The sequence below is a fragment of the Wyeomyia smithii genome, chromosome 3 (genome assembly GCF_029784165.1).
Source record: "Wyeomyia smithii strain HCP4-BCI-WySm-NY-G18 chromosome 3, ASM2978416v1, whole genome shotgun sequence".
Taxonomy (NCBI): Eukaryota; Metazoa; Arthropoda; class Insecta; order Diptera; family Culicidae; genus Wyeomyia; species Wyeomyia smithii.
The window spans coordinates 195,729,071-196,290,814 of NC_073696.1; the positions used below are offsets into that span (position 1 = coordinate 195,729,071).

The following is a 561,744-nucleotide window of genomic DNA, read 5'->3' on the forward strand; positions in this document are numbered from 1 at the left end:
CTTCTCAAGAAACCTCTACTATTTCGTAAAAATTTTGTGCGTTTCCAATAGCAACCCTTATAACAAACAATCGGTGTGTTTCTCGGTTGATTTGCAACTTCGACAGCTCATCACAAGTTGTGATTCACAACGATTGCAAGTCTTTCACTAATCGGGCAACGGGCTTAGTGCAACAAGCGAAATTCTGCTGTATATCACATGCTGTATATCGTGCACAATGCACGATGTGAATAGGATTCGTATCCATGAATTTTATCTTTATCACAGTAGCGAGGGGTACGTGTCTACCACCAGTAACCTACGTTACGTTACAGGCTAGCTGCATGAATTTGTCGATAGAGTTCACCGCGCTGCTGTGCAGCGTTTCGTTTTGTCAGTGGCGACCTTCATTCAACCTTTTGACGTCTCTCGCGTGGACTCAAAACTCTACTCGCAATCCAACTCGTCGTTCAAACTGAGTGTGTACGCCTTCCAGTGAAGATCGTTAGAAGCTCGTGTGTTTTTCCTGGTGAATTTTAAGTGAGTCCAATAATTAAAATCTCTGACAACTTTCTTTCGGTGGTGATTTGCAACTTCTAAGCAACCTTTGGGGAATTATCGGCGACGGTAAAATACGCGTGTGGTTTCGACTTATCCCGGGATTACTCAACCGAAGCTATATTCGCAACTCGATTGCTGATGTCGTAATCTATCAAGACTGCAATTTTTCGCTATTTGTGTGTGAAGATTCCATTATGGTGCGGTGGCTGTGCGCTATGTGCAGTTTCCAGTGGATCTTTTTTTCATATTCGATGATTTGTTCGCACGTTTCAGGTGTTTTTGGGGTTTTCAATTTTTAGATTGTGACATTGCAATAACCTTCAGAACAGATGAAAGCTGAAAGCACTTTCCTTTTCAAAATTATTTGGGAGACGGGGTGGTGAAAATAGCACCTCCTCTTCCAGCTACCGATGTCAACGCTCTTACATCTTTCAATTGACCTTTAACAATAGGTTGTAAGCTAGACAAATATACTTCTGGTTTCTTTTAAGCCAGGTTTTGTGGGCGAATGATTCTTCTAAATTTAAAAACCCTTCCAGAAATAATTTATATCTCTTCGAAATGTATCGAACAAACGGATTCTGCGCATCGTGAAGAATTCTTTTCATCATTCTGTGCAAGTGGTGATAGGAAATTTTTTACTCGTTCAATAGAAATGGCGTTCCACAATTCACCTGCAAATAGAAATGCAGCCTGTGAAAGAGAGCCGTATTATTTCTTATCAATTTATTTTTCGGATTATTTTTATTGGTTTTGTTGGTTGGAAACATGCCGGTTTTCACTTTCGAAGCGAGTCGCACAAACAAAATACACTTTCAGTTACGTCACGTCTGTCGGTGTAGTACATTCGGTGTGTTCGATTGACCTTATCAGTGCTCAGGTCAAGTTCAGCATCGCAACTCTGCTTACGGCAATGTACGTCACCAATTCTTGTTCCGTGTAAGGCACATGCAAGAACTTTGAACACCATTTTTCAGCTTGAACATTATCTGCTGGCTGGTGGTTTAAGGTCATGCCGGTCTCTGCGACTTGTTTTTGTTGTGCATTTGTTTTACTATTAGATTATGCAAGTAGGGTATCTCGTTATATCGTCAAACAATTTGTGTCATATTTTAATCTGAAGTAGGGTATCCGCGAATATAGTAAAAATAAATAATATCAAGCTGAAATTATTTTTGGTTAATATCTTTTGAATATATAGGTAAAATTGGTCTGATTACCCTACCACGATGGCAACAAGCGTACTGCGCGAATGCCGACTTTTGCCTGTCTTTCCATTGTCCATATTTTCAAACCCAATGGCGGTCACCGAAAGCTGACCTGTTTCGTTTTTGAATGTCAGACAAGATGCTTAAGTTTCGGTTTCCTGAATAACGAGTTTTTGGTTTCTAGGGATATCGCTGCAGAATTTTATTTTTAACTTATTTCTTTTGGGCAACTCTCAGACTGATGTGTGTTCTAAAGACACAAACAGAGGCTGATGGATTGTGTTGTTGAGTGTTTGGACCTAGGCGTGCCTGTTATATAATCAGTGTGTGCAAATAGTACTAGCAGTTTTATGAATGAAACAAAAAAAACGAGACGGTTTTAGCATTGCAATGCTTTTATTTTGTGGTTTCACTGCCAAGATTTTTCCACTTTCGCTTTCATGGCGAGTACGCTCAATGTTTACCTGCTCTATCTTTTATTCGTGTGGTATATTGTTGAAGAATACAACTATTACTATATATCGTCGGTTTCGTGCAACACTGGCACAGCTCAAAAATCATAGTTTCGAGAAAAACCCGTCTGAAAACCAGTGTCGCAAATTTATTTTTTAATTGTTAAGAAAACTGCAAAGTTTTCGATACGCAATATTCATTCAACATTCTCGGGTCTTTTATGAACAGTTATTAGCACGTGGTACAAGGTAAAATTTCAATTTTACTGACTTTGTGAAGAAATTTCGATTTGTGCTGCAAAGGATTTTCTACTCATAACTCTGAAATTTTTGTAAATTTTCAAATAGGTTTTCGTGAGATGAAACTTAATAGTATCTTGCATCGTTTGCCATCAAAAACTCTAAAGTGCAAAATTTTGAGTAGTGCCAGTGTTGCACGAAACCGACGATATATATTATTCAATTGGTTAGATATAAATATGCTTATTTATGTAGAATTATTGCAGTTTGATTGCGAATATTAAATCACTAAACTAATTTCCACTTAAACGTGATTTAAAATGCTTCTTACTGACGATTAAATTTTCTTTTGATAACCGTTATCAGGCTAAGATTATTATTAAGCAGGTTCCTCTTTTAATTTACATTATTGAAATTGTTTGCCTTAATACATATGTACAAACAATGATTATTTCATACACTATCATTACTGTCTACTTAGTCGATGTTTTAGAATCAGAACTTCGGTCGCCAGAGCATATAAACAGTTGAGTTTTATCACTCGAAAGTGATAAGACATCAAAACAATATAGTCAAGCGTCCAAATTTCTCGTGCGCTTTAACTCCAAACCGTCGAACATTTTCTTCCGGTAATTTTCCTGTACTTCAGAAATGAAATGTTTATTTCTGGAGCAAAACTCGTTTGATGTAAAACCTCCATGATTTGTCGTCATTATATCAAGCCCCCAAACACGTAAGCAGACGGAAAATTTCACAACAAGCGAAGATGTTGCACTACGGTGAAATATTTCATGCAACGGACAATGATGACGCCGTCGACGTGCGCAGCAGGGCAAACGTTGCGTGTCTACAAAGCATGTATAAACCCGGCGGCACGTGGTCTTACGTCACCAACAGCGTTACAGTGGGACGACCGACGTGCAACAGAAAATTAGCGTGTGACATCCGACGAATAACGGACAACACCCTCTAGTAGCAAATCACCACTAAATGTTCCCCTAGTTCAAGGAGTTAACCATTTAATTTCCATAAAATTAGTACGAAAAATAACATTTGCTTTGCAACATTTTAGATTTCCAAAACTCAAACAAATCAACATGACTACCTACTTCAACTACCCACCAAAGGATGTCCAGGAGGAGCTGGCCCGCATCGCCAAGGCTATCGTTGCCCCCGGCAAGGGTATTCTTGCTGCTGATGAGTCGACTGCCACCTGTGGCAAGCGTTTCGCTGTGAGTATACTTTAGATTAAGACATAGTAATAGTGCTAGTAATTAGTGAGTCGCGTTCTTTTGGGTACAGTTTGGAATATCATGTTTGAAGTCCAATTCGAGGTCCGATCGAAACGGAAACTTAGAACTTCCTTTAAAATTGGAATGGATGGGAACAGAGTGTTCCGGAACAGGCTTAGGATTGGGTAATGGGATAAAAAAAAGCTAGATACTCCAGGTGAACGAATATTACTGATATTCGTATCATGTGTATTTCAAAGTTTCGCTTTCCAAATAAAATTACAAATGATCGTGAAGAAAGTGTTCAATTTTTGTTTCAAAATATAGTCAAAAATACATTTTACCTATATTCAAACAAAATAGTTCATTATAAAAAAAAAAAAACAAAATAGTTTATTATAGAAATTTAACCACTTAAGATCATAAACGTATGAATTTTTGAAGTACATACGAAGATGGTCGAACGAACCGTCAAAATTTATTCTGGTCTTGCGGTGAAAATTTACAACCCAACTTTTTAAAGTTTAAATATCGTCCAGAAGTCGATTAAATTTATGCACAATAATAATATAAAATTCTAATACCTATCGTACCATGTTGTACAATCTTAAATTAGGGGCCATCCACATACCACGTGGACAGCTTTGGGGGGGGGTGGCTAATGTCCACGGTCCATACATTTTTTTTAGAATTTATATGGGCAGTTGTCCACGGAGGGGGAGGGGGGGTCAAAATCGTTAAAAATCTGTCCACGTGGTATGTGGGTAGCCCCTTATCAGTTTCACGTATCACGTTATGCCGTCAATTTCGTCTTTCAAAGAAACGGCAAATTTGAAAAAAAAGCAAAAAATGTTTAGCATCTAGTGTACATATTTTGGCACCAGTTTAATTTAAGTGCATCACCCAAAACTGCGCTTACTATTTACTGATAATATTTTCTCACAGACTACGGACTGAGAACGGACTTTTAGCCTTGCTGCGATTTTTGATCGGGCCGGAAGCTTAATTTTTCATTCCCACAAATACAGCATTTTTGAAATAAGGTCACTCATTGTTTTCTAATTACTGTTACTGTAACTAACTCTTTGATTGGTTCTGCTTACGTTCAACCCTCAGGAGACAAAATTCATTAACTTTTTTTTCCTCTGTGTGGACTCATCACTGCGACCAGAGACATTTTGATCTATTGTGATATTGCCCAGGTGTTTTCTGTACTCCGCACTTCATATTATTGGCAGTATCACTATTGAAGTGAATGATGCGCTTTTCATTTATATCCGTGCTTGTGTGTGAGAGTTTACCCTTTCATTTCAAGCCCACTGCTCTACTATACCGAGCCTCTTTTTCTATCATACCAATATCGCCAAATTACAATTCCCTGAAGAGAATTATTATACGTTACTCAGAACAGTTTTATTATAAGAGGGACTTTTTTGTTAGGATGAAAGTCAGCAAGGGTACAATAGAATTCAGCTTGAAGGAAAGATACCTTTGTAGTGGAGAGCCTGAGAATTAACCCATGTTAAAGTCCTTTGACAACCTAATGGCCTGATTCTACTAAGATTCGAACCCACGACCACTCGCTTATCAAAGCGGACTCTGTAACCTTACGGTTACGAAGCTCTCTATTCATTAACTTTGTTGATCGAATTTTATGAAGCCACCATCCATTAGTGCGGATATGGTTGTACCTCGGAATTAACTTGAAAAATGAATAGATAAGTATAAAAATCGCAAAATATCAATAAACATTGTGACTTTATTTCGTTTGATTTCTTAGTTTCTTTATCTTTATTGTAACATTTTTTATCAAAAATTATTGTTTGATAGTTTTATATTACAAAGAGATAATTTTTATAGCATCACAATCCTCTTTAAAATCAAGCTATCACTTTTTGTGTCAGTTTATGTGTCCAACCATAAAACTTCTAATACTATCGCCAATGACAAGATAGACGAAATATCTACTTGTAGTTCTTATGTCTTAGTTTTGCTAGAAAATGATTTTCTATCACTGAAATCGTGCCCAACGAATCTTGTCGAAAGACAGTTTTGCAATATTTTCAACATTTGTCGAGTATTCAAAAAAAAAAAAAAAAACACTTCTGATCATTTGGCATTGATACTCCTGTATAAAGGCAATTGCTTCGCAGAAGCGAATCGATGTGCAAGAATCGCAACCACATAGTTGCAGAGTCTGTTTGACAAGTGTGGGGTCATGGGTTGGAATCTTAATAAAATCAGGCCCTATGTAGTTGGTTGTCAAAGGAATTGACCATGGGTTTATTCTCAAGTTCCTCACCACGTACCCTTCCTTCATGCTGAGTTTTACAAATAGCCCTGATAAACTTTTCTCTTAGTGGAATAATTCCTCATAATGGAACTGGCCAGAGCAACGTATTCTTCAGGAAACTGTTACCTTGCAGCTACGGAGCTCCCCTTTCTATCGTAAGTTGAGACTTGAGCCCAACTGGTGAGTCATAAGTAGCTGGACTAGATGAAAACACGTTTGGTGAAAACCTTTTTCTTCAAATTCAATTCCTTATTTCATGTCCACGCAATATGCATTTGAGGTGTGAAACAATTTGACATATAGTGGCCTTCGTCTTCAGTTTTCCTCGATATTCCTGAGACCCCGTCCTCATGGTGTGGACTACCTTGCGGTCCACTTTTTTGGCACATCTGATGATACGAGATTTGTGTGTTTGGGAAATTTTCTTCCTTACTTATTTCCCTATTGTCTTTCTTTCGTACGGCATGGCTTCATGATTCTAACCACCGTACACTGTTTCCAAAGCTGCAAAAACGTGATAGAAATTATTTTGACACAAAAAACTTGAATTTAGAGCCACCGTGCTCAACCACGTGTCGAACTTCTTGGCTAGTTTCCAGATACTTCTGTTCTAGGTAACAGCTTCCAATTTCGTCCGCTTGGTGGCGCGTGAATTTCTTGTGAATCCCCGTCTAAAAGTACCTCTTCACCTCCGATTTTGGATGCTGTCCAAGCCTCCCAAATTCCGGCGATAATAGAATGTAGCACTGTCTGCTTAAAGAGAAAATACAAGCATGCAAATATGTGTATCTTCTCTGACAGCCAAGCTGCTCTAAATGCGTTAAAAGCATTCTCATGCACGTCAAAACTGGTGTGGGAGTGCATTCAACTGCTTCAGCAGTTGTCTAATCAAAACTCATTGAATTTTTTCGGGGTTCCGGGACATTGTGAAATGAGAGGTAATGAAAAAGCTGGTTAACTAGCCAGACTAGGATCTTCTAAACAGCCAGTTAGCGCTCTGTCACCGAGCTGAGCACACGTCTTTGCGAATCACGCATAGCGTTTACAAATAACTTTGTCTTCAAATTTGATAGAGATTACACGCGTCGCGTCTCGTGCTGCGGAATGAACCGACGCGAAAACACGTTCCGTATCGATTATGCGAATGTACCGCGAAAACCATCATTCGAAGATGTCCACGAATTTGTGGCAACCGTTCTTGAGATGAAACATGACGAAATCAAGCGCCTCCAGTGCAGTCGGAGTCTAGGATGTGCTTTCGTTAAGGCGATCGACCTTGAAACAGCACAACGCATTATAGACGAGCACGATAACAAACATGACCTGACTGTAGATGGAAAATTATACAGATTGCGTCTTCGCATGGAGGATGGAACGAAAGAGGTGAAACTGTATGACTTATCCGATGATGTCTCGGTTAACGAAATCGTCAAGTTTCTCCAACCCTACGGGCACGTTATCTCGATCTCTAAAGAGCAGAACTGGGGAGAAAAATATCGTTTCGGATCAATTTCGAGTGGTGTGCGGATTGCCCGAATGATAGTAAAGCACAACATTCCTTCGAATGTCATCATCGATGGTGAACCAACTGCCGTTTCCTATCATGGTCAACGCCAAACATGCCGCCACTGCGGCGAATTTGGACATAGTGGAATCTCATGCATCCAGAATAAGAAGCTCTTTCTACAAAAGATGGCGGCTGATGCATCATATGCCTCGGTGCTTGCTGCAAATGCTGGATCGAAACCGAAACCAACAACTAACCTCAATAAAACGAAGCAAAAAAAGACACAATCACAACGAGGGTCTACAGCCAATCCGCAATCTGCGCCAACGCCAGGAACGTCACTGTTGCCAAAACCACCGCTGTCCACAGGGAATCCGCAATCTACACCACCACCAGAAACTTCACTGTTGCCAAAACTACCGCTGCCCACGCTGACCTCAACACAAACGGATGATGATGAACATCTTCAGGAGCCGCAAACGGACACCTTTAAAATACCAGCACAGCCCACTGCTAACCCAGGAAGCTCGCCGGGATCGGAAGAAGGAGAGACTGATGAATCCGCAAGTTCGACTAGCATCAGGAGGTCACGACGAAGTAAGAAAATGCGACACGACAATGACACTACAACCAACAAATTGACACACAAAAACTACAAAAAGTAAAATGGATTGTGCAAGCTACAATATTGCAACAATCAACATTAACACAATTACTAACACTACAAAATTGAACGCCCTACGCACATTTCTACGTACCTTAGACATACACGCTCATTATTTGTTACTCTAAAGTGAGTTAGATATGACCCATTTTTGAAAAAAGTGGAGGTACCCTAATTTGAGTACTTTTACGGTTACTCACTTCTGAGTAAGGGCGTCATACGTCAAAAACTGATTAAAATCTACTCTGTTTATGCAAACCAGGAATTAACGAGAATGAGTACAAATTACCAGTTTGCCTAAATTTGGAAATTTGATGATTTCTGGTTTTTGTAAATCTGACTCAATAAATAAATTAAATTCAGAACAATCAAAATCATAGATTTATTTTTCATCGAAACATTATAAAAGTTTTAAATCATTCACGTGTCTTTATATAATGCGGCAACCAACCGGTTCACAGTTGCCCGTGAACTGTGGCTCATGTTTTTGTACAGTACGCACACCAGAAAATCCGTCATCATCCGTCACCAAACACTGCGAAGCATTTCAATTGTATCGATTGCATGTATTGGGCACTGTACATAGATACAAATGTTTCCGTTCATTATCACGAATAAAAGCCCGACTTAAAACGGCATCGCAGGACACACAACATGCGGTTGTTCATTTTGAAGAGATGTTTTTTATGTTTTCGAATCCTCTGCAATAATGATGTTGAGCTGAAATTGTTATGGATTATTGTTACATGTTGTTTGTAATGTAATTGATTAGAAAATTATTGATTTGATGAAAGATCAAATACTTACTGCTAGCAAACGAATAAAAAGCGACACCAATTGTTCTTCGGAAACAGATAATATCGCTGTTGAAAACTTTTGACATATACATATACTCAGGGGTGAGTAAACATCATGGATAATAACTCAAAACTGAGTAAACATGGTAATTATGAAAATTTGGGTAAAAGTTACTCAATTATCCAGTACCCGATAACTCACTTTTTGACATTTTGCATAAGAATACCAAACTGAGTAGATCCTAATCAAATTAGAGTTAAAATAAAGCAGCGTGTAGATATTGCTCTTTTACAAGAGGTTGAAAACGACCAAATCATCTTGCCAGGTTACAACGTCGTTGGCAATGTAAATAACACACGCAGAGGAACAGCGATTGCTCTGAAAGAGCATATACAATTCGGGGTGAGATTGTGCCAAAAAATGATGCTTTTTTGTTCTCAAGCTTGTAACGCACACATTTAAGCAAAGAATTCAATCCAAAATACACCAATGCATTCTAGAATGTTTTGTTAACAACTACAACAAATATGGTTAAGTTACAATAAACTATAATTTTGCTAAAAATACATGAACTTTGGCTCAATCTCACCCCTTCTATGGGGTGAGATTGTGCCAAAAACAAAAAGTTGAATTTCATACCTGGTAAATGAACAGTAGTGTGTCTACGAACAATCCACATAACTAACATGATAAAACAGTAAGTATAGGGACGACCATAAACAACGTGGACTATTAAGGAGGAGGGGTTGATCAGAAACTATGTTTCATATGAATTATAAAATATGTATGGCTGGATCAAATTGATACATAGAGTAATTAGTTATGAGAACGTGGCTTATAGACAGTCTCTATACACATAGTGGCGTCTCCAGGTAGCCTAAAAAGGGAAAACGTTAGGGCATGAAGTTTGAGAAGACTTTTGGTTTCAATTATTATGTGTCATTGACAACTGTATATTCCATTGGAGATCTTAAAACCTCTGGAAACGTACCCACAACCCTCCTTCTTCGCTTTAAAAGTCATCTGTTTATATAGAATTGGTGTAAAAAGTTTTGTTACATTCATAAGTAATATCAATCATTGAAAATTTCCATCTAACAATTGAGAACAGTAAGCTTCTCAAGCTTTTAGTCATTATTTCGAAAAATATCATAGTTAGACAACATACCTTATGCTGTGGGGAAAAAAAACATACCAAATGTAAACAATGCAAGTGTTTTGTTGATACTGATATAATTTTGTCGTGAATGTGAATTCCACACACTGTGCCGTTCAATATAGCTTGGCACAATCTTACCCCAAAAGGGCTCGAACAGTGTACAGTTTGGAGAAACATTATTTTCTGAGCCGGCACAGATTCAATGCATAATATTTCCTCAACACATTGGAGACGACATCCAAACGTACCAACTGAGCAGTAAGTTGATGTGATTTCTTGATCGGGTTGGTTTTCCTGGGACATTTTTGGATAACGTTATTTGCGCATGTTCTTCACTCTGTACTTTGAAACATTCTTGAAGCGAAACAGTTCACTGGTATTATCTATATTCCATTTTAAGTTGTGAATAAATATGTCATGTTTCATAAAGTATTGAATTTGAGGTATTAGGTTTTGCAAATCGCAAGTAATTTAACATACAAACATTTCCCGTTTTGGCTCAATCTCACCCCCGTGGCTTAATCTCACCCCGGCAGACGGTACTTGACTTTTCTGCATGTCTGAAGAGCGTTGGGCAGAAGTACCTATGCGACAACAATTATTTTTTCAAATGATACATCTGGATTTGATATCAAATGAAAGCTCTTTAGGTGTTTAATAAAATGCTAACTTCGGGTTTTGGACTGTTTTCTGTTGAGAAAATAGCACCCTGAAATTCGCCAGGTATTTTCCAAGAAAAATATTTTTTCCGTCATGTAAATCTATTTGTCACTTTTGTCATCTTGCCCTTAAGTTCGTATCTAACTAGAGTGATACTCTAAATTTTCAGTAAATCTATTAAGTATAACCCGAGTTCTTGCAGTTTTGGTGATTTTGATGGCATTTTTCGAAAAAAAAATCTTCAAGGAACGTTTTACCCCAAATTGCGTATCTTCTGGTAAAGTAGGTAGCTCTGGTAAGGTACAGTGATAATCCAAATTTTTAGTAAAATCTAGCAGGAACTATTGCGATTTTAGTGATTTTGACGGTTTTTTGAAAAAAAACCTTCTAGGGCCGTTTTACCCCATTTGGCACACTTGGCTTATACAGGACATAAAAACTCTCGTGTTGCTCTACAAAAAGCCATATTCAGATATTTTTTCTAGCAATGTTGAAAAGAGTAGGATGACCCTGAAAATTATCAACTTTTAAAAGAAAAATGCGTTTCTTTCGTCAACTTACCTCTTTACCCTAAATTGTGACCATGCGTTTTGAATTACTCTTAGTGTAGAATAATACCACAAATTTTTAGAAAAATCCATCAAGTCTAGCAGGAGTTATTGCACTTTTTAGTATTTAGACGTTTTTAGACATATCATTTTCAAGTGCAGTTTTACCCCACATAACCTCAATGAATAAAATTGAAATTTTGCAAAACTTCCTACCTTGAATAGACAAACAAACGCTGAAAATTTCAGCCCTATAGGAGAACATCAAAACAACATGCGGTTGCGCCTCTCGCGAACTGGCTTTTAAAAGCTGGTCCCGATTGCTGCACACAGATTAAAGGTTGTCCCATATCAGAATATATCACGGATGGAACGCTGTAGATTTACCTAGTTTTTCGTTAGGCCTAAATTTCGGTGATGCGGAGGGGTTCATCTCTTTGGTTACGAAGTGATCCCGTCGTCTCCATACCATTCCAGAACATAATTTGAATAGTGGCACGAAGTTAGATCCGGTCAAAAGATCACAGGTCCGTCGTGTTGCTGCAACAGAGAAAGCAGACGCTCCTGTAGATGCTCCTTAGGGTTAGATTTCCCCGTTTACCGACTCGGTAGTCACGAACGGCGCACTTCTTTTGCCACATGAGCAGATCACTTGCCAAATCAGGTATTTCCTGGCAAACTTTGAAAGTTCCTGCTTCCTTACTTCCTCCGGAACATTATACTTGTGCTGGGCAGTGAAGAACAGTAGCCGTGTTAGCTGCAGGAAGTCCGCCTAGACGTAAGTCTCATCATCCATGATGAGACAATGAAGCTTTGTCAGCATCTGGGTGTACAGTTTCTGGGCCCGTAACTCTCGCGCCGTCCCTCCCGATCCTTGGCTATGCTTTCGTACTCTTCAACATTTTTGGCCCCATCCCTGACCAAAGCATTGGGATTCCGCGTAAACATTTCCACAACACGCTTGAGCTCCTGGTCACTAATAGAACATCAATTCAGAACTCATTTCTCCCTCCGTTTAAGGCTTAGAAGCTTCCAATTTTAGAAAAACTGACGTCGAGAAAAATACAGTGTAAACAATACACTCCTTCTACCCAAATTTTCAAGTCAAAATACCCGTTTTTCCATTATGCAATTTGATGTGAGACACTCTTCAGAGGATGCTTAAACTCATTGATGGAGTTGAGCGTGTTAGTTGCAAATCTGTGCCCCAATTCGGTACTGTGCACGGTGTTCGATAGCAGAGCGGTGTATCCGTTGTTGCTGAGCAGCGACCCCAATCACGGAGTTGTAGGTTATCTGGGTTACTCTTGTCGGTTGTATAGGACAATTGAGGCCCGAGAGGATTCACTTAGCAGTTAACACAGTAGCGCGGAACTGGGAGATCGACCAGTTGGCAGTATGGTTATACTGATAACACATAGAGTATTCAGTCTTAACTTTATTTGCACCTAACAGTTTGTATAATTAAAACTGTTACTATTTACACATGTTTATTTAAGGTTTAACAGATTTACACCACGACGATGTGTTCTCTTGGCGTTTACATAATGACTAACCCTCGACTACAGCTAAATAGATATTTATAGCTGATCAACACAATATTCGCATTGTTGTGATGCTGGAAGAATATTTAATTGTTAGAAGTGAACGCGCGCAAACTGGCGTCACTGGGTTCTGTTGTAGCTTGGCCGTAACGCGCACAGTATAGTCTGTGTAATCTGCTTGGGGTATCCCAACACACGGTTGACTCCTTTTTTTCTCTGTGTAGACTGATCACTGTGACCAGAGACATTTGATCTATTGTGATATCGCCAGATGTTTTCTGTATTCAGCACTTCATATTACGCTTTTCATTTATATCCGTGCTTGTGTGTGGAATTCTACAGTAGAATGTCCCAAAATTGCACAAGTCTGGGGCTCACCCTCCAGATGATAGAAAATGGTCTTACCAACAAACTTTTGTTCGACGGCAGCTCTAGAAAATGATGTTTTCAACTGGCCCCAATGACTTTTATGAAAAAATCGGTTTTTCTTATGTTAAATCCAAAAAAACATGTCCAGTTATTCAATTTTCCATGAAACCTAATCTTTTTATATTTTCTACAGGTTCCTTAGGGTACAAACTGTAAGGGAAAAATTCGTTTCGGATTAATTATCGTCAATTCATTTTCCTAAAAAAAATTCTTTCGTTAGGAAAAGAGATTTTTCAAGTATACTTTAACATTCAATCAATAAAAGTGGGTATTAAAGCTAATGCTCTCACCAACTGAATACCATTAAAAGTTGGCAAATTTTATGGGTAAGAACATTGCCAAAGACTACATGGCTCTGAAATAACTTGATTTTGAGTTATTCGTGATTCACTGTGGAATAAAAAGTTACATTTTGATTTGAAATTTCCCAAATTTTAATGGTATTCAGTTGGTGAGAGCATTAGGTTTAAAACCCACTTTTATTGATTGAATGTCAAAGTATACTTGAAAAATCTCTTTTCCAAACGATAGAATTTTTTTTAGGAAAATAAATTGACGATAATCAATCGGAAGCGAATTTTTCCCTTACAGTTTGGACCCTAAGGAACCTGTAAAAAATATAACAGGATTTGGTTTCATGGAAAATTGAATAACTAGAGCTGCCGCCTAGCGCGTTCGTAACACCATTTTCTATCATCTGGAGGGTGAGCCTCAGACTTGTGCAATTTTGGGACACCCTATTCTACAGGTCTTGCTGTTTCATGCTAATTGTTCTACCATACCGAGCCTCGTTCAATCCTACCAATATCACCAAATTATAATTCCCTGGAAAGAGGCCTCACCTAACGTTCCTCTTTGGCCAGGTTTATCCTAAAAGGGACTAAGAGGAAGGAGTCTTGGGGAGCTGGCATCGCTGGCGACGTGTGTAGACGCTTTATTTATTGTGTCCGTGGTAATCGCGTTTTATTGTGGTATATAGCACGATAAATTGTGAATTTCGTGTGGTAATTGTGGGTAAAAGTGTTTCGAGTGTTATAACAGTGTTTTAAAAGTGATTTGGAAGTAAAACGATCTGGAAATTTAAAGTTTTATTGCCGTTTTTTTCACAATTTGTCGCCTAGCAAATGGCTGCTTTTAAAGCGCAGTGTTGTGCTGGTGACTTTCCTTTGATACGGTAGTGTCAAGCTTATTCTCCGCCGACGGCACGATCTGCTGAGAGGCAGAAACTGAGAGAGCGGCAGTTGTAACCATAGAAACAAGTTGCCTATACTTGTTTGCGTGCGAGCGGAGGCATGTTTGGTTTGCTGAAAGCTGATTCAATGGCTAAGATAAGTGCATACATTTACAGACATGTTTGTTTATTTATAAATGACTCGAAGGTAGTAGTTTTCACCGACATGAATGCATATATCAAGATGGCTTGACAGAGTAATTTTTTTTAATTCTTTTATCACCGATATTTGGTGGTTGGTTTGTGGGTTCGAGGTCCAATTTGTGGTGGTTTGTGGTGGGGTGGTTTCCGAGAGATTTTCGGGGAACTGGGTCGGGCCGTCTTGAAGCATGATTTTTCTTTGGATGAGTCGGACAGCGATGGTGTATGGATCGGTCGAAGGCTCTTAATTTGTGGTTCACGAAAATGTGATTTTTAACGTCATGATTGCTGGTGTTTGTATAGGGGTATGTGTTTTATTGTTCACGTGGTTCTGCGTTTTGTTTGTTTGTTGATGACGCTGCTGTCCGCTAGTGGCGTTGGCTGTTTGCGGTGTTTGTCACTGCTATACTGAGCGTGCGTTTGGGGAATATGCTAAATATCGTGATTCTTAGGAACTTAGCCAACACACTTGCATTACAGGTAGCTTAACAGGCGCAGAATGGATATGTGTAAATTTGTTTTCAAAAAGGATACCGGTAACGAAAATGTACTTTCAAAGGAAAGCAATCCAAATTCGACGGATTATTTTCCAGAACCAGTAGGAATGGCAAACAATAATTATCACTTTTTCATCACCTAGATTCGGAGAAATATTTCAGAAATATTCAAACAAATGTTCAAATAAGCTGTCGGGATCCAACTTAATGTTGCTCTTCTGTTATTTTTTCATGCATATGTGCTAACTTATGAGCAAAGTAATAAAGAAGATTTCTGCTGTCCGAGTGTCTGTTAAGCTACTAGTGGCACCATCGCACAGAAGAGTACCTAGAACAAAAATCTGGCCAAAATAAGAAAAAAAAATTATGTCGCTTTTTGGTGCCGCTATATTTTTTCTGCAGCTTAAATAAATGCTTCACAATATACCATCACTCGATTAACGTTAAACGGTATTATCATATGCTGCGAGCGCTGTAAACATTGACAAATTTTCAAGCATTTTTTGGGAATCGAACCAAGTTGTGCCAGGCGTCAATAAAAATGACAATTGATCAATATTATGCACCAAATGAATTTTTTATGTTCAATGCCAATAAACCGGTTGATAAAAATACCGATATTGAAAATTATAGTTACTCTTAACAAGTTTTCGAAATTACTGATTTTTACGTATTTTCGAGCGTTTTCAATATTGAAAGAGTTATCAAATCTCGCGGAATCCGATCATATAATCATCGGGGGAATGGAAGTTCATAACATCACATCCTCGCAAATATCTCATCCGGTAACGTCCAGATTGACATTTGCGACCCGTTTGAAAAATGTTGTTCATGACATATTTTGACGAATACCTGCATCATGCTTAAAACAGAGTTTCAGTTCAACAAAGATTAAATGAGATTAGTTAAGTGAATGAAATTAACTTGATGCAAAGAATCAATAATCCAGGTAAATAACATTCCGTCTAAAAGCCTTTTTCCAACCTACGTAGGTTCCACGAGGCATCATATAATCTGTGAGCAACAAATTGAAAATTCAAAATGAAGATATTTTGCTACATCATTTTTCTTGCAAATTCTTCGATTTGTTTCGCTGCCCGTTTTGCGAACACAAATTATACGAGCGTATTTCTTCATCTGTTCAATAACATTAATGAAGCCACATAGGCTATGTAAATGTAAACATCAAGTTATGTGCGTGATTATTAGAGTTACTCTTTGATACAATTCTGCGCCTGTTGGGCTACCTGTAGTAGAGCAAGTGTGTTGGCTAAGTTCCCCGAATCTCGATATTTACCATATTCCCCACACGCACGCTCAGTATAGCAATGAAAAACACCGCAAACAGCCAACGCCATTGGCGGCCAGCAGCGTCATCAACGAGTAGATAGAGCGTAGAGCTGCGTGAGCGGTAAGACACAGATTTCTGTACAGGCACTAGTAGTTGTGACTTTGAAATTAGCATTTTCGTGAACCACAGATTAAGGGCTTTCGATTGATCTATATATCATCGTTGTCCGATTCATTTGAGGAGGGGTCGTGTTTCGGGATGGCTTGGCTCGGTTTTTTGAGGGTTTCTCGGAGGCCACTTAGCCACAAATTGCCACGGGTTGGATTTCGAACTCACAGGTTAACCACTAAATGTTGGTGATGGGGGAATTGAGGGAAATTACGTTGTCGGGCCATCTTGATATATGCGACAAGAATCAAATTGTTTTTTTTTTTATATATATTTCGTGTTGTAGTGTGTGCAGTACAGTATGATTTTTTAGCGATGAATTTGTGCGTCATTTAATGGCGAATTCATCTTTCATGTGTAGCTACCACAGCGTAGCATTTTCGTACTGTTCTGTCATTCATTTATGCACCGCATGAAAAGGTGTACCAGACGATTGCTGTTTATCTATTTTTTAAAATTGTCTTGAATTTCCGAACTGAAATATATCTGATGACTATGTTTTAATATCCATTGTCATTCCTTTTCTATTTATGATTTCACTAGCTTTTGAATAATTATTTTTACTCCATAGCTAAGTTTTGTTAAATATGCTAAATTTTTATAGGCGCAGATCCAAAAGGGTGAAATGAATAATAATTGTTCTGGCATTTTGTAAAGGGTTCAGGAATACTGTAATGGTGTGTCAAGCTCGTTTCCGCAGCTGTGCTACACCGTTCTGGACTACACTTTACAGCACGAAAACGAACACGCAAGCGACGCTACACTCAGTTGTCATATTTTTCGTACGGCATTTGAGAGCATTTGTTTTTGTTATTAGTGTTTTGAGACTGCACCCTGTTTCTTTCGGGTGTAGTCCAGGATAAAGTGTGTAGTCGGATACAGAAAAAGTATAGTCCGGAAAGTGAAAAAAAAAGTACAGGACAAAACTGTTGTCCGGGTGTGAACGTGCCGCGGAGACGAGTTCGACATTACTTATGCTTTTACGCATGTCGTTTGACAAAAAGGTCCCTATTGCTCAGCTTAATAATGAGCCAACATAACGCGTAACATTACTTGAACTCGTCACCCAGAGAGTACTGGTGTAGTTTGTGGAATTCAGAGTATGGTGCATTGTTGCTAGTCGAAGTCGAAATCTTATAATTCAATTTTTTCGATTTGTCTAGTTTTTTAACAAAGGTTTTTGTATACTATGTCCCAATAATGACTAGTTCGGCATTTTGTCAACAAACTTAAGATATATATTTTGGTCAATCTGCGTATCTGCATTTTTCAAATTATTGGGGCTTTGGATGCATGAATTTTTGCCAATTTTTCTATTTGATAGGCAACACTCGCATCGACAGCTAATAGAGAATCGGCGTGAAATATCGTGCTCCCGAGCGTCTCCGTCGGTAGTCGGGGATTGAGCGGTCGTGCATAATGCTTTGGTAAAACGCGTCTCCGGCCCGGGAGAGTTTTATGATATCTTAGTTCGAATCGTCCACTTAGTGTGGTATACCATTTTGCGTTTCACTAGGATGTACCACACTTACCTGTGCGTGACCCTACAACACTCTTTAGTTTATCACTGCTTTAAATCGGTCTCAAATCAAAAAATCGCTTTTATAGAACAGACGAACAGTATAAAAGAAACGTCGTTAGTCGACCTGTTAGGCTCAAAGCCAGATGCCCGGGTGACCGAATATCTAGAGACTTCGCGTCGATACCTTTCATGAGGTCGTATTTTCTACAGATTGGTTATAACCGTGTTATAATTTTCGATATAAATAGGGTCACTTCACGAAGAAGTGATAGGAGTCGCGAGGCGTTAACGTGGACTCAACTCTTGTAGCTTCCGTAACATTGTGTAGTCAGCTGAGATCAATCAATGGGAGATACGTTTCGGTAGTTGCATAATAACTACATAAACAGATGTTCAAATATTTGAGTCGGTCTTGATTGAGTCATAGGTCCGGTATCCTCGCGTGCGCTTTATTTTTGCGGTGTTACTTCATCTAACATATTGATCGCGTTATGACTTCCGTAGAAGGTATAATGAACTCGTACGTGCGATATTTATTATTATGAACCCGGTACTCGAACCCAGCGCATCGTTTACCAAAACGAAACCTGCTGCAAACCTTAACCTTTTCTCCAACATCCCAGTGATTTCTCGTGGAAGTGCAGAGGTGTTCTCGGCTTCCAATAAAGCGAGTATCACGTCAACATATTCCTATACACACTCCTTCTTTGACCTGCATTCGGATGCGGCCGGCGCTGGTATTGCCTAATATAAAGATTAAGGTCACCAGTTTTTACACATTGAAGATGAATGTTAGTCCCAAGCATCAACTGTTGGTTCTCTGTGTAATTACAGCTGATCTGGCAATAACGGAGTAGCAACCGCGGGCGGTCAATCATGCTCATGCTCATGCTCAAAGGGACTAAGAGGAAGGAGTCTTATCGAAACCTTGTTTCCCATGCTGATATCGCCAATTACAATTCCCTGGAGAAAATTTATATTCTTCTGGCCAACTTTATTATTAGAAGGACTTATTTTGCCAAGTGGAAGGAGTCTTGTCGAAACTTCGTTTCTCCTGCCCACACCGCGTCATAAATATAATTTGCTGAAGAGGCTGAAGTTGACTATATATCTGGTATTGGGTTGAGAGGTGACTTTCGCAGAAGGTAAACCCCGATGAAGTAAAAGCTTCTCGAAAGCAGAGCAAATGAGCTGGTTCATTGTTACAAGAAGGGCAAGTCTCAATTGTTGCTGCCGATTGCCAGTGAACTGCTGTGCATATCCTTCTCTTGCTAGGCTGTACGCAATGTAGCGTTTGTTGAGGAGGGTAAGCTGCCTTAGTTTGCACTGCACTTCCAGACTAGTATGAAAACACATTTTGTAGATTTTAATGCGGCCTGATTGTCTGAAAAGATTTCGGTTTTCGTATGTCTATGGTTGCGTTTTAGACATATTGTAGCACAGATGTATATTGCGTATACCTCTGCTTGATAGACGGTTGGCCACTTACTTATGATGAATGTGCTTTTTATACCTGGCCGGTAGCCTTCTGATCCAGCCTGGGCTCCTTGTAGAAACGGATGGTACCCGACGGAAGACTTGGTCTTTATTGTTGTACATCGATCTGAGTCAACCACTCTGTATTGATCTTCCATGTTGAGCTTCGCCTCCATCCAGGTAGAGACTGTTGTTACTAAAGGCTGCTATGGTACCCCTTAGGACCTTCGAGCATCGTTATAGTTCTTCGCAGTCTTAACGCACCAATTCCTGCCTCCTTTTTCACATGGAGATGTAGAAGCAGCATGCGGAGCAAGGCTTTCATGACCGCAGACAACGTTGCGAGTGTTAGATCTGAGACTCTGAGGACTAGTTAGATGCGCACGCTCGCTCCTCTTTTGATCGGCAGAACCTTTTTCACTACTCACTGCTTGATAGCATCGTACAGGTAGCAGTACACTCCCTAAGAAAGTCTCCTAACGTTTCCCTTCTGCCTGTGCAACAGAGCCGTGCACGCCTGTGTTAGAAGACTTTCTCCAAACTGCTGCTTGCATGTCGGGCCGTACTCATATTTCAGCAGGGAGCTCTGTGCCGCGATAAGGTTAGCAGACTGTTGATCAAGCTTTACCATAAATTCGACAGTGTTTCGCAGCAACTATACTGTGAAAGGAGCCAGGTATTCCACAGTTTGTTAGCGACTGGGAATTTCTCTATCCGCCTGTGAACCAATAATGTAAAAGTGAAACAACTAGACTGATTCGTTTTTTAGAAAACTACGGTCTCAATTGGGGTTTTATGAAAACATCCGCAGCAATTGATATAATTTAAATATGGAACGATTTTGTGTGTTATTCAGAAGTCAGGAAATCAAAAGTTCTTGCAAAAACCTCTCTGTTCCGTGGTTTCCTTCAAAACTGCATCCTAACAATTTTTTTTTGTTCAGAACAACATTCATTTGACACGGCACAATAAAAAAAATGTTCAACGGTGACTAAAAGCAAATTTTTTATCCTCGCTGCCGACTGCGAGCCAAATTTAATCCTAGAATTAAAACTAAAATGTTTTTTTTTGAATTGCTGGTTTTGTTGTTTACTGATGTTGTTTATCTTGATGTTCCACTGAGCCAGGAAATCATGGAAGGTTTGTATTCCTCGGGATCGTCACAATCTGTCATTTTTTTTCGAAATTTTTAACAAATAACCTCGAACTTTAATGTTATTAATGAAACACACGTGTAAACAAGAAAGGTGCCGCCACACGGACGCTAATTTTCTTAGTTTTTAAGTCATAGTTGATTGTAAAAAGCTTTTTTTTTTTCATCATTGTACTGTCAAAAGCTATAACATAGAGACCATGAACTACTCCGTCATGCCTAGGGAACCTATATATTAGAGAAATGACAAGACACTCACCGTTAAGGCAACTGTCAACATCAAAACGGATAACGGCAATGCAAAATTATACAGATCGCCCGTTTTTATGTTGACAGTTGCCTTAACGGTGAGTGTCTCGGCGTCTCTCTGGTGTATAGGCTAACTAGTCATGCCCGAATAGTGCTTTTTACAATCAACAAAGACTTAGAAACTAACGGAATTAGTGTCCGTGTGGCGGCACCTTAAGCATCTTCAATAATGTCATCCATATTTGACCGGTCACTTGTGAACTTTCTTACGCTTTTCTTTTGCAAGTTGAGGACTTAACACGAAGGTCATCAAATTTTTTTTTTAATCTCGCTTATTTTCCGTCGGTTCCGCCACTGTTGTGGCCAATCACCGACGCCCAGGGAGGCGACTCCACACCCAGGACCCGTTTATTAACGGACCGGCGCCAACGGCTTTACTTCCTCATGCGATGGAAGGCGTGATCCCAGAGATTTTTCGCCTCAGAAAATCTCCCGGTGTCGGCTAGGATTGAATCTAGACCAGTTGGGTTGTTTGTGAGTGGATCACGCCACCTCACAACCATCGACACCTATGTCGGCGGTGGGATTCGAACCCAGGCGTCGAGCGTGGTTGGCGGAGACGTTACCAACCACACTAGGCCTCCGCTCTAAGGTCATCAAATTAATTTTATAAGAAATCAAACATAAAAATGATTTCATCAATCAAAAACATTACGATATTCAAAACATCCAAAAGGAATTCCCAAAGGTCGAACAAACTCTAGAAATCATTATCTATAACGAATGAAGGCTTTAATTGTTTACTGCTAGGTTTTGAATTGCTCTCGCAATTATAAACAAGACGAACTTTGATCCGACGGGGGTGTTGTCCGTTTGTTGTTCAACACTGTATATAACTCTCCGTCTAGCGCATTCCGAAAAATCGAAATCAAATTATTTTCTAATCGCTGCACCCGTTTACTGAATTACGCTTTTTTTCTCTCTCTCCCACTCGCTCATCTCCCCAGGACATCGGTGTAGAGAACAACGAGGACAACCGCCGCCAGTACCGTCAGCTGCTGTTCACCGCCGATAACAAAATCTCGGAGAACATCTCCGGTGTCATCCTGTTCCACGAGACTCTGTACCAGAAGGCCGACGACGGAACCCCGCTGGTCGAGCTGCTGAAGAAGAAGGGAATCCTGGCTGGCATCAAAGTCGACAAGGGTGTCGTCGATCTGATGGGCTCGGAAGGCGAATGCACCACTCAGGGTAAGTCTAATTGCGTACTGAATTCTATCATATGAAGCCGGCCGGGCGTAAGGTGAGAAAGTGCACGGATTCACTCTAATTAATAGTGCAAGGGTGTTGGACTGTTGGAGGAAAATTTAATTGGGTTACACAGAGTGTGATTCACTGAACTGAATAAAGCAGAATCGAGGGAAATGTTTTCCAGTCAGTGACCACGTCAGTCATCATGACGACGTTGGTTGCATCAACCGCACCGACTAGTGCAGTGGTAACCAGACGTGTCACTTTCTGTTCTGATTTCAGTTGTGGAGCAAAAAGGAATATAGAAATTATTTTTCTCAAATCCAGGTCACTGGATAAATGGGGGAATAGAATCAGATCACGCAAAGTAAAAGCATAAGCAGGCTTTTTGCAGCTAGTAGTGGAGCTTCTGTTTAATTCTGTAATTATTGAGTCCGTTTGAACATGGATAAATTTCATCTTTACAGTACTTTCTAAGATACGATCCGTTTGAACTAATAGAAATTGAACATCAATTATAAATCCTGTAATGTCGGCTTTACTCCTCCTTATGAATGAACTGAAGTGGGCGTTTATTTTAATATTGAACAATTCATTTCATCGCTCTTCATTGGCATCCTCTTGAGTCGAATATCAGACAAAACTATTCATCACTATAAAGATGAGCAACAAAAGCTTTCTGCTTGCACAGGTTTGAGTAGTGTTCTTTATTCTTCTCGGTTGCCTCGTGCACCTTGGGCCAGGCAAAAGATGCAATAAAACTCATCGCAATGGATCGAAACTAAGCGGTAGCGAGCAAACAGAGGCATTGAAATCGAACTTTTAATCTGCTCACAAAAAGATTTTCCCGTCCTTGGAATGCACTTTTCAAGCAGCAGCAACAGCGTCACAAAAGGCTGCCTTATTTTGGTGCAGTTCGTATCAATGCAGGATTTTACGTAGGGATAATGAAACTATGCAGCCAGGGTGGGTTTTCAACCCGTTTGAAAGAGCCATTAGTCGGAAAGTTGTCTAATTCATTGGTAATGGATACAGGGCTGGGATGAATAGATATATATCAGGGTGAAACTTATTTATCACTTCGTAGGAATTATGCATGAAGTGATAGTGTAGTAAGATGAAAGTTAGATGGCGTTTTTAATTGCCATTGACACAACAGTGAGTGTCAATGCGATGTGCAATTAGATTGAAAAAGTTTTCAAAGGATTCGGTTATTGTCGTCTTTTATGTGTTTTGTCTGTTTTTTATTAAAACGGATCAACTTCATGATGTCTTATTCTTAACAATAAAAGACTAATGGCTACAGAATCTCGAATGTTCACTTCGTCTATTTGTTTAAGTTTTTTGAAGATTGTTAAATGCTGATGCGTTTTGGTGAAATCGAAAACTTTGTGGAAGAAGTGGTTGTGTATTGTTTTTATACATTTATTTCACCAATAATTTACGCAACAAAAAATACATTAACATATATAAAAACACAACACAGAAAACAAACGAAAGAAAACAAGATATAAAGAAAAGTGAAAACAGGGAATAGAAAACTGAACGCATAAAACACAAAACAGAGAAAAATAATAGAAAATAACAAACTGATAATAAAAAATTAAAAATAGAAAACAACAGGATATTTAAGGAGGCGAAATGGTATTTTTGTTCGGTATTGTGTCTTCGAAAAAATTGTGAAAAAACATTCTAGCCATGAAAAAAACATTGGATTTTTAAAACGTGAGATATTCGAGTTATTTAATTAATAAGTTTTTTTTCTTAAAAAAATACCGTTACATTTTCTCTAAAAGGGTAAAACTGCACCCCGCAACTTTGTCAAAAACACCAATCAAACAAATCGTTTTTGCTTTTTTTAGAAAACCTCAACCATTTTAGTTTCATTTATTCATGTTCGAAGAACCATTATTATTTAACTAATTTCGTAAAGATTGAAGACAAAAATGATTTTCAAAATATTACCAAAAAAAAATACAAATTACAAAATACAAAATAACAAATACAAAATACAAAACACAAAATACAAAATACAAAATACGAAATACAAAATACAAAATACAAAATACAAAATACAAAATACAAAATACAAAATACAAAATACAAAATACAAAATACAAAATACAAAATACAAAATACAAAATACAAAATACAAAATACAAAATACAAAATACAAAATACAAAATACAAAATACAAAATACAAAATACAAAATACAAAATACAAAATACAAAATACAAAATACAAAATACAAAATACAAAATACAAAATACAAAATACAAAATACAAAATACAAAATACAAAATACAAAATACAAAATACAAAATACAAAATACAAAATACAAAATACAAAATACAAAATACAAAATACAAAATACAAAATACAAAATACAAAATACAAAATACAAAATACAAAATACAAAATACAAAATACAAAATACAAAATAAAAAATACAAAATACAAAATACAAAATACAAAATACAAAATACAAAATACAAAATACAAAATACAAAATACAAAATACAAAATACAAAATACAAAATACAAAATACAAAATACAAAATACAAAATACAAAATACAAAATACAAAATACAAAATACAAAATACAAAATACAAAATACAAAATACAAAATACAAAATACAAAATACAAAATACAAAATACAAAATACAAAATATAAAATACAAAAGACAAAAGACAAAATACAAAATACAAAATACAAAATACAAAATACAAAATACAAAATACAAAATACAAAATACAAAATACAAAATACAAAATACAAAATACAAAATACAAAATACGAAATACAAAATACAAAATACAAAATACAAAATACAACATACAAAATACAAAATACAAAATACAAGATACAAAATACAGAATACAAAATACAAAATACAAAATACAAAATACAAAATACAAAATACAAAAAACAAAATACAAAATACAAAATGCAAAAAAAAGAAATACAGAATAAAAAATAATATCGGAACATAGAACCTAGAACATAGAACATTAAACATAAAACATATTACATAGAACATAGAACATAGAACATAGAATATAGAACTTAGAACATAGAACATAAAACATAGAGTATAGAACATAGAATATAGAACATAGAACATAAAACATAGAACATAGAACATAAAACATAAAAAATAGAACATAGAGAATAGAATATAGAATATAGAATGCAGATTATAAAATATAAAATATGTATGTAATATAACTGCGAGGCCGAAATACACCCACGTATACGTATAAAATATAAAATATAAATTATGGAATATAAAATAAAGTGTGCGGTGAAAAAATGATCGTTTTTCGAGTGGTGGTAGGAAAATAACTGAAACAGATAATTGAGATTGTTAAAATACTCATGGAAGGTAATTATGTTAGCCCTTGTGAGCGGCCTTCCGGCAGTTAACCAGAACATTCGCAATGGCGGACATAAATATGTGTGTACGCATGTTTTTGGGTTTTTTTTTTATTTTCACCACAAAACTGTTGAGGTAAATCCTAAGCTTCAAGTTTGCCCAGAAATTCTCAATGGAACTCTACTTGAGGGCGTTGGGCAGATTTGCCAACTTGGGTACCACATCGATATTCAGCCGCTCCATCTCCTCCAACGATCGTGACGAGTCGCTGACGCAAGATCCGGCCGAAACACCGCGTCTTTGGATGGACGACGCAACTTCCAGCAGGCACTTCGTACTATTATTTTCGCCGTTTACGGCCAGTCCGGAACGAAAGAAGAGCGGCCTTGACATCCCCTTTTCGCTGGTTGTCAGCTACAGCAGCACCTTCTTGAGGAACTTAGTGTGTGAAATGAACTTTACTTCGATGCTAACTTCTTTTGTGGGGAAAGTAAAATACGAAAGGCCCTGCCAGTCGTTGCCATCCAGGGCGAGAGAAGATCTCGTCGTCTATCACCAGCGTCAAGTCGCGATTTGTCGGAAAAATCGACTTGACCACCTTATTCAGGCGCGGCCGCTGCATCATTACCTGCAGCTCCGAGACCAGTAGATGGGACTCCCGCTTCCTGTCATGTGTATCCATGTTCGTCAGATATTTTTTCACTGTTTAGCTGGTTGCACCGACCACCCGGCAGCATCTTTTGGAGCTTCTCGGGGCTCAAAGTCGTCATTCGTTCTGAACTGGGCTTTTTTCGATTCTCTGATTGTTGTCCAATAGTGCCAAGATGTTTTTTTTTTTTTTTTTTCTTCACATAACATTTATTTGACACGGCACAAATACAATTTAATGTTTAACGGCGCCAATTATATCTGATGACTTAAAAACTAAAGCAAATTTTTTATCCTCGCTGCCGACTACGAGCTGAAATTAAGTCTAACTTAAAACTAGCATGGGATTTCCAATCAGTGTTTTGTTGTTCAATGGTCGTCTGATAATCGTCGAATGGCATGTATGGATTCGTTCTGCTGAGCCACGATGTCGTGAGTTGGGACAGAGGCTCGTAGTCCTTGGGTCCTGGTTCTGTTGTGCGGGGTCTGGTTGCTGGTTTTGTGCTTAAGGTTCAAACGTGTTCTTGTCGTTTTGTTGGGTGTAGACGGAGGGGAACGGGACTAGACTGGGGCGTGGATGGATTTCAGGAAAACGTATATAAGGGACATGTAGGATAGGTCACGGCTCGCCAAGACATCACGAACAGGAACAGCCGGCTGTCTACCCTCGGCCTGCAGGGAAGCTATTAATTTAGACCTGGCGTCACGGTGTACAGGGCATGACCAAACCACATGCTCTATGTCGTGATAACCTTCACCACAGGCACAGATACCACTTTCCCCGAGCCCAACACGACGGAGGAGCGCGTCAAATCTATAGTGATTGGACATAAGCCGGGACATCACGCAAATGAAATCCCGACCTACATCCAACCCCTTGAACCACGGGTTCGTCGATACTTTGGGGATTATGGAATGTAACCACCTTCCCAATTCCCCTCTGGTCCAAGCATTTTGCCAACTGATGATCGTATTCTGACGTACAAGTGCGAAAAATTCATTAAAGGCAATTGGTCTTTCATAAATATCACCGTTTGTTGCGCCCACCTTAGCCAAAGAGTCCGCTTTCTCATTACCCGGTATCGAGCAGTGAGAAGGGACCCACGCTAAGGTAATCTGAGTAGATTTTTCGGATAAAGCACTCAGATGTTCCCGTATTTTCCCCAGGAAATACGGAGAGTGCTTAACATCTTTCATCGATCGGAGAGCCTCAATGGAACTGAGACTGTCCGTAAAGATGAAATAATGGTCCGTGGGCATTTTTTCGATAATCCCTAGGGTGTACTGAATTGCAGCTAATTCTGCGACGTAAACAGAAGCAGGATTATCGAGCTTATGGGAGACGGTTAAATTGTTATTGAAGATACCGAAGCCAGTGGACCCATCAAGAAGTGATCCGTCAGTGTAGTACATATTGTCGCAGTTGATGTTTCGATATTTATTGGAAAAAATTTTAGGGATCTGCTGCACGCGTAAATGATCCGGGATTCCACGAGTTTCTTCTATCATGGATGTATCGAAAAACACAGTAGAATCAGAAGTATTTGATAAGTCGACACGATTTGGAATATTCGAAGAAGGGTTAATATTTTGGGACATGTGATTGAAATACAATGTCATAAAACGGGTTTGAGAATTAAGTTCGATTAACCTTTCAAAATTTTCAATCACGGGACGGTTCAAGACCTCACATTTGATTAGAATACGAGAAGACAGGCTCCAGAAGCGGTTTTTCAATGGTAGTACTCCAGCTAAAACCTCCAAACTCATCGTATGGGTCGACTGCATGCAACCTAAGGCGATACGCAAACAACGATATTGTATTCGCTCCAGTTTGATCAAATGTGTGTTTGCTGCGGAGCGGAAGCAGAAACACCCGTATTCAATGACAGACAATATCGTTGTTTGGTAAAGCCTTATAAGGTCTCCTGGATGGGCTCCCCACCATTGTCCGGTTATTGTACGAAGAAAATTCACTCTTTGTTGACATTTTTTCATCAGATACCTCACGTGACAACCCCAGGTGCCTTTAGAGTCGAACCAGACACCAAGATATTTGTGTACCAAAACCTGAGAAATCGTTTTACCCATTAATTGTGTTTGAAGCTGAGCAGGTTCATGCTTCCTAGAAAAAACTACTATCTCAGTCTTCTCCGGAGAGAATTCGATACCTAGCTGTAAAGCCCAAGCAGACAAATTGTCCAAGGTATCTTGCAATGGTCCTTGCAAATCGGCAGCTTTGGCTCCTGTAACAGAGATTACACTGTCGTCTGCAAGTTGTCTTATCGTGCATGAATTTGCCAGACATTCGTCGATGTCATTTACATAAAAGTTGTAAAGAAGGGGGCTTAAACATGAGCCCTGGGGAAGACCCATGTAGCTAATGCGAAAAGTTGCCAAATCGCCATGCGTAAAATGCATGTGCTTTTCGGACAACAAGTTGTGCAAAAAATTGTTCAAAATTGGAGAAAATCCTTGTCGGTGAAGTTTACCCGAAAGAATGTCAATAGAAACGGAATCAAAAGCCCCCTTAATGTCCAAGAACGCAGACGCCATTTGTTCTTTACGAGCATACGCCAGCTGAATATCTGTTGAAAGCAACGCAAGACAATCATTCGTCCCTTTGGCACGGCGGAAGCCAAATTGAGTTTCTGATAGTAGACCATTTGATTCGACCCAGTGGTCTAAACGACGGAGTATCATTTTTTCCATCAATTTCCGGATACAGGATAGCATTGCAATCGGCCTATAAGAGTTGTGATTAGAAGCTGGTTTCCCTGGTTTTTGGATGGCGATCACCTTCACTTGCCTCCAATCCTGCGGTACAATGTTTTGCTCCAGGAACTTATTGAACAAGTTCAACAAGCGCCTCTTGGCATTGCCGGGTAGATTCTTCAACAAGTTGAATTTGATTCTATCTAATCCAGGCGCGTTATTGTTACAGGACAGGAGGGCAACTGAAAGTTCTGCCATCGTAAAAGGTGATTCTATCGCGTCGTGGCCCGGAGACGCATCGCGAACAATATTTTGCTCAGGAACAGAGTCCGGACATACTTTCCTGGCAAAATCAAATATCCACCTACTTGAAGACTCCTCGCTTTCGTTGACCGTTACGCGATTCCGCATTCTTCGGGCTGTGTTCCAAAGAGTGCTCATCGATGTCTCCCTCGACGTCTCGTTCACGAACCGACGCCAATATCCACGTTTCTTTGCTTTAGCCAAGCTTTTAAGCTTGGTATCAAGCTCCGAATACCGTAAATAGTCGCCAGGTATACCTCCCGTCTGGTAGGCCTTAAACGCGTCGGATCTTTGCGTGTAGACATCGGAGCACTCTTGGTCCCACCACGGAGTGGGAGGCCGTTCTTTGATCGTTACGCCGGGATATTTCTTCGTTTGGGCTTGCAACGCGGCGTCGAGAATCAAGCCCGCGAGGAGGTTGTATTCTTCAAGTGGTGAATGATGTTGAATCGACTCGACCGCTTTTGAAATCATTTCCTCGTATAACTTCCAATCGACATTTCGTGTGAGGTCATACGGAATGTCAATTGGTCGCATGCGAGTTGACCCGTTAGTAATTGAAATAAGAATAGGCAGATGGTCGCTACCGTGAGGATCGAGGATTACCTTCCATGTGCAATCCAACCGTAGCGACGTCGAACATAAGGATAGATCCAAAGCGCTTGGGCGCGCTGGAGGTTTCGGGATACGTGTCATTTCACCGTTGTTTAAAATAGTCATGTCGAAGTCATCGCAAAGGTTATAGATTAAAGAGGAGCGGTTATCATTGTATGGGGAACCCCAAGCCACGCCATGAGAGTTGAAGTCTCCCAAAATCAAACGTGGCGAGGGAAGAAGTTCTATTAAATCAAAGAGCAGCCGTTGCCCAACCTGTGCTCTGGGGGGAATATATATTGAGGCAATACAAAGCTCTTTACCTTGTATTGTCATTTGACATGCGACAACTTCGATGCCTGGAATCGAGGGGAGGTTAATACGATAGAAAGAATAGCACTTTTTAATCCCTAAAAGTACTCCTCCATATGGGGTGTCTCGATCAAGGCGAATAATATTAAAATCATGGAAGTTGAGATCAATATTTGAAGTAAGCCAAGTTTCACAAAGGGAAAATGCATCGCATTTGTTTTTATTTATCAAAACTTTTAACGAATCAATTTTTGGTAAAATACTTCTACAATTCCACTGTAAGACAGAGATAGAATCCTTCATATACGCAGTTGAATTAGGCATCGAAGGATACAATCGCTGCAAGGAGAGGCCATTGGGCAGTCAACTGCTTCAAAAATGATCTAACTGTTGGGAGGAATGCTGTAAGAAAAATTTTAATTGGATCGGGTACATTGAAAGTTTCAAAAATCCAGTCCACAATGTCAGAAAATTTCACTAATCCAGAGTTTGTTTCATCAACTGGGAGTGTAAAAGGAGCAACTGGGGTTTTAGATGTTCCTGGCAGTGCTGGGAACTCCTTCTGGGACTTTAAATTTGCAAGCCCAGGAGGAGTTTGCTTCGGTTTTTCCGCAGCACTGTTTGGTTTGCTTGTAACTTTCATTTCACTTTGAGAAATCTTAGGACCTTTTCTGGGAAGTTTAGGAGAGGAAATATTTTTCCTCTTTCTAGACTCCCCAGGATTGGCGTAAGATGTTCCCGCTGGTGAATCGTCAGAATCGGTTTCCTCAGAGGGCAACAGATCGAAGGGGTTCGAAGTAACGGGAGAAGTGGTAACGGTCTTCTTCAGCATGTCAGCGTAGGAACGCTTTGAACGCTCTTTGAGAGACCGTTTTATTTTATCCCTGCGCTGCATGTACACCGCACATGTCGAGAGCTCATGCAGATTTTCTCCGCAGTGAATACACTTTTCAGCGTTAACACTGCAAGAATCTTCCGCATGAGACTCCCCACACTTGCCACAACGTGCCTTATTGCAGCAGTAGGCGGCTGTATGGCCTAACTGCTTGCAATTCAGGCAGTTCATGACGCGGGGCACGTAGAGCCTCACAGGGAGACGAACCCGGTGGATCGAGACGTGGCTTGGTAGTGCAGACCCGGCGAACGTAACTCGAAACGAGTCTGACGGAGTGTATACTGTTTTGCCACCGATGATCGATGCTGACCGCAATTGCTTGCAGTCGAGCACCTTTACTTCGGGACACGTTTTGTTCTTAAAGCACCCTTTGGCACTTTGTAGTATACACTCGACGGACAGACTCGAATCGGTTATGACACCGTCGATCTCCACGTCTCGTGCGGGTATGTAAACGCGATACTCGCGTGTGAAGAGCTCAGAGCAAGCTATATCGTTGGCCTCTTTCAGGTTACCGACCACGACACGGAGCTTGTTAGGCCGGACCTTGGAAATTTCGGTCACGCCCTTGTACTCCTTCGTCAGGTCTTTAGAAATCTGCAAGAGGTTCAACTTTTTCGATTTCGGTCCTGCCTTTGGCCGAAAATAAACAGTATAGCTGCCCTGGGCTCCGTCTGGGTAAAGCCTGGGGCGAGGGGGGACTGAAGAATGAACAGGGGAGGGGGTAACAGAAGGGTCAGGGTCAGAGGGGTTCGGGGATGGTGGCGCGGGAGGCGAGGGATCTACATCCATCTTAAGTCTAGCGCACTAGCGCTGACAAGAACACGTACCTTTTTATTTCTCCCTTCCAGTAAGGTTGGTTGTCCGATCGTTCGAAGTAGCAGCCGTTACAGCCAGCAGCACCAATACAGCAGCACCAAACAGCCACCAGCAGCGAGCCAGGTGTGAGATCACTCCACACAGCGATACGACTCGCTGACACTGATGGCTTCTTCTTTTTCCTCGTTTGTGTCTCGTCCACTGCTGTAGCACAATCCAGCCAGCAGCCAAATCGGCTTACGCACCAGCTGGCAGTCACGATGCGAAACAGTTGCACAAAGGAACGACCTTGAACCCGGATTTATTTCACTCGACCAGGCAAACAATGCCAACTCTTGTTCACACGTCTTTTGTTTTATACTCTATCGGACCGATCACCAAACACGTCCAGTACTGATGCGTGTTCGGCACAGAATGAGTGCCAAGATGTTGTAGATGCTCGAACGGGCGTATCCAGTGTCCACGAACCGCCGCACGATGTCCGTTTTTGATACGACAGGGCATCGTTCTTCGAACTTGCACAATTAAGAACAGAGTAGCTTCACTGTTTTTGCCATCACGGTTAAAGTTTGAGCTAAGAGAGTTAGAGCTGTCAAATTTTTTCTGCTGGATTATCGGTTACTATGATTGATGCTGCATGCGTAGTTTCGTGGGTGCGTGTGAAAGTTAACTCATGGAAAATCGGTTTTTTTGTCATTTTCTTTCACCGCAAACGTTATACATAGATATGAAATGAAGAATATTGAATTTAGAAGGTTTTGAATATTAGGTGCGTAACTAAGTTCTCTCCTGCTGTCAACAGGTAGCGCCAGCTATTGTATCTGGTAAAAAAACACTCTGACACGGTAGTGATTTCATTGTAGAGGCATGTATTTTTAGTTGTGTGAAAATGTTTAATTTTCGACTAAACAATCATTTATGGGAGTGTTACGTGAGTGTTATTGTTCATTCAAAGGAAACGGCGGCTGAAGCACACCGAGAGGTAAAAAAAGGGTTATGGAAACGCAGCTCAAAGTTAAACAATTTACCGTGATTAATCTCGTCGCATTAAAGACGGTAATTTCGATATTGACGACTGTCTGCGTGAAGGAAAATCGTCAAGAACCTTTGTAGTTCCTAAATTAAAGAAATTGCTTGGTTTCATGTCAAATGCAGGAACAGCTCGCCTTGGTATTAAAATTATCCGCCAAGTCATTTCCAAGCGATTTCGTGCTTTGGAATCGACTCAAAAACAATGGACATGGGTTCCTTATAACGGGGCGTTGAGAGCCGTTTTTTCCCTAGTGAGCAACTGCTTCAATGGCGATAAAAGGAAAGATTTTCTGCATGACTCAATGATTTGCATCATGACCAATGATGAAAAATGGATTCATTGGGGAACGGTATCGGTTTCAGTTGATGCGATTAAGCCGAGCATTGCACGAAAATTTACCACAATACGAGCAGAGGCAAGAAAACAGTGATTCTAATGCATGACCACGCTAGGCCTCATATTATTCACCACATTTTACAGATATTTCCCTGTCCGAATATTACTTGTTTCTTTCGATGGCATATGGGGTGGCTATTTAGCAGTTTTGATCATATCAAGACATCGAAAAATAATAATATCTGTTAAGAAAATCACTTGATGGATAGCCTCAAATAACCAACACCTTTATGATTACAGTATTTGTGCTTGATAACACTGGACAACACAGGTGTGGTTCTAAAACTCTAACTAGAAAAAATTAATAATTAAGTCACCAAAACTGTCGGAATGAGAAAAAACAAATCGTTTTGCTAGTATACACGGACTGATTAAGCCGATAAACCCATTAAATTAATAATTATAGGTTATTTGCCCTTCCTGTGAATTTTAGTGCCCCCAGCCACAAACATTTTTTCAGAGACTTAAATGGGTTTCTTCGTAAACATAACTTTAAAGCGACGAACCTGGCGAGCGATTACTATACGACACTCTCACGTAAGTTGACGCGTTTTGGTAATGGTTAGGGACACCAAAACTAACAGGAATGCTTTGGAAGCTATAATTTTTCTAGGGTAGCTATTTCGAGCTTTAGGGCAGCATTTTTTTCCACTTTTGTCGACCAATGTAATCTTGAAAGTTAAATTGTATGACGACGCTCGGTTCAGGGTTTTGTATTTGTATTTAGATTTCCTTCAAGGATTAAAATAAAACCTAGCAAGATATAAATTAAATATCTGCTAATAATCTGACAGTTATGTCATGTGTCAAAAGCATATTTTCCGGATAAAAGTCTTGAGTTATGCAACATTTCATGTGTCAAAACTACTGAACTTTATGCAAAAAGCCAACGCGAACGAAATCTGGCAAAAAATCTGTCTCATTGTCGAAAATCTGAAATATATTTTGTCTTTTGGTCTGGCGCGCAAAATGAAAACGGTACACAAAAATATTGGGTACACACGTTTTTTTGAATTCTATTTAAATAAAATATTCACAACGTACAGATAAAGGGAAAATGCTGGAAGCTCTACATGCCCAAATCCCTATTTCTGATTGAATTCATAAGCACACCAAAGGCAAGCATTGACCAGTGCACAAGAAATTGTGATAAACGAATGCAGCCATCAATTTACATCACATTAACGTTATCGTCAATTGCAATTATAACGCCATAGATCACTGACATTCATACGGTCACCCACGCGCCATCATGTTTGTCGACCATCCCCCGTTGGGTGTAAGGATCTAAAAACACCTGTCGGTGCTTCCCCACATCGCATCATACATAGCAATGTGTTGTTTGTTCAAAGCGTCCGATAATAATCGTGTATTTTATGCGATCCGACCCGTGCCGATGGGCAGCATCTAAACACCTCATCCTTTACCGGGCCTGCAAATGAGCGAACTTTGTGCGCGTCCGATGAGGGCGGAACAATAAATATGCAAACGGATAAACTCGGAAACGACGACTGGTGCACCACTTCCATCTTCACTGACACTTGCCACAAGTGTCACTTCAGATCTACCGCATCAGTGCGCTCGCTGGCAGTCTTTTCCCAAGCAAAAGGGTAAGGGTGTCACTTAGACAGAGACGCCTACCGCCACTGCTGTCATTCCGGTGCCGAACGTTATCGAAAGGACACCCTATATCTCGAATATTTACCGAATGAAAATAGTGATAAAAATATTGCGCCATGTCGTTGTGAATCGTCCCTATGCACACCTCAACCCCTCAGGCTTGATAAGTGTTGATTAATTGCGTGTTTGCCAATGATTATGGAAATTAAATGTCTGTCTTTTGTTTTTTATTGATTTTTGCTATAACAGGTCTGGACGATCTGGGTGCTCGTTGTGCTCAGTACAAGAAGGACGGTTGTGATTTCGCCAAATGGCGTTGCGTTCTGAAGATCGGCAAGAACACCCCAAGCTATCAATCAATCCTGGAGAACGCAAACGTGCTGGCCCGTTACGCCTCAATTTGCCAGTCGCAGCGAATTGTCCCGATCGTCGAACCTGAGGTGAGTTTACAGTTTAATTGGTTGTTTCGAAGTTTGTTAATAAACGTTTTTTGTTTCTTTCATAGATCCTTCCCGATGGAGACCATGATCTGCTGCGTTGCCAGAAGGTTACCGAAACCGTACTGGCTGCAGTTTACAAGGCACTGAACGATCATCATGTCTTCCTGGAGGGTACTCTGCTGAAGCCCAACATGGTTACCGCTGGCCAGAGCTGCCCGAACAAACCATCGGCTCAAGATATCGCATTGGCCACCGTGTTGGCTCTGCGTCGCACTGTTCCGGCTGCCGTTCCCGGAGTTACTTTCCTGTCGGGTGGACAGTCTGAGGAGGAGGCCTCCGTCAATTTGAACGCCATTAACCAGGTACCGCTGCTGAGACCGTGGGCTCTAACCTTCTCGTACGGACGTGCCCTGCAGGCTTCGGTTCTGCGAGCCTGGGGTGGTAAGAAGGAGAACCTCAAGGCTGCCCAGGATGAGCTCATCAAGCGCGCCAAGGTGAGTGTTCCTGGTTTTTAACAGGATAACATTCCAGTCAGTATTCCCCAAATAACATCACGATCTTTAACGCTTTCTCTGAGATGAACAAAACTCTTGTTAACCTTCCGGCAGACTTTCATTGTGTATCATATTAGTGCGTCGCAATCAATCACTCCGGCGTCATTTTTCTTTGTAGTCTGATTGCATTTATTATGACAGAGGGGCGAACAGAACGCAATCATTGAACGGAAAATAACTCTTTTCCCATACCGCTGTCCTTTTCGATACAGTGAGCGACGGCATAGTCCAGGGAGATAAATTTTTGCACCATTTCACTGACTGCCGAGGAAATCCGATCTGTCCTTCATCTTTCCCGAGATTGGTCGTTATTTTCTGACGCGTGCAATGACGGTCTGGATTTCCGCCGATGTCTTTCTTATTGCTGAAGGATGCAGGGACGAAGAGGAGGAGCACAATAGATGGTCTTGTTACATGTGGAGCGCTAAGCCTTTGCTTGCGGCAGCCTCAAGGCTCCAGGCACGCGGCAAAACGTAACAGAGTGTTGATACAGTTCAATGTCAGTTTGCGCATTGTCTGAAAAGCAGGAATAAATTGAAATATGATAAACGTAAACAAACGCCGTGGAATTATGCCCGCACTTTGCAATAATGCTACGCTAGCGTTCAATCGTAAGCTTTGTGCTGTTGATGTTTTTTTAATTGTAAAGCTAAAGCTGCGTTTTTATTGGCTATAAATAGCCATGAATTAAATCATAATCAGATTTAAATTGTATACTGATTCATTTAAACTGATAATCCATGAATCAGTATATCACACACCCACAGATTGAGAACCACGCGTTAGTCACCCACATATACCGGTTCCTGTCCGCGCGTGACAGTAGCAATACGAAGCTTGTAATTATTCATTTTAAACATCCACTTAACATGGCGATCTCTAGGCTGTCAACCGTATGGAATGTATTAATCGTCTTGGCCGCCGTTCCCTCAGAGAAAGAGTGAAAGATCGCAATCCACTTGTATCGCATAAGCTTGTGGTTTCCCAACACCTTGCCGCCTACATTACACGGGTTGTGTCACGACGACGAATTGCACTCAAGATAGATGAAAAATTGCACACCTTGAACACTCATAATTGCAGTGTTTATCTTCCATTTAGTCTTGTTTTCATTTCATTTACCATTACATTGCGGTCTGACGCGTGATTCCTTCCTTCCTTCCTACACCTACGAGGTTGCTTTCATATCGCCCAGATCTGTAATGTGTAGTGTCTTTCGAGACCGCACGAGACACGATTATATCATTACTTCATCCGAACGGCGTTGCAATGACGAGACGTGACATTCGACTCCTACCGGCTGTTCGAGTAGAGAAAGCTTTTGGCACTCGAGAAGCCATGTACTTGCTCCGGGCTGAAACAACGTTGTCTTTTTCACCTGCGCTGTTAGTAACAGCTTCCAGATCTGTAGAACTTAAAAAAAATCTCGGTCAATGTCGAATGTGAACTGGTGATCCCATTCGAATGTCACCGAGGTGACATAATAGCAGATCAGCAGTTGATCTTCGCTGCCGATGATTCACGAAGGCTTTACTAACGAAAATCTCATTACCCCTCCATGTATCAATCACCTACCATAAATAAGCTTTTTTTCTGTTTGTTGTAACACTATTGTTTCTAACCAATCAAACCAAATCCTTCAAAATTTAGGCCAACGGACTGGCGTGCCAGGCAAAATACGAGGCCGGCTCAATTCCTTCCTATGCCGCGAATGCCAGCTTGTTTGTGAAAGCGCATGCCTACTGAAAGGCGACAAGTAGAGACTGCTAATGAGATTACAGCCGAAAGCAAAAAAAAGGTTTACACTATACACATCACATTGGCACCAGCACCAGCGACAAACAATAATCTGCAGCAAAACAATAAACAGACAAGTTATTAATAGCCTTTACCCTATTGCTAAGAGTTACTAACACGCACAGACTCACAAGAGCACACAATCGCTTTCAAATTGACTATTGATTGAAGTAGGAAAAAGCACAGATGAGACTAACAAATTTGCACAGACTTTTGGTACAGGCTAGACGGCAGGGTTCTAAAACGCAAGGATCTTCCAATTGTTTTTTGTATGATTTCGATGTTTTCCAATTATTTTTATTGTGTGCCTAACTTTAGGAAGGTTGAAGCAACTACCAATAATCAAATTACCCACTATCAATCGATTCGGAAACTCACTGCTTCAGTCTTCTGCACTTTTTGTTATAGTTTTTCTTTTTCCGTTATGTGTTGTAGTGCTATTTTAGGTTATTTAAGTGTTGACGCATCAATAGCTAACAATAGTTTCGGCTGTACGAAATTGAATTTTTAACCAGCTTATGATTTTGTACAAAAATATATACGTTTCAAGGCGAATTGGCAAGCTGCATGTTTTTTTATTATCATTCCCCTTTTGTAAATAATTTTTCTAGCAAAAACATACACATTTCCTTAAGATACCCTTTGCACTAAATTATTACTGTTATATTCTGAAAATATATGTATATAACAAAACGACTATCCGAAAAAAAAAGTTCATACGTGAGTCACAACCTCCGAAATTCTACTGCAATCCCATATTTTAGGCTGGACTCCAAAAAACAAAATAAGTTAAATCATCCAAAATCATAATCTTCGTGTTGCATTGCGGAACGATGCTTCCAAACTAGCTTCCTATTTCCAATTTGACACTAGGAGTCTACACGTCGGGCTCGTACACAAATAGCCAGTCGTAAACTGTGTATCTTCCATTTTTGCTAATGGAGGTATGTATTTTTACGGTTGGGCATCTGTATACTAAGGCTGTGCGAAGTTTCGCGAAATTTCGAGGTTCCCGAAACTGAACGAAATTTTTCTCGAAATTCTTTAAAAATAGACTACAATTTATAAATTTTAAGTGGATCTTTTCATTGATTCATAATTCAACAGAAGGCTTAGAGATATTTTGAGTTTATTTAAGTGGAGAATTTAATTTAATTTAACTTTCATACGGTCAAAGCTTTAAAGCATTTCTGGTCCTTAATTAGAGCTTATAACAGCAGAAAAATTGGTTCAAAAATCATTATTCGTATCTATTTATTGAAAAAATGTGTTTTCAATTTCGATAAATTTCGTTTAATTTCGTAAAACTCGAAATTTCGCACACCCATACTGTATACGAGTTAAATATGAATACCAATACTATGTTCATTTGTTAATATTCTAGAGAAATTCAGTACACTGTATTGAAGCTTAACTAACCGTTTATCAAACACATTTTTGTGACAAAAGCTAGCATTGAAATTTTCCCTGGACAAGATTGAAGGATTTCTAGGACCAAAAATTTTGATTATCTTGTTTGCGATAGCATTTATCCAGCTAGTCGATTATAGCTATCTGTTCTAGAGTATTAGACTTCTTTTCAACTCAACTTATTCTTTATAATCAACATATTTGTATTGTAGTTTGTAGCTATTGATACGATAGACATATTCTTAGAATAATACGATTCTATTGCTTGCAATTTTTCTTGCGATAAATTCATTCATAACATTATGAGAAGAACTTCCTACCACAATAAAAATACACAAATCGTATACAAATGTATATGGAAAAAAAAAATTATTCAAATCCTCCAGAAATTGCGGGAAATCGAGAACCAGTTTTTGAAGCGAAAACAAAGAAGCCCAGGTTAGATAGCTTTAGATGATTCTAGATAACAAAAGGCTTTTTCAAAACAAACTCCTTTTCAAGTTTCATGCTTTCGAAGAAGTTGCCGTGAAAAATATATTCTAATTTAGATATTTTGGGGCAGATTTTGTGATAAGTATTCCAATAATTAGAATTTCATAATTAGAACAAGACCTAGCAGACTGTTTATCAACCATTTTCATCTTCATTGATGATTGTTTGAAAGGATAATAATAAGTCTGAATTGCGAAGAATATCTTAAATTTTCGGCGGAAACAAGGCTGCTTCATTACTAATCTTCACGAATGCAATACTTAATGTTCAATTTTCTTCATTTGGGTTCCTTCTTTTTAGCTGGAATTGGTTATTCATATCCATGTATTCCAATCTCCGTGAAAATCGATTTTGGAACTAAAAAAAATTTATCGCATGTACCAAACCTTTTTGGTTAGAAAATAAAAATACTGTAAAAAAATCAACCGTCTTGAAAAATTGGAGAATCAATTTTGGAAATTGACTAGACATAATCGCTAACAGAAACCGAAATATATTCAGAGTAGAGTATTGGGATTAAATTCATAAAATCAATTCAGAAATTTAACACTTTCATTTTTTGTAAACTCTGCGAAACAAATTAAATTAAATTTATGATTCCCTAAAATTTTCATGCAATCTCAATAGCTTTACGACGTTTAGTGTTGACCATATCGCCTGCAATTTTATAGTGTAATTCTGCAGAGTTATAAATGTTTTCTTCTTGAAAAATATTGTATAAAATATATTAGTACGTAACATATTCTTCGCTCAATACTTGGAAAAAACAGTTTTTTGCAATTAAATTCAATACAGAATAACAGCTCTATTGGCTAACTCGTCTGTCCACATGGTGTTCGGTCCACCCGACCTCAATACAAACAAAAGATTTCGATGAGAAAAATGTTACTTATCCTGCTCAGAAGAATCCACACATCGAGGTTTCAATAATTACAGCAGTATTACTCCGAAGAAATCAACCTTTGCTACTCAAACTTTAGGTAGAGACAGAAGGCGTACAGCTCTTAGTTGGCCTTCTTGCCAGTTTCTTCTATGCTAAAAGTATACTACTTGAGTACCTAAAAATACAGTAGAATTTTTTTTTCACCGCTGTATCTTGGCGTGAGCGATATAATACATTATTCAGGGCACGAAAAATGAAGAAGAGTAGCGTTTGTCAAAGGAATCTGACTCTGCCTTCAAAAAAACATGAAAAAAAGAATAGATAATCTTTGCGAATACAGTCCACAGTAATTCTTGAGTTAGAATGGTCTTAGTACTTTCTAATGCATACAAAGTTTCATCAAAATCAAAAACGTGCGTTGCAAATTTCACTATTTTTAGTAGCCATCTAGGGTATCTAGGTATTATCTCAGCTCTTGAAATATCCATATTGGAAAGTAATTGGCCATTTCAGGTTAGTTTCTAGCAACCCCAAGTCATAATTTTAGAATCAAAATTTGCTACTCAAGTATATGTTCGACCTCAGCATTTCGTGAATTCCCTTACTCGGTGACATTCGGTCATTGTAGGTTGTTTCAAGAAACCGGAGTTGACCCCTGGCTTCTTAGCATCGTATTGGTTCCGGAAATATCCATATTCGATGGTATTTGGCCGTTTCACGCTGTTTTCCACAAAGGCCAGATATCGAAGGTCACCATCTTGGATTAAAAAAAATTGAGTCTCGGGTATATTTCCGGATTATTGACATTACCCTGGTTCTGAAAAAAGGCCTATTGGATAGCACTTGACGGGATGAGCTGTTTCCCAAAAAAAAAAAAAATGATGTTGAGCAATGCTACAAAAAAGCGGGCAACCAATTTAATCGACCATATTTTACTTTACGTACTAATTTCATTTTTGTCATATGACTTACATTTTAAGTTTAGTAAAGCGTGTAATGTATGCAGTTTGCAAGGATGTGAAAATGAACGGGAATAGAAGGTGTGACTTTTAGGCTTAGAAAAAATTTCTCTCGTCCAGACGGGACTCGAACCCTTTTTACTAAACTTAAAATGTAAGTCATATGACAAAAATGAAATTAGCTCGTTAAGTAAATTTAGCCAACGGAGTTTTTCCGTGATACGCGTTCGGAGTCTAGCCAGCAACTGACGTGTCTCATCACTTGCGCCGCTGTAGATATAATAAGTTGTTATACACTGTGTGCGTGAAGAGATCACTCTCTCAGTTACAAAAATAAACTCCCACCGGGCAGTGTGTGCAGTTCATCTTTGGCGTGCTGAGATACGGGAACACAATAGTAGAGGGTGATTCGACTTTGGTTTAGAACTAGTTATACCTTTCCCAGTAGTTAAATTGGCCAAAACACCTTGCCGGAGACAACGGAGATTGCTGGTTCGAGTCCCGTCTGGACGAGGGAAATTTTTTCTAAGCCTAAAAGTCACACCTTCTATTCCCGTTCATTTTCGCATCCTTGCAAACTGCATACATTGCCCGCTTTACTAAACGACCATTGTTTATTTGGCTGTTTTTTTTTTGGAATACCACTTATTTTTGGAAAACTATTCATAAACGCTATTTTGGGATGGTATCAATGATTTCACATATTTTCAGAGCCAAAACGGTTTGTTTGATCCGATGTCCTCGGCAAAGTTGTAGATAATCATTTTGTCCTTCCGAAAATAATTTACACTTTAAAAAAATATTTTTTTTTTTCGAAAATAAGGTAAAAGAGAAATTAAAAATTAATTATCCAAAGAACATTTTTTTTATGAATCTGATTTTTTAATAAAAACTAAAAAAGATTAGGCCATGAGAGAAATCAGAAAAAGAAAAGTTATGATATTTTGAAAAAAAAAATATTTTTTTTTCACAGGAAATTTTTTTTGAAGCACAAAATTATTATCTAAAACTTTGCCAAAAACACTATGTCGATTAAACAAATCAGTGACCGTTTTGGGATTGGTACTCAATACCTGGTCCGTAGATCCAGTCCGGGAGCCGATTTTTGGGCCATTCATATAGAAACGGCTCGTGCCTGATAGAAGACTCGGCTCTCTATTGTTCCATATTGAGCGATCTATGTCAATCGCCCTACATGGAACGTCTATGTTGGCTCCGCTTCCTTGCTTAGGTGACCCGTTAAGTCACCTTCGAGCATCATTGTATTTCTTCACAGCCTTAGTGCCCCCAGCTCTGCCTCTTTCTTCACATGGGGATATAAAGGCAGTAATCAGAGCGTGGCTTCCATGGCAGCAGTCGGCGTTGTGCGCTGGGCACTGGTAACTGAAAGACAGGCCAATCGTTGAACTTTGGTTTGGTTTCGCCAGAGCTGTCGTTTCATTTACCTTAAGCCACCATATTAGGGTTATACATGGCCTACGCAAGGGTTTCAAGTAACCGGGCAATGGTGATATAAGACCAGTGTTAATTGTGGTTTTAACAACCAGGTCTTGCCAAATAGTGTACAGCATGCCCAAATATCTTAGGTTGCCTTCTTGATAGCGTAATCTAGTTGAGCAGTCCAGCTCAGCTTCTTCTCCAGAATGATGTCAAGATATTTGGTCTCTTTGCTGAAACTCTCTTCTACCCATTTAATAGCGGAGGAGTGATTGAATGAATCCTTCGCTTGGTAAAGAGTATAATGACTGTTTTAGCGGGGTTAATGCTCAGTCCCAGGTGGTACTGAGGTGGTATTAAGATGGTGTTAAGAGTCGTTCGCTAAACGACTAGATAGCGTTGCGTCTCATATTTTTCTTGAACAATGAGAACAACGTCATCAGCATAACCAATGAGTCCGTATCCTAACTGCGATAGCTTGATTAGGAGAACATCTACCACCAGTGACCATAACAGTGGAGGGAGAACTCCTCCCTGAGGATAACTTTTTACAGCCTCTACACAGTCCGGTCACACTTTTTTGGGGTCGCCTGTAGCCTACACGTTGCGTCTCTCTGGTGCCATCTATATGACAAATGAAAGGGTTAACTTTGCTGCCCATAGTGGCAGAGTTTCGTTTCTGTGCATTTTGTTTACATTGAGTTGTGAGCCATGGCAGAGTTAAGAACAGCTGTCATCGCTGAATATGTGAAAAGGTAAAAACCCGGACACATATTCAAACACCTAAAACCGCTCGGATCTGAATCCACTGGATTATTTCGTGTGGGGATACATGATGTCGAAGCTGAACGACTATAAAATAACAAATTTGGAGCAATTCAAGCGAGTTATCACGAAAATCTGGGACGAGATGCCGATGGAGCACAGAAAGGTGGTGTAATTCCGAGATATCGTCTGTGAAGTATCTTTATGAGTTACTGAATAAAGCTATGAAAGCCAGATTCAGATTTTCCTCTTATTTGAAATATTGAGATATTCCTGTGTGACCGGACTTTTTTGTCACCCTGTACTGTGATAAACGTATCTTCCAATGCAGCTGTGATCTTCCTGCTCGAAAGCATTGCTTTTTTCTTAGTTATTGGCGTGGAAATCTTAGGGTGTGGAGATGAATCTAGGGGAGAGTTACTGGGGTAGTTACACTCCCTCAAGTATACTGGTCCCTGTCCCGACCAACTAAGACCCGTTCAGTCTCCAACCCTGACCCTGACCTGGTCTCATGTATGCTCCTTGTGTCACGTTGGCTGAAGCATTCTCTGTCCTCCTTAATGGCGATGCTGATGGGTATCGTGCAGAACAAAACGCAGATTGCATCGTATGACACTGAGCGGTACGCATTTGGACCCTCAGAAACATGAGCCAATAGGTACCATACTGACCCAACATACCTAAGTATGGACGAAGCCACACTGGAGAGAAGTTTTCGAATGCTGCCATATATAAGCTATTGGACATCACGCGAGATAGTGCTGCAATAATATATGAGGCCCCCCTACAGACATATCCCACGTGGCTTCCAAACATGAACTTGTCATCAACCATAACCCCCAAGAGCTTCAAAGATCGCTTTGATGTGGTGGTGCAGTCTCCCACTCTGACCACCGCCTGTTGCTCCGATTCCGTAATCATTGCTGGGATGCAGCTCATTGTATTATTGTCGACTCCTTTATTTCGTAGAGCCGTGTAAATTGATGCAAAGGACGTGTTATCAAAAGCTCCCTCAATATCAAGACAAACACAGACCGCTGTCTCTTTATATTTAGTGACTTTTCGATCTACGCTACTAGGCACTGCCAAGAGGTTTTAGTAGATTTACCCTGTTGAAAAGCATATTGATGCTTATGAAAGGGTAAATACTTCACAAACTCGCTGCGGACGACGTTGTCCGCAAGTTACTCCATCATCTTGAGAAGAGTTGAAGTCAGACTTATATGTCTTAAAAATTTGGGCAATGGTTTGTCTTTTTTGCCCGGCTTTGGTATAAATACCATCTTTACGTTTCACTAGCTTGCAGAGCAAAGCTGGCTCGAAAAAGGCTGATGAGTTCGGACATAATAACTCCGTCCGATTTTTTGTAGGACGATTGGTAGAATGCCTTCCGGTCTTAGTTACTTTATTGGCTCGAAAGCGCTTAATGCTCAGTTGATAGAAGTCTACATTAACAGTCGACGAGCGAGCACTGTTGAGTCATGTGAAGTCATGTGTTTAAAACGAGGCTTTGTAGATCATCAACGTTCGACCCGGTGGTCATTGTCGAGCCAGGAAAGTGATGTTTCGTAAGAACATTCAGCATTTTTTTGGTAGTGACAGTCACACTTCCATCTCCCTTTTTCAATTGCCCGAGACCATTCGTATGCTCTTTGGACATCGCTTTTTTACAGGAGCATTGCCTCAGGCAGGGTCTGAATGTCCTTACAGAATCGAGCTCTGGATCTCCTTTTGGTTTTGCGTAGCTTAGCGTTGTATTAAGTGAGGAATGCTATAGAAGCATCCCAGTTGGACGTGATATTAACCCTGTTGAACAAGCGTCTAGCCTTCTGACGAAGGTTGCTGAGAATTTCGTTCCACCAGGGCACATCACGACAGAGAGTTCGGTTCATTAACGGACAGTATAATGTAAAACCTTCCGTGATCCTGTGCTGTAGGTCACTTGGTACGATGTCCATTTCAACTGGAGCTCGAATAATTGTATGACAGGGTGTCCTTGAGTCAAGCCAAGTCAAGAGAGTTTCAATTCGTTTTCTTTGGATTCCCGAAGTGTTCTCCTCTAAGATGAGTAGCCTCGATGTTGAATCTAATATGCCTATGGTCTGATACACTGGGTTTATCAGAGATATGCCATTTTTTGACCTTCTCCGTTATCGAGGCGCTACATAGAGTGAGATCTAACACCTCTTGTCTAGTAGCATTAAAAAAGTTGGTTCGTTCCCTACATTGCATACATTAACGTTGTTAGAAGTAAGGCATTCAAGCAGGTACTCACCTCGTGTGCTCACATCCGAGCTTCCCCAGACTGTGTGGTGCGCGTTGGTATCGCAGCCGACGATGAGTGGCTTATTGATGCCTCGGCAGTGCCTCACAAGCGCTGTCACTTCGGATGGCGGTATATCGTCCACGTCCCCCGAGTAGTAAGCGGTGGCAACGACCATTTCCTGAGTGCCGGTGGTCGTCTGGGCTCCCATCGCAATGACAACCAAATCCCTGTAATTCTGTAATGGGAAAAAATTTTATATTTCTGTTCAGCAGAATTGCAGTCCTAGGATTTGACGCTTGGCTGCAATAGATCAATTAACCGTTTGGATTGGCTATGCCAAGGATCCTGGTTTCTTGGATCAGCGCGACGGATAGCTGATTGAGCGCTCTTTGCAGGGTGGAGGTTCACCTGAAAGCAGCGTATGCTGCTCACTTTAAGTGGGCGACGCGTCCTTCATCGGAACTTGTTGCCATCAGCGGTGACGCTGGGTTGTGACTGCTCAGATGCTCACGTTTACTCCTCTTCCAATTTTTCGGTGGAACTTTCTTCGCTGTCGCTGGATTGCAACGTGCAGGTGGTACCAGTGCACTCCCTAAGGGAGTCTCTGAACATACCTTTCCTGTCTTTGCAACAGAGTCCCTCACGCCTGTGTTCCGAAACTTTCTGCCAACCTACCGCATGCGCTTTGCCGTTCTTAAAGTTCAACAGGAAGCTTTGTGCCGCTACTTGGTTCGCAGAATGTTGGTCCAGTTCCATCATCTGTTCGACCGTCTGTCCAGTGACTAGCGATGGCATGCTCGCCTTGCACGTGTGGAGAAACCGTCGTTCTGCTTTTGGAGTAGACGAAGAATTCTCTCGTTCGTGGTGTCCACACTGTTCTGAAAGTACCCGATGAATAGTGCCTTTGGCAGGTCCTTCGTGTAAAATACACGAAGGTGTGCTCCCTCCCACGGTTTGAGAGAAGACGCCGTAGTCTCCAGCTATCTGACTGTGTCGCTTTCGTCAAGTTGTAGGAGGCCGTTTTTGAGTCGGCAGCTCCTGAACTTGGGCCTGATGGTGGATGGCTCCTGGTCCGCAATACAGTCCAGGATGGCGTCACGAACAGTTTTTAGCTGTTCAGGAGTAAGTCGGGAAGCTAGATAGTCGATCGATGTGATCAACAGGCTTGTTGCCTTCAGCATACCCCTATACGTTGCCTCTGACATGCCAAGTTCCAAGGTTTTTTGCAGCTCGGGCCCTTAGAGCTCGTGTTTGGCGACACCGTATCAGTCGATTGTTGTCGCTTGTTTGCGACCTGACCTAAGCGGTCAATCTGGTCGACTGATTGACGTACTAAGCTAGTGGTCTCCTCGTGTGAGTGGCCTTGGCACAGCAGTCTCTTCAGGCGCCGCCGTTGCGGTTAGGAGAGCCATTTGGCAAGAGTACGAGATGACTCAGGTTTCCCTTTGTCATTCGGCTGCGTCACCGAACCGGAAAGACAGTCTGTCGGGCTCTCCTCTTTTCCACTAGGCGAACCAAGGATTAGTGATGAAACCAAAGGTTCTCCATCCAGCGATTCGCTGTCGAGGTTAAAGTCCTCCTCCAGTTCAATCTCCCCGGTTCTGCCTGTTGCGTGCGGCCTTGTAGGGCTGCACGCCAGAAGACTAGAATACTGTGGAGGGGCGCCAGGTATTCCACAGGCTCCGTTAGAGGCTGGGAATTTAAGTCTATTCAATAATTTAAGTCTATTCGTAAAAGCCAAACTAAACTAAAGAGAACCGTCACAGGCGGAGTTTAGGATTAGCAATGCTAGTTACTCTGATGTGTACAATGGCAAACCAGCAAGCGGGTGAAAACCCCCTTGAAAAGAAAGTAAAAGTGATTGAAGCAAAAGCAAAAATCGGTTAAAAAATTATGACTAAGCAAGACATGGAAGCTCCTTTCGAAATGTTCATAAAGTAGAATTGCGATTCAAAGTTAGGTGAAGTCTTCAGAAAGTATTAACAACCGTCGGTCAAATTATCAACTTGATTTATAACGCAAATTGACAGTTATAGGAGTTCTATTAGTGCAGTCTATATGAAAGTCAGATCATTGTTCCATTCTAAAAATGAAAATTGTCTTGTCACTACCCCAAACGGGAATCCAGCGCACAGCTATGTATAGCAACTACAGAGAACACGTTTCGAAATAATGTTTACTCTCGTTTACTGATGTCTGTCGCTAGGCAAACCTCTTTGAGCAAAATATTTTAGTTGATCGGCAGGCCGCTGAATCGGCTCGCTTTATTACCTTCAGTTTTAAAAGTCCGGCATCCAATCGCCAGGCGAAATGCAGCTGCATTATACAAACGCGGCATTATGGCGATCACAGCAGATGGCCACACCGCTTGAACTTGAACAGTCAGTCAATCGAACTGCAATCCCGATACAAGTTCAAGTCTGTATCCATCCGGGCCATCACTAGAAAGTTGGCACCCAGCTGGGCAATAAACGGCTTCTGTTGTTTACATTTTCGAACGATAAACCGCGTGGGAGCCAGGAGGACCATTTCTATGGAAATTATAACTCTAACATTCTGAGAGGCAATTATAAGCATAATGAGAAATGAAAAAAAAAAAACTGAAGTCTTCTATTCGCATACTGATTAGATTCGGCGAAAAATTCTCTGCGTTGGAAGCAGGACAAAGCAGTAGTCGTTTGCTGAATTGCGAAACAGAGTCGCTTTGTTTGCAACCTGACATGAATACGCGAAATAGATAATCCTGGAAATGAGGTTGTTTATCATTTATCGAGGTTAACCCTAGTGCCCAAATTGTTTTCTAAACAGACTTCGATAAAACCACTATTGACCATTATAAACAATTTTTACGTATTTATTGAAGCTTCTCGGAACTTCGACTGAAGCCCGCCAAATGGCGGTATTGGGCACTAGAGGGTTAATCAGGTTGACATTGGAATTCATTGTAAAGAATTATTGCAAAGAAAGTATACGTTGCGATGAGAAATTGGTTTTATTTGTGTTTCGAATAACTAACTGAGCACAACTAGTTCTGAAAATGATTTTTTGCAATCACGAAGTCGAAAAATTTAAACTAGAACTTATCAAATAAATATCAAGCCACGACTAAAACTAATTAATTTTCCCACCCACGAAATAATTAATAACTCACTCTGAATACATCGCAACGAAACAAAGATAAATAAATTAAAAGCAGATTTCACCTTGATTCGCTTTGATCTGGTGCCATGTTGCGAAATTGAATAGATGTCAACAGCAAACCATGTCACCGATCTTATCATTTAATCTGCTGTCTCTCACGGAAAGCAGTGGCTGCAACTGCTGCTGCTACCAGCTGTACAATAGAAGAAAATTAAATGATTTTCCCAGTCAACAGCAATAAATTCCGGATGTGCGAGCGAACAAAGTTTGCAATTCCAGTGAATCGAACCATTAGGCGAACGTTCAACTTTTCCCAATTCTGAACAGATAATTGCTTTCGGCTTGATGTAGTATGAGTGATGATGTTCGGGGAAAGTTGGACGAGCGAATGAAATCTTTGTTGGAGAATAGTTTCGGCTACCATGCTGGAAGCAATAGTCAATTGAATGAAAAAAATGTTGATTGAATGAGAGGCGGGCTAATAAAATAGAGCAGTTTTATCAATAGTAGTTCCTAAAATGATTACACTGCACGTTGTAATTAATTTAACAAACTTTGCCGGTTGCTGAGGAGAGAAATCGTTGCCAACCTTTAGCAAGATACAGTACAACTGAGTATGTACAACTTGTTACGTTCAATTAATATAAAAATAAAGCTGACACGCGAGGCAGGAGTCGCCAGTTGTGGTTCGTTTTCCCTCTCGTCTGAAAACCTACTTTTCCTACGAGTAGGTACATTCAATGCGACACGCTGGCATTCGGCGTGTGCCTAAATGGTCTACATCTGGTGTAGCTGAAGGCTGCTCGGCCGAGCTGGATTTCAGTTGTCGTTGTCGACGGAAACCGGATACCAATTCGAGCGAGAGAAAATTGAGGTTATATAATCGATTGGGTGCGACGGGTGGAGGAGGACGGGGTAAACATCTCAAAGTCAGCTGTTTAGCACACTTGAGCTTGTTGGGTGTCGTTTAGTGAGTGGAAATTATCGGTACGGTGATGGAATAACAGCGTCGAGTTGTTAATGACTTTGTTGACTATATTTGCGAATAGGTGAATTTCAAATGCAGCAAGGCGCCGCGATGTGTGGATGATGACTATCGCGAGATCTCTTTCGAACTGGAGGGTGCCCAAGTGCAAACACGATGTTCTGCAGAGAACAGAAGCTGAAGGCGTTCTTACAAGCTGACAGGTCCCATATCGAGCACGGTGGAGTACTCTTGTAAATGTTGATCTTTTTCGCTTCGCGCTAATTGGGCAAACAAGCAGCACGTGGGTTAGACGGGTTTTGGGGCTGTGTTTGCATAACCGTTTCCGGCAGTTTTGGTTTGCTTGATAAAATTTTTGAACAACTTCCAGGCCCGAAAATTTAATGATTTCAATTTGGGTGAGCATGTGAATTTATTATTAGCAAAACCGAAAATGCTTAAATTAGATCTAATTGATGATCATATTTATTATTCGAGAAGTGTGGACTGATTAATATTCAGTTCAATTTTAAATCTTTCCAAACACTGCAAGATAGACATAACTTGTTTTTTGCGTTTGGGCACAAAAGTAGTACTAGAGCAGTATATTAGCTATTAGATGCACAACAAAGATAATTCTTCGAACACGTACATTGTGCTAAGCAAAATATTGGGAATCATTCTCATTTATTCGCTAATTTGGTCGACAAATATTGATGTCTGATTATAGGGGATTCAAATCAATATGCATACAATAATTATACGGACGACGTACAATCAACATTGGCATACGGCATACAAAACTGCCGATTGACAAAAACAAAAAGACGCTCGATGGAGGCGAAAAGTTGCAGCTTCGAAAGCATCTTCTCTGTTTTTTTCTTCGTTATTATGGTGAAATAATGATGGAACAGTGGAATTAGTTCAGTTCGACTCATTACGTCCCTGATTTCAACAAAAAATAATTGTAAGTGTTCAATGTCACATGCTTTACTTTACTCAACTTTCCTACATTTTATTCTCTTATGATAAAGTTCCATGGATTTGAATCGCGAGACGATGCGAACGATACAGAAGGTCCAATGAGACATGGCAAATTTTTCCTACAATACCAGGGCTGAAACCTGTTGAAAACAATAACTTAGTTTTTCAAATAATTTCAGTTTAGGGCAGCAGATAGTCTGTGATGACGTGTTGTATTTGAGTTGTAATCTCTGTTGATTTTCAGATTCCTGTCAATGAATAGCATCAGTAACTTTTTTTTGACGGATATTGCTCCCCAAACCAGCACAACTTGAACATTTTGAGTTCGTTACACCCTTCACCCCACCCCTTCCAATTCTTTTTAAAATTTGAATAAAACAAGTCAGAATGCATTATGTATAAAAAATTTGTATAAAGATCGATAAATATGTTTTTGACAATTATTTTTCAAAGATAACCTCATGAAAATATTGACCAATGCTACGTTCCGAACAGTCCATGCGGAAAGTCCAATTATACACCACTTTTTCCAGTGTTTCGGCTTGAATTCCACTAATAACTCGTGTTATGTTGTATTAAAAGGCCTCACTAGTATTCGGCTTGTCCATATAGATTAGTGAGGGGCAAAAGTACGCATTGGCCTTTTCGAAACATACGAGCGAAATAAACTGGCAACATTGTATGAATTTGCAGTATTAAAACGTCATGTAATCACACACGTCAACACATAAGATGACGTTTAAATGGGGTGCAAAGCTATGAGGAAAATTGTGTTTTGAGCTGTTTTGATCTAATTTTCTCAGTTTTGGGAACTATGATTGACCTATTGAAAAACCACAGAAACTCGAAATCAACAGAACTCAAAAAACTCTCCTATAATTGTGGTTTGTAGTGTGAATTTGTTTTGCCGAAAATATTTTGAAGTTTGTCATAAAACTCAAACCAGCTGGAAAACTCAATGTGGGGCAAAAGAACGCATAGAGCGTGGGGCGAAGGGACGCACTAAATATGCTCCGAAACTAAGGAATATTATGGTTTTATGATTTAATGAATAGAATCTCACAACAATTTTAATGGTCTTGTTGATATGCTTTCAAAATGATCCTTCCGCGATAGATTGAGGCTTCTCGAAGCCATAGAAACAACAGATCAAATACCATCCAATATTAAGTTTCGAAACCGGGATGATGCCCACAGATAGGAAAATGGCCAGGCGCCATTTTGAATTTCAAGATGTCAACTTTCGGTTGTCCCGAAATGGTCCAGTGACCCCCAATATGTGTATTGTTGTAAATAAAATGATGCCCTGAGACTGGAAATTGACTTCAGTTCAGACGCCAATTTAAAATTCTAGATGATGACTTTCGGTTCGTCTGGTGTCGTATTCAGGTCTCTTGGCATCATTCCGAATCCGAAATAACTCATATGGGGTGGTATTTGGTCAATTTTTCCTGTTTACCGCAAACTGGAAGTCACTATCTTTAATTTAAAAATAGCGTTTGAAATTGATTGTTGACCTCAGAGCATCAATTCGATTCCAGAAATACCCCAATCGGGTGGTATTCAATCATTTATGGTTGTTTCGCGAAAACCGAAAGACGCTATTTTGGAGTCTAGTATTGCATCTGGTGTCGTATTAGGGTCTCTAGAAGCCCCAGTGGAATCTATTCCGGATGGTTCACCAAAACACCCAAAACCCGGCCTGTGGAAGTAATTTTATGATTTTTGAACCAATAATTGTAAGATTCTGTTCAAATATTTATTTATTTTTCATTTATTTATTTATTTACTGGTCTTCGATAAAATCGTACAGTCAGTTCCTAATATTAACTTATTCTAGATTTAAAAGCGGTCCTGGTTATACCAAAGTCATAAAATTCAGACACAACATTAAATGCACGACAACATAGTTCAATTGGATCGTTCTGGCCAAATAAAGTGCGATGCATAAATAGTCTCAAAAAATCCGCTCGTCTAGTAATTCTAGATGGTACATCGAAATGAACTCGTTCTAGCAGCTCTGGGCTGTCAATATTGTTTCCCAGAAGATCGAAAATAAATAAACGTTGCAGCAAACTTCTCCTATTCGCCAGAGTGGGCATACAGCTACCCATCGGCACATCGGTGTTCATAGGGTGGTAGACGTATTGGATCCTCCCAAGGTAACATTCTCAGTGCGTACCGTACAAACTGGCACTGGACTCGTTCGATCCTCTTGATCTGAACAGCGTGGTAAGGTGACCAAACAAATATACACAAAGTTTCTAAGATTCGGAACATATCCTCAGAAAACCAGATTTCCGGAAATGAGAAAATTGTTTCGGGGCACCGCTCTAACGCAGCTTAAAAGAATCAGTACAAAACTAGCAAAAAAACAATTAACTTTATTGAGGATAGTGTAATAAATACACTGTTCCATGCCGTGTGTACTTTTGCCCTGCATGCTCGGTAAAAGTTCGCATTTGAGTATTTTTTTCTAAAAAGTGAAATTCTCACGCGACAAAGAAAAAAATTCGAAAAACTCTGGTGATACATTTTAAAGACAAAAGGTTCATGTACCGCTTGGAAACAAAACCGAATTTTATAATAATTGTTTGAAATAGTTCTGTTGCAAAAACAATTAAGTGCGTACTTTTGCCCCTCACTACTCTATTATAACTTGCACTCTATTATAACTTGCACTTGTTTCAAATGGGACCCTTGTTTCTTGACTACCTTACTCAGACGCTCAAGTAAGTTTGCATAAAACTCTGTGTTGCTTTTCCTTTATTTTCGAAGATAACACTGGTCGACAGAATGAAAAAAGTGCATTCCAAAAACTCAAACCGGAAAAAATGAAAGATTATAACTATTCAACCATTCCAATAAATTTTGGTGCCCCTAGCCATTACCTAAACGCGTCAACACTTACGTGAGAGTGCCATATAGAAATTGCTCGCCGGGTTTGTCGCATTAACGTTATGTTTACGAGGAAATTCGTTTAGGTCTCTGAAAAAACGCTAATGTAACCGGAGCTGTCTTTACTTTTTTGAAGGCAGTTGTAACCGTTCAGTTTATTTAGTTTATTTGTAGATTGTTGATGAACCTGTGGATGTGTCCCCTAATCTCAAGTACATTTTCATGAAAATTCTTCGCTAAGTCTGGCGTTTTTGTCCAGAAAAAAAAAGTGCTACTACTACCAATTAAGGTTGAAGAAAGGATGAATTTAAATGTGCTTTCATTGGAAAAATTGAAGAAAATATTTTAAAATAAAAAATTAATAAATAAAGTATAAAAAATCTGTATTAAAATTGATGAATAAGTAATTGCTAACAACGTTTCAAAAAAAATTTCTACGAATATAGACCACGGCTATGTTTCGAATAGTATATAGACTTTATTGACAAGTGTGACAGTGTAGTCAGCATGGAGGCGTTGAAGTTCGCAATGGAACTAGAATAGGGGCACATGTATATATTGTTTTAGAATCATGAATTAAATTTAAACACATTTGTGACAATAAAAAAAAAAACAGTTTATACGGGAAGTTCAATTATCCACAAATTCTCCGGAATTTCACCTTGAATTCCTGAATAACACGTATTACATTATTTCGTAAGGTCTTAGGGCTTGTCCAAACACTTTCAAAATTTCAAAAAGGCCTCCAAAAATAGTCCAGTGGCATGGAATAACATGATCATGGGATCCAACCTACAGGACCACGAAAAATAAATTACTCACAACATTCGGTTTTTGAAATGTCGATTGTCTCGCGTGCTGTATGGCATGTGGCGCCATCTGGTTGAAACCCCACATCAACCAAGTCAAAATCTTCCAATATGGACAATAAAATGTTACAGATCATGAAACGATAATGTTGGCCGTTGACGGTGGTGTTCCATCTTTGACGAAAAACGGATCAATGATTCCACCAGCCCATATACCATACAAAATTTTTTGCTTTTTTTGGATGCATAAAAAATTTTGGACAGCAATTTTGGTTGTTCATCACAAGAAATTTGGAAATAGCACCTTCAATTGTGGTTTCACAAGGCCGCACGAAATATGATATTTAATTTCTACAATCGTGATTTGTGTGTAAGCCCTCTCATGATAAAATGGCATAGTATATTGAACAACTTTTACTTGGACAGATGACGCTTGGACGCCATAACATACCAGTGCTGCCAACTTTAAAAATGGTAGTAAAAAAAAACTTCTCATTTCCGGAAAATAGATAGTTTGGAATTTGTGCGGCCGTTTTTTATTGTATTAAAGTTTACAGTCATGGAGAAAATAATAAATACACTTGCAGTGTTGGATTGCGCAGTGATTTTAATTGTTGTATGATGTTATGTTCCTTCATTAAGATCTGCAGACACTCTTCTTGAAAGAAGAACGGAGAAATTTCTTTGTCGGTGATTCCGAATTTTTTTTTGGTGAGTTAGTGTTTTCAAAGTGGCGACAAAAATAAATACACTATTAAAATATATATTTACAAAACAATCCGAATTAGCTTTATTTCTCTACATATTGTTAGCAAAGTGATTCTTTACGTTACGAAACTCACTTTCAAAATTTGTGACCTGTTTTTTGTTTTGTAAAGCCATATTCAATCTTCGTGGAATGTTTACCCCTAGTTTTTCACGAGTAGAAGCTGAATTTCACGCTGCCTGTTCGATGTTCCATAAGTCTGTTAAATTTTTTGGATGATGCTTCGCAACCTAGACTTTCCCAATCTTCCATAGAATTTCTAAAGGATTTAAATTAAAAACCTGCGCTGGTCAAACTAATAATTTTATATTTTCGTTTGAAAATCATCTTCGTGTTTTCAATACTGTATGTTTAGGATTTAGGCTGTATATATTCTGGTGGTACAGTTAAAAAACATTTTTTATTGAAATAGGAAAACTACTCCATTATTCATCTCAGCCCGTATATTCATCTCATTCAACCTGTAAACAGAATTGAAAACAGGAAAAACACATATTTATTTCTTAAACCCATGTGCTAATCCATGGATTGGATTCTAATTAGTTCACTTTAGATTCCTCATTAAGTATAATCATCAAAAACTCACTTAAAAGTGTTGCGAAGCTCGCACTCTTTTAACCTGTACTATTCACACGCGAGCATTCCTTTGTACTACCACACACGCATGAGTATTCTCATACCGATTCCTACCACACATCTTCGCCCACACGGCAGCGTTGCTTCGAGAACGTGTGGTAGCCAATCAGCCATCGTTTGCACTCGCATACTCGTACTCGCAGGTGGTACTTCATTCGCGAGTGCCCACCATCATGCCACGGTGAAACAAAGACGATGTATTGACGAGAGTGCGAGTTGGATTTTATGCACACGAGGCGCTAGGTGCTACGTGAACGAGTAAGGCGATCGTGTTTTGCTTTCCACTCACACACCAATCGTATCCATTATTGCGTTGATGGCATGAAATAAAATTTCATTCAGGGTTACGCTACCAGATGTGCAGATTTGTCTGCAAAATGCATACAAATATCCATCAGTATTGTCTGAAACTTGAGTACTCGGAACTAGAATTGTTTGCACTCTCCAACGTCACTCTTTCTGCGGCATCTACTTTAGTGCCTATATAGAGAGCATTTTACAGATAAGTCCATGAATTAACCTCGTTTTGTACAAGGTTGGACACAACCAATATCGATAACTTAATGGAAATGTGTTTCGAACCGATTAAAAACCTGACAAAGCTTCTCTTCTAACTTGTTACGCAACGATACATTTAAGTAAATGTTTTTATTACAAATGTTCCTCTGGTTTGAATTTATGCGATTAAAACATTGTTTTTAGTTCTGTAACATTTCGTCTTTTTTTGACCAACACTGAATGACATGTTGAGCCCGGTTTGCTACGAGCTAGACATTTCATAATTTATTTCAAGCAAATAATTAAAACAATTGTTTTGATACCTTTCCTTATTTTTTTACAAACGCACTCATTTTTATGAGTCGAATGTCTACAGGGTTAAGTGTGTCAGTTGATGGGCAAATGTGTGTTGATATCAATATTATTTATTTAGGTTTATCAATTACATTGAATGTTTAATAGTGTTAGCGAATATTAGGTATCAATGAACTTACAAAAAGTTGTTTGTTAAAAGAGTAACTATTTTTTTAAAATTAGTCCATTGAACCGTATTAGCACAGACACCTGAAACTAAAATAGTTTTCATATTTAAAAAAATTTAATAATTAAATGTCATCAATTCGATATTTTGGACCTGAACAAATACCGGTACTGTGCATGAAAAAATGATAACTGTGAAATGACGGCATATGACATGATGAACCCCATTGACAAATTTTGCACACTCTATCCTGTATCTATAAATTCAATTTGGAGACGACTTTTGTAGCTCAAGAATTTCGGATTCGAAACTGCCGTGCAAATTGAAATTTATAACTGTACAATACTACAATCCCCAAGTTGTGAGTCACAACATAATGACAACTCCGAACTGCTTTTCAGTCAAAAAAAAAAAAACATAATACTGAATTCAAGGAGACTATAATAGCGCTAACAGCATCGGGACTGCTTTGTTTTATATAAAATGCATCAAATGTTAAGCGGGTATTACACGAAGTAAATATATGCTTGAAATAATGATTGATATTATTTAGCCCGTGTGATATCAAAATATTTGCTGGAATTTTTTGTTGAAAAATATTTGCCGTTGTATTTGCTAATGTGCTAGTGATACAACTCAGCGAATATTTGCTTGAATTTTTTTTTGTTCATGCTGTGTTACTTCACCTCAAATGTTTTGATTCTATATGATTGGAGTAGTCCTCGTAGTTTTCAGTACATGTACATGAAACTGATTACATTATTCAATTGACAAGTCATTCTTCATTTAATTATTATTATTTAATCTTTCTTATTTTTGATGACTATAATGCAAGTCAAGCTATTTATTTAATTCTTATTCAATTTTGTAGATTTATCGACTTAATCAGTCTGTGTATAGAAGCTAAAACACCGAAACAAAGAATCGTTTTTGCTTCTATACACGGACTGATTGAGCCGACAAATCTTCAAAATAAACCGCTACAGTCGACAAACAAACAAATATTTTTATTTAATTTCTTCGCGGAACTTGATAAAATGATAGCAAGGTTTACTTTAAACAATAATAAAATGAAAATTGACCTAAGTTTTCAAAAATGCGATTTGAAATAAATATTTTATTTTAACTCCAAGTTCAAGTTTACTTTCTTTTCTATTAACAATACAGATACAATTATATAATTCATCAAAGAAAAACCGTCGAATGACGGAGAATCCTTAAAGTTCATTATCCAAAACTCCTATACAAAATGCTGCTTCTAGATACCTACTCGAAAAAGGTATGAAAATTAATTGTTTAGGCGCAAGAAGTTTTGATTTAATAGTGGTACTTCATCAGTTAACCGTATAGTGTAGCTCTTTCTTTTCGCGCACCCACATGCTACACATTCGAAGACACTTCTTTCCCGTAGTTGGCGAGCATGACCAGAAGGCGAACTAAAAACATTTTCTCTTTTTTGCGATGAGCAATTGGTCAATTATTCATTCTCACATCTACTGGAGGTAATAACTGAATTTTTAACAAAATTGCTCTTGATTCTCACCCGAAACACAATATATGACATTGCAACGGTAGCCTTTATGAACCAAAACATAGAAATTATATTTTCAAAAGACAGATAAAATATCGCTCGATAATGTGAACAAGATTTGCAATATTTTCTACTAGTTTATTTTTTGAAAATAATTCGCATCGTGTAATAACACAACAGCCGGTTAATGGAAATAGCAGCTGTTTATACCTGGGATATGAATCATCGTGTTTACTCTATCATCCAGCCAGACGCACTCGCACTCGCACTCGCGAGTGCTAGCGTTCAAGAATCCGATGTGCACAAGCGAGAACGAGTATTGATGTGTACACTCGCGCACGGCGTAAGCATCAGCCACTCGCGAAATATTTCTTTCCTTTGTGAACTGTTCGTAGCAGCCGGCAGAAGAGTGAGAGTAAGGGGACATACTTCTCATATTCACATGGGAATGAATAGGACACAGCTGCTTCTCACTCTCTTAGCAACACTGCTTAAAAGCACTAAATTTGATATTATAGTCGGGCATCTGCACTCGAAAACTCATTTAATTCAATCACCTACCTCAGAAAACAAAATCCGCGCATTACTCTATACGGCTACAACGGCCAACCAAAGTTTTTTTCATCACTAGCGGACCACTTTTTATTTTAATTTGTTTAGTTATCACTCACTACACTAAGAATACTTTAATCTTTGAAATGTTCACCTCAAATTTCCGAAAACTGAAATATGTTATATGAATTTCTACAATTCCTAAATTTTAACTGTATGTATTTTCATCTGTTTTCACTGCGTTGAAGAAAGTTAAAAATTGCCAAATCAGTTTCTGTTAATACGAAAAAATCATACTGAAAATATTGATTTATTTCGACATAATTGACATAAATCCACACTGCCCATAAAAGCATAAGAGTCCCATATGACTCTAAGGCAAATTTAAGTTTATTCTATTAATGTATCTAATTTTGTTCAAATTTTCATATGGATTGATGAAATTTTAAAGTTTGTTCTGAAAACTACTGGAAAAATACCAAACCTTGCCTGTCCCGTATTGAAAATAAAGGCATACGAGTCCCATCCTAAGTATTTATTCGATTGACTTTAAAAACAACATTTCACATTTGTTATCATTTAAAAGAAAAGTGTCCACATCAAAATATCATTGACTTGAATCATTTAAAACACTGTTCATGTTTGCAAAGTTTAATTAAAAATAAGCTAGAGACATAAGAACTGATTAAAACTTATGTCTATTTTCGAAGAAAATCGAAAGATAAAGTGAAGTTTACTGGAAACTGTTTTTTCAGAAATCCTTCTTAACATCTTAACATCTTAAGGAATAATGATAAATACCTTGGCCGTCTTAGAATGCGTGGAGACTGATATGCTTTTATTTTTTGTGTATAGAGAGAAAATAAAGGCAAACGAGTCCCATCATTTATTTCCAAGCCTGGAATTCACGCAAAAATTCTCAGAACTCATGGAAATAAACAATGTACCACCTCATGAACATACAGTTGAATAAAACATACTTTTAGTTAAATTATAGTTATTTTACTCTAAATTTAAAATTAGAACTTCATTTGCAATTTTCTCAATTGTGAGCATTTCGATATGGGACTCTTATGCTTTTATGGACAGTACAGCACTGTAGTGGTTACCTTGGTTACCAATTTTGCACGTAAACAACTACAACGGATATCTAGGTAACCTACTACGACGAGCTGGGGCTACGTTCATTCATGACAATGTGATTCATTCATGATTATCAGTGAGAGATTGAGCAGTGATTCAAGTTTTGAGATGGATTGGATATGGAAGCGTTGTGATAAACGATTTGTTTCACAAAATTCACCAAAAAAATTTGGTGTTTAATCCGTGCCTTCATCGTGAATATCGGCTTAATGAGATGAATAATGGAGCAGTTCTCCTATAATGTCGTACTATTGATGCTAACAAGAAAACTTATTGAAAAAACACATAAATTTTGTAAACCGTTCGAATGTGATCGATTTTGTCTATAGATGGCTATAACCAAACACACTATAATCAAGAAGACTGGGACTCACTAGAGATACTGGCGCCGTTGAACACTGTATTGGATTGTGCCGTGTCAAATAAATATTCTCGGAAAAAAAAGAAGACTGGGACTCTGTCTAAAATCGAGCGACGGTTTTGGCTGTGCAGTCTGTTGAGTAAAGGTGGACCATAACAAATCTCTATCTTTTATAGATGGAATGCGCTGTTTGATTTGACGTTTGTCATATGTATGGAATCGAAACAGAGATGCCAGTCTTCTAGATATGAAGAGTTTTTGCTCTAACTTTATTTAAAAGGGGTATCATGAGATGAGAGAAAAATCCAAATTCGCACCCTTACGGTTAAACGTAGTCCTGCTGAAAAAAAATTCAACGAATGAAAATACTATCAGACCAGTTTGTACCATCGAATCAGTGTCATCAAAGCTGCCATCACTGTTGTCTTCCGTCGGGGTCGTTCCATATAGGATTGATAAGCAGTTCACTGCAGTATAACGAGTTTTGTTTGATCTTCTGTGTCTGAAAACGAAGAAGAAAATAACATGTTAATCATCAATGTGTTTTGAATCAAACAGAAATCATATCACATTTCGATGCAACTTTCAAGAGATCTACAATCACCATGAAGCTCGAAACCACTTATGAAGTAGAATTTTTATGATGTTTTTTTCAAAATGTTCTTTATAATGAATAAATTAGGTTTTTCAAAGATTAAATAATTTTGAAATAGAAGTGTATGATACGATTATTTTGTAGTTCGGAGAAAAATTTAATCCATTTAACTAAGCCAAATTTGCAAACTGCTAGCAGATGTCCTACACGATATCCGTATAATATCCGCTAAACAAATTTATGTAAACATTATTTTTCATTGATATATCTAAAATCAAAAATCAAAAAAAAATATTTTTTGCTCATTTTAAAATGACCGTTGGGTGCAGGGATGTTTCGGAAACGTATTCAAAGTGGACACGAATTCTTCTATAGGTGTTTCCTTCAAAACTTCCGAACGAAGTTATTAAGCGATATGAATCCAGTTAGTTGAAAGGCCTTTATTCTTTCCATAAAAAACTGCGAAAATTCAGGTTATATAACACTGTTTCTTTCTTGCTTCAATCAACACGCAACACATTCGGTTTCATTTAGCTGGGATTTGAAATCACAACTGAATCAAACTTACTGCAAGACATTTCGACAAGACATTGAACCATATAGATTTGCTCACCTCAATAATGCTTAGAGTTATGTTGTCAAGTTCATTTCTAATGAATCGGGCTATAAAAGATTAGACATTATTTCTTATTACTGTGTTTTATAAAGACGTTTCAGACGTTTTTGTTTGGCAAACTTTTCCTATTAAAGTGTGACCTTCACTCTCTTTCTTTCTCTGATTCCGAATGATAACGGCTAGTAGCCCAAAACCCCCGCATTCGGCGGCAAATGTCAAACAGTTGTCACATATGCTCGCACCGGTTGTGTTAATTTGATGCTAGCTCGAATCTTCCCGATCTTTGTTGCAAAAGTGGAAACAAAACACATTCTTTTATTCACGAAATTGAAAAACTTTTCCCCCATTAGCTACAGTGTTTATCCTAGCATTCATGTGCTTCGCTGGTTTCGTTGCCCCGTAGCCGACACGGGGGAGGCGAAGCTATAAAACTTTTGTAGTCATCCTGGCTCGAACGAACTGTTCTTACAATGCATTGCTGAATGTAAACCGTTTTGTTTTTCTTCCGCGCGCTACGACCTTGCGCGCTTTGTGCAGTCATCTTATTTTCGAGCATCAAGTGTATACGGTTCAAGTCGTAAACTTGTTTTCCTAACCCACTTGTCCGGGTTCAACACCCACAAACCCGTTGCATTCGCCGATAGTTTACCACCAGTGGCAATTATACGCCGCATAAGCAGTGGAACGGTTGCTGCCGCGAGCGGAGGAGCGAGCAAAATAGAATGATTGCATACCATGATGATGGCAGAAGTTTGTAATTACATCACATCCTGCACCGACGTCGTCGTCGTCGTAGACGTCGTCGAAAGGACTTGAAACAGCAGCCACAGGAACTGGATCCGCCGTCTTCAAGGTCAGTGCAGCTGGCGCTGTTTGTGTGTCGCTTGCCAGTGTGATACATTAGTGCGCGTATCATCAGGGTTGGGTTATAGGTTAGTGCGGTTGAGCGCCATAAGTCTCAGGTCTTTTATCTTCGGAAGCTTTTTGAAAACCAACTGTGAGTGCAGTAACATGTAGCAATAGAATAAAAAAAGCATTTTAAATCTCAGCTCTTTAGCCCTGCGTATTACGGCACTCGGAGTTTTCCTGCGATTTGCCATGAACGTTTGGATGAAATTTTATGAATAAACAAGATGGTGCAAAAAGCGATAGAAATGCATCGGATGTAAGAACATTTTGGCTACAGTTACTCTGCTGTAATGGGGAATCAATGTAATTTAATGTTGATGTGGTATGTGGTAAATAGGATTGATGCAGCAGCCTTGGCATGGTGTAAAACATCGCGATTCATAATTACTCTAAATTTCCACGCTTGTTGATGTGCGACATTTTAATTGCTGGTACTCAGTTTTGGAAATGGCGGGTGAGCAAATTAAGTTCGATGGAATCATTAGTTTCGCTTTGGGCTTGAATTTCCGTAAGAGTTTGGAAACTCAATCAATGAATCCTGTCATTATTTGGAACTAAGGTTGCAAATTCTAGTTAACAAATCGGATAGTAGCTACTGAATAGTTTCAAACATATAAAAAAGGATACAAATTTACGCAATAAAGCGTTTTTTTTCGCTCTTACGTGATTTACCTAGAAAAATGCAGATCAGGAGCCTGGCTTTTACTGATTCCTTATTCTCCGTAGTTTTGGGCTTTGGATCTGCGGACATCTACAAGTGTGCATGAGTAATTAATAAACACCAAATATCATCCTGGATAATAATAAACCTATTTTTTAGAAATCTTGAAAAGGCAGTCACTTTAAAAGTTGAACCGCCAAGGATTGAAGGAATACTCTGAGAATTTATTAGAAAAAGCTACTCTGAAACACGATGAAAGTTTGTCAATTTGTTTTCTAGTTCAGGTCACTCTACCAACACTAAGCTTTAGCAGAATTTATGGCAAGTTTAGCTCCCGCAGCTTCCTTCGGATAACGCTGATATTTATAACTCTGATGCCTGACTGAACTATACGCTGCTTTGAAATCTTCACTTAGAAGATACTTTAATTAGAAACTGTTCAATCACATTTTTGGATGATTTTTCCTCTCTTCCAAGGCTGACAAATCAAAATATTGTTTAACATGGCGCGTTGTTAATCTTTTATATAATAACGATTGTTTATAACGCAGTTGGTCTTATTGATGTCGTTCCTTGCATTTCTGGGGTGTATTCGATTATAGAACGGGCAGATACCAATTATTATAAGTATTTCTAGAGACGGGATAGTGCCCAAAAGCCAAAACCCGACCCCAAACTCCGATTCGATGTACGGAATGGTTACTTTCGGATTTTTTAATATAGTCTAAAATGGTCAAATGCCATCCAATATGGAAGTGACCGGAATTGTTATGATATCTGAAAGGCGAAGATTAATTCCAGACGCCATTTTAACAACCGAGAAGATGACGCCTTCGGACTTCCGAATAGCAATCTTAAATGGTCAAATATCATCCAAAAAGGAAATTTCTGGCGCCGGGTATCAACTGTAGACGACATTTTGAAATCCGAGATTTCTAACAAACAGTCCAAAGTGACCGAATATCATCCAATATGGCTATTTCTGGCGTCATGATGCTCTGAAATCCAGATCCGGGCTTTAAATGTTGAAATACCATCCAGTACGGGTATCTATAATACCAGGTTATTGTTCAGAGACGGAAAATCCATTACAGATGCCATTTGAAATCCAAGATGGCGACTTCCAGTTTTTGGAATATAGCCTAAAATGACTAAAAGATGTTTTCGGAACTGGGATTGCGCTAAGAATATGCGTTAAAAAATGGACTTGTTTCAGATGGTGGCATAAAAAACTCCTCAAACGATCACTTCGCAAGTAAGCCGACGCCAGATCTGGTCGAAATAACGCGTCATCGGCCTTATTGTATTTCTTGATGAACGACGCTACTTCCGCCAAGCACTTACTACTATAAATTGCCCCGTTCACGGCTAGTCCGGAGCGAAAAAAGAGCAGCTGTGACATCCTTTTGTTGCTGATAGTCAGCCACAGCAGCACATTCTTGGGGAACTTGGTGTGTGAAAGAAACTTAACCTTTGTGCTTACTTACTTCGTGGGGGAAGTAAAATACGAAATGCCCTGCCAGTCGTTGCCATCCAGGGCGAGACAGATCTCGACGTCCATCACCACCGCCACATCGTGATTTACCGGGAAAATCGATTGAACCATCTCTTTCAGGCGCTGTCGCTGCATCATTGCCTGCAGCTCAAAGACTAGTGAACGGGACAGCCGCTTCCTGACATGTATGTCCATGTTCGCCAGGTTGGTTGCACCGACCGCCCGGCCAAGCGCACGCATCGATGTAGCCATTTTTCCCTCGATCTTCCTCTTCAACATTCTTTGGAGCTTCATGTCGCTCAGTGTCGCCGGTCGTCCGAAACCGGGCTTTCTTTCAATGCTCTGATTATTTTCCAATAGTACCAAGATGTTTTAGATGCCGGAACGGGCGTATCCGGTGATCACGCACTGCCGCACGATGTTATTTTTCGATGCAACGGGATACCGTTCTTCAAACGCTCACACTTCTGAACGGAGTAGCTTCACTGTTTTCGCCATCACGGTTAGAGTTCGACTGATGGAGCTATCAAATTTTTTTTACTGACTCATGGGATAAAACGACTGATGCTGCATGCGTTGTTTCGTCAGTGCACGTAAAATGAATGAAAAATCGACAATTTTTTCCGTTAGATGCCGGAAATCATTACAGCTACTATTTCTTTTCAGTTCTTATGACTAAGAAGACTTTCTTTCACTAAATTTTAATGTATTTCTAGTTGAATTTTTGATTTTAAATAATATTTTACAGTTCAAGTGATTTGCTATCATAGCATTACATCTTTGGTTTGTGTTAATTTTTTTCATTTTCGTTAGTTTTGAGATGATTTCGTTAGATGAAAATATACGATGTTTCAATATCTTGTTTTTGAAATTAAAATTTTCAAAATAAATATCTAGCTAAACTACTATGAATGCGGATGACCGCGTGTAAGGAGCCCCTTCCTCCATATTTGACGCAGTAGCGGTCGAATTTGACTTTCAAGGTTTCCAGGTTTGCGAGCTCGCTTGTTCTTGCCCAGGGAAGTAGGTACTTGTTCAGTGTACGAATTCCATCCCCGGACAAGATAAGCGGAGGATAGGTTTTGGCTTTTTTTTTTGAAAACTTTATTTAGAGACCAGAACCGTATTAAAATTTCAAATGATCTGGCGGACTTTTGGCCAAACTCGCGGTTCCACAGATCTTGTATTCGTTCCCAAATTTTCCTTGGAAAGTCGGTTGCTCATCGACTTTTTGTATTGGTCACTAGTTCGTTGGTACTGGCGCCTATATTTGTTTCGCAACTTAATGATGTTTTCAGTAATACTGTCAACTGTACGGGTACCGCGGGAGGGTGTCCAACACCTGGTCGATCTCCGCTGGAGTAGTCAAGGGAGCCGATGTTGGTGTTCTTGTCGACGATTCGCTGGAACCGGACCTAGTCTGCACGATGGCAGTTTCACCGAAGAAGACAGGTCACCTTCTCGGCAGTGGTACTTAATGTCAGAACCGCGGGTAGTGTCCGGCGATAGCATTTCGAACATGGCTAGAACCCCATGGATGGCCATATTAATCAGGAATATGTCCAAGACGAAGTGAAAGCAGGGTCGAGAGGTTCTGGAAGTACACTCCGGTGCCAAATGTTGTAGTGCCTGATCCTAAAGTCCTCCGCCGTTTGTTTGTTCTTCACCTCATGCCTTATGTTCAGGTGTTCAGGGCCCCTGCTTTGATGTACTTCGCCCGCCGCCGAGTCATCTTGGCCAAATCGTTCAGTAATTGTGTAGCAGTACCATCTCGGGTAGTGGTTTGCTTGCGACAGTACGCTGCGATGAGGATGATGATTGGACCGAGTGAGGTTAATCTTCAGCTGGAAGCTCAGTAGCAGGCGACCCTTGACATTGCACCTTACCGCGATAGCAACTCCTCCACCCCAAACACCGGTCCTGTCTAGTCGCACCAGCTGAAACCCCAGAGAGAACTCGTAAATTTCTGGCCTTAGATGAGTCTTCGTTATGACGGCAACATTGACCTTCTTCACGCCAAGGAAATCGAGAGGCTCGACGTGTTTATTCCTGAGAGAAGAAACGTTCCAATTTGTAATGCCAAAGGGCTTATGGTCCATTCGTGGAGATAAGGGCGACGATTACAGCAAGCTGCTGGTTGCGGGTTTTGCGTCAACGCTGGATTTCGAATGCAACACAGATTATTTTGACTAGTTTAATCCGTTGACACTGGAGGGGCATCTTCAGCTATACCCGCAATCGTCCCAGTGATAACACCAGTGTATGTCAGTTCGGGGGCCGGGGAGTCCATGGCGACGAGGCAGGACTGCGCTGAAAAAATTTCAGCAGAAGTGCTACGAGTCAGATGGTTGCGATTCGGGAACAGAAGCGATTCCAGCACAAGGACGGTGTGGTTCTCGATGACGTCCGCTCTGATTGGCTTTTGACGCTGCCTTGCGAATGCGAATAAATCGCTTCGAACAGCTGCGGCTGGTGGCGATGGTGTAACCACTTCATACATTCAGGCTCGGTGTCATCAGGTTGAAGACCATACTATCATGTACTATGACCAAACTACAGACCAATGGCACATCAGATTACGTCATGGTGCTGAATACGGTACGCTTCCCACTGGATGGTGGTGCGGAATAGATGCTTGATGTTTCGTGGTGCACCGATAGTCTTGCTACTTTTAGTGAAATGTACCAACAACAACTCATCTCGGTAGGGGTCTTCTTTGGCGGATTGGCTTCGGCGATTCTTCTCGGTTTAAAACCAAGCTGCTTCAGCTCGGCTTTTACTGTTGACGCGGTCAAAGCTGGCAAACCTCGAAGTATGACTTTCAATGGCTCCGTTGATGATTGTGGTGTGTGTAGTATGGCACCTGGTGCGTTGCGACTGGGTCGCACACTCTCTTGTATTCCTCCATATTGGAGTACCAGATTTTGATACCATTGCACATTAAAATCTCCCAGATGGTCTCGAGGTACGATGCTGGCCTAACAAGCCTGCTAGTGTCAGTAGGATCGTAGCGCTAGCCTCGCAATTGTCCTGTCCACTAAACAGTCGGCTGCGAAGTCTGTGTATAAATAAACAGAAGGTCAAGTTCCGAATCGGAATGTAGCACCAAAGCTTTGCTTTGCTTTGCTACATTTTTTGACGTAGAACTACGTTTTTCTTTAGCCTACCACATAGGGATGTAAATAAGAAAACTATTAACGAAAAGGGGACGAAATATGTCCCTTTTTAAATGCTTTTAAATCGGTTTGTTTTCAACCGATTCCCTTTATTTTTGCAGCAATTGTTTGGAAAAATATACACGCATCCACCCAAATGTAGAAAATTGTTGATTGATTATGCAAACTATTGTACTATTGATAATTGTCAAGCCTTGTTTAAACGAAAATTACGTCCTCTGATTGGTCGTTATATGATTGCTTCCCAAGCACGGTCGACAGAATCATATACCTTGCAATTGAAAACATGCTATTTGGCCTATATAAGAGCCTGTTTCAGCCGAAGCCGCTCATAATAGTTCTGGACAGCGACAAGTTGTCAACAGCAGTCGTCCTTCCTTAGCAGCAGCACTAGCCCTGTGGTTGGTCACCACGTCTCAGGAGCAGCGCGGTTCTTCTCAGCGTATGTCGCCAGACTGCCATTATTCTCCCGTGTTAGGGCAGCATGAAGATCGTCATCACCAAATCCAATTTTGAACATCAAAAAGCCTTTTTTCAAGGAAAATAAACAAGTCATTGAAAGGTCATAATTTTTGACAACGTAAGCAAGCATTCTGTGCGGATTCTAGCAGTTACATCTGTCGCGGCCGTCTAATTTACAGAAGGTGAAATAGCTTCCACAGTGCATGTTGTCCGTGTATCTTAACTCCCCCACTGTTGGGGCAGCACAAAGGTTGCGATCAGCAACCGATTTTGAACAGCAAAATGCCTTTTTTCAAGGCAAATAAACAAGTAATTGAAGGGTGAAAATTTCCTAGCATCAACACAAGCATACATTCTTCGCGGGATCCTAGCAATCAAGTTCTGTTGTAGTCTATTTAGTTAATACCCCCACTGTTGGGACAGCACAAAGGCTGCGATCAACATAACCGATTTTGAATAACAAACTGCCCTGTTAGAGCGCATTCACAAAGGCAGTTAATTCGAATATGCAGTACTAATATAAAGTCGATTCAATCAATCAGCATGAACAGAATTGCGTCGTCTCTCAACTGCCAAGTTGCAACATGATGCAACACGCAACAACGAGCGAACGAAATCGCTTGATGTTACAAACCGCAATAAAATACGGGTTAAAACCGTTGCGTGTGTGAGAGCACCATCGGTGTTAATTCGCTGGAAACAAATATCAAATGCGAATTGTGGAATAATTCGTCTAAAGAATATTAGAGAATTAGACAACTGAACAGAAAGGTGTGGCCTATTACGTAGCACCCTTCGGCTATAAAAGAGTGTTTCTGGGAAAACTAGCTACATTCATTAGTCGGAAGGTGAACTGGATGGACCGTCCACAACGTTGACAGCAGTAGCAGTAGATATCGGCGCTCAGCAGTTGAGCAGTAACAGACCATAGCAGCGGGTCGCGCCTGTGGCTGCCTTCAAATTAAACACTTGCCCTGTGGTTGGTCACTAAGTCTCAGAAGCAGCGCGGTTCTCCTCAGTGTGTGTCGTCAGACTACCATTATTCCCCCACTGTTGGGGCAACATGAAGATTGCCATCAGGAAATTCAATTTTGGAAATCAAAATGCCTTTTTCAAGGCAAATAAATAAGTCATTGAAAGTTAATTATTTTTGACAACGCAAGCAAGCATTCTGTATTGGATCCTAGCAATTTGAATCTGTCGCACCCGTCTAATTTACTGAATGTGAAATAGCTTCCACAGTGCATGTTGTCCGTGTATCTTAATTCCCCCACTGGTAGGGCAGCTCAAAGATTGTGATCACCAAAGGATTTTGAACCGCAAAATGCTTTTTTCAAGGCAAATAAACAAATAATTGAAAGTTAATAATTTTCTGGCATCAACACAAGCAGACATTCTGTGCGGGATGCAACCAAATTCTGTTGAAGTTGTTTAATTTTTACTTTATTTAGTAAACCCTCCACTGTAGGGGTAGCGCAAAGGCTGCGATCAGCATGACCGACTTCGAATAACAAACTGCCCTGTTAGAACGCATTCACAAAGACAGTTAGTTCGACTATTCAGAGCTAACATGAAGTCGATTCAATCAATCAGCATTAACAGAATTTCGTCGTCTCCCAGCTGCCAAGTTGCAACATGATGCAACACGCAACAGCGAGCAAACGAAATCGTTTGATTTTACAAACCGCAATAAGATACGGGTTAAAACCGTTGCGTGTGTGAGAGCACCATCGGTGTTTATTCGCTGGAAACAAATATCAAATGCGAATTGTGGAATAATTCGTCTAAGGAATATTAGAGAATTAGACAACTGAACAGAAAGGCGTGGCCTATTACGAAGCACCCTTCGGCTATAAAAGAGTGTTTCTGGGAAAACTAGCTACATTCATTAGTCGGAAGGTGAACTGGATGGACCGTCCACAACGTTGACAGCAGTAGCAGCAGATATCGGCACTCAGCAGTTGCAGTAACAGACCATAGCAGCGGGTCGCGCCTGTGGCTGCCTTCAAATTAAGCACTTGCCCTGTGGTTGGTCACCATATCTCAGGAGCAGCGCGGTTCTTCTCGCTTCTCAGCGAGTGTCGTCAGACTGCCGTTGCCATCAGCAAATCCAATTTTGAGCAGAAAAATGCTTCTCAAGGCAAATAAACAAATATTTGAAGGTTAATAATTTTTTGACAACTCAAGCGAGCAATCTGTGCTGGATAGTAGCAATTTAAATCTGTAGCAGCCGTCTAATTTACAGAATGTGAAACAGCTTTTACAGCTCATGTTTTCAGTGTCTTAATTCCCCCACTGTTGAGGCAGCACAAAGCAAGCATTTGTAGACTTTGACTCATTAATAAAACACCTACAACAATGCATTTGTTAATAGTGTGCGTAGTTCTACGTCAGTTATGCGGTCGTGTCTTGGATACAACCTCCTACTTTTATAGAGAGGTAATAAAGGTGAAGCGAATTGTGCTAAAGAGTCAGTGAGAATTATCAATTTCGAACTTTTCTTTCTTGATCAACACTGGCAATGTTCAACTCATTTCATTCGATCATTTCATCACACCCGAATTGCATGAAAGCACAACAGCTTTGTTAACATTCGTATACGAATGCAAAGTCTCACATTGGTTTGCATGCAAGGTTACAGAAACAAGCATTGTATCTTACCACTCAGGCTTGTATGCAATCTGATATGATTTGTTTTCTTCAAACGTCAACACTCGAGTTTTTATACTTGAAGTCAATACGAAGCTTCACTTTGATTCAAACAAAGCTCGCACACAGCCTTATTTCTGTGTAATAACAGAACTAACAGAAGAATTCGATAACAGGGAAAGATTATAATTCCTAGCTATCAATTCAATGAAGCTTTCAAACATCACTTGAAGCAGAATTGTCATCACCAGCGAATCTTAGGGGACCGGGGGCGTTCTCAAAAAATAGCTGTTAATGAGTTCCATGCAAGGTTTGATACACTCTTTCCAATTATTTGCAATTGACGTTTTTGTAAACTCAACGCTTGATCAGCGTTTCGAAAGATAATTGTTAGTGCTGTTCAGAGTTTTTTAAACCGCTAACTAAAAGACTGAAAATGGTGCTTAAAAAATCAAACTGGCACTTAGTATCATCTTGTTTAATGCGGGTTCAAAACTTCTCGTACTGTGAAACTAATTATATCGTAAAAGCATGGGCGCAACTAAGGAAAATTTCTAGGGGGGGCTAGTTTTCATGTATGTCACTTAAAAAAGAGAAAAAAGAGTTTGAATATGCTTATTTAATAACGCTTAAAATAGTATCGTAAAAGCAGAAAAAAATCACTTCGGGTTAGAATCTCCGAATATGTACTGAATATCTTGAACACATCGTCAACGCCAAGCTCTTTCAGCAACTATGATTCGATATTGAGGAGAGCTAGATTTGGTAAACGGCTGGGCAGTGCTTTTTAACAGTTCACCCGTACTAGTTAGAAGAAAATAGACCCCAGTGTGGTTCAAGGCATATTGCCCTATTCCTACCTCCACGTGGTACCAACTGGGATACGAGCAAGCAAGGAAAAACCGGTAAACCGGTGGGGTAGTTGTTCTCCTAGAGAGCAGCTTGTCTGCGCGTCTACCCCACAGGCTAAGGGCGGCTCAAACAGCGACTGATACGGACCGGATGGTTGAACTATGAAATGCGGTGTCTCGCCAGCTACATCCATGGCGGCAGCTCCGTCGCGAGACTAGGTATAGCAGCCCTAGTGAGGCAGCATACTAAAATAAACATACTACGGAGAATCAAGAATTCAAAACGAACCGGAACAATCGGCAATGACCCAGCCGACGAAATAAGGACGACGATTAGAAGCTCGTTACATGTAACAGTAGATCGCTTAACGACCCGGATGTCGACCTAATTCTGCTGGATCAGCTAGAACCCCGCCACTTCGACATCGTCGCGCTCCAGGAGCTTTGCCTGAAAGGAGAGCAGGTACGGTGGATTTGACGCCGCAAGGCACAGTACCACCAAAGCGGCAGGCAATCAGCGACAGGTTGTGTTTGTTGAGAATTAAGAGCCGGTTCCACAACTACACTATTCATGATGTGCACTGCCCTCACGAAGGAAGACCTGATGCAGGGAAAGAAGCGTTCTACGCACAGCTGGAGAAACTCTACGATAGCTGCTCGCGTAGAGATATCAAGATCGTCGTTGGGGACATGAACGGAAGGATAGCCTTATATAAGCCGGTTATCGGCCCGCACAGCCAAAGTCACTTCTTTCCTCGACCAACGTACAGCAAAACAAATTGACCACGTTCTCAACGACGGCCCGTTCTTCTCAGACATTACAAACGTACGCACCAATCACGGTGATGATCGGACATGACCACTTCGATACAAAAAACTACAAAACCCTGATAACCGGTAGTCCTCTATGGAAGTCCTTTTGATATTTTCGAACAGAAGGTGCCTATCGGCGAACAGAAGGTGACTATCTACGGAGGAGCACAAACGGACGACGGATAATGGCTACAGCGCATGAACCATGAGTTACAATCGCTGCTTGGAGAGAACCCCATTGCACACCTGGTGAAAGACAATAGGTTGCGGTGGGCCGGTCACATCTTAAGAATGCCGGACGACAACCATGTGAAATCACTTCTTTTCAGCAACCCTACCGGCACAAGAAATTAAGGGGCGCAGCGTGCATGATGGCTCGACCAGATCGAAAGAGACTTGCGAGTGATGAGACGTCTGGGGAACTGGTGAAACACAGCCCAAAACCGAGTAAACTGGCGACTTTTTGAAACAGCACGAGTTACTACAGCTCTCGTCTGACTGGTAAAGTGAGTAAGAGAGCAAGGGTTGAGAATCGATCCTGGGTGCAGAACTAGTTCTTAGCCAATGAATGACGACATCTCAATTTGTGTTGATTTTGATGCTCTGATAAGTAGTATGGAATGTATATATATTGAATACAATCATTCTCTGGGAAATTCTAGGGGGGGCTAAACACGTTCTAGGGGGGGCTTCAGCCCCCCTAGCCCCCCCGTAGTTGCGCCCATGCATAAAAGTGCATCCATTATTCGGTTAGTTCTCCTCTGAGTCACTAATTAAATCCTCCGTTACTTCTGGTGAAAAGTCTGCATACAACCAAGGTTTCCACCGTAATTAGTTACTCGATTTTTTATAAGGCTACTCGTGTCGGTTGACACCTCAAGGAGGTCCAGATGAAAGTTATTGAGTGAAAATGGCAGACCACAACACTAGTAACCAGCAATACACTAAATTGATTTAACGCTAAAAGCAATTGTAATAATCAGGTTTCTTTTCGCAATGGTTTCGTCTTTCGAACTATCAAATAACAAAAACTAAAAATAACTACTACAGTTTGTATTCTACCTAACATGAGACTGAATCAATAATTAGTCTATTGTTTATGCCTATCCACAAAAATACCGAAAGCAATCGTATTTTGCTTACACCAAAAGAATTTACCACTCTAATTTGGACTTTATCTAATTATAGGCCAGCTTGGAAGCTAAAACATATTGCCCAAAATAAGTTTCCCAGATAATTGAATTACCCTTGTCGAAACTTTGCAGACTTGAGCCAATCTTGTACGAATGGCGCCAGCACAGAGCGAGGCAAGCAAGCGTATCTAATACCAGTTCAGTCGATATTCCACACAGTTCACTTGTGTACCCAACGGGAAGGGCAATGATTGGCTCTGTCCTTTTCGAGTTTTGTTACTTTCCGGTGGGACTCAGCTTGCACCATGCTGGAACATTCACCCGTTGTTAATACGGAGGAGACGTACCTAAATCGAAACATTCATGTATGAAATGATCAACATTTCCAAATATCATCATTCGAACCACAGCACCAAGAAGCATAAACCACTCGAATCAGTCCAAAGTAATCCGATTTAAATTTAAACCGAAAATGCAATCGTTATCAGATTGATTTTTCGATTATTCATCGTAATTTAAGCCACCCCATCTACGCGCAAGCCAAACCGAACGGATGCTCCAGCTTTTTCTCACTGCGGACTGAATTTCAACGCCCCCGTCCGTTGGCAAAACTCACCAGCACTGGACAAAAGGAAACCAAATTGGCAATTAAAATTCTAATCTTTCATTTCAATCAATTCCGTACTGGTACTGATTTGTCGACGGTTTTGCGCTGCCACTGCGAAAGCCGGACCTGAATTCGTTCGGTTTGCTGTTGAGTGGGTAATCGCAGTGGGAGAAGCGTGCATTCGTTCGGTGTCGTGTTTCCTGTGATTTGAATCTACAAATATTCGCCAAATTTTGTCTATTTGACATACGAAAGCTTTATTATTACCGATTAACTCTCATCCAATCAAAAGTTAAAAATCAGATTACACAAATTAAAAAGAAATTAACATGATATATAATACAGATTGATGAAAATTTCTAATTTTTCCCCTATTCTATTTTCTCTATTTGCAGGCCAACGGTGATGCCTCCCAGGGCAAGTACGGTGGTGGTGTTGTTGGTGCCGCCGGAGCTGGCAGCCTATTCGTTGCAAACCACGCCTATTAAAGCGGCTGCAGCGGACAACACTGCAAGCGGCGCGGTAGGTCGATACAGGCACAAACGGTGGTGACTGCTAGTCTGGGGCATGTTTCGTATCCAGTAAGGCACTGATGGCAAACCTAATAACCTCAGCATATTGAATTATAACTGTTAGATACCCTGTTTTTGCGCTGCATCTTCGAATGTGACAACTCAATATCGGGAACGTGTTAAGAGAGCGCAAGAGTCGTGCATGCAATTTTTAAAATAGAATCATCACCATTAAATAATTAGCCAACAGTGGAGACGCAGATAGCAGAACAATTTGAATATTGATAGCGCATTGCTTCAGCAGAATAACGTTAGAATCCGACAGAATCGTGGCATAATGTTTTATTTTTGTGAAATAATCGGATTAATTAATCTTCGTTTTATAATTGTCTCAAGCAAAATGTATCAAAGACTACACACACAAACATATTAAGAAGAAGTCAAAGAAAAAAGGTCTTTAGATTTTAATTTTAATAACCATTAGTTTACTATGTATTTAAAATCGATTGTTATTACAAGACATACAGTCAGTAAAACTATGAGGAAACAACGTAAATAAAATATAATGTTATAAACAACAACAATCGTTGCGTTGTGATTATCCGAAATTTCAATTTCAAGTGAAGAAATGGTAATGTATATCAGTTTCACGAGGTCATCTTCTTGCATTTGTGTTTGAATTGGTAATTCCTTTACATCCGTTCTAATTTATCAAAAGTGACATATCTGTATTGTGGCCCGAGTGGTTCAAATGTAACATATATCGCGTCATTTTTTGCGAAAACATTGTTTTCGCAAAAAAATGAATTAGACTTGCAAGATAACCGAAAACTAAGTTTAAAAATAATTTACCACAGCTCGTTGCGTTTCACTGCATCGTACGCTGCCTGTAAATCTACAACTGATGAGGAGTCTGAAGTTTTGTATTCAAATTCATCAAGAACCCCTGAAAAAAGAAGAGAAAATTGGACATTTGTTAGCAAATAAGTTTTCCCACAACGGCATCAGACTCTGAAATAGGGTGTTGTTACTGTTGGGGGGAGTTTCATATTTGGAAATGAGGAGTGCTGTGTTTCGATAGTTATTACCAGCACGTCAGTGACCTTTCTGTTAGATTTGACATGCCCAGTTCACCGCAGTCTCCCGATTTACGCTGTTTGAACGATGAGTGGTTCTCCCAGCAGCTGATGCAACTCGTGGTTCATCCAACTCCGCCATAATCCATTTTCCATCTGCACTCCACCACAAATGGTACGCAGCATCTTCCGTTCAAAAACCCCAAGGGCGCGTTGGTGCTCAACGAGCATGGTCAAGGTTTCGTGGCCGTTGAGGACTACCGGTCTGACCAGTGTTTTGTTGATGGACAACTACGTGTGGCGGCGGATTTCATTCGAGTGGAGCCTTCTCCGGAATCCAAAGTAGCCACGATTTCCTGCCGTCGACGAGTTTCTCTGCTGGTGTCGTTGTCAGCAGTCACCAGTGACCCTTAGGTACACGAACTCGTCTACCACCTCGATTTCATCACCGCTAATATGAATTTGTGGCGGGAGGTTTACACTATCTTCTCGGAAACCTCTTCCTCTCATGTACTTAGTCTTCGATGCGTTTATGGCCAGTCCAATTCGTCCAGCTTCAATCTTCAGTCTGATGTACGTCTCTGTCATCTTCTCAAGAGTTCGTGCTACAATATCAATGTCACCGACGAATCCAAAGAGCTGAACAGACCTTCCAAATATCGTGCCACTCGGGTCGATACCAGCCCTAAGTAACACACTTTCCAAAGCGATGTTGAATAGCAAGCACGATAATCCATCACCATGCCGATCTACGTCACAATGTCATCTCACGGCAGCGTAGTACTGCTTCTACCTTTCAATCACCTCACACTTGTTCGTGAGAAGGTTGCCGTCCAGGTCCCTGCACATGTCGGCTTGTGGCACATAGGAATTGTCCTTCACTCCTGTACTATTCGTCATCTATTCCCTACGAACCACGACACTCGCAGGGCCAACTGGTTAAGCCCCTTGGTCCTTCTGTTTCTGTTACTAGTGGGCTCCCGTCGGTCGTCTGGCTTCCACGTGACATGTCTGGCCTATCGTAGCTTCCCGATCTTCGTTAACTACACAATCGGAATCCCTCTAAGTAGTGCCTGCAACTTGTGGTTCAAATGCCTTCGCCACTCCCCGCTTTGGAACCACAGCATCACGCTTAAACAGCCGAAAGAACTACTAGTTTAATTGTGGTTTTATACATCGTCGGTTTCGTACGGCGGTATCTGCTCGTGGCTCAAAGTGTCTTTTGAATGGCAGAGTAGGTCAAATTTCCAGCTTGTATGCGTCGTTGGTTTGTCGGCGGTTACCAGAGATTCCAAGAATACGAACTTCAAATTTCAAGTGTACGAACCCGAGGTCATCGTCGTCCAGGACCGTCGTCTATCCGTGGACGGCGAATGTTGGCGGTTTCGGATGCATTGATTTCTAGTTCAATTGGCTCCGTCGTCGCAGAGTTTCAAGTCATAACGTTGAAGTTGTCCACTGAGCCGCGTTCTGAAGAAATTAATGGCTATTCAACACACATCGGTCCGATCTAGTTGCGATCAGTAGTGTGAAATCATCCGGAAATCACTTGCCGTGAATTATTTTTCATAGCTAATCTCGATCGACTGTGGCATACGTTGACTTGAAGTCCACGAAGACGTGATCCACTCAACGGGACACATTGCACATTCGGCATTTCTGATAGATCTGTCAGATAGTGTAGATTCGATCCGTAGAAGCATGTACTTACGTGAAGCCTGTTTGGTACTGCCATACGAATCTTTTAGCTAAAGATGATAAGCGGTAGACCTAAAGGAGAACTTTGAAGGCGGCGTTGATCAACGTTACGCTACGATAGTTGCTGCATTGTAATCGTTCGCCCATTTTGTAGATAGAGAATATTTACCACATTTTTTTTCATCCATTCCTCCGGATGACTTTCTTCTTCCCAAGTCCTGGAAATTACCTAGTGGAGTGCCATTGCTGCTATCTCTTTACCATATTTTTAGAGTTCTGCCGGCAGGTTGTCCTCTTCCTCTTCTTAATGATCTTAAATTTTAGTGATTCAATTTCTAGTTTGATCTCCAGGATATCGTGAATTGGGACACTGCTATCGTTTAAAGACATCCCAAGGTTAACTCTCTTTTCATCTACTTCCGTCATCCCGTTATTGAAATGTTCATCGAAAAACTGCATCCACGTGTCGGCCACCTCGCGTTAGCTTGCGAGCAGGTTTTCCTACACGTATCTGGACTTGGTGTGTAGCCTTAGTGAACAGAATTTGTTTACTTTTTGATAAAACTTGCACGTGTTATTAGTTATTATTAGTGCAACTTATGCGACGGTGTGTGATTTTTTTTTGACTTGAGGTGGAAAGGGAGCATTTTTCGATAGAAAAAACGTTGCATGTGGTTGAAACGACCATTATTAGATAGTCGTACTCTCATAACACGTGCTAAATATATGACAGTATGTGTTGTTACTTGACTGGGGAAGAATTTTATTGCTTTTTTTGTTACCTAAAAGGTAATTTTGCGCTATTGCTTCTAAAGTAATAAGAAAAAGTTTTGCGTGTAGTATTAGAAGTTGTCGCCACGTTGCTAGGTTTTAGACTGTGTTTCGCTAGTTACTTATTATGATGTGAAAGTCATCCGCGTAACCCGGAAGCTCATTCGTTGTTTTGTTTTCGTCTTGATTAGACGCAAATTGTTTATCTCCGTTTGATTCGCAAAATAACAATACACGAGTTATCGTACGGGTGTTTTTTTTTCGATTAGTTCTTGTGTGCGATAACAATAGCCTGCAATATATCGGCAGAAACATCTTCTGCACACTGGTAGGGGCAGGCTACCCCGCCAGTGATCTGATACGCAGCTGATATATCAGCAAGAATAATTCTCCCGCACCGCTGTTACCCCGCTAGCAGCACGGACCATCATACGATCGAGCGAGTGGAAGTCAACTACAAGTGGCATCTACAAGGTCGAGTGTAAGATACGGCCACTGTGTCACAACACGAAGCTGGATCGTCATTGTTTGTTCTGCGGAGACACTCGATTAATCCAACTATCAGCCGTGAGGTCGTAACTTAGACGTTCGGTGAAGTATTCACTTTAGAATTTTTATCATTATTATTAATATTATTATTATTATTATTGTTATTAATATAATTATTATTATTATTATTGTTATTATTATTATTATTGTTATAATTATTATTATTATTATTACTATTATTACTATTGTTACTAGTATTAGTATTACTGTCTTTTTTTTTATTTTGATCCATTGTAGTTTGAAAAATTGTTTTTAAAATTTAATATCAACTACTTGATCCCCCCACCCCCCCCCCCCCCCTACATTCGAATATTTATCGTTTGTGTGCGGTAGAGCGTAACGCTCCCGCAAAATGGACGACATGCAGGTGCAACTATTCCTGGATGTGGAAACAAATGGGGAAAAGATTGAGATCTCCCCCATCAATTCCCCTCTACCTTCCCCGCTACCTAGCCCCGTACCAAGGGTACCGGCAACACGGGTGAAAGCTTACCAAGATGCTTCGAAAGGTCCGTTCGTAGTTTACTTCAGGCCCATAAAGAAGCCTCTTAACATTATACAAATAGGCAAGGACCTGGCAAAACAGTTTTCGGCCGTAACCGAGATTACGAAGGTGAGGCCGAACAAACTGCGAGTTGTCGTGAGTAGCTTGAAGCAAGCAAACGAAATTGCTAGCCACGAGCTCTTTACAAGGGAGTACCGCGTGTACATCCCTGCCAAGGACGTGGAGATCGACGGTGTGGTTACCGAAGGAAGCCTCACGGTCGATGACATTTTGCGTCACGGGGTTGGCTGCTTCAAGAACCCCCTGATTCAAGATGTAAAGATACTGGATGTCAAGCAATTACATTCAGTATCCATCGAAGAAAGGAAGAAGAAATTCCTCTCTTCGGATTCCTTCCGTGTAACATTCGCCGGATCCGCACTGCCGAACTACATCTCTTTGGACAGGGTTCGTCTGCCTGTACGCCTGTTTGTACCGCGGGTCATGCATTGCCAAAACTGCAAGCAGTTAGGTCATACAGCCACCTACTGCTGCAACAAGGCACGCTGCAGCGAGTGCGGAGGCAATCATGCTGAGACCGCTTGCAGTGAGGATACTGAAAAGTGTCTTTACTGCGAGGGAACTCGGCATGACCTTTCGGCGTGTCCCGCGTACAAACAGCGCGAGGAAAAAATTAAGCGTTCCCTTAAGGAACGATCAAAGCGCTCTTTTGCAGAAATGCATAAGAGGGCTGAGCCACCCTCGACAGGAAACATCTTTTCCTTTTTGCCAACCGATGAGGGTACATCTGACGATCCCGTCGAAGGGTGTTCTTACGCCTTGCCAGAGGGACATACCAACATACCAGACCCCCTTCAAAACATTCTTCTTGCCCTTCTCCCTACAGTGAAAACCTATTTGAAGCAACTCACAGCAACTTGGCCCCTCATTTCAACTATCGTATCTTTCGATGACTAATACGTCGAAAGAGGTTAGGAATTTTGTCACTGTGTTACAGTGGGACTGCAGAAGTATCATCCCCAAATTCGATTCATTTTCACATTTGATAAACACATACAATTGTGATGCGTTCGCGCTCTGTGAAACTTTTCTCAATTCAAATGACCAACTTAATTTCCACGATTTCAACATCATTCGTCGAGATCGAGACTCACACGGTGGAGGGGTACTTTTAGGGATCAAAAAGTGCTATTCTTTTTTCAGAATCGACCTTCCCTCGATCTCGAATATTGAAGTTGTTGCCATTCAAACGAATATGAAAGGAAAAGACCTTTGCCTTGTTTCGTTATATATTCCCCCATCCGCGCGGGTTGAACAGAAGCAACTCCTTGAAATAGCAGAATTGCTTCCCGCACCTTTTTTGATTTTGGGAGATTTTAACTCTCACTGTTCGCTATGGGGGTCGCTGTACGACGACAACCGATCTTCTTTAATTTGTAACTTGATCGACGACTTCAATATGACACTTTTGAATACTGGGGAAGCGACACGTGTACCTAATCCTCCAGCACGTGAAAGCGTGCTTGACCTATCCCTCTGCTCGACATCACTAGCGTTAGATTGCCAGTGGAAAGTAATCAACGATCCCCACGGTAGTGATCATCTTCCAATCGTTATATCAATTGCTAATGGTTCAACTCCCCCGAACCCAATCAATATTTCCTACGACCTTACACGTAATATTGATTGGAAGCGTTATGAGTCTATTATAGCGGAATCTATCGATACTCACGAGGAACTTCCTCCGGAGGAAGAATACGCGTTCTTAGCTGGCTTGATAATCGACGCCGCGACTCAAGCTCAGACGAAACCGATACCCGGGGTAACGATTAGACAGCGCCCTCCCTACAAATGGTGGGACAAAGAGTGCTCTGAGCTGTACGTGCGAAGGTCCGCGGCGTATAAGGACTACCGGGAGTACGGCACTGTCAACCTGCTTCGAAAGTACGAGGCACTGGGCAGGCAGATGAAGAGCTTAGTAAAGGCGAAAAAACGCGGGTACTGGCGGCGGTTCGTAAACGCGTTGTCGAGGGAAACAGCGATGAGCACTCTTTGGGATACCGCCAGGCGCATGCGGAACCGTGACGTTCGAATGAAAGCGAGGAGTGTCCAGATCGCTGGATACTCGATTTTGCCAAAAAGGTCTGTCCGGACTCTGTACCGGAACAGAAAACCTTTCGCGACGCGTTATTAGTAACTACGGAAGAGCCTCCATTTTCGATGTTGGAATTTTCAATGGCTCTCCTGTCGTGCAATAATAAGGCTCCAGGGTTAGATAGAATAAAATTCAACCTGTTGAAGAATCTACCCGGCTCTGCAAAAAGACGCTTCTTGAATTTGTTCAACAAGTTTCTTGAGCTAAATATTGTTCCGCATGACTGGAGGGAGGTAAAAGTCATTGCTATTCGGAAACCCGGGAAACCTGCCTCTGATCACAATTCATATAGGCCGTTTGCGATGCTCTCTTGCCTCCGGAAATTAATGGAGAAAATGATCCTCTTATGGTTAGACAAATGGGTCGAAACAAACGGGTTACTTTCAGATACTCAATTTGGCTTTCGCCGGGGCAAAGGGACGAACGATTGCCTAGCGTTGCTTTCTACTGAAATTCAACTAGCCTTTGCTCGAAAAGAGCAAATGGCTTCTGCGTTCATGGATATTAAGGGGGCTTTTGACTCTGTCTCTGTAGAAGTTTTAAGCGCGAAACTTCATTCGCAGGGACTTTCACCAAATTTGAATAACTTTTTGCTCAATTTGTTGTCAGAAAAGCATATGTATTTCTCACATGGCGATTCGACAACTTCTCGAATTAGTTACATGGGTCTTCCCCAGGGTTCATGTTTAAGTCCTCTCTTATATAATTTTTACGTCAATGACATCGATGAATGTCTTGCAAATTCATGCACGCTAAGGCAACTTGCAGACGATAGCGTTGTATCCATTACTGGTAGCGAGGCTAGCGATCTGCAAGGACCATTGCAAGATACCTTAGACAATTTGTCTGAATGGGCTCTTAAGCTGGGTATCGAATTCTCTCGGGAGAAAACTGAGCTGGTCGTTTTTTTCTAGGAAGCATAATCCAGCTCAGCTGCAGCTCCTACTAACGGGTAAAACGATCTCTCAGGTTTTAGTCGCTAAATATCTCGGGGTCTGGTTCGACTCTAAATGCACCTGGGCTTGTCATACTAGGTATCTGGCACAAAAATGCCAACAGAGGATTAATTTTCTTCGTACGACTACCGGAACCTGGTGGGGAGCCCACCCAGGAGACCTTCTAAGGCTTTACCAAACAACGATATTGTCTGTAATTGAGTACGGGTGTTTCTGCTTCCGCTCCGCAGCAAACACACATTTGATCAAACTGGAACGAATACAGCATCGTTGTTTGCGTATTGCCTTAGGTTGCATGCAGTCGACCCATACGATGAGTCTTGAAGTGCTAGCGGGTATTCTTCCGTTGAAACATCGTTTTTGGAATCTCTCTTACCGGTTGCTAATTCGATGCACAGTTATGAACCCATTAGTAATTGAAAATTTCGAGAGGTTGGTCGACCTTCAATCTCAATCCAGATTTATGACTTTATATTTTGACTATATGGCTCAAGATATTAATCCTTCTTCATACGATTCCTCCAATGTCGCACTTTTAGATACTTCTAATAATGCTATATTCTTCGACACCACCATGAAACAAGACATTTCTGGTATCCCGGATCAATTGCGACCCCAAGAGATCCCTAAGATTTTTTCCAATAATTTTCCAATTTTACCGCCTGCTACAAACTCGATGCTTCTGCTTCCGTGTACGTCGCAGAGCTTGCTGCCATTCAGTACTCTCTTGGGATCACCAAAACCTGCCCATAGACCACTACTTCATTTTCACAGACAGTCTCAGTGCCATTGAGGCTCTGCGATCGATGAAGACTGTGAAGCACACCCCGTATTTCCTGGGGAAAATACGGCGGTTTTTAAGTGCTTTAATAGATAAAAATTACCGGGTTACCTTAGCGTGGGTCCCTTCTCATTGTTCCTTTCCGGGCAATGAAAAGGCTGACGCTTTAGCTAAGGTGGGTGCTATTGATGGCGATATTTATGTAAGACCAATTGCTTATGATGAATTTATAGCATTTTGCGTCAGAGAACACTCAATAGTTGGCAATCATCATGGAACTCAGATGAACTAGGACGGTGGCTACATTCCATTTTTCCTAAGGTATCGACGAAAGCATGGTTCAAGACGTTGGATGTAGGTCGGGACTTCATTCGCGTGATGTCCAGACTTATGTCCAATCACTATACGTTAAACACGCATCTCTTTCGTATAGGGCTTGTAGACAGTAATCACTGCGTTTGTGGCGATGGCTACCATGACATCGAGCATGTTGTTTGGTCGTGTACCGAATACTGTGGTGTTAGGTCTGAGCTAATAGATTTCCTTCGGGCCCGAGGAAAACAACCGAACGTACCTGTTAGAGACATTCTGGGAAGCGGTGATCTCCAGTACATGACACAGCTATACGGGTTTATAAAAAATGCTGGCATTAAAATTTGATTTTTTTTATCTATTTGCTAGAATACAATTTTTGTCACAAACTGAAAGAGAATGATACACCCGGCTGGAGACACTAAAACGAAGACTCGGCATCTCTATGTTAACGCAGACACCTCAGACCAAAACTGCTCAAATAGAACATCACTGGTTAGCCACGTACAAATGAATACATTCTGTATAGTTAAAAACAAAATTGTAACACCCCTCCTCTCACCTTAAATCCCCACTAGCTCGTAGTCGGCCGCGAGAATAATAAAAAAAGGCTTCCCTCTTCTCCCTGCTAATTTAGAATTTAAAAAAAATGTACTTGGCTCAGTTAAACATAAATTGTATCGTGCCGTGTCAAATAAACTATTTAAAAACTAAAAAAAAACCCGGAAGCTGAATTGACCTTGTGGAAATAGTGCCCCTCGTGTCGATGCACGCCCTCCGGATCACACCTTGTAGGGCGATGTTGAACAGCAAGGGAAAGTTCATGTCTTAACCCTCAGTGCCATGTAAAGTTAGACGGTTGCGATTAGATTTTGCATCATTTTTCACGCTGGCTGTGAAATGGCGGTTTCTCACGAGCATTAGGTCTAATCCTTTGAGTATTCTTCGGCGACTTGACCGAAGTATTTCTGATAAACGACGATACTTCCGGTAGGCACTCCGTACTATAAATTTCCCCGTTCACGGCCAGTCCGGAACGAGAGAAGAGCGACTTTGACATCCCCTTTTCGCTGATTGTCAACCACAGCAGCACCTTCTAGGGGAACTTGGTGTGTGATGTAAACTTTACCTCGGAGCTCACTTCCTTCGTGGGGGGAGTAAAATACGAAGTCCCCTGCCAGTCGTTGCCATGCAGGGCGAGATAGGTCTCGTCGTCCATCACCACCGCCTCAACTCGATTCATTGTCATTGCCTGCAGCTCCGAGACCAGTGGACGGAACTGCCGCTTCCTGGCATATAAGTCCATGTTCGTCAGGTACTTTTTCACTGTTTGGCCGGTTGCACCGACCTCCCAGCCGAACGCACGTAGCGATGAAGCCATTTTTTTTCTCGATCTTCCTATTCTGTATTCTTAAAGCTTCTACTCTGATGCTCTGATTGTTGACCAATAGTGCCAAGATGTTGTAGATGCCGGAACGAGCGTATCCGGCGTTTACAAAAGGCCGCCCGTTGTCCGCTTTCGTCACGGTGAAATAACGTTCTTAGATCGCGCTCACTCCTGGACGGAATAGCTTCACTGTTTTCGCCCTCACAGTTAAAGTTTAACGAACAGGACTGTCAAATATTTTCTACTGACTCATGGATTAGCGATAATATTACGTCTGGTCGATTGTACTCTTCTTTCTTCATCAAATGCACAATAGGAATCTCTCCAAGTAGTTTCCTGCAATATTGGTTCATACAGCTGCACTGCTCCCCGCTTCGAAACCGTAAGCAGCTTGAAGGTTTCAGATGCATTGACAATTACTGGTCTAGTTCTGCACATTGTCAGTGTGTCAGTGTAAGAAAGTACTTTCGATTTTCTGCTTTAATGCGCCATTGGATCTCTTTACTTGTGTTATTGTCGGCGGCTACCAGCAATCCCTAGTATACAACCCCATTTCGAGTTCATCGCCATCCATGATCACCGTCCGTTGGAAGTGAATGTTGATCTCTCTTGACCCTCGTCCCGTGATATACTTTATCTTCGATTCATTGATTTCTAGCCCAACTTTTCGCTTTGAAGCGTCCACTTTAAATCTGGTGTAGATTACCCCCGCCGTCGAAATGCTCCTGCAATGACGTTGAAATTGTCTTGCAAAGCCTATGAGTTGACATCCTAGAACACTCAAAAACAATGCTGAATAAACTAAAGATGAGTATATCTTTTTGTATCTACCTTTTGCAAAACTTTAAAATCGAAATGTTTCTGATCAGGAAAACCAAAGTTGTGCATCATTTTACACAGGTAGTCTCAATCGACTGTATCGTACGCTGCTTATAAGCCCGAAAAGACGTGATGTGTGGACACGTTGTACATCCGACATTTTTGAAGGATCTGACGGCTAGTAAAGATTTGATGTGTAGTATCGAGTGAAACTCGCTCGATACTGACCTTTTCCTTTGCTAGAGGACATGAACGAAGGAAAAGGATCGGAAAGATACTTCTGCTCATAAATGGACATACAACTGCTTTCATACATTCCTCCAATAATCTTTCTTCCTCTCAAAGTGGAAATCACTCAGTAAAGTGCCGTTGCTAGTATCTCTTTATCTTATCCTTTCACGCAGCTTTATTATGCTTCAGCGTTTGAACTGGAACACTATTACCGAGGTCAACTCTTTCCGTTGCTCCACCATTTGGATTTTCATCGAAGAACCGCTTTCATCTGTAGACCACCTCGCACTCGCTTGAATTCGAGCTTTTCTTCATGTACCTCGACTCGATGTATAGCCTTGAAGAGATCAATTTTTTTTAAACTATCCCGGATCAGTTGCTCCAGTTCTTCAAGATCTCTGTCCTCCTACAGGCTGTTCTTTTTCCTCAATACGGCGTTCACCGCGTTCTCTCTTGTGGTGATACACAGATAGTTTTTCCAAACTGTTTTTTTTGTCTCAATCCTTCGCTGGCATTCCCCGTCAAACTGGTCATCTTATCAACTGGAGATCAATTCACCTAGTGCCGCGGTTACGGCTTCTCCGATGACCGAGAGTAGTACGTCCCATCCATCGTCGAAAGTCGAAGCACTTAGTTCCTCCGTAGAAGCCTGTGGGTTGAGCAACTTCCGGATGTTTCGCTAAATGCGAAGGCTACACCATATGTGTACCACGTTAATACTTTTGAGCGCACATGCAGATGACGGTATGTTGGCTGTGAGCCCTGTCACTTTCCTACCGAGCTAGGCATTATATCCCCGATGACAATCTCGATGTCCCATAGTAAGCAGCTGTCGTTGCATGTTGCCTTCAAATGCGCTCAGAACGCTTTCTTTTCGTCGTCAGATCAACCTTTGTGCGGGAATTAAATACATTATAATGTAATTGTTTAGACAGGTCCCCTTACTAAGGCCCCGCTACCAAGTCGCGTGAGGGGGCGCCATCTCGGATAAAATGTTTGGGACAACACGTTTCCCAATTCAGCCGCCCGCTCAGGGTCAAACGCTGTTGTGGGCCGCCATTGGCTTGGAAAACACGTGCTTAGAAGAGCTCGACTTTCCTCCGAGAAGGTCAACCTCCCTCCTCCACTATTGTACGCCTTCGCTCGGTTAGATGAAGTCCTACGTCGAAATCCATGCTAGATTCAAAATGTTCTGGAATACTGAAAATGAAATATTTTTTTTACACGGTGTTTGTAATAACCGTGTAGAGCCATACGAAATAGATCGCGCAACCCTGCCGCTTTTAATGTCACAATGGCTATTGTTTGACACTTAGGGACGGAAACGTATTTGTGTATAGGTCTATTTGGTTAGCTATTCACTGCGCGAAAGACGCAAAGTTCTTAAAGCTATTATACTAAATTATCAAATAATAAACACCTATTCGATAAAATTAAAACTTGAAAAGTAGAATTAAATTATCTATTTAAAGTAAGTGTTAAACCTAATTATATTTGGAGATGTTTAAATGTTATAATAAATGTTTGATTTCATGCAAGCATTGGATAACCTAACTTATCAATACGTATTCAATCAATTTGGCATCTCGACTTATATCATATATTGAACAAGGGAATTGATTCATTAAAGTAAGTAATTATACTATCCACCGCGTAATATAGCTATGTAATTCACGCACTTTCAGTTGATAAAACAGTGACGTGAGACTGCGCAAATTAGCAGCTTAATTTCGGAAAAGGAGTGCTTTTTTGCCAGCTGAGAAAAAATATAAGATAACTAATGGTAATTTTTTAATCCATGTTAGCTTCTTTTATAATAAACAAAACTATTTTAGTTTCAAGCTGTTAGCACAACAACTGCTCTAAGGAAAGTTTATCTTTTATTGGAACACACGGCTTTAAAGGCAATGTTAAGTTGGTTTCATATGTCTCAGTAACTTTGTTATTGCGTGACATCCCTTCTGTTTTAAATAATTTGTATCGTTTTTCCTTCCAGTGTTTCCAATTTTTGGTTTCGATTTGAACCTCATAGTTCTGAAAAAAAAACCTTTCCTTCAGTGTCTGTTAGATTTTGTCAAAACATTGTGGGCAGTTTGTTTTTTACTTGCTCATAACTTGCAGTGCTTTTTCATATAGTCCATTTTACGAGACGTTTCTGAACTCAATCCATGAATGAAATTTTGACAGAAAGCTTGGAACCGCTGACATAACGTACGTAAAAGCAACATTTATATCAGCAGGATTCGTGATACCTGTCAGTTCATAAAATGATCTATTCTCAGTTGCTGGAAGGTGAAGCTGAGCCTCACTTATGGTTTTATCGGTAACGAGTGCTCTAACCCACACATGTTCGAATTCTTTGTGTTTGTTTGCTTTAATTTCTTTCGAAGTAATGTCTACATTAATGGCTATGAGGACTCCACCTTCAAACTTTTTCTTCAGGCCGGAATACATTGAAATTATTTCCAAAACTTTCTTCGCTGTTGACACCTACATCTTAGTTAGGTTTCAGTTCCAAGAATTACGTTGAAGGGAGACGATAATGAACTTTGATGAATTTCCTTCATTTTGGCTACGATTGAATTCCGGAAATACACAGTCACAAACTCATGTTTTTGATAAAATGTTTTAAATTCAATTAGTATTTTCTTCCACAGGGTGTCGTTTTTACAAGAAAAAAGCATTCTGTACGGAATGTGATAAATGTCTACTTGCGCTTTTATGTTACTTTTTTACTTACATTTCGTTTACCAACATTCGCCGGATACAATCAAAATCGATCGCAAATAAGCAAAAAATTTTTCGGTCAACGTAAAGCAGCAAGCAATTTGCATCGACAATGAATCGGTTTCAAACCTTTACATCCAATTTGACAAGAAAAAGTCTTTCTGAATTCATGCAATAAAACTCAACGAATTTCCATTCCAAACATTACCTGCTAAATTGACCTCTTTCAATCCCAATGAAAATCTAATTTGCAAACATAATTCCGAAAGTGCAACACACGGCATAAACTTTCTCCTGAGTTTTGCGTCTTTCGGCAGCTTACGCACTTACCTAATGGGAGTTGAGCTGTAAGAAATTTTGCACCCATTTGCCAGCATTCCACCTTCCTATTAGGATGTAATCGTGAAAATAATATAGGAACAGGTGAAATAAACGTGAGAAAATTGGCTCCTGTTACGGCGTACATTGTCTGTCACCATAGCGACCGCGGGGTGCTTCGTGCTGTGTCAACTGCCCCGAAGGACATTCTCCTCCGTTGTAGTTTGCGAAACTTGTTCGTTTGGAAAACTGCGCTGCTTGTTTGAACTGTTAAAGTGCAATTTGGTTGGTTGAATTAGACTGAAAAAAAACTATTCGCATCAGCTCGAACGATGTTACATTGCACAAGATTTGAATTTGAATTTTTACTTCCCAGTACTTGAGCTGAGGCAGTAAACATAGTTCTTTGCAAATCTTAAATAAACTTAACTTAATAAACTAATTTTAGTTATTTCTGTTGACGTCACAGGATGCTTTATAATATAATTAAGTTGTAATAAAAAACAGCATCCAACTTGTTCTCCCATCGGCAACATTCTTTACCCAGATCTATCAACTCCATGTTATGCATTTTATAGCGTTCAAGTTGATCAACGGCAAGCGGCTCAGCTTTGTCCTACTTTAACCATGTCAAACATCTATAAAAAAGTTTTCCACTATTTAACGTTGCCAACTGACCAGGTCACCTGGTAGTTTGAAATCGCGACCCGTTCGACCCGGTGCTCTGCCTCGAACATGTTGATTTTATTTTCAATCATCGTCGCACTTCTGTTGCTGTTGGATTTTGTCAAAAAGCGTCCATTGGGCCGGGCATCCTGCGCGATTCCAACGCTGCATCCGTGCTATCCGCTGCTGGGAAACTCACTGCTGTTGCTAGGAAAAAGTGAACAAAGGCGATTTGAAAGCCTCGCCGATGTGTACAGAAAAACAAGTCGCGTCCAAAAATGTTGGCTTGGTCCCCAGCTGCTGTATGCCGTAGCTCATCCGGATTTAGTGCAGAAAATTCTCACTGACCCAAACTGCTGTGAAAAGCCGTTTTTCTATGACTTTGTCAACCTGAAGCATGGTTTGTTCTCCGCAAAATGTAAGATTAACTTTCATCGCTAAAACAGTTTATTAAAGATCTGGTGATCCGTTCAAATATTTTAGATAAATTGTGGAAACCATATCGCAAATCTTTAAATTCGACGTTCAATGCAAAAATTCTGCTTAGTTTCATTGCGATTTTCGAGAAGTGTGCTCGCGATATGGTTGTAAAGATGCGGCCTTATTCTCACGGATCGCCAGTGGATATTTTACAGTTCACTTCCGAATGTACACTGGAGATGGTTTGTCGAACCACACTGGGAACCGAAGCTTTGGAAAGAAAGGAAAAGGCAGAGTTTCTGAACAACCTGCGGATGTGATTAATGCTGACGTTGATAACGTGGAGAGTTACTGTGAAGTAAAATGCCTATCAATTTTTCAGATTATTTAGCAAAGTTGCCACCCGTGTAATCAGTGTTGAGTTGTACAGTGATACAATTTACAAACTAACAAGCGGTTACTACGAGGAAAAACGTACGCGAAAGTATTGTTTGAATTATGCTTACCAGGTGGGTTTTAGGGGTTAAATGTTGATAAATGTTTGGCTTAAAGTGTTTTCACGCTAGATTGGAATGGATAGATGGTTGGCAGAGCTTTTGATACCACTTTGATGATATTTTGTCTGTCATGACGAGTTACTAATTGCATATTCATGACTGGTAAAAATTATTTGCCTTGTAAAAATGACGAATAAGTAAAAGTTGTAAGAAAACTAATGTTCCAATAATAGCTTAACATATTTAATTGCATATTTCTCGATTATAGAAATTGATAATCAGTTTCAGTTAGCTCAAATTTTGGAAACTCAAAACAATAAGACTTCATGCATTTAAAGCCCATCAAATTTTTAAAAATGGAAACATGAATATTTTACAACGTTGGATTCTGGCTTTATTTACAAACTATTCAACATTAGAATAAAGTGTGCTCGTTTCACGTCGACTTACACGAGATAATAATTATATTTTACAATACTTGTCCAATAGCTAGGAAAATCATGTAATGAAAGTGGAGAACTTTACAAACATTCATAACGTTCATGAAAAACATCAGATGAACAAATTTTAAACGATCTAGTTAGCCTAGACCGACATATAGATATAGAGGATATTAAAACAAAAACAAATTGGCTCATTTGCATACACTTATTATTAGACTTATTAGGAGAAAATAGTACAAATTACCCATGGACTCCAATGAACATCACGATTCTGCAGAACACGCCATACTTATTATCAAATAACAAACAACCGTAAGATGAACTTGAATTATTGTTACTTTTGAATTCGAGATATTTGTATTCACGAAGTATACTGATAAAGTTGAACCAAAATGAATCTTTGAATAGCGCGTGTGTGTGTTTGTGTGTGTGTGCGTGTGTGTGTACGTGTGTGTAACCCATCTATCTCCACCTCAGCCCCAACACCACGGGGACTCCCACGCTCTCTGCCAGCTACCATGTACTTCGTTTTGGCAGATTTAATGACTAGTCCCAATCTCGCAGCTTCTCTCTTAGAAGCAGCCATGTCCAAACCACGCTCTACACTGAGTGGCATATCTGAAACACGGCACGACGTGTATTGCAACTGCGACTGAGTGTTAGTGTTGAATCGACAACACGCAGAGCGATAACCGAACCACCGGTGGCAGTGGCTGTTTTTCATTTTCGCCACGGGTGTTTCAAACTTCGGCAAACACCGGAATCGAGGGATTTGGCTTCGTAAAAACACCGACCGCAGCCGAGAGTTTCAACTTCGAGAAAGCATCTCGACAACACGCTCGCCTGCTTGTCCTAGCGCGGGTTGATTTGATTAGTGTTGGAAAATATCGAGAGAAGTCCGTTTGCGAGTTTTGATGTTTTCAATCAAACCTATCTCGCTTTGGTAAGAGAGTGCGAGGTCGCAAAAGCACTTGTTAACTTGTTAATTTAATGGTCATTTAGGATGAATCCTATATGGTATTTTGCAAGTGCAAGAAATAATTCGTATGCTTTGTGCCGTCAGCGATAAATCATCAACTATTGTTAGCGCCGAAATTAAACGATATTATCGATAAGAAGCGATCATCCAAATTAACGATAAATATTGATAACTTTTCCATCCTTAAAATTTTCCGTGGAATTTTAACAAATTAGACGCTGACTGGACTATTTGGCATTAATCCTAGAACAGAATACTTTTTTTTCTGAATATATTTTTTAAATTTTTTTTTCACTTGGTAAATTTTTCGAATGGACAAAATTATTGTTAAAAATATTGTCGAAGAACCATACCGATCGAATAAACCGTTCCACAGTGTTTTATTTTGAAGTTTTCGTGCGATTGGATAAATAGAGATTCAAATGTGAATATAAAAATAGAATTGAGATTCAAATGAACGTTGTTTTTTTATCTCCCAAAAAAAAAAGTTTTTTGACATATTCCGATATTTTTGGAGATATTTTCACCTCAATCATCTCCAAATTACGCAATTTTACGCAGGTGGCATTACCTGCTCCACAGTCCATTTATGTCTTCCTCCTGCTTTTCTGCGATCCGTTGATCCAGCTCTCTGGCGTATTCTCCTGCCACGCTATAAGCTTTCAACCGCTGAATGTTGAAACGCGTCGTCCTCTCTGTGAGAGATTTCAGCACGTTCGACAACCGTGCGCGGATCTCACAAACGACGAGATAATGGTCAGAGTCAATGTTTGGTCCCCAAAAAGGCCTAACGTCAGTAACATCCAAAAAGTGCCGACCGTCAATCAGTACGTGATCGATCTGGGAGCAGACTTCTCCATTTGGATGCCTCCAGGTGTGTTTCCGAATATTCAAACGTGGAAAATAGGAGCTACATATGGCCATTTCTCTGGCCGCTGCAAAGTTTATCAGCCTCAGGCCGTTTTCATTGGTTGACGAGTGGAGGCTATGCCTTCCAATGACCGGACGGAAGAATACCTTCCTCCCAACCTGTGCGTTTGCGTCTTCGATGACGACTTTTACGTCGTGTTTTTGGCACTCGTCATAGATTCGCTCAAGCTTGTCATAGAACTCATCTTTGACTACTTCGGATTTGTCGTTTGTCGGTGCGTAGGTGTTGATTAAACTGTCGTTGAAGAATTTGCCCTTAATCCTCAACACGCATATACGGTCATCTACGGGCCTCCACCGGATGACTCTTGTTTTCTGATTTCCCAGCACTACTGAACCGACGCCTCGTTCTGCTGCTTTGCCGCCAGTGTAGTAGATGTGGTACTTGAAAGAAGTGCGTGCAATAGGGTCTACTGCACGGAATTCCCTTTCTCTGGAATTTGGCCACCGAACCTGAACCGCTGCGATTTCGACTCCCTGCCGCTGTAGTTGTCGAGCAATCAAGCCAGCCCGTGCCGGTTTATTGAGAGATCGGACGTTCCAAGTACCCAAGTTCCAATTGTTTACCTTAATCTTTTTCCGTGTTCGTAGCCTAGGTCTTTGCCGATTGATCTGTTCCGTATTTCTAAATTCGTTGTTATTGGATGAAGAAAGGTTTCGGTATGCTACCTTACCAAGGTCGCGATACCTACATCCTACTGATGGGGCTGCCATCTTAGGTGTAGCTGGCGAGGATACAGCATTCCATAATTCGGCCGCCCGCTCCGGGTCAGACGCTGTTGTACGCCGCCTCTCTGGGGATAAAGCCGCGTACGACTCCCTTGCCAGTCAGCATACGACCATAGTTTCCACCGGGGGTTGGTTACCCGATCTCCAATAAGGTTACTCGTATTCCGGTCGGCACCACGTGGAGGTTGGAATAGGAGTTGCTGGTCAGAGGTGAATGGCCACTTTAGGGTCTCAAGTTACACGTGTCCAGCCATTTGCCAACGGTTTCAGTCTATGAAACAGAATTCGGGTAAGAATATTATATGCAGAATTGAGAAGTGCTATGCTTCGATATTTCTGCAGCTCTGTCCAACCAGTCCACCACTGGTAGTTTGTGCTTGGCCAAAAACTTCCACGCAACAGCTGATTACTCCCAACTTCGAAAACGTTGGCTGGAAGGTCGCTCTTACAGCTGATGAGCCCTAGGATTCATCGACTTCGCCGGCTCCAAGAATATGAGTACCGTTTACCAGCACAACCTCCCACATAGGTATACCTGGAGGTCACCAAATCAGACAGAATCGCAAATCGATTAGCTATGATAGATTGATGGCATTTCACAGCCGCACTGTGAACCAGAAATGAAAAAAGGTGGTCAAAAGTCATTTGCTCATAAACGTTACATTTTAGAGCAATACTGTCTTCGGGAAAGTTTTAGAGTAAAAAAAAATCCTTCTTTGGACATCAACAGATCCGTGATTAATCCCCCTACAAGTGAGATAAAAAAAATATTTTCTCTAAAAATCAATATTTTTCATCGCCGTCTTTGGCAAAGTTTTCCAAAATAACATAACAAAAAACTTTGCTGAAGACACTAGGTAGCTATTTCTCAATCTTACTGAGCTAACTGATTATGTTCAATGATGTTTAAAAAAAAAAGGTTTTGCCGTTAAAATTAATATTTTATACCACTATACCTCTGATATTCTTACTGAACTTTTAAAACAACATCAGACCTTTATTTTTTATATGTTACAGCAGACTTTATTCGATGATAATTAGGTTTCTTTCAATTTTTACTGCCAAAAAATTTACTTTTGACAAGTAAGTTTCGATTTTCTGCCGTTTCCCAACACATCCCACGGCAAGATTACCACCAATTGAATTGTCCATGTGCTCTGCACATACGGCAGTTAAAATTTGTTGCAGAAATTTATAAAATCATGGAACAAAACAACTTTCACGTAAGTTCATTTAAGTCATGTTGATCAATAGCGGATCTTTGTTGCGAAAAACATAGCAAGCATTGCATTTTTACCTTTTGATGCATCTTTTGAAGTATTATCAATGCATGTAAACAACAACCAATTATTAATGTTGCCTACTAAAGATGGATTATATTCGGCAATATTTGAGCTGAAATTAGAATTTTCAAAAACCACGTGTTTACATACATCGAGTATACTTCAAAAGATGCATCAAAGGTAAAAATGCAAAATTGGAAATATTCTTGTCAAAAGTAAATTTTTTGGCAGGAAAAATTGAAAGAAACCTAATTATCATCAAATAAAGTCTGCTGTAACATATGAAAAATAAATGTCTGATGTTGCTTTAAAAGTTCAGTAAGAATATCAGAGGTATAGTGGTATAAAATATGAATTTCAAAAAACCTTTTTTTTTAAACATCATTGAACATAATCAGATAGCTCAGTAAGATTGAGAAATAGCTACCTAGTGTCTTGAGCAAAGTTGTTTGTTATGTTATTTTGAAAAACTTTGCCAAAGACGGCGATAAAAAATGTTGGTTTTTAGAGAAAATATTTTTTTTATCCCACTTGTAGGGGGATTAATCACGGATCTGTCAATGTCCAAAGAAGGATCTTTTTCTACTCTAAAACTTTCCCGAAGACAGTATTGCTCTAAAATGTAACGTTTATGAGAAAATGACTTTTGACCACCTTTTTTCATTTCTGGACCACAGTGAGCCGTCCACCCCGGTACAACCTCGCGCGTCTTATGAAAATCAACGTCACTGAAAACAACGCGCATTTGCTCGATGTATCGCTGCCGGAAATGGGTGAGTTGATTAAAACCCCTCTAGAGGACTGTTGATGCGCCGTGAAAACAGCCATCAACAGCGTAGTGGAGAACGTCCTGGAGCATATGGACCGAAACCGACGGAATGAGTGGTTTGACGATGAGTGTCGGAAGGTGTTGAACGAGAAGAACGCTGCGTGGGTACTAGTTTTGCGTCGAGCTTCTCGTCAGAAAGTGGAGCGCTGTATTCTGGCGGAGAGAGTATTCTGGTATACGATCATGAGAAAGGTGGAAGTAGCACTACGATGAACGTTTGAATGGCGTACAGCAAGAGGCCCAAGATGGCGATGGAAATGATACCGTCGTGTGATAGTTAATGATTGTTAAGGTTTGGGATACCGAGCGAAATGCCCTATCTACAAAAATGGCGATTAACTGGACTGTGCGAACTGTCATGCGAGACTAGTACACCAGACTAAAACGCGATGCAGTGAAGGCTGGACTGAAGATCAGAGCTTAACAAAGTCATTTTCAACTGACAATTGTCAGGTTATAAAGACGCTTTGACCCGCCACATGAAAACTACTCGAAAGCTCTTGCTTCGATTTTGACAACTGAAGGTCTTGAAAATGATACAAATGCTTTTTAATTGAAAGCGGAGTTTATCACCGTCACTCTCACATGACGATTCTCAATTGAAAATGACAATGAGGAAAACCGCGGCTTGCAGCATTAGAAAACTATCATCAAACGACGCGATGCTGAGCTAGTTTCAGTTTCATTGTTTTGTTTCGAAATTGTGGAGCCCTGCTGAAGATAAATACGGCCAAAACGACGTACATGGTGGTTGGCGGAACTGGGCACGACAGGGCCCGCTTAGGAAGTACTGTGACGATTGACAGCGATGAGCTCGAATTGGTTCACCTTGGCTGACCAGTGAGCCAAGGACAACAATACCAGGCGTGAGGCCCTGAGGCGTATTATCTATGGATGTCGGGCCTATTATGAGCTTCACGAGCACCTTTGGTTCAACAGACTTAACTATCGCGTACAAAACGCTTATAAAACTAGTTGTTCTCTACGAGCTTTCGGAATTTCCGAACGACGGGTGCTAAGAACCATCTTCGGCGGCGGCGATGTGTGGCGGCGGGTTGGAGCAACTCGCTGGCGAACCCAGTATCTTGAAGATGGTCAAAACCAGACGGATACGTTGGAAAGGACATGTTGCACGAATGCCGGGCAACTATCCAGCAAAACTGGTGTTCGTTGAAAATCCGGTTGGTACACAACGAAAAGGAGCGCCGTGAGTAAGATGGTTACACCAAGTGGAGCAAGAACTGGCAAGCATTGGATGCCCGGGGAATTGGTGAAACGTAAGCAGGAGCCGAGTTTATTGGAAGAATTTTGTTCTTCAGGCTATATCTTACGCCAAAAAAAAAAAGAAAATTAAAACCAGGTAAAAGAAGCTCTTTGCCAGATCTTCTGACCCCGTCCAAACTTGGCGGATTCCCAGATGGTCCATCCTTCTTTATTTAACTCCTGTTCTTCTCGACGACTCTATTCTCTTCACCATTCAACATCACCTCCAAATGTTCCAAGGCAAGCACAGGCCTGGGTTTGCTCGTCTGTCACTTCTTGACACTCCGCATAGAACCACGTGTGGCATGCGGTTCCTGCAATCGTGCCCAATATCTCTTGCCTTGTATTACCTTCACATTACCATCAACTTTCTGAGTGTACTCAGCAGCAAGTCCGTGCGCTGACAACATCTTGATGTACAACCGTATCCGTTACCAGAAGCACCGTACATCGATAACGTCTGCGATATGCCGACCGTCAACCAGGAAATGGTCGATTTAAGAGCAGGCATCGTTTGTGTTATAGATTGCCGAACCTGTGATCGCGATGAAGTTCGTCAATCTCAGGCCGTTCTTTTTCAACAGGATACTGTCATAGCTACTATGACGTTATGAAAAAATTGAATAACTTGAATTGCTGGTCTCTTTTGCAAAGAATCGTGAAATTATTATTTTTTAATTTTTTTATTTTTCCTAAATTCGTTGTGTGGAATTATTTATGTATATTTGGTGTTAGTTACTCTAATTTGCTTTCTGGCCATTAAACGGCCCAGTTGTAGTTTGGGAACCCTCGGAAGCCCAAAATTCTTCGGATCAAGAACCAGTGCGGTTGAGCCATTCTCTTTAAGCATATAAAGTCATTTTCAAAAATTCACATCCAGATCTGAGTTTGTAGAAGTTTTCGTTATTCTCACAAATAATAATTATTATGCTATGCATCCCCGAAGTATAGGCATTCATTTTACGTAACCGCGTATCCGTGTTTTCAAATCACCTTACTATGCATAACGTACTTACTTACTTACTTACTTTCTTACTTAAATGGCCGTACGTCCTAAGACATGGCCTGCACAACATAATTCCACCAGCTTGATCGGTCCATGGCTGCCCGCCTCCAATCCCGCGGGTATTCCGTACTTGCCAGATCATGCTCCACCTGGTCTAACAATCTTCGTCTCGTACCAACCGGATTCGAGGTGAGAACCAATTCTGCAGGGTAATTGTCCGTTGTTCTCGCCACGTGCCCTGCCCAACGTTTCCGTTCAGATTTTGCCACTTTCTGGATGCTGGGTTCACCGTAGAGTTGCGCGAGCTCATGGTTCATTCAACGTTCTCCTGTACACCAGATGGTTCTCAGCACCCGTCTTTCGAAAACTCCGAGCGCTCGCAGGTCCTCTTCAAGCATTGTTTACGTCTAATGCTCATAGAGAACAACCAGTCTAATAAGCGTTTTGTACAAGGTGCACTTTGCGCGGGAACTTAGACGTTTCGACCGTAATTTTTTGTGGAGCCCATAGTAGACACGACTCCCGCATATGGTTCGCCTCCTAATCTCACGGCTAGTATCGTTGTTCTCAGTTACCATTCAGCCAAGGTACACGAATTCATCAACTACCTCAAATTCATCACCGTCGATTATCACAACACTACCTAGGCGTGCCCTGTCGCGCTCAGCACGGCCCGCTAGCATGTACTTCGTTTTAGACGAATTTATCTTCAGTCTAATCTTCTCTGCTTTGCATTTTAGTCTGGCGTACTGATCCACCACTGCCTCAAATGATCTGCCGACAGTGTCCACATCATCCGCAAAGCAGATTAATTGACCGGACTTAACGAAAATGGTGCCCCACGTGTTTATTCCCGCTCGTCTCACAACACCTTCTAACGCAATATTGAACAGCAGGCAGGAAAGACCATTTCCTTGTCGAAGTCCCCTGCGGGATCCGAATGGATAGGATAGCCCACCCGAAACCCTCACACAACACTGCACATTCTCCATCGTAGCCTTTATCAGTCTGGTAAGCTTCCCGGGGAAGCCGTTTTCGTCGAGAATTCTCCATAGCTCTTCACGATTAATCGTGTCATAGGCGGCTTTAAAGTCGATGAAGAGATGATGCGTGAGACTCTGTATTCGCGGCATTTTTGGAGGACCTGCCGCAGAGTAAAAATCTGGTCCGTTGTGGACCGACCCTTTATGAAGCCGGCCTGATAACTTCCTACGAATCTGTTGGTTAGTGGTGACAGCCGATGGAAAATTATCTGGGATATCACTTTGTAAGCGGCATTCAGGATAGTGATTGCTTGGTAGTTTTCACAAGCTAGCTTGTCGCCTTTCTTGTAGATGGGGTAAACAACCCCATCCTTCCACTCCTCCGGTAGGCATTCCGTTTTTCAAATCTCAGCAATCAGCCGATGCAGACCACTGGCCAACTAGCCCGGGCCCATCTTGAGAAGCTCCGCTCTGAAACCGTCCTTTCCAGCTGCCTTGTTGTTCTTAAGCCTTTGGATAGCATCATTAATAGAGACAGTGGTAATTCGCGGCAAAAAAGTTGAAATATCGCGGGTGGCAAAATAGAAAATATTTAAAATTCGCGGTAATTTCGCGGCAACTATTTTTACACCAAATACTAAATAAAGAAATATTTTTCGTAACAATAAGAAACAACTGTTTTATTCAATTTTAAACACGGTAATTTAACCGTACGATTCATGATTTCTTTGCATCACTGACTATAAGTAGATACTGTGTCAAATTGTGTTCATAGGCACGTACTTTTGGCTCACGCTGCCGTATTTACCGAGTTTCGAGAAATTGATAAATATTATTTCCCAACCTGGAAAAGCTCAAGAAAACGTCCGCGATCCGAATACCTACAAAAATTTTAATATCGTATCGAACTCAGTATTTTAAAATTGCTTACTAGTGTAGGTACTTAGTTCATTTAGTAACTTCGATTTTGGCTGCACACTCTGGAATTCTATCAATCCCCAAAATATTTGCTCGAAGAGGATCTAGCAACCGAAGACAGTTCCAGGTTGACAAAATCGCGTTGTAAGAGGTCAGAAGTACTGTTTCAGCTTTGTCCGTGTCACTGATTTTCAGAAAATTCGCAGGTTTCGAATCTTAATGATTCAAGATTGAAAAATGCTGCTATTTTTCATTACTTTCGCGGCATTTCGCGGGTTTTTGTAAATTTCGCGGTTGACGCAGGATTTCGCGGAATTCGCGGCTTCCGCGAAATCGCGATTCACCACTGTCCCTAATCATTAACTTCGCTTATCGATGGGGATGGCAAATCTTCGTTGCTTGCTGCACCGACAGAGTCTCCTGCGTCGCTGTTCTGGTTTCCTGCCTGTACGTCATTCAGCTGTTCATCGAAGTTCTGTCTCCACTTTTCGATCACCTCACGATCATCCGTCAAGATATTCCCCTCCTTATCCCTGCACATTTCGGATCGCGGAACAAAGCCTTAGCGGGATGCATTGAATCTCTGATAGAACTTTCGTGTTTCATGAAAGCAGTACAGCTGTTGTAGTTCTTTGCAGTCCTCCTCCTCTTGGCGGCGCCTTTTTTTCTGAAAGAGTTGTGTTTGCTGTCTCCGTTTCTGTTTGTACCGCTCCACGTTCTGACGGGTGGCTCTCCGCAGCATTACAGCCCGCGCTACGTTCTTTTCATCCAATATCTGCCGACATTCCTCGTCAAACCATTCGTTACGTCGACTCGATATATCCCGACCTAGGACGTTCTTTGCTACACTGCTGATGGCTGACTTGACGATATTCCAGCAGGCCTCTAGAGGGGCTTCTTCCAGCTCGTTCTTTCCTGGCAGTGCAGCTTCGAGAGAAAGCGTGTAATTCTCGGCGACTTCGGGTTGCTTCAGCCACGCGAGATTATACCTTGACGGGCAACAGTACCGTATGTTGTTCACAACTGGTAGCTTTGGGCGTATCTTAGCCTTCACTAGGTAGTGGTCCGAGTCGATGTTAGCACCCCGATGTGTTTTGACGTCAATAATGTCTGAAAGGTGCCGACCATCTATCAAAACGTGGTCGATTTGAGTTTCTGTTTGGTTAGGTGTTTGGTTGGATGCTATGCTGGAAAAAGGTGCAATGTATGGCCATGTTCTTGGAGGCGGCGAAGTCAATTAGCCTTAGGCTATTAGAGTATAGTTTAGTCAGACAAGACCGATAGGTTGCACACAGCCATTTGCGTCTGATGATGGTCGAAGAATAGTAGACCGAAACGCGTTACGCGAAATTAAGCTGTTTCATTTAACTTTCACCGATAAGAGCCAATAAAACAGATAAGTTAGGCTATTTTCATTTGTCAGCCGGTGTGCGCTGAATCGTCCGCGTAGAATTCGTCTTTGTCGTCATCAGTACTTCCGAGGTGCGGGCTGTGCACGTTTATAATGCTGATGTTAAAGAATCGGCCCTTGATTCGTAACCTGCACATTCTGGGGTTAACCGGCCACCACCCAATTACCCGCTTCTGCATCTCACCCATCACTACAAAAGCTGTGCCCAGCTAATGTGTGTCACTACAACTCTGGTAGAGGGTGTGTCCATCCCTCGTACGCACCGTCGTCTCTTTCTAGCACACCTCCTGCAGCGCTACGATGTTGAGCTTGCGGTTTTTCAATTCTTCGGAAAGTATACGGGTACTTCCTAGGAAATTGAGAGAACGGCAGTTCCATGTTCCGAGTATCCAATCATTAGTCCGTTTCCGTCGCCTGGGTCTTTGCCGATTATTCTAGTCCGAATTTTCTGTCATAGCAATCGTTGCTTTTGTTTTTCTCGGTGCGGGCTTGCAAGACCCACAACCAACCCCACTTACTCGCAGGAGGACCGACGTAGTGCTACTGTTTAGAGTCCCGAACACAACCAGGACTTGGACGTAACGCTTGTGGGTGCGTCACTTGGGGGGCCTGTGGTGGCGTGACCTGTCCAAGAAACTTCCTTCCAAGGAAGAAAGCCCGCTTCCCCTGTCAGGTTACCACCGGTAGTCCCAACGGGGTTAGTTACCCGATCTTCTTACTAGTTACTCGTATTCCGGTTGGCACCAACGAGGAGGTAGGGGTTTGGTAGCTGGAAGGCTAATGGTTCGCATGTGGGAACTATATTGCGCCTTCGATTCAGTCATTCGCCAACCTAAGCATAACGTATCAAGAAATAAAAAGAAATATGTAACATGGTGCAGAAATATTTTAATTTTTTCATTTTTGAAGAAAACTGAAAACTCGCAAATATACAACTTAATCATTATTATTAGTTTATAAAATCATTCAACTGAAACCAACAGCGTTTACATTGGAGGGGAACAAAGGAAACGTAGAAAGGGATAAAAATAGAGTGATGGAGTAAAATAATCGAGTAAAAATATGAATACACACAATAAGAAAAAGATAAATAATGAATTCAAGAAAGAAAGAAACAAAGAGAGGAAAAGAGATAGAGAGAAACTAAGAGAGGAACAGAGAAAAACAGATAGAGAAAAGAACAAGGGAATAAGAAAATGTCGAGATAATGAGAGAGAGAGAGAGAGGATAAGAAATGAGACCAAAATAAAGAATAAAAAAAGAAAAAGAGAGACAGAGATGGAAACGATAAGAACCTTTGGAAAAAATAGTGGAAAACAAGATATAAAACGAGGGAAAGAATGTTAATAAACTGAGTGAGAGAGCGTACGTGAAAATATGAAACAGAGATGGCGAGAAAAGGCGGACTTAAGGAAAAAAAAAGGAAAGATAAAGAAAACAAGAACAAAAAGAGCAGAAAGAGCAGAAAAAAGTGACAAAAATGAGAAGTAAAAAGCCATAAAAAAGAAAGCGAGAGGAAAAAACGCAATACTTAAAAATTAATTGTAACATGTCAAAAATACTCTTTAGTCAACATGTTAATATATAAGCACCCAATGTAAAATTTGCTAAGAAGGATTCTGCTGAAACTCAGTAGCTTCCATTTGTTAATAAAAACATAAAAATAGGATCGATATGATGTAAGAAATGTATGTCAGAGTGTAGGATTCTGCTGAAACTCAGGAGCTTCCATTTGTTAATAAAAACATGAAAATAGGATCGATATGATCGATATAATGATGAACCATTGAGAAACCGCTTCTGGAGCCTGTCTTCTCGTATTCTTATCAAATGTGAGGTCTTGAACCGTCCCGTGATTGAAAATTTTGACAGGTTAATCGAACTTAATTCTCAAACCCGTTTTATGACATTGTATTTCCATCACATGTCCCAAAATATTAACCCTTCTTCGAATATTCCAAATCGTGTCGACTTATCAAATACTTCTGATTCTACTGTGTTTTTCGATACATCCATGATAGAAGAAACTCGTGGAATCCCGGATCATTTACGCGTGCAGCAGATCCCCAAAATTTTTTTCCAATAAATATCGAAACATCAACTGCAACAATATGTTCTACACTGACGGATCACTTCTTGATGGGTCCACTGGCTTCGGTATTTTCAATAACAATTTAACCGTCTCCCATAAGCTCGATAATCCTGCTTCTGTTTACGTCGCAGAATTGGCTGCAATTAAGTACACCCTAGGGATTATCGAAAAAATGCCCACGGACCATTATTTCATCTTTACGGACAGTCTCAGTTCCATTGAGGCTCTCCGATCGATGAAAGATGTTAAGCACTCTCCGTATTTCCTGGGAACATCTGAGTGCTTTATCCGAAAAATCTACTCAGATTACCTTAGCGTGGGTCCCTTCTCACTGCTCGATACCGGGCAATGAGAAAGTGGACTCTTTGGCTAAGGTGGGCGCAACAAACGGTGATATTTATGAAAGACCAATTGCTTTTAATGAATTTTTCGCACTTGTACGTCAGAATACGATCATCAGTTGGCAAAATGCTTGGACCAGAGGGGAATTGGGAAGGTGGTTACATTCCATAATCCCCAAAGTATCGACGAACCCGTGGTGCAAGGGGTTGGATGTAGGTCGGGATTTCATTTGCGTGATGTCCCGGCTTATGTCCAATCACTATAGATTTGACGCGCATCTCCGTCGTGTTGGGCTCGGGGAAAGTGGTATCTGTGCCTGTGGTGAGGGTTATCACGACATAGAGCATGTGGTTTGGTCATGCCCTGTACACCATGACGCCAGGTCTAAATTAATAGCTTCCCTGCAGGCCGAAAGTAGGCAGCCGGCTGTTCCTGTTCGTGATGTCTTGGCGAGCCGTGACCTATCCTACATGTCCCTTATATACGTTTTCCTGAAATCCATCCACGCCCCAGTTTAATCCTATTCGCTTCCGCCTACATCCAACCAAACGACAAGAACACGTTAAGACCCCGGATCCGGAAACAGCAACTAGACCCGCACGATACTCTCAGGTCCCGAGGGAGACAACCCAATATGCCAGTCCGTAATATCTTGGCCCAGCAGAGGAACATATTTAATATGCTGCTTACCTATGGCGATGGAAAACCATCAAACAACAAATCAGTGCTTTTAATGCAAAACATTCTAGCTTTAAGTTAGATCTAGTTTCAGCTCGTAGTCGGCAGCGAGGATAAAAAATTTGCTCTTAGTTATTAAGATACTTTAGAAAGTAAGCTACCAGATATAATTGGCGCCGTTAAACATTAAATTGCATTTGTGTCGTGTTAAATAAATTATAGATGAAGAAAAAAAAATGATGTAAGAAAGGTATGTCAGAGTGTGGCATAACATACATACAAACAACAAACATTCACACACGTACACACAGAGAATCTCGGATGCATTAGATGTTTTTGGTTGCTTTTTTAACCTTTGCTTAAGTACAGCTAAGGTCAAAATATTACTTTGATTTTTTTTGTTTATTTTGTTCTCAGTTCAACTCTCCTACGAAAATATGAAAAAACACTTCATTATTTTTATCATCTAATAACCCGTAAATTGAAGACCTCTATTTCAAAGATAAGCTTTCTAAGCAAATCTAATAAAAGAAGTCATGAAATTGCGATATTACATATATAAAGGCATATTTGTAATGATTAATTTGCAGTAATTGACACATCGTTAATAATGTTCTTTCAGTGGCCATAACAAAACTTTTGCATATACTTAGGCAGTAAACTTATAGATAGTCCGACATAACAGTTTGCTAAATCAAAGTTAAAGCGTTGTAAAATCGTTCTTATCTATTGCCGAAATACATTGACTTCTGCATTTTTCATCTAAACAGATCATCGCTGAAAGACAATCCAGCCTGCGACTGCAATCTAGCAGCACAGATTCTGAGGACGGATATGAAGACAGAACCCCCAAAATATTTATTGATCAAGTACTCTCCATGGCCACCTCCGATGAAACGGAATTCAACGTTCAGAATCTTAGTGAACAAATACTCACCATCATTGCAGCCGTAAGCATCTAATTCCCACAGCAATTTATTCGCGACTATAAATAATTCCTTTCAGGGACATGATACCTCCTCACAGATGGTGGCCCACACTTGTCTATTTCTAGCAATGTTTCCGGAACTCCAGGAACAGATTGCCGTCGAAATACAAACTTTGCTGCCATCCGGTGAGGCTGAAATAAGCCCAGAGATACTGCAACAGATGACAGCGTTGGATAAATTTCTTAAGGAAAGCATGCGTTTAGCGCCGGTTGGGCCGATAATCGCTCGCACCAATATGGTGGATATAGAGCTGGACGGCGCTCACATTCCACAGGGAAACATTTTTCTGTTCAATTTTTATACTCTTCATAGGCGGAAGGATTTCTGGGGACCGGATGCAAACCGCTTTGATCCGAAGAATTTTACGTCGGAGCGCACGAAAAAAAGGCATCCGTTCGCTTACTTGCCTTTTAGTGGCGGGTCTCGAAATTGCATCGGTGCCCGGTATGCTATGTATAGCACGAAGATAATGCTGGTGTATGTTGTTAGGAATTTTCGGCTCAGCACGGATATTAAATTTGAAAATTTACGGTACTTGCTAGATATTACCCTGAATTTGGCTTTCGAGCATCTGGTCAGGTTGGAGGTAAGATAGGGTTGTGTTCTAGGAAGGTTTGATTATGGAATAATAAATGAGTGTATGGAAGCGTGTACTTAGCTTCATGATACTGTTGCTTTATATATGTCTCTTCTTAGAAATCGGACCTCCATCAAAGTAATTCGTTGTCACTTGACAATTTGATTTAATTACATCTAACTGCGAAGTCAATAAAATTTAACGTTAAAATGAGAACATATTTCAAAAGAACATTTATTTTAACGAAACCAAAAACCTTTAAAAATTCTCCCAGCAAGGTCTGATACTGAGACGAAGTATATCTGAATGGTAATAAAAAACAACATCAAAAATTCTATTTTTGCTAATAAATTGTGCTCCTCCGACCAAGATATCGTTTACATCAAACCCCAAACAGCATGAAAATGAAAACCAACACTGGGAACGACGACTGGAGCTAAAATGGGTTGAAACTAAGTAAAGACTGTTTTCGTTCCATCCATCGAGATATAAATATTTATTGATTTACCAACCGCTCCCGACGAGAGCTTCAAAATAAGAGCAACGGGTGGTTTAATTCTTGATAACATGGTAGCACATAATGACGCACTCTTATCCGTACTCGAAGTAAGAGCCACTTCACTCCGAGGATTCGCCGTTGTCTGGTTCAAGTTAGACAAAACCGATGTCGCCCGGAAGGATAAGAACCAAACCATCTTCCATTAGTGATCCCGCAGGTCACCGTAGATGCCTCTGATTTTGTAATCTCGTTCTGCTGTCGTATCAAACATTTTGCGAGCCCCCCACCTTCCTACTATTTATAGCAGCCCATTTCGGGCGAGTCAGAAAGGATTTATGTATTTTTTTTATATCCGACGCAATATTTACGATGTGCTGAAGAGGCAGACATACGTACTGGGAGAGCTTTGACGATTTGATTCGCAGCGGTTACTAAAACGGCAAACTTTATTGATAGGGTTGTTGGATACATAAAAGTCTGCGTTAAAGGAATATTCAACATGTTTGCTACAAGTTTGCTTTTGTATAACAATTTTTGATACGAGGCTTACTTCAATAAATAAATTCAGTTTCTAATCAAAATAAAAACAGAGGACTGAATCGATCTAAAGGCGACTTCCCGGAACCGTCATCTTGGGAAACCCAATCATAGCTTCACAAACTTCCGAAAAAAAACTTAAAGGCTATGGGTCCGTCTACTTTGAAAATTCCAAAAAAAAAACATCTGGAAAAATCAAACAACTTTGTTTTGGATCTAAGAAAAATAACATGTAATAAAGTGCAAATTCCCAAACTAACCTAAGTCAAGAAGCGTAGAAGCCACGTTACAACGTTTAAAAAGTAACATTAATGTTCACATCTCACACATTTTGTAGTAAAAGACTAACAGGTTAGTAAGGAGAGAATTAAGCGGTAATTGTGTAATGTTTTCAAATGAAGTATTTCATTGCAGTTTCATGATCATTTTTACCTTTCTACAGAAATAGCTCAAAAACTACTCTTGGATTTATTTTCTTGATTGCATCGCAAAGCTCAACATTTTGCACTCGTTCTATCGAAAGGTTTTCTTCCCATTTCGTTTATTTTCCTTTTCTCTTTTTAAAGTGGAAAACGAATTTCATTTGCAGATTTTCACATCTACCCTAGCAAGAAAAACGCTATTCAACTAATGGATGCTCCATCGCATTATCCGGACACTATCAGACTCTAGATATATAATCCTTAAACCACACAGCCCAAGTAATCCTTCAGCGCGATGCTGAGCTCGACTGCTTGCTGGGGTAAACTGATCCCACGGAGCGCTCGGTGCCACCGTTTGGTCACGGCACGGGTTACAAATTCGCTCTGGGATATGCGGAAAACATAATTAGCTAGGACGTTTGCGGAAATGAAATGAAACATGGACGGAATTAGGAAGCAATTTCATTCGTGTGCCGTCTCAGTTACAGTAATCGGTGCAAATTCTTCTAATGGAGAGGTGGATCTCCCATGCCAACAACCAAATGGTCTCTGGGGGGAAACACGTGTCACCAGCCATGGATACTAATCGCAATGTGTTGGTGGTGGTTATAAAAAAAACTGAACACATACATAACTATTTCCCCAAACTCGACTGGACAGTTGGAAACATTATTGGATAACTCCCCGATGTGTTAACATAATTCGAAAAATGAATAATGTAAATTCACAGTCCCGTCTAGCTGTGAGGTGTGTGGCAGACGATAGTTACCGAATTTCACAATTTGCTTTTTATTTTGTAGCAGGTGGTTCTGATGTTGGTGGTGAAGCGTTCTTACGTGCACGTATCGTTTGAGTTTTACGAAATATCAGCAGTTTACGTGCTTTTTCACACCGAAAAGATAGGGATATCGGGTGCTCAACTGACTTTTACGTCACAATAAGAGATTGATTGAGATTCTACAAGCATATCACATACACAATAATACATTTTTTGCGCATAAAAGTATTTACATCGACAAAAAACTCAATTGTAACGTCTTTACCTTTTTACCTTTTTCTCTTCAGTACCTATGCGATAACAAACTACAATTTTCAACTGACAACAGCATTCAATAGATACCCCTTGTCGACAGCAGCAATGTAAAAAAAATGTTAATCGGTTGCTTTATTTGGCATTACCGTGCGTATAATTCCTGAATGTAGCCAAAAAGGTAAAAGGCAACCATGTTGAATTTTAGTTTGATTTATTGAAGTTCTTGAATCTAATAGTTGAGCTGTATGTTGTATCAGGGCTTTATATTTTCGAAGCAATTTTATTTATTTTTTTAATTAATTTGGGATTCCGTTATAATGACATGGTCTGATTCCATAGGCGCCAACTTCGGGGGGGCAAGGCACTTTTTGCCCCACAATGTTTTTCCCGAGGGGCAACGTATCATTTTGCCCCCCACAATAATTCTGGAAAATTTGCGTTCCTTTTTTCGATTTCTTGATAGTTTTATTCACTCGGTTATTGGCTGCTCTCTTATTCCTGGGACACCTTGTACTCCTTGACAGATCTCGCCCTACCTTGTCTACCCATTTTGCCCGCTGCACCTGTGATCGTCTTCTTCATACGCAGGGTAAGTGTCCGGCATTCTTGCAACATACCATACCCGATCAGTAAGACAAAACAAAAATGTAACAGAAGCTGTTAGTTTGTTATGCGAAAAACTTCTCAGGTTGTGTTTTAAATTTGATCTCGTTAGGAGTTAAAACAACAGAAATTATAACAAAAAATATTCTTCTAAAATCAAACCCATATCAAACTTTGTTACTAACGCATCAGCTTTCTAACGAAATTAGATAGCATATAAAACAGTATAATAACAACTATTGTTATAAACAACAGGATTTGATAAAGACAAAAGAAATGTTACATTTGCCTCAGAACAACTTCACTTCAGGATTTGTTTCTATAACTCATTCAGATTCAATTTCGATATCAAAAGCATATGTGAAAATACAAAATCGTTTCAAATTATGTTATTTGTATCTCGTGCTGATAGAATTTTGTAATATTTTAGCTATGCTCTACTGATCGGGTACCCAGCGTATCCGTCCAGTTTCAGCCACCTTTTAAATACTGGGTTCACTGTAGAGTTACGCGAGCTCATGATTCATCATCCGCCTCCATATTCCGTTCTCCTGCACGCCGCATAAAGTCGACCTACTACCCATCGTTCGTAAACCCTGAGCACTCGCAGGTCCTCCTCGAACATTTTTCACGTTTCATGCTTTGTACAGATTACACTTTGTACGGGGGCTTAGTCTTTTCGACCGCAATTGCTTGTGGAGCCTACAGTAGGCACGACTTCCGCTGATGATACGCCTTCGGATCTTACGGCTGGTATCATTGTTCTCAGTTTATAGTGAACCAGGATAGAAAACTCCCCGACTATCTCGAACTCATCGCCGTCGATCGTAATGCTACTGTCTAGGCGTTGTCGGTCGGCTTCGATTCCGCTGGCTAACATATACTTGGTTTCAAACGTATTCACCTGCAACTCAATCCTCACTGCTTCCCGCTTTAGTCTGGTATACTGTTCTGCCGAAAATGTCCATGTCATCAGCAAAGCAAACGAATTGGCTGGATTTGTTGAATATATTCCTACAATTTTGTTGGCTAACGGTGAGAGTCGACGGAAAATGATTTAGGATATAGTTACCACAGTCCAATTTGTCGCCTTTCTTATAGATAGAGCTTATGACCCCATCCTTCCACTCCTCAGCTAGCTGTTCTGTATTCCAAACTTTGCAATCAGCCACTGCAAACAGGATGTCAACTTTTTCGGGCCCATCTTTATAAACTCTGCTCTGACCATCCTTCCCAACCGATTTATTGTTTTTTAGCTGCTTGCTAGCCCCCAACTTAACTCGTTGAGGCTGGCACGTCTTCTACGTTTGTCGGACCGACGGGATCGCTTTCCCCGCCACCATGGTTCTCTGCCTTGGCGCCGTTCAGGCGTTCGTCGAAGTGCTGCCTCCACCTTTCGGTCATCTAACGATCGCTCGTCAAAATACTACCATCTTTATCCCGGCACATTTCGACTCGCATCACAAAGCCTCTCCGGGATGCGTTGAGTTTTTGGTAGAATTTTCGCGTTTCCTGAGAATTATGCAGCTGTTCCAGCTCTGTATACTCCTCCTCCTACTCCATGTGGCGCTCTTCTCCCGCAAGATTTGAGCTCGCTGTATCTTCTTCTGTCTGTGTCTTCCTACATTCTTATGAATGGTACTGCACATCTTAGCCGCTGACGCAGCCTTCTCCTCATTCATCACTCTCCTACATTCGTCATCGAACCACTCGTTTCATTGGGTTCTTTCCACACGTCACATATCGTTCTCCGCTACGCTGTTGATGGCTGTTTTGAAGGTGTTCTAACAGTCCTCTAGAAGAACTTCCTCCAGTTGGTGCTCTTCCGGCAGCGTAGCTCCTAGCGAATGCGCGTAGTTTTCGACAATGTTACTCTTACTAACGGTTGGCAAATGGCTGGACACGTGTAACTTGAGACCCTAATGTGGCCATTCACCTCTGTCCAGCAACTCCTATCCCAACCTCCACGTGGTGCCGACCGGAATACGAGTAACCTTAGCGGAGATCGGGTAACCAACCCAGGCGGAAACTATGGTCGTATGCTGACTGGGAAGGGGGTCGTACGCGGCTGTATCCCCATAGGGGCGGCGTACAACAGCTTCTGACCCGGAGCGGGCGGCTGAATTATGGAATGCTGTATCCCGCCAGCTACACCTAAGATGGCAGCCCCATCAGCTGGATGTAGGTATCGCGACCCTGGTAAGGTAGCATACCGAAACCTTTCTTCATCCAATAACAACGAATTTAGAAATACGGAACAGATCAATCGGCAAAGACCTAGGCTACGAACACGGAAAAAGATTAAGGTAAACAATTGGAAATTGGGTACTTGGAACGTCCGATCTCTCAATGAACCGGCGCGGGCTGGCTTGCTTGCTCGAGAACTACAGCGGCAGGGAGTCGAAATCGCAGCGATTCAGGAGGTTCGGTGGCCAAATTCCGGAGAAAGGGAATTCCGTGCAGTAGACCCTATTGCACGCACTTCTTTCAAGTACCACATCTACTACAGTGGCGGCAAAGCAGCGGAACGGGACGTCGGTTTCGTAGTGCTGGGAAATCAGAAAACAAGAGTCATCCGGTGGAGGCCCGTCAATGACCGTATATGCGTGTTGAGGATTAAGGGCAAATTCTTCAACTACAGTTTAATCAACACCTACGCACCGACAAACGACAAATCCTATGAAGTCAAAGATGAGTTCTATGACAAGCTTGAGCGAATCTATGACGAGTGCCCAAAACAAGACGCAAAAGTCGTCATCGGAGACGCAAACGCACAGGTTGGGAGGGAGGAATTCTTCCGTCCGGTCATTGGAAGGCATAGCCTCCACTCGTCAACCAATGAAAACGGCCTGTAGCTCCTATTTTCCACGTTTGAATATTCGGAAACACACCTGGAGGCATCCAAATGGAGAAGCCTGCTCCCTGATCGATCACGTACTGATTGACGGTCGGCACTTTTCGGATGTTACTGATGTGCTGAAATCTCGCACAGAAAGGACGACGCGTTTCAACATTCAGCGGTTGAAAGCTGATGGCGTGGCAGCAGAATACGCCAGAGAGCTGGATCAACGGATCGCAGAAAAGCGGGAGGAAGGAGCGGAAGACATAAATGGGCTGTGGAGCAGTAGTCACGGCGCCATCGAAACGACTGCGAGAGAGGTGGTAGGTACGACGCGTAGAAGACGGCTAACGGCTGGTTCGATGCCGAGTGCCAGAGAGCGACAGATGAGAAGAACCGTGCCAGGAGCCGCATGCTCACTGCGGCTACGCGTCAGAACAGTGAGAGGTACAGGGTGGCAAGAGCTGCCGAAAATAGAACCCACCGTCGGAAGAACTGTCAACAAAGTCAGAAGCAGGAATTTCCCTGTGCCGGTCATGTGTAATGACAAGGACGGCAACCTGCTTACTGATAAACCGACGGTTGCAGCCAGGTGGAAGGAGGATTTTCAGGCGCTATTGAACGGTGAGGAGCCGGATGAGCAGAGCAGGAACAGGATGACGATTATGAGTGACGAACAAGCTGCGGAGCCACCAACACAGGAGGTGGTGAAAAAGGCGATTAGTGAGCTGAAAAACGGCAAGGCCGCTGGGAAGGACGGTATCCCGGCCGAACTTCTAAAAGCGGGAAGCGAGCAGCTGTACAATGCGGTCCACCAGATAACACTAAGAATCTGGGCGGACGAACAAATGCCGAACGACTGGTTGGAAGGCCTCATATGCCCTATCTATAAGAAGGGCCATCGATTGGATTGTGGCAACTATCGAGGGATAACGTTGCTCAACTCCGCATATAAAGTGCTCTCCCGTATCCTGTTCTTCAGATTGAGACCGTTAACGGAATCCTTCGTTGGCGAATACCAGGCTGGTTTTCGACAAGGGCGTTCCATGACGGATCAAATTTTCACCCTACGACAAATCCTCGATAAGTTCCGGGAGTATAACTTATCGACTCACCATCTGTTTGTGGACTTCAGGGCGGCATACGACTCAGTGAAAAGAAACGAGCTGTGGCAAATCATGCTGGAACACGGCTTCCCTACGAAACTAATAAAGCTGAGTCGTATGACACTGGAGGGATCAAAATCGTGCGTGCGGATAGCTGGCGAGACATCAGCCGCGTTCGTAACGTTGGATGGACTGAAGCAGGGGGATGCGCTCTCCAACCTACTGTTTAACATCGCTCTTGAGGGTGCAGTATGAAGAGCAAACGTCGAAGGAACGGTACGATCATCACGAAATCTCACATGCTTCTTGGTTTTGCGGACGACGTCGATATCATCGGTATCAACCGTAAGGCCGTGGAGGAGGCTTTCGTACCTTTTAAGAGAGAAGCTGCGAGATTGGGACTTGTCATTAACTCTGCCAAAACGAAGTACATGGTAGCTAGCAGAGAGCGTGGGAGTCCCCGTGGTGTTGGTGCTGAGGTGGAGATAGATGGGGAAACATTTGAAGTGGTTGACGAATTCGTTTACCTTGGTCACCGTTCAACAGCACACTGAAGTGTTCCTTCCAACGCCTGGCCACCTCTGTTTTATCGGTTATCAGGTTTCCTTCCCTATCATTGCACATGACAGGGGCTGACACGTTTCGATTCCTGATTTCGTTGACCTTCTTGTAGAGGCTCCTCTCATCGTGCCTGGAGAAGCAACCTTCCGCGCTCCCAATGCTGTCGTTTCTTCCAGCGATGGAGTCTCTTTTCAGCGGCTCTAGCATCTCTATATTTACCCATGCTCTGACGAGTCACAGCCGTGGCCAACATGTGACCCCTGGCGCGGTTCTTCTCCTCCGTCACTCGCTGGCACTCAGCGTCGAACCACTCATTGGACGCAGCTGCCGCAGTTGTACCCAACACTTCTCGCGCTGTAGTGCTGATCGAACTGTGGATGTGCCTCCACTGCTCATTCAGGTTCCCTTCAACTCTTTTCCCAATCCGTTCATCAACCTTCTGTGAGTACTCTGCAGCCACTCCTTCAGTCGATAGCCGCTGGATGTTCAACTGCATCATCCTCGTTGCCTTGGATTTCAACACGCTGGACAGCCGGGCGGGGATTTTGGCTACTACGAGATAGTGATCCGAGTCAACGTTCGGTCCTCTGAACGACCTCACGTCTGTAACATCTGAAAAGTGCCGTCCATCAATTGGACAATTTGAGAGCAAAGCTCTTCATTCGGGTGCATCCACGTGTGCTTACGTATGTTCCGGCGAGCAAAATAAGTGCTACAGATAGCCAAGGACGGAATAAATCACTCACTCGGAGAATCACTTCCGATTTTTCATCGCATGGAATCGTTTTGTTAATTTTCATTTATCAACAATGATACGGCTGCTTAGTTTCAGAAATGGAAAAGAATCGTTAATGACAACTTCAGGAGAATCAATACTGAAAATTTTCGTTTCCTGAAGACGAAAATTCTCTCACCGATTAATTTCAGTTCAATAGTTTTAAGCTGCAGTTTTTGCAATACATTCAACATTGAATTAACGACATAAAATGATGCCACACTCTAAAGATTTGTCTCATAATGGTATAAAATTGGACTCATAAAGTATAAAGTATAGAAAGTATCAAACTAGTCTCTCGATAATTCTATAATGTATTTCTTGGTTGTAACCTCCAAACTATAAGGCAATTCAGGATACTTGCGCGTGCCGGTTCGAGTAGAGTCCTTACATTCCAAGTACCGAGTTTCCAATAATCGTTGTCCTTTTTCGTTCCCCTAGGTCCATACCGATTATTCCGTTCCGTACTTATATTTGGATTGTTCGTAATATTTAATATTCGGTATGCTGCCTTACTAGGTCTCGCGACGGAGCTGCCGTCTTTGATATAGCTGGCGAGAAACCACGTTTCATGATTCAGCCGCCCGCTCCGGGTCAGACGCTGTTGTACGCCGCCTCTCTGGGGATAAAGCCGCATACGACTCCCTTGCCAGTCAGCATACGACCATAGTTTCCACCGGGGGTTGGTTACCCGATCTCCAATAAGGTTACTCGTATTCCGGTCGGCACCACTTGGAGGTTGGGATAGGAGTTGCTGGACAGAGGTGAATGGCCACATTAGGGCCTCAAGTGACACGTGTCCAACCATTCGCCAACCACTTTGTCGGATAACCTTACCAAAATAATTAGAGCTAGAGTTGCAGAGTTGTTAAAACATAACTTCTCCAAATCAGATAGTGGTCTAGACAGTTACTCAAAACCTTTTATTGACGCTAGAATAACTACCAGCCACACTGCCAGACAGTTTGCGTTCCGTAGGTAGATTGGTGTTACCGGGCGCGGAGGGATTTCTCGAGGAAGTAGTTACATCAGACATCCTTGATCTACTTGGTGGAAGTAAACTATCAAACACGTTTGAAGTGCAAACTATCTCTATTTGTCGATTAAACCGCACTCATATACAAGGGTCGCGTGATTAGAGCTCTTACAAGAAAACTTCAACCAGGCCTGGATGCTCTTGTCGAATTCTTCAACAGCTGGAAAACCTGTCTAATTCGTTTGAAAAATGATCGCAGACGTCAATATCAACGTTCTCGTGACCCTGTTTTTAAAACTATTTATAAAGATTTACAGAAAGAGATTAAACATAGATTTACTCTTCTGAGAAATCAAAATTTTGAGACTAAAGTTGAAAAATTGAAACCATATTCAAAACCTTTCTGGAAGCTGTCGAAGATTCTTAAGAAACCTTCAAAGCCTATTCCAGTTTTAAAAGATGGTGAACGTTTTCTTGTATCCAATGAACAAATAGCTCAAAGACTTGCTCAGCAGTTTGAGAGTGTTCATAACTCAAATTTGAATTGGACTCACGTCCAATTGAAAATGAAGTCACACGTCAATTTGATTTAATTTCTTCCCAGAGTTTTTTACCTGCAGAAATAATTGAAACTAACTTGAATGAGATTAAATCAATTATTAAAAATTTCAAAAATATGAAAGCACCTGGTGACGATGGTATCTTTAATATACTAATCAAACATCTCTCTGAGAGCACAATGGAATTTTTAGTGAAAATTTTCAATAGCTGCTTCAAAATTGCATATTTTCCCAAATTATGGATAAATGCAAAAATTACTCCAATTTTAAAACCGGACAAGAACCCAGCTAAAGTTTCAAGTTATCGACCAATCAGTTGCTAATGATGTCACACATCAACGAAAACTCATTTTTTGCAAATGAACAGTTTGGATTTCGCCATGGGCATTCCACAACTCATCAATTGCTCAGAGTTACTAATATGATACGAGCTAACAAATCTGAAGGTTATTCCACTGGAGCTGCTCTTTTAGACATAGAAAAAGCATTCGACAGTGTTTGGCATAAAGGTTTGATTGCGAAATTGCAAACTTTTAATTTTCCAATTTTCCTAATCAAAATTTTAAAAAATTATCTTACTGATCGAACTCTGCAGGTTGTCTATCAGAATTCAAAATCTGATAGATTTTCTGTCAGAGCAGGTGTACCTCAAGGTTCAGTCTTGGGTCCAGTCCTGTACAACATATTCACTTCAGATCTCCCTGATTTGCCTCCTGGATGCACAAAGTCATTGTTCTGCGATGGCACAAGCATTTCCGTAAAAGGAAAAAGTCTTCGTGTCATATGCAGTCGATTGCAGAAAAGTTTAGATATTTTTTCTTCCTACTTGCAAAAGTGGAAAATCTCACCCAATGCTTCTAAAACTCAAATGATAATTTTTCCGCATAAGCCTAGGGCTTCTTTCCTCAAGCCAAACAATAATCACGCTGTCAAGATGAATGGGGTTATTTTAAGTTGGTCCGACAAGGTTAAGTACTTGGGACTAATTTATGATAAAAAACTTATTTTCAAAGAGCACATTGAGAGTATACAAGCCAAGTGCATCAAATATACGAGATGTTTATATCCTCTCATTAACAGGAATTCTAAACTTTGTTTAAAGAACAAACTTTTGATTTACAAACAAATTTTTAGACCAGCAATGCTTTATGCTGTACCGATCTGGTCAAGTTGCTGTTCAACAAGGAAGAAAACGCTCCGAAGAATTTGGAATAAAATTCTGAAAATGATTTTGAAGCGTCCTCCTTGGTTTGGTACACTCGAATTACATAGACTTACTGGTGTTGAACCATTAGAAGCTATGTCAAATAAAATTATTATTCACAATTTCCGACAAAAATCGTTGCAATCCTCAATTGCTACGATAAGCTTTCTTTATAACCAATAAGTTAGCAATTAAGTTAGTTGTAAGTTTACTTCCCTTTCTTGACAAGTAGGTTTAAATCCCTACGAATGATAAGTCCCAATTGCGAAAGCAAACAAATCCTAACAATAAAAATTACAATTTTCTAACAGTGTTGAGAAGTCACCATTTGTGATTGGACACACATACCCATTATTTACTAATATTTATCATATATACTTAAGCTACTAACAAATCCCCCCCTTAAAAAAAAAGCTGGAAAACCTGTATCAATCTGTATGGCGAAGACCGAGGCTATCATTTTCCTCCACTGTTAAGGTACGGTTAGGAACCTCTACTATCGACTAGTTTAAAGCTTGCTGTCTTTAATTAAATTTTTCAGTCCTGTAATTGAATACGGTCTTCCAGTTTGGAAAACCTTCGCTCAATTGCACAAAACCAAACTGCAGAGGATACGAAACAAAATCCTCAAACTTATTTCAAATCTTCCTCGTTGGACTGTCATTGTCGCCGTGCATGAAACAGCCGACAGCGATACCTTTGAATTGAGGTTTCTGAGGGTTGTTTAGAGTAAGAAAACCCACCGAAAGAATCTCATTTGTTTGTAAGTAGGGGAAAGTAGGTAAAGACGGACACTGCGGGTAAGATGGACACTTTTAATATTTCACAAACTAGAATGTATTACGATAGTTGAGTGATGCGAATACCTTCTTTATAGTGTGTTAATGCTTTTGAGTTGCATTATCGGTTTTCAGCAAGCAAATTGTCAAATTTGTAAGTAAAACAAAGAATATTTTCGTGAACGCGCAATTTGATGTAATTTTTATTCCTCGGAAAATAGTAAAAAACTCGTGATACTTACGTGTTTTCATTTGTTCACAATAGTAAAGTGATTAATTAGTCTTTCCTCGGTTTTCTAGTGAAAATCCAGCAGATTTTCGATGTTCCGATGAAGAGCTACGATCGTTTGAAAAATTTACAACCAGGTCGGGCAAGACGGACACACTAAGGTAGGGAAAGATGGACACACGGATTTTCCAAGAATTTTCACATGTAGCATCTGTTGTGTACTACAGATGTTCACAAAGTGCACCCGCGAGAGAAACCAGCAGATATTTATCACTTAGCAGTTAGAACAGGCCATATAGGTGTAGAATATTCGCCTTCGTCGAAACCCATCCTCTCAAACTGTTCACGTGATGTATAGGTGGACTCTAATAACGTAGAGTAATGTATGGCCATCACTTAACACATAAACCAAAAGAATACTTAACGTACTACATCTCTTTTGTGAGTCTCCACCTTTACCTTCGTAGTGTCCATCTTACCCACCCCAAGTGTCCGTCTTTCCCAACCATGTCAAAAAACAGCAATTTGTAGTCTTATTTTTGAAGACCCAAAACACATAAAACTTGGAGGAAGTTCACTAATACCAAAAATGATTATGAAAACAAATGACCTTAAGTTTCAATTTGTATGACTACTGCGATCTAAATAGCAATACCTAAGTAATTATTTAGATTAAACCTTAGGATGTCCGTCTTTACCTACTTTCCCCTACTAAAATTTTAAAATGAAGCCCAGTTTATTTTGCGACACTCATTATATGTATTGTATTTTTGTTTATTTTATGCGTATAATTATAATATATAAGTCTGAAGATGGTCGAAACAAAGGACATGTAGACCGAAAAGTCAAAAAATTTGTTTTAAATAGTAGGGGAGACTTGATCCCGGGGGATACTTGATCCCTTCATGGTATCTCACTGGTGAAATAACATATGTTGTTCAAATATACTAGAGAAAATGTTATTTTACATGAAACAGTATTCCTGTTATAAAAAATTGGTATAGAAAACTCAGGATCTAAAATAGACTTGATCCTTCAAATTCGTGGAGACATGATCCCTTTGGGCCATAGTCAACAGTGACCCTTTATCGAGTGTCGAAGCAGCAGTTTATAATGCAAGGGTCGAGAATCCATCAGCCATAAACGTTTCACTTGATCAACAAGCAGGGAATGCTTCCGCAGAACAATCATCTGCTGATTCAACTGGCGCTAAGTAGTCCAGAACACGACGTGTACCAAAAATCGAAACACCCAAGCTTCCGAAAAAAAAATGCCGGCTTCAACAAGTTCCAGTAGGATTTGCTCTTGCTCAAATATCAATTCCGATCATCGACCAAGAACCCTCAGATTACCTCAAACCTTTTCCGAGTGGAATCAAAACACCAGAAGAAATTAGACCAATTCCCGAAGCTTCACCCCGCAAAAATACCAGGAAAGGCAGGAAGCGTGGGGAGACTCAGATCCTGACGGACACTCCGGTTCGAGTAAAAATCGAACAAGAATTCAAGGCAAAGCAGATGAAGAAACTTAAGGAGAAACAGCAGAATAACAAAACGGAACGTCGCAAACTATAATTATTTGGACAACTCCGAATAGTTTTTTAAAATAACTTTTTTAACCTTTTGACAACATATTTTAGAAACATTTTTAACCAACAGCATTTCAGTAGCAATAAATTGTCTATGAAATAAAATGACCCTTGAGTGTTTACGTAATAAACGAACGATTCCTTAAATTGCACATCTACATAAGGCGAAAAACAACATGTTTTTCGAAAGGGGGATCAAGTTTACCCAAATGAAGGATCAAGTCTCCCCTAGGCTGAGATTTTTTTCATTTATGCATGTTTTACAAAAATCCCTAATACTGCTTTTTAAAGCAATATAACTAAGAGTTTTTTTATGGTAATCAGACACAAGTATGGTTCATCCAAACCCGCAACAGAAACATATTTTGAATGTGTTTTCTTACAAATATGAAGGAATTAAGAAAACGGGATCAAGTCTCCCCAGTCTCCCCTACGGAAAACCCACCGAAATTCAATTAAAACTCGACAAAATAAACTTAAGATGCACAGAAGTTTGCTGAAACACTTAGATTGTAAAGCAAATGTATAGAAACATGAAAAACTCAACATAAATGTAATTTAATTCGTGGTAAAAAAAATTAGCAGAATGCGGCAGTAACAGCTGGAATTTCGAATTTGCTTTCGGCTTAAACAAGTCACTAGCCGGTTGGTCACATATCTCAGCAGAAGCGCGGTAGCAGCAAAAGTTTCAATTTGCCAGTTGAGAGCAGGGGCTTTCTTCCCAACGATGAAGCTTTGCCTTATTTTGGCAACAGCATAAGCAAGCATTTTGCGCTGGTTCCTAGCAATTGAAATGCGCCTAGGCCGTCTAATTTAATTATTGCGTACACGACCCCTCCGGAGCCGAAAAAATTAAAATTATTTTACTTGCCATTCCCCAAGATCTGAACCGATTTTGATCGAACCATTTCCAAAAGATTGCAATTTTATCATAGTTTTTGGGACAGTAGGGGGCATTTCGAAACGGAAAACAGTCCAAATAAGCACTGACGAAAACGCTAAGTAAGCGTTGAAATACGTATATGCAAGTGATAAGTGAAAAGTGATAGAATTAACTAGTGAAAGTGGATAAAAAAGTGTAATGTGTAGTAAAAGAATTTAATTTTTTCGGTTCCGGAGGGGTCGGGTACGCAAGTGTTAATGTGAAAATGTTTTTTTGGTATATGTTGTCAGAGTGCCTTATTCCCCCGCTTTCGGGGCAGCACTGTGCTTCTTAGGGTAACTGAACAAATAATGAAGAGTTTCTTGATTTGAGTACGCAATAGTAATTTATGACTTATTATTGAAACACTCTCAACAATGCATTTGGTGATAGTGTGCGTAATTCTACGTCAGTTATGCGATCGTGTCTTGGATATAACTCCCGACTTTTTCTTCTAGTTCGTGTTGGATGTTAATGTTCCATGAGATGAATATAAGGACTGAGATGTGAAAAGTAGCTAATCCTCTGTATTACAAAATCTTCGATTCTTCGATGTGCTTTGATGCTGGTTTTCTGCATATCATTGGTTTCCTGAAACACTGGCACAACTCAAAAATCATAGCTTCGGGAAAAACACGTTTGCAAACTAAACGATTTCCAATCCTCTTTTAACATTTTTTGTTCTGTTATGCTCATGTTATGAGCACGTTGTACAAGTTAAAACCTTAATTTCACTAACCTTTTGAAGAAGTTTCGATTTGTGCAGCAAATCATCACTCGGGATTTTTTGTGAATTTTGAAACGAGGTTTCGTGGGAGGAAAATTTACGGTATTTGGCATCATTTGCCATCAACAACGAAACCAGATCCTCTGAGCTCTTATATTCATCATAGCATTTGTTACTGCTCAAAAATTCCCAGAAAATGTTGAAATTGTACAAATTTATTCCAATATTTAAAAGACGAACCAGTCGACGCTTAAAGTCTCTATAATAAAGCAGAAAATTCATATAATCCGACAAAACTATTGAGCTTAATTGATGAAAAAATGCTCTTTAATTTTTTTTTTACATTATTCACTATCTTTCGCTTTTCAGTATTTCCTAAGTAGAAACTTATTCGAATTATTTTCTAACGTCTAACTCGTGAGCTTATTAACTATATTCAACGATTTAGGGGTCCGAAGTGATAGTTTTAGTAAACTTAGCCGATGTCTTATAAAAAAATCTGAGGCTGTGAATCAGCTAGAACCGTTTTACTAGAATGTTTTGTTCTGATTTTTACTGTAAAAATATTGCAAAGGAAAGAGTCGTGAGTAACCCATCTGCTACTGATTTTTTGGAGAATAAATAAAAAACAATAGATGAGTGGTAAGTATAACGTTTTAACTTTTAACTTAAACGGCGTTTACAAATTGCTCTGCTAGAGAAAACAACACAACATTTTATAACATTAACCCCAGTTGCACACTTTAAATTACAATTATTGTTTTTGAACTGTAAATAAAATTCAACCTCTTTCCTCTAAACGTATGGGGATGTTTGAGGTTAGATCTTTAATTTCATAAACCACCACGTGCGCACGACTATGTAGTACAGAGAATGCTTTTATACTACATTCTACTCGCATTGCAACAACGGTTTGTAAAATAACGGGGTACGCGTTCCGGAAACGAAATTCAAAGGAGGTACCATTTAAATTGTACTCGAATATCGAACAAAGAAGGAAATCGTGACAAAGATACGAATGTAAAATCGTTATTTGACTATGATAACAGTAGAGTTAACAATGCTTTTATGTACATGTGAAGTGTGAAAGTCACCGTGGGAATCGAAGAAACTATCTCAAAAAAAGAGTTCTGGCGTACGATTGGATAAAAGCATAAAGCGAAACCTACACTCCGCTTTCGAAATTTAACCTTCTCATGTTTCGACTCTTGGTTTGTAGGCCACGGTCCTACACCACTCCTAACCGAGATCCGAATCTACGACAACTGGTGTTAAAACGTGCGCCCTATCAACAGCGTAACGGAAATGTTGTGTGAAATTTTCATTAAACCCAAGTTTTACCCTCCTCACAGTGCTGTTTATGCCAGTGAACTTGAGCAATTATGCGCTACTAAAACAGTGCGATAGCGAATACTACCTGATGCGTGTCTTAACCTTAACCTAAATTCAGTCTTACCAGCACGTACTACTGCCAACATAGTATTCCAGAATACGAAAGGGCCAGAGCCTCATCCGGAGCGTAGCAGCTGCCTTCCCCTGTCGGAGTGACGAATGATTGTCAATCAAAGGGAAGATATCGTTTCAAACCACGTTACTTCTCAACCAGCCGAGAAAATTAACCCGACCTTGCTTCCTGTAGCGCTAAGCAGCCTGCCAACAGTTCGGCAAATAGGTGAAAATAACGAAAACACATGCGTAGATTGATTTACGATTTGCTATTTGGTTTAATCACCATTAAACAATTCCGCTCGGCGTTTCGAGGCGAAAGATTTGACGTAGTGCAGCGCAGCTTGAAGAAAATGAAAAATTGACTAACGGAGGAAACTACTCGGTTGCGATGGAGTCGCATGGTGTCATTCTGTATTTGGGGAAGCGATTTGATTCATTCTTTAACGATTAGGTTGGTTTGCAAAATCAATATAAATAAATCTTACTAGGAAATTAAAACGCCTAACTGATTAGAAACACCGGTATGAGATGATTCTATATACCCTGTAATTAAACAGTATGGAAATTAAACAATAGGTATATACCAGCAGAATACAAAAACAAATGGCTTTGTAAAATAAGAACTTGCAAATTTTACTTTGATCAACATCCAATTGCTCGTGGCAACATCCTCGAACACGATGAGATGCATAACGAATTCGTAGTGGAATATTTTGCTTTGTTTCTTTTCATGCCCATGTCACCCGGTGGCATTACCGACTAATTAGATGTAGTAAGTTTCTTCTGGTCGTTTGATCATGAAGTCGCGATGATTCTGAAAACTGTTAGTTGCCAGTAGACTCAACCGTGAGCGTTGGTGAGACTCCCTGAACAAAATGCCTCAGGGTCGGCACGCTTATCCTTATTTTTCGCGGGTTGTCTGGGAAATGCTTGAATAGCCGATGTAAACACGTATTTCGCTAATTACAATTCTTTTATTCTCGCAATCCTGGCCTCCCACTTTCTTATATTCTATCTAACCTTTTCTTCTCCTTTTCGGGGCCCCTTTCTTCCACTGCTTCCTCCACCTTTCACCTCCAATCAGCAACCGGCTGACGCGATATCCTCCACTTTTGCCGCCAACAACCGCGACAATTCCGCGACCTTTGCCGCCCTCGCTGGTGAACACTGCTGCCGGAACTTGCGGTGTGTTGGAATCCGGCCTGATCCTGGACAATGAGCTTTCCGACGGTTTTCCCAAAGCAGCTGTGATTTTTCCAAACCGAATCTACGTGGTTTTCCAAATTCAAACTTCGGGGTTCTGTTGTCCACAAATTTCACTCTTGACCACTACTATTAATTACACTTTTAACTAGCTTCCTTGTTTTCACGGTCTGCTTCGATCTATCGACTTTTTACGAGTGATCAAGACTCGATTCTCGATAGGATCAACAGGTTATTGCCCTACGCCAACGGTCATTGCCCTCGCCAAGTAAATAAGCAGCTCTCTCCCGCCAGATCCTACTTAGTCCTCTCTCCATTGCGGCTCCATTTCGCCCATCTCCTGGTGGCGGGATGCACTAACCTCATGGGTGGGTGGCTGCGTTCATATGCAATCGTTGGGTGGCATGGGCGTCGGGAGGGTAACATCCACATAAACAAACACTTCCCAATTAAAACAAACAAAATAAAACGAATATTTAAATATATATATATATATATATATATATATATATATATATATATATATATATATATATATATATATATATATATATATATATATATATATATATATATATATATATATATATATATATATATATATATATATATATATATATAAAATCTCAATAACCTTCTAAGCGGAGGCTACCAACGCTTACAAAACTGCATATTTTACTTTGTTCAGATTACTTGCCTTACTAGGGATGGAACAAATTTTGCCTTTTTCTACTATAACCTAAAGGGAGTTTGTATTCCATGTTTCATTCGAATTATTTTAAACAAAAGAAATGACTTTTTTATTTCTAAAAACAATTCCAATAATATTGACAAATTGGTTCCAACTCTATTGGATCAATCGATAAATGACATTTCATTCAGTCATGATGGAGCGAAACCTTAACCAGAAACGGGGTGAAAATAATGAATCGAATCGAAACACGTGTGATCTCTTGAGACCTACTGATAACGTCACTGCATCCAGGAATCAGCAATGGGCTTAGACACGTGTACTTCACAGCCAGTGATGAGTTCATTATTCTTTTGTTATCCTAGCTGCGATGAAATATCTCTCTCCGTATTGACGTTATCACTCGTATTTCCCCAGCACAGTTTTTTCTGCGTACTAATGAAGTATCCATTTTCGTGTATTGCAGACATTCATCTCAATAATTTGAAATTGTTTATGTAAAATCAACCTCTGGTAACAATAAAAACCAAGTTGACGAAGTGTTTTATTTATGTTTTAATGGCGCAGTCAGGGTTTTTACTTATACACTGGGATCGCTTTTTACGCAGTTGGTTATACCGCATTTAAAAGATTAGATAAGATTTAGTTATACTAAACTTATTTGATACCGCGTACAAATAATCTTCCGAATCGAGTAAATAATCCGCGTCATTGTAAAAATATCCCGTTTGAAAAAACCCATAGGAAATACCCGCGTAAGAAGCGACCCCAGTGTAACCTACTACTTGTGGACAACATTCGTCCCAAAAAACAACTTCGAATTTACTAGCTTAGACATTTCACTAAAAAGCTGCTCCTAGAAGGGTATGTTCTGTACAACCAAAGTGGCTTTGTAGGAGAAATAAGTTATTGGAAAAAAAACTGTTAACACGCAAGTGATTCAAAATATTGTACCATCCATGATGTAAATTCTGTTTCTTTTATTCGTTTTTAGATATTTTTTATTTTTTTACACTCACACTTTTTTACACACTTCTGATTTCTGATTCGAAACTTCTTGTCTTCTTTTACTTGTACAGCCTCCTGATGAATCTTGAATATGTGTTTAATCTTATTAAGCTTCTCCATATATATTAGAAGTGGACAATCCAATCACGAACTGATCTATAGAGATGGTTCTTCAAAGTAAGTGAGGATCTCACCCCTTATTACAAGTAAAAAGCTAATAGCTGATTCGCGCGCGAAACCTGCAATAGTACTTCCAGCAACCAGCTTCCACCGACTGTCTGCTCTGCTATACATAATCCACCCACCAGCCGCGAAAGTAAACAAAAAACAAATTGTACAGTGTTTTATTTTGCCGTTGTGGGTTTATGTTGCTCCAACTCGAATTAGAAAACACGATTTGATAGTGGTATGCTTTATGCCAGAATGAATTTACTTCGGGTAATCGCTCTACTTTTCATCTCAACAGCTAGCTGCACCTATAATCATTTTATTTCTCTCATTTGTCCAATTTACCGTAAAATTTCTACAAATTTTTGAAAGTAGATTTATTTGCTTCTCGTTTTTGTCAAGTGGTTGATAGTTTTACGTTGAAAATATAGTGAAATTTGACGATAAGTTGATCAAAAAGGCGTGATGAGATGAATATTGGTACTGAGATGAATATAGGAGCGATTACCCGCTATCGGCTTCATACAATATGAATTATTTCGTTACTTACAAATTTGGTGTACAAAATACAATGTGAAAGTGATCTTATTGGTGCAATTCTGCTGGATCGATCGGTCTATAACATAATGAAATAATGCGCTGTTGCAAATGTTTATTTTTAACTACTACATATAATTTGTATATGATCGAATGATTTTAGCTTAGTGAAATTTTTAACTAAGAATAGTAATTTAAACATTTTTACCTATTTATAAGCTGCCTAACACATTTAGTATAGGTTAATGGTTTGCGCAAATAGGAAGATGATCTTCTTCGGTACACTACTAGGTTACATCTTCTTCAATGTTGCTCGTCATCTAGCCACAGACAGCTACTGACGGTTTTTCAGTTAGACGAAATTGCTGACTCCTCGTCGTCACAGCCGTGTTCGTGCGACTAAATATAACAAATCAAATGTTGATTATAGCCATAACTCATGCTCGGAAAAGTTTCAAAATATTCAAAAATGCGTCTTTTATTATATTGAAAGATTGAGTGATCTTCACCAACGAAAGAGATAAAATCTTTAGTTTTTAGTCAGATAGAGATAGATGCTAGGTTGTCGACAAAGTTTTCGGTTATCTTAAAACAAGAAACTTTGGCGAAGACATCATGTTTCTATTTCTGACATATTACGAGCAACAAACAGTTTTCAACAGTATGGTGAGGCACCAAAAATTACAATGTTCGTTCTTACTTTTTTCCCAGATTTTTCCGAATTTTTATACCTTCTACTAAGTCTTGAGCCATCCAAAACTACATTTTTTCTGAACATTGTAAATTTTTATCTCCCAGAATAAAATAGTTATATGACATATTTGTGAAAAAAATTATTTTAATAAACCGAAATAAGTATAGTTGCCAAAACCTATTTCAGCCCCTCCGATAAGATATCAACACAAATTTTACTTCATAGTAAAAGTTTCAATTCTTAATCGAAAATATTTTGGAAATGTTTTGGAGGTTTTTATCTAAAAATTTTAGACAAATTTCACTTATTTGAGATATTTAATGGGCTCTGTAAGTCAAATAACTGAATGCGATACTGAACTAAACCATGAAAAATACAGTCATAACTCGATATAAAGCAACTTCATTTTTTTTCGTTATTTTATATCGAGTTACGTTATATCGAAGCACGAAAAAAAAATTTTTTTATTGATGCAAAATTGTTAATGGTTACTCAAAAGTGCGCAAAATATAATTTTCTATCACCTGTTAGTATATATAAACCTTTCTCATGCCTCTTTAAGAAAATTTTCGTTGACAAACATAATCAGTCACAAAACAGTGAAAGAAAAAAATGATCAGTTTTACCCCATTTTACGGTACCTATTGATTTCAAAACTTACTAAAAACATTTATTCGGAACATTAAACACCTCTGAGAAAATTTTGTACTTTAATTTTAAGGTTTCTAAAAAAGTTACGTTATCTCGAGGTAAAAGTTACGTTATATCGAGGTTGCCTTATATCAAGGTATGACTGTATGTAAAAATAGCTCTAGAAAACTCACTCACTCACTATCTCACTCGCTTACTTACTCACTTACTCACTCACTTACTCACTTATTCACTCACTCACTCACTCACTCACTTTACTGTAATAATATTTACTGTATTTTTGGGACTTTAAAGACTTTCTATTACAAATTTATCGATAGTCAACTTGTTCACAATAAAAATCTTGGGTTCCTTTAGCTTATTTGGTAAGACGAACTGGAGTAAACCAGTCGCTGCGGAATGCTACGTAGTATACGATATCATTACTCATTCACTCACTCACTTACTCACTATCTCACTCACTTACTCACTATCTCACTCACTTACTCACAATCCCACTCTCTCTCATACTTTCACTCCATCACTTCACATTTACACTCTATCACTTACATTCTCACTCTATCACTCACTTACTGACTCACTCACTCACTTCCCAACTCAGACTGAGTACACTCACTCTCTCAATCACTCTCTCATTCACTCTCTCGCTCTCACTTTCACTCACTTATTGTGTAGTAGCTTGTAGCGTAGATAGTTATTAGGTTTGTAAAATAGTAATTATTATTTAGCACAGTGTAGAATTGGTGACATGAACTCAACACACCCAACCTACACCCAACCGAACTATCCCAACTTGCTTTAAAAAGAAGCCGTGGGAACTGAAGTCCTAGAGTTAAAGTTTGGTCGACTGTCACTGAAAAGTTCCAATCAGAAGCAGCAAACTTCAAACGAGTCTAAAGTGAGTTGGAATCCAGGAAATTAACTGGACCCACATCGCGAACCCAAAGGCAAATTGCAGCAGGAAACGTTAGAAGCCATGTCCATCATTATTGAAAGTACCGAGCCGGAAATCGGTTTGCGGAAAGACGAGTGGCAGGGCCTTCCGGAGGCACTAGCGGATGCATCAGCACAGTCGCGCGCAGACGGAGTTAGGGAAAAAAGGAGGGAGAAGAAGGTAAAACCAGATGTAGTGAGATGTTGAAAGAGGAGTCGTTTGGCATGCCCAGAATACGGTATAAGACTCTTCTTCTAGGACAAAAAAAGAGAGTAGAAGAAACAAAGTTATAAGAGGGTGCGTGAGAAAAAACAAGTAAGCGGCCATCCACATTCCAGGTGGACAGATTTTTAACGATTTTGACCATCCCCCCTTCTCCCCCTCCGTGGACAATTGCCCATATAAATTAAAAAAAAAAATGTATGGACCGTGTACATTACCCAGGCCCTCCCTCCCCCTCCGGAGCTGTCCACGTGGAGTGAGGATGGCCCCTAATGACGAATTTTGGTCTCGTTTTCGTTTTGTTGAGCAGCCGAAAGCTTTTTAATATTACATGCTTCATTAGCTCAGCTAGTAGCTTTACTCACTCAACTAGTTGCTGTACTCACTCAGTTAGTAAGTTCACTTACTCAGCGAAAGGGTGTTGCAAACAAAATATGGTTAAATTTGCCGTATTATTTTTATCGTGTATTTGGCGTCGAAGCAAGAAAAGCAACGCATCAAAATTATGCTTGCGCATCACAAAAAAAAACGAACAACTTACATGACAAGTTGGCAAAATTGTTGAATGTGGCCAAATCAACCGTCACCAACGCAATAAAAGTGTTTGGAGAACGTTTGTCAAGTGCCGAGAAAGACAGTATCAGAGGAAAATCGAAATCCGAAGGCCACAAAAACGACGAAAAGGGTGGCCAGCAACTTCAAGCTCAATCCCAACCTTTTCATCCGAGATGTTACAAGCATGCTGGGAGTGCCCTTTACAGCTGTGGATCGAACCAAAAACCGACTGTCGACTTACAAAAAGGTGGTGACTCCAAATCGAAGATCGCGAAAGCTGTACGTGAAGATGCTGACGAAATTTGATTGCGTGATACACGATGACGAAACTTACGTCGACGTAGACTTTAAACAGTTTCCTATACAGGAATATCACTTGGCAGCTGGAAGAGGAAAGGTGGCAGAGATTTTCAAACACATTAGACTGCCGAAGTTTGCAAAGAAATATCTCGTGTGGCAGGCCATCTGTTCCTGTGGTCTGAAGAGCAACATTTTCATCGCGAAAGGTTCCGTCAACCAGGAAATTTATGTGCAAGAGTGCCTAAAGAAACGTCTGTTGCCTTTCCTCAAGCAACTGTTTTGACATTTGTCATTATGGAAAAAGACCGCGAACAACGTCCAGGTGGTGCAAAAGGACAGGGCTATCGACAAGCGGAACCTCAAGAAGACACTAAAGACAATTGTCAACGAGATACAGTTTAAGGCTAACAGGGATTCTGCGGCGAACAAAGTGACCAAGGAGGCTACACAAAACTTGATGGAAGGAGTCAAGAGAAAGGTCCGGCAATCCATATTCGCTTAAAAAAGAAGCTTGAGCTAATATTTTTCTTTTATTCTGTACAAATTGAACTTGACGAAGAAACATGGTTTGAATTTTAATAATAATATGACCGATTTACACACGTTGTTCTTTGACCAATTTTTGACCGTAACATCCTTTTATAGAGCATAAATTCAAGAACGTCCCAGCAAGGATTCTCGGTTTTCGGGATTTTTTTTTATTGAAATCCCTGGTTCCGAGAAGACGAAACTATTGAGCCCTACCGCTAAACGAAATTCAGATAGTAGATTTCATTGTCACCGTAATGCTCCTGTTCGTGCATTACTATCCGTCATCACTCCCACTTTTCGACAATAAAAGCAGTTACTGATCTTTTTTATATTTATATTTTTATTTTTCTAATTGCGGGATGTTGAATACCGTCGGGAAATGGACCTACGTATAGTTTAGATACCTGTTTGAGTGTCCTGCCAAGTTTATTGAAATATTATCTTGGCTTATTAATTAATCGAACACACACATTTTTTTTCTAAATTTTGTCAAACTAACTGGAACGAGTTAAAAATTAATCATACTAAAATTTATCGCAAACGCGAAATATATAAAGGACGTCATGTCAAGTATATAAACCATACATTTTGCAAAGGTGTCAACCGATATCATCCATCGTTCTTCATTTGCAATTCATAGCTGGAAGTCGAGGTTCCCATGTCCATTACTTGTCAATATTGAATCGGTCACAGAACGATAAAGGTCTCATAAACTAATTACATCATAACCTAACTTATCAATTTTCGGTATCTCAAAACGGTAATATAGTAAGTAGTCTTGAAGTTCTGTCCGTCTCCTAAAATGTGTCTTATGTCACTCGAGCAATATTCGTCATTTATCGTTAGTCAACTGGAAGATGATGTGCATTTTAAACGCACCGTTTTGTCCCATTATTACGGCAGTCAGTCAATTCACCTTTCACTAGACGTCGGACTTTCCAATAGAACGGATCTATAACTCGAAAGGTTTCTATTACTGCCGACAACATGTGCACTCAGAAAATAATTCGTGGCAAACTACATAAATTTGGTTTTTTAATTTTCCATTTTTTTTTAAAGCACCTTATTGTAGTATATTGATACTGGCATAACTTCTAATTTAATAAAAAAATTTAAACCTGGAAAAACTTTGCGTGTAGTATTGGTTGGATCCGGGGGATATTGTGTTTGATCCTTTTTGCGCACTTGTCTAGTGATTGCAATAGCACCTGGCGACACACGATAAACCCTTTCTACACACATTCCTGTTGGTGAGCATTTGGATTGATTGATAGTACACGATGCAATTGCACTTTCACAGATGTATGTATAATACATTAGAAATGCGCGATGCCGGCCACGAGCCTGACTCAGATCGGTAGCATGGTATCAACCGGTGAATGTAATCAAACACTAGCTCAGATAATGCATTCTATGCATTCCGGTAGGGTGAGTGAATGACAGAACCGGTGGGAAAAGTTTGAAGCGAAATGTGAACGCATATTTTGTATTGCATCTGAACGTATGACGAAGGCGAAGGTTCAAGGTAAACCACGAGAGGCTGGTTTCGTTCGGTAAATTTAACACTCTTTACTGAGGAGTAAACAGAGCACAATACGTTCAATTGTCAGGTAATGTTATTCAATTTTATTTTCGATAAAGATTTAAATGAAATGACAGGATTGCACTTAAATGAAACGCGGTTCAAAAAGCATTTAATGAAATAAAGCTAATATTGGGATCGAAAAGCAGTTTCCAGCAAGAATGCATGTTAGTGTCAATAAAAATCAGCCAAAGGAGGATTACGTAACATTCCTCAACTCCACTATACCATCTGATTTTCAGTTTCGTAAACACAGCATTTCGTTCCGGTGCAGTCCGGGTCGGGTTTGCCTTTCCGTTTTGGTTCCGACGCTGATTGAGCAGGCAGGCAGCCCGTGGTGATTGTGGTGGTTGTGACGACTAAAGAAAGGGATCCACTGTTAGATATTAGGATGTTGCGTAAGAATGTATATAAGCTGGCGAGAGACGGAGGAAGTCGATAAAAAAATCCGGTGTAACGTAATATAGCGCCAGCAGTGTCAAGTGCAATCAGCCAGAGCCATAGCCAGAGCATCAGGACCGGTTGGTGACATCATTTCACGCCGTTATGTCATACACACGCAACGGTATTGTTTTGAACGGATTGCTTCTGCAGCTTCCCTAGCTGGGTGCTCTATTAATATGTATCAGAAAATTATTGCTTAAAAAAGAACGATCCAAGCTAGAAGATGATATAAACGGGAGTGGAACATAACAGTCATGAATATTGCACACTAGAAAGTCATAACCATACATATATACTGCAGAACCAGAAGGTCCAAGTAATAATAATTGCAATATTCGAAAGGTTTAAGCAAGAATGTATTTTTAAAGTGGTATAAAAATGAATTTTAGATTATTTCATTTGCTTACGGATCTTGGTCTAAACGAAACTACTATTCTAACCGAACTAACAAGAACTTTTTCAATTAATTTTTAAAGCTGCGAGTTTTTCATAACCCCTTAAGGACCCCAAGGTTTTGAGCGGGTATTTTTTATATGTATGCGTTTATTTCAGACTGTTTGGATGTAAAACGAACGAAAATCTCCAAAAAATAACTTTACAATGTGTAGTTTTGCTGGAAAGTATTTTCCCTACTTGTCAATTGAAATAACATATTTTGTAAATAAGCTTATGAGTAGATATCGTAGAATGCAATTATTTCAACAAACAAACGAATAAACATAGAAACATTAAGTTATATGTTATTTATAATATTTAGTAAACTGCCGCTATTCGCATAACAGTCCTATATAAAATTATGGTGTTTTCTTGTTTGTTTTTTTTTCGCGGGAATGAGTTCTTTTTGGCATGCTCTTCAAGAATAGCCATTAAAAAAAGTAAGGTTTAATTCTCATAACCTCGACTTTAATGGCTATTCTTGAAAAGCATTCCAAAAAGGAACCATTCCCGAAAAAAAATACAAAATTTTGCATGGGTCTGTTATGCGAACAGCGGCACTAAAGTAATTTCTATTAGTGTTCTAGCAAAAAAGACATTGCACATAGCACATTTATTGTGCGTCCTGTTCTTTCAATTATTTGATAGTTTAATAGTTTTATTAACTCTCCTTATAAGGTAATTGTGTGCAACATAAGTTCTAATTTGACATTTTTTACATAAACTACACAAAACAATAAATTCAGATAAGAAAATTACCGATTCAAAATTTGGGAAGCCCGCTTCCCTGTGGTCCTTGAAAGGTAATTTTTAATTGATGAAGTTTAGAAAAATATCACGAAACTCTTTCTGTAACTAATAACTTTTTAGCTTGTTAAGGAGATCATCTACCACCAGTGACCAAAGCAGGATAGTGAGAACTGCTTCCTGAGGACACACTTTAATTGCCTCTATTGTGACGGACGTATCTATCAATGCAGCTGTGATTTTCGTGCTCGAAACCATTTACTTGGATCCAGCTCATTGTAATGTTATTAGCTCCTTCGTTTTGTAAAGCCATATAAAGAAATTCAGAGCACGTGTTATAAAGCTCTCTCGATATGAAGAAAATCGTTTCAGTGACTTCTCGATCTTAATCACTAAGCAATGCCAGAGCAATTCCAGTAGATTTACCCTGTTGATATGTATATTGATATTTATGCAAGTAAGTCCTTCAGAAACTCACTGCGGATGTAGTAATCCGAATTTTTCTCCATTAACTTGAGAAGAGTTGACCTCTGACTTAAAGATTTTAAAGCTTTCGAGAATGTTTTGTCTTTTTCCCCGGCTTTGATTTGAAAATCACCACCGCTAGTTGTCCGAAATATGTCCGGATGACAATTTTTGCAGGAAAATTGGTAGAATACCATCCGGTCCTGGTGACTTTATAGACTCAAATGGGCTTGGCGCGTAGTCTGGATCCTTCGCCATTAGATCCAGAGATGACTATCGAGCCAGTACAGTGGATGTGCATAAGAACCTCCAGCGTTACTTTAGTGGTAATAGTCAGACTACCATCTTCCCTTTTCAACTGCCCAAGACCATTCGTTTAAACTGTGGACATCGCTTTCTGCAGTCGCATTGTCTCAGAATTTGAATATCCTCACAGAGTCTTTATCTGGGTCTCCTTTTTGTTTTGCGTAGCGTTAGTTGGACGTGTTTCAACCCTGTTGAACGAGCGTCTAGCTCCCCGATGAAGGTTACTTAGTGTTTCGTTTCACCAAGGTACACCTATTCAGACATTGGATTCATTAACGGACAGTTTGAAGTGAAAACTTTCGTTATCCTGTGCTATAGGTCACTTGCTACGATATCCAAGTAGAGGACCTCCAGCCATGTAAATGTTCGATATCCTTCCATGTAAATGTTCGATATCTAGTTGACCAAATGTTCCTTGCAAAAGCTCCAGGTGGTTCTCTTCGTATTCTTCAAATGTTCTCCTCTAAAAACAAAAGCCAAATCAAATCTGATATGTCTGTGGTCTGATAAACTGGGTTCTGGTTTTGATCTTCGAGCTATCGGGGCGCGGCATAGAGTGAGATCTAACACCTTTTGAGCATTTGTGAAAGTTGGCTCGTTCCCTATATTCCATACTTTAACGTTGTTTGAAGTAAGGTTTTCAAGAAGGTACTCACTTCGTATGATGACATCTATCCTTTCCATCAATGTCCAGTCCTATTTCTCCTTGGGACTACCGTTAGGCATTGCATCAGAGAGTGGTGATTGGGCTTAGTGCACTCCTTAGAATCGTGATGCTCTTAGCTAGCTATTTGGAGACGGTCGGTTAGCAACTTGAAGCAGTCACATTAACTGCTCCTCAGACGCCCTCGTCATCACTGAATCCTCCGCACTATTGAATCTATCTTACTCCCAGTCGTAGGCGAAAACGAAACACTGCAGTATCTTTTTGGCAAATCCTCAGAACTCGGTCTATATGATTTGATATGTAAAAAACAAACAAAATGCAAATTTAGACCTATTATTCACAAACTGCCCTGAAGACTTTTGTGTAGATGCATCATTGACTCCCATCTGGAAAAATAAAGCATTTCACACAGCAATTGAATAATCAATAGTTATGAATAACTAATCGTACCCTAGCGACTGCGTGTACGAGGAGGTACCGGAATACCACAAAACTGACTTCGAACAAGTCAAACGTAGACTACGTATAATAAATTGGCGTAGTATTATTTGTAAAGAAGGAAATTTCAACGAAGAAGTATTGAAATTTTATGAAATAACTTATCAAATTATATCAGAAAATGTACCACTAAGAAAAAGAAGACGAACAAACACCAACAAATATCCAGTGTGATTTAATCCACAATTGAAGAACCTAAAAATATAAAACAAAAAGCACATAAAATATACAAAAAAGACAACAATAGCGAAAATCTTCAAAATTACCAAGAAATTTGCCGTCAACTTGACGCAGCCATTAAAATTGCGCATGAAGAGCATAACCGTAAAGTCGAACATCAAATCAAGTCATGCCCTAAGAACTTCTTCAATTACGTAAAAACCATACTAAAAAGTAGCAACTTTCCATCACGAATGCATCTTCACTACACCTCTTTAATATGTCTCTGAAGAATGGAATTTTTCCAGAACTCTGGAAAACCTCATATTTAGTGCCAATTTTCAAATCTGGCGCTAAATCTGACATTCGTAATTATCGTGGAGTTGCCATTATTTCATGCATTCCAAAATTATTTGAATCAATAATTAATGAAAAAATCTTTCAGCAAGTAAAAAACCAAATCACAACTCAACAGCACGGCTTTTATAAAGGCCGATCAACTACCACAAATCTTTTGAAATTCATAACTTTCACTTTGACTGTAATGGACAACGGCAACCACGTAGAAGCTCTTTATACTGACTTTGGCAGGGCATTTGACAGAATCGACATACCATTATTGCTCTTCAAGCTCGAAAAATACGAAATGGAAACAAAATTCTTGGAATGGCTGCAGTCATACTTAACAAATCGAACACAAATAGTCCGCTTTCAAAATTCCTTCTCAAACTCAATAGAAGTAACTTCCGGGGTTCCTCAAGGTTCTCACCTGGGCCCTCTTCTTTTTATATTATACGTGAATGACATTTCCTTTCTTCTCAAATCAATACGTGTGCTTGTCTATGCTGACGACATGAAGCTCTTTGTAGAAATAATCAATGCAGAAGACTTCGAAATATTCCAGAATGAAATTAATGTATTCTACACTTGGTGTAACAAAAGTCTATTGCAACTCAACATCAAAAAATGTAATTCAATAGAATTCAGCAGAAAAACAGTAACACCACCTACAAACATTTTCTTAGGAAACCAACCAGTAGAAAAATGCAAAATCGTAAGAGACCTAGGCGTAATCTTAGACTCCAAACTTACATTCATAGAACATTATAATACAATTATCAACAAAGCAAATAGTATGCTGGGCTTTATAAAACGCCTTGGCCACAATTTTCAAGACCCATATACAATCAAACTATTATATACTACATACGTCCGACCAATTCTGGAATACTGTAGCATTATATGGAATCCCTATATTGTAACACATGAAGATCGCATTGAATCTGTCCAAAAACAATTTCTTTTGTACGCGCTTCGTAAGCTAAATTGGACAGCATTTCCCTTACCATTATATGAAGCACGCTGCATGCTTATAGACATACAAGCACTTAAAGAACGCCGCGAACTTTCAATGCTTTATTTTATCAATGACATTATTTCTCAACGCGTGCAATCTTCTAAATTATTATTGCAACTAAATTTTTATGCACCCAGTCGTCAATTAAGAAATCGTAAAATATTTTCGGAAAACTCTCACAGAACTAACCACTCAAAAAATGGCCCAATAAATCGCATGATGCGTCACTAAATCAGCACTGCGAAAATATTGACATCACTATGGGCAGAAAACAAATCAAAAAACGAACTACTGGAAATAATGTATAGAATATAAGAAAACATTGTATTATTATAACTGTAGTCTACATTTGCTTGACGAAAATAAATATATAACTATGTTATCCAGCCACTTCACTGTTAACGTTTCACTCCTCGCCTTTACATGATCTTGCGGTTTCCTCCGCACCCACACATTGTGGACACCTGTGCAGGGATTGCCTGAAGTAGCTATAATCTGAAAGGATCTGTATCAGATGGAAGCTAACTTCTCCATGATGCATCTCGATCCATCCGGACATCGCCAGAATGAGTCGATATATCCATCTCCCTTTGGTAGAATTAGACTATTCCCTCTGCCACCTTTCCACCGAAGATGACCTTTTTGCGTATTGTTACAATTCACTTTCTTCTAGTTGCTTTTTACTTCCCAGCTTCGGGTCGTTACTTTCGTCTCATGTAGAAAATTCAATCGGGCGGACTTTCAACCCACCTCAACCGTTAGTCACTGAGCGAAATTCACAAAACGTATACTATGGAGCGGAAACAAGTCAAAAGGACTCACGATTATTTAAAAAACAGCTTGAAAGTTACGAGACCATACCATAATTTTATTATAGCTACTTTTCGCGGGAAGGAAGAGTTAGTAGGGATTTTTACTTGCGCATATCTTTTTTTTTCGCGTTGAATCGTCCGTCGGGCACTCCGCTCGCTGGGGGTGTAGATGCTGATCGGGTGGCTGCATCGTTGCCTTAGAGATGCGGTGGATTCTTTGGTCGGATCCGGTCTTCTGGCCAGCTGGGCGTTGTAGTATCGGACGCAGCGGCGTGGGGCGTCACAAGCTTAGCACCGGCTTGTTGATCGCTGGATAATCGGCTGGCGGGTAACCCGGAGGGTGTCACTGTTGCGCTCTGGATGGCTTCAACTGGCTTTAACTTGCCTTTCACCACGGCCGCGGTTTTCAACGATGCGCCAAAACTTAGCGTACAAAATGGCCTTCCAATTTGGCCACAAAAGGTATCACTTAGGGCTTTATTCCGCCAAAACTTTGACACTGGATCTTTTACGCTCGACCACACTCCTCCGGGTTATAATCAAAAATTCTCCCGCATATTTGCTATCCGACCTTTTTATATACAACTTGTCCGCTTTCCATCGTAGACCCTCCCTGCCGCGTAGCGTACCACCCCGTTGTTTGTACCCGACGACTCGAAGCTTTTATAAACTTATCGTTTAGTTTGGTGCCAGGGTTTTATTTATCATTATTTAATTTTTTTAGAACAATTTATTGATTTGACCTAATCTACGACTTGTTTCCTCTTAAACTTAAATTTTATATACATGCAAAATAAAACAAAATAGTTTAAATAAATAATTCATATAAACAAACAATAGAAATAATTTATATACAAAAACTAAGCAAAATGACACCAAACGAGGCTATTAAACAAAAATTGAACAAAACTCAAACATAACAATGGAGTATGTATATGCAAAATTTTTGCTTAGACATTTACTGACACTTATTTATACGCGTAAACAAACAACAGGCATCGTCAAACACAAATTGTGGACCTGGCACTGCGGTTTGCTAACACAAAAAAAATACAATATAAAGAGAAGTAAAGATCGAGCTGGCTCAGCGACCAAAGGATTTTATTGTGACCGTCAAAGAGTTTGGTCACAGTATACCTCTTGGGTCAAGTTGGTCGAAGCACTCTACGTCCTCTATGAAGATGATTCTGATAAGCATTATACTGCCGTTCCAACCATAGTAGTCCCATGTTCTACACAAACCTTATGCACGCTGGGACAACTAGCTTAAAAGGGCAGTATACCAGCCAGGACGCATATTGCGTCGTATGTCATGGTACGATACACGCATGCAACCCTGAAGTACACCTGCGGTGATTAAGGCGCAATTCAAACCCTCATGTGTGTTGTAAACTATGCAATAGCAAATGGTACTTCTTTTACGCTGGAGTGTTATCTCCGCCGTCTTGGTGACGGAGAGAATAGCATTAACTGTAGACCTACCTTTCAGGAAATCGAACTGGTTGCTTGAAAGCCCAGATCCACCCTCAGTGAATCTCATAAGTCCGTTAGGGATTACCCTCTCAAGTACCTTGATTGATATATATGCCGATGGGTCACTTGGTGGTTTCTCGGCATACGGCAGACCAAACTCTGTCACTTTCACTGATCCGGAAAAAAGCAGTAAGCATTTTCTGCATGACCGCCCTGAACAACCCAGGGGCTGCCTTTATAGCCATAGTAGTGGCCTGCTTCCCGTCTAGTCTCTGTACCTAGTTAACCTGCAATGAGTTTGCGATCTGAATGAGTTCATCACCCGTTAACCTTACCGCTTCCCCTAACTCTGTGCGGCTGTCGTTACTCACTGTTCGTGGTGGCTCAAAAGCCGGAGGCCAAGAGCCAGGCTCATAGTGTGGAAAAAGTCTTATAATGATCCGCTCCAACATCGCTAATAACTGTTCTGCCGGTGCTAACGCAGCTCTGGTCTATGCCATTACAATCCTGTGGACGTCATTCCATGGTTGTGTGTTGTTTTGCATCCTTTGTCACACACGAAAGCCCGCACTGCGGAGGTCAGCTTTTGCATCGGTCCACCAGTATGCTGGGGGCTCTCTAGACACGTAGCCTCGTGTCCACGCTATAGCTAGTCGACTGATGGTCCTTATCTATGTGGCCGTCGCCTACCTTCCAGTTCGTAATCAGTCCCAGGCTGCCGAACGTCACATCGATGATCGCCTCTACACCATTTCTGCTGCAGGTGCTTCTGGTGCCGATGTTGTTCAGGTCTAAGTTGAGTTTCGTTCATGTGATGACTTCCCCAGTCGACAGCCCAAGCATTGAAGTTACCCACCACCAGAAACGTAGATTCCACAATCGCTCGATCGACCACCTGAGCGAACCTTTCTGTAAACCAACGAGGCAGAGCATAGCTACTACAGTAGAAAACTCCGTCCACCTTGGCAACCGCGTAACCCTCATTCGAGGTCGACATAATCTCCTGAATCGAGAACCAGCTTTTCATTCATTTAACCGTCATCTTGAACTTATCCGCTACCCAGTTTATGCTCCGACAACGACTCGAAGGCTGTTTGTAATACCAGTTGCTGTGCCGCGTAGCGGTGGGTCAGGTTTAATTGTGTGATCCTCGTCCCTGCGATTTAGTAGCCAACATGGTAGCCGGGCACTTTAAGCCCCTCGTGGTGTGCTTAACGATCCATTTTCCGGTACCTAGCATACACTTCGGAGGCGTTCTGCAGTCCCGCGCTCTGTGGCCGTACCATCGCAACGATATAAGTTAGGCCTGTTGAGCCCTTTGCACGACCAGGATTTATGTCCCCTCTCAAAGTACCACGTCAGTAAACGTCGAAGTAAACGTCAAGATGTTGAAAAATAGGGGGCAACGACCGACCTTTGCATCCCTCGGCAGATGGGAGCCATTTGAACTGCTTAAAACAGTATAGTGTGCATTGGTATCACAGCCGATGATGTGTGGCTTGTTCATGGCTCGGCAAAATTGCACAAGCGTTGCGGCTTCGGATAGCGGTATTTCGAACACATTCCACAGAAATTAGACGAAGGCAACAACTATCTTTTGTTTGCCATTAGTCGTGGGAACTTCTATCGCCTCTTTTTCTTAACCCGAGTAAGAGTCGGGGCGGCTCGTACTGTTCTCGAGACCAGCTGGGAGATTTTAGGAACTTCTACTGCTTTGGCAAATAAATCCCGTAGGATGAAATCTGTAATGAGAACAAATTTAATGTTTCTGTTCAACAGAGTTTCGGTCCTAGGATTTGTCTGTTGACTGCAATAGATCAACATACCGCTTATATAGATGTCGTGGGCAACGGATGGTTGATCTTTGGTGAACTTCCGGCAAAGATAATTAGATGCGCCCTTTGTATAATAGATATTCATTTGGACGCAGCGTAAGTTGCTCACGTAATGTGGACAACACGCTCTTTATCAGATCTAGTAGATTCATAATTGACGTAAGGTTACCACGGTACCTGCTATGACACTGGGTTGAGCTGTCTGTTCCGTCTTAACAAAAGGCTCCCGTTGCAGCAGCCCACAGGGGACACGAGAGCGAATCTTACGTTTTAGATCAGTGGTTTTCAACCCTCTTCAGTTCATGCACCCCCTTTTGATAATTTACACAAGCTATCCCCCCCCCCCCCCCCTATCGGCACCATGAAAGAAAAGCTGTAGTAATTAAGAAATATAAGGCTTTTCAAACTTCAATTTTCAACAGTTTTCAAGCAGGAGCAGGAGAACACCAATACACGGGCATACAATTCAGTATCTCTTGTGAAGGTGTGTGTGACGATTTATCGTCAACAGCACATTTGACGTATGAATGCCTATAAAGCAAAATAATGCGCATAAAACTGCTGCATGGGTTTTTTGCGAGCTAATTCATTGGACACTGAAAAAAAAAAGTCGCACCACCGTCAATCACAAAAGCGCATTACATGTAAAATTTTTCCACTCGCAATTCCCCCCCTGCAACGGTCAAATTCCCCCCTAGGGGGGAATTCCCCCCGGTTGAAAACCGCTGTTTTAGATGATTGCGACTTTGAGGGTTGCTGACTATTGCTCGTCTTTCAATTTTTTGTCGAAATTTTCTTAGCTATCACTGTATTGCGTCGTGCAGGTACCGCCACCACCTCGAGAGTTTCAGAACGTACCTTTTCTTGTTTTGCAAAAGAGCCTTTCGCGCCTATGTGAGAAGACCAATCTGCCGCATGCGTTTCTAGCCGTATTTAAAGTTCAACTGGAAGCTCTGTGCAGCCATTAGGTTTGCAGATTGCTTATGCTGATCAGGCCCTTAGCTCTTGTGTTTGACGAAACTATCTCAGTCGATGGTTGTCGCTTGTTTGCGACTTGACCTGACGAACTATAGTTATAAGCTAATGGCCTCCTCGCAAGAAATTTCTTGCTCAGCAGTCTCTTCAGAAACCACTGTTACGATTGGGAGAACCGTTAAAAGCAGCACGAGGTGACTAAGATTTCTCTTTGTGTCGACTCTGTGTCCGGATCGGGAAGACAGTCCGTCAGTCTTTCCTCTTTTCCGCAAGGTAAACCAAGCATAAGTGTTAAAATCAAAGGTCCTCCGTCCAGGTATACGCTGTAGAGATTTAAATTCTCCTCAATCCTGCCTATTGGATGTGGCCTTGTTGGGTTGCACGCAAGGAGTATGTTAGCTCCATTTGTTCCAGAAGAGTAAGGTTACCGGAGCCCCGGATTTGAATTTTTCAGTTGTTAACTTCAGTACATTTTTGATTCTACGAAAGAAGGGTCCGCTGCGCAGTATTGCTAATGTTCTGTGGAGAGTGACAGGTATTCCACAGGCTCCATTACCGACTGGGAATTCGTTAAACCCTCAATAACATTCATCTGTCGACACGGGCCGCATTACGTCTTATCTTAGTGATTTAACCACTAGGTTCCCTCATCATGCTTTCCAACGGCTCTCTGTCCCAATTTTTTATAATTTATGTCTTTTCGTTCACGCTAAACTAAAACTAAGCCGTCACAGGCGAAGTTGGGGGCGACTTAAGTGTTCATAATAATATGATCTAATATTGGCTTTTGTAATTAACCCTCTAGTGCCCAAGTTAATTTTCAGATGGACTTCGAAAAAATCACTATGAAACTTTATAAACATTTTTTAAGTTTTGATTTAAGCTTTTTAGAGGTTCAACTGAAGACCGTCTGCAGGCGACACTGGGCACTAGAGGGTTGAATTAACATCAAACGAAGGCTTGATATGTCTTGAGGTAAAACGGTGTTGATCCACAAATGTATAATTTGAAGCCACCACATCGAATTTTCAAAAGCATAAGACTCGGTAATAGGTAATGACCTGTGACCTGTAAAAATGCTATGTTATGTTTGTTTTGGTGAAGCAAACATAAATTTGCGTTTCTATAGAGCTCGCATTAACTATTTCCGAGTTATGTGCTTCTGAAAATTCGAAGTGGAGGCTATTTCTGTCTCCAATACATTTTCACCTTAAGCTCGAAGTAGGATAAGTTTATTAATCGTAGGCGTTCAAAAAGTCTACTGCTGTTTTAGTGAAACCTAACTGGTGTTATTTGCAAAGTAACAGGTAATTTCATTCACTGGTGGATCGTGGCATCAGTTTTCTGGAATGCGCGTTGGTTAATTTTATTGGTTATTTTTTATTTGGCGTAAAAGATTGTGCTATTTTTCAAAGCGATAACACATGTGCTATGGTATCGGCCAAAATCAATAATATAAAGAACGTTCTGCTTCCCAACGTATTCTGTTCACCAGATTCCACCCCCTTGGATTACCTTCTGTTCAATGGTAGAAGATTTGGCGAAAATGAAAAGTTGGAGTCTGCCATTGATGGCTATCTCGAGTTGCTGGTGTAGAAGCCATCGAACATCACTGCGAAAGCTGCATTGAGCTTGGGGAAGACCATCTTAATATAGAAGTGTATATATTTTTCTATGTTTGGTGTTTCATTTTCAGACAAAGGCTTTCGGAACTACATTAAAATAAAGGAAAACTTATTTTTTTATACGATTATTAAAATTTTTTTGAATGGCAAAGACTAAAATAAATAAACTAAACTACTAAACCAGCATCCAATTGCTTGAATTTGATTGGGAAACTAATTCACCATAATCTGTCGTCAAATACAACCGCGCGTCCTAAATTGTTTTCCGGTTTGCTAGTGTGGACAAAAAAACGTAACCTATAACTTGCAAATTTGCCTCTTTCTCTCTACGCATACAAGCACGAGTGTTAGCTTAGCACAGTAAGTGATGCGGCGGGAAAATGGGAAAGGCATACTCTCTTTCATCTGCCGGCTGCTCCATTGCTCTACTGACTGACAACTGGTTGTCATTGTTGCGCCGAGTAGTTTTGCCGGTGTGAATCAGACCGGCCAACCAGCATCAGCAGCCTGCCGTACCGCCACCGATGCGATGGGCAGCTACCAGAGGCCGGTCAACAGCGCGGACTCACACTCGCCGCCGCTGGCCGTGCACCGTCTGCTGTGGTGCGCTAAGCTGCGCTGGTTGCGTACCGATACGGGCTTGATGTGTCCAAACAGCGCTCCATACGGTTCAGTCTCGGTCTTCTTGCACTGGCAGGAGGCAGCCATTGGCGGATGCTCGTTGCAACCAACGCAAAAATTATACCTTGATTTTCGACCGCGCGCGTGCTGCCCGAAATACGCGCTCGGGTAAAAGCTGACCTAATTGATTCGTTTCGCGCGCACGTTGACTCCGGTTTGGTGAATTTATGCCGTCGTGATGGGATAAGTGAAATTAGTGCTAAAAATCTGTGACTAATCTTTCCGTGCAGCAAATACAAATCGTGATTCACCCAAACCCCAAACCAGAAAAAAAACAACAAACGAATTTGTGAAAATTGAAATACCCGCATTAAACAAGAGGCGAACATAGATCATGTGGCTAAGCCCCCATTCAGCATAAACGGGGAGGCCCGATTGTTGTGCATATACACGCAGTGCAGTGTTTTTTCCGTTTTTGTTTACATGCAGTTCTTCTATAACGCAGCAGCAGCAGCAGTGTGCGCCATCATCTGACCGAGAGGAGGGGAAATAAGATGCGGAAAGCCGAGAAACGCGTAACTCAATGGCAACCGATTAAACTTGTTTTTTTTGCAATGGCCTGTACTTTTGAAGTAAGTGAGATATGCCAGTAACTTTTGAGCACATAATTTCACGTTCATCTTGACCGAAAAAGGCATGCGACGCACGATGCTGTGAGTGCAGGGGAAAACTAAAAAAGGCCCGATATTCAATTGATTGTGAGTTGAGCGCTTTTTTACTGTGGATATTCCAAAAAGCCTTCAGAGCTGAAGACATTTAATGCGATTTGTTTAATCAGTATAGGAAGTGTTATTTTTACATCCATTTAGCTTTGGAAGCTTTAGTGACTTAATTCGTTCGCATTGTGCAATCAAAACTATCATGAAGATTATGGATCAAGCAACACTAAAAACATTTTTGTTGTTAAGTGTCTCGTTGCTCGTCTAACAAGGCAGTTGTCGTACGAAGCTCTTGGGAGACTGCTTATGTAAGTAGCAATACTGTGGTGATCCTGCAATTTTTCTGTATACTATAACAATAATTAGCTGCAAACTATGTGTTTAATTAACAGAAAAGTCAAGTTATCGACGCCGATTTTTTTAACTTACATATGTAACTAAATTTGTTAAATTGTATTTCTGATCAAAAACATTTTTTTATTATAACAACTGCAAAAGTCCCCGTTGTTCTGTAATCAGCGATGTCGGCCGGCTAGCTCTCCCACACGGTTGTGATATCGGGTTCGGTTCCCAATTAGGTTGAGAATCTTTTCGAGATGGAAATTTTCTCGACTCAGCACTGGGGCACGGTGTATCCATATACTTATCCTACAACATGCGAAATATGCCAAAAACAATATCGATAACGTATTCTCTCAACTAATCTGGTTGATCGAGACCGCCATTAGCCCTCCAGGCTAGCGTGCTAAATTGATTGAATTGCAAAATTTACTTCTTTACCGGCGCTCAAAGTTTTTTAAAGGCAACGTGACCCAAAGCAATGGTCCTACAGTCTCCAGCCGATCTATAACTAAGACGAGAATCTGAAGGAAATGGCTTGGCTGAACACTTCCACTGTTTCTTTGTATGATATACCTCATGTCGAGTATGAGGTTGGGAGTCTGCTAATAATATGAACCCAGGAGTTTCTATCAACCGTTGTCGCTTTTTACAAAATTTGGTGGCGATTTGTTCCACACGTGTGCGGCTGTTGTTCAGACATAGAACGTATCGTCACTACGAATGAATATTAAACGGCATGCATCTCTGATTTTAACATATTCTATAATTTTAGTAAAACTTGCGTGAGCCATATAATGCTTGTGGGTATTTTGAAGACCAGAGGAGTTTCTTTCGACTTCGCAGTCATTAAAATGTGAAAACGATATTTTTCTCTTACACCGACGTTTCGAATAATCTATATTCTTTATCAAGGTTCCACAAGCAAATAAGAACAGAAATTGTTTTTAGAAACAGTTACACAAATTATACACATAATAAATCATTACCGAAAGGACCATTTTCCTGTAAAGTGGCTCTTTGGCTAGAACTTTAATTGTCAACAAATAATTATCAACCTAACAAGACATTTAAAAATACAATGAATTAGCTAAAGAAGATATCCAATACAATTTATAACTTCTTACAATATGAAAATTAATACCAGACACTTTGACGAAGCGAAACTCAATTTTTTCCGTAACCAGAAACTTGCATGCAATCTCTATTGCGCACAAGTTATGCTGTGTGACAATCTGTGGAAGCTGTCAGCGACCGTTGACGTTTGTTGTTGTTTGTTTCTGTACTCCGCTTGACGTGTTGCATGAGTTTTTGAGTAATGGAAGAAAGCAATCCGTGTAAAAAAGAGCGTGCAAAAATAAAATTCGGAGTACTTTAAAATTAATAATCCATGTTCGAAAGTTTACTAACACCCGAACACATTATTTTATTGGAAGATAAAAATAAGTTCATAGAATAAGTATGTTAGGCAATTTTTTAAAATTCTGATTTATCATCACACAGAGTCATATCAAACTCACACAGAAAATAATTTTGAAACGTTGAAAAGTAGATCAACTAAGGGGCTAATCCTCTTCATAAGGTGGTTCAATGTAACGTTTTAACAACGAGCGGAAAATTTACGGCACGAACCAATAAAAGGCATGTTTATGTTTTCTAATCTGTAATTTTCTAAACTAATCAGATCCAGATTAACGAGTCGATGAAGTGAGTAGCGTCAGTTTACATGTAAATCATGTGAAAATCCTGCGCTTATTTTTCCAAATAGTATATTCCAGTACTATATAGCAAATATTAAATGGAAAAAATGTGGAAATCGTATAGAATTACAAAAAGTGCAAAAGAGTGGTTTTGTAGCTTGCAAAAGTCATGTTTTCATAAGTCACATTTGGCCAACCGGAAATCACTTATTTAGAAAGTCGAAATGTTCTACAAAAATACTATAAATAACATTATCTTTCAATTTAGGGTTGAGAACCTTGACTTTTGCAACATCGATTTTTTTGGGACAGCCTAATATACAGTGGTCTCGGAATACCAGAGCCACAATCTTCTACAGAACATCGGCCTTATAGGGGAACTGCTCCATTATTCATCTCAGCCGTATATTCATCTCATTCAACATGTAAACACAATTGAAAACAGGAAAAAAACGCATATTTTCTTTTTAAACTAATCTGCCGATCCATGGAATGGATTCTTCTTGGTTCACTTTAGATTCCTCATAAAGTATAATCTGTAAAAACTTACTTAAAAGCACTAAATTTGATATCAAAGTCGGGCATCAGCACTCGAAAACTCATTAAATTCAATCACCTACCTCAGAAAACAAAATCCGCGCATCGTTCTATACGGCTACAACAAGACTCGTTCAGCAGCCAACCAAAGTTTTTTTTATCACTGGCGGACCACTTTTCATTTTAATCACTAAACAAAATCACTCACTACACTAAGAATACTTTAATCTTTAAAATGTTCACCTCAAATTACCTAAAACAAGCTTGAGTTAGCAGAAATATATGAGATGAACTTCTGCAATTCCTAAATTCCAACTGTATGTATTTTCATCTGTTTTCACTGCGTTGATGAAAATCAAGAGTTGCCAAATCAGTTCCTTTTAATACGAAAAAATCATACTGAAAATGTTTAATTATTACGACAGATTGAGATAGATATAGAAGCGTTGTGAAAAATGGTTTGTTTTACAAAATTCAGGATAAATTTATCTAATTTTATTAAATATACAATGCTAAACGATTTCATAAGAGTACGTAAGCATATTTAGCTTATTTGTTCAATGATTTCGTGAAAATCTGGTGTTTAATCCGTGCATTCTTCGTGCATATCGGCTTTATGAGATGAATAATGGAGCAGTTCCCCTACTAAGCGCCGTTGATTTCAAAGTTTTTTTTTGTATATAAACACCAGTGAGAGCTGCCCATTCAACGATGCGGCCCCAAACCATCACCAACTCGGCGATCTGGGACCGTGGGATATTTATATGGGACGGTGGGATGCTGGCCAATGTCGGCGCGTTAAGGGGTTATATACCTTTTTAGTTTTTAAAAAACCGAAAAAAAATTTATTATATTATCTTCAAACAAAACATCTTGGGAACATTTTCACAAATTTTCATAATGATCTGAGCAATAGAAAGAAAGTTAGAGCGATTTGCAGCGCGCCTCGCCACGGCAGCATAAGCTAAACTTGAAACTTTACACGCGATTATCTCGGAATAGTGTTTTCCGAAAAATGACTGCCGTGATCCTGATTGCGGGAAAACTACTGAACCGATTTCCTTCATTTTTTTTTTTATTTTCGTTATTAAATTCGCCGGTCCTTGAACGATCGCTTTTTGAAACATTACCTTTTTCCGCAAAAAAATTTTTAATGCAATTTTTAGCGCTCGAAACGTGCATTTTTTGGGGAAAACGTTCCCATTTGCACTGAAAACAAAATACTCATAAAAGCGATCTTTCAAGGACCCGGCACACTTCTAAACAAATGAAATAGTATGAATTTTTTGATTTCGGTTGACCCGCTGAGTCTCTATCAGGATCACCGCAAGCCTCTGCAAAAAAATAGCGTTTCGGGGAAACGGCCATTGCTCCAGTAATAATTGGTCTATCTCAAAATCAAACGTATTTTTGTTGTTGTTGATAAACTGTACTTTGAGAAAAATACCCCTTTGATGCAATGAAAATGGTGCTATGCACTTAAAAATAGATTCAAACTTCCCTCATTTTTTTCGACCAAAAAGGTATATAACCCCTTAAGCTGATGGCGAACACCGAAGGCCACTCACCGAAGGAGGCTCAGGCGCTGGACCGCCGAATTCTCGCAAAAGCCAAAATGTCTTGAAGCGGGTCTGACAGTGCGAGTAATGTCGGAGTACTTATTGGGAAGGACGCCAGTAAGTTCCTGATATGACAACGGCTTAAACGACCCATTTGTACAAGAAGGCAGCCTGCGTAGGAAGCACGCCAACCAATACTGCACAAGGCATGCCGGTGACCTGCCCACTGCTGGTCACAGCGGACTACAAACAGCGGGCCACGCTACCGAAAATGGTAGTGCTGTCAGAGCAGCTCGATGTTATCATCGAGTTTGTGGAATTTCGTAGCAATACGTCGAAGTTCCTGAAACAGGCACTATAACACATCAATCATGTTTCGCTTTGCCAAGAAATTTAAAAACATTTACTGCCTGAAAGTATTATACTGTGCAATTGTTCGGCCGTTACTGGAATATGCATCTGTGGTTTTGGCACCCTATAATCAGGATGGGAAGAACTGCGTTGAGGCTGTTCAGCGCAGATTCGTCCGCTTCGCTTTGCGCCACCTCAGGTGGGCAAATCCACGCCACCTACCCTGTTATGAAAGTCGTTGCTTGCTGTTTAGATTTGAACTATTGGAGGATAGACACAACTTGGCTAAAGCGTGCTTCATAGCTGACCTCCTTCAGGGTAATATTGACTGCTCTTCGCTACTTAGCTCTTTGAACATCAACATACGCCGCCGCAACCTCCGATCGCACCCGTTCCTGAGAATCCGTCGTGCAAGGACTGATTATGGCCATCATGAACCAATGAGTAATATGTCTCGAGTGTTTATAAGTGTATCTCGCGAAGCGAACAAACGTAGTTTCAAGCGCATTTTGTGTTAATTTTAAGCTGCTATTATTAGTGAGGTCATTGGGGTAAACATATTATCTGTTGACTAAAATTAATTAAATAAATAAATCAATTAGTCCCGAAGCTTTTTGTCAGATTGCGCCAGTAACAGAAATTTATTCTTGTCATCGTCACGCACCATCTCTTAGATGATAGCAAAAAAAAATCATAAAAATCCGCCCATTACTGCCCAAGTTACATCGTTATGAGGGACGGTACTCTTGGTAGTCACATCAATCATGGATGCAAAACAGCCTCGTATTTTGATTTATCATTGCTTTTAATAAAAAAAATACTGTGCGAGCCAAAAAATAACTTTATAAGTGTTACCCAGACTCTGCTCCGTCGAAAGCAACCGTGGAAGGTAGGTTTACCGAATTCAAGTGCGGTCGTACGAGTATCGATGACGCCGAACGTTCCGGAAGACCGAACGAGGTGATTACACTGGAAAATAACAAGAATGCCCCCATAATCAAAATCGCAAAGTGACCTGTAATCAAAATCGCAAAGTGAAATTGCAGGAGATAGCTGACATCAGTGCTTTCAAAATTTTGCATAAACATTTTTCCATGCGAAAACTTTTTTCAAACTGGGTGCCGCGCTCGCTCACGGTCGACCTTACCTTACCAAACAGTCCCAAGCCGTGGTGTGGCCTCCATTCTACTCGATCGGTGCGTCCCCCGGAGTCCAAAGTATGCACGATTTCTTGCCATAATGTGCCGTTGAATTCCACTGCTGGTATCGTTGTCGGCAGTTACCAGTGAGCTCAGATGCACGAACTCATTGACCACCTTGATTTCATCACCACCAACTTGAACTCGAGGTGGGAGGTTAGTACTGTCTTCTAGTGAACCCCTTGTTTCATGTTCTTCATCTTCGAAGCATTGATGACCAGTCCAATCCGTTTGGCTTCGGCCTTCAGTCCGATGTACGTATCCGCCATCTTCACAAAAGTCCGAGTCACAATGTCGATATCGTTCGCGAAATCAAATAGTTGAACCGACTTTTGGAATATCGTGCCACTCGTGTTAATCCCTACTCTTCTAATGACACCTTCCAGGGCAATGTTAAACAGTAGGCACGAGAGGCCATCACCTTGCCTCTTGAACCTCTTCGGGTTGCAAAGGGACTCGAGAGTGCCCCCGATACCTGAACTACACACATCACTCGATCCATCGTCGCTTTGATCAACCGCGTTAGTTTGTCCGGAAATCCGTAATCGTGCATAATTCGCCATAGCTGGCCTCGATCGATAGTGTCGTACGCCGATTGAAAATCGATGAACGAATGATGTGAATAACCTGCCAAACCGCGAATATCTGATCCGTGGTGGCGCGGGCCCTACGAACTGCTTCGTAAATGGTGATAGTCGACGGCAGAGTATTTGGGACACACAATACCCTCCATCCACTCGTCCGGTACTCGTTCTTCCTCCCAAAACCTTGACAATGACCTAGTGCACGGCTCTAACTAATGTTTCTCAATCGTATTTCAATAGCTCGCTGGGAAGTTGGTCCACTCCAGCAGCTTAATTGTTTTTCAGCTGGCCAATTTCCTCCTTCACTTCCAGGAGATCGGGGGCTGGTAACCTGATGTCTTCTGCTCGTTGACCAAGATCAGTTGCCATACCGTCCTCACGTTCTACTGCATCGCCGTTTAGATGCTCGTCGAAGTGCTGCTTCCACCTTCCGATCACGTCACACTCGTCTGTAAGGAGGTTGCCGTTCAAGCTTTTGCACATATCAGCTTGCGGCACGAAGCCTTTACGGGTGCTGTTCAGCTTATCGTAGAACTTCTGAGTGTCGTTAGCTTGATACAGCGCTTCCATCGCAACGGTCCTCTAGCTGGCGCTTCTTCTTTCGGAAGACTGAGTTTTGGCGTGTCAGCACGCTGACACCAGAACGTTGATCAGCCGCTCCTAACATGAAGATCAGACGCTGTTTTGAGCCGCACCATCTTGGTGAACTAACGCTCGGGCTGGCGAAACATTTCCTCTACCGCCGGAATATGGTTTACGCGCCAATGATCGCGTCGCACCTTGTCACTTAATTATTGTCGGATGACAACCTTGCCTAGACAACACCAATTAGTTGTGTCCATGTTTCGATCGACAGTCTAGTGTAAACATATGACTCGTGGAGGTGTGAGATAGGAACTTGTGAGGGCCGAAGCTATGTTTAACGCTCCTTCCAGGTTGTCGACTTACCATTTGAATCCCACGGTTGACCAGAAATTACAAATCACAAATCACTAAAAACGATGGCGAAATTATACGAATTAGGCTTCGTTCAGGGTCCGCTGAATAATCGGCTGTAGTGTCGGTTACGAGAGAATCTTGGGATACCGTACATGAAAAAGATGCCGAAACGGCACGAAGCGCCATGAAAGAGAGGCGACAAAATGACTACAGAAGGTCAAAAATGCACGGAGTAAGGGGACACCCTCACACTCAAGACGAACGGGCCCAAGTACTCTGAAATCTTGAAGAAATTGAAAAGCGAAACCCAGCTGAAGAACCTGGGAGCAGATATGCGAACCATCTGCCGATCGCGCAACGGGGCGCGATGTTGCACAGGCCTTCTGGGAGAAGTAGAAATAGAAGGTAGAAGTGGCCACTAAGACAATTTGCCTCTGTGATGGTCCAGGCCCTGAAGATAGCCAAACAGCAGCTGCTATACCAAGCAGTGTCTGAGTCGCTGCCACATTCCTCCCGAAGACGGTAGCTGGTATAAATGCAGTATGGTGGCCATACCACGAGCAGGAATGTTCTACTTGAGCTGTTATGCTCCGCCACGTTGGTCAATTGAAAGGTTCACCTAGAAGGTCGACCTGTAATCTATGAAGCTGACGGGACTAACACCGTTGGTAATTGTGGGCGACTCAACGCTTGGACTGTTGAATAGGGAAGCCGTTGCTCGAACCGAAGGAATCGGATCTTGATTGAAGCTTTGACAAAGCTTAACCAAGAAAACGGAAATTTGTTCAACGAAAATTTATTTATTAGCAAGTATAGACCACAGTTATAATAATACAATGTTTTCTTATATTCTATACATTATTTCCAGTAGTTAGTCGTTTTTTTATTTGATTTCTGCCCATAGTGATGTCGATTGTTTCGTAGTGCTGATTATAGTGACGCATCATGCGATTTATTGGGCCATTTTTTCAGTAGTTAGTTCTGTGAGAGTTTTCCGAAAATATTTTACGATTTCTTAATTGACGACTGGGTGCATAAAAATTTAGTTGCGATAATAATTTATAAGATTGCACGTGTTGAGAAATAATTTCATTGATGAAATAAAGCATTGAAAGTTCGCGGCGTTCTTGAGGTGCTTGTTTGTCGATAAGCATGCAGCGTGCTTCATATGGTGGTAAGGGAAATGCTATCCAATTTTGCTCACGAAGCGCGTACCAAAGAAATTGTTTTTGGACAGATTTAATGCGCTCTTCATGTGTTACTTGTTGTGTGTATGTAATATATATTAGTTTGATTGTATATGGGTCTTGAAAATTATGGCCGAAGCATTTAATAAAGCCCAGCATACTATTTGCTTTGTTGATTATTGTGTTATAATGTTCTATGAATGTAAGTTTGGAGTCTAAGACTACGCCTGGGTCCCTTACGATTTTGCATTTTGCATTTTTTTTCCTAAGAAAGTGTCTATTGGTGGTGTTCTTGTTTTTCTGCTGAAGGATATTGAATTACATTTTTTAATGTTGAGTTGCAATAGACTTTTATTGCACCAAGTGTAAAATACATTAATTTCATTCTGGAATATTTCGAAGTCTTCTGCATTGATTAGTTCTGTAAAGAGCTTCATGTCGTCAGCATATGTATTGATTTAAAAAGAAAGGAAATATCATTCACGTATAATATAAAAAGAAGAGGGCCCAGGTAAGAACCTTGAGGAGCCCCGGAAGTTTCTGCTATTGGATTTGAAAATGAATTTTGAAAGAGGGACTATTTGTGTTCGATTTGTTAAGTATGACTGCAGCCATTCCAAGAATTTTGTTTCCATTTCGTATTTTTCGAGCTTGAAGAGCAATAAAGGTATGTCGATTCTGTCAAATGCCCTGCCAAAGTCAGTATAAAGAGCTTCTACGTGGTTGCCGTTGTCCATTACAGTCAAAGCGAAAGTTATGAATTCCAAAAGATTTGTGGTAGTTAATCGGCCTTTATGAAAGCCATGTTGTTAAGTTGTAATTTGGTTTTTTACTTGCTGAAAGATTTTTTCATTAACTATTGATTCAAGTAATTTTCGAATGTATAAAATAATGGCAAATCCACGATAATTACGAATGTCATATTTAGCGCCAAATTTGAAAATTGGCACTCAATATGAGGTTTTCCAGAGTTCTGGAAAAATTTCATTCTTCAAATCTGGCGAACGTTGGGACCAAGCGTACATTCAGCTTAAATGGTGCGGAGTCGACCATCGACGTGACGTTCTCTAGCCCAGGACTGATCGTGAACTAGAGGGTAGACGATGGTTACACCCATAACGACCACCAGTCGATCTACTATAGTGTAGTCCATTACGCGAGGCAGCAAACACTCCGACCGTTCGAGGGTGGAAGACATTTCGCATTTCGATGCCGAGGTATTTGAAGAGGCAATGAGAAGAGATCACGAGGAGGTCAGTTGGCTTCATCCGAGTGCTGACCAATCAGTTGCCACATTATCGCGGGCATGTGACGCCACCATGCCTTTAACTCACCAGCTTAGGAATGGTAAGTCACCAGTATACTGGTGGACCTCCGCAGTACGTGTCACCGGGAGAGACGGATGATACAACGTGCACGTACTGATGCGCAGAGAGTAGAGTGCCGTAAAGCACTCAGCGGATCTACCAGATCGGCGCTTAATAGTGTGATAAAGGCGAGTAAGAGGGTTTGTTTCGATAGTCTATACGCGAGGGTCAATACGCATTCATGGGGTAACGCTTACAGTAATGGCGCTCGCGCTAAGGAGCACCCACGTATTGGTGTCGTTATACAATATTCTGGAAAATTATTTCCAGAACCGAGTACTTGTTTACAACACGGAGAATGCTCAGAAGTGCGTCCCAATCACCGCAGGGGTGCCGCAAGGTTCCATCCTGGGCTCGATATTGTGAAATATCATGCACGACGGGGTGTTGAAACTAAATTTCCTTGTAGATGTTGTGACCATCGGCTTCGCAAACTCGCTGTATACCTTGGCGAGTTGATCGAAGAAATCGAGCTGACGGCCGCGCCCTCCAGGAAACTGGAGTTATCGCATCATAGGACGTAACTCACGGTCGTACATAATCGTAAATTAAAGCAACGAGCGGTGTTCAGAGTCGAAGACTGTACCGTTACCTCAAAGCGATCTTTGAAGCTCTTGGGGATTATGGTTGACAAAAAAAAACACATTTAAGAGTCACGTCAACTTCGCCTGTGAGAGGGCTTCAATGACTATTAAAGGCAGCAAGCGTAATTTTTTTGCCAGTTCCAAAGCGCTACACGCAAAAGATGGAGTGTGCGTAACCAGATCATTTATGAGCGAAATTAGCGCATTTACTGATTAACATTGAAACCAGTACAACGCATGTGCGTTGGGCATAACACATTTGATGCTCTAGCGTATTTTGAATGTATTGCGCAGCTCCAAACCACTACACTTATAAAGCATCAGCCGATGCTCAGAAGGTTGGCATCGTTAGAACAGTACAACCAGCAATCAATACTGATAAGTTGGGTACTGAAGAAATTATTGTCTGATCGATTCACTTTCATGAATCAGGTCATTTGAAAACATCATTCAATCATTAACAATAAACAAAAACATGAGATTAGTCCAAAACATTTTGCATTTAATTATGACTCTGGTTTCATTCACATGAATTCGGTTCTGCGTTACTGGCACCAGCGTCAATAACTTCCGCGGCAACAAGGCTCTCTATTGGCTGTTTCGGTTGTTGACGATTTTTAGGGATGCACGAGCCGTTGATACGCACCGGCTCGCGAAAGTAAAGAACGGTTTTTTGAGCGCCTCGAAACTGATCGTTCGCCCGAAGCCGAAGTTTACCGAGACATTACGATTTTTGTGTATATGATACATATTCTGATTTTGATCTCTGTCAATGTATTCCTTGTACAACTTTTGCGTTATGCGTATCACGCATTAGTTGTGCGAAGTCAGAGCAAATTCTGTGCGAATTGAAAGAACACATTGGATGATTAAAGCTTGAACTTTTGCGTGTAGGTACTAACAGTTATCGTGATAAACTGGAAAGTACCTACAGTCTCATGTGCCTGAGCTTTTCGTAAAGTATCATAAGACGCAATCTGCGTCCTGTCCGTGACACAACAGGCATATGAAGTACCAAAAGCTCATTCTCGATGAGCAGCAGAAATTCCACAAAGGGTGTCTGGGGCCCCAAAATTCACAGGAATGGTTGAAAAGCTATAATCTTTAATTTTTTTTTTCAGTTTGTGCTTTAGGGCATTTTTTCGCTCGTGTCAAGTAGTGTTACCTTTCAAAATATACTCCATTTGTAACAGATCTAATTCATTGAGTCACATGTGATATTAAAGGAATAAAAAAATAACTTAGTACAGATTTTCAACAGATTTCTCCCAGTGCAAACTAACCTGAGTAACAGTATTCTGAATTCACTGAATTGATTCTCATGCCTTTTTAAAGTGAACAAGCTTTTATATACCTAACGTTGGCAATTTCATCCTCGGTGCTGCAGGATATCCTCCACTATGCAGAGCCGATGAAAAAAGTTTGTGGGTATAATATCGCTTACTACTTGTCCTTTTGGAGGCGACCATGCAAAGGATCGTGGTCTACAGCTTTTTTTCCCGGCGGCTCTAGCTGTCTCGTCATAGTTGACCGTAAAAATGTTTTCAAACTCCCACTTTCGATCGGGATGAGATTTAGAAATCAAAATGTTTTCAGTTAGATAGGCATACAGTTACAGTGTAGGTTTTATTTACTTGACTATCCAATAAAGTTTTTGAATAAATCGTTCGCATTTTTTTTTATTGTGAAGTTGGTGGCTCATTCATAGAACTAAATCGACCCCCTGAAGTTTGCATACTTATATTTGTGGTTCTATTGAAATGCAAAGCATTTCAATTCCGAAGCTTATCGGAATTTACCATGGACTTTTCATATTGTTTCAAAAGTGGATAATACTTCACATTTATTGATGATTCATCAACCTGGTGTAGTAAGAAGTTACGAAATCTATCTTAAAACTCCATACTCGAAGCACAAACAAGAGCAGTAGAAAAAATAGCCTCATGAACAATCAGCACGGGTTTAAGAAATATCACCATGATCCTCTTCTGAAAATAAAAATATATCTTCTTAGATTGTAACTTTGAACTTGTGTGATTAAAAAAACTCGATGTTAGATTGGTCATTGGAGCAACTGGTCAAGTTTTTTTATATCGTCAAGATTAGATTGAACATACGCACAAAAATTTCTTGTTACTAAAGATTGATGACACACTTTCTGATCCCTCGCCGGTAAGAATCAATGACACCTGATTCCGTTGTACAACATGCAGCTCAAGCTATGATAGGTATAGGATATTGCTCGAAATGCAGCTTGAAATCAATTCCGGCAAAATATTTGTCACGTTGCATACCTTTGCCTTTTCGTCTACCGTACGGTTAAAAATAGCACCGGTGCAGCAAGATGAAAAGGTCACGAGCATCTTGGCGCCAACTGCTGCTAGCAATCTCCGGTGCCATCGTCGGTACCTACCTATTTATCCGTGCTTGGACGTGGGTATGTATGTATATATCGCAAATTTTCTTTAACATCCTTCCCGCCTTGGATACCGTACAAGGTTTGCGGGTGAATATTGGGGACATAAGTAAAATAAAATCGTTTAAACACCCGCGAAATTTTGCGGTCGTAAAATGTATCAAATAATGGCAATCACTTTTTGTCCTCTTGACGGCGTGCGAATATAGATTTTTGGTTAGCCGCGGTTCGTTCTGCTATACTGAAGAACATATTTTTTCATCAAGGCATCATATTATGCATGTAGAAAAACCAGTTAAAATAAATAGGTCGACATCAAAACAGTAGGTAGCCATGTCGGATTGACAATAATTACATCGTAAAAATATGGGAACGAGTTCTCACACATTGGAGCAGTTGCTTTACCTTGGGCTCTTAATTAAATACAGAAATTATGCAAATTTACGGTTGAAATTTCTTTTGTAAATGGCAAATAATTCACACAGAGTCGATGCCGTTTTGCCAATTGCAAACCTTGGTTTCCTTTCATGAATGTCTCTGTTTGCAATTTTACTTATATCCTGTCTATATTCTGTCACCTTAAAAATTTTGAGATTCGTTTGCAGTTTGCAATAAAAATGAAAACTAGCAGGAAACCAGTTCCCATTCCACATTTATTCATTAAACGTTTTTCCACTAACCAGCAGACAACGGAAACGCTTAGGCACATATTATGTGTGAAATGGCAACCAACCATGCGTCTCCACGTCATATGGGAGGAGGGGAAGCAAACAAGCTGAACTCGCAAAACCCCCTTGGTATTCTTGAACCAGTGAATAGAAGTGACATGTGAGAGCAGCTGCAGCTGCGCTTTACGCAAAGACTTTTTTTCGCGTTGGATCCAGCAGATAACCGAGCTCATGCTGCCCGCAAGGTACGGAGTTGGAATTTAAATTTAATTCTAATGTGCATGCCCTGAATGCTTCCTTCGGAATTCCAATCCAATCTTGCCTGGCGGTAACTGTGGTTCTGAGTATCCTATCGAGAAGAAATACGGCTTAAAGTTCAAACAGAACGTGAAATACTTTAACATGGTTTAAAAAATACTTTACATGGTTCATTCGAATACGAAACATTGTACTTTAAATCCAATACTAATGGCGTATTTTTCATTTTTCAGGTAAGAACAATGGAAATATCTGTTTGGACGACGACAGCGATCCATGAGCTAAAGCTATATACGATATACGAAGCAAAACAATGAAACGCGTAGCTCTTTTCATAAAAAGAAACGTTATTAAACCAATCGAAAAATACATAACCGCTGGCTGCTGAAAAAAGGTGAATTTCGAAGCACTGTTGAAGAACAATTGTCCTAAGGCAGGTGCTGTTCGGAAGTACGCCTTCGTTCCAGGTTAGCTTAAAGTTTGTACACCCTTCGGCGTCGTAGAGGAATGGTTGCTCCACGGAACGGGCAGGAAACTAATCGAAACCGCAACCGGTGGAACACAGAAGTAAACAAAAATGAATGCAAGCTCAGTGAAGTGTGTTGTTTGGAGAAGTACCGTTTCCCCAGAGTAGTTTGTTTTGCCATCTAGACGAGAGTGGAAAGTGTAGCTCAAGGAGGCAGGGTAGAACAAGCAACTGAATATTTAAATTTTTCTTGAACAGCAACCAACCACTTACTTGCTCGAATTTGTATTACAATTGTTGGAAAAAGTATTATCGCATTTGCTGTGCTACCCCCAGCAAGAGGTTGGGCAAAAAAAGGTTCTCTATATTGAATAAAAAAATATATTAAGATATAGAGAAAACAATCCCATGTGGTGCTGCATAGCCAATCTCGTATCGTTAGATATTATGTAGTTTATTATAATACTTTAGTGTAGGTATGTGTGTTTTAGAAATGTGTTTCATGGATTTTGTTTATCGAAGTGCTGAAGAACAAGTTACATAAATAGGGCATAGGTAAGTACAGACCAGCTTTTCTTTAAAAAAAAATAACAGGAGGGTTGTGTGCAAAGCCACGACCGCAAGGTTGAAGTAGAATACTTTTTACAGGAAAGATAACCCGGCCGCTTTCGTGTCAGTCATTTTTTCTAGTAAATAAACGTTGACTAATCAGATCAATCGAATTTTACGCTTCAACAAGGATTGACCATTTTCAATAAAATAGTAAGTTGCTTGTCATGGTTGGGGCTTGACAATTTTTAAATTTTGAGATGAAATTTTTTCGGATGTCGTGCTCACTGAAGGAAAAGATAATTCAGAACGTTCTGAGACACGGAAATAAAGTAAAATTTGTAACTTTTACAAATTTAATAATGCAAATTAACTCAAGAGAAAACATCAACGCTTTAATCATCAGGTTATTAATTCATCCTGAAAAGGACAATTTTTTGTTAGTATTTTGGTATTTAGTATCGTATAAGATGCCGGTTACATCTTTGCGTTATCACTGACAGTGCGAACAAAGTATTGGTTGTGATAAAGTAAACAGTGAAATGCTGATATAAAACTCGAAACTAGACGGCTCACGTGTTGTCAAAATGAGTCAACTTTTCATTGAATGCATTTACTAGTGCCCACTATCGCACAAAGACTGCATTTCACTAAAGTGCCTCACTGCATCAGCTGCTATCGTTGCTGGAATCCACTGCAACTAGTGCGCTATCCTTAGCTACGCTACAGCTGTGGCCGCCATTTCTGGAATCCACTGCACTGCTAGTGCTGCTGCTAAGGGAGCACGACTGTTGTTGTCGCTGTCTAGAACTATTATGAGCGGCTTCGGCTGAAACAGGCTCTTATTTAGGCCAAATAGCATGTTTTCAATTGCAAGGTATATGATTCTGTCGACCGTGCTTGGGAAGCAAGCATATAACGACCAATCAGAGGTCGAATTTTTCGTTTTGACAAGGCTCGACTATTTTCAATAGTACAAAAGTGTGAATAATAAAATTAAAATTATCTTCTTTTGGGAAGAATCTTAATCGAATACTAATCGATTTATTAGCATTTGAAATTGGACATATCTTTCACTTTTTTCGGTTTTAGATTTTCATTTCATATCCCTATGTTGCCGAACTTCTTGAGAGAAGTATTCTACTTCAAAATCATCGCACATTTATTCAAACGCCAGCCATAAATCAATTACTGATTTTCATTTAATTGTTAAAATTCCGCTTAGTTAACTTTCTTGAAACATGTTTTGTATCCAGGGAAAATCAGTTGAGAATGAGAAACTATTTCCGCCAGATTCCATCATTGGGAGAAAATCAATCATCAATGTTTCTATAAACGCGTCGTATACAAATTACGGAACGCTAAATACCTAGATTTTAGACCCCCTCCCCCTCCCAATGTTACGTTTGATAGTATCCCCCCCCCCTAAAATTACGTAACGCTGGACAACATGCCACCCCCCCCCTCCAAATTTGCAATTTTAGGCAAACTTCACAGTTACGTAACGGTCTCAACTACCTCCCTCTCCCGTATGTAACAATAAGTAACGCAGACTCTACAACCCCCCCCCCTTCCCCTTCATGTGTTACGTAATTTGTGTACGACGCCAAAAGTATATCCCCTATTTCCTTCCTCTAAAAAGCAAAGTTCTTCTAGTGTCAATATCTGTAGTGAGAGCCATACAAAATTTATGAAGCCAACAATCAAAAATATTCAAAAAATTGCTTTACAATGTGTGAAACTTTATGACTGGTATTATGCTTTGTGGACAAACATGATTTGAATAAAACCTTTTCCAAAAAATATTCGTTAAGATTCGTATGAAAACTATAAATCGTTTTTTTTTGCAACTTTCTCGAGCTCTCAGTTCTAAAAAATAGTTTTTTGGAATCATTAGAATTATATTTAATTTTTTTTCTAATTAAACATTTTCAGTGTCATGGAACATTTTCATACTGAATTTTGTTTATTCTTGATAAATATCAGTAAAACTAGCAAGCACAACAATGAATGTTCAAGGGAGTTGTGTATAAATCACATTGTCGTTGTTGGTGTAATTTGTATTTTCTCATACAAACTTGATTTAAATTTCAAAAACACGATTACTCATCATAGGGGAACTGCTCCATTATTCATCTCAGCCCATATGTTCATCTCAGAAAACATGGAAACACAATTTAAAACAGGAAAAAACGTATATTTTTTTTCTTAAACCAATCTGCTAATCCATTGTATGGATTCTTCTTAAATCAATTTAGATTCGTCATAAAGTATAATCCTCAAAAACTCGCTTAAAAGCACTAAATTTAATATTATAGTCGGGCATCTACACTCGAAAGCTCATTTAATTCAATCACCTACCTCAGAAAACAAAATCCGCGCATCGTTATATACGGCTACAACGGGACTCGTTCAGCAGCCAACCAAAGTTTTTTTCATCACTAGCGGACCACTTTTTATTTTAATCACTAAACAAAATCACTCACCACACTAGGATACTTTAATCTTTGCAATATTCACCTCAGAATTCCTAAAACAAGCTTGAATTAGCAGAAATATATGAAATGAATTTCTACAATTCCTGAATTTCAACTGTATGTATTTTCAACTGTTTTCACTGCGCTAAAGAAAATCAAAAGTTGCCAAATCAGTTTCTGTTGAAACAAAAATATCATACTGAAAATGTTGGATTGTTCCGACATAATTTACATAAATCTACAGCACTGTAGTGATTACCAATTTTGCACGTAAACAACTGCAGCGGATATCTAGGTAACCTACTACGACGCACAGCGGTACGAGAGCTCAAAAACGTGAACTTAATTCGTTTGCTCTCCAAGTAATGGTTTTATTAACATACTATCTTCCAAATATATTTAGTATATAAAAAGGCTCAAATCATGACAGAAAGTTTTAGTTCGAAACTCAACCGCTAGTGGCGCTGCAAAATCTAACTTTTTAGTCTTACACTTTACAGAAATGGTGTTTTCACAAACTTTATCCAAGACACTTTTCTTCCAACTCTTTTTGTTTTGGATATATAACATTTCTTATTAGACTTGTCTTTAAAATAAGTTTTTTTCGAATATACAAAAAACTGTAACGTTTAGAAGGTTATAATGTTCTACATATATTTGTATGTCATTGAAACACACAACTTTGTACAAGACACAAAATAGATAGCTTCCACTCAAACCGAGTTATTGTTAATATATGTTAAAAAAACATCATTTTTTGTACACACCAAGAACACAAAAAAGCAAAAACTAGCAGACGAACATGCATGGAATGAAATATTATCATAATCACTCTACGAAATCTTTTTGATCGTTTGTCCCTTTTAGTATCTTCATTGTCTGATATGAAATTCAAAAAGACAGTTCAAAGTGCAATTGCAGGGCGAATATGTCATAAACTTTAACTAGTAATAACATTGGACAAATTCACGCAAAGAATCGATCTCACTGTATCGATTTTTTTAGTACTGTAAATCTAGTAGGCATTTCCTAGTCCCTATTGACCAGCTATCCGAGAAGGCACAAGAAAGCCTGTACAATGACATCAAGAGGTATGATGAGCTTGCTGAAATATTCGAAAACGCAAAATAATTATTACCTTCATAGATACAGATTAGACCACGTCAAAAAGTTTTCTAGAACAGCCGTAAATGTTGATTTACTACACCGTTTTCTGGAATCAATAGATCTAGCTATAAGCGGTTTGCGAGACAAGCCACCTAATGAGATCTGCGGTGATGAAAAATGCAGACTAGATATTAATTAGGAGGATAATGCTTATTCTGATGGGGATGATTTTTCAACTTTATATTTTTTTACACATTTATTTCAGCAAATTAATACATAAAAATTAAATTTAATTATCAGAACAATGCAGTAGATGATACAACATTTTTAATTTGAAATAGGTATGCAGTGATCAGTAATCTGGCCAACGTTCTGACGTGTATTGTCATCGAAAAAGTTGAGTAAGGCTGTTTTTTAAAGAAAACTTAAGCAATAAAGATACTGGAAGGGACAAACGTTCAAAGAGATTTCGTAGAGTGATTATGATAATATTTCATTCTATGCAGGTTTCGTCTGCTAGTTTTGCTATTTTGTGCTCTAGGTGTGTACAAAAAATGATGCTCCTTTAACATTTTTTGGCAATAACTCGATTTGTGTGGAAGCTATCTATTTTGTGTCTTCTACAAAGTTGCTGTGTTTTAATGTTATAAAAATATATGTAGAACATTATAACCTTCTAAATGTTACAGTTTTTCGTATATTCGAAAAAAACAATTTTAAGGACAAGTCTAATAAGAAATGTTATATATCCAAAACATAAAGAGTTAGAAGAAAAGTGTCTTGGATAAAGTTTTTTATAAGAACTTTATCTATAACTTTGTTGAAGACACTATTCCTAGTGTAAGACTAAAAAGTTAGATTTTGCAGCGCCACTAGCGGTTGAGTTTCGAACTAAAACTTTCTGTCATGATTTGAGCCTTTTTATATACTAAATATCTTCGGAAGATAGTATGTCAATAAAACCATTGAATAATTTGGGCAGTGATTCAAGCTTTGAGATGGATATGAAAGTGTTGTGAAAATTGATTTGTTTTACAAAATTCAGGATAAATATTGCTAATTTCACTAAATATACAATGCTAAACGATTCCATAAGAGCACGTAAGCATATTTTGTTTATTTGTTCAATGGTTTCGTGAAAATTTGGTGTTCAATCCGTGCATTCTTCGTGAATATCGGTTTAATGAGATGAATAATGGAGCAGTTCCCCTATGAGGACAGCTTTTGCAGTGTTACCATATCGATTTCGGCCCAATGATCCTTAACTGCTGCCTTAGAGCAGAAAATACCTTCAAATTGACGTCCGTTTGCATAACCGAGATTTCCCAGAGGTTTTCCAAGGGGTTACAATCAGAACTACAAGCTACTGAAAAATTATGTCCTCATTCGTGTTGTTCAAAACGTCATCCTGAAGCTCTCTATATATCTTGAAATTCAGTCGGTTCAAGATGAAATTGGGAATCGAGAGCCTTCAATAAGCAAAAGATGCTCCACCCTATTAAACTTCCATCTCTTAAGTTTCATTATTTATTTATTATTTTACTAACAAAAGTCTGATTTAATGTCGTTCGGTCAAAATTTTAAAAACGAGGTATTATTTAGCCTCCGTTTAAAAATTAGAGATGGTTTCCTAAATTCGAACGAAATTTTCCACAACAGAGAAGAAGCGAATACAGGCAGTCATAGGTTCGTTGCACCAAAATGTTGTATGATGGATATTTTGTTGCAATAACCCAGCAGATCGAAAAGCTCATTGTGAAACCTGAAAATTTAATAGAGGCAGCGTTCTTGGAGAGTCGATTTCGTTAATCATTAATTTGGCGATAAATACAGCTTCATGAATTTTCATTCGTCGTTCCAGTGTTTTCAGGCCGAGTAGATGATAGCGAACAGAACACGGTGAAAGATTTACGGCATCCCGCCAGGGTAGATCTCTTAGTGCAAATCGTAAAAAATTTTGCTGCACACGTTCGATACGTACATTCCACACAAGCTATAAGGGGCACCAAAATGAGAAAACATTCTTGATCAGTTGCCATACCAACGTTTTAACAACGATTTTTGAAGTACCGAGCAATTTTTGTGATAAATCAAAATTGTAGTGCAGCTTTTAATTGAAGTAGTTTTTCAATTGAAGTACTGAATATATGATGAGATCATCAGCCTACACTAATTTGCAGCCAGCTCCAAGCAGCAAGACGATGTCATTGAGAAATAAAATTAACAAAAGAGGTTCTAAACTGCTGCCCTGAGGAACACCGGAAACGTTGATGAACTGAGACGAAAAACAGGACTCAAACTGCACAAGTAGAGCTCTATCGCACAAATAAGAGCTAAGCCACTCCGATAATTCTCGAAATGCGCTAAGCCGTTTCAAGTTTTCGTAAAAGTATATTGTGGCCAGTACGATCAAATGCTGCTTTTAAATGAGTGTATATAACATCAACTTGCGCCTTTTGCTCCATGTGAGAAATGCAGGTTGACGTGAATTCCAGTAGATTTGAAAAAATGTATCGTCCAGGCATAAAACCTTATTGATTGGGGGGAAAATAGCACTTTGTCCGTGCAAGAGAAAAGTTGCTTACAACTATCTCAAACAATTTGGATGCAGCAGAAAGACCATGTAAGTTTCTTACATTTTTGTGGTCTCCACTTCTGAAAACAAGAGACATATACGACTGCTTCCATATCGCCGGAACTTTAACTTGCTCAAACGTACATTAAAAATACGACACAGGGGTTCCACTAGTCCTGAAGCACAGCGAGAAAACGCTGTAGTGGGTATACGGGTCTAGACCAGGGCAGCATGACCGCTTCGAAGGTACAGGAGTAGATTTGGACTCAGTTTCGCAAGTGACTCGAGAAAATGGCAGAGTTTTTTCGTTTCGAATTCACGAAGCTCCAAAAACTTTAAGTATTCCTGCGTAGTTCGTTTTGGACTCGCATAACATAGGATTTGTACAATCCCGCATATAGCACATTGCAACAAAAATTTACTTTTTCTTCTGCCTTGGCTTCTGTGTATGATTTTTTATTATGTATTTTGACGCAAAAACAAATTTCTCCCAGTTTGAACACATGTCACCTTAAGGGGCAACAGTAGCGCCATTTTGCATTTTTTAAAAATCGGAAATTTTCGTTGTTCTTTCGACACCATTTTGTTTCGAAGCCAAATCTCAAAATTCTAACAGTTTGTCCACATATTAGCATTTTCTTACCCATCTTTAAAAAAAAATCTTCAACCGGACAAAAACTGAGCTCCAAACGGTGAATCGACGAAAACGGTTTTGGCATGGTAGTATATTTCACAAAGCGAAATAATATCGAGTATATACTAGTTTTAATCGTAATGCGCTAATATCTTGAAGTAGTAGTTAAAATATGTCTTAAATAAAGTGAAAAAGTCTCAGAAATCGATTGGTAGGTGTCTGGTCCGCGTAAAATACCAGCAACATGTTAATTTTGCCCCAATTCCCCTACAATACTAAAATAGGTTTATCTCGACGTTAGATAAATTTATTTGTAATATGTTCAATGTAACCCCAAGTAACACACGTTGTTATAGAGCAGTTGAGATAACTCCTCTAATACAACCTGCAGTTATAGATTTCAGTTGACATTACCTTTTCCATGACATCTCTATCACCAGAAAAGCGCAAAAATTAAAGGCTACTAGAACAAGTACTGATACTTTATGAAGTATTATAAAACTTCATAAAAGCAAGTCAACTTGTTAGACCGAAGCTGTAAAATACATCTCGAGTACCAATATGGTAGAAATACGTTAAAAATAGGTTGCTTTTAAGTTGTAATTGCTAACTAATCAAAACATCGTTGACGCAAGCGTAAAACTTCAAAATAAAATAGATCAGGCATTACAGAATGTTCACTGATTTATTTCATCGCGAAGAGTCAATTTACCCCACCACCGCATGGGCTTAGTTCGTAAACAACTATCTGGCATCTTTTTCTTACATGCGGAGTAAATCGCAATGTTCTTTTTTTCCTTTGGTAGATCTGCACTGACCCAGTGCAATGGAGAAATTCGCACATTCGTGGGTCAGTTAGAATTCGCCATAACAAAGCGCATGCGCAAATGCGTTGCTATGACAACATTTACCCAGCGCATGCGCAAATGGATTGTTACGCGCAGTGCAACCAGTTCGATGATCGGTTTTGTCAGTGACACTTTTAATCAATTATTAATTGATGATGAAAAGCAATGTTCAACCTTTCAAAATTAATTGTTTCTGTCGCTTGAATATTGAAATTGTTTTCGCATAGTTTCAACGTTATCTAGACATAAAATAATTCCAAACTAGAAAACGTTGTTAGATATACGGTAACAAAAATTAGAGTGATATAGGTTGCACTGTAAGCGTTTTGTTTACCTTTTCATGGCACATTTTGCCCACCTCGAATAGGTTTATTAAAATCGTTTAAATAATTTCATTAACAATTTGATCAAATAGTTTTACGTTGGGTTTCGAATACCAATAATAGGAAAAGTACTTTACAGGTACGTAGTATTGTTTTTAGGCGTATAATATTGAACACGCGCGCGGCTGGGCATTTCATACTCAGTTTTTCTAATACATAGTGAAAACATCTGGAGGACAACTTTAAGACAAGTGTCATTTGTGTCATAGTTGCTGGTTCAACTCATGTTATTGAAAAACATCTCCAAAACCAGGAAAAAATGAGTTTGTGTTTGAAATGTGGTTGAATTACTGATGAAATACATCTGCTCACAAATGTTGTATTTTAAGTTGCTTTCTGTACTGTTTTGATAACATCATAAACACAAGTTACAGATAAGCAGCAGCAGTTTATATTCGATAATATATTAAATACACTTATGCTATGACATAACATCTCGACAAGAACATAACAACACAAGTTTTGAATTGCGCTTATAGTAATCTTATATGACTACTGTCATTGTGAATTTTTTTTAAACATGTTTTGTGTGTTACTTGGGATATCAAGGTAAGAGATACTCATAGTTACAATAAAAATTTGTCTTCACATGATCCTCCCCTTTTTGCGGTAGGGGTCGCATTTAACTTTATCGAAGACGCGATGATTCTGACTCACACCTGAAGGGAGATTTTTATTTTATGTAACAGTTAATCAGTTTGGCTAATTCATGCTGTATTAGGAATGAGTAAGTAATACTCAGTTTTATCCATACTAATCAAAAGTGAGTAACTACATGATTACTCTGTTTAGGGAAGATCCACTTTTAAGGAAATTGAGTCAAAATTTACTCAATTTAGAGTAAAAATGGCCGAGCGTGTATGACGTCTCCAACGAAAATTATGTTAAAATATCCATAACGTGTCCGACTAGACCGGTCGTTCTTTTGTTCAATCCTACCTCACTAAAATGTTCTATACCGCAAAATATTCTTCATAGAACACCATCAACCGAACCACCGTTAGAAAGGGGATGGAAAGATATTCTTTTGCATGTTTCAGTACCTGGAAAAGTCATTTTCAATTGAATATCGTCAGGCAATAGTGACACTGTTTACTTGCTATTAGGAAAACTGTACCATAATACCTGGAGTTCCTGATAAGATAACCGTTGCAAAATCGCGGTATGAAAATTCATCAAAACCGACTCGAAAGTTTCTTGAAACTAATCCTGAGGTAACAATTGGCTTCTCATCTTCCGGAAGACTTCTGTCGGAAGAGTGAATATTAGTAGGCGGAATGGGCACCATACACGGTGTGTCTGTATAAAACACGAAAATATTGATTTGTGCCTTTAAACTTTTCATGCGTTGCCAATAATTAAAAATTCATCAGTAACTCAATCAGTAAATCAGCTCAATAATAATTAACATACAATCACACCACTTTTCCAGAAAAATGATAACAGTAATACAGTTTTGCGTAAATGGGAAATTAAACTGGTCGACAACAGCGAAAAAATGTTGCCGCAAACCTTAAAAAAAAGATTATAGCTTTTTAATCGTTCTTGTGAATTTTGGTGACCCTAGTGCATATCTGTTCAACCGAAGGACCAAAAACGAGACAAAATCATTTTATTTTAAATATCGACATCTAGCGGTGGAGATTTTACACTCAAAATTTTATTACAAATTCTCAAGAAAAGAGTTAAATGTTCTAAGTGATATAAATATATATAAGAATCAAATATTTGTTTTCGAGTTCTATTTTCTTAGGAATATATATTTTTATGACATAGATACTTTACAGAACTAGTTTCACCTTATATTTTATATACATCATAACTTTGCTCGAATGTATTATAAAAATGTTTTATAAAATAATATGTTTGTCGTGCAACACTACCTACTTGTTTACTAATAATAACTGTTTGTAAAGTACGCAACCAATAACTACTGGGTCACCTATAATATCTGTTTTCGTATATAAATACGATTGCACTACTCCAGATGTGTTAGTAACAGTTTGCATTTTGTGGAAATGAATAAAGTGAAAATGGAATACACCAAGCCCGAGTTGAAAAAAGCGATATCAATGTCTGATGGAGCTGCCTCACAATATAAAAATAGAAAAAACTTTGCAACAAAATATAACGTCGATGCAGAGTGGCATTTTTTGCGACTTCTCATGGTAAAGGCCCATGCGATGCAATTGGTGGCATATTAAAACGAATGGCAGGAAATGCAAGTTTAGCTAAAGAACATGAATATCCCATTACAAGCGCAAAAGAATTGTATGATTGTAATAAAAATTCATCAAAAATGTCATTTAGTTGGGTATCATATGAAGAATATGAACAAAGAGTAACAGAATGGAGCAATATTTTCAAAAAAAAATATATATATATATATATATATATATATATATAATAATAGCTGCCACACAAAAGTATTACTCTTTTGTTCCGATTTCAGAAAATAAGATACAAACGAAGCTGTTTTCAAAAGATGACGAAACATTTACTTATGATGTATATAAAATATAAGGTGAAACTAGTTCTGTAGAGTATTTATGTCAAAAAAATATGTTCCTAAGATAATATAACTCGAAAATAAATATTTGATTCTTATATATATTTATATCACTTAGAACATTTAACTCTTTTCTTGAGAACCGTTCGCCCAATCGTTTTGTTGTCAAAGAATGAATTGTATGTTTTTGATGAAGCATTCCAATGAACGTATGGTTTTTGCTGGAGAACCATGGACAAATTAAGAGAAACGTGTATTTTCCTAAATAATTAGGATTCTTCGAGCTTCAATTAGAAATAACTCGAAAACCAATGCATTTAGAATGTTTACTACCAAAAGCTTTTTGATTCAAAATTACTCTCTGCATCTTTTAAGATCATCAGAATACAAATATTTTGAAAAATGTTTAAATTTGAATTTTAATAAAAAAATTAATCTACCATGAAAAAGATATTTTTCATTTCTCCATCCTGGACTTTTTTTTTAAAGTTGCGTATTAACGTCAAGTTTCTTTAAAAAAAAATAAAAAAAACTCAACTCTTTTTTTTTTAATTGAAATTTAATGTTTATTTTTAATTTTTTTTGGTCAAAAAAAATTTTTTTTTGTACAGTGTATATTTTTTTTATGGTACATTTTCAATTCCCTACAACTCATTCTCAGACAGTTTTTATATACAACCAATGGTTTCTGGGCTACAATGCTTCGAATAAAACCTATGCCAAAAGGAATACGCCCTTTTAGAATGTAACTCATGAGTGTAAAAAATCTCTCCACCTGTGAAAAATGCTCAGTTTGCTAAGCCAAATACGTGTGCAAAGTTTCATTCAAATCAAAAATGGTCGATTAAATTTTCGCGTATTTCCAGGCGATTTGAAATGATTTTGCTCACCTGCTCGTGGTGAAGAAATTCTTCGATCTCTCTTGTCCTCATACAAAAGCAAAAAGAATGTGCGAGCTCTCGTAGCTCTTTCGTCGAGAGAATTCTTTGTTTTCTCCGGTACTGGTATAGCGAGAGTGTCTTTTTATATGATAACCGTACAGTACCACCCGCATACGTGCAATGTTTGTTATGTTCATTTTCTTAATGAATTTTATTGTTGCCCGAGTTGAAAACCGAATATCTTGACTAACGACAAACGTTTTATTTATATTGTAGGTACCTAATGTCGCAAGCAGTGCTGTGTATAGCGCATCTGATATGCACTACTCGCAATGTTAGGTATAATAAACGAAACCAATTCCAACGAAAATATTTAGGTAATTCAACTAATTGGTTAAAATGGTTTCATAGTCGCGGGGTGTACAATCCAAAAAAAATTTAGGCAATGTTCGAGAGGTTGAGAGATTTTTGGTTCAAATTCTTCTATTCATGTGCATTGTGAATTGTTACTGAATTTCCGCTTAATGGATCTCTGTGGTCCTGTCTTAACTTGATTTTGATAGATTTTTGTCTGGTCATTGAAGCAAAAAAGAATAGATTTTTGTTGCATGAACTGTTCGAGCGATGCACTGTAAAATTAATGTAGGATAGAACAGCGAAAAACGAAAATGTGAAAATGAAAATAAGGGTGATCCTAAAATCAACGAAATAAAAACAAACTAACTTGTTTTTATTTGCATAAATAATTGTAAACATTCTTTGGCAAACTTGTAGATCAACTAATTCTAAGTAACTTTGTAAAAAACTTTTTTGTAGACATTAAATTTGGTTTCCAAAAACAGTCTTTTCGCTCTATTTTTTCAATTCAAATTTGAAAACAAAGTTTTCTTCGGTAACTTTAATCAAAAATACGCCAATTTTGACGTTAAAACATTGTCGATATATTGTACAGATGAAGAGTTTTCACTATTTCTATTTTAAAAATAGGCCCTTTTAAAATATTGATGTCTCCGTTTAGGGCAAACATAAATAATATTTTTGGTATCATTTGAAAGAACAAATATTGTATTAATATTGTGAAGAAATACCGAAAGTTGCTTAAAATTAGTTGATCTACAACTGTGCCGATGAATGTATACATTTATTTCTGCAAATAAAAAAGTTAGTTTTTTTTATTACTCGATTTCAGGACCACCCTAATTTTCATTTGCACATAAAAAATAGACTAAATATAAGAAACAAGTTCTTAAAAAAAATTTTACTTTAAAACCACAAAATCGCATCGAAAAACTCATGTCCGCCTATATTGCCTTACTGTATCACTGTGCATTGTTGTTGAATTTCTGTGAGCGTGTGACATTCTCACACATGAAACTGAATTTACTCAATTTTAGCTTTAGTTGACTCAATTTCATACTTTCACAGAAAAAAATATGTTGTAGATTTCGTGCTTATATTGTTTGTATGTAAAACTTACGCCATTCCGGGAGTTAAATATTGTTAATACAGTAATCACCCGATTATATCAGTACACGATTTTATCTGCCCCCGATTTTATCACATTTTTCACCCGATTTCATCATCATGAAACATTTCATTAAAAAAATGTCAGGGTGAACTGATTTTCTATTACGCTTCAATATTCAAGATATTTTTCATAACTCTGTGTATCATTCTGGATGCAGTTTACATTAAAAATTCAACCGATGCACAATGTTACATTTTGCTGTTTTCGTGCGAACAATTGAATAGTGATACAAATGTTTATTATAACCGTACAATATGTTCGGAGAAGTTTCAAAATATTTGAAAATGCATCTTTTGATGTAGATAGCTGGGTGATCAATCCTCCTAAAAGTGAGATAGAATATTTACTTTTTCATTAGACAAAGATAGACGTTTGGTGTCTTAAGCAAAGTATTAGGTGATCTCAAAACAAAAAAACTTTACAGAAGACATCATGTTTCTATCTCTTACATATTACAAGCAACATAAAGTTTTCTATGAGAAGGCATTGAAAATCGTAATTTACATTTTAAGATTTTTCTGGTTGCAATATGTGAGAGATATCAGCATGCTGTCTTCGGCAAAGTTTAGTGTTGTGAGAACATCTAATATTTTGCTGATGACACTGCGCTACAAAAAAGCAAGTAATTCATTTTACCAAGTCAAACAAAAACATGAACGAATAAAAAACTTAATTGTAATTTATTTGCAACTTTACATCGATTTTTTTAGGTTTTTTATTTTGTTTAGGTTTTTTCAGAAAAGTTTTGGGCAACTGAATTATCTATCTAAAAAATTTTTTAAATAAAAAGTGATGATCGATTTTTTATAGTCACTTTTTGTTTTTGAAATTTTTTTTCAGTACAGGATCTTAAATTGAATTTTTTAAATATTTTTTTTAAAAGATAACTTTTCTATTTCTTTTTTCATTATTCAGATATATCGATTTATAAAAAAAACAACTACAGCTTTTTCATATGTTTGTACAGATAAATTTTCAAAAAAAAAATTTAAATCACTGATTTTACGTATATAAATATTGATTTAACATCTTCAATAAAAAATATAAAATTTTAAAAATTTCCCGATTTTATCACTTTCCCTATTTTATCACGCCAAAAATCATCAGGGAGTGATATAATCGGGTGATCACTGTATAATAGATGTAGCTTTTCGAGGCACGAAAAAGAAATATTCAAATAATCAGGCCACGACGTGTAAATGGTAAACTAATCCCAAGTTGCTATAGACGTGGTTCCCTGTGTAACTTCACTAGCTCAGATCCATCACGGGAAGCAACAACGAAATGTGCGGCCGTCAAGCTCAAGCTCAATAATCAGACCACGAAGTGTACAATTAAATGAATGTTTCAATTACCTCGTGGAAAAGATAAATGGTGAAACCGCACAATGGTTGTCAATAGCCGTATATGGTTGTTGTGCAACTTTAAGCTTAGATAACACTTGAATGTTCTATCAATTTAACAATTTAAGTATGGATACATATAATATTGTAATTGGTTCAAAAGTTTTATTTTATTATATATAAAAGATATTCAACAAAACAAACATAATTAGTGATAACAACGGTTATGCGAAAAATATTATTTAATGTTTAGTTTTCTTCGTTTTGAATGTATTTTTTGTTTTTTTTTTATTCCTCCAAATTTTTTGCTCTCGAGTTCTAATCTTCGTTTTCATCACTTGCAGCTTTGCTTTAACCAGCATATTTATGTATTTACTAGCTGACCCGGCAAACTTCGTCTCGCCTATTTTTGTGTTTAATTTTATAATTTTCTACATTCCAAATTTATTGATTCCTTGCGATTTGTTTATATCGTTTGAAATTATTGGTTTTATCGGAATGACAACATCCTTGACTTTTGCCTTTAGTACATCACCTCTATTCCGAAAATACTCATATTGGGTGGTATTCAGTTATTTTCGTTGTTTTCCAGAAACTAAAAGTGGTCATCTTCGAATTCAAGATGGTGTCCAGGGTCAATGCTTGGCTTCTATACATTATTTTGATTACGGAAATATTCATATGCAGTAGTATTCGGCTATTTCCCAGAAGTTGCCATCTTACAATTCAAAATGGTGTCTGAGGTCAATTTTTAGCTCCATGCATCATTCTGGTTAAAGAAACTCTCATATTGGGTGGTATTTGGTCCCTTTAAGCTATTTTCCAGAAACCGGAAGTCACCACCCTGGATTTCAAAATGGCATTTGGAGACAATTTCTGGCCCCTGAGCGTTATTCTGGTTTAAGAAACACCAATTATAGGTGTTATTTAGTCATTTTCGGCTGTTTTACAGAAACCGGAAGTCACCACCTTAGAATTCAAAATGGTGTCTGTGGTCGATTCTAGCTCCTGTGTATCATTCTGGTATCGAAGCATCTCATATTGAATGGAAATCGGCCGGTTGAAGAAATACCCATATTGGGTGGTATTTGGTCATTTTCGGCAGTTTCCCATTCACCGGAAGTCGTCATTTTACAATTCGTAATGTTGTCTGAGGTCGATTTGTAGCTTCAGTGCATCATAACAATCCCGGAAATACCCATAATGAGTGTTATTTGGTCTTTTGCCACTGTTGTTTGGAAACCGGAAGTCGCCATATTGGATTTCAAAACGGCATTTGGAGACAATTTCTGGCCTCTGAGCATCATTCTGGTTAAAGAAACACCCATATTTAGTTGTTTTTGGGTCATTTTCGGCAGTTTTCCAGTCACCAAAAGTCGCCATTTTACAACTAAAAATGTGGCCACGATTTCGGAAATACCCATATTGGGTGGAATTTGGTCATATCTCGCTGTTTCTCAGAAACCGAAAGTCGCCATCTTGGATTTCAAAATGGTATTCAGAGACAATTTCTGGCCTCTGAGCGTCATTCTAGTTAAAGACACATCCATATTAGGTGGTATTTGGTCATTTTCGTCTTTTCCAATCACTGGAAGTCGCCATTTTACAACTCAAAATATTGCCGGAGGTCGACAAACGTACAAACCGTGGAACTCCACCCATGGATTGCCTCAAAAGAATAAAATATTCGGCCGAGTCCACTTCACAATAAAATGTGCATTTTTTTTCAGTGTACCCATTAGGGTAATATTATTGTCAAAAGTTACTCTTTTTCGCATGTCGTGTAGAACGAAATCAGAAGTGGTGCACCTAGTGGTCGAAAAGGTGACAAACGCTTCTGTCATTTTCAATTTGTCTTCATAATTTCACGTAAGTGAACTATATTGGTATTTAAGATATTTGGCCCTAGTGTATGCAGAAGTGCGTCAAAGTACGGCAGAATAAACGCTCGCCGGGTTCGTCGCCTCTACGTTGACGTATGGGAAAACTCATTTAAGTCTCTGGAAAAGTTATCTTCCCTAAGGGCACCAAAATTCACAGAAACGGTTGAAAAACTTTAATCTTTAAACTGAGAAAAAAGCTAGAAAAAAACTAGCTTTTTTTTCAGTTTTAGGGCAAAAACTGTGTTTACCAGTGGTATTAAATCAAACCCTAGCGGTTGTATCGCTGGAACACAACTTTGTTCGTGTTTATTACTGCCTGCAGAAGCTGTTCCAGTTGATGGGTTGATCTACCAAATCAAATCAAGAGAATTTTCATGTAGACAGACGGAACAGGCTAGCAATATAAAAATAACTTCAACTTTACGAATATTACCTTCATCAGAGAAGGCTTCGATATGGATGTTGAGTGACATTTCCATACCAACTGCTATTGAATATGTGCTTGCGATGGAGTTGGAGAAACAATTTAACGTGCGGCATATAGATACAGTTTTAATCAATTCAATACTTTAAAGAGTCTAATCGTGTGAACTTCCAAAAATCAATTTCACTTTGTAACAATAATTACACTTAAATCTATGTCATGCATCTAAAGTTTGTCGCCAGTTCGGGACAAACTGATCACCGATGCCAAATCGTTTTTTGATTGAACCCTAAGTTAGTCGAATGTGATGGATTTTCAGTTCGTAAGCGATCTGGATCATTCATGTCACGAGGGGAAGTAAATGAGTAATCTCTAAGCCTTAGTAAAAAGATCGTGTGTCTACTTGAATTTCGAAGAACAATAAAACAAGATATAACAAATAAAACTTTACACACTGACAAAAATAAATGTCCTTTTCATCCCCGATGAGTCGAATGCAAATGCTCTGTGGAGAATATCATGTGTAAAGGTAATTTTTGTGGGGTAGGATTAAAAAAAAAAACAAACAATTCGAACATGTTTTGGTAACTTTAACGAAATTTTGGTTTGTGGCGACACATATGTCCTAATTTTTATCATATAAAAATGTACAAGCCATCGAATCGTCTAAGAATTTTTGAAGTAGGAAAATGGGCACTTGTTCAAAAATTGATTTCTTTTAAATCCAATATGGCAGCCAAATTCAATAAGGCGATCATCCACTTTTGTACCTACATGCAAAAGAAGGTTCTATCGTTTTCGTTTCCAATGATATGTTGGTTAGAGTAATGGTACAAAGAAATTCAAAAGATAGAGCAATTTTCTACCACCCGTCAGGGCAGAACCGTTGAAAGCAAATATTTGCATTTTCTCTGATAGTCTGGTGACACCAGTAGACTTCCGTAGTTACAAATGTACGCTGATTTTTTTTATTCTTCATCTGAAGTTCCTCAGTTAAGTTCATATCAAGCAAATCCAGTCATGTTGTACTAGATTGCAGATAATTGAATACGCAGTAAATGTTAACGATGGCTCAAATCACTTCAAAGAGCATTCATTCGTAATCCTATCGAATTCTAACTACGCAGACAATGCGAAGTTTTACATCGTCATCTGAATCTAAAATTGATGCGACGTGACACGCTGAAAACAAGACAGAATGAACACTATCGCATGTACATTAGACTGGGACACAGTTGTATGGGAAAAAAGCGTTGGTGTATTTTTTTCGCTCCCATGCACTTTTCGTGTTCCTTATGGGTCCTGTAACAACTGTGTAACTTTTCAGATCGATCGGTGAAACGCCCGATTTGCGCCCGATTTTTAAAGTTTCCATACGATTTTATAAAAAAAAAATCCACTTTTCCAAAACTTATCCTCTAGAAATTTCCAGTTGGGTCCTAAAAATATACTAATACATGATATTTGTAGGAAATTTTCCTGGAAATAATTCTTCTGAAGACTGTAAGGCGCTACAAAATTTGTAGAAAAGGTAATTCACCTTAAACTGATCGAATGTCTGACGAACGGCTCAACATTGAATTTTTCCAGCAACACTGCTGCAGCATGCTGCTGTTGCAAACTCAACAACGTGATGAGAAACAGTTTCGCGTAGAATTAAGCTTGAAAGCGTGATTTTTTGCTCATAGTATCTTCGGAAAAAATGCTTAGAATATCAATCCCTATATTTTGATAGTATTCGTTGTGTGATTTATATCCCTTAAAGTGGGAAATCAGCTTTCTAAACACCCCTACGTAGTGAAAAACATTTTCGTGTAGGATTAAGCTTGAAGGTATGATATTTTGCTCACGTTTTCTTCATTATCGGAGAGCTTGCTTGAAATATTAACAATCAAGTTTTAATATAGATTGATTACTCCCCCTAAAAGAGGGAAAAAAGCTTTCTAAACACCCACGTCGGATGACAATTTGGGTTCTGGTGCCAATTTAATAGATCATACCCTGGTATCTTTCAGAAAGGAGTTTGGTAGATACATAGCTACAATTTGTGCAAATACATGGCCATCAGGTCACTACGAACCACCGTAAATGAAGTCTATTGAAAAAGAGAAAAAGAGAGTATTGATCTTTGGACGGGATGTTGGTTGAGCGGGCATCAAGGTGGGCCGCTGAAAGATCCGAAACAACTGGAAAAGGGTATCACGTATTACCCTCCGTCGCTATAGACCGTCCCGATAATTATAAATACACTTACGATCAACCGTCATTTCAAATAACTTGCAGTATTCAACCAAACGTTGGCTGCGTCCTGTTGTTTACATCCAAAAGAAACAGATGCTGTCATTTTTTCTAACATTTAGTGCGAAATTTTGAAAATGCGTGGCCTTTCTCCCGAGCAAAGAAAGCGAATTGTGCACAAATGGGGCACCGTAAGTGGTCTTTCTATAAGAAAATTAGCCAGAGAAGAAGGTATAAGTGTCGGAGCAGTTCAAACCGCATTGCGGAAGTATTGTGAAGAGTGCACATTTACTGATGCCCCAAGACGTGGTAGAAAACCCGGGCCTGTTGATCCCACAATGGACAAAAAGGTTAAGGAATACTACAAGCGGCATCCTTCAGTATCAGTACGAGATGTGGCGAGAAAGCTTGGAACCTCGGCGAGTAACGTTATGCGTTATGCGTCTGCAGACCCGTCGGAAGCAGAAGCAGCCAAAACGAAATCCAAAACAAGCTGAATCTGTGAAACCTCGGAAGCTTTATGACAAACTTCTGACCAAAAAAATTGGGTGTGTTATCATGGATGACGAAACCTACATAAAACTGGACTATAAGACTCTACCAGGACCGCAATTTTATACATCACCGAAGGGAAAGGATGTCCCTGGACCAGTGAAAGCCATTTACACCGAAAAATTCGGTAAGAAGGTAATGGTTTGGCAGGCCATTTGTGAATGTGGGAAAATATCTCGTCCATTCATTACTAATGACACAATGAATGGTAAAATTTACGTGAAAGAGTGTTTGCAGAAAAGGTTGTTACTCATGGTTAAGCAGCATAACAATCCTCCAATCTTTTGGCCCGATCTTGCTTCCTGCCATTACTCTAAGGATGCACTAGGGTGGTATAAAACAAGTAATGTCACATTTGTCCCAAAGGAGATGAGTCCTCCAAACTGCCCTGAAATTCGCCCTATTGAAACTTTTTGGGCTTTGACCAAGGCAAAGCTGAGGAAATATGTCAAACCAGCGGACAATGTTGACAAATTTAAAAAAGATTGGCTTAAAGTGGTAAAAATGGTCGGAGAACACACTGTGCAAAAGCTTATGAGTAGTGTTAAGAGAAAAGTTAGAGAACTCGCGTATCCTACGAAAAATAATCCCAACTTGAATTGAAACTGGAAAGAAAACACTTATTATCTATATTTCAGAATAAAATGACCCGAAAACTCCTGTATTTTTTGTTTTATTCAAGAAAGAAGATGTATTTATAATTTTCGGAACAGTCTACAGATGATAGCAATTTTTTGATAAACAAAAATTGTCGTAAAACTTTCAAGATAAAAGCGGAGCGATGCTGATTAAAGGTGAGTTTAACATCAAGTAGGACACCAAGTTCTTTGATCTACTTTGGTCTACTCTCTTAAGAGCATGCCCCATGATTCTTCTACTCCTGTAAGCCGTGAGCGATGATAGCGCCATGACTTTAAAATATTGTAAATCGAATCATGCCAAAATTATGCCACTCCCAATTAAAGCTTCCGTAGACAGGGTTCGAGACTAAACTATTTTTCGAAGACTTTAATGAAGCCATCGACAAAACTCTTCCCAAAAGTCAGAATTAGCTTTATCTCAATCGACCAATCAGGGCACGACACGTAAGGCATTGCTTCGTGCCGCGCGAACCAAAAGGAGCCGCGAGTAGATAGCGATAGTGGAGCATCGGTCGATCTCTGATAAACCTCTCACACGAGCCAGAAGAAGCTATCGGTTCAACCGACTAATCAGGGCACAACATGTAAAACGTTCCTTCGTGCCATGCAAGCCAAAGACCGGATTTCGAGAGTTAGCGATAGGAGATAATCTGTCGATTACTTGGGAACCTTTCCAAAAGACAGCCGCAACAGTGAAGTTGAGCCAGAAGAGTTTGAAATGACGCAACGTGATCATAAAGAGGAAAAATATAAAACTATATGTTTAAATGAAACTGAGGAAAATATAAAAATATATACAAGAAAGGGAAAAGTTGCTAGCCATGTGAGGCCACAGAAAAAAAGCGATACAGTGTAATCGAGTTGTAAAAAAAAGAAACCTTTAGGAGAAGGTTTTATTTCTAGCTAGGAAAACCCAAGATTCGACCGGAGTTCTCCCCAGCGCCCGTCGGCAACGTGAAGTACCGGGAGCATCCATTTGAGTCAACACGTGCATGGAGTTCTCCACAGTGCCCGTCGGCAACGTCAACGGCTTGGCGCTCCCATCGGCATCCTGCAGAGGTTAAAAACGAAGTTCCCGCTATAGACAGCTCCTCGGTGATGACCGAGTGGTAGCTAAGTAACCTGCAACGCTGCGCATCAACATAACTACGTAACAGGTTAAGGCTCAAATACACACACGGCGTAATTACGCTTTCTCCATACAAAATTGAAGGCGTGATCACCATCACGCCTTCTATTTTGTATGGAGAAGGCGTCATTACACCGTGTGTGTGTGTATCTGGGCCTATAGAATTTGTAGAAATAATGCACGTGCGAAATTATGAAAGGAGTAGGGAAATCGCTGATAAATTTGTAACTATACTACCGTGTAGTTGTTTGGCAATCCACCAAGAAAGCCTAATGTTCCGCTATCGTAACGATAACGTAACGTAACGAAGCTGGTGGTCCCGTTTGGCGCGGCTTTACTCTTACACTCCTTCGTTGAAAGGTCATAACTTGACATTTAAGAACTCTAAGGACTAGCCTATTTCGTCGACACCAATTAACAAACGTATCCAACAGCGCTTGTAAACGTGTGCAGTCATCAACAGATTGAAGTACTGAATATAACTTGAGATCATCAGCATACACTGATTTGCAACCAGCTCCAAGCAGCAAAACGATGTCATTGAGAATTAAAATTAACAAAAGAGATTTCAAATTGCTGCCCTGAGGAACACCGGAAACGTTGATGAACTGAGACGAAAAACAGGACTCAAACTGCACAAGTAGAGCTCAATCGTACAAATAAGAACTAAGCCACTCCGATAATTCTCGAAGTGCTCTAAGCCGTCTCAAGTTTTCGTAAAAGTATATTGTGGCCAGTACGATCAAATGCTGCTTTTAAAAGTGTATAAAACATCAACTTGCGCCTTTTGCTCCATGTGAGAAATGCAGGTTGACGTAGATTTGAGAAAATTGATCGACCAGGCATAAAACCATGTTGATCGGGGGAAATATAGCACTTTGTCCGTGCAAGAAAAAAGTTGCTTACAACTACCTCAAATATCTTGGATGCAGCAGAAAGATCATGATAGTTTCTTACATTTTTGTGGTCTCCACTTCCGAAAACAGGAAAAAACATACGACTGCTTCATATCGCCGAAAGTTTGATGTGCTTAAGCCATGCATTAAAAATACAACGCAGGGGTTCCACTAGTTCTGAAGCACAGCGAGCAAACGCTGTAGCGGGTATACGGGTCTAGACCTGGGCCGCATGACCGCTTCGAAGGTACAGGAGTAGATTTGGACTAAGTTTCGTGAGGGACTCGAGAAAATGGCAGAGTGTTTTCGTTTAGAATTCACGAATCTAAAGTTTAAAGTATTGTCAGAAAATTCTAGCTTCCAGCGGCGATATTTGCGCTGCCACGCCGTTTTCGCTTCAATTCCCGAAGGCGAGGGTTAGGCATCTAACTGGCGCACAATTTGCAGAACAATGCGGCCTTATCGTGGACAATATCGTGGCCAGTTAGTACGATCGAACCAAAAGCTGTCAAGTACTTTGAGAAAGAAAAAGTCGCTGTGATCTCTTAACATTGGCTTGATCCAAATCATGCCAGCAACTGTTCATCTAAATTGAATGTCTTTTAGTCAGAGAAAACGACGTTATGCTATTCGGCCTTCCAATTCGAATAGTTGGTTCTGTGTAGCTTTATGTCCTATTTGGTGTTCCCTTCATGCGATCGAGAGGTTAGTGTGACCGTCCTCTTCAAATAGCATAAGCACACGCCGTCGTTCCTCCGTCAGCCAATTATAGCCAAAACAGGTGCACTCCAAAAGCTCAAACCGGAAAAAAATGAAAGATTTCAGCTATTCATCCATTCCTGTAAATTTTGGTGTCTCTAGCCATTACCCTTTTTGACGTAGAATACGTCTTACGGCAACATACACAGGGGTCCAACTTCAATACAGGGATCCAATTTCGAAAACCGAAATCATCGAGAGCATCACGAAAATTGTCCAATTTCAAACTTTTTAAACTCAGTCAGTTTCCAACCGATTTCCGTCATTTTTGCAGCAATCGATTGGAAGAATATTTAAGCACCCGTCCACATGCAGAAAATTGTAATCTGATGGTTCGAACTATTGAACAATTGAAAATTATTGAACGTTGTCGAAACGCAAATGTCGACCTTTGATTGGTCGCCTGCTGCCTTTCCCTAAAAAGGACGACAGAATGGAGTACCTAGTTAGCCGGGAATACACTCGTTGGGCTATATAAGAGATTGCTTCTTCTCAAGCAAGCTCAGTTTACTAGCAGCAGGCAGCAGCGGCGTGGAGCAGCAGCGGGTAACAGCGGCGGCGGTAGTGATTAGCTGCAGTTTCTACCTTTTTCAGTCCGGCTCCCTTTCGATCTGAGTTAGACCCCACCAGTGGTAATCCAATTCAGATATCGTTGAGTGAATACAATCAGAAACTGTATATATAGGGTGTGTGCACATTAGGGTGTCCCAAAAAAAATCGATGTTGAAAAAGTCAAGGTACTCAGCCCTTAATTGAAAGATAATGTTATTTATAGCATTTTTGTAGAACATCTCCACTTCCTTAAAAAATTGTTTTCAGGTTGCCCAAACATGATTTAAGAAAAAATGACTTTTTCAAGCTATATTACCACTCTTTTACATTTTTTTCAAATCTGTTAAATTCCAACATTTTTTCATATATTTTTTTATTTTTGTGGGTTTGTTTTTGAATATTTTTCATGGTTCAGTTCTGCATTGCATTCAGTTTTTATACTCACAGAGCCCATTTAACATCACAGAAAAAATATTTTTTCTAATGATTTTTAAATTAAACCCTTCAAAACACAAATAAAAAAACTTTTGATCAAGAACTGAAATTCCCTTCGCAAAACGGGATTTACGACGAAAATTTAAATGAAAAAAGATACTAGATATCTTATCGGGGGGCTGAGATATTGGCATTTTTATATGTGGTGGAAAACTACGCATTTTAACAAAAATGTTTAATAACTGTTTAATTTTGAAAGATAAAAAATAACGATGTTTAGAAAACCAATGTATTTTTGGATGACTGATAACTTAGTAGAAGGTTGAAAAATACGGCAAAATCTGCGAAAAAAGTTAGAACGAAAATTGTGATTTTTAGTGCCTTCTAATAGAAAGCTCAATGTTGCTCGTAATATATAAGAGTTAGAAACATGATGTCTTCGGTAAAGTTTCTTGTTTTAAAATAATCTAAAACTTTGTCGAAGACACTTTGCGTCTATCTTATTCTGATTAAAAAGTAAATTTTTTATCTCACTCATTGGTGAATTGATCACCAATCATCCTTCACTAAAAGATGTATTTTTGAATATCCTAAAACTTCTTCGAACATACCTTATGGCATAAACCAACATCCTAATCACTATTTAGGAAATTATACGCACAAACGGCAAAATAAAACACTGTGCAATGGAGATATAGAGCTTTTGACAAAATGCATAGTTTTCCATCACATGTAAAAACGTCGATATCCCAGCCCCCCGATAAGATATCAAAGATCTTTTTTCATGTAAATTTTCGTCTTGAGTTCCGCTTTGCAGTAAAAATTTCAGTTCTTGAACAAAAAAAAATTTTTATATGTGTTTTGAAAGGTTTTATCTAAAAATTATAAGAAAAATTCACTTTTTTGTGATGTTCAGTGGGCTCTGTGAGTCGAGTAATTAAATGCGATGCTGAACCAAACCATGCAAAATATTCAAAAACAACCCCACAAAAATAAAAAAATTTATGGAAAAATTTAGGAATCGAACAGATTTGAAAAAAGTGCAGAAGAGTGGTTTTGTAGCTTGAAAAAATCATTTTATCATAAATAACGTTTGGGCAACCTGGAAACGATTATCCAGAAAGTCGAAATGTTCTACAAAAATACTATAAATAACATTATCTTTCAATTTAGGGTTGAGCACCTTGACTTTTTGAACTTCGATTTTTTTGGGACAGCCTAGTGCACATATGTAATGTGTGTGAATATCTATAGCGTGTGTCGCCAGCGTGCGTGGCTAGCTATATAGCGCGTGCATGTCTATAGTGTGTGTGCATGTCTATAGTGTGTCTGTGCATGTCTATAGCGTGCGTGGCGAGCTATACAGCGTGTGTGGCTAGCAGTATAGCGATGAAAATTATCATATATAGTTGCAAATAAATCACCTCATGTTGATTTTAAATATTAAAGTAAATTATTCAGAACTAAATCAAAAATTTGTCATGTTGAAAGACCAATATTCAGTGTTCAATAAATGGCATTGACAAACTTTATTACCCTTTTTTGACTTCAGCTAAGCCTCAAAGTTTGCTGAGTGTATTTCAACATTTATTGAAAGAATGTTTGAGCCAGTGAGCCTGAATCACATCATTTTCCGCTCAAGTCCTACTATTTGCAGCAATAAGTTGTACAATAATCTACGCTACTGTAAAATGCAGAAAATTGCTTGTATTAAACCTAGTTAACCGGGAATGCACCATTGGCCCTCGTCCATAACCTCTTCGTAGCCACTGCCTAAATTAAGCAATCTCAGTGCAACTTGATACAAAAGACATCCTCAAAACTATTCAATTTTATTCTTGTTTTGGATAACAGAGAAACTGCATAGCTGCACATAGCTTCTGCTGTTGTTCATTGTCGTTACCGGTGCCGTCTGTAGAGGTAAACGTCATCTGGAGCAGAGAGACCAATAAATTGATTAACCGCATTAAATGTACACGCAAAAGTTCAATGCTTTATGCTGTACCGATCTGGTCAAGTTGCTGTTCAACAAGGAAGAAAACGCTCCAAAGGATTCAGAATAAAATTCTGAAAATGATTTTGAAGCGTCCTCCTTGGTTTGGTACACTCGAATTACATAGATTTACTGGTGTTGAAATATTAGAAGCTATGTCAAATAAAATTATTAACAATTTTCGACAAAAATCGTTGCAATCCTCAATTGCTACGATAAGCTCTCTTTATAGCCAATAAGTTAGCAATTAAGTTAGTTGTAAGTTTACTTCCCCTTTTCTGACAAGTAGGTTTAAATCCCTACGAATGATAAGTCCTAATTGCGAAAGCAAACAAATCCTAACAATTAAAATTACAAATTTCTAACAGTGTTGAGAAGTCACCATTTGTAATTGGACACACATACTCATTATTTACTAATATTTATCATAAATACTTAAGCTACTAACAAATCCCCCCTTTAAAAAAAAAAAAAAAAAAAAAAAAAAAAAAACACATAATATTCTCCATAGAACATTTTCAACCGATCCACCGTTAGAAAGGGGATGAAAAGAATATTCTTTTGCCTCTTTCAGTACCTGACAAAGTCATTTTCAATTGAATATCGTCAGGCAATAGTAACGCTGTTAACTTGCTATTAGGAAAACTGTACCATAATGCCTTGAGTTTCTGATAAGATAACCGTTGCAAAATCCAGCGGTAAGAAAGCTCATCAAAACCGACTTTTGCATGGAACTCTTTAGTGGGTTTTTCTGAAAGTTTCTTGGAACTAATTCTGAGTTAACAAGTGGCTTCTCATCTTTCGCTACACTTCTGTCGGAAGAGTGAATGTTAGTAGGCGGAATGGGCACACATACCGTATGTGTCTGTATGAAACACGAAAATATTGATTTGTGCTTTTGAACTTCTCAAGCGTTGCCAATGATTAAGAATTCATCAGTTACTCAATCAGTAAATCAGCTCAATGATAATTAACATATAATCACACCACTTTTCCAGTTAATGATAACAGTACATCCAATTGCAATACAGTTTTGCGTAAATGGAGAATTACACTGGTCGACAAAAGCGAAAAAATGTTGCCCCAAAGCTTAAAAAAAGATTATAGCCTTTATGTTTTTTGTTCTCTCCGGGATTGGTCGCGGGGTGTACAATCCAAAAAAAATTTTAGGGCAATGTTGAGTGGTTGAGAGATTTTTAGTTTAATTTCTTTTATTCATGTTTATTGTGAATTGCTACTGAATTTCCACCTAAAATATCTCTGCGGTCCTGCCTTAACTTGATTTTGAGAGATTTAATTTCATATGACCAGACAGGTCATTGAAGCAAAAAAAAGAGTAGATTTTTGTTGCATGTTTGAACTATTGGAGCAAACTGTTCGAGCGATACACTGTAAAATTAATGTAGGATAGAACAGCGAAAAACGAATGCGAAAGCGTAGGGTAAAATTTGCAGCAGAGTTTTGTTCGAAGTTGCATATTTGTTCTATGCCCTAGTGTATGCAGAAGTGCGAAGGCAGGGTTCGTTGCCTCTACGTTGGCGTATGGTAAAACTCATTTAAGTCTCTGAAAAAGTAATCTTGAAAAAAGTAAAAAAGTAAAGTAATGGTTGTAAAGCTTTAATTTTCAATTCTTTTTTAGAATTTTTTTCTTTGTTTTAGGGCAAAAACTACGTTTACCAGTGGTACTAAATCAAACCCTAGTGATTGTACCACCGGTACACAACTTTGTTCATGTATGTTGCTGCCTGCAGATGCTGTTCCAGTTGATGGGTTGATCTACCTCAAATCAAGAAAATTTTCATGTAGACAGACGAAACAGGCCAATATAAAAATAACTTTATCTTTGCGAATATTACCTTTATCAAAGAAGGTTTTCGATATGGACATTGAGGAAAAACAATTGAACGTGCGGCATATAGATACAGTTTTAATCAATTTAATAATTCATAGAGTCTAATCGTGTTAACGTTCAAAATTCAAATTTACTTTGTAACAATAATTACACTTAAATCTACATCATACAGCTAAAGTTTGTCGCCAGTTCGGGACAAACTGATCACCGATGCTAAATCGTTATTTGATTGGACCCAGGAACATTAGTCAAATGTGATGGATTTTCATTCCGTAAGCGATCTGGATCATTCATGTCACGAGGAGAAGTAAATGAATTATCTCTAAGCCCTAATAAAAAGACCGAGTGTCTACTTGAATTTCGAAGAACAATAAAACAAGATATGACAAAAAAACTTTACACACTGACAAAAATGAATGTCCTTTTCATCCCATTTCTAACGATGGGTCGAATGGAAATGTTCTGTGGAGAATATCATGTGTAAAAGTAATTTTAGTGGCGTAGGAATGCAAAAAAAAACAAACGAGTCGAACATGTTTTGGTAACTTTAACGAAATTTTGGTTTGAGGCGACACATATGTCAATTTTTTATCGTATAAAAAAGTACAAGCCATCGAATGGTCTAAGATTTTTTGAAGTAGAAGAATGGGCACTTGTTCAAAAATTGATTTCTTTTAAAATCCAATATGGCAGCCAAATTCAACGAGGCGATCATCCACTTTTGTACCTACATGCAAAAGAAGGTTCTATCGTTTTCGTTTCCAATGATATGTTGGTTAGAGTAATGGTACAAAGAAATTCAAAAGATAGAGCAATTTTCTACCACCCGTCAGGGCAGAACCGTTGAAAGCAAATATTTGCATTTTCTCTAATAGTCTGGTAACATCAGTAGACTTCCGTAGTTACAAATGTACGCTGATTTTTTTTTTTAATTCTTCCCTTGAAGCTCCTCAGTTAAGTCTATATCAAGAAAATGCAGGCATATTGTACTAGATTGCAGATAATTGAATACGCCGTAAATTTTAACGATGGCTCAAATCACTCCAAAGAGCATTCATTCGTAATCCTATCAGATTCTAACTACGCAGACAATGCGAAGTTTTGCATAGTCATTTGAACCGAAAATTGATGCGACGAGTGACACGCTGAAAATAAGACAGAATGAACATTATCGCACATATTGTACGTGTCTCTATCGCCGCGTACTCGTGCTGAATTTTGATTCACTCTTCGTAGTGATTTATTATCATTTTCCTACCCGATGGAACAAAAGGACCTACATGTTGTGAACGAATCACTTTGTTATAATATACTGCGCGTTCAAAAGGAAAGTACATTGGATGCCAAAAAAGATCGGATAAATATCACCAAAGCATTCTCAGGGGGATGAAAAATACTTATACAATGTTTCAATATTCTTCGTAGCAACAAAGTTATGGAAATTTGTTCGGAAATGCTATAATGAAATATGTGTTACGTGATTGCTTTCATCCAACGCATAATTTATTACAAAACTATACGAAGAAGAGATTAGTTTTCGCATGGCATCCAAAATGCACCTTGCAAACATCGATGAAATGCTTTTTCGCGCAATGACGGTTACAGTTTGATTATGATTAAGAAGTTCGGGGTGAAACCGACCTACAGACGTCACAGATATCATGTTAAAACGTTTTCTCGTACTTTTTAATGCTATTGTTTGTGCTTCTTATACATGACATGTGCATTTTAACACATTCGTTCATCACACTCGTTACTGATGTTTACTATTCAATCGAAACAATTAACCATTTCCAACTACATTTACTGTTGCCATCGTCAAAGGTTTCCCGTCCTCTCCTATATTCTGGGAGCCGTGTAGTAATTTAATTTTCCACTTGAGAAACTATCAATATATTGCAATGGCTTCCGCCGGTTCAGTGGTGCTGCCCTATCATCGTGTACACGCAAACGCCGGCAGGCGCATTGCGGTTTCGCTATGATACAGCCTTCCCTTCGTCGTCGGAAGAAGGAAATTGTATGCAAAGCTATCGGCAACTGCGATGTTGTCAACAATGGTAGCTGTTTGCGACAAGTTTCTCAGCTGCTTAGTTTCCTTCTTCGCCGAGTCGATAGCGCTACTGGGTACAAGTGGAGTATCTGCTAGGGAAACCGCATAAATCCAGGAAAATTAAATTTCATACATCTTCACAGAGCGGGAAACATTCTGGTCTGTTAACTAGTGGGAAGTGTGGGATTGCGCAGTTGTTTGAATTAATGACGGTATAGCTGCTGGGAGTTTGTTTTTTGCACGACACGAAGAAATTTTCCTTTTGACATTTCCGCGTTGCTTCAAGCTTCGCTAAGTACCAACAATGAAGTCTATTCATCTCTTGAATGCAAAAGTATGGTGACGTATAAAGGCTTGGCTTGAGTTGGCCAACAGCTGGAGTCAGCTTTAGAAAAGGGAATATTCACAAGTTGAGATCATTATTTTTTCACTAGCCTCGGCTAGAAAATCTTGTTGCCATTAAATGACGAAAGAATAACTGAGAGTAAATTCTGATAATTATTTTAAAGTAAGAGTAAGTTCTGTCCGGTTACGATTAACATTCAGGACTTAAGTTATAAGCTGACTTGGCTGTTGCTCAAACAAACCGATATCGACGCATTTTCTCCAAACTGAATGAATAATATCTGAAGTATAAGTAAGTCTGAATCTGTTTTTGTATTTCCTCTAGAAACATATTTCCGAAGCTCTTTAAGCTCAATGCCTACCAAGAGTAAAACTGCCAGGAAGAGTGTCGAGAAATTCATAAAATTATTCACCCACGTTTCTATGATCAATGATCGGAACTATAAAGAATAGTAGCTGAACGGAAGCTGAGGGTAATGACAAGTTAAAATAGATTTAAGGTAATAATAATCATGGTGACACAAGCTTCATGTTATTATTTGTGAGCTGGATGCAGAACAAGTCTTGTGGTTCACATTCAGAAATAGTTTTTAGTTAATTTTTCTTGTCGCTCTGCTGACAGTCACGAATGCACAAACGTTGGTGTGGCTAAGCTGTTGCTGGTTGAGGCACGTGGCGTAATATTTGCTAATGGTGGTAAAATTATTATAATGTCACTCTCTGTCAATGGCACAACGCTAGTTCAAATACCATGTCGCTGTTACTTATAATTTGTTGTTGACATTTTACATCAAACTTTTTTTTTCTTTGTTGTGTATCGTCTACCAGTACGGACGTGTTTTAATTAGCTCTCGGCCACGCGCGAATTTAAATTTTTGTTTTTTGTTTACATTCTTTTTTCGCTTGTAGGTGCTTTTGTGCCAGTAAGTCAACTCAAGCTCCGCGCGAGTAAGTTTGTGCGTTATTTACACTTTTTTTGTAAACATGACATCGTTAGTTAGTGGAAACTGTGTGTGGTGCGGTTTTGGGTCTTCGGACAACCGGAACTTATGGAAGTGTGAGGGGTATTCCCTACGATTCCATGCCGCGTGCGCAGGTGTTCAACGAAACAAGGAAGACCAGATTAGGTCATACATGATGCCAGCCTGCAATGATTGCCAGGAGCGAATCGCGATGGAATTAAATTTTCGTCACCTGGTACACCAGCAGGCTCTTCTTGCTGACTTAGTGAAAAAGCATAGCGAAGCAATACACAAATCGACGTCGACATTGCAGAAAATTGGAATCGTTCAAGAGGCACTCGAACGACAAGAAACTCTATTCGATGAACTAAAACAGGAGCTTTCGTCTGTTAAAAAAGTGAACTCTCCTACAAAAGTAGTGAGACAAATCAATAACCACGTGACGACACTTTTCGACGATGCTATAACTTCCGCTAAAGTTAACATGATTGAGTCGCTTGGGATACTTAGCAACTCGATTACAAATAAGCTGACCAGTCATATTGATGAAATAACTAATAAAGTCGACGAACAGCTTGAAGCTGTTAATGAAAATTTGATCGATGTGGCCACTTCTAAGACTCAATGTAGTGTTCCTGAAATCTTGGAAGAATTTCGAATAATTGGCAGCAGAATTTCTGAGTACACGCCAAGAATGATGCCCATCGAAAACAGCATTGGCTATCCAAGTGTGGCAGAGGAAATAACTATGGCCGGCCAGCCTTCAAATGATCTTCCAAACAGTGGATGGCGTTTCCTTGGCTCGAGAAAAGTTTGGAAACAGGACTGGACAGCGTACGATACAAAATTACACCGTATTATGCAGCAGCAAAAACAAGCTGACAAAGCAAGAAAACGGAGGGCCAGAAGACGAAATCATTATAGGCGAAATAATTACAACAGAAACAACAACCCTAGGCATAACCATATCATTCACAACAACAACAACGATAATAACAACAACTCTGTCAATAACAATAGAAATAACTACAACAGCAATTACTACAATAATAATAACAATTCCAACAACAACCGCAACAATAAGAACTACTTCAACAATAACAACAACAATCAGAACCAGAATCGCAACCTCAACTTTAACAGAAATCTCGATAATAACCATCAAAGTACCAATCGAAACAACTACAACTTCAACACCAATAGTAACCGTAGATATACCAACCACAACCGTCACGTCAACAACAGTTTTTGGAATAATAACAATAGCCTCAACTATAACATGGCCAACAGGCAACAGAATAACGTCACCAACTCCTACAATAATCAACAACACACCAACTGTAATCGTTCCCATGCAAATCAACTGTTACCACCTGACAGAGTGCTTCTTGCAGCAGCGAAAGACCGATTCTCCAGACCTCAATCTAACTTCATTCCTACGATTCAATTTCAAAGAGGCGAAACTCTTAACCCATACCCGGCGAACGACGAGTTTTCACTTTCTCAACCCCAGATGATCAGCGATCCTGCACAACTTCCTACTTCACAATGCATTGCGTGCTCATCTAGGCACTCGTGTCTTCAACGCAATTAACTCACTCATCAGAGGACCGTTGCTGGTGATAATTTTGTTCAACCTAGAGATGTAGGAAATGACGCGACCTGCTCTGCTCTGGTAAACACTTCTGTTAATAATGACTCTCATTCTTTAGCTTCTACACTCGAACACCCCACCACTACCGAGATCTCTGTATATTGCCAAAATTTTAACCGCATGCGAGGCGCTCACAAAATTAACGAAATTCAAAAAAATTTACTATCCTGTTCATTTTCTGTTATTTTAGCAACCGAAACCAGCTGGGACGAGGGTGTCCGCAGCGAAGAAGTCTTCGGTTGCCGATATAATGTCTATTGAAATGACCGTAACTATCAATTATCTGAAATGAAATCCGGTGGTGGTGTGTTGATTGCGGTGTCAGTAGACTTTAATTCAGCGCTTATCGACACCATTCAGTTTAAAGAGTTCGAACATGTTTGGGTGAAAGCAGAACTAGCAGGAGAGACACACGTATTTGTCTCTGTCTATTTCCCTCCAAATAATGCGCGGAATGAAATTTTTGAAAAGTTTCTTCATGTTGTTGAAAATATTGCATCTAAGCTGTTACCTGAAGTAAAACTCCACATATACGGTGATTTCAACCAACGCAACATTGATTTTATTCCGGACATCGATAACCATAGCATTTTACTTCCTATTATTGGCGAAAATGAAACGCTGCAACTTCTTTTTGATAAAACCTCTAGTCTTGGTCTTAAAATTGTTATCTAGATCTGTTGATGTCCAACATTAGTGAAGACTTTTGTGTGACGAATTCATTACAACCATTATGGAAGAACGAAGTTTATCATACAGCTATAGAGTTTTCTTTATTTGTGCATGTGAATAAAAGACCTGACGAATATAAATTCGAAGATGTTTTTGACTTTCAGTCAGCAAACTATGATGAATTAAAACATAAACTAAATAGTATCAACTGGCAAGATGTATTGTTTGAAGACGGAAACGTCGATTCGGCTATAGAAAATTTTCATAACATATTATCTGATTTATTTATTAGCGAAATACCATTGAAAAGAATAAGACGTCATGGCAATTCCAAATACCCAGTCTGGTACAATAGACAAATTAAAAACTTAAAAAACAAAAAACAAAAAGCACATAAAAAATACAAAACTCATAAAAATCGTGATGCTTTAACAACTTATCTTAACATTTGCGGCGAATTTTTTCAAATATGTTAAATCAAAGTTAAAATCTGAAAATTTTCCTTCAAAAATGCAACTGCATGACAAAGTTGAAGAGAACCCGGCATACATCTCTGATCTATTTGCTGATTTTTTTCAACAAAATTATACAACTTTCTCCGAATCTGATCGTGACTATACATTCTTCACCAACTTTCCTGAGTTTCCCAACTATTTCAATATTGAACATGTCAGCGCACGCGAAATTTAAGATACTTTAAAAGCTCTGGATGCGTCTAAAGGTCCGGGACCAGACGGAATTCCGCCAGCATTCATGAAACATTTAGCTAAAAAGCTAACTTCCCCACTGTTCTTGATTTTCAATATGTCGCTGGAATCCGGTTGCTTCCCGAAATTCTGGAAAAACTCATATCTAGTGCCTGTGTTCAAATCTGGTAAAAAAACCGACATTAGCAACTATCGAGGCATAGCCATTCTTTCCTGTATACCTAAGCTTTTTGAAGCAATAATAAACAAAAAATTATTCCACCAAATAAAAAATAGAATTACCCCAACGCAATACGGTTTTTTCAAAGGGCGCTCAACAACAACTAACTTACTCGAGTTTATTAACTTCTCTTTGAACGCAATGGATAAAGGTAATTATGTTGAAACCTTATATACTGACTTCAGTAAAGCTTTCGATCGCATTGATATACCCCTGCTTCTCTTCAAGTTACGAAAAATTGGAATTCATCCACAATTACTCAAATGGATTGAATCGTATTTGACAGATCGTCAACAAACAGTCAAATTTAAAGGTAGAATATCGAAACCTATTCAGGTAACCTCAGGAGTTCCTCAAGGCTCTCACTTGGGCCCTCTACTATTTATATTATTTGTAAACGACATTTCCTTTATTCTGAAACATGTAAAAATTCTTATTTATGCCGACGACATTAAACTTTTCATTGAAATTAAAAACGCTGATGATGTAAATATTTTTCGTAACGAGATAAAATATTTTTACATTTGGTGTAAAAAAAGCCTTCTTCAGCTAAACGTTAAAAAATGTAGTTCGATGGCTTTTGGCAGAAAAAGAAACATGCCAAGCAATATGATTTCCTTAGGAGATCAGGTAGTAGAGAAAAGTGAACGAGTTAGGGACCTAGGAGTCATACTCGACTCAAAATTAACATTCACTGATCACTACAATACAATTATTAATAAGGCTAGAACATGCTCAGTTTAATAAAACGTTTCTGCTATAATTTCCAAGATCCATACACAATAAAAACACTTTATAATTCCTATGTCAGGTCACTTTTAGAATACTGTAGCATTGTATGGTCTCCGTTTTCTGCAACACATGGAAACAGAATAGAATCAGTGCAAAAACAATTCCTGTTATATGCACTTCGTTATTTACGATGGACGTCATTTCCCCTACCATCATATGACGAACGCTGCAGACTTATTGACATCCAATCATTAAAAGCCCGTCGTGAATTCGCAATGATGTCATTTGTTAACGATATCGTATCTCAACGTGTCGATTCACCCGAAATATTATCAAAACTCAATCTTTATGTACCTTCTAGAAATTTACGAACTCGGACTTTGTTTTCTTTAAATCATCAACGAAACAATTATGCTAAATACGGGCCAATTAATCAAATGATGTTAGTGTATAACCAACACTGTGAAGCAATTGACTTTTCTATGTCGAGAACTAAATTGAAACAATATTTCAATCCAACGCGCAATTTAAATCGATAGAAAACATTCATTGTAATAAACCGTCAAGTGAAGAAATTATTATTCAACTATGTATACACTCTTTTTTTTTTGCTCCCACTAGTATAAATAGCATATAGCATGTAAGTTAGTTTTAAACATATGTAGTCTACTTTTGTTTGACGAAATAAAAAATAAATAAATAAATAAAAGTTGATTGTTTATTAAAGGATTTTTATGTTATAGAAACTTATGACTCAAATTCAACATGACATGAAACACAATTTAACGCCTTCCTTTCCCCAACCATATCTGTTGCCGTTGTTAACTGAACATTATACTGCCCTTCCAAGCATAGTTGTCCCAGCGTGCATAAGGTTTGTGTAGAACATGGGACTACTATGATTGGAACGGCAGTATAGTGTACATTGACGTGCTTTGGATCGAATGCACTGATTAAATCTGTGCATTACCAGCTATGGAACAAAAACATATACTTATCTGGCACAATCTCAGCCCAACAGACTGTATGTGATTTTTATCCTTCATTCAAACTTGCTCTTCTCTTACGATCTCGTTTCTCGAGCTAGTAGCTGCCACTACTTAATTATAGAACTTACTCTTTCATTTGAGTTTGCAACTATCGAAATTTTCCAAACTTCCGGAATACGATACCACAAGCTGCCGCGTTGGCGAGCTGGGAAACGGTGAGGGTGCAGGAAAGAAAGGTGATCCGGTCAAACTCGTTAAAGTGGGGAGCGAGCGGCCTTCCGCTGTGATCTACAGGATTCTAGTTGAAATCTGGGTAGACGCAAAAAGACCGGAGGACCGAATGGAAGCTCTTATTTGCCTTATATATAAGTAGGTCCATCGACTGGATTTAGGCAACTATCGAGACATTGGGATCCGTTAACCGTAGACCTACGTTGGGATCGTTTTCGTCCCAATCTTTTTTTAGGATCGATATGTCCAGAACCGATGATGATACTTGGCTGATATTTCTTTACTTTATTGCTCAGGAAGCTGAACATATAAAAATGCAGTTCTGTCTGTCTGTTAGTCTGATCCGTATAGACTTGGAAACTAGTGAACCGATCTGCGTGAAAATTTCTGCATTACTTGTAAATTAAACAAATTAAACAACAAAATTTCACAGGTGGAGGTTTTCCAGGGAAAAAATATTTCTATGATGGTTTGATACCCTTCCTTACTTTAGAGAGGGGAGGGTAGTTCCCATACAAAATAAACAGATATTTCAACCAATTTTTCCGGCAAACAGCTTAAAATGATCAAGATAATGAACAGAAGCAAAAATCAACTCAAATGCCATTTTTAAATCCAGGATCGAAATTTTTGGTTTCTGATAAACATGACCGAATACAGCAAATTTGTATTTCCGGAACTACAATATTGCCAAGAGGCCAGAATATGACTCCACATGTCTGAAATGACCAAATATAACCTAATATGGGTACACTCTCATGTTTTTTAACTCAGTTAAACTAGCGGTTTGAAGGCATGTAACATTTTTGCAGTAAAATATGCCATATTTGCTAGCTTTAAACACAGAAAACATCGTTCTTGTTCCTAGATTGATGTGTTTTTTATAGGTGTGAAATATTGTTTTCCAGAATCTATCAAAATATTTGTCGTTTTTCTCAATCAGCGTAAGTAGCACGCGCATCATTCATAAGGTTCATATGTCATATAATCGCGAATTCTCGGGCAAAAAATAACTCATACACAAAGATCATGGTAAGTTCTTCACGATTCATCAAAATGTTGATGGTTGATAACGATTTTTCTGTAAAAACTAGTTATTTTCTAAGTGTTCCATAATAGGGACCGAGACAAGATAGTTCTCTATAAATATGGATCACTCTGATTCAAATGTGATTTTCACCAATTAAAACACCCTATCAACTTCAATTGAGCTATAAACGGAAGCTAAATAGTGCTGAGCCGTTGAAAAATATTATTTCCAAGGCACGAGCGACAGGAAAGCTACGTAAAGCGGGAAACTGTTATGATGTACCGTATACAATGGTTCATTACTACCTTCGGGAGCGACAGACGTGGACTCTCGATCTAACTGCAACCTTAAAAGCCACATAAAATGTGGCCAGGCCATGCGGGATCTTTAATACGATTTGAAATATGTTATTTCTTTAAATTACATCATTTGAATAAGGTTCATTGAATGGATTCGTTGTCAAAAGCTGTTTTTATTATGCTGATCCATGATATGATGCGAAATGTCTGATAATTAGAACCGCTCTCAAAAGTGATCCATAATTGTGTATTTGGTGAGTTATGAAATAAACATACTTTCTGAGAAATATTCACAAAACATGGAAAGAAATACTCAATGAAGTGAAAGATTACATAGATTACTTATAAACAATAAAATTGGTCAGAAATGATTTTTTGAATTCATACATCTTCTTAAGTAATCCATAATCGTGGGGGGACTGTATTTTCAATATATGGGTGATGTACAGAAGTCAAAAGGCGAGGATGTTCTCATTCCAAAAAAAAAAGAATTATTCCAAACGATTTGAAGTTATTAGAATAAAGAAAAACTCGACGGGAATGACTGAGCTAGTGTCTCATAAACATTATTTAATACTAAACTAAACATAATGTTATTAGTTTGCACTTGTGGATCTACCAATAACCTTCAAAATGATTGTAAGCTATTATTTTTTACCTCCCGTTAAGGTTTGGATTTTTTTTTCACAAAACCTGGGACGTACGAGTCTCCTAACTACTCTGTAAACTTTACTTTTTACAGTAGTGATCTGAAATGATATATGATATCGCTTCATGATTTTCTGGTCACAGCTGAAAATTACTAGTAAATGAAAGTAATTTGAACAACACTCCGATATATTTTAGAAGCCTATTTTAATCAAAGAAAATTTTACATTATTTTGAACTGCGTAACTTGAAAGCTGACTTGCATGCAAGTGCTTGCGCATTTAACCCGGTTGAATAATACTACATCAGATAATGGCATTGACCATCGCACATTTTTCCATCCCTTTCATGTTCATAATGGTAAATATGTTGAATAATATGGCGTCCAGAAAAATAAATACGTGCAGGACAATATGGGACCGATAAACACAGCCTTGTATTAGAAAACTTGTGTGCTTAGCAAAAGAGATCGCTAATCCAAAAAGGTTGGAAATCACGCCATGGTATTCTTCAACCTCTTCAACAAATCCCTGAACGTTTTAGTGCCACGAACTCGACTTCTGTCAAAGATAGAGATAGAGAGAGGGCAAGAGAGACAGAGAGAAAGAGAAAAGGAAACTGAATGATAGAAAGAGAAAGAGAGTGGAAAAAAAAGGATAGAGAAAGAGGGAGAGATAAAGATAAAGAGAAAAAAAAGAGAGAGATGAGAGAGAGAAAGGAGAGGGATAGAGAGAGAAAGAGAAAGATAGAGAGAGAAAGAGAAAGAGAGCGATAGAGTGAAAGAGATAGATGGATAGATAGAGAGAGAGAAAGAGAGAGAAATAGAGAGAAAGAGAGAGAAAGAGAGGTAGAAAGAGAGAAAAAGAGGGATAGAAAAAAAGATAGAGAGATATAGAAAAAGAGATAGAGAGAGAAAGAGAGAGATAGGTAGGGAGAAATAAGCTTTTCACGATGGTTGGTTATAATTTCGGCTGAGCAGTCTTGAATAAGTAGAACGATCTGGTTTTTTACTGTCCGACGTTTCGTCACTGATCAGTGACATTTTCAGGGAAAACTGATGGTGTTTATTAGCGATTAGTGTCTGTTTTAATTCTTAAATTTGTTAACAATTGATGAGAGTTTAGCTAGTTGTTTGTGGTTGAGTTGTCCGTGACTTACATAATTCTTGTTCGTTCCTTGTCTGGATGCTTTTTAGAGCTTATCGTCAACATTAATTGGGGCGATTCGGGGTACATTCTACAATATTGGTGTTCATAAAAGTCTATGGTACAATTTTTCTCTTATAAATATTTTAAACAAACTTACAAATCTCTTTGCTGTGGACCTATTGCGATGGCGGATGGTAACGTTATGGGGAGTAGTTGGGATTCGGGGCGGTAGGAAATCTGTGTTACTTGTGGTGAGATTCGAAAGACAGGGACAGAGAAGGAACTAGTTGGCTGGTGCATTGGTATTCGGTATGAGACTCGACAGCACAGCTGCGTAAGCTGTGTTGAGTCCATCGAGATCGACTCGCTTGTTGACAGTATTGGGCGTGTTGTGTATATGACACATTTCTAAGAATGGTAGAATATGGGTGCGGTTGCTATGGTAATAGTGGTTCGACTGAAGTCACACAGCTTAGAGTCAAGAATTATTCCAAGGTCCTTCACGTGTTCAACGCGAGAAACTATCACGCCAGCAACTTTGTATTCGAACTTAATTGTATCCTTTCTACGGCAAAAGGAAGTCACCGAACATTTCATTGGATTTAATCCCATCCGATTCCGTTCACACCAATTGGTAAAAACATTGATTTGCTGCTGGAGATTCAGTGTATCATCGTCAACTTCAATTCTGCGGAAAATCTTTAGGTCATCAGCGAATGATAGTTTCGGTCCATCGAGTGCATGATTGACGTCATTAAAATAGAGCAGGAAGATTAGCGGTCCCAGGTGACTGTCCTGAGGTATACCTGAAGTGGCCGTAAACGGAGCAGAATAACTTTTAGAGATATTTACGCTGAGCTGACGATTTGTTAAATAAGACTCAAACCACCTCTGAAGCGGATCACCGAAACCCATTTTTTTCAATTTAGCTAGGGTGATTTTATGGTTGATCCTGTCAAAAGCCGCAAACAAATCAGTATATATTACGTCTGTTTGACAGTTCTTCTCAAATCCTTCGTAGACGAACGAGGTTAGCGAAAGCAGATTTGTAGCGGTTGATCGATTTGGCATAAACCCGTGTTGCTCATCGGAGATAAAGGGTTTGCAGTGGAAAAAAACTGAATTCATTACCACCAGTTCAAACAGCTTTGAACCGCGCACAATGCCGAAATTTCTCTATAGTTGTTAACGTCGTTTTTATCTCCTTTTTGAAAAACCGGGAAGACAAATGCAGACTTCCAAAGATTCGGATAGGTTCCGGTACGCAGTGATAAACGAAACAGGTGTTGCAGTGGCTGTAGTAAACCTTCAATACACTTTTTCAACACGATAGCAGGAATTGCATCAGGTCCAGGAGAAAGCGACGACTTTAACTTAAAGGCAGCTGTAAGAATAATGTCGTTATCAATACAGATATCCGTCAACATCGCGTTTGAATCAGGTACAAATCTTGTTGCCGCGGCCACCTGATCTAAAGGGAGTGTTTCCTCTACGAAAGTACAGCTGAATTCTTCCGAGAAAAGTCTACAAAGGCCATTTGAATCAGCTTCAACTTCACCGTTATAAAACATTGCCGAAGGTAAACCAGGGTCTTTTCTTTGCTCGTTGACAAAAGACCAGAAGGCTTTTGAATTCGTTTTCAATTTCCGCTGCATGCGATGTTGATGGGCATTGAAACAGCGCCTGCTCAGTTTTTTATAATCCAGGTTCAGTCGAACATAGTAGTCTCGTAAGGCAAGAGAGCGATGTTTTGAAAATCTACGCAATGCGGCACGTTTTGCTCTCTTAAGTCGACGGAGTTCTGCGGTCTGCCATGGAGTCTTAGTGGATGCAATGATAACTTTTTTGGGTAAATGACCGTCAATAATGTACCCAAGCACATGGGTGAGGGTCAGTGTAGCCGCATTAACATCGTTATTGTCTAGGATGTCGTCCCAGTCTAGACTGTGTAAAACACCAAGCATGCTAGCAAAATCAGCTCTTCTGAAGTTGTAGACAACATCTGAAACGGTGTTCATATTAACAGTCGTAGGATTACCGTTTAATACCAAGTTATAAAGTATATAACATAGAACTTACTTAAATTTAAGATTTTTGTACTTAACTTTTGTTAGTTGCATTTTACACGAAAGTATTGTTCAAAGGAATTGTTAGGGCACACAAAACACACATTTTTGTCAAAGGTCATATATCTCCAGGACTTTTTCTTACAAAGTAATACCATATTTTAGCTTATTTTTTTTTTGATAACTTCAAGAACGTATAGGTTAAAAAAGGGCAAGTAGAATCATGATGTCAATACTTTTCTTTGAAGTTAAGCTAGAGTACTATAAACTCCTTCAGTTTTTATTTGTCCCAATCCACTCATGTTAGATTACGGAGAGCATATGTTACAGTAGGTTTTCATACATCGAAAAATACTAACTTTTCTGTGTTAAGATATAGAGGAATAGTTTATTCGGCAAAGTTTAAGAACGTGCAAGAACTAGAATCTTTTCTAAACAAACAAAATTCCTATCTTCATTGGGTTCAGAGTTACAGAGCATTTTCTGTAAAAGTTACTGACTTACTCTACTTTTAAGGCGACAGACCGATTATCGATCCAGTGCCGAATCCAGAATACGTCGCCATGTCCCTCGGTTTTGGGCTGCTATCCTCCAATCGCCCCTAACACCTATTTCGCGTGCATCCTCGTCGATAGCAGACATCCAACAAGTGCGGGGTCTACCCCGAAGTCGACGACCTCTATCGGGATTCCTGCAAAATATAGCCTTCGCTTGATGCTCATCCGGCATTCTCGCTACATGCCCAGCCCACTGTAGCCTGTCGTGTTTTATCCGCTTGAATATATCCGCCGATTTGTATGCCTGGTACACTTCATGGTTCATGCGTCTGCGCCAAACACCATTTTCTAGTTTGCTGCCAAGGATTGAACGCAAAATCCTACGCTCAAAAACACCAAGAGCTCGCCGATCAGCCTCTTTCATTGCCCATGATTCATGGCCGTAGAGAGCCACCGGAAGAATCAGTGTTTTATAGAGTGCAAGTTTAGTACGGATTTGCAGACTGCGGTACCTTAGCTGGTTATGTAATCCGTAAAAGGCCCTGTTTGCGGCTGCTATCCGCCTCTTTATCTCACGACTAACCTCGTTGTCACATGTCACTAATGTTCCCAGGTAAATAAATTCGTCGACTACTTTAAATGTTTCCCCATCTAGCACCACCGCAGCACCAACCTCCGACGGACTACAACGCACTCTGCCAACCACCATGTATTTCGTTTTGGCAGAGTTTATGACAAGCCCTAATCTCGCAGCTTCCCTCCTGAGAGGTCCGAAGGCCCCTTCTACTGCTCTACGGTTGATACCAATGATGTTGATATCGTCCGCACAACCTAGAAGCATGTGAGACTTCGTAATGATGGTGCCCCTTTTTTGCCCGCCGGCCCTCCGTATAGCACCTTCCAATGCGATGTTGAACAATAAGTTCGACAGCCTGTCACGCTGCTTCAAACCATCTAACGTCACGAACGAGTCCGATATCTCACCGGCTATCCTGACGCTTGATGTAGAACCTTCAAGGGTGGCACGTACCAGCTATGTTGGGAAGCCATGTTCGATCATAATCTGCCATAACTCACTTCTCTTAACTGAATCGTACGCTGCCCTGAAGTCTATGAACAGATGGTGCGTCTGCAAGTTGAATTCTCGAAATTTATCGAGGATTTGTCGCAAGGTAAACATTTGGTCCGTCGTGGAGCGTCCCCCTCGAAAACCGCATTGGTACTCGCCAACAAAGGTCTCCTGCAACGGCCTCAGTCTGTGGAACAGGATGCGGGAGAGAATTTTGTACACGGTATTGAGAAGAGTTATGAGGGTTATACAGCTGCATCATCCAGCAATTTTTCAGACACAACAAGACTCCTCTCGTACTGCATTTCCTCACTAGTAAACACATGTTTTCACACACTTGTTGAAGTGATCACGATACCATTCATCTCATTCGCACGATTACCCCGAAAACGATGTCCACAGGCAAAAAATAAATTACTGAAATTTATGTTCTAAAAATTAATAATACGGTACGGTTTTCTGCAGTGTATTTCTGTTTTAAACTGTTCTAAAAATTTAAATCAACATAATGTGTTTACCATGTTTAAATATAATTTTTAATTTCTTGACACGTACTGATCGTGGTCGTGTGTTTGGCTATTTCTGGAGTGCATTTGTAACGGAATAGATAAAAAAAGCACTCAAAGAATCTAAAATCTTTTCGGGGCCATTAAGGAAACACCAATTTACATCTCAAAAGCGAACAAACGCTCCACTCACCGCGGACTTCAAACGAACTGCTAGACAGAAACAATTCACCCAAAATACGCGAGTGTATTTCGGAGCAACTCAGTCGGATGCTGTCTCAGTCCGTAACATCATATGTCTTTCGCCACGGTTGAAAATACAGATGTAGGATGGTTTACTTTCGATCACTTTCCTGCACAGCGGCGCGTAGGTGGAAAGAGACTGCTTCAATTCTCTCCACTAGAAGCAAGTCGTTTTCGACTAATTTTAAGATAATGTTTCTTCCTGGTTGATAATTGCTTTACATTGCTAGGTCTACACTTGAAAAACCGTGCGAGACACCTTTCAAATGAATGGGAAATTTTTCATCACCTGCGAAATCCGTCATAGTTGACGTAGTTTGCCAATCTCGGTGGAAGGTCACTAACATCTCGAGTTGGTTGATTGTTGATTCAACGTGGGCCGCGAATTTAAGGGACTCTCAAAGGTGCTGCGTAATTCCCGGTGTTTGAACCTATTCCAGCCGGCAGACGGAAAGTGCAACGCCATTCCATCAACCCGACACTTGGAGTTCAACCGAAACCACAAAACAATTTACTATCGCCACCGCCACCGCAATCACCATCATCGCAGGCAGTACAGGTTGATGTAGGTGCGAAAGCTTAGTCACGTTTAGTTAGTTTTCCCGGTCTCGACGCGACGCTTCAGTATCGCAGGCCAGTTGGTTGGGTAAACATCGATATCGATTTGTGCCACAAACATTGATGGAGATCGATATCGACGTTAAGCGACTGAACTTTGTGCTGGTTTCCGATGGCGCTCGCGGGAATAACCGGACATGCACGCGCAGCAAAACAAAAGTTTTATAATCCCGACACGTTTCCCTGCCCGGATGCGTAATAATAAGCCATACCATTCAAACAGGCTGAGAATACCGGCCGGTGCGTATGTTTGAGTATACAAAGGCTGGCTCAATCAACCGTCCATTGTTTTCCGATTGAACAAAAATATTATCAAACAGTTTGTTGCTAGTTAATACTGGGAATTGTTATGAGAGCAAATTTATGCGAAATCATTTTCTTTGTTGCTTTAAAAGTGAAACTGTCTGTTCCCTGAATATGACCGCCAATCTGCAAATAATTCGTGCCCCAAATCGTAACAACTAGCATTCGCTATTGGGGTCACATTTCATTATGGTTTTCAAAAACAGAACATGCGATAATTACAGTGAATTAGGGAAATATTCGAGTTTTTTGTATAACAGGCCATTGCTATAAACCACGTATAAACAACCGTAATTTATATCGTAAAAATTGTCAAAATAAGCACGCAACCAAATTGCTTTTTTTCGTTCGATATGATATTTTCCATCACATCGACACTCAGTAACTCTGTTGGCACGAATTAGTTCTGCCGGTTTGCAATCAATCTGATATGACATATTGCTTCGTTCAAGACGGTAATCAAGAACAGTGCTGATACTGACAGTTCTTTGTTTCTTTTCCCTTTTTATTACAGAGACTGTACACTAAAGAGTTGATAAGACGCCTACCGGCGGTGTGAACGTCACACCCAAAAAGAGAAAGCTTTCATGCAGAACCAATAGGAAATTTCGGCACGATATTTGCACCAATCGGTGAGCATCTTGCCAACTCTGTATAATACAGTTTCTGTGCTTTTCATCTCCAGCTAATTCAGTGATTCAATGTGTTTTATGATTAGTTATGACAGGTGATAGCCACAAAAATATTGAGTAATAGCACACTCATTTGCTTGAATCGTTCTTCAAATCAGTCCATGAAATCAGTGTCTTATATAGCTCAAGTTTCGTACGGGTTTGCAATGCGCCTTTTTACCTAACGGTTAACCGAACGTCACCAATGTATCCAGTCCAGGAAAATGAATTCGTCGACTACTTCAAATGTTTTCCTATCAATCACATTTTCAGTACCTACATCCGACGGACTACCATGTTCTCTACCAGCTACCATGAACTTTGTTTTGGCAGACTTTATGACAAGCCCTATTCTCTTTGCCTCTTCCACCGCTCTGTGGTTGATACCAATTATGTCGATATCGTCTGCAAAACCCAGGAGCATATTCGAGCATAAGCCGCCATAGTTCATTTATCTTAACTAAATCGTACGCTACCCTGAAATCGTAAATATTTGTTTTGTTAATTGATTTGAATTAATTCGAGATAAATTAAAATCAAACAAAGGGTACTCTGTTTAATAGTCTTTGGAAAGCAACTATAGCGCCAAAAATGCTGTACTTAGTTCGTTGACAAGCAATCGTAGTATTGAATTGTTTCGCAGGGCACAAGGTTGCACGTTCAAAGTCCCTTGTTTCAAGAGAGTTTATTCTTTAGCGATCCTGAAAATGAATCCCAGAACTCTAGAGGCTTCATTGGCGTCGAATAAGTTATGAAGCTTGAAGGAGAGCAGGGAATCTGAACGGTCGGCACAAACTTCTAGCTGCCATTGAAGGAAATGACAGTATACAACTGTGTGAACTTGAAGGTAAAATTTGAGGTCATTCGCGTAAACCAGCAGCGGTCCTTCAATAACTAGGCTCACGGCAAGATAGGCGTTTCTAAGTGACTTCTCTGGGGTATTCCAGACGTAGCGTCAAAATGAGAAAATCGGCAATCTATAATAGCTACTGTTAGACGGCGACCGGTAAGAAACGTTTTGAGCCATAGTAATAAATCCACGTTGATTCCGAGATTGTCTTGTTTTGTGACGGCTATGCGATGGTTTAACTTATCGGAGGCAGCTGTTTAGCAGGTGTAAATGACATCTGTTTGGGGGCACGTTTCGACATACTGTTACTTATGTATGAAGTAAGACAAAGCAAATTGGCGAAGACCGGCTGTGAACCCATGTTGGTCAGGGTTTATTAAAGCCTTGCAGTGAGCGAGCAAAGGCTCCATGTTGAAAAGTTCGAACAGTTCAGCAACAACACAGAGGGAGGTGATGCCACGATAATTGCCCACATCGTGTTTACGTTTCGAACCCGAATCTCCCCGGTACCGCCAGGGAGAAGGGCGAGTGTGCTTAATGCACCCCTTGTTAGTATATTGACCTTGCTGCTTTCGTGAAGGCAAGAGGCGATAATGCATCCACTGGCACTATTCGCAGCCTTCTGTTTCGATTTACGGTTGTTTACTGCGATGATCTCTGTCTTGGATGTGCCAACTCCAGTTTCCTGGAGTGCATCCAATCCTCGACTACGCGTATGGATAGCGCGGCTCTCAATCGACCTCGCTGATTGACTCGCCGTAGAACTCTAGAGTTATATCGTCCGCAAAGCCCGTCATCACTGCTCCCGTTGGGTGCTTCAGTACTCCGTCATACATGGCATTCCACAGTACCGGACCCAGGATGGAATGTTGCGATACCCCTGCGGTTTTAGGGACGCATTTCTGACCCTCATGTGTGTTGTGACCCAGCACTCGATTCCTGAAAGTAGCTTTCATGTACAGTGGCATCGGCACTCCGAGACTCTAAAGCGCGTACGCTATAGAGTCCCAGCTGGCGCTATGGAACGCGTATTTACGTCTAGCGTGACAATTGAGCAATTGCGAATGCCCCTTCTTTCACACTGGAGTGCTACCTCAGCCGTCTTAGTGACGGAAAGAATAGTATCCACAGTGGACTTGCCATTGCGGAAGCCGAATTGGTTGCTTGACAGTCCGGTTACACTCTCGGCGAGTCTCACAAGTCTGTTGAGGATTACCCTCTCAAGCACCTTGCCCGCTGTGTCTAGCAGACAGATTGGTCTATATGCCGATGGGTCACCTGGTGGTTTCCCGGCCTTCAGCAGTAATATCAGTCTCTGTCGCATCCACTTATCCGGGAAGAGGCAATCGTCTAAGCATAGCGAATGATCGCCCTGAACAACCCGGGGGCTACCTTCATGGCCGCCTTAATGGCCAGGTTCGGGATTACGTCTGGTCCAGGTGCCTTGCACCTTGAGGGAGTTTGCGATCTTAATGAGCTCACCGTTCGGCACCCTTGCCGCCTCCTCGACCTCTGCGCGGCTGCCGTCACTCGCTATTTGTGGTGACTCAGCAGCCAGAAGCCAGGGGTTTGGTTCGTGGTGTGGGAAGAGTCCCTGAGATCCGCTCCAACATGGCTGGTGATTACTCTGCTGGGGCTCGGGAGCTTCTGGTTTCGGCCGTAACGACCCTATAGGCCTCACCTCATAGGCTCGTATTGGAACGTTCGCAAAGTCCATCAAAACAGGCTCGTTTACTAGCCTTTATTGCGCTTGTAAGCGTTACCCTAGCAGATTTGAATGCTGCTTGGCGCTCTGATCTTTGCGCATAGGTGCGCACGCATTGCGTCTTCTGCCTCGCGCGATGGCACGCGCTACGTAGGTCTGCTATCGCATTGGTCCACTGGTTTTTTTCTAAGCTGACAAGACCTAGGCAAGGCGGAGTTGCACATCCGCGATAGTGTAGCAACAAGTTTGTCCGCACTCAGGAAGCCACTCCTCCTCCGAGGTCCCACCTTGTTACTCCCGCAAATACATCGGCATCAAAGTGCGATGTCTTCCAGCCGCGAGTGGTTGGGGTATTTTCAACATGCGTTTTGAGAAACGTCGACGGAATCCCGTCAGGTCCTGGGCTTAGGGATGAATTGAGTTTGCAGCAAGCTCTAGAAATCTTTGTCGCGTCTGAACGAAAGGTGATCAAAGTTTGGCCGGACAGTGGGGTATTACTAGCGGCACGTTCAACGTGATGATCACTCAGTGTCACTCTGATGAATTTCTCGCATAAAGACTGACATACGTACTGCGGGGTGGATACCGCCTTACCGGTTGACGGACTTCCAAACCCGTTTGGGACGAGAGTTAAGCTCCCTATGTGAAAAAGCAAAGCCTTGGTGCTACATTCCAATTCGGAACTTGACTTTCTGTTTATTATACACAGACTTCGCAGCCAACTGTTAAGTGTTCAGGACAATTGCGGGGCTAGCGCTACGATCGTGCTGACACCAACAGTCTCTCCCGAGTCGATACGCGAACCTACGACGACTGGCTTGTTAGGCCACCATCGTACCTCGTGACCATCTGTGCGATACGCTTCCTCTGTATCTGTTGATGTGTTGATATCGGAGAAAGCATCGTTTCGCTACACTTTTGTATGTATGGTTAATTCTCGCATAGTGACGTTTTAGGAACAGTGTACGGTGCCTAGTATTTTTTTTCAAGGCAGCTCTCTTCTAGTATTCAAGCTGCCGAAGTTCTCTCGTTTGTCATGGCTGTCGGGAGGCAAGATGCTCTTTTATAAGACGTAGCTGTCGATATCATAATCCAATACGTTGTAGAGTTTGAGTGGCTTCTTCGGCATTGACGGAGTCTAAGATAGTGTTCCAGTCAACCTCAATGAAAAACTCGGCGGTACTTTGGTAGTCGACATTACGGAATCCGTAAGACACAGTGGCGGAGACCGTCTCGTTATTCTATCGATGAAATCCAGGGAAGATTGAAATCGTCGAGCACCATAACTTCGTCTGTTGCTTTTGCTGTTTCCAGCACTGAGAGAACCGATTGGAAATAAGCAACAATCAATTCACGCTCACCCGTGGGTATGTACAGAGCGCCGAGAAACAACGTCCAATTTGATCCCTGAACCAACCTGTTCGAGGCTTAAACAAGCAGCATCCTCTGAAGCTTTTGCTTCGAACTTAGAATTGACAGCCAATAGAACCCGAACTAAAGCCAAATTATTAAGCCTTAGACCTTCGTTGTTCGTGATAGGAGTGGAGGCTTCCTCTACCAATTACGGAGCGGAAGAAGTCTTCCTGTTCGGGCTCTTTTCTAGGAGCTCTTTGAATATTCTTCTGGCAATATGTTAACTGTTGGTACGCGATGTCCAGAACTATCCGCAAAATGATCTTTTGCACTGAATATCCGTTCTATCGCTTTTGCCACTATACCTTTTGCACACAAAAATTAATGGTGAGAAACCACATGAATATTGTGTGTGAATTTTGAATTACTTTGAACCTCGATAACAAATGACGCGTATTTTGGTTGATACAAATCACTTATATAACAGAATGTATACCAGTCATAGGATTGGAAAAAACTGTGCCGTCTGCTACGAGCCAGGATCCTCTTTCTGCTAGATGACCATTAAGTCACACAATGTTTGTGTGAAATTAGACCAACATTTGTGTAAATTCGAAAAGCATTGTTGCTCATGTTCATACTTTTACGTGTGCAACCTCCTCATTAACCTTCCATGGTTTTTAAAATAACTGCACTCGCTGGTTCGATTGGAGTCCGTACATTTAGCTATTTCCAATCAATCATTGTCCTTTGCAGTGCGTCGAAATTTATGTTTCAACCGCTCGCCCTGGGTCAGACGCTGTTGCACGCCGTTCCTAATTTCGTATATTCGTATATTCAAACCAAAGTTTGAAAAGACTGTTAATGTCAGTTGGATCGAAGTCCTATACCCTACACTGACTCTCGCGAGGTGTGCAATGGGGCTCCCTCCAAGGAGCGCGTGCAGCTAATGGTTCATGCGCCTTCGCAGTTCTCCGTCATCCAACTGTACCCCACCGTAGAAAGTCCGCAGCACATTCCGTTTATAAACTCCAAGGGCGTTCAAATCCTCCGTAAGAAGCATTATTGTCTGGATTTGGTAGAAGACTACCGGTCATACAGTGTCATCTTCGTGCGTTGTCACACTCGATCCGATCGAAGTGTCTTTCGAAGTGAAAAATAGGCACAATTTCCAGCCTGGATGCATCTTCGGATCTCTTTGCTGGTGTTATTGTCTGCGGTTACCAATGACCCCAAATACACCAACTCATCGACCATCTCAAATTCTTCACCGTCTACAGAGACTTCAGATCAGCTTCCCAAGATGTTGCTCTCCTTGGAGCCTCTAACGCACATGTTACATGTATTTTATTTTCGACGCGTTTATCCGCAGTTCGATTAGTCTTCGGCCTTCAGTCGGAGAATTTGGGATACAGAACAGCTACCGGAGGAGTGGAAGGATGGGGTTATCTGCCCTATCTATAAGAAAGGCGACAAATCGGACTGTGGGAACTATCGTGCGATCACCGTCCTGAATGCCGCCTACAAAGTTCTTTCCTAAATCATTTTCCGCTGACTCTCGCCGCTAGCTAGCAGAAGTGGGGAGTTATCAGGCCGGCTTCGCGGAAAGACGGTCTACGATGGACCAGATCTTTACCTTACGGCAGATCCGCCAGAAAAGCCGGGAATACAGAACTCCCACGCACCACCTATTCATCGACTTCAAAGCCGCGTATGACACTATCGACCGAAAAGAGCTACGGAAGGTCATGGACGAAAAAGGCTTTCCGGGAAAGCTGATTAGACTGATAAAGGCAACGGTGGATGGGACGCAATACTGTGTGCGGATTCCGGGTGGATTGTCGAGTCCATTTGAATTCCGCAGGTGGCTTCGACAGTGTGATGGTCTATCCTGCCTGCTATTCAACATTGCGCTACAGGATGTAATTAACCGAGCGGACATCAACACGTGGGTACTATTTTCAACAAATCCAATTTCAATTTGCTGGTGACATGGACATTGTCGGCAGAACAACTGCGGCGATAGCAGAACAGTACATCAGACTAAAACGGGAAGCAGCTAGGATTGGGTTGCAGATAAATACGAAAAAAACGAAGTATATGCTAGCCGGCGGAACCGAAGCCGACCGACAACGCCTAGGCAGTAGCATTATGGTCGACGGCGATGAGTTCGAGGTAGTCAACGAATTTGTCTATCTTGGCTCACTGGTAACCGATGGCAATGATACCAGCCTTGAGATCTGGAGGCGTGTTATCAGCGGAAGTCGTGGCTTTATAAGCAATTGCGGTAGAACAGACTAAACCTTCTTACAAAGTGTAACCTGTACAAAACGCTCATAAGACCGGTTGTTCAAAACGTGTATAAGTCTCGAGGAGAACCTTCGAACGACGAGTACTAAGGACGATCTTTGGCGGTGTGGAAGAAAACGGAGTATGGAGGCAGAGGATGAACCATGAGCTCGCGCAACTCTACGGCGAACCCAGTATTCAAAAGGTGGCTAAAGCTGGACGGATACGCTGAGCAGGGTATGTTGCAAGAATGCCGGACAACTACCCTGCGAAAATGGTGTTTGCCTCGAATCCGGTAGGAAGATAACGACGCAGCGGGCAAGATGGGTAGACCAGGTGGATCGAAATCTGGCGGAGAATAGACGGTGTCCCAGGGATTGGAAAGCGCCAGCCAATAACCGAGTGAATTGGAGAAGTTTTGTGAATCAGGTCATGTTATTATGACGGAATGCCAAATAAATAAATAAATAAATAAATTTCAGTCGGATGCAGGTTTCCTCGGCCTCGCGAAGTCCAGAAGCTGAAACACCCTTGTAAAAATCGTACCCCCCGTACCGATTCATATCCTCCGGATCATACTCTTGAGGGCGGTCTTGAACAGCAAACAGAAAGGTCCTTCACCTTGTCTTGACCCTCCGCGCAAATCAAACGGGTTCGAGAGTATCCCCGAAACATGCACGTAGCACATCATTTGTAACATATTGACTTTGATCAATTGCATCAATTTATCCGGGAATACGTTATCGTGCATGATCTGCCAGAGCTGTTCTCAATAGACTGTATTAAAGGACGCAGTGAAATCGATGAAGATATGGGTATTTCTGTAAGATCTGTCGGATTTGAAGATCTGACAAGCGAATGGTCATGAGTTTGAATTTCAATAAAATCAAGCCATTCGATGTCATAGGGGTTAGACATGGGTTAACTCTCAGGCACACCACTTAACTTTCCTTCAAGCTGAATTTTACAATACCTCAATGTCTCCTTCTTGACAGAATATTGATCCTTTATAAAAACGATCACTAAACATTTTTTTAAGTCGGACATTTTTGAAGCTTTTATCTCCCAGCTGGTCTCGAGGTACGATGCTAGCCTAACAAGCCAGTCGTCGTATGTTCGAGTCTCGGCTCGGGAGAGACTGTCAGTGTCAGTAGGATCGTAGCGCTTGCCCCGCAATTGTCCTGTACACTTAACAGTCGGCTGCGAAGTCTGTGTATAGTAAAACAGAAGATCAAATTCTGATACGGAATGTAGCACCAAGGCTTGGCTTTGCTTTGCTTTTTTATTTGTGAAGCTCTTTAGAAAATAAATACACAAACATTAGGTATGTTTCTTCAAAGATGGTTTTTTCAACCTCCCTTCTGTGCAACACTCAATATCTCTTTGGTACACTTTCATCCACTATTTCTTCAAATCCTGGTCGTTTTCAAAGACCTTTCCAGTTTTTCGGAGCTAAGCCATCATAGTCGTCCAGAGTTTTTCTTTGGGCGAAATTCTGGCGAGTTTGGCGGATTTATCTCCTCCGGCACAAAAACAACAATTTCGCGTAGTGGTACGATGCCAGATCCGATCAAAGCAGATTATTACCTTCATTGAACGGGAAGTCTGAGGGCATTCTCTTCTACACACACGGTCGTTATGTACGGTTTGCTGAATTTGCCCACCCACAGATAACATACCATACCAAGTACTTCTAAGCAAATTTGTCAACTTTTTTCTTCCAGAATATCCAGGCTGAACTTGCCGACGAAAAACTCCAAGTCGGGATCTGTTCGACCTCCATTTCAATGTAATTAGATTTCTGCTGCACGAACCACTCACGGTACAATTTCCTGGCGCGAGATTTCACCATCGTATTCTGTTCATCGTTCCGATTGAACGTCTGCTGGACGAACCAGAGTCAAGAATTGACCTTCCTGACTACGTCCCTAACCAAAAGGTTCGAATTGCGCTTGAAATAATTCGTCACCTTCCTTCACCGGGTCGGTCGTCTTCCCTTTTCTTCCATTGCCTGCTCGACGTTGGGTCGTCTGGATTTTCATAAACAATTTTACAATGCGGGACACGGTCGAGAGCTCGATACTCAGCACTTGTTGCTTGGAAGCCATATCGATAACCAACTGACAGATTGTGACGAAATTTTGTATGTACATGTCAACAGTACACTTCAAATTAGTTTTACCAAAACTTCGTAAATTTTCATCCCTGCATTTTATCTTTTCTTATTTTCTCTTATCTTCTAACATCACTCGAAAAAATTAGCAACACAAACCAAATTTATTTAATCAAACTAAATTTATTTAATCATTGAAAATAATCAACCGCCTATTTTACATACCTTACAATAATGTGATAAATGTGAAAATGGAGTTCTATTTTGTTTCATTTTATAATATACTGTTCATGTTGATTATTTTTGCAATTGAACTCCTTTTTTCTGAAAAAAAAAATCCTTCAAACAGTTCAATATTTTCAGTATTCAATATTTTCGGAGCAAACAATATAATATTATTTTGAATGTTTTTTCAAGAATGTATAAATGAGAAAAAACTAATACAAAAAGTACTAAAAGTTATATGGGACAACTATACGTAGAAAAGCAGTACATCAAAGTCGTGGTCTCCATTTAGAACAGAAATTACCTTCACTCCAAATAAAGCTTTTTGCGGGTACTTAAAGATAATTCCTCAGTTTGCATGAATCAAAAAAGAACCGCGTTAATAGTCTTTTGTAAACGATATGAATGCGAGGCAGCCATCACGCCGATAAGAGATTTAATTACTAGCTACTACGAGGTTTTCTTTCTTCTGCATATTGCCATCGGCTAACAATGGTTACCTCGTTGAAAGCCCCAAGCTTCTTCACTGGATGCAACAGCAGCAACTTTTCCGTTTGTTTTCCTTTGACGAAGATGATAGCAAACTACGTCAGTGATGATTTTTGTTTTCGCTTGCCAGAAGGCGTTCAATTTGTGTTTTGGTTCTTAATTATAAATATAGCTTGAAAATATTCGCTACGCTTTTTACATCGAATACTTTCATCTTTCAAAACGAATGAACCATTCCAAAAAAATTGCATTGGAATAATCCATTGAATACTATTGCACTGATATGGTTATCTATGATAAGCTTTAATTTTGTGATTTTAAAACGTGTACCGAAAAGGCCACACACTGAGCATTTAAAAATTCCAGAATATTCTCCACTTCAAATATTACTCACTGTTTGTGGGCTAACTGTACACCTTACAATCCATTTCTCAATCAGCCAATCCCAAGTCTGTTGTGCATGTAGGTGACGCACCTCAAGGTTGTAGTACATAATGAGTGCTGAGGCACGTTCCAATGAATGATTCGTAGAAATGCCAACCCAATTTTACCTTATTTACGACGTTCGAGTAACCACTTCCCCCAACGGAGTAAGTTTTTGTGCTGTTATCTCGGCTCCGGTACGTTTCGCGTTCCGAGAAACGTCCAAGTTCGACAAAATGGAAATAATGAATTTACGTATAATCAAATTATGAGCCACATGATTATATAAAAATCCGCAACAGGAAAACAATGTCAAAAATAGGAAGCCACGTGGTTAGATTTTGGTAACTTTTTATACTCCGCTCATTGAGTTTTTTTTTCAAGCCATTCTTTCTCTTTGACCAGGTAGTTTTTTAATTTTGTCTTAAAAGGAATTTTTAATCCATTTACAGAGAACCGCAATGTAATTAAATCTCAGCATAATGTGTCAAACGTTAAAAACCTACTTTAATATCATGGAAAAGTTGTGCATTTCTACACTGTTTAGGACATTATTGAGTATCGAATCTGAGGTACGTAATGTACCTACCTAATAGGTATGTATTTATTTATGAATTTAGAATCCAGAGTATCAGGTTGAAGCAGACAAATCATAGCTTGTATAATCTCAAGAAATTTCTAACGAACAATTAAAGTTTTAAAAATAATAAAACTTTATTCATTTATTATTCTATCAACTCGTTTGAGATTTTTGCATATTGCTCACAAAAAATATAACAGTAACTTATCTATGTAACATTCTTATCAGTTTGTATTATTGACCAGTCGTAGAGCTCTCGAGGAGCCCGTTTATCTGGAGTGAAATTGCTCATTTTTTTGGAAGTCACCGTTGTTTATAGGAGTACTTTTGTTATTTTTTATCGCTGTCCGGCATGACTCACAAATCCGTACCGGTTCATCTAGTTGATAATCATCTTCCAAAGAGTGTGAATATTTGTTCGATGATTGATGATGATTCACTGCGTGAATGTTTACGACTGCATCTTGGGGCTGTTGATACTAGCGCGGCATTTCAAATTGAGAATCTGTGATTTTTCCGTTTGATCATGAGCTATGCCGAAGTCCAACTTTTCTAACCCATCCAAAAATCCGGTTTCTGGAAGTCTGCAAAGTTGGTCTCCGTGGCGGTGATAAACTTCTTATTCAATGAAGTTTCTACCCGGCGAATGACTTTTCCAAGTTTGAAAACGAAAAGAGGTCGCGTCCAAATACTTTTTTCTTTTTCAAACAGAGGCAGTTTTTCTGTAATTTGGCATCGATTCGGCCCAATAATTCGCAATGTAAAGTACGGCAATCGTTTTGCCCTTTTCCAGGTACCTAGTCGATGAAGATCACACCGTGTGTATTCCGGCTAACAAGTTGGCCATCACATGTCCAGCCGATGTTTTCGCCTTCTTCGGAGCAAATTCTCCGGGTGAAGTCTACAGTTTCGACAGATATTTGATCTCTAGTGTGCACCCGCGTCCGTTGACTATGACAAAACGGTGACGAACTCCTTAGAATAGGGTTTAATCGTGTGACGGGCAGAGCCAACTCTCCGACCGTCCGCGGGTGGAAAACGTCGCATTTCGATGCCGTGGTATTCAAGCAATGGAGACAGTTGGCACCGCCAACTGCTGTTCAATTTGTTGTCATACTATCACGGGCGTGCGACGCCACCACCGTGCCAATGATTCGCCAACCTAGGAATGGGAAGTCACCGGTTTACTGGTGGACTGACGCGATAGTGGAACTTCGCAGTTCGTGCCTCCGTGCAAGACGGAGGATGCAGCGTGCACGATCAGACGCACAGAGGTTTGAGCACTGCGCAGCATTCGGTTCTGCAAGATCGGCGCTAAAGAGTGCGATTAAGGCAAGCAACAGGGCCTGCTTCGATAGGCTATACGCGAGTTGCAATACGAATCCGTGGGGTGACACGTACAGGATTGTACTGGCCAGGAAAGGCGCGCTGGCGCCTGTAGAGCGATCACCAGTGATTTTTTTTTTTATTCTCGCTTATTTTCCGTCGGTCTAGTTCCGCCACTGTTGTGGCCAATCACCGACGCCCAGGGAGGCGACTCCACACCCAGGACCCTAACTCACGACCCGTTTTATTAACGGACCGGCGCCAACGGCTTTACTTCCTCATGCGATGGAAGGCGTGATCCCAGAGATTTTTCGCCTCAGAAAATCTCCCGGTGTCGGCTAGGATTGAATCTAGACCAGTTGGGTTGGTTGTGAGTGGATCACGCCACCTCACAACCATCGACACCTATGTCGGCGGTGGGATTCGAACCCAGGCGTCGAGCGTGGTTGACGGAGACGTTACCAACCACACTAGGCCCCCACTCGATCACCAGTGATGTTGAAGCGTATCATCGGGGGATTTTTTCCACGCCACGAGCCCAGTCAATGGCCTCTAACGTTCCAGTATCTCAGACACAGGCCGACCAGGAATGGTTGGCCAACCTGCCGAACATAAAATCTGTGAGCGACGACAGCCGTGTTGAGATCGAGGGAAAAGTAAGGGTTACGAATGAGGAACTCCAACTCTCCAAGGCTGAGCAAGGCACCGGGACCGGATGAAATTCTTAGCCCGGTAATCAGGCAAGCAATTAAAACAGCCCCAGGCTGTTTCGGGCAGACATGTAGAGAATGACTGCCTCTTCCCGGAGATCTGGAATCGGCAGAGATTGGTCTTACTGCCGAAGGCTGGGAAACTGCCAGAGGGCATACAGGTCTACCTGCCTGCAGAAAATTGCGGGCAAGGTGCTTGAGAGGATTATCCTTAACAGACTGGTGAACTACGTGGAGGGTGTAAACGGTCTGGTAAATAACCAGTTCGGTTTCCAGAAGGGCAGGTCCATGCTGGATGCTATCGCAACAGCGCAACAGAAGGGGCTTACGCTATTGCGCAATCGACACGATTGACGTGAAGAATGCGTTCAATTGCGCCAGTTTGGACTCCATATCGCTCAGGAGGATCCATGTACTAGAGTCGCTGTACGAGATTCTTGAAAATGACTTCTCTGTAGGAGTTGTGGTCGTCAGCTTTACAGACGACATAACCCTAGAAGCCTACAGCGAGTCGATCGAGGAAGTTAAGTTGACAGCCGCGCACTGCATACGAACGGTTGAAGACTAGATGCGCTACAGGACGATTAGACGATGATCACGGTTGTGAACAACCGTAAATCGGAGCATCAGGCGATGGTCAGAGTCGGAGACTGCGCCATCACTTTGAAGCGATCTCTGAAGAGCTCTTGGGGGTTGTGGTCGACGACAAGGTCACGTTTGGGAGCATGTCGACTATGCCTGTGAGAGGGCCTCATCAGCTATTGCAGCACCATCTCGCGTAATGTCCAATAGCTCAGCGGTGTATGCGAGAAGCGACATGATGGCAACGATCCGGGCATCAGGAGCGCAATTGCTGCCGCCGCCTCTCAGATTGTCCTGGAGCTGCAACGTTTGGTGGGTTAACCACCATAACGCTAGTGGCAGCTCATTGTCAGTCTCCAGGTAATTAGCTAGGAGATTATAAGAGGATGCATCAAGCACAGAAGCCACTCCCCGACGTAATACATAACCGTCGTCCCGGGAAAATTAGGGCTGGAGACTGGAGGGGTTGCAGTGGGTCCGAAACAGGCCGAGTAGGTATCTGGGGGAGCGTAACTACCCCAGCATCACTCTTCTAGTTTCATCGCCACACCCTGAGTTCTCTTCTGTTCTGTTCTGAGTTCTGTTTGCAAATTTCCTCGCCACCTTTTAAAAAAGACGTCACCAACGTACGCACCTATTTATGCGAGAGAAAACCGCGATTACGACACCGGATGCAAAGGTTCCGGTTTGACGATTGGTTATCAGCCCCGACCTCCAGGAAATCCAGCAGGAGATTCAAAAGCAGGAAAACAGTAAAGACGGCTTATCGAGTGAGCTTCATAAACCAGGCAGTGTAACACTTGATAAAGAACTACCTTAGGTCATCACCAATATTTGTGAAGAGCGAAAAATACCCGAAGAGTGGATGGAGAAAGTTATCTACTCCATCTAGAAAAAGGGCGACAATTTGGAATTACGCTTGTTAAAAGCGCCCACAAAATAATTGCCTCGAAATTAAAATATACAAACCACGCGATACACGCACTACCTGGAGAGAACATTCGGGTCTGACTGTTTAAATTTAGAGAAGGCAATAAAAAAAGCTACAAATACTCTATGGATATGTAACAAAACTTTTGGTAAACAATAGGAACTCAAACTTGAAATGATCCATTGGAATTATTTGGCTATTGTGAGACCCAGAATTACCTATGTTTTACTGGTCTGGTGAAAACAAGGGAGAAAGGTGCTCAGGACAAGTTGAATAACCTTCAACGGCTAGCCCCTTCAAAAACGGGTGTAATAAGGAGCACACCTACCAAGACTTTGGAAGCTCTACTTTTTATGCTTCCACTGCATCAATTCATATAATTAGAAACCGAAAAGAGTGCCTTACGGATCAACAGATCATTACAGCTCTTTGAGGGCGACTTAGGACAACGATTGGAAACTTGGTACTTGGAATATTAGGACTCTGCTCGAACCGACACGCGCGGGCATCTTGTCCAGAGAGCTACGAAAGGCAAATGTGGAGGTAGCAGCCATACAAGAGGTGCGTTGGCCTAAAACCGGAGAACGTGAATTCCGGGCGGTTGATCCGACCTCGGGCACTTCTTTAAGTATCACATCTACACGGGTAGAAAAAAAATCTCGAAAACGGACAAAATGACTCATGATTTCATGATTTGGATGTATTTTCATGGTATGAATATACACCATGAGTAAAGCCTCATGGAATCATGAGCCAATTGTTCGAACGGCACCCCGTGTGTTACTGTTTTGCTGACATCATGAGCAATTTGGATTGAAACCATGATTTATGGGTCATAAAATTTGACTCATTTGACTCATGAAATCGGGCGTTCAATTTATGAAATCTGCCTTTGACTCATGGAACCTTGATTGTTATTTATGAAACCATGAAATGCGAGTCATAAAATATAGCATTTGGCTCCGGGAAACGAGTGTTTGATTTATGAATCATTGCTTTGGCTTATTCTAACCCATGAAATTATGAGCTGAACTCGTGAAATCATGAGTCACGAGTCATGCAATTTAGCATTTGACTCCAGGAATCGGGTGTTCGATTTATGAATTCTTGCTTTGGCTACTGGAACCATGATTTTGATTTATGAAATCATGAGTTGCGAGTCAGGACATATAGCATTTGACTCATGAAATCGGGTGTTCGATTTATGAATTCTTGCTTTGGCTTTGGAACCATGATTTTGATTTATGAAATCATGAGTTGCGAGTCGGGACATATAGCATTTGACTCATGAAATCGGGTGCTCGATTTATAAAATCTTGCTTTGATTAAGGAAACCATGAATTGAACTCATGATTGATTGGGCTAGTTTCATGAAATCATGATTTGTGCGATCCGATTCACGAAATTGCCCAATCCGCACGTGAGTCACAAATAAAATAAGACTTTTTTCTTACAATTGTCCCCCGAATGTATTAAAAATAATATGGAAATAGTTTTTGTACGCGAGTAACCATTACTTTTTATAGAAAAACTTGTGTTAGTTTTCTTACAAAAGACACTAGCGCTATGATTATAAAACAAATTTTTCTTCTATTTTGCCTCTGTGATAATTGAGCTAAAATTTATTTATTCTTCTCTGAAGGGTCACAGGCGAAATTATTCTACTTGTGAATCGAAATTATTTTTTTCCATTAATTAGTCACGGTGATAATTTGAAGTACAAATGGTATGTTGTCTTAGAATAGTCACTAAGTCATTAAAAGGTACATTTAAATTTTTCTGATAACTTCATGGTGACCTTCATAGGATATATATATATATATATATATATGTTATTAACATTGTCGCAGTGATTTTGGTAATCATCTCTTCTAGTTTAAATAAATATCAGAAAAAGTGAACATCGGGCTTCAATCAACAAATGTTACTTTTTAGTCACCGTGACTTTTGTAAAGAATATGTCAAATGTTGTTATGAATATGTGGTCTTTTCAGAAATTTCGCGGAATTTTAGTAACTATCCTTTTTAATCAAGTAGCTTCGAAACGATTAGTTGAATTTAAAAAGGTCACATATTTCTTGAAACTAACGTTCGATTAGTCTCAAAAGAGTCCCCGTATTTGATGTTTATTGAAGAATAAAGAAATGATCCATAACCGTTATTAAGAGGAATGCATCTTTTTTTACGAAAGTCACCAAGAATTGGTGACGAGCACTTAAAGTTTGTTGGCTCACTAAAATAGAGGCAATGCTTGACGAAAGTAGTACATATATTATAAAATTAAACCATAGTATGATTTAGAAATCAATCAAAGAAATAGTTATCGGTTTCCGTTGTACTCTACTAAATTTTTTGGAAATAAATATTGAAATTCAGTCCGCACTATATCAGTGCGGACTAAATTTCAATATTTATTTCCAAAAAATTTAGTAGAGTATAACGGAAACCGATAACTATTTCTTTGATTGATCTCAATCACTCTGCTAAGGCGCTCGTTATAGATTTTCTAGATATGATTTAGAAGTTTTCCTTGATAATTTTCATATATTTTGTAACAAAATTACAACAAGAGTTATCCATTGACAGACAGACGCTTAAAAAAAACAATAAATTATTTTTTAGTGTTTCTAAAATATTTATAATTTTACGAATACTAACTAAAACCTTATTTTTGGGTAGGCGCGCGGGGGTTAAGGGGTAGGCGACATACTTTCTCCATGAAAATGGGATTGCATTTGAAATAGCTTTTGGCATTCATCGCAAACTCAACTTGTTCTATGTTATTGCTAATATGTACACGTTCAATCATTTCTAAATTATATCGGCGAAATAAAAAAAATTAAATAGCAATGTTCGGGAGTTGGTCACAAACAGTATATTTCATTTTAGAACTTTGTCACGAAAAATATTCATGAATGTGTTAATAAAAATACGACTCGCGATGACAACTTCAAACAAATTTGGAAACGTTTCTGGTTTCTCCTATGAATATCACACAGTTGAAAACATGTAAATGCAGAAAATTGTATAAGGCTCTAAGCCCCGCCATTTCGACGCTTTTTCAGCATTCCTGACCATTTACAGAACATATTCCTAATACGAAAATTAATTTTCTCTTAAAGGTCACCAACATGTCATTTGTGCGAACTGAGTGTACATTTAATTTATGAAACTTCACTTTGGTTCATTAAATCATGATTTATCGATCACGAAACCAGGGAAACCAAATGTGCAGAATTGTCTGCAAAACGCAGATTTTTGGAGTCCGCGTGCAGTTTTTAGTGATTTGCAGATATTTGCAGTTTTTCCACGATTTCTGAAGATTTTTGTCAGAGTCTCCTTATATTTGCGAAGATTTCCCTAAAATGTGTGCAGATTTTTACAGACTTTTGCCCGCGTGAGCGAAATTTTTTCGGATCACTGGTAGATTTTTTCCAGATTTCGAGCACATTTTTCCGGTTTTTCGGAAGTTGCAGACATTTTTCAAAAACATCTGGCATCTCTGCACGAAACTGAAAATATAATCCATGTGATCTAGCGTTCCACGAATGAAATTAGACATTATATTTGAATTCGTGTTTTGGTTTATGAAGTCAGTAATTTAATTCATGAAACTACAATAAAAATTCATTAAACTTAGGATAAAGTTAATAAACTTTGAATTGGATTCATCACTCTGATAAGTTGGAATTTGATTCATTATTATGAATTATTGAAATTATAATGTGCTATTATTATTTTTTGTTTTTGGTCACAAATAATATGGCGGCATCCATAAATTACGTAATACCTATAGGAGGGAGGGGGGCTTTCAAACCCCTAAACAATGAATTTCATTATGTTTAAACATGTGGTTTGGAAGTTATAGAAAGAAATGAAATCCGCAGACTGTTTAAAACTATAGCTACGATCAAAATATGTGGCCTCAACATCATTTAAATTTAATATTGTACTATTTCAATGTTTGCGGCCTTACTCGGGATTGAAGTTGAAATTAAAAGTCATTTCTATCATTTCATTTTTTGCCTTTCTCCTAGAAAGGTATAGCAATCACTGCAAAAACTAAAGGTATAAAAGTGCTCAAAAGGGCCGAATGTCTTATACCACTTGACTCAGTTCGACGAGTTGAGCATTTTCTGCATGTGTGTGTGTGTAACGTCCTCCCAATCTCACTCGATTTGCTCAGAGACGGCTGAACCGATTTCCATGAAATTAATTGCAAATCAAAGGTCTAGTTGCCCTAAAAGACCATATTGAATTTTGTTGTAATCTGATTTCTAGTTTAGAGGTTATGTATCAAAATGTGAAAAATCACGAAACATCAATATCTCAGAAACTACACAACCGATTTGAACAAAATTGGTTTCAATTGAACGGGCTACCCAAAAAAAACTCTTAACTTTTGAATTTTATGAAGATTGAACATGTGGTTCAGAAGTTATGGAAAGAAACGTGTTCTGGAGACTGTTTAATCTCACTCATGTTTCTCAAAGATGGCTGGACCGATTTTCATAAAATCTGTGTCATATGGAAAGTCTTGTTGCCCCATATGATCCTATTGATTTTTTTGGCAAACGGATTATTACTTTGCCTGTTATGTTTAAAAATGTGAAATCCAAATATGAAAAAAAAAAACATATTCCGAAGACTACATAAATTCACTAACTTTTCTCAGAGATGGTTGACCGATTTCCACAGAATTAGTATGAAATGAAAGTTCTAGCTGCCTCATTACACCCTATTGAATTTTTCTGTAATGGGACTGTAACTTCGTCTGTAATGTATCGAAATGTGAAAATCACTTAACTTCATTATCTTAGAAACAACACAACAGATTTGAACAATATTGATATCGAATGAACGGGATAGTTAAGGGTTAACTAATGAATTATGATCATATTTTTTACTTTAATTACAACATCAATATTTTAGAACCCAAAGAGTGAATATATCTTTTTGGATTTAAACATTCATGTAAATCTATTTTTACAAATAATATGTTTAAATGAGAAAGGCTGAGTCTGACCGCTTGGTGGATTAATTTAGGTTTTTTTTTAACTACAAATGGTTTCTGGTTGTATGCTCCAGTGTTGCTAAACTCGCTCTAAACAAGCATGCGATACTCCAAGTAGTGTTCTCACGGCTACCGAAATCACACACACAATGGAGTACCTCCACCATTCGAACTGTCTCTCGTTCTTTCACACTTCCTTCATTTCACACCACCGAGTGTTGACGCTTGCGAGTTTTCTTCGCTCTCGAAACAATGGACACACACTCCTATTTACGGTCTTATTCGCGTGCACTCCCCTACTCGCGAGCACGATCAGCCAAAAATAATTGTTTCAAGACGCATCGGAATGGCGTAGCGTGATGCAGAGGATCGATTATAGTTAGGTAAACTGTCTAAATGTAGTAAAAGCTGTTCCTATCAAATGCTTAAATGTTTATAAGTTGTCGTCAAAATGTCGCCTCAAATTCTCTCAGAAAGTAATATGTTGAACATCATGGACATCCTGAATAGTAGAACTAATGTTTGACGTTGATGGTTGCTCTAAACTGGGCTCCTTCGCATTATTGTGGAGAACATCAACAGGGTCTACTTATAAAAAAGTTGGTCACTCAGTTATTTGTTCCTTGGTGCACATTTAAATTTCGAACTCGTACTGAGACATGAAGATCATATCGAATTTACAATCGTCTATATCAAGGCACACCAACATTTTGATTAAGGTGTAATGTATGAACGACAAAATTTTAACTCTTCAATTGACTATTTAGTTCATCCTCAAAAGGACAATTAGTTTTTTAATTCAATTTAGGATCCCAAGCAACAACTGAAACATAATAAAAAATTAAATTGTGATCATTTGTTGCACTAATGAAATTCCAAGGTTTTAAGAAACATTTTGTGTTACTACGATGAAATTGTAGAAAAACAAGCAACAACTAAAGTTGCATCGCTGCTTCAAAAAACTTAACACCAACAACGTCATTCGCGTGGTTGGATTTGTTGTTGAAACGTGTAAACGGCATTTGAAAACCCAACCTTCTCTGAATAGATCTAGTGGGTGGAGCATAAAGGTTGCCAACGTGATGCTTGCGAGATACACAAAACAAACAAACAAAAATACTTCTAAAAGTTGCTGTCATGTTCTGAAGTCATGTACCAGCAACTTTTGTTCATTCGTTCACCTTATATTTGTTCTTGAAATGAGGTTATTTACTGCGTTGTAACTATTGCGTACTTGGACTAAAAGTCGTCCAAAAAGTGTGCGTCTCTAAAACGAAATGAGATAAATTGCTTTGAATTTCATTACCACGCTGAGGTGCTGATGAATTGAAGAAGCGAAATTAAAAACTGATATAATGACCATTGGCATGATAAGGGAGGCAAAATTTGAAACAAATTTGTGCAAATGTTTCCACAGCAAATGACGTAAATAGTAAAAACGAGAAAATTGAATAGAAATTTCTAACTGGAGTTGAATCCTCATCAAATTTCTGGAAATAATCAAAGATAAACCGCTATACAGACAATCTTTTTCCCATCTGACCATTTGCCATTTAGTTTCTATTGCACCCTAGTTCGATGCATCTTCGTAGCTGAAATTTTATCATGCAGCATTTACCATATTGTTATCAAATTCCATGCATGACTTCATACACAATGCGGTTTCATTCTTGAAACTTGTGTTGAAACAACGACAATGTTGCAATTGGCTCCACCTCCGCGCTTTTTTTGTCATTGTATAAGAAACTGAGATGTAGCTGCAACTTAGTTTCGCATGATAATTTGTTGCTGTGATGAACAAAGTTCATAATCGAAACATATTTTGCTGCTTGGGATATGATGCTGATCTCATCTCTGTGCTATTCCTGACATAAAAAGCTGTTTTCGGACTAAAAATTTGACGACAGACAGATTTCGATTGCCAACACCCCCGTTTATGTGTTGCCAAAATACGGCAGTTTTTCACTGGAGTAATTGTCGCTACCGCACATAAGCAGCTTTTTACTATAAAAGGTAATACCGTTACACTTACCGCTGACGCTGCTACTACCGCTACTGGTACTCGCTATCGCTGCTGCCCGCTGCTACATAGTTAGCACCCATCCTTCACTAGTAAACTGATTGCTTTTCAAGAATTTTTAATAAATTTTGTTTTATTTCTTGTTATTTTAACACTTTTCAATAACAATTTTCAATAGTAGGGTAACGAAAGGCTTCGGCAGGTTTTCTGCAGCAATCTTAACCACTGCCGAAGCCGTTCGCTACCTACAATAGCTCAAATAATCAAATTACAATTGTCTGTTTTTGGGGGCTCAAGCGTGGATAATTTTCACTTGATTGCTACAAAAACAACGGGAATGCGTTGGAAACTGAGCGGCTTAAAAGCATTAAAAAACACAAATTTTGTCCCCTTTTCCGTTTTTATATTTTCATTTTCACCCCAATGTAGCCGATCTTCCTGAGAAATGTAGTTCTACGTAAAAAAACCTAAATTAATCCACCTAGCGGTCAGACCCAGCCTTTCTCATTCAATTTTTTATTTGTAAAAATAGATTTACATGAACGCTTCAATCCAATAAATGTATATTCACTCTTTAGGTTCTAAAATATTGATGTTGTAATCTTTACATGTAAAAATGCAGTCAAGTCTGTCTGACTGTCTGATCCATATAGGCCCGAAAACTACCGAACCGATCGACGTGAAAATTTGTATGTAGGGGTTTTTGGTGCCGATAAAGGTTCCTATGATAGTTTGAGACCCCTCCCTCTTCTGGAAGAGAGGGGTCCCATACAAATGAAACATAAATTTCTGCACAACTCAATAACAAACCAAGCAAATGAAACCGAATTTGGCATGTGGATGTTTTAAGGGGTAACTAATATGTCCATAATAGTTGGATGAAACGCAAATTTGTGCACATCTCGAGAACTAATCAACCAAATGGAACAAAATTTGGCAGGTAAATGTTTTTAGTGGTAACAAATATGTACATAATGGTTTGAAACCCGACTCCCTCTTCTATAAGGGATGGATCCCATGAAAATGAAACACAAATTTCGCACAGCTCAAGAACCAATCAAGAAAATACAACCAAATTTGGTATGTGAATGTTTTTAGAGGTAACAAATATGTCCATAATGGTTTGACGCCCCTCCCTCTTCTGGAAGTACATGTTTCTTCACAAATTTCTGCACATCTCGCGAACTAATCAACTAAATGGAACCATATTGGCAGGTGAATGTTTTTAGTGGTAACAAATATGTTCCATAATCGACCTCAGACAACATTTTGGATTGTAAGATGGCAACTTCCGGTTTCTGGAAACAGCAGAAAATGACCAAATACCACCCAATATGAGTTTTTCTTAAACAGTATGCCGTTTAAAATCCAGAAATTGTCTCCAAATGCCATTATGAAATCCAAAATGGTGACTTCCGGTGTCAGAAAAACAGCGGCAAATGACCAAATACCACCCAATATGGGTATATCCGGAACCGAAATGATGCACTGAAGCCACAAATCGACTTCAGACAACATTTTGAATTGTAAGATGGAAACTTCCATTTTCTGGAAAACAGCCTGAAATTGACGATTCCCATTAAACATTAGTATTTCTGGAACCAGAAAGATGCACAAAAGCTAAAAATTGATCACAGACACAATCTTGAATTTTAAGATGGTGACTTCCGGTGTCTGGCAAACAGCCGGAAATGACCAAATACCATTCAATATGAATGTTTTCGGAACCAGAATTACGCCCAGATGACAGAAATTGATATCACAGGCAATTTTAAAGTCCAAAATGACGACTTTCGGCTTCTGAAAAACAGTCCAAAGTGACCAAATATCACCCAATATGAGTTTTTCTTTAACCAGTATCTTAAATACCATTTTGAAATCCAAGATGGCGACTACCGGCTTGTGAAAAACAGCCTAAAATAAACAAATGATGCAAGAAGCTAACAATTGACCTCAGGCACCATTTTGAATTGCTAAATGGCAACTTATAGGCAACAGTCGGAAATGACCGAATAATACTCAATATGGATATTTCCGTAAACGTGATGATGCATAGAAACCAAACATTGACCCTGGACACTATTTTGAATTTGAAGACGACCACTTTTAGTTTCTGGAAAACAACCCAAAATACCTCCCAATATGGGTATTTCCGGTGTCAGATTGTTGCCAGAAAGTCTGCTGATAATGACAGAATACCACCCAATATGAATAAATTCAGAATTAAGGCGATGTACAGAAACCAAAAGACGAGGATGTTGTCATTTCGATAAAACCAATCATTTCAAACGATTTGTTATTTGACTTTGATCATATCCTATGGCCGATTCGTCGTGCATTTGCAGACTCCAAACAAACCGCAAGGAATCAATGAACTTGGAACGTTGAAATAGTACGACACCACATTTAAATTATGTTGAGACCACATATATCGATCAAAGCAGGTATAGTTTTAAATAGTCTTTGAATTTCTCTCTTTTCCATAACTTTTGAGCCACATATCAAATTGTTATGAAGTTTGTTATTTGTAAGTTTGAGAGATGACTCGTTCGTATGACACTAGTTATGTATAAATAAGTCATGTAATCTTTGAGATAATAGACTCTCGTTGTTTTATTAACAATTTAATACATAACGGTTGCTTAAGTTTATTAGATTAAGTTAAGTTGGTTAAGTTTATTAGATTTGATTATAATCAAATGAAATGGACACGTGTAGGGCAGCCAAACTTTGAAACCACGTGTTCAATCATAATTCATCAGTTAACCCTTAACTAGCCCGCTCATCTGATAATAATAATCAAATCGGTTGTGTAGTTTCTGAGATAATGAAGTTTCGTGATTTTCACAAGTCGGCACGTTACAAATGAAGTTACAGTTCGATTACAGTGAAATTCAATAGGGTCTTCTGAGGCAGCTAGACCATTCATTTGACACTAATTTTGTGGAAATCGGGTCGGCCATCTCTGAGAAAAGTGAGTCAGTCCAAAGAGTCTTCGGAATATGTTCCTTTGCATAGCTGGATTTCACATTTTTAAACATAACAGGCAAAGTAATAATCCGATTGCAAAACAAATCAATATGGTCTTATGGGGCAGTTAGACCTTCCATTTGACACTAATTTCATGAAAATCGGTACAGCCATCTCTGAGAAACATGAGTGAGATTAAACAGTCTTCAGAACACGTTTCTTTCCATAACTTTTGAACCACAAATTCAATCTTTATGAAATTCAAAGCTTAAGGGTTTTCTAGGTGGCCCGTTCTTTTGAGACCAATTTTGTTCAAATCGGTTGTGTAGTTTCTGAGATATTGATGTTTCATGATTTTCACATTTTTAAACATAACCTCTAAACTAAAAATCCGATTACAATGAAATTCAATAGGGTCTTATGGGGCAACAAGACCTTTAATTTGCAATTAATTTCATGAAAATCGATCCAGCCATCTCTGAGAAAAGTGAGTGAGAATAAAAATCTGCACATACACACACACACACACACACACACATACAGAAAATGCTCAGCTCGTCGAGCTGAGTCGAGTGGTATATGCCATTCGGCCCTTTGGATCACTTTTATACTTTCGGTTTTGCAAGTGATTGCTTTACCTTTCTAGGAGAAAGGCAAAAACAAGTCTTTATTATGCTCAACTTCAGTGATGTGTCAAGATAGTTTACAGTTCCAAATTTCCGCTAGCGAAATTTGTCAGAAAACCTGGTTGGAGAACACACAGGTATTTCACCAATCTGCAGTTTACAGTTCATGCGAAGCGAATACAACCACCACCTAACTGATTGTGGTGCGGGGGTGATAGATGCAACCGAAAGATCATTCAAATCGATCGAGTTACTGCCGCGGCTTGCAGAATTACGTACACACACAGCTGTTTAAATTGAACAGCATTCGTTGGCACAGCCGGCACATTATTTAGTTTTTCGGCAAAATAGGCACGAATTCTTCTACCGCCAAATTTATCTTTACAGGCGGAACAAATAAGCATTGCCTTCCCTTGTGCGAACAAATCCTTGTGGGCACGACCGTTAATTTCACAACATTGTTAGCCGATGTGACAAAAGGCATCGCAGAAACCGCGGGGCACTGGTTTCAAATCATTAATAGGCAGATGACACTTGCTGCACAGCTTTTTATCCATCAATTCTAGCAGCAATCGTATGTTCTCTGCCACAGTTGTTTCAGTTTCAACCGAACTTAATAATACTGTGTTGAGTAAATTTATGCAACCGGACACTCGTCTTATGTTTTATCAACACGTTCACTCGCGAAAACCTTGTTTTGCACATGAAATACGCTAGTCCACCTACGGTATTAATCACGGTTTCTAAACTTGCAATCACTGAATATACCGGCGCACAGTTTGACAGATATGTGTTACGTTTTTAGCAGTCATGAGTCGTATTTATAAAAACGCTTTGAGTAGCTTATGATATACAGAGTCCAACCCATGGTATCATGAGTCATAACTCATGATACTATGAGTCCATGCGACAGCGATGTGTTACGCTTATAATAGCCATGAGTCACATTCTTGAAAACGCTTTTCATAGCTCATGATATTCGGGGTTGACATCATGATATCATGAGTCATAGGTCATGATTCTGTCGGAAAACAACATTCATGATTTCATGACCTGAGAGGTGTGACCATTTTGTATTCACTTCTCACTAACCAATGGGCAGGTCTCGGCAGCCAAATTGTGTTTTGGACATATATACGATACCTAACGAACATTTTGATATATTGCACTCACGTAAATTCGCTTAAGAACATTGTTGAATTGACAAATGAAAATACATTGGTGATATCCATTTATATCAAAATGTACCTGTTTTACCGCTGGCTCAGTCGTTAACAACACAATACAACATTCTTAAAACCACTAAAAAGGCTCAACATTCCTTGTTTTTGGACCTCCATATGAAAAATCCACTTTGGAATTCTTAAATTCACTAAGAAGAGGGGTTAAATCGCACTTAACCTAATAGCATGCTTCTTACAGCTGTTTAAAAGTGAAAACTATGCGTACTTCCAAGTCCCACAGTAAACAATTCTTCCGTAATACAACACAATAATTGATGTCATTGTTAGCTTCAGACTACAAAGGATGCTTAGAGGTGAAGAAATACCAAAATAATGAAATTTGATTTTTGGCTTTATGACCTATGGGGGAACCACTGTGCATCGGTAGGCAGTTGAAGCGTTTCATCACACCGAACGTTTCCATGATACGTAAAATACTGGATCTTTCAAAAAATATTCAAGAACGTATACTGGTTTAATAACAAGGCATTATCTTAGCCGTTATCATTCAAAGGTTATGAAAAAACTTCAAGATGATACATGATGAGTATGTGGCATGAAAAAAGAAGACTCGGAACATCTGTTAAGCCGATGTCCGGCAATTTTTATCAAGAGGTATAAGTTCTTCGAGAGAGGGCTACTAGAACCCTCTGAAATCTGAAGAACAAATCCCAGTACAGTTGAGCGCTTCATACGAAGCGTAGTACCGGACTGGACTAATGCTATTGGTAAGATTGTAACGACCACTTCCAATAGTGATACGTTATCCTGAAGATTAAAAAGGGGAAATATGTTACAAAATATCAAAAAATTGGTCTCAGTGACGAAAAAAAACCACTATGGAAAAATGGTTATAAAGGTTAAAAAGTTTCTTGTGTAGGGTATATCCTACCAGGGACTTCTAATACTAAGTATCCCTGTACGCGCAATTGGCGCGGAATTAAAACCACCAGATTAACGTGGACTAACTAATATTTATTTCGCACAACACTACTTAAATATACCCTACAGGTAACTCAGAGAGAAAGACTTTCACCACTCTCTGTTTACCTTACTAAGCTCTTAACCTAATCTAGTACTGCTAAAGTACAGGCGAGGGTACGGGAGTATTGTCGCCGCACGGCTTCTGTTTTGTTTACGACACAAAACTTGTTTATTTTAGTCGATTTTGTTTGCCTGTGGCACAGCAGAAGGCTGTGCGAAGTTCTTTGCCACCTATGGCATAATCTGTTGATACATATTGTGTTGGCAGAGCCGTTCGCGGGCCTCTGTGAAGGGAACCAGATGTTCCACCTAACTAAAGTACACTCTCCTGGGAGCAAAATTAAACTTTTATTATACGACTCGTGACGGAGCATTAGGTAATGCTGCGCCGGGTGTGACGTCACACTTGTAACATTACATAAAGGTAGTCTTCTAAATAAAATGGTTTTACTCCAATGGTTAATTAAATATGAACTAAATTCAGAATATAATTCATTCAACATCCAATAATTCATTATTCACATTTCTACACAGTATTAAAAATGCAAATGCTATAGCGTAGGTGATTGTAAAAATCGAAAAATGATTTGTTTAAAAAAATCCCTTGAATCATAGAAAACAATGCTTGAAAACGAGACTGAAATATTATCTTCACAAATTTTGATGAATACAAACGACGCACCTTTGTCTTCCATAATTGATTTTTCCGGTTCAAACGAGAACGATGACATTAGACGTGTCAAGAGCCGTTAACTAGAAGATTAAATGCAATTAGATAAGAGCACCAGCTTTCCACAAGCGCCTAGCATAAGAAAGAGAACTATTTCACCTCAACTGGGCTCAGGTCACTGCCGGTCCACAGTTTGAAAGATTTTCATGATTACCTCATCTATTGATATTCGATGACCTGTGACATCGAGAATTAACTTTGAACAGGAGTGTTGATAGTAGTAATTTTTTTATTCTTGATCTATAATTCATTTGACACGGCACAAATACAATTTAATGTTTAACGGCGCCAATTATATCTGGTAGCTTACTTTCTAAAGTATCTTAATAACTAAAATCAAATTTTTTATCCTCGCTGCCGACTACGAGCTGAAACTAAATCTAACTTAAAGCTAGAATGTTTTGCATTAAAAGCACTGATTTTTTTTTCTTCATCTATAAATTATTTTACACGGCACAAATACAATTTAATGTTAAACGGCGCCAATTATATCTGGTAGCTTACTTTCTGAAGTATCTTAATAACTAAAAGCAAATTTTCTATCCTCGCTGCCGACTACGAGCTGAAACTAAATCTAACTTAAACCTAGAATGTTTTGCATTAAAAGCACTGATTTGTTGTTTGATGGTTTTCCATCGCCATAGGTAAGCAGCATATTGAATATGTTCCGCTGCTGGGCCAAGATATTACGGACTGGCATATTGGGTTGTCTCCCTCGGGACCTGAGAGTATCGTGCGGGTCTAGTTGCTGTTTCCGGATCCGGGGTCTTAACGTGTTCTTGTCGTTTGGTTGGATGTAGGCGGAAGGGAATAGGATTGAACTGGGGCGTGGATGGATTTCAGGAAAACGTATATAAGGGACATGTAGGATAGGTCACGGCTCGCCAAGACATCACGAACAGGAACAGCCGGCTGCCTACTTTCGGCCTGCAGGGAAGCTATTAATTTAGACCTGGCGTCACGGTGTACAGGGCATTACCAAACAACGTGCTCTATGTCGTGATAACCTTCACCACAGGCACAGATACCACTTTCCCCGAGCCCAACACGACGGAGATGCGCGTCAAATCTATAGTGATTGGACATAAGCCGGGACATCACGCAAATGAAATCCCGACCTACATCCAACCCCTTGAACCACGGGTTCGTCGATACTTTGGGGATTATGGAATGTAACCACCTTCCCAGTTCCCCTCTGGTCCAAGCATTTTGCCAACTGATGATCGTATTCTGACGTACAGGTGCGAAAAATTCATTAAAAGTAATTGGTCTTTCATAAATATCACCGTTTGTTGCGCCCACCTTAGCCAAAGAGTCCGCTTTCTCATTGCCCGGTATCGAGCAGTGAGAAGGGACCCACGCTAAGGTAATCTGAAACGATTTTTTCGGATAAAGCACTCAGATGTTCCCGTATTTTCCCCAGGAAATACGGAGAGTGCTTAACATCTTTCATCGATCGGTGAGCCTCAATGGAACTGAGACTGTCCGTAAAGATGAAATAATGGTCCGTGGGCATTTTTTCGATAATCCCTAGGGTGTACTTAATTGCAGCCAATTCTGCGACGTAAACAGAAGCAGGATTATTGAGCTTATGGGAGACGGTTAAATTGTTATTGAAAATACCGAAGCCAGTGGACCCATCAAGAAGTGATCCGTCAGTGTAGAACATATTGTTGCAGTTGATGTTTCGATATTTATTGGAAAAAATTTTGGGGATCTGCTGCACGCGTAAATGATCCGGGATTCCACGAGTTTCTTCTATCATGGATGTATCGAAAAACACAGTAGAATCAGAAGTTTTTGATAAGTCGACACGATTTGGAATATTCGAAGAAGGGTTAATATTTTGGGACATGTGATGGAAATACAATGTCATAAAACGGGTTTGAGAATTAAGTTCGATTAACCTTTCAAAATTTTCAATCACGGGACGGTTCAAGACCTCACATTTGATAAGAATACGAGAAGACAGGCTCCAGAAGCGGTTTTTCAATGGTAGTACTCCAGCTAAGACCTCCAAACTCATCGTATGGGTTGACTGCATGCAACCTAAGGCGATACGCAAACAACGATATTGTATTCGCTCCAGTTTGATCAGATGTGTGTTTGCTGCGGAGCGGAAGCAGAAACACCCGTATTGAATAACAGACGATATCGTTGTTTGGTAAAGCCTTATAAGGTCTCCTGGATGGGCTCCCCACCATTGTCCGGTTATTGTACGAAGAAAATTCACTCTTTGTTGACATTTTTTCATCAGATACCTCACGTGACAACCCCAGGTGCCTTTAGAGTCGAACCAGACACCAAGATATTTGTGTACCAAAACCTGAGAAATCGTTTTACCAATTCGATACCTAGCTGTAAAGCCCAAGCAGACAAATTGTCCAAGGTATCTTGCAATGGTCCTTGCAAATCGGCAGCTTTGGCTCCTGTAACAGAGATTACACTGTCGTCTGCAAGTTGTCTTATCGTGCATGAATTTGCCCGACATTCGTCGATGTCATTTACATAAAAGTTGTAAAGAAGGGGGCTTAAACATGAGCCCTGGGGAAGACCCATGTAGCTAATGCGAAAAGTTGCCAAATCGCCGTGCGTAAAATGCATGTGCTTTTCGGACAACAAATTGTGCAAAAAATTGTTTAAAATTGGGGAAAATCCTTGTCGGTGAAGTTTGCCCGAAAGAATGTCAATAGAAACGGAATCAAAAGCCATTTGTTCTTTGCGAGCATACGCCAGCTGAATATCTGTTGAAAGCAGCGCAAGACAATCATTCGTCCCTTTGGCACGGCGGAAGCCAAATTGAGTATCCGATAGTAGGCCATTTGATTCGACCCAATGGTCTAAACGACGGAGTATCATTTTTTCCATCAATTTCCGGATACAGGATAGCATTGCAATCGGCCTATAAGAGTTGTGATCAGAAGCTGGTTTCTCTGGTTTTTGGATGGCGATCACCTTCACTTGCCTCCAATCCTGCGGTACAATGTTTTGCTCCAGGAACTTATTGAACAAGTTCAACAAGCGCCTCTTGGCATTGCCGGGTAGATTCTTCAACAAGTTGAATTTGATTCTATCTAACCCAGGCGCGTTATTGTTACAGGACAGGAGGGCAATTGAAAATTCTGCCATCGTAAAAGGTGATTCTATCGCGTCGTGGCCCGGAGACGCATCACGAACAATATTTTGCTCAGGAACAGAGTCCGGACATACTTTCCTGGCAAAATCAAATATCCACCTACTTGAAGACTCCTCGCTTTCGTTGACCGTTACGCGATTCCGCATTCTTCGGGCTGTGTTCCAAAGAGTGCTCATCGATGTCTCCCTCGACGTCTCGTTCACGAACCGACGCCAATATCCGCGTTTCTTTGCTTTAGCCAAGCTTTTAAGCTTGGTATTAAGCTCCGAATACCGTAAATAGTCGCCAGGTATACCTCCCTTCTGGTAGGCCAAAAACGCGTCGGATCTTTGCGTGTAGACATCGGAGCACTCTTGGTCCCACCACGGAGTGGGAGGCCGTTCTTTAATCGTTACGCCGGGATATTTCTTCGTTTGGGCTTGCAACGCGGCGTCGAGAATCAAGCCCGCGAGGAGGTTGTATTCTTCAAGTGGTGGATGATGTTGAATCGAATCGACCGCTTTTGAAATCATTTCCTCGTATAACTTCCAATCGACATTCCGTGTGAGGTCATACGGAATGTCAACTGGTCGCATGCGAGTTGACCCGTTATTAATTGAAATAAGAATAGGCAAATGGTCGCTACCGTGAGGATCGAGGATTACCTTCCATGTGCAATCCAACCGTAGCGACGTCGTACATAAGGATAGATCCAAAGCGCTTGGGCGCGCTGGAGGTTTCGGGATACGTGTCATTTCGCCGTTGTTTAAAATAGTCATGTCGAAGTCATCGCAAAGGTTATAGATTAAAGAGGAGCGGTTATCATTGTAAGGGGAACCCCAAGCCACGCCATGAGAGTTGAAGTCTCCCAAAATCAAACGTGGCGAGGGAAGAAGTTCTATTAAATCAAAGAGCAGCCGTTGCCCAACCTGTGCTCTGGGAGGAATATATATTGAGGCAATACAAAGCTCTTTACCTTGTATTGTCATTTGACATGCGACAACTTCAATGCCTGGAATCGAGGGGAGGTTAATACGATAGAAAGAATAGCACTTTTTAATCCCTAAAAGTACTCCTCCATATGGGGTGTCTCGATCAAGGCGAATAATAATAAAATCATGGAAGTTGAGATCAATATTTGAAGTAAGCCAAGTTTCACAAAGGGAAAATGCATCGCATTTGTTTTTATTTATCAAAACTTTAAACGAATCAATTTTTGGTAAAATACTCCTACAATTCCACTGTAAGACAGAGATAGAATCCTTCATATACGCAGTTGAATTAGGCATCGAAGGATACAAACGCTGCAAGGAGGGGCCATTGGGCAGTCAACTGCTTCAAAAATGATCTAACTGTTGGGAGAAATGCTGTAGGAAAAATTTTAATTGGATCGGGTACATTTAAAGTTTCAAAAATCCAGTCCACAATGTCAGAAAATTTCATTAATCCAGAGTTTGTTTCATCCACTGGATGTGCAAAAGTAACAACTGGGGTTTTAGATGTTCCTGGCAGTGCTGGGAACTCCTTCTGGGATTTTAAATTTGCAAGCCCAGGAGGAGTTTGCTTCGGTTTTTCCGCAGCACTGTTTGGTTTGCTTGTAACTTTCATTCCACTTTGAGAAATCTTAGGACCTTTTCTGGGAAGTTTAGGAGAGGAAATATTTTTTCTCTTTCTAGACTCCCCAGGTTTGGCGTAAGATGTTCCCGCTGGTGAATCGTCAGAATCGGTTTCATCAGAGGACAACAGATCATAAGGGTTTGATGTAATGGGAGAAGTGGTAACGGTCTTCTTCAGCATCTCAGCGTAAGAACGCTTCGAACGCTCTTTGAGAGACCTCTTTATTTTATCCCTGCGCTGCATGTACACCGCACATGTCGAGAGCTCATGCTGACTCTCCCCACAGTGAATGCATTTTTCAGCGTTTTTACTGCAGGAATCATCCGCATGATTCTCCCCACACTTGCCACAACGTGCCTTATTGCAGCAGTAGGCGGCGGTGTGGCCTAACTGCTTACAATTCAGGCAGTTCATGACGCTAGGCACATATAATCGCACAGGGAGACGAACCCGGTGGATCGAGACGTGGCTTGGTAGCGCTGACCCGGCGAACGTAACTCGAAACGAGTCTGACGGAGTGTATACTGTTTTGCCACCGATGATCGATGCTGACCGCAATTGCTTGCAGTCGAGCACTTTTACATCGGGACAGGTTTTGTTCTTAAAGCACCCTTTGGCACTTTTCAGTATACACTCGACGGACAGACTCGAATCGGTTATGACACCGTCGATTTCCACGTCTCGTGCGGGTATGTAAACGCGATATTCGCGTGTGAAGAGCTCAGAGCATGCTATATCGTTGGCCTCGTTCAGGTTACTGACCACGACACGGAGCTTGTTAGGCCGGACCTTGGAAATTTCGGTCACGCCCTTGTACTCCCTCGTCAGGTCTTTAGAAATCTGCAAGAGGTTCAACTGTTTCGATTTCGGTCCCGCCTTTGGCCGAAAATAGACAGTATAGCTGCCCTGGGCTCCGTCTGGGTAAAGCCTGGGGCGAGGGGGACTGAAGAATGAACAGGGGAGGGGGTAACAGAAGGGTCAGGGTCAGAGGGGTTCGGGGATGGTGGCGAGGGAGGCGAGGGATCTACATCCATCCCGCTAAGTCTAGCGCACTAGCGCCGACAAGAGCACGTACCTTTTTACTTCTCCCTTCCAGTAAGGTTGGTTGTCCGATCGTTCGAAGTTGCAGCCGTTACAGCCAGCAGCACCAATACAGCAGCACCAAACAGCCACCAGCAGCGAGCCAGGTGTGAGATCACTCCACACAGCGATACAACTCACTGTCAACTGATGGCTTCTTCTTTTTCCTCTTTTGTGTCTCGTCCACTGCTGTAGCATAATTCAGCCAGCAGCCAAATCGGCTAACGCACCAGCTGGTAGTCACGATGCGAAACAGTTGCACAAAGGCGCGACCTTGAACCCGGATTTATTTCACTCGACCAGGCAAACAATGCCAACACTTGTTCACACGTCTTTTGTTTTATATTCTATCGGAGCGATCACCGATCACACGTCCGATACTGATGCGTGTTCGGCACAGAATGAAGCACTGATTTGTTGTTTGATGGTTTTCTATCGCCATAGGTAAGCAGCCTATTGAATATGTTCAGCTGCTGGGCCAAGATATTACGGACTGGCATATTGGGTTGTCTCCCTCGGGACCTGGGAGTATCGTGCGGGTCTAGTTGCTGTTTCCGGATCCGGGGTCTTAACGTGTTCTTGTCGTTTGGTTGGATGTAGGCGGAAGGGAATAGAATTAAACTGGGGCGTGGATGGATTTCAGGAAAACGTATATAAGGGACATGTAGGATAGGTCACGGCTCGCCAAGACATCACGAACAGGAACAGCCGGCTGCCTACTTTCGGCCTGTAGGGAAGCTATTAATTTAGACCTGGCGTCACGGTGTACAGGGCATGACCAAACCACATGCTCTATGTCGTGATAATAGTAGTAATTTACTGAAATGATATTAACTTGAACATGATAAACTATTCAAATCTCATGTTTATAGTAAATTCGCATTCATATCCATTAGAAAATTTATCCTAATACACCGTTGGCCTTCCAGTTGATCTAATCCAGTGCTAGTTGCTATCTAGGTCACACGTGCGGAAATAGAAAATATCCACCCGAGTCGAGTTCGGCCGATTGCTGTTATGCTTTCGGTGCGCATATACTGAATTGCCATGTTTCAAAAATAGCACCATATAGAAACCTTGAATTGAATCGAGATGACAGTGAACTTGTAGCAGGTGGCTGTTGAGGTGGCGATGCATTATATTACGCCAGGGTCGGTGACGCAAATTCACCATCCTATCGATATTTAGTACAGGCAGGGGTTTCGATTTACGAGTGATTGTACAAAACTTCGCTGGGGACTGGGATCTGCCGTCATTCAGTAGTGCTAAAAATAAAAGGAAGAAGGAAAAACCACCAATTTTACTAGGATGAACAGATGTAGAATAAAAAAATGGCACGTATTGGCGACTATGACATCCTGTTGACATAGTAAAAACAAAATGCAAATCCCTGGGAACAAAATAGGAAACCTTTGAATTTTAAACTAAACTCTCGCGAGAATTTGGGAATAGGATAAGAGTAGGAATGAGATTAAGGAAATTTTTTCGGCCGTTCGGACTGTCATAGAAAATTTAGTGAAATGGTTGGTAAAACAGTTTCAAACTCCAGTGGATAAAACTTTCAATTTTTTAGAAAACTGAGTACTTGCAACAAGTCGATAACTGCTTGAAGCTATTTCACATTTTGAACTAAATTCTACATTCAAAACAAAGTTGGTGCCCACCAATGGGTTATCCGGTTTTTACCTTTCCAACATGAATTTTTTATGGCCGACATGGAAAATAAGCGGGAAGATACAACCCTTTTGCCAACGCGTTGGTTTTAATCTGAGACGTTTTCGTTGTGATTGAATGTTTAATTCTTATTTACATCCGATTTTCAATACAAAATCAATGATCTCCCATAGATACACATCCTAAGGCTTGTACTCTACAATATAAACTACAATGTTGTCATGTTACCGTATATTGTATTGTTTGGCTCATTTGCAAGCAGTTGTCACTTTAAACGCGTGCTTCCACCAATCCGGCGGTAGCAATCTCTTAATCCGTCTAAAACAACAATCCATGTTCAATAAAGCCACTAGACTTAATCGTTTCCCCCGACTCGCTACCGAGGAGATTGAGCCACCGCCCATTTCGGTGCGCGTGTGATGGCCACGAATAGCGATAGCTGATCTCACCTCGAAAGCTATAAACCCATAAACACAAGCGGATTTATTTTTTTCATTTAGCAAGAGATTGACCTCTCGGCTTTATTCCACCGCACGCGCCAATGTCGTCAAAGTGTCTGCCTGTACCTACTACCACCGCGAATTACCACGCGCCGTCTTCTTCGAGCGTTGACCATCGTCGCCTTGGTTGGTGGGAGTGTCATTTCGCGCCAATCCGGTTGCTATTTGCATACATTTGGATGGTTGACAATATTCATCTCCGAAATTCATTTGTCAAGATGGACTTCCGGTTTTAAGCATGAGCAACTTTTATAAAAAAAAAGTTTGGCGACGTTAACGTTGAAACGCTAAGTTCAGTGGTCTTATACTAGACGTAGCTAGAGACAGTCTATCTGTAAATTAAAATTACTCAGAATTGTTCCAATGCACACAGACTGTATGTGAGAAGCTTTAAACTTGGCAGACGGAGCTTATCAATATGTGTGTAACAAGTATGCAAAACGACTTCACTAAGTATCTAAGTTTGAAAACGGAACCAACTCATCGGAAGAGAGGGTCATCATTTGAGAAAAATGTGATGCAGCTGATAGCTGAAGAATATGGAAAACAAAAAAGAGAAGAACTATTGAAATACGTAACTACGGGATCTGCCTGGAACATTGTTATCGCTTCTGAAACAAGCTTCTACTAATAATCAGATATATATTCAGAAGATTTTCAGCTTAGAATTAAAAAAAAAACGTGTTGATTGGAATCTCTCAGGCTTGTTATCATTCATTCATTTTTTGACGTAGCATTACGTTATCGTCAGCTTTGTCCGTGTTTCTGTTATTTATGAATTTGACAGGTTTCAAATCGAAATGTTTCGTGGTTGACATAGAATTATGTTATTACTAATTACTTTCGTGGCTTTCACAAATCACGATTTACCACTGTCCCTAATTCTAACCCAAGCATTATTTTTCAAAAAATGAAGCAAAAATTAGTTTTGTTTTTTTTTTTTTAAAGGGTAGAGCGGGGCTAGTTGGTTACGGGGTAAGTTGGTCAATGAGAATATCTTCGAATCTACGTATCAGAAAAAATCGTGTTATATGGGTGATATGTAGCGGATAACCAGAGAAACTAAATGATAGAAAGAAGTACCGCTTTAATTAGGACGTATAAAAAATACAGCTTGGTGCCAAATTGGCCATCAATTCTACTCGGTTTTCAAGTTGAAACTTTTTGTCTAAACAAAGCTAGCCAAATTGAAATAACCATAGCTCAACGTATTATGAAAGTCATTTTGGTTAGTTTTAAGTTGTGTAAAGCAAACTTCCGCCAAAATTTGATTTTCATATATTTAAAGTAATTTTCACATTTAATACATGAGGGGCTAGTTGGTCACATACTAGCGGGGCTGGTTGGTCATATGTACATCATAAATGAATTCGAGTAACCAAGTAAATGCAATGTCAGGAACAGCGCATTTCGTGATGCAAACTTCATTCAAGCAAAAACAGCATGTGCTCTTATTAGTAAAACCATTTATTTAAAACTATAAACTATTTGGTAAAAATTATCTCCATTTCATCGTCATTTTGATGAATATTTTATTGCACAGTATAAATGCTGAGTCATTGATCTAAAATAACTATAACGTGCACTAATGCATCGACAAATGCCTTTTACCTGATGAAAATTTCGGCGAAAGTAAGCTTTTCTTGAAAAAAAACTAATGTAGCTTTAGTTTTGTGCTTGTGATTGCAGATGCGAATCTAGAATTTGGCTCCGGTTCTCAATTTAACCCGTATTGTCTTTGATTTAGTTCCCAACCAAACTTTTAGCGAGATTTCAACATATATTTCCCGTCAGGTATGAAAGAGGAACACTTTTTTTTCATGCAATTATGAGTTACTTTTCTCATGGCTTGGGATTTCGGAAAGGAAACGTATTAACAAAAACCGGATGCGGTTTGACCTCCGCTGGGACGCTAAAGGCTGCCGCAAATGCAGTGAGGAAGGAAAACTGAATTGTCCTTCCGAAATATAAATGGTCAATTTACCCCACACACTGACCAACTTACCCCGGCTGAGGGGCTAGTTGGCCAATTAGACATCCACTCAAAAAACATAGAATATCCGCAAAATCATTAACTATTCTGAACAGTTTATACATGGGCGCAACTAAGGAAAATTTCTAGGGGGGGCTAGTTTTCATGTATGCCATTTAAAAAAAGAGAAAAAAGAGTTTGAATATGCTTATTTAATAACGCTTAAAATAGTATCGTAGAAGCAGAAAAAATCACTTCGGGATAGAATCGCCGATGATGTACTGAATATCTTGAACACATCGTCAACGCCAAGCTCTTTCAGCAACAATGATTCGATATTTAGGAGAGCTAGATTTGGTAAACGGCTGGGCAGTGCTTTTTAACAGTTCACCTGTACTAGTTAGAATAAAATAGACCCCAGTGTGGTTCAAGGCTTAATGCCCTATTCCTACCTCCACGTGGTACCGACTGGGATACGAGCAACCAAGGAAAAACCGGTGAACCGGTGGGGCAGTTGTTCTCCTTAGAGAGCAGCTTGTCTGCGCGTCTACCCCACAGGCTAGGGGCGGCTCAAACAGCGACTGATCCGGACCGGACGGTTGAACTATTAAATGCGGTGTCTCGCCAGCTACATCCATGGCGGCAGCTCCGCGAGACTAGGCATCGCAGCCCTAGTAAGGCAGCATACTAAAATAAACATACTACGGAGAATCAAGAATTCAAAACGAACCGGAACAATCGGCAATGACCCAGCCGACGAAATAAGGACGACGATTAGAAGCTCAATACATGTAACAGTAGATCGCTTAACGACCCGGTTGTCGACCGGATTCTGCTGGATCAACTAGAACCCCGCCACTTCGACATCGTTGCGCTCCAGGAGCTTTGCTTGAAAGGAGAGAAGGTACGGTGGATTTGTGGCCGCAAGGCACTGTACCACCAAAGCGGCAGGCAATCAGCGACAGGTTGTGTTTGTTGAGAATTGAAGGCCGGTTCCACAACTACACTATTCCCAATGTGCACTGCCCTCACGAAGGAAGACCTGATGCAGGGAAAAAAGCGTTCTACGCACAGCTGGAGAAACTGTACGATAGCTGCTCGCGTAGAGATATCAAGATCGTCGTTGGGGACATGAACGGAAGGATAGACTTATATAAACCGGTTATCGACCCGCACAGCCTGCTATGCACCAACTTCGCAGCTCCCCGCGGATTAGCAGTCCAAAGTCCCTTCTTTCCTCGACCAACGTACAGCGAAACAAATTGACCACGTTCTCAACGACGGCCCGTTCTTCTCAGACATTACAAACGTACGCACCAATCACGGTGATAATCGGACAAGACCACTTCGATAAAAAAACTACAAAACCCCGATAACCGAAGTCCTCTACGGAAGTCCTTTTGATATTTTCGAACAGAAGGTGCCTATCGGCGAACAGAAGGTGACTATCTACGGTGGAGCACAAGCGGACGACGGATAATAGCTACAGCGCATGAACCATGAGCTACAAGCGCTGCTTGGAGAGAACCCTATTGCACACCTGGCGAAAGACAATAGGTTGCGGTAGGCCGGTCACATCGTAAGAATGCCGGACGACAACCATGTGAAATCACTTCTCTTCAGCAACCCTACCGGCACAAGAAATAAAGGGGCGCAGCGTGCATGATGGCTCGACCACATCGAAAGAGACTTGCGAGTGATGAGACGTCTGGGAAACTGGTGAAACACAGCCCAAAACCGAGTAAACTGGCGGCTTCTTGATACAGCACGAGTTACTACAGCTCTCCTCTGACTGGTAAGGTGAGTAAGAGAGCAAGGGTTGAGAATCGATCCTGGGTGCAGAACTAGTTTTTAGCCAATAAATGACGACATCTCAATTTGTGTTGATTTTGATGCTCTGATAAGTAGCATGGAATGTATATATATTTTGAATACAATCATTCTCTGGGAAATTCTAGGGGGGGGCTAAACACGTTCTAGGGGGGGGCTTCAGACCCCCCTAGCCCCCCCGTAGTTGCGCCCATGAGTTTATATTTTTTCTAGATGCTATAGACTTAACACAATATTTCCATGGAATAAGTTTTTGCCATAATGTTTCCTACAAAAAGTTACAGAACATTTTGACCAAATATGACCAACTAGCCCCGCTCTACCCAACAACTTTTTGTACATTTTTTAAAAGTATAAAAAGCATACATTTTATGTATAGTAAATTGTACACGTTGACTGAGAATAACGATTCTAAATGTGATTTAAATTAGAAATGCTCTTAGTGAATTGAAGTGTATTGAAAAACCGAGAACACCGAGAGCGTCAAGAAAATTTTCCACTTTCAAATGCCTGAAACTCAGTAAGTTTCCAACGGATTTCTTCCATTGTTTATATTGTCTATCCGATCACTGTAGTAAGCGGGTGATTTTCTGGAAAGTAGATCAACCGGCAGCAACTAAGGCTTATTTTGATGACTAAAACATACAAGTTTTCAGCTTCTAGCTGATTTGCCTCCAATAAACATCTTGAAGAAATTTTCAGTTTTTTGGGATTATCTGATTCGGGGAATTCCTTTGTTAGACTGGTCGAAAAAACCAGAAAAAATTTCCCTTAAGCTCAAAAAAAGTTACCCTGAAAAGATAATAGTTTTTAATGACTCCTGTGAATTTTGATGTAATAAAAGAGCCGATTTAATATAATATAATGCGGCTCTGGGAAGCATTGGCTGTCTATGTTTGCCCCGATTTGTTAAAGCAGTGTCCCGTAATCTCCGAAAGTAAGCTTGCCAATGACTTTTGCGAGTTAGATTTCCGTGGTTTCGACAGCAATTTCCGATTACTTACTTACTTTCCTGGTGAAACTTCCCCCAGGATTTCACCTGCGTCACAATGTAACGCCAACGTCCTCGGTCCATGGCAGCTTGTCTCCAGTTTCTTGAGAGTCTCACACTTCCAAGATCATGCTCCACTTGGTCTAACCACCTAGCTCGTTGTGCACCTCTACGACTTGTACCGACCGGATTCGAGACGAACACCATTTTTGCGGGATTGTTGTCCGGCATTCTAACAACATGTCCCGCTCATTGTACTCGCGATTTTCTGGAAACTGAGTTCGCCGTAAAGTTGCGCCAGCTCGTGGTTCATCCTTCGCCTTGAAATAAACATACACAACTACTCAGTTTGATGTTTCAAATTAGAATGAATTTATTGTTCTTTTTCAGTTTACAGATTGGTTTATTACAACTAATTTTTCGCTGCTTAATTCTAGTACTTCGAAAGTGGGGGAAAACATACCACTCAAATAACTATCATCCTACCGCGGGCTAGCTTGATGCCACCGACACGATTGGTAAACAAAATATATAATATACAAACACACACGCTTGTGGTATTTGTTTACTACTTTAGCCATGTACGCTTAGCTATGTGCGCTCGTTGCGCTAGGCTTGGGATAGGTCTAGACACAGTGTGAGGCAATGTAATTTGACTCTCGCACTGTGGCCTGGGAAGAAAAACATTAGCCGGGTTTATGCACTGGGACAAGTGGACAAGGCTCGGTTATGCAACTTATGAAGTTCGAAATAATTTATTGACGGGAACAAACATGACCCAGTTTCAACTGTTGGACATGTTCGTCTAACTTGTGGGAATGTTAAGGATTGGTTAATCGTTTTGGGACTTGTGGGAAATCTTGAGTGGTTTGGTAATTACTTTATTTGGAAGGCTTGCGTGTGGGAAACAAAGTAAGACTTTGCTTTGGTTTTTCTTGAGAACCAGAGAGAAAAAGGTTCTTTTGGATTTTGTTACTAATTTATGATCTAGGGAAAAGTTATTAGGGATTTGTGGAAAGAATTTTGAAAAGGTTCTTGAGTATTGAATATATGATCTTGAATATATGACAGCCTCCATACGCCATCCTCACATTCTCCGCCGAAGATAGACCTAAGCACACGTCGTTCGAATACGGCCAGTGCTTGCAAGTCCTCCTCAAGCATTGTCCATGGCTCGTGCCCGTAGAGGATCTTACAAGCGTCTGATTCATGGTGCACTTGGTACGGGGGTGAAGTTTACTAAACCTCAAAGTCTTGTGGAGTCCGTAGTAGGCACGACTTTCAGCTACAATACGTCTGCGGATTTCTCTGCTGCAGTTGTTGTCTGATGTTACCAAAGATCCGAGGTATACAAATTCATCAACCACCTCAAACTCGTCTCCGTCAATTATTACGCTACTGCCTATGCGAGCCCTATCGCGCTCGGTTCCTCCTGTTAGCAGAAACTTTGTCTTTGACGTATTAACTTTCAATCCAACCTTTTCTGCTTCACGTTTCAGTTTGGTTTACTGTTCAGCAATCGCTCGGAACGTCCTTCCGACAAGGTCCACGGCGACAGCGAAGCAGATGAAAGCAGATGAACAGAATCTGCCGCAGCGTGAAGATTTGATCCGTTGTCGACAGCCCACCCACAAACCGGAAGAGGGAAAAGGTTGAAAAGGACGTAATACTTAACCGTCGTTCCGGGAAGAACAGGACTGGAGACTGGAGGGGTGGGTCGGGACAGGTATCAGTAGGTGTTTGGAGGAGAGTAACTACCCCAGTAGCTCTCCCCTAGTCTTATCCCCACAGCCTGAGTTCTCTTCTCATGTGTCTGTTCGCAGATTTCCCCGCCCGGCCTAATAACATCCAACAAACCTCCCTGCTAGCGGCGAAAGACGGCGAAAGACGATGTGGGTGAGCACTTTGTAGGCTGCGTTGCGAATCGTGATCGCTCGATAGTTCTCAAAAACCATCCAACTTGTCGCCCTTCTTGTATATTGGGCATATTACTCCCTCCTTCCACTCCTCCGGTAGCTGTTCTCTATCCCAGTTCCTGACTATCAGCTTGGGCATACAGGAAGCCAACCTATCCGAGCCCAGTTTGATAAGCTCCGCTGCGATGCCATCTTTTCCAGCTGATTTGTTGCTTTTGGGCTGCTCAATGGCATCCTCAACTCCACCTATCGTAGTGATCGGAATGTCTCCCTCATCTGCTATGCTAACGAAGTCGTACCTCCTGCCGTCTTGGTCCTCTTCCTCTGCGCCATTCAGGTGTTCATTGTAGTGCTGCTTCCACCTGTCGATTATCTCACGTTCATCCGTCGAGATTCCTCCATCCTTATCCCGACACATTTCGGCTCGCGGCACAAAGCCAGCGCGGGATGCGTCCAGTAGAACTCACGTGTTTCTTGAGAACGATTCAGTTGCTCCATTTCCTCACACTCCATCTCTTCCAGGCGGCGCTTTTTGTCCCGGATCAGATGGGTCTGCTGTCTTCGCTTTGGTTTATATCGCATCACGTTTTTACGGGTCCCTTGTTGAAGCATCAATGCCCCGGTGCATTCTTTTTGTCTAGAATCGTCAAACGCTCCTCGTCGAACCAGCCGTTACATCGATCCCTCTCGACGAACCCTATGGCACCTTCCGCTGCGCTGTTAATGACTGCTTTCACATTAGGGCTTCGATGAGTTCACCCTCTTCCGGCAGTGCTGCCTCAAGGCTTTGCACGTATTCAGTAAAGACTTCCGGAAATTTGAGTCGTTCCAGGTCATACCGTGAAGGGCGACGGTAACGGATGTTGTTGACAATCGAATGACTTTGGCTCATTTTGACCATCAGAAAATAGTGGTCAGAATCGACGTTTGCGCCACGGTTGGCTCGGACGTCGAAAATATCCGAGAAGTGCCTTCCATCGATCGTGATCGATTTGGAGTTCGGTCTGTTGTGGTGATCTCCAGGTGTACCGATATGGGAAGGTATGCTGGAAGTATGTACTACGTATGGCCATGTTCTTGGAGGCGGCGAAGTCAATTAGTCGTAGGCCGTTTCCGTTCGAAAGCCGGTGAGCGCTGAACTTTCCAATAACCGGTCGAAATTCCTCCTCCTGGCCTACCTGAGCGTTAAGCTCTCCGATAGCGATTTTGACGTCATGTTTTGGGCAGCTATCGTATGCACGCTCCAGCTCCACGAGAAAGGCGTGCTTCTCGTCATCGTTACTTCATAGATGAGGGCTGTACACGTTAATTATGCTCACGTTGGAAAAAACGGCCTCTAATCCTCAACTTGCACATTCTGTTGCCGATTGGTCACCACCCAATCACGCGCTTCTGCTTCTCACCCATCACAATATAAGCTGTGCTCAGCTCGTGTGTGTTGCCGCAGCTCTGGTGGATGGTATAACCTTCTTTGTACGTATGTACCGATATTCCCTTCCAGCACACCTCCTGCAGCGCTATACAATGTCGAACTTGCGGACCCTCAATAATTCGGAAAGAATGCGAGTACTTCCCAAAAAATTAAGGGACTTCCAGTTACATGATCCGAGTTTCCAATCGTTAGTCCGTTTTCGTTGCCTGGGTCTATGCCGAATGTCCCGGTCCAAATTTACATTGTTTGCCTCCTGTACTGACGATTTTTACGGCTGGCTTGTAGGGCCTGCACCAACCCCCTGTCTCGCCACTGCCGTCACTGTCGTCACTGCTTAAAGTCCCACGCTGACACCTGGACGTCGATCAGCCGCCCCTAACATGGTGAACAGACGCTGTTTTGAGCCGCACCATCTTGGTGAACAGAGGCTCAGGTTAGCGAAGCATCTCCTCTACCGCCGGAATATGGTTAGCGCGCCAATGGTCGCGTCGAACCTTCTCACTTAGCTATTGCTGGACTGACAACATTGCCCAGGCTACGCCAATCAGCTGTATCCATGTTTCGGCTGGCAGTCTATTGTGATTATGTGACTCGTGGAGGTGTGAGATAGGAACTTGTGAGGACCGGAACTAAGTCGGTCGCTCATTCCAGGTTGTCACCTCACCATTTGAAGCCCAGTAGTTTCCAGAGGGTTATAAATAATGTTGCTGGTGACAGGAAGAAGTTCCACTAAATCTGGCGCTGACCACATTCATAGACGATAGTTTCCCGGGTGAGCTCGAGCAGGATGTTATTAGCTTCTTAGAAATCGGTCCCGCTGTCCGAGTGAAGTTCAGTTGGTATGTCATGGGGAGCGATGCAATCACGTAGGGCAGCGATTAAAGCATCTGCGGATAAATTGCGGACGAGCTCGAGGTGTGAAACTTTGGATGCAAAGCAAACAAACACGACTATGTATGCTTCTCGCAGTTTTGGCCAACTGTGTGGTGATTTGGTGTAGACATGACCGCAGAAGTTTAGTCCGACGATAGTGAAAGCTCTACTAGATGTAGTGTGAGATGACTTAAGGTTCGAATACACAGGCGCCTTCCTGACGAAAATTGTCTGTAACTTCTTGGCACTTTCCAATGTGCCTTCTAGCATCTACCACCTTCCACTCGTCTACAAGGAAAACGCATTTGCGCCGTCTTGAGCTCCGCCGTGTGCACACCTTCTTGTCGCAATGGTTTTCTATTTTAGTTTATTTATGTTTGTTCGAGGAAAAAATAGAAAGACATTCTTCTTGTCAAAACTCGAACCACCAGTAGACGAAAAAAAATACAACACGACGTTCCAGTGCCTTCCCGAAAAAAAAAAATTAAAATGAATTTTGTGGTGAGAACAGTTAATGGACAATGTTTTTTATTGTAACCATAAAAAACATGGTATTTTTACTGTAACGCTTGCGAACGTTTTCTGTTATTACCTTGTTTTAACAATGTTTTTGTTGTTGAATCTACCACCGACAATAATTTTACCATGAAAAACATTGTCAGTGACTTCCAAATGTATCGGAATAGTGCTTAGAAAAATGCTGTTAAGATACATAGCAACCCCCCTTTTTCATGGTAAAAATGGCAAAAACAATGTTTTTTATTGCTCTGGACAATGATATTTAATGTAAAAATGATGTATTTGCGATAAAAAATATAGTTAAATTATGGTAAAACTATGTACAATTACAGCGACTTTTAAGGTTTTTTTGATGTTATTTTTTTCGGGTTTGCAAATAGAAGAAGACACAAGAAAAAAAGTGCCGCGTGAAATGCACGATGCGTCTACAGGGAAGGTTCTCAAGTGCGCAGCAGAAGACGGTGGGCGATCGCCTCACTTGCTAAAAGGCGAATTAAAAAGGTTCTGGCCAGTAGGCGTCCCATCGGAAGGCGCAATTACGCCTTCTAATTTTAATAGAGAAGGCATCACTTCGCCGTGTGTGTATTTGGACCTTTAGGGATTGGCCATAACTCTTGTCCATGAACGCCGACTTTATAAAATTATTAAGGGGGCAAAAAAACTCGAAAAAATCTGATTTATCTGATTCTAGAAATATATTGCTTAAAATTTTTGCGTGTGATACGACTTGACGTTAAATGATTGGAATGGCAGTTTTGATAATAACTACACTTTTGCAAAATAGCGTAAGGGTTGTGAGGCTTAAAAATAACAAATCAAACTATCAGGAAAACGGAAAATACTGCCAAATTTCTAGTATTATTGAGAGGGCCAAATTATACGTTGCCCCTTGGAAAAAAATATTGGAGGGGCAAAAAGTGCCTTGCCCCCCAAAGTTGGCGCCTATGCTTTCGCCTCATCGTGGTTAGAGTCATGCGAAAAACAGAGTATACGCATGGTTCGTGATGAGACGTGTGAGTTTGTGGATCATAGGTAAAACCACAGGGTGCTTGATTTCATTAGCATGTTTTAGTTCTGGTATAGCGATTAGGTGAGGAAAATTAATTTTTACTACGACAACGCAAAGTGAAAAATGTGAACCAATATCGGTGAACGAAGAAGCGTATCAATAGTAAAGTTTTTCGTCGTACGTATTCTGGTTTATTTCTGGTTGGGTGTTTAGGCCAATTTTGTTTTATTTTTTGAAAGCCAGGATGGACCCTCCTAGTGGGAGTCGAGCGCTAGCTCTGTAATTCTCTTGTACACTATCAGTTAGGTACAAAGTTTGTATTCTATAAACAAAACAGCGTGAGTCACCTTGGCTCTAACTCTGAATAAGAAGAAGAGTAGACTACAGCGTCAGATTCCATTGACGACGATTCCCGAGGCCGAATCACCCGAGAACTATAGTCCGCCGAATCGTCGGTTCATCCCACGTGATTCCAACTGTTGTCGTGTGTAGGTTGCTAAATTTCAGCTGTATGATTACCGACGAAGGTTTACTGATTGTTGGGTGGTGCCTGAACCCATTGAAGAGTGGCGGTTAAGTCCGACCTGAACCAGTAAGGTTTCTTTTCCATCCGTAACGCTGCCGAATCCATGGCGTAAACTCACGCTCCCAAACGAGCAGCATAGAAGTCAAACCACGGTAAACTATACGTTTGAGTGATGCAACTCAGGGTTTACCGTGACAAGCTCAATTTTGACTGACCCATATCTGCCGGTCAACGAGCATCAAGTAGCCTACAAAATGTCACAACAATGGCAGTGGCAGCCAGAGTTCCTGTATTTTATGTTCGCCCATGCCCAAGAGATATCAATCCAAGCCGGCTGTACAAGCGCCAAGAATATCTTCTGTTTCGTCCTGCAATCGTCGTTAGTATCTGGTTGTGCTTCGAGGAAAAGTTGATCTGGCTCTGTTACCCACACTATTTCTAAAGGTTTGGATTTCTGTTCCGGACCAAAGAGCAGCGGGGTCTCTCCTCAAAGTGCATCAGTAGGTGAGTTCTTCTGGACTTCTGGGCAATTTGAAGACGATTTCCGTGGAGACCCTCTTCCGCCAGAAAAGTTTGAACTTTCTTTAAACTGAATTGCTTTCTTGATCGTGTCAGCCCGTAAGTGACAGTCAGTAACTCGTACACTTGGTTTGGATCTGAAGGGTTGAAGCACCAGACAATTCATTGTAGCGAAGTGTCGTCTGTGTAAATCCGACTCTGTCGGTACATTTCTGCAAAATCTGTGACCGTATGGCTATGGTATGTTTTTGGAAGCGAAGTATCAAGTCCAGAAGGTCATCTTGAGTAAATAGTAGGGTCAGTTTAGTAAAGCATTGTTGAGAGAGAAGCTAGTGAAAATGTTACTGCAGAGATGCTTGAAATTGGTAAGCTGCGGCCGTTTATTCAGCGGTAGACTAGTAAAAGTTAGGTTAGCTGGGTAATCCACTGTTTCTTAACGCAAGCGAAGCAAATTGAGGAAGTATTTTCAATCGCCGAGTTTACCGAAACCTCCGTGGACGTTACCGTTGAAAATATGTGTTAATCGAACGAAAAGACATTCAGAATCCAAGTTAGCGTATTAAGGAATTTATCCAACGACGCAAAAGATGGTTATTTTTCCTGCGTAACGTTTTTCTCTTACAGTTTCTGTATGACGTCGTCGAGCTTCGACACCATCAAATGGACCAGCATGGCTCGTTGGTCTTCACTCCTCATTAGTCCAAGAGTTTCTGGTTGCAGTCGACCAGGCTTCGAAGTGGTCACGGTAGAACCACTTTTCACTGCGATAATCGTCTTCTTCTTTCTCTGACGCTACCAAGGCTCCAAGGCTTACTTCAACAGTGATACTACCAATAATATGAAGTGAGGAGTACAGAAAATACGTGGGCAATAACATAATAGATCAAATATCTCTGATCAGGTGAGGGGGAATCTTCGTAACCGCAAGGTTACAGAGTCTGTCTTTTTAAGCGGGTGGTCGTGGGTTTGAATTTTAGTAGAATCAGACCATTCGGTTGTAACAGGACTTTAACACGGGTTTATTCTCTCCACTATATGCCCTTTTTTTATCCTCTCCAGGGAATTGTAATTGGCGATATTGGTCGTACGGAAGAGTAAATATTTGTAGTATATTTTTTGGTATGCAATGTAAGAGTCTTGTGTCGCAATGTGGTAATTTGGACGCCAGCCCCGCGGTATTCCTCGTATTCGGCTCTAAGTTACTGGTAGTCTTCCACGTTTTCCTCGCTGAAAGAGGCTTGCATTAACCAAGTGAATTCTTAGATCGTCTTTCCGAAATTGGTCTTAATTCCAAATAACGCTAAATTGATGATAAAATATCCTACCACTGAGAACTCTGTCACCGAAAACCTAGCCCCGTGTAATGTAAAGACCTCTTTTGAGATCATCGGTGAAAAATGTAAACTATTAGGAAGGAATCAGGTCTGGTGAAAGCCTATGCTTCTTACAAACTATACAAGCGGAAGCGGTATCTAAATAATATAAAATGTTGTATTAACAAAGTGGAATCTCAATATATTTTTCTTTATTATTCCAGCATTTTTCGTTTACCCTCAAACGAAAATTTTTTCACTCGTTACAGAAAGAAGTTCAGAGTTACGATAAAACAAAAAATTGAAATCAAATTGTTTTTAAATACAAATCCCGGATAAACCCAATAAAATGACAAGTGTTTGTTGTGTTGCTTGCAAACTATCATTGTTAGCCACTTTAACGCTACTTAGATTGAGAGTTTATACGCGTAACACCGTCACTTCATTCAGTCATCAAACCGTATGACGTAAATAGAATTTCTACGTAAACTACAAGTAACGAAATCATTTATTTACAAAAATAGGAATAGATATAAGCTTTCTCAAATGAAACTTGAGGAAGTGCACCTCCCACAAGCTAGGCTGACAAGTTGGATGCTTTACGAAATAATTAACGTAGTTGTTTCGCATTACCTAATGAGCCAATTTTTTTTCATATTGTTCAAATTAATTACTTCGTTCATTTTTGGTTTATTTCAAAGTTCCAAAATAAAAAGCAGTGACAGGCTTAAAACTACAGAGTTTATGGTATTAGATAGTATTCAAACTCCGTATCGACTATAAATTTATTCAATTCACCGTAACTAAACTTCGCAAAAGACTGAAGATAAAGTTTTTTTTTCGTTCCATCTAATACAACACTGGCATATTGAATACCAACCAGTGTTCTGACCAGGCGCAAAAGCTAGTCTCGCCAAAAACCTGTTTGCAGGTAGAGTGAATTTAAAGTTTCTAACAACACCTGGCTCACGTGATTCGTCCCACCAAAAAAATCTTCCAGCCAAACTATCGATTCCCGAATGGCTGTGGCTCGAATCACCTTTTCTCCGATTTGCGTCGTTGACGTCACGACGCACGTGAGTCGACTCATCGCAGTCCAATCAAAGCTCATTCACAACAACAAGTTTTGGAGTTTCCAATCAGAAGCAAACTTGGTAAGGTGAAACTTTGATGTCACTCATTCGAATGGAGCTGCCAAATTAAGCAATAACAAGAATTATGAACGCAATTTAATAAACTGTACAGCGGCGTGTTCGATTTCCTTTATTGATTGCGGTCGCACTGTCTCGAAAATACCTGTTGAAAAGTAATACAACTACAATTCTGACGGAAACCGCAAACCATCACCAAGTTCATCGACACTAAGAAGTGTATCACACCGGTCCACCGCCGAGGGACGATTAAATTCCCAGTTTGGTCAGCTTTACGTTAGAGCGAAGCAATTACACATCATACAATCAATATAATGCGAGCATTCAACTTAATATAACCGCCACTGCTGTTGCTGCTCTAATTCCTCTTCTGCGAGGCAAAATCTGAGCTCAAACGCGGAGCCGATCCGATTTGTGCGGTCGACGACGCTCTGGAGTGTTGGACTGGACGTCTCGACATCCTACACACTATGCTACAGCTGGGAACCCAAGGAAGACAAAGCTGACACAAGGTGAACGTTACGCTGTATGGCAGGCTAAGATAAGATTCGCTGCCGTGGGGAATTGTGAGGCCTTGTTTTCCGACAAGCCGTTTTGTTTTTCGTATTTCTGAGATGCTTTGCTTTTATTTAACGAGCCCGAACGAGACAAGCAGAACGGCCAGCGTGAGAAAGCGTTTTGAAGGCCACAAAAATGTTAATTGTAATTATAAAAAGATTACGATTAAAAGCTCAGAATCGCAGAAACAATAAAAACAGCAAATGATCTTCATTTAACATCGGAATTGCCGAGAGTCAATTATAAGGTTATTACATAACGAAAAGGGCAAAAGTTTCTTCTGACCTTTTAGAAATTCTTATAAGAATAGTTGTAAACCGGAACAAGTTAGCAAAGTGACTCCAAATTAGGTTCGGAACAAACGTTAAAATGATGCACGAAAAATGCTGCCATTTTTTTATTATAATTCTTTTCAAGCGGAAACCAACGTCTCTCTATACGCAACAAAAATGTCAGGGTTTTTTTCCAATTCTATGTCAAGAAAGCAAAAAAAAATGAAAGCACCGTAACGCGAAACGAAATCTAGAGACAACGAAATACCTGAAGAAATTTTTGGACAAGAATTATATTGCAATTATATATGATTAGCAGAGTGCTTCTTTCGGAACCGCTACGGACTGAAAAGTAAAGCTTTCTTTAGTCCAGTCTAGCCATAAATCAGGTAATTCGTCAAAAAAATCAACCTTTAGTAGATACTCCTGCATATTCAAGAGCAGTATAAAACAGAGACAGCAAGCTCTTTTAATGATATCATAAGGCAAGGAACCTATTTCAAGCACATATGCAGCCTCCTGTGTATTGAGCCTAAATACTCAAAATGTGTAAAGTGAAATACAGACATATGAATATGAACTTGTTCGCTATTTTCTTTTTCTGTCAGCACTTATTTTCAGATTATAAAACTGATTTCCTAAGTTTGAACAATAATCAATTGAAGGAAACAGTCGTATATGACTTAACGCGGAGTTTGGCTAGTTTGAAGTTATGATTTGAAATTACTGTTAGAATTATATAACATCGTTGGAATAAGATTATTTTTGAAAATCTTAGAATTTAAAGAGTGTTCTAAAACTAAACCGTCATAATTTTTGTGTAGATTTTTCCATTTTAGACTTTTAGTTACATATTTTCAATTTACTCCAAGGTCCAACAAAAAAATCTAAGGCTGAATTCCACTCTTTTGTTCTAGTTCGAAATTTGAAGTAAAGTCAAATAGGCTGGGTAGTGCGTACCATCAGTTTTTCGTGTAATCCCGGGCAGGAGAGCATAACAAAATCATAACTTATCAATAACATATTTAGCTATGAGGACTAATCGTGTTATTCGAAAGATATTCACGTTTCAAACATGCATATGAAAATATCATAATATTTTGATATCATATCTCGCTATGCCTTCAATGAAATATTTGAGTTGATTTTAAAATATCTTATTAAAAGTATGTTTTTAAGTAAAAATTGTTCATTATTGATTATTTATAATATATCAGTTATGCATTCAGCGTTCATAAGTTGAAAATATCTGTATCGGTCATTTTTGTGATTTTTAATGCAAATTCTTGGTTTGTTATTGAAATATCAAGCTTTGTTATTCATATACTTTTGAAGGAACAATATTTTGTTATTATTTTTTGTTATTTTACCAACTATGTTATTTTACCAACTATGTAACCATATTAAGATTAAAATGAGGTGTATTTCCAATATCTGGTTGAGATATTATAATGATATTTTCTCCTGCTCGGGATTGCAGGCATAAAATAGACCACATTGCATTCTGTCTAGCAACTCTTATTTCGATTTCTCTGTGTCACTAGCCGGAATACGAGCAATCAAGTGAAGATCATAGTGGGACCTCCCGTTGATAAACGGGTCGTGAGTTAGGGTCCTGGGTGTGGAGTCGCCTCCCTGGGCGTCGGTGATTGGCCACAACAGTGGCGGAACTAGACCGACGGAAAATAAGCGAGAATAAAAAAAAAAATAGTGGGACCTTGGTCGTATGCTTTCAGGGAAAAGGGAGAGAAGTTGACCTCCTCGAAGGAAAGTCCAGTCTTTCTGAACGTCTGTTTCTCAGGTTAGGAGCGGCTAACGACAGCGTCTGACTAGGATCGGGCTCATACCATTTAAAAAGCTGCAATAACGCGATATAAATTGTTTGAATTTTACGAATTTTACTTCTTTTATCTTGCATATGAAAATCCACTTTGTTCGGCAAAGTTGTTGCATACTTTAGAACGACTTAGCCGAAGACACCATACTTTTCCTGGATATCTATTAGTCGACTAATTCAATAAATTATCAAAAATCTTCAATATCTAAAGAAATATAAGAGATGAAATACACTTGTGTCTTTTTTATAGCAAACAACATTGAAGAACATTGAAAAATTCTAAAAAATCATTATAAAAATGTATAGTGCGCCATTTTTAACAACTGCCTATGTAAATTCTAAAAATTTTGTTAGGACCGTGGACAAATCACTGACCACCCCCCCTTCCCCAAGCTGTCCACGTGGAATGTGGATGGCCTCTATTGGAAAAATTGGTTCTTAGGTTTCTTCTACAGAAAACTACAGATAAGAGTATGGTGTCCTCGGCAAAGTTGTTTATTCTAAAATGTGTCACAACTTTGTCAAACACAGCGGATTTTTGTATGTAAAAATGAGAGAGCTAAAATTCGTTTCTCACTTTTAGGTGGATTAATCACAAAATTGTTACTTTGCTAAAATATTTCTTTGGGATAAAATAATTTCGATCACGATTTCGCAGCTATGGAACAGTTCAGGAAGCATGTTGTCTCGAACGCTACATTCCTATCACGAGACATGGTAGCGTTGCCCTACTAAGGTAACCCATCCAAACAGTTACACTGGGACATTTGGCATGGATCCAGGCAACGAAAAATTAACCACGAGCGAAGGTTAGGTATTTGGAACTGCAAGTCACTACATTTTGTTGCGGGACACATGGTGCTGCTCGAGCAGCTAGTACCTAGCGAATGCGGCATCGTGGCTCTGCAGGATATCATCGCAAAGGTGAGAAGAGGTGTAAAATCATTAGGGGCAACATCCAGTTTCATCAGAGCAGTGAGAAATCAACGCAATGAGTAATCGTTCTCTGCGCAGTTGAAAATAGCATAGGACAGCTGTTTGCCATGGGACCCATGTTTGCCAAGAACGTCAACGAGGCTATGAACGCCCGGGCCGGTAGAGTGGTGATGTATTGGCCGGTTATAGAGCCTCACAGCCTACACATCGACACGAACTGAAACGACCAACGATGCATAAACTTCGCAGGTTCCCGAGGCCTAGTAATTACAACCACCATTTCCCCGCGTAAATCCACAAAACTGCCTGGAGATCAGCTGTCCACCGAACAACAAACCAAATTAAGCACGTTTCCGTCGACGGTAGGTTTTTCTCAAACATCACAAGTCTACGAACTCAGACCTAGGTTGCTGTAGCTGTGCATGTGTTCTCAAATTAATGCACGCTGTTTCACTCACTACATAGCCGTCCTATTTGGCCGAACATCCGACAGTTTCACAACTCGCAGGCTGCCATGGACTACGTGCACCTATTTGACGTGGCACTATCTTTCACGAAGTAAAGTAACAAGTGCTTTGACACTCGATTATGAATGGTGGCAATAAATGCGGTAAACTCGATCAAGCATTTAAACGCTTAGGTTGCTTCCAGCACAACCTCACACATCGGTACACCTGGAGGTCACCAAATCAGACAGAATCGCAAATCGACCACGGATTGATAGATGGCGATAGCGGAGAATGTCCTGGGATATGTGCAAAGAAAACGATGGAATAAGTGGTTCGACGATGAGTGCCGCAAGGTGTTTGACAAGAAATACGCTGCGTGGGCACTAATGTTGTGTCGAGCTACTTGTCAGAACGTGGAGCGATATAGATAGAAAAGGAGATAGCAAAACCAACTATTCCTTAAGAAGAAGTGCCGCCAGGAAGAGGAGGAGTTAGAAGCACTAGAACTGCTGAATCACTCTCATGAGACGTGAAAGTTTTACCTGGAATCTGAACGCATCCCGCACAGGTTTTGTGCCGCGAGCCGCAATGTGGCGTGATAAGGAAGGGAGTATTCTGGGGACCGCAATGTGGAAGTGGCACTTTGCTGAACCCTTGAATGGCGTACAATAAGAGGACCAAGGCGGCTATGATTTAGTGACCACCACCACCAAATTATAGGCACCCAGCTCAACGAGCATATTGTCGTTTCATGTGACATTCGTAGCAAGCACCAGCTGTTTACTGTGCTACGTGTGGATTGATGAATAGGGAGAAGGGAAAATCAGAGCACAAGGAGATGGACACACGGCAGCGAAAAAAGGCAAGCAAAAATGACTCGGAGTCGCCCCGTGCGCTCCATGTAATTTTAGAAAAGACACCAACGAAGTTTTTGTTGTGTGGTGCTTCAGCTCGAGAGCGTCTGACCTAGGAAACAAGTGCTATTATTTTGTCTCCGTTCCTAGTGCGGTGCGTGTTTTGCCAAGTCCGGTTAATGCAGCAGAGAACGGAGACTTACCACTCCCAAAGGTAGGCGAAGACAAGGATGCAGCAAATCGACCGGCAACAATGGTGACGAAGTGGAGTTCATTGATAAGTTAACCGAGTGTCTGCATCGACTGATTGTGAAGATAAAGGAAGCCGAACAGCTGCCGGAGGAGTAGAAGGATGGGGTTAAATGCTCTATCTACAAAAAAAAAAAGACAAATTTGGCTGATAACTGTCATGAAATCACCATCTTTTTCTGTGTGGACTCATTCATTAGAGACATTAGATCTATTGTGATAAAGCACCATGCTGAACGCCGCCTACAAAATGTTTTCCAAGTCATCTTTCAATATCTGTCGCTACTACAAAATAAATGGATTCGTGACAAGTTATCAAGCTGGCTTTGTGAAAGGCTAGTCAACAACGGTCTTCACTTTATAGCAGATCCTTCGAAAGTGACATGAGTACTGCAGAGTTCCTACGCACCATCTATTAATCGATTTAAAAGCCGTTAATTACACAATGGACCAAAAAAGCTATGGAAGATCACGGGCGGGAACGGCTTTCCCGGGAAGATAATCCGGCTGACTAAGGCTACGATAGATGGAACAAGTGCTTGGTGAGGACTTCGGGTGGATTATCCAGTGCATTCGAATGCCGCACGGAACTTTGGCAAGGCGTTGGTCTCTTTTGCCTACTGTCTGTAGACTAAAACGCGAAGCAGAGAAGGTTGGGCTGAAGATTAATATGTCCGAAACGTACAAAATGCTTATAAAACCGGTTGTTCTCTACGACACGAAACATGGACACTGCTTGAGGAGGACTTACGAGCACTAGGAGTTTTCGAACGACGGGTGCTAAGAACTATCTTTGTCTGCATGCGAAGGAGGGTGTGCGGTGGCGAAGGATGAATCACGAACTGGAGCAACTCACTGATAAACTCAGTATCTCGAAGGTGTTCGAAGCCGGACGGATACGCTGGACAGGACATGTTGCACAAATGGCGGACAACTACCCTGCAAAACTGGTGTTCGCTGGGAGTCCGGTTAGTACACGGTGTAGAGAAGCGGAGCGAACAAGGTGGCGACACCAAGTGGAGTAAGACCTGTCAAGTAAGTATTGGATGCCCGTGGGATTGTAGAAACGCGGCTAGAAACCGAATTTGTTCATCAGGCTATATTTTAATGATGTTACGCCAAATAAAGTAAAGTAAGTAACTTCAAACCTACAAAAGGAATGATTTGACGGGGAATTACAACGAGAATTGGAAAGAAAAATAAGCTAGAAACATGCGACCGCACATCAAAAACCTCGAAATGAGTTGACCACAATCCTGAGCAGACCAACTGTCGAGTTAATGACACGCGCAAGTTTTAGAAGAAGGTGAATCAATACCAAGGCTACACAACGAGTGTGTAAAAAAGTAAAGGGAAACCTGAGCACAAGGGAACACGCGGTGTTCGACAGGTAAAGCTGTTTTTCGATAAGTATTTCAATAAGAGGAAGGGAAGTTAACCTTGGAGTGCCTACAAACGATAGTAGTGTCATAGTTCATGGTAAATTGGAGATCAAACGAGAAATAAAACGAGTTCCCTAAACAACAATAAAACCGCAGGAGGGGACAGTTTGCCGGCAGAGTTTTGCAAACACGGGAGAATGATGCAAACATGGCACTTGCAACAGCACTTCACTGGGTAATTTCCAGAACTTTGAAGAAAGAGAGGTCGATCAATGCAATTACTAGCGCCGTCGATCTCCTTTAGAAAAAGAAACGCCCGACTACGGTTTTCCGAATGAATTCACATGACTGATCAAAGCTACCTTGGACCGAGTAATGTGCGTATCGGGTACACTCTCGAATTCCTCTGAAGCGCACAGAAGGTTGAAACAAGGAGATGGACTGTCGTAATGTAATTCGCTGAGCGAGCATAGAATGAGAGGCATCGTTTACAGCAAAGGTAGTAGGTTCACAGGTTTCGCAGATAATTTTAAATTTATTGCAGGAATTTTTTTTATTCTCGCTTCTATTGTTGTTGTGACCGAATGACCGACGCCCCGGGGAGAAGAATCCACCCAAGACCCTAAATCACGACCCATTGATTAAAGGACCGGCGCCAACGGCTTTTCTTCCTCATGCGATGGAAGGCGTGATCTCAGAAATTTTTCGCCTCAGAAAAGGAAACTTTGCGACGACTGGTTCCGCCATCTATTGCAGGCAAAAATTGGCAGCTTGAAGAGTTCTAATAGACATCAATGCGTCGTAGACTAAGTAGATGATAGAGAGAGGCTCGAAAGAAACCTACACTCATTTTCCACGGATGGTTATTATAGACGGCGAGGGACTCGAAGTAGTAGATGAGTTCGTAACCACTGACAAGTAAGGAGATGTATCGACGCATTCAAGCTGAAAATTGGGCCTATTTTGTTCTTCGCAAGACGCTTCGATTCAAGAGCATACGCCGCCGCATGAACCTAGCTACATACAAAACACAAATTAGACCAGTAATTTTCTATTGCCTTGAAGCCGCAGCGCTACTCAAGGTAGGGAAACGCGTACTGTTCATATTCAAACGTTAAGTGTTGTGGAATGCAAACCATAAGCGAAGAGTGGCGCAGGAATATGAACCATGAGCTAGAAATACAACCTGAAGAGATTCCCATTGTGCATTTGACGTAAGTTAGGAGACTACGATGGGCTGGACATATTGGGAGGATGCCGGACGACAGTTCGGTAGAATAGGTTCTTTTCGAGAGCACCCCGCTGGCCCACATTGTTTCAGGTCATTTTATCCTTAAACCAAATGTGATCTTTTTTCTCAGAATTTTGCTAGCGTGTTCGAAAATAAGCTGCCCACTATGGAGGAAACGAACATTGCAGCCAGTCCAGTACCGAGAGAAATTTTACTCTCCAGACGACTCAAACTATCGTGGAATAACCTCTTGTCAGCTGGATCGAAATGCTTCGAAATTATTGTTATGGTTATGCTGTTCAGGTCTTGTAGAAATTATAGCATCTCCCAGCATGGATTTTATCCTAGACGTTTAAGGCCGCGTGTGACACGGTTAATCATGAACAACGCAACACCGACTAGGAATTTCCGGTATAATTTGCAATTTGCTTCGTTCTAACTTGAGCAACAGACAGCTTTTCGTGAAAGTCGGATCAGCGGCATCTGACAGCTTAAACACATCCTCTCGCGTACCTCAAGGAAGCAATTTGGACTCAATACTGTTTGTACTATTTTTTTTAAATAAATTTGATGATATTTCTTGCAAATGGTAAAATATTAACTCAGGCTGACGATTTGAAAATCTTCCTTATCATACGAAATGAAGCGATTTGCAGGAAACTCCAATAGCTACTGTATAATTCCGTACATTTGCGTTAGTCAAATTTCCTGAAATTGAACGTGTCAAAGTGTTGCGTGATCTCATATCGTCGACTCGAAAAACCAATCCTCAAATTATTTTTTTTTACCAGTGCTTGTATGTAATGTGCTACCCTTCCATTTACACGCTTACTGTTCTTCTATACCGCGCCTCGTTCCTCCTGCCAAATATCACCAATTATAATTCCCTGGAGAAGTTTCGTCGTGCGTCCTTCTGGCCAGTTTTATTAATAAGAGGAACTTATGTTTTTGTTAAGAGGAAGTCTCGCAAAGGTCTAGATATATTTCACCGTAAAGAAAGGTAACTGGTAGGGAGCCTGAAAATAAACCCATCTTAAAGTTCTTTTTGACATCGAATCGCTTGACTCTATTAAGATTCGAACCCACGACCATCCGCTTGACAAAGCGGACTCTGTAACCTTGCAGCTACGCAGCTCCCCAACGTCAAGGATGATCAGGTGCTTGAGCGATCTGATGAAGTCCGAAATCTTGGCGTGCTGCTGGACTACCAACTTCCATTCAAGCTACCTTATTCTTCTATTATCGACAAAGCCAATCATCAACTAGGATATGTTTTGAAAATGGCAAATGACCTTTTTGACCCCACTTGCTTACATGCTCTGTATTGCTCCCTAGTTCGAGCAATATTCGAATTTGCATCGGTGTTTTTGTCACCTTATGGAACTGTGTGGAAATTCAGAATCGAGCCCATCCGACACAAATTTATCCGTCATGCGTTAGGAAGACGTAATCCTAACGACCTATCCACCTACAAACATGTATGTGACCTGTTAGGAATAGAGCCGCTTGAGACTCGTCAGACATTAATTAAGCTGTATTTGGTGCCAAAATGTTGCGTGAAAAAATTAATAGTTTCAGCTTGCTAGAGTGCGTGAGAATATATGCGTCCGAACGAGTATTGCGTCGACGACAACTTATTCTCCAGTGTACGCTGTACAGTGCGTCTTGAACTGTCCTACAGATCAGACGTTATTTCGGTTGCTTGTGGACTGGTCTTTGACTGCCTATAGCTTCAAAGTTTGCGTTTTGTCAGTGTGTCTTTTAAAGATTACCTGAAAGTTATTTCCCATCAGTCTTTCTCAAGACTACCTACTTTTGAATTTGACATTTGTTTTAACTTTTTTCGTATCACCTGAAATGGCTGGACGGAAAAAGAAACCTCGCATCGCTGCGGGGAGGAAAAGAGAGGCATCTCTTTCTGACACTTCGAGTGTCTGTAGTGACAACCCTTTGATATTTTGCCTGAGCAGCTTCTTGCTGGTGAAATGGAAGTTATTAATAATGAAACTATACAAAATATAAAATCTTTAAAAAAGGAGAAAGTTCCACCTATTGTGGTAACCAGAGCCGGATTTATGGGGGGGCCCAGGGGGCCCGGGCCCCGGGCCCCCACATTTTTAGGGCCCTCACAAATCGACAAAAAGATTTTTTCTCTTTAAAAAAGAGATTTAATCAAAAGTTCGATTTACAGTAAGAAAATTCGAACAGACCATTACAATCTGACACTTTCCTTAAGTGTTATTTTTTCGCGAGCGCCAATATCGCAACTACATCTATAAGAGTTCACCTTGGATTCTCTTGGAATGACACACATTAACACACCATTTGAATCGAACCAGCCCGCATTAAACGCCTAGAGTTAAAGTTTGGCCGACTGTCATTAAAAGCGCCAATCGAAGTGTCAAAACTCGTTCCAATCGAACATCAGCAATGTTAAAACTATGATGAAAAAACTGTTGACTGTTTGATTGGAACTTTTCAATGACAGTCGGCCAAACTTTAACTCTAGGGCTTTAGCGCCATGGGTGGTAAAGCAGATGAAGAAAATAACCCACAAGTTTTTTAATGCATTGCTTTTGCTCACTGGTCCGAATCAGGGATACCAGATGTGCTTTGCAAAATGCAGATTTTTTGAGCTCGTGTGCAAATTTAATTGACCTGCAGATATGTGTAGTTTTTTCCTAGTTTCCATTATTGTCAGAGTCGTCTTATATTTGTGCAGTCTTTCTCAAATTGTGTGCAAATTTTTGCCTGTGGATCGCATTTTTTTCAAATTGCGGTAGTTTTTTTTTCAGGTATCAAGAAAAAAGTTTGAAGATGAAACATATTAAAAATAGGTTGCGTGCGACTGTGAAGAATGAAAGGCAGTCAAACTTAGCATTATTAAGTTTCGAGTACGAGTATACTGAAGAAGTTATGTTGATTATTTAATTAATAAGTTTTCTGCAAAAAAACTCGTAAAGCATAGTTTCCAAGCGAAGTGAAAAATTTGACAAGTAAAAAGCTTAAATTTTCGCTTGCGAAATCTTTCGTGAAAACCCGTTTGTGGAACACGCAGGTATTTCACCAGTCTGCAATTTACAGTTTAAGTGAAGCAAAATTCACGAGTTTACACTCCGAGCGAAGTGAAAATTGGCTGCAACTGACAGAATATAAACGCACGCAAGTTTTTGCTTGCTGCTGCTTTTTTCACTAGCGTTTGCATGCGTGAAAAAAGTGAACACAAGAAAAAGATGAGATCCACAACCTTTCGCGATCGCACAACGATTTCGCTTGATCGAATTTGTCTACAGTTCCTAGCGAAGTGAAATTTTTGCAGGTTGCATTTTTCACGAGCGTAAAAAAATGATCATTTTGTATGAGATTTTCACTTCGCTTGGAACTCTAAATAGGACTTAAGAAAAAATTCTAACAAATTTTTGGTAATTTTTCAATAGCAAATAAATGCTTTTAACTCGTACGATAAAATAGTACGAGGGTGGTATCCAAGACACGACCGCATGTTTGACGTAGGACTACGATAGTTTCATATTTCATTTAGAGAATTCAGACTTTGTTCGATTTGACCACGTTTCACTTTCGACACGGTTTGACTTTGGCACACATAAGCCAAAAACGAGTGGTTATGTTTAATCATAATTTATAGTTTTCTTGTTTTGCTTTTAAACAATTCAAACTTAACAACCACCAAGAGAAAGGCATTTTGTCCATTATGTTGCCGAAATCGAAACCAAAATAGACATGATCAGAGCAGTACTTAATACCGCGCTATACCTCTAATTACTCTGAAGGGTCATATCAAGTGTCTAGGTCGTTGAATGCTTCATGCGGACGTTGCGTTCCGGATACTTTCAGATTATTGAGCCTAAATCCATCAAACGACACCTCTAATAACTTACAATCCTAAAACTAGTTCATTGCTGGCCACATATTGTTAAGGTCATATGCCACCAGGAAGTCATAAAAAGAAAAGCGTTTATTTTTAAAAATAAGTTAGATTATTTATTTGCAGACATCTATTTAAGAAGAAAAAAATACTGTTTTTTACATTGATGAATACCTTTCATCCTAATGCAGTAAAATTTCTTCAACACGCGAAAAGACATTTTTTTATATTGGTCTTAGTTAAGAACGATTTAGTAGAAAGCAAACTTCCTTTCATCTTCAATTGCGCTTGTGAAAGATAGCTCACTCACCGATTTCAAAGCTGTATCATTGTCAGTTTCTTACAACTGCTTAGCAAAGAAGTGACATAGAAAAAAACCTGTATTTACAGGTTCGTTGGAAAAGTAACGATAAAGAGTTGCAGTTTTTAGTGGAAAATCTATATTAACAAAAATTTTGAAATTGACATTGGAATTTATGAGGATGTAACAAGTAACAGTCATTTTTTTTACATTTCAGGCCAATTGAAACATTTATTCATTAAGCAGAACCAGAAAAAAATTAATCAGTTTTAAAATACCAATGAAAAAACAAACAACAAAATGCCATATTTAAAAGTCATCCGTCTGTTCCCTTCAAAAATAAACCTAGCTCGGTTTGATAAACAACATTAACCTCTTCAACTGATGTTTGCATAATGTTGTTCAATTACAAGTCTGGCAATGACAGGTTGTGTTTATATGTTTAGTATCTTTACACGGTTGTGTTTATATGTTGTGTCAAAACTGGCATAACTCAAAATTTTGCAGTTTTGAGTTATTGATGGCAAACGATGCCAAATACTATGAAGTTTCATCTCACAAACACCCGTTTTAAAATTCGCAATATTTCCAGGAATGTACGTAGATGGGCCTTTATTGCACAAATCTAAAATATTCTGAAAAGACAGAAAAATGAGGTTACAATTCTTATAATTTGCTTATTACATGCACATGATAGACCCAAACAAGTTCAATAAATATGGGAAATCTTAAAATTGGAATTTTTCACGAAAACGAAAAAAGAAAATTTTGACGCAAATTTTCAAACGCGTTTTTCTCGAAACTATGAATTTTGAGTTGTGCCAGTATTGAATTCAACTGACGATATGTTTAGTAATATTTTCTTACAGATGCTGATGTAATATTTTTGTAATTGAAAAATACGAATATGAATGTTTAAAACCTAACGTCAAGATGCATATAAATTGGGTTTTCTCTATACCACAACCGCGTAATGCAACTAGGATTGTCATATGAATTAAATTTATTTAACTGGAAAAATATAACCATCAGTACAGCTTAAACGAGCTATCTGAACTATCTGTTTAAAAATCTTTACGAAGCATATTGGTTTTCTATTGTCTTTTAAATAGCCTATAGTTGGTCATTTAAATAAATCTGAGAAAAACAGAGTGTAGAATTCAAAACGACAGCAACCCAATGCAACTTCTAATTTTAGGAATTTGAAAGAAGTTTTTATCATTAAACATGGATATGAAAATCACTACGGATGCAGTTCAAATGCCATCTACTCGTCACGACAACCAAAAGGAAACGAGCAACGGGGTAGCAAGCTTCTGATTAGTAGAATGTTAAAACAACTTTTGTTTAAGAGATATTTTAATTATTATCGATTTTAATTATTATTGAAGAGATATTTTAATTACTATCAATCTTTCGCAATATTCTACCTGTCGATTGAGACATCGGTGTTTGAAATCTGTTCAGGGGTAGTAATACAATAAACACTTTAAAACGATGAGAAAACATCTGTTGCAGCTATATAAAGCTGCGAAACTGAACTAGAAGAAGTGGATTTCAACTGAACTTTTTACTAATTTACTGTTCATCGTACAATGTACAATGTACAATGATATGCCAATTATTGTATCACATGCTTTGGCAACCGTCGTCGTTCGATCAAAGCATTGGTGGTCAAAATCCGTTCAGTTGTGATCACATATTGGATGCAACATCCAACATCGTGATATACTGTTGCGTACAGAATTATTTTATCCCCGGTCGCACAGCGTAGTGTGCGACCACGCACCACTGTACGTCGACAGCAGCTACATTGTTTCCACTTGGCTTGACTGCACACAAATGGTAATCGAGTGCTACTGCACTGACGACGAGCGACCGTCTTCTCATACATAGCTCGGTGCAGTACTGTTGCCTGTGTCAGCATGTTTTCCTTCAAGACATCAGTTTTAATAACATTCTCACAACAGATCGTTTAATTGTCTGATAAAGGAGGTTGTTACGAATTTTCAGAAAAAGCTTTACTTTCAAGACATCAAAATAGTTTAGGTTCATAGAAGCAAATATTAGTTGACCTATTGGGACGGGGAGATTCTGTCAAATTTTTTTTTGCCACTGAATAGAGGTTGTCATAGCAGGCAGTTGGTGTCCACTCATGAAGTCTGTGCCAGGAGTGCTCGCATGTGATTGGTACATTGTTCGTAAAATTACGACCTTGAAACTTTTCATCAATTGTCACTGTTTAACAATTAAGTAAAAATGATATATGAAGAATCACAAAATTGTCCATCATTTTATCAATCCAACGACATATTGATTATTGTGATCCATCATGTGGTTACATCAGAATTACCGTTTAAAATCTTTCATTCCGACGTTACATCTTGGTTTTTAGTTTCTTCAGAATGTATCTCGATATAGTGCGGTTAGACGTAGTCCTACGTCAAAACAGTTTTGTTTAATTTTGGGGCCCCCACTATAACTGGGCCCCGGGCCCCCACAATCGTAAATCCGGCCCTGGTGGTAACTATTTCTTCTGAATTTAATATATTCAAAAAGGAACTTTCAACGTTTGTTTCTGACGTTAAAGTTACCTATCAAATTGGCCGTAGAGGTGAATGCCGCTTATTAGCCGACTCAGTAAAGGGTCGTGATCGTCTTGTTCAGTATTTAACTGACAAGATGTACAAATTTTTTACATATGACACCAAGAACGCCAAGCCGTTCAAGGTTGTCTTGAAAGGTCTCACCAACGATCAAACCGTTGATGAGATCAAACTTACTTTAACAGAATTACTTGGCATAGCCCCTACCCAAGTAATTCCAATGAAACAAAAATCACGAGGCGAAAACAGTCAGAGAACTGGAATTTCCCTTGTTAATTATTTAATTCATTTTAACCGCAATGAGGTTAACAACTTAAATTTTTTTGAAAAAGCACATGCTTTGTATAATGTGCGTGTAAAGTGAGAAATTTATAGGAAGTATGGCGGAGGTGAAAAGCATATCACCCAATGCCGTACTTGCCAACGTTATGGCCATGGTTCCAAATTCTGTAACATGGACCAAAAATGTCTTAATTGTGGAGACTCTTCTCACAAAAAGGACACATGTCCTGTGAAAGAGAGTAAAAATTTTCGCTGTGCGAATTGTAACGGCAACCATATGTCAAATTTTTATCAATGCCCAATGCAAAGCAAGGTAAACAAAATTCAATTTCTCAATTAAAACCGACTTCAAAACAAAATTCTCCAAGCGTACCAGTGACGCATAGTTTACCTACTCCTCTGCATACCCGTTTAACTTATGCACAGGTTACAGGTAGTTCGAACATTATACCGCCTAGTGTTGGTAGTTCGAAAATGACCGTTTATATGGGTAAGCAAAACACGCTAGAAAATAATTGTACACCTGTTATTCCAGCTAATATTGCTGCCGAAAACATTTTTTCTAATGTCAACTGCCTGGGGCCTATTACGGCAGGTAAACTTTCTTTTTTGCAACAGGCAATGTTCGATCTTATGAACGCCATGTTGCAGGCAAAATCAATGTTTGAAGCCATTCAAATAGGCACAAATTTTACTATTAAAATTGTTTCTAATTTAAAATTTAGCAATGATTTTGAATAAAACAATTAAAATATTAAATTGGAATGCTCGCTCATTGAAGGCCAATGAGAATGAGCTTTTTAATTTTTTAACAGTAAATAATGTGCATATTGCAATTATTACTGAAACATTTTTGAAACCTAACATAAAATTAAAATATGATCCCAATTACGTGGTTCATAGATATGATAGGATTCAGGGTTCCGGCGGTGGAGTTGCAATTGTTATTCATCGCCGAATCAAACATCGTGCTCTTCCCCATCTTGAGACGAAAGTTATTGAAACTTTGGGAATTGAAGTTCAAACTGAACTTGGGATTTTATTTATTGCCGCAGCATATTTACCATTTCAATGCACACGCGAGCTCAAAAATTATTTTAAAGGTGATTTACAAAAACTCACCAGAAATCGTTCGAAATTTTTCATAATCGGCGATTTTAACGCTAAACATCGTTCATGGAATAATTCTCAAAGTAATTCCAATGGCAAAATTTTATTCAATGATTGTTCTTCAGGATACTATTCTATTTTGTCTCCGAAAAGTCCTACATGCTTTTCTTCTGTAAGAAACCCTTCAACAATTGATTTGGTGCTAACAGATCAAAGTCATGTATGTAGTGATTTGATCACACATGCTGACTTTAATTCTGACCATCTTCCAATAACTTTTTCTTTATCCCATGAATCAGTTTTAAACCCTATGAGCTCTGTTTTTAATTATAACAAGGCTAATTGGGAAAGATATAAAACTCATATTGAGAGAAATTTCAATAATGAGCTTGATTTGCAAAGCGAAGTGAATATTGATTCCGCTTTGGAAGCATTAAAATGTGCAATTGTTGATGCCAGGAATTATTCTGTTCCAAAGGCTCAAGTGAAATTTGATTCATCAATAATTGACGAAAATCTTCAACTTCTAATTCGTTTGAAAAATGTCCGCAGACGTCAATATCAACGTTCTCGTGACCCTGTTTTTAAAACTATTTATAAAGATTTACAGAAAGAGATTAAGCATAGATTTACTCTTCTGAGAAATCAAAATTTTGAGACTAAAGTTAAAAAATTGAAACCATGTTCAAAACCATTTTGGAAGCTGTCGAAGATTCTTAAGAAACCTTCAAAGCCTATTCCAGTTTTAAAAGATGGTGAACGTTTTCTTGTATCCAATGAACAAAAGGCTCAAAGACTTTCTCAGCAGTTTGAGAGTGTTTATAACTCAAATTTGAATTTTGTGAGTCCAATTGAAAATGAAGTCACACGTCAATTTGATTTAATTTCTTCCCAGAATTTTTTACCTGCAGAAATAATTGAAACTAACTTGAATGAGATTAGATCAATTATTAAAAATTTCAAAAATATGAAAGCACCTGGTGACGATGGAATCTTTATTATACTAATCAAACATCTCCCTGAGAGCACAATGGATGGAATTTTTAGTGAAAATTTTCAATTGCTGCTTCAAAATTGCATATTTTCCCAAATTATGGAAAAATGCAAAAATTACTCCCATTTTAAAACCGGATAAGAACCCAGCTGAAGTTTCAAGTTATCGACCAATCAGTTTGCTTTCTTCAATAAGTAAACTGTTTGAGAGAATTATTCTCAACAGAATGATGTCACACATCAACGAAAATTCAATTTTTGCAAATGAACAGTTTGGATTTCGCCATGGGCATTCCACAACTCATCAATTGCTCAGAGTTACTAATATGATACGAGCTAACAAATCTGAAGGTTATTCCACTGGAGCTGCTCTTTTAGACATAGAAAAAGCATTCGACAGTGTTTGACATAAAGGTTTGATTGCGAAATTGCAAACTATTAATTTTCCAATTTTCCTAATCAAAATTTTAAATAATTATCTTACTGATCGAACTCTGCAGGTTGTCTATCAGAATTCAAAATCTGATAGATTTCCTGTCAGAGCAGGTGTACCTCAAGGTTCAGTCTTGGGTCCAGTCCTGTACAACATATTCACTTCAGATCTTCCTGATTTGCCTCCAGGATGCACAAAGTCATTGTTCTGCGATGACACAAGCATTTCCGTAAAAGGAAAAAGTCTTCTTGTCATATGCAGTCGATTGCAGAAAAGTTTAGATATTTTTTCTTCCTACTTGCAAAAGTGGAAAATCTCTCCCAATGCTTCTAAAACTCAAATGATAATTTTTCCGCATAAGCCTAAGGCTTCTTTCCTCAAGCCAAACAATAATCACGTTGTCAAGATAATTGGGGTTATTTTAAGTTGGTCCGACAAGGTTAAGTACTTGGGACTAATTTATGATAAAAAACTTATTTTCAAAGAGCACATTGAGAGTATACAAGCCAAGTGCATCAAATATACGAGATGTTTATATCCTCTCATTAACAGGAATTCTAAACTTTGTTTAAAGAACAAACTTTTGATTTACAAACAAATTTTTAGACCAGCAATGCTTTATGCTGTACCGATCTGGTCAAGTTGCTGTTCAACAAGGAAGAAAACGCTCCAAAGGATTCAGAATAAAATTCTGAAAATGATTTTGAAGCGTCCTCCTCGGTTTGGTACACTCGAATTACATAGACTTACTGGTGTTGAACCATTAGAAGCTATGTCAAATAAAATTATTAACAATTTTCGACAAAAATCGTTGCAATCCTCAATTGCTACGATAAGCTCTCTTTATAGCCAATAAGTTAGCAATTAAGTTAGTTGTAAGTTTACTTCCCCTTTTCTGACAAGTAGGTTTAAATCCCTACGAATGATAAGTCCTAATTGCGAAAGCAAACAAATCCTAACAATTAAAATTACAAATTTCTAACAGTGTTGAGAAGTCACCATTTGTGATTGGACACACATACTCATTATTTACTAATATTTACATAAATACTTAAGCTACTAACAAATCCCCCCTTAAAAAAAAAAACGCTCAGCTAGTACTGTCAGTGGACCAGTGTACGCTGTACGCAGACCATCTCATAACGACTATCACGTCTTCGACTCTGTATTTCTAATTTTGGACTATTCTTAGAAATATTTCATTGAGGTCACAATGTCAAATGAAATAAAATATCAAATATCAAATGTTCCAAAGCTGCAGAAACGTGATCGAAATTATTCTTGCCCAAAAAGTGATTTTGGAGCCGTAGTGTCTTCAACAACAATTGTTTCATTAATTATACTATATTTTATAAAAGTTACAGTTTTATAATTATTCCACCTAAAAGAGAGAAACGAATTTTACTTTTCTCCTTCTTGCATATGGAAATCGACTTAGTTCGGCAAATTCTAAAATGAAAAACAACTTTGTCGAAGACACCATTCTTCTATCTGCCTCATGTGATAGATGGCTTAACCAGAATAAAAAAAAATTGATAAGGCTGCTGAAGTAAATAAGTCATTTGACATCGAATGGCATAAATTAGAAAAAATTAAAATAATCTCAAAATGTTTTATGTAAAAATGATCCGAAAATAATTAATATCATCCTGTACCAAACGCTCAATTTCTAAAAAAAAACACTTTCAAGTGCTTGATAATTCCAAAACAAATCCATGAACTGTTCTATAGACTAGAAAACATAAATACCTATATAGGTTGATTTCAAATTGGAATCGCTGAACAACGCTTTCGAAAAACTAAAAACTACGTTAACGCTAAGCATAAAAATATCGACAAAAAATATTCCCATATTCAACTTAAAAAAAACAGTTTCCCTGAAAAGATTATAGCTTTTTAACCATTCCTGTGAATTTTGGAGCCCCAAGAGTTTGCAGAAATTTGTCAAAATTCGGCACAGTAACTGCTCGGCGGGTTTGTCGTTTCTACGTTGTCATTCGGCAAAACTCATTTAAGTCTCTGAAAAAGTTATATTTTCTATGGGCACCAAAACTCATAGAAATTGTTGAAGGCATTCATTTTTTAAGTTTGCCTCGCCTTAAATAAGTTGTACTGCTTTTGGAATTGTATTCAATTTTCCCAAATTATTCAAAGTTTACTCTATACGCTATGCAACTATGCGACATCACTATATATAAACATCAGTTTAGCAGCGCACATTTTGAAAACTATAGAATTTACATTTTCTCTACTGTTTGGACACGGCATTATGATCAGGTCGAACGAGTTTTGCAACTCTAGCTTCTACCATAGGAAAACTACTGACCACTGTGCAGTGATGGCAGATCGGATCCAGTTAAGAATACCTGTCTTGAAGACGATCGCTCACATTGATCACATTCGCCAGGAATGCAAAACCTGCTGTCAGTGTGACTCAGAAACTTGTTTTCCCCCATGGTGCTGATTCATACACGCTGAGAATAAAATAAAGCGGAATCGTTCCTTCACAGCTTTAATAAAGAAATGTTGTTGGTATTTTCCCTTTTCCAGCAGGCGACATGTCAAAACTAGCTTATAACTTTTTTCGTTCGAATATCATTCGTACTTGGAGGCTGATATTCCCAATGTGTCTCACCGAACACTCGAACTTTGCACGGGTGACCAAAATGTGCGTTGCTCACAGAGGATTTGTACGAATAGTGTGCGACAGAGTTGAAGACCGATCGCCTAAAAAGTACCGTGCCTTTGTGAGGGTCATGTTTCAAATTTAAAACATACCGTATTGTTGGCATCCTTAGGTTTTTTCACATTATTTTTATTTGATTACTGTTCAAACCTAACTTTTCAAATGCACTTAGACCAAATTTAACGAAACCAATAATCGATCGTTAACCCTAAAACGACAAAAATCTGGATAAAATGACTCAACTTTACCATTCTGGAATAGAGGTAAAATCATTATAAACCTTCTCCATCACGTGACAATAAAACGGGAATGGGAACAGCTTTTCAAACAGATTAAGGTTACCGCCTTCCATCATTCATTTCTGGATACTTTTATGTGTGCTAACGACTTCTGGCCAAAATCATAAGCTAAAGTGAATGACTTTTCAAGCATATAAACTAAACCAAATGTTAAACGATAATCATTTGTCTAATTGTGTCCGGTATATTGGACATCAACAATGATAAGAAAACCCATAAAATCTCTTTTCCAATCTTCCAATCACAAATCTTCCATTGCACGCTTGGTTTGCGCTCTACGTAGAGCAATCCGTAACATATTGCTATTACTGGCGTGTACTCCTTGGGTAGACATCGTAATGCTTATCGCAATCTTGCCCTCCTGCCGTGATTTGTTCTATATTTGTCTCCGTCTTGCTGGCTAGATAAAGAGTCCAACGGATAACCACCTATATAGTAAGGACGAGCGACAGCGACGTAAAGTTCATCTCCCGCCGTAAGTCTGCCTGACGGTAATAAATTTCATTAGTGCAAATCGATTCCCGGTTCGCACATGTCGCTCTAACCTACATGGCAAGGAAGTTCCGTTGGAGCCAAGTTAAACTCGGACGGATGTGGCAAGCGACTGAAACCGCATGGGAAAGATTCACGCTCGTGTAGAATATTCACCTTAATTGGTTACGTGAAACCAACTGGATTGGTGCAGCGGTCAACCGGGAAGTAAACGCCATGTCATCTCACTCCACATAAAAGGGGTAACGCCCGGCAAAAGTTACCCAGGTAGAGCCAGCCAAGGATATGGCTCTACCTGGGTCCGTAATGAACTCGACGTCCACCTTAATGTACAGGATGTTGACTTGGTCCGGAAGAAGTGATACATGACGGGCATTTATAGCATCTTTATGTTTCGGAATGTGACGATTAGGCTCTCTCTGCGTTCTCTGTTTTTTATGCCGCCGCTCTTCGAGACTGAACGATGGGATAGAAAAAATATTCGGAATGTTGGAATAACTTAATACACAAAAACAATGTTTTGTTTTAGCCCATAAAATAGAATGAACATATTTTAATAAATCAAAATATTTGTCATTGTACGTCTTTCCGTTATAAAGTTAACTAATAATTATGATAACCAAGAACAGCTGCGGAGCTTACATTGCAATACGGTAATGCCAGTTTATCCCAGACAAGATTCGTTTCATCAGATAGGCATAAAACTTTGAAAACGTTACGGGTTATAACGTTACGGGTTATCAAATAAATATGAATATCAGACTTATACTAGGACAGAAACGATTCAAAAACAAAACAAGGACGAAAAGCGTGATGAAGAAGAGAAAAGACAGGACAAGACAAAGATACTACAGAGACAAGAAACTTAATTACATTCCTGGCATAACATCCCTCTAAACTTCACCAATGTTACGCAAACGCACCTGGTTCATGGAAGAATATCTCTATTTTCTTGAGCGTTCCAAGATCCTACTCCACTTTGCCCATTCATCTAACTCGCTATGCACCTTTGCGTCCGGATTAGCCGGATTAGCGACGAATATCATTTTTGCGGGATTGTTATTCAATGTTCTTACAACATGTTCCGCTCATTGTACTCTTCCTGCTTAAATTCTGGGTACTGGGTTCACCGCAGAGTTACACAAGCTAGTGTTTCATCCTTAGTCTCCATATACTCTCCTCACTGAGTCCGCAGTAGATGGTCCTAAGAAAACATCGTTCGAAAACGACAGTAGAAGACTACCACTCTTATAAGCTTCTTAGTACATGAGCGAAGTTAATCAGATCTGAAAGTCTTGTAAAGTTCGTAGTGGGTACGATTTCCAGCTGATCCGAGGTACACAAATTCGTCTGCCACCTCAAACTCATCTTTACCTATTGCTACGCTACTGCTCATGAGAACCCGCGCCCAATTCCTCCTGCTAGCATATACGTGGTCTTCGATGTAGTTACGTGGATGTGTGAAGTAGTTGTATTTAACGGGCCCCGCATGTTGTAGGACGCACGTTTCAAAACACGTTAGCTTAGGATGCTAACATTGAACACATGCTTTGCAGCCAACTATTAGTATAAAGGACAATTGCGGGACTGGCACTACGATCCTTTTGATATAAGCAGTCTCTCCCGCGCCTGGATACGAACATAAAACGAATGACTAGTTAGGCATGGCCTTTTCAAGCGTAATATTGAATGAGAGGCAGGTCCTTGCGTGTTTCGAATGGATTTGATAACCTCTCCGAGATCTTCACCATCCATCGTGGCTTTTATCAGTCTCGTCATTTTCGCAGGAAAACCATTTTCGTTCATAAGTTTCCATTGCTCTACACGGTCAACAGTGTCGTAAGCGCCTCTAAACCGATGAATAGGTGGTGCGTGTGGATTTGTTATTCGAGACACTTTTGGACGATCTAACGCTGCGTGAAGAGTTGGTCCGTTATCGATCACCCATCCACAAAACCAGCTTGAAAACTTGCCACAAATCTATTTGCTATTTATATAAAGTGCTTGGGAAAGTACAAAGTGCTACGTTGAGAATCGCGATCTTGTCCCCCTTCATTCGTACCTGAAAGGGCATATTATGCAACTTCAATGCACCTCGGGTTTCTCTTCACCAAGTAAGTTTGGGGTTTTAGCCTTCAAATGAAGGTAATTTAAAATATTCTATCAAGGAAAACATGAATAAAAGGAGTTTGAAATTTTTCATCATTTTCACTCATTTATGTAGACGCTAGGTACATTGAAACATATGGTATGCTAACGATTTAAGGGGGGACCCGACTCTAGAAGGTCGAAAAATCATGAATTTTCATATTTTTTTTGGCTGTCTAGAGTAAAGTGAAGTGTTTGGCTATTTTGGCTATTGATTACGGTATATTTGAAGATATATTTACCATGTCGTGAATGTAAATATAGTGAGTATTACACTGTTGGCAGCTGGGAACGTGGATGCTCTCTCTAAATCAGTACCTAACTGGTGGTAAGTTTTTCTCAGCTTCTAGTAGACCGATCGGGCTGAAATTTTTTTTCAGTATATAGAAACATATTATCTATCTTGTTACGTATCCGTTTTTGAAAATTCCAAAAATTGCCAAAATGGCGGCCATTTTAGTAAAAAAATTGTTTTTTTTATGAAAAATCACTATTTAAAAAATCATAAAACATTGAAAAACTCAGATATCAAAAAATGGCTACGTAACAAGTTAGATAATCCATTTTTACATATTAAAAAAAAATCAGCAAAAACGGTTCAGTAGATGCTGAGAAAAACTTACCACCAGTTGAAAAAACATGGTTTCGAGAAAAACACTGCCAATAGCGTAATACTCACTATATTTGCACCCACGGTACACAAAATACATCTTCAAATATACCTTAATCCATAGCCGAAATGCCCGAACACCTCACCTTTCTCTAAACATTCGAAAAAAATATCACGAAAATTCATTATTTTTTCAACTTTCCAGAGTAGGGTCCCCCCTTAAGGGGTTATATCTACCAAATGCTCAAAAAAGCAAGGATTTTTTCATGATTTTTTTTACAGGACATTTGAGATGTAAGGTATATAATTAATATATCATTGGATTGAGCAACTCTTGCAGAATAGAAAAAATATTTTTATTGCTATTTTTGTTACAAAATGGCGACTGTGCAGCGATTGCCGTGAACCGTTTTTTTTTAAGTTGTTCCGCGGCGAGCAGTAGAAGTCGTGCCCAACTCCACCTATAACCAAAACAAAATTTTTTTCATTATATACATAAGTGTCGCTAGTGAAGTACACATGCTTATATTACTAGAATTTATCTTCGCAAAATGGCAACGGTTTGAAAAAGTTCTGTTTCGAAAAATAAAATCGACTTTGATTGTTTATAACTTTAGTTGTTGTTAATCAATCGCTTAAATCGTGTGTACTTCACTAGATAATCTAATGAAGAAGCTACAGTTCAAATTTCAAGTCAATCAGATATAAACTTTTTCAGTTCTACGGCTCGCCGATTTTGAAAACATGGTTTTGAGAAAATCGCGTTTAAAGTTTCAAAATGCTATAAATCTTAAGAATCGCAATAACAAAGCCCCTAATATTTTTTTTACCTTCAGTCAGCTATCCCTGCGCCGTAAAATTGTCCTCCCTGGGTTTTATTTTCCACTTCTTCCTTTTTGTCATCTGATGTATGGCTGCGCCTAGCCTCTTTCGCGATGTCGGACATGCGATGCTTAGCGACTTTGACACAGTTGGCGCCCGATCCCACGCAAAACTCAAACTTGTCACTTATTTTGAGGTACTTTTGAATATAACTCACAGTTAAAAAGTATAGGAAAACTCAAACAAAGAATGTACACAACGAGAACGGCTGATCGACTAAACAAAGGGAAATTGTGAGTAAACACGTTCTGTAGAGACGCTATAACGGTCGAAATTTGATGCAGAGACCTCTATACTTCAAATTTGAAACACGATAACGATCGTAGGTAACTTTACATGAACACTTCAATCCAATAAATGTATATTCACTCTTTAGGTTCTAAAATATTGATGTTGTAATCTTCTTTACATATAAAAATGCAGTTAAGTCTGTCTGTCTGTCTGATCCATATAGGCCCGAAAACTACCGAACCGATCGACGTGAAAATTTGTATGTATGGGTTTTTGGTACCGATAAAGGTTCCTATGATAGTTTTAGACCCCTCCCTCTTCTGGAAGGGAGGGGTCCCATACAAATGAAACATAAATTTCTGCACAACTCAAGAACAAACCAAGCAAATGAAACCGAATTTGGCATGTGGATGTCTTAAGGGGTAACAAATATGTCCATAATAGTTGGATGAAACACAAATTTGTGCACATCTCGAGAACTAATCAACCAAATGGAACAAAATTTGGCAGGTAAATGTTTTTAGTGGTAACAAATATGTACATAATGGTTTGAAACCCGACTTCCTTTTCTAGAAGGGAGGTATCCCATGAAAATGAAACACAAATTTCGCACAGCCCAAGAACCAATCAAGAAAATACAACCGAATTTGGTATGTGAATGTTTTTAGAGGTAACAGATATGTCCATATTGGTTCGACTCCCCTCCCTCTTCTGGAAGTACATGTTTCTTCACAAATTTCTGCACATCTCGCGAACTAATCCACTAAATGGAACCATATTGGCAGGTGAATGTTTTTAGTGGTAACAAATATGTTCCATAATCGACCTCAGACAACATTTTGGATTGTAAGCTGGCAACTTGCGGTTTCTGGAAAACAGCCGAAAATGGCCGATTTCCACCCAATATAATAACATCCGGATCTAGAATAATACACAGGAGCTAAAATCGACCACATATAGCATTTTAAATTCTAAGATGGCGACTTCCGGTTTCAGAAAACAGCAGAAAATGACCAAATACCACCCAATATGAGTTTTTCTTTAACCAGTATGCCGTTCAAAATCCAGAGATTGTCTCCAAATGCCATTATGATATCCAAAATTGCGACTTCAGGTGTCGGAAAAACAGCGGCAAATGACCAAATACCACCCAATATGGGTATTTCCGGAACCGTAATGATGCACTGAGCCACAAATCGACTTCAGACAACATTTTGAATTGTAAAATGGCAACTTCCGGTTTCTAGAAAACAGCCTGAAATAGACGATTCCCATTAAATATAAGTATTTCTGGAACCAGAAAGATGAACAGAAGCTAAAAATTGATCACAGACACAATCTTGAATTTTAAGATGGTGACTTCCGGTGTCTGGCAAACAGCCTGAAATGACCAAATACCATTCAATATGAATGTTTTCGAAACCAGAATTACGCCCAGATGACAGAAATTGATTTCACAGGCAATTTTAAAGTCCAAAATGACGACTTTCGGCTTCTGAAAAACAGTCCAAAGTGACCAAATATCACCCAATATGAGATTTTCTTTAACCAGTATCCTAAATACCATTTTGAAATCCAAGATGGCGACTACCGGTTTGTGAAAAACAGCCTAAAATAAACAAATACTATCCAATATGAGTATCTCTAGAACCAGAATGATGCAAGGAGCTAACAATTGACCTCAGGCACCATTTTGAATTGCTAAATGGCAACTTATAGGCAACAGTCGGAAATGACCGAATAATACGTCGGATACGTCTTCTGATAATGACAGAATACCACCCAATATGAATATATTCAGAATTAGGGCGATGTACAGAAACGAAAAGACGAGGATGTTGTCATTTCAATAAAACCAATCATTTCAAACGATTTGTTATTTGAAATTGATCATATCCTAAGGCCGATTCGTCGTGCATTTGCAGACTCCAAACAAACCGCAAGGAATCAATGAACTTGGAACGTTCAAATAGTACGACACCACATTTAAATTATGCTGAGGCCACATATATCGATCAAAGCAGGTATAGTTTTAAATAGCCTTTGAATTTCTCTTCTTTCCATAACTTTTTAACCACATATCAAATTGTTATGAAGTTTGTTATTTGTAAGTTTGAGAGATGACTCGTTCGTATGACACTAGTTATGTTCAAATAAGTTATGTAATCTTTGAGATAATAGACTTTCGTTGTTTTATTAACAATTTAATACATAACGGTTGCTTAGGTTCGATTATAATCAAATGAAATGGGAACGTGTAGGGCAGCCAAACTTTGAAACCACGTGTTCAATCATAATTCATCAGTTAACCCTTAACTAGCCCGCTCAACTGATAATAACAATCAAATCGGTTGTGTAGTTTCTGAGATAATGAAGTTTCGTGATTTTCACAAGTCGGCACATTACAAATAAAGTTACAGTTCGATTACAGTAAAATTCAATAGGGTCTTCTGAGGCAGCTAGACCATTCATTTGACACTAATTTTGTGGAAATCGAGTCAGCCATATCTGAGAAAAGTGAGTGAGTCCAAGTAGTCTTTGGAATGTGTTCCTTTGCATAGCTGGATTTCACATTTTTAAACATAACAGGAAAAGTAATAATCCGATTGCAAAACAAATCAATAGGGTCTTATGGGGCAATTAGACCTTCCATTTGACACTGATTTTATGAAAATCGGTACAGCCATCTCTGAGAAACATGAGTGAGATTAAACAGTCTTCAGAACACGTTTTTTTTCATAACTTTTGAACCACATGTTCAATCTTTATCAAATTCAAAACTTTAGGGTTTTCTAGGTAGCCCGTTTTTTGAGACCAATTTTGTTCAAATCGGTTGTATAGTTTCTGAGATATTGATGTTTCATGATTTTCACATTTTTAATCATAACCTCTAAACTAAAAATCCGATTACAATAAAATTTAATAGGGTCTTATGGGGCAATAAGACCTTTCATCTGCAATTAATTTCATGAAAATCGGTCCAGCCATCTCTGAGAAAAGTGAGTGAGAATAAAAATATGCACATACACACACACACACACACACACATACAGAAAATGCTCAGCTCGTCGAGCTGAGTCGAGTGAAATATGCCATTCGGCCCTTTGGAGCACTTTTATACTTTCGGTTTTGCAAGTGATTGCTATACCTTTCTAGGAGATTGGCAAAACAATATGTTTATAAAGATAGGAATTTTTATTGTGGATTACTATGTGGCTGCTATTATAAGCAACGACGGCTTTTAGAATATTCTGCTGATATCAGTTCATGCGTTTGCGTTTGCGTGGACTTAATGACTCGTACATGTTCTAGGAAAATCATGATAAACAGGGTAGAGCTAGTTTGGATGAACTACTTCCTTTGATGGACCACTTAACGAAACACTGTTTATTCTTTTTATATAAATTGGAGTTTAAAAAGGTTGCTCATGATTTTGATGCAGATTAGCTGAATGAGATGTTTTACGATGGAAGTTTCCTGGAAATCTCTAGAGCTGTCGCACATCTTATTCAGTCAACCTACATCACAAACATTTATAATTTCCGATTTACGCTAAAAGAAAAGGAGGTTATCTGACGGTTGGTCCCCATTGGTAAATATAGTTATGAGGGCCACTATAGCTTAATTTACCCTATGATTCTACTGGTTTCAGTTACTGTTACTGGTTCTGCCGTAACTAAGTTTTATGGCAATGATGAATGCTAATTGCTGTTTTGGGTTCTCAAGGATGGCGAACGGTTCACGAAAATGAACTGCGGCTTGAGCAGATCGACGATTTTTTTGCAACCTAGAGTGAACCCCTTGCCTATAGAGAACCACTCGTCAGATTAACTTAATTCATACGAAAACTCTTGAAATTTTCAGGAAACTTCCGGAACTGATCCATGCTCCGTTGAAGTTTTCCTCGATATAATACTTTTAAATAACCTTCATTTCCGAGGTCCGAGGTGCATTGAGGTTGCAAAATATGCCAACTCTGACACGGTGTGTGGTGCAGACAGGAAGTCAACCTGATCCGGCCCAGGATGTTAAGTTTCTCTGCAATGCCCTTTTTCCAGTTGATTTGTTGTTCTTGAGCTGGTTAATGACACCCTCAAATTTACTCATCGTGGGGGTCAGTGTATTTCCCTCATCCGCTGGGCTGACGAAATCCTTGCAGCCTTCTTAATATTTCGCCGCTGCACTATTCAAGTGTTCATTGTAGTGCTGCTTTCATCTGTCGATCATCTTACGTCCATCCGTCAAGATTCCGCCACCTTTATCCCAAACCATTTCAGCTCGCTGCTGACTTGCCGCAGCATCAATGATCACACTGCATTCTTCTCATCGAACCAGACGTTACGTTGACGAACCCAAAAGCGCCTTCTGCTGCGCTGTTAATGACTGCTTTGACATTACTTCAGTACTCCACAGAGGGCTTCGAGCACTCCTGCATCCGGTAACACTGTCTCTAGGCTTTAGGCGTACTCAGTGGTGACGTCATAAAGTTCAAGTCGCTCCAGATCTTACCGTCCCGGGCGTGGGTAGCGGATGTTGTTGACAGAAGAACAGTAGATAGTGGAATCGATGTTTACTTCCTTACTTATGATTCAGTAGTAGCCGAAGGCGGCTACTCACTTTAGCTTCGACCTGGACCCAGATAAGATTCCTATCATCTTTTTTGATTTTCTTGTTTAGGCTGTGTGCCACGAGCCCCTGTGTAGGATTCCAGTTTAGAGCTCGCATGCAGATTTCGTTTCCGCTTCTTCAAAGTGTGTTGGCCTACCCACTTCCACTTTCGTTCTTCAATTTCTGTTGCTATCGGCTTCTGATGGCGCCGGCGATAGAGCTAGGTATTTGAGATTCAGTTGTGGGGCCACCAGGCACGAATTATATACCGCCTGTAGCTTCTGAGTGTTCTCCGCTAGCACACACCACGCCTCACTGGCGTACAGCAGCATAGCTTTCTCGTTGAGATCGGAAATTCAGGTTTCGGTGCGCAAACTAATATGGATCGATCCTCCTTGGTTTCGTAGACTCGCAAAAGCAGCCCTAGCCTTCTTGTTACTTGCACCTATGTCAGTCTTAGTACCACCGTCTGACACTATCTGGCTGTCGAGATATTGTAAGCTTTCGACTTTCTCCACTAATTGCCCTGCTACTGTAAAGTTGGAAGTATTATCCACGTTTACCAGTCACCGAGGAGCATACCGCCAGATCGTCCAGCTTTTCTGCATGTCAGAGCGTCAAGTCAAAGTCGTTGAGGTGCTGAACGGTGATAGGCTGCCAGAGCAGCCCACGGTTTGGAACGTGGTCGATTACACTTACCATAATCTCGTCGATAACGATGAGGAACAGTAGTGGTGATAATATACATCACTGCCTCACATCAGCGACTTCCCTAAAAGGATCCGTTATGCAGGACACTGCATGTGAAAGCCTCGTACAGTGCTTCGATGAAGTTGACGATGTTATCTCTAAATCCCTCACGGCAGATGTTTAAGTTGGTCAGAAGCTTTTTCATAGTCAATGAATACCAAATATTGGAACCATTGGAATTCATTGACCTGCTCCAGGATAATGCATAGCGTGACAAACGATCGTTCGGCACGGAATCCTACCTGCTGCCAGTCACGTCGATCTTCTCCTGTATCCGATCTAGAATAACTTTGCACAGGACTTCAAGATTTATGCACACAGTAACCTCACCATTTGTCGCATACACTCAAATCCCTCTTCTTGAGAACCTGCACTAACACGCCTTACATACAATCGGCTGGGAATATCGAAGCGTCCCATATATTGCAGAATAGTTGATGCAACGTCCAGTGGGTCTCGAGGTACGATGCTGGTCTAATAAGCCAGTTGTCGTAGGTTTGAGTCTCGGCTCGGAAAAGATTGTTAATGTCAGTAGGATCGTGGCCCCGTAATTTTAATCTTTGAAATGTTCACCTCAAATTTCCAAAAAAACAAGCTTGAATCCCCAATTCCTAAATTTCAACTGTAAGTATTTTCATCTGTTTTCACTGCGTTGAAGAAAATCAAAAGTTGCCAAATCAGTTTCTGTTAATACGAAAAAATCATACTGAAAATGTTGAATTATTCAGACATAACTGACATAAACCGACAGCACTGCAGTGGTTACCTAGGTTACCAATTTTGCACGTAAACAACTACAGCGGATATCTAGGTAACCTACTACGACGGGCTGCTGCTACGTTCATTCATGATAATGTGATTCATTCATGATTAACAGTGTGATGGATAAGGGAGCGTTGTGAGACGAATAATTGAGCAGTGATTCAAGTTTTGGGATGGATATGGAAGCGTTGTGAAAAATGGTTTGTTTTACAAAATTCTGGATAAATCTAGCTAATCATACAAAATATACAATGCTGAACGGTTTCACAAGAGCACGTAAGTGTATTTAGTTTATTTGTTCAATAATTTCGTGAAAATTTGGTTTTTAATCCGTGCATTCTTCGTGAATATCGGCTTAACCCTTTATAAGGCAGTGGCAACTATGTTGCCACCAACAACTTTCGTTTTTTTTCTGCTTGATAATTACGAGCTATGATAAGTGATCAGAAATAAACAATAAAATTTATTGACATTTTTTTAGCCTCGGCCCGTTAAAGGGTTAATGAGATGAATAATGGAGCAGCTCCCCTAGTTGGCTGCGAAGTCTGTGTATGAGAAACAAATGGTCGAGTTCCTAATCGGAATGTAGCAACAAGGCTTTGCTTTGCTTCAGTTGATGCAGAATTATTGCGGATAGCATGAAGTCAGCTTTGAGCATCTCTGCTGATATGCGATCGACCCCAGAAGTTTTATTGAATTTCATACATCGGATAGCTGCTTCGATCTCCTGCAGTGAAGGAGCCTCGGAGTTGACGTCGCACTCTTGGCGGATCCTACCGAGATGTTGATGGCTAGTCGGCTATCGAAACTTGAATAAGTTATTCGAAGTGCTCGAACTGATCGGTGGGCTGTCCGGCCTCGAATCGGTGGGCTGTCCGGTCGCGTCTTTCGCAGGCATACTTGGGTTCATCATAGCCGCACTCAAACGGCTCTCTCTAGATCCGGTTATTGCCGCTCTCTCTCGCGTTGTCTTGTGCCGTCTACAAAAGCTTTTAACTTCCCTCTCCAAAGTCGAGTACCGTTGATGGGCTTCATTCTTCGGGTATTTGCCCGCTCTATCTCGGCTTTTGCTTCTTTTCGCTCCTTTATCTTCCACCAGGTTCCGTCTGTGATCCACTTTTTCTTCTGAGTTCGCAGCTGGCCCAGATTATTCTCGCTAGTCTTGATAAAGGCGTTCTTGTTGACCATCCACTGTTGCTCTACGTTGCCACCGTCCGGAATATCCCCTGCTCCAGTTCACGAACGAACGATCTCTTCACAGCTGGATCTCCTCCCAAACGGTGAATGACGCGCTCATAGTCCGTGTTACCGGAGCCGATCTTCGTACTGTAGTCGCAGGATAAGATCTTGATGTCTACGATGACAGTTAGTTGACTATAAATGTCCTCCTTGTTCTGTAGCTCGGCAGCATTGGTTGGTGCATAACATTGGATTATGGTTAGGTTTCAAACCCATGTTCTAAATCTGGCCGCGATTATTCTCTCATTGATAGGTTCCCACTCAATAAGCGCAGCCTGTGCATAGGCACTGAGCAGGAAACCAACTCCACGGGGCCGGGATAGACAACATTTCCCAAGCTACGCCAACCAGTGTCCATGTTTGAAATGACAGTCTATTGTGATCATATGACATATACAAGGCAAAGGCCAATAGATTAAGATCAGGACTGCTAGACGACCAAACTTCCTTCTCCCAAAACTCCAGAGCATTTTTTTTTGAGCCATTTCTGTGTTTTCTCAGCATTGTGAATTGGATCCCTGTCTTGATGGAAGATGAAATGCCGTTTTATTTTAACATTCTGTTGATCTCGACACGTTTACAAGATAATTCCGTTGACACTTACTCCGGTATGCAAAAACTCGACAACCGAAAAAGAATACTGGAGCCTACTTTGTGAAAAGGTCTTATGTCTAAACTTGAACAAAACGAGTGAGAGTTATATAACTTGTACTTCACAAGCACAAATCATCTCTCACTCGTTTTGTTCACGTTCTGACATACGACCTTATCACGAAGTACTCCAGAATACGCTTTTATTTTGCTATCTGTTTATTTTTGACAGCTCTCTCAGTTTACACAGACACCCAAAAATATTTGCTGTGCAGTGTTGCAAAATATGTTAGAGGTATGCTTCGCCTGAATTGAGTGTTGCGTATTGATTTTAGCCCAGAAATATCGCTCTCACTCTGTACTTACATGAAAAAATCAAATTTGAAAAACTCTTGGATTTTGTTCTCTGGAAAAAGTTGATATATTAATATATAATATATCTCAAATTTCATTCCAATTTGAACTTTCAAGATAGCATACGCATTGGCAGCGAAGACAGCAATTTTCTATTCCGTAGAGCTTCTGGATTCTACGATATTACTATTTAGAAGTAGTTATTTTTATTTTCATTCAGGCTACCGCTGAAGTAATTCGCAAGCATCCATTTGCTCGTTCAAAATATTTCACGAAACTGAATCCAAAGTAGAAAATAATAAGTTTATCATAATATCAGAGGTTCATTCCCATGATACGATAGCTGTTCAATTGTTCATTTCAAGATTTTTAGGTTCTCCGAAACGAAACAGGCATAAAAGGAAAAAAAAAACTAACTTGTGGCTCTTGTAATTTTAAAACAACAGTATTGTTTGATATAGTGTGGCATTTTTCGTTAATTTACACTACAAAGGAGTTTGTCATGTTGTTGGTGGAATTCAAAGAAAGCAAATTTGGAGTGAATAACAACATATCGTCGGTTTCGTGCAACACTGGCACAACTCAAAATGTGCATTTTTGTGTTTTAGATGGCAAACGGTGTCAAATATTGTCAAGTTTCATCTCACGAAACTCCGTTTCGGAATTCCCAAAAAATTCAGAGTTATAAGTAGAAGTGCCTTTGCTGCACAAATCAAAATTTTTCTATAAAGTTAGTAAAAATAAGGATGCTCATAATATGTGCATAATAGACCAAAAAGTGTTAGACAAGGATCTTAAACTTTAATGTTTTCTTGAAAATTGAAAAATAATTTTTCGACGTTAATTTTCAAACGCGTTTTTCTCGAAACTATGATTTTTGAGTTGTGCTAGTGTGACGAGATATCGGTGCTACGCAGCCTTGCTATAAATAAAATTTGTGTTTGGTTTTAACGGGGACTTTTTCCATGCTCTAACATCCCCAAAAAAACTCTAACCAAAATCCAATTCTAGCAAGCGAATAGAATTTGAATATAAAATGTATTGTTCGAGCTGTGATGCATTAACACTGTCCGAAAAACGCATACACTTGATTTTGAATACATATTTCGTTAGCCCATATATCGAATTATCGCGATTGTTCTCACAGCAATTAACACAGGCCCTGTAAAACATGACATCGCAACATGGCTTTCGCCTGGCACAATCTCCGTGCAGTCCAGCTCGTGGGACATCCCGTAGCTTTAACTAGGGTTATTGTTCGTAGAGCTGGAAGTATCCCACGCCGCAGGGCTTTTTATATTTCACTCTGTGTCTTATCACAATCCATCCACGCCGGTTACAGGAATAGACACGCGTAACGATGTTCGCTCACACATCCCCCAGCATGTTTTTGCTGCGTAGCTTGCAATTTTCATTTAGCAGGAGCGAAAATTGCTGCACGAGTTTCAATACAATTACTGTGTGCAAACAACTGGAGGAACTATACAAGCACAGCAAAAAGTGCCTTTAGGCCGCAACTACTAACTTGTTTTATAGAGTTTTAAAAGCTGTCCTAGTTTCATGAGAGACCCGGATATTGGCAGTAGTTAGTGAAACACCATTTTATCGTTTATCAAATTGGTGTGGATAAAACTTATCAAGTATTTCAGTAATTTGTTAAGTAAAATTACAATACCTGGTATTTTGTATAAATGATTTTGTCTTTCTAAAATTACAGCTCCAACTTCGATGTTATTCTGCGTGTCTTTCGTGCTTTCTCGACGGTAAGTATTTATTTTACCAGAATCCATGCCGGGAATGAGAGTGCTTTTTTCCAAGGAATTTTTTAAACTGACATTTTTCATTTCAGATACTGCTAGTCGCAGATGGAAAACTCTGACCACTGGTTTTTGGTACGCACACAAGTTTTCCTTTGTTCGTTTGATGCTAGCAATTATTCACGGCTACACAATGTTATGTTTTCCAAACGAATACTTTAATTCACCTCAACGGTGAATCCATTTCTTCCTCCCAAAGTTATTTACGGGTTTCAATCATTTTGTTGACCGCAAATTTTTAAAATTTTTACTGCCTTCAAAGTATTACTCACTTCAAAGATTTCTATTCAATTTCTATAAATCTTTTGGTTTTAAAACTAGGTAGTCAAAATTTTACTCTAAAAGTTTATGAAACATTTTTTTACCGAAATAAAATTCATGATTAAGACAAATTCTAGAGAAATATAATCGGAATACCTGCCGAAAATTGTATCACAATAATTTGAGCAAAACAACATATAACCCCAATTAATGGTACTTTTCTGCCCAGCAAACAATTCGGTGAGCCTCTCTCTCCTCCCAGAGGGATGAAGTTTTTATTTGATATGAAGTGGTTATTTTTCATCTTCCACCACGCCATAAATCAAGGAAACCGAAAGTGAAAAACTTAGCTTTACGAAGGTGTGCTTCTTCTGCTAACAATCTTCTATGAGGTTATACACCAGGAAAATTTATTACTGCTGCATACACGAACGGTGAAACTTTTGACGTTCAACTCATACCTATATTTATCCGAGTAATATTAATTCTTACAGCTCGATAAATCGAATGAGATAAAATATTTAATCGTAGGAGCTTTACTAAAGCGATTAGTTTGGTATGAAGTTTAACATGAGTACATGAGTATAAGACTGCCATGATGCTCAATCCTGATAGCGACAAGTTAAAAGAAAGTAGAGATAACATACTTCCCCTCACTGTACAACTTCTCATCTCAGGTAAAGTGTTTCAACTTTCCATTTTCTAGATAATGTTCTTTAAACTAATAGTATTTTTGAAATAAAAAAATGTTTGCAGCCTGAAATTAAAGATAAACAACAAATTAGAAAATTTCCACAACTTGATGACTAGTACTGATAAAGTAGTAGACGTTAGTCATAAATAATGACGTTTCCTCATTCCGTCCTTACGTTGAAAAATCGTCAACCTTGTGAGTATAATTTTAGAAAATGCTCTTGCCAAACGAACCGGTTTCTCCAAACGGTAAAGATATCTTCTTTTGGATTCCGGAATTCAACAGTCTATGATAACTCGTTGTAGAGAGAGTTTCGTTAGCCAGTCTAAAAAGAATTGCTATCCATTAATCCTTTTGAAAACAAACATGTCAAGATTTTGCGGTGGCCCGCATAATTCATAATCTTTTCGCAAGTGTAGTAACAGATGCTCATTAAATAAATAAAGTTTCGGAAGCTATTCCATAAATAAACTTGAAAATATTTGACCTTGTCTTAAATTTGAAACGTCCAACATCAGCAAAAAACCTCAACAATGCTGAAACATCAAAGTTAATCATCTATAAGACTAGCATAAGTCCAGCCTCAGGGTAGTCAGTGTTTATGTAATGAAACGCAGTGATTATAAGTGGCAACAGTTGTGTGACAAAATATGTTTATGGATTATAATACAAAGAAAGGCAAACGCTATAAAAAGTTATCAAAGAACGGTTTTTATTGTACATACATTAAAAATATTAACAGAAAAAGATGGAATTGAAAAAAAAGGATTAAACAAAAACTTTCCCTGTCCAACACTTTTTTCGTCTAAACAGCCATGCGTCTCCATAAAAGTACGTTGTCAAAGCTCTATAAATATCCTGTGAAACATTGTCGAATCTACACCCAAAATTAACCTTTTTCTTTTAACAAGACTCTTCGATATGTTTCAATTCTGCTCAAATAAAATCATTCAAGCAGTATTTATTATGGTGTAGGTAATACTCCAAAGATATTTGTAAAGCTATAAAGTAAAAGAAGCAAGATGGCTAACGACTGAAGAGATTTATTGTATGTCTTGTGAGGTTGACAGTTTGTTTAGGAATCATGAGAGAAATGAATGCTCCATAAACTTTGGTTGCTGTCAAAGAATGTATCGAGTATCACTGATTGCTAGATCCACTACCTCTCATTTGATGACTCCGATCTTGCTCCTCAGGAACTGAAATCGTCTAATGTCTTTATCAAGTAGTGCATGATGTTTATATGTTTCATTCGCTAGGATACCGCAGTTTTGACCCAAAGCAACCTCTGTTGTCTTCTTATGCCAGTACGTAATCCGTCGGTCCAAGAACCCGTTGAACTGTAGACTTTAAACCGGTCCCTGAATTGCAGTTTTCTGTGTCGAAGACCCAGTCCGAGTCAATGAATTCTACGAGTGGCTTGTAGTCCTCAACTCGCTTGTAACGTAGACCCAGGGAGGTCATTGATATTTTGCTGTTTCATAATCGGCAGTTTTAAACTTATTGGAAAGGGAACGTTTAACTTCTCAATTATTTCGATATTCCGATATTGAATTGAAATGAACGTGTCGTCCCAACATCTCCATCATCCATCTCCATGGAGAAAAACCGTCTTAATGTCCATCTGATATATATGAAATCCTCTTTGAGCGGCAATGGCTAGCACCACCTAAACTGTGAACGTATCATCGAAACCAGGGCGTTGAAGAAACCCCTCAACCACCAATCGTGCCTTATAAAGAGCCTGTCATCCGGTCGCATCTTCTTTGGGCCGAAAAACCCATTACAAGTGGCTTCACGCAGACGGTACACTCCATTAGCTTCCAAACATACTTGGTCATCAGGGAATCAATCATGCTCACCCTGTATTACTTAGTACTACTAGTCACTTTCCTCTCATTGTATATTTTGCGATATCTGACAAAAAAGAAGAGCGTACAGCATTCGCTCTAAAGCCGATCAGCTTAACAGGGAATTCGGGCTCCTATTCGCTGCTCCTCTCCGCTGGGCTACTCTCCGCTTGGGCTGAAAGACATGTCCAAAACTGAGTCGCCAAAACCAGGCGCTAAGTTACCTGGTTCCACGTCTACGATCGAGACCGTATCATCACTGTCGATCGGATTTCTTTGGCCAGTTCTTTCCGCAGCTTGCTCGACTTACCCTTCCCTTTCTTGCTCATAGATCAAGAGCACATTATTTCTTCTGTACAATTTGAAGTTTTGGTGACCCACTGAAAGTAGCTTTAGTTAAACATGGTGTCACTGGCGATCATGATGTGTCGAGCATCTTTGGCATTTAGCTTCTTCCTTCGTTGGCTTGGTATATATTCTTGGCTTCCTCTTCCACTTGGTTTCCTTCTGTACCATAGCTCAGCTGGGGTGACGTTCCTTCCCAAATAATATTTAAGGTTTGAAAGTGTATTACAAGTACAAAATACGTTTTAGGAGAGTCTCTAGAAGTTCATTGAAATATAAATTGTTACTTGGGCTGGCAACACTGATATCGGACTTCGATTGACGACAACACAGCTTCACATCATAATGATTTCGGCATGTTGGCTCCAATCATCATCGTACATACGTTTTTCGATCAGGGTTTAGTTGAATCTCTCCGTAACTCCGGTTTGCTGAGGTGAGTAGGTTACCTTTAACTCGACCTACATTTTCATCACTCCGAATAACTTCTTCTGTACACGCGTATCCTCGTTCATGGTGCTGCCGATCTCTCAATTTCCTAGGAAGTACCCGCGTGCTTTCCAAGGAATTGAAGACTCGCTATACTGGAAAGGGACAATGGTGCGTACGTACAAGGATGGTCATATCATCCACCAGAGTTGTGGGAGTATCTATGGGCTCGGAGCAGCTTTGATAGTGATGAACGAGATGCAGCAGCTAGTGATTGGGTGGTGACCGATCAGTCCTAGAATGTGCGAGGACAAAGACGAATTTTATGCGCAGTTGGAGAGTGAATTCAACCACTGTCAAGATCATCACCGGGGATTACAACGCTGAAGTTTGCCAGGAGGTGGAGTACAGACCGGTGATTGGACAACTAAGTGCTCACCAACTGACGAATGGAAATGGCCTCAGACTAATCGACTTTGCTACCTCCAAGAACATGGCCATAAGTAGCACAAGGACCACCGGTGATGGTTAAGATACACCAAAAACTATTCGTTGTAAATAACATACGGTACCGCCGCCAGCCACGGTATAATCTCGCGCGGCTGCAACAACACGACGTCGCAGCGCATCGCACGAGGTTTCACTTTCAAAGAAGGGTGAGCCTGGAGAAGCCCCTCTGGAGGATCGCTGCAACGCCGGTAGAACATATATCAGCAGTGCTGCGGAGAAAGTCCAGGGCCACGAGCAACCGAATGGACGAAGAATGTCGGCGAAGAATGTCGGCAGCTCTTGGATGAGAAGAACACAGCGCGAGCAGCAATGCTGCGTGAAGCAACCCGCAGAATGTGGAGCGATTCAGTTGAAAACGGAGGGAGCAAGTCTAACTCTTCAAGGAAGAAAGCGCCACCGCATACATGAAACACGGAAATTCTACCAAAAACTCAACGCATTCGGTGGAAGCTTTGTCCCACAAGCCGAAATGTGTAGGGATAAGAACGGAGACATTTCGACGGATGATCGTGAGGGGTTCAAAAGGTGGAAGCAGCACTACGATGAACACATATTAATGGCGTGCAAACAGGAGACCACAACAGGAGCGAAGGAGACATGGTCGGTGCATGAACAACGAAGACGTGCCAACCCCAACAATAAGCGGAAACAGCTCGCTGCATCGGTGGATCGTCGAGATCTGGGGGTTATCTACCCCATCTACAAAATGGGCGACATACTAGACTGCGAGTACTATCAAGCGATTACTATCCTAAATTTCGCTTCCAAAGCGTTTTCTCAGGTCATCTTTCAACGTCTGCTTCCATTAGCCAGCCAATTTGTAGGAAGTTACCAGGCCAGCTAAGACAGACCAAATTGTTACACTGCGGCAGATCCTCCAAAAGTACCGCGTGTTAAGAGTCCCTACATCCCATCTTTTAGTAGATTTTAAAGCCGCATACGACACAATACACCGACAAGAGCCATGGAAAATGAAAACGGTTTTCCGGGGAAGCTGACAAGACTAATTAGGGCTGCGAAGGGGAATGTGAAGTGTTCTGTGAGGATTTCGGGTGGAACGTCAGGTTTCTTCGAGTCCCAAAGGTGCCTTCGACAAGGATTTGGTTTTTCCTGCCTGATATTTACCGTCGCGCTAGAGGGTGTTATGAGATGTGCGGGGTTTACCATGCGGGGCACGATTTTCAACAAATCAGGTCGATTTATTTGCTTTGTGGATGACGTGGATATTGTCGGTAGAGAATTTGAAACAGTGGCAGTGGCAGTGTACCTCGGCTCTATGGTAACTGAGAACAAAGATACTATGGTATACTAAATACTAAAACTATGGTCATGGATACTAAAACTCTGGTCACGAAACCTGAGTCTGCACACCAAATGTTTTCTGTACAAAACGTTAAAAAACCGGTTGTTCTCGGCGACAATGCTCGAGAAGACTTGTGAGCGCTCGAAGTTTTTAAACGTCGGGTGCTGAAAATCATCTTGGGCGGTGTACAGGAGAACGGAGTCTGAAGTCGTAGGATGAACCACGATTCAGCACGCCTCTTCGGCGAACCCAGTATTTAGAAATCTTTTTTTTTTTCCTATCTCTGTATGCCTGAAGGGCACTGGGTACTGAAATGCCACTGCGACATTCTTGCTGATTGTCTTTTGTGGCGGGCCCCGATTGCTGTGCACAGGTTACGGATTGTTCGTACTCATTGATGGAGTAGAACTGTTTTGTTGTAAACCTGTACCCCAATTAGGTACAACATAGTTGATGAAACTAATGACCTGCTTGGGATTGGAGCTCCATGCTTGGTATGGAGTTAAAAGGTAACTTCCTAAGAAGCTGTGTCTAGAGGAAGCAAGAGCTTCGCAAGAGCAAAGCAAATGCTCTGAACTCTCTGGTTCAGATTTGCAGAATCCGCAGGTGTCGTTCAACACTACGCCGATTTTCTTTAAATGATAAAAAGCGGGACAGTGTCCGGTGAGGAGTCCCGTGATTATCCGTAGGTCACTACGATTTAGACTAAGTAGCTTTCTGGCGGTTCCAGGGTTCGGATAGATAAACTGTTTGCCTTGTCTACAACCCTGTGCCTGTTGCCATTGGGATACTATTTCTAGCCTTTCCCAAGTTAGTAGTTCGCTTTTGATAGCGGAAATGGACGTACCCAGAAACGGCTCGGGGCCAATAAACCGCTGAGCTGATCCCTGTCTTGCTAGGTAGTCAGCGGGTTCATTACCCTCGACTCCGCAGTGTCCGGGCACCCTAAACAGAAAAACTGAATTCTGTCGGAAAAGTTCCCGTAGAGTTTCAATGCATTCCCAAACAAGTTTGGAAGCGCATTTGACAGACTTAAGTGCTAGTAGTGCTGCTTGACTGTCCGAGAATATACAGATTTTCGCATGTCTGTAGTTGCGTTGCAGACATTTTTTTGCGCAGATATGGCATATACTTCTGCTTGAAAAACGGTGGGCCATTTTCCCAGGGAAAACGTTTCCCTGATACCGGGTCCGAATATACCAGATCCCGTTAGGGATCCCATTTTCGAGCCGTCCGTATAAAAACTGACGATGCCAGGTGGAAGATTAGGCCCTCCATTGTTCCACATAGAGCGGTTTGTTTCAATCACTCTATATGGAATATCCATGTTGGTCCTAACGTCCATCCAGTCGGAGACTGTGGTTAATAGCGGAGTTAGTTTGAACTCCCTAAGTATGCGAAGGTGGCCGATTTCCCAAGCAACAATTGAAACATAATAAAAAAATAAATTGTGATAAATTGTTGTTGCACTAATGAAATTCCGAGGTTTTAAGAAACATTTTTTGTTACTAAGATGAAATTGTAAAGAAACGAGCAACAACTAAAGTTGCATTGCTGCTTCAAAAATCTTCACACCAACAACGTAATTCGCGAGGTTGGATTTGTTGTTGAAACGTGTAAACGGCATTTGAAAACCTAACCTTCACTGAATAGATCTAGTGGGTGGAGCACATAGGTTGCCAACGTGATGCTTGCGAGATACAAAAAACAAACACACAAAAATACTTCTAAAAGTTGCTGTCATGTTTTGAAGTCATGTAACAGCAACTTTTGCTCGATCGTTCGCCCTATATTTGTTCTTGAGATGAGGTTATTTACTTCGTTGTAACTTTTGGGTACTTGGACTAGAAGTCGTCCAAAAAGTGTGGGTCTCTAAAACGAAATGTGATAAATTGCTTTGAATTTCATTATCACGCTGAGGTACTCATGAATTGAAGAAGCAAAATTAAAACTAGTAATGACCATAGTAAAGAAGCAATATTTAAAACTGAGCCATGAACTTGCAAGTGTTTCTACAGCAAATGACGTAAATAGTACAAACGAGAAAAGTGAATAGAAATTGATAACTGGAGTTTTTTTTTTTTTTTTATTCTCGCTTATTTTCCATCGGTCTAGTTCCGCCACTGTTGTGGCCAATCACCGACGCCCAGGGAGGCGACTCCACACCCAGGACCCTAACTCACGACCCGTTTATTGACGGACCGGCGCCAACGGCTTTACTTCCTCATGCGATGGAAGGCGTGATCCCAGAGGTTTTTCGCCTCAGAAAATCTCCTGGTGTCGGCTAGGATTGAATCTAGACCAGTTGGGTTGGTTGTGAGTGGATCACGCCACCTCACAACCATCGACACCTATGTCGGCGGTGGGATTCGAACCCGGGCGTCGAGCGTGGTTGGCGGAGACGTTACCAACACTAGGCCCCCGCTCTGATAACTGGAGTTGAAGCCACAAATTTCTGGAAATAATCAAAGATAACTCGCTATACAGACAATCTCGTTCCATTCTGACCATTTACCGTTTTACAATCTTACCACAACGCCATGAAGTTTCTATTGCGCCCTAGTTGCTGTTACGATGCATCTTCGTAGCTGAAATTTTACCATGCAGCATTTACCATGTTGTTATTAAATTCCATGCATTAGTTCATACACATTGCGGTTTCATTCTTGAAACTGGTGTTGAAACAACGAAAATGTTGCAATTGGCTCCACCTCCTGCGCTTTTTTTGTCATTGTATATAAAAAAGGGAGATGTAACTGCAACTTAATTTCGCATAAGAATTTGTTGCTGTGATGCACAAAGTTCATAATCGAAACAAATTTTGCTGCTAGGGTTGGTCCCCTTCAAGTATGGTTTTCCTCCTTTGCAACCTTAGAGCGCCAAGCTCTGCTTCCTTTTTCACATGAAGATGTAGAGGTAGTAGGCAAAGCATAGCTTCCATGGCTGCAGTTGGAGTTGTTCGCATAGCGCTGGTAACCGAAAGACATGCAAGCCTTTGAACTTTTTTGAGTTTGGCTTGCGCAGTCACTTCGTTCACCTTAGGCCACCACACTAGGGCAGCATAGGTGATTCTTGGTCGGGCAATGGTCTTGTAAGACCAGAGTGCCAAGTCTGGTTTCAGTCCCCAGGTCTTACCGTAAAGAGTTCTGCAGGCCCAGATCGCTGAGATCGCTCTCTTAGCGGCATGATCCAGTTGTGCAGACCAGTTCAGTTTCTTGTCCAGAATAATTCCGAGATATTTGACTTCATTGCTGAAGCCCAGTCTAACTCCATTCAGTATTGAAGGAGTGATGGAGATCGTCCTTCGTCTGCCGAATGGAATTAGGACTGTTTTTAAGGGGTTTATGTTTAGACCCTCCTGTAAACACCATGACATGGTGGTATTCACAGCCGTTTGCATTCGGCTCGACAGAGTTGCGTCATCTTTACCTCTGACGATGAGGACGATGTCATCGGCGTATCCAATGACCTCGTAACCAAGCTGTGAAAGCTTGTTGAGAAATGCGCCGACAACTAGTGACCATAACAAGGGCGAGAGAACTCCTCCTTGCGGGCATCCCTTGATCACTGACATTGTTACAGACTCCCAAGGTTGCTGTGATCACTCTGCTAGAGGGCATTGCGTGTATCCAGTTTCTTGAAGTTTGGTCGATTCCCTTATGAGAAAGAGCCGTATCAATTGATGCAAAGGACGTGTTATCGAAGGCCCCTTCAATATCAAGAAAGGCACGTAGCGCCGTCTCCTGATAACTCAGGGACTTTTCAATCAACGTCACTAAGCTGTGAAGAGCAGTTTCTGTTGACTTGGAGCTTTGATAGGCATGTTGGTTCCTGTTCAGCGGGGAGTCTTTAAGAAACTCATCACGGATATATATATCCATTATTTTCTCCATCAACTTGAGAAGTGATGAAGTCAGACTTATGGGTCTGAAAGTTTTAGGTAGGGTTTTGTCCTTTCTTCCAACTTTGGGGATAAACACTACCTTCACCTTCAGCCAGTTATCCGGAATATGGCCCAGGATAAAGCTGGCTCTGAAGAGGTTTATGAATTCGGACATGATAACTGCGGCCGATTTTTGTAGAAAGATGGGTAGTATGCCGTCTGGACCAGGAGACTTCATAGGGTCGAATGAGCTTAGAGCCCAACCTATTGAAGCTTCCGTGAACAGTCGACGGGCCAGCAGGATGGACTCCCGGGACGCCATATGTCTCGAATTGTCCTGCCGCGACCCATCACTATTCAGTTCTTCGGTCTCTGTCGATCCAGGAAAGTGGGTGTTTACAAGAACCTCCAGCGTTTCCTTGGTAGTGACAGTGAGGCATCCATCCTCTTTCCTCACCTGTCCTAAACCGTTAGTATGGTCTTTGGTCATCGCCTTTTGGAGCCGCGTAGCTTCCGGCAGAGTTTGGATTCTTTCACAGAAACTAACTCTGGATTTCCGTTTAGCCTTGCGCAGCTCGGCGTTGTACTTAGTGAGGGACGCCCTGTAGTCGTCCCAGTTAGACGTGACTTTTGCCCTGTTGAACAACCGCCTAGTTTCCCGACGAAGGTCACTAAGTTGATCATTCCACCAGGGTACGTCACGGCATACTGACCGCTGTGTTAGTGGACAGTTAGCGTCGAAAGCATCCATGATTCTGAAAGTTCGTGAATCGATCAGGTGTTCCTTAAAGGATTCCCAATCTGTATTCATAGGATTTCTGAACAGCTCTCTTTTCAGAGGGTTACCTCTATATTAAAAACGATGTGTCTGTGGTCCGACAAACTAGGTTCATCGGAGACATGCCAATTTTTAATCCTTTCAGAAATAGAGGCGCTACACAGAGTGAGATCAAGGACCTGCTGTCTGATAGCGTTGATAAACGTGGGGTTATTCCCTACATTACATACATTGACATCGTTAGAAGTAAGGTATTCAAGTAGGTACTCACCCCTGGTGTTGGTGTCCGAGCTGCCCCAGATCGTGTGGTGAGCGTTGGCATCGCAGCCGATCAGAAACGGCTTGTTGATGGCCTTGCAGTACCGCACGAGCGCAGCAACTTCGGGTGGCGGTATATCACCTTGGTCGCCCGGGAAGTAGGCCGACGCGACAACCATTTCCTGCTTTCCTCTGGTAGTCGGTTCTTCAACCGTGACGGCAACGACATCGCGTTGAATAAATTCTGTAATAGGTAAAAAGTTTAGTTCTCTATTTAGTAGAATTGCAGTCCTTGGTTTGGACTGCGTGTCACAGTAGATTAACCTACCGTTAGGAGCGTTAAGTCCGAGAACTTTGGATTCGTTGATCCACGGCTCCTGGATGAATGCAGCCGCTAGCTGCTCTTTGGCGAATCTCCTGCAAAGAACACCCGAGGCGCCTTTTGCGTGATGGAGATTCGCTTGCACGCAGCGAAGGCTGCTCACTTTGCAGTGAAGTTGCCGTCTTTGTCCGGATCGGAAGATGATCCTGGTATTGGCTGACGGCTGCCAACAGCGGTTTGGAAGTTGCTCTTCCTCACTGTTCGGCTTCGGTTGCAGCAGTCGATTGGCAACAGAAGGTCGTCGCGCACACTGTGGCGGTTTTTGACTCCGGGGGGTGCGACTTTTCGGTGGTTGATGCTTCACACTCTTGCGAGTCTTCGGCGGAACCGTCCGAGCAGCCGCGGGGTTGCGTTGTTTGGGTGGTGACAGGGCACTCACGGGGGAGCATCCTGCGCGTACCTTCCTAATCGCAGGGTTGCGTTTGGGTGGTTGTGGGGCACTCCCGGAGGAATTTCCCACGCGAACCTTTAGCCCATTCGCAGGATCGCTTTGCCTGGGTGGTGGCAGAGTACGCCCGGAGGAGTTACCCGCACGTACCTTCCCTGACATTGCGATGGAGTCTTTCCTGCCTGTGACGTCCGGCCTTCCGCTTACCTTTCGGATGCGTGCTTTGCCGAAAACGTAGTGCAGTTCATTATTTCCATATCCAGAACTAGTTCGACCAAGGTCTTTACCAATTTGCGGTTACAGACTCGCCACATTTTGGTAGAGAGATCGTCGTTTTGATTCTGGAGTGAACGAAGTATCTTCTCGTCCGGAGAGTTCGCACTGTCCGCGAAGTAACCGACATACCGTCTGGCCTTCGGCAGATTCTTGATGTGGTATACATGAAGTTGTGCTCCCTCCCATGGTACGAGAGAAGGTACCTCCTTTTCCAACCACTGCACTGTGTCGTTGTCGGCACAGGCAAGTTGCAGGAAGCCATTTTTTAGATGGCAACCGTTAAACTTGGGCTTGGTGGTTGGATTTTCCTGGTCCGCAATGTGATCGAGGATGGAGGTCCGGACAGCCTGAAGCTGGTCCGTTGTGAGTAGGGAGCTGGGGTGGGTAGCAGAAGTAACCGCAAGGCTTATAGCTCCCACCATGTCCCTATATGTGGCCTTCGGGAGCGGCTTCGAACCCGATGACCCCAAACCAGTGCCGTTCCGCAGTTTTTTAGGCTGTGGACACTTAGTACTGGTGTTTGGGGACACCAAGTCGTCCGACCGCTGTCGCTTGACGGCGACTTGGTTCGATTGAGCAGGCTGCTCTGTTGGAAGGAGGGCCAGCTTTCTGGCTTCTTCGTACGAGAGACCGGAGCGAAGATTTTTGCTCAGTCGCCGCCTTTGCGCATTCGAAAGTCGCTTGACAAGGGGTGCCGATGATTCGGGTTTCCCTTCGTCATCGGGCCTTGTCTGTGGACCGGGAACTAAGTCCATTTGACTTTCGTCATTCCCTTGTGGAGAAAGTAGGATTAAGGATGAAGGAGAGGGTACTCCGTCCAGCGATTCGCTGTCGAGGTTGAAATCATCCTCATGCTCCATCTCCTCCGTTCTGCCCGGTGCGTTTGTTTTTATTGGACTACGCTCCGATGAGTCCATGGGTTCCGGCAAAGAAAAGCTGCCGGTGGCTGAGTTTTGTGAAGTTTTGTCGTTCATAAAATTCCCACGAGTCGCTGGGTAAAGAAGAGTCCGCTGCGTCAGTGACCCGCGTGATGCAGTAAGGGCTAATTACTGTGAAGGGTGCCCTGGTACTCCACAGGCTCTGTTAGAGGCTGGGTATTTCTTAAACCCCCCCTCCCCCCACCCCACCACGTCATCCATCGGCACGGGTCGCATAACACCTTAGCTTAGGGGTTTTAACCATTGGATTTCACGCAACAGCCATGGTTAAGAGCTGTTGCAACCATCCTCCTTTACAGGGGCTTTGGACCCTCTGCTACAGTTCTCAATAATTCAAGTCTATTCGTAAAGGCTAAACTGAACCAAGAGAATCGTAACAGGCGGAGTTAAAATTTAGAAATCTTGAAGGAACAAGAAAACGAAGGGCGTAAAGAGCAAGATGGGTGGACCAGTTGGAGTACGATCTGTCTGCAAAGCACCGGGTGCCCGCGGGATTGGAGGCAGGCAGCCATAGACCGAGTAAATTGGCGGAGCTACGTTATGCAGGCCATGTCTTAGGACGTACGGTCATTTAAGTAAAGTTTGGTTCACAGAACTTTTAAATCTTCATTCCACGCACCGCTGTTGTCATCGCCTCAAATTCTTTAAATTTATCAAACACTTCTGACTTCTTCCGTGGCAGTATACCCTGGAAAAATAGAACTAATCAACGATGAACGTGACAAAAAATGACCATCCCAAGACGCTGGTTTAATCGGTATACAAACATCAAAATGTAATCATTCTAATGATCGGTTAAATTTTTCCTTTGTGCCGCTGACTTTCTATTTCCGCCTTTGTTAACTTCTCCACGGATTACACCGCTTTTGACGCTGATTACACCGGCTTCGTTAGCCACCAGAGATTTTCCGCTCTTCACCACGTCCATGTACATCGGTACACTGGTCCAAGCTTTTATCAAATGAGAAATGCTTCTTCGGACTAACCATACAGTCATCGGTCCCCAAGTGCAACAGGAACTCCAACTTCCGCTGCTCGCTGCTAGTTTCAGTATTCACCATGAAAACCACCGATCAACTCGTTCTGTTAGCAACATTGACATTGGTCTTCTTTTGGCAATCTGTGGTTACGTTTGCTACAGATATTCCCGGTGAACTTTGAACCTCTTGCTTCTCACGTTGATCTCCAGCTAATGTGGTGGGTTTTTCATCGTTGCTATATACCCTATTCAAACGTTACGGCTTGTCGCACAGCAATCAATTATTCATCATCTCGTATATCAGCTCAATTTCCGGGAGATTTTCAAGAGACGTCAGGAGGGATCTTAGGATTCAAACTAAGAACTGCACAGACGTCGCTCTCTCCAAATTTCGCGACCCAGATAGAAGACGTGTGATCAGCTTCCAAATTACTGTTTCGCTACCGGACGACTTCTTGGCAAACATTTATTTGGTCGTAGATTTCTCGTGGATACATCCCAGCTGCTCGTCGAGACTTTCGCTTGCAGTCCTCTTCTTAGAATTTGGCTGCTCAAGTTTCTACTGCTTAGCAATCCTCCACCACTGCACTCCAAAATTTGAGTATCAAGGCTTCGAGAAACACCGGCACCCGGAACTTCCAGGTGTCGTGACCGCTTCCAGTGAACGTGGAATTTTATGAATTTCCATGGACTAAACCCGGGAAGGTTTAAAAAAAAATTATTTTTCGTCCTGTCAGTCAACCTGTTTGATTGGAAATGCTGAGAAAAAGTGATACTCCAGAACTTTTGGTAAGTCCGCCTCCGCTACGTACTCGTTAACTTCGCTACTCAAAAATGAAGTTATTTATGCTATTACTACATATATATACTACATATTTACTACATATATACCAATAATTAGGGGGCTGCCATACAAATGAAGCACCAATTTCTCGTAATTCGAGAACTAATCAAGCAAGTGAAATCAAAATTGGAATGTGAGAATTTTAGTCTGCAAGAAATGTTTTTACGGTGGTTTGACACCCCTTCCTCTGGAGGGACAGGAAATCTCATGAAATTAAAACAAATATTTTGCAAACTGTTAAAGTTGATAAGATGATGAACTGTTCAAATTGATGAGATGATGCATTGATTCCATTGTTTCCATTGTTTCCAAGAGCCATTCCGGAAATAGAAAATTGCAATCAATGCAGGTTTAAATGGCATCTAATAGTTAAGCAAAGTTCTATTGACATTTGAAAAATTCAACGTAACTAAAATAATCTAACGAAAAAATTGTTTATTCTCTAAATATGTTTCTAAAAGGATTTGTTTCGAAAAAATATCAAACAAGTATTTTGAGTGTAGCGAGGTACCAATCTCTATCTCAATTTTTCATTATAAAAAGCAAGCAAGAAACTCAACACAACCGGACGTGCGAGTTTCCGTGTACGAGTCTGGTATAAAAAATAGACTGCATTTCTCCACTTGTAAACTTCAACACCTCACAAAAGCGTCATCGCTTCAATCGGCGGTGCGTGTATCGTTCGTAATCGAGGTCAACGAAGAAAAATTGATAACAGCTGTCTGTGTTGCCTAACGTTATTACCGAGAGTGTTGGCACGTATTTTAAAGATTTTTTTTGAACAGAGATGAACAGGCTGTGATATCGGAATGGCTTCTTCGTGATAGTGAACGCATTTTCGTTAGGTTAACCGTAATGACAAGTATAGAAGAAAAAAGACTCGACAACGCAAATGCTGTTTTGCATTGCTTTAAATGTAAATAATTAAGATCAATTTTACCAATCGTTTTTTGGTGCATACTTGCCGCTCCGTTCAAAAATTTATTTTTTATGGAAATATGTCTATTAATAGCAATCCTCGGAATACTGTTTGGCATTGGATAAACAGGTTGCCATCCAGTCACTAAAAATACCTCGGGTGTGTGATTTTAAGCGACAACTGCGTATCAAAGCGCAGTGGTTGAATTTGGTAAAGCTGTCCAGTAAATATGCGTGTTAAGCTATTAGTGCAGCTGTTTCAATTCCGAACAGTTAATATTATTTTAAGCGTACAGCACTTGCTGAACTTGGTTTCATAAATTACAATAATATGTTATCATCACTTCAGACTGTAACCGCAGCTGGCAGTCACAGTTGTGTTTTCATTGAAACGTTTCTCGGGAGCTTTTCCGGATACTACATTAGCCCTCGCCAACCAGAACGATCTGTTTCCTTCCCTGGCACAACATGCTTGCTCACATCCGTAACATACAATAGCATACTGACCTACATTTGGCTGTACCCACAACAACAAACCTCGGTGATCTTCGTCATACTCGTAGTGGTAGCTTTCATGTGCAGTACAATTTGTGAACATATATATTGCAGACGGCATGATGACTCTGAACGTAGAAACAACATTCTGCGATTGGCTGCTGTCGAAGCTGGAGTGTCATCGTTTCGAGTTGGTTGTGAAATGTTTATGTTAGATATTATATAAATTCGTAGAATGAGTAGCAATAACTGTGTTTTTTTTTTCTAGTTGTGAAACAACCTTACTATTGAAATGTGTTTATATTAACCTAAGGGTATATCGTTTATTTGATATTCTGCCAGCAATGTAACTCATATACCATAATAGTAGTACGAAAAAGAATATTTCTCATGGTTATTAAAAAATGTTAGTTCTACCAATTTTTCAAAATTCGTTTATTTATTTGTCTAAACATGACTTGAAATAAAACTAAAAACAACTGGCCTTAACTAGAGTCGCTTTCAACTCTATAGTACAATCGATATTCTTTTCCGCCAATCGAAAAAAAAACACGATTTTCTAGCACATCAATCATTCCGGGCTGACGGGGGTACTAGCAATCGGCGAAAAATCAATATTATTGTAACTTCTACCGTAATTACAAATCAATAATGCATCGAGCGACCTTTATGAATGTTTTATTCTTTGTCATCCATGCCGCACTTGAAGACCGATCCAAGACGTACACCACAATACACGTGTGCAGAGGTCCAGACGGTTCGACGGTCCTGTGTGGCTACCCCCAATCAAGTTTGTGGAATAGTTTTTCCCGTGCCCTTCACTAACAAGCTCAAGGGGAAACATGTGAGAAAATCCAATTGGATCAACACTGTGATGTTTGACAAATATTGATAAAATTGAAAATTAGGAAGCGAATGTCAATCAATTTAGTTTCACGTAGCTTTGGCCTATACTCAATTTTCACTTTTTTACAAAATCGTATTTCGATTACCACACAATCCTTTTTGGTTTAGTATTGCTCTTTGTATAGCTCCCAGCACATAGGGTTATTCTTTTCAACTTAAAATAGCACTATTGGCTAAAGCTCTCATTCTGTGCTGTTATTATTGTTTTCAATAACGACTAACTTTTGATAAGTCGTTTTGATGATTAATCAAAACAATCAACAATCAACAATCTTTCTCCAGTGTTCCTGATACATTCCGTTGTCAATTATTTTAAATACCTCACTTCGTCGAAGTTATACCTTACCAATCAGACGAGAGCCGTGGTGACTCGTGATGTATTAAGAATTTGTCGCCATGGTGCTCGGTTTTGGGCTGTGTTTCACCAGTTTCCCAGGCGTCTCATCACCCGCAAGTCTCCTTCGATCTAATCGACCCATCGTGCACGCTGCGCCCCTCTATTTCTGGTGAAGGTAGGGTTGCTGAAGAGAAGTGATTTCACAGGGTTGTCGTCCGGCATCCTTACGACGTGACCGGCTCACCGCAACCTATTGACTTTCGCCAGGTGTGCATTGCGATTCTCTCCAAGCAGCGCGTGCAGTTCATGGGTCATGCACCGTCGCCATTATCCGTCGTCCGTCTGTACTCCACCGTAGATAGTCCGCAGCACCTTCCGTTCGAAAACTCCAAGAGCGTTAAGGTCCTCCGCGAGAAGCGTTGTTGTCTCGATCCCGTAGAGGACTACCGGTCTAATCAGAGTTTTGTACAGCGTCAACTTCGTGCGTCGTCGCACTCGATTCGATCGAAGTGTCTTCCGGAGTGAAAAGTAGGTACGATTTCCTGCTTGGATGCGTCTCTGGATCTCTTTGCTGGTGTTATTGTCGGCGGTCACCAGTGACCCCAAATGCACGAACTCGTCGACCACCTCAAGCTAATCACCGTCTACAGAGACTTGAGTTGGGAGGCTGATGTTGTTCTCCTTGGAGCCTCTCGCTCGCATGTATTTTGTTTTCGACACAATCATCCGCAGTCCGATCCATCCACCTTCGACTTTCGGTCGGGCGTAAGTTTCCTCCGCCGTCGCAAAGTTACGTGCTATGATGTCAAAGTTATCCGTGAAGCCCAGAAGCTGAACAGACGTTGTGAAAATCGTGCCCCTCGTGTCGATGCCCGCCCTTCTGATCACACCCTCAAGGGCGATTTGAAACAGCAAACAGGAAAGTCCATCACCCCGTTTTAACCCTCTGCGCGATTCGAAGGGACTCGAGAGTATCCCCGAAACACGCACGTAGCACATCACTAGCGCCATGGTAGCCTTGATCAGTTGAGTCAGTTTATCCGGAAAACCGTTGTTGTGTATGATCTGCCATAGCTGTTCTCGATCGACTGTATCATAGGCCGCCGTGAAGTCGATGAAGATGTGATGGCCCACTGGCCCACGAACCTCCTGGTTCAAGGTGATAGACGACGGAACAGGCTCTGTGAGAGTATTTTGTAGGCGGCATTGATTAGCGAGATACCACGGTAGTTGCGGCACTCCAGCATTCGACCTTCTCATAGAGGGAGCAGACGACTCCCTCCATCCACTCGTTTGGCAGTTCTTCCTCCTTCCAAATCCCGGAAATGACCCATTGCAGCGCTCTAGTCAGCGCCTCGCTCCCATGTTTAAAGAGCTCGCTCGGCAGTCCGTTTTTGCCTGCGGCTTTGTTGTTTTTCAGCTACCCGATCTCACAAAGAACTTCATGAACATCGAGGGCTGGTACTCCTAGGTCAGTTCCTGCTCCACTTCTGTTTACTGTATCGCCATTTTGGTGTCCATCGAAGTACTCCTTCCACCTGTAGACCACCTCGCTGGCATTCGTGAAAAGGTTCCTGTCCGCGTTGTTGCGCATGTCGGTTTGCGGCTCATAGCCTCTGCTAGAGCAGAGGTTTACTGTCTCATAGAACTTCCGCGTATCACTGGCACGGTACAGCTGCTCCAGCTCCTTATGTTCACGATCCTCTTGCTGGCGCTTCTTTCGTCTTAGAATAGTGGTCATGTCATTCAGTGCCCGTTTATAATTGGCCTTGTTATCTCTCGTTGACCTGGCCAAGTAAATCTCCCAGGTCCGGTTCTTCTCATTCAACGCTGCCTCGCACTCCCCGTCATACCAATCGTTTCTGCCACTCAGTGCTTCCACTCCTAGTGTCGTCGTTGCGGTCTCCCCGATAGCTCTGCGAATGTTGCACCAGCCGTCTTCGAGAGGCGATGTACCAAGCCCCTCCGTCGTGGGTAGTACCGCTTCGAGCTGTTGGGCGTATTCCTCCGCAGTCTGGGGGTTCCGAAACTGTTTGATGTTAAGCAGCGGAGTTCGGCGATGTCACGCGTGGTATACGGTTGACAGTTTTGAGCGCAAAGTTACCGCAACTAGGTAGTGGTCTGAGCCAATATCCGCACCGCGATTGGTGCGTACGTTTGTAATGTCTGAGAAAAACCGGCCGTCGATGAGATGGTTTGGTTTGCTGTACGTTGGTCAGGTGATCCCCAGCCGGTTTTGTGAATGTCCTTTCGGGGGGAGAATGATGTCTACGCGAGCAGCTATCGTAGAGTTTCTCCAGCTGTGCGTAGAACACTTCTTTTTCAACGTCTGGTCTTCTTTCGTGAGGGCAGTGTACATTGAGGGTAATGTAGTTGTAGAACCGGCCTTTTATTCTCAACAAACACAACCTGTCGCTGATGGCCTGCCACTTGATCAAACGACTCTGCATTCTGCCCAACACTATAATGCCGGTACCCAGCTCATTGGTTGTGCCGCCGCTCTGGTAGTACTGTGCCCTGAGGCCACAAATCCTGCGTACCTTCTTCCCTTTCCGGCAAAGCTCCTGGAGCGCAAGGATGTCGAAGTGGTGGGGTTCTAGTTGATCCGGTCGCCACCCGGGATGTTCAGCGATGTACAGTTTCATGTACCGAGCCTTCAATCGTCGCCTAGTTCGTTGCCTATTGTTCCGGTCCGTATTCCATTCTTGATTATTCGTAGTATTTTAAGTTTGGCATGCTGCCTTACTAGGGCTGCGGATGCTTAGTCGCGCGACGGGGCTGCCATCTTGGATGTAACTGGCGAGACACCGCATTTCGTAATTCAGCCGTTCGCTCCAGAACAGACGCTGTTTGAGCCGCCTCTAACATGGAGAACAGACGCTCAGGCAAGCTGCTCTCCGAGGAGAACAGCTCCCCCTTTCCTGTCAGCATACGACCAAGCTCCCGCCGGTTCACCGATCTTCCTGGGGTTGCTGGGCATTCTGCTTTGGACCACACTGGGTATTTTACGCCAACTAGTACGGGTGTACTATTGGAACGCACTACCCAGCCATTAACCAACGTCGTCGAAGTTATAGAAAACCAATTTAAAGAGCAGGATAGTCACGTAATTTAGAATTACCATAGCATTTCAATGTTGGGCTTTAACACAGATTTTTGAAGCAACGGTCAAAAAAAAAGCCACTGACGTTCACTAGTTTTCTTTCAACTGAAATCAAGAACAAGCTACATATTGATGCCATATATTTCGGCTTCGCCAAAGCGTTTACCAAAGTACCACAGAATATTGCTTTAGCGTAACTCAATTATTTGGATTTTCCATATTGGATTGCGGATTTGCTGCGCTGCTATCTGTCAGAGCGAACTGCTTTCCTCGACGTCAACGACTCGTATTCCCGCATCTTCTCCATCGCATCTCGGGTTCCATAAGGTAGCGTTATAGGTCCGCCATATTTCTATAACTGATCAGCGATCTATGCTTCCCTTTGAAATTTGACGATTTGAAAAATTATCGCATTGTGAAGTCTTACCTTGAACGCTACGCGCTGCAGACGGATGCAGATGAGCTACAACGTTAGTGCCTTCAACATCAATAAATGTAAGTCCATTGCATTTTATTGTCGGTAAACCAGAATTGAATTCGATTATTACATTGAGCTAAAACTTTGCAAAACATTGTCTCTATACTAGATTTAGGAGTCATCGTTGGTAGTAAATTTCAGTGTAATGAGCTCATTCCCATCATTCTATGGTTTTAATAATTCTTAAGATAGATGTTCTGGATCTTTTAAAAGTGCATTAAATTCAAATACTTCTAGGTATATTTTCAAAAATAGAATTAGGGTCTTAAAATAAGATACAGTCTGAGGAATTTATGTTACAAATTCGAGATGTCAACTGAATTAATAAATTCATCGATTAAATAATTCAATTCGAGTTTACCCAGTCAGAGCTTGAAACTTCTTTGGCAGTACCGCACCCCTAACAATTCGAAACGACATATGGCAGCACCTTCATCTGTGTGAATTGCGTAATTTAGCATCTACTTGTTAACCCGTCATAAATGATGCACTTTTGAATTGGCAGCTGAGTTCTTTTTTATATTTCATTGTCATTCACAAAGTGATTAACACTACAGGAAGAAAATACACAAAATCCTCACTTTTCAATTGAAGACTTTTTTTTAGTAAAGTTCAACAGCAAAATTGGTTCAACATATCAAAACATGTTCAGACATTAACGCTAGCTTCACCAACAGCGGAACGAAGATAAATTGGCCTGGAACGAAACTAATCGTCGGAGGCTCTGATTTGCGAGCAGAACAGAACTTGGCATTTACGTTTCGTTCCGAAGAGGATCTGTATATTAAATCAAAAAGTTCTGGTCACATTGATTGAGCCATACAGGAAATAAAGACAAATTCAGAATAATGTCGATCGAACCGAATCAAAAGAAACCTTGGGCTTCAAGTCTCAAATATCTTACATCAATTTAACAAACGACGATTTTCGTTTTAACCAACGAGGCATTTCAAACCAATTATGCAACTCCGCTAATCAACATAGGAATGAAATAAATACGGAACCATAACATAAACAGTAAATTGATTTGTACAACCGAATTTTCAATTTTGAATATTAAATATATTTACGTTAATTGCTGTATACAACGTAGAAGTTCTCACCGTCATCAACAAATATTGTTGCTCCACTTCGTCAATTAGGTTTCCGATTAGGTAACCGATCGTGCGCGCTTATTAATAAACACAAGTAAACGCGACAAAGCACTCGAGAGCCATCACCACCATAAGCCATGGCAGGTAAAGCAGCTGCCCCTCGCATAGCTAATTTCCGTATCGTCAAGAACAAACGAACGCCTGCTTACCACCACCGAAAGACGAAGCAAAACCCCAACAAAAGTGCTTCTTGCACAAAGCAATCAAAAACCTTACAGAGCACATGGTCGGGTGGATTCCCGGCTGCGATCGCAAACGATCATGACGGAGTCACTAATCGAACCACAAACCCGGTAGCGCACACTGTAGTAGAGTGGAATCCATCTGTGGTCGCTCGATTTGCGGCTGCCTGATGCTCGGCTGAGTAAGCGCGGTTTCCGCCTTTTCTCCACTCTACCACCTTCTTCAAACGCGGTGATGATAATTTGCACCGAATCGGTCTTCGGTGTGACGTTGTGATTAGAACTTTGTCCGTGCTGGCTGCGGGTTTTACGCGTCGATACTCAAAGCAGCCTAGACAACGCGTCGTTAGCGGTGGCTAGCCCCAGTGTGCGGCGGTACGATGGTCAAATTTCTTGCCCCCGAAGAACCTGGGTTAACATGAACGAGTGAATTATTCATACGAGCTGTGTTGAGACGTTTATTATCAAAAACAACATCTTGTTAAATATTTTTACAAAATAAAAATTCTGCCCAAAATGCTTTTTCGTCTCAAACCATTGTTGCAAACTACAAAACACCCACTCACTGTCTGCATCGTATCATGGCATGAGTTGGCAACTACCTTGTGTGTTTATATTTAATTAATTGGCACCTGCTCATCATCGTTGCGTCGGGGCACGAATAACACCGTTCGGCAGAAAACAGTTCAAGTTTGTCGAGAATTATAAATCTCAGTGTGGATGAAAATTGCGGTTTAATTTAGTAATAACCACTTTACAGCGTATCCTGCTTAAAATGGGTAATGACTAGGCAAAGCTCAACGAACATTGTTTAAATCTATCGGTGGGAACTTTGGCCATACACTAACATTATGGGAGCATTACACATAACTAAAATTTTAATATGCTGAAATCTGATCTGATGATTAAAAAGTAAGGAAAATAAATTCAAAATAAAACTACCCTATTTCATTCGCACTTGGCAACCGGTGTAGAATTGTGAGCTGTGTGCGAACCGACCGACTGACTGACTGACTCGATAGCCGTTCTTCCTGCACGTTATTGTCCCCGGCGGTGGCGGGCGCCGAGTAGGTGAATCCCAAAACCCAAAATAATTGTGTGGCAGCCGGTCGCCGCCTGAGTTTAAATGTTATAACTATTGCCGCCGTTTCGACACAGGCAATATTTAGTTCGGAATGATGCAAACAACGGCGCAATGTGGGCTACCGTGCGAAAGTTTCCGACATGCCTTGTTGGGCCGCACGAACGCTCGAATTGGCGTAAAGTAGTTCGTTTTTATTCAACATCATATCGAGCTTTGTTCCCATTAATTCTACTAGAAGAGTATTATATAAGTCAGCTGGTAGCGGAGCGATATGCAAAAACTTGGCTTGTAAGCGAGTGACATTTTGGTCTGCTTTCTGAATCAACCGCTAGAATAAAGCTAAACAGGAATTTAATATCCGTCGTGTTCAGAACTGAGCAATAAAAATCAAGATCGGGAGATGAAATGATGACATATAAAATATTTGCATGTGCTAGCCAGACCGCTTATAACGAGATGTACAAAATGATTAATTCACCATGAAGTAGATCTTGTCCATATATGGCAACTACTATATAAATTTATTTTTAATTAATTTTAATACAATGTGAAATAATACGTTTAACGGTTTAGACGATTCTCTTCTAACAGCCAAAAAATGTGTTCGATACGCCACTGGAGATTAATATACCACGTGCCATGTTATTTTCCTTTTGATTTAATTCTTATAGTTTATTGAACCAACAGAGCAAAACGGTTCAAAGTTGCTTCACTTATGTTTCCCGCCTTTCAACGGACTTCACTCGAATGACCATAAACCTTTATTGAACTTTTTTTTACTTGTGTCGGCTCATGTCTGCTAAATATATTCTGAACTATTTATATAATTACTTCGTTTGTTGAATGAGACTGGTTTGCCCGAAAAATTACTTGCTTAGGTCAAAAAGATCGTGAAAACCAGAAACGATTGTTTTGCACAAACACCATTGATTTTCTTTTGCTTCTTGGTATAACCAATAAAAAATACTTGTAGTTATATGATACATTGTAGTTAAGGATACAAAAGCTAATGTAATATAGAAGACAAAGAAACTAGTAAATTTACGACAGCAAAAACTTCATTTTTTTTCATTTAAATGTATAGCTAAACATCACGTAGCCATGAAACCGCAAAAAAAGAGTATGAAGAAGTGAATCTTGCCGTTGTTCTCGCAGACAACTAGACTACTGTAGATGATACTGTTGACGATTCTGTTGTTATTGTTGACGCTGCCATGCAGCCTAGAGATGCATTCAATCTAGGTCCAGGGGAATTACAGCGTTGTGCTTTGAAAATCGAAAATTTTGAATAAGATTTTTAAGAACTTGCATTAGGGTTTCACTCTGAGTATCTTACCATACCATAAAAATGTTCACCAAATCGCTTACACTCAATTTACTTTAAGAGAGTGAGCGATGGCACAAAAACTTTTCGAAACATGATGTAAACGTGGGGAGTTTGTATCCATGACACGACAGCATGACGCTGGGCTACGTAATTTTTATATTTCATCGAAACAGATAGTATCACTATAGTATTTCCTAAATTTTATTTAACAGTACATTGCTAAATGCGACGACTTTGAAACGATATGAATATAAATTTATACTACCTACTCTTACGTTTTTCTTACGTGCTAAGCATCATTTCTAGTGTATTTCACAGTTTTTAATTCGTTCTTTTGACATTTTTATGCCAATAATGGCTTCGCAATGTAGGTTTTACCAACGCATCATACGATTTATGTGACCATTTTTTGCATATTTTGTTCTGCCCTGGTTTTCAGATAAAAGTTTTCTGGTTCTAAGACGCCGTGAGGGTGTATAAAAATTGAGTCTATACGATTTAAAATAATGTCATTGACGAAGAATATCATTGCACATTTGCGGTGCTGTTTGAGTGATTGCAAACGATTGAGCATGCAACGTGCTTCATACGATAACAGATCAAATGCAATCCAATTTAAGTTGCGAAGCGCCTATAGGGGGAATTATTTTTGAACTGATTCTACGCGATCTTCGTGTACGGCGCCTAAGGATTCCATATGAGATTACAATATTCCACAGGTCTTCCATAGGTCTTACACATTTACAAGATAGTTTGAAAGGGTCTTGAAAATTGTAGCCAAACCGCTTGATAAAGCCCAGCAAACTATTTGCCTTACCTATGATGGAGTTCTAGTGTTCTGCAAAAGTTAGCTTGGTGTCTAAGATCACTCTTAGATCCCTAACAATCTTGCATTTTTGTGAAAATTGATTTCCTCGAGATGCTACGATATGTGATATTTCAATTTTACGGCTAAATGTTATTGCGTTACATTTTTTAACATTAAGTTAGAGAAGGTTTTTAATGCACCACGTATAGAATAAATTTACTTCTTTTTGGAATTCTTCTGCGTCACTACAGTTGCTGATTTCCTTGAAAAGAAGTGGAACCAAATGCGAACCCTGTGGCACCCCAGAGGTGACTTAATGGGTTTTGAGAGTTTGTTTTGAAGGCGTACTATTTGTTTGGAGCCAACACAGAAGTTGAGACGCCAATTCATTTTTTACAGTTTGAAGAGTGATAATGGTATGACGATTCGGTCAACTATTTTACTAAAGTCAGTGTTAAGGGCTTCAACATATCTATCATTATCCATTGCGTTGAGAATAAAGGTTGTGAATTCCAAAAGATTCGAGTTCGTTGAACGACCTTTAAAGGAGTCATACTGTTTGCTAACGATAACGGTTTGTAATTGCTGAAAAGTTTTGTCATTTACAAGTGATTCAAAAAGTTTTGGAATGCAAGATATAATGGCAATTCCACGATAGTTACAAACGTCTGATTTCACGCCGGATTTAAAAATAGGCACAAAATGAGAACATTTCCAGGTTTCGAGGAAATTCCCATTTTCAAGGATAAATTGAAAAGTCGTTCTATATAATGGAACTGCAAGTTCTTCAGAAAGATACTTCAAGTACAAGGAAGCAATTCCGTCAGGTCCATGACCTTTTGATGCGACTAAGCTTTGAAGTGCGTTTAAGACTGCGTGTTGAGAAAGTAAATTGTTAGATACACAATTAGAGATTTCGGGGATGAACGCAAAGGAATCACGTTTGCGATATTCTTCGGAGAATGTAGTGTAAACTTCCTGAAAGGAATTTGCAAAAAGATTACAAATTCCGGATGACAATTCCATCAAAATACTTTCGTGACGGTAAAATACTACTTTTCAGTTTCGTGGTAACATAGTTGGAAAAAAAATTTGGGCATGATTTGACTTCATTTTCGATTTTACGATCATATTTCTCCTGTGCGTCATTAATGGCAAGGTTGAGTAGCCTACATATGTCTAGGTAATTTTGCAAAACGGTACTATTTTTTTTTTCTTTTTTGTTCAGTTTATGTGCTTTTTGCTTTTGATTTTTCAATTTTTTTAAATGTGGATTAGACCAGAATGGTAGTTTACTATGCTGTGTTCTTCTTCTTTTTCTCATTGGTACAGTTTCTGAAATATATTCTGCAGAATTGTGTTAAATTGAGCTGCCTCGATGTCGACATTTCCTTCAGTATTAACAAGATTCTGCGACCATTCCGCGTCGAACACTCGACAGAAACGGACGTGCAAAGTGGTCGTTCTATTACAATCCGGTCCGTGTGTACGAATAGCCAAACAAAAGAGTGTATTATTCGCGCTAAAGGCCAACTAGATTGTGAGTTGTGTCGATACGTTCTGTACCCGGCTCACAACTTTGGCTGTATTGGTGCAAAATACCAGCTGCAGTTTTGATCTGTGCACCGTGAATAGATCTTTTTAATCCAAGCCCATCAGTTGACAGTCGAGTCCGTGTCGCTGTGCTGAGTGATCTCACACCCGGCTCACTGCTGGTGGCTGTATTGGTGCTACTGTACTGGTGCTGCTGGCTGCTTTGGGTGCAGCTTCGAACGATCGGACAACCACTGCTGGAAGGAAGAAGTAAAGAGGTACGTGTTCTCGTCGGCGCTAGTGCGCTAGTGCGCTACATTTAGCGCAATGGATATAGATCCCTCGCCTCCCGTGCCACCATCCCCGAGCCCCCCTGACCCTGACCCTTCTGTTACCCCCTCCCCTGTTCATTTTCCAGTCCCCCCTCGCCCCAGGCTTTACCCGGACGGATCTCAACAGGGCAGCTATACTGTTTATTTTCGTCCAAAGGCAGGAGTGAATTCAAAGCGTTTAAACATACTGCAAATTGCTAAAGACCTGACGAAGGGGTACAAGGCCGTGACCGAAATTTCCAAGGTCCGACCTAACAAGCTCCGTGTCGTGGTCAGTGATCAGGCACAGGCCAATGCTATCGCTTGCTCTGAGCTCTTCACACGCGAGTATCGCGTCTACATACCCGCACGAGACGTGGAGATCGACGGTGTCATAACCGATTCGAGTCTGTCTGTCGAGTGTATCCTAAAAAGCGCAACCGGTTGCTTCAAAAATACCGAAACACAGGCGAAGATTTTGGATTGTAAGCAATTGCGGTCCATGTCTCTCGTCGGCGGTAAAAAAGTTTACACTCCGTCAGACTCGTTTCGCGTTACGTTTGCCGGATCTGCACTCCCTAGCCACGTCTCGATCGACCGGGTTCGTCTGCCTGTGCGATTGTATGTACCCCGTGTTATGAATTGCACCAATTGCAAGCAGTTAGGCCACACAGCCGCCTACTGCTGCAATAAGGCACGATGTAGCAAGTGTGGGGAGACTCATGCGGAAGATTCTTGCAGTGTTAATGCTGAAAAATGTATTCACTGTGGGGAAAACCAGCATGAGCTCTCCACATGCCCGGTGTACATGCAGCGCAGAGATAAAATCAAGCGGTCACTTAAGGAGCGTTCAAAGCGTTCTTACGCTGAGATGCTGAAGAAGACCGTGACCACTTCTACCATAACATCGAACCCCTTTGATCTGTTGCCCTCTGATGAAACCGATTCTGACGATTCATCAGCGGGAACATCTTATGCCAATCCTGGGGAGTCTAGGAAGAGGAAAAATGTTTCTTCTCCTAAACTTCCCCGAAAAGGTCCTAAGATTTCCCAAAGTGTAATGAAAAGTACGAACAAACCAAACAGTGCTGCGGAAAAACCGAAGCAAACTCCTCCTGGGCTTGCAAATTTAAAGTCCCAGAAGGAGTTCCCAGCACTGCCAGGAACATCTAAAACCCCAGTTGTTCCTTTTGCACATCCAGTTGATGAAACAAACTCTGGATTAGTGAAATTTTCTGACATTGTGGACTGGATTTTTGAAAATTTCAATGTACCCGATCCAATTAAAATTTTTCTTACAGCATTCCTCCCAACAGTCATTTTTGAAGCAGTTGACTGCCCAATGGCCCCTCCTTGCAGCGATTGTATCCTTCGATGCCTAATTCAACTGCGTATATGAAGGATTCTATCTCTGTCTTACAGTGGAATTGTAGAAGTATTTTACCAAAAATTGATTCGTTTAAAGTTTTGATAAATAAAAACAAATGCGATGCATTTTCCCTTTGTGAAACTTGGCTTACTTCAAATATTGATCTCAACTTCCATGATTTTAGTATTATTCGCCTTGATCGAGACACCCCATATGGATGAGTACTTTTAGGGATTAAAAAGTGCTATTCTTTCTATCGTATTAACCTCCCCTCGATTCCAGGCATCGAAGTTGTCGCATGTCAAATGACAATACAAGGTAAAGAGCTTTGTATTGCCTCAATATATATATTCCACCCAGAGCACAGGTTGGGCTGCTCTTTGATTTAATAGAACTTCTTCCCTCTCCACGTTTGATTTTGGGAGACTTCAACTCTCATGGCGTGGCTTGGGGTTCCCCATACAATGATAACCGCTCCTCTTTAATCTATAACCTTTGCGATGACTTCGACATGACTATTTTAAACAACGGTGAAATGACACGTATCCCGAAACCTCCAGCGCGCCCAAGCGCTTTGGATCTATCCTTATGTTCGACGTCGCTACGGTTGGATTGCACATGGAAGGTAATCCTTGATCCTCACGGTAGCGACCATTTGCCTATTCTTATTTCAATTAATAACGGGTCAACTCGCATGCGACCAATTGACATTCCGTATGACCTCACACGGAATGTCGATTGGAAGTTATACGAGGAAATGATTTCAAAAGCGGTCGAGTCGATTCAACATCATCCACCACTTGAAGAATACAACCTCCTCGCGGGCTTGATTCTCGACGCCGCGTTGCAAGCCCAAACGAAGAAATATCCCGGCGTAACGATCAAAGAACGGCCTCCCACTCCGTGGTGGGACCAAGAGTGCTCCGATGTCTACACGCAAAGATCCGACGCGTATCTGACCTTCCGGGATACAGACGATGCCGACGACTTTAAACGTTATTCGGAGCTTGATACCAAGTTTAAAAGCTTGACTAAGGCAAAGAAACGCGGATATTGGCGTCGGTTCGTAAACGAGACGTCGAGGGAGACATCAATGAGCACTCTTTGGAACACAGCCCGAAGAATGCGGAATCGCGTAACGGTCAACGAAAGCGAGGAGTCTTCAAGTAGGTGGATATTTGATTTTGCCAGGAAAGTATGTCCGGACTCTGTTCCTGAGCAAAACATTGTTCGCAATGCGTCTCCGGGCCACGACGCGATTGAATCACCTTTTACGATGGCAGAATTTTCAGTTGCCCTCCTGTCCTGTAACAATAACGCGCCTGGGTTAGATAGAATCAAATTCAACTTGTTGAAGAATCTACCCGGCAATGCCAAGAGGCGCTTGTTGAACTTGTTCAATAAGTTCCTGGAGCAAAATATTGTACCGCAGGATTGGAGGCAAGTGAAGGTGATCGCCATCCAAAAACCAGGGAAACCAGCTTCTGATCACAACTCTTATAGGCCGATTGCAATGCTATCCTGTATCCGGAAATTGATGGAAAAAATGATACTCCGTCGTTTAGACCATTGGGTCGAATCAAATGGTCTACTATCAGATACTCAATTTGGCTTCCGCCGTGCCAAAGGGACGAATGATTGTCTTGCGTTGCTTTCAACAGATATTCAGCTGGCGTATGCTCGCAAAGAACAAATGGCGTCTGCGTTCTCGGACATTAAGGGGGCTTTTGATTCCGTTTCTATTGACATTCTTTCGGGTAAACTTCACCGACAAGGATTTTCTCCAATTTTGAACAATTTTTTGCACAATTTGTTGTCCGAAAAGCACATGCATTTTACGCACGGCGATTTGGCAACTTTTCGCATTAGCTACATGGGTCTTCCCCAGGGCTCATGTTTAAGCCCCCTTCTTTACAACTTTTATGTAAATGACATCGACGAATGTCTGGCAAACTCATGCACGATAAGACAACTTGCAGACGACAGTGTAATCTCTGTTACAGGAGCCAAAGCTGCCGATTTGCAAGGACCATTGCAAGATACCTTGGACAATTTGTCTGCTTGGGCTTTACAGCTAGGTATCGAATTCTCTCCGGAGAAGACTGAGATAGTAGTTTTTTCTAGGAAGCATGAACCTGCTCAGCTTCAAACACAATTAATGGGTAGAACGATTTCTCAGGTTTTGGTACACAAATATCTTGGTGTCTGGTTCGACTCTAAAGGCACCTGGGGTTGTCACGTGAGGTATCTGATGAAAAAATGTCAACAAAGAGTGAATTTTCTCCGTACAATAACCGGACAATGGTGGGGAGCCCACCCAGGAGACCTTATAAGGCTTTACCAAACAACGATATTGTCTGTTATTGAATACGGGTGTTTCTGCTTCCGCTCCGCAGCAAACACACATTTGATCAAACTGGACCGAATACAATATCGTTGTTTGCGTATCGCCTTGGGTTGCATGCAGTCGACCCATACGATGAGTTTGGAGGTCTTAGCTGGAGTACTACCATTGAAAAACCGCTTCTGGAGCCTGTCTTCTCGTATTCTTATCAAATGTGAGGTCTTGAACCGTCCCGTGATTGAAAATTTTGAAAGGTTAATCGAACTTAATTCTCAAACCCGTTTTATGACATTGTATTTCAATCACATGTCCCAAAATATTAACCCTTCTTCGAATATTCCAAATCGTGTCGACTTATCAAATACTTCTGATTCTACTGTGTTTTTCGATACATCCATGATAGAAGAAACTCGTGGAATCCCGGATCATTTACGCGTGCAGCAGATCCCCAAAATTTTTTCCAATAAATATCGAAACATCAACTGCGACAATATGTACTACACTGACGGATCATTTCTTGATGGGTCCACTGGCTTCGGTATCTTCAATAACAATTTAACCGTCTCCCATAAGCTCGATAATCCTGCTTCTGTTTACGTCGCAGAATTAGCTGCAATTCAGTACACCCTAGGGATTATCGAAAAAATGCCCACGGACCATTATTTCATCTTTACGGACAGTCTCAGTTCCATTGAGGCTCTCCGATCGATGAAAGATGTTAAGCACTCTCCGTATTTCCTGGGGAAAATACGGGAACATCTGAGTGCTTTATCCGAAAAATCTACTCAGATTACTTTAGCGTGGGTCCCTTCTCACTGCTCGATACCGGGTAATGAGAAAGCGGACTTTTTGGCTAAGGTGGGCGCAACAAACGGTGATATTTATGAAAGACCAATTGCCTTTAATGAATTTTTCGCATTTGTACGTCAGAATACGATCATCAGTTGGCAAAATTCTTGGACCAAGGGGGAACTGGGAAGGTGGTTACATTCCATAATCCCCAAGGTATCGACGAACCCGTGGTTCAAGGGGTTGGATGTAGGTCGGGATTTCATTTGCGTGATGTCCCGGCTTATGTCCAATCACTATAGATTTGACGCGCATCTCCGTCGTGTTGGGCTCGGGGAGAGTGGTATCTGTGCCTGTGGTGAAGGTTATCACGACATAGAGCACGTTGTTTGGTCATGCCCTGTATACCGTGATGCCAGGTCTAGATTAATAGCTTCCCTGCAGGCCGAAGGTAGGCAGTCGGCTGTTCCTGTTCGTGATGTCTTGGCAAGCCGTGACCTATCCTACATGTCCCTTATATACGTTTTCCTGAAATCCATCCACGCCCCAGTTTAGTCCTATCCCCTTCCGCCTACATCCAACCAAACGACAAGAACACGTTAAGACCCCGGATCCGGAAACAGCAACTAGACCCGCACGATACTCTCAGGCCCCGAGGGAGACAACCCAATATGCCAGTCCGTAATATCTTGGCCCAGCAACGGAACATATTCAATATGCTGCTTACCTATGGCGATGGAAAACCATCAAACAACAAATCAGTGCTTTTCATGCAAAACATTCTAGCTTAAGTTAGATTTAGTTTCAGCTCGTAGTCGGCAGCGAGGATAAAAAAATTTGCTTTTAATTAATAAGATACTTTAGAAAGTAAGCTACCAGATATAATTGGCGCCGTTAAACATTGAATTGTATTTGTGCCGTGTCAAATAAACTATAGATGAGGAAAAAAATAAAAGATTCTGCGAGTTCATTGTAAGAAGTCTACTTTGGTTTTGTTGAATTTCGGCACTTCTTCATATTCCCAGTCGCACGGAAGATCAAATTTATGGATGAAAATTGAATATTCTTCTGCTGTGTGAAATATTTCATTTTACCATAAACATTTTACCGTGTCTAAATGCCGTGTGCTCAAACTTGTGCAGGTACTGCCTAAAGCAGCCATTGCCTGACAGTATGTGTGTCGGGTGGAAGTTAACTTCACCATGGCGCCTCTCGATGCATCCGGCTATCTCCGGGATGAGTCGGATGGCCCTTCTACCTTTGGTAGAGTTGGACCATTCCCCTAAATTCCCTTATTCCTCTACATTCTCTTTGACAATGATGCTGATGGGAATGATGCCAGCCAGGACGCATATTGCCTCGTATGACACGGTTCGATACGCGCACGCGACCCTCAAGCCCATGAACCTGTAGGTGCTTTCCAGTTTTTCGCGGTAACTGAAAGTACCCAATGCTTTCGAACACACGGAACACTGGGGCGACTCCATACAAAGGCTGACCAAGCAAAAAAGTGTCGATAAATGCGACAAAAACTTTGTATTTACATAATTTTGGGGCGCAGAACACGAATTTAACATTAATTTTCTGTTTGAGGCCGTCCATAAAACACGAAATCCAATTTTTAATATTTTTTGGCACTTTTTTTTCTTTTTTATAAAATTATATGATCTTTGACCATAAGTAGTGCCACCGGGCGTCCTCCCCATTGAAAAAGTACGTAATTTATGAGCGACCCCTCGAACTAAGCAAATTTATATATAAATTTTATATATATATATATATATATATATATATATATATATATATATATATATATATATATATATATGTATTTTTTTTTTTTGATAAACTAAATCAACATAAAAAATACAAACTAATTACAAATTGAAAAAACCATCATCATCTTCCGCTGTGATCGCTTAAATCTCGTTTTGAATTGTTTCCAGAAAATTTACAGTTTATTATACTTATCGGCAGGAAAAATTTCTTTTGCTGCAATTTTCATTTCTTCTAGTAATTTTCGATGTTTCATTGTTTCATATATATGTTATCTTCCTAATCCGGTTTCTATGGTTGAAAGAGGAGATTAAAAAACATGTATAACACCATGAATTGACAACTTACTAGACATTGAATTAGGTGGTGCCGCTGAAGTTGTAGGCTCCATAATAAAATTAATCGAATTTATGAATTTGAAAACCAAGACACTGGAATGACACAACGTTCTAAATGGATACCAAAAGATGCGGAGGGCGACGACTGTTCTTTGCTTTTGTTTCTCATAAAGAAAAATGTGTGCTTTACTTTTGTATGCAAACGAGTGCGAAACAAAAGCAATCTTCAAACGGGCTATTGTTAGCCGGAGTTTGATGGTATGAATTTGCTGCTAGTATTTGATACTTCAATCAGTTCAGCGAATTTCATGATCATAAATTGAAAAGGGCTGAATGTTTTGAATATTGTTTTGAATTTGTAGAAATTGATAAAGTTTGACATAATTAAAATTTCATAAAGATCTGTTTACTGTTTTCTTGTTTAACACTTATTCTATAACTTTCCATTGATAAATTATTTGATTTTTGCCCAAATTTATATTTTATCTCTACGGATTGAGTACGATATCATAAATTTTCATTAATAGGGTACCATGGTTATGATTAAAATTAATCTTGGATGAAATTTCAACTTTAAAAAAAACTAAAAAAATCTGCTATCGCTTTCTTCACTAAAGTGACAATTTGCGCAGTTTGTGCTACAGCGAACAGTATGGATTTGAAAGCTTACGTTTTCACCTAAATTTTGAATGTAGTCACAACCGTGGCAAACTGCGGCAACTAAACTTTTAAGCTACTTTTCTACAAAAAAATCATGTTTTTTTAAATTTTGCCTTTCTCCTAGAAAGGTATAGCAATCACTGGAAAAACCAATGGTATAAAAGTGGTCCCAGTGGCCGAATGTCATATACCACTCAACTTCTTTCGACGAACTGAGCATTTCCTGTATGTATGTATGTATGTGTGTATGTGTGTGTGTGTATGTGCAACTTTTTTTTCTCGCTCACTTTTCTCAGAGATGGATGGACCGAAAATTAATTGCAAACGAAAGGTCTAGCTGCGCCATAGGTTGCTATTGAATTTCATTGTAATCGGATTTTTAGTTTAGAGTTTATGTATCAAAATGTAAAAATCACGAAACATCAATATCTCAGAAACCACACAACCGATTTCAATAAAACTGGTTTCGAATGATCGGGCTGTCTCCAAAACCCTTAACTTTTGAATTTCGTTATGATTTAACATATGGTTCAAAAGTTATGTAAAGAAAAGTTATCCTGAGGTTGTTTAAACTCACTCATTTTTCTCAGCGATGGCTGAACCGATTTTCACAAAATTAGTGTCAAATGAAAGGTCTAGTTGCCCCATAGGTTGCTAAAGAATTTCATTGTAATCGGATTGTAACTTTGTCCATTGTTCATAAAAATGTGAAATTACATAATGAAAGTAAACATATTGACTTTCTCCTAACGATCACTGGCTAATTAAAAGGTAGAGAAATGATCCAAATGGCCGAATGTCATATACTACTCGACTCAATTCGACGAATCGAGCATTTTCTGCATATATGTGCAGCTTTTTTTTCGCACTCACTTTGCTCAGAGATGGTCTGACCGATTTTTCCCATCTTGGTGTCAAATGATGGGTCTATTTGCCGCTTAGGTTGCTATTGAATTTCATTGTATTCAAACTTTAAGTTTTTGGCGGAATGTGAAAATCGTTCTTGTATCTCGGAAGCATACATAGTTGAATTCAAATTAATGGGCTTTTAAACCCTTATAAAATGAATTTCATAATGTTTAAACATGTGGTTTGAAAGTTATAGAAAGAAACGTAACTCGCAGACTGTTCAAAACTAAAGCTACGATCAAAATATGTGGCCTCAACATCATTTAAATTTGATATTGTACCATTTCAATGTTTGCGGCCTTGGTCGGGATTGAAGTTGAAATTAAAAGTCATTTCTATCATTTCACTTTTTGCCTTTCTCCTGAAAAGGTATAACAATCACTGCAAAAACTAAAGGTATAAAAGTGCTCAAAAGGGCCGAATGTCGTATATCACTCGACTCAGTTCGACGAGCTGAGCATTTTCTGTATGTGTATGTGTGTGTGTGTGTATGTGTGTATGTGTGTATGTGTGTGTGTAACGCTCTCCTAATTGCAAATGAAAGGTCTAGTTACCCTATAGGACCCTATTGAATTTCATTGTAATCGGATTTTTAGTTTAGAGGTTATGTATCAAAATGTAAATATCACGAAACATCAATATCTCAGAAATCACACAACCGATTTCAATGAAACTGGTTTCATGAAACTGGTTATGTATCAAAATGTAAAAATCACGAAATATCTCAGAAACTACACAACCGATTTGAACAAAATTGATTTCAAATGAACGGGCTACCTAAATAACCTTCAACTTTTAAATTTTATGAAGATTGAACATGTGGTTCAGAAGTTATGGAAAGAAACGTGTTCTGGAGACTATTTAATCTCACTCATGTCTCTCTGAGATGGCTGGATCGATTTTCATAAAATCAGTGTCATATGGAAGGTCTTGCCCCATAAGACCCTTTTGATTTTTTTTCAAAATTAGAGTGTACCAATAGCCTAGTTTCCGAAAAGTGTGTTGAATTGCATAATTCGAACAGCTGGTACTCTTTAGAACTTTTGCGTTTAGAACGTAAAAGAGATAAAAAGTACAAGAATTTTGCAAACGTTATGATAGCAATGATTGGAATAGGTACACCGCTGCGCGGAATATATACTCACGCACCTTGAAAAAGGCACGATGTGAATATATACAACGGAAGATTGATCAACATCAAAATAATAGCAAAGAGTTATGGAAAATTTTAAAATCATTAATAAAAAGTAAAGATAGTTGCCCGCAAACCATAACTTTTAATGGCTTAGAAGAACATTCGGCGCGAGTGATTGCAAGTAAATTCAACAGTTATTTCGTTGATAGTGTTCAATCGATCAATCAGAGTATTGATTTGGTCAACGAACCTCTCGAAATGATACAGCCGGTCCATAATAACTGTAATTTTTCTGGTTTTCATCCTATTACTTTTGCACAGTTGAAAGATATTTGTTTTTCTCTTGAGAGATCGGCTGGTATCGACAATGTCAACGCAAAAGTAATACAAGATTGCTTCCATGTCATTGGACACGATCTGCTGGACCTTATCAATGAATCACTGCAAACAGGGCACGTGCCTCAGGTTTGGATGGAATCACTTGTGGTTCCAATCCCCAAGATTAATGGGACGGAGTTGCACACATTAGAGAAAATTTTAGAACTAGTTGTGAAAGGCCAGCTGATGGATTATTTAAATAGTAATGATTTGCTAATCCCAGAGCAATCAGGTTATCGAGAGGGTCACTCTTGTGAGTCTGCTTTAAATCTGGTGTTAGCAAAATGGAAAGAAAAAATCGAGGCTAAAGAAACTATTTTTGCGGTGTTTTTGGATCTAAAACGCGCTTTTGAAACAATTTCTAGGCCCTTATTGTTACAAACATTGGAGCGCTTTGGTATCGTAGGGACAGCATACAAATGGTTTGAGAGCTATTTGTGTGCTAGAACACAGAATACTCGTTTTAATGATTCTGAATCGGATTCCATTGCTAATACACCGCAAGGAAGTGTTTTAGGGCCCATTTTGTTCATTATTTATATTAATGACATGAAGCGAGTTTTACGGTTTTGCGATATCAACTTATTTGCTGATGATACTGTTCTGTTTATTGCGGCTAAGAATCCTAATGACGTTGTGGCACTTTTAAATCAAGATTTACATTATCTGGCGAATTGGTTGAAATTTAAACAGCTTAAATTAAATATTAGCAAAACAAAGTACTTAATCATTTCTTCTGCCAACTCCAGACCAGACGTAAATATTGCAATTGATGGTGAGACGATTGATCGCGTAAACGAAATAAAGTATCTTGGAGTGATTATTGATGACAAATTAACTTTTAAGTCTCACATTGACAATGTCATCAAGAAAATGGCAAAAAAATACGGATTTCTGTGCCGTTTGAAAAATGAATTGACTGTTTGTAGTAAAATTAGTCTTTATAAGTCAATCATTTCACCACATATAGATTTTTGCCCATCCATATTATTTCTTGCAAACCATACACAAATATTGAGAGTGCAGCGCTTACAAAATAAAGTTATGCGATTATTATTAAGATGTAATAGATACACTTCCTCGAGTTTTATGCTGGACGCATTGCAATGGCTTTCTGTGAAGCAAAGAGTATATTTTCTGACAATGGTGTTTGTATATAAAATTTTTAATAATATGCTGCCTCGATATATGTGTAATCGAATTGATAGGGGAAGTGATTTTCATAGGTACAACACTAGAAACGCGTATGATGCTAGAACACCAAATTTTCTTTTTGGAAGATCACAGAACTCTCTGTTGTACAAAGGAATAAATTTTTTCAATTCGATGCCAAGACAGGTAAAACGTGCAGCAACAATGGCGGAGTTTAAAAGGCTTTGTATTTCACACATAAAGTCTGTTTTGTAGACAGATTATATAGAATTTTTTGTAAATTAATGACGAAGATTGTAAAATTAATGGTTTTTTTTTTTTAATTTATTGGGTAAACTAAGCTATTATGTTCACTGATGATGATGGATTTTTGTTTGAATTAGTTGTATAATATTTAATAGTAGAGTTTAAATAAGAGTCGACTACACATGTTTGAGCCACGCGCGCGTAGACTGACATAGACAATCTGGATATTGAGTACATCAGGATTAAACCCCTGAAACAAAAAGCATATCGGGTTGGAAAGTTGCTTTTTGGTATGAAATAGCATATATGCTGTTATTCTGATTTTTGATATTTATCTGTTTTTACGATTTTGAACTAGGGTTGGGAGAAAAAACTGAAAAGGCTTGGGTTCGCCTGTGGACTGTAAAGCTCGTTATCGAGAACTATAGTATCACAGGATCTCTCTCGTAGTTTTGGATCGTTATCCAGAATCAATTCTGATTAGTTAACACTCCTAAATGTTAGGTTCAATTCCTAACCAAGTCCAGATCATTTTCGGGCTGGAAACGTTCTGGATGAGCCTTGGATCCATGATGGTATTGGAAAATCGTTTTTTTATACTCATTGTTAAATTATTGGTATTCTTTTGAAGGGTTACTATGTCTGTATTAATAACCAGTCCGTTATTTGTTTGCCAACTGGTTACATTGTATGACTCTATATAATATCTTACTTAGATAAATCGACCAGCTCAAACCGATGTAGGGGTATGAGGTGGGATCATCATCATCATCATCAAACGGATTGTTACTTTGCCTGTTATGTTTACAAATGTGAAATCCAGCTATGAAAAGAAACATATTATGAAGACTACTTGGACTCACTCACTTTTCTCAGAGATGGTTGAACCGATTTTCACAAAATTAGTATCAAATGAAAGGTCTAGCTGCCTCATAACACCCTATTTAATTTTGCTGTAATCGGACTGTAACTTCGTCTGTAATGTATCCAAAATATGAAAATCACGAAACTTCATTATCCCAGAAACTACACAACCGATTTGAACAATATTGATATCAGATGAACGGGCTAGTTAAGGGTTAACTGATGAATTATGATTGAACACTTGGTTTCAAAGTATGGCTGCCTAAACGTTTCCTTTTCATTTGATTGTAATCAAACTTAAGCCACCGTTATGTTCTAATTTGTAACACAACGAAAGTCTATTATCTCAAGTATTACACGATTTATTTGAGCATAACTAGTGTCATAGAAACGAGTCATCTCTCAAACTTACAAATAACAAACTTCATAACAATTTTATATGCTGTTCAAAAGTTTTGAAAAGAAAAGAAATTCAAAGACTATTCAACACTATACCTGCTTTGATCAATATATATGACCTCAACATGATTGAAATGTGGTATCGTACTATTTGAGCGTTCCCGGTATCGCTCGTAATTAAATTGTTCGAAATTAAGAGTCATTTCTTTTATTTCGCTATTTCTTAAGCACTAACATTACGTCGAATTTCATATTTCATACTTCAATTACACCATCAATATTTTAGAATCCAAAGAGTGAATATACCTTTATTGGATTTAAGCATTCATGAAAATCTATTTTTACAAATAATAAGTTTGAATGAGAAAGGCTGAGTCTGACCGCTAGGTGGATTAATTAAGGTTTTTTTATTGTCAGGCTTACTATGACCAAATTTTACAATATCTAATGAAAGGGTTTATTTTGCACAGTATTTACAACAACTTTTCCTTTGACGTCAAAAAAATCCAAGCTATCATTGAAGCTACAGAGCGTTTTAAAGTAATGTAGGGTAACCGCTCCTATATTCATCTTAGTACCTATATTCATCTCATCACGCCTTTTTGATCAATTTATCGTCAAATTTTACCATATTTTCAACGTAAAACTCTCAGCCACTTGAGAAAATCGAGAAGCAAATAGATTTACTTTAAAAAATTTGTAGAAATTTGACGATAAATTGGACAAATGAGAGAAATAAGATGAATATAGGTGCACCAAGCTGTTGAGATGAATAATGGAGCGATTACCCTACTTTTTTTCAAAAAAAGACAAAAAACGTCAGTTCGCCAAGCTTTGAAAAGTCATAAAAAATTCAGATTTCATGATATTGCACCCAAATTTTGGATTTAGACACTTGAATGTTATAGCAATAAAGGAAAAATATTATGAAACAGCTAATGAAAAACAAAAATTTTGGCTGATGGCCAGCGATTCCCCACTGTGCACGGGTCCGCCATACTTGAGTATGGACGTTACAGCGCTAGCCAGCAGGTTCTGCCTGTTGCTAAATACCGTCGAGCTATTTGACATCATCGCGATAATGCCGCTATAGTCGTAGAAGTTTTCTTGCAGGCATAGAGGACGTGGCTTCAATAAGTAAGCTTGTCGTCCCCCATTACCCCCAAGAGCTTCAAGGATCGTTTGGAGGCGACAGTGCATCCCTCGGCACTAATCGACGCCTTCTGTTCCGATTTACGATTGTTTACTACGATGACCTCTGTCTTAAGATGCGCTAACTCGAATTTTCTGGAGTGCATCCAATCCTCAACTATGCGTATGGCTTTCAACTTGACTCACCGTAGACTAGAGTTATGTCGTCTGCAAAGCCCACAATCACCGCTCTCGGTGGGAGCTTAAGCTTCAGCGCACCGTCGCGTCGTACATTGCATTCCACAATACCGGACCCACGATGGAACCTTGCGGTACTCCTGCGATAATCGAAATGCATTTCTGACCCTCGTATGTGTTGTAGACCAGCACTCGATTTTGAAAGTAACTTTCCAGAATCTTGTACAGTAGCACCGATACGCTGAGACTCCCAGACGCGTAGGCTATAGCCCTAGCTAGCGCTATTGAACGCGTTTTCACGTCAAGCGTTGCGATTGCGCAGTAGCAAATGTCCCTCTTTTTACACTGGAGTGCTCACTCGGTCGTGGTGGCGGAGAGAATAGCATCCAACGTGAACCTACCTTTACGGAAGCCGAGTTGGTTGCTTTACAGACCAATTTCACTCTCGGTGCATCTCACAAGTCTGTTGAGGATTACGCTCTCAAGCAGCTTGCCAGCTGTGTGTAGCAGACAGATTGGTCTATATGACGATGGATCACCTGGTGGTTTCCCGGGCTTCGACAGTAATACCAGTCTCTGTCGCTTCCACTGATCTGGGAAGAGGCAGTCGTCTAAGCATTCCTGCAACTGGTGGTCGCTACTAGTGCGATCATTGTGCCTAAAGTCACGTCGATGATCGTCTGCGCACCGTTTCTGCTGTAGGTGCTTTGAGTACCAACATTGGCCAGATCTAAGTTGAGCTGCGCCGAAGCTTCCGACAAGATCTGGCCCCTCTAGTTAGTACAGCGACTTCCCCAATTAACAGTCCAAACGTTGAAGTCACCCACCACCATCAACGGCGTTAGACCCGTCATTTTCGACCATCTAAGCGAACCTCTCTGTAGACCAACCCGGCGGAGCATAGCAACTGCAGTAGAATACTCTATCCACCTTGGCCACCACGTAGCCCTCATTCGAGGTCGACACGATCTGCTGAACCAGGACCCCGCGTGTCGTTCATATGGCCGCCATCCCGAACTTATTCGCTACCCAGTTACCGTTTCCGGTAGGGTATGGTAGGGGTCCGATACGATGGCAATGTCCGACAACGACTCAGTAGCTGTTTGGTATAGCAGCTGCTGTCAACGTAGCAGTGGTTTAGGTTTTATTGCGTCACCCCGTCACGCCTGCGGGTTAGTAGCCAGCTTGCTAGCCGAGCACTCGGAGCCTCTCGTGGCGTGCTTAGCGTCCCGCTTACCGGTGCATACCGAACACTTGGGAGGCGCAATGCATACTTCGGTGATTTCGTCCATGTTTTTAAGCTGGACCTCACCCCAAATGTGGCTGAACCAATGGGCGAGTCACCTCTGAGATGAGGGCCCGAGCTTTCACGTCTGTCCCTAATACGTTTGGAGCTACCTCTTTGTAGGTAGCTCCCTTCTCTTTCGCGTATCTGCGAAGTTCTAGGATCATTTCGCCGGCACGAGATCGACGAATGGTCCGAACATTCTCACCCAAATCTTTTAGCTGGGTGTCGCTTCTCATGGTCCTCAAGAACTCCGAGTACTTAGACCTGTCAGTTTCAAGTACCAGCGCGTCACCCTTGCTTTTGCTCGCCTTTTGCGGTTTCGCGTCGCGGATTTAGCAATTTTCACGCATTTCCCGCTTCTGCTGTTCATTTGTAATTATAGTTGATTTTTCCGCTACCCGTGGTGTCCCTGTTGGACTTTTCTTTCGTGAGCTCGATTATGACATCGAGTTGTGCCGACAGTGCCGCCACTCTAGGTAGCATTTCCATTCCAAATTGGACTGTTTTTACCAGCAGATCGCCGCAACCACGCTCGTTGTCGGGGGTAGTTTTAGGCGTATCTGCCCAAATACCCCCTTTGACCGCGTCCGTTGACCTTGGTGGAGATAGCTGGATCCCTCCTGAGGTTATAGGCGTCGCCGCCTTTCCGCCACTCACATCCACAACCACATTTGTCGATCCCGGTGTAGACCGCTAGGCTATGACTATCCTGTACCAAGTGACTCCTTATCTGAATCTGCATACGTTTTAACTTACGTCTAATCACATGCTCATTACATACACTATCTTGGCAGAACTCTGCTACCAATGCTGGCTGCTCTGAAGCTTGGCAATCTCTGCCGTCACGTCGACGATATCGCTGTCTGCCGGCTGTTTCCGCATATCTCTTCCTTCCAGGTCACAACCATTGGGGAATTCAGCAAACATTCGCCGTTCCACGGCTCGTTCGCTCAACTCGCCTATCGCTGAACTCCAGATGATCCAAATGACTTCACTGACTGACGTACTGTCCACGCTTGATAGTGAAGATGGCGTATCTTGTAGGTCGATCGCTCGGAGGGCTTGCCAATGGACTGAGCCTGCGACGAAGTGATGATCCAAATTCGGGGTCCCGATTAACAATCTTCATTTTGCCTTCGAGGTATAGTTCACGTGTTCAAACACTAGCCTTTTCCAGGCTTCTCTGGTTGAACTAAACTTATCTTCATTTACAATGGCTGACGATATCTCGCCAAAAATGGATGTGCTTGATGATCGTTCTTCGCTACTGCTTCAGGTTTTATCGGTTTTGGTTACAGCGTTGCTGTTCTAAATCTAGGTGTGCATTACGGCAGTGCCGTATTATTATTCCCTCTATAATAACTTCAGCAGTTATCTCCGACGGCTTCTAATCGAAACGATTACAGATTTTACGTTCACATGCTTCGCTAACAGTTTTCTCGTGACGGCAACCGACAAAAGAATGCAACAGGTACTTAACGTCGCGACGGGGGCGAAGACTTCCTCATAATCTGTTCTGTATCTAAATCCTTGGACTGTCTGCCTAGCCTTGTATCAATAGGACTCGCCGGTACCATCCAATTTCCTCTTAGACATCCGTATGCAACCCACGGGTTTACGATCAAAGGGTAAAAAAAACCTTTCGAGTTACATCCTAGTGCAAGAATTGGATTTCCTCTTTCATAGCGCGCTTCCACATGTCACGATCTGAGCACCTCATTGAATTGATAAACGGGGCTCACGGAACTCTTGGACAATCAACCCGCTCATATCGCCGTTCGCGGTTGGATCGACGAATATTCAGTGTATCAAAAAACTTATCCTGTCCCTTGGTTGCGTTAGGCTCCTTCTGCACGGCAGCATCGCTGTCGCTCGTGTCAATTTTTCACTTAGAAAAAATTTTCCCCTCGTCCTGACGGGAAAATTTTTTCTAAGCCTAAAAAGTCACACCTTCTATTCCCGTTCATTTTCGCATTCTCGCAAACTGCATTCATTGCCCGCTTTACTAAACCCAGAGTTAAGTTTCGTTCTGTATTCCCATTCATTCAACGCGCTGAGCGTTACGATAAGGTATCATCCATAAGCTACGCTGACTGATTGGAGGGAGGGAAATCAGGTTAATGTCTACACTTTGATATAAATTTTTTAAGAGCTTGTATGAACTAAAATTTACCAGAGTAAATTTGTTACGTAATTTTGTAATGTCACAATATATCATCACTCCCCAATGCGATATAAACAAAGCAAATAAACTTTGCAGGAAATTTTATGTACTTTCCGATACCGGTTATTGATGGGTTTCCTGAAAAATTTTCAAGTTAGTGCAACATTATGCCAAAAGAACAGTCGAAACATTGTAATGTCATGGTAGAATGTGTCAATTAAATACTTTGCTTACGAACAAAGTTTCGGAACATTCACATTATATGGTTATGTAAACGAAATCAGATATAATAATTGTGTTCTATTTGACATGAAAGGAATTAACGATTACGACCCCGTAGCGATCCATCCTATGCATCATCTGAAGCTAAGCTTTCTAGTGCAATTGTCCAACGATTATTTGTTTTCTACCCATATCTTTTGTCAAATGCGCCTTCGAAATCGAGAAAACAATTTCCCCCCAAGAGAAAAAAAAACGTAATGTTAACCCAAATATAATCGTAATCCAGGGATGCGGTCACATTTATTCTCGACCCACGGCACGCATAACAAGATTATGACTGTGCAGACGGATGATGTTGCTGCGGAGGGTGGCGCGAAGAGGGGGGGGATTGTGATTTTCATTACAATCGGATTTCCTCCTACCGGTACCCGCTACCCACAACCACAGAAGTTATATTACTTTATTACGATAACAGTTCGCTGAGGTTTTGTAACAATGTCATTCGTTTTTAATTAGCAAAATAATTTTGGTAAACTGTTTCATATTGGTTTCCATGAAATGTTAATCACGGATTATAATTTGAAAAATTCAAACACCATTTCAATTTTTTTTCGTTTTGGGAGCCTAGTAAATAATTGTTGTTTTCAAACTATCGATCGGTCGGATAGTTAAGTCAAACGTAAAACGTTGGAGTTTGTTTACATCGGCGTTAATTTTCGAATCATATGCAGTGGCGTTCGCCGTCAAACAGACGTCATCGGCATAGAATTAACATCGGTAAACGCGCCGGTAAACAACGACTGCCGCGCTAGTAACCGATATTTTGTTTTGCCAAGGCGTTCACCTTGCGATGCGAAGGTAAACTTTACGGAATCGCACACTATCGCAGGAGTATCCCTGGTTAGTAAACTGTCGAGCATGGAATTTTCTCGAAATACAGTGATGATGTAGGCAACAGCATTTTGAATCAGTAGTTTGGGGTTTAAATCAGCTGTTGGATTATTTTATTCTGTAACAGTAAAACAGCACCTCTTCTAATTCAATGGCATGTAGTTTTTGATTGCAACATGAATTAAAAAATCAGCACATTTCAAGCGTATATTTTCACAGCCGCACAAAGGACCTTTATTAAACTCACTACAACCCGCTCCATTACTAAAAGAATGAGTCTTCGTTTTGATCTGTGTTAAGAGCTGTTGTTTAATTTATTGTGTCATTTCAACATTAATCAATCAATTAATTAAATAATTCTCCATAAAATATATTGACATTTTCGTATGTTACGGTTTCATCTGCATATAGTATACAAGTTTATGCGGTTATTATTATTGCAAATATCCTGCGTCCATTGGTAGCACGACCACTAGTAAACTGCAGCTTAAATTACTGCTGAAGCACATGCCTCTACAGACTTTTTGACGGCAAGCCTGATCACAGAGGTCGCAAGCGGAAACGTTCATTTCTAGTTTTCGGGAACCAGCTTAATGAAAAGTTGAATGCCGCCGCTTGGCAGGACTGAGATTGGTGCTTATGTCAGTTTTATTGCTTTCGTTACTCAGTAGATGATGAAGATAGATCGCTTGCAGGCTTTTTATTGCAGTCAATGTCGATCTCATAGAAGTTCAAGTAGGAGGAATATAATGCCGGCAACAATAAAGCATTTTGATTAAAGCAATAGCCGGTGACTGTTCGTGAAATTGGAGTGCTCTAATGGCGAGCACTTAAATCGCGGGATGATCTGTTCTTCTTTTGTTCTATGAGTGATTCGGGAATATCAAATCGAATGCAACACAAAGTCTAGCAAAAATATTTTTAGATTGATTTCCATATTTTTCATTCGCATTTTCCAGCTAGTAAAATTACACGCAACGATAACTATTTGAATGCAACGTTTTTTTTTCTACGCCACAAACGTAACTAAAAACACCGCACACAGGGGATGATTGGTGGTGAAATCGCCTTTTGCTTATTAGGAATGTTGAACCTACTCCTGGAGACAGTGGCCACAAGCGACAGATGCTTTTTGGATCCGGCCTGAATGAGTCATCATCAGGTGTTCAGCCACAGTGAAGGTGTCTGGACTTTTCAGATTAGCATCGACATTTATTGCCATAAGAACGGGTTATGAGAACCTGAAGAATTATGCAGATGTGGCACTCAGGTGTGACACTGGATACGATTAACAGATGCTGTTCCAGAGATCTGCTCATTAGGTCCATATTAAAAATAATGTACAGCTGATTTTATTCACAATAGAAAATAAAACTTACTTCCGTCTACATCACAGATTCGTTTGTGGGAAAAAATGTTTGCAGTGACATGTCATGTTTTTCATCTCTCACTACAAGTTTATAACCATAGACTCAATAAGATTACTTCACCACCGAATTTTCCACTTGGTACCAGAAATCCCTAATCTCATTGGAAATATGAGTAAATCCACGCCTAACGACCAATCGATCGGTTTCGAATGGCTTCGATTCGATTGATACTTTGCTCGAACGTTTTAGTCAGTGGTTTTCTTCGGCAGGTTTTTGCGTAAAATTGCTGCAGAAAACCCACCGAAGAAAATCAATGACGAAGACGTTCAATACCCCTTTAGCTTATAATCTTGAAATATTCCCGTTGCAAGAACTGACCTCCAGGGAAAAATTCTAATCGTTTTTTGAGTCATTCAAAATTTCGATTGAGAATTCACTCATCTTCAGGTCATTTTGGCTAGAAACGCTCGTATGTCATATACGAGGTGATACCACCAGCAAGCGGTCATTTATCATTCACCTAAAATCAACCGACAAGGTCTAGGACCGGCCGGCACACTCAAGAACCGAAGTGGTGTGCAAAGTGATATCTCGGATTTCCTCACATTTTGTTATGGACAAATTAGTCACACAATCTCGCACCGAAATGTGCCGTTCCGTGCTTGCGCGAGGCCTAGGTTATTTTCTTTTCCGTCCCGAGCTCGAATAAATCACATCCCACCAGCTACCGAAGGTGGACGGACAAGGCGGCAAAGAAATGTGATTGAACGGGTGGTCTCGTACGCGACTCAAAAGGTAGCGAGAAAACAATGGACGCATTCATCATCCTTACTCTCTTTATTATTATGTTCACGACCCCGCCCGGACGAATTTGGGGCTGACTTGTTGCCGGTTGAAGCGACACGGCCGGCGCGGCGTGCCTTTGCGAACGCCGCTGTCGATCGATGGCTAATCCACGTCAAATGGCATCTAATTCGACATCATGTTTGATTATGCCGGCAGTTTTCTCTGTACGTGTCTACCTTCGCAGCGACCTCAATTTGTATACTTCAGGATAAGTTTGGTTGGTATATACCTAGACATACAGCATCCGGATATTATTTTTTATTTAGGGGCAATCCGAAAGCGGATCAATACGCACATTCATTTGAAGCTGGAGTACTTTAAACCGTTTAGCAGATTTTAATTCTTTCGGCATTAAATTGAAGATAATTAATGAGGTTTATCAAAAATATCAAACTGTTTTTTGATTAAAAATTATGATACAAACGATTTTTTGCCGAGAGCCTGTTAGTTGATTTTATTTCTGGATTTCTCAGAAAATTTTAAATTGAACGTTGAATTTTCACGTAGATACATTTTTCATTTCGAAGATAGATTTTTTTCAATCTTCAATGTCCACAATAACCACTATGCGTCTCCATTTAAAAAGACTACTGCAGTGCAGTATCAAAATAGAAATTATGTTCTGTAGTTTTAAAAGATTTGTGACCCATGGGATCCTATCGTTTGATATTTTTGCATTGCAGTAGTTTTTTAATGGAGACGCATGGTGGTTATGATGCAAAATGGAGATTAAAAAAACTATTTCCAAAATAACAAATTTTTTGACGTCTAAGAACATTGTTCTAAACTGAGTCAGGAGTTGCTCAGTTCATGAGTTATTATTCATTTACGAGCGTGTATACCGTACATGGGCAAACTGTCATTTAACACAATTCGAGCAGTTCTTTATTCTTCATTTGAGAATCGAAGGACAACAACGAACATTTTTTCGAAAATCACAACGCATTGCTTCAGGACCCAATTGAGAAAACGGGTTTGATATATTAGATACACACAAACCACCAGTGCTTCATGTAGCAACAGGCGGTGGTCAGAGTCAGAGACTGCACCATCACCTCAAAGCGATTTTTGAAGCTCTTGGGGATTACTAACTTATTTACTTAGATGGCCGTACGTCCTAAGACATGGCCTGCATAACGTGGTTCCGCCAATTCCCTCGGTCCATGGCTGCCTGCCTCCAGTTCCGCGGGCACCCGGTACTTTGCAGCTCGTGCTTCATCTGGTCCACCCATCTCGCTCGTTGCGCCCCTCGCCTTCTCGTTCCCGCCGGATTTGAAGCGAACACCAAACTTGCATGGTAGCTGTCCGGCATTCTAGCGACATGCCCTGCCCAGCATTTCCTTCCAACTTTAGCCACTTTCGGAATACTGGGTTCACCGTAGAGACGCGCAAGCTCGTGGTTCATCCTACGCCTCCACACTCCGTTCTCCTGCACACCGCCAAAGATGGTTCTTAGCACCCGACGTTAAAAAACTCCGAGTGCTCGCAAGTCCTCCTCGAGCATTGTCCAAGTCTCATGCCCGTAGTGAACGACCGGTCTTATTAGCGTTTTGTACAGGATACACTTGGTGCGAAGACTCAGATTTTGTGACCGTAGTTTTTTATGGAGCCCATAGTAGGCACGACTTCCATTGATAATACGTCTCCTTATCTCCCGGCTGGTATCGTTGTTCTCAGTTACCAGAGAGCCGAGGTACACAAACTCGTCGACCACCTCGAACTCATCCCCGTCGATTGTTACCGTATTGCCTAGGCGTGCCCTATCGTGCTCAGACCCACCTGCAAGCATATACTTAGTTTTTGACGTATTAATCTTCAGTCCGATCCTATCTGCTTCACGTTTCAGTCGGGTATACTGGTCTGCCACCGTCTCAAATTTTCTGCCGACAATATCCACGTCATCCGAAAAGCAAATAAATTGACCTGATCTGTTGAAAATCGGGCCCCGCATGTCAAATCCCGCTCGTCTCATAACACCCTCTAACGCGACGTTAAACAATAAGCAGGAGAGACCATCACCTTGTCGGAGCCCCCTGTGAGACTCGAATGGGTCCGACGTTCCACCCGAAATTCTCACACAACACTTCACATCCTCCATCGTAGCCTTAATCAGTCTTGTCAGCTTCCCGGGAAGCCATTTTCGTCGAGAATTTTCCGTAGTTTTGTCGGATTATTGTATCGTATGCGGCTTCATAATCGACGAAAAGATGGTGTGTAGGGACTCTAAACTCACGGCACTTTTGGAGGATCTGCCGCAGTGTAAAGATTTGGTCAGTCGTAGACCGTCCTTCCATGGAGCCGGCCTGGTAGCTTCCTACAAACCTGCTGGCTAATGGTGACAAGCGTTGGAAGATGACCTGGTAAAACACTTTGTAGGCGCGGCATTCAAGACTGTGATCGCTCGATAGTTCTCGCAGTCTAGTTTGTCGCCCTTTTTGTATATGGGACAGATAACCCCATCTTTCCACTCCTCCGGTAGCTGTTCTGTTTCCCAGATCTCGACGATCAGCCGATGCAACGAGCTAGCCAGTTTGTCGGGGCCCATCTTTATAAGCTCAGCTCCAATGCCGTCTTTTCCGGCCGCTTTGTTGTTCTTGAGCTGCCGGATCGCATCCTTAACTTCGCTTATTGTTGGGGGTGGCACATCTTCGTCGTTCGTTGCACCGACCACGTTTTCTTCGCTCCTGTTGTAGTCTCCTGCTTGCACGCCATTCAGGTGTTCATCGTAGTGCTGCTTCCACCTTTCGATCACCTCACGATCATCCGTCAAAATGCCTCCGTTTTTATCCCTACACATTTCGGCAAAGCTTCTGCGGGAGGCGTTGAGTTTTTGGTAGAATTTTCGTGTTTCATGTGTGCGGTGCAGCTGCTCGAGTTCTTCACATTCCTCCTCTTCCTGGCGACGCTTTTTTTCCTTGAAGAGTTAAACTTGCTGCCTCCATTTCAGTCTATATCGCTCCACATTCTGACGGGTGGCTCTACGCAGCATTGTTGCCCGCGCTGCGTTCTTCTCGTCCAATATCTGCCGACATTCTTCGTCAAACCACTCGTGACGTCGATTTGGTTTCACGTGTCCCAGGACTTCCTCCGTAGCACTGCTAATAGCTGTTTTCACGGCATTCCAGCGATCCCCTAGAGGGGCGTATTCAAGCTCTCCCTCTTCTGGCAGTGCAGCTTCGAGCGATGACGCGTACTGTGTTGCGATGTCGTGTTGCTTCAGTCGCGCGAGATTATACCGTGGCGGGCGACGGTACCGTATGTTATTCACAACGGATAGTTTTTGGCGTATCTTCACCATCACTAGGTAGTGATCCGAATCGATGTTAGCGCCTCGATGTGATCTGACGTCGATAATATCCGAGAAGTGCCCACCATCTATAAAACCTAAATAAACCCACCCAGCGGTCAGACCCAGCCTTTCTCATTAAAACTTATTATTTGTAAAAAAATAGATTTACAAGAACGCTTCAATCCAATAAATGTGTATTCACTTTTTGGGTTCTAAAATAATGATGTTGTAATAGAAGTATAAAATATGAAATTTGACGTAATGTAAATGCTCAAGAAATAGCGAAATAAAGGAAATGACTCTTAATTTCGAACAATTCAATCACGAGCGATACCGAGAACATTCAAATGGTACGATACCACATTTAAATTATATTTTGGCCACATGTATTGATCAAAGCAGGTATAGTTTTAAATAGCCTTTGAATTTCTTTTCTTTCCATAACTTTTGAACCACATATCAAATTGTTATGAAGTTTGTTACTTGTAAATTTGAGAGATGACTCGTTCGTATGACACTAGTTATGTTCAAATATGTCGTGTAATCTTTGAGATGATAGAATTTCGTTGTTTTATTAACAACTAGCTGAATGTACCCGGCCTTGCTCGTGTAAAAATTTCTGCTTTTTCTATAATTTCCTATATTTTTTCTAACCCATAATTTCAAATAATATTTCTATTTTAGTTAGGAGCCATCCACATACCACGTGGACAGCTTTAGTGGGGGGGGGGGGGGGTGTGGCTAATGTCCACGGTCTATACAATATTTTTAGAATTTATATGGGCAGTTGTCCACGGAGAGGGAGGGGGGGGTCAAAATCGTTAAAAATCTGTCCACGTGGTATGTGGATGGTCCCTTACAAACTTGCTTATATATCACCTTTTTCGTTTCTCCATCAGGAGCTAAAGTGAATGAATTTGGAGGTGAGCAAGCGACATGTATTGGACCGCAGGAAAAACACGGTGATCTATAATCTACTTCACATTGTTTAATGGGTCGTCCCAGTGACGCCTTGTTTCGTTGCAAAGTTTTGGGGGGTCCTGTGCAATATGATTGAAGATCCTTTTCCGATTAACATTCGATGCGGAGGCATTCCAGCTGGGTCGAGTAAGTTCAAAAATTCTGTTGAAAAATGAATGACCTTATCAGCATATTCAACGGTATCGATTACCTTACAATGAACTTAAATTACACTGAAATTACCTAATCAATGGCCTAAGCTCACCTCTGATAGTGAAAATTATTACTTGCTTTGTCTTCTCGTTATACTTTTTTGTGTGAACAATATCAATATCATCCCTATAGTTGAACATCAGTCTTCATGAATTGATTAACAATTTGGAGGTAAGGGGACTATCTCCACATTTTCCGAGAAGTTTTGAATCACTTCCAATGCAGAAAAACAACCCTCACTATACCAAACGTTCGGAGACCAATTTTCGATTTTGGGGAGTCAGCTCTGACCTATGAATATTTTTCTTCTTGTATTTGAAAATAGCGTTGGACACCCGTTGTCATTTTCTGAACATAGTTCTCTTTTTAGAGATATCGACATGATTTAACCATTTTACTCAGCTTCACAGGTTTTCAGAAAGCAGAAATCGCGAAATTGATTTCAAAACAACGTTTCAATATAACGTCCAAGCATTCTTCTGTATTTTAGTAACCTTTCCGGAAAATGTAATCCGCCATGTACGATTTGAAAATTTGCGCCGGACATGAATATTTGGATTCTGGACGTCATCTTGATATCGAAAGTATACATATTGCAGAGCATATATTCAAAGAGGACATGAAAGATATCGTACTTTTTCAAAAAGTTACCAGAGGGCACTAAAAGACCTTACTTTCTTATAAATTAAGACCCCCTTCCTCTTTCATAGTTGCCCCTCCCTCTTTTTGACATCATGTCCCGGTCTCTGGAAATCAATTTCCAGCCTCCAGACATGATCAAAGGCCTAAAAACTATCGTATTCCTTCAGCAAGTTCCCCTAATGCATGAAAATTGATTTTTTGATTAATTAAGACTCCCTTCTCCTTTGGGGGTTGCACCTCCCTCTTCCCAATATATCTGTGACCACTTCCTCTATTCTAAGAACACGTATGCCGAATTTGGTTGAAATTGGTACAGTCATTACACATACATACATACATACATACAAAACTTTTTTTAAATAAATAGCTGGATTTTGGGAGCTCTTATCTTATTCGATCGATGCCTTTAACCAAATTTTAATTCGGTAATATTTGAGCTTTAGCAATTTTTCCAACCATATTTTTTATCCAAAACGCTAGATTGGACTCTCCGTTATCAAATTATGCAAGAAATATGTCAAGAAATCGTTCCAAAAACGGATCAAAGCAGGTTGGATGTTTTGAAACACTTCTCTAGAAACATTTACACGAAAGGCGTTTTTTGGCTGCAAACAGACGTCACTACGATTCAAAAATGGCTAATATTCGGAAATATATGATCGATTTTCGTATGACGACGCCATTCCCATTCCGAAAATACCCATATCGCCAAGTATATAATTCAATTAATAATTTTCGCAGATTTCCAGAAACCGAAAGCCGGCAACCCAAGTTTCAAAGTACCGTCAGACACCGATAACCGGTTCTTAAGAGTCATTTTTGCTCCGAAAACACCAACATTGGAGGGTTTGTGAGCGTTTTCCACAGTTTTAAATGGCTTTTTAGAAACCGGAAGTCGCCATCTTGGATTGAAAATGGCATCGAACATCATGTTTCGGTCTCTGGACATCAACTTCCGGCCTCCAAATATGACCAAGAACCCGAAAACCATCAAATTTCAATGAAAGGTTTCCATTATGTATGAAAATTTATTACTTTTAACCCCATCCTTCTTTAAGGGTGACCCTCCCCCTATCCAATATTTCTATGACCACTTCCTTTGTACAAAGAACACGTATGCCAAGTTTGGTTGAAATCGGTTAAGGCCTTCGAGAGTTATGCTGGAGCATACATACATACATACATACAAAACTTCTCTTTTATATAAATAGAAGAAGATTCAATAATACATAACGGTTGCTTAGTTCGATTAAATGGGAACGTATAGGACAGCCAAACTTTGAAACAACGTGTTCAATCATAATTCATCAGTTAACCCTTAACTAGCCCGCTAATCTGATAATAATACTGATAAAATCGGTTGTGTAGGTTCTGAGATAATGAAGTTTCGTGATTTTCACATTTTGGTACTTTACAGACGAAGTTACAGTTCGATTACAGTAAAATTCAATAGGGTGTTATGAGTCAGCTAGACCTTTTATTTGACACTAATTTCGTGAAAATCGGTTCAGCTATCTCTGAGAAAAGTGAGTGAGTTTATGTGTTCTTCGGAATATGTTTCTTTTTCATAGCTGGATTTCACATTTTTAAACAAAACAGGCAAAGTAATAGTCCGATTGCAAAAAAATCAATAGGGTCTTATGGGTTAACTAGACCTTTCATATGACACTGATTCTGTGGAAATCGGTCCAGCCATATCTGAGAAACATTAGTGAAATTTAACAGTCTACAGAAGACGTTTCTTTTCATAACTTTTGAACCACATGTTAAATCTATATGATATTCAAAAGTTAATGGTTTTTAAGATAGCCCGTTCATTTGATACCAATATTGTTGAAATCGGTTGTGTGGTTTCTGAGATATTGATGTTTCGTGATTTTTACATTTTTAAACATAACCTCTAAAATAAAAATCCAATTACAATGAAATTTAATAGGGTCTTATGGGGCAACTAGAACTTTCATTTGCATATAATTTCATTGAAATCGGTCCAGCCATCTCTGAGAAAAGTGAGTGAAAATAAAAATCTGCACATACACACACACATACATACAGAAAATGCTTAGCTCGTCGAACTGAGTCGAGTTATATATGCCATTCGGCCCTTCGGAGCACTTTCATATCTTCGGTTTTGCAAGTGATTGCTATACCTCTCTAGGAGAAAGGCAAAAAGTTAAAAAATTAATAATTAGGAGTAAAATATTCGTGCTGAAGAAATAGCAAAATAAGAGAAATGACTTTGAATTTCGTACATTTCAATCACGAGCAATACCGGGAACGTACGAATAGCACAATACCAAGTTTAAATTTTGTTGAGGCCATATGTTTTGATCGAAGCAGTTACAGTTTTAAATAGTCTTTGAATTTCGTTTCTTTTCATAACTTTTGAACCACATATCAAATTGCTATGAAATTTCTTACTTGCGAGTTTGAGAAACGACCCGTTCAAATGTCACTGGATATGTTCAAATAAGTCGTGTGATCTTTGAGATAATAGACTTTCGTTGTTTTTATAATTGAATACATAACGGTTGGTTTAAAAATACGATTATAGTCGAATAAAATGGGAACCTATAGGAAAGCCAAACTTTTCATTTGACACTAAAATTGTTGAATTTAGTCCAGCCATTTTTGGGAAAACGAGTAAATTTGAAAAGTCACCGGAACATATTTCTTTTCACAATTTTTGAACTACGTGTTTAATCACTATAAGATTTATCAATTAACCTTTAATTAGCCCGTTCATTTGATACCAATATTGTTCAAATCGGTTGTGTACTTTCTGAGATAATGAAGTTTCGTGATTCTCATATTTTGATACATTACAGACAAAGTAACAGACCGATCACAATGAAATTCAATAGGGTCTTATGAGGCAGCTAGTCCTTTCATTTGACACTAATTTCGTGGAAATCGATTCAGCCATCTCTAAGAAAAGTGAGTGAGTTTAAGTAGTCTTCGGAATATGTTTCTTTTCAAAGCTGGATTTCACATTTTTAAACATAACAGGCAAAGGAATAGTCCGATTGCAAAAAAACCAATAGGGTCTTATAGGGTAATTAGACCTTCCAAATGACACTGATTTTGTGAAAATCGGTTAAGCCATCTCTGAGAAACATGAGTGAGATTAAACACTCTCCAGAACACGTTTCTTTAAATAACTTCTGAACCACAGTTCAATCTTTATGAAACTCAAAATTCAAGGGTTTTTTAAGTAGCTCGTTCATTTAAAATCATTTTTTTGAAAATCGGTTGAGTAGTTTAGAGTCCCAGGCACCACCAGAACTTGAGAAGGACACTGCGTTACTAAGAACGCTTCGCTCTTGGGGTTTATGGTTAACGAAAAGCTCACGTTCGGGAGTCAGGTCGACGGAGGGCCTCATCGGCTATTGCAGCACTATCTCGGATGATGTCCAATAGCTGAGCGGGCTATGGCAGCAGGCGAAGACTTCTTGCCAGTGTGGTATCATAGGCATGATGGGCCAGTGTGGTCCAGAGCTCAAGGTACTAACAGTTACCGTGGTAAACTTGAAAGTACCTACAAGCTCATGTGCCTGAGAGTTGCGAGTGCGTATCGTACGGTGTCATACGATGCAATCTGTGTCTTGTCCGGCATGATGCCTGACTTATGTGGGGAGTGTGATTATCAAAATTAACATCTTGCACCCTTGACAGTTGATATAAAAGTGTGTTTCGAAAACTGTACAGAGTTTTGCTATACCACTGATTGGTTCTGTTTAAGGAGAAACTGGCAACAAGACCAACTAAGTGTTGTGCTCGTTCTACCTCAACGTATAATTTTAGTGATAAAGACTGTTTCCCGCGGAATATTTATGAATTAATTGGTGAAACTGCAAAGTTCCGGACCCCTGATATATAAAAAAGTTAGAATAAGCATCAACGGACCGCTCTGGACAGAATAATCGTTATATTTCCGAAGTGTTTGTTTTTTTAAGGATAACGAACCAGCCACAAAATTCATCGACCAAGAAGTAAAATTTGATACGCTTGCAGCGCCACCGCCGTTCGTTGGCGGGTAAACGAATTAGCTGCCATGGAAAAGTTGGGCAGATTCGAATATGAAGAATTTCTCAAAGGAGATGTTGGTGAGATCGTTCTAAACTGTATCAAAGACATCAATTAATATTTAATACGAGCCACTAATGTAAATTAGTCTGAAAGTGTGAATACAATGTTATGTCCAATAGATATAACAAACGTATTCATGCGGGGCTTAGTGTTTATGAAAGCGATCTCGGAATGTACGTGAACACTAGAGCTGTCACCTTTCATCTCCAGGGCTAAAAATATTTGCATCTTCATATTATGTAATATATTTAAAAAAATGTATAAATCAGCGTCAAACAGAAATAGATGTAGATAGGTTTTTTTCCATAAAAGCACTGCCGGCCAGTAGGAGATGAATTGTAAACACACACCCACAAACACACACACACACACACACACACACACAAACACACAAACACACACACAAACACACACACACGCGCACACACACGCACACACTCCACTGATTGATTCTATTTACGTTGCAGCTTTAATGATGCTTCTTCCAACTCCTTGATCCTCCTGGCGTTACGCCGTCACTTCCAGACTGTAGCTATTATGAAGAACACGCCGTCAATGGCGTATCCCATCGTGTTCTCCACTGCTACTTCTGTGTAGGACGAAGGCGCTACATCTCGGATTACGAATGATATTCATTTGCGGTTGCTTTTGAATGATGGCTTGGTGCGGTGTGTTAGCGTTGGTACTGCAATATTGCGCACGCATTCATTTTTGGTGCGCGGACTGTTTTTGAGTCCGAGTCGCTTTGCGACAATGTTATTAGGTAGCACATTTAATGCTGACTATTCCTTTTGTGTGTTGATAGTTAATTAAAAATTGATTGTTGATAGTTAATTAAAAATCGATGCTCCGCTGGTCTAACTCCACAAAGGACGGATGGACGCACTGACTTATTCCAGAGATATCCGGTTGGGTCGGAAGGCGCAATGGTGAAGTGAACAGATCCTGTCAGGTCATGGTTGCTTCAAGCAATATCTGCACAAGTTCGGACACGCGGGGTCCCCCATGTGTCCCGAGGGCGTGGAGGAGGAGGAGATTGCTGAGCATTTTTTTTCGTATGTCCCCGTTTCGGAAGAGCGAGGAACTACATGATGGCTGTGAGCGGGCCTGGCACTACTCCGGACAATCTAGTCCGGAGGATGTGCAGCGACCCGGACATATGGAGCTCGGCTTGTGCGGCCGCCTCCCAGATTGTCCTGGAGCTGCAACGTGTGTGGCGGGTCAACCACCAACACGCCAGTGGTAGTTGACTATCAGTCTCAAAGTAGTTAGCTAGGAGGTTATAAGAGTCAGGAGGGTGCATTACGCACAAAAGTTACTCCCTGACGTAATACCTAACCGTCGTTCTGGGAAAACTAGGGCTGGAGACTGGGGGGTTTTAGTGGGTCAGGACAGAGACCATTAGGTGTCTAGAGGAGTATAACTACCCCAGCATCTCTCCCTTAGTTTCATCCCCACACCCTGAGTTCTCTTCTCAGATTAGCAGATTTCCCCGCCACCTTGAAAAAACACACTACGAACAATTAAGCAAATCTATAGATCGAAAGCATTATATATAGCGTGATCAACTGGAAGGTTATCAACGAAAAAGTTTATTTTGGTCGAGAGAGAACTGTAGACCTGACAACGAGCAGAAATCGTTTAATCAGTTTCAGTTGCAGTTGCGTTTGATCAGATCAGTTGCAGAAAACACACGACAGCTGCTCACAATAGGATATCGAGGTCGTCATGAAGGATATGAATGCCCTGATGACGCTTGGTGATTAGGAGTACCTTTTTCCTCTCGCAACACCATCTGGAGATCACCAGACCGAATTTACGTACTTTACTTTACTCTGTTGGCTGACAGACCGTTCACCGGTCTAGAGCCAAACGAAAAGATGTCCAGCTTCTCCAAGTCATCTCTTACACCAGCAGATTGTGCACATCAACCGAGTGCGAGACCTACCACGATTCGATGGTCTCTTCTTGGTTCTTTGCTGACGGTAGTTCTAGCGGCTCTTTCGTCAGGTTTTCTGGCTACATATCCAGCCGACTGAAGCCTTCTACGCTGTACTATCTTCACTCCACACTTCATTTTCCAATATACCGGCAAGTATCGATCGCAGAACTTTACGCTCAAAAACCTCGTGTAATCGTCGATCAGCTTCCTTCAGCGTCCATGCTTCATGTCCGTAGAGGGCCACCGGGGGGATAAGCGTACTTACAGTACCAGTTTCAAATAAGTTTGCAAACTACGAGATCATAGCTGGTTACGTAGTCCGTAGAAGTCTCTGTTCGCAGCAACAACTCTGTGTTTCACTTCACGGCACATATCGTTGTCACATATCACAAGGGTACGAATTTATCAACCACTTCAAAAAGTTCCACATCAGCAAACCCACCAGAACTATCACGTTCCCTTCAAGCTACTTTGTTTTGGCAGAGTCAATAATGCTTCTTTCTCAAAAGTCCTGAAGGCTTCCTGCACGGCCCTACGGTCGACACCGATGATACCGATGTCGTCCGCAAAACCAAGGAATATGAGAATTTCCGTGAGGATCATACCATTTCTTTGCACGTTTGCTATTCGCACTGCACCTTAAAAGGCGATGTTGAACAGTAAGTTGAAAAGTGCTTCAGCTCAACTAACATTACGACTGATGTCTTATGAACTATCCGCACGCATGAACTTGATCCCTCCGCGTCATACGACTAAATAGCTTCGATGATTGTTCCATAAAAGTCTCGTACGTCGTTTTTAGTAAAGTTGTCCTAACCGCACTTGTTCCTCGTGCCCGCACTTCTTCCGACGGTGTATCTACGACTCATTCCTCCTGCTGTTCTGCGATCCGTTATCCAACTTTCTGACGTGTTCCTTCACCACGCCATCAGCTTTAAAACGCCGTGTGTTGAAACGCATCATCCCTCCTGTGCGAGATTTCAGCATGTTCAACAACCGTGCGCGGATCTTACAAACAACGAGATAATGGTTAAAGTCAGTGCTTGGACCCCAATAAGTCCTAACATCAGTAACATCCGGAAAGTGCCGACTGTCAATCAGTGCGTGATCGGCCTAGGCTTCTCCATTTGGGTGCCTCCAGGTGTGTTCCTGAATATTCAGGAGCTACACCTGGTCATTCTTTTGGCTGTGGCAGAATTTATCAGCCTCAGACCGTTTTCATTGGTTGACGAGTTAAGGCTATAGACTGTTCCGAAAATTATAAACACATCTTCTTTCTTGAATAAAACAAAAAATACAGGATTTTTCGGGTCATTTTATTCTGAAATATAGATAATAAGTGTTTTCTTTCCAGTTTCAATTCAAGTTGGGATTATTTTTCGTAGGATACGCGAGTTCTCTAACTTTTCTCTTAACACTACTCATAAGCTTTTGCACAGTATGTTCTCCGACCATTTTTACCACTTTAAGCCAATCTTTTTTACATTTGTCAACATTGTCCGCTGGTTTGACATATTTCCTCAGCTTTGCCTTGGTCAAAGCCCAAAAAGTTTCAATAGGGCGAATTTCAGGGCAGTTTGGAGGATTCATCTTCTTTGGGACACATGTGACATTATTTGTTTTATACCACCCTAGTGCATCCTTAGAGTAATGGCAGGAAGCAAGATCGGGCCAAAAGATTGGAGGATTGTTATGCTGCTTAACCATGGGTAACCTTTTCTGCAAACTCTCTTTCACCTAAATTTTACCATTCATTTTGTCATTCGTAATGAATGGACGAGATATTTTCCCAAATTCACAAATGGCCTGCCAAACCATTACCTTCATGCCGAATTTTCGGTGTAAATGGCTTTCACTGGTCCAGGGACATCCTTTCCCTTTGGTGATGTATAAAATTGCGGTCCTGGCAGAGTCGTATAGTCCAGTTTTATGTAGGTTTCGTCATCGTGATAACACACCCCATTTTTTTGGTCAGAAGTTTGTCATAAAGCTTCCGAGCTCTCGGTTTCACAGATTCAGCTTGTTTTGGATTTCGTTTTGGCTGCTTCTGCTTCCGACGGGTCTGCAGACCCATTCTTCCCTTGGCACGCATAACGTTACTCGCCGAGGTTTCATGCTTTCTCGCCACATCTCGTACTGATACTGAAGGATGCCGCTTGTAGTATTCCTTAACCTTTTTTTTCCATTGTGGGATCAACAGACCCGGGTTTTCTACCACGTCTTGGGGCATCAGTAAATGTGCACTCTTCACAATACTTCCGCAATGCGGTTTGAACTGCTCCGACACTTATACCTTCTTCTCTGGCTAATTTTCTTATAGAAAGACCACTCACGGTGCCCCATTTGTGCACAATTCGCTTTCTTTGCTCGGGAGAAAGGTCACACATTTTCAAAATTTCGCACCAAATGTTAGAAAAAATGACAGCATCTGTTTCTTTTGGATGTAAACAACAGGACGCAGCCAACGTTTGGTTGAATACTGCATACTATGTGTTCCACTTTATGTGCTTAATGTCATTAATGTTAGTTTTAAATTCCATTTTATGAAGCTGCTATACTGTACTTATTACACAATGACAGATAAATTTACCCTAATAATACGACTAATAATATTATACTTTGAAGAAGAAAAAGGCTGGCGGTTGATGCTAATACTTCTGTTGTTTGTCCGTTTTTCTTGTGCTTTTGACAGTGATCTTGGCTCACTGCTCGCTCCTGAAGGCCGTAAGTCTACATAGCTATAGATAATGCCTCTAGTCAAAATCATTCGATTAGGATCGGAACATATTTTTCCATTTGCCTCAATGACAAACAGAGCGTTCAGCTAGACTAGTTGACGCCGAAATTATTATTTCATACTTCTCCGCCATTAGCATATTCGAAACCGGGAACCGCAGTGTCAATACACTATCACAACTTTCTATTTTTGGTGACTTCACATTATTCAACTGTTTTCATCGTTCATCACTGCCTGTTCCCATAGCAAGACTAGTAATAAGCGATGTTCGAAATACCCCCAATCTGTCAAAATCCTACGCTACTGACGATTTCGTCGATTATTCAACGCCGTTATTTTTCATTGATTTACATATTTGTAGAAGCTATTTCGAATGTCAACTTAACATCCACAACTCCAATTTTAGTTTTTATAATGTGTCTCAAATTTATAGTAGATTGTTCTCGAAGAACAAATATGGTTATAGCAGTGTGAATGATGTTATTTTCTGTATGCTTTTAATATATTCCAACTCTGGCTCCAACACCACTCAAGGCCTTCCAACAGATAGCAAACTTGCTCGATAAGAGAAGCTTTGTCGCATTCACATTCTTCATGCATTTGGTCTCTATTCCGAATCGTTTTTGATACTTTTTTACCAGGTAAGTTCGGAACTGTTTTCTCTCACATTGTTGAAAATTCTGTATGATTGTAAAACTTCACTGTTTGCGTGTAGATTGAATTCTCATTAGTTAAACGGCATAACAGTGTCGTATTGTAAACAAATGTACAGAATTCAATAAATTTTGTTGGAAATCTTCAATATTGTTAGATAGTTACTTATATTTTTCAGTGTTTGGAGATAAGGTTCCTGAATTGAAAAAATAAATAAAACAACCCAACAATTCATATAATAATTTCCAAAATTCTCTTATTCACAAGCGAATACACGCGAAAGGGAAAACTTTTTCGCCGATGTGAATTAATAAACAGAGGACGCTTTTCGCATTTGAGCAACGTTTTCAGTTCACCATCGCAGAAATTTTCATTGCAAAACTCAGTACGAATACTCGGCCGCAACAGGTTCTACATGGCCCTGTAGAGTAATTTTCCTTGCTATGTTAGATGAATAATGAAACAATTTATTGCTATTGCCTTTTAGCCGTAACCCACTTGTACAGATATACTACTATACATTTGAAAAGTTCCACTACACCACCCAAAATGACCAACAGAATCCCATAGAATTTTTCGCCCTCTTTAGCTCTTTGCTGTGTCGTCGGTTCGGTTTGGTCGGAGACAGGTGCACTGTATTTTGCATTCTTTTCATTAAAAGTTTACTGCAAACTACACCGAGCTATTCATTCCAACCAACAACAGTCCAAGAGTTGGAATAGTGCCACCATCACAGCCAAACGGCTGATAATAAATCAACGAGGAAAATCGTTAAGCAGTTTCCTAGTCCAACGAGGATGCATTCTTTCGCTGTGCTTAGCTGACCTGCGGGTGACTATGGAAAAGGGATTAAATTCGCGTTTTTCTTTTCTGCTGTTTAAAACCTCAATTAATGTGTCTTTTTTTTTAATTTAAGTTTTTCTATACTGAGCAATTCCGCGAAAAACGGGCAACCAATTTAATTGACCATTGTTGATTTGGCAGAAACTTTGCATAGACGTTTCTATAGGCAAAAGATGCCATTTTGTGCTATAGCACAGTGGTTTAAAGTCCATTTTGACGCGCTAAATTGATAACTTCACGTACGTTGGATATACAATTATTATTGATTGATTATTATTCAAACGCTGGTGATTTCGCTAGTCCACGACTTTCTGCTGATGAGTTGTGTTCACAACAAAAAACCTCGTTTTTACCCTTTTTAATGATTTAACCAGGTGAAATACTAATATTGTAAGCCAAGATACCACGTAATAAGTTCGTATCTATGGTGACCATCCTACCAAGCGTGGTTCAAGTATTTTAGAACATATAAACTGCATATGCTTGTTTTTGGTTCACCTCGAAGGTTCTTAATCAAAAACAATGAAGGTGCTATTAAACACTGAGTTGATAACTGTAGAACAAGCAAAGTTACCATAAACCTCAAATACAGTGGTTCCCAACCGGGGGTCCACGGCCGGCAAGGGAGCCGCGAGGCTCATCTAGGGGGGCTGCGAATATAAAACCACTATCATCAATTACAATTTAAGTGTTGCCTCTTGTTGATTTTGTTTGGTGGTATTTATTTTTAATACTATTGCATTCAGTAGTAACTATTAATTATTATTGTCGACCACCATGCATTTTTCGTTTTCGACACATTCGTACTAGCAGCATCATAACTTCATCAAGTAATAGCTTCTCGTGATTTTTGGCCATACGCGAATGGACGTTACTACGGGGTCTGATGAAGCAAGCAACCAGTTTATCCAATAGCTTTACGAGTATTGAAAATAACTTGACACATTTGTAATTCATGTACCTTTCCCAATTCTTGTTCATTACTTCCTGAGCCTCTTCTAAAAGCTGACGGATTGAAACATTGAAATGGATGATTTCGGCCAACCCATGCATTAATACATTGTGGACGCTTGTTGGTAGACAATATCGCGGGCACAAACTTACCAGCAAATGCTCAGTTGCACAACAGTAAATTAGTGTTTCCGAAGGGGCTCAGGATATGTTAGAGAAGTGGTTCCCAATCATTTTGGGTCCGCGGCCCCTTTTGCTAAACACAAATAGCTCCGCGTCTGCCTTTGCGAAGCACAGAGAGCATTGCGCCCCCCCAAAAGAATTTCAGATACAAGTTTGCGATACGAGGCTGCGTTTTTCAGTCTCATATTGTCCTACAAGTCTAATTTGTTTCACGTCTTAGTCCCAATAGGCAGAAATTCTGCCGCAGAATAATTGAAATTCCGCTTTCACAAAGACACCTAGAAAGAAACTTTGATTGCCTATCAAATTTACCAACAATTTCGCAGCCCCCCAAGATGAGCCTCGCGGCTCCACGGTTGAGAACCACTGTGTTAGAGGTTTATGGTATTTTTGCTTGCTCTACAGTTATCAACAGTCTTGTCCACTTGCTCATCTTTGTGCATTTTTCAACACATAAACTGTATCACACCAGTTTATTAGTAGGCATTGTGATGAGCAAATAAAAAGGCACAACCTTATTGAGCGGTGCCTTTGCACGTAAGGAGTGTAGAATATAACTACGCATATGAGTAGGCGAGTCAAAGTTGCGTACTGCTGAGTAAATCAACTGTGTCTGGGCTATATTTATCATAGACTTGCACCGTGATAATAAAAAAACTCAGTGAGCGTAACACAGTGAGCATAGCGCAGAGCCCTACGTAGACGCTACGGAACAGGTTATTAAGGAAATAGCCAGAAAAGTTTTCAACCAGCTAGAATTTTCATTATAGTGCCCTTATCAATAAGCAATAAAAGTGCGCTATCTATATTTTATCAGTTGCAATCGAGAAAGTCTCTCTGCGAGAGCTTAATGCGCTTATTCTTCACAATACAAGCTTTCTGATGTTGCGTATTTGACTTTCTTTACACAGTGTGCATTTGCTTCCAGCGTGCGAAAAAAATAATCAACTCATCCGTTTTTTTTTCAACTTCCTTCTGTGTTCTGTGCAAATTATATGAGCCTCTTTGTTACACACGATGAGTATGCCAAGCCTGGTTATCAACTTAGTGTTATAATAGCACTTTCATTGTTTTTGATTAAGAACCTTCGAGGTGAACCAAAAACAAGCATATGCAATTTACATGTTCTGAAATACTAGAACCACGCTTGGTAGGATGGTCACCATAGATACGAACTTATTACGTGGTATTTTGGTTTACAATATTAGTATTTTACCTGTTTAAATCATTAAAAAGGGTAAAAACGAGGTTTTTTGTTATGAACACAACTCATCAGCAGAAATGTGTCAGCAGAAATCGTGGACTAGCGAAACCACCAGCGTTTGAAGGTTCTATTGTTATGCTTTCATATGCTTACTACCGAATCTGCATCTACCTGCCCCTAAGAAAGATACAGTGATTTGAAATATGGCAAAAAAAATTAAAATAGCCCATAACTCAAAGTTTTTCAAACAATACGAATATAGTACCTTCCAAACAGTTGTGTATATTGATGCTACTAACAACTTTGTAGAATATAGTGAAGGCCTAGAAAATAGAAAAAAATATGTTTCATTGAAATATGTGTTTTGACAGGTCTATTTCCAATAAAAACTCTCTAAGTCAATTTGAGTAACAGATACGAATTTTTTATCTTCGGCAAAGGTGGTCGTATTGGTTATACCTATAACTTTACCGAAGACACCAACTCTGTATCTCGATGAAGCAAAAAAAATAAATTTTGCATCTTACTTTTGGGGAGATTAATCACAAATACCATAGCACCAAAAAAAGCAGGAGGTCTTACCCACCATTTTTGCTGAAGACGTCATAATTGTATATCCAACGTACGTGGAGTTATCAATTTAGCGCGTCAAAATGGACTTTTAAACCACTGTGTATTGGTTTAATTTTTTGAAACTCGGCTCATGTTTGAGAAGCTTTTAAAAAATGCAATTTTGAGAAGTTATTGATGATTACAAAACGGTTTCTTTGTTCGGTGTGACGTCTTCGGCAAAATTGAAGAAAAAATTTTGTCTTTCCGAAAAAAATATACACTCTCAAAAATATTATTTATTTCATGAAAAAAAAAAGTTGAAAGAATAATTAAAAATTAACTATCGTAAAAAGCTCATTTTTCAAAATCTAATTTTTTTTATAAGAACTACAAAAGATTACCTATACAAGGCAACGGGTCCGATTATGGAGATATAAGGGAAAAAAAGTTATGATGTATTGAAAAAAAATTGTTTTTCATTTTATTTTCGAGGAGCATATTTTTTCTGGAAGTACAAAATTATTATCTACAACTTTGTTAAAGACACTATGCCAATCATTCAAACCGTTTTGGCCGTAGAAATATTTTTAATTTTCAATAGAGTACTTTATGGGGAATTAAAAATATTTTCACAGTCAAAACGGGTTCTTTGATTGGCATAGTCTCTTTGACAAAGTTGTAGATAGTATTTTTTTTTTTTCATCCATAAAAATTGTAATTGTGAAAATAAATTATTATTTTTTTTTTCAAAAAAGGTAACTTTCTCCTGACTTATCTATGATCGGGCCGGTCGCATTGTTTAGGTAATCTTTTGTAGTATTTAATAAAAAAATAGATTGGTAAAAAATGAGCTAATTTAGATGATTAATTTTTAATCTCCTTTTAACTCTTTAAAAAAAAATTCAGCGTGTTTTATATGTTCGCAAAAACAAAATTATCATTTACAACTTTGGCGAAGACGTCACACCGATTAAACAAACCGTTTTGGCCCTCAAAATGTTTGTAATCATCAATACCTTCCCAAAATAGCATTTCTCAAAAGCTTTTCAAAAATGAGTCGTGTTCCAAAAAAATAAACCAATAGCACAAAATTGCATCTTTTGCCTACAGAAACATCTATGCAAAGTTTCATCCAAATCAAAAATGACAATTTAAAAAAAATATCACAACTGGGACATTTTTTGTGGGACTGCTCTACTACGAAAATATATTAGATAGAAATCGAAAGAGAGCTTCGTAGCCGCAAGGTTACAGAGTCCACTTTGGCAAGGGTGGTCATGGGTTCAAATCTTTGTAGAATCGAGCCTTTCGAAAACAAAGCAATCAAGTATGAGATTATTTTCAGGCTCCTCCATACGAAAACTTTTTTCCAAACTTAAAGCTCTTATCTAAACCCTGAGAAATTTCATCGACTCACGTTAATAATGTTTCCAATAACTTTCCTGAGGTGATGATAAGATCGATGAAGAAGATAGGAAAACAGTAAATCTAAAAAATACAAGCACTATAATACGTAGCAGGTAATTTCTCAATAATAACACTGCAAAAAGGAAAAAAACAGAAAGTTTGAACAGTAAAAAACGTTCAGACAATAGCATAAAAGATCGAAATTACTGGTTGCAGTAGGGTCTATGAAAAAAATCGTATTTGAATATTAATTAGAGGCTGTCCACATACCACATGGTCAGCTTTGAGGGGGGGTGGGGGTTGTGTGATATCCACGGTTCTTAAAATTTTTTTATAATTTATATGGGCATTTGTCCACGGGGGGAGGGGGGGAGGGTCAGAATCGTTAAAAATCTGTCCACGTGGTATGTGGATGGCCCCTTATTTTATTTTCGAGAGCAACACACAACTTCTCGTGGTATGCTTACCATTCTTCGACTTCTACTCGTTTCACACGTAAGCAGGAAAGTGGACTAATTAGCTCTAGTGCTTTTTGTCGTAGAAACCATTCGTTTATCGCCGGGTCAACGTCAAGTAGGTAAATGAAACGAGGGCAACAAAAGTGTAGGAAACTTAGTCATCGAATTAGGCTTTCGATTATTCCCTATCATACCCTTGGTAAGCAATATAACTGAATAAAAATTAACACTACATTTTATGGATGACCAACTCCTTGAAACATGTCCCAATTTTAACATTTCTTTTAATTTCAAGGGAAATACGGCTTTTTCAGTCTTAGGGTTGTATCAAAACGCTACTAGGTTTTATGTCCGGCGTTTCGGCCTTTTAACTTGGCCTTCCTCAGGGGATATAAAGTTGTACCGTTTTTCGTTCAGCGTACAAAGCTTTGCGATAGGTTGTCATAGCTATCTATAGGATCTCTTTCAAAGTACCACGTCACAAAGCACGATGCGTTGGTGGATTTAATTTCTTTTTCTCGGGCTTTTTATCGCACCTCTGGTAACACCAAAATGGACTCTCACTATGAAGTACTTTGAAAGAGATCCTATAGATAGCTATGACAACCTATCGTAAAGCTTTGTACGCTGAACGAAAAACGGTACAACTTTAGATCCCCTGAGGAAGGCCAAGTTAAAAGGCCGAAACGTCGAACATAAAACCTAGTAGCGTTTTGAGACAACCCTAAGACTGAAAAAGCCGTATTTCCCTTGAAATTTCACGTTACAGTCGTCTTTAAATTTGGATTTCTTTTAATTGTTAATTTTGATTTGGCTGAAAATTGACACGGTTGTTTTGGGTTAAGAGATACCGTTTTGTGCTATAAATATTTGTTATTGAATTACGGTTAATTTTTGGAAAGAGTTCATGGCTAAAGAAAAAACACAAAAAACATGTTAGGTAAACATTGACAACTGACTGAATTTAGACATGTTTTTCAAGTTTTTTCTACAGTGTATATATATTTACATATTTTAGAAAGATAACATACCTACAACTTTTTCGAAGACACTATATCGAACAAATCGCTTTGTCTCCGAAAATATTTTCATCATTAATAGACACTCGGTTCTGGTTGATTAATGGCTGAGCACGTGTCACTTGAGACCCTATTGTGGTCTCTGTCCAGCAACTCCTATCCCAACCTCCACGGGGTGCCGACCGGGTACAACTAACTATAGCGGGTAACCAACCCCCGGTGGAAATTATGATCGAATGTTGACTGGGAAGGGGGATCGTACGCGGCTGTATCCCCATGGAGGCGGCGTACAACAGCGTCTGACTCGGAGCAGGCGGCTGAATCACGAAACGCGGTGCCACGCCAAATATATCTAAGACGGCAGCCTCGTCGCGAGACTAGGTATGGCAGCCCTAGTAAGGGAGCATAAAGCAAAGTAAAGCAAAACCTTGGTGCTGCATTCCGATTTGGAACTCGACCTTCTATTTATTATACACAGATTTCGCGGCCAACTGTTAAGTGTACAGAACGATTGCGGGGCTAGCGTTACGATCCTGACACTAACAGTCTCTCCTGAGCCGAGACTCGTACCTACAACAACTGGTTTGTTAGGCCAGCATCGTACCTCTAGAACAACTGAAAGGGTTCAGTAAGGCAGTATACCGAATATAAAATACGAAGATCCAGATATAAATACGAAACGGAATAATCGGTATGGACCGAGAAGCGAACGAGGAACGACATCGATTTTTGGAAACTCGGTACTTGGAATGTAAGGACTATACTCGGACCGGCACGTGGTATCCTGGCTAGAGAAAGGTGAATGTGGAGGATGCTGCCATACAGGAGTTGAGGTTGCTGAAAACGGGAGAACGCGAATTCCGGGCGAAAATCCTACTGCCGGCACTTCATTTAAGTACCACATCTACTACAGTGGCGGCGTGAAAGCCGTAAGGAGAGTTAGTTTCGTGCTCATAGGGAAACAGATAAAGCGTGTCATTAGATAGAGGCCGATCAGTGACCGCATACGTGTTGAGAATTAAAAGTGAACTTTTCAACTACAGTCTGATAAACGTGTGCGCACCGACCAACGATAAACCCGATGAAGAAAAGGAGGAGTTCTATGAGCTCCTGGAAAAGATGTATAATGAGTGCCCAGGACACGACATCAAGATCATCGGAGATGCAAATGCGCAGGTCGGGTAGGAGAACTTCTTCCGCCCCGTGATTGGTAGAGAAAGCCTCTACCTTACTACGAACGACAACGGCCTGAGGCTTGTTCAGTTCATGTAACGGTTCATTTTCTGTCATTTTGCATGATTTATATGACAAACATGACATCTACGTGAAAATCACATGCACAATATATCTTATCACCTACCATCTACGTGAACTTGACAACGTCAAACAAAATGTTCTATAAGAAGTACCGCGTGAATTCTCTGTGCGAAAATATCAAAAAATAAAATGGCGATGTCTGATACAGTTTCAGAACATAAAACAGAAGTTCTCGATGATACGAATTGACGAATTAGCATACCCGGTCGATTTATTATGCAAATCGATGCAAATTCGATAATTTCTGAAAACCAGCTCCTGTATCCTAAAAATAAGAAAAATTGTACGTTGTATAGAACTCAATAGTTATCAGATACAGATACTACGTAGGTAAATTCTACGTGAAACTCATATAAAATGCATATGTCTATTGCATAAAGTTCACAGGATAATTCATCTAACCAGGTCATAATGAACTCAAATGAAAATCGCGTAGAGTTTACGTGAAAATGACAGTGGAAAATATTCGCATAACTTTTCCGGTAATTATAACGTGAAAAATATTTTGAGTGTAGTTACAGAGTACCTGCAGAAGGTTGATGAGCGGATCGAAGATCAAGTTGGAAATAACCTGAATAAACAGTGGAGGCATATCCACAGTACAACCAGCACCATAGCGGGAGAAGTGTTGGCTACATCTGCGACAGTCACGTCCAACGAGTGGTTTGACACAGAGTGCCAGCGAGCGACGGATGAAAAGAACCGCGCCAGAGTTCACATGTTAGCCACAGCTGTGACTCGTCCGTCAAAGCGTGGAAAGATACCGGGAAGCTGGAACTGCTGAAAAAAGGCTCCATCGCCGAAAGAAACGACAGCATTGGGAGCGTATTCTTGCGGAGACAAAAGGTTGCTTCTCCAAGCACGATGCGAGAAGCTTCTACAAGAAGAATGATGGAATCAGGAACCAAAACGTATCAGCCTCTGTCATGTGCAACGATAGGGAAGGAAACCTGATAACCGATAGAACGGAGGTGACCAGGCGTTGAAAGGAACACTTCAGTGTGCTGCTGAATGGTGAAGAAAACCGCGTAGTCGAAAGGATGGGGATTGAGGATGTAGCAAAGCTGTGGACCCACCATCCATGGATGAGATGAAGAAAACAGTGAAAGAGCTTAATAACTGCAAGGCAGCTGGTAAAGACGACATTCCAGCCGAACTCTACAAAGTCGGAAGCGAACAGCTGTATCGTGCTTTACACCGGATCATACTGAGAGTGTGGTCCAATGAAGAACTACCCTCGCTGGTTGGAGGTCTTATATGTCCGATCTACAAGAAAGGCCACCGCCTGGACTAGTAATTATCGAGGCATAACCTCTTCTCAACACCGTTTACAAAATTCTCTCCCGTATTCTACCCCATAGACTGAGGCCGTTGCAGGTTGCAGGCTCTCGAGGGGGACGCCCTGTAACAGATCCTCGATAAATTTCGAGAATTCAATTTGCAGACTCACCACACCATCTGTTCATAGACTTTAGGGCAGCGTACGATACAGTTAAGAGAAATGAGTTATGGCGAATTATGCTCGAACATGGTTTCTCAACAAAACAAATGAGGCTGATACTTCCCACCCTTGAAGGCTCTACATCGTGCGTCAAGATAGCCGGTGAGGTATAGACGTGACGTTAGAAGTTTTGAAGCAGGGAGACGGGCTTTCAAACTTATTATTCAACATCGCATTGAAGGGTGCTATACGGAGGGCTGAAGCCATTCCGCAGGATCTAAACCGAATTTGATCGAAACTATTTTAAAAGATTTTTTATCATGGTTTTTGGGACTATATGGGTCATTTTAAAAAGTTTTGTTGTTCCGGATTTATCGAGGGGAACCGTGGGGTACAGGTTAGATTAAACTCGGGCAGCGAAACCTTGCTTGCGACATATCAAACTTTAGGTTTTTGCAAAACAACACTATTGGCGATCGGTATTGAGTCACTTGGACGACTAATGGCCGTTCCTGTTCGAGTTCTTTGATATGCCGCAAGCGGAACCATTCCCGAAACCGATTCCCAGAACTCGGCCAGTGGTGGCCAAAACACGTCCGAGTGGCCAAATATCGATCGCCAACAGTCTTGTTTTGCAAAAACTTAAATTTTGATATGTCGCAAGCAAGGTTTCATTACTGTTTTCAATCTAGCCTGTATCCCTGGAAGGGTACTTACCCCACGGATTCCCTCGATAAATCCAGAACAACGGAAAATTTCGAAATGTCCCCTACCAACCAGGACGCTGAAGCAGAATCTTTTGGTCAAAAGATGAACCCAAAAATTGTGAAATGGGGTTCTTAAGAAGTACGAAGGATGCATCCTCAATACTTTGATGACGAAACGTATGTGAAGATAGGTTATGGGCAACTTCCTCGGTCTAAGTGATATTCCTTCAAGTACAAATTGATTTTTGCCGATAAACTCGCCAGAAAGCTTATGGTTTGGGAAGGTATTTACAGCTGCAGACAAGACATACAGATTTTCGTGCCAAGCAATTCCATGAATTGCAAAATGTGCAAGCAGGAGAAACTAAAGGGCGTAATCTTCCGTACACATTAGCTTATAATATACCTGTAACATGTTGGCCACTACAGTATCCAAATAACGGGGTGGATTTCTTCGAAAACGAAATTAATCCACTAAACTGCCCTCAATCATCAAACAGAAGATGTAGAAGGGTAAAAAGCTGACACGTAATGCGTCAGAAACGAAGAGATGGGGGAGAACAAAATGGTCACCCAGGTTAGTCAACGAGTGTCCACAATATGATAGGTGGTATTGGACGGAAAAATATTTTTTCTTTTAGATACAATAAATTAATTTTAGAGTACTCAACATTTTTATTTGATTTAAATTATTCAGAAACAAACCCGTTTTTTGTGTCCAGACTGTTCTTAGTAATTAACCGGCTGAATGTAATTTGATTGGTTTTGATTTCTTACATTTCACCACATATAAAACTTCAATTCATAGAACGAGCCTCTATCAGCCACGGTTTGTAAAATAAGTTCTGGATAAAAAAATAAGTGGTTCTCCGAAATAAAAACCTAAATTAATCCACCTAGCGGTCAGACTCAGCCTTTCTCATTCAAACTTATCATTTGTAAAAATAGATTTACATGAATGCTTAAATCCAATAAAGGTATATTTACTCTTTGGGTTCTAAAATATTGACTTTGTAATTCAAGTATACAATATGAAATTCGACGTAATGTTAGTGCTTCAGAAATAGTGAAATATAAAAACTGACTCTTAATTTCGAACAATTTAATCACGAGCGATACCGGGAACGTTCAAATAGTACGATACCACATTTAAATCATGTTGAGGCCATATATATTGATCAAAGCAGCTATAGTGATGAATAGTCTTTGAATTTCTTTTCTTTACAAAACTTTTGAACAGTATATCAAATTTTTATGAAGTTCGTTATTTGTGAGTTTGAGAGATGACTCGTTTGTATGACACTAGTTATGTTCATATAAGTCGTGTAATACTTGAGATAATAGACTTTCGTTGTTTTACAAATTAAAACATAACGGTTGCTTAAGTTTGATTACAAATGAAAAGGGAACGTATGGGGGAGCCAAACTTTGAAACCACGTGTTCAATCATAATTCATCAGTTAACCCTTAACTATCCCGTTCATTCGATATCAATATTGTTCAAATCTGTTGTGTAGTTTCTAAGATAATGAAGTTTAGTGATTTTCACATTTCGATACATTACAGACGAAGTTACATTCCGATTACAGCAAAATTCAATAGGGTGTTATGAGACAGCTAGACCTTTCACTTGACACTAATTTTGTGGAAATCGGTTCAACCATCTCTGAGAAAAGTTAGTGAGTCCAAGTAGTCTTCGGAATATGTTTCTTATCATAGCTGGATTTCACATTTTTAAACATAACAGGCAAAGTAATAATCCGTTTGCAAAACAAATCAATAGGGTCTTATGAGGCAACAAGACCTTCCATATGACACTGATTTTATGAAAATCGGTCCCGCCATCTCTGAGAAACATGAGTGAGATTGAATAGTCTCCAGAACACGTTTCTTTCCATAACTTCTGAACCACATGTTCAATCTTCATAAGTTCAAAAGTTAAGGTTTTTTAGGTAGCCCGTTCATTTGAAACCAATTTTGTTCAAATCGGTTGTGTAGTTTCTGAGATATTTCGTGATTTTTACATTTTGATATATAACCACTAAACTAGAAATCAGATTAAAATAAAATTCAATAGGGTCTTATAGGGCAACTAGATCTTTCATTTGCAATTGATTTCATTGAAATCGATTCAGCCATCTCTGTGAAAATCGAGTGAGATTGGGAGAGCGTTACACATACACACACGTGCAGAAAATGCTCAGCTCGTCGAACTGAGTCGAGTGATTAACGACATTCGGCCCTTTTGAGCACTTTTATACCTTTAGTTTTTGCAGTGATTGCTATACCTTTCTAGTAGAAAGGCAAAAAGTGAAATGATAGAAATGACTTTTAATTTCAACTTCAATCCCGAGCAAGGCCGCAATCATTGAAATAGTACAATATTGAATTTAAATGATGTTGAGGCCAAATATTTTGATCGTAGCTTTATCGTAGTTTTAAACAGTCTGCGGGTTTCGTTTTTTTTCTATAACTATCAAACCACATGTTTAAACATTATGAAATTCATTGTTTAAGGGTTTAAAAGCCCATTTATTTGAATTCAACTATGTTCATAGCTTCTGAGATATAAGAGCGTTTTTCACATTCTGACGCAGCGCCAAAACCTAAAGTTTGATCACAATGAAATTCAATAGCAACATAAGCGGCAAATAGACCCTTCATTTGACACCAAGATAGAAAGAATTAGTTAAATTTGAGAAAAGTGAGTGCGAAAGAAAGGTGCACATACACACGTGCACACCCACACACAAACATATACACCTATACATGCATATATGCAGAAAATGCTCGATTCGTCGAACTGAGTTGAGTAGTATATGACATTCGCCCATTTCAATCATTTTTCTACCTTTTAATTAGCCAGTGATCGTTAGGGGAAAGTCAATATGTTTACTTTCATTATGTGATTTCACATTTTTATGAACAACGGACAAAGTTACAATCCGATTGCAATGAAATTCAATAGCAACCTATGGGGCAACTAGAACTTTCATTTGACACTGATTTTGTGAAAATCGGTTCAGCCATCACTGAGAAAAATGAGTGAGTTTAAACAACCTCAGGATAACTTTTCTTTACATAACTTTTGAACCATATGCTCAATCATAACGGAATTCAAAAGTTAAGGGTTCTGGGGACAGCCCAATCATTTGAAACCAGTTTAATTGAAATCGGTTGTGTGGTTTATGAGATATTGATGTTTCGTGATATTTACATTTTGATACATAACCTCTAAACTAAAAATCCGATTACAATGAAATTCAATAGCAACCTATGGTGCAACTAGACCATTCATTTGCAATCAATTTTATGAAAATCGGTCCAGTCATCTCTGAGAAAAGTGAGTGAGAAAAACAAGTTGCACGTACACACACACACACACACACACACACACACACACACACACACACACACACATACACACATACATACATACATACAAAAAAATGCTCAGTTCGTCGAAAGAAGTCGAGTGGTATATGACATTCGGCCATTGGGACCACTTTTATACCCTCGGTTTTTCCAGTGATTGCTATACCTTTATAGGAGAAAGGCACAAATTATAATACCTACCTAATACGTATCCCTTTTCGAAAACACGATCGCCAACGTGTGCCGTATCCAAACAACATGTTTCACTTTCTGTCACTTCCGTTTAGCGGCCCCATTCGGTCTGCTGCCGCGGTGACAATGCTGGTCATTTTGGCAAGATTCCAACCGAAACGATGGCTCTTGTTCAAGAGTTTCAGTCTGCGCGTGCGAGCAATTTTCTTGTTTGCACCGTTGAAACGTGTGCAGATGCATCCTGGTTGGAATGCACTATAATGGCAGTATCAGCTAGCTATTCCCAGTGATTGTTAGAATTTGCCTTCAGCAGGTAAAGCTTCTAGCATAATTTATTTAGGGCCGTTTTATTTCCTGTACATTTTGAACATGTAAATTCATTCTATATTAAACTTTTTCCAGCTCTCAACTTTGAAACGCCTACTGTCAGCTATATGTGTAAACCACTATATACGAACATAGCATTAATCACATTAATTAATTACCACACCACTTCAGAAAATAATCTCTACGCAGCATTGTAGGTTTTCGGTAAACAATCTTAATTAAATTAGCATATTTCCAAAACAGCAAAACCTTTAATTCAGCTTTAGATATATCCGCAATGTTTTGTCGTTGCTATGTTATTCATTATGCGGTTATATCTTCTTCGAATGTATACAAAATGGCACAAATTCCGCTCCTTTTCCATGTTTTACATTCACAATCAGTATTGTGGATAAATTTGAGATTTAATTTGTTGTACGTTTCCATATAGTATTGCATCTGAGCTACTAAGCTCATCGGAGAACTTTGCGTTGGCATTATTTTCTGTTTGGACGGGTTGGGGTTATGACTTACTTCCCAATTTGTATCAAATGAATCCTTGATTCGAAGTTCCTTTTACGTCTAATGAGCAGGAAACATGCATTTTGACAGATGCAATTAATATGAAATCCGTAACGTGTTGTTTGTTTTGTTCGAATGCACTAATAAAGAACAAATTTTTGTTCTAGATGATATCATCCAATACATTACTATTAACCACATTGTGAATGCCGACATCCACACGTTATACAATCATACATCATCATGAGTTTAGCAGAGCAAAACTATTACAAGTAGCTAACTAAACTGATTTAGTGTTGTCATCACCAACCGCTGACATTTTGTATCATCACTTGCTAATCCTATCAAAAATCCACTTCAGTTTTCGCGGCCAGGATGTGCTTTTGCATCTGGGTACTAGAGCACAAAACATTACCATCCACCAGCGAATGCGAACAAAAGACTGTAAATGTCAGGAAAATAGCAGCAGCATTTCACCAAAATAAATAATTCATCCAAATTTATTTCCTCGCTGGGTTAAGCATTAGGGGCAGTCCACCGTAAAGTTGTGCGCCGAGGATGCTGGACAGAGCGCCAGTCACAAAATTTTAAACGAAACGCGGATTTCAGCTTCCGGCCACCGATGGAAGCAGGCTAGTGGCTTGTAAAAATATCCGCTACCATTCCCGGTCCGGTTGGTCTGGTAGCCCTGGCATTCTCGATGGTATGGGCAGAACCGGCTATTGCACTGCGGGAGCTGTTTGCAACCAAAGGTTCGCTATCCTATCCTGCGGTTGACATGTATGAGCTATTCTCTGTTTGAACACATTATGCATTACACCTTCCGGCGTTAACGTGGTAACGTTTCCTATTTGCTCGTTATGAAAATAGACCATGCACACTTGCAGTGCCACACACGTTGCGAATGTGAATGAATTCTCTGTTCAGAATAAATTTATACTGTTGTACCCATAGTACCCATTTCGTCTCCTTTGAGAGTTTCGTTCGTTATTATCCTAATGTTATATGTTAAGTTTTTTTTTCTGCTATTTGATGAATTACAGCACGTTACAGAATTTGCTTCGCACAAATATCATTGTAAATAGTAATTGTTGTGCATGTTTAGAATGCTTATCGTATGTCTATATAGAAGACTTCCCCTCCAACTTTAGTAAGATATTTGACATGCCTATCAATGCTATAAGTTATATGACATATTCTTCGATAACTAAAACTCATCATAATTCTTTTAACCCATTCCATCGAAAAGTTAACTATGGAACTTGACCATTGAATAAAAAAAAATAATAATATTATCGCATTTGAACTTATGTTTAGGTAACATGACGAATTGAACGAAATGACTTCAATTTCATTCCATTGTTTTATGGCGCCACCTTAACTTCAAGGTTAAAGAAACAAAAGTTCAGTAATGGAAAAAGGAAGACAATTTTTTTAGGATTTTCGGTTTTTATAAATTTATTTATTGCAAAATTTTCAAGAAGTAATGTAATATGATTTAAATAGTTATTTGAGATTACTTTTCAATTGCATCCGTTTTTTGAGATATTTTAAAATAATATTGAGAAAATCTAATTTTTCTAAGAAAATAAAGCTTTTCATAAGTTAGTCGTGAAAAAAACACAAATATACAAGATATACAGCCCTAGGGTTGAATGAAAAGCTGACGTGAGACTAAAGATTTTTTGTTACAAAGGGTACAGAATCCGCAGACAGAATCAATTCATTTGCTCAGTGATATAGGTATTTTATCCTCAGTCTTCCCTAGTTTTTTTTTTAAATATATTTGACAACATTCGAAAGAATATCGCTTACACTTGGCAATATTGTGCCTGTAATTTTTTTTTTGTGCTAACAACATTTTTTTGAAAAGGCACAGGCATATCGCTGTTGTTCAAAAAGCACCAAGAATTTTTCGTCATCGTTTCTCTGAATCAGGATTAACTCTATTTCTTAAAAAACCAAATCTAATAAAACTTTATCATAATGAATGGTTTTGTCTTATTTTACTCTGAACAAATCAAATTCATTATATGGGTCATTCTCAAGTGGGCAAAAAAGAGATAAACGTGTCAGCGACCTCCTCAGATTTGGCTCAAATTTCGTGGAAAGGTTGATTTAAGGTCATTATGCAAAAATCCCAATTTTGGGGCCGATCGGTTCACTCCCCGCCCCGTGATGTGAGAAAAAAGTGCAATTTTTCGTTAAAAGGATTTTTTTAAATTACAGCTTCAAAAGCATGATGTTTAGAAATAAATTTATACATGAATTTTGAAAAAAAATAATTGAGGATTCAAAAAAATCAATTTTGAGCGGCAGTGTTGCCAGATATGTTGTTTTTGCATTTGAAAAATTAAATTGTGTTTTTCGGCAAATGAGTACATTTTATATTTGACATTTTGGTTTCAAATTAAACAATTCTATCGTGTTCCTGAGGAAATTTTACATAAAAAGCACTTATCGCCTCGGGGTATTATGAGCAAAACTCGTGGTATTGCATTTCTTGTTATTATTCTGCTAATATTTTCAGAACTGGCATGATTATGGACATTCTGAATAATGCAATTTGAAGAAAATTATCCAAGAAATCTAAAAAAATAAGCATTTTGCCTGGCAGGGTTGCCAGTTATGTTATTTTACCGTTGAAAAATTAAATTGCATTTTTCGGCCAATAAGTTTATTTGTTTTCAAATTCGACAATCGCATTGTGTTGCCGAGAAAACTTTACTCTAAACCACCTATTACGTAGAGGTATTATGAGAAAAGCTCGAGTTAAAGCATTCTTAAGAAACTTTTAATTTTTTAATTTAAATTCTTATTTTAGAAGCGAGCCGTTACAGATGCTCTTATCGTATACATCCTTAATGAATACAAAACAAACGTATTACTAGCGTATTACAAAATTGTACAACATTTTTTCTATCCAACAACTCTCTTTATTTTCTTTAATAAATTCAAGTATGATCGGTCTACAGAATCGGATGCTTTGAGGTATACGATTAGACCACAGTATCTGCCTCTGATTATTGTGTATTAACAGCAACACATCTGAGTCATCCTTATAATCTTCTGGTAGCGCTCGATGGCATTGTGAATATACAATTGAACCATCCATACCCCAGCTACTTAAAAGAATCAACTCTGTACCCAGTCAACCACAAATGGTATATCAATGTATGAAAACTATCGCAAATGTAGCTCAACGAAGTCGAAATCATATAACACGCTTTTTATCATGCGCAGAAATTCATCTTCAATTGTACATATCATGGTGGAGTCTTACCGATTTACGATTGTAGGCTTAGAGTTGTAAGACAGTGTGAAACAAATCACTTTCTATCGGATATTATCGTATATTAAGACGTATATCAATGAATTGCATACCATTATTTCTCAGTACGTATATTGCCTCCAAAATAGTACGTATATGCTGTTTTTGCGCATCAATTGCGAGTTTGTATGATATATATGAGTGCGGATATTGGAATCAAAACATTATTATACGTATGAAAATGTTGACTGGGTAGAATCTAGTTCGTTGAAATCTGCTTACTGATCTCTACATCGACTATTTTCATTACCCGCTTCACTGTATTTTCCATTAACACCCGCAATTTCACTTTTATTTTAGATCCTATTTTTTCGATGAACTCTCTTGGAGGGCTTCATGTCTTCTTCACTGCTCCTGTAACGGCGTGATGAAACCTCGATGATGACTCCGTATGGTAAACTTAGTATTGAAATTTACTCGATCCTGTTTATAAAAGAACACTAAAAGCCTCTTCTGCTGACCTTCTTCCAGGTTGATCAGTCATGTAAGTTTTTTTTTTATTTTTCATGATTTGGCCAATGACTTTAACTAGATTTACTTTTTTGATAACAGGCCGTTCGATCGGATACCAATGCTGTCCATTTTTGGATCAATTATTTAATTGTCGATGATGCGACATTCTCCTCTATCGCTTAACTCAGGAAAAGGTTTCAAAGGCCGTCCCCGTTCTCGAAGACTAACATGCTACTGAGACGATTTCCATTTCGATTTATTTCTCGATGCCAAACTCTCCGTCGAGCCAAGTTACAAAACGTGTTCAGGAGTTCCTTTTGTTTATCAACCATTCCGAGGACAATTCTTCATCTGACCACACTCTCAGCATGATTCGGTGGATGGCACGATACAGTAGTTCGCTTTAGACTTTGAAGAGCTCGGCTAGGCTAGGAAGTGTTTTTCCCAACTGACTTGCCATTTCTCAGCACTTTCGATGCCATTTTCACCTCGTCCGTGGATGGTAGATCCACGGCTCGTTCACCATTCTCAATATTTATCCTGCTTCCTTCAACGCCTCTGGTCTCTTCACAACCATAGCCAACAACTCTGGCGCGGTTCTTTTCATCCGTCGCTCGCTGACAGTCACTGTCACATCACTTCTTGAACGTGGTTGTCGCTATTGTACCCAAAACTTCTCGGGCTGTGGAGCTAATAGTCCTATGGATATGTCTGCACTGTTCGATCTGATCCCTTCCAACTCGCTCATCGATCCGCTCATCAATTTTCTACGACCTGGTAGTGCTCGGGACTTTAAATCATGTCACTTCAATGGTCCTTTTGCGACATAGTGGGGTTGTGGGGTCGCTTGTAACAACGCCCGCACCGTTGAAACACAAAAGCAACGAACGCAATAACGATAATTACGGATCGGAACAATCGGCTAGGACCTAGGCAACAAAAACGGACTACCGATTAGGTACTTGGAACATGAAACTACCGATCTCTCAATTTCCTGGATACTTTCCGTGCTTTTCGAGGAATTGGAGACCCACGAATACAACATCGTAGCGCCGCAGGAGCTATGCTGGAGGTAAACGATGGTGCGTACGTACATGAATGATCGTACCATCTACCGAGGTGGATGTACACATGAGCTGGGAACAGTTTTAGCTTCAAGCAGGTGATCGGATGGTGGCCGATCAGTCCTAGAATGTGTAGGTTGAGGATTAAAGGCTATTTCTTCAACTTTAGAATTATTAGCGTGAATAGTACACGCCTCGACAAAGACGAATTTTGCGCGCAGTTGGAGCGTGAATACGACCGCACCCCAAAACATGATGTCAAAATCATCACCGGGGACCACAACGCTCAGATTAGCCAAGAGGATTAGTATAGACCGGTGATTGGACGTTTCAGGGCCCACCAACTGACGAGTGGCTTCAGACTAATCGACTTTGCCATTTCAAAGAACATGGTCATACGTAGCAGCTTCTTCTAGCATAGCCTCCACCATAGATTCGCCAGGAGATCACCACATAGAATAGAAACACAAATCGACCACATTTTAATAAATGGTCGGCACTCTCGACATTATCAGAGTCAGAGCATATCGGGGCGTTAATATCGATTCGGACCACTACCTAGTGATGGTTAGGATGCGCCAAAAAATATCCGTTGTAAACAGCATACGGTACCGTCGCCCGACACGGTATAATTTTGTGAAGCAACACGACGTCACAGCGCTGTGCACGTCATCGCTCGAAGCTACACTGCCAGATGAGGGTGAGCCTGAAGAAAATGGGCCGCGATAAACTGGCCAGCTCGCTGCATCGTCTGATCATCGAGATCTGGGAAACAGAACAGTTACCGGAAGAGCGGAAAGAAAGGGTTATCTGCCCCTACTACAAGAAGGGCGACAAACCAGACCGCGGAAACTATTAAGCGATCACAGTCCTGAATGACATCTGCAAAGTATTTTCCGAGGTCATCTTCCAACGCCTTTCATCATTAGCCAGCAGATTTGTAGGAAGTTACCAGGTCAGCTTCACGGAAGGACGCTCTACGGCTGACCAAATCTTTATACCGCGACAGACCCTTTCAAAATTACCGTGGTTTAGAGTCCCCACCAGGGTTGATATTTGTTGACACTCTTGAGTGAAGGTGAAAAAAAGCATCCATAAACGTTATTTTTTTTACAATTCTTTCAGAGTTCTCCTTTCCCGCTTTTTGCATGGAAGTGAACTGTCAAAACACCTCATTATATTTCATGCGATGGAAGCAAGACAACAAAATCAGTTTATCAGTTAACGAAGATTGTCAAGGCATCGGTCAGTGTTAGTGAAAAAGTGTTTCGGTGAGGTTTATTTTGGTTGAGTGGACTGTTTGTTTTTCTTTTTCGCTTTGAAGTGAAGATCATTTGGTTGGATTTGTCGTCAAATTTTATTCCGTTACCGTGAACGCGCATCGCACGATCTATTTCATTTGAGTATAACAGCACGTTACTAGGACGAAAATCTAGTGTATCTGAAAGAGTGCTGCGATCATTGGAAGTGAAAATTGAAAATGATTGGCTGTAATTTTCGAAGAATTTTGCTGGGGAAAATGACTTTTATCAGCACTGGTCCCCACACACCATCTTTTCGTTGATTTAAAAGCCGCATACGACACAATGAACCGACAAGAGTTATGGAAAATCTTGGACGAGAACGGCTTTCGGGGGAAGCTGACAAGACTGATTAAGGCTGCGAAGAAGAATGTGATGTGTTGTGTGAGGATTTCGATTGGAACATCGGACTTCTTCAAGTCCTCTAGGCTTCGACAAGGTGATGGTCTCTCTTGCCTAATGTAAACGTCGCTTTGGAGGGTGTTATTAGACGAGCGGGATTTAACATAAGGGGCAAGATTTTCAACTGAATAAATAATTGATTTGCTTTGCGGGTAACGTGTATATTGACGGTAGAAAACTGAAGAAGGTAGTCGACGAGTTTGTGTACCCCGGCTCTCTGGTAACTCAGAACAACTATACCAGCCGGGAGATTAGAAGGTATATTATCGGAGGAAGTCGTGCCAACAATGGGCTCCGTAAAAGACTACGGTCGCGAAACCTGAGTCTCCACACAAAGTGTATTCTCTTCAAAACGCTAATAAGACCGGTCGTTCTCTGCGGGCATGAGAAGTGGACAATGCTCGAGGAGGACCTGCGAGCGCTCGGAGGTTTTGAACGTCGAGTGCTAGAAACCATCTTTGGTGGTGTGTAGCAGAAAGGAATTTATTGGCATTGGATTAACCACGAAATTGCACGCCACTTCGGCGAACCCAGTATTCATAAGGTGGCTAATTCTAGCATACGCTGGGCAGGGCATGTAGCTGAAATGCCGGATGAGAGATTCGAAATGATGCCCTGAGATCGGAAATAGACTCCAGATGTCATTTAAAAATTCAAGATGGCGATTTCAAACTGAAAGTATTTCCATCTGGTTTTACTACGTTGGAAGGTTACCAAATCAGTTTTTATAAACACAAAAAATATGTCGATAATGTGGAATTATCTCAGTATTGTTGGCACAATTCGAAATGCTATGAAAATAATAACTTATTCTATCTTTTTGTTCAATGCTTATTAAATACAAAACAGTAAACATCAAAGCTCAATGTTCTGTTTACAAATTATTTGGTCCTGAGCTAGTCTATACTAATCGCGTGCAATAGGGGTTTATGTTACAAAGTAACCGCTTTTTTGTCTGACATTCAGTGCTGATAAAAGTCATTTTCCCCAGCAAAATTCTTCGAAAATTACAGCCAATCATTTTCAATTTTCACTTCCAATGATCGCAGCACTCTTTCATATACACTAGATTTTCGTCCTAGTAACGTGCTGTTATACTCAGATGAAATAGATCGCGCGCATCGTTCACGGTTACGGAATAAAATTTGACGACAAATCCAACCAAATGATCTTCACTTCAAAGCGAAAAAGAAAAACAAACAGTCCACTCAACCAAAATGAACCTAACCGAGACACTTTTTCCCTGACACTGACAATCACTGATGCCTTGACAATCTTCGTTAACTGATAAACTGATTTTGTTGTCTTGCTTTCATCGCATGAAATATAATGAGGTGTTTTGACAGTTCACTTTCATGCAAAAAGCGAGAAGGGAGAACTCTGAAAGGATTGTAAAATAATAACGTTTATGGATGCTTTCTTTCACTTTCACGCAAGAGTGTCAACAAATATCAACCCTGCTGACATTATCTACACTTCTTTCGTTTGCTCGTCCACTATATGTGCTTCGTGGCCAGTAGCTGCATAATATACACATTTCAGCATGTTATGTGCATGTTATAGTTCGAACTTACTACAATCAAATCGGTGGCTTCAACTGTTGACGAAAACGGAATTCTAGGGTGCGGATGCAACGCTTACTTTTAGGGAAATCGTGGTCAATTATTTATGAATTTTACTCATTGCTTTTCTGGTTAACTTAAAATAAAGTAAAGAGAAATGAAATAACACATTTTAATTGGCTGCAATGAAAATGTAATGGTTTTACTGCTTCTCAGATTTCTCGCGCACATCTGCAGTCTCACGTATATGAAGTACATTCCGTAGAATATGTTATTGTTATTCATATTAGTTTGATGTTAAATTCAGTAACTACGCATGAACCTAAAGTATGATCTCACGTGGAAACAAATAAGAGTTTATTTAATTTAATTACATGGGAAAAGTACACGTGATGAAACACAATTTCTGCTCCAATTAACCTAGAAGCAAACAATTGCCTCTAAATTACAAGTCCAACCCCTAAATCATTGTAAAAATTTCCTGACGCAATTCGCTTCTGGCTACCGTAATGTGTTAAAAATAATTCCAGAGACTTTCATCGAAGGCTGGGCCGTAAAATTATCAGCCAATCCTGTTGTACGCGGATTATCGCGCTCGATCAACCGTATACATGTAAATTTCGATTCAATCATTTTTTCGCATCATTATACTACAGTGATCAACTTAATCGGTCGCTTTCAACGAACGCAATTGAGGACGCACCAGGGAAACGCCGGATCCGGTTTCGAGCAAGCCCGAATTACTGTTCACCTGGCGCATAACAAGCACTGTTGACTATGACATGCGAAAGATTATCACTGATAAGCGGCGTGAAAATACAGTGCCTTGATGCTGGCTGTGTAGTGTTAGCTGCGCTGTGGGCTGTGTGGTGTTAATTTTAGTGATATAGCTGATCGCTCGAACTTGATACCAGCCATTGTGATGAATTCTGGGAGGCGAATCTCCGTCAAAGAGTTGTTTGTTCTACAGAACAATTGTCGGTGGAACGGTTATATAGTAACTTTATGTAACCGAGTTAAATAATAATAAAATTATTGTCACTTTTAAAACAACATTGATTCTGCATGAGGTCATGTTCTCAACAAACAAGACATCTCAGCGCAGAAATTTAATCCTAATTACAGCCTCCAACCTCAGTATCACCAAACAGTAGTTCGAAGCTAGAAATCATTAGTTTTGATTAGTGTGATTAGACTAAACTTTTCCTCGTACGCAACGCACCGTTGCATGTTGCCGTGTAGTTCTCTTTGCACAAAACCATTCTCACGGCACGAGACGATACGGTGTGCTGATTAGTCTGGTATTTAATCGCTCATTCAGATAAAATTTGCCAGGTAACGTTGCGCTAATATTCGTTTCCTGCTGTACTTCTCATGTACTCGCAGAAGCTATGTTCATATTACCACAACCTCTTGCTGATAATGTACGGGAATAATCAAGTTTCATAAGTGATTGACCCGGAAAAATGACACATAATACAATACATGTAAAATCTACGATATTGCTGATAACATGTGAGTGTAACTTTGCTGTTTCTAATTATGGCTCATGAATAACTAAATAAATCAGAAAAGAATTTAAACGATTAACATCAACCGAATTAATTAAAATATCACACCGAAAAACCAAAAAAATCTCAATATTCGTTTCGCATGTCAACAAGCAATTTCACCACCTACCGCAAAAGGCAATTTCGTTGATTTATTGTGTCAATGCAATCCACAAAAGTACTTTCAGTTCGAGTAAGGTTTCAGTCTTGTGTGTGCCTGCTTGTGCGGTATCATTGTGGTTTAATCAACTGGTTTTAATTATAGTCCTGCTAAACCCGGTGCAAATGCTCATTAAGCAAACATATCACCATTATATCAATGGTGACGTTTTCTGTTCTGACGTCCAAGATCCATTCTAGCGAAGCGTTTGATCGCGTTATAGAAAACCAATTTGCACAGCGTCGTGACAAACATGCATCACTGGCTGTATTTGCATATTTATTCTAGCCAACAACCTTATTGCCAGCTGACAACTGTTTCTCAGGTTTTGTCTGGTCAGACTAGTCTGATGCTAATAACCGCATGTCATATTACATCAAAAGGCTGTCCCGTAATTCACAGCCTGAATGCATCCTAACTGATTGAGTCGCCGAAAATGCAATCAACATCGAACTAATTTTGTGAAACTTGTTCTACTTCACAGAGATTTCTTGGCAGCTTACTGTAAGTTTGTAGCCTAATTAAATGGTGCCGAAGCGATAAACGGATACTTATTATATATAAATACATTTATTCAAGACATGATTTTGATATATTGATAAATGCGAAATCAAATAATTTATGTAATTTAGTAAACGTTCATTGTATGTTTTAATGTAGAACAATGGAATAAAGATGCATGATTGATCTGTGATCTGTTATTAGACAATGAATAGGAAATGTTTTCTCACAGCTATAAATAGCCAACAATTGTGCAGAGAATAACAATGAGTACCTGCTGGATGGGGAGTTTTCAAAAAATATAAACCCCCGGTACACGTTTCTGCAAATCCCAGTACAGAGTAATAATATAAATTTTATTTGTTTAGTTATTGCTACTTCGATGGTGTTACGCATTTTAATTTTACTGTTTTTGGCATGATTGTTGAGACAGTCGATATCACAGGTCATCGTTTGAGAAGCGTTTGTCATGTTTATTTGTCGTACAAATGTGTAAATTAATTTCCTGTCAAACGCTTTAGCAGTACCAGAAGGCGTTTACTTCGAAATGACTCAACATACACAACCAACAATCAACACCATAACATCGAGCAAGATAATCAATTGTGATAAGGTGAAACGGAACATGTAAAGAAAGGCATGCAAATCACAGCAACAAAAAGCGTAATGCAATCTTCTAACCACACCTACTGCCATCAACAACGACTCGAATAGTACGGTATGTTAATAGCTAATTAGTCTAATTTAGAGAAAGCAAAAATAAATCTTGCCCTTCTTCTAAATAGAGACGAGAGTGTAACATGCAAGTTTTTGACAAAACATTAGGGCTTGATTTCCTTCCAAAAGAGATGCCGACACTGAAGGGGCACCATGAATTCCTTCATAAAAAAATTTGCAGAATGAAAAACTACTGTGTCGTACGATTCAAGAGTTCAATCTACAAACGAAAATGTATATGTTGGTAAACAAATAAAGCAAGCAGTTGATATGTTTAAAAAGAGAAAACAGTACCCTCTGTCAATATGGGATTGTGACAAAAAGCATACGTTTTTGTTCCTTAGTTTGTAATACACACATTCAAAAATGCATGTGATCCAAAGCACGTCAATGCATATTTGAATGTTTAGTTAACAACTGCCGCCAATATTAAGTTACAATGAACTGAAATTTTGCCAACTCTACATAAACATTGGCCCAATCTCTCCGCTTATACGTGGTGTAGTGTCTCTACGAAGAGCACACATGAATACTATTAGGCGTCGTACACAAATTACGTAACGTATGAAGGGGGGAGGGGGGTTGAGTTCGCGTAACTTTTTGTTACGTAGGGGGAGGGGGAGGGGAGTAGAGACAGTTACGTAACTGTGATGTTTGCTCGAAATTGAAAATTCGGAGGGGTCAGGCTGATCAGCGTTACGTAATTAATGGGGGAGTCATGTCGAACGTTACCTATCGTTACATAGAGGAGGAGGGAGGTGGTCTGAAATCTAGATTTTTAGCGTTACGTAATTTGTGTACGACGCCTTATGAAATATTAAATATAGGGCCGACCATAAACCATGTGGGCTTTTAAGGGACTGTGGAGTGGTGGACCAAAAACTATGTTTCATACAGTTATGAAGAAATGCATGACTGGATTATTCCGGAGTGTGGAGGATAAGGTAGAACTACCTTGGATGGACCACCCTGACGAAAAATTGTTCATTCTCTTGATCTAGAGTGATTTAGCTTATAGTGAACCCCTTTCCTATACTGTACCACCCACCAGATCAACTGAATTTATGCAAAAACTCGAGGGATTTTCAGAAAACTTCCTTTGGAAATCATCTCATCCAGCCACAAACATTTATAAATCCTAATCTATGTTAAGAGAAATGACGGATGGTCCACTAGCAAAGCAAAAAAAGCAAAGCCTCGGTGCTACATTCCGATTCAGAACTCGACCTTCTGTTTATTTATACACAGACTTCGCAGCCGACTGTGAACCCTAACTATATAACACGCAGAGAATCCTGAGTAGGAATTCCCAGGATACCTATATCTCGGTGACGGAATCGTGAGAGGAATCGTTTCTGCGATACGAACAGAATCTGTACGAATCGCATTTGGAAAACCTTCTAATTGATTCCTCAAGAGTCCAAATGAATCGTGCGAGAATTCATTTCTGCGATACGGACAGAACCTGTGCAAATCGCATATGGAATCTTAATGTAGGAATCTTCAAGGATTCGTAGGAATCCTTAGGTTACTTTTCGACAGAATCGTGAGATGAAGCGTTTTTGCGATACGGACGGAATATTTTTACGCGGTTTGCTTGCCAGGGGTTTTTTACGCGGTGTTTTGACTGAAGGCGTATTTTTTACGCAGATTTTCGAATCAATCATGTTGTTCACGCAGAACTTTGAATTACCGCGGTTATTTAACGCGGATTTTTAAATTACCGAATTTTTTACGCGGTTTTTAAAAGGTGTTTCCCCCGCGTAAAAAAATGACTAAATAGCATAACACATTTTTGAATAACGGCGTTTTTTAACTCGGAATCTTGAATTAACGAATTTTTTACGCGGAGTTTTATGAGGTACGTTTCCCCTTGGGTAAAAAAAATCACAAGAAGGTTGTATGCAAAGCCACGACCGCAAGGTTGAAGTAGAATACTTTTACGAGAAAGATAACCTGGCTGCTTGCGTGTCAGTCATTTTTTCTAGTAAATAAACGTTGACCGTTCATTGGCAGTATTGTAATTTCTTTAACGACATCATTAAACGGGAACGGAACAAAGGCTACGGTTATGCAGAACGCGAATGCCGGCGCGATGCGATTCACCTTACCGTGGTGAAATGTACAGCTCTTTTTAAGGCGAAGTAGAGCTATACATTTCAACAGATTTCGTCTTGCCGAGTCGCATCGCGCCGTTATTTGCGTTCTGCATGACCGTAGCCAAACACTAAGCGACGCAAACACGTAATAATAGTCAGAGTATGCATGTAGATGAAGATAATTAACTTTGGATTAAAGCGCAAAACGAGAAAATATTAACCCTTCAAATAATCATTTGTGTTCTTCAAATTTCAGTTGTTCAATTTAATATCCGATGAAATGTTTGTTTATTATCTGATGAAGCTCTTATATAGGCCAAATGATGCATTCCCAATTTACTAGGTCCATAACTCTGCCGACCGTGCTTGGGAAAGCGCGGTATAACGACCAATCAGAGGTCGAATTTTGTTTTGACAAGGCTTAAGAGTTTTCAATAGTACAATAGTTCGAATGATAAAATTGCAATTTCATGCATTTGGTAGGAATCTTAGAAGATAAGATTTTCTAATCGATTGCTGCAAAAACGAAGGAAATCCATCGAAAACTAACCGATTTATTAGCATTTGAAATTTTTCTCACTTTTTTCAGTTTTAGATTTTCATTTCACATCCCTACGTAGCCGAACTTCCTGAGAGAAGAATTCTAATTTAAAATTGAATCTTCATTAATTCATTTGTTGTCCTTATAAGGACAATTGTTCAATTTATCATAGGATGTAGTGTTTATCTTACATCTCTGTGTTACCTCGATAGTGAGGACTAAGGCGCACGGTCAACACAGTGAGAAAGGTGTTTTCACATTGAAAACTAGACACGGCTTTACTGGAGGAAGTGTTGGCAAATGCATCTACCGCTAATACCACCGCTATCATACGAAAGTGCGTCGTTTCATGTGGGGAATATCAACAACGAAAAATGACGCGCGTCTCAGCATAACCCGAACTGTTTCGCCGTGCTGCTCCCATTTACCTTTACATCGGCCTCAGGGAAGTACCGGCTGCATCTGCATCTACCGCTGAGGCTGTCACTATACTGCTTTTGGTACCAAAAGCTATTAACTCTTCAAATAAGTGTTTTATTTGTTCTCAAAAGGACAATTGTTCAATTCAAAATCGGATTTACGCAATCGCATCTCTGTAATATTACCGACAATAATATTCTTTTGAACAAACTGATACAACTGTCCCATTAGGCCTCTGCCATAATAGACGCGAACCAATTCGCTCAGCTGTAGGTTAATGTACAGCCATCAGTAGAGCTGTACATCAACCTACGGCCGAGCGAATCGGTTCGCGCCGCTTTTCGCGTCTACTATGGCAGAGGCCTTAGAGAAAGTTGCTGGCTGATGTATTCACTTCATGTAAGCCTGCTGCTGATGCTTCCCGCCACCACACTGAAACAGCATTTTAGTAAGGGAGTGTCGCTGCATCAGCTGACCCTGCTACTATCGATGCTGATATACCCGCTGCAACAGCTACGCTATGCATAGCCATGCCACAGTTGTGGCCGCTATACGCTGGCCTAACTGCTGAGCAACTGTAACGCTATCCGTAGCCATGCCACAGTTGTGGCCGCCATTGGTATCCGCTGTACCTGCATCTGCTGGCCCTGCTGCTATCGATGGTGAGATCCGCTGAAACTGCTACGCTTATTCAAAGCCATGCCACAGTTGTGGCCGCTATCCGCTATCGATGGTACCCACTGCTCGCTCCCGCTGTTGCTAAGGGAAGACTGCTGTCGTCGCTGTTCAGAACTACTATGAGCGGCTTCGACTAAAACAGGCTCTTATATAGGGATGAAAATAGGAATGAATTATTTTTCGTAGGTGGTGGAATGACATAACTTGAGAAATATGTGTGACTTCATTCCGGCTCAGAGCGATCATTTGATAAGCTCCACCTCTTTTTTCAGTTTCTAAAGTTTTTCCTCAGTTTCGTAGCACGGATGCACAAAAATGATTTCTTATCGAGCCGGACCGATAGCACTCTCATTGAAGCAACAAAATAACATGTTTTGTGTCGTGTTGCGCAGCTTCGTTGAAGAAAATGTTCCCGTCCCCGTGTCGCATTTAAGCAGATTATTGCGTTCAGTAGACAGTAGATAGTGTATCCAGCGATTAAACACCGATGGTGCTCTCACACACGCAACGGTTTTAACCCGTATCTTATTGCGGTTTGTAACATCAAGCGATTTCGTTTGCTCGCTGTTGCGTGTTGCATCATGTTGCAACTTGGCAGCTGGGAGACGACGAAATTCTGTTTATGCTGATTGATTGAATCGACTTCATACTAGCTCTGCATAGTCGAACTAACTGCTTTTGTGAATGCGTACTAACAGGGCAGTTTATTATTCAATGTCGGTTATGCTGATCGCAGCCTTTGCGCTGCCCCTACAGTGGGGAGTTTACTAAATAAAGTAAAAATTAGACAACTACAACAGAATTTGATTGCATCCCGCACAGAATGTCTGCTTGTGTTGATGCCAGAATATTATTAACCTTCAATTATTTTTTTATTTGCCTTCAAAAAAGCATTTTGCTGTTCAAAATCGGTTGCTAATTACAACCTTTGAGCTGCCCTAACATTGGGGGAATTAAGATACACGGACAACATGCACTGTGGAAGCTATTTCACATTCAGTAAATTAGACGGGTGCGACAAATTTAAATTGCTAGGATGCAACACAGAATATTTGCTTGCGTTGACAAAAATTATTAACTTTCAATGACTTGTTTATTTGCCTTCAAAAAGGCATTTTGATTTCCAAAATTGGATTTCCTGATGGCAATCTTCATGCTGCCCCAACACGGGGGGAATAATGGCTGTCTGGCGACACACGCTGAGAAAAACCGCGCTGCTCCTGAGACGTGGTGACCAACCACAGAGCTAGTGCTGCTGCTAAGAAGGACGACTGCTGTTGTCGCTGTCTAGAACTATTATGAGCGGCTCCGTCTGAAACAGGCTATTATATAGGCCAAATAGCATGTCGACCGTGCTTGGGAAGCAATCATATAACGACCAATCAGAGGTCGACTTTTTCGTTTTGACAAGGCTTGACTATTTTCAATAGTACAATAGCGTGAATAATACAATTACAATTATCCTATTTTGGGAAGAATCTTAGAAGATTTTCCAATCTATTGCTGCAAGAACGAAGGAAATCCATCGAATACTAACCGATTTCTTAGCATTTGAATTTGGACATATTTTTCACTTTTTTCGGTTTTAGATTTTCATTTCACATCCCTATGTAGCCGAACTTCCTGAGAGAAGTATTCTACTTCAAAAACCTGACTGTTAAACATAACACTGAGCAATACGTATCGTAATGTGTCTATCTCTTATCCAGATGAAGTTGAAGAATGTAACTAACATCATAACGAATATCATACACATTGCGAGAGATAAAATGGTAAACTTGCTTCCATTTTTACATCAAATTGTGCTCCTGAGAAGACGGTGAATCTAATTGAGGAAATAAAGACTTCAACTTGATTTAGATTATCTTTTTCTCAGAGTGTTCTACTTGCTAATTAAATCCTGTAACTTGCTAATTCTGTTCCGGAAGTATACAAACCTATGTTTGGAAGTAATATTGATCAACACTCGTGTAACTGATGGTTAACAAATAAAAAAGTAAAAAATTTTCATTAAATAAATTCAATTTCAGCCATACTAGATTCACCAATATTTTCATTTGGCTTTCTATGATTTGATTCTGAAATGATATAATTTAGAAAGACTAAAAATCAACCATATATATTTGCGACGTAAACTGAACACTGCGACTGACCATGGACATTGCGTCCATCTAGCATCAAGCCGAAAATGCTACGATTTTTTAGAATGAGAATGGAACTTCTCTGAATAGGTATACGAACAGAATTACTAATTTCAACAACTGGTACTAGCACGGACGGACTATTCAACCTGACTGACGTCCCGGTTAGAATACACTCATATATTCGTTCGTAGCACCGATAGGTTTCGCATAGAGTCCCTGGGATTCCTCAAATTGGAATCGTGGGTATCCGCGACTCGCGAGAAGGTATCCTGCACTCAGCCTTGTCTATGGGACTAGGAATCTTTAATGAGAATCGTGTAATGAGATGTCTTCGGATACGAAAACTCTCACTTTAACCGTTTTGAGCACGATGGGGTACCCGGGACCCAAAAATTGAAATTATTGTATCTTTTGCAATTTCCATCCGATTTCGATAGCAAGTTTTTATGATTCTGGGTATTTTGATGCTATGCCCATAAAATGTGCCTTCCGGAATTGATTCCACTGGGGCTTCTAGTGGCCATAAAAACAATCAAATAGAACAAGGTCAAACACTATCCAATATTGATATTTTCGGAACCGGGATGACATCTGAGAGACTGAAAAATTACCGCTGACATCAATTTGAATTTCAAGATGACGACTTCCGGTTTTTATAAGACAAATTAATGGCCGAATACCACCTAAAATGGGTACTCCCGGAATCAAAATGATGCCTAGAGATTAGAGAACACTTTGAATGGCTTTAAATATCAAAACAGAATCAATTCCAAATTCAGCTCAAAATAATCGAAAACCATTCCCGCAGGCCTTTAAAAAGCCAACAATGAAAATGATGGTTTAAAATTCTGTATTGTAAGAAAAGGTAAAAATAAAATATATATAAAAATTCAGCCAAACCGGGCTCAAAACGATTCTTATGTACAGAAAAAAAAACAGGAGAACATAAAAATTCGTCTAAACACATGTAAAAAACACTACTCGATTTTGGCACATGTGTCAAAAACGAACGGTTATAATATTTCCTAGTTACCTCGTCTTTCTGCTAGCTAACTTAAGCTCAACAGCCGTCAAATGGATGGTATTAAATTACTTTATGTTACCAATGCAGATGGCCGGAATCGGTCAACTGGTTACGGATGTATGACCGTAACATGCTCCGGTATTATAATGGTCATGAACAAAGCAGTGGTAAGAACCGTGCCATTACAATAATTAATCGAGTACCTAGTCATCATCAAGTGTCTAGATCGTCATAGGCCACATACGGAACTGTCCCGATTGAGCTCCGGACACTCCCAGATTATTGAACCAATACCCATCAAGCGACAACTTTAACGACTATGAATCCAAAAGGTAGTCCATTAGTGACATTATCTAGTGCCTAGGTTTCATAAGTTACTTAAAAAGTGAAAATTATTCTTGAAAAAAAAAGTTCGTTTCTGGCAACACAAATTTAGTCGTGTAGCCAAGAGTGAACGAAGTCTGCATTTCGAATTAACTAAAAATGCTTGAGAATGATCCTGTAATTCAGAAGAAATAAAACGAAGCAATACAAAGAAATTTGGTTCAAATCAATAAAGTTATTAAAACTAGAACAAAAGACCAAAACGAAAAGGATTAAATTCAGTGCAATTGTTGAAAAACGCTTCTAAATGATAGAAGAAGGTAGAACAGGAAAGTAATTTCAAATTTAACTAATAGTAATGCCATAGATAAATCAGACTAAAAACAAAACTGGTTTCAATTTCAACTCACAGCTTAGTTGGAAGCACCTAAAAAATTAAAACCCTAAAAAATTAATAGTCAAAAAGAATAAAATGATTATTTCCTATTTTATTCGAAATTTTTTAAAGTATTTCAACATGTCTGAAAACCTTTCAGAAACAAAAAAGGCCACAAAAAATAATTCCAAATCATCATCAGCCTGATTCCGAAAGTTTCCACATTGCGTGGTATACGGCCATTTCAGGTTGTTTATGCAAACCGGAAGTCGCCTTCTTGGAAATCAAATTGACGTTAGGATTACATCCGGTCGAACACATACGATTCGCATAGATTTCGTAGGATTCTTCGTATTGGAATCGTGAGCGTCTGTGAAAAGGAATCCTGAGAAAAGAATTCTCAGGAATTCCCTGTCTATGGGACTAGGAATGAGAATCGTATTATGAGAATGTTTCGGATTCCAATGTGGAATCCTGCAGAATCCGATGGATTCTCACTACACGATTCTTATTCAAGAATCCTAGTCCCATAGACAGGGAATTCCTCAGGATTCGTGTCTCAGGATTCCTTTTCAAGTACGCTCACGATTCCGATGCGAGGAATCCTAGGGAATCTGTTCGAATCATATGTGTTCGTCCGGGAAGTGTACAGGAAAATTGCGGGGCTAGCGCTACGATCCTACTGACACTATCTATCTTGAGCCGGGACTCGAACCTACGACAACTAGCTTGTTAGACCAGCATCGTACCTCGAGACCAACTGGGAGAATGAACGGGTGGTCCACTATAGGGTAATAAAATTAAGGGGTCCGCTATCAGTCAATTTACCCTTAATTGGAATTCACAAATGTTTTTCGTGATTCTGGTGCAGATTGGCTGAATAAGATGTTTCCCGATAAAAGCTTGCTAAAAATCCCTCGAGTTTTCACTTAAGTTGAGTTAATCCGATCAGTGGTCCACTAAAAGATGTAGTCCATCCGAGGTAGTTTTAACCTATCTGAAATAACCAGTAAGGCCATAACCAGACGCTTAAGATAAGACGCAACGGTGGACCGAATATTATTTTGAGGAATTTCCTTCCAGCAAATTGAGCAAAGGCTTTTTTAACTCGTTTAAAATTATGTGTTTTCGTGAGCAGGTCTTTCTAACATCCCCCAAATGAGAAGACCATCACGTTGAGATCTGGCGAGTAAAAGGCCACTCATTCATGGTGATGACAAAGGAGAAGTTGGACTTGCACCAGTCATGAGCGGTTTTCTTTGTGTGAGCCGGGGCACCGTCTTGCATGAAGGTGCAGTTTTGATTGTTATTCGTTTTATGAACTCAATTAATATCGACCCGCAAACTGACTCTGCCTTGTTGTTGCAATCTCAATTGCAGATCTCAAAGCAACTGAACACGTTTCAAAATACATCAGTTTATATAGGGTAAACTAGGGTAAATATAGTGAGCCATTCTCCTTTAGTGGACCACTCCTCAGATCAACTCAATTTATGAGTAAACACGAGAAATTTTCAGAAAACTTCCATCGGGAGACATTTTATCCAGCCAGTGTGCATCACCAGTATTTATATATTCCGGTTTATAACAAGAGAAATTGATTTAATCTGACGAGTGGTCCACTATAGCTTAAAAAAACATAGGGGTCCACTATAGGTTAATTTACCCTAGTACAAGTAAATAATTAAATTTACCCTAGGCCATATTCTCATTTGAATGAAATTTCGAAAGTCTTTCGCAAATTTTCACCAAATTGATTCATACTAATTAGGGTGAGTTACCCTGTAGTGGATCCTTTTCCTATAGTGGACCACCCGTCAGATTAATTTAACTTATGCGAAAACTCGAGGGAATTCTAGAAAACATGTTGTCTAGGCATCTGCATCAGGATCACAAAAAACAGTTATAATAATTATTTATGTTAGGAGAAAGAAGGTTTCTGGAAGAATTCATCTAACGGGTAGTCGATTGTAGGAATGGGGTCCACTATAGGTCAATTCACCCTAGCCTTCGTTATAAAAGCTACAGTATCCACACAACCCACAGCGTAAGGTTAACCTTCAGCGGACCCTTCTTCTGTAGTGAACCACCCGCCAGAATCACTCAATTTATGCGAAAGCTCGAGGGAGTTTCAGAAAACTTTAGTCAGAAAATATGTTATCCAGCAAATTTGCATCACTAAAATTTATAAGATCCAATTTGTGTTACGAGAAATTAAGTTAATGTGACGGGTGGTGCACTATAGGTTAATAAAGCAAAGGGGTCCATTATAAATTAATTTATCCTATGCATTTAATAATTTAAAAATACTTTTAGAGGTTTATACGTGAAAACGCATACATTTTCAAGTGCAAGGTGTCTTTAAGCAAGAAGTATATAGGGTAGAACTACCTTGGATGGACCACTTAGGGGCCATCCACATACCACGTGAACAGTTTAGGGGAGGGGGGGTTTTGTAATGTCCACGGTCCTTACAAAAAAAAAAGAATTTATATGGGGTTCACGGGGGGGGGGGGTGTTAAAATCGTCAAAAATCTGTCCACGTGGTATGTGGATGGCCCCTACTTCAGTGGACCACCCTGACGAATAACTGTCTATTCTCTTAATATAAATTGGAATTTACAAACGTTTCTCGTAATTCTGATGCACATAAGCTGAATAAGATGTTTCACGATGCAAGTTTGCTGGATATTTCTCGAGTTTTTCCACAAATTGAGTTAATCTGACCAGTGGTCCACTAAAGAACCAGGTCCATCCATGGTTGTTTTACCCTAATATTGGTTTATAATTGGTTACTGAAATCATTTGAGACAAAAAATCGCTGTAATACCTTGAAGGGGTCCCATTTTTAATGAATTGTGTAAATTTTGGGCATGAGATACTGTAGTTTTTATAACAAATTGACGTAGGATAAATCAACCTATAACCTATATCTCCTATAGTAGACCACTCGTCAGATTAAACAATTTCTCTTAACATAACGTGAATTAATCTATAGTGAACCCCTTTCCTATAGTGGATCAGTGGATATGTTAAAATAAACATACTTAATTTGACGAGTTGTCCACTATACAAAAGGGTTCCCTAGATTGGAACAATTTCAGAAAAGTATACAGATTAGAAAAACAATATTTTCCAAATCAAGACATATTTTAGTACATAATTAGGGTAAATTAACTTATAGTGAACCACTTTCCTATAGTGGACCACACGTTAGATTAAATCAATTCAAATTCTAACATACATTCTAAGCCATAAATTTTTGGGATATCGGGATCGGGTTGGTTTATAGAGGACACTAGCTGACCTGGTAAACTTCGTCCCACCCATTTTTTTTTTATTTAAATACTTTTAAACCATTTTAAATGATTTTAGATACATCCAAAGATTGACTTTGCGATTTGTTTAAAGTCTATAAATGTACGACAAATTGGATATTGGATAGGTTCAAACTAAAAACACCAAAACGATTGTTTTTATCGGAACTGTACATCCTCGCCTTTAGGCTATACATCACTCCGATTGTGATAAATCTCATACTGGATGGAATCCAGTTATTTTTAGCGTTTTTCCATAAACAGTAAGTTGTCATCTAGGATTTTAAAATGGCATTAGGAGTCAATTTCTTTGGCAAGACTTTTGAGCATCAATGTGGTTCCGGAAACACCCATATTGGGTTGTATTAAGTTACTCTCTCGGCTGTTCCAGAAACCAGAAATCGCCGACTTAGTTAGGATTTTGGCTTCTGTGCATCACCACGATCAAAGAAATACCCATGTTTGGTGGTATTGGGTCACTTTCGGCTGTTTTCCGGACACCGGAAGCCGCCATCTCAGAATTTAAAATAACACCTTAGGTCGACTTTTGGCTTCTGTCATACATTACGATTCCGGAAATACTCATATTGGGTGGTTTTTGGTTGCTTCTGGTTGCTTTCCAGTAACCGGAAGTCGCCATCTTGGAATAAAAAAACGTTATGTGGAGTCAATTTCCGACATCTGGGTATTATTCTGGTTTTGGAAATACCGATGGGGGGTATTCGGCAATTTTTGGCTGTTTTCCAGAAACCTGAAGTTTTCATTTTGGGTTCAAAAATTGCGTCTGAAGTCGTTTTTTGGCTTCCGTACATCATTCCAATGATTCAGGCTGTTTTTCGGAAAAAAAATGTTAAAATATCTATTTCATTTATATGAGAACTTTCAAGAGTATGCAAGAGTCTTAATAGAAACATTTCTTGCTCTCAAAAACCTCCACGTACCAAATTTGGTTTCATTTGCTTGATTAGTTTCCGAATTATGCAGAAATTTATGTTTTATTGGTATAGGAGCCCTCTTTCCCAGAAGCAGGAGGAGGGAAGGGTGTCGAACCACTATAAAAATATTTCTTGCTCCCAAAACCTTCACATTCCAAATTTGGTTCCATTAGCACTCCACATGTCAAATTTTGTTCCATTTGCTTGTTTAGTTCTCAAGTAATGTAAAAATTTGTGTTTTATTTGTATAAAAACCCTCCCTACCAGAGAAGGGAGGGGTTTCGAGCCACGATAAAAATATTTCTTGCTTCCAAAAACCTCCACATGCCAAATTATGTTTTATATGCTTGATTAGTCCTTGGGTTATATAAAAATTTGTATGGATGCCTACCCCCTCTCAAGAATAGTAAGGGGTGTCATATCATTAAAGAAACAATTCTTGCCCACAAAAATCTCAACCTTTTCTAGTTATGCTGAAATATTTGTTCCATTTATATGGGAGCCCTCCCTTCTAGAGGACGAAGGGGTGTCAATCAACCACAAAAACATTTGTTGCTCCCGTAAAGCACCACACGCCGAAATTATTTTATTTCGTTTGTATGGGAGCCCTCCATTCTAGAGCAGGGAGGGGTATCAAGCTATCATGAAAATATTTCTTGTTTCACGATACATCCATATGTCAGGTTAGATTCCGTTTGCTTGATAGGTTCTTCAGTTATACAGATATTTGTGTTTCGTTTGTATGCGAGCCCTCCCTTCCAGCGAAGGGAGGGGTGCCAATCTTTTACAGAAATATTTCTTGCTTTTAGCAACCTCCACAAATTCGGTTCAAATCGGTCCACAAATTCGGTTTCAAATCGGTCAAATTCGGTTCCATTGGCTTGATTAGTTCTCGAATTATGTAGATAATTGTGTTCCATTTGTATGGGACTACCCTCTTTTGGAGAAAGGAGGGATCTCAAGCTATTATAAAAACCTTTTTCGACCCCAGAAACCCCTAGATACAATTTTTTTAAACGCTCCAAATCGTTTGGTAGTGTTCAAGTCTTCATAAATCAAACAGAAAGGCAAACTGTACCGCATTTTTAAATGTTTAGATTTTCGGCACCATTATTCATCTTGTACTTTGTAATATTTCGAAGTAAAACAGTACACTTATATTACTTATAATTCATTTCAAGTTGTGAATTTATACGTCCATATATTTTTAAATCTGGAGCATAAGACTTCAATATTTGGTATTTTTGTGCAACGTAAGAACTAATACGACGCGGGACAAAACACAACACTTATCGTTCTTACTACATTTAACATTTTAGAATTTTTAACTTAAAACTCGACCGGTTTTGGGCGTAATACTGCCCATCTTCAGGAGGAGAGTCCGACTGGTTACACTTCTTTATACGTTGTTCGTATAGTCAGAGAGCAAAGAGATGCTACGGGATTCTCCGCTTTACTATGTTAAATAGGCAGGATGTGATGGGGGGACATTTCTTTTTTAATGTAGAATTACGTCTATCAGAAAATTTCCTTTTGAGGGTGAAATAAAAGTCTAAAAAAGAACAGTCGGTTAGATTTCAATGGATTTCCTTGCAGCAATCGGTTGAAAAATCCTTTTGCAATTTGCCTGCTTTTGGCTCAAACATATCATTATTATATTAGCATATGCTGGGACATGGACGATCTCTTTCACCGGTGAATCTGGTGTTTTGGCCACACGAAAATTTTCTAGAATTAGAAGCGAAATGTTATTTTAATCCGCATGAACATTGACTGCTAAAACTTGTTTGCGCCGAATAGTTTGTGCTCCATTCCTATTCAGTAATGCACTTTAACTTTTGATTTTAACGAAAAGTTCCAAATATTCAATACACTCCATTCAAAATGTTAAACGAGCATATTACCATGCTGCCAATGCAACGTTTATTTACCAGAAAAACGTTTTAATTCAAAACAGGTTTGTACGAATACCATAATTCGTTAAAAAATGCAGTTCTGGTAGACGGATTATGGAGAAAGCGACGACCACAAGGTAGATATAGAACTGCATAAAGCTGTTTGTAGCATCACTTGTACAGTACAGTTTTATTACGGTAAATGAACCTATATGAATGTGAATAACTTTAATCCAACATCAGGGCAATTATTTGCAAACTCTATGCGCTCAGTGCCCACCACGTCACATCAAGAATGGTACCTTGACATTTTGACACCTAGCTGGCGCACAGAGAGAGAGAGAGAAAGAGAGAGAGAGAGAGAGAAGAGAGAGAGAGAGAGAGAGAGAGAGAGAGAAAGAGAGAGTAAGAGAGAGAGAAGAGAGAGTAAGAGAAAGAGAGAGAGAGAGAGGGGAGAGAGAGAGAGAGAGGGGAGAGAGAGAGAGAGAGAGAGAGAGAGAGAGAGAGAGAGAGAGAGAGAGAGAGAGAGAGAGAGAGAGAGAGAGAGAGAGAGAGAGAGAGAGAGAGAGAGAGAGAGTTAGGACTCAGGATGCACCTGCTCTGAAAATTTCACCAAATTTGATGCAGTGTTTTTAAAGATATGCTCTTTTTTTTAAATATTGACCTCAATTTCAAATGACAATAACAATTTGAAAACTTACTCACAAACTCAATAAAAATTGACTATTTTTTCTCATTTCCAAACGTACTTTTATATAAATGCAACGAACCTTATCTCTGTGTCGACTTTTCCAACTCGAAAAATAAGACAAAACCCACTTTTTTTCGTTAAACCACCATTATACTCTTTCAATAGAAATGCCACCTCAAACCATAGCCAACATATCCGCGATGTTTTATTCGAATTTCAGAAGATCCAACTGAATGTGTTTCCAACGTCTTTAAAAAGTTTCCATGTTTTTTATTTTTTGAAGGTTTTTATTCGCTCCGGTCTTTCGTCACCAATTGAAATTATAACAAGATGATCCTTAGAATTATTTACCATGTGATATATTATTCCAGTTTTAATTTAATCAACCTGTTTTGTTTTCTAGGTATACCTGCTAACCTGCAACTCCCTTTGAACAACTATAGAAAATACAGAATAAGTATTAAAAAAAGGTATGTAACAAAAATCGATTCAACTCAAGAAGTATTACCCCATAATTTTATTTGATTACTTCTACATCACGAATTTTGTTATCAATATGCACTTTGTTTGTCAGGGTTATTCCACATTATTGTTTTAAAATATTTTCGACGCAATAATTAAACGAAAAATTTATAATATTTTTTTATAATACTTTTGGCGTTTGAAAGAACACTATTTTTGGAAAATTCAGGCAGCATGTCGGGACTTGAAATCTTGAACGCTCATCTTTAGAACGCTTAGTGTACCTTATCAATGAAAAAAAAAGACACATTCCTATTAATCAGTAATCATCGCCTACGTCATTCTCTAAAACATTCTAACATTTCATGTCACCACAAATAAAGACGTTATCGTAAACAAAAGAAAGAAACTGAAAACAATTTTATTTTAATGACCTGAAAACACACCCACTCAGACGGTGTACGAATAGCATTTTAATTTCAGCTCCTTCACGTCGATTCTAATGCGTGATTAAATCGTCGATACATGAGTAGAGATTCAACTTAATTTGAATGTGATAAGCGATTTTATTTTTAGCTCTATCACAAAAGCTTGTTCCAATATTGCCAACAGCTATTATAACGGCTAATGATCTGAATTAACAAGCTGGAGCATATGAAAAAAACAAATAAAATAATACTGAATATTTATTAAATCATCGTTTAGAATTCTGTTTCTTCGAATGATTTCCAAAAGTTTATCGATAAGTAATCTTTGATTTAAAAGAACATATCGTTCACAGCGGAAAATAATCATTTGATTATAACAATCATAACAGTTCCAAATTAATCATATATAGAACTTTGAAACACGTGCCAACAGCCTGAGAGGCTCCGTAGTTTACATTCTTGGCAGGTGTATACCTATAAATAAATATGTATCATAAAGTATTCCATTGATACATAGCCCTTCGTGCTTCTGGCAGCAATCAAACAGTGATTGTGTTAAAGATTGAACTCCACGCATTACGATCCTTCTCACGTACGTTGTTTAATTTCATTCAGCACTTCACTTAACGTTCTTTGATTATGAATTTTTCAACTTAATCAGCTCCGCTGAGCATAAAACCTTTATTTTTGTCTAATGCGACGCAATAAAACAGAATTCCGCATTCGTGCCAGACTTACAAATTTGTATTTTATATACGAGAAGGTGATTTCGAATACGAATGAGAGGTTTATAGATTTTTTTTAATGGACCACACGCACCAAAATGTGAGGCTTAGTAATAATTAAAAGCACCAAAATAATCTGAGCAGGTGTTTCTACAATAGAATCAATTATAGTAAAGTCTTATTTATACGGGGGATGCGCTCAAAATTTGTATGGAGCCGCGTAGAAAAAGATTTTTTGAGTTGAAAATATAACGAAGAAAACCGTCCTAGTATGTTTTAACTTTGTTTGACTATGAACGTGGTCAATCTAGAGACTAAAATACAATAATTTGAATTTTAAGTTGTTTGTTTCAAGATGCTTTGCGATGGTTGCAGAGGGAAAAAAATAATAGAGTATCGGACTACTTCGGTAGCGGTTTGTTTCGGCTGGTTTTGCATAAGAATGCTGTGAAAATCTTACTGAAGTGACATTCCGCCCCAATGTCGGCAGTCGGTGCATGAAGCAAAACCGGGTAGATGAAGAAAGCTTTTTCGTTTTAGGGCACAGCTTTTTAAGCACACCTCCTAGTTGAGCAATTTTAGTCGAGTACTCCTACTCGCTTGCAGGTACTCGCATACTCTGTAAAGTCGCTGAGTAGCAATACAAAAAAGTTTTTGCATGTGCGTGCTTGCTGCTACTCAGGGGAATGCAAGAAAAAAAATATCTCGAGAGCGTATGTGCAAAAAACTTGGGAAGCGTAGCATATGTCTCGTTTTCAAGCAGAAAGAAGGAGAAAGGTTTTGCTTCTCGCTCGCTTGCAATGCTCATCACAATACAAAGTAATCATAAAGCGGCTATAACGCTTCTATTCAACGATTTGCTATCTCTGTCTTACTGAACGACTACGAAACGAAAAATTCTTAATACAGTTAGCGCTTACCTGGCAGCCAATCGGTTGATACGAAGAACTCTTCTCACATAAGTATTTTTGCCTGCGATCACATTTGTGTTTCAGAGGTTACTTCTGATGGAAATCTGACCAACGCCGGTACACTGGCAGTGTTGGCAGGAAAAATGATTTGCAACATAAATTTCGACATACTCAACTTTGAACAGCTCCAGTATTTTTTTGGGACATGTTGTTAGGCATCAAAAAACCTACCATTTGAAGTCATGAAACCTATGGTTTGAGCCACTTTGAGCTCTTTAGAATGAAAAATGCAAAAACGTTAGTTTTTCCATACAAATCTCCATATGAATTTGAAATGCAATGCGCCAAGCGGAGACTAAACCAATTGGCTTCCAATAAATTTAGGATTGTTTGGGGCTCAAAATAGAACAAAAAAAATTTGGTTCTGGCTTTCTGCTATCAAGTTTCGTTTTTTCCATAAAACGATTCCCCACCCTACTGTATATACAGATATCTGTATGAAAAATACGTAGAAAATCTGCATAAATGCAGATATACCTGTACATGTGGCATCATTGATCAGGATTCACCCTAACAAGTGATATGACCGCAATTAAATTTAAACAATGTAACAATACAGATATGACCATATACAGACAATGTGAGACCAATAAAAATGAATTTTAAAACACCCTAAGCAGCATTGGGGCATGTAAAGAAGATCCCGGTTGATTGCCTTCTATAGCTGAAATTTTCAAATTTTCAACGCAGAAAACGCAAAAAATTAATAAAAACATTCATATCGTTAATTGGCAGTCAAATGTAAAGAGCATTTGGTATGAGCGTGTTACTTTTTTTTCAGTGTACAATGAAGATCGAAAAAAAACATGCAAAATTTTCCTGCACTTTTAGTGTGGTGTAAGATAGGGCGTAGAATATTTTTTACTGGGTATGAGCTCCAATATCAACACAACAAAATCGAAACGAAAATTTATACTTATCTTACTGAATCCATTAAAATTATTGCATAATCGAGCACCTCCACAGCATGCAGTAGCTACTCGCACCGAACACCCTAATTTCAGCAATAAAACTGATGGAAAAACACTTTAAATGTATACTTTTACTAAACAGAGAATTTACACGTGTTGACGATAGTCGTGCTGCCAGCTCTCCTCTTCTGGAATCAGAATGATGCCTAGATGTCAAAAACTGATCTCGGACACGATTATAAAATAGATAGCCTGGAGTGACCAAATATTATCCAATACAGGGTGTTCAATAAGTTCGAATACACTTTCAAAATGTGTTGAAAAAATAAAAACACAAGATATTCTTAACTGAAACGACTTTTATTGAAGCGTTTATTGAAAACCTTTACGACATATTAGTTGGGCGTTCACCCCGTTTGAGCTGTATGATGAGCTCGAGACGATTATTCAAAAAAAAAGTTGAAGAAGTTGTTTATAAGATACGACCGCAAGGGTAACGTAGAATTACGACAGCCTGCCTTATGACAATAATTTTTTTGTAATAGTTTTGGAAATACACTCGATTAGGGTTAATCAATTTAATGGTGTGAAGCAGTTTATTTTTCGGTATACTTTTCGTATAATATTACAAGAGTATAAAAGTCAAAATTCTGCTGTGAAGTCAAACTGTAACCGTCTTCTTCAAGACGTTACGTCCTTGTTAATGAAGTGTTGTGAATTAGGAATGGGAAACCTATCGATAATTATCGCCATCGATAGAATCGCTAAGCTTTTAGCGTTATCGATAGTTATTGATATTTTCCTCACATTGGCATTCATACTCCACAATGATGCCAGAACTGAATAAATAAATTGGCCTTACCAGTTTTGAAAGAGACTTGAATGCTTGTTCGCTCTCACATGAAATCCTCTTTCAAATGGTTGGAAAATTGAGGGATAGTAAATTTTCGCTCACTCTAACTCGTACGGACAGCGACGATTTGTTGTTTTTCTGCATCTGCTTCTGGCTGTCAAACCATCGATAATTATCGATAGTTCTCGATGGTATTGGGAAATGATCAATAGCGGTTTTTTTTTTCGATATTTCCCATCACTATTGTGAATGTTCTAAAACGGACTCAGCATCGTGAGCAGAACGAGCCGAACTTTTCTGTTAAAAATCGGATTTGTTTCGTATATACCGCTTGTTATGCATAGTATCAACAAATCGTAATAAACATCACACTCCTGTGCATTTGCAGCAGCATCAAACCACAGTTGCAGTTTAGTAATAACCATTCATTTTGCTTTTTCAAACACATTTAGTAGCCTTGAAGAAGGCCGATTGCTGCAATTGCAATTTTCATTCAATTATCGCATTATCGGATTTTTCTCAGTTCGGTAACACGGATGTACAAAAATGATTTCTTGGGGACGTTCTGTCGAGCCGGACCAATAGAGCTCTAACTAAGGCAACAAAATAACATGTCGTGTTGCGCGGCTTGGAACAAGAAATGTTCCCGTCCCCGTGTCGAATGGAATCAGATTGTTGCGTGTTTGATATTGCCTATGGTAGACATGAGTATGAAGGTGGAAATTCTGCTGTGATGTCAAACTATAACCGTTTTGTTTAAAGACGCAATAGCGTAAGTGTTGCATTTCTGTTATCTGCCGCCATCCAGCACGAGAACAAGCATAATTTACAACCAGCCTTCTTAGGGCCACCAACACGTTCTTGAGGCAATGTTAAATTTTTCTTGGCTTGCAAATGCTGAAATTTGCGGTTTTCCGTCTGTTACACATGATGAAAAATCTCAACTACTTCAATCACATAATTGTAGAGCTCCAAAAGGAGCTATTATATTTCACAACAGTAACAACACTGGCAAGTTTGTTCAATTATCATTATTTCAGATAACCATTTGCCGATGATTCTAGATCTCTCGTTTTCTTTAGTAGAATTGCCTGCCACTTCCAATAATTCTGCAGCTACCGAAATCTCCATGACAGCCGCCAGATAGACAGGTACTTAGGTATCAACGCGCCCAGCGCGATCAGCCAGATATTGAAACCCGGCTTTTCTTTCTTCGTCACGATCAGCAACCAACGTCCGTGTGGTATCGGTATAGTCATGGAATAAATTATACATAAAACACAAAGCGCACATTCCTAGTCAACTAGGTAGATTCGGTCGACCTTGTTAGGGAAAGGAGCATTGTGCGACCAATCAGAGGTCGACATTTGCGTTTCGACAAGGCTTGACAATATTGAATAGTACAATTGTCGAAAAATCAGTTTACAATTTTCTGCATTTGGACGGGTGCTTGGTTGATTTTCCAATCGATTACTGCAAAAATGACGAAAATCGGTTGGAAACTGACTGAGTTTTAATCGTTTGAAATTGGACAATTTTCGTGACGCTCTTGATGTTTTTGGTTTTTGAAGTTGGATCCCTGTATTGAAATTGTTCCCCTGTATATGTTGCCGTAAGACGTAATTCTACGTCAAAATAAAACACACGCGGCATGCCCCTAATCCATCGGTATATCATCTTACCAGTGCTGATAAAAGTCATTTTCCCCAGCGAAATTCTTCGAAAATTACAGCCAATCATTTTCAATTTTCACTTCCAATGATCGCAGCACTCTTTCAGATTCACTAGATTTTCGTCCTAGTAACGTGCTGTTATACTCAGATGAAATAGATCACGCGCATCGTTCACGGTTACGGAATAAAATTTGACGACAAATCCAACCAAATGATCTTCACTTCAAAGCGAAAAAGAAAAACAAACAGTCCACTCAACCAAAATGAACCTCACCGAAACACTTTTTCACTGACACTGACCGATGCCTTGACAATCTTCGTTAACTGATAAACTGATTTTGTTGTCTTGCTTTCATCGCATGAAATATAATGAGGTGTTTTGACAGTGCACTTCCATGCAAAAAGCGGGAAGGGAGAACTCTGAAAGGATTGTAAAAAAATAACGTTTATGGATGTTTATTTTTCATTTTCACTCAAGAGTGTCAACAAATATCAACCCTGCATCTTACATCTTGGAAACAAGCTTTTCAAAATGGTCCATAGTGCTCACTTAGTGTTCGCTCTGTTTGACCAAAGCATGTACGACTATACATAAAAATCCATCCCCATAACTATACATAAAAATCCATCCAAGTTCCGGGGAGCCTGGAAGCCACAAAGTATTACCGAGAACATCAGTCAAATCCTCCCGACATCACGCTTAGACGATATTCGCCGTGTGGACCGGTGCACCGTATTACTGAAGGACGTAATGATCCTTCCCGTAGAGGTCCCGAAGTGCCAAAGCCATTATCAAAGTTGTTAACTTCCGGTTACTGGAATATAACCTAAAACAACAAAATATTGGTATTTCTGGAATCAGGATGATGTTCAGTAGCCGGAAATCAACTCTTGGCCTCTGTTTAAAATCCCAAATAGCGAAAACACTGTGCATAAAAAAGCTACACAACTCTCAATGCGCTAACAATATGTTTAAAAATTCCTCAGTTTTGTTATTTCAAGGGTTAATTTGTTCTTACTATCAGCTCTACTTTCTCTTACCTTTTTGATGGATACCATTGGGTTTAAGTATGTGCGATTCACTCTTTTAATCAATACTGAAGATCAAAACCTTCAAAAATCATAAAGTTAAACACTCATCATCATCCCAACGAAAAGATAAAAATATATGTTATATATGGTAAAAGTATGGTAGAGATCAACGCTGTAATAAACCTATCATAACATCCCAAGAGTCAGCCATTTTCCTGAAATAGGTAATATTTGTTTGATTATACGCATACTCTGCTACAACCAAATCCATTGAGCCATTATTTAATCTATCTAATTGAGTTCAGAGTTCAAGGCAATGACATTTTAGCATATATGTTACGTTCAAAAATATACTTCTCACAACTTAACTATTCTCGGTATGTAACAAAAAAGACTTTTCAGTACAGAGTCATACATACCTATCAAGGTTATTTCTTTCTTTCTCATAGCCGCACACTCATTGCCACCCAGTAATAATTATCCATAACCAATCTACGGCAATGACCAGAAGTGACGGAGATTTGACATTTTGATATATAATTACCATTTGTCGAGGTGGGTATCGGCTGCGGTCAATCAAGCTGATTAATCAATGCACAACAGCAATACCCATATATTGTACAGGTTCAGTAGAAAGGCGCACACGCGTTGGTTAAATTATCGCTGGTTTGACCGTTCCCGTACTCCTAGCGATTGGACACATTGTCATGGAGCTAACTCACACTCCTTATTCGATTTGACACAGTAAAAATTTACCTTAGCGTGAGTCATTGGTGATTAGAAAACTATCACTATTTACTAATTTGTTAATCAAATATATTTTGTATTGACACATCATTGAGCCATATTGAGCATGATCACGGTATCATTAGCCGTACTTTGAACAGTGGACTGATAACGGAAAGGATGGGTGCTTCGGATAGGGTGGCTTACAATGGCCGTGTAATCAATCACTAGAGTGGGTCCGGCGGACGCCGTTGCTCCAAATGCATATTTAATTTCCACATATTGTAGCGTACTTGTTGACACGTGCTTGAAAGTGGATGGCTGCGAAAAGTAATTGCAAACAGAGAGCTATTTTGTTAGGGCAACGAAAAAAATAAACGATACAGTCTTCAAACAGGGTGTGGTGATATGTAATAGGTATCCAATATTTCGTCATAAAGATGACTAACTTCACTACCGACGGGTGCGTACTTTTTTTTTGGGAAAAACTGACATCAAACCATATGCAATATGACAACATAAATACCCAATAATAACTACTACAAATATTTGTAGTTTCTAGTGAAAATGTTTTGTTTAGAGCAGAAACAACAAAAAAAAAAACACTTTCAGCACATCTAAAATTTGAAATGTTATTTCATAATATTTGAAACAAACACCCGAACAGATTGAAACGTTTGGTTGAACCTTTTGATTTCGTGACATACATATTTACTGTTATGACTCTATTTACAGACGAATGGTGATGGTACAGTTTACTCAGAGCTTATCAACTCGTGGTAACATGAGCTGTCCAGGTGATGCAAAAGTAGTCTTCATCCATCACTCGCCACCAGTCAATTAGCAGGTAAACGATATGATTTTTTTTCTTTCATTTCAAACAAATCTAATACCCTTTAATTAGTGAAAGCAGAACTAGGCTGTTTATGCCGAAAAGTAACTCATCACAAGTTAGAGGCCATGGAAAAGAAATCAAAACAACCAACCAAAGCTTACCGTCATATTTGGTCGCATATATTGTTGAATATGACAAGATAAAAATTTTGGCAAATGAACACTCCATTTGATTGTCATATTATGTATATTGGGTAAATTTCCATGTCATTACGGTTCCGATTTGCCAATTCATTACGAATACTCACGAAAGTATGCAATTACTGACGTTAAGTTTATTAGCGAAACGTGCCATTATTAGGCGATCGGCAACGCCTCAGAGGTGGTTGGATTGTGATATGTTATCACCTGGGCAAAAGGTACATGAGCATTCTCTGGTTTAATCCAGTATGTTTTCCAGTATGGCAATTTCATCTGTTTATTATTTTATTATCACTTTTTATTCCTCATATATCATTTATTTGACAAGGCACAAATACAATTTAATGTTTAACGGCGCCAATTATATCTGGTGACTTAAAAACTAAAAGCAAATTTTTTATCCTCGCTGCCGACTACGAGCTGAAATTAACTCTAACTTAAAACTAGCATGAATTTTTCAATCAGTGTTTTGTTGTTGAATGGCCGTCTGATGCTCTTCGAATGGCCGATGTCATGAGCTGGGGCAGGGGTTTATATTCTCGGGTCCTGGAGGTATTGTGCGGGGTCTAGTTGCTGGTTATGGTTCGTTGTTGTTGTTCGCTAGTGTTCAAGTGGCCATATGGTATGTGCCGCTGAGCCAAAATATCACTGAAGGCCTCGGGTTCTCAGGTCGTGGCGAATTCGAGTGGGGTGCAGTTGCTGATTCCAAAATCTGTGCTTAAGGTTCAAACGTGTTCTTGTCGTTTTGTTGGGTGTAGACCAAGGGGAACGGGACTAGACTGGGGCATGGATGGATTTTAGGAAAACGTATATAAGGGTCATGTAGGGTATGTCACGGCTCGCTAAGACATCATGAACAGGTACAGCTGGCCGTCTACCTCCGGCTTCAAGGAAAGCTACTAATTTAGACCTGGCGTCACGGTGGACAGGGCATGACCAAACAACGTGCTCTATGTCGTGATAACTTTCATCACAGGCACAGATACCACTTTCCCCGAGCCCAATACGACGGAGATGCGCATCAAATCTATAGTTGGACATAAGCCGGGACATCACGCAAATGAAATCTCGACCTACATCCAACCCCTTGAACCACGGGTTCGTCGACACCTTGGGGATTATGGAATGTAACCACCTTCTCAGTTCCCCTCTGGTCCAAGCATTTTGCCAACTAATGAGCGTATTCTGACGTACAAGTGCGAAAAATTCATTAAAGGCAATTGGTCTTTCATGAATGTCACCGTTTGTTGCGCCCACCTTAGCCAAAGAGTCCGCTTTCTCATTACCCGGTATCGAGCAGTGAGAAGGGACCCACACTAAGGTAATCTGAGAAGATTTTCCGGATAAAGCACTCAGATGTTCCCGTATTTTCCCCAGGAAATACGGAGAGTGCTTAACATCTTTCATCGATCGGAGAGCCTCAATGGAACTGAGACTGTCCGTAAAGATGAAATAATGGTGGTTTTATTATCACTTGTTGTTTGTGATTTGTGTAAAAAAAGCAACCTAAGAAAACATTCGTAGGCAACGGCATAATCCAGTGCTGAATTTTGGGATGCTTCATGGAAACCTACCCTTCCAGCTGATTGTTGTTATAAGCAAGAGTTTTCGCAATCGACACCCGTCCTTCTGCAAAGAGTAAAATACGGGTGACAAAAAGTTTATTGACGGTGGTCAAACAATATATTTTTGACTTTTCTACATTAGATGAAAATGCTTCATTTCTGTTTAGTCTTTTTTGAAAATAGCTTCATTTCTGTTTAGTCTTTTTTCTCAATTGAAAAAAAGAGAAAACTAGTTTGTGATCAGCTATTTCCATTGAGCGAAGTTGAATGACAACATATTACATTAAACAATATCTCGAAGTACGAAACGAATCCGTCAGTTCCACATTCTCCAAGACAAATTAGTACTAATTTTCAAAGATTTATCCATATTCAGAATGACAAAATATGTTTCAGCTCTAAAATTAATCGCTTCATTAAAAAAAAAAAAAATTTTACAAAACGAAAAACTCTGGACGAGGTTTAGTGTTCGAATCCGAAGAATGGAAATTCTTCTACAGTTTTCATCTACACTATGTATTCGATGTGTCTGTCTACATGGTGAGTTTACGGTGAAATATTTCATTCATGCAAGCAAAAAATTTCAAGGTTTGAGACAAAAAAAAATCGTTTAGTTCTTTAAATGGACTAACGGCAGAAAAACGAACATTTTAATACAATCACAGTCGACAAATTAAATAGAAAGCTAAACGCAGAGACTTCAGATAACAAAAACCTCGCGCTCCTTTCTACAATTACCTTATTGCTTTGAGCACCTACTTGCAAACTTCAAGTTCAAGTTATAACTTTGCGAGTCGTTTCCATTGTGTGCGTATTCGCTGGTTGATAATATTGTTTGCAGAAAACACGTTTTGTCGGGCATGAACAAGCGTACGCAATAAGAATGCAGGTAGGTTTTATTTATTTGCACCAGTTTCTTCAGCCTTTTTGAGGCTAGAAACTTGCCTAGCTTCTGTTGTTCCAATGTTCGCAGACGTCATAATTTGCGAGCAGCTGTAGACAAAGCAATGGAAAGGTATACTGCTTCACTGCAACGGAGAGTTTTTATCCTTTTACAGTTGATTGTTAGTGGGAAGGACTATTGTGGGGCAGACCCTGTGGCTGTATTGAAGATCAAGTTCGCAGCCCACATGTTAGATTTTATAACTTCTTTAAAAATTGTGTAACTTTATCAAGAAATGGACAGTCTCATACTAGTGTCAAAACCAATAACTATAATTTCTCATCTGTTGTAACAAAGACCGTCGCAGAATGTAGTAACACACTCAAAACTTACTCTAATTAACACAATTTTTATTTTCCGTGTGCTCAATTGACTGCAACTAATTGCTTTACTTCAACTGTCAACACGATTGCAAAGAAAGGAAACCGTTATCGAAAAAACGGTAGATTCTCTTTTGCAAAACATCTTCCAGGATTATCATAACAACAATTTTAGGCTCTAGTGAAAGCACTGTTTAGTTGTTTAGCAACAGTAGTATACAGAATTATAGCATATTAGTTTGTCGGAAAACTTCTGGAGGATGCCAGAGAAAATTCGGCACTCAATAATTATTATTGAGCCTGTCAAAATAGTTTTCTCCGACATTTTAAGGTACACTCACAAAGTACCTACCAATATTCGGAGACATTCTTCATTGTCAATCAACCTTGCTGAAAGTTTAATCGCTTCGGTTTCCCACGTCTTCGCCGTTATTTTCGAATGCTTAAAAACTGAATAAAGCATGCTGTACAGAAATGTTTAATCTTCGGTGGGAACATACATGCCTGCAGATTAATATTATGGTTTTACCGCAGCTGTTTGGTAAGTAAATATACCATGATGATAAGCTAAACGTAAGTTGAATATATATAGCTCAAAGTCGTGAGACTCGTTTTACATTTCGAAAATTTAGAAAGCACGCTAGTTAATTCCGTGAAATGGATCGAAGTAAAATAAACTCACGTTTTCTTCGACGCAAGCCACCAATGTAAGTACCACTGCTTCCATACTGTGACAGATATTTACTATCACACTGTTTACACTCATCACAACCCAAATGGAGTAAATATTTTGGACAGCATTGCAAACGCTCATTGCCTGCGTTTCAACATCAACATGTAAGTACGAGTGATGGTTGATCCAGTAAAGGTAAATATTTTGCTAAACTATTTCGAAGCACCATCCGTAAGTGCATGTGTTTGTGGCAACCTCATAGTGAATCGTATCGTATCGTACCTACCAACCAACTTTTCCTACATCCGCGAGCCTAAGACAGACAGACATATAGTTGCAGAACGTGTTGGCCCGTGTGGTAAACGCGGTATATTTGCCAAGGTCATGTTCACCCTTGCATTAACAATTCGCGCAAAAGAGTCATTTGCGAGTGATGTGGAAAAGCCGGTGCTGTCATCCAATGCACTTACCAGCGTTTTGCACATGTGGTAGTACGTGTAGGTTAACTAGACTACGAGTAAACTGTAATAATCTAGAAAAAAAAAGATTTTTATTATATTACAACCCAAAAGTCACTGATCATGGACGAATGATCAGAGACATGTATAGAGGTGTGTACTGAAAATTTGTTCAGGTGAAAAAACTGCAATCACTCTACAATTACTCAGTCACTACGTGTGGCTGTTTGCCAGGAATCACTCAAGCCTAGAAAACAGGTGTGCAATATCAAAATAGACGATGGAGTCATATTAATACTATATTTACACACTGAACTGGATAAAAAAAACGTACGGTGAAGGTGGTCTGCCTGCTGACAGAGAGTGAGGGAGACATAACACAAGTCAGCCTCAGTCTGAATTCGCATGGAATCGAACTGGCCTAGGGTCAATGGATCAACAGTTGCCATTTCGGCGAAGAGAGTGCAGAACGGTTCACCTACCTCTCTGCGGTCACCACCGACCGGGTTCATTCTCTGTTGGTAAAAAGTCGGCACGAAAAGTGGCGTTTCAGATTTCAAAGCGGGTTTTAGTCCACCGGAGAGGGACAATTTGTCACACAGTTTGCTAATCGGTGGTCAGATGTATGTATTTTGTTTGGAATTTTTAACTGAAATTTTATCTTATCCACCGTGCGGTAGAAGTTCTATTAAATTCACTCCTCCCAAACAAATCCTGATTGTGTAAATCAGCTTTCACGATACCGTTAGAATCAAATCAAAACTGTAGGTAAATGCTAATTAATTTTTGATGCCTCTGTGCAAATATCGAAAATCATCGTTGGACTAACTTTCAAGTTACGCCCTTTTGTGGTTTTTCAAATTGTGTGTCATTTGAAGTGTAAAATGATGCGTTTTGGTTCAGGTTAAGGCCTGGAGTTACTTGATCAGGAATATTTTCCGATGGTGCCAATCCAGCTCAAATCTGCTAAAAAGGTTACAAATGGGCATATGTTACCAACAAAGTCAACACCTGCAATAATTTACGTTCGTTTTGGAAGAATCTCGAAAATTTTTATTTAATTTACATGAAATATCCGTTCTGAAAAATTTAAATGCGCGTAACTCAAAAATTATTCTTACGATGATTTTCAAAGCTGGTTATAAGGTGTTGGTTGGTAACACCAATGAATTGTCTACAGTTCTAGTATTTTTTATGCCAACTCGTGGCTATTAAACACTACTTATTATTAGTAATTTGATAACCTCCTAGGTAAATGTGTTTATAAAACGTTTTAGGGACCATCCATTAATGATGTCACGCAAATTTTGAAAAAATAAACTCCCCCCCCCCTTTCCCCTTGCCACAAACCGTCACAATTTCCTGGAACCCCACCTTAATTACATCACGTATTTATACTCCCCTCCCTCTTCTTTGGTCATAATTGACTGAAAATTGAGAAATTTGTGAAAAATGCAGTTTTTCTAAATTAGAACGAATTTACTGAAAGAAAAACTGAAACTAAAAGGAAAAGAAGATTATAAAAGATAACTAAAAAAGCGTTTAATCCTTAGTCCAAGGTTTCTGTTGATGGAGTGGTATATCGACGACATAGAAAGCTGAGGCAGTAACTGTTACATCATTGTAATCCAAATCCTCTCCACATGTTACAATCCCAAGTAACAATTCTATAGCTACTTGGTTTTCTAACGGTTTCATCACAGCAATGAATATTACCAGCGGTTTTATGGCGGTTAAACCCGTTGCCAAAAATAGCAAGTCGCAATGAACACTGATAGCTGTCAATAAAACTCTAATAAAACTTCCAATAAAACCGGCAAGAGTCAATGCGATTTTGCTTTATTATTGGTTTTATTATTACTATCTATTGCCCCTTAAAACCACTCCAGCTTGCTGTCATATAACATAGAAACCAGTTTTATTGCGGTCATTCAAATGCCCAGTTTTAACCTGTCAAACTTGTAAACAAATATATGCAGGCAATGATATACATACAGGTGAGACAAAAGCGGCTGAGTTGGTTTAGTGTGATGCAGAATTCTGTCGCAGTCTCCGTAAGATGTGTGTAAAATGCTTTAGAGCATCTTGCAGCGCATTTGTGAACATTGATGACGTAGAACTCCAAAAATCTAATAAAGTAACACAGCAAACTTAGTACTTTTCGGTAGTTTTTTTTTTAAACTTTATCGCCAGTTTGTCTTGTTTTGGTTGCAAATAATTTCCTATGTCGCTAAATTATGCGTCCTTGAAAATAAGGTAGGGGCAAGACACTATTGATATATTTCGAAATATATTCAATATTCAATTAAACTGAGTATGTATCGTTGCATTTTTCGTGCACCTCTCTATTAATATCAAAATTTGTTGATTCCTCATTATCGTCGGTGTGATGTCAGATTTTTCATAAAAATAAAGTTGTCTAGGCCTCAGGGATTTACCATATTTTTCTCTAATAATGCAGGCATCCAACCTTTGCCGCACCTTACAACATATATATCATTGAACTAGGCTTATTGCGGCTACGATTAATGCCAACTAATTACCAACCGCGCCATATTGATATTTTTGAAACTTGAAACGAAAATCGAATCGTCGTCTGACTAACAAATAAATTGAATATCCAAAGTTGATTTTGATCTATCTCTGTATTGAAGAACACGGCTAGATTTTTTTTCTGAAAAACTGAGCTAAAACAATCCAATTCATTTTTGCTAACAATGAGTTCATTTTTGTAAGCCCGTTCTATTTTGATGGCGCATAAATTTTAAGCGCCTATGATCTCAAAATGCACGACAAAATTTCATGCGCATTTGCTTGAGAGCTACAAAACCTACCAAAAACCCCTCCTTATTCCTTATCTTTCTACAATATCACCATCAAATAAAATCGATTGCACGATGATAACCAACACAGGTGAAACATTTCTCCCGCGACGAGAGATTTCCTTATTAAAAAAAGTGGCGTGATGTTCTGGTGTGTGTGCAGGAACGGCACAACAAATCAACTTATTACGGTTGCTGTCAAGCAATGAAAACTTGATTTGGACTTATTGTGGCAAGTAGCAGAGCGCAATAATGCAACCAAATTTATTGCGCTCTTAAAGAGGTAATGCCAGTTGCTTATAGTATGCGGTACTCTTTCCATGTGATTTTAAAGCAGTTTTATTGCCATTCTTATAATTGATTCAATAAGCTTGGCAAGGGTGGGCTACCTGGCTGTAAAGCAAACTTATAGCGGTTATCAGGAGGTTCTGATAGTATTTTTAGTTTTAACAGCAATTTTGCGAAATTGGTCATGAAAACCGCTAAAAGAATGCAATACGACTTAAATTGTTACTTGGGAATAGCCAAGCATTCTTATTCACGTTTTGTCACATTTTTTGTAGAATTGAGAGAGACTAAAAAATGAATGCAATTGCGAAATTGTAGAACTATGAATGAATGATGCAAGTAAAATGAATAGTGCTGAGTTGAACTGTGTGGTATAGGTATGTGTCTTTTTTATTTATTTATTTTTTTGAGTTGAAACGTGATGTCACACTCCATATGTCACAAAATGTCACAATAATCGGAACCCTTCCCCCCCCCCCCTAAATTCGTGCAGAGGCGTCTCGTCCACCTGTTCAACCTGTTCATAGGACAGGTAGACAATCTCAGAAAAAAGTGATTTTTTCACACTTGTAGAGTGGATGAAAAATCATCGAAGGTAATTTATTTGTAATTTTAATGTTATCCCGAACATCCCTATTTTATTTTCTACATAGTGGAAATTTATGCACCATGAAGAATGTAACCTGATGGGCTACACTTCAGACTACGCCATACAACTCACGCAATAATGACTACCGTTTGTTTAGACCTTTCACCTGAACTAACCGTCGTTCAATACTTCTCTGCACCTTCAAGTACGGCAGGGTAGACACAGTCGTTTATACTCACCACTACTAATGCGACGCCTCGCGTAAAAATGACATCTTTGGTTCAAACTTTCTGCTGAACAAAACCGATGTCCGCGAGAGAAAACATTCATTACACACCACCTCTCTTTAGTGTCTGGTAATCTCCAGAGCTTTCGTAGTGCAAATGAAAACGAGCAAATTCATTCATTATTTCTGTCAATGTGGTGGAATTCTTCCGTCGATGTATAGTTTCATTCAAACCTCTACACCCATTTTGTTCATTCTAAAACTTGAACCTCGCATAGTCCGTATAGTATACGTTTGTCTTCTTACGCGCTGCTTTCTTTTTAGTTTAAAATTTCAACATCGTCAAAGGAAACGCTTTAGCATTGAACTAAGATTTGATAAACAAAGATAGGTTTTTTACTCATGCGAAAAGTTTAAAGGCAAAAAGATCATAAACATAATTTTAATTATCGTTGGACAAAACCTGAATGATACTGACATTGCATATCACAACGCCATCCGTCGAGTGAACTTTTCTAGTTCTTCGACGGATCAAGAGTTATTTACGACTGAAACCGATCATTGAGAATCATGATGTGATAAATGTGGATAAAGATTTCCTCTATGAAATGATGCAGATATCATTATTCTACGAGAAAATTATCTGAAAACTCGCGGTCATAATAGACCGTAGAATTTCTTTGCCAAATAGATAAATGTAGAAAGATAAAAGTTTTCGAAACTGTTATCACGATACTGTTGCTGACTGAACAGGTAGCCCACTTGGTCACGCGTCGCCCCGAATGCGTGACATCATTAATGGATGGTCCTTTATTAAGTTACGTTTGCGAGCATAGCTTTCAAGCTTTCAATGTACCGGCCTGAATTGAGTATAGACCATTTTGGAAGACATTTCAAAACTCAATTCATGAATGAAATTTTGACAGGTAGCACTGAACAGCTGACATAACGCACGTATGTTGAAGCAAAATCTTCTGCCGAATCTTGTGAGCTCAAATTTTGGCATCGGTGTTCGACGAACGCGAAGCTGAGTCTGCTGCATCAGACGTTCCTGTGGACTGCATGCATCTGACGTCGTTTGTGGTTACTCCTGCAATGGTTCTCTCTGCTGTGGAAAAGCTGAAAAGTTCAAATTTTCCGGGACCTGACGGTATGCCGTCGGTGATGTTCTGCCGCTGTGCTGTTGATTGTTCACCCGCTCGCTCAACGGTGGAGTTTTCCCTGAAGTTTGGAAGCAATCATTCATGTTTCCCGTTTTCAGAGCTGGGACAAGCGAAACGTAAGAAATTATCGAGGCATAACAAGCTTATCTGTAGCGTCGAAGCTATTCGAAATAATCGTCAGTGATGTAATTCGTAGCCTGCCTATGAACTACATCTTCATGATCTGTTACCACGAATTTAATGGAATTCTCCAACACCTGCATTACTGCAATGGAGATCAAAACTCAAGTTGAAGTCATCTACACAGATTTGGAGGCGGCTTTCGACAAAATCTATCACAATATACTGATGGCCATCTCGTCTTGGAAATTCCTCGAGGCTGGTATCGTGGATTATGTCTTACCTGACTGGTCGTGCATTTCGTCTGGAAGTTGACTCCTGTGTATATTAGGGTGGGGAACCGTTATATGGAAAAACGAAACAGAAAGCCAGAACCAATTTTTTTGCTCTATTTGGGGCCCCAAACAATCCTAAATTTATCGGAAGTCGATTGGTTTTGTGTCCGCTTAGCGCATTGCATTTCAAATTTATATGGAGATTTGTATGGAAAACCCAACTTTCATGTATTTTCCATTCTAAAGAGCTCAAAATGGCTCAAACCATAGGTTTCATAACTTTAAATGGTAGGTTTTTTTATGCCCAACAACTTGGCCGAAGACACTAAAGAGCTAGGGTGTCCCAAAAAAATACTAGAGCTGTTCAAAGTTGAGTATGTCGAAATTTATGTTGCAAATCATTTTTTCTGCCAACACTGCCAGTGTACCGGCGTCAGTCAGATTTCCATCAGAAGTAACCTTTGAAACACGTTGTAGATTCTTTCCACACCTAGAATAATGACCTTAATTTGTTTGCTTGATCCAGCCAAGTGTACAAACTCGTAACGACAGGTTACATCTGATGGGAATCCTACTGACGTCGGTACATTGGTAATGTTGGCAGAAAACAAGAGTTTCTGCATTTAAATCGATGTACTCAACTTTGAACAGCTATAGCTCTTCTTAGGGACCTTCCAACTCTTCAGTGTTCTCTGCAAAGTTGTTAGGCATCTAAAATACTATACTTTAACATAATGTAGTGCATTGTTAGAGCATTATTGAGCTCTCTAGGAAGGTTAATGCAAAAAAGTAGGTTTTCCCATATAAATTTTCATACAAATTTGAAATGCAATGCGCCAAGGGGAAACAAAACCAATCGACTTCCGGTAAGTTTAGGGTTGTTTGGGGCCCCAGAAGGAACCAGAAAAACTTGGTTCTGGAAAATCGATCACTTTTCCCCACCCTAGTGTATGTTCGAGTTTGTGCAATTCATCCGGAGTGCCCCAAGGCAGCAACTTAGGTCTGCTGTTGTTTACGCTATTTTTCAACGACGTTGCTTGAAATTGTGTCTGGGTTACAAACTCATTTACGCCGATGACTTGAAAATATATTTGGTGATTCGCTCAATTGCAGACTGTCACTGTTTGCAAAACCAACTGAATCTGCTCCCGGACTGGTGCTCTCGCAACAAACTAATCGTGAGCGTACCAAAATGCTCCGTCATGACGTTCCATCACTCAAAAAATCGATCTTATCTGATTATTGCATTTCATGGGAGAAAATAAATGGCTTGGGAGTCGTCCTGAATCCAATACTATCATTCAATTCATGTTACCCCGTTGCCATACATTGTGACCGTGTGTTTTGAAGTACTATAAGTGTAGAATATTATCGCAAGTTTTTAGAAAATCCATCAAGCCTAGCAGGAGATATTGCACTTTTTGTGATTTTGGCATCATCGTTAAGAGCCGTTTTACCCCACTTAACCTGAATGAAAAAAATAAAAATAAAATCAAAACTTCCTACCTTGAAACAAACCCTGAAAATTTAAGCCCAATCGAAAAACATAAAAACTACGTTCCTCAGAAAGGTGGTTGCACCTCTCGCGAACTGATTCTTAATCAACACCTACGCACTGATAAACGACAAATCCGATGACGACAAAAACGCGTTCTATGAAAATCTGGAACGAATCTTTGACGAGAATTCTTCCGTCCGATCATTAGAAGACATAGCCCTCATTTGTCAACCAATGAAAATGGACTGAGGCTGATGAACTTTGCCGCGGCCAGAGGAATGATCATTTGTATGCTCCAAATAGAGAAGGCTGCTCCCAGATCGATCATGTACTGATTGACGGTCGGCACGTTTCAGATGTTACTGATGTCAGATCTTTTCGGGGACCGAACATTGACTCTGATCGTTATCTCGTCGTTTGTGAGATCCGCGCACGGTTGTCGAACGTTCTCGCACAGAGAGAACGTTGGCAGCAGAATACGCCAAAGATCTGGATCAACGGATCGCAAAACAGCGCGAGGAACGAGTGGAAGACGTAAATGGGCTGTAGAGTAGTATTCACGGTGCCATTGGAACGACTTCGAGTGAGGTGTTAGGTATAACGAGTGAAAGACAGCGAAATTGGTTTGATGCTGAGTATCAGAGAGTCAGTCGAGTCGAGAAGAACCGTATCAGGAGCCGAATGCGGCTATGCGTCAGAACAGAGAAAGATACATGGAGGTAAGAGCTGCCAACAATAGAGTCCACTGTCGAAAGAAGCGCGAGCACGAGGAACCGGTGCTCGCCAGCCCAGAGAACATACGAGGCAGAATAGAATAGAACAGTAATCATAGATAGAACAGTCATCAGAGTCAGAAGCAGGAATTTCCCTGTCCCGGAAATGTGTAATGACAAGGATGGCAACCTGCTTATGGATAAACCGACGGTTGCAACTAGGTGGAAGGAGCACTTTCAGGCGCTATTAAACGCTAAGGAACAAGATGAGCAAAACAGGAACAAGCTATGGAGCCACAATCACAGGAGGGCGATTAGTAACCTGAAGAAGGACGAGGCCGCTGGAATCCCGGCCGAACTTCTGAAAGTGAGCAGCTGTACTATGCGATCTACCTGATTATACTGGAAGTTAGCTTGGGAATTCCGGTGATGTTAATCCTGAAATGGAGATTGATTTAGAATGGTTTGAAGTGGTTGATGAATTTGTTTATTTTGGTATGCTTGTGACATATTACAACGATGTGAGTCGCGAAGTGATACGACGAGATGCAGCTGCGATCAGGGCCCTCTATGGACTACGCAGCCAGCTAGGGTTCCATTATTTGCAAACTCGCACAATAATAACGCTTGTTTGCAAACTCGCACAATAATAACGCTGCTGATTCTCCCGGTGGCCCTTGACATACATTAGGCATCCCAAGTAACATTTCTATAGCTACTTGGTTTTCTAACGGTTTCATCACAGCAATGAATATTACCAACGGTTTTATGGCGGTTAAACCCGTTGCCAAAAATAGCAAGTCGTAATAAACACTGATAGCTGTCAATAAAACTCTAATAAAACTTCCAATAAAACCGGCAAGAGTCAATGCGATTTTGCTTTATTATTGGTTTTATTATTACTATCTATTGCCCCTTAAAACCACTCCAGCTTGCTGTCATATAACATAGAAACCAGTTTTATTGCGGTCATTCAAATGCCCAGTTTTAACCTGTCAAACTTGTAAACAAATATATGCAGGCAATGATATACATACAGGTGAGACAAAAGCGGCTGAGTTGATTTAGTGTGATGCAGAATTCGATCGCAGTCTCCGTAAGATGTGTGTAAAATGCTTTAGAGCATCTTGCAGCGCATTTGTGAACATTGATGACGTAGAACTCCAAAAATCGAATAAAGTAACACAGCAAACTTAGTACTTTTCGGTAGTTTTTTTTTTAAACTTTATCGCCAGTTTGTCTTGTTTTGGTTGAAAATAATTTCCTATGTCGTTAAATTATGCGTCCTTAAAAATAAGGTAGGGGCAAGACACTATTGATATATTTCGAAATATATTCAATATTCAATTAAACTAAGTATGTATCAAAATTTGTTGATTCCTCATTATCGTCGGTGTGATGTCAGATTTTTCATAAAAATAAAGTTGTCTAGGCTTCAGGGATTTACCATATTTTTCTCTAATAATGCAGGCATCCAACCTATGCCGCACCTTACAACATATATATCATTGAACTAGGCTTATTGCGGCTACGATTAATGCCAACTAATTACCAACCGCGCCATATTGGTATTTTTGAAACTTTTTATAATCTTGAAACGAAAATCAAATCGTCGTCTGACTAACAAATAAATTGAATATCCAAAGTTGATTTTGATCTATCTCTGTATTGAAGAACACGGCTAGATTTTTTTTCTGAAAAACTGAGCTGAAACAATCCAATTCATTTTTGCTAACAATGAGATCATTTTTGTAAGCCCGTACTATTTTGATGGCGCATAAATTTTAAGCGCCTATGATCTCAAAATGCACGACAAAATTTCATGCGCATATGCTTTAGAGCTACGAAACCTACCAAAAACCCCTCCTTATTCCTTATCTTTCTACAATATCACCATAAAATAAAATCGATTGCACGATGATAACCAACACAGGTGAAACATTACTCCCGCGACGAGAGATTTCCTTATTAAAAAAGTGGCGTGATGTTCTGGTGTGTGTGCAGGAACGGCACAACAAATCAACTTATTACGGTTGCTGTCAAGCAATGAAAACTTGATTTGGACTTATTGTGGCAAGTAGCAGAGCGCAATAATGCAACCAAACTTATTGCGCTCTTAATGAGGTAATGCCAGTTGCTTATAGTATGCGGTACTCTTTCTATGTGGTTTTAAAGCAGTTTTATTGCCATACTTATAATTGATTCAATAAGCTTGGCAAGGGTGGGCCACCTGGCTGTAAAGCAAACTTATAGCGGTTATCAGGAGGTTCTGATAGTATTTTTAGTTTTAACAGCAATTTTGCGAAATTGGTCATGAAAACCGCTAAAAGAATGCAATACGACTTAAATTGTTACTTGGGATAGGCGCTGAAAAAATCTGATGAATGAGTGCCCTGAGTTTTTAAGCTTGAAGTCCTGCGATCGATACTCGCCGGTAAAATGGAAAATAGTGTACGGTGCAGGTGCATGAATTACGAGGTACCAGATATGTAAACATGCTGATATAGTAAAGGTAATACAGCGTGGTAGGCTACACTGGGCTGAACATGTAACCAGAATGCGTGACGAGAGTGCCGCCAAAATAATTTTCAGCAGAGAACCAGGAACAGGCCGTCGACTCCGTTTTTGGTGGATGTGCGCGGTGAAAGAAGATATACGATCTGCTGGTGTACGAGATGACTGAAGCGCGGCTGTCTCTCTGCTGGGCATCTCTAATTTGTTCGGTCCTAGACTGGCAAACGGTCCGTCGGCCAACAAAGTAAAGTAAGTAAGTAATATAAGTAAGTACTACAATCACACCTCGATATAAGGCAACTTTATTTTTTGTTTCGTTACGTTATATCGAGTTACGTTATATCGAAGCACAAGAAAAAAAAATTTTTTTTTTTCATTGATGAAAAATTGTTGACGGTCATTCAAAAACTATTTTCCTATCACCGAGAAATATATATATAAACCTTTCTCATGCCTCTTAGAGACAGGTGTTAATCAGTCACGAAACGGTGAAAAAAAAAGATCAATTTTACCCCATTTTACGGTACTTATTGGTTTCAAAACATACTAAAAACATTTATTCGGAACATTAAACACCCCGAAAATAATTTTTTTTTCTTCATCTACAATTTATTTGACACGGCACAAATACAAATTAATGTTCAACGACGCCAATTATATCTGGTAGTATACTTTCTAAAGTATCTTAATAACTAGAAGCAAATTTTTTATCCTCGCTGCCGACTACGAGCTGAAACTAAATCTAACCTAAAGCTAGAATGTTTTGCGTTAAAAGCACTTGTTTGTTGTTCGATGAAAATTATAAGTAGTGAATCGATCCCAGTTGCTATTATTAATCTTCTCAGAGCCACCACATTATTTCCAAAGAATTATTTTATGAGTTTTGGATGAAAGTTATAAATATCGATACAATATAATCTATTGTAATATTAGCGTCAATTATTCAAAAAATTATACTGGTAAACACAGGTTTTGCCTTAGAGCTCCAGCTGAAAAATATGAAAGGTTATAACTTTTCAACAATTTCTGTTAATTTTGGTGCCCCTGGCAAATATGCCTTTCACAGGGACTTAAATGAGTTTCCTCATTCACCAATCGTAAAAGCAACAAACCCGGCGAACAATTACTCTGCAACGTTTCGACGCACTTTGCATTTATTAGGAACACCAAAATTTCAGGAATGAAACTTTTTTCGCTTTTGTCGACCATTATCCCTTACGATCATTGTCGAATGCAATAATGCAAGCAATGTAACAAACAGTATTGTGAAGTTCTACGTCATCTTTACGGTCATGTTTTTTTTTTAATTTTTTGCACACAACACTTCTGATTTTTCGTTACGAGATAATTACCTCATTAAAACAAAGTTAAATTAAACTTTCGCTGATACTGTTGATTTTGCTAATTCTGAGATATAGGCCCCAATATTTTTATTACTTGACATTTAAAGTTAATCTTGAAAAATACAAAAATAATTATTTTCCATCAAACATTAACAATCATGAAAAAAATTTCTGTTGGAGTTTATCAAAATAAGGTTGAGGTTATTAATAAAATGAATGGATTCCTTTTTTATTTGTGAAAAGAAAACACTTCTTAAATTACACTAGTCAACACAGGTGCACTCGAAAAGCTCAAACCGGAAAAAAGATTATACACACTTAATTTCTTTTACTGAGAAAAAAAGTTAGTGGCTAGGGACACCAAAATTCATAGGAATGGTTGAATAGCTACCAGTTAATAATTTCTAACGGGTCTCGATAATTTATTGCCGAGAACGACTAAATGACTACCTAACTGAAGTTTCGGCACAAAATATTACCGAGCCGAAATTTCAGTTAGGTGAACCGAGATTCATGAAAAAATGTGACAGCTGTAAATTTTGTAAACGAGCACTCAGTGGTGTCGTTCTCGGCAATAAATTATCGAGACCCGGCAAAAATTTTTAACTGTGTAGCTATTCAACCATTCCTGTGAATTTTGGTGTCCCCAGCCACTAACTTTTTTTCAGAGACTTGAATGAGTTTTCTCGTAAACATAACGTTAAAGCAACGAGTCCGGCGAGCATTTTTTTTTGACACTCTCACGTAAGTTGACGCGTTTTGGTATTGGCTAGAGGCACCAAAATTCATAGGAATGGTTGAATAGCTATAATCTTTCATTTTTTACCGGTTTGAGCTTTTGGAATGCACTTTTTTTCTTTTAGTCGACCAGTGTTATTTTTTTCTTCACGTATTCAGACTAGTGTTATGTATAGATTAACGCAAATGGCTTCAACCCCGGTAGATTTTTGAAAAATGGGTCGACTGTGATAAAAACAAGAGAGTTAGATATTAGACTCTGTTTTGCCAGAATATACATCTGAGTATGTGCATGTTTCATTCTCGTAATTAGATAAATAAAAATAACAAAATTATATTTTTTTAATTCTTTTTATTTTCGCGATAATTGCATTTTAGTCATCTTAGCAATTATTTAAAACTGAGTTATATATAAAAACCACGGTTTCCATTACTATGAGTAAAAACGACCGATTTTTGGTATAGGTTTGAGAAACTGGCGTTTGGGACACTTTGCGTTTCGTTGGATCTCATAAGACTTTAACGCGATAAAATCATGTGGTTTTGATTTTTGTCCCGTCTAACAATACACTCAACGCACTGCGGGACGTAGCAAAGGGAAAAAGCAGTTGCATTGGCAAGTATTAGTTTTGAGCCGTTAAACTGTTAAAATCATCTCTCATATAAAACAAAGTATAAGTTTTTGTATATTTAAAGAGATAACGAGAGAATTTTCAGAGAATATTAATTAATAATTGATGCATATTTCATATCATTAGAAAAAAGAGTTCATTTAGTCCAAACAAGTTCAAATACACCATTGAAAACATTCGTTTATTTGATTGATACAATTTTTTTGAGCAACGATAATTAAACATTGCGCGTACAGCGATTACTTGCATGATTCCATCTGTTTTTTTTTCTGTTTGATACCTTTACAGTACCTATACTATAATAGTTATCTTTAATCTCTTGCCAAAGCAAAAATATGTCCCTCCACCAAACAAACAACATGCCCCGAGGGGAAACAACACTACAGAAGCGTCTCGAAGCTGCACATAACCGGTATGCGTTATTATTCTAACCAAGAACCAGAAACCGTCGTAATGTTTACTACCCATATCAAAGCGATCCAGTTCTAGAACTTTTGTTTTCATTTTTCGGGAAATTCCCAGCATATGGAAATTTACGCTCGTCACTGCCACTAATTGCCTTTGGCAATATGTTACACTTCTCATCGCAGCGACAGCAATGGTCGATGCAAACAAGATGCCTAAACGCAGACTGTGTATCAACAAGTAAGCGTATCTACCGACAACCGGCACCCGGGACTGGAACTGTTTGGCGAATATATATGTAGAAAAGATCAATGACGTTAGTTTGTTGTTGTTACTGACAAACTAAAGCTGCGGCTGTCTAAGCAATGACAGCCAGTAATTGAATCGTCGAGCGGAGAACCTTCTGCGCTGCAAGGCCTCCCATCATCATCCGCGCTGCACACTGTTTAAGTGCTAGTGCTGATTATCTTGCAATGATTTTCCTGTTAATAAATATCTCATGGCAGATTTTCGCCCTAGCCAGCCAACAGCCCCTAGGCGGCATAGAACCGCATTCTGACCGGCTGTGTTGTGGAGAAAAATTGCTAGCTTAACAATCTAGTGTGAGCAATCGCCCAGCTCAATCAATGGTATGTACCCCGTTCCGTTGTCGAACGAAGTTATTTTCCATTGACGCAGGTTAAGTAATGGCAAGCTTCATACGGAGAAGCTGAGACGATGAACTTATAGTTTCCTCTTTGCTTCTCTGTTTGCATTCCTAGCCGAAGACTAGTCAATCTGGAATTCCCACTGTCATTCATATTTCGAGGGACAAGAGGTTTTAAACTGCCAGGAAGGGATTTGCTTATGAAAACGGAAATGCTTTCGGAACTAACAACTCAATTGCTATCTTTTGCGGTTGGAGTGATTGAAAGCAGGAGGCCTTCGTTACAAATTGTTAGTTCAACTATTCGATGATGTACATACGAGGCGAGGATACACGAGATTTGCTCCTTCATATGACTTAAAATATACTCATATAGTTACTCATACCAAGCATCATATTGAAACTATCATCACTAAATTGAATGTAATAGGCAGACGTGAGCCGTAATCTTCCAGACGTGGCACCACAGACTTTTGTTTTTGCGATAGAGCACACCAAATTAGACGTAGGGCCCTACGTAGTCAGTAGGGCGCCAATCATCGTATGGAAAAAAAGTGACCAGAAAATTTCAACAAAAAAAACCCTATACAAAAACACCCTGTGCAAAATTTCAGCTCAATCGGACTCAAAATGGGGTGGCGCAAAGCGATTGAAGTTTGGCTTTTTTGAAAACCGAAAAATCACCCAAGGGGGAGGGGGGGGGTACGTGAAATTTCGGTTTTCGAAAAAAAATTTTTGATGCCAAATGACTTAAAAACGCATGAAACGTCGAGAATTGGTGTCGTGTTTCTTTCAACTTTTTAAATGAGCACACGTCGAGTGAATATTGGCTGGGACCGATGTCGAATTGTTGAAATTGTTGACGTGTTGCGATGCTACAACTGCTCAGAGTACGGCCATATCTCTGCTAAATGCAGCAAACCAGCATGTTGCCCTAAATGCGCTGAAAACCATACTGTCGACAAATGCGAATCAGTATCGCAGAAATGTGTTAATTGCCATCTTTTCAACAAAAAGCGTGATCCGGCTACCGAGAGCGAACTCAACGATAACCACGCATCCTGGAGTTCTATCTGCCCTCTATACAAGACACAAGTGAACAGGTCGAAACTAAGAATCGACTACTCTACGTAGCAATTAGCTCCCCTAAGCAGTCTGGCCAATCAACCGAATTTTCATCGCTCGCTGGGACGCAATGAGACTAGCATCATGGGAACTCCTGACCCCCTCCCCACTGCAGTCGAGCTATTCCTGCCTGCGCACATCAGTCGTCCCGGCCCTGCGTGTGGACGTGGGGAACGGAGTTCCCAAAATACGCTTTTAGGCAAGTATAATCCTGATTGTAATTATTCCTCCGCTGATTCGCTCTGCGCTTCCAGTGTACCTGCTGCAGACTCACTGCCGCGTGACGATCAACCTGCGGATCAACACCTGCGAGATATTATTACCGAAGTTGGACAACCGTTGCTCGCGATTCCACATTCTGCTAGCCCGGGACGCACGTCACACAGTAGCATGGTAGCCCTGGACCCACCTAGCTCAGCGTTGCCTAATGCCAGTACCAGCAATCTTCAGCTCACACGTTCCTGCCATCTTAGTCGTCCCGGCTCTGAGTCTAGCGCTGGGGTCAGGGCTTACCAAGCTGCCGCTCACGGCAAGTATTTCTCTTTTTACGACGTTACTCAGCCTGATGCCGTTCCCACTTCCAGACTAGCTCCAGCCGATCCAGCATCACAAATCCTGCTTTACTACCAGAACACCGGCGGCATCAACATGTCCATTGCTGACTACCAGCTAGCATGCAACGACGCTTGCTATGATATTTATGCTTTCACCGAAACCTGGCTGAACAACAACACTCTATCACATCAACTTTTCAACGAAACGTATTCCGTTCAGTTCACAACAGTTCACAACAGCAACAAGAGCAGTGGTGGTGGAGTTCTCCTAGCTGTTCGCTCCAGCTTCAAATCTCGTCTATTGAAACCTCCTGAGGACTTAACGGTAGAGCACCTGTGGGTGGCGATTTCAATGCTTACTGGCACTCTGTTTGTTTGCGTAATATACGTGCCTCCCGATCGCGTCAACGACTGTACCCTAATAGAAAAGCACACTCTTTCTCTGGAATGGGTCGTTTCACAAATGGGAGCTACAGACAACATTGTCATTTTGGGCGACTTCAACCTTAGTACAATATCATGGCTTCACGGCAGTAACAACTTCCGGTTCCCAGATAACTCTCGTTCATCGATCAGGCCAGCATCGTTAGTCCTACTCGATGCGTACTCTTCTGCTAGGCTCCGGCAAGTGAACGGCACTATGAACGCCAACAACCGTTTGCTCGACTTGTGCTTCATCAGCGAGGAGCTGGGACATAGCTGTTCACTTTTACAAGCTCCGGCACCGCTTGTAAAAAATTGCAGACATCATCCACCTCTGCTAATGACGTTAGAACTACTTCCTGAGCATCATTTTGAAGCAATCGCTGAAACCGTTCACTACGACTTTTACAACACTGATTTTGAGGGAATGAAAAACCTTATAGCTGGTGTTGACTGGACTACATCTCTTAGCGGTGACGATGTTAACTCCGCAGCATCGACTATGAGTAACATTCTTATTTATGCAATTGATCGGATTGTGCCTAAAAAACTTACCCGTGAGCAGCCACATCCAAGTTGGTCAAACTCAGAGCTGAGACGCTTGAAGAGACTTAAAAGGGCGGCACTAAAGAAATATAGTAAACGTCGAACCGATTTGTCGAAAGCTGAATACTTACGCGCCAACACTGCATATAAACGCCTCAATAGTGCTTTGTACAACAACTACCAGTTTAATCTGCAGAATCGACTGAAAACGAACCCCAAAAAATTCTGGAGCTATGTGAACAAACAGCGCAAAGAATTTGAGCTGCCTTCTAGTATGACCAACGGGACCGACAATGTTGACACCGTCGAAGGTATCGCTGACCTATTTCGCACGCAATTTTACAGCGTATTCTCCGCTGAAAATGTAAACGACCAGACATTGCGAATGCCACTAATAATTTGCCTACCATGAGAATGCTCGGCTCTCCGTTCGTCATTGATAGAGACATGGTGATTGCAGCCGGGAACCAGATGAAAATATCAAACGGATACGGCCCTGACGGCATTCCTTCTCTAATTTTAAAACGATGCTTAAATTTGCTTGCTACACCTTTGGCCAAGGTCTTCAATTTATCCTTGACGACGGGCGTCTTTCCCGAATGCTGGGAGAATTCCTTCATCTTTCCCATCCACAAGAAAGGATGCAAGCGGACCGTTTCTAACTATCGCGGTATAACTATCGCGTCGCTTAGTTCTGTCTCAAAGCTGTTTGAAAAAAATGTTCTTTCCAAATTGACTAATGATTGTTCGCACGCCATCTCCCTGGACCAGCATAGATTCATGCCTAAGCGCTCGACGACGACTAATTTGATTACTTTTACATCGTTCATTATACGAGAGATTGAACACGGTAATCAAGTGGACGCTGTATATACCGACCTTTCCGCAGCTTTCGACAGAGTAAATCACGAGATTGCTTTAGCGAAATTCGACAAAATCGGAATGAACGACAATTTGCTTTCTTGGCTGCGCTCCTACCTCACTGGAAGAACCATGGCTGTTAAGCTCGGCGATTATACGTCGTTTCCGTTTCCCGTTACATCCGGCGTTCCTCAAGGCAGTCACCTTGGGCCATTCCTTTTTCTGCTGTTCATGAACGACTTGAATTCGATTTTAAAATGCATGAAATTATCCTACGCAGATGATTTGAAGCTATACAGCACAATAAAAAACTCTCTCTTGACGCCCAGTCTCTACAATCTGACTTGGAAGCCTTCAGCGATTGGTGCAGCTTAAACAGGATGTCACTTACTGTGTCTAAGTGCTCAGTTATCTCCTTCGGTCGAAAACATGCGATGTACCTCCACGACTACAGTTTACAAGGATCTGCTTTGAAACGTGAGACGGTGGTGAAGGACTGGGAGTCATGCTCGATTCAAAATTAACCTTCAAGAATCACGTTGCTTATTTAGTTTCAAAGGCGTCGTCGCAACTGGGTTTTTTGTTTCGTTTCGCTAAAAGCTTCAAAAACGTGCACTGTCTCAAAGCTCTTTATTGCTCCCTGGTCCGTCCTATATTAGAATATTCCGCCATCGTATGGTGTCCTTTTTACCAAAACACAGTTAAGAGGATTGAAGCTGTGCAGCGAAAATTTGTTCGCTTCGCATTAAGGCAGTTTCCTTGGCGAGACTCTCGTAATCTACCGAGCTATGAGAGTCGATGCAAGCTCATCAATTTAGAGCTGCTGGAAGGAAGGCGCAACTTGGCCAAGGCCTGTTTCGTGGGAGACCTGATACAGGGACACATAGACTGCCCCTTATTACTAGGTCTCCTCGATATAAACACTAGACGACGCAATCTCCGTTTCCATACAATTTTAAGCAACCGATCTTCAAGGACGAACTATGGCCTACATGAACCAGTACTCAGCATGTGTCGCATTTTCAACAGCTGCAACGATGTGTTTGATTTTAATGTGTCCCGTGTTAAGAACAAGCGTTGTTTGAGAAATGTTTTATGCTAATTTAGTTCTTAAGATAGCTGATTTCAGTAAATGTCATTAGGGTAAGAACTTTATCTGTTGACAAATAATAAATAATAATAATAATCTGAAAAAACTTTTTTTTGCAAAAATTTACTCTCTGGGACTTGTCGTTTTTTCAATTGTGGAAGGCGGAGTTCAAAATGTTTAGAATTTATCTTTTGAAATTGATCACTAGTCTCTCGAAATAGCTTATATAATGATATACACTATAACTAGCATCGAATACATTATGTTTCATTAGGGTGGTTTATTTATTCGACATAGGGCATAATATTGTGTAAAAATGAGTAAAAAATGAAAAAAAACACTTTTCACTGAATACCAATAGAAAAATTCCTGAAAATATAATATTTGTTATATCATTGTCGTTAGGGCGGCAATGTTGAATTGGAAAAATTATAAGTAAAATTGTAAAATATTACAAAACAAATGTTGAATGCTTTCATGTAATTTGCAAAATCACACACGGGAGGTACATGGAATTTTAATATTTGAAAAATGTTTTCGATTCCAAGTGTCTTAAACTTTTAAATGAAACGGTGGAAACTGATGGAATATGTTTTTTTTATTAGAGACGTTTTAACTACTAAGTAGTTATTCACGATGGAATATGTTATATTACTTTGTTTGAAAAATCTACTCTCTAAGACACTTGCACTCGTCTTTCGAATGTTGTACCAGACAATTTATTCGTTTTATTTACCACAATAATGTCCTTTGCCAACACTTGATTGAACACACAGTGCTCTGGCTTATATAATCGGACAAAAGACTATATCGATGTTATTCAGTGATAATGAGAGTATAGGGATCTCAAGTAGATACCAACACAATTGACTGTTTCTGGGTTTGCGTCGTTTTGACAGTTCGACCATACATTTTCTGTCAAGTTTACATCATCAGAACGTGAACGTGCCCATTGGCTGAAACTTTGCATAGACGTTTTTATAGGCAAAAGATGCCATTTTGTGCTATTGGTTTATTTTATTGAAACACAACTCATTTTTGAAAAGCTATTGGAAAATGCTACTTCGGATAGGTATTGATGATTACACAAATTTTTAGAGCCAACACGGTTCGTTTGAGCGGTGTGACATCTTCGGCAAAGTTGTAGATAATAGTTTTGTTTTTCCAGAAAATATACACTCTTAAAAAAAATTACTAATTTAAAAAAAAAATAAAAGAAAGTTATAAATTAAAAAAGTTATAATTATTATCGAAAACAGCCCATTTAAAAAAACTGATTTTTTTATAAAAACTACGAAAGTTTTCCTGAACAACGAAACCGGCCATAAAGAAATCAGAAAAAAAAGTTATATTTTTGAAATGTATTTTCACTGGGTACATTTTTTTTTTTTTTTTTTGGAGGAACGAAGTTATTATTTACAACTTTGCCAGATACACTATGGCAATCAAATAAACCGTTTTGACTGTAGAAATATTCTTGATTCCTCATAGAGTGCTCAAATGAAAAATAAAAATATGTCCACAGTCGAAACAGCATAGTGTCTTCGGCAAAGTTGTAGATAATATTTTGTCCTTCCAAAAAAATATGCCTTTCAAAAAAATAATTGAAAATATTCTTTTTTTTTTCAAAAAAAATTTTTTTTATTTAAATGATAACTTATTTTTCTTGATTTCTATATGATCGGACTGGTTTCATTGTTTTGGTAATCTTTCGTAGGTTTTATTAAAAAAATAAAGTTTTAAAAAAATAACCCCTATTGAATAATTTATTTTTAATCTTTCTTCTAACTTTTGAACGAATAATTTTTTGAGTGTAATTTTTTTGGAAAGACCGAATTATTATCTACAACTTTGTCGAAGACGTCACACCAATCAAACGAACCGAAGTGCTTTTTTTTATTTTATACTCTTTTTTTCACAATATTATGAACCACCCTATGCCGAATAAATGAACCACCCTAATGAAACATAATGTATTCGATGCTAGTTATAGGGTATATCATCATACAAGCTATTTCGAGAGACTAGTGATCAATTTCAAAAGATAAATTCTAAACATTTTGACTCCACCTTCCACAATTGAAAAAACGGAAGTCCCAGAGAGTAAATTTTTGCAAAAAAAAATTTTTTCAGATGACACCAATTCTCGACGTTTCATGCGTTTCTAAGTCATTTGGCTTCAAAAAAAAATTTTCGAAAACCGAAATTTCACGTACCCCCCCCCCCCCTTGGGTGATTTTTCGGTTTTCAAAAAAGCCAAACTTCAATCGCTTTGCGCCACCCCATTTTAAGTCCGCGATTGAGCTGAAATTTTGCACAGGGTGTTTTTTCGAGCAGGTGAACATTTTGTACAGGGTTTTTTTTTTTTTTGAAATTCGAGATAACCATTTTGGCTGGCACCCTAGTGGTCAGATTATGGGGGTTATAAAATTACCACAGTTCATTTTTTCTGGAGTTTTGTTGGTGGTTGTCCACGGAGGAGGAGAGAGAGGGGGCTCAAAATCGTTGCAAACCTGTTCACGTGGAATAGAAGACCTTCAAAATCAACTCCTAATTCCAAAAAATAGAGAATCAGAAGTATTTTCCCAAGGTATCTCGGTTGGACATTTTTGGTTCAAATGGCTGCCAAAAACTGAACTTCATTCAAAACTATTTATCAGGACCTACTCGCATGGTGATGTAAGACAAAAAGTAAGGTCATCGTTAATTTGAGGTTATAAAAGCTCAAATTGATTTGAAGATCCAAACTAAATAGATCTTTAGCATGGAAGAGCTGGAGACAGTAAACTGTTGATGCCCTTAAGAGAAAAATCCTGGTAGGACGATTAGAATATGAAGACCTTTTCGCATTTCTATGCAATCGCAACGTCATAGGATCCATAAAACATGATTTCGGAATTTTCTTTAGGACATCTCAAACTACCTTAATATAGCAGGTTAAAGAAATTATAAAGAGAACCAAAGGCGTCGCTATTACTCGATAATTTCGCAGCATATTCCGACGGAGGTAACGAGTTGGTATCGAATGACGCTTTGATCAGAGAAAGAACGTTCAATATTTTCAAAGTTCCAATTTAATTTTTTATTCTCTTTGTATGTGTCTATCTTGAGTCGATTATCACCTTCGAGTGTCAACCTATCAACCAGGTGGTTTTAAAAGCAAGCCATAGTAGTGTAGTACAGAAAGAAACTTATATTTAAGCTGGTCCTCAAAAACAACCATCTCAAATTCGAGGACCTTTTGAAGAAGATTTCTTTGGAAGACAGTATTGACAGGTTGGTAGCAACACGAGATACGATTAATCTATCAACAATCATGAACTACTGGAGAACATGATCCCACAGTTCACAGATCCGTCTCGAAATCGTAAACGCTCTAGCCACCGCCACAATGTTGGAGGAATTGATGACATGGCTCGAGGATCGTGTGTTCATGTATGAGGACGAGGAAATAATTGAGGCGGTTCTGGGAGACACAAACGAGGATGCTGAAAGAAATGGTTCGTTCCTGAACTCGGGTGAACCAGGTAATCACCTATGGAGACATCTTTGGAAAGTTTGCGAGAGTATCGGAGAACTGGAATCCACCCATACCTGCCAAACCGTAAACTATCTGATTCATTACGTACAAAATGATGCAGCAGAAACTATTCATCTGAAGTCCTTGCCAATCTTGAAGTCCTTGGTTGAAGATGAATGGCAAAAGCGAGTACTTTAATTTGCTCGACAATGTACATGATGTGGATTTTGGCTGATTTGAATTGATTCTTTGTTACGAAACGAAACATACGAATTAAGTTCTGAATTTGTAAACTTTCATTGTTGTTAGTTTCTTATTCATATGCCTCACGTTCGCTGATTTTTTATATCTGATGTGTTTAAATCAAAAATTCTCCCAGTTGGCAAAAAAAAAAAGAAACCCACTTTAAGCGTGCCCAGTTATAGTATCTCATTCCGTGTGGGCAACCAGCAGAGGCGGACCAATGTTTTGTAGAGCCCCTCTCAACTACGCAACAATATGACACATTGTTTCGTGTTGCATCCAGCGATTAGTAGGTCAACAAAATTCTTTTCGTGTTGGCTGGCAGGGAGTTTGGTGAATAACATTTTGCGTAGTCCTAGTCAAACCTGCGTTGTGCACGTACACAGTAACGGCTATACGAAAACTTGTTTCATATTTTTATTTCATCTACCTTCAATGGTTTTTACAACGATGTATAGAAAAAGTATGCGGTGGGTTTAGAAAAGCGCGATAAGTTGAGAGCCTCCTAGCTGGTCTAGAGGTACGGTGCTGACCTAAAAAGCTAGCCGTCGTATGCTCCAAACCCGGCTCAGGAAAGACTGTTTGTACCTAAAGGATTAAAACTATAATTGAACAGCAAAATCTGTCCAATATACAGAATGGCCAATTTTCAAAATCTTTGCTTTAAGTTGGCGACAAAGCATCAATAAGCGACAGCAAGGATTTTTTTCGTGATTTTCTGTTGATCTTTTCTCACACGAAAATGTTAATATTTTTAGTAGTTGTTTGTAAACAAACCAAATCACTACCAAATCTTGCTTATAAGGCAGTTTCTAAAATGTGTTTTAGATGGTGTTTTTATATTACTTAGCGGTGTTTGACCAATTGATAATTTGGTTTAATGATACTGTGGTTATTACAAGATCAGCTCAAGCAGGTTACCCATTGCTGTTCTCACCTTTTGCCGATTATAGGCCCCAACGAATTAAAAATAACTAGACTGGATGTTACTCTATGAAGTTAAAACATTTTGCTCTTCGATCGTAATAATTTTTTCGATCAAATCCCAATTATTTTTCACCACCTGCACAATCAACTCTCTCCGGCAGTTATGTCCAATTAGGGAACATACTTGAATGACGTAGCATTTTTTTCATGATTTTTAAGCCCCACCTCCCCCCTCGTAGCATTTGGTCACAAAACCTACCCCCCCTGAAAAAAAACGTAGCATCCGAAACCCCCCCCCCTCTCCGCTTCTAAAAAAACGTACAGAAATACGTGCAGTCAGGTTTTTTACGCGGTTTTTTATACGCGGAATTTTTTACGCGGATTTTTTAATTAACGATGTTTTTTACGCGGATTTTTGAATTAACGCGGTTTTTTTACGCGATACCGCACTATTTCAAAAACTTTTTCGCGAATTTTCGAATTAACGTGGGTTTGGAACCAGAAACGTTTAAGTGTTAAAATACCCACCGCTCTCCGAAAGATCCGGAATGACCGTCAAAGAGGACAATTTTAAATACTGGTTCTCGAGCGTCTCGGGTTGTTTTTAAGCCCTTCTTGCTGGTTCACTTTACGCGGATTTTTGAATAACGCGGTATTTTACGCGGATTTTTGAATTAGCGCGTTTGTCTTACGTGGATTTTCGAATTAACGCGGTTTTTCTACGAGGTACGTAATAAAACCTAAATTAAACCACCTAGCGGTCAGACCCAGCCTTTCTCATTCAAACTTATTATTTGTAAAAATAGATTTACATGAACGCTTCAATCCAATAAATGTGTATTCACTTTTTGGGTTCCAAAATAATGATGTTGTAATAGAAGTATAAAATATGAAATAGCGAAATAAAAGAAATGACTCTTAATTTCGAACAATTCAATCACGAGCGATACCGGAAACATTCAAATGGTACGATACCACATTTAAATTATATTGTGGCCCTATATTGATCAAAGCAGGTATAGTTTTAAATTGCCTTTGAATTTCTTTTCTTTCCATAACTTTTGAACCACATATCAAATTGTTATGAAGTTTGTTATTTGTAAGTTTGAGATATGACTCGTTTGTATGACACTACTTATGTTCAAATGAGTCGTGTAATCTTTGAAATAATAAAATTTCGTTGTTTTATTAACAATTTAATACATAACGGTTGCTTAGTTCGATTATAATCAAATGAAATGGGAACGTATAGGGCAGCCAAACTTTGAAATCACGACTTAAATCATAATTCATCAGTTAACCCTTAACTAGCCCGTTCATCTGATAGTACTATTGATCAAATCGGTTGTGTACTTTCTGAGATAATGAAGTTTCGTGATTTTCACAATTCGGTACATTACAGACAAAGTTACAGTTCGATTACAATGAAATTCAATAGGGTGTTATGAGTCAGCTAGACCTTCCAATTGACACTAATTTCGTGAAAATCGGTTCAGCCATCTCTGAGAAAAGTGAGTGAGTTTATGTATTCTTCGGAATATGTTTCTTTTCATAGCTAGATTTCTCATTTTTAAACATAACAGGCAAAGTAATAGTCCGATTGCAAAAAAGCAATAGGGTCTTATGGGGTAACTAGACCTTTCATATGACACTGATTTTGTGGAAATCGGTCCAGCCATCTCTGAGAAACATGAGTGAAATTAAACAGTCTTAAGGGTTTTCAAGATAGCCCGTTCATTTGATACCAATTTTATTGAAATCGGTTGTGTGGTTTCTGAGATATTGATGTTTCGTGATTTTTACATTTTTAAACATAACCTCTAAAATAAAAATCCAATTACAATGAAATTCAATAGGGTCTTATGGGGCAACTAGAACTTTCATTTTCATATAATTTCATTGAAATCGGTTCAGCCATCTCTGAGAAAAGTGAGTGAAAATGAAAATCTGCACATACACACATACACACGTACATACAGAAAATGCTCAGCTGGTCGAACTGAGTCGAGTGATATATTCCATTCGGCCCTTTGGAGCACTTTCATATCTTCGGTTTTGTAAGTGATTTCTATACCTTTCTGAGAGAAAGGCAAAAAGTTAAAAAAATTATTAATCAGGAGTAAAATATCCGTGCTGAAGAAATAGCGAAATAAAATAAATGACTTTGAATTCCGTACACTTCAATCACGAGCAATACCGGGAACGTACGAATAGCACAATACCAAATTTAAATTTTGTTGAGGCCATATGTTTTGATCAAAGCAGTGACAGTTTTAAATAGTCTTTGAATTTTGTTTCTTTTCATAACTTTTGAACCACCCATCAAATTGCTATGAAATTTCTTACTTGTGAGTTTGAGAGACAACCCGGGGGAACCTATAGGGAAGCCAAATTTTTCATTTGACACTAAGATTGTTGAATTTAATCCAGCCTTTTTCGGGAAAACGAGTGAATTTGAAAAGTCACCGGAAAATGTTCATTTTCACAATTTTTTAACCACGTGTTTAATCACTATAAAATTCATCAATTAACCTTTAACTAGCACGTTCATTTGAGACCAATATTGTTCAAATCAGTTTTGTACTTTCTGAGATAATGAAGTTTCGTGATTTTCATATTTTGATACATTACAGACAAAGTAAGAAACCGATTACATTGAAATTCAACAGGGTGTTATGAGGCAGCTAGACCTTTCAATTGACACTAATTTCGTGGAAATCGGTTCAGCCATCTCTGAGAAAAGTGAGTGAGTGTAAGTAGTCTTCGGAATATGTTTCTTTCCAAAGCTGGATTTCACATTTTTGAACATAACAGGAAAAGTAATAGTCCGATTGCAAAAAAAATCAATAGGGTCTTATGGAGTAATTAGACCTTCCAAATGACACTGATTTTGTGGAAATCGGTTCAGCCATCTTTGAAAAACATGAGTGAGATTAAACACTCTCCAGAACACGTTTCTTTAAATAACTTCTGAACCACACGTTCAATCTTCATGAAACTCAAAAGTTAAGGGTTTTTTATGTAGCTGGTTTATTTAAAATCAATTTCGTTAAAATCGGTTGAGTAGTTTCTGAGATAATGATGTTTCGTGATTTTCACATTTTTTAACATAACCTCTAAACTAAAAATCCGATTATAATGAAATTCAATAGGGTCTTATGGGGCAACTAGACCTCTCATTTGCACACACACACATACACACACACACACACACACACACATACAGAAAATGCTCAGCTCGTCAAACTTAGTCGATTGATATACGAGATTCGACCCTTTGGAGCACTTTTATACCTTTGGTTTTTCCAGTGATTGCTATACCTTTCTAGGAGAAAGGCAAAACCTGACTGTAGTAACATACATATAAAAAATACAAAAAAAAACCGTATTTAACTCAATTTATTTACAACTTATAGACTCGTGACTGCATCTTCTGCTTCGAAGGGCTTGTGTTTTGGTATAAGGAGTAAAGGTGTTTAAACAACTTAGTATTATCCATGTCTGCAGAAAACACAGAAACTGTTCCGGAATTGAAACGAGTATCTTGTAATTTTCACTATTAAAAGCCACAAAAAAGCAACGATTTTTTGTATTCAAAACAGATTGTGTGTTTGGAAATCCAAGTTATTGTTTAGGTAGCAGAGCTTTTAGAAGATTTCAGAATGCCCATTTGGCTGTTTTCCAGAAACCACAAGTTGCCATCCTACAATTGAGCCGTTGCGGAACAGAGTGGTCTAAAGACCATTTTTTTCACAAATGACTTTTTAACATAAACCACATCTGCTCAAGAAGCTGAAGTTAGGAGACTAGAAAAATTTCAAAAAATCGAACTTTAAAGCTGAATTATACCACGTTGAAATTTCGTCCGAATCAGAATGGCCATTCTGTTTCGGAACAGGGGGGGGTAATAACCGTTAAAAATCTGTCCACGTGGTATGTGGATGGCTCCTATGTAACTTGTCATTTGTCCTGTGACATGTTACACGTGATTTGTAACATGTTACACGTAATGTAATACGAAAAATGTAACATGTCAAATATCATGTAATATGTAAAATGTTGTGTTACATGTAATGTTACATGTGACATGCCATGTACATCATACAACATGTGACAATAACCATTTTATACGAGTTAACGTCATTTTTATTTATGTTTATGAACATAGAACACTCTGTTCCGAAACGATACGAGGATTCCAGTTAAATATATATGAAGTCAGAGTGGTCTATGTACATTGGTGAGATAAAATCACCGATTTCGCAAAGAAACTGTCAATTCTATGTATCCCAATGTGAAACCACTTCATAACCTTTACATTAGAACATTTTGTTTGAAAGAATCCGTTGAACATAATTTTATTCAGAGATTTTTCGAAAATTGCTTCTCCTGAACAATTTGCTCGATGGCACATAGACCACTCTGTTCCGCAACGGCTCAATTCATAATGGTGTCTGAAGTCGATTTGTGACGCCAGTGCATCATTACGATTCCGAAAATATCCATATTGGGTGGTATTTGGTCGTTTGCCGCTGTTTTCCGAAACCGGAAGTCGCCATCTTAGAATTCAAAATGGTATCTGTGGTCGAATTTAGCTCCTGTGTATCTTTCTTTATCCGGATATTATTATATTGGGTGGAAATCGTCCAGTTTTGGCTGTTTTCCAGAAACCGGAAGTTGCTATCTTACAATCCAAAATGTTGCCTGAGGTTGATTATGGAACATATTTGTTACCACTAAAAACATTCACCTGCCAAATATGGTTCCATTTAGTTGATAAGTTCACGAGATGTGCAGAAATATGTGCAGAAACATGTGCTTCCATAAGAGGGAGGGGCGTCGAACCATTTTGGACATATTAAATACCCTTTAAAACATCCTCATGCCAAATTCGGTTTCATTTGCTTGGTTTGTTCTTGATTTGTGCAGAAATGTATGTTTCATTTGTATTGGACCCCTCCTTTCCAGAAGAGGGAGGGGTCTCAAACTATCATAGGAACCTTTATCAGGACCAAAAACCCCTACATACAAATTTTCACGTCGATCGGTTAGGTAGTTTTCGAGCCTATATGGATCAAACAGACAGACCGGACTACATTTTTATATGTATTGATTACAACATCAATAAATTAAAACCTAAAGAGTGAATATACATTTATTGGATTGAAGCGTTCATGTAAATCTATTTTTACAAATAAAATTTTGAATGAGAAAGGCTGGGTCTGACCGCTAGGTGGATTAATTTAAGTTTTTTTATTTCAAATTGTTTTTATCACTTAAAAATCCTGTGAAACTGAAACCAAATATATTTTTTGCGCATTTTTCGGAATCCAAACTAAGGGAAAAAATTGTTACGGCTTGTTGTGGTTCAAATTTCATTGTTACAAATTTTTTAGCTCTTCAGAAAATTCTTAATTTTGGTGTTTCCTGAAATTAAACCCTAAAAAATCGGACCAAACTTTACGCTAGCAAGTATATTATACTACATTAAGATGGGAAACTTTATGAGGAAAACTTTCTAGAAGACACAATAATCCTGTCTTGAATCGTTGTTGAGCTATTCGAGTATTACTATGAAAAGAATACCGTTAAATAGGATAATCTGCAGTGTATGCAACATCGAGTCAACCATTCGTGACCACGATTGTTGAAGTTTTTTTTTTTTTAAGAAAACTAATTAAGGAGGTTTTACACAGAGTTCAAGAGAGTTTTTATTTGTTGCACTTTCGAATAAACAACAATCAGTCGTCCTAAACTAAACCACTTTCATTTGCTTTTTCAAGGTATGTGTATCAAGAACAACAAGTTGCTTCCATTTCATTTTCTTTGCTTGATTCCGTTTCGCACTTGCTTTTTTCCTCTCTATAGCAGCTTCGTTCTCAAGAAGCTTGAGTTTTTCTCGGGTAGTCTTGACTAGCTCAGTTTCCAAACACAACTCTTCTTTTAGCTCACGCATCTGTTTTTCATGCTGAACTCGGACAATCTTATTGGCTTCACGATCCTCAGCGGCCTTCTGCTCATCCGCCTCCCGTTTCTCCATTTCATTGATTATTGCAATATCAGACATAACTCCATAAGACACCTTCAAGCCCTTCCGCGGACGAGTGCATTTGCTCAAAACATTTGGCAATTTTAAAATTTCTGAAGGTGTTCGAGGCAAAGCTGTATTAACTCCAATTGGCTTAATGATGTTCAGTTGTTGTTTCATAACTAAAACATTTACCAGCTTGGATGGATCGTTGACCTGGAGATGAATTCGTAGTTTGTCAAGTAAGTCACGAACTTTAGATACAAGTTTTCTTGTAGTTTCGCTAACAGCAGAGTTTGTGGCGATGTTTGGCGATATATTCTCCCAATTTCAATCGAACCCAAAAGAATTGTTCGACAAATGTTGTCGTTGTTGATTTTCTTCGGACATTAATTGTGAACTGGAACTTGTCGATGGAACCTCTAAGGATGCTGATGTTCTACAAGTTTCATTTGATGGTTCGATTAATTTACAAAGCGATATCTCAGTGACACATATTGGCGTTGTGTCTCCAATCAAATTTTAAACAGAATCGTTATTGATTTCGCATTGATTATTCGTATCGGTTTGTAAGATTGCACTTGCTGGTTGCTGCAAAACTTGATAAGTGTCAAAACCTTTATCAACTGTTCGAGATTTCAAAGATGACTCAGGGATTGAGCATGATGTATTAGTTAAACGAGATTTATCCATATTTTTAAAGTCAAATGGTTGAAGTCCGGTTGATCGCCAACCATTGACGATAGTTTTTTTCTGTAGAACAGCATCGTTTGCCTCTTTGAGCAGCTTTACGAATTTGGTTTCATCAAACAGTTTCTCAGTTTTATTGCTTTTCTGGTACAGTTGGGTGTATTTTCCCTTTAGCGGACCAGACACAGCAACTTTGAGAACCTGCAGAATATGCGTTGAATTCGGATAAAGTACCACAAGCTTTATGTCATTTTCGTGACACCACCTATAAAGCTTAAGCGAATGATGACCAGAATAGCCATCCACAAGGAGAACAATTGGACGCGGAATTCCCAGTTCGATCCAACGAAGGTTCAAGTGCTGCGTTACAAAATAGTAAAAGGACTCGCCTTTCATCCATCCAGATTCAGTTGAATCCAAAATTCGCACCAATAGAACCAGAAGCCGTGGCAGCCGCGACAATATTATTGAACGAATATTTAAATGTTATCAATGGCGGAATAACACATTCATCTGCAGCAACAGCGTACGTGCATGTGACATTTTCTTTCGGTTTACCACGCTCGACATTGTACACAACCTTTGCCCCCTTCTGTGCGTGAACTTTCCTAGGTACTGGATTTATAACAAAATTGGTTTCATCTACGTTCCACCATGACGCTGGTCGATCTAGAAGATACAGCATTTGGCTATGTTCGAATTGGCTGTAAAGTTACTCAAAATATCGCTCGAGTCAAGCAACAGTCAATCCGGCAGATGCTCTTTCAAGTGCTTCGGGTGTTCCCTTTGATATTTCAGGATGTTTTTGCATAAATTTTGCTAGCCATCCTGAAGATGGTATTCCACCTTGAAAAGTTTTACCTTCAAGAATTGCTAATTCGGATGCTGCATCGAGTATTTCCTTTGTTGTATTGGGGCATCCAGACGCAGCGCACAAAATAATCCAGCCGGCTAGCTGCTGTTCGCGTGAGGTTCCTAAAACTTTAAGTTTGTCTCTTAACATTGACACTGGGACACAATACTTTTTGTTAGCCTCGTACACCGACAATGAGTCATTTCAGATTTCTTCCAGAGCCTACACCTACAAAAAGGAAAGGAAATAAATGGCCAGAAAATCAAGATTAACCTACCTTGTAAGTTAAATGATTGTTTTTTGATCCAATTTCTTTGTTTTACAAGAAAGTCCGGCGATTTTCTTCGATTATTCACTACGTTTTTACAGAGCGGTTGACTGAAACGACTTAAACTCTCAGGATAAAATATAAACAATGGGCACCACCTCTAGCGGTGATTTGGCGAAACTGTTAGGACGAACCACGAACATTTGCAGTGCGAACGGATCAAAAAACTAACATTGTATTATTGAAATAATTCAAAGTCAGAGACTTTTTTCTGGAATAAAAAACTTAATTGCTGGGTCAATATAGATGGATCGATGTTTAAGAATTAATTTGAAGTTTTACATCACGGGCTAATATACTGTAGAGAAGTTTAAACAGACTGCTTCGATGGAAAAATTGGCAGCCAAATTTACACCTTTTATTAACTCAATTATCAGGCCTAGTTGAAGTGGTTTTCTTCTAAAATAATGACAGAAATGTATCGTTAGAAAAATTGGCGCAACTTTAAAAATTAATTTAATATAAAATCTCTTACTATTCAATAGTTTATCAATGATTTAGTTAATAGCACGAACCAGGATCAGTTTTTTGCGTAGCGCGAACCACGATCAATCACCCTATAAATAACATTATCTTTCAATTTAGGGCTGAGCACCTTGGCTTTCTCAACATCTATTTTTTGGGACAGCCTACTGTATAGTGTATTTCACTATAAGTTAGTATGTCTGCCACGAGTACCTAGACTAAAGAAGGGGCATATTACAAAAGATGTTAATTATAGTCGTAGTGGTCCAAACCTTAGGGCATCATCAGCGGTGGTCTATTTTTGAAACAGCTTTATACTAGATTTACACAAGCGAAACCTGAATAGAACTAGCTAATATAGACCAACTTTTCGCTCTCCGCACCGGTGTTGTATATCTTGTTGTTTTAAACCGCTGACATCTGTCACACTGTCAACAATTCCATACCCCATGCTATCAGTTAATGAGACTTGTTATAATAAAAAACACTCAATATTTAACAAACGGGAATTCGATAATTTTTACGCACATTAAACGATTACTTTGGCAAGACACTTTATATCCACGAGACTTTATCGATTTGACGGTTTGACCCGAGCGTCAATGACATTTCTCAGGATGTATTGGTATGATCTAAAATTTCTGCTACAAATAGGGTTTCGGAGGATAGCGGAAAATATTTGATCGCGTGGATGTTCATCTTCCGTTTTCGTCTCATCAATCTTTCAAAATCTTGCAGTTCTTCAAACTTGGTTTGGGTTTTGAGGATATTGGGTGACATTGCGCAGCTCGATTCAAACGATTTTCGCTATTTTCGAGTAGGTGACATACTGCCAGTTATGCTTCAAGCTTAAAAGGAGCAGTCATTGTCATTTGTCCTGCGGCTCATCTAACCCGCAAAGTCGAAAAATACGAAAAACGAAACATAACGCCCCTCAGCGATCATTTAGTTTTGTTCGAGTTGCTCGAAACGAAATGCGCAATGTCACCCCGGCATTTTGAACGTTTTTAATTCAGTGTCTTCGAGGAACATTTTTCTGGCCTCTTAAGTTCTCCTCCAGTCCCAATACAATTAAGGCGACAGTTATGGTCTTTCAGAATTCCTCCTTTTTCTGGTCGGTTTCCTTGATGCCAAAAACGACAAACCTGTTCATATTCTGCTTCAGAAAAGCCACAAAAATGAATTGTGAGTTGTCATAAAAAATCTTTATTTTGTTTATTCCCCAACACTCGCAAAACGCTTATATGGAAATAGCCAAAAATGAAGTATTCAATTGAAATATGACATTTTACCCACCTATTGGCAGCGTACAAAGGGTTTTAGAACGATCTATTTCTTGTTCCAAAAAGTGACAAAAATAGACCAAAACGTATAGGGGAACTGCTCCATTATTCATCTCATTAAGCCGATATTCACGAAAAATGCACGGATTAAACACCAAATTTTCACGAAATCATTGAACAAATAAACTAAATATGCTTACATGCTCTAATGGAATCGTTCAGCATTGTATAATTAGTAAAATTAGCTAGATTCATACTGAACTTTTTAAAACACACCATTTTTCACAACGCTTCCATATTCATCTCAAAACTTGAATCACTGCTCAATTATTCATCTCAAAACGACCCCATATTCATCACACTGTTAACCATGAATGAAACACATTTTTATGAATGAACGTAGCCGCAGCCCATCGTAGTAGGTGATTAAAGTAAAAAATGGCCCGCTAGTGATGAAAAAAACTTTGTTTGGCTGCTGAACGAGTCCCGTTGTAGTCGTATAGAACGATGCGCGGATTTTGTTTTCTGTAGTAGGTGATTGAATTAAATGAGTTTTCGAGTGCAGATGCCCGACTATAATTTCGAATTTAGTGCTTTTAAGTGAGTTTTTGAGGATTATACATTATGAGAAATCTAAAGTGAACTAAGAAGAATCCATTTCATTGATTAGCAGATTGGTTTAAGAAAAAAATATGCGTTTTTTTCCTGTTTTCAATTGTGGTTTCATGTTGTATGAGATGAATATATGGGCTGAGATGAACAATGGAGCAGTTCCCCTACCAGTTTCAAATTTTTTCAATTTAGATCTAGTATAAAACAAAATTTACACCACCGGTGCAGCTGTGAATTTGAGTTTGTTCCAAAAAAAATAGAACAAAACAACGATTTGGACCACCGCTGAAGATGCCCTTACAAAAAGTAGGTATGTTTAATTTTCTGCTGATATTGTTAATGCGTTTCAGGGACTCAATGATTCATCCATGGTTTCGGAAAATCATGGTGAATAGTTTCAATAGTCTGTTCGGAACACCGAACGAGTCCTTTATTTGCTGCAAAGCAAAACTCAGTCACATTAAATTTTACTATTTTGGATAGACCGCTTCCTTCAGTGGATCACCATAACAAAAAGCTTTTTGTTCGCTTGATATGATTCTTGACAAATTTTTCTCGTGATTCTGATGCAAACCTTAATGAGGTGTTTCCTGATCGAAGTTTCCTGGAAATCCCACGATTTTTCCACTAAATTAAGTTAATTTGACCGGTGGTCCATTAAAAACAGTGGTCCATCCAAAATGAAATTGAATTCTAATCATTTTATCTTCGCTTAGTTTGCCAATTTACACAGTTGAATTTTAATATCTTTGAAAACTTGTTTATATTCGAGGTCGTCGCATAAATTGGAAACATACAATTGCTGTGTGAAGCTTTTCTTTTTTCCATAATTCGGTCACACAGAAATCTTCGTATTTTGCTGAACAGAATACACACAGATGTGAAATTTTATTTCAAATATGCTTGAATTCAGTATATTCCAGGTGGAAAAAGATGCCCAAATAAAATTTGCAGGAACAGCTATGAGTTCCTCGCGTAAATTTTTCTTTTAAATATTTTTTCACTTCTAGCGCTTTAATTCCAGTTTTCTTTAGTCGCCAATATTTTTAAAAATGATGTTTCGAATAGGTTGTTGTAGATTTGATATCATTTTGGCTGAGCTTTTCATGCGGTTGAAATTCCGGAGGTGTTTCCTGATCGAAGTTTCCTGGAAATCCCACGATTTTTCCACTAAATTAAGTTAATTTGACCGGTGGTCCATTAAAAACAGTGGTCCATCCAAAATGAAATTGAATTCTAATCATTTTATCTTCGCTTAGTTTGCCAATTTACACAGTTGAATTTTAATATCTTTGAAAACTTGTTTATATTCGAGGTCGTCGCATAAATTGGAAACATACAATTGCTGTGTGAAGCTTTTCTTTTTTCCATAATTCGGTCACACAGAAATCTTCGTATTTTGCTGAACAGAATACACACAGATGTGAAATTTTATTTCAAATATGCTTGAATTCAGTATATTCCAGGTGGAAAAAGATGCCCAAATAAAATTTGCAGGAACAGCTATGAGTTCCTCGCGTAAATTTTTCTTTTAAATATTTTTTCACTTCTAGCGCTTTAATTCCAGTTTTCTTTAGTCGCCAATATTTTTAAAAATGATGTTTCGAATAGGTTGTTGTAGATTTGATATCATTTTGGCTGAGCTTTTCATGCGGTTGAAATTCCGACAATTGAATAAAATTTTTGTTGTCTTCTTGCGTCACTTTACGTGATTGACGTGCAATTGCTGAAACCGATGTTTCCCCTCGTTAAGTAGAAAGTAGGAGCTCCCAAAAAGGAAAGTCCATATCTGATCTTACAGGTAGTCCTTTAGATGCTAATAGCATTCGAAAACTTAGTTGATTTGTAATCATCTACACATACTGTTGGCTGCTGGTATTTCAAAATTGCTAGATACAGGCAGATTATTTTGGGGTCGCGAAGTCTAGCTTTTTTACGTTCGACGGACTATACGAGGCCGCATTGGGTCAAGTTCGAATTAGCTCTCGTGTGGGGGTAATGATACTGAATTTGCTGGTGTAGCTGATGTCGCTATTGTTATTATTTGCGTTTTCAGTCTGACCGTTGCGCACTGTAGTGAGTGTCTTGCTAGTTTAATTGTTTCACCTTGCAGAAAATTTATTAATTTTGTTTTTGTCTTTGTTTTGTTGTTGTCCAGAAATTGCGTGCTGCGGCCAATAACTCTTTGCTTAGAGGCGAATAGTGAAGACACTGTTTTGAGTCATGTTTTAATGGTTCCAGTTTCGAGGCTGTTGTTGCAGGTGTTGATATTGTTGTTATTGTTTTCGATGTTGCTTATCTAAGCATAAGCAATAAGTAATAAGTAGGTAATGAGAGAAATGCAGTAGCGAATTAATTAGCATTTTCTACAATCGTATCATTTCTTGAACAACAAAAAATAAACATTTTCAATTGTTCCACGCAGTACGAACAAGTACAACTTACTTCCGCAAGCAGCTTCCTAAGCGTTACACCGTCATACATTCCAAAACGACGCGTGACTTCAAGACATGGTGAGAAATTATGCAACCACGGAATGAATCAGCATATTATTTCATCGCCACACTAGCGAATAATCACATATCAAGACGGTTATTCGTGCTCATCCGAAAAGGAATCAACAAAGTCATGCTGATGGACGGAACTCTAAGCAACACGGGATGAACAATGCTTCCAGTCAAGTTGAACTTTGGACAGTCAAGCGCGTAAGCGAAATTCCCCCAGATCGGGCTCAAAACAAATAAAATACGCGAATCTTGTTTACCATTCACAATTCGTGGAATACTGTAAACCTTGACGATTGACAGTAGTCAAACAAATCGAAAAACCGCAACCAGAAAAACCGGACCTCATAAGCCGAAATTTTCAGACAAGCTGTTCATCTCATGTGACGTAAATAAACAACGTATTCACACCTACGTTTCAGTTTCTCGGCAGCCCTACGAGTGCCGTTATCATGGCGGGTGGTGCTTCCCAATGTCGCTCGATGTGGTCGCGCGAAGATAAACAGCGCCATTCTTCTCTCGAAATCAACGCTCCGTCGGCAAAATCCCTATAATATCAGCTTAATTTATGTTTACTACACGAGTCAGGGTTGATATTTGTTGACACTCTTGAGTGAAGGTGAAAAAAAGCATCCATTAACGTTATTTTTTTACAATCCTCTCAGAGTTCTCCCTTCCCGCTTTTTGCATGGAAGTGAATTGACAAAACACCTCATTATATTTCATGCGATAAAAGCAAGACAACAAAATCAGTTTATCAGGTAACGAAGATTGTCAAGGTATCGGTCAGTGTCAGTGAAAAAGTGTTTCCGTGAGGTTCATTTTGGTTGAGTGGACTGTTTGTTTTACTTTTTCGCTTTGAAGTGAAGATCATTTGGTTGGATTTGTCGTCAAATTTTATTCCGTAACCGTGAACGATGCGTGCGATCTATTTCATCTGAGTATAACAGCACGTTACTAGGACGAAAATCTAGTGTATCTGAAAAAGTGCTGCGATCATTGGAAGTGAAAATTGAAAATGATTGGCTGTAATGTTCGAAGAATTTTGCTGAGGAAAATGACTTTTATCAGCACTGACACGAGTCACTCCAGCGCGGGAGAACACAGAGCTGCCACCGAGAGATTGTGAAGTATGTGGTCAGATGCGCTATTTTTAGATTTCGATTTATTTTTGGCGGCAGTCGGTCCTCTTCAAACATATCTCGCAGACTACCAAGCGCGCGCTATACAGCAGCTAAGACGCTTAGCGCCCGTCGCTCTCTCAGTCGCTGATATCTTAAGCTGATTAATAAAAAAATAAAACCTGTAGCACAGCTTGCGGCGACAGCGACCGTTTGTCTACTATTTCGCAATGATTGAATTTAATAAACTTGTTGGAAGAAAACCGTTCCATCAGAGAAGATACTTGGCCAAATTTTATTTACTGTTACTATCATGAAATTAATTTGGAATAAGTATAATAAAAACCATCGACATGGAACCTAAATCCCAAGCCGCACATATATTTCACTGAACCTGTTGTCAAGAAACCACTCTCGTGGCCATTCCAGCCTCCACACGCAACACAACAGAGGCGATAATGGATTCTAACTGACACGATCGCGCCAAGTAATCAAAAATCATGCCACGGACCAATGAGTAAACTTCCGCGTGTTAGCCTCAATAAAGTGGGAACACTCATTTTTGTTCGGTGATTTACGGAAGGTGGGCTGCGTCCGTTCGGTGATCACAAAGCTCACATGGTAACCGTCACCAGCTGACCATCTTCTCTAGAGAATTTACAGGTATTGTTTTTGTTGGAAGCTACGGGGATAAACAAAAACAGCTGATTAAGTGCTAAGTGTTGTGGTGATGGAAAAAATAACTACGGATTACTTGGTCGTCATTGTTTTGCCTTCAATTGACAAAAACGGGCGTACTTTATAACACCGAAACAGGGTCATCATCGGGTGGCTGATGCAATATGTTCACACAAATGAAGTGATTGTGTTTATGTTTCGTTTTGCAGAGAAATATTTATTTGCGCACAATATTGTTCACCCTTTACCAGCTGAGCAACTGTTAGCTGTTACAAGGCTTGTAACAACTCGACAAGTGGAACAATACTGTAATGATTTATTCGCAAATTATATAATATCCTCACAAAACCATATCAAAATTTTACTTAAACCCAGTCCGAGAAAAAAGACGAAGAATGTGAAAAACAAATTTTTGAGGAAACTCTTTTTGTTGGTAAATATTACAGTTAACAAGTTCATTCAAACAGTTTTAACGAAACGAAATAGTGAATACGCAGATTTTTCGATTGTTTATTTATGAGCACACTGCTCAAAAAAGTTTATTATTGACATGAACCCGAGGAGTAAACATAACAACAAAGGCTTTATAGTTCTCACTCAAATAAAATATAGATAAGGCTTTAAAATTAGCTCCAAGTTTTTGGTAGAGAGAATTTGAGTATCATGGAAATGCAATACATAACACTGCATCCATGCACGGTGACATCAATTGACAGCTCATTGAGTTTGTTTACTTGACCTCAGTTCAATGTTCAATTCGTCTTGCTGGCTGTTCCAGCGTTTGCTTAAATTAATCTCAACAAAATCCAAAACAGCTTAAATAAAATTCGAATCCCTCATTAAAATGAAAAAAACGCAATCCACATTTTTGTCAATTTATTTATCAAAATGGTACATATTTACACCATTGATAGAGGAAGGCTAGTCTCTTGTTTTAAAGCTTTCATACACCTTAGTCGAAATCGATTCCTTATCATCACATTAGAATTACAATATATAAATCATTCACAAATATCAAAAGTCAAGCTATCGGAAAATTGTAGTATCACTCGGCTGAGATTTGTAATATCTCTTGAAACAAAAATATAATATATAAATCTTTCAACAAATTCCAATGCGAATTTTAAAATCACACAATGATAAGTGTAAATATCGCACAAATATATTTTGAGTTTTTTCTATTAAAAGTACTTTTCATAACGACTATCTACAACAGTTGTTTTGGAATAACCACTCCATTATTTAGCTTCACCAATCTCAAACGCTTCTCGAAGCTGTCGCAGGCAGAACGCATGGATCTTATGGGTATTACATCCCAGATTTACTGGATTACCACTGTTCCAAATTGAACATCTTGTAATAAGCAAGCTTCGACATTATGTAGGGAAACTACTCCATTATTCATCTCATTAAGCCGATATTCACGAAGAATACACGGATTAAACACCAAATTCTCACGAAATCATTGAACAAAAAAACAAAATACGCTTACACGCTCTTATAGAATCGTTCAGCATTGTATATTTAGTAAAATTAGCTAGATTTATCTTGAATTTTGTAAAACAAACCATTTTTCACAACACTTCCATATCCATCTCAAAACTTGAATCACTGCTCAATTATTCATCTCACGACGCCCCCATATTCATCACACTGTGAATCATGAATGAACCACATTACTATGTAAGAACGTAGCCGCAGCCCGTTTAGTAGGTTACTTAGATATTCGCTGTAGTTGTTTACGTACAAAATTGGTAATCTAGGTAACCACTGCAGTGCTGTCCGTTTATGTCAATTATGTCGGAATAATTCAACATTTTCGGTATGATTTGCTCGTATAACAGAAACCGATTTGGCAACTTTTGATTTTCTTCAAGGCAGTGAAAACAGATGAAAATACATACAGTGTAAATTTAGGAATTGTAGAATTTCATCTCATATATTTCTGCTAATTCAAGCTTGTTTTAGGAAATTTGAGGTGAACATTTTAAAGATTAAAGTATTCTTAGTGTAGCGAATGGTTTTGTTTAGTAATTAAAATAAAAAGTAGTCCGCTAGTGATGAAAAAAGCTTTGGTTGGCTGCTGAACGAGTTCCGTTGTAGCCGTATAGAACAATACGCGAATTTTGTTTTCTGAGGTAGGTGATGAGTTTTTGAGTGCAGATGCCCGACTATAATACCAAATTTGGTGCTTTTAAGTGAGTTTTTGAGGATTATACTTTATGAGGAATCTAAAGTGAACTAAGAAGAATCCATTCCATGGATTAGCAGATTGGTTTAAGAATAAAATATGCGTTTTTTTTGTTTTAATTGTGTTTTCATGTTGTATGAGATGAATATAAGGGCTGAGATGAATAATGAAGCAGTTCCCCTAGTACTAGATAAAAAACCTCAATGGGTTCAGATCTGGAGAGTTCGCCCATCATGTATTTTTATCCAGAAAATCCCCACTCGAATTCAGACGTTGGATTATTGTGCAATGGCAGTCGCCGATCAGAAACCGTTTTACTACGACTTCCCGAAATTGCTTCATCGCACATCAAAAACAGAACACACCTAACAGACAACCAACACCATACGTATTTGTGAGAGCATACTTAGAGTAAGAACCACATACATAAGACATACGTAGCACTGGCGATTTTTTTGGTACACGTTGCCCCAAAGAAAATCCCATAAGGAACTGTCAAAAAGTTCTTTACAATATCAATGCATCATTTTTCGACAGGGAACGAGACAAATGCAGGGCTGCGCAGGTACACTGGCTTAATAAACTAGTCAAACAGTGATTTTAATCAGAGGGTGGTACCATTCGAGTAGTTCATTTTGTACCAACTCTTTTGGAAGATTTCTTCATGAGTGTTGTCTTATGTCTTATGAATGTGGTAAGAACTCTCATTAAGAGTTCATATAATATACAAAAGAAATTGGAAATACATACGCTCGAAAATTTGTAATCGAATATATTGCACACGGTATACGTGGGCAGATTACACATCCAATTAGTTGTAGCAAGTGTCATACAAGTTTTGATCAAAATTTATCCCACTCCCCCCTTATTTCGTTCGTTTTTGTCACCCATTAATGATCTTCTCAGGAGAAACACGTCTGTTCTGTTTGTTCTGTTCTGTTCTGTTTCCTTCTTCACATGAAAATGTAGAGGTAGTAAGCAGAGACAGGCTAGTCGTTGATATTTGGTAATTTTTGCCTGAGCTGTCGTTTCATTTACCTTAGGCCACCTTACGAGGCTGCGGCTGCGTAGGTTATACGTGGCCGAGCAATGGCTATGTAAGATCAGAGCGCTAATTGCAGTTCAAGCCCCCAGGTCTTGCTGAACAGTGTACTGCAAGCCCAGATCCCTGGAGTTGCCTGCTTGATGGCGTAATCTAGTTGGGCAATTCAGTTCAGCTTCTCATCCAGGATGATTCCAAGATATTCGGCCCCATTGCTGAAACTCAGTCTTACCCAATTCAATAGCGGAGGAGTGATTAAATACATCCTTCACTTGGTTGAAGGGTATAACGATTGTTTTACCCTTCTTCTAAGCACCACTGAAAGGTAATCTTAGGAGATTAAGAGAATAGATAAAGTTACGTTACACTTTTTCCCGAACAATAAGGACTAATGTCATCAGCATAACCAATGACTTCATAGCCTAGCTGCGTTAGCTTGGTTAGGAGAACGTCTGCCACCAGTGACCATAACAGTGGAGAACTCCCCCCTGAGGACACCCTTACACTGCTTCTACTGTGACAGACGTATCTATCAATTGCAGCTGTAATCTTCCTGCTCGAAAGCATTGCTTAGATCCAGCTCATTGCAATATTGTCGACTCCTTGGTTTTGTAGAGCCGCGAAAAATGATGCAAAGGACGTGTTATCGGAAACTCCCACAATATCAAGAAAAGCGTCGACCGCTGACTCTTTACATTTCAGTGACTTCTCGATCTTCGTAACTAGGCAACGCAGAGCGGTTTCAGTAGATTTATCATTATGCAAGGGTAAGTCCATCAAAAACTCACTGCGGATATACCTAGTTGTTCTTAATTTTCTCCATCAACTTGAGAAGAGTTGACTTTTTGGCCCGGCTTTGGTATAAACATCACCTTAACGTTCTGCCAGCGAAAAAGGCTGATGAGTTCGGACATGATGATTTCATTCGATTTTTGCAGAAAGATTGGTAGAACACCATCCGGTCTTGGTGACTTCATAGGCTTAAAAGAGCTTTGTGCTCAGTTGATAGAAGTCACAGTGAACAGTCGACGAGCGTGCACTGTGGAGTCACGTGACGTCATGCGTCTGGATCCAAGGCTCTGTAGCTCTCCAACGTTCGACTCGGAGGCAGGCTTTGTTTTGCTCATCTCCATCTTGAAGAGAAAACAATTTTCTTCCCTCTTAACAACTGTGAGCTTAGATTCACTGTGCATCACACCATCTGCTGTAGAGAAAGCGCAGAGTAATAGTTTCTCTGACGAAAAGACGCTCCTAATTTGACAGAGCAAAAACCCTGTGAAACTCTTGTAAAATGCTCATCCGCGCACGCAAGAAAACTGAAGATATTGCTCGGCGATCAACTGAGCATTGCGTTACCGTTCTCATCGCTCTGGGGTACAGCAAAAACAATATAAAATCGAACATTCTGCAGAATACGCACCCATGGTGAGTTGTGAATCTTCCTATTATGTTAAATTCGAAAATGGTTAGGATGCGGCTTCAATGTGAACCTAAATGTTTTGATATTTGGCCAACTTCTCCAACTTAAACTTGAAGGAAAAGCTAACGAAAACTACTCCCTCTTAAACTGAGAGGGCAAACAAATGTTTACCCCAACGCGCGACGATTAAGAGTGAGAAGGAACTCTGCGACTGAAATACTCTACGCCTAAATGTCGATAATTAATCACTCTGTGTGAGAGTAGGTCTCCTAGGAATTTGGCAGGTAGAGAGGAAAATTTGAGCAAAAATCAAGAGAAGGGAAGAAGCCTGTCTGCAAACCTGCAAAGAGGAGGTCATCGTCGAACCAGGAAAGTGATTATTCATAAGAACATTGAGCGTTTCTTCAGTAGTGACAGTTATTTATTTTTATTCTTTTTCTCTTTCTCTTTCTCTTTCTCTTTCTCTTTCTCTTTCTCTTTCTCTTTCTCTTTCTCTTTCTCTTTCTCTTTCTCTTTCTCTTTCTCTTTCTCTTTCTCTTTCTCTTTCTCTTTCTCTTTCTCTTTCTCTTTCTCTTTCTCTTTCTCTTTCTCTTTCTCTTTCTCTTTCTCTTTCTCTTTCTCTTTCTATCTCTCTTTCTCTTTCTCTTTTTCTTTCTCTTCCTTATTCTTTCTTCTAAATGTGATCTAATTGTTTCCTTCGTTTTGAACAATATTCGACTATACAATGGCCAAATTGAATCTTTTAGTGTGTTATGAGCAGTGATGTCATGTAGAAAACCTCATGTAGTTTTCGACGAGTTTTCTATGTAGAATACCTAGCCAAAAACGAGTATTTTACGAGTATTCTACGAAAACCTGCAAAGAGATTTTTGTGGTTAATTACAATAAGAATAAGCGAAATTTAAGTTCAAAAATATTATTTATTTTTTATTGTGATGATTATTTTGTGTGAATTGAGGGTGAATTTGACATTTAAAATCGTTGCTTTCAATCTCCATCGATTGAATTTGTTTTCGATGTGTTTCATAAGTTTTTGGATTAGATATACCTCCCATTTGCAAAATATTCCAGGGCTTTCTAGCCAGTACCAGCAACAAACCCAGGAATGTTTTATTTTATCTTCGAAACTTTATATAAATTTGTAAATTAAATTAAGTAGCAATTCAGAACCCACAAAATGAGTAATTACTTAACTCAAAACTGAGTAATACTGTACCTAAAAAGTGAGTAACAATCACTTAGTTTATAAAGCGCCTTCTTTCTCAATTATGCGTATTTACGGAGTTACTTAGTTTATGAGTTGTTCCACTTTTTACGAAATGCAGCAAATCTTACTCATTTTAGAGTTATTTTTCCTGAGGGTGTAAAGAATTCTTCCTGCAACCGTTTAAAATTTTATATTTTTTTGGTGGGCTTTTTTAAATATGCCAGGGGAACCAGGAACCATTGAGATGTTGGGTACGCTCTAAATATATGAGATACTAGTTGAACGTTCCCGGCGATGCTCGGGATCAAAGGTTTTAAAGATAGATTGTTTTTATATTTCATTGCTGCATTAGCTCAACTCACTTCAAAAATATAATTCACATCTAATACTTCCAAGTCATAAACATACTTCCAGTCATACTTCCAAGTCATAAACTATACTTCTAGAAGTCATAAATTTGCATGTTTCACGTAGTTTTGTGAATAATATCTCAAATTTTAATCAGATACTTGTTATTTTTCTTCAAATGTCTTTTCTGAACGTTAACAAACATTTTAATGAAAATAAAACACATGTCATCATTATAAAACGACGTATGGAGTTCCATTTTCGAAAGTATTGAAATTGTTGGCCAAATATCACTTTAGGTTATTTTCCTGAAACCGGAAGTCGCCATTTTTTAATCCACAAAACTTCGTAGAAAATAAGAAAATAAAAGATTTTCAATGCTTAAGCAGCCTCTTAATCAATATTCAAACCAATGAATCGTAACCTTTCCTCCAGCTAAATGTCCTTTAAGTTCTAGTTTGGATTAACATAAAAAAAGTAAAAAAGTAAGGTTAAGAGCTGAATGACCTTCTGGTTAAAAGCTCCCTAATAAAAATCAAATTCAAATTCAAAAGTACAAAAGTAAATCGAATGCCGTAATATGTAACTATCCACAAAACTGCGAAAACATCAGAAATGTAGAATGTTTATACTCGAGACATGGATTATTCTGCAAAAAAATGTAGATGTTAAAAGAACAACGAACATTTTATTGAAAAAAAAAACACAAATCATTGAATTATGATTCAGAGGCGAATTGCGCATAAAAAGTCAAAATTTCGCATGTTTACGTATAATACGTATAAATTTGAAAAAAAAAAAATAAGTATTTTCAGGTGATTTTTTGTATTCTGTATGCTGTAGGTGGTCCTCGTGGCTCTGTGGTTAGCGATGTCGTTTGGCTCCCACACGGTTGTGATATCGGGTTCGATCCCCGATCAGGTCGAGACTCTCTTCGAATTGGAATTTTGAAGTAGGATACTTCTCTCAGAAAGTTCGGCTACATAGGGATGTGAAATGAAAATCTAAAACCGGAAAAAGTGAAAAATATGTCCAATTTGAAATGCTAATAAATCGGTTAGTATTCGATAGATTTCCTTCGTTTTTGCAACAATAGATTGGAAAATCTTCTAAGATTCTTCCCAAAAGAAGATAATTGTAATTTTATTATTCACACTATTGCACTATTGAAAATAGTCAAGTCTTGTCAAAACTAAAAATTCGACCTCTGATTGGTCGTTATATGATTGCTTCCCATGCACGGTCGACAGAATCATATACCTTGCAATCTAAAACATGATATTTGGCCTATATAAGAGCCTGTTTCAGCCGAAGCCGCTCATAATAGTTCTAGACAGCGACAACAGCAGTCGTCCTCCCTTAGCAGCAGCACTAGCAGTGTTGTGGATACCAGCGATGGCGGAAAGCGGCCACAGCTGTGGCGTAGCAATGGATAGCGCACTAGTTGCAGTGGATTCCAGCAACGATAGTAGCTGGGCCAGCTGATGCAGGGACAATGGATACCAATGGCAGCGTATAGCGGCCACAACTGTGGCATGGCTATGAATAGCGCACTAGTTGCAGCGGATCTCAGCATCGATAGCGGCTGATGCAGAAAGGCACTTTAGTGAAATGCATTCTCTGTGCGATAGTGAGCACTAGTAAATGCATTCAATGAAAAGTTGACACATTTTGACAACACGTGAGCCGTTTAGTATTGAGTGTTATATCAGCATTTTACTGTTTACTTCATCACAACGAATACTTTGCTCGCACTGTCAGTGATAACGCAAAGATGTAATCGGCATCTATCCGATACTAAATTGAACAACAAATTGTCCTTTTCAGGATGAAATAAAAACCTGATATTGAAGCGTTAATGTTTTCTCTTGAGTTAATTCACATTTTTGAATTTGTAAAAGTTATAAATTTAACTTTAGTTCCGTGTCTCAGAACGTACTGAATTATTTTTTTCTTCAGTCATGAGCACGACATCCGAAAAAATTTCATCTCAAAATTCAAAAATTGTCAAGCCCCAACCATGACAAACAACTCACTATATTATTGAAAATGGTCAATCCTTGTTGAGGCGCAAAATTCGATTGATCTGATTAGTCAACGTTTATTTACTAGAAAAAATGACTGACACGCAAGCAGCCGGATTATCTTTCTTGTAAAACGATTCTATTTCAACCTTGCGGTAGTGGCTTTGCACACAACCCTCTTGTTATTTTTTTTCCGACTCAGTTCTGGGGCACGGTGTATCGTTGTACTTATCCTACAACATGCAAAATGTGCTAAAAACAATATCGATAACGAATTTTATTAACTAATCTGGTTGATCGAAAACGCTATTAAAAGGCTAGCGAGCAATATTGTTGTGCTGTAACACAGAAAATCATCTTCAAACATACATTTTATTTTTCCTCACATGTCTTTCCTGAACGTTAATAAACATTTTAATGAAAAAAACCTGAATTAATCCACCTAGTGGTGCAGAAACCTTTGTTATACTAACTATTACTTTATACATATTAGGCCAATCAATTACAAATCGTAAACCAACGTAAGTCCAATTTCAATAATGAATGAAATAAATTTAAAAGAGTACATGAGTCTTATTTTTTCGATCACAAACCAATTTTTAAATGCTGGCTAGAAGCAAATTAAAATTTTTGGAAATAATCGAACGTGGGAAAACAGTCATAGATAACAATGATGCTGATTTCACACTAGAACAGCAAATATGTATGTTAGTTTAATGCGGTTCTACTTATTCGCTTTATTTACAGAAATCGCAGGACCTAGATTTATGAATCAGGATCAAGTTTTTTTACGAATTGAAGCAAACTTCTACAAACCTGCTCTCGAAATATAGTTCAGAAATTTACTGGAGAAAAATATAGCTATTGATGAAAGTTTTCAATTTAATTCTATCTCAAATGCATTATTTGAAAATGAAGGTTTTCCACGATCTTTGAAAATTTTGAATTTTCAGAGTGTAGGCGAGAACATTTTTCTTTTCGAAGGCCTAGGCTGTATGAAAAAATCCGAAATAAAGACTTTTTAAATCTTGCTGCGATAACGAGAAGTGGAATAACATGGATACTCCGTTTGCACTTAGTCTTAAATTAGAAAGCAATATTTATATCTTACATGAGCATATTGTATCATTCATAGAAATAAGTGACTTTTCACATAGGCACACTAGTAAACGTGTATAGCCATGTAGAGATGTTTCAACACTTTTTCCTTATTTTGCCGATTACCTTCACCAACTTTTTTAGATTCCTGGTCACAAATTAAAAACATAAAATAGGTGTTCAACTGAAAATTTTTCCAGCTGTTCAAAACGTAGCATTGCAAACAAAACAGCGATTTATTTGTGTTTTTCTCAACGGGTGGCACTAACACATTCGTACGTAAATAGGTCTATACATCTTTGGTAAAGCTTTTTAAAATATCTGCACCGCTAATTGTTTTTCATTTGCACACTGTGAGATCAGTTTTTACTACAATGCTTGGCTCCCGAAAGCTGTAAATGTTTCTTACTCTTCGCAAATCTAGGTTCAACGTACAATTTAGTATATATTTTATAAGAAGTGAGGACGGAAACTTCGGAAGCGAGAAAAGGAGCTAAGTAAGCATTGCAGTTTCTTTCTTCTAAAATCTGGTTCAAATTTTCAAGAAAAAGCTAAAAGGTAATTTATTTACACCAGTTAAAACGCACTACGAAAAGTGTAAAGATTATGAAAAGTTGTCCATGATTGTTGATTTCCTTTGAGAAATAAATAGCGATACCAAAAAAGAGGGATAGAGAAGAGGAAAGAGCAGTGAGAGAGAAAAATTATCCAGAAAGTAAAATATCCCATGTCTAAAATATACTTTGGTCATAACTCTACAGTTCAAGCAACCAATAAAAGATCGCACTCAGTATGATTTTCAAAGATCTCTGGGGCTTTGATTTGAGCATGCGAACATCAAAATCGGAATAAGCGTTCTGTAAAGGAAGTTTTTTTTGTTATTTTTCTTTTTTGGGTCGATTTTTATATACTACATTTATAAACAACATATTTACACATACATACATATAGGCACACATACACAAACATACATAAATTGTTCAATTCGTCGATCTGAGTAAATTGGATTACAACACATGGCCCTCCGTGCCATTAATTTTGCATTAAAAGTTAAATGTCTCATATAAAAAATACTCTTTGATCAATATTTTAAAATCTAAGCCACTAATCAAAAATCCACTCGGTAGCATTCTGGGGGAGCACAGTAGCTTTCGTTTGCATATAAGATCATTAAAATCGGATATTGCGTTCTGTAAAAAAGGTGCGTTAGTATTTTTCGGCACATACATACAGACAACATACATACACACACATACGCACACATACACACGAACAGACATTGCTCAGTTCGTCGAGCTGAGTCGAATGGTATATACGGCTCGGCCCTCCGGATCTTGGATCTATTTTGCGTTTTTCGACCGATTTTATAACCTTTGTTTAGTATAACAAAGGTAAAATCACTTGTCATCGCTTTGTAATTAGATTTAGAGGCAAATTCAGCATAAAAAGTCATAAATTTGCATGTTTCACGTAGTTTTGTGAATTAAATCTCAAATTTTAGTAATCAGATACTTTTTATTTTTCCCCAAATGTCTTTCTTGAACGTTAACAAACATTTTCATGTAAAAGACCCACATGTCACCGCTTATTTTTTTTGATTTAGAACGATTTAAAATGATGCTGGTGACTGTACACCACTGAGACGGAGGCAATAACATCAATAAGATCAAGCGTTACGGAATTCCATTTTTATATAGTAGAAGAAGAAGATGACATCAGTGCTGTTGCACTGATATTATATGTGACGTATATTATGCGATTTTGCTTTCATTAGCATTTTTGGATGACAGCAAATATGTTGTTGAACCGTGAATTACGATTGAAATTATTGAGTGAAAACTTTGTTTGCTTTTTTGAGTTTCTTCATTATTGCTTGTTTCGCCATAATCACAAAATAGTCCGGAATAACACTTTTTTGCTTCTTCGTGTTTCATTTTTTTTTTGCTATATTAATTCTCCCGTTACTTAAATACACTGGTTAGGTAGCGAATGGCTTTTTTTGACTCCTAGTGTGAATTTTCGAGTGATTGAGAGTTTTCTACTTGCAAGAGGTTTTCTATCGTTGAAAACGTAGAATACAGTTTTCTACATAGATGAAAAAATGAGAAAAATAACTAGTTCTCAAAACAAAATAAAAACTGTGAAAAAGATACTATCACTTACTTTTGATTCAATATCATTATTATAACTAAACGCAGTTTCGCAAATATTCTTTTTAACCTGTCCTGTCGACGATTCTTTCATGATGCATATTTAAAGAATAAATCGTTTTTGAATAATTGAATAAATAAAAAGTAGCTCTATTACATTGAACAATTTAAGTTTCATCATCAGATGTGCTTTTATAGCTCAAATCTAAAATGTCCCAAAAAGAGGAAAAAAGTGAGAAGTTAAATTCGTAGAACTTGCGTATAATATGCGTATAATATAAAAATGACAGGTCTAAAACATGAAGTTGTCACGGAAATGAAAAAAAAAATTGATGCTAATTTTCAAACAGGTTTTTCTTGAAACTATGAATTTTGAGTAGTGCCAGTACTGAATTCAACTGACGACATCCATTAAGGTGGATTTCAAGCTTCCAGTTTTCGTCAGTATATCAGGTAAAATAGAAATTGCCAAAAGTATTAATTACTTTGCATGATGTGAGGTCACTGAACATAAGACCACTCCCATAAAATGTCATTAAATGGATGGCTCTGTATTGATATCCATTACTGCGTTCAGATACCAGGTATAATTACACGAACACTCCCACGGAACTTGATTACAGTTAAAATAAACGCCGGCCTCGACATTTTCACTGTGTTAAGAGTTTTTACTTCAATAATTAAGCGTCTACCTGTGTCATTTGCAAGTAATTCTTATCGTTGTTGTCAACTCCGAAAACGGCTCGCGGTACACTTTGAAAGACTAACAATCATCGTGAATATCATCAAATTTCAGCTCACTTTACACTTCATTCTGTCTGCACTGCACGCTGCTCCCATTATTCATGATTCATTCTCGTTTTGCATGTCGTACCTATGTACGCGGAAGGCGAAGAATGGATACCGCGGTTCATATTTCCAACGGATACCGCCCGACACACGGGAGACACGGCCTATTGTCCTGCGCTGTTTTATTATTCCTTATCGATCCACACCCGATATTGGTTTTTCACCTGCTCCCGGGTAGCCCCCACTGAAACAGGTAACCGTCTGGTAGCGCCACAGAACGCTGAAATTGATTCCTCGATTCCTGCGGATAGCGAAGATGCCGGTCTCTACACTTGAAAAAATAAAAAAAAGTAATCGATACTGCAGTCCTTGGGCGCTTGCCTACCGCACTGGTAGAGCAATGCGATTTTTTTAAAGAATTCGCACATAAATATTAAAGCGCGTAACCTGAATGGCAGCCTCATCGACAGGCTGGGAAAGGTTCACTCTGAATTGCAAACTAAGTTTTTCCTTCGAGTGACTTTAACATTTTAATGACACTGCGGGAGCTCAATTGGATCGCTTAGTGATTACTTGGCTGATAGGACTTGACTGGTATTTTCAAGTTTTCTAGTTTATTCGAGCAGAAATGCGCTGACCGGCACGTGCTAAGAAAAGTTTTTAATAAATTAACCTTATAAACTCGCCAAAGCATTGAATTTACTAACAAACTGAAATTAATCTGAATTTCAAAGAAATAATTGTTTTAATTGCCCGTGACGCTACCAAAACTTTTTGTTACACTTTGTCACTCTTAATGATTGAGAGCGTAAATTAACGTAGAAAGCTAAGCATCATTGCAAAACTTAAAAATAGGAAACAATGCCTAAAGTCCTCAACCTATAAATTTGTAAATGATTGAAATAGAGAGTTTTGCCAGTAATTTTTCACCAGCTTAGTGATCATAGTATTTTTTGCAACAAAAATGATAAATTATCTGGAGCTTGGCGACATTTTTAGTTACTTTTTAGTTACTGTGCTAGTAAGTTTTATTCTAAAGAAGTCTGCAATTCGCACAATTCTGCCTTCATCTCCAAAAAGACAGATTTCGTTATTAACCTTCAGTTTGTGCGGCTTCGTAGAGCAATCGAGTGGGAGTTGGGGTTACGCGTGATGAAAATGGTTGAGCAGTTTCGAGGTTAAAAAGCTAGCTTGTCAGCACCAAATCTAGGGCAAGCGCACACTAAGCAATTCACATTACGCAATCTGTTCATCTCCAGCAGTGGATTTAATATTTGTGGTCCACTTAATTGTTACAACTAGATTAAGACAGTTTTGAGCAAAATGCGAAGCAAGAAATAAATATTTTTCTAATGCAAGAAAGAAATATTTTTCTAATCTTGCGAAATTTTTCGAGGAACTCGGGAATCCCGGGATTCAATAGTTCTGTTCCCGGGATTCGGGAATCCACGTCGCGTTCCCTCGTTGATAACGTTTAAATGTATTCTTCAATCTTATTGAAATTACTATACAAATAGATTTATCGATGTGACAACTAGGGGCGCTGAAGTAAACAAACAGAAGCGACAATCGTCCACGCCGCTTAAGTTGTCGGCGACGAACCGCGGCGTGGAATTGTTGGTAATTCCACCATCTCGTTCTGTTTTTTTTTTATCAAACCGTTTTTTCTCATTATCAATCTTGCATTCATACAATTACAAAGGACTACTTCTATGTGCCGCTTGTTTACCTTGAAAAAAAAATCAGTAAAATCAGAGAGACTAATGAGGAGTCTCCCTTAACCAAAGTTACAAAAAGTTTAACCGAGGTTCTAAAATTAATTATAAAAAGTTGCCTTCCAAGTTCAATTTCCGGTCTTATTATTAAAATCTCCTGAATAGTTAGAGGAAGAAAATTTGTGAATCTATATACATTTCATCTACACTACTTTTATTCAAATAAATTACAATAAGATTTACAGTATCGCATCGTTATTGAAAGTCCCGTGTTTCCCAACACAAGTTGGGGATCATCCACGAATTTGAATGGCCAAATTTTAATAATAGTTTAATGAAAGTTGAGTTTTTCTAGCAAATTTTTCAAACATATTCATGCAGTGCTGCAACTCAGCAGCCATGTATGTCGTCCGCCTAGGCTGCGGCGAGTTTTTTCGAGCGGTGCGTCCTCCGGAGTCCAAAGTTTTGCCATGAGGCGTTAACGAATTTCTATGCTGGTATCGTTGTCAGCAGTCACCAGTGAGCCCAGGTACATGAACTAGTCTACTACCTCGGTTTAATCATCGCTAATCCGAACTCGTGGTGGTAGGCTGAAACTGTGCCTTCTCTGGAACCTCTTCCTCACAGGTACTTAGCCTTCAAAGCATTTAGTGCCAGTCCAATTCGTCCGGCTTCGGCGTTCAGTCTAATGTATGTCTCCGTCATCTGCTCAAGGGCTACGATACCAATGTCATCGGCGGAAAAGAACTGAATGGACCTCCTGAATATTGTGCCACCCATGATATTTAATAGCAATCACGATATTCCATCACACTGCTGTAAGCCTCTTCGAGATTCGAAGGGGCTTGAGAGTGTTCCCTAAACTCATACTACGCACATCACCCGATCCAACGCCGACTTGACCAACCAAAATTCATGGCATTTTCGCAGGACCTGCTGTACAGGGAATATTTGGTCCGTGGTGGCACGGGCATCCATTGCTCCATGAAGTCCTTCGCAAACGGTGTCGACGGCATAGAACCTGGTAGATTACCTTGTACGCGAAATGAGTCGTTCATGTGTCTGCGTGCATGCTGCGCGAATGAAAATAAATTTTTTTCAATGTTTAGGGGAATAGCAGGTAAGACGGAAAAGGCAAAAGACATGAACCATTGCTCGTTTCTATGTGACACTAATGATATTGAAACCAATTGTTCGTGTCAGTCATATGTAAACAGAATTTTAATAATTTAGAGATATTATGTGGATCGTAAATCATTTATATATCTAAGAAAGAATCAAAATAAATTCACATTTATCAACACAGCAATCTATAGAGTTATCGCTGTACTGATTTTAAGCTACTGTCGCTTTGAAATTTTCAAAAACTAATTTTAAATGATATTGAAAACATAAAGCATATTGTAGAATGTAGGTGAAGATAGTTTAGTGGAAATATTCCATTTTCGGAAATTGAAGTAACCGAAAAAATTGTCTGCATTTTGGGCAAAACGGTTGGTAGTTGCTATGCTTCGAATAAAATGGGCAGTCTGAGAATTTTCTTTGAATATAAGGCCTATTTTCAGTCGAAATACTATGTTTTGATCATAATAATAAATGCTTTCCTTGAGTTTGTCGTCTTGCCCATGTGTCCCCTGCATACTGTCACATCATTGTCGGCAGCTCATTCACTGTTCATACAGCAGAGGTGTCTGTGTGTGATCTGCAGGAAGTGAGTTTTAATGTAAAAATATTGTCACGTTTTTGGTTGCATTATGACCAGTTTGGTTATTAGTATTCTGAAAATCGCAAAATAGATAAAAACGACCTTTTTCAACGCCTCTACAATGCTATCGTTAAAGCCAATCCTGAGCGCAGCAAAAAAGGTGCCAAGATGAGGCAGTGCTTATCTGGAAAAAATCGAAAGAGAATCTGAAGACGCAGCAAGAAGTTTTTTTTGAAAAAAAATCCGAAATTGCTTAAATTATAGGGCCAAGCAAGTACAAGTGTTCCCAAGCAGATGGAAGTACCTGTTCTAGTGTTGGAGCCGAATGTCGTATCTCCCAATGTGCCTCAACCTACGGTAGATATTGTTCACGATGATAAATTAGCTAGCCAGAAAGCGCCCTGCATTTGTTCAGGACAAATTAAAATTGGAGCTTGCAAACATCAATTCTGAGATCGTACGCATTCATAGTCGAAAATTAATTTAATAATGAAATGAAACTCGATATTTTGTCTATTTAGATAAAACATAGTAAAATGGAAAACTTGGAATGCTCACAGAGGAAGGTAAAGCTAATTTGACCAGATGTTCGAAGGAACGCAAAAAGAAGGAATCTGAACTAAAAACCAAAATACTAGCTCAAGAGTGCCAGCGATTCCGAGACGAGAAAAAAAAGTTAATGCAAAACCTACTTCAGCTTGAATCTTCATTGCTCTGCGGGTAGACTACCGCTGAAAAATCGTCAGCCAAATTTGCTTGAAGCAATCGTAGATATTGCAATGCACGGATCAGCGGCTACGAGCGATATCGTGGCTTGAAGATTCTTTCAGAACTGACTGAGGCTCTGAAAAGCAAAGGATACCATATTAGCCGGATCGGTACGTATTTACGTTTGTTGCCTCATCGGGCCAACAGTGCTGAAGGAAAGCGTTATGTGCAAACAGTTCCGGTAAAACTTTTGAAAGTTAAAAACGATAGCCACAAGGTTCACAACGACGGGAGGTTTTGTACTGCAAACATAAATATGGTGGAGCAGCTTGCTTCTTTGCTGGGACCTAACGAGGTATGCTTTCTGAGCCAGGATGACAGAGCTCGTGTAGTTATGGGTCTTACAGCTGCAAACAAGCAAGCGCATCTGGAATATCGGGTACGACTTCCAGACCATAATTTTGTCGTGGCTCCGAAGCGCAAATTGATTCTCTCGGTTATTGCCGGGCGTACCATAAAATCTGGACAAATGGGCAGCTGTGAAGCTGTTGGGTATAGTGGGCCTCCTACCTATACCTGTTCTTGCAACTGCTTTCTCTCATGGGCTGGATTTTAATAAAGTATGCGAACTGCCTGATCTCGACGATACTATTCGGTATCAAAGGGTGATTAAACCGAAAATCATCATTACCGTTGACGGAGCTCCAAACGAAAACCCCCGATATGAGAAGGTTATAGATGTGACTATTCAGCACTTTCGAGAATTGAATCTTGATGCAATGTTTATTGCCACCAAAGCACCCGGCCGCAGTGCGTTCAATTGCGCCGAGGGACACATAGCGCCCTCTCCCGAGAGCTGTCAGAAATTATTTTCCCTCATGATTATTATGGTTCACACCTGGACGAAATGATGAAAACCAATGACCCGGAACTGTAAGCTATGAGGCATATATTTGGAATGATTTGACAATCGATGGACATCCCTTAAGAGCAGAATACATTGAGCCTACTAACTCACAAATTGATGCTACGGAACGGGAGAAATATTCACCCGAGTGGTTAGCTCGTCACGCAAGGACATCACAGTACTTTCTGCAAATTGTGAAATGTAACGATAAAAAATGCTGCAAGGAACCAAGGAGTAGTTAATTCTGGGTTAACCAGCATCAGTTCATGCCTGCTCCTATTCCTCTTCTGCAAACTTCAGATGGGCTGTTCATTCGTGTTCATTCGTAATACTGTAAGTTTGACGAACATGCTTCCAAAAACGCTTACGAAGAACTTCCATATGACGCATATTGTCCATCGATTCAGTCCGTAATGAACGCAAGAATTTGCAAAACTTGCAAGAATTTGCAAAAGATGCTGGTGGTGGAGAATAATGAGCTTAGTTGAACCGATGATGACTCCGAGGAGGAACAATCTTTTATGTCGAATGAGGTGAAGGATGCAGATACCTTCCCTATAGTCACCGTTGATGAACACATGAGTCCGACGTGGGCCGATGCCAATGTTGTTTAAACTGCTTTCCCAACAAACAATTTTGTTGAAATTTTTGATGTACATAACAGGACGCTTACACGTAGAAATATTACAGTTAATGACGACAGACAGAAACCTAGTAAGTACACGCAACGCCTATACACTCCTCACACTAAATTGTTAAAATGTTTTATACAGTAATTCCCGGAAGAAGCCTAAATACACTCAGCCGAAACGTAGGACAGTAGATAAACTTCTATTTTGATTTTTTAAGAAAAGACTGCAAGCCGAAACACCAGAAATTTGAAATCGTAACAGTCGAAATAGACCTCAATTTTGTTGATTTATAGCTTGTTAAGCTGCTATTGAGCGGGTTTTGGCTGAACTAAAGCTTAATCAGTTGTTATACAACCAAATTGTTTGCTAGGTTTCTATGTTTTTTCTTTAAGTTAAGATCGTTTCAGAATAAAAATGCTTTAAATGAATGTATGCAGCGAACCACACAAACTTAAAAATTTAAACCATGCATATTTTCTCAAAATTTTAAACATATGGGGGGTGGGATTATTTACCGTTACGTAATGTCAGGGGGGTCCTACCAAACGATACTTTTTGTTACATAGGGGGAAGAGGGTCTGTAATCCAGATTTTTTGCGTTACGAAATTTGTTACGACGCTTTAACCCACTCCTCCACCAACCAAATATAAGCTATAACCCAGTGTAACGCCTTCGCCAGTGGTTCACCAAATGGAAAAATTACTCCTGAATCTCTTATCTCTGAATCTCTGATACTTAATACAGTTTGCTGTGTAAAAGTGCAGTTGGAGTATTCGGGATTTTTGTCACGTTAACCTCTTGTTGGGATATATTATATTTTGAGACGATTCAACACAAATAAACAAATAAAATGAAAAGAAAATGGCCTAAACGAGAGCTTTGTGGGTCTTCAGATATAACTTTCACTAGTACTATAGTAAATATTCAATCCAGTTAAATAGTCCTGACACAAGTCGTAACTTTTTGAGTTTGAAAATTAACATAACATAATAGTAATAGAAAGTTACCTCTTCCATAAACGCAAGGGAGAAATCAACAAAGTCGAAAAAACTGAGAGCTGTAGATCTTCCTCTTAGAAACCATTGCGCGGTTCTATACTTACTAGGGTGGTCGGTATTACCGACTTTTCGAGAAACCGGTATTTCGGTATTCATAAAAATAAAAACCGATAAAACCGGTAAAAAACCGGTATTTTTATTTCATTAGGATTAATACAAACCAGGGGTGACTCGTGGTCTTTAAACCTACTTTTTCAACTACAAAATTCTTAAAATCATAGTTCGGGAAAGTAATGATGATTGTCCGCGAAAAAAATCGCAAGTCATTTTCCCTGTTCTATTTAAAAATAAGATTGAAAAATAAATATATAAATTTGGATTTGAAATTTATTTTTTGCTTAGCGTCTTAGGTTGCATCTATGTATGGACGTGTCGCTGCATGATTATGTTTTTGCATTTATGAGTACCTCTGCTTCATTACGATCCAGATTTTTTTCTAAGATTAGGACCTCTGCGACCATTATTTTGATCTCTTGTGGTATACGATCCAGATACAACACTGGATAACAGTGTTTGAAAAACTCCAATGGATGAATCTAGTGATATGATTACGAAGAACATAATTTCGAAACTAATGTAATAACGAAAAAAAAACATGCAGATTTTTATTTAAATTTTCTTTCACATCGCAAAACTAAGTTTCAAATTAGTGAACAACATTAAATTTCGTAGAAAAACAATATTTGAAACTGTTGAGAAGAGTATATGAATGAAATAAAAAAAAGAAATCACGATCAGACCAGAATTTACTTTTTACGAATCCGAATGAATCGAAGGTAAATACTTCTTTATTCTGTTCGATGCTCTTTAAACAATTCGTCCAAATTATTTATTATTATTAAAATTATTTTATTAACTTTAGCTTCTAATGGAGAAACGAAAAATGTGGCATATGAACAAGTTTGTAACTGAAATAGAAATAAATATTTGAAATGAGAGGTTGATAAAAAATATAGAAAAATATAGAAAATTATAGAAAAAGCAGAAACTTGTACACGAGTGAGGCCGGGTACATTCAGCTAGTTGCTAATAAAATCCCGTTGCGGTACAGTCGACGAAGCTTTGACCATGCTACAGCTATTTAAATTTCACTTTTTCAAGGAGCGGTATTTTTTAGGATTAAATCTTTATTGGTTGATTATTTCATCCTGTAAACACTTTGTCTCAACAAAAAATAAATTCCTAATCCAAATTTATATTTATTTATAATTTTTTTAGTTTTACTGCCAAAATGAATAATGACTTGCGTTTTTTCGCTGACATGATTGTCATTACTGCCTCATAATTTATAGTTAAACTGGTAGGTTTTGAACCTACCCACGTGTTGCCTCTGTGAGTATGAGTATGTGAAGAGATAAGCTGTTCTACTTAAAAAATAAATGCTTTATTGATATGAAGTTTTTTGACATATTATCGATACACACAAACACCTTGTCTGAATCCGAGCAGAACAAACAAAAAGATAAAAAAATTGGAAAATAGGTGAGGGAAAATTAATATATAATGTTGCTTCTGTCTAAATGTGTTTATTATACAGGGTGTTAGGGAGCTCACTTAAAATCCTTCAAGGGGCAATAGAGGACCATGTTTGATGAAAAAAATCCTTCTACACATATGGTCAAAAGTCAACTACTGCAGAGTTTTTCACTAATTTCAGTTTTTGGTTACGTTTGCCTTAATCGAGCAGAGAATTGTGAATTCTACCACACTAAACGAAGGCGCGGCTGATTGCTTTTAAAGTGAAATAGTATCTAAACTAAAAGAATTAGCTGCTTGGTGTCAGAGAACAACTAGTAGAGTAGACTCCAATGTTTAATTTGGTTAACAACAAACTCCATGTTTATCACACATTTCAGAGAGAAAATTGCTGTTAAGTTCTCAAAAACATTTGATTTCATGTTTGTTCCTTTCTAAAAGCTTCTTGTTTTTCCTAATTCGACATTTTTGAGATACTATTTATTACGAAATTTTCTCAGCTTTTCAAGGAAACCAACAGAATTGAGCTAGCTATCATACTTCTTGTGATAGACCTCGTTAAAGGTAAACATAACCGAAAACTAGAAGAAGAGAATAACTCTGCATTAGTTAAATTTTGACCATATGCGCAGAATTTTTTTCATCAAATAGGGTCCTTTATCACCCCTTAAAGGATTTGATTGAAAATGAGCTACCTTACACCCTCATGTCGTCATGTGATTTGTAACGACTACCTAAGTGAAAAGCATTCATTAGCCTAACAAAGATATATGAATGTTGTGGGAAGTTTCTTTCCATTTTAAGAAAAATACCGAAAATACCGGTTTTTTCGTTTCTCCAATACCGGTATTTCGGTATTGAAAAAAATATCGGTTTTAACGGTTTAACCGGTTTTCGTTTTACCGGGAAACCTTTTTAAACTTTGTTGGCTAACGGACCGTTCACCGGTCTAGGGCCGAACGAATTAGAGATGTCCAGCTACGTCTTGGGCAACCGTTCTCCAGTCTCCTCGTGCACCAGCAGATCGTGCATATTCTTCCACCGCGCACATCCACCGCGTGCGAGGCCTACCACGGAGTCGACAACCTCTTCCTGGTTCTCTACTGAAGATAGTTTTGGCGGCTCTCTCGTCAGGCATTCTATCCACATGTCCAGCCCACTGAAGCCTGCCCCGCTGTATTACCTTCACTATATCAGCATGTTTGTATACCTAGTACAACTCGTGATTCATGCGTCTGCGCCACACTTTATCTTCCAATTTACCGCCAAGTATCGATCATAGAACTTTACGCTCAAAAACTCCGAGCACTCGTCGATCAGCTTCCTTCAGCGTCCATGCTTCATGTCCGTAAAGGGCCACCGGGAGTATCAGCGTCCTATACAGCGCTAGTTTTGTGCGAGTTTGCAAACTACGGGACCTTAGCTTGTTGCGTAGTCCGTAGAAACCCTGTTCGCAGCTGCAACTCGTCGTTTCACTTCACGGCTCATATCGTTGTCACATGTCACAAGTGTACAAAGATAAACGAATTCGTCAACCACTTCAAAGCGTTCCCCATCCATCTCCACCTCAGTACCAACACCACGGAGACTTCCCCGCTCTCTGCCAGCTACCATGTACTTCGTTTTGGCGGAGTTAATAACAAGCCCCAATCTCGCTGTCTCGATTTCTTTCTTCTCGAAATCCTTCTTTTTATACTACTGCACCTTCTGTCACTGGTAAAAACAGATAGTATATGTTCCTGTCGACGACGTTTTAGTTGATTTGAACCATTAGTGTGAACTCTCGGCCAAACTAGAACCTCTTCAAACGGATCCCTAGAACTTGCGTAAGATGCACCTATAGGCTCCAACGTAATATCCGTCGAAACGTTTGCTCAGTTAAGCAGGTATTAGACGAAGCAAATATTTGCTATTTTTCTATACAGATTTTATTTTCTGCAAATAAAAATCGTACCAAAAATAGCAAATATTTGCGTCGTCTAATACCTGCTTTAGAGTTTAGAGAATCTAGAGTTCATAAAAAATTATATTGAATTGTTGTAATGCTATTTTTTGATCGTTCACTTAAGTGGGCACTAGAAGAATTTCTTGGAACTTTGTTTCAAACATTCTTGGTAGAAATTGGGGTAGAGTCAGCTACTACGTGATGTTTTTTGCAGAATTGCATCGACTCTATCCTAATGTGACTCTCATGGCCATCCACAAAAACAACTACAGAAAGCTCAATTTTGGACTTTATCAACTAGTTGGTGTGATCATTGTCCAGATATTCGTGAAAGGTATTAAACTTCTGCCACTCTCCTTTGGAAACACTTACTGACTAGCCTTTAGGTATGCTTTCTGCGATATCACTACTGATTCTTCGTCCAGAAACAGGCGGGGTTAGCTCACCGGCTGCGTTGGCTCCGGAAAGAGTAGTGTAGCTTTCTTTAAAACAATATCGCACGCTAGCCTGGGGGCTAATGCGGTCTCGATCAACTAGATTAGTTGAGAGAATTCGTTGTCAATATTGTTTTCGGCACATTTTGCATGTTGTAGGATAAGTACAACGATACACCGTGCCCCAGTGCTGAGTCGAGAAAATTTACAGCTCGAAAAGTTCCTCGACCTGATCGGGAATCGAACCCGATATCACAACCGTGTGGGAGAGCTAGCCGACCGACATCGCTAACCACAGAACCACGGGGACCAGCTTTCCTCATCTGAATTATTTTCAACGATGTAGGTGTTTGCAGTGTTACTCTCGCAAAAGGCCTTGAATGCTTTCAGGATCAGCCTAAATCTGAACTCATCGAAATTGAATATTCGTTTTGAAAAATTGAAAATCGACATGTCGGTAGTCTCTTCCTCAAAAATGCTTCCAATTTCCGAAAACCACACTCACAGGACGATTTCGGTTACATTAGCTCCAGATCATGCTAAACATGGTAAACTTCTTTTCGATTGAAGGGTGTCTTTGCGAGGAACGACGTGGCCAATTCTTAACTGAACAGTTTCAGTTGTTTTTGATAAAAATTAGATTAGGAGAGAAGCTGGTAAATGACGTGCCACACGGATTTTATGAGGCGTAGTTTTCAACAGCGTATGTCAAATCGGTCTCGCTCATCGGAAATGGCCATGTAAAACGGCTCTTGTTCGAAACGAGCTTCTACTTCTGGTCGCAGATCGCAGTGAGGCTGGAGGTCCAGATTTGTCACTTCTTGTAGGATACTTAGCGTGACGATGAGTTGTTGTTGTATATCAAACAATCTAGCGTTTTGCCGCCATACGGAACATTGCTGTCCTGCAGGCTTCGGAAATGAGATTTTCCAAAGACTGTGCTTTCGTTCGGATCTCCTGCACGTTCCTGCTTTGAAAATATTTACAATCATTAATAACCTGTTTGAATTAGAATCATATAAAAATTGAAGTGATCCATAATAGTGAAAAAACGGCCATGTTTCGGTTCCAATTATGGAACACTTTGGAAATTCTAGATAAACATTTCAAAAGGTCCTATCTGCTTTTATCGTTTTTCCGGAGCGTCTTTTTATTTTGGTAATGGTTCAGCTTCAGTAACTCTTCCAAGCGATGTTTTCGTTCAGAAGGCTAGAATGATCCCTCCGCTATCAACTTGTGCAAATAACGTGTCATTAAAGATGTTTAATAAGTTGTTGTGATTGAATGAAAGTGATCGATCAAAAACTTGTTCAAAGCAGATAGGACCTTTTGAAATGTTTCTCTAGAATTGATTATCTTAGAGAATAATTATTGTCAACCATCAAAATTTAACTGAATCATAAAGAGCTCACATTTATCTATGCACACGAGCCATTTTTGCACAAAAATTTGTGATTATATCACCGAGGAACCTTATAAATGAGAAACGTGATGCTTACGCTTATCGAGAAAAACGACCGACGTTTTCACAGATTTATGATAAAAACATTGTACGCTCTTTAAAAACTAATCAATCTCGGGATAAAAAAAATGTTTCTTGGGTTCTAGACAAGTTAACATGGCACGTTTTGTTACAAAAATGTTACACACCTTCAAGCAGTTTGTTTAACTGTGTTAATTGAAATAAAACACAAAAGTGATCCATAATATTGGGAAATCCATAAATTGTGGGGGGAGTGAATGTTGGTCATTGACAGATATTGGGATAAACTACGTTGAGCGAAATGCATTTATCGATTTGCGATTAGTGGGTTAGGGATTTTTAAGTTAACGATGACCAGTGTTGATATTTGCTCCCAATAAGCATAGCAAATTCAGTCAAATCGTTTCGAATTATTTTTAATACTGCCTAATGCAGATTATCTGTGCGTTCTTTTGCGTTATTGTTGATCCCTCCGAATGATTTAATGCAATTAGTTACTATCATAAAATCCAAAAAAGTGCAGAACAATGCTGACAAAAACTTCGGTTACCCGTGTTGCCGGATTGCGGACTTGAAATTAAATTAAAAATCCATTTCACCGTAACCGCTAAATTAATTCAATCGAAAACTTCTAAAGCTAGTTCGAAAACTGTTCTGGGGTAAAATCGCCAAAAAAGACAAGTTATTGAGTAAAAAGAACCCCATCAAAATTTCATTTGCAATATTGAGTAATTCTCAATCGTTCTTATTCTTATTTACGGCTGTGTATGTGCATTCATACAAGAAGATTGACTGGAAAATGCTATTTTCATTTTCGAATGCGCCAAGTAAAGAGATATTCGAATAGATTCCAATGAAAATAGGAAAGCAAATGTAATTTGTACGAAAATACTACAAGGTATACAGCTATAGGGTAACGTGGGACTAGACACCGTAAATAGAGAAACTTTTATTTTCGAATGTTGAAAAGTCAGCAGACAGAATTATTTCGTTTGTTCAAACACTTCCATCCGTATTTTTATTATCAGCCTCCCCTATATGTTTTAGACACATACTTATCAACACTCGAAAGAACTTGGTTTAAATTTGGCGATATTGTGCCTGTAGTGTTTTTTGTGCAAACAACATTTATTTGACAAAGAGCGTATCGTTGTTATTGAAGAAGCACCAAAAATTCCTTTTTCTATGAATCTTACTCTGGAAATAATTTCGAAGCTGTGTCTCTTAAAAAAGATTCTGCGATTCGCCGGCTCTTACTATTTAGTGAATATCGAAGATAAAATAAAATTAAAAAAAACTTATCACTTATTACCGTTGCCAAAATGTTCAATTCTTGTTTAGTAATTTATAGTTTTTATGGTAACCATATTCATGAGATAATCTCCATCAGTAGCAGCATTACAGTTTTTCCTTGATTGCACGCGAATAAAAGTCGTGTACCATTGCAGCAATGGTAGACGACGAGAAACCAGTGGTGCTCTGCTCCCTATATACTGTACAGTACTGTTGCTTCTACCGGCATGTTTTCTTTCAAGACATCATATTTTATTACGCTCTGACAGCAGGTTAAAAGTTTGTTCAAGAAAAAAGGTTGTTTCAAGCTTTTCGATAAACCTTTACCTTCGAGACATCAAGTTAGTCTAAGTTCACGAAGCAAACATAAAGTGACCTATTGGGTTTCATTTCCAATTTTACAGAATGCAAGTATAGAAAACAAAGACGGACTACGTAAAAAAGGATTAAAGCCAATACATGTTATCTAACGAAACGCAACCAAACTCGATACGAAAAAGTTTCAAATCAAAATAACTCGGGCGGCTTGGTGACGACAAAGAAGCTGCCTTCACCGTTCAATCTGATGTTTCTCCTTTTTGATTGTTTCTTTATTTCTACCCTTTACCAACGAAAATTACCACTCCAACTCCTTTCAAAATCGATTGACCGAAACATCTTTTATTATCTGTTCATTCCAGACACACAAGCGCACAAGCTGCCATTCGCCACCGATTCGACCGTCATCTTGCATGGGACCGAGTTTCGATAGTAGCAGCAGTAACAGCAGCAGCCTGAACTTGAACTTCATCATGTCGAAACCTGAATTACTGCAGTAAATTAGCAGAACATCAAACGCTTCCCTAGACAGCCGCTTGGTTGAAGAAGCAGGTAGCAGTGCTTAGTTGCAGCAAACAAAAGTGAAACGATATATGAACAGCAAACCGCCATCGGTGTTGAAACACGAGAAAACTTAAATTGAGGTAAATTCGTTGGTTGCACTGTACCGACGACTGGCGGATGGACGCCAGAGCGGTGGGGTTGAAACATAAACAATTCAAGAGTGGCCACGAATGTGAAATTTGCGTCAATCATCGCAACGAAAGAAAAAAATTAACCGCTTTCATCAGTTGCTTCTTCACTCGTGAATCCAACCATACGAGAGCTTATCCAAAACAACACTGGTACGAACAGAGTGCTTTGGCCTAACCTATAGCATCGGAAACCGTTCGGGTCGAGATCAGTAGAACCTCTCCGCCACGGTAAAGTCGATAAACATACCAACACAACAGTACGCAGGCGGCCAGCCAGAACCCGAACGACTGTGTGTATGCAGAATAATCCGACTAGACCGTGCGAGTAAAAGAAAAAAAAAATACCGACCGGGCGTCTTCGGGTGTCGGTAAAATCCGTCGTGCCCGCACTTTGCTTGCACGCACACACCCACAGACGGAGAGCACGCGGAAGAACGACGAAAATTTGCCAACATCCAGTTAGCAGTCAGTTAGTCGACGCTTGGCAAGGTATCGGTGCTGATTCATTGTTTCATTCATCAGAAGACGGCCGCGCGGCGAGCAAGTGTTTTCTTGAAAAGCAGTGCTTGAGAGGTGATTTTCTGTGCGGGGCAATTTATGATGTGTCTCTAGAGGTAGAGAAGTATCAGCAACAAAATTAGTGCCCCACATAAATTGGTGACCAAGCAAAAGCAACAAAAAAATAAAACAAAAACTTTAAGTCCGTGATACTGAAGCAGATGTGAAACTACTATTGGATACACGCACGGAGCAAAAATCAGATGTATCGCTATGTAGTTGCATTTTGAAACATAGATCCGTTACAAACGTTCGCGTTAACAAACAGGCAAAAAATAAGAGTGATCAGTGAAGTGTTGAAAACTTCTCACGCCGTTGGAACAATGAATCTTCGGTGCCAGTTACGGCTCTGAAATGCCGAGAAGTGCGATGACTGAAGAAAAACTTCGTCGGTTTCGAACACCATTTTAAAGCAGAAAATGACGAAATTCAAACGAACGACGAAAAGTGAAACTTGTGCAGCACAATGTTAGCAGTAGATTGTCTGGTCGGTGGATTACTACTCAGTTCGATTGGTGTGAATATCCTAGCACTTGGTGCTTTCTGGGTCACTCCAAGCCTTCGGACAACAGCCAATCGGTTCGTGATTAACTTGCTGATTGTGAACTTGGTATGTTGTATAATTCTTGGCCCATCGCTACTGCTGAATGCATTTACATCGAAATCAGCGCCGGTTTCACCGTCGACGGTGGTGGTACTGGCCGCGACCACCGTGTCGACCTCTGTTACAACTGCAACGGCGTCGACCTCCAGAAATGGAAGCATTGCTACAGCAGTGGCTGGAATTCCACCAGCGATATTAGTGAATACGACGGCTAGTGAAGACGATAGTGTACATAACCGGACCGGTAGAATAGTTAAGTGCCGAAACGCCACCATTATTGAATGTGATACTATATTGATAAGCATTAATGTAAATAAAGGAGATGATGAAGAAGACGAAGAAGGGCATACAGTGGATTCGAGTCATGGTAAAGTGATCGATACAAAACTGACGCTGACGAAAATCAGATGCTGGGGGCTCGATTTGGTTGTTGCCCTCGGTGCTCTTTCGGTGCTACTGGTGGTAGGCGATACTTGGTGTGCTGTTACCGATCCGTTGCGGTACCATTCCCGAATCTCAGAGCTTAAAGCTTGGGCATTTATCGCAGCCACTTGGCTGCTTGGAATCGCCTTCGGAATCGCTTCCGGTTTTCGAGGTGACCAGAAAAACATTACTTTGTTTAACAATCGACTAACGAGTGCGGGAGCGGCGGCCGATTTTGAAGCTAGTCATTTGAATAGGAATATAACGGGCTCTGATCAGCGCGACGGCAGCCAGTTGAATCCTCTCAACATTTCGGAGGATTTGTACAATACCATATTCTCATACACGTACTTTGTGATTGTCATTTTGCTGCCGTTTGCCCTCGTGTGCGGAATGTATTGGCGAATATTTTCGGAAGCTCGGGAAAGCGGTCAACGAATGCGACAAAATGGTTCATCGCCATTACTTCAGAGTGCATTGAATCTAGCGGCCATTTCGGCACAAAAACAAGCCGAAAAGCAAGCTGAACAACAACGCCAGCAGCTCGACCACCGTGAAGGGTGTGACATGCTGACAATGAAAATCGACAAACAGATTCATTATGAAGGTGAAACTATAACTGTGAATAGTATTCAACACAACAGTAGTACTAAATTGAAGGATTCCTGTTTAAAGCCCTTATTGCAACAGTCACCAACGCCGACACCCACTCACAAACCTGTACAACAGCCCTTGGAAGACAAACCAACAATAGTACAAATGACACGCAGTTCTACGGCTACGTCCTTTTCGGCACCAACTAATAAGCCTAAAGCGTCATTGAAACCGGACCGAAACCATAACATTATGTTGGCAGCTCCAGAAATTGATGGTTTGATGTACAACAAAGAAAAACCTGGGAAAATTCGTCGCAATCACAGTGCTGGACGGTTGGTCAGCTTCAGTGACCAATATCAGGACGTTCGTGTAGGTTTGAGACAAGTTCACTCGACGCCTAATTTTCAAAGGTTAGCATCGTCTGAGTTCGATCACATCGGTAATCATCACATACTGTCCCTACCAGCTGTGCACGTCCCTCCCAAGGCATTGAGCTACATGACATCCATCAGACATCGGCTGTCGAATGCTTCTTCACTCTTTAAATACCGCGAAGAGTCACGCGCAGCTAGAATCAGCATCCTGGTGATAATTATGTTTCTCGTTTCATACCTACCATATGGTATACTGGTGCTAATGCAGGGTCATGTTGATCTTTTCCTGGTATCCGATCAAGCCCTGTTGGCAATTTTAACCGTGGTAATTGCCAATCTGAGCTCCCCTTTCATTTTCGCCTACCGAAACAAGCGAGTACGACGAGGAGTGCGACGTTTGCTCCGCATTGATAAGAAAACTAACGAGCGTCTGCTGAAACTTACCACTAGTAATACTCACTTCAACAATAACAACAACAACAACTACAATACCAACATCAGCTTTCACAACGCAATCAACGGGGGCGACGGAAGTGCTTCCAATGGTCACATTGTGGCCTCCCACCAGAAGTCCCACAAGGTGCGTATCGCTGGACTTTCGCGAAGCAACAGTTCGTGCAAGTATCTTACCCCGAACCACGCGGCAGCGGTGGCCGTCGCCAACGGGTTCATCGTCGAGTTCGAGCGGTACCCCTCGGATGAGCTCAACAGTCTATGCATCCAGAAGAAATCGATCCTGAAACGAGTCTGTGATAGTTCGCGCAAATGGGGCTGCAATTTTGCCACCAATTCCTGTACCAGCAGCGACGAACAAACGGAAGTGTAGCTATGAGCTGTGCGTGTGTGTGCGTGTTCCCCCTTTATTTCTTAACGCGAATCTGCTCCGTGCACCGGAATGGGCTGGTTTAGTGCAGATCTGCCGTTGAGATAGTTTCACTTAAATCAATTAGCATTTGTGTCATTTAAATTGATTAAGAGATCTTTTGACTTTAACGTAATTTGTGAAGCTCATTGCCACGAACTGTCTCGTATTTGTTACGATCTCTCGAAAATGGAACGTTCTACTTGTTAGAGAAGCATTTGCTAAGGGAATTTTAATTCCTTTCCCACCGATTCCTTCCACCAGATCTACGAGAACGCTTGGAACTTGATGAGCATGACTGTTCTCCACAGCAAGTAGAATTTCATACCTTCACAAACTGGACGTCGATTGTACGCTCGACCGGACTAGAGAAAAGGCGCGATAAAATCTTTCCCATTTAGGACTGAATAAATCGCCCGAAATAAAAATAAATTCTCTCGAGCTTGTTTGTGGGAACCATCTGGCGATCAAGACAGGCAAATTTATGTGCTAACTGATTGCGCTGACCGTTGCTATGATTAGCGGGTGCTCTCCAGGCGAAACGCCTTGACGCATATGGCCACGTGTGCCACATTTGTTTGTGAATCGAATACCTATCTTCGTTTGGTCTTGTTTTTCAATTCAAACAAAACCTGCGTGAACGAACTGCACTCTTCGAAGGAGTGACAAAGCGTTACCATGTGTTGTATTTTATTGTTTCGGTTTACATTGCAGCTCTGCCTTATAACTACGATAGTACCGGTTATGCTAATAGGAAGAGGCGGCATACTGAAACAAGTACTACGGGACGGTTGATCTCGTTGCAGGTTATTTTTCCTTTTGTCGAGCTTGCATATTTTCCTTTGCTGCACGTACTCGTAGATATACATGCAACCGGGGTTGGCTAAAAATAAAATTCTAGACTGAAGAAAAATGCAACCTTGCGCAAAAGGCAGAAGAATGCCGGCCAAATTTCTAGTAGCGAAGCCCGAGAGAGAGCAGTGGAATTCACCTCCAGGGCCTGGTTACTGTTTGAAGCGGTTTTCCGCTCGTAGGAAACTTCTCTAGAGGCACCGAGAAATGAAGCAGTAAAAGCTTGGCACAGTTCAAATCGTTCAGATTTTTGCTTCGCTGCGGCAAAACTTCGCATAGCGGCAGACATTACTAGACAACTAAAATTCATTTTACTTGACGGTGGGCGAATTATTAAAATTTCTCGCAAGTGCGCTGTTTCGAGATCCTTACGCTGTCATACAACCTGTCGGTTTGTCACTCTACGTTGGAGTGCCTTTGTCAGTAATATTCATGTAAACGTTCTCAGGAACCATGATGCTGTTTGTTACTACGTTTACCGTATTCTACGTTGTAGAAGCATCCAACATCCAAGATTTTTTTCAAATTCAACAAAAATTTAGTTAAACATACGTCAGAGCCTTCGGTCTCAACTCCAAATTATGTAACGAGAAAGAATCGAAACGGTTGGTCAATGACCCCTTGGTAAATCAACTCCAATGCCTACCGTATACTAAAGGCCTTAACAGCTGTTCAGGGAATTCCACACCAGCACTATTTCTTACAAACCTTGGCAGACCAAACACGGATAGTGTAAGCGGATTCTTCGAATCGGCAAACCGCTCACGTTCGGTGAGCGTTGCAAAGATAAAACCCACCGTTAGACGCCTTCGCGCAAACTGGTTTCAGCATGATCTTTCACGGTCGCCAACATTCATGCGGCCTCTTGGAGTGTGTGTTTTTTTTCCACTCACAGAATATAAGGATTTACGCGATTATTGCATAATTCATTTCGTTATGTTAAAGAGCGAGTATATTCTTATCAATAGATAACTCTAATCGCATTGACAGTAATTCAAGCTCAACGGCAAGATCTGCATTCAACTGCTACCCCAGAAAAAATCCGTAGAACGCGTAAATTTTCTGCTTGGCCTAGGTGGCCACTTCAGTGTAGTTTCTAGTTGCCAAAATTAATCGTTCACACTGACCGTTCAATTAAATACGATACGAATAACAGCAAGAAAAAATTTACTCTGCTAAGGGCCTATAAGGTAAACAATAAATGTTAGTGATAGAAATTTAAAATTGAAACAAAAACAAACTCTGAAAGCACATTTCCTAGAAACGCGCTAAACTGTCTGAAAAGCTTTAACACTATCATGTTTCGAGAAACTGACTGACCAGTTCACTATGGAAGTAATATATTTTTAATGCCTAGCTTTAGTCCGAATGATGTGTGAACACTTTAAAAAGTAAACATGTTAGAGATGGTGCTTGAATGTTGGCATTTAGATTTAGCTTCAGATACACTGGAACAAAACTAACTGAATGTAGATTCAAACAAAAACTAGAAAGTATTCATCAAAAATCGGTGTATTTATCTACAACAAAGTAAATATTTACAATTAAATCAAGTAAAACAATAAAAACTAACTATAGGACAACGCAGGGTCTTTGAGTAAGTACTACTTCAGTGCAGTATACGGCATGATAAAATGGAATCAATGGAAGCCGGATCAACTAAACAAACAAAAGATCACATTAGACTATTATAGCAACCTAATTATGTCAAACATACGTTTCCTAGAAACGCACAGGCAAAACTGGACGAACAGCTTCGGATAACATGAAATACAAATGCCATAGAATCACCAATTAGTGAGTTTGGGATCCATGTTCAAAACTAGCAAGTATAAGTCAGTAGAAAAAAAATCAAATAACAGTTGAAAGTCAACTCACTGAATGACAAGGAACTAACCGAACGCAAACGTGGTGCCATTTGCAAGGGGTATTTCTCCTGAAATAAAATTGACATTTTTTTCCTGAAGCCACTGTTATCCAAAGGGTTTGCAGCCATTTGCCATTACCGAAACACGTCTCTCTAGTAGAAAAAGAATATACACTATCTCATAACCACTGTAAATAGCGAACATAATCCCCGACAAATCCCGATTTAATTTATTATTTTATTACTTTAAGAACAAGTTTCCTAGGTTATATAACATTATGTCTATTCGAAATCGTAATATAGTTTCCACACACAGAAAAAAACACTTTTATGAAGCATAAACAATGACACTTTTATCCGTAAACAAATGGAACATTACAAACTTGAATGGAATGAAAAGGAAACTTAAGGCAAGTTGAGTAGTTTTATGCTCGCAAACTAATTTACCGAAATTCAAATAAAGAAATCAAGCAAATTTATTCATGTGTACCGTGCAAACTTTGTGGCTACCGCTCCCCGATGGAACGCAAAAGAAAGTCCTGGATTAGTCAACCGAAATATTTCCAAAAATATTCACTTGTCGAAATAGCAAAACCGCAGCGAAACCTTATCTGTTTATACTGTTTATCTGTTTATACTGTTTATCTGTTTGCAGTCTAATTCTTCGAAAGGCGGTTTGTCAACAACATGTTTGCTTTAAGACAGCTTATCACCTATGAAAGCTTATCACTTTGATCGTTTAAAATAGCGAAATGTCTTCGAACAGTTATCGAATTATGCAATTATCCGAAAGGGAAACAAATTGTAATTGTAGTCCGCAGAACTGGCTGCCCTACAACTTATTCCCGCCCCTGTCGTATTACATCATCAGACACCACTTACTGGAACTAGAACACATTGCAAAGATTGCACGACTCATGCTGGGAAGTAGATAGGTAGTAGTTGTTCAGAATGCATCTAAGTCTGATTTACTAGGTAAGGAAACTTAAAGCACATTCAATTAAACCGAATGTACCTCCTGCTGCGTTAGTGGGTATGAAGTTTATGTCTAGAGTCGTATTGGTATAAAAACTTCTAACTTCAAATTCTATAGGCATATGCTTAGAGTATACAATTCGATTGTCCAAAAAAGTATATAGCAGAAATTTTTCTTGCAGCATAATCTCCTGGCGTCAGCATAACAATTCATTCAAGGCACAAAGAAAAAGTGGAAATGCGAAAAACGAATTCAATCGGGGAAAAGCACTTTCTCGAAGGAACGCTGATTTCACATCCAAAAAAACGGGAAGCAGAGTGATGAAGAACTTTAGCAAACATCGAACATAACCTCCCCAGCAATAATTAAATCGATTTTGAAAAAATATAAAATGAAGGCAGCGAGCGTAGAGATTTAAATTCGAAGAACTCTTTGAAGACTGTATGCGTAAAGATTCGTATTGCATGTTGTTACCACGAAAATTATGATATGGTATGAATTACTGGCGAATAAAAAATAGGATGCCAAAAATAACTGATAAAATTGAATCAGGGAACTTTATTGTTGAAGTTGGCTAGACACCCTGCCAGGATACCGCCGCAATCAGTTGAAAATTAATCAAAAGAGCTGTGCTTTGAAAATGCTAAATTGTAGCAAACAGCAGCGATAAACTTGCAGCATAGTTCAGTGCGTAACGGTTGTTGACTGCTTTTATCGCAAACACTTTGAGTTTCTAAGATAAACCGTTTAAAAACAAAAACCGAGTGGCAATTTCAGAATCCTTTGATATTGTTTCCGTTTGTAAAAGTTTCACTGCAACAACAATCATAATATGCAAAACTGAAAAGAACAAGTTGTACAAGATACCTAAAGCTGTATTTAGAAGTTTCGCTGGATTCGTTTTATAGAAAACTGTCAAGAAATAACGTAACACATAGGGTGTAGAACGGCTTCAACAGTGGCGCCTATTATAATCAGTCGAAGAAAACAGGCCTCAAACACCTGAATTTGGATCAATATCGACAATTTCAATGATAGAAACGAAAACTTTGATTGTCTAGCTGTCTTACGAATATAACAAATACCTACCGTTAATCACAAAGAACTCTGTGAACAATCATCGATCGAAACAAATCGACTTACCTATATTGCAGCAATTCAAGAGCCACTTCGGGTGCTGAAAAAAACGCCTGAAAAACATATGAAAACTGTTTAAAATAGGTTCAGGGTGATTGGAATAGTGTCCTTCGATTGGTAACTTCGATCGGATGTTTAGAGTTAAGTGAAGTGTTCGGGTATTTTGACTATTGATTAAAGTATAACATCACATCTTCAGATGTATTTTGCATGTCGTGGGAACAAATATAGTGAGTATTACACTGTTGGCAGCTAGTAACGTGGATGCTCTCTCTAATTCAGTACCTCACTGGTGAAAAGATTTTCTCAGCATCTGTTGAGCCGATTTGGCTGAAATTTTGTTTTAGCACGTAAAAATAAATTGTCTAACTTGCTACATAGCCGTTTACACAAACTCCAAAAATTACCAAAATGGCGGCCATTTTAGTAAAAAATTATCTTTTTGTCATAACAAATCACCTTTTCAAAAATCATAAGAAATTGAAGAATTCAAGTAGTGAAAAACGGCTATGTAACAAGTTAAATAATCTATTTTTATACACTAACAATAAATTCCAGCCAAATCGGTTCAGTAGATGCTGAGAAAAACTTACCACCAGTTGGAAAAAACATGGTTTTGAGAAAAATGCTGCCAACGGCGTAATACTCACTATATTTGCATCCACGACATGCCAAAAACATCTTAGAATATACCTTAATCAATAGCCAAAATACCCGAACACTTCACCTTACTTTAAAAGACCGAAAAATTCACGAAAATTCATTATTTTTCAACTTTCCATAGTAGGGTCCCCCCTTAATGTAAAATCAAGAGTGTAAGCGATACTCAAAGATACAAAAACAATTTTTCTTGGCATGATCCTTCCCCTTTTGCTGGAAGGCGATTGCATTTTTGGCCAGGACCGATAAAAACACAGAATCATTGCGTCTTCACGTTATTTACGCGTCTTTTGCACCCGGTACTTTGGAAAATTATTCTAGTACAACAGTTCAGTAATATTATTTGTATTCCATTTCAAATTGTAAATAAATTTGTCGTGTTTCATATAGTATTGAATTTGAGGCATTAGATTATAGAAATGTCTAGTAATTTCACATACAAACATTTCCCGTTTTAGTCCAATGTCAACCCGACAGACGATACTATTTTAAGTAATTCCAATACCAATTTCTGGAGAAGATGCACATTTTAATTCTTCTGTTGTATTCTCGTGAAAATACATAGCAAAAGTGAAATTTCTCCCGATTCAGTAATGTTTACTGTATAAAAACGTTTAGGTAACAATATAAGAGTTATCAGCATCAGCTGACTCTTTTGTGTGTGATGAGACATTCCTTTCAGTCTATAAATAACGCTTGCACAGCAGTATGTGTAGTTAGGGATGAGCAGTAGAATAAGTCAGCAGTGAAATGTGATACGATATAGATTGTGGAACAGTACCACCGTCCCACATATGAGTATTTCAGTCAAAAACCTGGCCAAAATACGAAAAACAAAATTTAAGTTTTCCTTGTTCTATTGATCCTTTGCATTCTCTGATACTTACTACATTGTATGCCGACCATCCTGAAATTTTCTGAGTTGTTTACAAACGACAGTAACTATCATAACCTGGGTATTACTTAGAACCCATAAATAAGTCTCAAACTGTTCTACGAAAAATATGAACTTCCACTGATGTTATTATAACTTTAATGTGACTTTTGAGCGTAAGTTAAATATAAGCGTCAAGAATTAAGGTATTTTTGGTAAATTTATGTCGGTAATGTGTTGTATAGGTAGAACAAACTTCTTAAAAACAAGGCCTTGTCATACAACTGTTTTTCAGTTTCTTCCCAGCAAAAATTCGCCCACCATTGGAAAGGTTATGTGTTGCTGAATAAGTACAAGTAAAAAACTCTGCCCCATCCTCACCCATTCGTAATTGCAATCAATGTGAAGTTGGAACGTTCAGATTTGCTGAATATTTTGTTTATTTAATGAGTACATTTACCATGCCTTTGTCATACATCGATTGTGAAAAATTTGACTAGTTTTTCCAGATTGTGTGATTACTTACCGAGGAATATCCTATTCGGGTTGATTGCGCAGTGTTATTAACATTCGATTGATAACAAGTTTCTGTTTCTTCAGGAAAAACTTGAAAAACCCTCAAATGTTACCACAACAGATCAAAACAATGATATTTAAAAGACACTTTAAAAGTATCAGAATCTATTATTGGCAGTATTCATTAGATCAACCTTTTACTATCATTGTAGAAGTTTTGTTTTATATTTTAGAGTAATAGCAAAGGAAAGTTCATATATCACTGCTAGGTGATCTAACTTGATGAAATCTTGTCGATAATAAGTTTTTATGTCTAAATATAAACCTTAAGAGATATAAAACCACTTTAAGAGACATTTGCTCGCTGAAAACTCATTAGAATAATTTTGGCCAGGTTTTTGTTCTACGTACTCCTATGTGCGTCCCCCGTAGTTTAATTGGTTAAAACACCATGCCGGAGACAGGGAGATTGCGGGTTCATGTCCCGTCGGGATGCGGTATATTTTTCCAAATCTGTATCATATTTCCAGTCCGCTTATTTCTCGCTTTTCCTACTGCTCATACTGTCTGCTTAATGAACTAGGTAACAATACTACATATTTTGCACATGAATTAATTGTAACTCTGAAGGAGAGAACCTCCGTCTGTTTTCGTTGCTGCCTTGAAGCAACAATGAATATATCAAAATGTTGCTCAACTGGTTGCTTTAAAGTTTTTCCCCAACAAAAAAAAATTCGGAAAACGTTACTGATGGAGTTGGGAACACGGCAGGCAGAAAGTGCTTTCGGGTTCCGATTCGCTTGAGCTCGGTAATACCTCTTTTGGTATAATTCTTCGGGGAGCAACGTTGATCAAGTCGATGGTTACTTCGAAAAGTGTTTAATTAGAAAATTAAAAAAAAGGGATATAAGTATCAATTTTGTTCCTCTTACACGATAAGTTTGATGGGATCAAATAATAAATAAAAAACATCATGGTAAGTCTATTACAATACTTCCCAGCGCCAAGAATTGGAGCCCTAAGCCTTTTTTTATGTTTTTTTTGAATCTCTCAGCACCTGACTGTAAATTTACTTCATAGTGATTATTGACATTTTCTAAAAATACTGAGAGGTTTATTGCTATGAAAACTGCTATTTAAACACGGAAACATTTGGAATTGGTATATGGAAGTCATAAATAATGTTAATATGTGTGGAAACCTTTCTAGATCTCACTGTCTGACAGTGATATAATTTAAAAATACTACAAAGTATACAGCCCTACGGTTGTATGAAATGGTGACGTGGGACTAAACACTGTAATTAGAAGGATTTTTAATTACAAATGGTACAGAATCTGCAGACAGCAACAGTTCGTTTGTTCTGTGATTTAGTATTTTTTATATGCAGACTCCCCATAAATTTTCTTTTTAGAAATAAATTGAACAATACTCGAAAGAACTTCGATTACACTTGACGACATTGTGTAGTGTTTCTTTGTGCGAACAACATTCCTTTAACAAGGCACAAGCTTTTCGTTATTTAAGAAGCACCAAGAATTTCTCGCAATGCGTCTGAATCAGAATTAACTCTATTTACTTATAAACCAGATCCAACAATATTTACGTTACATGATTTTGTCTTATTAAACTCTGATCAAATTAAATTTATTATAAAAATCTCATTATGAAAATAATTTCGAAGCCGTTACATAGGTTCGGGCAAAGGGAAACATAAGAAGATAAGTTGAACAAAATTATCAACAAGTTCTAGCGAAAAATCATAACAATCAACAATTACAAGGAAGTTAAAGTTCGAAATGAATAATTTCTGTTTTTTTGTTTGACAAGTTTTTTTCATTCGCCAACAATTACATTCACTGTATTACGAAGACAGCTAATATACGTAAGAATATTATTTGTTCAGTTGAAAACAAAAATAGATCATCTAACAATGTTGAAATGTGAAAAAAGATTCTGAATAGATCCTAGTGAATCGACAAAATATTCAGAAGCATTCGATCATTTAGTGAATATCGAATATAGAATGCAAAAAAAATCTTATGACCGTTGCAATACTTGTTAAGTAGTTTATGTTTTTTTTTTAAGGTAACCATATTCATGAGATGAACTTTTAATCACTATCAATGCAGCAGCATTGCAGTTTTTCCTTGATTTCACGGAAATAGAAGTCGTGTACCACTGCAATGATAGACGACGAGAAACCAGCGGCGCTCTGCTCCACATAATAGGTATATTATACTGTACGGAATTGTTGCTTTTACCAGCATGTTTTCTTTCAAGACATCAGTTTTGCCTTTCTCCTAGAAAGGTATAGCAATCACTTGCAAAACCGAAAGTATAAAAGTGTTCCAAAGGGCGGAATGGCATATATCACTCGACTCAGCTCGACGAGCTGAGCATTTTCTGTATGTGTGTGTGTATGTGTGTGTGTGTGTGTGTGTGTGTGTGTGTGTGTGTGTGTGTATGTGTATGTGTGTGTGTGTGTGTATGTGCAGATTTTTATTCTCACTCATTTTTCTTAGAGATTGCTGGACCGATTTTCATGAAATTAATTGCAAATGAAAGGTCTTGTTGCCCCATAAGACCCTATTGAATTTCATTGTAATCGAATTTTTAGTTTAGAGGTTATGTTTAAAAATGTGAAAAACACGAAACATCAATATCTCAGAAACAACACAACCGATTTGAACAAAATTGGTCTCAAATAAACGGGCTTCACGAAGAACCCTTAAGTTTTGAATTTCATAAAGATTGAACTTGTGGTTCAAAAGTTATGAAAAGAAACGTGTTCTGAAGACTGTTTAATCTCACTCATGTTTCTCAGAGATGGCTGTACTGATTTTCATAAAATCAGTGTCAAATGGAAAGTCTAATTGCCCCATAAGACCCTATTGATTTGTATTGCAATCGAACTATTACTTTGCCTGTTATGTTTAAAAATGTGAAATCCAGCTATGCAAAGGAACATATTCCGAAGACTACTTGGACCCACTCACTTTTCTCAGAGATGGCCGACCCGATTTCCACAAAATTAGTGTCAAATGAATGGTCTAGCTGCCTCAGAAGACCCTATTGAATTATACTGTAATCGAACTGTAACTTCATTTGTAATGTGCCGACTTGTGAAAATCACGAAACTTCATTATCTCAGAAACTACACAACCGATTTGATTATTATTATCAGATGAGCGGGCTAGTTAAGGGTCAACTGATGAATTATGATTTAACACGTGGTTTCAAAGTTTGGCTGCCCTACACGTTCCCATTTCATTTGATTATAATCGAACTTAAGCAACCGTTATGTATTAAATTGTTAATAAAACAACGAAAGTCTATTATCTCAAAGATTACATGACTTATTTGAACAAAACTAGTGTCATACGAACGAGTCATCTCCCAAACTTACAAATAACAAACTTCATAACAATTTGATGTGTGGCTCAAAAGTGATGGAAAGAAGAGAAATTCAAAGACTATTTAAAACTATACCTGCTTTGTTCGATATATGTGGCCTCAACATGATTTAAATGTGGTGTCGTACTATTTCAACGTTCCAAGTTCATTGATTCCTTGCGGTTTGTTTGAAGTCTGCAAATGCACGACGAATCGGCCATAGGATATGATCAAAGTCAAATAATAAATCGTTTGAAATGATTGGTTTTATCGAAATGACAACATCCTCGTCTTTTGGTTTCTGTACATCGCCTTAATTCTGAATATATTCATATTGGGTGGTATTCTGTCATTATCAGCAGACTTTCTGGCAACAATCTGACACCGGAAATACCCATATTGGGAGGTATTTTGGGTTGTTTTCCAGAAACTAAAAGTGGTCGTCTTCAAATTCAAAATAGTGTCCAGGGTCAATGTTTGGTTTCTATGCATCATCACGTTTACGGAAATATCCATATTAAGTATTATTCGGTCATTTCCGACTGTTGCCTATAAGTTGCCATTTAGCAATTCAAAATGGTGCCTGAGGTCAATTGTTAGCTCCTTGCATCATTCTGGTTCCAGAGATACTCATATTGGATAGTATTGTTTATTCTAGGCTGTTTTTCACAAATTGGTAGTCGCCATCTTGGATTTCAAAATGGTATTTAGGATACTGGTTGAAGGAAAACTCATATTGGGTGATATTTGGACTGTGTTTCAGAAGCCGAAAGTCGTCATTTTGGACTTTAAAATTGCCTGTGAAATCAATTTCTGTCATCTGGGCGTAATTCTGGTTCCGAAAACATTCATATTGAATGGTATTTGGTCATTTCCGGCTGTTTGCCAGACACCGGAAATCACCATCTTAAAATTCAAGATTGTGTCTGTGATCAATTTTTAGCTTCTGTGCATCTTTCTGGTTCCAGAAATACTAATATTTAACAGGAATCGTCCATTTCAGGCTGTTTTCCAGAAACTGGAAGTTGCCATCTTACAATCCAAAATGTTGTCTGAAGTCGATTTGTGGCTCCAGTGCATCATTACGGTTCCGGAAATACCCATATTGGGTGGTATTTGGTTGTTTGCCGCTTTTTTCCGACACCGGAAGTCGCCATTTTGGATTTCATAATGGCATTTGGAGACAATTTCTGGATTTTGAACGGCATACTGGTTAAAGAAAAACTCATATTGGGTGGTATTTGGTCATTTTCTGCTGTTTTCAGAAACCGGAAGTCGCCATCTTAGAATTTAAAATGCTATCTGTGGTCAATTTTAGCTCCTGTGTATTATTCTAGATCCGGATATTATTATATTGGGTGGAAATCGGCCATGTTCGGCTGTTTTCCGGAAACCGGAAGTTGCCATCTTACAATCCTAAATGTTGTCTGAGGTCGATTATGGAACATATTTGTTACCACTAAAAACATTCACCTGACAATATGGCTCCATTTAGTTGATTAGTTCGCGAGATGTGCAGAAATTTGTGAAGAAACATGTACTTCCAGAAGAGGGAGGGGCGTCAAACCATTATGGACATATTTGTTACCTCAAAAAACATTCACATACCAAATTTGGCTGTTCTTGTGCTGTGCGAAATTTGTGTTTCATTTTCATGGGATCCCTCCCTTACAGAAGAGGGAGTCGGGTTTCAAACCATTATGTACATATTTGTTACCACTAAAAACATTTACCTGCCAAATTTTGTTCCATTTGGTTGAATAGTTCTCGAGATGTGCACAAATTTGTGTTTCATCTTACTATTATGGACATATTAGTTACCTCTTAAAACATCCACATGCCAAATTCGGTTTCATTTGCTTGGTTTGTTCTTGAGTTGTGCAGAAATTTATGTTTCATTTGTATGGGACCCCTCCCTTCCAGAAGAGGGAGGGGTCTTAAACTATTAAGGAACCTTTATCGGCACCAAAAACCCCTACATACAAATTTTCACGTCGATCAGTTCGGTAGTTTTCGGGCCTATATGGATCAGACAGACAGACAGACTTGACTGCATTTTCATATGTAAAGATTACAACATCAATATTTTAGAACCTAAAGAGTGAATATACATTTATTGGATTGAAGCGTTCATGTAAATCTATTTTTACAAATAAAAAATTGAATGAGAAAGGCTGGGCCTGACCGCTAGGTGGATTAATTTAGGTTTTTATTATGCTCTGACAGCAGGTTTAGAAATTGTTCAAGTAAAAGGCTTGTTTCAAAACTTTTCGAAAGATCTTTACCTTCGAGACTTCGAATTAGTCTAAGTTCATTGAAGCAAACTTAAATCAACCTGTTGGGACGGGGGATCTCTGTCCATTTTTTATTTGATATTGATACATAGAATAGCACAGGGAATGGTTGGTGTCCATTCACATCGTCTGTGCTAGGAATGCTCGCGTGTGATTGGTCAATTGTTCACGTAAATTTCCTTGTAACTTTTAATCGATTTCCACCGTTGAGCAGTGAAAAAATAATGATGACTAGCGTATTATAAAATTGTTACGCATTTTATCTATCCAACAATATATTGGTTATTGTTATCCATCATGTGATTATGCTGTTATTATCGTTTGAAATCTGACGTAACATTTGCCAGTTGAGTTTCCTTTTTTACAGAATGCATCCCAGTATAGAAAACAAAGACGTAGTCCCACGTCAAAACAGTTGCAATTATCCTTCATTTCCGCAACTATCTTAGTTTCGGGATCTAGAAGGTGTTAGCTCAACCAACCTTCCAAACACTCTTTACGGAAGTACATTCCGGAGTAATTTTCCATTCGGTAAGCCCCGCCTCAGTATGATAATGGAATCTTACAGATTTTATTATTATTTTCAGACTTTGATACATTTATATCCTTTAATTTTCTTTTGATACATTTATGTAAAAAAAATGACCCGTATATAAAAGCATGTTATATTTATTGACTAGAGGAGTGCAAATAGTAAAATGAATAAGATATGTACCAAAATATATATGTACCAAAATATAACCTATGTATTAGGGTGGGAAATCGTTATATGAGAAAAACGAAACTTGGTAGCAGAAAGCCAGAACCAAGTTTTTTTTTGTTCTATTTGGGGCCTCAAACAATCCTAAATTTATCGGAACTCGATTGGTTTTGTGTCCGCTTAGCGCATTGCATTTCAAATTTATATGGAGATTTGTATGGAAAAACCAACGTTTTTGCATTTTCCTTTCTGAAGAGCTCAAAGTGGCTCAAACCATAGGTTTCATATGTCGAAATTTATGTTGCAAATCATTGTTTCTGCCAACACTGCCAGTGTACCGGCGTCAGTCAGATTTCCATCAGAAGTAACCTCTGAAACACGTAGTAGATTCTTTCTACGCCTAGAATATTGACCTGAATTTGTTTGCTTGATCCAGCTGAGTGTATAAACTCATTACGACAGTTTAGTAAAGCGGGCAATGTATGCAGTTTGCGAGGATGCGAAAATGAACGGGAATAGAAGGTGTGACTTTTAGGCTTAGAAAAAATTTTCCCTCGTCCAGACGGGACACGAACCCGCAATGTCCCGTCTGGACGAGGGAAAATTTTTTCTAAGCCTAAAAATCACACCTTCTATTCCCGTTCATTTTCGCATCCTCACAAACTGCATACATTACCCGCTTTACTAAACTTAAAATGTAAGTCATATGACAAAAATTAAATTAGTTCGTAAAGTCGTTACGACAAGTTAATTCTGATGGGAATCTTACTGACGCCGGTACATTGGTAATGTTGACAGAAAACTTTCTGCATTTAAATCAACATACTCAACTTTGAACAGCTATAGCTCTTCTTAGGGACATTCTAGCTCTTCAGTGTCCTTTGCAAAGTTGTAAAGCATCTAAAATACTATACTTTAACATAATGTAGTGCATTATTAGAGCATTATTGAGCTCTCTAGAAAGGTAAATGCAAAAAAGTAGGTTTTCCCATATAAATTTTCATACAAATTTGAAATGCAATGCGCCAAGCGGAGACAAAACCAATTGACTTCAGGTAAGTTTAGGGTTGTTTGGGACCCCATAACGAACCAAAAAAACTTGGTACTGGAAAATCGATCACTTTTCCCCACCCTACTATGTATGTACCAAAATATTTCCTAAAATTTGATGACAAATTACTAAACTTATATCAATTAATGTGTCAATCGATCACCTCTACAATTGCAACACTTAGAAAATAAAACTAAAAATATTAATAATGAATTTAAAAATATAAGCAAAAAAGAAAAAAAGACATTTACAGTAATCACCCGATTATATATCTCTCCGATTTTCTCTGCTCCTTTTATCACTTTTATTACCCGATTTTATCATCATATAACATTTCGTTTAAAAATATCAGGATGCACTAATTTTCTATTTAGATTCAATATATTAGTACTTTTGCACAACTCTGTGCAGAATAACATCATTCTGGATATAGCTTACATTGTCAACTCAACCATTGCATAGTGTTTTATTTTGGTGTTTTCGTTTGATTATTCAAAAAGTAATTCAAATGTTAACTATAGCATTACGTGTTTTCATAGAATTTTAAGCTATTAAACAACGCATCTTCTGATATAGGAAAATGGGTGATCAATCCACCTGAAAGTTAGCCGGAAAATTTACTTTTCCATTAGATTTAGATAGACACATAACTTTTTCCCACATTTTTCCGAATTTTTTAACCTTTTACAAAGTTATCAACCATCTAGAAATGCTTGTTTGTGCAGAAAAAATATGTTTTATCTATTAAAATAAACATGCTATTTGTTATATTTTAATATTTTAGAGGTAATTACACGTCATCCATCTCCAAATCTCGCAATTCTTCACAAGTGGCAGTTCCACTGTCAATTAAGATACAAACTTTCGTCTTTTAAAGTCTGTAGACAGTATCCTTCCCGTTGGCTTGTATTTTTTTCAAACAAGTACTGGAGTGCATCTACGATAACTAAATTCATCAGTGTTATTTCAACTACGTCATCATTTTTTTTTCTTCTGTTTTCTGCTTGCGGGTTACCTTGATAATGCTAGAATAATGAAGGAAAATGTAAAAAAGTCTCAATTTTCATGTATTTTGAAATGTATTGAGGAGATATTTTGTGAAAAGGCTATCCGTAAACGGTGAACCACTTACACACATTTAGGGTCATTTCTGGTTCTTTCGTAACCTTAGAAAATAGCTGAAAATCACGAGAAATTATTTTATGAGCTGCTTGAAAAATGTATGACGCTAACAGCACAACTTTATAGCTTCATGCAAACACTAGTAGGGTAGGAGCGCCAGTTATAGCAATAGCACCAGTTATGGCTATACTGCTCAAAAAATTGAAAATTGAAAGACATTGAATATTGATAATGGAAAAAAAAAAATACGAAACATGAACAATGCTATATGATTTATGATAACCAATCATTAAACATAAATATTCATTATTATTTAGCAAGGTTTTTAAGCCCTACTTCCATTTCATACGAGTTCTTATCATTTTACTAGTGGACATGCTAATTTGAAATCGCTGTTGGGAACAGTTTGATAACAATATAAGTTTTAAAATAACGTATTTGGCAATAAAATTGAATTATCCGCCCATATACACAATTGAATTGTAGTCTTTTTTATCGAACTACACATTTTATCAGTATTGCCATAATCGGTACGATATAATTTGAAGTTCCCCATTTGGCAACATGCGAATGGATCATAGCACGCGTTGGAAACACCAGCTATCGCCATATCAAAACGAAAATAAACAAACCATCAGCAAACATTTTTTCGGAGTATTCTTAGTAATTTCTGCTTGATTTAGCGATAGAATTATCATTCCAGGTTAGTAACTACTTAAAATATTAGTTGTAAAAGCTGCAATAAGCGTTTGATTTTTCAGAATGGCGTCAAAGCAGCGTGAGAATATTGCATACCAAGTTGGTCAATATTCTGAAGAAATGCTTGAGACATGCATACAATATATAAAAAGCGGAAAAAAGACTGTTTATGCGACCTGCAAAATGTTTAAGATTCCAATGTCCACGGTTCGATACCGCATGAGTGATCGGTGGCAAAGGAAAAAAGCTACGGGGCAGTGTTTACCGGTAAGGAGGAGCAGCAAATAGCTGACTGGCTCATTGCAATTCAAGAACGCGGATTCCCAGTTTCACGAAGGACACTGATGTTTAAAGTAACAGATTTTCTGACGGAAAACCCACGAGCCACGCCATTCAAAAACAATTGCCCTGGTGAGTAACATTGTACCGATTTTACCGACACCGAAAATAAATTTATGTTGTGTTAAGGACGTAAATGGTTCGCGTCATTCTTGCGCCGAAATCCAGGTTTTTCATTGCGCATACCGGAGGCTATAACATCAGCAAGCGCGAGTGTCCGAGGAGGATTTTCGTGGTTGGTTTGGTTCTACCAGAAGCTTTCTTACGAAAAATGATTTGCTCCATATATTGAGCTTTCCTAATAGAGTATGGAATGGAGATGAGACATCCTTTTACCTACATCCCAAGTCCAAGGAGGTAATAGCACGGACCGGTTCTCGCAACATCTACGAGGTTGAACAAGCACCAGGAAAGCAAAACGTGACGGTGATGTTTACTTTTAGTGCTGCTGGAGCGGTAGTTCCTCCTCATGTGATCTTGCCAGGTCAAAGAATCCGGAAAGAAGTGATAAAAGGATTCCCTAGCGACTGGGGTGTAGGACAGAGCGAGCGAGGATGGATGGATGTAAATAATTTTCGGCAGTACATTGAAAAGATCTTCCATCCCTACCTGGTGAAACAAGATGTAGAATTTCCCGTCGTTATGTTTGTGGACGGTCATGCTTCCCATAAATCTATTGAAGTAGCGGACCTTTGTCAGTCGCTAGGAATAGTACTCATTTCGTTGTACCCGAACACAACGCATATAACCCAACCGGCGGATGTCGCGGTTTTTAAACCTTTGAAGGACGAATGGAAAAAAGTGGGGGAGAATTGGCGATCTGAGCACTGTGGGGAAATGTTTACACTAACTCATTTTGGACCAGTGTTGGCTGAAACAGTGGAGAGAGGTATCAAAATCGATAGCATCATACACGACATTGAAAGATGTGGATTGTTTCCGTTCAATCCGGACAACGTTGACTACAGTAAATGTTTGGCAAAAAAACGTAAACATTTTCAGGATTGTATACCTTCAGATTTCTCTCATATTGAAGCTTGTAATTCGGAAACAGTTTTCGATGCGTCAGTTGGCGAAACCGGTGAACCAGTAGCTTTGTCACCCGCACGGTATCCAGCTTTTGTATCCGAAACTATACGTTCTGGAGCTCTATGTAGATCTCCAGTTGTCTCTGTTCGAACAGAGAAGAAGTATGTTCCAATTCATATTGAGAAAATCATAAAAGCTATTGATATGATTGGTACCCAAACTTTGAAAAAAATTCATGGAGACGTCAGATTCCTCCCACGAGAAGAGCGAACCATTCGTTTCTTCTATCGGGAATTCGTCCAGCCTTATGTAACCATTGACAACGAAGAGATACAGGCTAGTGATCAAGAAACAGACAAAGATCCTGGAGAGTCCACCATATATATGTGCGAAAAACTTACAGCAACTGATGATAGTATTTTTAGTTCATCAATCTCTGAATCACGGCGTTACGAGAATGAAACAGTAGCAGTTGAAAAAAAAACACCAATGTCATGAAAATCCAATTATTATTGCACTGACTGATTGTACTCTACCTGAGACGGAAAACTCGGACAATGTTCTCTGTTGTCCACTCATTACAGAATCTGCGGTTGTAAGCGATCTGCCGAATGGAAATACTTCCGGTATTATGATTACAAATAATTCGTATGCCAATACGCATTAAAAAAAAAATAATTTGCTTGCAGATAATGGAGGTCTGTTAATTGAAGTTCCAGCTGAAATAGAAAAAAGCGATCATTTGATGGTCAATATAATCAACAACTCTTCCCAGTTTGATCCCGAAACAAGTATGTCAGTAGTAGACGGGAAAAGTATACCATGTGAGTTAGTTACCTAGTTATTCACTCAAAGTTTTCTTTTTCCATGACCTATTCCCATTCCCATTTCAGACGACAAAATTATAAATTTTACAGATTCGAGAACAACAACTTCCTCAAGAATTGTACAAGAAATTCCACCAATCTGCGAATCCACCGCAGTTCTTGAAACTTTGCTTTTGAATCCAGCAGACAGCATTCTAAAAGAAGCAGGCAGCAAGCCAAAGCTGGGGCATGCTCGACGATTGTCAAATTTTTTAAAACTGCCACCAACTCCGCGCCGCGTCGCAAAGCACCGTAACTATTCAAAGCGATTTTTCCCTGTTCTTACAGCAAAAGAAAGACTTGACGAAATACGGGAAAAGGAGAATGAGAAGAAGGTTATAGAAGATCGAAGAAAACAAAAAGCTCAAGAGCGCGTGGCGATGAAATTGAAACGCGAGGAAATGAAAAAGGCCAAAGCAGAAAAACGTGAACGTAAGAAAGCAGAAAAACAGCAAGCTTCAAAATCAAAACGAAAAACTAAACCCAGAGTTTTGTAATCAATTCTTGTTATTAGATTTTGTATAACTTTCGATATGTATCAATAAATTTTAATCCTTGAGTGTCAGCTTCGTCGGGATTGTGATTTCTTGTGGTTTCTTGTTTGGGACCAAATTGATTGGCGGCTTAGTATAAACACGTGTGTTTTTTTTAAACAACTATCGTGGTTTATAAGCCACCCCTTTGAGAATGATCAATTTTTGCAGATCATTATCTGGTAAAAATGTACGTGACGGAGATAGAAACTCAATTTAATGTTTTTTTTCGATATGACTATAACTGGTACATTCCTATGGCGAACAAAAGAACAATATGGCCATAACTGGGACTCGGTGTAAGAGTTTTTTCTGCGGCATTTCATCATTAAACTATATTGAAATTTTCAGTTTCTAATTATATTATGAGTTACAATTGTTATTACCTTACGATGAACACCCTGTACAAAAAAATATCCAAATTTTTACAATCGAAATATTCAAAACACTGATACATCGTGCAAACTATTGCCATAACTGGTGCGCTTCCCCTACCTAACCCACGAGCTAGTAGTGAAATTTGTGTTTCATTTTCATGAGAGCCCTCCCTTCCAGAGAAGTGAGGGGTGTCAAGTTACCATTGACATATTTCTTGCTCCTAAAATCCTCACAATGTCAAATTTGGTTCCATTTGCTTGATTAGTTTTCAAGTTACGTAGAAGTTTGTTTTATATTCGTTCGCGAAGACTCGAACTATTCTAATCACCTTTTCCGGCCCCAAAAACCCCTACATACAAGACTTCACCTCGATTGGTATAGTAGTTTCCAGTCCGCGTCTATAAGGATCAAAGAGACAGATAGACAGATAGAACTGCTTTTTAATATCGTCAGTAGAATTTAATAATGGCAAAACTCAAAATTTTTAGTTTCAAGAAAAACGTGTTTGAAAATTGTTTACTTATAACTCTGGAATTTTTGTGAATTTTGAAACGGGTATTTGTTAGATGCAACTTAAAAGTATTTGGCATCGTTTGCCATCAAAAACTCAAAATTGCAAAATTTTCAGTTGTGACAGTATTGAATTCGATATGGTTGAATTGCTTGTAGTAATTCAAATCGCTGATTTTATGTGTTAAATTATTGGTTTACCATCTTCCATAACAAAATATTCATAAAATAAAATCCCGATTTTATCACTTTCCCTATTTTATCACCTCAAACATCATCAAAGAAGAGATATAATCGGGTGATCACTGTATTTGCAATGCATTTGTTCAATTACCGTGGAAAAAACAGCACTATCTGTCCACTTGAACCTGCACACAAGCTTTCATGCAAGCCCTCATGTGGGAAGCAAATGACGCTCCTTTTGATTGTCACTTTCTATGTATGAAGTACAATTTTGGAAGTAACAAAAAGCTTACTTTAATCAGTATATAAGGTTTCAACTTGGTTTCCTTTGTCCATTACGTGAATAGTAAAAGTTACAAAATTCAACAAATTTGTGACCGTTGAACATCGACACCTTGTTGTACGATGTATTTTGCGGTATGCACAGTAAATGGACAATGTTTTTTTTTTTCAAAACCATAAAAAGCATGGTATATATATATATATATATATATATATATATATATATATATATATATATATATATATATATATATATATATATATATATATATATATATATATATATATATATATATATATATATATATATATATATATATATATATATATATATATATATATATATATATATATATATATATATATATATATATATATATATATATATATATATATATATATATATATATATATATATATATATATATATATATATATATATATATATATATATATATATATATATATATATATATATACGTTACACCACGACCGTCCGGCCTAGGCGCACCCGGAGCCGAGACGTCAGCAAAAACCCAGCTGAGGCCCGTAGCAACAAGCGGAGGAACCAAACCAGCAACGAAACCATAAATTGACAATCGATGACGACTGCAGGATTCGATCGAACCACGCGGACAAAGGCTGCATCAGAATTGAACCACCGGAGGAACGACGAGTCAGCGGATTTAGTTTATTTAAGCTTTCTAGATTTAATTTTCAATTCAGTCTTGTGTGTAATTCAGTAGTGATCGGACATTAAAGTGTTAATCGTAGTAATAAAGTTTTTTTTAGTTCCCGCGATAAATCACGGCATAATTGGCGCAGTCTCAAGGCCAAGTGGTTAGACAAAGTGAACAGTGTTAACAGAGTGAATATCTAGTATCACAGTCACCGAGTTCTACAAAGAGGAACAGCCCACGTCTATGGCAGACAACTGATACACCCAGCAAGAACAACCCCTGAGTGAACATCAAGGACTTGCGGATATCAGAGGACCGATCCCGCCATTTGGAAACCTACCCCATCCATCCGTCACTTCACACCAAGACTCCAGGAGATGAAAGCAGTAATCTTCCTGTAAGTAACCACAATCATTTTTCTAAGATTAACACAAACAAAACCATACTAATTCAGAGGTGCGAGCCCCCACCAGCGGTAAGCGGACACCTGAAATATCACAAAGTGAAAAAACAAAACTAACAACTAACCGTGAAAGTGCAGTGTAAGTGAATACTGACAACAAATCTATACGCAATACAAAGCAAACGAAGTTAATTTATTATGGCCGAGCGCGACTTAATGATCTCACCAGATCTCGCAGCCCCAGAACTTTATGAAGAAGAGCCACAACCAGCTCCTCAACCAGCCCCACAACCGGCAATCACAATTGAGGGTTTACTTCAGCACATAAGAAGTTTAACCCAGAACCAAAATGAGTTGATTGAACAACTCAGAAATTTAAAAGAGAAGGCGGATGATCCTTTTATGCAATTCAGGACTCCAGACCCAATCAAAAATCTAACAACATTTAGTGGAAATAAAAAAGAGACCCATGCATGGCTGGAAGACGCGGAAAATACTCTCGAACTTTTTAGAAGATACCGAGATGAACCAGTGTATAGCCAATTAGTCAGGGCAGTGAAAAATAAAATTACGGGCGAAGCCAAAGAGATTTTGATCGCTGCTGGCAACCCGAACAGCTGGCTAGAAATTAAAGAGGTGATTTTGAATTCCTACGGGGATAGACGTGACCTTACGTCACACATCCAATCATTATTCTACATAACACAAGGGAAAAAGACAATTCCTGAGTATTATAATAAAATCAAAACCATCGACACCGCTATCAAATCGACAGCAGCGACGATGGAAGATTATCAGAATGCAACTAAGGCAATAAACAATTTAGTAAGCTTGATGACGCTTACTAGATTCATAGATGGCCTCACAGACGAATTGTCTATGCATGTGAGGAGCTATCGACCAAAAACATTGGAAGAAGCCTACGCTATAACAACGCAATACGCGAATGCCGCGTACAGGCAAAAATTTAACAAACATTCCAGTTCAACCTCTAACAATTCATTCAATTCAAAACCGTTTTCAAATTCCAACAACGGTAATCAGACGAATACAAAACCCAACTACACGAACAACAACAACAACAGCAACAACAAGCACGGTAACACGTTCAACGCGAAACCGAACGGATCAGGGAAATTTAAAACCCCTAGAGGTCCACCGGTGGACGACGACGTTTCAATGAAAACCGCAAAGTCCCGTACGGAGGTGAACAACCACGAAACCAAACCAAAACAAGAAAGCGAATTCAGCAAAAACCACGAGGATGAGTACGACACCTCTAATCAGCTGGAGGAATCAGCTCTGAACTCGGAAGACGACGATTACTTCATCGGCGAGGAGTTAAATTTTCACGTGGTAGAAGAGCCACGTCGAAAAATATAAAAAGCGATAACAATTTTGTACCTTATATAATAATTCAAACCTCGAAAGGTGAGATGAAATTTTTGATCGACACGGGAGCGAACAAAAATTATATTTCACCCGAGCACGTAAACATTGAAAATTGCAGAACTGAGAATGGAATCAGGGTAACGAATATAAGTGGAACACACATAATAAACAAATCAGCTTCTTTTGATCCATTTCAGATCAAGAAGAAATTGAAATTTTATATTTTTAAATTCCACAAGTTTTTCGATGGATTAATAGGTTACGAGTCATTAAGAGACTTAAATGCTCAAATCGACATTCGTAATAATTCCTTGAAAATCGGACGAAAAACAATAAAAATGCAAAAAAAATTCCCTGAAGAGCAAGCAATTAACATAAATGAACAAGAATTTCAGTACATCGCACTGAAAACCAAAAAGAACGGTGATTTCATAATAGCGAATGAAAAGAAATACAATTCATTCACTATTTTACCTGGTATCTACAGAAGCAGCAATAATAAAGCTTTTGTAGCGATTCAAAATTTCTCAAAATCTTCACAAGAAATAAATTCGAGTGAAATCGAAATGGATGAGGATCCGTTCGATTTAACCGAATTGCCAAAGCAAATAAACATGACAAACTATACCTTTCGTGACGACCACATGAATAGGGAAGAAAAACAAGCCCTCGAAACGGTGATCGATCAGTACAGAGATGTTTTATACGTGGAGTCCGACAAACTGTCATTCACACACAAAATAAGACATAAAATTCGAACGGTAGATAGTATCCCAGTCCATACGAAATCATATAAATATCCCTACGTTTATGAAAGCGAAGTACAAAAGCAAGTTAAAAAGATGCTAAACGATGGAATTATAAGAGAATCAATCTCACCATACACCTCACCCGTATGGATAGTCCCGAAAAAGGCAGATGCATCTGGTCACAAGAAATTTCGTTTAGTGATCGACTACAGAAAGCTAAATGAAAAAACTATCAACGACAAGTACCCCATACCCGAGATTACCGACATCTTGGATAAACTGGGAAGGGCTACATATTTCTCAACTATTGATTTAGTTTCTGGCTTCCACCAGATCCAGCTGGCAGAAGAAGACACAGAGAAAACAGCATTTTCTGTGAACGGAGGAAAGTACGAGTTTACTCGCATGCCATTTGGGTTGAAAAACACCCCGGCAACTTTTCAAAGGGTAATGGACTGTATACTAAGGGATTTAATTGGAGTATGTTGTTTCGTCTATATGGACGATATAATCATATTTTCCAGTTCACTTCAGGAACACAAGAAAAATTTAGCACAAGTTCTAAAAAGACTTAAAGAAGCTAGACTAAAAATTCAGCTAGACAAGTGCGAATTTTTTAAAAAAGAAACGCAGTTTCTAGGTCATACTGTCTCTGAAGATGGAGTAAGACCAAACAGTGACAAAATAGAAATCATAAAAAAATGGCCAATCCCTAAAACAGAAAAAGAAGTTCGTCAATTCTTAGGAACGCTAGGCTATTATAGGAGATTTATAAAAGACTTCGCTAAAATAGTGAAACCGTTGACAGCACTTCTTAGAAAAGACGCGGAGTTTGAGATAACACCCGAAATAAACGCATGCTTCGAAAAGTGTAAACAAATTCTAACGCTAGATCCTGTGTTAATTTACCCCGATTTCAGCAAGGAATTTATTCTTACTACCGATGCAAGCGATTATGCAATAGGGGCACTACTGTCGCAAGGGCCCGCGGGCAATGACAGACCCATAGCATACGCATCGCGAACTTTAAGTAAAACAGAGGAACGATACTCAACAACGGAAAAGGAATTTTTGGCAATCGTTTGGGCGGTCAAACATTTCAGACCGTATCTATACGGACGGAAATTCAAAATGTTTACAGATCACCAACCACTTACCTTCTCTATGACTGATGCAAATCACCGAATCATAAGAGGTAAACTGGCTTTAGAAGAATTTGACTACGAATTAATCTATAAACCAGGGAAACAAAACGTCGTCGCAGACGCGTTGTCTCGGATAAACCTAAAAAAACATAATCAATTAAACGCACATTCACAATCATCGATGTCTTCAAACGTGGAACCCTCCGAACGAGAAGAGGAACTTTCAGATGATGAAAGTGACGACATGACAGTACACTCAGCGGATACAAGCGATGATTACTTTATTCCGTGCACTGAGAGACCAATCAACACATTCAGGACCCAAATTATTTTTAAAATCGGAAAAATAGAGATTACAGCATATGAACAGATCTTTCCCAAATTTCACAGGCACATAATAGTCAAACAAAGTTATACGGAAGAAGAAATAGTAGAAATATTAAAGCGGACTCTTAACCCCAGAGGTTCAAGTTGCCTCAAAATTCCAATCTCTTTAGTTCAATCAGTTCAAGAAACTTACCGGAAACATTTTTCAACTAATAGCCCCTACAAAGTTTTTATTTCAGAAACCCTTCTAGAGGACATACGCCTAGATGAACAACAGGATGAAATTGTGAGGGAAACTCATAATCGTGGCCACAGAGGAATCAAAGAAAATAAGAACCAGATAATGCAAAAATATTTCTTCCCACAACTTGATCGAAAGATTAAAATTTTGATAGATTCCTGTGATATCTGCAAAAAAGCCAAATATGACAGGAAGCCACCGAATTTGATAAGACAAAGCATTTTCGGCAATAACCCTTTCGATCGAGTCCACATTGACATATTCTTTTTAAATGGTCAAAAGTGGCTCACCATAGTCGATTCGTTTTCCAAATTTGCAAATGCCATACCTTTGGAAACTAGAACAATAGTGGACGTAAAAAATGCTATTACAGAACACATTAGACAATTTGGCAGACCGAAGACTATTGTGAGTGACCAGGAACCTTCTTTCAGGTCTATTGATTTCATCGGATTCCTTAACGACCTAGGAGTCGAGTTACATTTCGCGAGTAGTTCAAATTCAAACGGTATTGTAGAACGGTTTCATTCTACCCTAATCGAAATTTATCGAACAAACAAAATTAAATTCAACGATTTGTCTACAAGAGATCAAATTAATATCGCCGTCGATATTTATAACAACAGTCTTCATACCGCTATAAAAAATTTATCGCGTAATTTGGTATTCAATCATTCGGGCTCGACAAACATGGAAGAAATTTCGGAAAAATTTAAAAGCTTGCAATCAGCGGCTAAAATCGAACTGGATAAAAGGAAAGCTAAATATGAACAACAAAATAAAGATAACGAACAACCTGAACAATACAACCCAGGCGATGCTTAATACATTAAAATTTCCCAACGAATAACTAAAGACGTAAACCCTTACAAAATAACTACCATAAAAGAGAATAACGATCTTACATTTAAAGACATCAATGACGTAAAAATACACAAAAACAGAATAAAAAAATAATCGTTTAAATCAATAACTTAACTCTCGTTACAGATTAACTTACATCATCCTAATACACGGCACAAAATTTAAAGAAATATCATATAATAATGGCATAATTGCCATAAAACTAAAACAAGTTAGGATAAGAATAGGGTTTGAGAGAGTTATACACAAAATCAATATTAAATCCATTGCAAACAACATTGACTACATAGAAAAAACGACAGAAAACCTGAAAATAATAGATCATCTCAGAAGGACCCTTGATTACAAAATCCAATACGCAAGAGGAAAATTGTTGAGTTTATATCCCCGCAGAAATAAGAAGAGCATTAGTTAACGCTTTAGGATCAGTAATTAAACTTATTGCAGGCAATCCAGATAACGATGATATGGAAATTATAAATCATAATTTAGAAACGTTAGAAAAGCAGGGAAACTTACTCTCTCAATCTTTATCAAGGCAAATAATTATAAATGAAAGAATTCAGAATAAACTGAATAATATTACAGATATTCTCAAGAAAATAAACAAACAAATTGTAGACCAAAATAATAACTCACTTACGACCAATACGGACTTGGAATACATTAATCTTATTATGAACCTTGACATGTTAATTCAAATTCTCACTAGCGTAGAAGAACAAATCGAATTTGCAAAGCTAAACATTTTGAATAGAAACTTATTTTCATTAGATGATAAATTGTACATTTATAACAGACTTAAAGCACAAAAATTGAATCTGGATTACTTAGATCAAATATTCCAATACAGCTCAGGAAGCGTAATTGTAAAAGGCGACGAAATCCTAATTTTGGCGAAAATACCCATCCTAGAAGACAACGAGTTCGACCTGATCAACATCCAGACGCTCAACTTAAACAACACACGAATCAGTACAGACATCAAGCTGGTGGCAAAGCACAGAGACATTATCTATAAACAAGAGCACATTTGTGACATCTGCGAAGCAACAACTCTTATCGAAGACGACTGTATCAACAACCTTTTGTATCATTTGACACCAAAATGTGCCCTAAAACCCGTCAGGCAACATATCAGAATACAAGAAATCAAAAAAGGAATCATACTATTGGATACGAATCAACAAGTATTGATTTCCGACTCATGTAATAACTCGAGATTAGTCAACACCCCGACTATTGTCGAAACAGACAATTGTACGATTAAGGTGATGAATCTCACATTTAATGGTCAAAAGCATCTAACAGACCACGAAGAATACCTCATACCAATCTATGGAAGGAAATTCATTCAACTCAACTACTCGGAAGAGCGGAATGAGATCACCCACATCAAACTGGAACACTTAAACAGTCTTTAAGAGATAAAGTTGGACCTGCATCGCTCGAAGAGGACAACAACCATCGGAGGAGGAATTCTCCTCACACTAACCTTTTTCTGCTCTTTTGCAATTTATATCATCAACAGAAGAACCAAATCTAAGGAAGATACCATCCTGAAAATCCATAAGCATGCTGAAACCACCACGGAACCTAAAGGAACCATTGGAAAAGGAGAACCCGCAACCTTACCGAGGCTCGTCCTTTTCGAAAAATCGTCCGAGGACGGACGACAATCTAAGGGGGGAGACGTTACACCACGACCGACCGGCCTAGGCGCACCCGGAGCCGAGACGTCAGCAAAAACCCAGCTGAGGCCCGTAGCAACAAGCGGAGGAACCAAACCAGCAACGAAACCATAAATTGACAATCGATGACGACTGCAGGATTCGATCGAACCACGCGGACAAAGGCTGCATCAGAATTGAACCACCGGAGGAACGACGAGTCAGCGGATTTAGTTTATTTAAGCTTTCTAGATTTAATTTTCAATTCAGTCTTGTGTGTAATTCAGTAGTGATCGGACATTAAAGTGTTAATCATAGTAATAAAGTTTTTTTTAGTTCCCGCGATAAATCACGGCATAATTTATATATATATATGTGTGTGTGTGTGTGTGTGTGTGTGTGTGTGTGTATGTGTGTGTGCGTGTATATGTGCCACTTTTTATTCTCACTCACTTTTCTCAGAGATGGCTGCAATTAAGAAGTGAGTGCTGCTAGATAATTGCAAATGAAAGGTCTTGTTGTCCCATAAAACCCTATTGAATTTCATTGTAATCGGATTTTTAGTTTAGAGGTTATGTATCAAAATGTAAAAATCATGAAACATCATTATCTCAGAAACTACACAACCGATTTGAACAAAATTTGTTGCAAATGAACGGACTACCTAAAAAATCCTTAAATTTTGAATTTCATAATTTCAAAAGATTGAACTCGTGGTTCAAAAGTCATGAAAAGAAACGTGTTCTGGAGAATGTCCAATCTCACTCATGCTTCTCAGAGATGGCTGAACCGATTTTCATAAAATCAGTGTCAAGTGGAAGGTCTAGTTGCCCCATAAGACCGTATTGATTTGTTTTGCAATCGGACTATTACTTTGCCTGTTATGTTTAAAAATGTGAAATCTAGCTATGAAAGAGAACATATTCCGAAGACTACTTGAACTCACTCACTTTTCTCAGAGATGGCTGACCCGATTTCCACAATATTAGTGTCAATTAATAAGTCTAGCTGCCTCATAACATCCTATTGAATTTTACTGTAATCGAACTGTAACTTCGTCTGTAATGTATCGAAATGTGAAAATCACGAAACTTTATTATCTCAAAACTACAAAACCGATTTGAACAATATAGATATAAGATGAACGGGCTAGTTAAGAGTTAACTGATGAATTATGACTAAATACGTGGTTTCAAAGTTTGGCTGCCCTATACGTTCCCATTTCATTTGATAATGATCGAACTTAAGCAACTGTTATGTATTAAACTGTGAAAACAACGAAAGTCTATTGTCTCAAAGATTTCACGACTTATTTGAACATAACTAGTGTACGAACGAGTCATCTCTCAAACTTACAAATAACAAACTTCATCAAAATTTGATGTGTGGTTCAAAAGTTATGGAAAGAAAGTACATTCAAAGATTATTTAAAACTATACCTGCTCTGATCAATATATGTGGCCTCAACATAATTTAAATGTGGTATCGTACTATTTGAACATTCCCTGTATCGCTAGTGATTAAATTCTTCGAAATTAAGAGTCATTTCTTTTATTTCGCTATTTCTTAAGCACTAACATGACGTAAAATATCATATTATATACTTCAAATACAACATCAATATTTTAGAACCCAAAAAATGAAAATTGGATACAAGCGTTCATGTAAATCTATTTCTACAAATCATTAGTTTGAATGAGAAAGGCTGGGTCTGACCGCTATGTGGATTAATTTGGGTTTTTAAGTTCAACACTGTTTCACGTTAAAACCAATGGTCGCTCAAACTGGGAAAAAATGAAAGTTCATAGCTATTTAACAATTCATGTGAATATTGGTGCCTTCATCCATTACAAAAACGCGTCAAATGCTATCATCCACTCCAACGCATACGTTAACCGTGCGCCTCCGTTCATCGTTGAATCGGTGGAGACGCTAGGTTAACCATTTGACAGTTCTAGGAACGAGTTTATAATCTAGAGCTCGATAGTATTATTTTGGAGAAAAACTTTTTTCTACAAAATTATGTAATTTGATGAAGCGCACATTTCCATCACAAATAAAGGTGCAGCATCTAACTTTCTTATCTTTGCAGATAAAGCTAAACGATGTTCTACCATGTTGTTAACAATTTCGCACGCTAGCCTGGGGGCTAATGCGGTCTCGATCTACTAGAATAATTATCGATATTGTTTTCGGCACATTTTGCCTGTTGTTGGATAAGTACAACGATACACCGTGCCTCAGTGCTAAGTCTAGAAAATTTCCAGCCTGAAAAGATCCTCGACCTGTTGGTAATCGAATCCGATATCACAACCGTATGGGAAAGCAAGCCGACTGACAACGCTAACAACAGAACTGGACCACACAATGTTGTAGCCTCATTAGTTTTGCGCATAATCTCAAATTCTATTTACAAATATACAAAAAGTTGGATATCTGATTTCAAAGAAAATTTTGGTCACCCTCATTTGTGATGATATATAAATAACCGCATCATCATATGTAACAACTTAGTAGAAAAATTTTTTCTCTAGAATATTACTATCTCCAGAGCTTCAGATCCAATGTTCCCCCTTAACTCGTTTCTTAGAACGTTGTCGAATGGTTAACCTAGCGTCTCCATCGATTCAACAGTGAAAGGAGGCGCACGGTTAACGTTCGCGTTGGAGTGGGTGGGAGCTTTTGACGCGTTTTTGTAATAGGTGGGGTTACCAAAATTCACAGGATTGATTAATCTCTAACTATGATCTTTCATTATTCTAGTTTGAGCATTGAGGCTATATCAGCACCTATACCTGCTTTGATCAATATATGTGGCCTCAACATAATTTAAATGTGGTATCGTACTATTTGAACTTTCCCGGTATCGCTCGTGATTGAATTGTTCGAAACAAAGAGTCATTTCTTTTATTTCGCTATTTATCAAGCACTAACTTTACATCAAATTTCATATTTTATACTTCAATTACAACATCAATATTCTAGAACCCAAAGAGTGAATATACCTTTATTGGATTGGAGCGTTTATGTAAAACTATTTTTACAGATAATAAGTTTGAATTTTTTGTTGTTGAATCTACCACCCACAATAATTTTACCATGAAAAACATTGTCGGTGACTTCTGAATGTATGAGAAAAATGTCTGCAAAAATGCTGTTAAGATACATAACAACCGCCCTTTTTCATGGTAAAAATGGCAAAAACAGTGTTTTTTATTGTTCTCGGTTTAGTGTTCAGTCCCAAATTCGTAGTCCCAATTACACAACTAAAATCAGTTTTTTCTACGAGCCGATACAGGATTTATTCTACACTTTTAAAAGCAGTGTTGCCCATCAAGTCATAAATCATGATGATATTGGGTAAAAATCTAGAACAAAAAATCTAAATAAAAACCCAAACTTGTAAAAAACTAATTTAATACAGTGCTGTGCCGATTTCATCATCACTCGATTTTATTCATTCACGCTTAATTTTCTGACGTTTTCTATTTCTTTTTCTTTTTTTGTTTATATTTTCAGCCGGGGGCTGGTTGACCTCATTTTTCCATATCAATGTTCAAATAGAGAACCATTAAAAGCTCAGATCAGTATGAACAACTAAAATTTAACAAACGGTTACGATTTTTATCAAACTTACATAGAAATTCTTTTTTATGTTTCATATCTTCATAAATGAAAGTTTCATATCTTTGAATGAATTACTTTTCAATAACTAAAAGAATGAATTGACAAACGTCTGGCTTTTATCACCAATAATTAAAGTAACATGTCGACTGTCATGGGACAGGTGTGTCTTTTCTTCTTTTCTTACAATTTTTTTAAATTTATACATAACTGAATCCACGGAAGAGGCCAAAAGCAAAGACTTTATATAGCATTCGCTAAGAAGATTAGTGCTAAAAATATGTCAAGTATTTTTCTGACCCTCAATGATGTAAAAAAATCTTTTAATAACAAAATGCTATACTTTCAGGTAAAATTCCTTAAAGTTGCGCGGGGCACTGGCTTTTAATATTTTTTTATAAAAATGGGTATTTAAATATTATATAAAAATAATTTAGATAAGCTAAAAAAACATATAACTACATAAAGCATCAGTAGGAAATGTCGAAATTTCTATCAAACTGAATCAATCATATCTACGTCAAACTCTCAATTTGCCTATTTTGTTAATGTTTGTCATTCTTGAAATAATTTACTTGTTCATGTACATAGATACTGCTATACGGTGCCGGTTTGGTCAATACACAAAAAAGTTGTCCTTGAACGCAATCGAAAACCCCCGAGCTGTTTTAGTCGCTTTAATTTTTGATTGCTCTACAATAGAGATGCACCGAATAGCACTATTCGGCCTTCGGCCGAATACCGAATAACCTTTTTTCCATTATTCGGTGAGACGAATATTCGGCCGTATATTCGGCTGAACACAACGTTGATCGTATGATAACAAAATAACCAAATGATTATTGTTTGAAGTTTAAATTGTTTCTTTCGCTTTCAAACTGTTCATGTACGAAAACGATTGAAAATTGTCCGAACTATTCCACAAGAAATAATAAATTTTGCGCCTATGGAATAAGGCACGCTAATCCGTGGCGCACCTACTTTTGTTCTTATTTGAGTTGTCGTTTAAAAATAATGTTCTTGAGGATTACGGTTAACACAATTTAAAAGTTTGTGTTACAACTACATTTTGAGTGTTTTTGAAAGAAAAATAAGTAAAATGCGAGAAATGAACGAGAACTGAGGATGTGACTTTGGCTCATGAAAACATATACCCATCCAGACAAGACAAGATTGCGGTTCGTGTTCCGTTTTAATGAGATATATTTCTTTCTAAGCCCAAGTTAATCTTCAGATTTCGTTTACCCCCGTTCATAAAACTTTGCACTATACTTTTATATTATTTTCTGATAATCATTGGCCACTATTCGGCTTATTCGGCATATTCGGCCGAATAATATACTTACTATTCGGCGAGCCGAATATTCGGCAAAATCCAATTTTTGCTGATATTCGGCCCGAATATTCGGTGCATCTCTACTCTACAATACAGAAAAGCATTTTCCTGATTGACTTCCTCGTGCACCGATGTATTTTATATCCTTATTCGCTTGCATGTCGAGCAAACAAGCTAAATCCTCTCTAGTGAACGACGACACAGAATATCTAGTCATGATGACTCAACGCATAACCGTGCCATTCGGACTATTGCTACTGTCTCTGTCGCGGTATCAGTTTCCAACGAACTTTTTGTTTATTTCAAGTACCATTAGTACCAAGTGAACGTTGGGATTATAATGGAAATTCTAATTTGTCTAATTAAAAATAAGTGAGCAAAATAGAACGTTCTGACCAATATGGCACCGGACTACAATTTACATGATTCTTCCCTGCTGTTACCATGGTTCAACTTGCTGCATTTGTTTTATTATTTATCAACCTCAAAGGAAAACCGCACAAAGCATCAAGGCAGACAATCAATTTGTTTATAAACGGACCCGTTCGTATGAGGGCTGGCGGAGGATGGAAAAGAAATGCAACCATTCTGTAACTGCTTGGAACAAGAATGTTTCCTTTGGTTCTCTACCGGTGATTCACAGTTTCGAACTTGACCTTCCTGAAGGTTGAACGCGAGACCACCGTCGTTAACATACATATCCTTCGGCTGTGGCTACTACCTTTGCGTGTAGACCAATTTACAGCCGGTGCATTCCCAATCGATAGAGTCTATTTTTTCCCGCTGGGTGATTGTACACCGCAAGCAAGATAACGTAGCAGCACTATTTGCAAGCATCAAACGGCATTCGATCGATGACCACACCACAACCAAGCACCCCCACGGGAGAACATAATCCTGTTGGAGAACTTTGTCTGCAATGTTTACTGCAATATGCCTGGTAATAATATAGTACAGATGGTGAGGAGTGGCAACAGGTAAAATGTTCTACTCTAGCTTGGCTCAACTTGGTAATTAGTATCGAAATAGTTCCCTAGTAAATTTTGTATTGGATCTTCCGACGAAAGGCTTGCTTTATTCAACGGGAAAATCTTCGACGCGTTACTTAATCAATCATTCCGAACTAAGACTGTCATTTCAACTGTAATCTGTCTGATGCGGAAGATTACAGAAATGCTATCGTGAACTGCATCTTTCCCCCTATTTTTAATGAAACTTTAGTATCCATTACTGAAATATATCTTCACTGATTCCACATTGTACTCTCAGAGAAAAAGATTTCTGATTTATTTTATTCAGCAAACCTCTTGCTGGGAGGTACAAGTTTATTTTTTTACAGTACCGGTGTTTTATTGCCGATGGTAATTTAAGAAGTTCGTATTTATTTTTAGAAGAAATACAATTTCGGTATCATTCAGATGAGTTTTTTTATGATTTTCCTTGGCACACGCAGCATACGTACTTAAATATCGAATGAACAACCCGACGTTGGTCTTTCGCTTGCATATCTATTTGGGTAACTGAAATGAACGTGTCTTTAAATAGACGATTATTCTGTTCAAGAACTTCAGCTGTTCCACTCTTTGTAGAGATGTATGACGTATCAATATTCCTGTGTAAAAACTCCACGACAATGAAATGAGTTGAATAAAGAACAACATTTCACTCAATTTTTCATGTGACGCTTTTATATGAATTAGCACAGTATATCGGAGAATTTCGCGTCAACTCGACCAAAGGGTTGGCAGCATCACTCAGAATCCTCAGAAAGATAGGCGGAGTGATTGTTATGAGCCAAACAAACTGTCAAAATGTGCGCCAAAGGAACAAGGAAGGTAATAATACATTGAGAGGTACTGCAATCAGGTACAATGAAGGACGTGTTTATTTTCAACAGTCTTGTTTTAATGCTAAACAATGAATTGAGAATGCTTCAAAACCGCATTATCACAGTGATTTTTATCCGAAGATTCACAAACCTGTTGTATGGTTAACAAAATAATGAGTACTCTCTCTCTCTCCCTCAAATTATCAAATTTCTGAATAATGACGAGAGATGGAAAAAAGTTTATTTTAATAAAAAAAAAAATTTGGATCCTACACTGAACTAAATTGATTTTACAAACATAAAGAGATTTTAAAATAGGGCCATTTTATTATTAGTTTAATTAGGTCTTCATATAGACAATTTAGTTGCTTAAACTCTTTTGAACATTTTAAAATGTGCACTCCGCGGGAAAAAACTTTTTCTAACAATATCTATTTTTGGTACAGTATTTCACTTCTCATGAGCGTACGGTAATGACAAGAGTTATCGAAAAGTTGTCAATAGATGACTTTAAGGAAACTGTCTAACATTCCGTTGGAAAATATTATAAAAATTGAATTTAAGATCCTATACACTGAAGAAACGTTAGTCTAGATAAATTTTTACAAATAAAGCTCACCACGTTTTGACCTGAAACCAACCTATCTACTGTCAAAACCCTTCTTTTTTCGCTTGATTTTGACCCGTGCTGCCTGAAGCACACCGTAAAATTTGTTAGTTTGAACCCACGAAAGAACGTGCTTAGTTCGTAAACAGTTATCTGGCATCTTTTTCTTATTTGCGTCGTAAATCGGAATGTCGTTTCTTCATTCCTGTGTAGATTTGCACTGAGCCAGTGGAATTAGGAAATAAGTAAGCCTTACACATGCAATGGAATATATGAAAGTATGGAAAAGGTTTCAGTGCGTCTTGAACTGTCCTACAGATCAGACGTTTTTTCGGTTGCTTGTGGACTGGTCTTTGACTGCCTATAGCTTCAAAGTTTGTGTTTTGTCAGTGTGTCTTTTAAAGATTACCTGAAAGTTATTTCCCATCAGTCTTTCTCAAGACTACCTACTTTTGAATTTAACATTTGTTTTAACTTTTTTCGTATCACCTGAAATGGCTGGACGAAAAAAGAAACCTCGCATCGCTGCGGGGAGGAAAAGAGAGGCATCTCTTTCTGACACATCGAGTGTCTGTAGTGACAATCCTTTCGATATTTTGCCTGAGCAAGAAGCTGGTGAAATGGAAGTTATTAATAACGAAACTATACAAAATATAAAATCTTTAAAAAAGGAGAAAGTTCCACCTATTGTGGTAACTATTTCTTCTGAATTTAATATATTCAAAAAGGAACTTTCAACGTTTGTTTCTGACGTTAAAGTTACCTATCAAATTGGCCGTAGAGGTGAATGCCGCTTATTAGTCGACTCAGTAAAGGGTCGTGATCGTCTTGTTCAGTATTTAACTGACAAGATGTACAAATTTTTTACATATGACACCAAGAACGCCAAGCCGTTCAAGGTTGTCTTGAAAGGTCTCACCAACGATCAAACCGTTGATGAGATCAAACTTACTTTAACAGAATTACTTGGCATAGCCCCTACCCAAGTAATTCTAATGAAACAAAAATCACGAGGCGAAAACAGTCAGAGAACTGGAATTTCCCTTGTTAATTATTTAATTCATTTTAACCGCAATGAGGTTAACAACTTAAAATTTTTTGAAAAAGCACATGCTTTGTATAATGTGCGTGTAAAGTGGGAAATTTATAGGAAGTATGGCGGAGGTGAAAAGCATATCACCCAATGCCGTACTTGCCAACGTTATGGCCATGGTTCCAAATTCTGTAACATGGACCAAAAATGTCTTAATTGTGGAGACTCTTCTCACAAAAAGGACACATGTCCTGTGAAAGAGAGTAAAAATTTTCGCTGTGCGAATTGTAACGGCAACCATATGTCAAATTTTTATCAATGCCCAGTCCGTTTAGCAATTGTTAAGGCAAGGCAAGGTAAACAAAATTCAATTTCTCAATTAAAACCAACTTCAAAACAAAATTCTCCAAGCGTACCAGTGACGCATAGTTTACCTACTCCTTTGCATACCCGTTTAACTTATGCACAGGTTACAGGTAGTTCGAACATTATACCGCCTAGTGTTGGTAGTTCGAAAATGACCGTTAATATGGGTAAGCAAAACAGGCTAGAAAATAATTGTACACCTATCACTCCAGCTAATATTGCTGCCGAAAATATTTTTTCTAATGTCAACTGCCTGGGGCCTATTACGGCAGGTAAACTTTCTTTTTTGCAACAGGCAATGTTCGATCTTATGAACGCCATGTTGCAGGCAAAATCAATGTTTGAAGCCATTCAAATAGGCACAAATTTTACTATTAAAATTGTTTCTAATTTGAAATTTAGCAATGATTTTAAATAAAACAATTAAAATATTAAATTGGAATGCTCGCTCATTGAAGGCCAATGAGAATGAGCTTTTTAACTTTTTAACAGTAAATAATGTGCATATTGCAATTATTACTGAAACATTTTTGAAACCTAACATAAAATTAAAATATGATCCCAATTACGTGGTTCATAGATATGATAGGATTCAGGGTTCCGGCGGTGGAGTTGCAATTGTTATTCATCGCCGAATCAAACATCGTGCTCTTCCCCATCTTGAGACGAAAGTTATTGAAACTTTGGGAATTGAAGTTCAAACTGAACTTGGGATTTTATTTATTGCCGCAGCATATTTACCATTTCAATGCACACGCGAGCTCAAAAATTATTTTAAAGGTGATTTACAAAAACTCACCAGAAATCGTTCGAAATTTTTCATAATCGGCGATTTTAACGCTAAACATCGTTCATGGAATAATTCTCAAAGTAATTCCAATGGCAAAATTTTATTCAACGATTGTTCTTCAGGATACTATTCTATTTTGTCTCCGAATAGTCCTACATGCTTTTCTTCTGTAAGAAACCCTTCAACAATTGATTTGGTGCTTACAGATCAAAGTCATGTATGTAGTGATTTGATCACACATGCTGACTTTGATTCTGATCATCTTCCAATAACTTTTTCTCTATCACATGAATCAGTTTTAAACCCTATGAGCTCTGTTTTTAATTATAACAAGGCTAATTGGGAAAGATACAAAACTCATATTGAGAGAAATTTCAATAATGAGCTTGATTTGCAAAACGAAGTGAATATTGATTCCGCTTTGGAAGCATTAAAATGTGCAATTGTTGATGCCAGGAATTATTCTGTTCCAAAGGCTCAAATGAAATTTGATTCACCAATAATTGACGAAAATCTTCAACTTCTAATTCGTTTGAAAAATGTCCGCAGACGTCAATATCAACGTTCTCGTGACCCTGTTTTTAAAACTATTTATAAAGATTTACAGAATGAGATTAAACATAGATTTACTCTTCTGAGAAATCAAAATTTTGAGACTAAAGTTGAAAAATTGAAACCATATTCAAAACCATTTTGGAAGCTGTCGAAGATTCTTAAGAAACCTTCAAAGCCTATTCCAGTTTTAAAAGATGGTGAACGTTTTCTTGTATCTAATGAACAAAAGGCTCAAAGACTTGCTCAGCAGTTTGAGAGTGTTCATAACTCAAATTTGAATTTTGTGAGTCCAATTGAAAATGAAGTCACACGTCAATTTGATTTAATTTCTTCCCAGAATTTTTTACCTGCAGAAATAATTGAAACTAACTTGAATGAGATTAAATCAATTATTGAAAATTTCAAAAATATGAAAGCACCTGGTGACGATGGAATCTTTAATATACTAATCAAACATCTCCCTGAGAGCACAATGGAATTTTTAGTAAAAATTTTCAATTGCTGCTTCAAAATTGCATATTTTCCCAAATTATGGAAAAATGCAAAAATTACTCCCATTTTAAAACCGGATAAGAACCCAGCTGAAGTTTCAAGTTATCGACCAATCAGTTTGCTTTCTTCAATAAGTAAACTGTTTGAGAGAATTATTCTTAACAGAATGATGTCACACATCAACGAAAATTCAATTTTTGCAAATGAACAGTTTGGATTTCGCCATGGGCATTCCACAACTCATCAATTGCTCAGAGTTACTAATATGATACGAGCTAACAAATCTGAAGGTTATTCCACTAGAGCTGCTCTTTTAGACATAGAAAAAGCATTCGACAGTGTTTGGCATAAAGGTTTGATTGCGAAATTGCAAACTTTTAATTTTTCAATTTTCCTAATCAAAATTTTAAAAAATTATCTTACTGATCGAACTCTGCAGGTTGTCTATCAGAATTCAAAATCTGATAGATTTCCTGTCAGAGCAGGTGTACCTCAAGGTTCAGTCTTGGGTCCAGTCCTGTACAACATATTCACTTCAGATCTTCCTGATTTGCCTCCAGGATGCACAAAGTCATTGTTCTGCGATGACACAAGCATTTCCGTAAAAGGAAAAAGTCTTCGTGTCATATGCAGTCGATTGCAGAAAAGTTTAGATATTTTTTCTTCCTACTTGCAAAAGTGGAAAATCTCTCCCAATGCTTCTAAAACTCAAATGATAATTTTTCCGCATAAGCCTAGGGCTTCTTTCCTCAAGCCAAACAATAATCACGTTGTCAAGATGAATGGGGTTATTTTAAGTTGGTCCGACAAGGTTAAGTACTTGGGACTAATTTATGATAAAAAACTTATTTTCAAAGAGCACATTGAGAGTATACAAGCCAAGTGCATCAAATATACGAGATGTTTATATCCTCTCATTAACAGGAATTCTAAACTTTGTTTAAAGAACAAACTTTTGATTTACAAACAAATTTTTAGACCAGCAATGCTTTATGCTGTACCGATCTGGTCAAGTTGCTGTTCAACAAGGAAGAAAACGCTTCAAAGGATTCAGAATAAAATTCTGAAAATGATTTTGAAGCGTCCTCCTTGGTTTGGTACACTCGAATTACATAGACTTACTGGTGTTGAACCATTAGAAGCTATGTCAAATAAAATTATTAACAATTTTCGACAAAAATCGTTGCAATCCTCAATTGCTACGATAAGCTCTCTTTATAGCTAATAAGTTAGCAATTAAGTTAGTTGTAAGTTTACTTCCCCTTTTCTGACAAGTAGGTTTAAATCCCTACGAATGATAAGTCCTAATTGCGAAAGCAAACAAATCCTAACAATTAAAATTACAAATTTCTAACAGTGTTGAGAAGTCACCATTTGTGATTGGACACACATACTCATTATTTACTAACATTTATCATAAATACTTAAGCTACTAACAAATCCCCCCTTAAAAAAAAAAAAAAAAAAAAAATGGAAAAGGTTTGAATCTCGGGTTTAAAGGGTTTATTTTTTGTAAACAGTGACGACGTAAAACTTCAAGATCATTCTAGGAAAACAATGTTCGGTAGATTTTTTCAAAAAATTTTCACAAGTTTTGAAAGTTTTAGGCTGAAAATGCGCCATTGAACAATGTGGAATACCATTTCAAATGGCATTTGCTCGTTGACCGAGATCTACGTCACAATCCAAACACGTATGTCTGTTTACCTTTTTTCGCTACTAATACTAGTTGATGTGGTGTGGCACACGCTAAGGTTTCGAAATCAAAAGAAAATGCTGTTCGTTTACAAGTCTGGTTATGACGCCAAATTTTGCACATAATCATTGTGCCTGTTTTTAGCATACTTTAGAAGCTACGACCCAAAAATGCCTTTTTGCATATTAAATAATTTCCAGATTATTGCCAGATTAATACCTAATCTTCTGATAACTTTGCTTCCTGCTGCACCGTACGCAGGGTGTTCAATAAGTTCGAATATAGCCTATCATCGTTTTTTTTGTTCACACAACATTCATTTGACACGGCACATTACAGTCAGGTTTTTTTACGCTTTTTTTTACACGCGGTTTTTTTACGAGGTTTTTTTACGAGGTTTTTTTTACGCGTTTTTTTTACGCAGATTTTTGAATTAACGCGGTTTTTTTTACGCGGTTTTTTTCACGCGATACCGCGCTAATTCAAAAAAATTTTCACGAATTTCCGAATTAACGTGGGTTTGGAACCAGAAACGTTTAAGTGTTTATCTAGTAAAAACTTAGTCCAGAAAATACTCTCCGTCCACCGAAAGATCCGGAATGACCGTCGAAGAGGACAATTTTGAATACTGGTTCTAGAGCGTCTCGGGTTTTTTCTAAAGCCCTTCTTGCTGGACTACTTTACGCGTATTTAAAAAAAAATTTTTTTACGCTGATTTTTGAATTAACGCGGTTTTATTTCACGCGGATTTTTGAATAAGCGCGGTTTTTTTTACGCGGATTTTCGAATTAACGCGGTTTTTTTACGAGGTACGTATCCCTCGCGTAAAAAAAACCTGACTGTACAATGTTTCAATGTTTTACGAACCCAACTACAGTGCCTCCACAGTTCTGGGTCAGCAATAATTATGGGTCACTTTCACGCAAATTCGTCTATTCTCACGAAACTGAACAATTTCCATTAGCAGTGGTATTTTTTGTAACTCACTTGTAACGTCATTCATACGATTAAAATGATTTAAAGTTGAAAATGTCATGAAAAACTATAATTCTGCTCGGTGCAGTAAGTTAAGTGACCCATAATTGTAGTAATGCTACATATTGCGGTACACAATTGTGGGTCAGTCCATGTTTTGGCTATTTTTATTACTTTTACATAATTATGCGACAAGACTGAATAAAATAACTTATTATCAAGCTTTTATAACAATTAAATAATTCCAAATACCAAATGATTTTGAATACAAAAAGTGACCTATAATAGTGTCTTTGGCTATGTAGTACTGGGGTAGGGGCTAGGGTACTGGGGGTAAGCCCGGCATTGAGGGTAATACCGTCACCCCTCGGATTTTACTAGAAAACGCTAATTAACTGTGTTTTGGAATATGTGAAGTGTTGGTATTTAATATTTTAGACATTTTAATACACATCGAAGCCACCGTGAAACGTCAAACGTCAAAATAATAGACGAAACACACGCTACTGCAGCTGATGCGTAAACGGATGTAATTTTTCGTAAGTGGAACTTGAGCTTTTATTCATTTGGAAAGACTAAAATAATTCTCCGTTGCTCTACAATTTATTGCCTGTATTGTTAGCAATCAGAGGAATTCGATCTGAGGTAAATTGAAGCGATGAATTTGTAGAAATACTCTTTTTTAAAAAATGTGTGCTGCCGGGGTAACACCGTCACCCAGTGAGTGGGGTAAGCGTAACATGGTCTGAGGTTAGTTGGATGTTACTGAACATATTTTTCAACTATTATCGATGACTTGCTGCATAATAAATTAATAAATCGACTTAGAACAATGCACTTAAGCTCTTCTGGGATTTATGAATGATTCCAAGGGTTATTAGAGGTGTCAAATGTACTGAATCAAGTCACAAAACTGACCGCTTTCCCGGTAGTAATCGGAATATTCTCCGGCGTGGTCAAGGTAACCCTGGTTTCGATGAAACTAGTTATTAATATGTTTAAAGTGCCACATGATAAGCTTGCCGAGTATCAAATTCTTTCATTGGTAATATACATCGTTCTCCGGAACTTGCTCCGGCAGTCTCCCCAGAACCGGTTAACCGACAACAACCAAACTCAACAGTAACATACAGAAATGTAAGATCTCTCATTTGGCGGTTTCCGAATTCAAATTCGTTCAGTTAATTCAAGTAAATTCATGAACAAACGTAGATTCCGGTGTTACCCCCAAGGGGTGCCGGTTTCACCCGCACTGGTTGCTAAACGTCGTTTTCATCTTAGTTTCAAAACTTCACTATTCCTTGTAAAATAACAGTTTGAAATTAATGAAAGTCTTATATCTTGTTGAAAACAATCTGGGCAATGATTCTGTGAAATAAATATAGCAATATTTGCCATCAAGTCCTACTAAAGAATCATTTTCCTTAGGGGGCCGGGCTTACCCCCGGTACCCCTAATACTAAAACTAACATGGTTTTTTTATCCGAGATTCGTTGCGCTGTTAAATGGGCACTTTGATGCTCTTCAAATAGCTATAAACATGTAGCATGTATGGCAAGTTTCGCTGAGCGAGGATATCACGAATTGGCACTTAGGGCTGTATTCCTCGTGCCCTGAGGGTATCCAAAAGTAGAGATCTGGCGCCGCAGAATTCAGCACACACCCAAACCACGTGTTCAATGTCTTGATACCCCAATCCACAAACGCAATGATTACTTCTCGCTAGCCCAATACGCAGGAAATGTACATCTAACCCGTAGTGGTTGGACATAATCCGAGCTATCACGCGAATGAAATCTCGTCCTACATCCAGCCCCCGAAACCAAGGTGGAAACTTTGGGGATGATGCTGTGTAGCCACCTCCCCTATTCTCTCTTGTCCCACGAGGCCTGCCAGTTGATGAGTGCACTCTGGCGGGAAAATTTTAAAAATTCACTGTAGGCAATTCGTAATCTGTAAATCGTAAATAATCTGTCGTAAATATAACCGTTTGTTGCGCCTAGCCAAAGTGTCCGCTTTCTCATTGCCCGGAATGAAACAATGAGAAGGGGCCCACACTAAGGTAATCTGAGAAGATTTTTCGGATAGAGCACTCAGATGTTCCCGAATTTTTCCCAGGAAATACGGAGAGTGCCTTACATCCTTCATCGATCGGAGAGCCTCAATAGAGAACTGAGACTGTCCGTAAAGATGAAGTAATGGTTCGTGGGCATTTTTTCAATAATCCCTAAGGTATACTGAATTGCAGCCAATTCTGCGACGTAAACAGAAGCAGGATTATCGAGCTTGTAGGAGACGGTAAAATTGTAATATTATTGTTGAAGATACCGAAGCCAGTAGACCTATTAAGAAGTGATCCGTCAGTATAAAACGCATTGTCGCAGTTGATGTTTTTATATTTGTTAAAAAATATTTTAGGGATCTGCTGCACGCGTAAGTGATCCGGGATTCCGCGAGTTTCTTCCGTCATGGATGTATCGAAAAACACAGTAGAAACAGAAGTGTCTAACAAATTGACACAATTGGAGGTGTATGAGGAAGGATTTATACTTTGAGACATGTGATTGAAATACACAGTCATGAAACGGGTTTGAGAATTATGTTCAACTAGCCTATCGAAATTTTCAATTACCAAGGGGTTCAAAACCTCACATTTGATGAGAATATGAGTAGTCAGATCCCAAAAGCGGTCCTTTAATGGGAGAACGCCCGCCAAAACTCCCAAATTCATCGTATGGGTCGAATGCATGCAACCTAAGGCAATACGCAAACAACGATACTGCAATCGTTCCAGCTTGATTAAATGGGTATTTGCAGCAGAGCGGAAGCAGAAACACCCGTACTCAAGCACCGACAATGTGGTTGTTTGGTAAAGCATTATGAGGTTCCTTGGGTGGGCGCCCCACCATGATCCAGTAATTGTCCGGAGAAAACTCACTCTCTGTTGACATTTTTTCATCAAATACCGAACGTGACATCCCCAGGTGCCTTTCGAATCGAACCAGACACCAAGATGTTTATATACCAAAACCTGAGAAATCGTTTTACCCATCAACTGCATGTGGAGCTGAGCAGGCTCACGCTTCCCAGAATAAAACTACTATCTAAGTCTTCTCCGGAGATTCGATACCTAGCTGTAAAGCCCAAGCAGACAAATTGTCCAAGGTATCTTGCAATGATCCGTGCAAATCGGCAGCTTTGGCTCCCTTAACAGAGACCACGCTGTCGTCTGCAAGTTGTCTTATCGTACATAAATTGGTCAGACATGCGTCAATGTCATTCACATAAAAATTGTAAAGAAGGGGGCTTAAGCATGAGCCCTGGGAAAGACCCATGTAGCTAATACGAACAGTTGCCAAATCGCCATGCGTAAAATGCCTATAACCTATCATCGTTGTGTAGATGCGCATGCGCACCACTTGCATTGTATTAGTATTGGTTTTATTAGTTTCATCCTAATATATAGACTAACCGACGCGCAGGGTGTCAGCTGCTGACATTTGTTGTTTGTTTACCGCGCTCGACGAAAGAGTACCTCGCATAATCAACAGGCATAAACGGATGATAATCCATATGGTTCAACGATACTTCATACAGTCGGGACTATATCCCGAACTAGTTGTTAGACACGTTTTATGGTTATTGATTATGCGGGACCGCGACGTCGTAGTAAAGTTGTTTGCCACACGCAGGTCAGGAATTTGTGTATTCTGATGAGTAACTCTTTGTTTTGCAACATTCGCACAATATTCAAAAAAAATAGCTATGAGCGCTGACGTTGGCGTATTCAGGCATGAGGAGCTTCCTCTGGTGCTTATCGAGAAAAAACGTGAATATCAACGCCGCGTGCAATGAGGCCGATTTTCTGGAAAATTGGCCCCGGTGGTCTATCTTGAAATAGGACGCTGCGAATAACGTCGAAGCGAGGTGTCGAGAGAATTTAACTGATTTTTTCGATAAGACTTTGTGGTCTCCCAGCTTCCCGAACCTCAATCTCCTGGACTTTTATGTAGAGTCGTATATGCTGGCCAAGCAGAGTAGACATGAAGTGAGCACTATGGACCAATTCAAAAATCTTATATTTTCTTTTTTTTACACATTTTCAAAGTGTATTCGAATTTATTGAACACCCTGTATGGTCTTCGTTGATGATTTTATATATAACACTGTGCACTGCATACAAAGGTTGATCAAGAAAAATATGATTCTCAGTTAATTTTGGAATACCGAGTTCGATTCCGTAAATATCTAAACATATAAAAATGCAGTTCTGTCTGTCTGTCTGATCCAAATTAACTTGGAAACTACTAAACCGATCGGAGTGAAATGTTGCATGTAGAGGTTTTTGGAGCCGGGAAAGGCGATTAGGATAGTTCGAGACCCCTTCCTCTCCTGGAATGGAGGTCTTTCATACAAATCAAAAAGAAATTTCTGCATGACTCGAGAAATAATTAAGCAAATGTTTCAATGACAGTTTGATACCACTGCCTCTTCTGGAAAGGAGAACTTCCATACAAATTTCTACACAACTTAAGAACCAAATTTGACATATGAACGTCTCTGGAGGCAAGAAATACTTCCATGGTGATTTGACATCCCTCCCTCTTCTGGAAGGGAGGGCTCTTATTCAAATCAAACACAAATTTCTGCTCAACTCAAGAACTAGTCATGCAAATAAAAGCAAATTTAGCAGTTAAAAGCTTATATTTTCATGGTGGTTCAATATCTCTCTTTTGAAAGAAAACAAATAAACTAGAAAATAAAAAAAATAATCAAAGCAAATGGAACCGAACCGAAAAAGACTCTAGAGCCATTTTTAAATCCAATATTGGTAATATATTGGTATTTATTAATTATTAATATTAATATTGGTATTTCTAAAACTAGAATGAAGTTTACTCCACATAGCATGTTGAAATCCAATAAAGCTAAAAGTGACAAAATACCACCCAATATGGATATTTCCGTAAACACAATGATGCATAGAAGCCAAATATCGACCTCAGGCATTTTGAATCCTAAGATGACGAGTAGACAGCCGGAAATGGTCAAATATCACCGAATTTGGATATTTCCAGAATTAGAACGATGCACAGAAGTCAGAAATTGATTACACATGACATTTCAAGTCGAAGATGACGGCTTTCGGTTTCTGTACAACAGTCAGAAAAGGCAGAATCCCACTTAATTTGGGCATTTCCAGAATCTGATCTCATTCCGATAAAACCAATCATTTCAAACGATTTGTCCTGTGAGTTTGAACGTATCCAATCAATACCCGTTTGCAGACTATAAACAAATTCCAAGGGTAACCTTTGAATGTATGTGGAATCAATTTGGATGGCAACACTTGTTGGAATTTTTGTGTAGATTCTTGTTTTTTTTAATACTTGGACAAACTGCTCGCAGTTTTTTTATACATTTATAGATTAATTTCGATTCCTTGATGCTGAGTTTGCATTCGAGCAAATCTGAATGTTACTATTGTATTTGTAACCCTTGTTTTATTTATTTTTACTATTGGTCATAGGTTCATTAATTCTACCTGCTAACATAATCTTACGAAACTATGCAGCCCAAACCTGTACGATAATAAAAAGACGATAATACATATTACCTAAATAACTGAGAGTTAGAATAAAAACAGGTACAAAGCTATACAGAGCGTCGAAATGAAGGGAAAAATATATGAATATTTATTCCTACTCAAAATCAAGTACACAAACCCAATCAATCCGCCTAATGGTGGTAGAAAATTTATGTTAGAATGTTCAGTTTGTCTAAAATTATGGGAACTCTCGATGCAACGCTGGATAAATTCACAACAGAATACTAGAGAAATCTTAAAAATCTCAGTTTTCATCGGACGCAGAGATGTTTAATCCTTAAACTTTCGATGGGATAATTCATTTTAGGCAGTTCATCGAGGTAGTTGATCATATGATTTGGATCGCGCTCTTCAGAAAATTCTGTGCGCGTTTATTTTGTGAAAACACGACAACTAAACTTACATTCGTGGTAGCTCTATAGAGCTTTATGTACTCTATGTTAATATTGATTCAATTAGTGAAACACTCATCCCAGTACACAAGCATAATATTTGACGCTAGATATAGTCCCAGGGGGCAAGAGCAGCCCTGTTTAAGACTAATCGTGTTTCAATCAGGACGTACAAAAGGAGAAAATCAACCACTGATTTTCCAAAACAAAATCAAAGTGCTTGGTTGAAACTGTATTTTAGAAGGGTTGTCGTCATTAATTTAGTGATGAGAGCCACTGGCGACAACATTCATCCTACTTTGATCTTGAAATATCTGCGTGAGAAGTCGGGACTAACAAAGAAAGATTTAGCCTTTAAAAGGCTCTAAGGCGCAAACGAATGAGAGCTTCTTCGATTCCTCCGAATCCGACCCGGAAGGAAAGCAGTGAGATTATATTCTAAGTACTATTATCCCACCTCATGCGCCTTACTAATTGTCGGAATATATGTGTTCGTAAAACTGTTTGCCTAACATATTAATGCTCAAGAGACATATGTACTCCAATCTGGTGTAGCTACGAGAACGAATACTATTTACTTGAAGAGATATGTTTGGTATAACACCACACGTGCAACCTTACCCTCCTTTAGTATATATGTAATTCGTCTTCGGTTTTCTTTTTGCTAAAATCATAACATAAGTAAGTGAAAGCAATGCCTTATTATGTCACTGAACACCTATCAAATTAAAACTATTTGAACACGAGATTCAAACTCAACTAATAGTATTAAACAAAATATTTCCTTGTAATAAAACACAATTTAACTAGTACTGATTTCAAAATATTTTATTTCCACCTTCACTAAGTATTGAGACAATCAATAACTGTTATTACTACATTTTAGGAAATTTTAAAATTTACACTATACAAGCGTGCAAGTAGAAAAATCACAATCCCACCAAAGCTACTAGAAAACTGAATTGAGAAATTAAAAATTGTTCATGTCACCTCTGTCATTCGACGAAATACGCTATCAGCATTCGCACTATCGCTTTCAAGCGGTGTTGTACGAAAACTTATCGGTCAATCAGTTTCGTTTGGAATTTGGTGTAATTAAACACACTCGAAAAGTACCAGGTAAATGCCTCACTCGGCTTCTTCCGCACCGTAATGACATCATTTCTAAAAGAAAAGTACTGTCATGTCGTGAAAGCACGTTTCTGTGTGCTGTTGATTAATTTCCTCAATTTGCTCTAATGCACCACCAAAGTACAAATGTGACTCTGCTCCACAACCAACAGACCAGTTGGGCTGAAGGCCAGCAGACAGCAATGATACAAGCGGCGAATGGCATTCACGCGCCCTTACTGACATATGTCTGGTGCATTTCTCAAGTGAGGTTTGCTGCAGGGAAACATCAGCGTATGGTATCACAACAATCACACCCTATGTCCGCTGAAAAATGAGGAATTTATGAATCAGGCTATTCTCCTGGGCAGATATTGAAAAGTATCAACAAATCAATAGGAATTTATTTCTTTCGCGGGGTACCCAAGTAATTAGTTCACAATGACGTTCGATTATTTCAATTGGTAAACATTAAATAGTACGCGTTTTATTTCGCATGAAATATCGGAATCGGATAAATCAATCAATTTGAAACAGCACCACAGACAAATATTAGATTCCTTTTAGGAATGTTCTTAGGCCCTCACAAACCCCAAAATGAAAAAAGATTTCAACGTACTGATTTCCATTTGATATCTTTTTACAAAAAAAAATATGATGATGTTTTGCCAGTTCCTATTGAACTCATCATAACGACAAAATGCAAAACTCAGTCACAATGTCACAGTACATGTACAAAAAAGTAGTAAATTGACCTATTTCGACCACTGGTCGTCGTAGACATTCACATTTATTGAATTTGGTTGCTTGCCAAATCATTACCTTTTCACCAAACTTGTCAGCAAGAATAGATCTGTCTTTTCGTCATATTTTCCCCTGAAAACAGTTCAAAATTTATATTATAGAAACGGTTTACAATTATGTTTCACGTATGTCGCGTATGTATGATAATCTTACATATTCTTGGAATTGTTCTGTACAATTTAATACTACCACACGAAACTTGTTACTGTTTTGGTAAACAACACAACGGCTTTGAGTACAAATTCATTGCCTTTGGTAATAATAATCGGCTGATAGATTACGTTTTCTCCATGTCAGACGCTGTCATTAGCCGCTCATAACATAGAGTTTTCGACTCTACCTAGGCTGCACAACGTAGAAGCAGAAACTAGCAATTTTATCATATTTTTTATGCAGCACAAACCATAACATAAAATATATTTTTCTGCAATATAAGTTAAATCTCTACTATCAACAGTCTATTTCTAACGTAGCTAGAAAATTTGCATTTCGTATGCATGCATCATGGTTAACTTTCTGCCGCCTAATTTTACTCGTAGAGAAAAAAACGAACAATATAAATAATCTCAACTAGTAGGTAAAACATATGCAAGGTGAAACGAAAAAGCTTGGAATAACGGTGACTGCAATGCCATGACCCGAGTTCAATGAAGAAAAATTCTGATATGATTACTATTGACACGATAAGGCAGTTAATGTATGCACCAAATTTCTCATGACAACCAACGCTTGATCGGGTTTTGTTTTCGTGTTCTTGAACCAGATTAGCGTCTGGTATCGAATCCACAGTGACTGAACTAATCATATCGATTGGAGTTTTAGGACGAAAACGAACCTGAATGATGTGGTGTATGAAGTGAAAATTTCAAAAACTTTCTGCAAGTCTCTATTTAATTTCTTACAAAATCAAATTTTGGTAATCAGAACGTAGATAAGTTTTAAGTTATTAAACTTGGTAAGGTACCTGATTTTCGTTCTGTTTTCTTAGATAAACCATGATGATATGAATATTTTTCAAAAATTGTTGTACATTATTTACGTGAAAACAACCTTTTTATTGTACTAAATATTATTTAACATATTTGAAGAAGAACAAAGGAAATAATGTTTGGAAGTACCATACAGACTGAAATTCCGATTACAATAAAATTTGATAGGGTTTTATGGGGTAACTAGACCTTTCATTTGAGAGTTATTTTATGAAAATCGGTTCAGCCATCTTTGAGAAAATCGAGTGAGATTGAAAAGTTGCACACACGCACACACACATACACACACATATACACACACATACACACACATACACACGCATACACACACTAACACACACATACACACACACATACAAATACAAACACACACACACACATACAAAAAATGCTCAGCTAGTCGAACTGAGTCGATACACACAGAAGTGGGCATCGCAACGCCACTCGCGCGGCTTAATTCCAAACTAATTCAAACGTCCAAATTGAAGCCTCAACTATACCAAGAAACTTTGTAGAAGACCGAAAACCGATTGGTCAAATCCTGAGAGCGCTAATAATTTCGTTCTGCTAGATTCCAAACCTGGTCCAGTGTAGTACATTGATAGTGAATGTTTCGGTAGAAGTATGCGTAAATTTCAATACATTAGTTCCTAGGCGCAGACTAACAGAGGTAACACTGGTATCTAGCTCCAAGGCCAAAAAAACGATCATTTAAAATTTCCAATCTATTCACAGTCATCGCGCGACAACGCCATCTGGGGCGCTGTCATGCAATCTCATGCATATTTTGTGGTGCTCTATTTGACACAAGCGAACAATGATTTTATTGAAAATTTGTTCAAAGTGTTATGTCTTTTAGTCTGTGATATAGGTTTGATGCGATCGGGAATAAGGCAAAGCATGATGAGTAGAACATGATGTAACGGTTTATCCTTATATCCTTACTAACTAGGCAATCTAATACCGCAAATTCAAGTGTTTTAAGTTGGAAATTGTTTCCTAAACAATGAATATTGGTAGCAAGGTATGTAGCATTGCCATATTTATAATTTAAATGCATCCAAATGATATAGGGTAGAGAACATTTTTTTTTTGTGGAATTAGACTACTGCGTCCATTATTAGAACTATTGTAGTATATCCCCCTCACTATACGTGCTATATAGGATACCCAGTCACCCCACTATTGATCGAGTGATGACCGGTTGCCTCGGCACGCTCCCAGTCAGGTATAATGTGCTTAATAAAGCCAATTACCTTCCGAGGATTAGCAGACCAAATTTCACTAGGTTGTAAGCAACCCTTGTTGAGAAATTTGATTCTGCTCATGTATAATGCACCACAGCTGCATAGCAGATGTTCCGAGGTTTCACTTTCTATGCTACAAAAGCGACAAGTATCGTCTTGAACCCGACCAATGTTCTTTAGATGTTACTAACTCGGACAGTGCCCTGTTATTAGTACTGTGTAGATACAGAGCGCCCACTTATTAGGCTCTAATAGCTTTTTAGTAATTTTTGCGTTTGGCGTTATTACCCTTTTTGACTGGTGACATCCTCCGACAGCCATCCAGTTGGAAGTCACCCGTTGTTCTTCCCAGTATGTAAGTTCCATTTTTATTGTACAGTTTGAAATGCCACAAAAGGGTTCTGGACCAATGAATTGGAAGGTGGAACCTTGTTTGGCCAGTTCGTCTACTTTTTCATTGCCTTCAATTCCGCAGTGCCCTGGAATCCAGTACAGATTGACAGAGTTCGTACGACACAGGCTCCGCAGAGAGAGAACGCACTCCCAGACTATTTTTGACGTGCATTTGGAGGCACATAAAGCCTTCAGCGCCGCTTGACTATCAGAGAAAATGCAAATATTCGCATGTTTGTAATTTCTCCTTAAGCAAACGTTAGCACATTCAATTATAGCGTAAATCTCTACTTGGAATACTGTTGGCCATTCACCTATAGCCACCTATAGCCACCTATAGCCAGATTCTTTTATGCACCATAAATGGGTTACGTTTAGGGCATGTTGCATTCTTTCCGAGACTATGTTGTCAAACTTTCCCCTTACCACAATGACAATGTCATCTGCGAAGCCTACAACTTCAAAACCTTTATCTTCTAAGCTTTTGAGGAGGTCATCCACCACTAAAGACCATAACAGCGGCGAGAGTACCCCCTTGAGGGCATCCTTTCGTAGCTCTTACAGTTATGGATGAGCTCCCCAACTCAGAAGAGATTTCTTTTTGTGCAAGCATAATGTGAATCCAGTTGACTATGCATGTGTTAAACATCCTTTTCTTCATCGCATTCGCCATGGAAGAGTAGCTCGTGTTATCGAAAGCACCTTCAATATCCAAGAAAGAGCATAGTGCAATTTCTTTTGCTGAAAGAGATCCTTCAATTTTGTTTACCAGCGTATGAAGAGCTGTGACTGTTGAGCTACCTGTTTGATATGCAAATTGAAATTTAGATAAAGGATATCTATGCATGTATGTTGCATTTAGATATTCCTTTAGGGAACATATTCTAAGCAGCTTTAGGAACCGCCTGTGTATTCAGACGAAATACTCGAAATGTGTTGGGTGAAACTCAAACAGTAGTATATCAATCTGTTCTCTATCGTTTTCTCTGTCAGAACTTGTTTTCAGATTGTAAAACTAAGTTAGCAAACTTTAACAATCATCAATCAAAGTTACCAATCGAGGGACTCTATTCCAATCACCCCGAACCTATTTTAAGCAGTTTCCATCTGTTTTGCAGGCGTTTTTTTTTGCAGCACCCGAAGTGGCTCCTGAATGGCTGCAATATAGGTCGTTTTGTTTCAAATGATGTTTATCCACAGATTTCTTTGTGATTAACGGTAATTCTTATATTCGTAAGACAGCTAGACAATCAAAGTTTTCGTTTCCAGCATTGAAATTGTCGATATTGATCAAAATGCAGGAGTTTGAGGCCTGTTTTCTTCGACTGATTAAAATCAAATAGGCGCTACTGCTTAAGCCATTCCCTACCCTATTATGAGATGCGATAATTTTTATGCCCTAGTTGCTTATAAACAAACCTACTCGCTGGCAATTTTTTTCCAATATGGCCGATTCTGCTTTTGACATGACGTTAAACCATGTCTTCATACATCATGATGCAAACCATGGCGAAGTTTGGTTATTTCGAGGAGACAGCGCAAAATTTACTAATAAGAAATAAGAAATAACAGATATTAATTGTAGTTGATATTTAACAATAAATTCCTTCTAAAAAGTGAAAAATAGCGATCAACCGGGGGTCCATTTTGACCTGGATCTCTAACCGAGGAACTAATTTATTGAAATTTATACATACGTCTACAGCAGTGGTTCCTTTGGCCTTTTTGGCTCCGCGGCTCCTTTTGCTAAACACAAGAGCTCCGCGACCCGCTACGCGAAGCTCAGAGAACTTCGCGGTCCCCAGAAGAATTTCAGATACAAGTTTTTCAATCTCATATCGTTCTGCAAGTCTTATTTGTTCCACGATTTAGTCCTAGTACGCAAAAGAGTTGAAAATCCGCCTTCACAGAGGCATCTAGAAAAAACAATTAATTACCTGTCAAATTTGCCAAGAGCTTCACGCCCCCCCTATGTAAGTCTCGCGGACCCCTAGCCGGCCGCGGACCCCGGTTGGAAATCAACTTCTAACTCTTCTAACTCTTCACGTTTCAGAGATCTACGAGTTTTTATAAAATTTGTTTGAATTTCACGTTTTATTGTGATAATTTTATGAGTTGCTCGAATTAATTCCTAATAATTTTTTTCTCGATAGAAATAGAATAATTACGTCATTTTCCTCCGAGTACAGAAGTTTTTTCAGTACATACTTAAGTGTAAATAACGCAAAATTTAAAAAAAAAACACAATTTTGTGAAGTAGATATATATTTGAGACTGCTCATTATTTCAATATTTTACGTAATCAATGATCTTCTGGATGCTGTTTTCAGTAATCAACGATGTCGTGGCTTGAAGTGTTTCAGAAGTTGAACAAGCGGTAAACGGCTGGATCAAAGCAAAGCCTTGGTGCTACATTCCGATTTGGAACTTGACCTTCTGTTTATTTATACACAGACTTCGCAGCCGACTGTTTAGTGTACAGGACAATTGCGAAGCTAGCGCTACGATCCTACTGACACTAACAGTCTTTCCCGAGCCAAGACTCGAACCTACGACGACTGGCTTGTTAGGCCAGCATCGTGCCTTGAGACCATCTGAGAGGAAACGGCTGGATCATTCGTACCATTAGTACATTTCGTACCTGCAGATGTAAAATAGATTCGTGTGCGGTATAACTGGTGGTCCTTTAGCCCTCTGTCCAACTTTAATCCCTACCTCTCCACTATATTAGTTATAACCTTAGAAAAGATCCGGTAACCAATTCTATTGAGACCTCTGGTCATATATTCGTATAACCAATTTAAGCCTCTGACCTCTATGTTAGAGGCGGCTCGAAACAACCCCTTATCTTCATGCTAGGCGCGGCTAAACTACGGTCTTGTTAGTACACTCAGAACTTTCAACTACAAAACTGAAATTCCAGATGACATTCGGGCTTTATAACAGTGATACCACGTAAAACCTTCTAGGAAATGTTTACACCATCTACCAGAGCGATACACAGGAACTGGGTACAGATTCTATCATAATAAATGAGATGTAGTGAGATCAAGATGATCCTCGGAGATTACCACGCTTAGGTCAGGCAGGAGGAAGAATTCAAACCGGTAATTGGAAAGTTTAGCGTGCTTCCTTGCTCCAGGAACACAACCTGCATTCAGCACAATCTCTCATTCACTTAGAGGTCTGAAAATCTTTCTTGAGGATTGTTAGAATACCGTAAAAAAAGCCATCAACAGCATAGCATGGAATAGTAGCAGACATATGAAACGAAGCGGACGGCTTGGATCGCCGAAGTGTGTTGGTAGGTATTGGACGAGGAGAAAGCTGTGCGGGTACTAATGTTGTATCTACCCTTTAGGACGTGGAGCGATATTGCCAGAAGAGAAGAAAGAAAAAAAAACAACTATTCCTGGAGACGAAGCTCCGTCAGGAAGAGGAGGAGTTCGAGGAACTATAATAGCTGGATTGCTCTCATGACACATGAAACGTTTTCCAGAAACTCAACGCATCCCGCATACGCTTTGTACCACGGGCCGCAATGTGTTAAGAGAAGGATGTCAGCATTCTGGTGGACGATTGTGAGGTGACCAAAAGGAGCAAACAGCACTTCGACGTACACTTGAATGGCGTACAGCAAAAGGATCAAGACGGCGGAGGAGAAGTGGAAGGATGAATTATTTGCCCTACCTACAAAGTGACTACAAAACGGACTGCGCAAAGATCGTGTGATCGTGTGACCATTCTGAATGCCGCCTACAAGCTATTTTACCTGTCATTTTCTAACGTCTGCCGCTACTAGTAACACTTACTAACACGCAGAGAATCCTGAGTAAGAATCCCCAGGATACCGATTAACACGGTGACGGAATCGTGAAAGGAATCGCAAACACGATCCGGAGGATTCCCACTCACGATTCTTGTTCAAGAATCCTAGAGCCATATACAGGGCATTCCTGAGGATTCTTTTCTCAGGAATCCTCTTCAAGGACACTCACGAATCCAATGTGAGGAATCCTAGAGAATCTATGCGAATCGTATGTGTTCGTCCGGGAAGTGTATTCGTGGGAAGTTATCAAGATGACTTCGTAAAAGACCATTCATCAACGTACGAGATTTTCACTTTGAGGCAGATCCTTCAGAAGTGGCGTCAGTACATTCCCTACGCATCATCGAAATAATAGCCGCATATGATTCAATTGATCAAAATGGACGAGAACAGCTTTCCGAGAACCTAACCCGACTTTTCATGGCTACGATGGATGGAAACATGTGTTATGTGAGGATTTCGGGTGGATTATCCTTTACCTCACAACCAACCAAACTAACCAAACAACCCCAAGAGCCGTCCCCATTCCACTCGGCCCATGGCTGCAGTTCGCCAGTTCTGCAGTCTGCGTAGGGTCCGTAGGTTGTCTTCCACCTGACAGACCCAGATGTTTCAAGGACCATCTTTAATGGCCGTAGAGGACTACCGGTCTGATCAATGTCTTGTAGATGGTCAACTTGGTGCGGCAGTGAATTCTACTGGATCGGAGCGTCTTCCGGAGATCAAAGTGTGCGCGGCTTGCTGCCGATGAATTTCTTTGGTGGTATTGCTGTCGGCAGTTACCAGTTAGCCCAGGTACACCAAATCGTCGACCACCGCGATTTCATCACCGCCAACTTGAACTCGGGGTGAGATGTTAGCACTGTCTCCTCGTGTACCCCTTCCTCTCATGTACTTTGTCATGACGCATTTATGAGCAGTTCAATCCGTTTGGCTTCGGCCTTTAGTCCGATGTATGTAACCGCCATCTACACCAAGGTCCGAGCCACAATGTCGATATCGCCGCCGAAGCCAAACAGTTGGACCGACCTTTGGAATATCGTTTCACTCGTGTTAATCTCCGCTCGTCTTATGACACCTCACAGAGCAATATAAAACTGTAAGCACGAGAGACCATCACCTTGCCTTAAATCTCTTCGAGTTCCGAAGGGGCTTGAGAATGCCCCCGATACTCGAACTACACACATCACTCGATCCATCGTCGCTTTGACCAGCTGCGTTAGTTTGTCTGAAAATCCGTAATAGTGCATAATTTGCCATAGCTGGCCAAGATCGTTTGTGACATGACATACAGTCATCGCAGTATTATGGGCCAACCAATATTATGGGCCAGTACACTTTGTACTGGTTTCTAACGTATATCAATAACTTGTAATCAGGGCTCAACATTTTCGAAACAAAACAATGAAACTGATAATTCCGCGCTGTCACTTTGATTCGAACAGTTTCATTTTTACTTGATTCCTTCCGGCTGCTGACATCGAATCACTCCTTTCTCCCTTTTCCGTCTGTTGTTCATCGGATCGTTTCAAATGAAACTGATGACTATTTCAATTGACGGAGAGAGTGACGGAAAGAGACACTCTTTCCTTTCATTCAGCGTCTCAATTGAAACTAGCACCGCATCGCGTCGTTTGATGATAGTTTTCAAATACCGCAAGCCGCAGTTAAAACAGCAATGGCATCCAATAAATACGTCACGCAAATTCCAATTAAAATTGCGCTGCGTAACCACTTTGGATTGTGAAACTGGTTTTGGTGTTCTCCGTTTCATATCGTCACGGTTTAATTTTCTCCCTCGTCCATATATTAGCGTGAAGTACTGTGTGGAATCCCCCTGTCTCCGTTAGCGCTCATTGTCAATTTTGATTGAGAATCGTCATGTGGGAGTGACGGTGATAATCTTTTCTTTCAAAACGCATTTATATCAGTTTCTAGCCCTTCAGTTGTCAAACTAGAAGCAAGAGCTTCCGAGTAGTTTTCTTATGATTCACGAAGAGCTTGAGAATGATACAAAAGTTTTTCAATTGAAAGCAACGGGTCAAAGCGTCACTATAACCTGATAATTGTCAATTTAAAATGACTTTGTCAGGCTCTGCTTGTAATAGTCAAATTTAAGTTTGGGAAACGTTATTCACGTTCACTAAACTTAAATTTGACTATTAAAAGTTACTGAAATATGTTAGAAACCAATACAAAGTTTAGACTGGCTCATAATACTGGTTGGCCCATAATACTGGGATGACTGTATACCGATTTAAAAGCGATGAATAGATGATGTGTAGGCACGTTGTTTTAGCGACATTTCTACATAACCAGCCAAACCGCGAATATCTGATTCGTGGTGGCGCGAGAACCCATGAATCCCGCCTGTTAGTGTCCCACGAACTACATCGCAAATGGCGATAGTCGACGGCAGTATTTGAGTATTTGAGAGAGCACCTTACAGGCAGCGTTCAGCAGAGTGATTGCCCGGTAATTGCAGCACTCCAGCTTATCGCCCTTTTTGTAGATGGGTCATACAATACCTTCCTCCGGTACTCGTTCTTCTTCTGAAATCTTGACAATGACCCAGTGCACGGCTCTAGCCAGTGTTTCTCCACCATATTTCAACAGCTCCCTGGGAAGTTGGTCCACTGCAGCAGCTTCATTGTTTTTCAGCCGGCCAATCTCCCCCTCCACCTCTAGGAGATCGGAGACTGAAATCCTGTTATCTTCTACTCGTGCACCAGATCAGTTGCCATACCGTTCTCGCACTCTACTGCATCGCCGTTCAGATGCTCATTGAAGTGCTGTTCCATCTTTCGATCACCGCACACACGTCCGTGAGAAGGTTTCCGTCCATGATCCTACACATATCGGTATGCGACACGTTGCCTTTACGGGAGCTGGCTGTTCAGCTTCTTCTAGAACTTCCGAGTGTCGTTGGCTTAGTACAGCTCTTCCATCGCTACGCGATCTCGATCCTCTTTCTGGCGCTTCTTTCTTCGGAGGACTGAGTTTTGACTGTTCCGTGCCCGTCGGTATCGTTCCACGTTCGCTCTCGTACGGTGTTGCAGCATTCTCGCCCATGCTGCGTCCTTCTCCAAAACTAACTGTTTAGATTCGCCGTCGAACCATGATTCAAAGCTTCTGCTCCTAGTAGCGCTATAACAGTGGCACCTACGGCGCATCGAATGATCCTCAAGTCATCTTGAAGAGTAGCTGCCCCAAACTGTTTATCCGTGGGTAACGTGCCTTTAACTGCTGCGCGTATTCCTGTGCGACCTCGGCGTCCCGTAGTTGCACAATATTTGATCGCGGCGTTCGACTTCGCCGGGTGTTATACACCGTCAAGAGTTTTAAGCGCATGCATACAACTACTAGGTAGTGATCCGAATCTTTATCCGCACTGCGAAGAGGCGGTCGCACTGCGAGTGGATAATTTGCTTCATTCGAATCCCGCAAGGGACTTCGGCAAAGTGATGGTTTCTCTTGTCTGCATTGCGCTAGAAGCTGTTATGGGACGAACGGCATTCAACACCCGGGGCATGATTTTCTACCAATCCAACCAAAACGTCCAAAACTACATCTTGGTTATCGGCCCACTGAGGCAATAATGTGTCGATCAACGGCGATGAACTCGAGGTAGTCGTCGATTCGTCTACCTTAGTCCACTGGTAACTAAGGACAACAATACCAGCTGTAAGATCTGGAGGCATATTATCGTCGAAACAGTGCCTACTGTAGGTATCACAAGCATATACAGTTGAATTGATTTAGCTCTCACACAAAGCGTAGTCTGAACAAAACGTTCATTAGATTAGGGTATAACTGCCTTTGATGGACCACTTAGTAGCGTAGCTGCAAATTTTGCAAGAAAAAGTGTAAATATCTAAACTGAATTTAGTATTTCATTATTTGTAAACATGAAGTAACATGTTCATCATCTTTTCTACATTAAAAACACCAAGAAAATGCCTCTATTTTCTTATAATAGAAGAAATAAATCATTGCTTCAGTTTCCTTTAATGGGCCAACGTTTCCTTATTTGGACAACAACAGTTTCCTAATTTGGGCCAGGTCTAAATAATATATCTCTTCAACCGTAGCTTCCGCTGATGAAACTAACTCTGGCTTACGCACTGAGAGTATTGTATGGCGGTTCATGAATCCACAGTACCATAACGGGAGTCACTTCACGGTGAAAACAGAGTGAAGTGAATGAAGTCCTATTACGGGACTCACGTTAGTAAAAAAATGTCGCAAGGAATATTGCAATAGCATTGAATAAAATTAAATTTTACTATTGTATCAACATACAGGCTTTCATCTTGCAGTCCGAATGACGAGGGTTTTCTGAGATGAATCTTGTAGACTTCGTAATATGCAGTCAATGCAGTTGGTTTACCGCTTCGTGGTTTTCCTGACCACTTGCTGCTTGCATGGAACATTACGGTGGATCGTGGAACATTGTAGCGCCTGCAAGCTTCTCTAGTCGAAACACCACTTTTTATTGCTTGAAGACACTCAGTAACAGCTGCTTCATTATATTTTTTTACCAATTTTCGGCGTTTTTCCCATTTTAGCAGCAATTTTGTACAATAACAATATCATAACAAATTTATGGTTACTATGGTAACTATGATTCGCGGCGTTATATCGATGATAGCTCTTGTTCGAAATGAAGCATGTCGGAATTAAGAAAACAATATTATTTCCACCCTAATTTGGAGCCACTATTTTTTCAATATTTTAAGTGTTTTTTCTAGTAAAATTTATTGCTTATCCTTTAAAGACACTATTATCCTACCCGTTCATCGAAAATCTGATTAGTTTCGCTCGGACAGTGTGATGCCAGTACAGTTTTTGTCTTAAAGCCCGTAAAGCCCTTTCCTATGAAAACGTTAACAGACCATGGCAAACCAGGTGGCTGTTATTAAAAGACATTTTTTACAGCTTTATTGAAGAATATTATAGTAAACGTCTGTTGCAACATTTCCAATGAAGAACATTATTGAAGTTGTCAAAGCACAAATCATAATAAGTATATTTATAGTGTGTCATTTGGTGTAAGAAGTTTATGTGGTCCACTAAAGGAAGTGGTCTATATTAAGCAGATCTATCCTAATTGTCCTCTACGGGCACGAGACGTGGCCACAGCTCGAAGAAGACTTGTGAACACTCAGAGTTTTCGAATGACGGGTACCAACAACCATCTTCGGCGACATGTAGGAAGACGGTGTGTTGTGGCGATTGATGAATCACGAGCTATAGTAAGTCCTTGGCGGGGTGGTCACAGCCAGACGGATACGTGGGCAGAACAACACAGCGAAACTGGCGCTCACTGCAAATCCAGGTGGTACATGATGAAAAAAAGCGCAGCGAGTAAGATGATTATACCAAGCGGAGCAAGACCTGGCAAGCATTGGATGCTCGCGTAATTGGAGAGACGCTGCCAGGAGTAATTTTGTTTATCAGGCTATATCATAATAAACTTCTGGGACACTGAATCGGTGATGTAGCGAAGAAATAATCATTTTCAGTAAGTAATGAACCATATTGGATTTAGTTCCAGCAGATATAAAAGCACTTTGGGGGTTTTATGCAAATTGTCAGTTAACGCCTACCTAACGATCCGTACAGACGCGTGCGGTTTTCTCTGGAGAATAAATTCCGATTGCCCGAGCAGACCCGAAGCTAGTATAGTGTTTTCGGTAAAGTTATCTCTGACATCGTTCAAAGCTTCTTCTTTTGTGCGAATAATATCAGTTTGCGTCTACCTGTCGACTCGCGAAAACCCTGCCAGATCTACAGATTCCCGCAGTACTACGAAATTCTCTTCTACGAAAGTACGGCTTTGTTGACTAAACAAAGTGGTCCCCGTGGTTCTGTGGTTAGCGATATTGGTCGGCTAGCTCTCCCACACACGGTTGTGATGTCTGGTTCGATTCCCGATCAGGTCGAGGATCTTTTTAAGCTGGAAATTTTCTCGACTCACCACTGGGGCACGGTGTATCCACAGGCTAACAGACATAACATCTGCTGTCGTGTTCGCGCTGCGTCATGTATTTTGACATCAGCGCCAGCGTTACTGCATGTGTCAAATGGAAAACTACAAAATATGTATGAGATTGCATGACAGCGCTTCAGACACCGTTTTCGCGCGATGACTGTTATTCGATTGAAAATTTGAAATGAACGTTTTTTGTGGCGATGAAGCTAGGTTCCAGTGTTACGTCTGTTAGTCTGTGGTGTATCGTTGTACTTATCCCACACTATAAAAAATCGACACGTTACTGTCAAGTGGATTTCACTTACTTCTGTGATAATAGATAAAACATTTCATATCTAAGTGGAATACACTTGCGTTTCACTTCACAGCACAAAATCAAGTGTCTTACACTTCGGTTTGCCATGTCATGCATACCAAAATCAATCTTCTTATATTCAGATTTCAATGGTAAAACGCGTCAAATGCCAAAACACGTCAAAATACCGTGAGTTCCATTAAAAATCGATATGGGTCAAACGATTGGGTTGGTTTATTGGAATTCATGTGTTAAGAGCATTTGGTATGAACGTGTGTTTTTTTTCAGTGTACATCGTGGAAAATGTGCCAAAAACAATATCGATAACGAATTCTCTCAACTAATCTAGTTGATCGAGACCGCTATTAGCCCTCCAGGCTAGCGTGCGATATTGTTTGCTGTTGACTTAAACTACGGAATAAATTTTAAGCTATCATTTAATTTCAACATGTATCACCTCCTTACCGTGTTAAAAAGCAATGTTCGTTGATGGAAATGAGGGAAAATAAACATGAAATGACCTAACACAGACGAACAGACGTAACACTGGAACCTAGCTCCATCGCATCAAAAAACGACCATTTCAAATTATCAATCGAATAACAGTCATCGCGCGACAACATCGCCTGGGGCGCTGTTATGCAATCTCATACAAATTTTGTGGTTCCCCATTTGACACATGCAGTCACGCTAGCGCTGATATCAAAATACAAGACGCAGCGCGAACACGGCAGCAGATGGTGCTAGTGTTACCAACGTAAAGTACTGAAATCATCCGAACGATGATTTTTTTTGAATTTGTTCAAAGTGTTATGTCTGTTAGTCTGTGGACCTAAATTCTATTCAGTGCTCGTTATGCTACCAGCTCTCCGCAAATGAGTAAATCTAACAATATGTTCGAAACAAGCATTTCTACAGCGAGCCCATCCTCTAAAAAACAAAGCCTTAGTGCTACATTTCGATTCGGAACTTGACCTTCTGTTTATTTATACACAGACTTCGCAGCCGCCTGTTTAGTGTACAAAAAAATTGCGGCGCTAACGCTACGATCCTACTGACACTAACAGTCTCTCCCGAGTCGAGACTCGAACCTACGACGACTGGCTTGTTAGATCAGCATAGCACCTCGAGATCATCTGAGAGATGAGCCAGCTTCTACCCAGTAATTTAAAAGGTGAGTAGTAGGTGAGGTGAGTGAGACTTTTTAAACGTAGTTGAATCAACCTGAACAATGAATTTGAAAAATAATATAATCAATTCACTAATCGGTAAAATCAGGTAGCCAATCAATAAATGTATAAATGGATACAGAAGTTAATCAATTATTCAATAAATTATTAAATCACTGAATCAATAAATCGATGAATCGAGGAGTCATTAAATCAGTCACAGAATGTCGAAAGACCACATCTAATTTGAGCAAGACATAAACCGAAATTCTGAAACAAAAAAATGCCATATTTTTCATAAATTCACGATTTATTAATAGAGTTTACCTCCAGCGTCGTGATCTGTCTGCGTGATGACGTCTGCGGAATTGAGGGTAAGCAAATCTGGCAACGGCGGTAAAGGCATGTAAGATTTTTGCAATTATTTATTTGTTTTCCGTCGTAATGAAGCGCTTGATTACGTTTCGGATTTAACCCTCTAGTGCCCAAGTTAATTTCTGGACGGGCTTCGGTAAAATCACTATGAATCATTATAAACACTTTTTAAGTACCTTTATTGAAGCTTTTTAGAGGTTCGACTGAAGCCCGCCAAATGGCGGCATTGGGCACTAGAGGGTTAAGCAATTTTAAACCAGGTTAAAAATTATTTCGTTAAGGAAGAGAAAATTCGTAGGATTAATTCATAGGCGTGGAACATTGACCTAGGCTTAGTTTAATTTTTGTGAGGTGTCAACAATAAAAACAGCTGAGATTAGAAAACAAACATGTGTCATTGAACAAATTTTCTAGGAAAGATGACTTATTTTTATTGTTTACATTTATTTGCATCTTTGTAATTAACCATTCTTTGAGTTATGTCATGAAGTAAAAGAATACTGGCATGAATGTTGGAATAATTTGTAAACAAATGTATTGCTTTGCTCAATAGTTGATCGACTAAGAATTTAAGCTAGGAATTTTATATTCCATTGCTATTTATGACCTAATTGTTTCTTGTTGTTATGCAAGGCTATAAACAGGTGCAAACATTCCTATAAATGAAATTATGTAGATAATTTTCCAGACACCTGTTAACGACCACAACCACGCGAAATTGGTGTTTTGGTGGTTTATTTCCCGAAATAGACCGATGTATTTTCCGGGAAGTTGGTGTTTGATTGACCTTTTGCAGCCGTTTGTGTATAAAATAGTGAAACAATAAAATTCATCCCGACCACTATAAAACTGCAATAAAAGTTGTGTACTGCACAACGGCGCATCCCTTGGCAACTATTTGCGACAAGTGGCCGTTTTGACTCATCCGTTTCAATCTGCTTAAAAGTGTAGTGTAATCTTCCGTGTTGTTTGTCAAACAAGTAATCTAATCAAAGTTTTTATTATTCCCATATGTTGATTAAAACCGAAAAGTAAAATACCAAAGACATGAGCAATCGGAATTGGTTAGATAGCTTTTGGTTCCTAACAACAGCTCATGAACCATCACTCATATTTAAAACGTTTAAAAACGTGATTCAAACTAACTTCGTTTGATGTATGCCCCAAAACACGCCTCAAGGATGCGTCGACATTTATGCATCAATGGCCTGAAACGTAAACAATGTAGCAAGGAAAAGCAATTGAGCACTGCCTTTTTGAAACACGTAGATTATTATCATCAATTTACTTGTTATCACTAGTTGAAATATTTCGGCAAAAATTTCGTAGTATAAAACTTTCGTTCAAACCGATCATCTTCCATTCAGTTGAAAGGCTTAGATTCATCAACACTCCTCAAAATTGTGCTGAAAGTGCCATCCTAAAATGAAAAGTGTGTTTCTCTTTTAAAAAAAAAGTCCAAACGTGTATAACTAATAATTCTCGTTTTAATGTACAGCATTCGTCCTGCTCGCATTTCTGGTCGCTGCCGCCGCTGCGCAGTGTGTGCGTGATGACTCCAACGGACGTCCAGCATGCAACGCCGTTGAAGTTGCACAAAGCGTCTGGAGAAACAATTGGGATCCCACCGCCTATTGGGTGTGCACAACTGCTGGAGTTTTAGCTGAGGCAAGACGCTGCCCCACCGAAGGAATGTTTGATCCAATCACCCTGACGTGCATCAATTGGTTTGACTGGGTTTGGCAACCAACCTGCAAGCCACCAAGTGCTCTGTAGGTGGATTATTTGTTATTTTGGACATTTAAAGTGAAATAATTATTTTCTATTTTCACAACGTTGTTTTTTAATAATTTCACTGTGACGAGTTGAGTAATCTAGAAAGCAATTCAGCAACTATCTTTGATAAAGGAAGGGCACTGTTTGTGTGTAGTGTAGTTTCATTAACATTGTATAAAGCTACGAGCACAGACTAACAGACATAACACGTCGAACAAATTTTCAATAAAATCATAGTTTGGATGATTCCAGTTCTTTACGTTAGTAACACTAACACCATCTGCGCCAGCGTTACTGCATGTGTCAAATGGGGAACTACAAAATATGTATGAGATTGCATGACAGCGCCCCAGACGACGTTTTCGCGCGATGAGTCTTGCTCAATTGGAAATTTGAAATGAACGTTTTTTGTGGCGATGGAGCTAAGTTCCAGTGTTACGTCTGTTAGTCTGTGCTACGAGTATAGTGCTGAAAATATCTGCGTCACACACTTGTATGTGGAGTATCGTTAAATTCTTCTACCAGCCTATCTTTAAAAGTCGATCGTAGAACCACAGACTAACAGACGTAGCACTGGACCTAGCTCCATCGTCACAAAAAAACGCTCATATCAAATTCCCAATCCAATAACAGTTTCCACGCGACAACGCCGCTTGGGGCGCTGTCATGCAATCTCATACATATTTTGTGGTTTCCCATTTGACACATGCCGTAACGCTAGCGCTGATGTCAAAATACATGACGCAACGCGAACACGGCAGCAGATGGTGCTAGTGTTACTTTCGTAAAGTACTGGAATCGTCCGAACGATGATTTTATTGAAAATTTGTTCGAAGTGTTATGTCTGTTTGTCTGTGGTAGAACCTTCATGCGTCGAACTCGCTGAGCACTATCGAACGAATCGCAATGTAATGCAGAATATAGGATATCAAATGGCTACACAAATCGAAGAAAGTCATGTTCATGCTTACTATCTGCTTTTTATAATATCAATTCAATAGTAAATTACTTTTTGAGACTGGCATTTATTCACAGAGCTTTTCACAATGTTTAACGGTTTGTTATAACAATGTTTTTATGTTAGGATTATTTAAAGTCTTATCCATCGTTTTCGACTACTTTTCATAATTTTTCTGACAAAGAACAAATACCACGTCGAAATAACTCTTAGTTTTATTAAATTTGAGGGATGAATCAACCATTATTTTGGTATATTCGAAGTTGACAAAGTTGCTTTTACAAGCTTCACGAACCTGAACAAATGAAGATCACGATTTTTGCAATATGAGGACTAACATTATTATAGAGCTAAATCACTTTGTCCTTACTTACTTTACTTTACTTTTATGGCGACAGATCGTTAAGATCCTATGCCGAAGCCAGAATACGTCTCCACAAAACCCGGTCTTTGGCTGCTACTCTCCAGTCCCCTTACAATATCAGCATGTTTGTATACTTCGTACAGCTCGTGATTAATGCGTCTTCGCCACACCCCGTTTCTAGTTTGCCTCCGAGTGCTGATCGCCGGATTCTACGCTCGAAGACCCCAAGCGCTCGTCGATTGGCCTCCTTCCACGTCCACGATTCATGTCCGGGAGGATCAGAGTCCTATAGAGCACAAATTTCGTACGGATCTGTAGGCTACGGGACCTAAGCTGGCTACGCAATCCGTAATAAGCCCTATTCGTCGCCGCAATCCGCCTCTTCACCTTGCGGCTCACTTAGTTGTCACATGTCACGAGAGTACCAAGATAAATAACCACTTCGAAAATATCCCCATCCATCTCCACCGCAGCACCAACATCCGCAGAACTACCACGATCTCTGCCAGCCACCATGTACTTCATTTTGGCAGTGTTTATGGGGAGTCGAACTCTCGCAGCTTCCCTTCTGAGGGCCCTAAAGGCCTCCTCAACAGCTCTACGGTTAACACCAATTATATCAATGTCGTCCGCAAAGCCTAGAAGCATGTGAGACATAGTGATGATGGTGCCGCTCCTCTGCACACCTGCCCTTCGTATTGCACCTTCCAAAGCTATGTTGAACAGCAAGTTCGAGAGCCCGTCACCTTGCTTCAGACCATCCAACGTCACAAACGCGTCCGAAAATTCGCCCGCTGTCCTGACGCATGATGTGAAACCGTCAAGCGTCGCACGTAACAGTTTAATTAGTTTTGTTGGGAAACCATGTTTTAGCATTATTCGCCAAAGCTCGTTGCATTTCACTGCGTCTGCAAGTTGTGTTCTCGAAACTTGTCGAAAATATGTCACAAGGTAAACATCTGGTCCGTTGTAGATCGCTCCACTCGAAAACCGCTTTGGTATTCTCCAACAAACGCTTCCTGCAACGGCCTCAGATGCTGGAACAGGATACGGGAGAGAATTTTGTAAGCTGAATTGAGGAGGGTTATGCCTCTATAATTACTACAGTCGAGCCTATGTCCCTTCTTGTAGATAGGGCACATGAGTCCAGTCCGTAGGTAGTTGTTCCTCAGGCCATACCCTTAGGATAATCTGGCAACCAGTTCGGCTTCCGGAAGGGCAGGTCCACGCTGGATGCCATCGCCTCCGTCACCAAGACGGCGGAGATAGCACTCCAGCGCAAGAGAAGGGGAATACGCTATTGCGCAATCGTCACGCTTGACGTGAAGAATGCGTTCAATAGCGCCAGTTGGGACTCCATAGCGCTCGCGCTCAGGAGCATCCACGTACCGGTGTCGCTGTACAAGATTCTGGAAAACTACTTCCAGAATCGAGTACTGGTTTACAACACAGAGGAGGGTCAGAAGTGCGTCCCAATCACCGCCGGGGCTCCGCAAGGTTCAATCCTGGGTCCGGTGTTGTGGAACGTCATGTATGACGGGGTGTTGAAACTAAAGTTTCCTGTAGGGGTTGTGATCGTCGGCTTTGCAGACGACATAACGCTAGAGGTTTACGGCGAGTCCATCGAAGAGGTCGAGTTGACGGCTGCGCATTGCATAAGGAAGGTCGAGGACTGGATGCGCTCCAGGAAACTGGAGCTTGCGCACCATAAGACGTAGGTCACGGTTGTTAACAACCGTAAATCGGAGCAACAGGCGGTGGTCAGAGTCGGTGACTGCACCATCACCTCAAAGCGATCGTTGAAGCTCTTGGGGGTTATGGTCGACGACAAGCTCACGTTCGGGAGCCACGTCGGCTATGCCTGTAAGAGGGCCTCACCGGCTATTGCAGCACTATCTCGTATGATGTCCAATAGCTCAGCGGTCTATGGCAGCAAGCGAAGACTTCTTGCCAGCGTGGTCGCGTCCATACTTAGGTATGGTGGGCCAGTATGGTCCAGAGCGCTAGGTACTAACAGTTACCGCGGAAAACTGGAAAGTACCTACAGGCTCATGTGCCTGAGAGTTGTGAGTGCGTATCGGACGGTGTCATACGATGCAATCTGTGTCTTGTCCGGCATGATGCCTATCAGCATCGCCATCAAGGAGGACAGAGAGTGTTTCGACCACCGTGACACAAGGGGCATACGAGGCACCAGAAGGTCATTCTCTTCTTCGTTGGCAGAGGGAATGGTCTAATTCCACAAAGGGCAGATGGACGCACCGACTTATACCGGAGATATCCGGCTGGGTCGGGAGGCGACATGGCGAGGTGAACTTCCACTTGACACAGATCCTGTCAGGCCATGGTTGCTTCAGGCAATATCTGCACAGGTTCGGGCACGCGGGGTCCCCCATGTGTCCCGAGTGCGTGGAAGAGGAGGAGACTGCAGAGCATGTCTTCTTCGTATGCCCCCGTTTCGTAAGAGCGAGGAGCAACATGATGGCTGTGAGCGGTCCTGGTACTACTCCGGACAATCTTGTCCGGAGGATGTGCGACGACCCGGACATCTGGAACGCGGCCTGTACGGCCGCCTCCCAGATTGTCCTGGAGCTACAACGTGTGTGGCGGGTCAATCACCAACACGCCAGTGGTAGCTAACTACCAGTCTCCAGGTAGTTAGCTAGGAGGTTATAAGAGTACAGAGGGTGCATCACGCACAAAAGCCACTTCCCGACGTAATATTTAACCGTCGTTCCGGGAAGACCAGGGCTGGAGACTGGAGGGGGTTTAGTGGGTCGGGACAGGGATCAGTTGGTGTCTGGGGGAGTGTAACTACCCCAGCATCTCTCCCCTAGTCTCATTCCCACACCCTGAGTTCTCTTCTCAGGTGTCTGTTTGCAGATTTCCCCGCCACCTTTGAAAAAAAAAACGTGTTGGCGTAGGCCCGGTTCTTCTCCTCCGTCACCTCTAGGCACTCAGCCTCAAACCACCCACTACGCGGTTGGTAAACGGCTGGGCTGGGCAGCAGTACACCCGTACTAGTTGGCATAAAATAGACCCCAGTGTGGTCCATAGCATAATGCCCAGCAACTCCCATCCCCACCTCCACGTGGTATCGACTAGGATACGAGCAACCAAGGGAAGATCGGTGAACAGATGGGAACTTGGTCGTTTGCTGACAGGGAAGGGGGAGCTGCTCTCCCTGGTGACCAGCTTGCCTGAGCGTCTGTTCCCCAGCTTAGGGGCGGCTCAAACAGCGACTGATCCGGAGCGGACGGCTGAACTATGAAGTGCGGTACCTCGCCAGCTACACCCAAGACAGCAGCCTTGTGAGGCAGCATGCTGAAAATAAACATACTACGAACAATCCAGAGAATGATACGAATCGGAACAATCGGTATAGACCTAGTCAAACGAAAAAGGACAACGATTGGAAACTTGGTACTTGGAATGTTAGGACTCTGCTCGAACCGGTACGCGCGGGCAACTTGGCCAGAGAGCTACGGAAGGCAAATGTGGAGGTAGCAGCCATACAAGAGGTGCATTGGCCTAAAACCGGAGAACGTGAATTCCGGGCGATTGATCCGACCGTGGGCACTTCTTTCAAGTATCACATCTACTACAGTGGCGGCGATAGAGCGGAGCGGGGCGTCGGTTTCGTGCTACTTGGAAACCAAATGAAGCGTGTTATGAGGTAAAGGCCTATTAATGACCGTCTATGCGTATTAAGGATCAAGGGCAGATTCTTTAATTAGCTTCATCAACGTGTACGCGCCGACAAACGATAAAACCGATGACGTAAAAGAGGAGTTCTATGAGCTCCTCGAGGAAACGTTTGGAGAGTGCCCACAGCACGATATAAAGATCGTCATCGGAGATACGAACGCACAAGTCGGACGAGAGGAGTATTTTCGTTCCGTTATTGGTAGGGAAAGCTTTCACTCTACCACAAATGACAACGGCTTGAGGTTAGTGAACTTCGCCGCGGCCAGGGGAATGGCCATCTGTAGTACCCATTTTGCACGTCTGAACATTCGGAGACACACCTGGAAACACCCCAATTGAGAGGTCTGCTCCCAGATCGACCACATGCTGATCGACGGCCGGCACTTTTCAGACGTCATAGATGTGCGGTCCTTTCGAGGGCCAAACATCGACTCGGATCACTATCTCGTGGTAGGCAAGATTCGCGCCCGGTTGTCCAACGTATTTAAATCGAGATCGGCGAGGAAGATACGTCTGGACATCCAGAGGTTATCAGTGGAAGGAGTTGCTGCAGAGATAGGCATGACAACTTTGTCCTATCAATTCTCAAATTGCGGGCGTTTTCCCTATAAGACTGGTTTAAACGTATTTATTAACGTTTGTAAAGGTTTCCAGTGTTAGTTTCACCCCGTTGGAATTGTTACTGTTCGATGTAAAAATCCCGGTCGTTGAACTTGCTGTTCACAGGAAATAATGAGGCAAATGTTTGATGACGCACATCAAAATGTTTTGAACACATTAGAGAAATGTCGCAAGGTTAAAAAGGTGCGAAATGTCAGTTATTTTACGGACAACATTTACATTTGTCTGTGACTATGGATCAGTTTAAAACGCCACCCGCATAATCAATAACCATAAAACGTGCCTAACAACTAGTTCAGGATATAGTCCCGACTGTATGGGCTATAGTTAAATCATATGGATTATCATCCGTTTATGGTTATTGATTATGCGGGCATATCTTGTAAAACACTATAATTTATTTTCAACCCAACTGCATCCGCCATTATGACACGTAAAAAGCGAGGGAATTCCCTCTCGTATCCCTTGCTATACATTTGGCAGAGTATAACATCGAAAAATCGAAAATGTCAAACCCAATCAAAAACGTTAATACCAAGTCTTGACAATCCATCCATTTCTAAGACATTTGGCATTAAAATTTTTTTTTTAATAAAAAATTTAAGTGTTTTTAATCATTCACCAAAAAAGCGAAGCTTCAACCCTTTTGAGACACGTCTTCCGGAAGTCCGATTGCAAAGGCTACTGGTCAAGGCTAAGACCTTTGCCGGGGTTTGTAAAACCAAATTCTCTGTACATGCAAAGAAAATAAAGCCCGGACACATTCTACTGAAATTCAAAAAAGAAAAAAATTGCCCAATTTTTCCCCCCGTCCTTCCCTAACTTTTTATTCCTTGGCTTTGTAAACTTTGTCGCTAATCTTTTCTTGGTGCCTAATCATTTTGCTGCCATGCGGTCGTCGTTGGTTCTCCCATGGACAACAAGGTGTCTAGTTTCAGCACTTTTTTCTGACGAATGAATGTCTGAAAAAAATACTATTTCAGACTATGCAGCCAAAGGTTGCATCAAATTTCTGTATGAGGGAATAAATTTTAGTGACTGCACCTCTGGGAAAGGAGCTACTGGACGATTAAACTGGAATTTCCCATAGGGACTGTGTTGACTGAACTACGCAACGGTTAATTAGAACAGCTCGTGCGTTGCGCGGTAAGCGGTATCTCTATGATAGCAAAGAAACACTTCATCTCCTAAGTTATTTTCTCCGATTCTCTCTGTTCGATATTCTCTCGCACTAATTTCTTTACTGCAACATTATTCGTAATGAGAGAGGGTGATGTGAGCGCGCCAAACCACTGTGCCGTTATGTAGCATAAGGCGGCATCCATAAAGTAAGTCACGAATATACTGCCCATAAAAGTCGATTATCCCATATGGAAATTCTCACAAGTGAGAAAATTTCGACTGAAGTTCTAATCTTGGATTTAAGGAAATTGATTCAACTGAAAATATGTTTTATTCAACTGTATGTTTATAAGGTGGAACATTAGATATTCCCATGAGTTCTATGAGCTTTAACATGAATTTCAGGTTTGGAAATAAATGATGGGACTCGTTTGCCTTTATTTTTCCACTATATACAAAAAATAAAAGCATATCAGTCTCCACTCCATGCTAAGACGACCAAGGCAATTATTGTTGTTCCTCATCGTGTCTGTTACGTGAACAGTTATCCAACATTTTTGGTCATACGAATTGCAATATAGCGATTTGGTTTCAACGGATTGCGATGCATGTTATTTACCGAAGATCAACTCCAGCTGAGAGACGGAAGCTGGTTCGACATAGAGTCTACAATGAAATTCCTAAAGAGCCCACGAAGCATTGATGCAGACCGTAAGGATACACTCCTGAAAACTATAATTTCACTTATCCCAGATGCTAAGAAGGATTTCTGGAAACAGTTCCAAAATACTACAAGGTATACAGCCCTAGGGGTTGTATGAAATTGTGACGTAGGACTAAATATATATATATATATATATATATATATATATATATATATATATATATATATATATATATATATATATATATATATATATATATATATATATATATATATATATATATATATATATATATATATATATATATATATTTTTTTTTTTGTTTCAGGTGAAGGGGAAATTTGCATCCAAATCCCTGAGGTGACCAACCTCAGGGAGTGTGGGGTTGGTTTGAATCAGTGACCGGACCCACTAAAACCCCTTCAGTCTCCAGCCCATAATACTCCCCGGGACCACCGCTAGGTATTGCTTCAGGGAGCGGCTTTTGTGCTCTGTGCACCCTCTTGGTTCTTTAGGTCTTTTTGCTAACTTAGCTAACTAACCTGGAGACTGGCCGTTAGCTAACACTGGCGTGTCGGTGGTCAACCTGTCGCCTGTTTTGCAATTCTAAAACTATTTGAGAGGCGGCTGTACAAACCGCCCTCCAAATGCTTGGGTCTTTACACATCCTCCGAACTAGGTTGTCCGGAGTGGTGTCTGGCCCGCTCACTACCATCATGTCGCTCCGCGCATGCACAAAACGAGGGCACACGAAGAAGACATGCTCAGCAGTCTCTTTCGCTTCCGCGCACTCGGGACACATGGGGGACCCCGCATGCCCGAATCTGTGTAGATACTGCCTAAAGCAACCATGGCCTGACAGAATCTGTGTCAGATGGAAGTTCACTTCTCCATGGCGCCTCCCGACCCATCCGGATACATCCGGAATAAGTCGATGCGTCCATCTACCCTTCACGGAATTGGACCACTCCTGCTGCCATCTGATCATCGAAAATGATCTTCTGGTACCTCGTATGCCCCTTGTGTCACGTTGATCGAAGCATTCTACGTCCTCCTTAATGGCTATGCTGATAGGCATCATGCCGGACAGGACGCAGATTGCGTCGTATGACACAGTTCGATACGCGCTCGCAACCCTCAGGCACATGAGCCTGTAGGTACTTTCCAACTTACCCCGATGTTTACTAGTACCTAGTGCTTTGGACCACACTGGCCCGCCGTATCTCAGTATGGACGAAGTCACGCTAGCTAGAAGTTTCCGCTTGCTGCCGTACACTGCTGAGCTATTGGACATCATGCGAGATAATGCTGCAATAGCCATTGAAGCCCTCTTACAGGCATATTCGACATGGCTCCCGAAGGCGAGCTTGTCATCGATCATCACCCCCAGCAGCTTCAGGGAGCGCTTAGAGGCGATGGTGCAATTCCCGACACTGATCAACGCCTGTTGCTTCGACTTGCGGTTATTGACAACTGAAATCTCCGTCTTATGATGCGCAAGCTCCAGTTTTTTGGAGCGCATCCAGTCCTCGACGACGCTTATAGAGTGCGAAGCCGTCAGCTCAACCTCCTCGATCGACTCGCCGTAGACCTCAAGTGTGATGTCGTCCGCAAACCCAACGATCACAACCCCTTGGGGGAGCTTTAGTTTCAGCACTTCATCGTACATGATATTCCACAGTACCGGGCCCAGGATGGAACCTTGTGGAACCCCTGCGGTAATTGGGACACATTTTTGACCCTCGTCTGTGCTGTAAACTAGCACACGATTCTGGAAATAATTTCCCAGAATCCTGTACAAAGATACCGGAATGTGAAGCGAGTGGGCTATGGAATCCCAGCTAACACTATTGAACGCATTTTTCACGTCCAACGTGACGATTGCGCAATAGCGAATGCCCCATCTTTTACGCTGGAGTGCTACCTCTGCTGTTTTGGTGACGGACAGAATAGCATCCACCGTAGACTTGCTTTTTCGGAAGCCGAACTGGTTACTCGACAGACCGTTTGCACTTTCGGTGTACCTAACCAGTCTATTGAGAATAACCTTCTCGAGCACCTTACCCGCCGTATCGAGCAGACATATCGGTCTGTATGCCAACGGGTCACCAGGTGGTTTCCCTGTCTTCGGCAATAAGACCAGCTTCTGTCGGTTCCATCTCTCTGGGAATGTACAGTCATCCAGGCACTTCTGCATGACTTCCCGGAATAGTCTGGGGGCCTCTTTGATGGCCTTCTTCACAGCCAGATTCGGAATCCCATCCAATCCCGGTGCCTTGCTCACCTTCAGGGAGTTGGCGATTGCGATGAGTTCCTCATTCGTAACCGTTTCCGCCTCCTCTGCCTCGGCACGGCTAACGCCGTCACTCATATATTGGGTGTTCGGCAGGTTGGCCGACCACCTCTGGTCTGAGTTTGAGATACTGGAACGTCGGTGAAGTGACTCGCCAGCCGGAGGCCAAGGATTTGGCTCGTGGCGTGGAAAGAGTCCCTCTATGATCCGCTCAAGCATCGCTGGTGATTTTTCTGCGGGCGCCATCGCACCCTTAGTCTTGGCCATCACCATCCTATAGGCGTTACCCCACGGGTTAGTGTTGGCACTAGCGCACAGTCTTTCGAAGCACGCACGTTTACTAGCTTTTATTGCTCTCTTAAGCGCCGCTTTTGCGGAACTGAATGCCCCTCGACGATCTTCCCTTTCTTCGTCGGTTCGCGCACGTTGAATCCTTCTTCTCGCTTGAAGACACGCTCTGCGGAGGTCCGCTATCGCGTCGGTCCACCAGTAGACTGGTGGCCTTCCATGCCTAGGCTGGCGGTTCCTAGGCATAGTGGCGTCGCACGCCCGCGAAAGTAATGCAACAAGTTGATCAGCGCTCAGGTTACGAGTTCTGCTCGCCTCGTGTTCTAGTCTAATTGCTTCCGCAAATACCTCTTCGTTGAAGTGTGATATCCTCCACCCGCGAGGAGCTGGAGTGTTAATTCTACTCGCCACATGCGGTCTCGTTTTACAGTCTACGCTATAACAGACCGCCAGGTGGTCGCTATGAGTGTAGCCATCGTCTACCCTCCAGTTCGTGATCAATCCTGGACTACAGAATGTCACATCGATGATCGACTCCGCGCCGTTTCTACTGAAGGTGCTCTTCAAGCCGACGTTGGCCAGATCTATGTTGAGCTTCGCCAAAGCCTCCAACAAGATCCGGCCTCTCTGGTTTGTGCGTCGACTTCCCCACTCAGTTGCCCATGCGTTGAAGTCGCCCGCCACTACCAACGGTGATAGACCGATCAGCTCCACGGTGGCTCGGTCGATCATCCTTGCGAACTGCTCGGTAGACCAACGAGGCGGAGCATAGCAGCTGCAGTAGTACACTCCGTTCACCTTGGCAACCGCGTATCCTTCGTTTGAAGTTGACACTATCTCTTGAACCGGGAACCTGCTCGTCGTCCATATTGCCGCCATACCGGACCCGTCCGAAATCCAGTTACCGTTTCCGGAAGGAATTCGGTAGGGGTCCGAGATTATGGCGATGTCCGACAACGACTCAGTGACTGCTTGGTATAGCAGTTGCTGAGCCGCGAAGCAGTGGTTCAAATTTAGCTGTGTCACTCTCGCGCCCGTGGCTTGCTAGTCGGCTTACCGGCCGTGCACCTCGGGCCTCCCATTATGTGCTTTGCGTCACGCTTCCCGGCGCACGCCAAGCACTTCGGGGGCTCTCCGCAGTCTTTGCTTTTGTGGCCTGCAGCACCGCACCGCCTGCATAGGGAGCTCCTGTCAGGCCCCTTGCAGCGTAAGGACTTGTGTCCTTGCTCGAAGCATCGAAAGCAGACCTCCGGCGGCTGGTAGATGCTGAGTGGGCACATTGACCAGCCCACTTTGAGCCTCGCTACCTTTAGCGCCTGGTTTGCGTCTACTGACGGAAGCCTGACAGTGGCGGTCTGGGTTCCTACTGGGCCTTTGCGCAGTCGAACTGCCTCTGGTGCCACAACCACTTCGCACTGCTCCTTGAGGGCATCCACGACTTCGCATGCCTCGGTGACTTCGTCCAGGTATTTAAGTTGTAGGGTTACCTGCGACGTGAGTGCCCGAACCTGCACTCTATCTCCAAGCGCCTCTTGGGCCAATGCCCGATAGGCTGGGCCCTTGTTTCTGGCTTCCTTGCGGAGCTCGACGATCATTTCTCCCTTGCGGGATCGGCGGATGCTACGCACATCTGCCCCCAGATCTTTGAGCTTCGCATCGCCTCTCATTGCCCTAAGGACTTCCGAGTACTTTGACTCTTCTGTCTTAAGGATGAGTGCGTCGCCTTTATTTTTAACTTTCTTCGTCGCAGGATTTGTAACCGGGTGCGGTTTTTTGGCCACCACTTTTTGGTTCCTACTCCTTCCCGGAACCGTTACCCACGGGTTACCGGGAGCCTTCTGCTCCTTGGCTGCCACCGTGGGCGTTGCTTGCGCCACTCCTACACCGGTCTGAGGGCTGTTTGCGATTAAACGCTTCTTGGTGCCCCTGGGGGCCGTCTCTCCCGGGGACTGTCGCGTTCGTTTGGCAGCTGGTCCTGCCGCGCAAACCGCCGCAAACGTGCTGGCGTCCGTTTGGACCGACTTCGTCGCCAGCTCGGTCACCTTCGTCTCCTCTTTCTCCGCAGCCGCAGCTTTCATTTCGAGCTCGGCATGCTCCTTTTTCGCAGCATCGACGGAGGACCGAAGCATGTAGAGGGCCTGCTTCAAGTACTTCGTTGTATTGCTGCGACTTTTCGCAAACTCGATTATAGCATCGAGCTGCTCAGACAGGGCCACTACCCTCGGTAGCATGTCCCGCTGTCTTCCGACCGCCTTTAGTAGCTGTGGACCAGCCACCGCGATGTCTTGCGTAGATCCGGTAGGCGTACTGCCTTTACCGTCTTCGCAGGCGACCTTCACTGCATCCGTCTCCACTTTTCTAGGCGGAGACCGCTGGATGCCACCTCGCGCAAATGGGTTTTCCAACCCATCTGCCCCCATCTCCAGAGTTTTGTTTTGCTGCATTTTTGTTTATTGGGTCCCCCTACCAGCCGCTATCCTTATCCATAATGGAGTAGTCGCCTAAATGGTCCCAAGGTAGTCTATGCCGGAGCAGTGAGGCCATGGCTAGGGGCGGCTGCCATAGCGCCTCATGGGCAACTATGACACCCCCGACCGGCGCAAGTCAGGAAAAGACATCTGATCCTACTCCTGCCGGGTTCCCACCAGGCAATGGACTCGGAACGTACTGGAAGGCCTGCCAGGTTTTACGGGACGGAGACCCCTGCACCGGTTGTACTCTCGCCGTTTCAAGCCGTTATCACACGACATTACTAAGGGAGCTCGGCGCAGGTGCCAGCCCAAAATCATGGTACGAAAACGAAATCCGACTCTTATCCTATAGTGATGCGACCAGTTGCCGTAATTGGGAGCATTACTGGCATCAGTCCCAATGGGCGGTATAGTGCATTTGGGTGGTGGGAGCGGCACTACTCGCTCCGTCGGAGCTGCTTCCGGCCAGTGTGGCTTTTGCGAGAATTCAGCGGCCCAGTGCCTGAATCTCGCCACGACCTAGGCTAGCTCCCGCTGATGGTCCGGGACTGCTTGCTAGCAGTGAGCACTTCCGTGGCCTTCGGTAATCGCCAATTACCGACCCGTGGTGGCATACAGCTCTGCCAAATATATATATATATATATATATATATATATATATATATATATATATATATATATATATATATATATATATATATATATATATATATATATATATATATATATATATATATATATATATATATATATATATATATATGTATATATATATATATATATATATATATATATATATATATATATATATATATATATATATATATATATATATATATTATATGCTGCGATTAACTGTTCATAGGCAACACTACCGTTTATATTTGATGGTCGTTATTGTAAAACTAACGATGCATGAATACATCAGAATTTTACCCTAGTAGTAGTTGTGAAAATTCTCATAACTCTTATCTTCAAGCATTTATAGTTCTAAAAAGAACCGATTCCATAATCTTCAGCTCGAAATGTGTGCTATAGAACGCTGATGATCGCACCACCTCCGGTAGTATTGAATATTTTGTTGGCCGCGCATAAAATTTGCTCTCCACTGTGCCTTCCAGTAGCTGTGCCAGCAAAATATCCTGCAGCGTACACTCAAAATATTTTTCACATTATTGTTACGTGAAATTTCCTGTACTTAATTATTTTCTGTCATTTTTCATGATTTATGTGACAAACATAACATCTACGTGAAAATCACATGCATACTATGTTTTACCACGTAGTACCTACGTTAACTTGGCAACGTCAAACAAAATGTCATAGAAGAAGTATCGCGTGATCTCTCTATGTAAAAATACACAGAAATCGAAATGGCGAAAAACCGTACGAATTTGACATCGAGCCTTGAGCTTACAGGTTTCACTCAGATTTAGGTCAAAAAGATCGAGGAGTTTCCTATACATAAACAGTTGCAGCTTACAATAGTTATCGCCGGTAAATGTCGTAATATTAAATTTTGTCCGTTTTTATGTCGTTTGATTCATTTACGAATCGGCGATTTTGCATGGCCGTGCGTTTTATCAAGTAACATATTTCTATAATTTCTAAAAACTGTTTGCCGTCTCTTAAGAATTGGGGAAACAAAATTTGGAAATTTTACGTTATATCAAACATAGTAGCTAGCAGATAATCGAATGCTTTCCATTTTACCGGTAGTTGAATTCTACGTGAAATTCACATAAAATGCATATGTCTGCTGTATAAGATTCATAGGATAAATCATCTCACCAGATCATGATGAACTCAAATGACAGTCACGTAGAATTTACGTGAAAATGACAGTGGAAAATATTCACATAACTTTTCCGGTAATTATGACGTGAAAATTATTTTGAGTGTAAGATGGTAACTGTTGCTGCCGTATGCAAAATAAAGGTAACATGCTCCGCACTGTCTGGAAGTTGACTCGTATGCAGCTCTCGTTTCTCAATGTCGCGTACCTCTAACAGCTATACTCCACTCGCTGTTGTGTGACAAACTAGACTGAAGCTGAATTTTCTACACGTTGTCTTTTGTATCGAGTTCAGCGTAGATTTTTGCCATTAAGGCGTGGCCACACAGCTTAGAGAAAAACAAACAAACCAAAACACTTTGTTGAGTCAAAATATGTAGGTAATGGAATTTATTTCGTCCATGTTATTGTTATCTGTGCTCGGGAAGCGAGCCAATAACGAGGGAAATGTATGGGAAAGCTTGACCTTGGAACTTTTCACCTTTTTCCACCATTAAGCAGTAAAGTAACAATGTTGGACATCATATCAAAAAATTGTTACACATTTTATCTATACACCGACATATAAATGACTAAGATGCATTAAGTCGTTCGCTTGCTATAGTCGTTTGAAATCTGACGCAACATTTGCCAGTTTCATTTTCAATTTCACAAAGTGTTATCTAGTATAGAAAACAAAATACGAAATTTGAACAAAATTAGATACATTGATGGCATAAACTTAAATTTGCCTAAAAGTCATATGGGACTCTTATGCTTTTATGGACAGTATAGGGGGTAGAGTACAGACACTGCACAGTAAAAAATTCTGAATATCACGTCACGTGATATATTTTCTCATTTGAATTTCTGTTGCTTCCGACGAAAACCACGATTTTAAATGAAAATTATATGCAATATCATTTGAATTTCAGTTGCTTCTGACGTAAATAATGGTTTCGTTTGAAAATTACACGCAATATCATTCAAATTTACGTGGAATGTTATGAAATTTTCTATCATAAGCGATGGAGGCAATTCTTTACATGCGATTCGACATAAAGTTTTCTTACTGTGTATATATGTAGACCTGCAGACTGAATCGCAGCGAGCCAAAACAACTGTCAAACGAGCGAGCCAAAAGGAACATAATGAACAATGTGTATCAAACAAATAACAACAATATAGAAAACCAGTGTTGCCGGGGGTTGCTTCACTCCGCAGGTCTATATATATATAGTGTTTTTGGGATAGAGGGGTTAAAAAAATATAACGTCGGGTGACCTCACATGAAAAATATTCGAAAACAAAAAATTTACTGGAAAAACCCAGACCAAACAAGATTTACCTCCTTTTTAATAATCAAACTGAAACTAATTAGACAAAAACAATAACAGCAATCTTCCGAAACAGGTTGCTTCAAGGCAATAGTAGAAATCCCTGATTCCTAAAATGGGTCTGACAAAGTCCAAAGTGTTGCGACATTTTCATCTCAACAGGGCTGCAAAGTAGTACTCCGATACGTAATTTTACCATATGTTTATGTGATACAAACTTCGCAGCCAACTGTGTTAATGTAGGTACATACCTGGGAGGGAGAAACGAATACTACACTCAAAACAGAGAATACAGACATGCGTCGTTTTTTGATAGCGTGTAGCAATCTTCTTGCTGTAACGCATGCATGACTCACACGAAGTTTTTAGTAAAATAAGAAATACTGAATGTGCAAATTTGTCTGTAAAACACAAATTTTTCGAGTCTGCGTTTTTTCAATTTGCCGTTGCATAAAAGTTTCTTCAGAGTTTTGAGTTTATATATATATGCGCAGACTTTCTGAAAATGTGTACGAGAGCGTAACCTGTAAGGCAGGTTGTTCAGGGTTTCATGCAGTTTCAAAAATTTTACAATCCTACTTCACACTATTTTGTGAAACGAGGCCGTGATGAATTGTGTTCGAAATAGTAACCAAAGCCTTAAATCCAGAAAAAAACACAAGTTTAAGATTCGAAGTTCGCTAACATGATTATTACTTAAAGCCTATGAAATTCATTACTTCACGTAAAAATAAACCAAAATATTTTGTAAAACGACAATGAATACAAAAACTGTTTGCGATGAATATTTTTTCAAGCAACGCGATAACGTTCAGTTATAACAATACTCTTTACAAAAACAACGCTTTTTTTCTCTTGGTTCAAATTGACAGTCAGTGACAGCTCATTCTGGTTCATTTTGACACTCAAACAGCTTCGTATCCGTTTCTCCCTCCCAGGTACATACAAGACAATTGCGGGCTAGTGCCACGATCCTACTGACACTAACAGTTTCTCCCGATTCGGGATTCCAACTTACAACGACTGACTTGTTTGGTCAGTATCGAACCTCGAAACCTACTTGCAGGCACTCTGGGTCAGGACACTCACGGTTCAATTCCTATAATAAGGGAGGGTAGTTGCTGTGACGTGACGTACTTCTCCCGGCGGGGGTTGTCAATGTGTGACAAAATGTGACAAGGGGGAGAGGAAGTGTAAAATGTTATCAAAATTTGCGTGACGTACTTAATGGATGTCGCCTAAGTGTACGCAGTAGTTATCCAAAGTTGAAAAAAGTAAAATATTCACGGCAAATTCCAGGCTGATTTGGGTTAATTTCGCCAGCCCCCTCGATGGCAGGCGGAGCAACAGTTGGCTGCAAAGCTCTACTTACAAAAACAGTCTTTCCAAGCCGGAATTCGAACACACGACGACTAGGTTGTAGTCCTGCATCGTATCTCGAGGCCAATCTAGTGATTTAAATTTGCTCCCTTTTTTTTAATTGTTAAGCCTGTAGTAAACTCTTTGTCTAATGGTCAAATATTTGACTTTGTGACATAATGGTCAAATTTATTTGACATCATGGTTGTTGTTTGCCCGTGTTTGCCCCATGTTAAAATTGGAGAGTGACAAACAATTATCTTTGACCAAATTTTTATCTGTCAAAAAGTGCCAAATATTTGACGCTTGGTCAAAGAGTGTAATACAGGCTTTAAAAGCGCCGTTCCCTTTTGATTTTGTTGCAGCGGAAAGTACATTGAGGGCTCTATATCCAAACTGTGGGTATTACAGAACTCACTGAATAATGCGTCCTTTAAACTAAATGTATATTTCCTCAATAGAAGCCATTTTACACTTTACTGGGTGGCTTACACGTTGGTTGCCAAACCCAGTCGAACCAGTTGATGCAGGTAAGAGTGTTCGGATCAAACATTCCTTCGGTAGGACATCGCACTGCTGTGGCCGCTGTTCCTACGCCGTTACATTGCCAGAAGGCGGTAGGATCCCAGTTGTTTCTCCATCTACCCTGTGCAACTTCCACAGCATTACAGTCCGGGCGTCCATCGGTGTCGTCACGGACGCACTGTGCAGCAACAGCCGCGATCAGGCAAGCGATTAAAAAGAAAGCTGTTTTGGAAACCAATAATAGTTTTAAAACATATACTGTTGAACTACAAAATACTTACTTTTCATTTTCAAGCTCAGGTCAGTACAAATGCGGTCGGTAAACGTTATGCAGTATATCTCACAACTGAATGACTGTTTCCAAAAAGTACAAACTAATTTTATACTGCGCGTGTTCGGAAGATAATATATCGCAAATTTTGATAAAAAATTAATTATTTCTCACCGAAGATGTCATCGCTTATCATTTTGTACCGTATACAGCATTTGTATCGTGATACATAATTTTTTCTATCTACATTTTAATATCAATTCGAGAAGACATTTTGAATAGAAAACATGTGTTTGTTCGAAACTAAATGACATATTGTACAAACGTTGAATACTTCAAACAGTTCATATGCGTTTGAGTCAATCGAGTCGCTCGATCATTTACAACGCGTATATTGAACGTAAAGACCGATAAGCATGAATCATTTTTCTATACAGATAGAAACTATACCTACTACTATAGAAACATGAAACTATACTACTATGGAAACGTGAAACTATACTACTATAGAAACATGAAGTTCGTACTACAATAAAAAAAAGAAAATACCGTTTCGATTTAAACTTAGAACAGCCTCAAACATGGGCGTAGCCAGAATTTCAAAAAGGGGGGGCAAGCTCTTCAAAATTTTTGAAGTAAAAAATGGTACACGGTCGCTTGGTCGCTTTGGTCGCTTTTTACGCGGCTTTTTTAAGTGGATTCCGGAGTTTACGCGGTTTTTTACGCGGATTTCGAAATTTACGCGTTTTATTACGCAGATTCCGGAATTTACGCTTTTTTTTACGCGGCACGTATCCTCCGCGTAAAAAGCGACTTTAGTGTGTTTTAAAAAATAGAAGTAAATACTAGTCTTTAGTGATTTTTACATCAAGTCAACCAGTGAAAAGTTGTCCTTGACATCAGAGTGGAAAATTTTATTATTCTTTGTCCAACCTCGAATATAAATAGATGTTCTTTACTAAAAAGTCTTCAGTTCATTTAAACCGCAGACAGACGTCCAAGCTGAGTTCCAAACTTGTGTGAAGATTTTTAAAGTAGCAATCCGTAACCAGATAGCGCTACCAGTGACGCCAGACTCATACACCAGCGAAAAAAAAATGTATTGTAGCGATAAGGTCACCAGGCGGCACTAGTATACAAGTGATTTATAACGCAATTCTCTTTGAAAATTTACACAGAATTTTCGATCAATTTTGTTCTTGCTTGGACGTCTGTCTGTGTTTAAACCTTTGGTCATATTATTTTGGCGACGAGGATCTTAAGAATCCACGAACATGGCAGAAGATAGAGTTGATCAGCAGCCGCAACCGGGAATTCAAGATATGATTCACAAGATGGCCCAAATTTTACAGCGAATAGCGGTCCAGCAGCAGCAGCGTCAGTATCAAACCCCGGAGCAGATTTTGGAGTCCCTCTCTTCGAACATCATCGAGTTTGTCTTCGACGAAGAAAACGGAGTTACGTTCGGACGTTGTTGTTTAACCGCTACCAGGACCTCTTCGAGAACGATGCAGGCCAGCGGAATGATACGGCGAAGGTACGTTTACTTCTCCGAAAGCTGAACACCCATTCGCACAGCCGCTATCTCAACTACATCCTGTCAAAGCTTCTCAAGGACGTGAAGATTGAAGACACAGTCAAGATTCTCAATAAAATTTTCGGGCATCAAACATCAAACGTTCCGGAAGCGGTTCATGTGTCTTTTCACGATTGTTGTTGACCATCTGCTGATGAACACTCAGCAAGCAGAGAGCACTCAACCGCTGTTCAAATATTGTTGACCTCAGCCAGGTTTTCACCCGACGTAATGTGCTGAACGAGCGTTCAATCGTGCATGTTTCCATGGTAGAGCAAATGCAATTTTAACTGCCTTCTCAGTCGCAGGGAAGAAAGAACGGGCTTTAGCTAGCAGGTCTATAAGATCCAACTCTTCCAAGTTGTTACGATCTGCTCTCATACTGCTGCAATGTTAATACAAAACTTCCACCTCTCCAACAAAATGGTCAACTTCATAAAAAAATTACGAAATTTTCGGATTTGCGCTTGAACTCTTCCAACGACATGCGTATTACGTTAGCGGGATGCAGCAAGGACAACGCGTAGGCAGGCGCACTAACATCATCGAACCCTGTTCCCAGTGAGGTTACAAGAGAATCAAGGTAAGGAATTGTCACAGCTCGGTACCAATACTCCAAGCTAGTTGATGCAGGCGGATTTGACCGGTACTTTTGCCGCTGCAATATCCTTGGTGGATCAACTGAAAAACCTGTGCAATTCCACGCAACAAAGCGCAAGCATTTCAATTATTTTTGATCTGGCTGTTACTTTACACAGATGTTTCTATGCGCTAAAGATGCCGTTTTGTGCTATTAGAATTATTGAAAACAAAATTCTGCACCAATGTCAACATTTAGGGGGGGGGGCAACGGCCCCTCTCTGGCTACGCCTATGGTCTCAAACTTCTAACACTTCAGAATAAAAGATACATTATTATAGCTAGAGTAATCAAAAGTAAAATTACTATATGCCATTTCGTTCTTTGGAATGTCCTTTACCCAGTGATGTATAGCTCCTCACTGTAAGACCCCTCCCAGGAAACCAGGCGTTGAAAAAAGTGACAGCTAGTATTGAGACGGTTTGCCTATCTATTCCTGATTACATTGAAGTGTTCGAAATTTGAATCATAGCCGAGTTCTGAATTTTTGTTAATTTCAAAAAACTAAATATGTTTGAATCTATATAAATAGCACTTAATTGCAACAACAATCAATTAACCAACATGTTAAATCTTCAAGATGTAATAAGGCTCAGTAATATATAAATGACAGCTACACACACGTAACAAAGTGTCAAAGAGAAATGAAACGGTGTGGCACCACCGCAAAAACGAATTCGCGTTTAGTTTTGATAAATACATACGTACTTACTTTCATGGCGACAACTCTTTAACGACCCCCTGCCGAATCCAGAATACTTTTCCACATCACCAGCTTTGGGCTAGTTTTCTCCAAACGCACCCGCCGACCGAGCATCCTCATCTAAACCACACATCCAACGAGTACGAGGTCTACCACGGAATCTACACTTTTCACCCCGAAAATGTTTTTTTTTTCACTTTCCGGGCTGCATTTTTTCTGTCTCTGACTGCACTTTTTCTGACCCGGACTACACCCGAATTAAGCAGAGTGTATATTTGGGAGTTACCAACACATCCACACGTATGTATCAAAACTGGTTAGTTTTGGTTCTCGTTTCACGTGGTTAGGTGCCAGGTAAATTTTCTTCAGCACATTTGCGAGATGGAAATATGAAATGTAAATGAGACAAAAAGATGATGGCGATAATGAGCAAAACAAAACAAATTGACAGCTATCCCTATTATTACGCATACCAATGAAACTACACTGAAAATGTTTTTTTAAGCTGCAAAGTGCAGTCCGGGGCGGTGTAGCTACACCGCGAAAACGAATTCGACATAAAATTTGTCTCTGCCACTGCTATGCGGCTAATAGCGACGAAATCAATATCATCTGCAAGGCCTAGGAGCATATAAGATTAGGATAGAATGGCACCGCTTCTTTGCACACCAACTCTTCGTACTACCCCATCCAAAGCAATGGTTAACAACATGTTCGAGAGCCTCAAACCATTCAACGTCACAAACATACCCAAAAACACACCTGCCATTTTGACACATGCAGGGCCGGCGCCACATTATTTTCCCGAGTGGGTAGTGAGAAATAAGGAAGGTTCATGGGTGACCAAAGCGCAACCAAGGGGGGAGGGCACCTACTGATACCTGAACATAATTCTACGAAAAATCGACAGAGCATCGACAATAGGGTGAAAATAAATATTTAAGAGAAATTAGATTCTCGAATTTCGTTCAGTAGTTATGATTGCATAAAAAATGAACTTTTTTTGGATGGTGATAGAAAAAAACAAGACAGATAATTGATTTTAATTAATGTCCCATGGAAGGTAATGATATAAGCTCATTTGCAAAAGCGATTCTACGTCCTTGCGAGTAGCCTTCCGGGAGTTTACCGGAACATTCGCCATTGTGGATGAAAACATGCGTGTAGGCATGTTTTTCAGTGTTCCTCTTCAATTTTCGCGACAAAATTGTTGGAGTAGGTCTTACGCTTCTGGCTTGCACAGAAACTCTGGATGGGACGCAGCTGGGGAATGTTGGGTGGGTTAGCCGACCTAGGTACCACATCGATTTCCATCCCCTTCATCTCCTCCAACGATTGCCCCGAGTAGTGGGCCGACACCAGATCCGACCATAAAACCACGTCTTCGCCCCAATGGTATTTCTTGATGGACGACGCAACTTCCGGCAGACACTTCGTACCTTAAATTTCCCCGTTCACGGCCAGTACAGAGGTTCTCACTGATTGTCAGCCACAGCAGCATCTTCTTTGGGAACTTGGTGTGTGAAATAAACTTCATCTCACAGCTCACTACCTTCGTGAGAGAGGTGAAACACGAAGTGCCCTGCTAGTCGTTGCCATCCAGGGTGAGGTAGGTTTTGGCGTCGACCATCACCATCACGTCGCGATTCACCGGAAAAATCGACTCGACCACCTCATTCAGCTGCTGCCACTGCGTCGCTACCTGTAGCTCCGAGATCAATGGACGGGACTGCCGCTTTCTGACCTCCTGATCAAGCGTACGCAGCGATGTAGCCACTTTTCCCTCGGTCTTGTCGCTCAGGGTCGTCGGCCGTCCGGAACCGGTCTTTCTTTCGATGCTCTGATTGTAGTCCAACGGTGCCAAGATGTTGTAGATACCGAAACAAGCGTAACCAGCGTCCTTTTCCGTAGGATGTCCGCTTTCGACGCGGCGGGGTAACGTTCTTTGATCGCGCTCACTTTTGAACGGAGTAGCTTCACTGTTTTCGCCATTACGGTTTAAGCTTGAGTCAATTTTTTGACGTTGGACTAACGTCTATATCGAAGTTAGGCACCTGAATTTGAAAATCTAGTAATTCAACCGGGGAAAACCAGGGAAAAGTGGTCAGGTTTTGAGCGCTTATATATCAGTCATTTCTTTTCAGAATTTCGAGGTTTTGGCATCAACCGATCAGAAATTCTTTTACGGTTGAATTTATGTAACAAAAATAACCTATTGTTTGAGATACACTATTGAAAAATTGGTAAATCACATCGATTGTCTAAATCATACCGAGCAACCAATCACCACCTCTCTTCACAAGCACAGTCGACACTAACGGATACAACCGATCTGACTTTGTAAACAGTCTCACAGCTTTCAACCAATAACGAGCTCGCTTTCGGTAGCTGCAACAGGTGTTTCAACACCGTTTTAAAATGCTTCTTTTATCATTACCACTGAACAGATTCTAAACACCAATGGCTTGATTGATAGGGGAAATATTGCGCAAGATTGTCATATAATAATTTAAATATGTTTTCGATACTAAACTAGTTAAAAGTTGTGTTAAAAGTCGTGCACATTCAACCAATCACAAGCTCGCTTCTTGTTTGCTCGCGGATGGATTTTTGCTTTGGGCTATATAATAGCCTGTGTCGTCTCATAGCATTCATCAGTTAACAAGTGAAAGGCCACCAGGCCGGTCTTGTATAATCAGCAGCGGTGGCTGATTCCAGCGGCCAAACTGAGCTGCAGCAGAACCAGAGCGGTGGTATCAGGCAGCAGCGGCGGAGGTAGTGGGAAGCTGCATTTCTTCATTCAGTTCGGTGCCCCCTTGATCTGAGTTGGACCCCACCAGCGGTAATCCAATTCAGATATCGTTGGGTGAAAACGTTGGGTGTGTGTGCAGTGTGCACATATAGCGTATGTGCATCTGTATTGCTATGACATTTGCGATGATAGGGATGGCGCTGTTGCGTGTGTATGGCTAGCTATAGCGTGTGTAAGACACTAGCATGTGTAGCATATTATGGCTATTGCGTGTATATCTTCAGCGTGTGTACGGATAGTTATAGCTTGTGCGTGGATAGCTGCTGCGTGTGTAATGATTAGTTATAGCGTATGTATGGGTAGTAATAGCACATGGTTGGATAGCTTATGCGTGTGTATAGATAGTTGTATCGGATGTATGGAAAGGAATAGCGTGTGTATGAATAGCTATAGCTACAGCGTGTGTATGAATAGTTTTGACGCGTGTTTAGATAGTTATAGCATGTGTGTGAATAACTATAGTGGGTGTTTATCGAAGATTATTATTGTCATTGAAAATATTAAAACGTCTTAACGAACACCGTTGTGAATTTGATTTACAGCAGCGATTCTAACTTCTTCAGCCAGTCTTTATTCATCGAGGAAAAATTACTACCTATGAATGATCAACACTTATTTACTAGAAATTTGATTTAGATCAAAACGGGTTCTTTTGAGTATCATAAGTTATTGGTAAAAAGAGTTGCAAGTTTTCTCAATGAGCATTCATTAAATTTTCGTTTTTGTTTCTCGGTGCGCGGTTTTGATTTTGTTTCTCGCACACAGAGAAAGAAACAAACTTGTCGCTATCGTGAAAAATAACAAAACAATTAAAGGCTCTAAATCACAACTGAAGAAGTTAAGATATTTTCCTGTCACTCGCCCAAACCTTGATAACAACTACCGAAAAACGTGTAATTGAGCTCTTGCTATATTGAGTTATTGAACCAAACGTTTTTTTTTTTCAAATACATGAAGTTATATGCTGGGCTGGAACTAACCTAGCATGAGTTTTATCGATTAAATGTCAAACAATTTTCAAATTTAAAATTTTCGGTTGAATCGTTCTGGGCTCCAATTTCAGATAGTTTCGTAAAGTTTGCTTTTTGCCTAGATAGGAAAATTTTACCAATTCGCTCAATTAAATGATTGTCTTGGTAGTGCAGCAAACAAAGGGTTGATTCGAATATGTATGAAATGACAGCGATTAAATAAAAGATATCCATTCTTTTAGTATATATTATTATTTATAACGTTTTAACGTCTCAGCATCCAGAAATGCACTGTTAGATAAAATTGCAGCA

At 39.6% G+C, this 561,744-nt stretch overlaps 4 protein-coding genes across 8 annotated transcripts; all 4 read left to right on the forward strand.

The window, feature by feature from the left end:
- The first annotated feature begins 382 nt into the window (after nt 1–382).
- LOC129727342 (fructose-bisphosphate aldolase-like) lies at nt 383–75,801 on the forward strand. 2 transcript variants are annotated; one of them, XM_055685086.1, is made up of 6 exons: nt 383–519; nt 3,513–3,672; nt 22,010–22,253; nt 35,221–35,411; nt 35,477–35,905; nt 75,101–75,801. In XM_055685086.1, the coding sequence occupies exons 2-6, from the start codon at nt 3,538–3,540 to the stop codon at nt 75,191–75,193; spliced, it is 1,092 nt and encodes a 363-aa protein (XP_055541061.1). In that variant the 5' UTR covers nt 383–519; nt 3,513–3,537; the 3' UTR covers nt 75,194–75,801. The 2 variants fall into 2 exon arrangements, with proteins under 2 accessions (XP_055541061.1, XP_055541060.1); XM_055685085.1 differs by lacking the exon at nt 75,101–75,801 and adding an exon at nt 37,616–38,317.
- Nucleotides 75,802–90,237: 14,436 nt separating this feature from the next.
- LOC129728977 (probable cytochrome P450 313a4) lies at nt 90,238–108,936 on the forward strand. Its single transcript, XM_055687452.1, has 6 exons — nt 90,238–90,586; nt 90,652–90,904; nt 90,971–91,097; nt 105,742–105,921; nt 105,977–106,546; nt 108,796–108,936. Exons 1-6 carry the CDS (start codon nt 90,238–90,240, stop codon nt 108,934–108,936), a joined length of 1,620 nt encoding a protein of 539 aa, XP_055543427.1.
- A 35,974-nt stretch (nt 108,937–144,910) lies between these two features.
- Nucleotides 144,911–475,173, forward strand: LOC129727504 (uncharacterized). Of its 4 annotated transcripts, none has more exons than XM_055685384.1 (5): nt 144,913–145,868; nt 159,482–160,269; nt 289,491–289,536; nt 391,705–391,771; nt 468,206–475,173. In XM_055685384.1, exon 5 carries the CDS (start codon nt 469,563–469,565, stop codon nt 471,918–471,920), a length of 2,358 nt encoding a protein of 785 aa, XP_055541359.1. In that variant the 5' UTR covers nt 144,913–145,868; nt 159,482–160,269; nt 289,491–289,536; nt 391,705–391,771; nt 468,206–469,562; the 3' UTR covers nt 471,921–475,173. The 4 variants fall into 4 exon arrangements, 3 of the variants coding, with proteins under 3 accessions (XP_055541359.1, XP_055541361.1, XP_055541360.1); XM_055685386.1 differs by lacking the exon at nt 144,913–145,868 and adding an exon at nt 159,318–159,416; XR_008728545.1 differs by lacking the exons at nt 289,491–289,536; nt 391,705–391,771; nt 468,206–475,173 and adding an exon at nt 205,406–205,612 and having other exon boundaries at nt 144,911–145,868.
- LOC129727505 (uncharacterized) lies at nt 403,717–422,445 on the forward strand. Its single transcript, XM_055685387.1, has 2 exons — nt 403,717–403,782; nt 419,428–422,445. Exon 2 carries the CDS (start codon nt 419,564–419,566, stop codon nt 421,106–421,108), a length of 1,545 nt encoding a protein of 514 aa, XP_055541362.1. The 5' UTR covers nt 403,717–403,782; nt 419,428–419,563; the 3' UTR covers nt 421,109–422,445.
- Nucleotides 475,174–561,744: the final 86,571 nt, after the last annotated feature.

Coding starts and splice junctions, on each gene's coding strand:
- LOC129727342 (XM_055685085.1), top strand. CDS start 3,538: ATGACTACCTACTTCAACTACCCACCAAAGGATGTCCAGGAGGAGCTG. Junction 35,412..35,476: donor TCCCGATCGTCGAACCTGAG/GTGAGTTTACAG, acceptor TTTCTTTCATAG/ATCCTTCCCGATGGAGACCA. Junction 35,906..37,615: donor AGCTCATCAAGCGCGCCAAG/GTGAGTGTTCCT, acceptor TTCAAAATTTAG/GCCAACGGACTGGCGTGCCA.
- LOC129728977 (XM_055687452.1), top strand. CDS start 90,238: ATGTTGATTTTATTTTCAATCATCGTCGCACTTCTGTTGCTGTTGGAT. Junction 90,905..90,970: donor TTTCTGAACAACCTGCGGAT/GTGATTAATGCT, acceptor TCAATTTTTCAG/ATTATTTAGCAAAGTTGCCA. Junction 105,922..105,976: donor TACTCACCATCATTGCAGCC/GTAAGCATCTAA, acceptor AATTCCTTTCAG/GGACATGATACCTCCTCACA.
- LOC129727505 (XM_055685387.1), top strand. CDS start 419,564: ATGGTAGCCCTGGACCCACCTAGCTCAGCGTTGCCTAATGCCAGTACC.
- LOC129727504 (XM_055685384.1), top strand. CDS start 469,563: ATGTTAGCAGTAGATTGTCTGGTCGGTGGATTACTACTCAGTTCGATT.